Raw genomic sequence first — 576716 nt, forward strand, 5'->3', positions numbered from 1 at the left:
CTCCCAGTAAAGACAAGTGCAACTTCCAGGGCCTCACATCTGAATTTTTATCTTGCACACCAAAAATATGCTCAATTAATGCTCAATTAAACGGGATTCAGTGGATAAATAATTTTGGAGTTGTTGGACACACCATCTCCCTCTTAGAGTGTCTCAGTGTACATAAGCATATTTAAGTCCAATAGTAAAGCCCCATAGTCAGGAGACCTGTTTAACTCAGATTGGCTCAGATGTATTTACATACTGCCTATGATCAGCCACTGAAGACACTGGAAAAATTCAATTTTAGAGTAATAGAGTTTGAAAAGAACATTTCCTTTTATTTAGATATATGGTGTGATGGCTAATAGTGCTTATCAACTTGGTTGGATTGAAGGGTGCAAAGTATTGTACCTGGGCGTGTCTGTGAGTGTGTTGCCAAAGGAGATTAACATTTGAGACAGTGGACTGGGAAAGGCAGACCCATCCTCAATCTAGGTGGGCACAATCTAATCAGCTGCCAGTGTGGCCAGAATAAAAGCAGGCAGAAGAACATGGAAAGACTAGACTGGTTTAGTCTTCTGGCCTACATCTTTCCCCCCTGCTGGATGCTTCCTACCCTTGAATATCGGACTTCAAGTTCTTCAGCTTTGAGATTCAGACTGACTTCCTTGCTTTTCAGCTTGCAGATGGCCTATTGTGGGACCTCACCTTGTGATCGTGTGAGTCAATATGCCTTAATAAACTCCCCTTTATATATCCATCTATCCATTAGTTCTGTCCCTTTAGAGAACCCTGACTAATACATATGGTATCTGAGAACACAGACTTCCTATATGAAGTTCTACACAGGTGTTATGTCACTGTTGAGCTGGGGGATTTCAGGCTGGATTCCAACTTGTTCGATTTTTTTAAAAAATCATATTGATGTTTTCGAAAACACACTTCTAATCTTTATAGAAAATCTGTCTCCAATAAATTCATGTAAACCCCTTCAATTTACTTGAATTTTAGCTTATGCTTCATTTTGATACAAAGTTTTCCATAAGTTTAGTATCAGTGGTATGAAGTGGTTCTCTGCTTCAATTCATTTGTCTTAAATATACCTATTTCATGCTCTAAGAGATGTCTTTTAAATTAAATGAATGAGTTGCCTAAATAATTTGTTATTCCATAAGTTTATATCACATAATTATTTTATTAGTTACCATTCATCTCTCTGACTTTAAAAAGATTGAATGTTGCTAGTCAGGTTTTATTTAGCATTTTATCTCTCATCACCCTGGTTACCTTGAGTGCTGTATTAGTTTACAGGGCTGCCATAATAAATCACTACAAACTGGGTAGTCCAAAGAAACAGAAATCTATTCTATCCCAGTTCTGGACTCTAGAAGTCTGAAGTGAAGCCATCAACAGAGACATGCTCACTTCAAAGGCTGTAGGAAAGACTTCTTCTTTGCTTCTTCTAGTTTCTGGCAATCCTTGGCATTCCTTTGGCTTTGGCAGCATAATCCCAATTTCTTCTTCATCTTTGCATGGCCTTCTTCTATGGGTGCCTGTGTGTTTCTGTATCCAAATGTCTCTCTTCTCATAAGCATACCAATCATTAGACTTAGAGCTCATCCCAATACAATACATGATGCATCTCAACTTGATTACAGATTCAAAGGCCTTATTTCCAAATAGGAAACAGTTCCAGATTCCAAGTGGACAAGAATTTTGGGGAGACACCACTCAACTCAGTGTAGTCCACTCTCTGGGTCCCAAAAGTTCATGTCTTTCCTACATGCAAAATACATTCCCTCCATCCTAACATCCCCAAAAGTCTTGAGTCATTCCAGCATCAACTCAAAGTCCAAAATCTTATTACATATAATTAACTTGAAAAGTTCAATATCTCCTCTTCTAAATCATTTAAATCAGGTATGGGTGAGAATCTGGGTAGGGTCCATCCCGAAGTAAAATTCCTGTCTATTAGTACACCTGCCAAACTAGAGAACACATTATCTATGTCTAGAATACAATGATGGGACAGCCACAGGGTAGAAAATTTTCATTCTAAAAGTGAGAAATTGGGAGGAAAAAAGGGGTGATGAGTCCCACGCAAGTTTGCAACCCAGCAAGACAAGCAGAATTTCAAGGACTGAGAATAATTCTCTGTGGCTTGATGCTCAGAGAGCCTGAGGCATCTGCCCTCTCTTCTTGGCCCACATGAGTGGTAGTGCTGTCCTTTCAGCCTGTCACTCTACCCTCAGTGCCCTCAGAGTCATCTTTCCTTTTGCTTTAAGGGTAACATACTTTGTTTGTTTGTTTGTTTGAGACAGGGTCTCACTCTTTTGCCCAGACTGGAGTGCAATGATGTGATCTTGGCTCACTGCAACCTTCACCTCCTGGGTTCAAGCAATCCTCTTGCCTCACCTTCCCGAGTAGCTGGGACTACAGGCATGAACCACCATGCCCGGCTAATTTTTTGTATTTTTCGTAGAGACAGGTTTTGCCATGTTGGCTAGACTGGTCTCGAACTTCTGGCTTCAACCTATCCATCAGCCTCCCAAAGTGCAAGAATTACAAGTGTGAGCCACTGCGCCCAGCCATGGGTAACATATTTTTTCAGCTGAGTTGCTCTATCAGCCTGTTTCCTGCCTGTAGAATCCCAGAAGTCCAACAGCTTTCTTTCACTTCATTCCATCTCTGTCCTGTTTAGTCCAAGCTACGGCTTTTAGTCATATAACATTCTCAAAACCCTAAATAGTCTTCTGTGGACATCATGTATAACATTCTCAAAACCCTTAATAGTCTTCTATGGACATCATGGGGATCATGCCATTAAACAAAAAGTTTCTTCACACGTTCCTCCTGGATACCCCATCTCTATTCCTGGCCATTGCTGACATGGCTGATTGAATGCATAAGTCATACACCTAATCTCTTCAGCAAAAGAGTGTCCAACTAGACCCCAACTTGGGGTTCTCTTCTAGAACTTGCTTTCTCATATTTTTGCAATGTGACTAGGCTGAGAATTTTCTAAATCATCTGGTTCTGGTCTATTTTTTGCTTAACAGTTTCTTTCTCCATTTCTTTCCTTTCACATTTTATTATAGGCTGCAAGGAGAAACCGGACCACACTCTGGTTGGGAACCTCAGTTAAATATCCAAGTTTATTGCTCACGGGTTCTGGTCTCTACCCAACAACAGACTACAATTCAGCCAAGTTTATTCTACTTTCTAACAAGGATCACCTTTCCTCCAGTTTTCAGTAGCATGTCCCTCACTTCCATCTGAGACTTCACCAAAGCATCTTCAATGTTCATATTTCTAGCAACATTCTGTTCATGACAATAGGTATTCTGTAAAACAATAGAAATTTCCCTACAATCCTCCTTCTTTACTTCTTTCTGAGATCTCATCAGAATTGCCTTCAATGTCCACATTTCTGTTACCGAAAGGGGGTCCTGATCCAGACCCCAAGAGAGGGTTCTTGGATCTCATGCAAGAAAGAATTTGAGGCAAATCCATAGGGTAAGGTGAAAGCAAGTTTATTAAGAAAGTAAAGGAATAAAAAATGGCTACTTCATTGGCAGAGCAGCCCAGAGAACTGTTGGTTGGCTATTTTTATGGTTATATCTTGATTATATGCTAAACAATGTGTGGATTCCTCATGAGTTTTCTGGGAAAGGGGTGGGGAATTCCTGGAACTGGGGGGTTTCTTCCCCTTTTCGGCCATATAGGGTAACTTCCTGATGTTGTCATGGCACTGGTGAGGGTGTCTTTTAGCATGCTAATATATTATAATTAGTGTATAATGAGCAGTGAGGACAACCAGAGGTCACTTTTGTCACCATCTTGGCTTTGGTGGGTTTTGGCCAGCTTCTTTACTGCAAGTTGTTTCATCAGCAAGGTCTTTGTGACCTGTATCTTGTGCCAACCTCCTATCTCATTCTGTGACTTAGAATGTCTAACCTCCTGGGAATGCAGCACAGTAGGTCTCAGCCTTATTTTACCCAGCCCCTGTTAAAGATGGAGTTGCTCTGGTTCAGAAGCCTCTGACATTTCTATTAGAATCTCTTCAAAGCAATCTAAGATTTTTCTGTCATGCACCTAAAAACTCTTCCAGCCTCTATCCATTATTCAGTTCCAAAGCCACTTCCACATTTTTATTTATTTATTTATTTATTTACACAATAGCACCCTACTTCTTGGTACTAAAATCTCTATCAGCGAGGGCTCTCAAGAGAAACAAAACCAATAGAACATACACACACACACATACATATGTGTACACATATGTGTGTTCTTTATATGAGTGTGTATATTAATGAATACGCATATATGATTTATTTTAAGAAATTGGTTCATAAGATTGGGGCCTGGTATATCTGAAATTTGTAGGGCAAGCCAGCAGGCTAGAAGCTTAGTCAGGATTTTTATGTTGCAGTTTTGAGGTCAAATTTCTTCTTCCCTGGCAAACCTCAGTTTTTGCTCTCAGGATTTCCAGTTGATTCAGTGAGTCTCACCCACATTATTAAGGATAATCTCTTACTTAATGTGAGCTTATTTTAGATGTTAAACACATCTACAAAGTGCCTTCACAGCAGTACCTAGATTAGTGTTTGACTAAATAACTGGGTATTATGGCCTACCCAAGTTGACACATAAAACTGCACATTACAAGTGCTTTTCCCTATTTCTTCTGCATTTCCAGTTTATTTCTCTTAAATTACAGAGAGCAGAGCTATACATAGCTATCCAGGTCTAACTTCATGAAGAATAGAATAGTTTCTTTTCATTTTCAATGTACATCATACTTTGTCAGATTTTTTTTTCAGTTGCAGCTCTTCGTTGCTGCTGGTGATAGTATTGGCTTTATTAATCTCTCATTCTCTCACTTATTCATTCCACAAACATTTGTAGAAGGCCACCAAGCTCTAGGGAGAGGAAAATGGTTTTATAAATTAGTGCTTTCTGGGATAAAGGAAATTTATAATCTGTACTACTTAATAGTAGCCACTAGCCACATGTGGTTTTCGAACACTAGGAGTATACTTAGTATGACTGCAGAAGTAGATTTTTATTTTCATTTAATTATAATTAATTTAGGTTTACATTTAAATGTCTAAATGACACTACTGTATAGGGAAATATAATTTCCCTTATGCAATTGAGGTACAAAATTCATTGTGGTTTTTATCATTAAAATGAATGCAGAAACCACAATTATGTTTGCACCAACCTAATATATTATTGAGTTTCTTTTACTAAGATACATGGATAAATTAGATTTTGATTATTGTTTCAGAGATTGTTAGAGTAAGAAGGAACTTCGAGCAAAAGTGGATTTTAGAGTTGTTTTTCTTTTGTGGATGACGACTCAGAGGTCAAATGAACTGCTGAGGATTAGAGCTTGTTAGCAGTAGTGTAGGACCCAGAACTTGGATTGGCTGCCTGTCAATTCAGTGTTTATTTCCCTACCCTGTTCTATGTCCCCATCTAATTAGACCATTTGATTTTCCACCTGGAATCCCCAGCCCACTTTGACTCTAATTAACAAATGCCTCTAAAAATAGAACTCAACTTTGCACATGGTTTCAGAATGATTGCATCTTCCCTGCTCCATGGCAGAATGATCTGGCATTTTCTTTCAGTAGCTAGTTGGCTTATGACACACCAACCACCTCTGCAGTGATGCCAAAGGGATGTTCTCTCTACCTGACCCGCATATGCTTTATTGGAGAAGGAAAACCATTCTATCTGCATAGCACTGAGTCATCAATATTTTCTTTGGAGAAAAATGTCACTTGGCCCACATGATGCAATTTTTGCCATAGCACCTTTCTTGTTAAATCTTTAGCTGACAAAAACAGTGAGAAGAGCATCCTAAGAGTTTCTCACAGGACCATTGATCTATTCTCTTATACTAGTGAACTTCCTTTGTTCATTTGCACTGTGTAAAATAAACGCATTTATATTGACAGTATGCCTTTGTCAGGATACTGTCCTTATTAAAATAAGCTTGAAAATATTTTGCACTATACCAATAACAGGATGTCATATTGACTCTGCATTTAATATAATATCAAAGTATTAAATATAGCCCATGAAGCACTCAAAGTTTGCTTCTGCTCTTTTTAGATAAAGTAAAATTTAAAAATAATGGCAATCAGTTGCTGCATAAAATGGACCTGTGCCTTGCAATGGGCATTGGATTTGAGGAGCAGATGCAAAGTGTCTCTGAGATGAGAACGATTATGTAATATAATTTTAACATGCTTTGCCAACAACGGATTTTCTGTCACACTGATCAATTATTAAAGATGAAATTCTTATACCAGCTAGAAATGAGGATTGTTATTTAAGGGAAGGAGATGATACTATCTCTTGGTGCAGAGCTTTATTATTTGGGGCCAGACATCCAATCTGCTACCTGTGATTGACAAGATGATCCAAGTTCTATCGTTCCTATGAGAGGTGAGTCATCCATCCATTGCTATAAGAGAACCAAATTTAGATTGGATATTTGAGCCATAAACACAACTCCCCCAAATCTCTCAGGTAAAAAACAGTAATAACTAACCCTGAAAAATCTGTGGGATAAAGGTCAGCCATTATAAAATCAACCACAATATAAAGACTAATTTGAGGTTGGGTAACTATTTTATTTTTATGGCAAAGTGTTGTAAATTATAATAAATGTAGCAAAACTGAATCAATCCAAATGGCCTCTCTTCCATTCTAATCACCTTTATCATTCTGTTATAAACCAGCTTGCTCTGAAATATATAAAGAGTGAAGTATAAGGTCCCCAATTTTTTAGGGAAATAATTCTAGGAAAGTTTATTGTTTAATATTTATCAATATCATTTGATACTTGTATAATATCTTATTTCGATGAGTAAATTATGTTTTTCCTTTAATCAGCTTTGGGGCACTACTGGGAGTAATTAAAACATGTAAGATAATTATCAGCAAGATAAATACAATATCAGACTCTTCCTAACAATATTTTATGTTTAATACTTTTATTCAGTTAAATGGGAGCTTTGCCTGCACAAGGACTGCTGGTTGGGAAGTCTATAGAAGCAGCCAATATTTAAGTGGATAGATTAAAAATCAAATGCCCCTACATGACAAAAATAAGCAGAACGGTGTTTAGAGTGATAGGTACCAATGGCCATAACATTTCTCATATGCTAAATTCAGACTTTTCTAATTTTATTTGTACAGAACCTCTTTCCAGAAATGGCTCCAAAGAGTGACTTGCCAGTGCTGGCTTAGCAGATGCTCAGAGGAGATGCCTACAATGCCCAACCTGAGCTAATGAATGGAAAACAATTTTTTCCCTCTCACTGTCTCAGATTCTTATAACGATCCTAAAAAAAGATGAGAAAACCATCATTACACCTTGTTCACAGATGTTGAAACCAAGGTATATAGCCTGGTTCACTCACACGGCTTCTTAGTGACAGATAGAGGACTTCACATGTTGCTGGGAATGCTTGGAGTTGGATGAAGAAGCCTGGAGCTCTAGTCTTAATGACTTCACTCTACAAAGAAAATAAACCAATATTCATGACACAGAGCAGCATTTCAGAATTGAGCAACACAGGATCTAAAATGTTCTTATCTATTCCACTAACAAATTGTTATCGAGGTCCTAACTGTGTATGATCTTGTCCTAGAAGCTGTTGGCTATTTGAGGATTTAACAAATTCACATTTCAGCTTTCAGCATCACCCTTTTATTGGAATACTTTCTTTCCTTTATGCTAGTTTTGCTCTCTGGCAGGCTTTTCTCATAAGGTGGCATTCCAGGGCTCTAACCTTCCTTCTCCTAGCCTGGAAACTTCACAGAAAAAGAAGGCGTCTTGACTGATGGTTCTAGTAAAAGTCATGAGGTTGAGTTTTACTGAATTGATCTGCATCATATACCCATAACTGGACCAATCACAGTGGCCGGAGGGATTGGACACAGTGATTGGCCAGGCCTGTGTCATGCACCTAGCCTTGAAGGCAGCATGTGTTGGGACAGCCCCATGTGAAAGTTATTATAATGGGGTAGGCATTATTCTTCCAAGGAAAGTAGGATGTTGTCACCAGAAAAGGAGGAAATAGTGATGGGCAGGCAACAGCTGTCCTCCAGAGAAAAAGTTAAAATGATTTCCATTTTATAAATGAAAAAGTTGTGGCTCAGTATGGTTAAGTGGCTTGAATATGAAAGGGAAAAAGATAAACAGTAGGAACAAAGTTCTTAACTTCTAGCCCTTGAGAAAATCTTCCCAGACATCCATCACATCTCTGATCACTGAGGTCAGGAAGAAGTGTTCCAGTCACCTTTTAAATCCATTCACTGCCAATAGGAAAAAAACAAGAGAAGGAACTAATCAGATTTTATAAATTCCTAAGAGCCCCGCGTATATTTTGGCTGGAAAGTTGTTTGTTCACTTGTATTTAATGAATGGCCCCTTATCTGACAATGCTGAAACACCCGTTTAAACTGCAACATCTGTATTTACGTCTGTTGAAGACATGTTGTTATTAAGTTGAAAAATTGCTATCTCAACAGACTCGTAGGCTTTTCAACTTTGTCTCCTAAGGTAAAAACTAACAAAGAGCCTTAGTGCTGTTAAGGACAAATGCAGAGAATTCAAAGAAGGCACACTTTTGAGGGGATGATCTAAGAGGAATTACCACCCTGGATACCAATCAGGAAATGGCTGGCTTCACAGAAGAGCTGGCTCAGCATATATAGTGATTAAGGTGCTTAGAATTACACTTTCTTTATTGACTTTTCCAAGCCCTCTCTGTTTTGAAAAACTAAACTGAAGTGCAAAGCATTTTGTTAACTTAATGAAGAATTTCTGACTTGTTTGTATCTTCATTACACCTTGTAAGATAGATACACCTGGAAAGAGTATTAGAATAAAAACATGTTGATTCGAAAAAACCTTCCATAAGAAGATGACAAAAGCTGTGGCTGCTATTGATGTTTGGCGTGGGCCCCAGAGAGAGGTATTGAGGCTTGTTTAAATTCTTTCCACTCCTCTGAATTTTATAGAGACTCAGCAACATCACTTAAAAAAAAAGCCATCAAATAGGTTAAATGGTAGTCTAACAACATGCTCTCTGTCACTTTGTCATTCTGATTGACAGAGCTGAGGACTTCTTTCCAGCCCTGTGGGTGTAAGTGCCAAGAAGATAAAAAGAGCCAAGGAAATGACATAAGGTCACCATGTGTCATGATGTCCTGAGTAGGGAATGGTGGCCCAGAGAAGTGGAAGGGCAAGATGTCCTCCCAGGGGCAGCCATCAAACTCATAGAGCAGGACAGTGAAATGCTGAGAGCAAAGGAGCTGCAGGAGCTGGCTGGATGCCAGGGCATGTGGGGCACATGACGAAGCTTCTTCTTTTAGGGGGATAAAATGTCCTGAGCCCCAGAGTCTGAGAGGATAGAGGAATGGGCTGAGAAGGGTCTGTCCTCTGCAGAGCTAGAAGTGAGTGACAGTGGGAACTGGTGTGATGTATGTGTATGTGTATATCCAAATTCATGTTCATATCTGTCATTTTGCTTGATTTATAAGGAATAATCCTAATTATAATGCTACATGTATATTGACTCATTAAATTCTCACAATAGCCCCGAGAGATGAGATAGGCAAATGAGGAAGCCATCCTCTTTCTTGCTTTACAGAGGAGGACACCAAGGTTAGAGGCCATCAGGTGATTAGCCTTAAAACAGGAAAGCATTAATTGTAGGCAAGTCCATGAAAAGGTAGCTGGGTAACATGGCATAGTGATTAATGGCTTAGAATCTGAAATCAAACAGACTTTTATATCCTGGTTCTTCCATAACTGTCATGTTCTCTTAGGAAAGCTACCTAACTTTGAGCCTCAGGTGTCTCAGCTACAAATGAAATTGTGATAAAACACATCTTTGTAGGTGTTTGTAATAATAAAATTAGAAAAAATAGTTAACAGCACAAATCCTGGCACAAGCTAAACATTTAATAAACATTGGTAGCTATTTTTATTGTTGTTTTCTGGCACGTTCCCAAGACAGGATCCAGATATAAGAAAAGATAGGTAGCTAGTTGTCAAAAATGGTGGTCAGGTTAGGAACTGGGTTTTAGAAGCAGGGAAAAACCTAGTTATCTGAATTCAAACAAAAGGTAAGATCAGACTTTAGCAGTAGACCACTCTTATTTGCCTACTCACCATCCCTTCTTTCTTCTTTTAGTAATAGCACCCTACCTTTCCTTTGGGTCACTATGTTTTCCAAATTATTGGTTGCTGTGCTTCAGTGGGGCTCCATTTTCCAGACCATGACAGAGTACCCAACCAGGCCTGGCTGCTTAGAACACCATGTTCCCTGGCTGTGATTGTTTAGCTTTGGACATGTGGACTAAACTAATTAGAGTGCATTATGGGACTTTTTTTTTCTTTCAAACTAGTGGTAAAGAGGCACTGTCTTCCCACTGGCGCTGCAAAGCTACTACAATATAGGTCTGAGGGGCTGGAGGCCATCTTGCTGCCCCAAAGGGAGCATCTTTTTGATGCCATGAAGTTGACCTGGAGGAAGGCAGAGCTGAGAGATAGAGGGAAACTAAGTCCCCGATTACATGGTTTGAGGTAACTGCATAAAACCAGCTCTGCTCCTGGTTGAGGCATTTTTTCTTCCTCTTTATAAATGGAGAGTTTTTGATTCTCAGTTTCAAAATGTCCCCCTTGCTTAATATCTGGAAATGTCTAGAAAACAAGGCCAATCTGTGCCTCAGGTGGGAGCCAAGGTACCCCAAGTCATCTAAGAAGAAGGCTGCAGGGACTCAGGGACAAGCAGCAGCATCTGGGCTATGTGTCCCTCTGTAAAAAAGAGGATGACATTTCTTCCGTCTCTATTTCAGGTATCATTTTCTCTCCTCCAATCCCATTTCTTGAAAAATCTAACTACTAGGAGTTTGTGAAGATGTCACTTCATGGGTTCATTGATAAATGACAGGTGATTTTATGCTTTCCTGAGATAGGTTCAACATGCTAGAGTGTCTTGTGCTACAGACCTTGAAGGATGAGATTCCTGGAAAATGGATTAATGTGGGTTGTATTGTTCTATCTCACCAACCATTCAGAGAATTTTAATTAAGCTCTGTTGTATTCATCCCTTACCCTTAATAAAGCCCTTTATTTCATAACTCAGTTCAGAATAGTGAAATATTTTGTTTGAAGTACAGCCCCCGCCCATTCACCACACAGGAGGGGTGTACAGTTAAAGGAGTTGGTATAAATGAAAAACCCCTTGAGACTCGTTGAGTGTCAAGGTCTGAGCTGGGAGGGAGAAAGCCCCGGCTCTAATTTCAGCTCTGCTGGAGAGAGACTGGGACAACTCAGCCTTCTTTTCCCAGAGCAAAATGAAGATGCTAAATTTTGTTTACTTCATTGAGCATTGGCAGGAAGTATTAGGAAGACGATGTCTTCAAAGCATAAAAAAGTACTTGGAAAAAAGTCATCATATTACTTGTAGGGCCATGAAGATTCTCTGATGGATGCAACTGCATAAGAAAAATGTGTTATTACAGACTCAATAGCTAGTCCAGGGCGAATGCTGGGGTGTATTCCAAGGACTTTCCTGCTCTGCAAATTCTTTGTTTTTCCTTCAAGCGTGATCACATGCAGTTTTGTGGAGTCAGCACTTTCTTTGTTTCATTGACTGTTGATTACTTCATTAACTCACTACTTATCTCCTGAGTGTTTTACTATTTGTTCAGCACTACAGATAGAAAAAGTGGGTCAAGCATGACTGTTCTTTTATTCAGTCAACATCTATTTATCAAGCACCTACTATGTGCCAAGCAGGGGGGATATAAAGATGGTAGCCATAGTCACTGCCTTCTATAATCTTGCTACTCAAATTGTGGTGAGGGGACCAGGAGCATCAGTATCTCCTAGGAGTTTGTTAGAGAAATACAGACAAACGGAATCAGCTTTTAACCAGGATACTAACAAGATCCCTAGGCAATTTGTATGCACATGAAAGTTTGAGAGGCATCTAAGCAGACTTATGTCATGGTGAGTTTAGTGGGAAAATAATGAACTAGTGGTTTAGAAGACTGACTAATACTGGTTGCCAGCTTTCTGCTCTGATGCTTGTAATGGAATGGAAGCAAGTCATTTTTCCATGTTATGACTCAATGTATTATCTTCAAAATAGAGATAATATTATCTGCCCTTCCTCCCTCGTGTGTTATTATGAAGATGAGATAAGAAAACAGTTGCAAAAGTGTAAGTGTTATCCAAAAGTAAGGTATTGCTATTGTAACATTTAAGATTTGGAGAAGCTTCTGTATACTAAGCCTGGCTGCATTGCCCAGGAACTGGAATTTTATTCTGATTTAACAATTGCCTGCATTGTGATTCTGTGTTAAGGCATTCTTATCTCTACCATTCAGAGATGTGAGTAACAGGATTGTGAAGGTGCCAGCATGCAGAGAAGTTCTAGTGCTTGTTAGCTCTAGTTATGCAGAAGTTGTTGTGCTAGACATTTTATGTATTCAACCAATTCAGTAAAACTTAATGAGGGCTTGTCTACTTGGAAAAACTTTGGGGTATGGCATGTTTGGTTCCCACCCAAAAGTGGTGTTTAAGATGGTGATGTAATATACAAAACAATTGTAATTCATGATACAATAATGTAGATGCACCGAGTGTGGTTCAGACAATAGGTGAAGACATGGGTAGATTTATAAAACACAAAAGATTTGTGAAACAAGAGGACAACAGATTACCTAAAGATTATATTTTTATCATCTGCTTCTTTAGCAAACTCACAGGGTGGCTGGGTCATGAGACCTCCCAGATGTTGGAGAACAGTATCACTAGATTACTGGAAAATGATGACCCGGCTCCATGTACAAACAAATGCCCTGTCTTAGCCATCAAGTTGGAGAATTCAGACACACAGCACTTAGAACAGAAGCTCTTATTCTTTCCAAACATTTATATTGTTTCTCCAGGAAAGGGCTGTCCTACTGCTTGTCTGCATTTAGGAATAATTATTAGATGAAATGAGATTAGGATTTGATTGAAAAAAACTGCCCATGTTCAATTGACAAGGACCATCACTGAACCCATACCTTCCTGTCTATATATCCCCTGCCACCTTGCCCCTCTGAACTACTATTCGGATTCCACGACACAGAATTTGAACACTAAGGGAGTATACTTGGTGAAATAGCAACAATTTGGTGATGATAGAGAGCAGAAAATAAATCTGGAGAAATTAAGTTTTCTTACAGAACACTTAAGCCCTGGGGTAATCATCAGAGTGAATTCCCCCCTCAAAGGCTAAGCTGACCCCCGTCAGCTTTAAATCCCTAGCCCTCCTATTAAAACTGTTTCATATGATAAAGTGAATTAATTGGCTGTTAAGTAAGCCAAAGGGTCTCAATTTCCTACCTCTGCTGATTCAGCAGATTCTCATCTAAGTGAGATTTAAGAGATTGGAGTCTACTGAGAGAAAAAGTGGGGGTGTTCAGAAAGCCACTCTTTTGTAGGTTATGCTTCCCCAGCTATAAAATATTCCATAGCGGTGTGAAAATGACCAGTTTCAGTCTCCAGAATCACAGAAGCTGGGAGCAGCCTCAGAAATGGGAATGTAGAGATCTGAATTATACTTTAGACTCTATAAGTTAATCGCCTTCTTTGTCTTTCTCTCTTCTGTCCTCTCTCTCTCTCTCGTTCTGTCTTAGAGACAGGGTCTTGCTCTGTCACCCAAGCTCTAGTGTGGTGGCTACAGTGATCATAGCTCACTGTAGGCTCAAACTCCTGGGCTCAGGTGATCCTCCTGTCTCAGCCTCCTGAATAGCTGGGGCTACAGGCTTGTGCCACCATGCTAATTTTTGAATTTTATTTTTTGTTTATAATTTTAGTTTTTATTTTTATTTTTTGTAGAGACGTGTCATTCTGTTGACCAGGCTGGTCTTGAACTCCTGGTCTCAAGCTACCCTCCTGCCTTGGCCTTCCAAACTGTTGGGATTATAAGTGTGAGCCACAGTTCTCATCTAACCTTCTTTGTCTTCTTAAATAGAAAACCAGCAGGAGGAAATGCTCTAGTTGGTATGTGATGTAAAGTGAAAATAGTGAAAGGTTGTCTTTGCCCAGAATCATCCCTGTCTGCCATTTTGATCCTCTTTTCTCCCATCAATCTTCTGTTTTAATTTTCTTTGTTCCTTTTTGGGGTACTTCTTCTCTTGTCCTACTGCCATTTTGAACTCTCCCCACCCCAAGTTCTTCACCAATTTTGCATTTTGCTAGCAGCAGTAAGTATTCTCTTTACAATCATTCTTTCATTATTATAATTTTATTTCTCTCCACAAATAAGCATTGAGCACCTTCAGAAGACAAACACATGTTTTTTCCTCAGTGAAATTCCTTTTGGGTGAGAAAGTCATATGTCAATCAAGCAAATTAGTGAAATAGGTTAATTTCAGTTACCAATAAATGCAAAACAGTTAAACAGTTGAAGGTCTGAAGATGAGGGTGAAGGATTAGGAGCCACTTTCTTCAGAGTGGGTAGGGAAGGGCTCATTGAGGCTGTGGCATATGAACTGAGATCTCATCAATGAGGAGGGGCCAGCTGTTCTGAGATCTGGGGAGGCTCATTCCATAGAGAGGAAATGCAGATGCAAAGCCATTGGAAGTGCTTGAGGGTGGGCTGACAGGAAGGGGAGTTTTGGGACTTGTCTGGAAGTTGCATTTGCAGAGCAAGCACATTGTTTTGCTTATATTGTGTGTTGGTTGTGTGTTTATATTATGAGTGGCTTAAGGAGGGTTAGTAGAGATTTTTATGGAGGGGAGAAGAGCTCCTCTACCAAACTTCTGTACGCCCTTTCTTGAAGACTTTGGCAAAGACTCAGATAAAAACAAGAAATGACAATAGGACCAGTGTGGTTGGAGTTTGCTGTGTTTGGGCAAGGTGGGATGACCTAAGGCCTAAGAAGTCTACAAGGCCTTATAGGTAGGCAGTGATGGCAAGGCGTTTGAATTTTGTTCTGAATGTGATGGGATGGCACTGGAGGGCTTTGATTAGAAGTGACAGAATGGTGATTTTCATGTTTTGATCTAAAAAATACCCAATTCACAGGCAGCTCCAGAATATGATTAAACTGAACTAAAATACTAAAACAATACTGATGTCACAGACAATTGAAATTCTGTATAATTATCATTTATGATTACTGAAGCTAGGAATGGCATATTGTGTGACTCCTGTTCATAAGGCAACGGCTCAGATGAAATGCAAGATAGAATAAAGGCAATTCTAAGTATCTTAGCTGTAAGTGTACTCTTTCTATTCTGCTCCAAAAAACATATCAGAATGCGTGAGTAGCATAATTATGGGTACTACTTTCAGGTGTGCCTGGATTTTATATAAAGAATTAGAATTAGAACTCTTCATTACACATTACTCCCAGCATGCCTCCCAAACTGGTAGGTAACCTGTCTGTCCTTGAAGTTACTCTTTTTCTTCTTGCCACCATCAAAGTCTTTTCTCAGGTACCCATCACAGTGAAATCAGAAAAGTTCTGATGGTTTAGTTTACACTCAAGTGACCATAGGAAACAGTGACTTAATATATTTATTCCCTAAGAATGTGCATTTGAATAGGAGCAATGGTTTCATGTGAGTGAATGCAAGTACGAGTCAAGGTTATAGAAGGCCAGTATTTGGGCAAGAGCCCTTCTTAGAAGTCCTGAAACTACCCCACCTATACAATCCTAATGGTTTAGAATACTGTTTCTTCCTACATCTTGTGGCTTCTATGCCCTTAGAAATGAATGCTGTAGCCCTCCAGAAATGCCTGAGATTCAAAAGGTAATGAAAAATAATTTGTAGCTATCAGCATTTTTGTCTTTCCGAGGAAAGACCCATCTTTAGAATAATTTCTCTTTATATGAAGCAAAAGGGCTCTTCTGAATAACGCAAAACCACTAACAGTTAAAACAATAGCTGATACTGTAGTATTTTCTGTGTGCCAGGCTCTTTTCTAAGCACTTATTTATATTATTTAATCCTGCAACAACCCTATGTAACAGGTATTATTATCAACCCAATTTTATGAACAAAAAAAAAGAGTTATGGTAAATTCATATACTCTAAATATGTGGATAATTTAGGAGTTCTGAATATGTAACATCACCTCAGTAAGAGCTTCAGCCACAGAGTCAGGTCCCAGAGGATCCAATTTATTAATTACTAAACTCATTTCTGCAGAATGCACCAAAGGCTTCCACTGTTGGGAAGGAAGATGCTTTATGAAAAAATTTTAGTCTTGTTAAGAGAGTGCAATAAAGCTATGGAGAGGTTTTCAACTTTTAATTATTTAACAGTGAAATAGAATTTCAGATGAATCCCCCAGATGTAATTTATATTGTAATGTTTTACACTGCTTTATGTACAGATGTCAGGAAAGATGGCTCTAAATGAATTTTATAGGACTTAAGGGAGAGCTTGCAGTTCTAGCTCTAGGGATGAAGGTCTGTCTTCATCTCAGCAGGGAGCTACGAGCATCTCACGAACCAATATGATGAATTCTTCTTTAAAACCTGAAAAGGTCAGAGGTAAAAAGTCCATTCAGACTAAATATTTGACATCTAAGGTAAAATTGTAAGTTAATGCTAACTTTCCTGCTCTGCAAATTCTTTGCAGAGGCCTAATTTGAAAAGGACAATCCAAGTTTTCATTACCTGTATCAGAAATAGTGTTCTGGAAAAGGCTCCAGATAGGCTCTACGTGTAGGCTAAGAGAAACTTGAATGTGATGCTGAGATACTGTCTTTTCCTTATGAACATGAGCAAGAATTTATTTGTTAAAGGTCACCAAAACCTCTAACAAGTGTGTGATTACTCTTGTTCTAACTTCTTAAAGACTTAGCTGTTGCAAATTTAACTCAAACATTTTGGGTTACTTTTTCAGTTCAGATGATGTACCTTCCCTCTGTCTCAAAAAAAAAAAAAAACAAAAAACCAAAAAACAAAAAAACCTTGCAAAATAACAGTTGGTCTCAGATAAAATAAAAGCAACTGCCCATCTGTCATCATTGGTCTTTTAAAACCACAAGTTGTCTTTCTAATTTCTCTTCAACTTTTGACATACAACTCAAAACACCTTTTCACAGACAGGTTATATGGTTATTTCAAATACTGTCTAAAAACCCTATAAAGAGATTTGATTAAATTGGAAGCACAGATGACTGATACTCTTAAAATAATTGCTGCCTTAGTGATTCAACATGTGAGCTCTGCCATTTATTACACTTTTAAGTGAACTAATCTAAATTGAAATCTTCTAAGATCAATAGCTCATTTTTTTTTAACCATGGAGCATTCTTAATGCATTGCCAAGCCAGATAAGTCATATTTTCAGACCTTGAAAGTCTACAGCAGCCTAATGTATATTGGTAGCATATTTTACAGCAGGCTCCTTTTTTTTTGCACAAATATATTAAAAAATAGCCATTCCAAGTGTGTCTCTAAACACATCTAGTTCCTTTTCTAAGCATACCTCCTCACTTGAAAGATATCATTATTATCTTTTGAAGTGTAAAACTACTTATCAATCTGGTCTTTTATTAACTGAACAACAATTTGAGTCATTCATTTGCATTGCTGTCAGGTGATGGTAAAATTCTGGCAAATTTATAGAAAGAAAATAGTGTAAACAATTCAGTTAACGTAGAAACTCACTCAAAGATGTGGTGTTGGAAATAAGGCAAATTCCTATGGGCCTCTGAGACAGGCCTCATATCTGTGGGGATTCGGATTGGGTAGAAGTCAACTAAGTCAGCCTCCTTTTGTTTGGCTCCCATGGTAAGGAATATAGAGGCCTAATTTGAAAAGGACAATCCAAGTTTTGATTACCTGTATCAGAAATAGTGTTCTGGAAAAGGTTCCAGATAGGCTCTACTTGTAGGCTAAGAGAAACTTGAATGTGATGCTGAGATACTGTGAGGCTAGCAGTAAACAATCATCTCAGAGATCCATTATGTTCACAAAGCAACTCCCAGCTTTGGCTGTTGTCTTCAACACCTTTAGTTCATCTGTTTTGTGTTAGGGAACTACTGGAGATCCTCCTTGGGCTAGAATCTTTGGGGAGTCGGTCCATATTGCTTTTTCCCCCCATCTTCATAATTTAGATTGAGTTTCTAAAGGAAAGGGGAAAGGAGACTGCTGGCCAATGCCGGGGTTTTGGCTGCTGAAGTAACCTCCCTATTTGCCACACCCACGTTAGTCCAAGAGGAAGTCAAGGGGAATGAGAGAAGACTACATTCTTTTAGGAATTATTCTACGTGATCACCCCTTCAGTCACTCTTCTTTTTTGCCACAACCTTCCCTGCCCCACCTTACTCCCATATCACATCATCTGGGTGTATGCATAATCATTAAGTTTAAGTTTTATTCTGCATGGCTAATATATAACGCCTCATCCTTAAAACCCTTGCAGGAGACAGAGAGTTTTGGGAGATGGTAGAAGCTATAGTACAGCAGTGCTATATTAAGATAAAATGTAAGGTGTTTTTAGAAATAAATTCAGTAAAGTTGCAGGATATAAAATCAACATATAAAAATCAGTTGTGTTTCTATACATCTATACACTGACCATGAACTATCAGAAAAGGAAATTAAGAAAACAATCCCATTTACGATAGCATCAAGAATAAACTACTTAGGAATAAATCAGAGGTAAAAGACATATGTGCTGAAAACAACATAACATAGATGAAAGAAAAGACATAAGTAAATAAAAAGACATCTTGTGCTCATAAATTGGAAGACTTAATATTGTTCAAATGTGCACACTACCCAAAGTGACTAACAAATTTAATGTAATTTCTGTCAAAATTACAATGGCATTTTTTGCAGAAATAGAAAAAAAAAATCCTGTAATTTGTATGGAAACACAAATGACCCAAAATAACTAAAGTAATCTTGAGAAAGAACAAAAATGAAGGTATCACACTTTCTGATTTTAAAACATATTTCATATCTGTAGTAATTAAAACAGTATAGTACTTACATAAAGACAGATATACAGACCGATGGAACAGAATAGAGATCCCAGAAATAAAACCACACATATATAGTGAACTGATCTTTGACAAGGTTGCCAAAAATACATGATGGGGAAGGGATAGTGTCTTCAACAAATGATGTTGGGAAAACTCAATTAGAACATGCAAAAGAATGAAATTGCACCCTTATTTTAAACCATACACAAAAGTCAACTCAAAATGGGTTAAAGATTTAAACATAAGATCTGAAACAGAAGAAACCGTAGAGGGAAAACTTTACAGTATTGGTCTTGGCAATGATTTGTTTGATATGACACCAAAAGCACAGGCAACATAAATGGACTAGTGGGACTACATCAAATTAAAAATCTTCTGCACAACAAGGGACACAATCAACAGAATAAAAAAGGCTACCTACATAAGAAAGGAAAATGTTTGCAAACCATGTATCTGATATGGGGTTAATATCTAAAATATATAGGGAACTTCTAAAAAAAAACCTCTAAAATCAACAAAAACCCACAACCTCTGAACCCAAATAACCTGGTTTAAAAAAGGGGCAAAGGGCTTGAATAGACATTTCTCCAAAAAAATACATTCAAAGGGCCAATAAGTATATGAAAAGATGCTCAGTATCACTAATCATCAGAAAAATGCACATGAAAAGCCACAATGAAATATCACCTCACACCTGTTAGGATGGCCATCAAAAACAAACAAACACACACACAAGCAAAAAATAAGTGTCTCTGAGGTTGTGGAGAAATTGGAACCCTTACTCACAGTCACTAGGAATGTATAGTGTTGCAGCCACTATGGAAAATAATAATATGAAGTTTCCTCAATAAATAAGAAATAGAACTATGGGATCCAGCAATCATACTTCTAACTATTTATCCTAAATAATATAAATCAGTATCTCAAAGAGATATTTGCATTCCCGTGTTTATTGAAGCATTTTTCACAATAGCCAAGATGTGGAAGTAGCCTAAACATTCATTAATGGATGATTGGATAATGAAAACATGGTATATACATACAATGGAATATTATTCAATCTTACAAAGGAAGGGGATTCTGCTGTCTTATTCCATTCAGACTAATATAACAAAACACCATAAACCAGGCTGCTGATACACAACAGAAATCTATTTCTCACAGTTCTAGAGGGTGGGAATCCAAGATCATGATAATGGCAGATTCAGTGTCTGGGGAGGGCCCACTTTCTAGTTCCCAGATGGTGCCTTCTTGCTGCGTCCTCACATGATTCTCTCTTGTGCCTCTTTTATAAGGACACCAATCTCATTCATGAGGACTCTGCCCTTATGAACTGAATCACCTCCCAAAGATGCCACCTCCTAATACTATCGCATTGGTGATTAGATTTAAACATGAATTGGAGGGGTATGCAAATATTCAGACTGTAGCACCTTCCTAGGCTGCAACGTGGATGAACCTTGAAGGCATTCTAAGTGAAATAAGCCAGTCACAAAAGGACAAATACTGCATGATTCCATTTATACAAGGTGTCTAAAACAGTCAAACTCAGAAGCAAAAAGTAGAATGATAGTTGCCAGGGATTGTGGGGGAGGGGGAAATGGTGAGTTGCTGTTGAGTGGATATGAAGTTTCAGTTAAGCAACATGGAAAAGTTCTAAAGACCTAAACATTGTGCTGATAGTTAACAATACTATACACTCAGAAAACTTTGTTAAGATAGTAGGTCTCATGTTTTTCACAATAAAAAACATATAAAATGTAGTTTGTCACTATCCTCTATGATATGTGGAATTTAACTGAAATGGAAATCAGGGTATTAGAGTGGTCCTTTTTATGTCATATTGCTTTATTGGGTGTTTATACTTAAGCTAATTACTAATTAGTAACTGAGGCTTAGAAGCAGTGATAAGACTGGCCTTTGTATGGCCTGTAGACTTATTCTAATTGCTTTATAGTAGGATTGTATGTGGGAAATTGAGATTAAGAGAACTGCTTACAGCTGCAACATTTGGGCCCTGACATCCTTTAATAATAGGTGACATGTCTTGAGAGCTTATGAAGTGTTAGGCACTATTGTAAGCACTATTCATTCATTATCTGACTTGATAATTACAACAATACAGTAAGTTGGATACTATTATAATTGTCCACCTTTTACATGTAAGGAAACTGATTAAATCACTTTCCCAAAGTTATCTAGCTCATGAATGGCAGAACTGGGATTCAAACCCAGGCCTTTCACCTACAAGGCTTGTAACTCTTAATCATCCAACCTTTCCCTCTCCTTGTCTGTTCTCTTCATTGCTTCCAAGAGCTGGGCTTACCATCTACAAGCACTCTTCATCTGAGTACTGACATCTACTGTGGCCCCAGATGAATGCACAGTTGAGGTAGGCAATTTTAAACATTGTCTTACTCTCTTTTAGTGGAACCTGATTATAGGCCACATGCCACACTCAGGCTCTGGGTGTTTTAGTGAAGACCTCCCTTATTGAAGTCTAAGTCTCTTTTCTGGCAAGGATCACAGAGCTTTGTCATGTCTTTGGTGTCCTTGTTGAAGACCAGACTGCCTTTCTTCCACAGAGGACCACAGTCTCCTTTCCCCTCTGTGGACTCTGCTCCTCTGTTTAGAAATCCCTAAGTCAATTGCTTCCCAAATAATGATGGAGCTTGTGATGGTTTTTGAAATGTACTGGGCATTCCTTTATATTATTAGAATATACACTCCACTGGAGAGGAACCAGTTGGACTTATTCACTATTGCACCTTTATCACTAAGTCCATTGCTTGGCATGGACTAGGCACGTAATGAATATTTGTTGAATGAATTAATGGGAAGTTTCTCCATCTTCTGTCTCACCTTAGAGGGCAGACCTCAGGTCAGGCTTCATCTCCTTTACTTTCATCATTTGCTCCTTGCCACTGGGAAACTAACCACCCTCTTCTGGGTCTAAGTTTTAATAATGGCGACAGACAGGATGTGTCTACATTTAAACCTTCTCATTTATTCAGATGACACAGAGACTAAAGGTCTACTCCCTGACCAAATGCCTTCATGTTTTAAAAATGTAATCTAGCTGATTTTATGCAATGCATAAACAGACATCAGAATGAGACTAATGGATGACATTTACATAAACAGGCTATCAATATTAAAATAGCATGAAGGAATCTTTAAATGTAGCATTAATTAGAAACCTGAACTAATTTCATTATTAGGCATTGACACCCTGGGAAAATGATCATACTTCTTGAAATGTGGAAATAAAAGTTTATGAGATAGTGTTTGTGTGAAGAGTAATATAAAAGTTTCATAATGTAAAGCAATATTTGATTTTTAAAATTATGCTTTATAGCAATTACATATTTTACTTTGTCATTTTTAACAGCTTTTTTGAGGTATAATTCACCTACAATAAAGTTCACTTAAGTGTATAATTCAATGATTTTTAGTAAATTGACAGAGTTGTACAATATCACATTTTAATTTTATAACACAATATGTCATTCTTAATGTATTTCACATTAAGATCTGCTGTACAACATAGTTATAGTTGCTTATTTTAATTTCTCAATTCATTTATAAATGACTGAAAGGACATTGAAGATTTTGGAAACTATTGATGAGGAAATTGAACAAAGAGCTTGCATTGGATATTGGCTAGTGCAGTTGGTATGTTAACTTGCTGTGGGAAATCCTCTCATCTCTCACCCTTGGTGTGCACATTCTTATTATATCTTTGAGAAGCAAGTGCCTGATTAATTTCAACATGATAGGCTCTTGACAGGAGATGTCCCAGGAGAGGCAAAGCTGGGGAAGAGTGTGGATGGGAATTAGGACCAACTGATTCCCAGGAGCACATTTTCCAAAAGTAGTGCCTTTTCATGCATTGAGACTCATATAGATTATTGTGAAAGGATAGAACCTGTTTTATGAGCTCATTCCTGTGATTGTAAAAACTGGTCTAGGGAGATGAATCTTTAGTTATAGGGAGAGGGGAGTAAAGGATTGTGCCATGCTTTTACAGTAAGAATATTGTATTAGTCAGAAGAGGCTAGTTGATGCTGCACAAACAAATGAGCAATAGATCTCAGATGCTCACAGCTACAAAGATTTGCTTCCCCTCATGTTACAAGCCCAGTGCAGGTCAGTAGAGAGGCTCTGCTGATTCATTGTTACAATTCCTGCACCTCGGCTCATGCAGGCTCAATTTCCACCCAGGCTTTCACGGTTGCCACAGCAGGCAAAATCAGTGCTGTGGGATCTCACATTGGCATTTAAATACCTCCACCAAAAAGTAATTCATATGACTTTCGCTCTCAACCCACTGGGAAGAATTAGCAACATGACCACATCCAATTTCCAATCTCAAAAGGGCAGAGAAGTCCTCCCTTGTATCCAGAAAAAAAAAAAAAAGAATAGAAAATCAGTGAACAACAGTAAAGGAACAGAAAATCCAATACTGCATGTTCTCACTTATAAGTGGGAGCTAAACATTGAGCACATTATGTACATAAATATGAGAACCATAGACACTGTGGACTACTAGGTGGGGGAGGGTGTGGGCTGAAAAACTACCTATTGGGTACCGTGCTTACTACCTGGATGATGGGATCCATACCCAAAACCTCAACATCCCACAATATCCACATGCAACGTACCTGTACATGTACCCCTTGTATCTAAAATAAAAGTTGAAATAAAAAATCAGTAAAGATTGTTACATACATAGCATCTAATGAAATGAAGGAAAACATCAACAATAAAAAAAAATTGAGATACCAAAATTCTAACATCAAGTTTCTTTTTAGTGAAAGAACTCTTTTCATTTGGGAAAATAATTTGATATGCATCTTGGGGTGAGGGTTAAGAACTAACAAACTGAGCAACTGATCTCCAGGTAGTTTAATAAGAATATATACAGGATTTTTATCAGAATAAGAAGTTTTCGTGTTGCCTTGATTGCATTTGAGATTCTTGAATCTAGTCTCCAAATATGGATATGTAGTTTTGTCTTACGGGTTTTGGTAATTTTCATTTACTCCATTCTTTTACAGTTTTTATCATTCTTTCTCCATTTTACATGAGCCCTGATTTGTGTGACTCTAATGTGGTCAGCAGAGGAACCAGTAGTTTATGCCACTGATTTCCATTCCTACTTCTTGAGCCTCAGACAGCACTAACATGTTAGGAATGTCTTTTTAGCTCAAGAGAAAAATTCACCAAATATTTTTGTGAATGGAGATGTGTATGGGAAACTTGTGCTATTAGCAGGAGTGGCACTATGAGGGACCTCCACCAGCAGCATCTCTTGAGGTCAGAAAATCAGTGTGGCTAGGATGCTTGGAAATGAAAAGCTTCCTCCTCCAGATTTCGCCAGGTGGTTGTGCCCTTTACTAATTTCAGCTGCAGTTACAAGAATGATAAAATGGAGAAATAAATATTTGTGCAATGACTGAGAAAAGGCAATTAGTTTTGCACCAATGAGAAATAATGTAGAACTCCTCATGTCTCATAATAAATTGGCTCTCTCCACATATATTTAAGAATGCATATATACAGTACAAATGTACTTAAATTTAAATAGCACTAGAATAAAACATATTCTGCAAGTTTTAGTAAAAAAGAGGCAATATAATTTCTGTATTTTAGGAAGAAAAAATAGGATCTGTAATAATAGGATCTGGGTGTATAATAATTGATCTAGTGAATGTCAGAGTTTTTTGTTTTCTCCCAGAATGCATCAGCTTCAATGATCGTCTCCTCTCACTAGCTGTGTTTTTCCCCCCTCGAGGAAGCACAGAAGAAACTAAAACCTGCCAGTTAGCAATGCAATTTCAAGGTTAATATTCTTTTTTATGGCAAAAATATCATTATATTATTATTCAAAAATAATATTCTTTTTTTATGGCAAAAATATTATTTTTTATGGCAAAAAAAGTCCAATCGAGTATAGCTTTTTCTCCATGTTACTTGACTTGACAGCTAGATCTCAAAGTACTTTGTGATTTTCTTTTTTATTTGATGAGGCAGAATTGCCTACATGATAACAGGCTGGTTTTATGTATGAAGTATTAATATGAATAGTCTTCACTTATTAACCAATTACTATGAGCTTTATATATGAAATTTATTTTATCTAAATTATTGCATTTAATTTTTATAAATATCTTAGAGAAATTAGGATTAGAGAAAAATAATTTATCCCCATTTTATATATAAGAAAACAGGTTCAGAAGATTTTGATTACCTGGTTGGTGAATGGTACCCAAGTCTTCTGACTTCAAAGGCTTTACTCTGAATCACTCACTATGTAATGGCTTTCTCATCAGTACATTCCATCCATCATCCACTGACCCATCCATCCATCCATCCATCCATCCATCCATCCATCCATCCATCCATCCATTTATTGATTTATAAAAAATATATTCTTCACCCATGATATGCCAGATACCATTTATGAAGAACTGGGGAAACAACAGTGTGGAAAGAGCTGAAGCCTCTAGCCACTAACAGCTTATATTCTCATAGGAGTAGATGAGATGAGAAACAAACAAACAAAATTAAAGATGGAAGAGAGATAGCAATAAGGGTGCTGAAAGGAATGAAGAGCACAGTGTGGAAAGGAAAAACTTGAAATAGCTAAGCGCATTGTGCTTCTCACAGGGGGTCTGAGAGGGGCTGTCTGAGGAGGTGATATCTGGCAGGATGAGAATGCAGCATCTGTGTGCACAGCCAGCGGGAGAGCACATGTTCCAGGCAAAGGCGACAGTACTGGGGCATCTAACAGTGCCATTTCCAGGTAACTGAAGCTTACTCTTGAGTGCCAATTTTAAAAGCAAAGTAGCCAGTTCAGTGGAAACTGTCTACAATTCATTACACACCATACTGCTTTCTAGAAGAGAGGCCACTGGACCTGTCCTTGGGTTTTTATTTATGACATTAACCACAGGCATATAAATGTATTCATTTTAGCTAAGCATCTCTAAAGCCTAATTGGTATGCATTCCAAATTATTTTTGAAACCTAGGAAAAAGAAGTCTCATGTGGAAGTTCTTAGGGAAAAATGATGGGCAGCTCACACTCATAATTAGTCTTTTCACATTACTTAATGTTTTAAATTACTTTTTCTTTGGTAATCTTCCCATTTCCTCTCATCTACTGAATAATAAGCTGCTGAGTGTTTGTAAACACTACACTGAAGAGCAATAACTAAAACTCTTCATGAAAGAGATCCGCGGTGTAGAGCAACAAAGATAATATTGCCCTTAGGTTGTTGGAAGAGACATTATTTCTTGTGCTCTGTTATTGTCTCTCACAATTAGACTAAGCAGGAAAAGATTCACCTTCTTCTGACATTTTCCTGAAAGATAGGAAAATATTTGAATTTATGTGACAAAGTAAATGTTTCATTTTAAGTTGTCTAACTGTTCAGCACAATGTTATAAGTTTGTATCTGTAATTCCAGGCTCTAGAGAGTATTAAAGCCATGAGAAATTATCAGATGATGTGTAGTGTGTGATGTCGTTTTTGATTGATTGACAGAGTCAGATCTAATAATCCCAAGGGCTAAGATAGGTGTTTCTAATTTTTAGTGTTGATACTGAAGGTAACTGGCCTGGAGGTATTCACTTTTTTCCTTCCTCCGTCTTTATTCTGGTTTTATGAATGAATTTATGTACTTTAAGGATAGAATGTTGGCAATGCTGTGTGACATGTTGCTAGCTTGCAATGAGTTGTATATCACCCAGTACCAAATGTATTTCTTTTCAGAGGCAATTCTCTCTTATATTATAAATTCTCAGAGAGCAGAAGTTACACCCGTCTAAATTGCTTGAGTATAGCATCAGCTTAGAGCTTAGCCATTAGAAGTAGGAATTTTGTTAAGGCATAGATAGAAGAGGACATGGCGATTGTTGGGTTGAGCAATTACCTGAGTTATCTCCTAGGGCTCCTTGCTTTCTTCTTTCAGTTTTCTCCCAGTGAAAAACCACTTCTGTGAACTGTAGCCTGTTCAATCTGCTAGTAAACAAGAGGTGAGTGAGAAGTGGGCGTGCACTTGCTGACTTATGGGGAGTTATGGCACAGAGGCCACAAACATCACACCTTCCCAGTCCAGGAGGCAGAGGACTAGGAGTTTCCTAGCAGCCGCCACAGGAAAGGAAATAGTCTCATTACTGATGCTTCATTACTGATGCTACCTTATAGTCACCAGACTGCTGTCTGGCAAATTTGGTATAAAAAGGTGTGTGTATGTGTGTGTGTGTGTGCATGCTCATAAATACACAAAGAATTTGATAAAGACATTCAGAATATTGTTTTAAAAAATAGTATGCTCCCTGCGTTATTGCCTAGGGTAAGAAGAAGACTTGCTGCCCACTGTCTACACTCTTGAAATTTAAAACACCTTGCTGAGCACATGTGTTACTTTTTAAATTAGAAAAATGTTAAAAGTTTCATTTAGCTGGCAGTTAATGGGTAGTACATTTTATTTATTTTAGCAAGAAATGACTTCTCAATCCTTAGCATAAATAGTGTACACAACGAAATACTTGGGAAGTGTTTCCTTTAGTCTGAAGGAGAAAGGGGATTATTTTTACTGACAAGAGCCTTCTGAGGTTTCACAGTGGTGTCATTCACTTTTTTTCTGGTTAGGAAATTGGGGCAGAAAGAAGCAAACATATTCAGTGACACACTGAAAATCAGTAAGAGGGAAAGAATTTGAACTCATAGCCCACAAATATACCAACTGAATGCATTCAGCATGAAAACATGTTCGTTTCAGCAGTGACATGAGTTAAAATCGGTGCTTGGGCTGGATTCAGGTGTCAAGTGTGCTAGTCTTGAGAAGAACTATCCTCAGAGCAGAATTTAATACACTGTTGGGTAGCAATTAGATAATCACATCTACCCAGCAAGGAGTTTCAATTAGTAGCTAATGACTATGTTGAATAAAAGTAGAATGCTCCAGGACTTTTCATCTGGCCAGTTAGCACTGCAATGGATGTGTTTGAGCAGACAATGAATCCGTTGTGCTCAAACTTTAGGACTAGTCCGTGTATCTCACTTTAGTTGGGAGCCTTGTGTTTATTAAAAAGTTAGGAGAAATGACCGTATGGTATAAAGTGGATTAAAAATAAATGTTCTTCATTTATTGTCAGCAATATCCATATAATGATGATTCTAAGAAGTGATGGAAAATTAGTATCCACTGGGACATCATTTTAATCATAGAATTGATTTCTACTTTTGTTTCCTTCCATAGGAAAAGTTCAAGGGATGTCTGAGTTTATTATTCACCAGGTTTCTTGGGAAACTAACTTGTGACTAGGAAATGCAAATTATTCCAAATTCCATTCTAACAGCTCTTATTAAAAATTTCATATTGCTTTGTCATATTGATTTTTGTTATATATATGTAATACCTAAAATAGGAAAACATTGTAATTGTGTCCTGATATTATTTTTTAACAGTTTAATATGAAAGTTTAAAATGAAATTTTTATTTTGTGAATGATAACGTATTATATTTCTGGTGGAGACTCAGAGAATAATCTTTGTTTTAGAATCTGAATGGTAAAGGGGAATATTATATAAGGCTTTTAAAATCTGTTGCTAAATACAATGTTTTCAATAATGTTTTGTGTTTGTTTGTTATAATTAAATAAACATTTTTGTTCTCTTTTGGAGTTAGCTGACTGCAAAGGAAATGGAAACTCCTGTCATCTGCTCACTGATCAATATCTGGGTGACTTGGTCGAGAGTTTAGGGTTGCAAAAGGTGATAAGGTGCCTCACTTGTCTTCACTGGATGCAGATTAAAATAACTCATCTCCTGATGGTAGTGGTGAGATTTGCTACAATTGGATTAGCAGCATTTTAAACTGTAGACTTACTGGAAGCAAATTCACTAATACCAAAAGAAGAGATGAATTAGTTGTAACACCTTGTGGTTGTGCTTCCAAGCAGGAAAGACAGCTGCCGTCCCTTGATGCATTTTGGATTCAACGTGAAAAGCAACGGTTCAGTCTTTCATGGGAAAGCTCTGAGGAAGCTTTGTCTTGTCTCCTGAACTATCTCCTGAGAGAAAGTATTGTCAGCCAGGAGTCAAATAAATCCAGGCCTGGAGATTCATAGGAGACGATGAGCTTTGCCTTTGCTCTGTTGGTATTCATCTGGGAATGCTCTGTGAAAATCCATTTCCCAAGGATGAATTATGATCCCCTAAAACCTTTCACTGAAGGAAAACAAACAGTGCCCATGAAAATTAAATGGTGGCATTCCAGATAATAAGAGGGCTCTATTATTATTATTATTATTAAATTTGAGCATTTAATGTTTTAGTTTTCAGTGATGCTCTGTGCATTTATAGACCAAGGAGTTGGAATATTAGAAAGTATATTTTTGTCTACTTTTCTATTCTAATGCTTTAAAATAATGGATAGGTTCTTTGTAATCCTCTCTTGCCTTTTTATATAAATAAAAAGACATATAGTTGTGAGATTATGAAGCCAAAAGACCATTGTTTTGGAGTTTGTAAGACATAATCAACCATATCTCACCTAAAGGGTGCTTTTGAGGGTTAATTAGTTCAAATTTGCAGAGTGCTTGGAAAAAGAAGTGTGGTATATGGAGAAGAATTGAAGAAATATACACTTCATAAACACTTCAAGCAGCTAGCCCCAATATTTCTCCCCCCAAAAATAATGCTAGTTCATTTTTCTATCATTTATTTGCATCTATGAGACTTAATAAAATATTTCTTTTATTCTTTTAGTATGAATATTTTATCAAGTCTTTCTATTCTTAACAAATACAAACTGCATTTTCACCAGAATATTTCTACAGCTCAATCTCTTTAAAAATAGTAGTAGTAAAAAAATTATATGGTCCTATTTATCAAGAAAGAAACATCATATGGCTTTCGGTCCATTTTCAAGCAATGTATAAAATATTGGAAATGGTTTGTGTTTTATACATGTTTACTTTAGATTAAAATAAATTTTTCATAATGCTCTCTAAAATACAATCCAATTAAATTTCTAATGTCTTTGTTTTCACATTTCTAGATGAAACGTCTGAAATACTCACACTGTAGTAATAACCATAAAGTTACCTTGCTAAGAAAATACTACAATCTTTATAGTTATGTGAGAATGCATGAGTCCAGAATCTTTAGTAGGTGATTACACTGGTTGAGTATGAATTGCCTCCCCTGTTGTGGAAGACAGCTCCATAGTGAAGATCATTCTGAATGGCACTCTACTGGTGAGCGGGTAGAATGAGGCAGACATCAATCTAATTTGAGAAAGTAGAGTCCAGAGGGTTTGAGAGATCTACCCAAAGTCAAAGTCATAGAGCCGATAGCTGAAGTCCCCAGATCTTCCTTTTCAATAACCTTTATTTCCTTGATGGATGCTTCATTCACAGGTAATTCTTAGCCTTCTGCTAAGGCTGGAGCCAATTTCTCAGCAATAGCTAAACATTTCACTTAGCCATGGCCCAGTGTATAGAAACTCACAGTTATATAAAACTGGTTATATGTCAGAGACTATGCTAAGAACTTTTATACGTATTATCTCTTTTCCTCTTCACAACAACTCTGTAAGATGGATTCAATTAATACTCCCATTTTACAGGTGAGAAACTGAAAAACACAGTGGTCAGGCAACTTGTTCAAGGTCACATATCTAAGAAAGTGGTCAAACCAGAAACTAAAATTGTCTGCCTAACTTGAAAACCCATATATTAAACCGCTTCACCACACTACCTCTCCACACCAACAGGAAAAAGCAAAACATGATGAAAGTCCACATTTATTATTTAAAAACAGGCACATTTCTATGTCTGATTTAAAAAGATGGTTGCATGCACACATTGGCAACATGAAGTATTTCTGAAATACGAGTTTAAATATGGGGAACACAAATTGTAAGTACTTGGTACCTTAGTATCTAGGGATAATGATGGTAGCTTTTTATAAATCCATACATCCTTTCTACAAGTGAAATATCCAACAATGTTTGTTTAAGATACTTGTGAAATTATTTTTGCACAAGTATTAGCTACTGTTTGTAACACCCTATTAAGAAATTGTTGTTGACAACAGCTAGGACTGAAGAGCCAAACCAGTTCTTCAGTGATGTTGGTGATGTTCTTGTGCCTGACAGAATACTTATTTCCACAGGTAGCTGTTATAGATTGTGTGTTTCCCATTCAGTTACTCCAAGCTTGTGAAGGAGAGTGGGCGGAGAGGACAACCTGTAATTCGGGATGGTTTGGAAGCCGGTTGCCTAGGAAACTGAAATGAACAGCGTAATGCCCACTAAAACCAATGTCAACAGGGGATGGGATTTTCCTTTTTGATCCAAGTTGCTTTCAAAATATATATTCTATGCTGCTTGTGGAGCCCAGTTAGGCCATTGGCCCTTGGTGGGCAGTTCATGCCAAAGTAGACCAAAGGTTAGTCAGGGAGGATGAGAGATTTTTCATAAATGTTGTGCTGACAAAATATTTGAGAGAGAGAATGACGGTGCAGTTAAAATGAACTTGTAAGAGGATAAGGTGATCAGCAGATGCATATTTTACATAATATAATATGCAATTCTTGATCATAACTTATCTGCATCTAAACTTATGGCAGCAAAACTGACTTTTTAAGCATAATTTTATTTGCTGTAATCTACTGTTTCCTGTTCTTATGCTACTCACACTGGAAGCTTTGCTTTATGGTAATCATCTTCAAGAGTGACTTTTGGGATTCATAAATCTTTGATGAAAATCTTAATTAATTTCCCAATACTTTATAAATACGTACATTTTTATTAGTAAATGTAACATACATATCCACACATACATTTTAGGTATCTATATATGTGTGCATATATATTTAATTTGAACCATATAAAATTGCTGATATTAGACCACATAGGACTTATATAGTTTATCTTATAGACAAATAGAAGAGATCATAGGATACATTTTTGACAGGGGGTAGCAGTATTTTTTGTTATTTTGTTTGGGTCTCTCGTCTCTTTTCCCATCTTCACTTTTCCCTGGCCTACATCAACCCCATCCTACTCTCACTTTATTCTTGCCCCATAGGCAATCCACATTAACTACCTGGCATATATCCTTCACACTCATTATAAATTATATGTCAATTATGTATGTATGTATGTCAGTTATAAATAGACATACATAGATCTATACATCCGTATTTGTACTACAGGCAAAGTTTGCACTGAGGAATCTCAAACTTCCAGATTGTTTATTTCCTGTTGATATCTATAGCCAAATATTCTCCTTCCTGATTTGAAAATATTGCTTATCTCTTCTTTTTTGTGCTTAATGAATTTCAGACTGATTTAAAGTAGTTTCCTCATTTTTTGACATTCATTCACTTGAATTCTATTTCTCTCGTCTGTGCTAGAAACTATTCACAAATGATTCAAGCTGTGATGTATGGCAGTGTGTCACAGGTGGATTAGTAATTCTTTTCTGGTTTTCTACTTTCGCCTCCACAGAATAACCGATTACTTTGTAAGGTTAAGAGTAAGAATATACGAGAAAAAATACATTGGTTTTTATTCTGCTAACAGTAGACCCAGGATTTCAATGCCTTCACTTGCAAGGAAAGGGCTCCCCCAGAGCCTCTTAAAGGCTCCCAACTGTATGAGCAAAGTTAAGGATCAGTAAGAGTAGGGTCATATGAGAAGACCTTAGAATTTATGTTATAGATGAGAGTGTTTGAAATCTTAAGATAATAAGAGGTACAGCTATACCACAGATGCGATAGGAGACCTAATATTCTTATTCTGAACCAAAGGTGACTTCTCCTGTCACTGCCTATGACAATTGGCATTGAACCCCATCCTCCTTTTAGAGCACAATATTCATTTTATTAGGCCATTGTGAGAGATCTCAGCTCAGCATAATGGGCAACTTCCCGTGACTCTGGGCCACTGGGTTATTCTGGGACTTAACTACTCTGAGTTTTCTCACTAGAAAGTTAGTGTTCACACAAGGAAAAGGCAACAAGAACCTAGTGGTCTGGGGTTTACTCCTATCCTCCAGTCTGCACAACCCCCTCTTTCTGCACCCTTGTGTACATCTTTATAGGTATTGAAACCTTTTGCCCACACACAAATGCCTACTGTTTGTCCAGGCTCTTGCCATAAGGCTATAGTTCTTTCTTTTATTTGGGAAGGAAAGTACTTTGTAATGAAGTAAAATGCCGATTCCTAGGAGTTGAGCCTGAGGTCTCCCAGGAGCAACTCAGAGGCTTCATTCCTCAGAGCTGGAACTGGCATCCTTGTTAGGGTTTCCCTGGGTGAATCCTTGATCCTTAGTAGAGGGTACCTTGACCAGGGAGAACAAAGCTCACTCTGGTTCTTGTATTTTGGAGGGCTGTTATTTACGGAGAAGCAGAGTTTGTCCTTCTCTTGCCAGTCAAAAGGATTTCAAAGCTGCTGTACCAAGAACTGTTTTCAGATTACTGGTTTCAGAAACTATTGACCCTTGTCCTCCCTTTCAATAGTGAAATCCTGAAATGGTCCTAGGAGAGACAAGTAAATTCTGACAGCTGCTTAGAGGTCATCTTAGAACTAAATTCCAAAGAAATAATTTTAGGCTGATAAAGAGTCCAGAAAAAGGAGGAGGGAGAGAAAAAGAAAGAATTAGATTAGTGTACAGAATGGTAGCTATTTGCAGCTCACCCATGTGTGCTCTGAAGGTCAAAACCCTACATCAGCAATTTTTAGCAAGCTCTTGAGCTCCTCTACCTCTTAGAAAGCACAATTGAATCAGATATCATGTGAAAGACATACACACTTCATATAGTGCTACCTGCAAGTCTCCCTAGAAAAGCAGTTTTTGTAGGTGAAAACAATGAAGCCAGGTAATATTCCAAGGAGGCTGTAATTTTAGCAGACCTACCAACAACACTGATGTAGGAAGCTCATTATTTTAATTTCTGGAGTCTTTTAATTTTTTCTTTAGAAAGTGTATAGATAATTGCAGTGCTGCTTTGCTTCCAAAACCGGGCAGTGAGTTCAACAACAACGACAACAACAGCCGCAGCTCATTCTGGCCGTCATGGAGTTTCTTGAAAGAACGTATCTTGTGAATGATAAAGCTGCCAAGATGTATGCTTTCACACTAGAAAGGTAATAGATGTCTGTGTCTGCTTCACAATTTTCTCTCTTGAATATCATCCAATTAATTCTTATACCTTGTTGCTTCTGAATTGTAAGCCTTTACTCTGCAACTTGGGGGCACTCTGGAACATTTTATAAGTTGTTGACTGACATGTATTTTATATTCTGAAAAATGCAATACTTTATATAGTTGATTTGATTCCTTAAATATCCTAAGTGCATAAAGAACACATTTTATTGGTGTGTTTTTCATCTGTAGTGTTTATTCCAGAAAATAGACCTATATAATCTGTTTACTTTACCTTTTCTCAATTATTCTCAATTTTAAGATAGATAGTAAATTTTATTATATTATATTTAGAAAAAGTTAAGACTTCAACTATATGGCAAAATTGTGGTCGTATTGATCTTAAAATGAGCTGTTGTTTTCATGCTCATAAAGTATCATTATTAATATACATACCTATAATAAATATAGCTGATTTTAATGTTCTACAAAGTATTCGATTTCTTTTTAATGTCTCCCACAGTGTCACAGGCAATACATTCATTCATTTTTCACTTGGTTAACATTTATTGATTGAACACACCTGTGCTAAGTGCAGAACTTACAATGAGAAAGAAAAAAATGTCTAGTTTCAGATCTTTGTCCTCTTGAAACTTAGTCTAATGTGAAATACATATTAGAACTAAGCAATTACAAAACAGTGTATTCGTGTCATATTGAGGGTGTTCAATAAGAATAACCGGACTTTGGAATCAGAGGAAGCTTTCTCAGAAGTAATAGGCTAAGAGCTAAAAATAAAAAGGAATTAAAGTAGGGTTAGGGATAACCTACATAGAAAATAGTTTTAAGGAAAGTTTTCCAGACTTAGATAATTGCACAGTAAATATACTTTCACATACATAAGAATGTGAGCTTGGTTTGTTTGAGGAGTTGAATCTGAGTGGGGTTCAAAAAAGGAACACATTCAGTGAATATAAATGAGCAAATGAAAATCTGAAAAGAATTCATGTTAGAAGAAGAATTTAAGAGAATACTTGCCCATTAATAATACGTGTAATGTTCTTGTTTGTTTCACAAAGCCAAACTAATATTCTAAGGAGTAGTGATACTATGTTTGGGAGCATCAAATATTTTAGTAACAGCAAAGAGACTTTATAAAAAGGATATTTATAACTTGGCTTAAAACAAAGAATCTAGCAATCTCACATTAGAAGAATTATTTTTCTTAGAAAATAATATTAGATATGATGTATTGAGGTTATTAACATAAAAAACAAAGCCTTGTGGTAAGTCAGGCAGAAGTTTTGTACAAAAAATTGTTAACCCTACGGATACTATCAATAGAGCATCTCCACATTACTGAAATAACAATATTTCCCTTCTCATTAACATAGACTATTAGCATTTTGTTGCACAAATAAGCCAACCACTTATAGTTACAAAGTCTCATTCGCCCCATAAATAGGTATGGTTTTCAGGACACAGTGTTTATAAGAATTGTCAAACTCATTTGTATTTTCTTGTCAAGGGAAATAAATTAAATCTGGAAGAGATTATTTATCTTGATCCCTCATTTTACCATGTAGGAAACTGAATGCCAGATAGAACAAATGCCTTTCTTGAGGTCAGAATAAATGTGTTTCTTGAGGGCAGATGGCTAATTACAACAGAACTGGGCTGTGGACCCAGGCCCCCTGCTTGTTAATTTAGTGTTCCCCTTCTCCCTCTACATCTCCTGTACCCATATATCCACCATGTGGGCTCCTGAATCCTTAATCTAGCTCCTCCTTAGGTCACATGTCCCTGAATTCCCTCACTTACTCACTTCTTCCCTCACCTCTCCCAATCTATCTCATTTATTTTGTTCTGTCTCTATTAGTTGTAGATAACTTTGTCCCGTAATATTCCTCCTCTTTTCTCCTTCTACCTCTTTTTCTTTCTACTTATTATCAGCTTTCTATTTAAATTGTTACTGGCTGTTAAGAAACTTAATCTGAAGAAAACTTTATTATCTAATTCCACAAATGGAGTGTTCCATTTATCTGTGGCTGTGCAACAAACTACCCCAAGATGTAGTGGCTTAAACAACAACTATTTTATTACGATTCTCTGGGTCAGGATTTGGGCAGCATTCCATGTGATATTAGTTGGAATGGAAGGCTGCATTCTGCTGGTATCTGGGCTAGGCTAAAAGGTTTAAGATGGCTTCACTCACATGACTTAGATCTTTGTGTTGGCTTTTACCTGGGGCAGGGGTCTTAATTCTTCTTCCCATGGCTTCTCTCCCTGTATGGTGTCTCACTTTATCTGGTTAGCCTGGAATTCCTTATGTGACAGTCCAGAGTAGCAAGAGAGCAATAGTGGAAGCTGACCATTCTCAGATAGCTTAAGCCCAGAACTGGCACAATATCATTTTTATCACAATTTATGGGTTAAAGCAAGTCCCAAGTCTCAGATTCCATGGGTGAGGCAATAGATTCTATCTCTTGATTGCATGTGCATATTGGATGACAGGAATTGCTGGAGGTAATCTTTACAGGCATTCTACCACAGGAAGTAGTAATATTGGACCCAGTAGGTGCCATGAACCATATTTTTTACCCTCTTCATTCTCTCCAAATCTGTTTCATTGATGGGATTTTCTGGGCTTTGGGTTCATTGTAGCAAAAAAAAAAAAAAAAAAAAAAAAGAAAGAAAAAAGAAAAAAAAAAAAGTCGTGTAAAGTTGAACTACAACACGAAAAACAATCAATGTTTTTCTTGGTGCTAGGTGGAAGGGATCAAGTTTTTCTTTTCCCCAAGCCATATGTTGAAGAAGTGCAGAGGAAGTAAGGGCAGGGACAGATGGTAGAGGTAAACTGCTAGAACCTTTTCAACAACTATTTAACTGCTAAAAATTATAAAAAAGAAATGAAAATCTCTGGAAGTTGTCTTAAGGGCATGCAGAAAATTAAGGATTATTTATTCAAGAAAATCTAAATCTCAGTAAGCAGTGAGCATCCATGGCATTTGAGCCAGGTTCTGCTCCATTAACCTTTGCTTTTCCCCAAGCTCAGTATGATGAGAACTCAACTCTGAGTGGATGTAGCCAAAAGACAGGGCTCCTTCTCCTCCCAGCTTCCAGTTAAAGATCATAGTTCACCCCTAGAGCAAAAGGCTGTTGGAATCTCTTATTGTCCCAGCTTCAGGTTGCAGAAATTCTATTCATTGTAGACAGGACCAAGAGGACTATGATTTCCTTCCTCTACCCAGCCTCCTCTCATAGGGTATAATCTCTAGCCCAGGAGCAGCAAGGTCCTGAATATCCCTGCCCTGGATCACTCATAGTGTACAGGATGTATTCCAGGAGGCACAAGCAAAAAAGACTAGGGACTACGATCCGTATTCAGTGCTCCACTTGTGGAGCAAGAGTATTGTTCCAGGAGAAGTAGGTCACTGTCTCTTCTGCCAGTTCTGGTGCAGTGGTGTAAAGGTACTACTCGTAGGAGAGGCAGGCCATAAGAATAGAGGGCTATGTGTCTTTCCCTTAGAAGACTGACGATACACAAGCTGGAATTTTATTTGCAAGACAGCATAGGGCATTTCAAGTATAGGGACACTGTTGAAAACAATGAAGATTCTTCTGGTGGGCAATTAAGAGTAGGCTTGTTGCTTCATGATAGCAACAAGCTAGTGGCAGACCAGCTAGAAGTTAAACAGAGACAGGCAGAAAAAGAGGTATGAAATGCCCTGGATTTGGCACTAGCCACAAAATTTGGCTTCAAATATTACCCCTATAAAGAAGCCTGTTATAGGTTGAATGTTTATGTCCCCCACAATTATATGTTGAAGCACAAATGCCAGTGTGGCTGTATTTGGAGATGGGGCCTCTAAGGAAGTAATTAAGGTTAATTGGGGTGATAAGAGTGGGGTCCTGATCTGACAGAATTAATGTTCTTATAAGAAGAGACTCCAGATAGCTCACTCTCTCTCTTTTTGGGTGCATACACTAAGGAAAGACCATGCGAGGAAGTAACGAAAAGGCAGGCATCTATTAGCCAGAAAGAGAACCCTCACCAGTGAATTTGCTAGCACCTTGATTATGGACTTCCATCCTCTGGAGCTGTGAGAAAATACATTTTTGTTGTTTAAGCCACACAGTCTGTGGTATGTTGTTATAGTAGCTGAAGCAGACAAATTTAATTGGATCAGATTGTTGGTCAATTCATACCTCAGGGTATTATTGAAAACCGTAGAGCAACAATTCAGCAAACAATTAAGAAGGCCAAAATCTGGGTGTGATACCAACACAGGCAGAACAATCACTTGACAGTGAGATGGTGGAAAGAAACAGTCAAAGTGAACACTACTAAAATGATTATTATCCTTTGGAAATGGGAGAGGATAAGAATGACTGTGCATCTACCCAATGATGCACCTTCTGAGGAATGGCAACAGAGGCTGCACATTCAGGGAAAGTCAGGCAACATCTGGTAAAAAAAAAAAAAAAAAAAAAAAAGCAGTTAGTAGAAATAGTCCAGGTGTTGTATTTAGAATTTGAATATTTCAAAACAGCTTTTATAACTAGGTTAAAAGAATTAAAGAAAATCAAAGAACAAAGAATTAAAGATAGATATGATTTAAAATGTCTCATAAAATTGAGAATATCAATGAAAAGTTAGAAATTATTTTTTAAAAAAGAACCAGATGAAAATTCTGAAGTTGAAAAGTACAATAAGTGAAATTAAAAATTCACTAGAGGGGTTCAACAGTAGAACTGTACTCATAGAAGCTGGCAGAAGAAAGAATCACTGAACTTGAAAATAGATTGGAAGATATTATGCAACATAAAAAATAGAGAGAAAATAGAATGAAGTAAAAAAATCAACAGAGCCTCAGAGAAATCTAGTACATTGTTAAATGCATTAACATATTCATAATAAGAGGGCCAGAAGGAGACAGAAAAAGGAGCAGGAAAACAGTCAAAGAACGAGTTGGTGGGTGCAGCGCACCAGCATGGCACATGTATACATATGTAACTTACCTGCACATTGCGCACATGTACCATAAAACCTAAAGTATAATAATAATAATAATAATAAAAGAAAAAAAAAAGAAAATATTACCAACAGAAAAAAAAAAAAAAAAAGAAATAGTGGCCCCAAACTTCTGAAGTTTGTTGAATATTAATCTACACATTCATGATGGTCAACAAACTCTAAGAAGAATCAAGCAAGTAGATTTACATGCTTGCACATTATAGTAAAACTATTAAAAGCAAAACACAAATAAAAAACCTTGAAAGCAGCAAGATACAAAAGAAAAGATTCATTATGTATGAGAGCATCCTGATCAGATTAACAGCCGACTTCTACCAGAAGCAAAGGAGGATGGCAGTGAGATGACATTTAAAGTGGTAAAAGAAAAAGAAATTCCTATCAACCAATAATCTATATCCACCTAAACTATATTCCTAAAATAAAGGTGAAATAAAGACAAACAAAATCTAAGATAATTTGTTGCTGGATTCACTTTACAAAAATCAGTAAAGAAAGCAATAGTAAAAGAAGAAATATTAAAGAAAAAAAATGACACCAGATATTAAGTTGAATCATTCCTAAAAAATAATAGCACCAATAAAGGTAATAATGTGGGTAATTATGAAAAACAAATTATTTGTTCTCCTTTTTCCTCTTAACTGATTTAATAGTAAGTTGCATGAAATAAAATGTAAATAATCTCAGATGAAATGGATAAATTCATGGAAACACACCAACTACCACATGAACTTAAGAAGAAATAGAAAATCTGATAAGTAAAGATATTGAATTATTAATAAATTTCATAAAACCTTACACAAAGAAAGCTCAAGTCCAGATGTCTTCACTGGTGATTTCTACCAAAATTTAAAATAGAATTAATATTAACTCATCACAAATTCTTCCCCAAAATAGAAGAGGCATAAATACACTTCCCAACTCATTTTATGAGGTCAGTATTCTGCTGATAGCAAAAAAGGAGGAAATATCACAGGAAAATAAAACTACAGAACAATATCCCTTATGAATACAGATGCAGTAATCCTTGAAAAAGACTAATGAACTGAATCCAACAACATATAAAAGTAATTATGAACAATGATAAAATGGGATTTATCCCAGTAATGCAAGCTTAATTTAACATCTGAAATACAAAGTGATACAACATATTAATAGGATACAGAACAAAGCTCACATGATTATCTCACTAGATGCAGAAAACGAATGGACAAAATTCAACATCCTTTAATTATATAAACACCTGTGAAACTAGAAATAGAATGAAACTTCTTTAAAAGCATCCATGAAAAACCTGCAGCCCATATCATAATTTTTTTCAATAGGTTTTTTGGGAACAGGTGGTGTTTGGTTACATGGATAAGCTCTTTAGTGGTGATTTCTGAGATTTTGAAGCACCCATCACCTAAGCAGTGTACACTGTACCAATGTGCAGTCTTTTATCATAATTATGGTGAAAGCCTGAAAACTTTCCCCTAAAATCAGGTACAAGATAAGGATGTCCACTTTCATGAGTTCTACTCAACATGTTACTGTGTGTTCTAGCCAGAGCAATTGAGAAGACAACAAAATAAAAAACATTCAGATTGGAAATAATTTAAAAATCTGTGCATTCATCTTGTTCCAGTTACACTTTGAAGTGGTTTATATGAATTAGCTAAAAATATCTCAACCAGCCTATGAGAGTGATGCTATCATTATTCCTATTTTCAGATGGGGAAATTGAGGCACAGAGAGGTTAAGTAATTTTCTTACAGTCATATGACTAGTGAGTGGTAAGGCTGGGAGTTCAACTGAGGTAGTGGGTTGCCAGAGCCCAAGCTCTCAGCCTCTATACTGCATTGCCTGCCACTCAGCCCCATCTTGGGAACTGGCATGCCCTTCTCCGGGTTACTCTAACCAGAAACCAATGAGTCATCTTTGAGTCGCACCTCTCTATTATTCCCCCTTAACTAATGTTATTGATTAGCAAGTCCTATTGACTCCACCTCCTAAAAGTCCCTCAAATATGACTACTTCTTTCCATTTTTATTGTCACCACATGGGTCAAAGCCACCAATGTGTTGGCTGTAGTTGCCTCCTAAGGGTTTCTATGTTTTGATCTTTTACACTCTAGTCTTCCAGGCAGCACCCAAAGTGATCATTTTAGAAATGTAAACCATGTAATATTACTTTCCAGCTCAAAACTTTCCAAATTTTTCCTTTTAGACCTTGAATTAAATTAAACTCTTTATAATGGCCTGAAGTGTTCTGCAAAATCTGATCCCTTTTTTGACCTCTTTCCATTTCACTCTTTCTTTATGCCACAGGGGCCACCTATGTAGTTTTCTTTCTGTTCAAGACAAGCACTTGAACAAGAAAATCCTTCTTATCTTTGGGCTTTTGCTCCAGCAATGCCCTGTACTTGTGATAGCCTTCACTCACATAGGTTTTCTCCTGGTAATTCTATAACATGCTGCTGAGATATCACCTCCACAGCGATGCCTTTCCTTCCCACCCCATTTAAGGTAGTTCATCTTCCCTCACCTTCTCACCATTCATCATACTATATAGCCTCTGTTACTATTGATTCATTTACTCTTTGTCTCCCTCTACTAAAATACAAGCTCCTTAAAGAAGGAACTTTGTTTTTCTCATACAACATGGTATCATTAACACTTCTGATGGTGCAGGCCCTTTTTAGGTATGCAATAAATATTTAATGATGAATGAATGAAATGTTAGACATTCATGGTGAGGCTGAGGCTTTTATCTCCCCTTCTAACAGGAATAGTGATTTGAGGTTCTTGGGAAAATTGATGTGAAAGTACAAAAGCAAAGTGATTTTTATGTGCTCAACATTTAAAATAAGAGGGTAAAAAAATACAAATTTTACCAACATTATTTTGGAGATAGAAGCAAAGTTCTACCACTCAACAAAAATAACATTAAAAAATAAGAGCTTCTCCAAGATTGCAAAAATAAAATCCCATTTTCTAAATCCCATTTTTGGAGATGAAATCAAAGTTTTAGAATATTGGCATCAAATTTTCTAATATTTCTGTACTTTTTCATCTCTTTCTCTCTATCTTTTTTCTCTTTGATGCTACAGTAAATTTCTTTGGCCTATTATTCCTAATTTTTAAAGCTTTGGACATATTTGAATGCATGGGAATCTTTCGGGATTTATTCATTAACGGCAGATTCACAATTCAGTGTTCGTTGCATCATAGCATTTGCTTTTTATAACTTTCTTCTTAAAATAATGCTTAAAATTCACATCATTCTTCTGATCAAGAGCCTGCTCTGCATCTAGAGATACTTAGATAACTTTACTTTAATGAGATTATAAGGAATATATCTTAACTTTGGTTTTTAACTTCTTTGAGGTCACAGGCTCTTTTGGGAGCCAAGTGAAGACTGTGTACTCTTGCCTCTCCCATAAAACACACACACACACACACACACACACACACACACGAACACATTGTATACAATTTCAATGGACCTCATGAAGCCCACTTTTGGATTTCTGGCTTAGTTCTTCAAGGAGCAGTCTCAGCTCAAAGTATATCCATATTTGCTAATCTTAGAACCCAAGACAGGGAAGCAGTACACAAAAGTAAAAATTGCCCATATTTTCACACTTTCCTCCTTGTGGCATTGCTCAGGGGCTTTTCTCCAGGTTTGGTTCTTGCTTTGGACTGGCTTCTGAGCTGCTCCAGGATAAGTTATCTCTCCTGGTCACTGACTACTTGGCTTTCCCTGGTCATAAGATTCATGAGAAACATAAAATAAAGCAATGCTTCATATGACCACAGCACACCAGGCAGTTCCAGAACAATTGATGAGCCTGCTTTGCTCATGTGTCTTCTCAGCCCAAGGAAAGAGTAAATCTCAACAATGTGTTCGTGTTAGTAGTCAGGTTCCTCTGAGATGATGGACACTGGGGGCCCAAACTACCAAATTCTGTGGTTGTTTATTATTAAGATATTATACATAACAAAAGCAAAAGTCTACTCATTTAAAATATAAATACTTTGTTACTTTCCAAATTGTTCTTATTCCAACTAAGAAGATTGTTTGGAACTACTCAAAATTCTGAGTGCTATTCACATAACTGATAAAAAACCAATGTTGTAAATTGGCTTTAATGTATATTCCAAAGCCAGTTTGGCAATATATGTCAAAATCCTTAGAAATGTAGGTACCTTTTGACCAAGTAATTTCCCCTTTGAGATTCCACTTTAAGGAGATAATACATTGAGCAAAGATTAACTATAAGGATGTGAATCATAGTAGTGCCTATATGAGCAAATAATTGGAAAAAAATGAGTTGTCCAATAATTTAAAAATATTAGTTAATTATGCTATGATATAGCTATATTAAATATATACTGCCTTCCATATTTTAAAAATAATGATATATAAAATTTTATACATGCAGAAAATATTAATCACATTTATAGCTAAGAATCAGGTTCAGAATCTGTATCTTTGGTAGCATCCTCTTGTGATGCAATCATCTTATTCACATCCATTCTAGCGCTTCCCCACTGAGGAGCAGCCATGTGGTTTAGGTAGAATTTTCCCTATTCTCAGCTCTATGAGTCAGCATAGCTGGGTTTTGCCAGTCTTCTGAGTATAATAATGCCTAAATCAATCAGCTCATCCGTATTCCCCTGGCTATAGTGGTTGTTTCTCATTTAGCTAAATCCACATGCACATCGAGACTGTTGTTTAGCAGTTTGAGAGGGGATAATCTCTCTATGTATCTGTTAAAAAAGAAATACATAGTTTGATTACTTTTGGCAACCATCCCACTACCATGGGGAAGACCAGCTTGAGGTTGAAGAATAGCTGAGAGCCACAGAGAAATGAATCTGGAGACCTCGTCAAAAAGTATCTGAAACCTGGCCCCTCTAGATGTTTTCAGTTGCAGAACCAATAATTCTTACTTATTAATTATCCTAGCAAGAGTCTTGTTTTCTGTACTTATAACCTAAAGCATCCTAATTAATATGGAATCTAATTATGTAAAAAGTATATTCATATATTACAAAGCTACACAATAAAATATCAATAATAATTGTCTCTTGGAGAGGATTACCAGTTATTTTTCCCTCTACTTTGTGATTTTTTTTTGTAATCCAGATTTTCTATAATGAATATATATTATTTTATTCAGAAAAATCAAATATAATAATAATTAGAGTCAGAATAATAATTGTCATCTAAGCCAAAACCATCAGACTTTTAATTGTGAATGGTGATAGGCTAAATGAAATAAAGTGAAAGCTAATATATTGTTAGTTTTGTTTGTTTGTTTGTTATTACCTTTCAGAGTCAGGAATGCAAAGTTCTTAATTCTAAGACTCTTATTTATTTCTGTACATGAGTTTATTTTTAAAAATTTAAAAATCTGATTAGTTCAAGATCCATGGATATTGACATCTGCCTTCCTGCCCCAATATTAGGACACCTAAAATTGGTTTTAGGCGTGACAGAAGAAACACTGGGCTTGGGATTCCCACTCCAAAATTTCCTGGATATTTGACCTCAGGGAATTACTTAAACTTCCTGAACCTTAGTTACTTCAGCCAAGAAATATGGGGTTGCAGTTAAATGAACTAAGCCAAGCACAGAAAGACAAATATCACATGTTCTCGCTTATATATGGGAGCTAAAAAAGTGGCTCTCATGAAGATAAGAGAGTAGATTGGTGGTTACAAGAGACTGAGAAAGGTAGAGAGGAGGAAGGTATGAAGGAAGGTTGATTAATGGGTACAAATGTATGATTTGAGAGAAGAAAAAGATCTAGTATTTGATAGATCTGTGAGATGACTATAGTTTGCAATTATCTATCATATGCTTCAAAATAGCCAGAAAAGAATAATTGAAATGTTTCTAGAATAAAGAAAAGAGAAATATTTAAGGTGATGGACATCTCAAGTATACTGATTTGATCTTTAAAAATTATATGAATGTATTAAATTATCACATTCACCCTAAATTAGTCATATTTATTATGCATCAATAAAAATTGTTTTAAAAAAAGAAAAAAAGGGGTTAGACCAAATGTTATCTACCTTTCCATCTGTGAAATTCTATGAATGAATCTAAATCATGCTTTATATTTGAGCAGAACTGATATTCACTGCCTGCTTTGGGAAGTATAAGTAGGTTTCAACTCTCATCATAACATTAATAATTGGTAGCCACTGTCTGCAGAGTGGTGGTAAGAATGTCTCTGAGAGCACATACGGACTCAGCAGGAATTAGTACTATGATCTGTCAATGATGTTGATGTGTATTTGAATCCTCAGTCTGGCTCATATACACATATCGTACAATGTACCCTAATTTATTATTATTTTTTGTAGTACAGTGTCCAAAGTCTTTTTAGAGTGAAATAACTGGGAAGAAATCCCTTTAAAATGTATCTGCTTCTTTTCTCCTGTTCCTTTGATATCTCCTAATCATTGGTGGCATTGACTGAATAAGAGTTTGACTGAATAAAAGTAAAACTTTTAGTAGTTCAAGTTCAGAAGGAAATTTCTAGCTTGTTTCTAACACTGGATATTTTCTTGTAGAAGGAGCTGCAAATGAACACTTCATAGGAAGTAAGCAAATGTCCTAATAGCGGTTCCAAGTATGGGCAGGGTGGGTCAGTGAGTGGCTTGTTTGCAACTATGTTCACTTCTTGCTTCTGTCAAACTCATCCATAGTGTGGAACTCCAACAGAAACCGGTGAATAAAGATCAGTGTCCCAGAGAGAGACCAGAGGAGCTGGAGTCAGGAGGCATGTACCACTGCCACAGTGGCTCCAAGCCCACAGAGAAGAGGGCGAATGAGCACACCTATGCCAAGTGGAAACTCTGTTCTGCTTCAGCAATATGCTTCATTTTCATGATTGCAGAGGTCGTGGGTGAGTCTTTCTGCAGGCTTTTTTCATTAAACAACCAACCAAACAAAACTCTGCATCATTATGGGAGGGTTACCTAAGTTCTTTTAAAGTAAGATTTAATATTTTCTGTAAGTATAAGGTAACAATATGCTCATTGTAGATAAGCTGAAAAATAGAAGGAAACAAAATAAAATTCATCACTATTCCATATTTGAGCCATAGCCTTCAATAATTTTAGGGAGTGTTTTGTACAATGCATTTTCTATTCGTAGCTCACAGGTTTTATTTTTTAAACATAACTGAGAGCATACTGAATGCTTTTGACCATACTGTCAAATACTCTTCAAAACATTTTTATGCCTGAACAATATTCTCTAATATGCTCCACTGTAATTTACATAACCATTTCTCTATTGTTAGAAATTTAGGGAGTTTTTTCCTGCTTATGGACAATGCTGCAATGCAAAATCTTGAAGAAAACTCTGCCTGCCTTTCTGGTTAATCCCTTCAAAGAGATTCCTAAAAGTGGAAATAATTGGTTGAAGGACATGAATATTTGTATTACTTGATTCATATTGCCAGAGTGCTGTTGAGAAAGCTAAACAATTCTTGTCTACCAGCTCTACTTGAGAATGATTCTGACTCCAAATCTTAATGACAACTAATTTTAATCTCTAAAAAAACTTTGCTAATGTATAGATGAATGTTTTATTTTAATATTTATTTCTTTGTTACTATTAGACTGTTTTTGCATGCTTATTAGTGACCTGCATTTCCCTCTGTTAATGCATTTTCTCCTTGTCTCTTAATGTCTGTTACTCATTCGTTTTTTAGAAAATTTTTAATTCTCTATATTGATCTCTGGGAGCTCTTTATATATTAGGATGTTAGACCTTTGTTATATTAGTTATAAGTGCTTTTCCAGTTTGTTGTTTAACCTTTTGATGTTTGTTTTGACTTAGAGATGTTTTACATTTTATATAGGTAACTGTTTTAAACTTTTCATTTTGAGCTCATTTCTTTTACTGCTCTTTTACTATTTTAGTGCTTAACAATCCTTCTCCATCTACTGAGAAGATAGCTTTTTTGTTGTTTAATTTTTGCATTTAGTTTTAAAATTCATGTTGACATTAGATATATTGTATGCTCTAAGGACTGAATTTTTTTCTAAATAACTAACACAGTTTTCAGCATCATTTAGGAAATAGTTAATTATTTTCCCCATTGATTTTTTATATTTCTTTAATCACTTATCAAAACTTTATAAATAGCAGGGTCTGTTTCTAAGGTATTTCACTGATCTGTGTTTCTGGTCTCTGTCAAGGACATAATTAATGTAGATTTATATGTTATAATATCTGTTATTTCCTACTCATGATTTTTAATTTAACAAAGAAAAGCAAAGGCTCTTCATCTCTGTTTATTATCCTAATTAAACATGAGAATTGTTCTATTCAGTTTTCCCTCAACCAATTATGATTTTATTAATATTCAAGTTAATTTGAGAACACAGTATCTTTAAGTATTCAGCTTTCCATCCAGGAATATGTTATGTTTCTCTGTTTATCCAAATATTCTACATGTCTCATCAAGGTTTTATGGTGTTCATCTTAATACATGGACAGCCTATTTCTTGCAAGACTTATTTGTGATTATTATATGTGTTTGGCTTATTCTTTCCAAGGGTGAATGCAGTCCACCATTTTTCATGTTTTGTTTTCTAAATAGTTACTTTTTGTATTCTAAAGCTTTGATTTTTGTATATTCACTTTGTACTCAATTATATATTTGAATTATTGTCAATTCTAAATATATTTCAGTGAGTTTCCCTTTTTCCTGTCTCATGCATCTTCCTCATCCCAGGACATCACCCTGTCTCGTGCAGAAAACATATTTCCCCTCATTTCAATATTTATATCTCTTTTGTGTGTTTCGTGTTTTTATCATGTTAAACAATAGCTTATGCTAAATCAAATCTATGTTTGCTTATTTAGCTGTTAAGCAAAATGCTTCTTGAAGGGTTAAGTGTTTTGTATTATGTTAATGAAATGTTTCTTTGTTTCAGTTTTGTAATGATTAACAAAGAATCAAGGATGAGTGTTGACTTTTAAGCAAATAACCTTTACTTTTGACTTTATTGTTTTTTAAAGCTTTTTGGCTCATGTTTGAGGTATGTTATGTTAAGAGAAACATGATATGATCTTTGCATTTTTGGCATTATGATAGTAGCTATTATTTATTTAATGCTTACTATGTGTTAGAAGCTGTGACAAGTGCTTTCCATGTATTACCTTAATTAATCCTGGTGAATTCCCTAAGAGGTAGCTCTCATTGTTAATCTCACTTTATAGAAGGAACTAGAAGCACAAAGGCTAAAACACTTTGAATATTAAACACTGAAATAAACGTGAGCTATACATACATCTAAGAAAGATGATAAACACAAGTGAGATAATTATGCAATTTTGGGTGAATCAGTGAGTGAGGGTGGTCATAATGGTGGTGGTTACAAGGAATACATGTTTGCAAAGTGAAAATTGTCAGGAGTGCCTCCTGCTATCACACAGTTCAAACTCAAGAAAAAATGAGCTGGGCTTGCGGAGCACTTTCATACTATGTCTTTTTATGGGGGGCATCTGTATGATGATCATCTACCTTACACATATTTATTTTACAATCAATCATTTGTTTGCATTCATTCTTTTTTCAGGCTGCTTATTCCAGTTTCATAGCTGGAGTCTGTCCCAGCAGCTCAGGGTTCAAGGTGGGAAAACAGCCCTCCCATCGCAGGGCACAGTCACACCCACACTCACTCCCGCCAGGACCATGTAGACGCGCCAGTGAACCTCATGTGCACAGAATGTGGGAGGAAACCCTGGTACTCAGAGAAAACCCACGCAGACACGGGGAGAACATGCAAACTCCACACAGACAGCAACCCTGGTCAGGAATGCGTTTTATTTTCTTATCGACATGATAAACAAAGGAAGTTGAATGAAATGATGTTATATGAGGACGTGGTGTTGTACTTGTTAAGTAACAACTCAATGGGGTTTTGACACAACATATGGTATCATAATAGTATTCACAAAATAATTAAAGAATTTAAAAATATATTAATTAATAGCACACAACTCTGTAGCCCAGCAATAGGACACATGGCTAACGTTGTCAGATAAACATTCTTTCATTGCTGTCAGTAAGTCTGTGTTTTCCATGGAAACCCCCATGGGGAATTAACACCATCTCAATCGGAGGTGGTTTGTGAGACCCAGGCCCCATCATTCCTCTGCTCTGTTGCTGTCACCTTCACTCCACAGGCCTTAAGTAAAGTCTTCCAGGTCTGAGTCTTTTCTGTGTGTCTCTTATCTTGTTATAAGTGTACTGCTCTTCACATCTTGTCAAGTATTCCAGAAATATGACTGCTGCTGCCCTAGTTCATGCCTTTATCATAATTTCCCTTCGCTAATACTATCGAGACTTTTTTTTTTAATTTTTGAGATGGGGTCTCGTTCTGTCACCCAGGCTGGAGTGCAGTGGCCCGATCTCGGCTCACTGCAAGCTCCGCCTCCCAGGTTCACGCCATTCTCCTGCCTCAGCCTCCCGAGTAGCTGGGACTACAGGCGCCTGCCACCACGCCCGGCTAATTTTTCATATTTTTAGTGGAGACGGGGTTTCATTTTGTTAGCCAGGATGGTCTCGATCTCCTGACCCCGTGATCCGCCCGTCTCGGCCTTCCAAAGTGCTGGGATTACAGGCGTGAGCCACCGCGCCCGGCCATACTATCGAGTCTTAACCTCCAGCTCCTCCTCCCTCCAAAGTCATCCTCCATATTGCTGGCTAAAAAGTCTCCCTTTTTTTTTTTTTTTTTGAGACGCGGTCTCGTTCTGTCACCCAGGCTGGAGTGCAGTGGCGCGATGTCGGCTCACTGCAAGCTCCGCCTCCCGGGTTCACGCCATTCTCCTGCCTCAGCCTCCCAAGCAGCTGGGACTACAGGCGCCCACCACCACGCCTGGCTAATTTTTTGTATATTTAGTAGAGACAGGGTTTTACCGTGTTAGCCAGGATGGTCTTGATCTCCTGACCTCGTGATCCTCCCACCTCTGCCTCCCAAAGTGCTGAGATTACAGGCGTGAGCCACCGAGCCCGGCCAGAAGTCTCTCTTAAATACAGATCTCAACATGCCACAGCCTTGCCTCAAAATAATAAGTAGATCTCCTTAGCCATAGAATCATATTCAAACCCCTTGGCTTGACATATGATACCCCACACAGGCGTTTCCAACCTGCCTTCCCAGGCTCATTTCCCATTTTTCCTCCAACATGCCATACCTTCTGCTTTTCCCGAAAAGTGCTATGTTCTTTCACTCTATTTTAGTCCGTGCTTTTATCTCTTCCTGAAAACCCCTTCTCTTTTTGCTAATTCTTACCCCTCTCTTTGTGAAAAGTTCCTCACTCTTCCCAGTGAGGGCAGCTCTCTGATCCCTTAGCCCATTAACTTGTCTCTGGTACAGTAAGTGTTAAACAAGGAGATCACTGAAGAGAGGCTGTTATTTGTTTATCTTTGTATACCCAATCCCTGGTACCATGCACAGTAAGGCCTCAATAAATATTGGCTGGATAATTGAATTAATTGTCAATAATACTCCATGCTTTCAGAAGCAAATGCAAGCTCAGTCACAAACTACCTCTTGCAAGCAGTTTGCTCTATGCATCAGTGACTGCCCACAGTTTTCTGGATGCCTCTTATAAGTAGCTCTGAAGGTTGCAAAATGGTTCTCAGTTTCCAAGCCTCCACAGTAACATGCTTCTTCCAAAGCAAGCCCTTTTTCTTTCTCAGGTGCCTCCTGCCTCAGCTGAGACTGTTGAAGAGAGTTTATAAGACTGACTCCATTTCCTTGATTTAGACTATATTTCAGCCCAGCACGTAGAATCATCATCACTCATTGCTGTGATTGCAGCATACTGCTTATCTGCATGGAGTTATTCTCTGGACAAGAAATAATGCCTTATTAACACAGTTTTATCATCAGGACCAAGTTTGGCAGATAGAGCAACATTAGAGGATAATTGGAAGGACAGCTGATTTGTTAGCAAAATGTTGCTTTTTGCCTAATGAATCATTCTGATTTTTGCACTGACTGTTCAGTAACAAGCTTGAAGATTACTTTGCTTCAGCCCATTAAACCTTGACAAACCAGTTATTAACTACAGCTAGAGCCAATGGCCTGTGGGGATTATTGCAATTATGAGCCATCTATGTAATTTTTAAAAATCATTAGGCGAGACACGGTGAGTCTGATGATGGCGGGGCTGATAGCTGACAGTCTCTGCTATTTTGTAGTACACAAGGCAATAAACAGCTGTAGGGAGAACTAATCAGTCAGCAAAAGCCCTTTGCTGGGAAGATGTAGTAAGAGCAATAAAGGTTATTGCTCTCAAACAACAAACCATGTCTGGGAAGGAAAGGGCAAGGTTTTTCTTTAACTTCTGTTTTGGAGGCTGGAGGTCTTTTCTCAAAGGAGGATTAGAGGGAAGTAGAGGGAGCACATCAAATAAAGGGAAAAGCCAGGCAGGACTCTCATGGCTTACATTGCGTCCCTATGCTTTATTGGATTGTAGCACTCAAGACACCCATTGGAAGGTACCTGCCCTTTCTCCTTTCTGCTCCCTGTTATTTATGACAGGGATTTCAAGCTCAGGTGGATAATATAAATTGATAGAGAAAAAGGAAGGGGTAAAGATGATTAAATTGTAAGTCAAATAAAAACACATCTGTGGGCCAGATCGCAACATCTAGTTTATAAACAAAAGTCCATGTCCTCAGTCTGGATTATGAGACTCTTTGAATTTGGCCCGCACTGCTTCAGCCTGATTCTCTTGTATTCTCCTCTTTTGAATCCTTGTACCCCAGTCTAACTAAGGTGTTCTCCAGATGTGCCTGCCCCACACTTTCTAATCTCTATGTCTTTGCTACCCCAGGAATGGCTTCTCCTTTGAAATTGATTTCTACATGTTCAAATCATATCCACTCTCTGAGTCACAGAAGGATTGAATTAAATCAACTTTAAGATCTCTTTCTCCTCTAAAGTTTTGTGAGTCTGTGGCATTTTCACCCACGATGGTTAGCATGTCTATGAATCTAGCTAAATTCTGGGGCCTTAACGCAATGTACTATTTTGCATTCTCTAGGTGGGCACATTGCTGGGAGTCTTGCTGTCATCACAGATGCTGCCCACCTCTTAATTGACCTGACTAGTTTCCTGCTCAGTCTCTTCTCCCTGTGGCTGTCATCGAAGCCTCCCTCTAAGCGGCTGACATTTGGATGGCACCGAGCAGGTACAGTTCATAGAGTGAGCAATAACAGCAGGCTGGTGCTGCAAAGTCAAACCAAGGGTAAAAATGGAAGACACAAAGCAAAGCCTTGTTGGAAAATCCTTAGAGACACATTTCTGATGCACAGGATAAAACAAATGTGTATGTGGGAATGTGTGTTTTCAATATTAATTCAAATAACAGATTAATGGTGCTATCTCTAGTCCTCTGGGACAACAGGAACACGTGTATCACTTCAGCAACTGCCCCAGCCTCAGGGACTCTGTGTATGGTGACAGACATCACGCAATTCATTAAATTACTCTGCATCCCTGGAAGGGAGGATAGGAGTAAAGCTTCTGCCATATTGCAAAATGAGGCACAGAGCACCCAAGAGAGTTATAGAGATTGAAGAACTTCTTATGGAGGATAAGGAATAGAATATAGGCTTTCCTGCTCACACACAGCATTTAGCCATTCAGCCATTGGTCCAAATGAATATCTTGCTCGCTCAATCAACAATAATGCAAAAAAGGAGGAGGAGAAGGAAGAGGAGAGGATGAAAGTTTACTTTTTCTCCTTTCTTGCAGCTGGTGCCTTCACTGAATAACTGCTTACTCTTGTATAGGAAGTAGCCAAGGTCATGATAAGGGGTGTGTGTGTGTGTGTGTGTGTGTGTGTGTGTGTGTGTTCATTCTTTATTGCTCAGTTGACTGTTATAACAAGATGAAAGCAAACACATGCTGAAACATGTGCCTGAGCCTTGCCTACCATTTATTAAATGTGGTTCAAGTGTGCTTCCTTAAATAATTTCACAACAATAGACAAATGAATCCACTCTGATTAAGAAAGGGAGAGAAGAAGTCTAGTGCAAATTCCAGCCTTCTCAACTAATAATTATAGGGATTTCAAATAACATGTATGCGCTAAAACAGACATAAATAACTTAACCAAGTAGCATAAATAAACAACTTGGAGGTCTCTAAATTTGGTATATAACACATTTGACTGTATGCTTTTTTAAATTTAAATTTTAATTTTAATAAGTTCTGGGGTACATGTGCAGGATGTGTAGGTTTGTTACATAGGTCAACGTGTGCCGTCATGGTTTGTTGCACCTATCAACCCATCACCTAGGTATTGATAAGGGTTTGAACTTGGACTCATTTTTACAATCCCTCCCTTTACCCTCCCCCACAACCCCACACTCTGCAACTTCAATTCTTCTCCTCTGTGTTATTCCTTCTATCAGCTGGAGGAGCTTCTGGCTGAATATTTCGTGCAAATCATGTGAACAAATAGCCACAATTCCACATTTTCACACTGGTTGAGAACATCAATATAGAGGAAATTGGAGAGCTTAGCAAGGGTGGCCAGCCTTCGCTGAAAGGGCTGCTAGACACATATCACAGCTTCTAGACTGACACCTGTGGACTGCGGCTTTTCAAGTTTAGAATGGCAGGAAGTCCTAATTTCATACTAAACACTTGATCATCGCAGGTGTTTTGACTTGCTTCCCTTTAACATTCAGGAGATGAGGCAATAAACAGCAGTAAAGAGAGTTTGTGACAACGTGATCTGAGAATGTTTTTGCTGGTGCTTGAACAGCGCTACACTTGGAAAACATGGACCTCTCGCTAAGCACCATTATTTGTCTGTGTGAAGTTTTACATATACTTGACCCTTTCTGATACCATTTGTCAAAGCAGTTTTGTAAACCTAGGATGATTTGAAAACATAAGGTGAGCTCAGAATTTAGATCTCTGCTTGTACTTTGGCATCGTGGCCATGAAAGACCTTGAGCTGTTAATAGAACTCTCTGCTGCGAGGGCAGTATTCTGTAATATATAGTATAATGTAGCTATTGAGCACTTTAAATGCGTCTAGTGCTACTGAAGAACCAGATTTTTAAATTTACTAAATTTCATTTTAAACAGCCATGCGTGATTGGTGGCTACCATATTAAACAGCACCTCTATAGATATAGAGGTGAGTCCAACACATTCATACCCAACACACCCATAATTTGGCCAACCCAGTGAGCCCGGCTAAGCTAACTTTTTTTTTTAAGCAATAATGGTAGGATTTACCAATGATCCTCATGTGCCTCCTGTTCTAACTAGTTACTTTTGGATTTCTAACTCTTTGTTTTGTCTTGAGATCTGACTCCCGACTCTTGCTCTTGGTATTGAGCTTTACCCCGCCAGCTCTTTTCCCACTGTGCTTCCTAACCATGGGTTTTGAGTTAGACACGCTTCACTTTCATACCCTGATTTGGATTTTCATGGGTAGGAAGCACACTACCTGACATCCACAGACTCAACCTCCATTTCCGGCTAATCAGAAATTCTTGGGCCTGGTCCTCATTAACTTCTTCTGCAAAAGGGAGTTGTAAGTAGCCTGAGTAGGCTAATAAAATAACAATTTCTTGAGTGTTTGCTATATGTTGTATTAGGTTCCTAGGGCTGCCTTAATAACCTAGTACAAATTGGGTACATTTTTGGGGGGTACATTATTAATTTTCATAACAAATTATGAAGGTTGTCTATGAATGATTGAGGTCTGGGAAATAATTGGCACACACTGGGTAATAATATATTACATTACTCAGTTTTAAATACATGTCTGTTTAAACAACAGACATTTATTGTCTCACAGTTATGAAAAACAGAAGTCTGCAATTGGGCGTCAGTGGGGTTGGTTCCTTCTGAGGTTTGTGAGGGGAAATGAGTTCCAGGCCTCTATCTTAGCTTCTGGTGGTTTTCTGGCAAACTTTGTCATTCCTTGGCTCATAGAGCTCTGCTTTCATCTTTACATGGCATTTTCCCCATTTGCATGTCTGTGTCTGGGTTTCCACTTTATCTTTTTATTTTTATTTTTATTTTTATTTTATTTTTTTTGAGACGGAGTCTCGCTCTGTCACCCAGGCTGGAGTGTAGTGGCACGATCTCGGCTTACTGCAACCTCCACCTCCCAGGTTCAAGCAATTCTCCTGCCTCAGCCTCCCGATCAGCTGAGATTGCAGGCATGCACCACCAAGCCCAGCTAATTTTTTTTTGTATTTTTAGTAGACATGGGGGTTTCACCATATTGGCCAGGCTGGTCTCGAACTCCTGGCCTTGTGATCCACCCACCTCGACCTCCCAAAGTGCTGGGATTACAGGCGTGAGCCACCGCACCCGGCCCTGGTTTCCGCTTTAAATAAGGACATCAGCCATATTGGGCCCATCCTACTCCAATGTGACCTCATCTTAACTGACTTCATCTGCAATGACCCTATTTCCAAATAAAGTCACAATCTGAGGAATTGAAGATTAGTACTTATTTTTTTTTTTTAAGACAGGGTCTCACTCTGTTGCCCAGGCTGCAGTGCAGTGGCACAATCTCGGCTCATTGCAACCTCCACCTCCCTGGTTCAAGCAATTCCCCTGCCTCAACCTTCTGAGTAGCTGGGATTACAGGCGCACACCACCACGTCTGGCTAATTTTTTTTTTTGTATTTTTAGTAGAGATGGGGTTTCACCGTATTGGCCAGACTGGTCTTGAACTATTGACCTCAGGCAATCCGCTTGCCTCGGCCTCACAAAGTGCTGGGATTACAGGCATGAGCTGCCGCACCCGGCCAAAGATTAGTACTTTAACATATAAATTTGGAGGGAACATAATTCAACCCATAATCTATGGCAACTTGTTTTACATATATTCTATTATTATAATACACAGAGATAAGAAAATTCAGGCTCAAATAGGTTAAGTGACTTGTCTAAAGTCACATAGCCAGTCACTGGAAGGCCATATACGTCTGATACTTGAGCTCACGCCTTAAACATCTGCATCAGCATTTCCCATAGTGTGAGAAATGTTCCACAGTTGGTTAGTCAGATAATTCTAAGTGTCACATGGACAATAATTACACATCCTGATACACATTACAAAATAAACTAGCATATCAAATATGTAATTTTATGGATAACATTGTTTAGGAAGAAGCTAAGTGTAAAAAGTGAATTTATTTGAAAAAATATCGAGTGATTAATAAGATGGGTAGCATGTGGATTTGGAAAACGTTATGAAGGTTGCCTGTAAATGACTAAAGTCTGGGAAATAATTGCCACACACTGGGTAATCATATATTACATTGCTCTGCTTTAAAAGGAACTAATCTCTGGGATTAGCTTAAAGTGGGGAAGGACTAAATGAGTCAGTCTGACCACTGACTCACAGAATGTTTCCAGACCCTTCTGGGTTTATAGAATCTATGGGTTTGAATTAAAGGTCAGAGTGAGGTGTTAACTGCTAAGTGAGCAAATGCACTTTTCTCAGTGGGCAGATTGAACACCATTTTATCTTTACATATTGAATGTAAACACTTATATTCTGATGCTTCTTTTTCTTACTGTTGCTCTTAAAATGCAGTCAGAGTGTTAGTCAGCCTCTGAGCTCACCTCTGTGTTTATAATATGTTGCCTTGGCAAATAAAACTCATTTTCTTCAAGTGCTCTCTGAAGCTTTCCCTTTTCACTATTTTATTCCATTGAAGGTGCTTACACTGGCAGGTCGTAAATGTTTTATGGTGAAATTAAGAGTTTCTAAACACGTTTTACTCTCTGTGTCTCATTATTTTACCTCCTAATAAGTTTCAATCATTTTAGCACCTGTTTAAGATCCCCAAGGAAAACAGGGGGTAGGGGCAGGCAGCAATAATATGTTCTAAAAATTTGCTGGAAATTACTTAGTAAGATGGAACATAATGACTCAGATGCTGGTATTTTATGAATGCAACATTAAAATTCCTTCTCTTAGTTTTAAAATCCATCCACACTTTTACTTTGTGAATCACTGGATGAACTAGTGTGAAGCCTCTTTTTGGGGGAAGTGGCAAAGAGTCTTATGACTCTTGGGGGTGTAGGTGATGGAGTTATCTGTGTGTGGGTTTCTGTGTGTGTTTGAATTCCTAGAGATCCTTGGTGCCCTGCTCTCCATCCTGTGCATCTGGGTGGTGACTGGCGTGCTAGTGTACCTGGCGTGTGAGCGCCTGCTGTATCCTGATTACCAGATCCAGGCGACCATGATGATCATCGTTTCCAGCTGCGCAGTGGCGGCCAACATTGTGTAAGTCATCCCCTGGTCCCCACACAGTGCTCACGAGGCTCTCCTGTAACTCTATCTGGACAAAGACCTTTTAAAAAACTCAGTACATGTGAAGATGGTAGAGGCTGGACAGAGTGTTTGAATGGCTCTAAGATTGAAAATAAGGTTGACTGCTTTCGTTTAAGCTAAAGTGTTTTTTAATATTGGCTTCTGCTAGCTATCATGTTTTGAAAGCTTCTGGTGTGCTAGAGGCAGGGTTAGGATGTTTGAATATACATTACCAACTTTAATGTTCACAACACCCCTATGTTATAGGTTAGGAAACTGAAGCCCAGTGAGGTTAAATACACTGCCAGTTAAGTAGTACAGAGCCAGGATTTTAATCCAGATTCGCAGACCCAGAATTGAGCTTCTTTACATTCTGCTCTCAGGCATGCTGATGGTTCCACATGGGGCATGACTTACTACTGTTCCATTTCTATGGGGTGAGCAGATGGTGGCTTCCCAGTGAGCTGGGTGGGAAGGGACTCTAAAATGTATTTACTTCAGTCCCCATTTTACTTTTGCATTCTCTTTTGCAACATTTCCATAAAATGGTCATTAGTTTCATATGTTTTAATAGAACTCGTAAAAGGAAATTTATTTCCCTCAAAAACAGCCTCTTTTATCTTTGCAGCATTGTGACTGCATGAAAATTCTTCCTTATGCTATGTTAGTTAAATTCTCCCTTAAGTTTCAACCTGCTGGTCCATTCTTTTATCTAGGCAGTTTTAAATCATTCTTACAGGAGATGAGCATATATGTCCCTTGACAAATGAGTCTACCTTTCCCAAAATGAACTACTGGATTGCTCAGGCAATGGGGTTTTGAGGCCAGGACTTTGATTTTTTTGAGTCAAATTTCTCCTTCCAATTTGAGGGTCTAATTCTGGACAACTCTACTTAAAACTCCATCCATCCATCTATCTGTCTAGTGATCTAGCTAGCTATCGTGTTGGTGGACAGAATAATGACCCATTCTCCTAAAAAGCTTTAAACATCCTAACCCCTGGAACTTCTGAATATGTTAAATCATATGGCAAAAGGAACTGTGCAAATATGATGAAGGATATTAAGATGGGAAATTATCCTTGATTATCCAGGTAGGTCCACATAATGACAAGCGTCCTTATAAGAGGGAGACAGGAGATCAGAGAGGAGAGAAGATGCTGTATTTCTGATGTTGAAAATGGAGAAATCGGCCTGGAGCCAGGTGGCCTCTAGAAGCTAGAAAAGATAAGAACATGAATTTCCTTCTAGAACCTCCACAAAGGATGCAGTCCTAGAGACCCACTTTAGATTTCTGACCTCCAGAACTATAATAAGTTTGTATTGTTTTAAGCTGCTAAAGCATCATGGTTATTTGTTACAGAAGCAATAGGAAACTCAGTCTATTTATCATCTGCCTATCTATCTTGCAATACAACTTGACACATGCTATGAGGTAGATTTTTACATGAAGGTAGAGAAGACAGTGATCGAAAAATGAAGTTTTAAACAGTGGATTTTAAGAGGGGGCACAATGACATCTCTGGAATTCAAGAATAGCTGAGCATGTACACTTTGAAAAAGGTCCTCAGGTCATTCTAATAGCCTTGCCCCTTGACATCTCACTTACCCAGCTCTCAGTTTGTGAACCATTGCTCAAAATCTCTGAGCTAAATAATTAGAAGAATGGTGTTTGATCTGCTGTCACTGACTAGATCCCCATCTTTAGCCAGTTAACTTGAAAATGTGTTTCGCATTGGCACTGGGAGAAAAAGTGTGAGTAGATCAATGTAAATCTATCACCTCTAGGAGACAAATATGCCAGAGCACACATATTGCTGACTACAGGTCAATAAAGTCCGCTTTGCATAAGGAGAACAATATGGTCTTGAGGCAGAAGGAAGAATGCAAGTATTAACTTCCTGAGAGTCATATGTCACATAGGCTGTCTTGATGCTACACAAAGATGAAGGCTACAAACCTACCCAACTATCACATCAATCTGGGGCCTCAATGATCAGGTTTGATTTTCCAAACAGATATCATCCAAATTTTTTCTCGTAACTGCTTTTGAACATTGAACTTAACATTGCAGGTGCTTTTTACACTCAGAAAGTCAAGGCAGTTGGAAAGCTCTGCCTTCTTTGTGTAAGTAGATAGTTATTTATGGATAAGAATGCTGAGTGACTATAATATTTTCTCCAAGAACTGGGATTACAGGCTTCAAATGCTGCTAGATGCTGTATTGTTTGAATATAAAGATATCAGAATTGCGATTCAGGAATAAATCTATTCCCTGGGGACTCAAAATCAGGACAGAAAGTTCCAATAGAAGTTGTGAAGAGATTCTAGGATGAAGGTTATAAATACAGCCTTAAAGCTATTGCCTGCTAAGTTTTCACTGCCTGAAACGTTTCCTCCCCTCAGCATATTTAACTCTAGCTTGAGCTTTTGAATTCAACTCAGCTGCTACGTCCTTCTAACTAAATCAGATTCCTCTGTTGTATTACCCATAGTACCAGTGGACTTATTGTAATTAGAATTTTCCACTTGTGTGTGTGCGTGTGCGTGTGTGTGTGTGCACGTGCACGCGTGGTGGGGGAGTGGGGTGTTTAATCTTTACCTTCTCCAGCACATTTAAAGCTACATTGGGGAGTGACCACAACTGTTTTCACTCACCTTTATGGCCCAAGCTTTTACAAGTGTCTGCATATGAGTGACTACACAAGTTTTTTTCCTCTCTTTTTGTCAGTAAGATGAGTAAAAGAATGAATGACAACGTGATGAACACACATGGCAGATCAGATGAGGGTCTATGATCTGTCAGCCATATCACGCTGTCTAAGGAACCTTAAATGGTGACTCCTAGGTGAGAGTGAATTTCTACCCAAACAATGAACACCTGAAAACTGCACATTCGGTAGTGATCAGATCTTGATGGCTAGTGGTCATTCCACTTTGTGGTGATGATCTGAGATTTAACAGACACTTTACCTGAAAATAGAATGGGATACATGGTGTTGAACAATATGTTGGTGCTTTTAAATCTTTGTTCCAAAATGTTTAGAAAAGGTTCAGAAAGGCAAAACACTGTTAGCTGTCAGTGAAAATGTTCTAATTTTACCTTTAGTCTAATACCTCTTAAAGTTATAGATAAAGAGAATTATGTACATAGTTTGTAGTGTTTGCTACTGATCACTTTGACTCAGACAAGAGATGCTCAGCTTTGCAATATATTGTGTGTATATGTATGTACACGTACAAGATCATTTTTCATACATTAATATATTTCTACTTCTGGATTAATAGCTTTATATACATGAGCACAATATTCCCATCATTGGACATTAAGAAATCATTCAAATTTAAAATTCTTTTGAAAATGCACAAAATTAAGTAAAATAAAAGGTAAAATAAAACCTCAATAAAATTCACTACTTATTTTATTTTTCCCTTATTTATCCCTTCCTGTGTTTTTTGCATTTGAAACCAGTACTTTTAATTAAACTCCCAATGAAGCTTGACTTTAAGCCAGCTCGGTGCCTGACAGTCAGTCAACCTTCAATAAAGGAGATTTCCTCCCTTCATTATCAAATGCTTGATTTTCATCTAAGAAGTGATGCTTTCCAGTTTCAACATGAAACAGATAAACATTAGGTGGATGAATGAGTAAACTGGATGGGTCTTTGTGGTTTGTTTTTGTATAAAAGTATTAAAATTCTATGGCATATGTATTTAAACATTAGTCAAAGATAGTTTTTAAAGCATAAATATTTCAACTATCCATCATTTTGGATAATGCATGTTATTGCCAGCTCCTCCATTATGCTGCCTGCGTTTTTAAGACTGATCTAATGTGTGCTAAGAACATTGTTCTCTCTTTCAGACTAACTGTGGTTTTGCACCAGAGATGCCTTGGCCACAATCACAAGGAAGTACAAGCCAATGCCAGCGTCAGAGCTGCTTTTGTGCATGCCCTTGGAGATCTATTTCAGAGTATCAGTGTGCTAATTAGTGCACTTATTATCTACTTTAAGGTGAGTTTGAGTTTACCCACCATCCTAGTACTTATGTAGATTAGGTAGTACAGAAGGTAGTACAGAAGCTGACCCTCCAACATTAAAAAGAATGGGCATCCTCTGCTTACCTATACAAACTACTTTGCAAAGCTAAAGCAAGCAAGCAAACACTCAACCATGGTGTTAAGATGAACAGCAACAAAACTGTGAATACCTTCAGGTTCTTGGGTTATAAGCAATAGGGAACATCTCTGGCTCACTTTAGCAAAAAGTATATTCATTGGCTGAAATTTATTGGATGTGCTCCTAGACAGACATCAAAGTAGAAATAAGGGCAAATTTTGATATCTAGATTTTAGAAACGATGCAACTTCTGTCCCAGACACCACACTGAAATAAATGTGTCTCAACAAATTTTTTTTGTTTTTGTCACTTCTGAAGAATGATATTTCTGTGAATGGGAGTCCAGTTGACCTAGGTTGTGTCTTGTATCTGCTGCTTGGCTGAAGGGAGGTTAGAGTACCTGATTTATTGTTCCACCAGTATTGCCCACAATGGAGGAGAGGTAACTTCTCCCCCAAAAGCCAAGGTGCTAATGAAAAGTGGGAATGACTCCCCGGTAAGCCTCTGACCCTAAACAAATAAATATCCACTACAGATCTCTACCTGGTAATACTGATAACAGAGATGGGTTAGCAGGCAGAGAATGGAGAAGAACGTTTAGCTTTGTCTGTTTGCATCACAATTGTCTAATTTGTAGAGACTCACAGCTTTTCCTAAAAAAGTGAAAACGTGGAAATAAAAATTACAAAGACATATCTAAATTCAGTTGAGCAAAATGATCACTGAAAGCTTTAGGTCTAAGGCAAAACTAGTTTGAGGGTCCACTTACAGAAGTTGTGTTGATACTGAATTTCTTAAAGATAGTGGAGTGCAGACTTTTCTGTGGCATGGAACTTTCCCAAGGGTAGAAAAGCGGACATTTCACCCTGAGGCTAAGGGTTCCAGTGAGGAGACTGAGCAAAGATGATACTTTGGTTCACACCCTTAAGACTGCATCAAAGATGCCAGCCTTGAGTATGTGCAATACTTGAGAGGCAAAGAAAGAAACTCACTCCAGTCAGCCAAGAGCATAGTCCAGCTGTATGCTGGCCACATGCAATTTCTGAACAAGTTGTGTCCTTTCTTCTGCTCAGTATAATTAAGGCCAAAAAGTCATTGGATCTTGTGGGCATATTTGTGCTTACTTTCGTCACATACTCTGTACTTTTATTAATCTGCAAGAAGTTAAATCAGGTCTCTTGAGAGCAAACTTAAGAATATTTTTCCTTTTATTTCTTAAATTATGGGGAGAGCATGACTTGTAGTCTCACTTCTTTATTTGCTGGTAGTTTAAAGCTAAAAGGAAGGATTGAGTCTTCAAAAACAAAGTCTTGCCTCTGAGTTGGATGACACATGTCAAAAGAGTGAATGAGTGACAGAGAAGGAAAGACACAGGGAGGTTTACTTATTTTATTAATCAGACTTTCTGAAAGAGAGGTATGAATTCAGTTAACCAAAATCCCTGTTTTTTTTTCTAGCCAGAGTATAAAATAGCCGACCCAATCTGCACATTCATATTTTCCATCCTGGTTTTGGCCAGCACCATCACTATCTTAAAGGACTTCTCCATCTTACTCATGGAAGGTAGGAGTGATTTTATTATTACTCCCAGAGTCAGTGTTTTCTCTTCCCTAGAATCACAAAAGGGAATGGCTACAAGGCATGCTCACTGTTAATTTGAATTATGGGAAAAATTTAAAGTGAAAAGGAATTTTTGTGAAAACAATCATTTGATTTTTTTCATATGGGAACAAGTAAAAAGAACTGGCTTCTATTCTTGCTCTAGCAACTGTTATGTAATATCGCACAGTGTAAAAACAATAAGTATAAACACCATGAGGAGATACTACAAAGATATAAATATACCTGGAAAAGACCTAAGGAAAAAAACTACATAAATTTACCCCCCAGGCTGCATTAGAGCTAAACATTTTTATCAAATTTTATCTCAGAGTAGAATAAAACAAGGGTGACCTTTAATTTGTTTGTCCAGCAAGTGTTTATTGAGCCCCAACTCTGTGCTAGGTAGTGTGCTCAGAACTAGAGTTACAGAGATGAGCAGAGCAGAACACAGATCTCTTCTGAAGTTCTGGTCTGTAGTGTGCTATGAAGTTCAGGTGTCTGCACTGTTCAATATCAGTATGGCCTCCTGGGAACAGGGTGCCACTAGGTTGCCTACGGAAGGGTGAACTGGCACAGATCAGAAACAGAGCAGATCAAAGCTCTCGTCCTGATCAGTAGTGGGATTGTGCCTGTGAATAGCCACTGCCCTATAGCCTGGGCAACATAGTGAGACCCTGTCTCTTAAAATAAAGTATAGTAAAATAAAATATGGGCTGGGCACAGTGGCTCATGCCTATAATTCCAGGAACTACAAGTTGGGAGGCTGAGGTGGGAGGATTGCTTGAGTCCGGGAGTTTGAGACCAACCTGGGCAACATGGCAAAACCTTGTCTCAACAAAAAATGCAAAAAATTACCTGGGCATTGTCGTGCATGCCTGTAGTCCCAGCTATTCAGGAGACTGAGATGGGAGGATCGCTTGAGGCTGGGAGGCAGAGGCTGCAGTGAGCCGAGGTAGCACAACTGTACTGCAGCCTGGGTGACAGAGTAAGACCCTACCTCAACAAAATAAAATAAATAAAAAAAAGCTTTGTCCTCATGGGGATAATACTCTAATAAGGGGAGAAAGAGATTATTTAAAAAAATTACACAGAAATGCAGTAGTGGGAACTGCTACAAAGAAGAGGTGTGGGTCTTTTATTAGAGATCTTAACATGGCTGAGAGCAGGGGCCAGTGGTCCCAGAGGCTTTGATGAGGCCTGCTCTTAGCCCCATAGGATCTTATGTTATTAACCTCATTATCTACAGCCCCATTATCATTATCCTTGACTACTCTCCTGGGCCTGTGAAATTTCTGTCTGGCTCTTTGAGTCTTCCAGCTATCCAGGAATAGATCACATAAATAACCCTCACTGCAAAGAAATCCATCCTTATGCCTAAAGCTTACTGCCTGCCTCCTCTCCCCCATTCTGCAATTTGGTGATTTTCTTTTCATTTGGCATAAAATGGTTGAAGAACTACTGGTTTCTGCCCTTTCTAGGCTACATCTTTACTGGCAGAGTTAGCTCAGAGAGACACATCATATAGTTGAAAAAGCAAGGTCTTTGTATCAGACCCACCTCCATTCAAATGCTAGTCATGCAAGTTTCTAGCTGTGAGACCTCAGACAATCTCTGAACTTCAGTTTCTCAACTCAAAAATGGGAGTATCACATCCACAATATAGTGCTGTTGAGAGGATTAGATGAAATAAATGGCATTGCGTCTAGAACACAGTAGGAGCTCAGTAAATATAAACTCTCAGCTAGCATTTTGGGTTGACTGGAATATAGGAAATATGAAGCTACATTGTGGAGATAAACACTGTACTGTATATTTATCTGCACAGCAAGAAATTCTCAATTTTTGCTTATAGACTGTGGCCATATTACCAGTCAACCATAGATGCTGATGGCCTCAGAAAGGCCAGATAAGAGAGTCTTGATCAGAATAAATCCATCTTCATCACCAGAAGAACTATTCAGTAGTACTTGGAATGGGAGAACTACTGACTCCCATTGACATTATCTTAGAATATTAAAGTATGTCAGAGAGTGACATCAGCAAGATGGCTGACTAGAGATGCTGGGGCTAGTCCCCCCAGCAAGAAAGGGCCAAGGCAACAAATAACCAGAGGAGATTTGACTGGAGCATCAAAGGGAAAGTGTGGGAGTGCAACCTAGGTGTCCAAAAATAGATGAATGGATCAAGAAAATGCAGTGTATATACACAATGGAATACTACTCAGCAATGAAAAAGAATGAAATCCTGTTATTTGCAGAAACATGGATGGAACTGGAGGATATTATGCTAAGTAAAATCAGCCAGGAAATGAAAGTTAAACACCACATGTTTTGGCTCATATGTGGGAGCTAAAAACAAATTGTTCTCATAGAAGTGAAAAGTAGAACAGATAGCAGAGGCAGGGAAGGGGAAGAGTAGGATAGGGAGAGAGTTGTTAAAGGATGCAAAATTACAATGAGATAGCAGGAATAAGCTCTAGTGTTCTATAGCACTATAGAATGACAAGAATATAGTTAACAATAATATATAGTTTCAAATAGCTAGGAGGAAGATACTGAACATTCCCAATACAATGAAATAATAAATGTATGAGATGATGAATTTGTTAATTACCCTCATCTCATCACTATGCATTATCTGTATGGCAACAGCACTGTGTGTCCCATACATATGTACAATTATCATGTCAATTTAAAACTGTTTAAAATTTAAAAATAAGGTTTATTGGAGACCTAAGGTACTTGATTATATTTACAAGGTGATTTATCATTGCTACATTGACCATTCATAATTAACAAATCGTATTATTTTCTATCTTACATTCCAGGAAAACAGGTATTATGAAGGATTTGCCTAAAACCTTTATTAGACTAACCCAGCAGTTCTCAAACTTTAGTGGCGTCAGAATCACGTGGAGGTTTATTAAAACACAATTCTTGAGTCAGTATATCTTATTGGGGAGTAGAAGGGGCAAGAATTTGAATTTCTAACAAGACGCTGGTGCTGCTGGTCCCAGGACAATACTTCAGGAACCACCGGACTAATCTTTTCGTACCACTGAAGGGATTCCCACATGCTGGGCCCTGGGAATGGCACCTGTAAAATTCAGTCAGAGCTAGAAGTTTGCATCATATCAAACATTCAGATGATTGAAATATCCAGACATTAGCTGATTTTTTTTTTTTGTCCAGCACATTTTGACATAATTGTCCAGCACATTTTGACATAAGGTAGATCTGGTCTCAGAGTGCAGTTACCTTCAGAGACAGCTCACACTTTGTTAGCATTCACTGCTAAGTATACATTTAAAGGTTTGTTCTTGGTGGTCACTACAATTGTTGAAAGATGATAGTGTTGACAACAGTGAAATGGATAATGGAGTCAAATGTCACAGAGTAATAGTGAATTTTCTGGCTCTAAACATGAGAATATTTGGTTTGTCAAGCCACAGAAGCATCCATTTTCTTTCCTGAGCGCTGAGTGCTGAGCTGCAGCTGTTGTTGCTATTATGGAAGTTATTGACTTAAAGAAAGATAAAAGACAAGTTGGTGTACAATTTGAAATGACTTATATTCCGCTTTTTTTTGTGTGTCTCACTATAGCTCTTCCCTGGTGATTATCTTTCTTATTTTACTTCAGGAAAAGTGCAGAGACTGGACTACGTCAGCTAATTATAGAAACTGGCAGATAACTCCTTTCTGGAAAACACTTAATTTTTAAATTAGGTTTTCAAACTATGTTAGTATAGTACTTAGTTAAATTTAAAAATAATACAGAAAAGTATGAAATAATTTTAAAAAGTCTCCTTATATTTCCATCTTTGACTTCTCAGTCCTGTTCTTCAGGGATAATACCTATTAATAAGTTGACATTTATCTTTCCAAAGATATTTGTGCATTTGCATATATATATATATATACACATGTATATGTATATGTGTATGTGATGTATGTATGTACCTTTTTTTATAAAAATGGGATTACATATTGATTCACATTTTTTTCTCTGCACCTGGCATTTTTCATCTGGAGATCTTTTATATTAGCACATACATATATATACCCCATTCTTCTTCACAGCTGTAATTACTCCACAGCATGGAAGTACTTGCATGTGATGGACATTATAAACAATGATGTAATTACCACCCTTGTACATATATATTTTTAGCACTTGTATATCTGTGGAATAATTCCTAGAAGTGATATTGCTGTTTCAAAACTTACATGCTTTATTAGTATATTTTTTCACTGCTCATAAAGACATACCTGAGACTGGGTAATTATAAAGAACAAGAGGTTTAATGGCTCACCGTTTCACATGGCTGAGGAGGCCTCACAATCATGGCAGAAGGCAAAGGAGGAGCAAAGCCACTCCTTACATGGCAGCAGGCAAGAGAGCTTTTGCAGGAGCACTCCCATTTGTAAAACCATCAGATCTATGAGACTTATTCACTACCAGGAGAACGGTATGGGGGAACTGCCCCCATGATTCAATTATCTTCACCTGGCCCCACCCTTGACGTGTGGGGATTGTTACAATTAAAAGTGAGATTTGGGTGGGGACACAGCCAAACTATATCACATGCATTTCAAAATTTGATAGATATTACCATTTCTACCAAAGATACAGTATCAATTTCTTTTCCCTCAACAGCATATGAAAGTGCCCCTTTCCTCACATCGTCACAACCACTGAATGAACAAACTGTTCATTCTTTTCTACTCTGATAGGTGAAATATTATATCTTATTGATTTCAAATGCAATTATTTAATTATGAATGATGTTCAGTGGTTTTTAAAATACATTTATAAGTCTGGGAAGTTATTTATTAAACACTAATTTAGATATTTTCCTGGATGCATTAATATTTTTTCAGACTCCCCCCCAAGTAAAAGAAAGTTCTAGCATGTGATGGAGCATTGAGGCCAGTGGGGCCATGCCTCTTGCCTGGCAACACTATTTGTTATAATAAAATAAGTCATGGTGGACCTGTGTTCTCTATAATAGTAATGAGATGAAGGAGACAAGTGAAAAAAGGGTAGTAGGATCATGACTTAATTTCAAAGGGCCTAGATGAATGATAGCAGGTCTTCAAATGGTCAACAGAACTTCCCCAAAGAGATGACACACATTAGGCATAATAAACAGTGTTTTGATTGCAATTCCTAGACTCTAGTATTTGCATAACACTTTAGACTCAGAGCACAGACATTGGGATCTGATATCCCTGATTCTGCCACTTCTCTGTGTGGCCTTAGCAATGTTCCTTAATCTAACTGACCCCAATTTCCTCTTCTCTAGTTAAATAAGAATTGTAACCTTAATAACTAGCTTATAAAGTTTTTAGGACTATTAAATGAGATAATTGCTATATATAAAGTACTTTGCACAAACTTTACACATAGTGGGCCCTCAATAAAAGTTTGTTATTATTATTATAACAATTTTACCCATGACTTTTATTCACACTGTATGGCTAATTTGAGACAAGAACTCCTTTCATCTGCTTCTAGGAGCCTAGGTCTTTTGCCACTCACAGGGTAAAATAGCGTGATGACCAGCTCTTTGTTACTTCCCCAAACAATATGAGGTAGGATTAAAAACTCAGCTCATGCTGTAGAGAATTTTGAGTTAACTCCAAGGAGGAAATCCCCCATGAGCAAGGTTCTTAGCCCATTTTTGCCTAGTGTTCCATTATTGGAACGCTAAGCATGTGAGAGTTATTTATATCCTGCTCAAGGTCATTGCCAAGGTCTGATTGCAAAAATTCAAAAAATTGCAACCCCAGGCATAAATGGGTTAAATTTTTCAAAAGGAGGGTTAAGGGTTCCCCATTTCTTTAAGTAGATGGTTCTCAACTCTAGCTGTTCATTATAATCCTCTGGGAAGCTTTTAAAAAATGCTTATGCTCAGGCCTCCCATACCCAGTGTATTAGGCTGTTCTCACCTTGCTATAAAGAAATACCTGAGACTGGATAATTTATAAAGAAAATAAGGTTAATTGGCTCATGGTTCTGCAGGCTGTACAGGAAGCATGGTGGCATTTGCTTCTGGGGAGGCCTCAAGAAGCTTCCAATAGCGGCAAAAGGCAAAGGGGGAGCAGGCACGTCACATGATGAGAATGGAGCAAGGACAGGGAGGTGCCACACACTTTTAAATGACCAAATCTGGCAAGAACTCACTCATCATCACAAAGACAGCACCAAGCCATGAGGGATCTGGCACCATGACCCAAACACCTCCCACCGGGCCCCATCTCCAGCACTGGGGATTACAATTCACCATGAGACACTGACAAGGATAAATATGCAAACTATATCACCCAGAGATTCTGATTTAATTGTCTGGGGTTGGGGCTGGCTTTGGTATTTTTAAAAACATATAGTAAGACTAGAGAACCACTGCAAAGCAGAGCTGCTCAGTGGCTCATGAATGTTGGTGTAGTGGTTCTCAATCTTGGCTGCCTGATAGAAGCACCAAATGAGCATTGATGTTGGGCCTTATCCACAGAGATTCTGATTTAATTGGTCTTGGGTGTAACTTAGTCATCAGGATTTCTAAAATCTCCTCTGGTAATACTAATATGCATCCAAAGTTGAAAACCACTCTGAAAGACTTTCGATTTCGGAGCTTCATCCATAGAAATTGCCTTTTAGGTCTGGAATGGAGTCGTGGTTCATTTATTTTTAATAAACACCCAAGGTGTTTGTGTTGTTTGTACATAACTGAAGTAGAGGCTAAAAAAGGGCTGTACTTAGACATCTCTTCTACAGCATCCTCCAATGTAGCTAAAATAATGGAAAACTTACAAACCGAATAAGATGGTATTATACAATGTTAGGATCCTCTATTAGCACAGTTCACTAAATGACCTGTTGGGTGACTAATCTTTGTACAACATTGTTGTTCATAATGATTAGATATTTTCTGAATTGCTCCTCAAAGATCTCTGTGATCTATGTGTTGTTCTTATCACCCTTATTTTACTACAAATGTGCTGAGGATCAGAGAAGTTCTGGGATTTGGGTAAATTCACAATAGTTGTCATCAGGATGCTAACCCATGATTATTTGATACCAAATTTCATGTTATTTCATTTTACTTTCCAGAGTGTATATAAAGATGTTGGAAAAGGCACAGTTAGTTTAATAGTATACTGTAAAAACTAAGGATAATTACCGTTGTTGGTTATTGCATAGTAAATTGTGCAAGTATTCTGAGTGGGAATTTTTGATTGATGGTAAACCTTGAAGTAGTCAGTAAATCTTATTTGTAAACATTTGAAGTAAGAAACCAGCAAATGGATGAGCACATTGAAATTTTGGTGAGGACTTTGCAGCTTGTTTAGGTAATTCTATGAGCTGTATCTGGTTGAATAACTGCAGCCTCCATCTCTTCCCTTTTGTCAGGTGTGCCAAAGAGCCTGAATTACAGTGGTGTGAAAGAGCTTATTTTAGCAGTCGACGGGGTGGTGTCTGTGCACAGCCTGCACATCTGGTCTCTAACAATGAATCAAGTAATTCTCTCAGCTCATGTTGCTACAGGTCAGTGAGTTTTGTAAACACCCTGGAAAAAATTCAGTCCTTGTCCTGTAAAGTCAGTAATTTCCCTCCTTTTTGTAGAGCTGCTCTTATTGTCTGTTGCTTGTCAAAACACTATAAAGTGTTTTCTATTACCAACGGCCTCTGAAACCAGCCCACTTATTGATGTTGTCATAGCAACAATGATACCCACCACATTCTTGGGGCTGACTGCAGAGGGCCGAGGACAGACAGAACAAAGGACTAAAATGCAACTGCCGCTTCAAGGCCTTGGACTCTGAATATTCAACTTCATCTGTTTGGCTAGGTGCCCTATCAGTCAAATAATAGGAATGAATTAAAAACTTAATTGAGTATCTCCTATGTATAAGATGTTTTTCCTAGCACTGAAAATAGGAAGATGAAAGAGACACAGGCAGCCCCCACTCTTAAATTTCTAACAAGCTAATGGATGTGCTAATAGGAATTATGGTGGGTTCCCATACTGTATGATTAGAAATTCTGTAGCCATGTGAGAAAATTCTTATAATACTAGGTTTATACTAAAAATTACTTTTTCAAGAAGTTAATTTTGTCTCTGATATGTCCTAGAGCTGGGAGGATAGGCAGTGGGAGGGCATTTACTGCCTCAGGAGAAAGCTCAGGCCAAGGATAATACATTAGGCTGCTAAAAAATGACTCAAGGAGTTACTTAGGGGCAGGGGACAGGAACACTAGTGACGGTCATTTGAAAACTGTGCACTTTCTCAGACATCCTCATCTTCTCGAAGGGGCTCAGGTCTGACTTCAGGGAATTTACAGCATTCACTATGCCAATATTTCACTGCAAATGGAAGAATCTGGTAAACACTCAGGTTGCTACCGAGGAGACTTTACAGCCTGCTGATAGCATTTGGGACAGGAAGAAAAATGGCAGTGAGGGTTGCTGCTCTAAGAAAGGTCTGTGGGGAGCTCTAAACGCTTCCTGGTTCCTGTCACTATCCTTGATATAAATTCTGATTACATACAAGGCCTGCAACCCAGAGATCCCTGGGAGCTGGTGAGCAGGGCTGTATAAGAAATAATAGTTCTGTCTTGGCTTTTTCCAGGGCTTGTCTCCCCTTCCATACTAAGCTCCTAGGAATGCCAGACTCCAGAGATAACAGTGGACAGAAAGAGTTCCCATAGCGACAGGGCACTTTGCTGCACTAGAGTTTCCCCTGCCTTGTCTGTGTGAATGTAGCTGATTATCAGAGCAAATGTGGCTTCCTCTGAGTGCCCTGCCTCTGCCCCACCCCAGCAGGTCAAAGACAAAGTACTTGAAGTTGGAGTCACAGCAGTCGCCCATGCATGTGCAATCAGTGCTAATCTCCCTGTGGTTCTTTATCAACAGCAGCCAGCCGGGACAGCCAAGCGGTTCGGAGAGAAATTGCTAAAGCCCTCAGCAAAAGCTTTACGGTGCACTCACTCACCATTCAGATGGAATCTCCAGTTGACCAGGACCCCGACTGCCTTTTCTGTGAAGATCCCTGTGACTAGTTCAGTCACACTGTCAGCTTCCCAAATTTGACAGGCCACCTTCAAACATGCTGCTATGCAGTTTCTGCATCATAGAAAATAAGGAACCAAAGGAAGAAATTCATGTCATGGTGCAATGCACATTTTATCTATTTATTTAGCTCCATTCACCATGAAGGAAGAGGCACTGAGATCCATCAATCAATTGGATTATATACTGATCAGTAGCTGTGTTCAATTGCAGGAATGTGTATATAGATTATTCCTGAGTGTAGCTGAAGTAACAGCTGTTTGTAACTATCGGCAATACAAAATTCATCTCCCTTCCAATAATGTATCTTGAGAACACATAGGTAAATTTGAACTCAGGAAAGTCTTACTAGAAATCAGTGGAAGGGACAAATAGTCACAAAATTTTCCCAAACATGAGAAACAAAAAATAAGGAGAGCCAAGTCAGGAATAAAAGTGACTCTGTGTGCTAACACCCCATCACTTGGTTCTCTCACCAAGCTGTAATGTGATTTTTTTTTCTACTCTGAATTGGAAATATGTATGAATATACAGAGAGGCACTTACAACTAATTTTTATTTACTTGTCACATTTTGGTAATAAATCCCTCTTATTTCTAAATTCTAACTTGTTTATTTCAAAACTTTATATAATCACTGTTCAAAATAAAATATTTTCACCTACCAGAGTGCTTAAACACTGGCACCAGCCAAAGAATGTGGTTGTAGAGACCCAGAAGTCTTCAAGAACAGCCGACAAAAACATTCGAGTTGACCCCACCAAGTTGTTGCCACAGATAATTTAGATATTTACCTGCAAGAAGGAATAAAGCAGATGCAACCAATTCATTCAATCCACGAGCATCATCTGAGCACCGCTTTGTGCTAGACATTGGTCTCAGCATTGAAACTATAAAGAGGAATCAGATGCAGCAAGTGCTTCTATGTTCTGGTAGCAACTCAGCACTATCTGTGGAGAGTAAACTAAAGATGTGCAGGCCAACATTCTGGAAATCCTATGTCAATGGGTTTGGTTTGGAACCTGGACTTCTGCATTTTTAAAAGTTACCCAGAGATGCTTCTAAAGATGAGCCATAGTCTAGAAGATTGTCAACCACAGGAGGTCATTGAGTGGGACGGCTAGACACATACACAGGCAGCTACAATAGTATCATGAATTGCAGTGATGTAGTGGGGTATAAAAGGAAAGCGATGGATATTGCTGGATGGGCATGGCCAGTGATGTTTCATGTCATTGAGGTGACAGCCCTGCTGGACTTTGAATTACATATGGAGGCTCTCCAGGAAGACGAAGAAGAGAAGGACATTCTAGAAAAAAGGAAGACTAGGCACAAGGCACACTTATGTTTGTCTGTTAGCTTTTAGTTGAAAAAGCAAAATACATGATGCAAAGAAAACTCTCCACGCTGTGATTTTTAAAACTACATACTTTTTGCAGCTTTATGGTTATGAGTATTGTAGAGAACAGGAGATAGGTCTTAGATGATTTTTATACTGTTGTCAGACTCTAGCAGGGTACTAGAAACATAGCAGGCATTAATAATTGTTGAGGCAATGACTCTGAGGCTATATCTGGGCCTCGTCATTATTTATCATTTATATTTGTATTTTTTTCTGAAATTTGAGGGCTAAGAAAACATTGACTTTGACTGAGGAGGTCACATCTGTGCCATCTCTGCAAATCAATCAGCACCACTGAAATAGCTACTTAGCATTCTGCTGAGCTTTCCCTGCTTAGTAGAGACAAATACACTCATCCCCCACCTAAGTGAGCTTGTTTAGGCAACCAGGATTAGAGCTGCTCAGGTTCCCAACGTCTCCTGCCACATCGGGTTCTCAAAATGGAAAGAATGGTTTATGCCAAATCACTTTTCCTGTCTCAAGGACCACTGAATGGTTTTGTTTTTCCATATTTTGCATAGGACACCCTAAAGACTAGGTGACTTGGCAAACACACAAATTTTAGTATAATTATTTGCTTCTGCTTCTTTTTGAAAATCATGTTTAGATTTGATTTTCAGTCAGAAATTCACTGAATGTCAGGTAATCATTATGGAGGGAGATTTGTGTGTCAACCAAAGTAATTGTCCCATGGCCCCAGGGTGTTTCTGTTGTTTCCCTGAAATTCTGCTTTTTTAGTCAGCTAGATTGAAAACTCTGAACAGTAGATGTTTATGTGGCAAAATGCAAGACAATCTACAAGGGAGATTTTAAGGATTTTGAGATGAAAAAATAGATGCTACTCAGGGGCTTTATGCACCATCCATCAATTCTGAAGTTCTGACTCTCCCATTACCCTTTCCCTGGTGTGGTCAGAACTCCAGGCCATAGGAAGTTAGTGGAATCATGTAGTTGAATTCTTTACTTCATGGCATTGTATTCTCTCCAGCTATCAAAACATTAATGATCTTTTATGTCTTTTTTTTGTTGTTATACTTTAAGTTCTGGGGTACATGTGCAGAACATGTAGGTTTGTTGCATAGGCATACACTTGCCATGGTGGTTTGCTGCACTCATCAACCCGTCATCTACATTCTTTTATGTCTTTCAAAGCAACACTCTGTTCTTCTGAGTAGTGAAATCAGGTCAACTTTACCACCACCCTCCATTTTAATATGCTTCACCGTCACCCAGCACCCACTTAAGATTTATCTAGGGCTCTATGGTGATTTTAGGACCCATAAAAGAAATTTATGCCTTCCATATGTTTGGTTACAGATGAGAAATGGGAATGTTGAAGGACATGAAAGAAAGGATGTTTACACATTAAGCATCAGTTCTGAAGCTAGATTGTCTGAGTTTGAATCTTAGCTCTTCCCTTTATTAGCTCTGTGACCTCGAGCTAGTTACTTAAATGCTCTGATCCTCTATTTCCTGATCAGTAAAACCTCCCTATTCAAATTTGTGAGAGTTTAATAAATTAGGACACTTAAAAAGGTTGGAGCTGTGCATAGCATGTAGTTAGCGTTCAGTACATATTAAATGTTATTTTTTATTATGTACAAACATTAGTGGGCATAGAATTTTAAATCATCTCAACTTTTGAGAAATTTTGAGTTATCAACACAGTTCCCACAAGAGAGTGGCAAAATTATTGGTGAGAATTAAACAGCTGTTTCTCTGAGGAAGCAATGGAGGCTTGCTGGGATAAAGGCATTTACTGAGAGGCTGTTACCTAGTGAGAGTGATGAATTAATTAAAATAGTCGAATCCCTTTCTGACTGTCTCTGAAAGCTTCCAGTTTTATCTTTGAAGAGCAGAATTGTCACTCCAAGGACATTTATTAATAAAAAGTACAACTGTCCAGTGCAATGAAGGCGCAGTCATAGGTCTCCCAAGTCTTACCCTGTTCCTGTGAAATATCAAGTCCTTCGCTTTTCTCTGTCATGTAGCCTCAACTTTCTCTGACCAGGTGCATTTCCTTCTCTGGTTTCTAAATTGTCAGTGGCAAATTTGGATCACTTAATATCTGTTAAATTTTGTGACCCAACAAAGTCTTTTAGCACTGTGGTGTCAAAAAGAAAAACACCTCCCAGGCATATACATTTTATAGATTCCTGGAGAATGTTGCTCTCCAGCTCCATCCCCACCCAATGAAATAAGATCCAGAGAGTGTTGCAAAGAGACAAGCCTCATTTTCCACAATTAGCTCTAAAGTGCCTCCAGGAAATGATTTTCTCAGCTCATCTCTCTGTATTCCCTGTTTTGGATCACAGGGCAATCTGTTTAAATGACTAATTACAGAAATCATTAAAGGCACCAAGCAAATGTCATCTCTGAATACCCACATCCCAAGCTTTACAAATCCTGCCTGGCTTGACAGTGATGAGGCCACTTAACAGTCCAGCGCAGGCGGATGTTAAAAAAAATAAAAAGGTGACCATCTGCGGTTTAGTTTTTTAACTTTCTGATTTCACACTTAACGTTTGTCATTCTGTTACTGGGCACCTGTTTAAATTCTATTTTAAAATGTTAGTGTGTGTTGTTTAAAATAAAATCAAGAGAGAGTTTGGGTTAAGTCATCATCTTTTTATCACCAAAATCATGGCAGGACATGTTTTTCATGACACCAGTGAGGATTGTAATGAGAATACACTCTTTCAATCATTTATTGGACGAGATAACTCATTTGGGGAACATATTTGTCTAAGAGAGATGGAAGATAATGTGTTAGAATCAGGGGTGCTTTTGAAATCATTCTGGTCATGGGCATAAAACCCCAATGGAGGAAGAAGATGGTGGTCAGAGGTGGTAGGAGCCCTTGACAGTTGTAAAAAAGGAACTTGTGCTTCTTCAACCATAAAGGCAGGAAGTGATGAGAGATGTCAAGCTGAATTGCATCCCTTTCAGAAGTGTCAATCAAGTCCTGGAGACAATGTATCATTATAATTGCCCTATATTTCCTTTCTTCAAAGGGGTACCCATTTGTTAAAAACATAATTATCCTATTTACAGCCATTAAAACCCTATGGTTGTTATACACAGTCCAATAGTACTATCGGACATTATTTCCCTGAATCTGTAGAGTTTAGGAGTGTTTTGGGGTATTGCAGAAGAAGAAAGGACACCAGCTGTACTGAAGATATTGTAAACCATGGTGAGTTAACCTGTACAATGGAATTAGGATCAGATGCAAATTTAGGGTCTCCTTTGAAGTTAAACTGCATTCTTCAAATGGGAATCAGTAGAGATTTAATGAACTAATGCCCTGGTTTGTTTCTAACTCCTCCTCCGTTTTTATAGCGATGAATAGGGGATTTTATTGGGCATATATGTGGGATTGATGAACAAGAATTTCTGTCATTGCCTTATTCTCCACTCCAAAATTGCCTCTGACATGGCAAAAGTCCATGGTCAGGAAAATAAGAATACCCTGTGTTGGCATTTCTTTACAGCAATACTTCTATGAATAATTAATGGCCCAGAAAGATGAAGCCTTTTTTTCTGGTTTCCACCTACTCATAAAGTTCAGCACCTTATTTCAACTTGGATGGGGAAAGGAGAGCAGATTTCCCTGGCTCAATAAGCTCTGAATTCATAAACAAGAAGCAGATTCCCTTTCCATTCAATCTCCAATCCTTTATAAAGATAAAGCTGTGGAGATGGTCTTTCAGGATCTTAGATTAGATAATTTTTCATGTTCTAATAATAAAGTTATGAGGGAAGCACTGTAATCAAACATAGCTGATGAGAATACACAATTATTTTTATTCTTTTTCTTATCCTCCTCCTTTTTCTTTCTCCTCCTCCTCCTCCTCTTCCCCCTTCGTCTTCGTAGCTCTTAAACACTGTAGACTTTACCACTTATCCTTCAATGATAGAATTCTTTTTGCCTGAGAATAAACATTTGCACAATAGTAGAGAGATTACAATATATAGATTTTGAAAAAAAAACCCTCAAATTCTATACTCTGAGACTTTTGTTAATTCAATTAATGTATTCATCAATCAACTGCAAGTCAAAACAACATCAGGGAGTAGAATATTGCTTTAGATACATTTGTATTTGTCCAGAATACTTTTATTAATATTTGGGATGAAAACACTACTGAATTGCTAAACCCTAAGGGTCCTGAAAAATTCAGTACTGATATTGTAGGCATCAACTTTAGGAAGTCAACACACCTGCATTGCTTCTCCCTTGAAAAATATATTTCATTAAGATACTGTTCATGTGTAATCAAATCATGGAATAATTTACATTTCCTGATGAAATTTTCCTGTTTATTCCAGAACTTGGTAGGTATTTCACTTTACTTTCCTTCTCTCATTACTGAGATGTCAGTTGCTGCACTGTACAATGGTAAATATTGGGCAATGATGTGAATATTGGTGTTAGGCTTGGACTGTAGTGCTGGAATAGATCTCGGAAGTAGAGCCAAGAAACATTAGAGGGGAGGATGCCTGTAAGATGGGGCAGGATTAGGAGTTTGGTATTAGGCAAGTTGAGTTATTAAACAAGCATGTAAAGACATCAAATAGGCAGTTGTTTATATGAGTGTGGGCTAGAGTTACAGAAACAGTATTTTCATCCCAGGAGAGAAGTCTGGGCTGCAGTTACAAAAGTCATTATCTTGTCAGGGCCACACAATTACACAGGTGTTAATAGTAATGAAGGCCCTTCCATCTTGTCATTGCACCATCTGGAACATTATTTAGCCTCTGAGGTAGTGGGGGAAGAGAGAGAGGAAGGGAAACCACATCTTAAATTTGTTACAGTGCCTTTTAAAATGGACGCTTTTCACTTCTGCTTGGAGTCCATTGGCCAAAATTAATCACATAGCCCTAACCTAACTGAAGGTAAGCTGGGAAATATAGAGAAACACATGGGTTCCTGATGGGTATTAACTGCCATCAACCCACAGAGAGAGGAGAGAATTGCTGGAGTGGCGTACATGAGGAAGCAAGAAGTGATGGAATCTAGTGCACAGGTCGTGTGCCTGGTTCTAGATGAGAGTATTTATATACAACACAGAGCTTTTGCAATAACAGAATTCTGCTGGTAGATGGCTAGGTACGATGGAGGCAATCTGGCATTTTCTTCTGATTGCTGCATTTTTCTAAGTGAAGTAGGAAGCAAGGTTATCAACTGACTGTGACAGTGAAAGTGGAGGTATTAGTGATGTAAAACAAGAGGAGCAGGAGTGAAATTGTCATCTAGGAGAGTGGAGAGTGAAAAGGCCATAATGAAAGTAAGATTGCCCGGTTGTGCCAGTTGTTAAGCTATTGTCTCTCAGCCCCCAACTCTCTCCAGTATTCTTGGCTTCATGATGCTGGAGGCAGGGACTGTGTTAACTACATTTCTCCTTTGCTGACTGCCCCTTGTTAGGAGGCCCTAGAGGGAGATCAGAAGCCTAGAGGGAGGAAAAGGGGACTTTCTTCTTGTTTTGTTTCCTGCTTGATCCTTTCTCAAACAGTGTCAACCCAGTAATACTTCTTCACCCTGGCAGCAGCACTTCATTCTCTTTTCCTGCAGTATTTCCAGTTTGCAGTTTACCCCAAACTCAAAGAACCAGCCTCACTACATCCCCTCAGAGAAAAGTACCAGGTTACTATACTCTTTGCTTAGAGGTCTAGATCCCAGCTCCATTGTAGCTTCCACCAGGCTAAGATATCAGCATTAATTAATCAGTGTCTCCTCCTCAGAGGACAGTGTTTTAGCTTGGGGTTTACTCCTCCAAGCTTCTGGGTTCTATTAATTCCCTAAGCCCTAGGAGGGTTAACTGCTTTATGCAATTCTACTTCTGTTATTTTTTATTCTCTTTTTGCTTTCCACTTCTTCAATATCTGGCTAAATTTTACATATAAAATAATATAAAATAATTGTTGTGATATCGTTGGACCATGTTTGATACAGTGGCTGTCTGAGCACCAGCAACTTAGTCAACCTGTCCCAGTTTTTTACCCAGTGAAGGAATGAAAACTACCCATTTTAGAGTAGTTGTGAGGATTAAATGAGAAGCTGTATGTAAAACACTTAATGCAATTCTCTGCTCATAGTAAGTTCTCAATAAATTCTAGTTATCATTTTTTGAGAATCCACTCAGATGGCCCCTAGTCCAGAAAGCTTTTCCTAATATTCTATCCAATGCCAATCATTCCATCTTCAGTGCTGCCTTTCAAGCAATCACCTTTTTGTGTTCTTGCTTTTGTCACTTTGTGTCTTGTCCATTGTGTTTTTCTATGTTCCCCTCCTTAAAGTATTTCTATTTATCTCTGAATAATAACACCTAGCACTGGGCCCAGCACGAGTAGTATTATTACATTATCTGCAGGAACACACCTTCATCTAGCAGACCTCAATAGTTATCAATATGATAACGAAGCATTTTAATTCTTTCAGATGTTTCATTGTAAACACCAGACATCTGTGTCTAACCTCTAACCTTATATTCACTCAGCCTCTGCTTCTAATCCAGTACATCTTCTTTCTAGCTGCATGGTTTTGGCCACATTCTGAAGCAGGATTCAGTTTCCTTACAATAAAATGGGGAAAACGACACCTATATCACAAGGTTGTTGTAATCATTAGATAACTAATGTGCTGCTCTCAGCACAATGGTTGGTATATAATGTGAACTGAGAGCATTAAAATTTCTTTTTCTCTGAACTAAATCCCTGCTTTTAAAACCTCACTGATGGTGTCATAAAAGTCATGTGTTCTTTACTTAAAAAGAAAGATTGATGGACTATTTGAAGAACCAAGTGATCAAAATATGCCATAAAAATTGTTCTGGCGTATATCAAAGGACCTTTAAAATTAGATTCATTCTATTGGATACACAACTATTTTAAGGAATTGGTAGAAATAAATAGGAGGTGAAAAGATAGAAGGCAAAAAGGAGTTTTTGTTTTTTTTTAAAAAACGCAAGTAGGTAGGTGGAACAGTTATAATGCAAATGTGTAGGGTCTGGCAATATTTAGAAGGTGTTTATAATAAATCACCTTCAGAGATCATACTTAAAAAGTGGGTGAGGGATATGTACAGACACTTCTCAAAAGAAGACATTTATGCAGCCAAAAAACATATGAAAAAATGCTCATCATCACTGGCCATCAGAGAAACGCAAATCAAAACCACAATGAGATACCATCTCACACCAGTTAGAATGGCGATCATTAAAAAGTCAGGAAACAACAGGTGCTGGAGAGGATGTGGAGAAATAGGAACACTTTTACACTGTTGGTGGGACTGTAAACGAGTTCAACCATTGTGGAAGTTGGTGTGGTGATTCCTCAGGGATCTAGAACTAGAAATACCATTTGACCCGGCCATTCCATTACTGGGTATATGCCCAAAGGATTATAAATCATGCTGCTATAAAGACACATGCACACGTATGTTTATTGCGGCACTATTCACAATAGCAAAGACTTGGAACCAACCCAGATGTCCAACAATGATAGACTGGATTAAGAAAATGTGGCACATATACGCCATGGAATACTATGCAGCCATAAAAAATGATGAGTTCATGTCCTTTGTAGGGACGTTGATGGAGCTGGAAACCATCATTCTCAGCAAACTATCACAAGGACAAAAAACCAAACACTGCATGTTCTCACTCATAGGTGGGAATTGAACAATGAGAACACATGGACACAGGAAGGGGAACATCACACACCAGGGACTGTTGTGGGGTGGGGGGAGGGGGGAGCAATAGCATGAGGAGATACACCTAAAGCTAAATGACGAGTTAATGGATGCAGCACACCAACATGGCACATGTATACATATGTAACAAACCTGCACGTTGTGCACATGTATCCTAAAACTTAAAGTAATAATAATAATAATAATAAAATTCAGTCGAACAACAACAACAAAAAAAGCAGTGCTTAGTGTGGTACTTGGTATGGTAGGGCATTATACCAGATAGTGAGCTAAGTGTAAATTCCTTCCCTATCACTCACAGAAATAGAATAGATTGGGGGAATGGGGACATGGGGAGGAGAGAGAGGTGGGGTGAAGGGTCAGGAGTTGGGGGTAAAGAAATAAAATTGATTCACAAGTTACTTGGATGAAGGATATTAAAATAATGTGATGAAAGTGAAATATTATATGGCTGTTTCTTTCTATAGCTGGAAAAGTCAAGTAGAAATTGTAGTATTTGAAATATTGATGCCAATGGAAGCAGAATTTAACTCTCCTCAAAACTACCTTTGTTTTTTCTTTCACTTTTTTATTTAATTAGCATTTAATGGGTGACTATTTTGTGCCAGGCCTTGTGGTGAACATGGGGATCCTGGTGATAATGACACATTATAGTGGGAGATATGGACAAAAAACAAATAAAGACCAAAATAAGACATTTTCAGATAGTGATAAGTGGTAAGACAGAAATAAAACCAATGGATATAGTAATAATTGGGAGAGGGCTAGAGCGAGGCAGCTATATCTACATGACCTTTATGAAGAGGCGACATTTGGGCTGAGCTAGCCATGCAAAGTGGAGGAGGAAAAGGAAAGATAGCTTGGACAGAGGCCCCAGGTAGGAAGAACCTGGCAGCCTTGGGAAAAAGAAAGGAAGCAGATGTACTGAGTGTAGTGAACAAGGCTGGGGGAAGAGGGGTGATCTGGGCTGGACTGGGCAAAAGCCCTGTAGGCCATGAGAAGGAGCTAGAATGTTATGGTAAGTGCAAAGCTCTCGACTGAATGGAAGAACCACAGAAAACTTGGCATGCTGCAATTCTTTAGTTAGGTTTGTATTATTTTGGCAAAATACATTTTCTACCAAATTTGTCAAAGATGTACCAAGTACCCCAAAATCCCTTGTAAAGAAGTGTTTCACATATTTATTTGTTATTTAATATTTATTATCCACATACACACACTGCAAAGCACTAAACAGGGAAATATAACCCACAGTCAGTACAGGAGAATCATCAGGTGGAGAGGTGGGAGGCTGGAGAATTAGTCCATCCCATCTCCATGCTCTTGAGACACATCTCTTCCTGGGAGTCTTTCTGCTATCTGCCATCACCAACATGTAAATAAGATTATAATAAATTAGAACAATATATATATTTTTTAGACATGGCTTCCTTCTCTGGGTCTGCACGAGCTGTCCCTTTTCTTCATGCGGCCACCAAGAAATAGCCACGGCACCCAGACAATCTCCACTATTGATCTCCAGGCCCATATCCTATCTACACCTGACTTGGAACAAACTTGGCCTTCTCCCACAGAAGGCATTTCAAATATTGATGTAGTTGGTACTTGGTATTGACCAAGTACTTAGGTGAAACGCTTATTTACAAAACTTGTTTTTTAAAAAATTAAATTCTGAAAATATATGTAACACACAGGTTTAGGAACTAGATTTCTCAGTATGGAGCCATCTGGCCTGATTTTATTCTGTAGTCTCACCTATTACCAGTTTTCCCAAATATCCTATAATGTAACACACTGAGCTGCTCATCTTCTCACAAGTAGGCTGTATTTGTTCATGACTCTGTGCCTGTGCTCATTTCCCCTTACTTAAATACCCTCCCTTCTCTTCCTTTCTCTTCTCTGCCTTGAAACTGTTATTTATCCTTTAAAGCCCTGCCAAAAGTCAACCCTTTCTGAAGCTTCACTGACTTCCACTCTCAGAAAAGTTTATTCTTCTCTCTTCTTTGCTTATTGAACACTTTGTAGGGACTTATCACATTACACAAAAGTATTTACAATTTTGACTTCTCCAAGTAGACTTTGAGTTCTGCAAAATCAGTGATCTTTATCTTATTTAATGTTTTCTCTTCCTCCACAACCCATTATGGTGCCTACTATCTAAGTAATCACTGGATAATTAATTGAATAAATAATGATGCAATATGTCAACTTTTAAAATATAGGAGTGGATTCAGTGATCCTGGATTAGCCCTTAAGGAAGTGAAGCATCAGGAGCAGCTGAGAATACGTGATAGGGAGTGTAGCAGGATAGGTGTCAACATGGCCAATTCTGTCACTGTAAATTGCTCACAGCTGACTCTAGGAGCTCTGCTTCCCCATGGACATAACAGGAATAAGAATCCTGATCCTTCTTACTTCCTTCAATTGTTATGGAGATCAAATGAGATACCATAGGCAGAAGCCCTTTGTGAACCATCATAATCAGCAGTTAGTATCATTATTAACTAAAATGATTTCTGTGGCAATATATTGTAGATATTTTACAATATATTTACCTCTTTTTATGGGACTACAGATATTCCTCCTTTCCTCCTCTCCTCTCCAACTTCCAACATGTCTAGAACACACACATTCATACCTACATTGACTATTTGCTTGTCTGGTTGTGCAGAATTGCTTATTGAGGCCTTCCTGTAATACTACCTGACCATGAAGTTTGGAAATAAATACCAGTGGAGCTAAAGTTGCAAATAAAAACCCACGGAAGCTGAGGAATGGTTCTTTTGGTTGTACTGTCTGTAGCAGACAATGGACCAAGCACCTTCCATGTGCCTGTCACTGTATCTGGGGAAGTAAAGATAATTCCATGAAAAATGAGGCAGAGGGTCTGATCTGAAATTTCCCTCAGCATTGTAGGTGAAATGGGTCAAATTTATGAGATAGGGTTTTAAAAAGAAGGTCTTGCTTAATTCTCGGTGGGAAAGTGGATACCCTTAGACTTTCCTGAATACCATTTGTCTGGGCTGAAGCAAGTAATGAAGTAAAGAAAGCAATTACAGGGTGCATTTTGTGACTTAGAACTGAACCCTGTCACTAATCAACCTGTTGGAGGAGACAGCTTCTGTACTAATGTTATGTCCAGAATTCAGAACACCCTTGGCCTTGAAGCAATTTTTGGAAGGTTAGGAGGTCAAGGACTGGGCAATTCTAGAAGCAATGCTTGGCCCTTTTTCTAAAAAGAAAGGGAATTTGGCATTTTTCCAGTAGAATTATTATTGGACTGGCAAGGCCTTAAGTCCCACTGTGTTCAGGGCTCTTAAAGTGAGGGTTTGGCAGTGGTGTTTATTCAAATTAGGGTTTTACTTTAAGGGGAAGGCCTCTGTTTTCCAGGGGATCAACCTAGCCGACAGAAGTGAGATGAGACAGAAGAAAAGAGCAGCTTGATTGATGTGGGTGCCTATACATCACATGCCTCTTTAGGAGAAATTAGCATCTTAGACGGGAGGGCTTGGAGAATGTTAATGTTAAGTTGATTAGAAGCCAAATAACTTAGTTTAGTCAGAGGCCCCACAGATTTCCTGGGAGCCCTGGTTGCACTGGTCCAGATGGTCTTTTTTGGCTGTGCTGTTCTCAGCCACACATCCAGACAGCTCCAGGTTTCCTTCTCCACTCACAGTGGGAGAGGCTGCCCCTACCTCCTGTGTTCCCACAAATGCTGCATTTTCTCAGTGCTCAGTGAATACTAAATAATCAAAACGGCAATAAATCCTGAGCTTGGCACATCCCTTTAGAAGTCTTGGACAGGAGACGGGTAATGCTGAACTGGCTGTTGGAGGGAAAAATAGAGTCCTAACCTTTTCTCATTATAAATGATCATTATAATTACAATATATTATTAACATAATATCAATAATAATGATAGCAGTGCTTGGCAAAATGTCAGGCACTGGGCTGAGAAATTAAATTCATAACTTATTTAACCCTCAATAAAGCAATGATGTATGTATGACAACCTTCATGTTACAGATGGAAAATAGTTCAGAGAGATTAAGTGACTTGCCCAAATCTAATAAACAGTAGAACTAAGATTCAAATTCTGATTTGTGTCGTTCCAAATCATGTGCTCTAGAACTTTATTCTATACTCCTCCTCTATTTTCTATTGTGGCTACATGAATATATGAATAACTTTGGATGGCAAGACTGGGCCTTCAACTTCCTCATTTGGCACCAAAGGGCAAAATTTCTAAGAAGCAGTAGAAGGTGAGGTGAAGACTTGGGGCTGGAGTGAACAGACTAATAATAAAGAAGGGAAAGTCACACTATGCTTTTTGCATTCTGTCTCTTAAACCCACTACCCCAAGGCATAGTGCATTTTGCCTCATCAGAGAAAGACAATTATACTACTACTAATGGTGATTATAATGGCCACAAAACTTCAGAGAAAATGTTCCCAGTTGTTGAATAATACTAAAAATATTATCAAGATTCATTAGCTACAGAATTGTAAATGCAGCCCCCATATATGATGACCTGGAAGCATCAAATGGCCTAAGAAACTTACTGGCATTAAATATGCCCCAATTTATTCTACTTAAATGAGAATCTAGGATTTGTGCATGCCCTTAGCTATTGTTGAAATAGAAACTGAAATGGCTTTATTTGAGAATGTCAACATCTTTCACATTCTCTTTTAGGTTATCAGGAGAAACAAGTAGACTAGGAAAATTAAAACATTTATGCTCCATTTTCAGTCACTCTAGGAGATGGATGTAATATTGATTCCAGTATATGCATAAGGCTTTCACCATTAGCTAGTATTGAGCAGAAGATGCATGTGAAAAAATGAAGAAGCATAGAGAGAGGACCAGGAGGACACAAAAAGCAGATCTAAGACTTTTACTTGTAGCCAAAACGGAGTAACAGAGACTTACCATCATGTCGAACAAATAAAACGTGGACAAAATCAATGAAGGGATGGCCCTCAAGACATTGAATGCCAGTCAATGAAGGACAGTTATTCCCAGGAGTCAGGGAACAAAATAGTGCGCCCAATAATTTTCCTAGTTTATTGTGTTGAAAAAGTGTCCAGACTGTGTCACAGAGCAGAGAATTGCAGACAGTCTGGCAGTCTCCCTGAGTGGGAGAGATAGAGCTAAGAGTCTGAGGATGCCCAAGTGGGTAAAGTTCACAGGACATGGTACTAGAGGTGAGAGAGATACACAGAGAGAGAGAGAGAGAGCCAGAGATCTGCAGGAAGACTTCCTCAAGTCCTCAGCTGAGGAGTGATCAGTGTCTGTCAGTGGGAACACTAATTAAGTCTGGAAAGGACCTACTGAAAGAATAAAAGGGGATCGTTCATAACTCAAACAAGGCTGAAATATTGCCTTTTCCCAACACTCAGATTGGAAAACCGCATAAGTTAGGAGGCTTTAGTTAGAGTAGTAAAAATGGGTCATTATTCAATAGCAAAGAAAATCAACCCTAGACTAAATGGTGCTCAGCTAAACAAAGCTAAAAAACAAGGCCCAAAAGGATGAAATTCTTTTAAAGTAGCCTAATTAGTAAAGGAGATTAAAACAGCTATTATGAGTGTATTCCATAAACTTGAGGAGCTAGATTGGGCATGTAAAGTAGAAACAAGAAAGATTTATAAAAAGATGAAAATCAAACTTGTAAAGATGAAAACCATGTCTAAAATGAAAAATACATTAGATGAGATTATCAGCTGAACAGACATTGCAAATAAAAAGTGGTGTATTTGAAGATATAGCAATAGAAACTATCTAAAATGAAACAGAGAGAAAAAGGACTGGGAAAAAAAAAAGAAATTGAGCACTATTACACTGTAGGGCAACCTTAAGTGGTCAAATGTGTATGTAACTGGAGCCCTTAAAGGAGAGAATTGGGGTGATGAGGCACACAGAATGTTTGTGAACATACCAGCCAAAAAATTTTTCAAACAATGAACCCCCAGGTCCAAGAAGCTCAACAAATGCCAATCACAAAATATGAAGAAAACTATAATAAAACTTATCACTATCAAATTGTTTAACCCAATGATAAAGAAAGAATATCTTAAAAGTATCAAGAGAAAATATGCATTGCCGAAAGAGGAACAAAAACAAGAGTAATGTTATATTTCTCATTTGAAACAATGCAAGCTAGAAAACATTTTTAAAGTAATGAAAAAAAGTTTTCTGTCAGCCTATACTTCTTTACCCAGTGATAATATCTTTTTAAAAAGACAAAACATTTCAAATATAATAAAGCTGAAAGAATCCATCACAAGTAGACCAGCACTATGAGACATATATTTTTAAAAGTTCTTCATGCAGGAGAAAAATAATATGAGACAAAAATGTTGAATTCCACAAGGTAATGAAGTACACTGAAAATGGTAGTTACAAAAATAAAAAGCAGACATTTCTTCTTATTAAATTCCTTTTGAAAGATGATTGACTTTTGAAACAAAATTATATATGGAGTTTATACAATATGTAGAAGTAAACAAAGGGCAACAATAGTTGAAATATCAGAATAGAAGAATAGCAGTTAATTGCTGCAGTATGTTTATACTACATGTGATGGGGAAGATTACCACTTGAAGACAGACTGTGATAAGTTAAAGATGTATAGCATAAGTCCTAGCAACAAATAAAATAATACAACATAGAGTTGTAGCTAATACATCAACAAGTGATGAAATTAAATCATTAAAAAATATTCATTTAACCCAAATGAAGGCAAAAAAAATGGACAAGAGGACACAAAGAACATATAGAACAAATAAACAAGATGATGGATTTAAATGTAATCAAATCCAAATCACATGAAATATAAATGGCCTAAAGACTCAATTTAGAGGGTAAAAATTATCACACTGGATATAAAAGACCCAACTAAATGCTGCCTACAAGAAATTCACTTTTTATATAAGTACAGAAATACACAATTATTTAGACTTACTGTGTAGATATAAATTAACCCAAATATTTAAGAAAAAGAATTTTAAAAATTAGAAAGAGGTGAAACTATCACTATTTCCAGATGATAATGATTATGCATATACCTTGGAAACCAAAGATAATCAACTAAAAACTATTAAAAACAATACAAATTTTCAGAAAAACATACTGCTACAAAATTATTGATTAAATTAGTATTTTAATATATTAAAGCAAGAATAAATTATTAGATATGATAAAAAATTGTATTAACATAAATAATAGCAACAAAAGAGATAAAATACCTAGAAAAAAATAAGAAATATGCAAGACATATATGAAGAAAAAGATAAAACATCATAGGACATCAAAAACAATTGAAAAATTCAAGAGATACTATGACTTGAATAGGAATAGTCTATATCATGAAGAATGTCAAGGTTACCTAAGTTAATTTACAAATATAATGCTAACCTGATAAAAGTATCACCATTTCAAAAACCAGATAGACTGTTTCTAGGGTCATATGGCAATATAAGCAAATAAATATATCCAGGAATAGGAAAAAAAATTAAGTGCTTTTGAGGAATCAGTCTATTAGATTATTAAAACAAAGAATGCATTTTAAGGAGTCAATGAGAAAAGCAGCATGGTGCTGAGACAATAATAGGAAGACAATCCAGTGGAACAGAAAAGAAAAATTTGAAAATATTAATGTGAGAGTTTATTATACAGATACTAATTCATATTAATGTGCAACTGTGTTATGTAAAATGGTGACATTTCAAATTAATAAAAACAATAAATTTTGATAGACCAAAAAAAATCAGAAAAAGATTATTGTAAATCTTTCTTACATCTTACTCCAGGATATATTTCAAATGGATCAATCACTTACATGTAATAAATAAAAGCATAAATGTTCTAGGAAAAAAAGACAATGGAAATTCTAATTGCTTCAGCATAAAACAGACCCTTCTATTTATTGCTAATAATCAGAAACTGTATATAAAAATGTCTAAATTTTACCCAATAATATTTTTAAAAATCCTGCATAGCAAAAAGTAAAAAAAAAAAAAAAAAAAGAAAAAAGCCAAGTTGCATTTTCCTTAATTTAAAAAAGTGCTTTTATAACTAAATTATAACCATATTGTAAAACAACAGTATCCTCATTTAAAGATAAGCAAGGCCTAGGAATAAACACTGAAAATAATAGTAGACCCTGAAAATGGCTCCCAAAACATGAAAACAATGCTCATGGTCACTAATGCAGAACTATTAAAAAGACAAGTATCCAAAACTTTGATACCACTCAGTTCCAAAGCTTGTGATCAAATGATCAGTTTCATGCATGACTTGCAGAAATGTAAATGGATTCCAGCTCTACAGAGATTTTAAACAATATATATCAAAATAGTTCTTTGATAATAACAATTCTACCTCTGAAATTACATACTTATGGGCTGACTCATTGCAGCATTATTTGTAAACAGTAAGCAATTAAAAAACTCCAATGTCTATCAATATGGAACAATAAGTAAACTATTCACACACTGGAATAATATACAGCTTTAAAAAAAGGAAGAGGGGCAAGCCAAATCCAGCAACATATGAGAAGGATTATAAACCATGATTAAGTGGAATTTATCCCAGGGATGTAATGTTAGTTTAACATTCAAAAGTCAATCTGTATAATGCACCGTATTAATACAATTAAGGACACAACCCACATGATCATCTCAATAAACTTTTTTTAATCATGAAAGGGTGTTTGATTTTGTGAAATATTTTATCTGTAAATATTTGACAAAATCAAACACCCTTTCTTGATTAAAAAAATGCTCAACAAACTAGAAATAGAAGGTAGATTCTTCAACCTTATAAATGATATCTAATGAAAAACCCATAGCTAACATCATAGTTAATGGTGAGGGACTGAATGCTTTCTTCTTAAGATTAGGAAAAAGGCAAGAATGTTTGCTTTCACCATTTCTAATCAACATTTGACTGTGCATTTTAGCCAGGGAAATCAGGCAAATAAAAAAAAATTAAAGATGTCTAGATCAGAAAAGGAGAATTACAATTATCTCTATAAATTGCATGATCTTTCACATATAGAAATCCTAAGAAATCAAGTGAAAATTTATTGGAACTAATTAATGAGTTCAATAAGTTTACTATATATAAGATCAATATACAAAAGTTAACAGTAATTCTATGACTATCAATGAACAATTCAAAAATGAAATTAAGAAACAATTCCATTTATGATAGCATCAAAAAGAATAAAATATTTAGAAATAAAGGAAACAAGGGTAAGACGTATACACTGAAAACTAAAAACACTGTTGATAGCAATTAAAAATCTAAGTAAATGGAGACAACCCATAAACATGGACCAGAAAACTTAATTTTGTTAAGAAAGGCTTATTCTGAGAATTGATTTACAGACTCAATGCCATCCCTAACAACATCCCACATAGCTGTTTTTTTTTTTTTATTTCCAGACACTGACAAGCCACTGCCAAATTCATATGAAAGTGCAAGGGGCCCAGAATGACCAAAACAATCTTAACAAAGAAAAATAAAGGAGACTCTCACTTCCTAATTTTAAAACTTACTACAAGAGGGGGTGGAGCCAAGATGGCCGAATAGGAACAGCTCCAGTCTACAGCTCCCAGCGTGAGTGACGCAGAAGACGGGTGATTTCTGCATTTCCAAGTGAGGTACTGGGTTCATCTCACTGGGGAGTGCCGGACAGTGGGTGCAGGACAGTGGGTGCAGTGCAGTGTGTGTGAGCCGAAGCAGGGTGAGGCATCACCTCACCTAGGAAGTGCAAGGGGTCAGGGAATTCCCTTTCCTAGTCAAAGAAAGGGGTGACAGATGGCACTTGGAAAATCAGGTCACTCCCACCCTAATACTACGCTTTTCCAATGGGCTTCACAAATGGCACACCAGGAGATTATATCCTGCACCTGGCTCGGAGGGTCCCACGCCCACTGAGCCTCGCTCATTGCTAGCACAGCAGTCTGAGATCAAACTGCAAGGCAGCAGCGAGGCTGGGGGAGGGGTGCCCGCCATTGCTCAAGCTTGAGTGGGTAAACAAAGCAGCCAGGAAGCTCGAACTGGGTGGAGCCCACCACAGCTCAAGGAGGCCTGCCTGCCTCTGTAGGCTCCACCTCTGGGGGCAGGGCACAGACAAACAAAAGACAGCAATAACCTCTGCAGACTTAAATGTCCCTGTCTGACAGCTTTGAAGAGAGTAGTGGTTCTCCCAGCATGCAGCTTGAGATCTGAGAACGGGCAGACTGCCTCCTCAAGTGGGTCCCTGACCCCCGAGTAGCCTAACTGGGAGGCACCCCCCAGTAAGGGCGGACTGACACCTCACACAGTCGGGTACTCCTCTGAGACAAAACTTCCAGAGGAACGATCAGGCAGCAGCATTTGCGGTTCACCAATATCCACTGTTCTGCAGCCACCGCCGCTGATACCCAGGCAAACAGGGTCTGGAATGTACCTCCAGTAAACTCCAACAGACCTGCAGCTGAGGGTTCTGACTGTTAGAAGGAAAACTAACAAACAGAAAGGACATCCACACCAAAAACCCATCTGTACATCACCATCATCAAAGACAAAAGGTAGATAAAACCACAAAGATGGGGAAAAACAGAGCAGAAAAACCGGAAACTCTAAAAATCAGAGCGCCTCTCCTCCTCCAAAGGAATGCAGCTCGTCACCAGCAACGGAACAAAGCTGGATGGAGAATGACTTTGACAGTTGAGAGAGGAAGGCTTCAGAAGATCAAACTACTCCAAGCTAAAGGAGGAAGTTCGAAGCAATGGCAAAGCAATTAACAACTTTGAAAAAAAATTAGACAAATGGATAACTAGAATAACCAATGCAGAGAAGTCCTTAAAGGACCTGATGGAGCTGAAAACCACGGCACGAGAACTATGTGATGAATGCATAAGCCTCAGTAACCAATGCAATCAACTGGAAGAAAGCGTATCATCGATGGAAGACAAAATGAATGAAATGAAGCGTGAAGAGAAGTTTAGAGAAAAAAGAATAAAAAGAAATGAATAAAGCCTCCAAGAAACATGGGACTATGTGAAAAGACCAAATCTATGTCTGATTGGTGTACCTGAAAGTGACAGGGAGAATGGAACCAAGTTGGAAAACACTCTGCAGGATATTATCCAGGAGAACTTCCCCAATCTAGCAAGGTAGGCCAACTTTCAAATTCAGGAAATACATAGAACGCCACAAAGATACTCCTCAAGAAGAGCAACTCCAAGACACATAATTGTCAGATTCACCAAAGTTGAAATGAAGGAAAAAATGTTAAGGGCAGCCAGAGAGAAAGGTCGGGTTACCCACAAAGGTAAGCCCATCAGACTAACAGCTGATCTCTCGGCAGAAACTCTACAAGCCAGAAGAGAGTGGGGGCCAATATTCAACATTCTTAAAGAATTTTCAACCCAGAATTTCATATCCAGCCAAACTAAGCTTCATAAGTGAAGGAGAAATAAAATACTTTACAGACAAGCAAATGCTGAGACATTTTGTCACCACCAGGACTGCCCTAAAAGAGCTCCTGAAGGAAGCACTAAACATGGAAAGGAACAACTGGTACCAGCTACTGCAAAAACATGCCAAATTGTAAAGACCGTCAAGGCTAGGAAGAAACTGCATCAACTAACGAGCAAAATAACCAGCTAACATCATAATGACAGGATCAAATTCACACATAAAAATACTAACCTTAAATGTAAATGGACTAAATGCTCCAATTAAAAGACACAGACTGGCAAATTGAATAAAGAGTCAAGACCCATCAGTGTGCTGTATTCAGGAAACCCATCTCACGTGCAGAGACACACATAGGCTCAAAATAAAGGGATGGAGGAAGATCTACCAAGCAAATGGAAAAGAAAAAAATGCAGGGGTTACAATCCTAGTCTCGGATAAAACAGACTTTAAACCAACAAAGATCAAAAGAGACAAAGAAGGCCATTACATAATGGTAAAGGGATCAATTCAACAAGAAGAGCTAACTATCCTAAATATATATGCAGCCAATACAGGAGCACCCAGATTCATAAAGCAAGTCCTTAGTGACCTACAAAGAGACTTAGACTCCCACACAATAATAATGGGAGACTTTAACACCCCACTGTCAACATTAGACAGATCAATGAGACAGAAAGTTAACAAGGATATCCAGGAATTGAACTCAGCTCTGCACCAAGCGGACCTAATAGACATCTACAGAACTCTCCACCCCAAATCAACAGAATATACATTTTTTTCAGCACCACACCACACCTATTCCAAAATTGACCACACAGTTGGAAGTAAAGCACTCCTCAGCAAATGTAAAAGAACAGAAATTATAACAAACTGTCTCTCAGACCACAGTGCAATCAAACTAGAACTCAGGATTAAGAAACTCACTCAAAACTGCTCAACTACATGGAAACTGAACAACCTGCTCCTGAATGACTACTGGGCACATAATGAAATGAAGGCAGAAATAAAGATGTTCTTTGAAACCAACGAGAAGAAAGACACAACATACCAGAATCTCTGGGACACATTCAAAGCTGTGTGTAGAGGGAAATTAATAGCATAAATGCCCACAAGAGAAAGCGGGAAAGATCTAAAATTGACACCCTAACATCACAATGAAAAGAACTAGAGAAGCAAGAGCCAACACATTCAAAAGCTAGCAGAAGGCAAGAAATAACTAAAATCAGAGCAGAACTGAAAGAAATAGAGACACAAAAAACCCTTCAAAAAATCAATTAATACAGGAGCTGATTTTTGAAAAGATAAACAAAATTGATAGACTGCTAGCAAGACTAATAAAGAAGAAAAGAGAGAAGAATCAAATAGATGCAATAAAAAATGACAAAGGGGATATCACCACCGATCCCACACAAATACAAACTACCATCAGAGAATACTATAAACAACTCTATGCAAATAAACTAGAAACTCTAGAGGAAATGGATAAATTCCTTGACACATACACCCTCCCAAGACTAAACCAGGAAGAAGTTGAATCTCTGAATAGACCAATAAGAGGATCTGAAATTGAGGCAATAATTAATAGCTTACCAACCAAAAAAAGTCCAGGACCAGATGGATTCACAGCCAAATTCTACCAGAGGTACAAGGAGGAACTGGTACCATTCCTTCTGAAACTATTCCAAGCAATAGAAAAAGAGGGAATCCTCCCTAACTCATTTTATGAGGCCAGCATCATCCTGATACCAAAGTCGGGCAGAGACACAACAAAAAAAGAGAATTTTATACCAATATCCCTGATGAACATTGATGCAAAAATCCTCAATAAAATGCTGGCAAACTGAATCCAGCAGCACATCAAAAAGCTTATCCACCATGATCAAGTGGGCTTCATCCTTGGGATGCAAGGCTGTTTCAATATACGCAAATCAATAAACGTAATCCAGCATATAAACAGAACCAAAGACAAAAACCACATGATTATCTCAAAAGATGCAGAAAAGGCCTTTGACAAAATTCAACAACCTTCATGCTAAAAACTCTCAATAAATTAGGTATTGATGGGATGTATCTCAAAATAATAAGAGCTATCTATGACAAACCCACAGCCAATATCATACTGAATGGACAAAAACTGAAAGCATTCCCCTTTGAAAACTGGCACAAGACAGGGATGCCCTCTCTCACCACTCCTATTCATCATAGTGTTGGAAGTTCTGGCCAGGGCAATCAGGCAGGAGAAGGGAATAAAGGGCATTCAATTAGGAAAAGAGGAAGTCAAATTGTCCCTGTTTGCAGACGACATGATTATATATCTAGAAAACCCCATTGTCTCAGCCCAAAATCTCCTTAAGCTGATAAGCAACTTCAGCAAAGTCTGAGGATACAAAGTCAATGTGCAAAAATCACAAGCATTCTTATACACCAATAACAGATGAACAGAGAGCCAAATCATGAGTGAACTCCCATTCACAATTGCTTCAAAGAGAATCAAATACCTAGGAATCCAACTTGCAAGGGATGTGAAGGACCTCTTCAAGGAGAACTACAAACCACTGCTCAAGGAAATAAAAGAGGATACAAACAAATGGAAGAACATTCCATGCTCATGGGTAGGAAGAATCAGTATCTTGAAAATGGCCATACTGCCCAAGGTAATTTACGGATTCAATGCCATCCCCATCAAGCTACCAATGACTTTCTTCACAGAATTGGAAAAAACTACCTTAAAGTTCATATGGAACCAAAAAAGAGCCCGCGTTGCCAAGTCAATCCTAAGCCAAAAGAACAAAGCTGGAGGCATCACGCTACCTGACTTCAAACTATACTACAAGGCTACAGTAACCAAAACAGCATGGTACTGGTACCAAAACAGAGATATAGATCAATGGAACAGAACAGAGCCCTCAGAAATAATGCCGCATATCTACAACTATCTGATCTTTGACAAACCTGACAAAAAGGAGAAATGGGGAAAGGATTCCCTATTTAATAAATGGCACTGGGAAAACTGGCTAGCCATATGTAGAGAGCTGAAACTGGATCCCTTCCTTAAACCTTACACAAAAATTAATTCAAGATGGATTACATGTTAGACCTAAAACCATAAAAACCCTAGAAGAAAACCTAGGCAATACCTTTCAGTACATAGGCATGGGCAACGACTTCATGTCTAAAACACCAAAAGCAATGGCAACAAAAGCCAAAATTGACAAATGGGATCTCATTAAACTAAAGAGCTTCTGCACAACAAAAGAAACCACCATCAGAGTGAACAGGCAACCTACAAAATGGGAGAAAATTGTTGCAACCTACTCATCTGACAAAGGGCTAATATCCAGAATCTACAATGAGCTCAAACAAATTTACAAGAAAAAAACAACCCCATCAAAAAGTAGGCGAAGGACATGAACAGACACTTCTCAAAAGAAGACATTTATGCAGTGAAAAAACACATGAAAAAATGCTCATCATCACTGGCCATCAGACAAATGCAAATCAAAACCACAATGAGATACCATCTCACACCAGTTAGAATGGTGATCATTAAAAAGTCAGGAAACAACAGATGCTGGAGAGGATGTGGAGAAACAGGAACACTTTTCCACTGTTGGTGGGACTGTAAACTAGTTCAACCATTGTGGAAGTCAGTGTGGCGATTCCTCAGGGATCTAGAATTAGAAATACCATTTGACGCAGCCAGTCCATTACTGGGTATATGCCCAAAGGATTATAAATCATGCTGCTATAAAGACACATGCACACGTATGTTTATTGCGGCACGATTCGCAATAGCAAAGACTTGGAACCAACCCAAATGTCCAACAACAATAGACTGGATTAAGAAAATGTGGCACATATACAACATGGAATACTATGCAGCCATAAAAATGATGAGTTCATGTCCTTTGTAGGGACATGGATGAAGCTGGAAACCATCATTCTCAGCAAACTATCACAAGGACAAAAAACCAAACACCGCATATTCTCCCTCATAGGTGGGAATTGAGCAATGAGAACACATGGACACAGAAAGGGGAACATCACACACTGGGGACTGTTGTGGGGTGGGGGAAGGGGGGAGGGATAGCATTAGGAGATATACCTAATGCTAAATGACGAGTTAATGGGTGCAGCACACCAACATGGCACATGTATACATATGTAACAAACTTGCGCATTGTGCACATGTACCCTAAAACTTAAAGTATAATAATAATAATAAATATTAGGTATAAAAAAACTTACTACAAGAAAATGGTAATTAAGACAGTATAGAACTAGCATTAAGCACAGACATATAACTCATTGTGGAAGAGAATTGAGAATCTAAAAATAAACCTTTACATTTATGGTTAATTGATTTTCAACAAAGGTGCCAACCAATTTAAGCGAGAAAGAGTCTTCAAAAAATGATATAGGATTAACTGGATATCCATGTACATGAAAGAATGAAGTTGGACTTCTTTCATTCATCATACACACAAATTCACTCAAAATAAATCAAAAACTTAAATTTACTCAAAATTGATCAAAGATCTATAGTTAAAACCATAAAACTCTTAGAAGAAAACCTAGGAGTAAATCTTCATGAAACCGGGTTAGGAAATGATTTCTTAGATATAACAACAAAAACACAAACAAATAAAAATATACAAATTTGACTTCAGCAAAATTAAAAACTTCTGTGTCACAAATGATACCATCAAGATAAAAGAAAAACCAACAGAATGGGATAAAATATTTGCAAATTATGTGTTTGATAAGGGACTTTATCTAGAATGTATAAGGAATATTACAATTTAATTATAAAAAGACAAATAACCCATTTTAAAAATAGGGAAAGGATTTCAATAGATATTACTTGTAAGGCATACAAAAAGCCAATAAGCACATGAAAAGAAACTCAAAATCTTTAGTCATTCGGAAAATGAAAATCAAAACTACAAGATGCCACTCCACATATACTAGGATGGCTATAATAAAAAAGAGACAATAATAAGTGTTGATGAAGATGTGGAGAAGTTGGAAACCTCACATATTGCTTGTGGGAATGTAAAATAGTACAGCCACCTTGGAAAACAACTTGGCAGTTTCTCAAAATGTTAAACACAAAGTTACCCATATGACCCAGCAATTCCACTCCTATGTATAAACCCAAGAGAAATTAAACATATAGAAGCTCAAAGACAAATGTTTGAATATTACATGCTACAACATGGATGAATCTTGAAAACATTATACTAAATGAAAGAAGCTATTCACAAAAGACCATGAATGGCTTGATTCCATTTAAATTAAATGTCAAGAATAGGTATATCTGTAGAGATAGAAAATATATTAGTATTTCTTAGGACTAAAGGAGAGGAGTTTGAGGGAGTGAATGGGGACTTACTACTAATGAGCATTAGGGTTCTTTGGGGGGTGATGAAAATATTCTAAAATTAGATTGTTGTGATTGTACCTAATTCTGTGAATATACAAAAAACACTGAATTGTACAATTTATTTTTATTTTTTAGTTTTTTTTTTTAATTTAGAGATAAAATCTTCCTTTGTTGACCAGGCTGGAGTGTAATGGTGTAATCGCAGCTCACTGCAGTCTTGAACTCCTGGGCTCAAGACATCCTCCTATCTCAGCCTCCAGAGTAGCTGGGACTATAGGTGCATGGCACCATGCCTGGCTAATTTTGTTTATTTTTATTTTTTGTAGAGAAGGGGTCTCTGTATGTTGCCCAGACTGGTCTCAAACTCCTAGGCCAAGCAATCCTCTGGGCTCAGCCTCCCAGGTTGCTGGGATTACAAGTCTGAACCACTATGCCTGGCCTGAATTATACAATTTAAATGAGTGAATTATGTTATGTGAATATTATCTCAAGCTATTAAAAGACAAAATGTTGTTCTAGCCACATGCTCAATAATCACATATGACAAATAGTTTAAAGAAAAGTGATCCTTTTAGGATCCTAAATATTTATGTTATGTGAAAAACAACGGCTACAGAATAGTGTGCATAGTATGCTCTTTTGTGTAAGAATGAGGAAAAAAAATCTCTTGATGGGTACAGAAGAAACTAATAACAGAACTTACCTATTTTGGAGAGGTTTGGTGGGAACAAGTGACTTAGAGTAGGAGGAATAATTGAAACTCTGTTTCCATATACACAAGTACATGTGCATATGTATGTACACATATATCTCCATATATATGTACATGTGCATATATGTATATATGTATGTATATGCATGTAATTTTTAGTGGGATGAGTGAAAAATTGTATTTGTATTGCAAATATATTACTTATTTGAAAAACAGACTTTGAATAAAACTTTCAACAGCTTAAAATGCTTAGTTAAAATACACTTACTGTGGAGTTCTACATCTATATTGTCTGAATTTTCCATATACAAAAATACACAAAATACAACTACACCATTAGCTTTTTGTATTATATTTCCCTTGCTTCTCACACTCAGGAACTAGGTGGGGAAGAGTTTTCCATAGTGGGTGGTTCTGGGGAAGCAAAAGCTCAGTATGTTTCTAGCCTTTATTAAATGTTGGCTACAGTTGCTAAGATTCAGAATCACCCAAGGGCCCAAGATCTGGGTTTGACCTTGTGCTTCTCACCTTCAAATTATGCATTATGACATCAGGAGTAGAATACAGGATGGATGGGTAAATGAGAGAAGAGCACTTTCACTAAGTAAGGAAGATCTTATTAATCTAAGGCTTGCCATATGGCAGGAAGTGTGGGAAAGGTACATGACAGCTTAATGGAAGTTGCCGAAATATGGACGACCTTCCATTTTTTTCAGAGGCTTTTAAGTGCAAAATGTCTAATAGGTGCAGAAAGTACTTCTCGTTGTGATGTTCACATTTGTCAAAAGGCCTCCACCAGCTGTACACAGCCAAGGCAGATAGATGCCCAATGATTTCTTCTTGAAATCCTATTCTACTCTCGTTCACGGACATCCAACTGAAGAAATATGTATGGAACATGTTTAACAATCTGCTGCCCTCTGAAGCACAAAGCTGCTCATTAGAGGCAATGTCAGGTAACAGTTCAGCTCGGTTCTGGAGGCAGGCTGCCTGGTGTGAATCCCAGTTCAGCTTTTTTGCTGGTTGTCCAACATCAGTTACTGAAATTTTCTAAGGCTGAACATCCCCATCTGATAGAGGAGATCAGTTTATCTACCTAGTAGGATTGTAGAGTTAACAGTTTGCAAAGTTAACAAATACAGAAGAATTCCTGGCTTGTCATTACTATGTCATACCCAAGCTTAAAACCCTTCATGTGACCTCTCAGTGTCCTTAGATTAGTCTGAAATGCCAAATGTGGTTGATAATGGCTTCCCTCATAATCCATCTCTCCAGTCTCTCTAACACCGCTCTTGCTTCCCTCTATTCATACTCCAGCCACATTCCCATGTATCAGAAGTCCCAACTTTCTCCTTCAGGAACTTCGCATATTCTATTTCTCTCCTTCGAAGATTCTTACTTTCTTCCTTACAGAACAAAAGCAAAACTCCTATTCAAGTCTTAACTTAAATTACACACAATTAGGCTTGGTTTAGATCCCCTACATTGAATTTCCATAGCACCCTGGACTTCTTTGTAGCACTAATCACATTTACAATTAAACATATATTTCTGTATTTTTAAAATGTTCTCCCCACCCTAGATTGACTGTAAGTATATGTATGGTGTTGACATTTAATAGATGCTGGAGAAATATTGGCTGAATAAATAAATAAATGGATGAATTCAAATCTACTGTGCAACTTGTGTTACACAGTAATAGACATAGTTCCAAGTTTATCAATATGGGCCTGATGTACAAGTCTTGGAGAATGTTGAACGACAATACTTCTGGCATGTTTTGTTGTAGATCCCAGTAGCTGCTGATGTGCCTATCTCCTGAAGTACATAGCTCTCAAAGACAGAAGCTGATGGTTGAACTACAATGAATCTAACATAAAATCTGCAGAAATTATTTACTTAAGAATAATTTTAAAAGATTGGTTATTCTGTGTTCTACAAACCCACCTGGCCTGGTGAACATCATTCTCTGTTGCACATAGTGTGTAAGAATTCATCTAGAAGTTGACATTTTAGGGGTGTTACTACTTACCATTATCTGAGTGCTGATAATGCTCAAGGTTATGCATGTGGCACCTGACCTCTCTGTGCTACATTCCAGATAAGCATCTCTGTCTACACCTGGATGTAGACAGGTGTAGACCTGGATGTCACTTTGTTTTGGTCTTTGCTCCAGTGGTTGTCGGTACTTCCTGCTCAGAATCAGCCTATCTCATTACTACATATGCCAGTGGGTTTTTCTGCTACAGAGGTGTCTTAGCTGCACTATGCTTCAAGTAGGGTGTGTGGTTCTCCTGTATCAGTGTTTCAACCTGCCTGTCTACTGGTGTTTCCCTCTGAGCCGTGGCTTCGGCATCTGTAGGTAAAGGCACCAATAATCTTGATCCAGTGGTTTCCACAATAGCTTCTGTGCAACATGTAAGTTAGCATGATTAGCGTCTCTAGAAACAACATGGAGAGGTAGGCACGAGCATGAACTGTGAAGTGAGATGAACCTGGGTTCATTTCTGCCATTGACATGTACTAGTTGTGTGGTTTTGATAAATCTGAGCCAGTTTCATCAGCTTTTAAATGACCATCTTGCAGAATGTAAAAATAATTTAGTGAAAAATGTATGTAAAGTGATTAACATGGTGACTATTACTACTATGACTATTACCAATACTACTGCTACTATTAATATTTCAGGTTATGCCTGAGCTGAATGAATTTCACCAATCCATAAGATCTATGGCAGGTATCCAGAGACCATTGTCCTACAATTAAAAGTGCCTTAAAATATCCAAATAGACAGTTCTGTACTCTTTTGGGAAGCCTTCAGGCAATTCCTCAGAATCTTCATGCTGATAGATCTGTTTAGGTTCAAATGATGTTGAAGAAAAGAAGGGCAGATGAAAAGTGAGGACAGATAAAAGACTTGTAAACTGAAAATTATACTTGAGAATCATGTGGAAGCCCTTGTTATCTACTTTGCAAATTAGCTTGCTTTTTAAATTTCTGAAAAGCTCTGCTTTCTTAGCTAGCAAATCAGCAGGAAGCAAGGTTTTGGTGAGTTTCTTATGCATACTGCATATTCATAATAATTCATTTCATAAAGTATATAAACACATGTGTAATATATCCTTAGGTACAAATACATAGGCTCCTGTTTGGAGTCTGATTTTCAAAATTACCATTTGTCAGCACTAGATAGCTTTGCCCCAGGGCTACTAAAGATGGTGGAGAACAGAGAAAGAGGCATGGTGGCTTCTGTACAGGTGGCTATTGTCCCTTCTCCCCAATGTTCTTGTAGCTTTCACATGGGGGATCTTTTCCCTGGTGATGGTGTAAGTACAAGCAGCACATCAGGCCCATTGGCAGGTGAATTGTCTATAGGGTGTTTTCAGTAACATTTCAAGGTAGAGGAGCATGTTCATATTCTTCATCTTGGGTGTTTTTGAAGTTTTAACCCACTCGGTTGGGCATGGGTGAGATGATAAAGTGATTGCTCCAAGTCTTTAATTCCAGATATTAGACTCAGGGTGGGGTCATATTTACTCCATCTACCTATAAGGCTTCCCTTCTTTGGACTTGGGGCCCACTGCCATGATGATTTTTACTTAATTTTACAGATAACTTGTATCTCAGTGAATTTTAATCTGAAACTTATATAAAACAATATCTGCCACCATCTTTGGTAATTTACAGAGATGAATTTATGATGCTTGTAAATATACTTGTGCATGAATATATATACACATACATGCATATACATATCTATATCTATGTAAATGTAATATATACATACATAAAATAGGTGTACAAACATACGTATCTGTGTGTGTGTATATATATATATATGTGTGTGTGTGTATTTATGCTGTCCAATGAAAGAAATTTCAGTTTTTATAAATTTATTTTATAAATCTTACAACTTACAAACAATATTTCTATAGCTATTCTTGACCAGCTCAGAAATGGAAGAGAATCTTCTGCAGATACCCTCCTGTGTCACTGCACCTAAACATTCAAATTATATATGTATATTATGTTGTATTGTATGTATCACAGACTGATGATAATCCTGAAGCAAGTTGCTAGGGGCCTCATATTACAACTATGGAGGTTCAGATTTCCACTTTATCCCACTTCTCAGGCATCCCATTTGGGGGTTGTCTGCACTGGGGAGCAGAGGAGAGATGCCAGTTTTTCACTTCTTACCTGTAGGGAAGTGATATCTCCTGAGGCTGCAAGCTGTGTTCATTTCTTCCTTTAGGCTTACTGGCCAATTCCAGGACTCTGAGCTATTTGTGACTATTGGGATTATACTTTCTCAACCTCAGCAGCCTTCTGTGGATTGATACTTAGAAGTTTCCAGCACACTGAATATGAGTTCTGCTGTCTTTGCTCTTTTGACATCAGGCAAAGACAACATGTTTCAGTCCAGATGGTGTCAGTTTAATCCCTGGCACCTAATGTAGCGTGATATACTAGTGTTGACCCAATGTACATTATGGGTAATTTTCTGAGATTTTGCTTTGGAGAAGAGAATAGAGAAGACTTTGGAGAAAAAAAAATATTTGTAGTGGTATGAAAAGCTGACCTAAGATTTTTATTTTCTAAACTAGTATCAAATATGTAAATATTGCCATTTTAATAGTAGTAATAATCATTTATTGAAAACCTAAAATGTGCCATTGAATGTAATTGGTTGCTTTGAATGTGCTCGTAATCCTTAAATTCTACACTCTTTGCCATGCATGGTCTGCCTCTGTTAACCTCTACAATAGTATCAGCTAGGAATAGTGGTTTTGTGTTAGGTAAAAGAAAATTCAACAAAATGAGACAGTAAAGGAAGAAATCAACTTTTCTTGTGTAACAGTTTTTTCTAAAGCAGGAAGTCTGAGCAGATAATCAAGAGACTCATCCAAGAGCCCAGGCCCCTTCTATCTTTCTCCTATGTTCTCTTTATCGTGGAGTTTTTGTCTTTATGGCCACAAGATGGTTGCTGAATCTCCAGATACTGCATCGCTGTTCCAGGCAAGAAGAAAGAAGTATAAAGGGCAAATCTAAGAGTTTGATATTGTTTTCAATTCAGAGAGAAAGGCTCTCCACTGGGAATTATGCCTCATCTCATTGGCTAGAGCTATGTCACATGGCCAGCCTCATGCAAGGTAATCAAAGATATTATTAGGAGCAAACAAGGGCACAATGGGAGTCAGTCAGTGTCTGCCTCAATAACTGCATCTTACACCACTCTGTGCATCATTCCCTGTGCTTCAGTCACACTGGTTTCCTTCAACGTGGCAAGCTCTTGTCTCCTCAGAGGATCTTTGCACTTACAGCTTTTTCTGCTTGGAATATGCTAAGCAGAGCCATGGCTATACTATGTCAGGTGGTACCCCTACTATTCCTAACCAGTTATTCTCTATTTCATGACTCTAGCCCCTGTCCACAGTGATACCATTTATTTGTTTACTTGTGTAATATCTGATTATGTGAACTCTCCATACAGTTCTTTTCTATTTTTTCTGTTGCTCATCCCTGTGTTCCTAGCACCAAACATGTCAGCTGCATAGAAAGCGCTAAATAGAAGTTAATTAATTGAATATTCTATTTTGTCTAGTATTTTCAGAAGTCCAGTGGATAGGTAGCCACTTGCTTGCAGTCACAGAAGTATTGAATGTATCAGAACCAGAATTAGAACCTATGTTTGCCTGGCTCTTTCCAAAAACACTGTTTCTCACAGAAGGAGGCTCATCTGGCAGTTCTCAGAAGTCTCTCTATTTTAGAGCCCAAGGTCATGCTCTCCACAAAGCTAATTGATTTGTTTGTCCATAATAGCCCAGGGTTACTGACATTAGCACTTCTCTAGAAAGCCAGTTTTTCATTTGATTCTCCCAAGAAGGCCAGAAGCGAGAGTATTTGTGGTTTCCCTTGAATGGCTTCATCCTCAATGATGGAAAATTAACTTCATTTTGCTGACCAGTAAATGGGAAACTGAAGTCCTTAAGTTATTGATTGACAAACCTTTTTTTCTCAGAGATAAGAAAGTTACTCTTTTCAGAGAAAGGACGGCTTTTCGATTCAGTTTAGTTATTTCCAAGCATTAGTTTTAAATTGTAGTCAAAATCCATTTTGCATATAAATCCTGTTTAATGAGACCCTCTCCTGATACACCTTTTATGAAACTATTGACCAAAGGCTCTGGTACTGGAAAATGACTCTGACATTAGAAATGGATCGGCTCTGGTGATCTAGTGTACAGCATGGTGGCTATAGCTAATAATACCTCACTGTATACTTGAAATTTGCTAAGAAGTTTGATCGTTAAGTATTCGTACCACACGCATATACACTAAATAGTTAACTATGTGAGGTGATATGTTAATTAGCTTGATTGCAATAGTCATTTCACAAAGTCTATATACAAACATCAAAACATTACATTGTACCCCTCATATATGTACATTTTTTTACTTGCCAAGTATAACTCAATGAAGCTGAAAAAAAAAGCCAGGCACCGTGGCTCATACCTGTAATCCCAGCCCTTTGGGAGGCTGAGATGGAAGTGTCGCTTGAGCCTGGGAGGTTGAGGCTGCAGTGAGCTGAGATAGTGTCACTGCACTTCAGCCTGGGTGACAGAGTGAGACCTTGTCAAAGAAAAAAAAAAAGCAAAGAAATGGATGAGGTCTCATTAGTTGTCTTATCCTCTTGGCAATTCAAAATTTCTCCCTCTTGCACACTTGGTAATCTCTCCAGTCCATTTTGAGAGCTCTGAATGTGTTTCTATTCCCACTCTGGAAGCTTTGCTGCACATCTGGAAGGCTTATTTTTGTTACTATTGTTGTTTATTTTTCTGTCAGCCATGCTTCTCTATCTGCTTCTGCCTGAATCACCACCAGAATATAGACTTTTAAAAGCCTTCAAATTCTTTTTGAAATTTTTCACGGGTTTGTGTTTAATTTATCTTGGAATAAGAAATAAAGACCCAGCTTGATTTTTCTTCCAATTTGTTCCCAAACATTTTCTTCAATTTTACATCTTTTTCCCATTGGATTGAAATGCCACGTTTACTGTGTATTAAATTTCTATCTGTATTTGGTTCTTGTTCTTCATTTTCTTTAGTTCCATTGAAATTGATACTCCTGTGTAGTATAAAATGTTTTATATACCAAAGTTTTTCTTATCTGGTAGAGGTAATTCTCCTCAATGCTGTTTTATAGAATTTCCCCACACATTCTGCATTCATTCAGCAACTATTTATTGAAAATTTTACCATGTGCCATACACTATTCTAGGCCCTGGAGATATGGTAGAAAACAAACCAGAAAAAGTCCTTGTGTTTGTGGAGCCTACAGTTTTGGTAGAGGATACAGACAATCTATAGGAAATTAGGACTTGGAGAAAATTAGAGAAAGATAAAGGAAAGCAGGGTGCCAGGAGCCCTGGAGGGTGGTTTTAAGTGAGGCATCACTGAACTGACATTTGAATGGAGATTTCAAGGAGGTAGAAATTAGCTATTTGGGGGATGAACATTCTATGCAGAACAAAGAGCAGGCACAAAGTTGCTGATATGAGTATGCACCTTGTTTCTTAGAAAAATAACGAAGAGGCCAATGGGTTTAAAGTGAACAAAGTGAGCAGGGAGAGTATTAGGATACAGGTTCAGAGGGTGATGTAGGCCAGATGGTGTCAGACATTGAAGGCCATTGTAGAGATGTTGGCTTTTACCCTGCCCAATGTTGGAAACTATGAGAAGGTTTTGTCTAGTAGAGTGACATGATATGCCTTAGGTTTTAAAGTAAATGAGGCCGGGTATGGTGGCTCACGCCTGTAATCCCAGCACTTTGGGAGGCTGAGGCAGGTGGGTGAAAAGGTGAAAAAGGTTATGCTATTGGCATCTAATGAATAGAAGCCAGGAATGTTGCTTAATCTCCTACAATGCACATAACAGCTCCACACAAATAATTATCTCCAGCCCAAATGGTAATAGTACCAAGATGGAGAAACCCTGCTCTACATCTCATTGTATGGGTGACGAGATGATGAAACTACAGCTCAAAGAGGTAAGATGACGTTCCAATCACACAACCAGTAATAATAGAGCCTACATTTGACATAGATTAACTAGCTCGAAAGTTTCTGCTGGTCCCACTACAGGGCACTGATCCTGAATTTTCTATAACCTTAAGTAAAACATTCAACTTCTTGGTATCTCCATGTTCTAATTTCTCCAAATGAAGATGTCACTGTCTGTCTTGCTCTCCTGAATATAGTTTTTTAATAATTAAATAAGCTCTCTCATCTGAAAGTGTTTCACAAAGTAAGATTTTTTTTTTTTTAGAGGGAATGTTAGCATGGTGATGGAGAGCACAGACTCTGCAGTTAGGATGACCAGAGTTCAAAACCTAGCTCTGCTACTTGTTTTCCCTATGACCTTGGCCAGCCTTGTTGAGGTACCTCTCTTTACTTCAATTTTCTTATCTGTAAAATGGGAGATGAAAATAGTGCCTCTTCGTAAGATGGTTGAGTTAGATAGCATATGAAATGGGTTTAGACGATTGCCTGATACATGCTAAGTAAGGGTTAGCTCTTGTAAGTCTTATTATAAATATACCTGTACATATTTAATTATGAAGGATCTAGATTGAGAATCCAGCCAGATTCACAAACCTACATCCCAAGCACCTCTGTCAACAGCCCCTATAGTTTGTAGGAGCAAACCTAAACCAAACTAAATCAGGTAGAGCAATTCGGGTGATTAAAGAGCCTCTAACTCAGAAGCAAACAACAAACTACACATTCTTTCCCTCACTGCCACCAGAAGACTAAAAACGAAATTGAGTGGACAAAGGTAGAGTTGAATTACATGATATGGGGTTGAAAAGACTACACTGTGGACAAGCTTCCGGGTGTACTCATTAAGAGTTACAGAATATTTTATCTTGAAGGAAAAACTCCACATAGTATTAATTATTGCAAAAGAGCCCCACAGGATTAAATCGTAAATGTACCTGTGTGTATTGACCTTCGGTGAGTTGTTGTAGATTTTCATTAGCAGCATCCTCCTCTAAGAATCTATTTGAAAAATTCCCAAATTGATCCTTGTAAAAGGTATAAGACCAACTTAATACAGAAATTTAATTTCAGGCTGCCGATTGATACAGTGACAGTGCATGACTACATTAGTTAGTTTTAGGTCCTAGGTTCCAACAGAGTGCCGGCCTTTCAATGAACCAAATATAAAGTCACTCCACTTTAGAAATAATTTTTACATTGATTCTGAACAGTCATAGTGGCTGGGTTCTTCACTGTGAACATTCCAGTGGAGAATAAGAAAATCATTAAGAAAATTGGACTCACAGGTAAACATTCCCATCTGCAGTAAAACTAAAGTAAAGAAAAACTATTCATTCATTCAATTCATTCATTCAAAGTAGTTACTGAATGCCTGTGTTTTGTGTCAGGACTGTTTTAGAGGTTGGAGATAACTTAGTAAGACTGATATGAACCTTGTCCTCCAATGAGGGGAGACAAGCAATGCACAACCGAACAAATCCATAAATGGGATGATTTCAGATAGTGGTAAGTCCAGTGAAAGAAATAAAAAAAGAAATAATGTGAAGAGTTGGGAGCTTCAAGAAAGAGACAGGAAAAAAGAACACCCAATAATGCTTTAAACTCATTGAACAAATACTTCACAGCTGAAAAGTTCAGGCCTGATCATGAGGGATCTTGCACCTTTCCAGCTTATTAGTCTTTAATTCATTCTTAAGGTACCAAACTTGTCCTCATGGTTCAAGATGACTAAAGAGTTCTAGCCATCACATCTCTGTTCCAAGCAGCAAGATGGGCAATAATGAAGACAAGGAAATATCTCATCCCTCTGGAAGACTGCCTAGTATTCCTACAGGACACTTATGCTCCCACTTCATTACTCTGAGCTAAGTCACTTGGTCTTACATGCCTGCAAGAGGATGTGAAATGTAGTTTTTAAGTGAGGTAGTGACGTGTCCAATGAAAAATTGCAGTTTTGTTAATGTGAAAGCAAAGATAAGATAAAATATTGGGTAGAAAGCCAACAGTGTCTTCCATGAGGGATACTTTAGAATGCATAGTCACAAATGGTTTTCTGCCAACATAGCATTTGAGCTACAGCCTGAAGAGATAAGAAGGAACAGATATTTGAACAACTCTAGGAAAATCATGAGCAAAGTGGTGAGAACAAAGGCCCTGGAGTGGACATAAGTGTGGCTTTTTAAAGAAGGGAGAGAAGATGTGTGAGAGGTATGACTTGAGTGTTGGGAGCCAGGCAGAAAATGGCCTGGGTAAGAACGTAGAGATTAGTATGGGTGGGTCACACTGGGCTTTCAATGGCAAATTGGTGAAGGTTTCAAGCAGAGGAGAGATGAGATCAGATTTACAAGTTTGTAAGATTACTCTAGATGTTCTGTGCAAAATGAAGAACAGGGAAGATGAGTCAATGTTTGAGAAAAATATATAGGCTTCTGATAAAATTCAACATCCCTTCTTGTTAAAAACTCTCAATAAACTAGGTATTCAATGAACATACCTCAAAATAATAAGAGCCATATATGACAAACCCACAGCCATTATTATACTGAATGGGCAAAAACTGGAAATGTTCCCCTTGAAAACCCCTACAAGACAAAGATGCCCTCTCTCACCACTCTTATTCAACATAGTATTAGAAGTTCTGGAAGAGAAATCAGGCAAGAGAAAGAAATTGAGGGCATTCAGATAGGAAGAGAAGAAGTCAAACTATCACTGTTTGCAGATGACATGATTCTGTATTTAGAAAACCCCATCATCTAAGCCCAAAAGCTTCTTAAGCTGAGAAGCAACTTCGGGAAAGTCTCAGGATATAAAATCAATGTGCAGAAATTGCTAACATTTCTATACACCAAAAACAGCCAAGCTGAGAGCCAAATCACGAAAGAACTTCCATTCAAAATTGCCACAAAAGAATAAAATGCCTAGGAATACAGCTAATAAGGGAACTGAAAAATCTCTACAAAAAAGAACTACAAACCACTGCCCAAAGAAATCAGAGATGACACAAAGAAATGGAATAATATTCCATGCTCACGGATAGGAAGAATCAATATCATTAAAATGGCCATCTTGCCCAAAGAAATTTATAGATTCAATGCTATTCCCATTAAAATACCATGGACATTCTTCACAGAACTAGAAAAAATGATTTTAAAGTTCATATAGAACCAAAAAAGCCAGAATAGCCAAAGCAATCCTAAGCAAAAATAACAAAGCTGGAGGCATCACACTCTCTGACTTCAAAATATACTACAGGGCTACAGTAACCAAAACAGCCTGGTACTGGTACAAGAACAGACACATAGACCAATGGAACAGAATAGAGAACCCAGAACTAAAACCACACACCTACAACTATCTGATCTTTGACAAACCTGACAAAAACAAGCAATGGGGAAAGGAATTTTCATTGAATAAATGGTGCTGGGAGAATTGGCTAACCATATGCAGAAAATTGAAACTATACCCTTTCCTTACACCATATACAAAAATTAACTCAGGATGGATTAAAGATTTTAATGTAAAACTCAAAACTGTAAAAACCCTGGAAGACAACCTAGACAATACCATTCAGGACATAGGCATGGGCAAAGATTTCATGATGAAGACGTCACAGGCAATTGCAACAAAAGCAAAAATTGACAAATGGGATCTAATTACACCAAAGAGCTTCTGCACAGCAAAATAAACTATCAATAGAGTAAACAGACAATCTACAGAATGGGAGAAAATTTTTGCAAACTATGCATCTGACAAAGATCTAATATCCACCATCTATAAGAAACTTAAATAAAATTTACAAGAAAAAAACAAACAACTCCATTAAAAAGTGGGCAAAGGACATGAACAGACACTTATCAAAAGAAGACATACAGGCAGCCAACAAGCATATGAAAGAAAGCTTAACATCACGAATTATTAGACAAATGCAAATCAAACCCACAATGAGATACCATCTCACATCAATCAGAATGGCCATTATTAAAAAGCCAAAAAAATAACAGATGCTGGTGAGGTTGTGGAGAAAAAGGAACTCTTACACATTGTTGGTAGGAGTGTAAATTAGTTCAGCCATCGTGGAAGACAGTGTGGCGATTCCTAAAGACCTAAAGTCAGAAATACCATTTAACCCAGCAATCCCATCACTAGGTATATACCCAAAGGAATATAAATCATTCTCTTATAAAGGGTCACATGCATGCATATGTTCATTGCAGCACTATTCACAATAGCAAAGACATGGAATCAACCCAAACACCCATCAATGATAGACTGGATAAAGAAAATGTGCTACATATACACCATGGAATACTACACAGCCACTGAAAAAAATGAGATCATGTCCTTTGCAAGGACATGGGTGGAGCTGGAGACCATTATCCTTAGCAAATTAATGCAGGAACAGAAAACCAAATACCACATGTTCTCACTTATGTGTGGGAGCTAAATGATGAGAACACACAGACACATAGAGGGGAACAACACACACTGGGCTCTATCAGAGAGTGGACAGTGGGAGGAGGGAGAGGATCAGGAAAAACAACCAATTGATACTAGGCTTAATATGTGGGTGATGAAATAATAGGTGCAACAAACCCCCATGACACGTTCTCCTATGTAACAAATCTACACATCCTGCACATGTACCCCTGAACTATCTATCTATCTATCTATCTATCTATCTATCTATCTATCTATCTATCTTCTATCTATCTACCCACCTACCCAAAACTCTTAAGTGGAAGGCATGAAAGGAAGGAAAGAAGGCCGCCTTTGTTGTCATTCTGGATGTCTTCATTTGCCCCCTCCATCTGCTCTCCACCTTTCTCTCCCCTGCCTTTGCATCAACAGCCATCCTTGCTCTCTGACTTGTCTGCTAATCTGGGTAGTTGTAGGAATGGAGGCAGGACACAAGAAGATCAGGCCACATGAAGTGAGTGAGTATGGGGTATTTTTCTGCCTATCTCCCTGCTAAGTTGCCAAGGGTCCACTGGATCTCCTCACTGCACTTAGCTCCTGCTAGGTGAGCTCTTCCACACCTGCCCTCCTTAGGACTGGTAAACACTTCTCACCAGCTCAAGGCTAGGAATGGTAATGGGTCCTCACTGTTGCTAGCCCTGGGCTGCTACACGATCCCTTATAGCTCCCTAAACTTTATCCTCAGCTTTGTAAAGAGTTCAACAATTAAACATTCTCCAGTGACTAAATTTAAATGCGCTATCTAATTATTAGCTGGGCAAAGCTAGCAGAGCTACTTTCAAAGTGCCGCATAGTGCGCGCTATGTAACTTTCAAAATAAAATGGTAGGGGCGGAATTATTAGCACTGTTTTAAACATGAAGATATTCATTTCTGAAATATTAATTAACATAAAAAATGGCAGGGGAGCCAGGTGTCTTGACATTTCTTTAACCTCCCTTTGTTTCTAACTACAAAAACCTGACTCCTTTTATTTCAGTGCTCAAGGTCTATTCATTATTTTTTCTTTCAGGCTCTTTTTTTCCCCTGTGTTATACACACTACATATGTGCATTTGAGGGACTTCCCTGTCAACTTTCTTATGGATAGCCTGTGAAAATGAAAGCACAGAGAAGGCCATTTCTCACCCACCACCGGTACATAAGAGCAGTAAAGAAAATAAAGCTCAATTCTTGCAAATGACAACCACAGATAATAGATACTACCAAACCAGGAATTTGAAGGTGGATTATAAATCAAAACAACACAATATGCAATCAAATAAGCAATAGGAGCAACAAAGGCTCTTTTCATCTATATATTTATTCACTCTCAGCAAAAGTCACTGACTCTGGAGAATTTGGGCTCCTAGAAACGCCAGTTCTCATTGCTGAGCAAGGTTGGATGCTGACATGTTATTTCACACACCAGGCATCAAGCTGCCACTGTGGTCTCCATAGCAAAATCTACCAAGCACCTGAGAAGGCTGTGATAGAGGAGTGTGCATTTTCAACAAGGATAAGAAAAATAATAAGGCCCAGCAATGGAAACATCCACCAGAGCAGAAGCTGACAGTTGTCTTTGATAGCAAAAGGGTCGACTGCTCCTTCACTGTAATTCCATGAGAAGCTGAGTGACACTTTTATACCATGATATGATATCGCTATTTAAGATTTATAATGCTTCTTTTATTCTGTAGGAGACAGAGTGGAAAAAACACAGAAAGTATTGTGAGTTTTGCCCATTTTGTGCTAATTGCCCCAGCTATAAAATAGTTAATGGAGTCTGGACAATATAACAAGCTTGCTTATAACTTATCTTGCTTCTAAATTAGTAGTTTGCTGGTTCTGAAAATATGGTGTCAATTAGTCATATACAGTAGATTTTTTTCCTACAATATGCAGGTGCATAAGATACTACATTGTTTTGTTTTCTTAAATGAGATTAAATTTGGTTCTGAGTGCCCCCAGAACTACGATGGAATAGCCAATATCTGTCTTTATTAAGGAGTCCTCTTTTCACCTTGGTTTTCCAGAGTCCCAAATAGCTTATGTAATCCAGTGAACTTGAGCAGGGATCCTTCAGCTTCATGGCATCAGGGCTTTCCTTCCAGGAAGCAAAGCCCAAGACTCTTTGCCCAGGGCTTCCTAGTCCATTTAAATGTACCCGCTTTTACCAACTTGGTGCTAAGCTGGGACACAGAGAGCTCTGCCAATGGCTCCCTAGGCCACCATCCTTGGTGTTTGGTTCCACTGCATCCCTTTTGAAACCCATGTAATAGCCCATCCATCAAAGGTACTTTCAACCCTACGTATTTCACAGAAGTGGAACTTGCTCCTCCAAACTCTTGGAATTCACCACCATTGTCCTCCTCTTTGGTCCCAAGGAAAGAGGTCCCTAAGGAAAACTGCACTTTAATCCTCCTCAATCAGGGGTTGACAAACTATGAGACCTATCAAAGGCCAAATCTAGCCAAAAGCCTGTTTATTTATGGCTTCTAACCAAATTTTTAAAAATGTTTTTAAATAGTTGTACTTCCAAATGGTTATATAAGTACCTATATAATATCCTTGATATTTCTTCTTGGTCCCAAGTGCCTAAAATATTTACTATCTGTCTCTTTAAGAAAGTTTGCCAACTCCTGCTCTAGATTCCCATACAAAAGCCCGGTGACCTGGAGTCTCTGGTTCAGACTCTGAAATAGGAAAGTCATTAACAATCCCACTGTAAGCCAGAAAACAAATTAGTATCAGTTAACTATGAGGAAATGGAGGAAGAAGGGAAATGTTATTTTGATAATTGTCTAAGAATTTGCTACAATATGAGAAAACAGAACTGTGTACCTCAATAAAGTATGCTGTCATAGAAAATCTTGAAAGTTTCTGAGGACAGGACTCATTTTCATTTTTCTCACTCAGGTGCTTGAGTTCCCCTAATTTTGACTTGGTCAATCCTAGACATAAATCTGGCCCAGTGACCACTACAGAAAACAAGAAAGACCATGAAAATAACTACTTATCTGGTTTTCTACATCCAGCCTCTATGGAAGAGGGGGACACTGAATACATTCACAGGCCATAATTCCTTCTCAGGCTTTGAGAACACCTATTTTCCTGGTATTAGGGAAGCTAAGGGATGCTGAGGCAGCAGTTTAGTGACAGCATCAACAGCTTTGCTGCTGGAATCACTCTGTTGTTTTACCACTGGGGTAATAACAAATTACTTTCATCCTTCCAGTGTTGTTTAGGTATATAAGTTATTTTATATAATTTACATACAGTAAACTACACTCATCTTAAGTATATAGTTTCAAGTTTTGACAAATAAACATATCATGCGCTACTAACATATTTAAGGCATTCTTTTCACTCCAACAAGTTTCCTGGTATCTCTTTGCATTGAATCTAGCCTCTATTCTTCTATCCCAGGCAATCACTGATCTGATCTCTGCTGCTATACATTAGTTTTTACTGCTTTCTAATCTAGATAAATTGGAAGGATATAGTAAGTATTCTTTTGGTTTGGCTTTTTTGCTCTGCAATGCATTTTTTTTTTTCAGATTAATCCATATTATGTGTATCTGTGGTTTGTTCATTTATTTTGGTTATTATGAATAAAGCTGCCATGAACATTTAAATATAAGTTTTTTTGTGGATGTATGTGTTGTTTATTTGGTAAAAACTTAGAATTGTTGGGTCATATGATAAGTATATATTTAACTATATAAGACGATAATCATGTTTTAAAAGTGACTGTCCCATTTCAAATTCAGCAATGTTTGACGATTCCAGTTGACATATATAATGGGCTCTCAATTTGGCTTTAATTAGCATTTCATTGATGACTAATGACATTGAGCATCTTTACACTTGCTTATTGATTATCGTCTGTGAAGTCCATTCAAGTCTTGTGCCCATTTTTAACTTATTATTGAGATGTAGGAATTATTTAGGGATTCTGGATGTGAGCATTTTGTCAGATATGTAGATTGCAATTATATATTGCTTGCATTTTTAGTGTTTTTATGCTATCTTTCAATAAGCAGAAGTTTTAAAATTTAATACATTCCAGTTTATCAATTTTTAAATGATTTGTGCTATTTGTGATCTATCCAAGGAAACCTTGCCTGTATCAACTGCAAAGATTGCAAGGATTGTTCCTTTTGTTTTAACCTTTGTACTATTAGGAACTGGCAGCATTTTACCTCCATATATCTCACCTTAGTTCCAAATTTAATTGTCTGCCTACGTCTTGATTTTCTAGAATAATAAGGAGAAGGAAGTAGTGGTATCAGTCAACCATGATTTTGGGTTTTAATGATGTAGAAGACATAGGTAGTGAGGCCTTACAGACATATAGGGCTACGAGTTGGAGTTAAGACTGTTGCATAATTCTGGGGCCCTTGAAGAACTGCATTTGTTGTGAACACCTATGGATTGTAACAAGTAGAAAACAAAGACTGTTGTTTGTCTAGGCTTGGCTTATGACAGAAAAAATAATTACAAATTCAAGATTTATGTTGCACTGAAGTGTATGTTTTGAACTACACCACTCATGTAAGCTGGAAACCCTAACCCAAAAATTCAATAGGCCTCAAGCAGTTCCTGTCAGAAACAAATGCAAAGTAACCCTTGAAAGAAACTTCTAGAATTAAGGTCACACAAAATACTCAGTTAAAACAATAACAAAATATATCACCTAACGATGAGCTTGTTATAAGAAAGCATATGAAGAAACAATTTAAATGGCTTAGAGTCAACACGCAAGATAACAGTGGGATTAGTTCATAGAAACTTGAGGTATTTGAATGACAGTTTGAAAAAGAACATAAAGTAATCATATTTAAGATAAATCAGAGTTAAAGAAAGGAATCAAAACATCAAACACACACAAAACATTACACGAAAATAATAAAAAGATTTGGAAACATAAATAAAACTTGTAGAAGTAAAAGTAAAAGCATAACCACTGGACCTAAAAACTCAATAAATGTGCTTAACATCAGATAAACACAATTAAAATGGAATTAATGAACAGAAACATGTATCTGAGAAAAAATCAATAATGCATCATGAATGATAAGAGACAAAATAGGAAAGCAGTGTTTAGAAATGAAGGCAATGAAATGAGAAGGTCCAATATACATCTAATAGGAATTCCTAAGGAAACTCTAGAGAGAATAAGACAATGGCAATATTCATATAAGAAAATAGCTGCTAAATTTTTAAAATTAAGAAAGGGATCCACAAATTCATAAGTAGAACAATACTGAAAAATAATAAATTAAAAATTAAAAAAAAAGAGAAAAATAAATTATCTTTAATAGAAATAGAGACACTGAAATGAAACTTCTCAACAGCAATGACAGACATCAAATACCTTTGATGCTAAAGGAAAATAATTGATAACCTAGTTAGCTTAAGCCACACAGAATTGCTGATGTTAAATTATATACCTAGAAAATGGTAGTTACATACAGTTTAGTTACATACCAAATTTTATTCACACAAATTCTCATTTAACAGTGAGGGTGAAATTATGGCATTGTAAGTAAAAGAGAGATATTCACACTTTTATTACAGACACAATTTTGCTTTGTTCATTACTGTACTCCAAGCATCTAGAATAGGGACTAGTACTCATAAGTAACTAAATGAATACTTTAATGCTTGGTTGAAATAATAAAAATTGAGTTGAAATCCTATTATTTTCTATTTACATGTGACACATTTAAAACAAAATAAACAAAAAAAGGCTTAAAAGTAAGGGATAAGTAAAAAATTCATCAAACTACCACAAATGAAAAGAAAGCTAATGTTGTTGCACGTATAACACAAAACACAGCATAAGCAATTTATTGAGAGGAGCCAAGATGGCCGAATAGGAACAGCTCCGGTCTACAGCTCCCAGCATGAGCGACGCAGAAGACGGGTGATTTCTGCATTTCCATCTGAGCTTTGAAGAGAGCAGCGGTTCTCCCAGCACGCAGCTGGAGATCTGAGAACGGGCAGACTGCCTCCTCAAGTGGGTCCCTGACCCCTGACCCCCGAGCAGCCTAACTGGGAGGCACCCCCCAGCAGGGGCAGACTGACACCTCACAGGGCTGGGTACTCCAACAGACCTGCAGCTGAGGGTCCTCTCTGTTAGAAGGAAAACTAACAAACAGAAAGGACATCCACACCAAAAACCCATCTGTACATCACCATCATCAAAGACCAAAAGTAGATAAAACCACAAAGATGGGGAAAAAACAGAGCAGAAAAACTGGAAACGCTAAAAAGCAGAGCGCCTCTCCTCCTCCAAAGGAACGCAGTTCCTCACCAGCAACAGAACAAAGCTGGACGGAGAATGACTTTGACGAGCTGAGAGGAGAAGGCTTCAGACGATCAAATTACTCTGAGCTACAGGAGGATATTCAAACCAAAGGCAAAGAAGTTGAAAACTTTGAAAAAAATTTAGAAGAATGTATAACGAGAATAACCAATACAGAGAAGTGCTTAAAGGAGCTGATGGAGCTGAAAACCAAGGCTTGAGAACTACGTGAAGAATGCAGAAGCCTCAGGAGCTGATGCGATCAAATGGAAGAAAGGGTATCAGCGATGGAAGATGAAATGAATGAAATGAAGGGAGAAGGGAAGTTTAGAGAAAAAAGAATAAAAAGAAATGAGCAAAGCCTCCAAGAAATATGGGACTATGTGAAAAGACCAAATCTACGTCTGATTGGTGTACCGGAAAGTGACGGGGAGAATGGAACCAAGTTGGAAAACACTCTGCAGGATATTATCCAGGAGAACTTCCCCAGTCTAGCAAGGCAGGCCAACATTCAGATTCAGGAAATACAGAGAACACCACAAAGATACTCCTCGAAAAGAGCAACACCAAGACACATAGTTGTCAGATTCACCAAAGTTGAAATGAAGGAAAAAATGTTAAGAGAGAAAGGTCGGGTTACCCTCAAAGGGAAGCCCATCAGACTAACAGCGGATCTCTTGGCAGAAACTCTACAAGCCAGAAGAGAGTGGGGGCCAATATTCAACATTCTTAAAGAAAAGAATTTTCAACCCAGAATTTCATATCCAGCCAAACTAAGATTCATAAGTGAAGGAGAAATAAAATACTTTACAGACAAGCAAATGCTTAGAGATTTTGTCACCACCAGGCCTGCCCTAAAAGAGATCCTGAAGGAAGTGCTAAACATGGAAGGGAACAACCGGTACCAGCCGCTGCAAAATCATGCCAAAATGTAAAGACCATCGAGACTAGGAAGAGACTCCATCAACTAACGAGCAAAATAACCAGCTAACATCATAATGACAGGATCAAATTCACACATAACAATATTAACTTTAAATGTAAATGGACTAAATGCTCCAATTAAAAGACACAGACTGGCAAATTGGATAAAGAGTCAAGACCCATCAGTGTGCTGTATTCAGGAAACCCATCTCACGTGCAGAGACACACATAGGCTCAAAATAAAAGGATGGAGAAAGATCTACCAAGAAAATGGAAAGCAAAAAAAGGAAGGGGTTGCAATCCTAGTCTCGGATAAAACAGACTTTAAACCAACAAAGATCAAAAGAGACAAAGAAGGCCATTACATAATGGTAAAGGGATCAATTCAACAAGAAGAGCTAACTATCCTAAATATATATGCAGCCAATACAGGAGCACCCAGATTCATAAAGCAACTCCTGAGTGACCTACAAAGAGACTTAGACTCCCACACATTAATAATGGGAGACTTTAACACCCCACTGTCAACATTAGACAGATCAACAAGACAGAAAGTCAACAAGGATACCCAGGAATTGAACTCAGCTCTGCACCAAGCGGACCTAATAGACATCTACAGAACTCTCCACCCCAAATCAACAAAATATACATTCTTTTCAGCACCACACCACACCTATTCCAAAATTGACCACATACTTGGAAGTAAAGCTCTCCTCAGCAAATGTAAAAGAACAGAAATTATAACAAACTGTCTCTCAGACCACAGTGCAATCAAACTAGAACTCAGGATTAAGAAACCCACTCAAAACTGCTCAACTACATGGAAACTGAACAACCTGCTCCTGAATGACTACTGGGCACATAATGAAATGAAGGCAGAAATAAAGATGTTCTTTGAAACCAATGAGAAGAAAGACACAACATACCAGAATCTCTGGGACACATTCAAAGAAGTGTGTAGAGGGAAATTTATAGCATAAATGCCCACAAGAGAAAGTGGGAAAGATCTAAAATTGACACCCTAACATCACAATTAAAAGAACTAGAAAAGCAAGAGCCAACACATTCAAAAGCTAGCAGAAGGCAAGAAATAACTGAAATTGGAAATCATCATTCTCAGTAAACTATCGCAAGAACAAAAAACCAAACACCGCATATTCTCACTCATAGGTGGGAATTGAACAATGAGAACATATGGACATAGGAAGGGGAACATCACACTTCGGGGACTGTTGGGGGGTGGGGGGAGGGGGGAGGGATAGCATTGGGAGATATACCTAATGCTAGATGACGAGTTAGTGGGTGCAGCGCACCAGCATGGCACATGTATACATATGTAACTTACCTGCACATTGCACACATGTACCATAAAACCTAAAGTATTATAATAATAATAATAATAATAATAAAATTAAAAATAAAAAATAATAAAATCAGAGCAGAACTGAAGGAAATAGAGACATAAAAAACCCTTCAAAAAATTAATGAATCCAGGAGCTGGTTTTTTGAAAGGATCAACAAAATTGATAGACCGCTAGCAAGACTAATAAAGAGAAAAAGAGAGAAGAATCAAATAGACGCAATAAAAAATGATAAAGGGGATATCACCACTGATCCCACACAAATACAAACTACCATCAGAGAATACTACAAACACCTCTACGCAAATAAACTAGAAAATCTAGAAGAAATGGATAAATTCCTCGACACATACACCCTCCCAAGACTAAACCAGGAAGAAGTTGCATCTCTGAATAGACCAACAACAGGAGCTGAAATTGTGGCAATAATCAATAGCTTACCAACCAAAAAGACTCCAGGACCAGATGGATTCACAGCCGAATTCTACCAGAGGTACAAGGAGGAACTGGTACCATTCCTTCTGAAGCTATTCCAATCAATAGAAAAAGAGGGAATCCTCCCTAACTCATTTTATGAGGCCAGCATCATCCTGATACCAAAGTCGGGCAGAGACACAACCAAAAAAGAGAATTTTAGATCAATACCCTTGATGAACATTGATGCAAAAATCCTCAATAAAATACTGGCAAACCGAATCCAGCAGCACATCAAAAACCTTATCCACCATGATCAAGTGGGCTTCATCTCTGGGATGCAAGGCTGGTTCAATATACGCAAATCAATAAATGTAATCTAGCATATAAACAGAACCAAAGACAAAAACCACATGATTATCTCAAAAGATGCAGAAAAGGCCTCTGACAAAATTCAACAACCTTCATGCTAAAAACTCTCAATAAATTAGGTATTGATGGGACATATCTCAAAATAATAAGAGCTATCTATGACAAACCCACAGGCAATATCATACTGAATGGGCAAAAACTGGAAGCATTCCCTTTGAAAACTGGCACAAGACAGGGATGCCCTCTCTCACCACTCCTATTCAACATAGTGTTGGAAGTTCTGGCCAGGGCAATTAGGCAGGAGAAGGAAATAAAGGCTATTCAACTAGGAAAAGAGGAAGTCAAATTATCCCTGTTTGCAGAGACATGATTGCATATCTAGAAAACCCCATTGTCTCAGCCCAAAATCTCCTTAAGCTGATAAGCAACTTCAGCAAAGTCTCAGGATACAGAATCAATGTACAAAAATCACAAGCATTCTTATACACCAACAACAGACAACAGAGAGCCAAATCATGAGTGAACTCCCATTCACAATTGCTTCAAAGAGAATCAAATACCTAGGAATCCAACTTGCAAGGGATGTGAAGGACCTCTTCAAGGAGAACTACAAACCACTGCTCAATGAAATAAAAGAGGATACAAACAAATGGAAGAACATTCCATGCTCATGGGTAGGAAGAATCAGTATCGTGAAAATGGCCATACTGCCCAAGGTAATTTACAGATTCAATGCCATCCCCATCAAGCTACCCATGACTTTCTTCACAGAATTGGAAAAAACGACTTTAAAGTTCATGTGGAACCAAAAAAGAGCCCGCATTGCCAAGTCAATCCTAAGCCAAAAGAACAAAGCTGGAGGCATCACGCTTCCTGACTTCAAACTATACTACAAGGCTACAGTAACCAAAACAGCATGGTACTGGTACCAAAACAGAGATATAGATCAATGGGACAGAACAGAGCCCTCAGAAATAACGCCGCATATCTACAACTATCTGATCTTTGACAAACCTGACAAAAACAAGCAATGGAGAAAAGATTCCCTATTTAATAAATGGTGCTGGGAAAACTGGCTAGCCACATGTAGAAAGCTGAAACTGGATCCCTTCCTTACACCTTATACAAAAATCAATTCAAGATGGATTAAAGACTTAAATGTTAGACCTAAAACCATAAAAACCCTAGAAGAAAACCTAGGCATTACCATTCAGGACACAGGCATGGGCTAGGACTTCATGTGTAAAACACCAAAAGCAATGGCAACAAAAGCCAAAATTGACAAATGGGATCTAATTAAACTAAAGAGCTTCTGCACAGCAAAAGAAACTACCATCAGAGTGAACAGGCAACCTACAGAATGGGAGAAAATTTTTGCAACCTACTCATCTGACAAAGGGCTAATATCCAGAATCTACAATGAACTCAAACAAATTTACAAGAAAAAAACAAACAAGCCCATCAAAAAGTGGGCGAAGGACATGAACAGACACTTCTCCAAAGAAGACATTTATGCAGCCAAAAAACACATGAAAAAATGCTCATCATCACTGGCCATCAGAGAAATGCAAATCAAAACCACAGTGAGATACCATCTCACACCAGTTAGAATGGCGATCATTAAAAAGTCAGGAAACAACAGGTGCTGGAGAGGATGTGGAGAAATAGGAACACTTTTACACTGTTGATGGGACTGTAAACTAGTTCAACCATTGTGGAAGTCAGTGTGGCGATTCCTCAGAGATCTAGAACTCGAAATACCATTTGACCCAGCCATCCCATTACTGGGTATATACCCAAAGGACTATAAATCATGCTGCTATAAAGATACATGCACACGTATGTTTATTGCCGCATTATTCACAATAGCAAAGACTTGGAACCAACCCAAATGTCCAACAATGATAGACTGGATTAAGAAAATGTGGCACATATACACCATGGAATACTATGCAGCCATAAAAAATGATGAGTTGATGTCCTTTGTAGGGACATGGATGAAATTGGAAATCATCATTCTCAGTAAACTATCGCAAGAACAAAAAACCAAACACCGCATATTCTCACTCATAGGTGAGAACTGAACAATGAGAACACATGGACACAGGAAGGGGAACATCACACTCTGGGGACTGTTGTGGGGTAGGGGGAGGGGGGAAGGACAGCACTGGGAGATATACCTAATGCTAGATGACGAGTTAGTGGGTGCAGTGCACCAGCATGGCACATGTATACATATGTAACTAACCTGCACATTGCGCACATGTACCCTAAAACCTAAACTATAATAATAAATATATAAATAAATAAATAAATAAAAAAGAAAAACAAAAGAAATACACATTTGGTTTCTGCCCCTCGTCCTGGCACAGAGTTTCTCAAGTTCTTATAAAGGCCTTGGTGATAAAGGTGATAGGGGCACAAAAAAAAAAAACAAGCAATTTATTAAGGATAAAAGCCTCATTAGGGATAAGGAATCACTACATATATTAGTGACATAAGAAAGGTTTTGCTTCAGTAAAAATTAGTCCTGAATCCATATTGTTTAACATGTTTTGCTCATATTGTATAACCATTACAGGTCAGAATGGTGTTCTATTCCACACAATCATCTGGAAACTCAGGCTGATAGAGCCTCTATTGTCTTGTAGTGGCCCTGACAGAAATGCATAACCTTCTTTTTGCCATGGAAAGGTAAGAGAGCACTGGATTGTCTCATGCTATAAATTGAATGCTTCAGCCTGCAAGTGACATTTACTTCTTCTCATAGACACTTTGTATGAACTGGTCACTTTTATTTAGTCTTGTTTTATTGCAGAAAGTCAGGGAATTATTATATTCTACTGTACCCAGAAGGAGAGAAGAATTATGTATATGCACTAATCCATTTCACATTGCTATAAAGAAACACCTGAGGCTGGGTAATTTATGAGGAAAAGAGGTTTCATTGGCTCATAGTTCTATAGGCTGTACCAGCATGCCTCCAGCATCTGCTTCCGGGGAGACCTCAGGAACACTACCTACAATCACGGAAAAAGGTGAAGGGGGAGCAAGTGCATCACATGACCAGAACAGGAGCAAGAGAAAGAGTCAAAAGGTGCCACCCACTTTTAAATAACCAGGTCCCATATGAACTCATCACCAAGGGGATAGTGCTAAGCCATTCATGAGGGGTGAATGATGCAAACACCTCCCACCAGGCCCCACCTCCAACACTGGGGATTACATTTCAACATAAGATTTGGAGGGGACAAATATCCAAACAATATTAATGAGTGAGCACTAGAAGCCTCTATCATAATGATAGAATTACAGTTCTAAACTTTTATGAGCCTAATATGCCCTCATATAAAGCAATATTTAGCAGCTTTAAAGGAAAAGCATGTCCAATCTACTACCATAAACATAGGTTTTCATGCATTAATTAGTAATTGATAACTTTAGCTGACAAAAATTAGTAAGGATAAAACAAACAACATAATAATATATTTTAATGACTCAATTAATAATTAGATCTAATAAGCAAACATGGAATGCAGCACCCAACAATTATGGAACACTTATTCTTTCCAAGAACAATTATTGAAAAAACAAAAATTTTAAACTAGAATTTTATACCTGGTGGTAATATCTTTCAAAAAGGAAGTTGAAATAGACACACAAAAAATTTTTTAAAATTATCACCAACAAGTCTGTTCTACAGCAATATTAAAGGACATCTTTCTGACAGACAATGGGACCAGGATGAAATGTGGATCTACAAAAAGGAATGAAAACCAATGAAAATGGTAAAGACATTGTTAACAATACATATTCCTTAAAATTATTTATAAGTGACAGTTTAAACAAAAATATTAACTATGTAATATGGGTCTTATAACACATGTTACAAATAAATTGCGGCCAGGTGGGGTGGCTCACACCTGTAATCCCAGCACTTTGAGAGGCCAAGACGGGTAGATCGCGAGGTCAGGAGATCGAGACCATCCTGGCTAACACGGTGAAACCCCGTCTTTACTAAAAATACAGAAAAATTAGCCGGGCGTGGTGGCGGGCACCTGTAGTCCCAGCTACTCGGGAGGCTGAGGCAGGAGAATAGCGTGAACCTGGGAGGCAGAGCTTGCAGTGAGCCAAGATCACGCCACTGCACTCCAGCCTGGGAAACAAAGCAAGACTCTGTCTCAAAAATAAAATAAAATAAAATAAATTACATGGCAATTAGAGTGCAGTCATCTGGAGGGGAGAAATGGATGTATACCATGATATCATTCTTATACTACAATGTGAAGTTGTATCATATCACCTGAAAATAGACTGTGATGAGTTAAAATGTGTACTAGAAACCAAAAAGTAACCACTAGAATAGTAAAATGAAGAAATATACCTAATGATTCAAAAAAGGAGATAAAATGGAAGCAAAACTCAAAAGGGAGCAGAAACAGAGGCAAAAGAGAAGGAAAAACAGAAGCAAAAGAAAAAAATAGCACAATGATAGACGGAAAACTAACCCTATCTGTATTCACATTAAATGTGGTGGTGGAAAATGGTATAACAACTTTGGAAAAAAGTTTGGCAGTTTCTTAAGATTTTAAACATACACATACCATATGATCCAGTCATTCCATTCCTAGGTATTTGTACCAAAGAGAAATGAAAGTATATCTTGTGAAAGGCTTGTTCACAAATATTTAAAGTTTCCTTATTTGTAATAGCCCCAAATGGAAAACAGCCAAAATGTCCACTAACAGATGAATAATTAAATAAATCATGGGATATCCATGCAAAGTAGTACTCCTCAGGAATAAAATGTAATGCACTATTATACACTCATCAGCATGGATAAAGTTCAAGTTATTATATAAGTGAAAGAAGCCAGACAAAAATAATACATAACTAGATGATGTCATTTATATAAAATTCTATAAAATGGAAACAAATGTAGAGTGACAGGAAGCAGATCAATGGCTTCCTGGGGGTGGGTGGGGGACAGGAAGGGATAGGAGGCACAATGATTTGGAGGATGATGATATGCTCATTACCTTGATTATGGTGGTTGCTATGGTTGGTTTGGTTGTGTCCCCACCGAAATCTTGTCTTGAATTGTAGCTCCTATAATGCCCATGTGTCATGGAAAGCACCCGGTGGGAGGTAATTAAATCATGAGGGTTGGTTTTTTGCATGCTGTTCTCATGGCAATGAATAAATATCATGAGACCTGATGGTTTTTATAAAGGGCAGTTCCCCTGCACACACGGTCTTGCCTGCTGCCATGTAAGATGTGCCTTTGCCTCCTTTGCCTTCTGCCATGATTGTGAGGCCTCCCCAGCCATGTGGAACTGAGTCCATTAAGCTTCTTTCCTTTGTAAATTACCCAGTCTCAGGTATGTCTTTATGGCAGCATGAGAACGTACTAACGCAGTGGTGATAAAGGGTCTATATATGTCAAAACTTAACAAATTACACAGTTTGAATATGTGTGGTTTATTCTGTGATAAAGCTGTTTTGAAAAAAATCTCAGTTTCTACTGCTTCCCTATATCCTCTATCCCAGAAATTCATATCAAATATGACAACATAGGTTAGGGGTCAGTAAACTATGGCTCATGAGCCAACCACTTGCTCTTACAAATAAACTTCTATTGAAACACAGACATGCCCATTCATTTACAAGTTGTTTTGGCTGATTTCATGCTACAACAGCAGAATTAGGTAATTATGAAACAAACCACACGGACCACAAACCTAAAATATTTGCCATCTGACCGTTTAGGAGAAAAGTCTGATGACCCAGTATAGATAGGTTGAAAGTAAAAATGGAAAAAGTATATAACATGCAGACGCTAATTTTGAAAAAGCTGGAGAGGCTGTATTAGTATTAGACAAAGTAGACTTCAGAGTTAAAACCTTATGAGGGATAAAGAGGTATGTTACATAATGATGAAAGACTCAATTCAAAAAGACTTAATCCTAAGTAGTTATGCAGTTAATAACAATGCTTCAAAATACATGAAGCCAAAACTGATAAAATTAAAAAGAAAGGGACAAATCAAAAAATGTAGCTGGATATTCCAAGACTCCTTTCTCTGTAATTGATATAACTAGGAGACGGAAAACAAAACATTTTCTTAAAACCTTTGACAAATCATTTTAAGAATGCTTGGTATATATAGTTTTCTTCTGATATCATGTTTTCAATAAGTGGATCAAATATATATATATTAAATATACGTTAACACACAGTCTGATTTATTTCTAATTTCTCATTTTATTATAAGCCATTATAAGCTCTCTATATTGTAGTATATAACATCAGACTGAATTTCCTGGTTTTATAAATAAAGCACTTATATGGTAGTAACTGTTCTTTCAGGAACTAATAATTAGAAAAGTAACATATTTTGAGAATTGCATAATTAGTAAGAAAACATTAATTTGCATTTTTTAATGTTTGTTTTGTTTTCTTTTTTGGTCTTAAGTGCATCTCACTCTCTCAGCTAAGATCTTGTTTTGTAGTGTGCTGGAGTATATAGCCAGAAAATCTTCCTGCAGCAAAACTTCCAGAAATGCTGGGGAAAATAGAGTTTTAAAATGTATTGCTGAGCTCATAAGAAAATAAGGGAAAATCCCAGGATGCTGAAAATTCAATAGCTGCACTTGGGGTGGGAACAGGGTTAGAAAAGGTCTGTAGGTTGCAGCTGAAATTCAATAACTACGCAGGAGCAAGAGAAGCCTTTAAGTCTTCACAATACAGTACATTGGCATTGGGCCTCAAAATGCTGCGTCCAGGTTGAAATGACAGTGTAGAAACGATTCATTCACCATCATTAGAAGAAGCTAAAAGAGTTTCTACATTTTTACCTGGAATTTGGTGGGGGAAGATCGCTTCTAAAATTGGTAACCAGATAGATTTGAGGCTTGACTTTCTGCTACCTGTATTTTCCAAAAACCACTCAAGTAGATATTAACAAAAGAACAGTTCCAGGTTAGTAATACTGGAGCACTTGGTGGAAGCAAACACCAAATCTATTTTTTGGGACACATTCTAAATCCAGACCTCTCAGGACATTCACAAATGAATACCTTGAAGGTGTGCTCACGATTCAAAATTGGAAAGCTCAAATGAAAGACAGTGAGCAGATTAAGTAAGCAGCAAGTTACTATCCCAAAAACCTCAGAAAAAGCATGCATAGACAATGTTAACTGGAAAAAAAAAATACTGCCACATTTTGTAGTTAACATAATTTAAACATTATTTATTTCTTTGAACTGTGGTCTTTTAATTCATAAAAATCACTGCTATCTGTCATAAAATAATAATGCTTTGAATTTACCAAACAAATGTATGGACTTCACGATGATATATTTTCAGGGTTGGGACTAACTCAATAATTCCACATGTAGTTCTCTGTTTTAAAATATTATCAGAAAGCTCTCATTCTCTTTTCTGATTTTCTTGGTTTTGAGGTGTTCAACAAATAAACAATATCACATCTAACTTGATAATAAAATTGTATAAATTTAGAGGTCAGTATTAATCTATGTTGAAGCAGGAAATAGACTTTAAATTTTGGTTTATTTTATATAAGGCTTAATTTTTAACACACATAGTATGTATATTTGTGTGTGTGCATGTGTGTGTGTATGTGTGTATTTAAAAAATGGCTATTAACAGACTGGATTTTTTAAAAGAGGGTGTCTTGAGAACCAAACAAAGGTAGACAAAGATTACCTGATTTTACCTGATTTTAATTTTATTCAATAATAAAATTTGAGACTTTTTAGCCCAATAGTCATTTTCTTTTGAAAGCTTGGCTTGCAAGACATTATTTGGCTGAGCTCATTTATCTTCTGCAGGACTCATGAAATGATTGGTGCAACTTGGTAATGACCTTGCTTACTTTATACTAAGCATTTAATATCACCAGCATGTTAAGGGGACTTAGGATTGTTTCATAACTGATTTCTTTTTCCAGTGGTGCTCTAATTGCGATTTGCACTCAGTCTATTGCTCCAGCAACTAATGAGTTCAGTAGTTTCAAGGACTTCACGCATTATTTGCTGTGGACACAAAGGATCTTGGCAGAAAAGTAAAGAAACACAGAGATGGGTTTTATACAGGGGCATTTCTGGAAACTATATGGAAATTCAAGAAAAGGAATCTGACTAAATCCACCATGGTTCTCCTATTCTACTCAAAATTGTGGTTTGGAATAACCCACTGTGTAAGAAAAAGAAAGAAAGAAAGAAAATGATTCAACAAATATTTCAACCTTAGTACAGATGTAGACTGCAAGTCCCAGGAAAGCCTGAAGCTTTGTGGAAGTGATTATAAAATTTCCTTTCAGGACAAATATTGAGATTATCGCATCTGAATTTCAGATTTCTTCTTCACCATTAGAAACCCTGAAGGGCTGTAAAGAAGAGAGTACGTGGTCTAGGACTTCAAATTCTCTAATTGAGGTAAAAATTCACTTTTTAAGAGAGATTTAAGTAATTTCATAATAGCATGACTCAGCCATGGTAACTTTACCAGGGTATTATTAGTGGGATTGGCCCAGGCTAAATTGTAGGATAAATGATTCATGATTTCTGATGCCTGGAACATTTTATTTCTAGCACCCTGCATGCGGGCCAACCCTCCTGTAGAGTCCTGTCCGCCAGTGCTTTTTCAACCACCCCAACCACCAAAGATTAGTGGTTTATCTCATAAATGTTTATCAAACGCTTTAAATATTTGAGCCTTTGAGTCAAGTGTGCTGAAATTAAAGAGAAGACAGGCAGACAACTGACCAAGAATTCATGATGAAGGGGGACCACTGCTCAGATAGGGAGGTGTGTGGATGTTCTGAGAACACTTAGAAAAGGTCCAACATGCATCCTGGAGGATCAATAAAGAACTCCTGGGTGGAAAGTGAAATTAGGCTGAAACCTGGAGGAATAGAATTAGCCAGGTGAAATAAAGAGGAAGGGTATTTCAGACAAATGAATGGCCAAAGGGCAATAACCTCGCATGTCTAGGGAAGGAGAATAGTTCTTACTCGGCAATCATCAAAATACTCTGGGCACCTCCTTCCGAAATGCTTGGCAGCTGCTGTTTTCAAAAACATTTGCTCCTTAACTATCTGATATTGGCAAACCTGTAATGACAGGTGGTTTTGAAGCCTGGCACTTTTAAGACGTGTTTAAGAATAAGTTCTTCCCAGAAGGTTGTGACAACATTGCCAGTGTGAAATAATTCTGCAGGGTGCTTTTTATTAAAGCGGCTGAAATTTAAGTTCCTAATTTTATTCCAGTGACAAATCCTCCACAATTGCATAGACCTTGGAGACAGCACCTTCTTTGTGACTCATCTCTAGAGTTCATCCGGTCCCTCTATCACCAGACATTTAATAAGTGTATCCTCAGTGCCAGGCACTGTGCCAGACACCAGGGCTAAACAGATTGGGTTGAGAAGAGCTTCAGCAATGATGACCACTCAAGGTTTGCCTCTGCTCAAACCAGTTTCATGACAAATGTTCCATTACAGAAAATTCGTTCAAGTAATAATTTCTTCATTTTGTTTCTGCCTTATAAAACATTCATTTGTTTACTCATTGATTCAAAAATATCTATTAAATACTTATTATGAAATAGAACAATTGCACCTTTTGTGGGGCCTCTTAGGGGAGACTCATGAAAATCAGTAAGTACAGTGACAAGCAATTAATTATTAATTATTAATATCATAAAGTTGTCATTAAAGCCCCAGAGAAGCCCTATGAGTACTCAAAGGAAGATATCTCTTACTTCTACCCAGAGAAGTTATGAAGGGCTGCCTGGAGGAGGTGATATTTGTCTTAAACAAATACTACTGCCTTGCATTTCCCTGAGAATTATAAAAGAAGGGAGAAACTGAAAAAAAAAACAGTTTAAATATTGGCTAATAAGAAATGGCAGAATGAAGGGAATGGGTGGACAAGGAGGAAAGATCATCCTGGCATGGAAGCTACACATGCAAAGATATAGAGATGAGAAAGAGAACAAAATAGTACTCTATTGGGTACTGAGCACTGGGTGAGTGACTGAGCCTGGGTGGGCAATGAGATGTGGTGGCAGATGTGATTGGAAAAGTAGGCAGGGTTGGATAGTAAAGCTCTTTTAATCCTCATAACCATCAAAAGTAATAAGTACTTGTATTATCTAAATGTCAACTCCATAATTCCACCTTGAAATCTACTTGGCCTTTCAAGCTACACATAGAAAACCAAACTCCAGTCCTGCCCCCACCAACCTGTGGCTTCTGCTGATTTCTCTGACTCAGTAAATAGCATCTTTATAAGTACCGTAGCTCAAGTCAAAGTCAGCCTCAACTTCTCTCTTTCCTCACATTGCACATTTTACCTATCAGTAAATCCTGCTGATTCTACATAGGAGATACACCCAGAATTCAGCATTTCTCATCACATCCTGGCCCAAGCCACTACCATCTCTTGTTTGAATAATGAGTGCAGCCTGTTGAGCTATCTCCTTGTATCTGTCCCAGTTCACCCTCAGCCCCTTCTGTTCTGAAACTGTTGGTCAGAGTGACACTTTTAAACTCTGTATCACTCTGTTCAAATCCTTATTACTCAAAGAAAAGCTGACACAGTACAAAGGATGAGAAGCCCAGAGATTTGTGCCTGCATCAGCTCTTTTAACTTTATATCCTTTTACTCTCCCAGTCTTCTCTTTTCTCCCACTGCTCCAGGCTCCTTGCTTTTCCTGGAACTCAATTATTCTACCTTATCTGGTCCTTCTATTTCCTTGTCATCCCCCCAAGTATCTCCATAGTTCTAGCCCTCACCTCCTTGCAGGCTCTGCTACAATGTCACCATCTCAGAAAGACCTTCACAGTCTCCCCTATTTAAAACTGCAACTGGCCAGGCACGGTGGCTCACGCCTGTAATCCCAGCACTTTGGAAGGCCAAGGCAGGTGGATCACCTGAGCTCAAGAGTTCAAGACCAGCCTGACCAACATAGTGAAACCCTGTCTCTACTAAAAATACAAAAATTAGCTGGGAGTGGTGGCACACGCCTCTAATCCCAGCTACTCAGGGGGCTGAGGCAGGAGAATCACTTGAACCTGCGAGGTGGAGGCTGCAGTGAGCCAAGATCACGCCACCACATTCCAATCTGAGCCACAGAGCAAGACTCTGTCTCAAAAACAAAAAAACAACAAAAAGAAAAAACTGCAACTCTCACCTCCACTTCTATTCTCCTTTCCTGTGCTTTACTCTTCTCTGCAGTAATTTATTCATTCTATTTTTAAAAATTGTCTAAATCCTCTTAGTAGAATATATGCTAATTTAAGGTACAGATTTATTAATTTGTTGCCTTTTGGCGGGGGTCACTGATGTAGTCTTAGTAACTAAAACAGTTCCTGGCACATTCAGAAACATTCGAAAAATATTTGCTGAATGAATAAATTGTCCACATTTTACAAATGAGAGTCAGAGGCACAGAGATGTTAAGAAACTTGCACAAGGTCCCACAGCAACTTGCGTGTCATGCTGATCTCAGGCTGGCTATTTTACAAGTGGTGAACAAAGTTTACAAAACTGAAGGCTTTTATGCTGAACCCTATCGTTTTAGAAATATGAGAGCCAGAATCAGAGTGGAGGACTGGTGAAGGTCAGAGGGTCTCTTTAGGGGTGAAGGGTACTGACTTCTTTTGTTGTAGAAAGTGGTTTCAAGGTGACCCCACCGAGCTGCCTCACATGAGCTAGAGCTCCTGTCATCTCTGGCTAACAGGTCAGGGGCTCTTCCTGCCTTTTTGTCTTTGCTTCTGCCTCCTCTTCCTCTGGGTCAAGAGTCCCCTTTGAAGTCTCAAATAGGGTGAGTGGAGTGTGAGGGACTTCAGGAGTCCCTATTATGAGATTGGCACCCTCTGCTAAAGGAATGCTTTGAAGACTTGCTTCTAAAAAAGGTCCTCTGATGGTTCCATGGGGTTTACCTTTTAGAGGCTCTCTATTAAGAAAAAAAAAACAAACACCTTTATGGTAAAAGTTGCTAATTCTGCTTTGACTGTTTCTTGAGAAATATGTGTGAAATTTAAAATCTCATTTCAAAAAGGAAAAGGTTGTCCTTATTCAGTGGAATTCTATATGAAAAAAAATTTGGAGAGAGAAGGGATTTATCTATTGTCAATTCATCTTTATGTAGAGAGACAAGCTTTGATGTAACTGATAGCTTGGTTACATAATAGCCCAAGAATACAAAAACGGCATGTGATGTATTATGCAGCAATTGAGACCAAAAGTTTGCTTCCCTTAGACGAGCATGAAAGTTCAGTCTGAAAGCTTTTGTTGAAAAGGGACTTTTTTTGTAATAAATCAGGAGAACCTGTAAAAGTTATCTTCAGTAGGCACCTCATACACACTTTGGAAAAAATTGTTAACTCATTAAGCTTAATGGCCCCAGAAGCATCCCAGAATGCTACAGGAGCTAAACCTTTAACAAAGAACCTCACTTCTAAGGAGGTAGTATTGAACCTACAAAAGAGAAATTCTTTCAAGTGGAGATCAGAAAGCTGAACTATTATTATGAAAGAGCCAGAAACGAAGTCATTCTTTACTAAGGGCAGTTAACAATTTCAGAGATGGATACTACAAATTATGTACACCAGGGAAAACACTTAATAATGATCATCTGGTAAAGGCCAGCTCCTCAAAAAGGGCCAGGAGAAAAAGCTATTTAAATTGGGAAACCTTGTAAGAGCATATCTGAATTTGTGTGTGTGTGTGTGTGTGTGTGTATGCTGCACACACAAAATATTCATCCTGGACACGGTATGAATTGAAAAGTGCTGAAGACAGTAAAAGTATACTTGGTCCTAGGGCCTCCAATCTTCAATTAGTAGTATGCAAATAAAAGACTAAAAAATTCTAGTTTTGTGATCATCAGTTCAACTTAGAAAATGTAAAACTAAATGCAAAAGTGAGTCATAATTGCACATAAAGGAACATAATACTTTCTGAACTCCACATTTAATGCAATAATAAGAATGTTGAGCTTGGTGTCTGGCTGACAATAAGAGCTCAATTATTATTAGCGATCATAATTATTATCATCCCAGTATAGACTAAGCTTTGTATTATCAGATTTATGTGCACTATTTTATTTAATTTCATATAAAAAGCTAAAAAGACTGAATTGAAAATTTTTTTCAAGCTAAAGTTAGTAGCAACAAATTAATATCTCAGGAAACCTAGATATGAATAAAAAGAAATCCAGTTCCACATTTGCCTACAGATAACGCCTTTCATCTGACCATCTGAGACCATCAAACTGAATTAGGCATCAAGCAAACATATAGCATGGCTTACATTGAATCACTTTTCTAATAGTTCAGATGTTTGCCTTCCTAATTTATTATAGCCAGACATTCACTTCCAGTTCTTTTCCCATCTTTTCTTCTGGCATTGCAGTGCAAGCTCCCATTAGTCATCCAGAGATATATTACTTGTCTTGTTCTTGTCCAAATTATTTGCAAAGATGCTGTAATTTAGTGTGGGCAACTTAGGTGAGTGCTACAGTTAAAATTATTGCTTGCCTAAGGTTTCATTTTGAAATCCTGATAAGTCATTTTGAATGTAAGCTGTGTTGAGTACATTTCAATTTATTACTTTTTCTAGGTAAACTAAATTAAAATTTAGCAGAATCAATACCTCATTTTTATCATAGAGCATTCTGATTCTACCTTCCAATCATTCATCTATCGTTCACTGTGGCTTGGGAATTGCTAACAACGAGAAGCTATTTTATATCATATTATGGAAATGACACATTTGTAGCCTGTTGTCTCATATATATGGGCCCAAGTTCTACACTAAAAGTTGCATCACCCTAACCCCCTCATATTATTTATTCTGCAGAACATTCTTCTAACATCATGAGGATTATCTAATGTTTATTATGTGTTCACAATGTGTATGATTACAATCTGAAAACTGTCACTAAAAACTGTCTCATAATTTGTTTGGATTTAGTTTCTTATTACAGTATTAGCCATCACCCTAGACAAATGAGTAGATATTTTCAGGTTTTCCAAATGTTATCCAGTTCCCTTCCTCCAAGGTATTCATTTTGAGTATTTCCTTTTGGTATGTAAAGGTCTAGTGTTGAGTTGGAGATATTGCAAAGATTTTTAATATGCATGCCATTCTTCTAATATATTTTCATTTCTAGTGACCTAGAAAAGAACAGAAGCAAAAACCAGTACAAGGAGAATTTATTCTCATGACAAAGTGTTATGGAAAAAAAGCTCTCAAAGGATTTATTTAGTCAGGTCTCATCTTTTCCATTATTCTTTTATGTCCCACTTGTATTGCATAGTCTATGGCCAATCCATAAAAGAATAATAAAAAGGCCCCATTTTATGCAACCACGTACCAGCATGTCTGCATAAAACAGGTGATGCATATATTGTATGTCCAGAATTTCAAATAGCCACTCATATTTCTTTTACCTCTCAGCTTTCAAGGTTGGGTTCATAGTCTTCCAAGAGTGAAAGATCTTCCGTGCATTTGCTCCATGAGGGCAGGATCTGTGTCTGTCTTATTCACTGATTAATTCCAGAACCTAGGATGGGTCCTAGCTGATAGAGGGATTTTAATAAATGTTTGTAGTTAATCTTTCTTCTCTAACTAAACTAGTTACTATAGTTAACATTTGAGACAGGTACCCTGGGCACTCTCATTGCCTAAAAATCTGAGAAAGTGGTTGGCAGTTACCCAGTAGGTTCTGTGCCAACTTGGGCATACATCATCGGTGGCTTTGCCCTGAAATCTCTAGCAAACAAAAGAGAATCTATGGTTCATAATTCAAAAAGGATGAAAAGAAAGTAACTTACTTCAAGATACTTACAATCCAGCTGAAGACAAAACACATTTTTAAAAAAGATAAACGAGAACACAAGTCCAAATATGGTGAATGCCTAATAAAATGAGGAGAAAGAGGTCCTATTAGGCTCTGACGGGCAGAAGAAGCTTCAGGAAGGTTTTGGATAAGATCTGAGCCCCTAAGAACAGGTGAAAATCATAAAATTGGGGAGGAAGGATATGGGGTTGAGGAAAGGTGAAAAAGAATGAAAGTTACTTGGGGAAGAAGGAATGGTGCCTGCTAGTCATGTTTGGATACAGGAGTGAGTACAGCACTAGCTAGTGATGTTTGGATACAGCAACACATACAAAGGGGGTTTGTTCTGGAAAGTGGTAAAACAGTAAGCCAGGATTGATGCAAATATCATAGTCATAGAATTGGATGGGCTCAGAGTTTTTCCAAAATACATAAATATGTTTATGCACAAGAATATATCTGGTTGCTGACTGCAAATGAGTCATTTGGCCAAGTGTTGACTGAGAGATTATATTCACCACTGGAAACAGAGTTAAAAGCTGAGCAGAGATGAGTCTCACTAGTGCCCCAGGCAACAGATGGACTTTGGAGTGTTGTTCTTTGTGGTTGATTTGCTTCTTTTTTGTGACCAGCCAAAAGCAGAAAACAAATAAGAAGGGGACTAAATGCACTTGGCAGGGGAAATGCAGATGAAACATGGGTACTTGGTGACTTGTGCAGTTAACTCAGCAATTCCACAGGCTATCTGAGTGCAATTCAGAATAAGCACACACATCATCGCAAAATCTTATCTAGGAAGCCAGAGGTGCTCACCTGCTCCTTCTGTGGCCAACTTTACACTTAGTGAAAATACATATCCCCAATCCAGAATAGAATCAGGGCCAAGCAGAGAGCTGGCTTCCATAGAAATGCAGCTAATGGTGCTCTGTTCCTGAATGTCAGCACCTCTTGCCCTAACAGTCACTACACAGAAACCATAAGATTTCCATTGCAGAGGAGGGATGATTGCATTCTCATTTCTAGGGAGCAATTTTAGTGATATTCAGGAGATGGTTTTATAGCTTATACATCAAGAGTGGGTCAAGACCATGCATCCTAAATTTAGAAATCTATCTAAAGACAATAACCATGGCTATTGTGCTACAATTTACAAATGGAGGTTGAAAATTGCAAAAGCTTGGTAACAAAGATCCATCAGGAGGAGTTTGGTTAAATAAGATTGAATCATGCACATCCACTGGGATAGTGGGAGTGTAGCCCTTAAAAGAAGACGAGGTCTATGAGGTGCCAATCAATGTTCTTTGGAGGAAAAAAAAAAGAACTCCCTGTTCAAATACACTTGAGAAACACTGAGTTAAACCCAGCAACTGAGTTAAACCAAGCAACTTGTTATTTGATTTCTGAGAACCTTTAATGTGTGAGGGTACCCAGTGACTCTCTTAGAGGCAGAGAGGATAGATAGGGTTTTCTGAGATCATTAACTACCTTGGGAGTGCGCGATACATTTGCCTAGCACAATATTTTGAACACTGAAGATCTCAAGAATTGTTGAAGGGCCGAGATAGGATTTTATGCTTTAATTTGCTTTGTTTCTTAGTCTTGATGGAAAGGGTGGGTGTCATCCTCTGCAAAAGTCAAGAGAAATCAAACTTTCTGTTTGTCGAACTCCTAATAACTCTGGTTTACCCTGGAGTTCAAGTCTGGTATAAACAGTCATTTTTTAAGGATACCATTTAGAATTTCTTAAATTAATGTGAAAATACATATATTCTGGGCAAGAGCAACAAATTTTATTTAATCAGCACCCTATTCATCACTGTATAATGTATGCAGTCTCTGGAAATACATAGGAAGGCATGAAAAAGTGGAGCTGATGAATTACAGACACCTTATACATATGCTTAATGCATTAAACACTTTCTACTAACCCTTTCCCTCAACCTCTCAGCAAATATGTCCCAAATAATTTCAGACAAACAAAGCCCCTTAATCACCCTTAATATTCAAAAAGAGAACACAGTTGGTTAACATGCTCAATTTTAAAATACGATCACATTTTCCTATGTGCCAAACTCAGCTGTATTATTGTTTATACCAAGACTGTTAACTAAAGGAAAAAATAGAAATTTGCTCCCAACTCCAGGTTCCTATTAATTATAAGTATTGTATGTCCTATCAAATTGAATAATTAAAAAAGTAATTCATAAGTTCAGTACTTGCATAATCAATAATGTGGATCACATTTATTATCCAAAAATAAGTAATGGGCACCTGGAACTTGGAGGCCTTTAGCTTTTCAGTTGGTATTTAAAGTTAGACTACAAGAAGAGTCTATTTAAAATCAAATCATAAGAACCAACCCTATATGAACATACACAGTCATTTACTCATCATGTGAGTGCAATATTCACTCACCTGCTACCATGAAGACTTTTGGTTAAGAGATCTTAGACTTCGGATTAAAAGATTTTTATGTACTTTAGGTTAAAAGATTTTGCTTCAATAATTTTATTTTTTCTTGTTTGCAACCTTGAGAAATTATTTAATGAGCAATTATTTAATGTTTCAGCTTCTGTTTATGTGTCTCCAAAATGTACCTACTGTATTGTATTGTACATTATTGGCATTTACTTCGTGCCAGTCACTGGGCTGATCCCTTCAGACCTTACCTCATCTAAGCCTCATAAGAATTCTATCATATTTGAGTTTACAGACAAGGCAACAAAAACCCTGGGAGGTTAAGTAACTTTTCCCAGTATGACTCAGAAAATAAAATATAAACAGAGGATTTGAACCCAGACCTATTGGGCTCCTTTTTGATAAAACATTTTAAAGTGCTCCCTCTTGATGAAAAAAGACTAAAATATTTGCCTTAACCATCTCCCAGGCTTCTGTGAGGGAGGTTGTGGCAAATTGTTTTTTGTTTTTTTTTCCAAAGATGTTTGTGCCAGTACATATCTCATTCTGTGTGCTCTTCTTATCATGTAAATGCTGACAAACCTCCTTTGAGAGGTAAGGTTTATATTTCTTCCACTTGCATCTAGACTGACTTTGTAACTCCTGTTCCAAGAGAATCCAAGGAAAACAACATTGTGACTTCCTATGTTGGGTCATAAATGGCAAGGATGTTTTCTCTCTATCTGGTTGCTTGCTCTGGGGGAAGCTGGCCACCATGCTATGGGGACACTTAAGTAGCCCAAGAGAGACCCCTACATGGGGTAGAACTGAGGCTCCAAGCCAACAGCCAAGACCAACTTGTCAGCTATGCCAGTGAGCCCCATGGAATTAAATCCTCTAGCCTTTGTTAAGCCTACAGATGACTGCAGCCCCAACCAACATCTGACTACAAACACATGAGACCTGAAGCCAGAACCACTCAGCTGAACAACTTCCAAATATCTGACCCACACATAGCATGAGAATACATGAGAAAATACATGCTTATTATTGTTTTAAGACACCACTCTACATCTCAGGGTATTTTGTTATAAATCAAGAGACAATGCAGTGCTACTAATAGAAGTATGTATTTTAAGTGTTCTATAGACTGAACTAATCACTTATAAATTAAAATCTTGCTTTCTACATGGAATTGGGTATATATATTCTGAGAGGAAATTTAAGTAAATATGAACTTTTCATTGAGAAATATGGGTTGTAGCTGTGATACAAATAATCTAAACTCCAAATTACACCAACTTTACTGCAGTGGTATTAGAAGGGTAGCCTTTTTAACATATTTTGTATCAGGTGACAGCTCTGGAAATGGGAAACATGGAAACAATACCTTTCATTTATACAGTACTATAGTTCACAACTCATGACAACCTTTAACAAACATCATCTCAGAAAGTTGTTTACCATAAAGCTAACTGTATTAGTCTGTTCTCATGCTGCTAATAAAGATATACCCAAGACTGGGTAATTTATAAAGAAAAAGAGGTTTAATAGACTCTCAGTTCCACATGGCTAGGAAGGCCTCACAATCATGGCAGAAGCCAAAGGAGGAGCAAAGTCACGTCTTACATGGTGGCAGGTAAGAGAGAGAGCATGTGTAGGGGAACTCCTATTTGCAAAACCATCAGGTCTTATATGACCTATTCACTACCATGAGAAAGACCCCCCCCCCCAATGATTCAGTTACCTCCCACTGGGTTCCTCCCGTGACACGTGGGAATTATTGGAGCTAAAATTCAAAATGAGATTTGGATGTGGACACAGCAACACCATATCACTAACAAAGCTTTAGCTTCTGAGCTTTTCAATGGTACTAGCCCCTTTCAATGGAAAACATTGCTTGCAATGTATTCATATAGTCTGCATTTTTTGTAAAATTTTCAAAGTAGGCATTTTAACTGTAGTTTGTTAAGACAACTTTCTTTACTTCAACTTCCTCTCTATCATGTTCCTCCCCCTGGCTGCTGGCTTTGGTGTGACCACAGGTATTTTTGGCAAGTGGCTACGATAAATTTGAGCTGGGAGTAAGTTTTGGTTGTTGTTGTTTTAGTTTGTTGTTGTTGTTGTTTTTTGAAGGGGGATACAGGTTTTTTCATAATGTATTATGATTTCTTTTCATATTCTAAATTTCTATCTTTATTTTTTTAAATAATTTTGTGATCTTTTTCCTTAAAGAGGGTCCCCCAAATTCTATTAGTTTCAGGCTTCACAGAACCTGGACCTTCTCTGATCACCTTTTGCTGTAACTGCAATAGCCCTGTGAGGTTACTAAGGAAGATGCTATTAATCCAGTTTTACAATGAGAAAACCAAGATTCTACAATTCCCAATGACTCATCCAAAGACATGTAGTTTGTAAGAAACAAAGATTCAAACCCCAGACCTCTGATTCTTGGTTCAATTCTCTTTCCACCAACCCACTCTACTGGAAGCGTGTGTCCTCTCTTCTACTTCATTTAATTTCCCGACAAAACTGATCTATCCAATGCCCCATTCTTTTGCACCTTGGTCTCTTTTATGATTAATATGATAACATGATTCAGCTCAATTAACTACAAAAAAATGGAAATATTTAAGACCTTCCTTCAAAGTTATAACCTTTGAAATGACTGGTGTGGGGATTTCAGGCACCACAGCAGACTCATGTCATTTACATTTTAAGTGCAGGACTTTTCCCAGTGCTCAAGAATCACATAATCCACCTGTACCTCAGACTAGAAAAGGGAATACTAGGCAGAGGGTACACCAAGTGCAAAGTCAGGAAGGCCTGATGATACTGGGCTGTAGTTTCCTGAAAGAGTCATGGGAGGTATAGCATAAATAATGTCTCCCTGAAGATGATTTGGTTGAACCATTTTGACACTGCCTCAGGAAATTGCCTCTCAGCTTCACATGCCCTTAAGCTGACCAAGACATCCCTCAGTGAGTGTCACGCCATCTTCCCGGAATCCCTCCTGCTCTGACTTCTCATGAGAAAGCATAGACCCCAATGCTGCATTCCAGTGAAAACACAGTCGATTTTGAAAGCTGAATTATTAATACATCATTGAGGCCTCTTGTATTTTTGTAACAGAGCTAACAAACCTGAACCCTGTTTGTTGACTCAGATGTGGGAAGAGATAAAGCTTTCCCAAGGGCAAAACAAAACTGGGCAGAGTTGAGGCACTGGAACAATTGATTTCAATTAGTCTTAAACAGTAATAATGAATGCTCAAAAGAACTCTTCCCAAAATGTCCTTCAGCTGATAATTTATTTCCACTCCTTTCCCTCTTCAGAGGCAAAACTTTAATGGACTGTCTTTTTGCAGCAAATCTTAATATAACAGTTAATATGCAGACAAAGTGGCCGAGTCCCCTTGACACATGTGTCTGATTTCCATTTAGCAGGAATGGGAGGGAGAGAAGGAGGAGGAAGTACTTGAGATGTGATCCCCTCCTCCACTGCGAAGTGCAATGCCTGTCCATGTCATTAAGATTCTTCCATTAGTTTCTTACACAGCTCTCCAAACGCAGCAAATTGTGGGGCCATCATATTCAATTCTGCTTATGGCATCTGAGCTAAAACATAATTTCTCCATTTGCTATTGTGAATATTACTTGCAGTTGATATTTTCCATTATGTAATATTTTAGTCATTTCATTTAATCTGTTTCATGTTAAACAATGAAGAAAATGGCATTAATTTAACTAGCTCTTTTTTCTTCATTTTATATTTAAAATATCCTAACTGGGCCCTTCTCCTGTCTTTGCTTTGCTTTATCTACAATTTCCTAATAAGCCACTCATTAAAACGTCCCATTAATCTGCACATCATTTGGGTCTAAGCCTTCTTGTCCCTTTCACTTCTTAATTCTCCCAGGATTCCACATCTTGTTCATAAAAGTTTTTTATTTTCTTCCCTTCTTTCTATAAAGAGGTTTGTATTCTAGGGAGATGCCCTCAGAGAGAAGTGAGCAATCAGACCTGGATGGACTGGATGTCCTGTGTGCTGAAAACAGCTGCAGGTCAGCTACATGGCCGCAAGTGCTAGAGCTTGGGGAATGAAGTAGGACATGAGAGAGGCAAGAGAAGTGAATAAAGGGAATGGTTGAGAGATGATGTGGCACCAAGTGGACCCAGACAAGAGAATCTGGGAGAGGAGATTTGTAAGTAGCCCTCATGAAGACTTCAGCAAGATGGATACAAGAAATTTTAGTATGCTTTGCTGTGATTTATTGTGTTCCTTTTTCAAGAAAACCTACAGCAAAGAAATACTTTATTCTCTAACTTTTTCTGTAACTGACTTGTGTGTGTGTGTGTGTGTGTGTGTCTGTGTGAGTTGTGTAGGGGATTCAGAGACACAAATATCAGCTTTGAGGTAGCCTAGAAACATTTGGGGACAGCTCTCTCTCCTGGTCTTCCTTCACAGCCTTTACTCAATTTCTGCTTACAAAAAAGTCCCATCCACTTTCATAAGAAAAGGAAAAGATCCCCCAGTGGACAGGACTGGCCTTGGGTTGCACTTCCATTGAGAGTTTATTACAGAGACATGGTATTATTGATGGCTCAGTGCCTGCTGTGGGCACCATGGTTGTACTGGCTTTGACTTCTGGCAACAGGTGAGATGTCCTTGCTGCAGTAAGGAATTTGTTTACAATATTTAGAAATGAGTGGGAATGACCAAGCTGCAGGGCATGAGTGTGATATCTCAAGTTTCACAGCCACGAGGAGTCCCTCATTCACACCCAGGGATTCTTTCTTTTCTCAGGCAAAAGGCTTGTAAATGCTGGTTGCTAACCATCACAGCCCATGTGCCGATTTGACCACTTATATTTCTGGAACAAAGCTGTAGTCTTTCTCCTCATCTTCATGAATAAAATAAAAAGGAAAATTAGTTATAATTGTGTGTTCTGGGGTGTGTGTGTACGTGTGTGTGTGTCACCCTCTTCCCCTGCTGTAAACAGTTGTTTTAAAAAGGAAAGACCTTAGAGAAAGAATCCTGGGCCACCTACAATCTCAGCATCATTCATTGGTTAGTTTCAAGGAAAGGACTTTATGCGTTGCGTTGACTTCAAGAACAGGAAAGAATTTCAGGAGGTATCTGGTTAGTGATGTGGATGTACTAGCTGATAAACTCTTTTGTCAAACAAAATTCTTAAGCCAGATCCTGATATGTGAGGTTGAAGCTACCAACTGGTTATGACACCTGACACCTGTTCCAGCTTTCTCCTTACTACCCTTCCCAGCCCCCTTCCCCTCATCACACAGCTGGGTGACCTTGGGCAAGGTCTGACCTTGCTGAGTATCTTCCAGTGTCTTCTTCTGCCAAAGAGGAAAGATAGTAGGATCTGCTGCATAGAGTTGCTGTAAGGATTAAACAAGAGGGTACTTGGGAAACCCTTAGCACCATGCCTGGAAAACAGCAATCCCTAATAAATGTTGCCATGACAGTTTTTATTATTAATGGCACAATGAAGACTAGAGACCTTCTCACTCCTCATTTGTGCTCTTACATTTCTCTACACTGAAACACACATACAATCTGTTTTAGCTTTATTTTTGGTAATCCTGTGGTGCATTTTTGCTTTACTGTTGTTTTCACTAGTCCCTCACTTGCCAGTTCCTGGTTATATCACTGCCTGCAGCACAAGACAGCTTTAAGCTGTCTTATCTCTAAGTGTTGTTCCTCAGGTCTCCCTCTCCAGCAGTGTCACTCTCTGTCTCAGCCTCAGTCTTGACCTCTTCTCCTTCGTCTTTTAGGATGAGACTTTCTCTCTCCTCCTTCTCCCTCTGCTTTAAAAAATCTTTCTGCCTTTTCCTCCCCTTGCTTCCCTTGCAAGCTTCTTTTGCCTCCCTTGTCTTTCCTTTCTCCCACTCCTGCCTCCTTTCTGACAGATAAGCCTACTCAATTCCATGTCTGGTTCTAGTTTATTCACTGTGCCCGGTGAGTTTCCTTAGCCCCTGCCTTGTTCTGGGAGCATTCCATTCAGAAATGGAAGTGCCATGCTAATGCTTGTGGCAGTGCCATTGTCTCATAGCAGGTCTGAAGGCCACAGCAGGGCCCTGCTCGAATAGATACAGGGAACCAGGACCACAGGTGGCACCAGGAAGAGGACCCTAAGCCCCAGCCAAGGGCTTTACAAGACCCACCGTGATTTACTACCAGATGAATGAGTGCCATCTGCATACTGCGTGTCTGGCGAGGAGGGCAGTAAAGTCACGGTGCTCGGTACTTAATTTTAATTTCCCCTGAAAAATTCAAAGTGAATTTTACAATTTGCAGTATTGTGAATTTTGTCAAAATGTGGGGAAGTATAAACACTGTTTATCCAGTGCACTCTGGCTAATCACACCCTGGCTGTCTTTCTGACTGCAGATTCATTTTGTTCATTCTTACAAGGAAAGAAATGTATTCCAGAGAAAGCATTTGTCTAGATGGGCTTTGAAGACAAAGCAAAGGCTGAACTACTAAGGATAATTGGGGTCAGAGTTAAAATGTGCTGCTTCCAGTGGAAAATAAAGTTATGAATACCAAAGGAGTTAATTTCTCGGATATAACAGGGATAAATCAATGAGTCTTGAAGTTAAATTTAGTTTCCCAGACTCTCTGGTCATTCAAGGTAATTATTTCTCCATCGTATCTTTTATTGACCAATGACAAAACTAGATTCTTTTACCAAAAATTCTGTTAACTAGAAAATTCTGTTCACCACAAATCTCTATTATTGGTGATTTGCAATGTATACTTTTAAATTTGATATATTATATGTAATATATATAATAGACATAATTATATGCTATATAAGCAAATATTGATGTAATGTATATCATATAAATAATCTATATCATATGGAATATATACTACATGTATAACATATAATTATTGGTGTTTTGCCAGTAAAATTAGACATGCAATAAGTATGATGTAATGTGTATAAAGAACTCTTGGTTTTATTAAATTATAAGCCACATCTCTAATAATTTAATAAATTTATCTGTCATTTTGACAAATATTTAGGAAATTTCTGGAGGTGTGATAGGATGTGGAATACAAAATTGTGGTCATTTAGTTCCCATGTTAAGAATATTTTATGTCATTTTAATTATTTAAAGATTTGTGTGCATACACAGGATCCAGTTTGGTTTTTCTTTCTTGTTGAATGCCATAAATTGAATGATAGAGATGATTCCATATATAATCTGTGCAAAGGACATATGCTTCCTTTGTCTGCCCAGCATGTCTTTCTTCTTCATGTGGATAGTACACCAATGTATCTTTGGGGAAATACCTCTGTCCCATTGCAAAAAAGTGAAATAATATGTAGTTAAAGGGCATATTTTTAATCAAATAGCTTCCACAGATAATTTACTTATTTTTCCTCTTTGATTATTTGCAAATCAAGTGGTTCCCTTTTGTTTCCTCTTCAATATATTCCATATTCCCCGCAAATCAATTACATTGAGGCCATTGAGGCAATGTTTTTCTCAAATTCATAATCCAAATGGTTTTCTTTCTTCTCTGCCCCTCCCTATAACTTCCCCTTTCTGAGAGCTCATGATTTCAACTGTATTTGATTTTCTGGGGTCTCTGTGGCTTACGGGCTCCTCAGTCAGAAGAGAAGAGAACAAAGGGAGTTAATAGGAGCATGTTAAACAGGCATATATACCACTGTGTCTCACCTCTTCTGCAACGTTTAGATGAGTTTAAGGATATACTTGAGGTCTTTTTCCTCTCCAAGCTGGGAGATTCAGCCATCAGGCTAGCCTGTAGGTCCTCAATATAACAGTGTCACCTATAACCTAAGCCCACAGCCTGGACCCAAGAACTGTGTAATAGAATGAGGTAGCAGCATCATGAATAAATGGGAAAAGCTTGAAGCTTTAATAACATTTGCTCACTATATTGCAAGTTTTACATCCCAGTGACTTTTTGGAGGATTAATTACAATTTCCTCTAAGGGCAAATTGTGAAACTTAGTAGCTCACCCGACTTTCCTGCGGGGATGATTCTCATTTGGCTAAAATTAATAATTTAAATAGGTATCGGGAGCCCAGGTAGCTTAAGAACTGCCTGGATCCTCTTTACAGCCGAGTTATGTGCTGCAAACTCCTGTTAGAGAAACCACCTGTGACTGAGATGCTGCAGAGACTGCTTCTCATATTTACTTCATTAATTCTTCCCTTGTCCTTCTCCCAGTAAAAACCTGACATTTCGGTGGCCTGTGTGGGTAGATGACAATGACATCCCTGTTTAGGAAGTCCACCGACGTGTTTTGTCATTCCTCTGTCAATGAACCATTTTTCTGTCAATTTTCCTGATGTGATATATTTATCACTCTAATTCTTTCCTCTCCTATTTACATATTTTTCACACTGTTTACTATAGAAGATCTTGGGGGAAAAAGAGAAGGCATATGTGTCGTTGCCTTGGTTGAAAAGCACCTGGTTTGAGTGAGAAGATAAATGCCTCCCACCCACCCATCCCACGAGCCAATATCCTACTTACTATTTCTTGCTGAGAATTCCTTCACCTGAACTAATTTTGGTGCCTGTAGAGAAGTGTTGTTGTATCATCTATCTCTAAACAAAAAGCTTATTTGTGTATCCATTGCACTGCATATCAATGAATTCTTGAAATAAATATTGATTTAATCTAATTGTCTAATGTTCTAGATCAAATGATTTGGAATCAGACACCATGCATTTAAATTTAAACTCTGCCCCTTAACTGTATAGCCTTAGTCAGGCTCTTTATCTCTCTGTACCTCAGTTTTCTCATCTGTAAGATGGAGACTGATAATAATGGTACCAATCTCAGAGGGCGTTGTGATGAGGATTAAGGGAACCTGTGAAAGTGTTTACCCCACATCTGTACCTGGTAAGCACTCAATTAATGTTAGGTATTAAGTTGCTACAGGAAAGATCACTGTAACTGGGCCTGCATAATTTCTTTACTCAAACATTCACCAAGCATCTACTGTTCAGGTGTTTCTTGTCTCTGGGTAACAATGATGAATAAAATACAGTTCTTATCCTCAAGGAGAAAGCAGTTCATTTCCCTGGACTAACTGCTTTCTCCTTGAGGCTAAGAACTGTATTTCTTATCAGTTATGTGTCCTATGATATGGTTAGAGAGAGTAATAACCATTAACATTTATTGACTCCTTAATACTGTGTTGGATAACTTTATTTAATATTTTTAGAAACTTATGAGGTAGGCACTATTATTTTATTATTGTTCAGATAAAGAAATTGCAGCTTAGAAAAATTAAGTTCAGCTCTGTCAGACTCCAGAACTATGATTTTCACCATTTTTTTAACTGAGTGTTAACATATGAATATGTAACCATGTGCAATGGGTGCCCACAAATAGAGAAGATAATGCTGTGTTTTGAAAACCTGTAAAGTGGCAGTGACATATGATATAGGTATTGATGGAAAAAGGGAAACTTGGCTGGGCGCGGTGGCTCATGCCTGTAATCCCAGCACTTTGGGAGGCTGAGGCGGGTGGATCACGAGGTCAGGAGATCGAGACCATCCTGGCCAACATGGGGAAACCCCATCTCTACTAAAATACAAAAAGTTAGCCAGGCGTGGTGGCGTATGCCTGTAGTCCTAGACACTCCAGAGGCTGAGGCAGGAAAATCGCTTGAACCCAGGAGGCGGAGGTTGCAGTGAACTGAGAGCGCGCCACAGCACTCCAGCCTGGCGACAGAGCAAGACTCTGTCTCAAGGGGGAAAAAAAAAAAAAAGGAAAAAGGGAAACTTACCAAAAGAACGAGGGGGTGAAGGAAGGCAGTTTACACCATGTGGTGTGGCCGGGAGCATAGCAGGACAGAGGGTGCAGAGGAAGGGAAGGAGATGAAAGGGGGGCGGGCCATTGGGAGTGGCCTGGTGTACAGTGCTAAGGAACTTAGATTCTGGTCACATGCTCAAGAGTTTTTAAGAAATGAGAACACAGGATCAAAAAAAAAAAAAAAAGTTCGCCAATGCCTGCCCTACGGGAGACCCTTGAACAAAACTCAAGAATAAAATAAAGGTGTGAGTCCTCTGGTATGGAGAGGAGGTGTGCAGAGAGTGTTGGGCAGCACATTTATTGGGGTGATTATTTACTGACTTTCTATTTCCACCTCTGGACTGTAGATTTTATAAATGCAGTGTCCGTGTTAGTTTTGCTCATGATTTTAGTATTAGAACTGAACACAGTACTGGTACTTAGTAGATGCCCTATAAATGTATATTGCTTATGATTTTAGGTGACTGGAAACTCAGAAGAGGGATCAGACATCATCCATGGTCAGGCAATCAAAAGGTGGGGATCCTTGGGCTGGGCCTTCGAGGGCAGTTAGACAGTAACAGGCAAACTATGGCAAAGAGAGATATGTTGGAGAAGAAAGATCATTGATCCTAGGTATGGAGGCACAACAGGGTATAGTACATCCAGAGAACTCCAAGTAAGTTAGTCTGGCTAGAGTAGGGTTTTTCAGCCTCAATATCATCAACATTTGGGGCTGGATAATTCTTTGCTGTGTGCAGCTGTCCTCTACATTGTAGGATGTTTATCAGCATCCCTGGTCACTCAATGTCAGTAGTTTCTCCCTCCCCCAGTTGTGACAACCAGAGTTGTCTCCAGACGTGCCAATTGTAATCCAAGGGGCAAAATCCCTCCCCTCCGCACCTAATTCAGGAGTATCGTCAGGGCTTTGCAGAGAAGGAAACAAGTATGAGGACATAACACAATATGCTGCTAGAGAGAAAAGCAGAGGGGAGATTATAAGACATTGTGTGTCAAGACCAAAGAGGATGAGCATTAGCTAAGACAAGTAGAAAATTCCTGGGAGATTCAAGCAGGACAGTGCCATTGTGTTTCAGGAAAATCTCTTGGCCTTTGTGGTTTGCAGGAGGTCAGAGTTGCCTACAAGGAGAATGGGTGTTCCAGTCTTCCAGGCAAGAAAAGATGACAGTCAGAACCAGGAGGTCACTGCAGGGGAATGGGAGGAGGGCTGAGAAGTACCTTGGAGATGGAGCCAAGAGAACTTGGTCCTGAAGAAAAGAGATGGTGTCAGCATAGATGAAATGAAAGGAACCCTTTCAGGCATGAAGGGAAAGCTAACCAAGAGCTCACTCTGTGGAAGCTAAACAGTTAATTTGCAAGAGGAAGCTGCTAATCAAATGAACAAGTGTGAAGTGAAAATGCCAACCCCAGTGAAGACGCAGCCAAAGCTAGCAAAGGCAAATGGAGAAAACGCAGGCAGCATTAGTGAGCTGTTCCTGGAAATGGAGTCTAACTACATTAACACATTCAGACAGAGGGAAACAGATGGTCAGTGTGATGTCCTCAGTCACTTCACAAGCTGGATAAATAATTGTTGCCAGGGAAGGAATAATAAAAGCAGGATTTTGCCAACATGAGCTGTTGCCCTGGCCTTTGGTTCCGGGAGTGCTTCTGGAGGCGAGGAAAAAGAAAATAAATTGAGAGTGATGGAGAAAAATCAATTAGCCCCTCACAGATGGGCCTCTGACATCCTAGTGACTGTTATTGTTGCTAATATGAGAGGTTAAGTAAGATAGGAAGAGAAATAACATGGAGGGATGTATCCAGGGCTTCATGAGATAACCTTACAGCAGCAGGAGCACTCAAAGTGCTCGTGGAACAGCTGTGGAGGATAGGGCAGGGACCAAGCCAGCCAAGCCAAGCTCCCTCGAGGGTGTGGAAAGTCAAGTTGACAGGAATGGCCTGAATCCATGATGGATCCCCAAAATTCCACTGATTGGAGAAACCCACAGTGTGTATGTGGGGTTCTAGTGTGGGGAAAAGATAGGTTGATTTTCTAAACACAGGCTGTTTCCTTCCAATTAAATATATTACTTACAAAAGTGTATATTATGCAAATTTACATTTTGAAGTAAATATTCAGCACAACTGGCTTGAACAGGGAACAGAAAGAGCATAGAAAAAAGAATAACACATAATTAAAGGTGAAGAATTATATAAGAGACATGCTAGACTCTGGCTTTAGGAAATGCTTAACAAATTGAGATGGAGAAGGAGGGAGAAGAAAGAGGAGAGAGAAGAAGGAAAGGAGAAAGAAAAACAGGATGAAAGAGGAGAAGGAGGAAGAGAAGATTAAGGAGATTAAAGATGTAAGAAAAATCATGTTTTTTTCTAACCAGAGAGAGTATTTATCAAGCCAGAGCCTGGGGAAATAATTTGAGATTTTGCTAATGGTGATTTTATCATTCATATTGGAAATGTTATTGACATTTCTTGGGCATCTGAAGATGAGTTTAATTTATTTTCATCTTTTCTGAATTTGATATCAATAATACATATGAAGCCACACAGTGCCTAATGAGACTTCAAGAGCAGTTGCTATAAATAAAGGAATTATTTGCATTTTTTACACCTTCTTTACATGATTTTATTTGATCTTGACAACAGTTCTGTGAGGGAGGCAGGAAAGGTGTGATTATCCTTCATTTTTTTTGTCAGTAGATATTGCAATACAGCCTTACAAAGCTTAGTGAGTCTTCCAAGCTTCTCCAGCCTGTTGTGTTAGTGTTAGGATGAAAAATCAGGTCTTTTAATTCTTGGTCTAGTGTTCTTTCCACTACACCATGAGGCTTGCTTAAAGAAGACAGATTTACACATTAGAATCACAAACCCAGAGCAACTGTGAGACTCCCTTTGTCAGTTACCTGGGTGCATCTTTTGATGATTAATGCGAAGTCCCATTTCTCCCTCAATCAATTTGCCTTTCAAGCAATTCATCACCACTAAAGCCATTCCAGCACCTAATGTGTTCTGAGTGTCCCTGGTAGCTCTTATACCCTGCCTTAAGACTAATACAGCTCATTTCTTCTGGTAAATTATCTTTGACTAATTCTACCTTAGTTAACCCACTTTCAGACTAAAAGTTTCTTAATTCTTTGCTTGCACCATGTTTGGTTATGCTTTTTTTAAAGTAGTAATTTGTGCTACAATAAAGCCTTTTGATAACCTTTTATGTAGGGGGAAAAGGTTTAAAAAATTAGTTGAACAATTTGAAATTGCTATTTTGTAGGTAAAAAGGGTTGAACACTGGCAGTTTCATATGGTTCAGCTTAATCTTAGCTATGATTTTTGTGGAGATTGTTTTCTTCCAGCTTTCCCTTCCTCTCATTCAAGAAACTATGCTAGCCTGAGCTAATTGCTTGACTAGGCCCCAAAATAAAAAGTGATAACAGCGAGGAAAATGAATCTTTTCTGCCTTTTAGATTTCAAAAACCTGGGCCTCTAAGAGAAGAAAACTGAATAAAGGAATAGATAAAAGTTTAGGAAAAAACATTTTGTGTAAGATCCTGACCTTTTTACCCACTCGGCTGGAGGAAGAAAAATGATTCATCAGAATAGAGAGAAGATGAGAGAGGGAACAGAGATGAGGGAGGATTAGAGCAAGCTCTGTAACTCTGTGTGGATTGGCCCATTTAAAATGGTCTAAGACAAGAGGGTTGGATCTGAAGGGACCATGGTTATGAGATCTAGGTGTGCAGATCACCTGCACGCCTCTCAAGTGAACACTGCCATCATCAGTGGATGGAAGCCACAGGGAAGCCGAGACAGCACCTAGCATTTGCTGGGCTGGCAAACACCCAATGGTGTCTGAATTAGAGCTATATTCACTGTCCTTTGATGGTCACCAGTATGATTCTTCTTGATCATCCCCAAAGGAATGACTGCACTCTGTGCCCTGGGACCTTGGGTGGTTCCGATCTATAGTCCTACAGGCAGCAGCCCCTTTCACTCAGTACTCCAGCCTAAGCATTGTCTTAATACTTTTGCAATGTGCTTGACCAATTCACCTGAGGAAGAAATGTCTTTCAGGGACACTATCCCCACCTTACACTTGCATATGAATTTACAAACCCCAAACCACTTTTCTATCCAATCTTTCTTTAGGTTTTTCCAACAGATTTTTCAAGGAAGCAAAAAAGACAGAAAATTACTAAGAATGAAATTCTCTTTTTAATTTTTCCCACTGAGTCTTCGTCAAGGGATAATCCCTACCTATCAGGACATATGACAGTTCTCCCTCATTTCAATGTTGTATGCATAAAAAGGGAAGAAACTTAATGAAAATTTTATTCTAGGCACTTCAAGAAGATAATCTGACATTGATGGGCTACATTGATGAATTGAAGGGAACCCAGATCTCGGGAGGTTTTTGCAGTCATTCAGGTATGTGGTAATGCAGTACTTCTTCAAAGGTGCACTATTGCACCAGGCTTTGTTATCTAAACCTGAGCTAGTCATTAAAACAAATAATTTATTCATAGAGTTCTCATTTTTGGGACCCTAAAAATGTTGGGCTAGAAAATATTTATGAGACACATTTAAAGGCCCAAAACAGATTGTTGAAAGAAGAAAGATTAATTTCATGGAGATTGCATCCTTTTCACTAACGCGGTCTCTCTCCTCTTTAAACTCCTTCCCATGTGTTATCTCAGCAGCAAATTCAGAACCTTCATTTGAAATGGAATTGTAAAGGATTCTGGCTGCAACGCTATTTGTTGATAAAGCAAAAATTGATTTTCAACAGAAGTTAGAATGAGGAAAGTCAAATTTGGAGGACAGTGTAAAACCTCTAACATGTTCATGAGCTTTGAAGGTAGACTCTGCTGTTCAGAGATTGCTCAAGACTAAACTGGTCCCTGCCCAGGTATCAACGGACTGTGAGAAGAACCCAATTTACAAAGCACTTGCACATTGTTTATCTTGATTTTTATTTTTCTCTTTACTGCCCAGTTGCTCAAGCCAGAAATTGGACATTATCCTTATTTCTCTTTCTCTCCTTCAATCTGCACATCCAATCACCAATTTCCATAGCTCGGTGTCTTTCAAATTTTAGCATGCATCGAAATTACCTGGTGGGCTTGTTAAAACGCAAATTGCTTGGCCTCAGCTTCAGGGTTTCTGGGATAGGGTCTGAGAATTTAAATTTCCAACAAATTCTCAAGTGATGCTGTTGATTCAGAGACCACACTTTGAAAACCACTGGTGTAGATGGATTCCTTAGCATCTTTCACATTCATCCATTTCTATTTCTATGATGACTAATTTGAGTCATCATGGTAAATCGCCTATATTATTGCAGTGACCTTCTTGGAAACACAAATCAGTTAATTCAGGCCCCTGCTTAAGACTTCAGTGGCCCTCTGGAGCCCAAAGGATGATATCCACACAGACCATCCATAATTAGTCCTAGACTTACTTCTCTAAACTCAACTCTTGCCAGATCTGGCCTAAACTCCGGTGGTAGTAATGGATGTGTTCTCCCAATGGCCTGGAGCTCTGTCACACCTCCAAGCCTCTGTTCTATGCATTTTCTCTGGAATATTTTCCCCACTGTCTTCTGCACAACACCTATGAGCCCTTCTGATCTCAGATTTCAAATCCTCTTTCATACAATACTATCTGCAATTTCTAGGGCTTCTGTAACAAATTACCACAAATTGGATAGCTTAAAACAACTGAAATTTATTCTTTCTCAGTTTGGAAGCCAGAAGTCCAAAATCAAGGTGTCTTCAGGGCCATGGTCCACCGGAAAGCTCTTTCTTTCCTCTTCAGTTTCTGGTGGTTGCCAGCAATCTTTGGCATGTCTTCATTTCACTCTAGTCTCTGCTTCTGTTTTCACATGACCTTTGCTGTGTGTCTCTGTGTCTCTCTCTTCTTACAGGAACACCAGTCACTGGTGCTAGGGACTATCCCATGCCAATATGACCTCCTACTAGTTTATTACATTTGCAAAGACCTAATTTCCAAATTAGGTCAAATTCACAAGTAGTAGGGGTTAAGACTTGAACATGTTTTGTGGGGGAACAAAATTTAGCCCACTACAGATGTCTTCAAGCTATCCCCTAGCTTGGGTTAGGTCATCTATGATGGAGCACATTACTTTAATTGCCTATTTGCTTGCCTGTTGCCCCCACTAGACTACAAGCTTCTTGAGGATAGTCACTGTCTTAATATTGTATCTCCAAAGGACAGCACATGCTATATGTCATAAACGTAAGCAGATTTTGATCAATGAACTAAGACATTTCTTGTGTGAACTTCTGCAAACTCTTTAAGACTAGTGGAAGTAGAACTTGCCAGAAATTGACAGTGATAAATTATAAAGATTTTTTTGAATAGTGAAAATTATATTTTATAATTTGTAGGACACAGTTTGAAAACTGATCTAATATTATATTTCTGGCACATGTGCTGTTTAGACTCAATAAATGTGTGTGTATGTGTGTATATATATGTGTGTGAGTGTGTGTCAATTAAGCAGAGGTTGGAAACCTAAAAAATAAAGCATCACACAAATATTTTGGTTAAGAACATAAATATTAGCACACATACTTTCCCATTTGTTTGTTTGCAAAGTAGCAAAACGAAGTTTACTTAAGATACACTCAGAAGATGAAGCAAAGGGAAAATAAGGCTAGGAAAATAAAGTAAGACCAAGAATAAGGTTGCTAAATAAAATGTAGTTTATTTATTTCACCACTGTTGTCCTTTTTGCACTAATCCAGCATGATTGACGTGAACATACTTTCTTTTTTTTTGAGAGGGAGTCTCACTCTGTTGCCAGGCTGGAGTGCAGTGGCGTGATCTTTGCTCACTGCAACCTCCAACTCCTGGTTTCAAGCAATTCTTCTGCCTCAGCTTCCCGAGTAGCTGGGACTACAGGTACATGCCACCACGCCCAACTAATTTTTGTATTTTTAGTAGATACGGGGTTTCACCATGTTTGCCAGGATGGTCTCAATCTCTTGACCTTGAAGTGAACATTCTTTTACATGTCTTCTTGTGTACCTACTAAATAATTCCTCTGTTATGGAAAGTCGTGGAAGCGTAACTTCAGCTTTACTGGGCATTGCCAAGTTTCACCCTAAAGTAGTTGGGACACTGTTCACTCCTCATTCCCGACTGTAAATGGCAAGCTTTTGTGGTTTAGCTATTATTTGGAATGTTTGCCATGAGCAAACATTTATGGTGTTGAATTCTATCAGATTTTTTAAAGTGTTCATTGAGTTGATAATTTAGTTTTAATTTGTAACAAAGTTATATATGCATATAGTTTGAAGAGTCAAATATTTCTACAAGTTTTTTTTTTTAAAGCTACAGTTGCTTTCCTACCCCTCACATCTTTCCTAACCTCATCCTTCCTCAGAGACAAAATTTTAATCCTTTACTTATTTTTTTTGGTATATAGCCCTATGTTTTGAAATAATATACTTGAATTACTATTTATTACATGTCTAGTTTTAGACATTATCAATTGAACTACCACTATGGAAGGTAAGATTTTACCTCTCTGTAGAGTTACAACCCTTCGTAAATCTTACAAATCCTCCCATTCTTTCATTATAATCCTTTTGGTTAACAATAATATTCAATGTTTGTACATTATGACTATGTAAATGCCATTCACAGTCCATCCACCTATAATAATTTTGTTTCCAGAACAACTTTTTGTTTTACTTACAACTAATAATTTCTTAGGCTTTGTTTGCTTAATTTTGTATATACTTGTTAGAATTCAACCTCAGACTTTGCCAGGTGTTTAAATCTCATCCTAAGATAATTAGATCCTTCAGAGATTCTATTATTTTATTTTTCTAAGTGAGTTTATCTCGGAGCCTTCTGACTTGCTGCTTTCTGGACAGGTGCCTTCTACGTATAGCTGCTATCCTGGCATCTCCCTAAATGATCATCCCAGGGGTTCTCTTCATGTCTATTTCATGTGTGATCTTCTGTTTACTGCATCTGTTGTATGTTTTCCCCCAGATTTTCTTGGTAGCTTTTGTGAAGTACATTCTCCAGTAGTTTTTAGGAAAAGGTTACATGGAAAATAAATTTACTGACATTTTATATGTCAAAAATGTTTTTATTCTATCCTGATGACTATCCTAATATTCTATCCTAATAGTCTGGCTCAGTATCAAATATGAAGATGAAAATAATTTCCCTTTAGATTTTTGAAGGTGCTTATCTGTTGCCTTTGAGTTGTCAGCATTTCTTTTGATGATCTTTTATTTTCTTCCAGAAATTTACAGGATGGTTTCTTTGTCCCCAGTGTTCTAAAATTTCTCTATGATGTACCTTAGTGTGAGCCTGTTTTAGTCATTGAGTTAGGTACTTGATGATTCCTTCTATCTAAAACCTGATATATTTCATTTTTGAAAATTTTAACTATTATCTTAAAAATTTTATGCCTTTCATGTTTCTATGTTCACTTTTTGTGCAACTCTTAAGTTTTTATGTATATTTATACATATATACACATATATACTGAAAACATTAAAAATAATTTTCCAAATGGATGTATTAGAAAAAAGGAAAGAATGAAAATCTATAAAGAGTGCTTGTATGTACATATATATTTTATACACATACACACACAAACATATGTTTGAATCCAGTAACATGGTGATTCTTTGGGATTTTTGCATTATAGTCATTCACATATGAAGTTTTGCCTAACTTTCTCTTTTCTCATACTGCCCTTGTCCAATTTAGAAATCAAAATTTTACTATACTTTAGTCTTGTGGCAGCTGTAACAAATTACTGCAAACTTGGTGGCTTAAAACAACAGAAATGAAGAAGTACGAAATCCAAGCATTGGCAGGGTCATGCTCCCTCCTCTCTAGAGGAAAATTAGCTTCTTGACTCTTCCAGCTTCTGGTGGCTACAGGCAGCTGTTGATTTGTGGTCATATCACTCTAATCTCTGCCTCTGTGGTCACCCTCACCTCCCCCTTTCTGTTTGAAAAGTCTTTCTGCCTCTGTCTTATAAAAATAAATCTGATTGCTTGACCAATTAGACATAACAGATGTCTACAGAATACTCCACCCATCAATCACAGAATATACATTCCTCTTCTCTTCACGTGGAACATACTCCAAATCAACCACATGCTCAGCCATAAAACAAGTCTTAATAATTAAAAAAAAAATTGAAATCATACCAACCATATTTACTCTTGGACCATAATGGATTAAAACTAAAAATCAATACAAACAAGATCTCTCAAAACCACACATACATGGAAATTAAACAATTTGCGCCTGAATGACTATTGGGTAAACAATAAAATCAAAGCAAATATAAAAAAATTTGAAACAAATTAAAACAGACACACAATATGCCAAAATTTCTGAGATGTAGCAAAAGCCACAGTCTTTTTAAGAGTAAAGTTTACAGTGCTAAATGCCTATCTCAAAAAGTTAGAAAGATCTCAAATTAACAATCTAACATCATACCTAGAGGAACTAGAAAAATAAGAACCAACTAACCCCAAAGGTAGCAGAAGAAAGTAACTAAAATCTGAGAAGAACTGAATAAAATTGAGACCCCAAAATCTATATAAAGGATCAAGAAAACCAAAAGTTGATTACTTGAAAGGATAAACAAGATTGAAGGACCACTAGCATTAGCAAAGAAAAAGAGAGAAGATCCAAATAAGCACAATCAGAAACCACAAAGGTAACATTTATAATCGATCCCACAGAAATACAAAAGTTCCTTAGAGACAGTTAGGAACACCTTTATGCAAACAAACTAGAAAATCAAGAGGAAATAGATAAATTCCTGGAAAGACACCATATTCCAGGACTGAATCAGGAATAAATTGAAACACTGAAAAGACCAATATCGAGTTCTGAAATTGAATCAGCAATAAAAAACATATCAATGAATAAAAGCCCTAGACCACATGGATTCACAGCCAAATTCTACCAGATGTACATAGAAGGGCTGGTACCAATTTTACTGAAACTATTCCAAAAATTGAGGAGGAGGGACTCCTCCCTAACCTTAATTCTATGAAGCCAGCATTACCCTGATAGCAAAACCTTGCAAATACATAATGAATAAAGAAAACTACAGGCCAATATCACTGATGAACATGGAAGCAAAAATCCTCAACAAAATACTTCCCAACTGAACTCAATAGCACATCAAAAAGTTAAATCACTATGATCAAGTAGGCTTCATTCCTAAGAAGCAAGGTTAGCTCAACATATGCCAATCAATAAATGTGATTCATCATATAAACAGAATTGTAAACAAAAATCATAGGATCATTTCCAAAGATGCAGAAAAAGGTTTCAATAAAATCTGCCATCTTTTCATGATAAAAACCCTCAAGAAACTAGGATCAAAAGAACATACCTCAAAATAATAAAAGACATCTAGGACAAACCCATAGTTAACATCATACTCAATTGACAAAAACTGGAAGCATTCCCCTTGAGAACTGGAACAAGACAACGATGCCCACTCTCACCACTCCCATTCAACATAGTATTAGACATGCTAGCCAGAGCAATCAGGCAAGAGAAAGAAATAAAAGGCATCCAAACAGAAAAAGAATAAGTCAAACTATTTCTCTTCACAGACAATATGATTTTACAGCTAAAAACCCTGAAGACTCCACCAAAAGTCTCCTGGAACTTATAAATGACTTCAGTGAAGTTTTAGAATAGAAAATCAATGTACCAAAACCAGTGGCATTTCTATATATCAATAATGTTCAAGCTGAGAGTCAAATCAAGAAAGAAATCTCATTTAAAATAGCCACAAAAAGTACCTAGGAATACATCTAATCAAGGAGGTAAAAGATCTCTACAAGGAGAACTACAAAACACTGATAAAATAAATCATAAATAACACAAACAAATGAAAAAACATTCCATGCTCATGGGTTGGAAAAATTAATATTGTTAAAATGACCATACTGTCTAAATAAATCTACAAATTCAATGCTATTCCTATCAAACTACCAACGTCATTTTTCACAGAACTGGAACAAATCTATTCTAAAATTCTTATGGCACCAAAAGGAGCCCAAATAGTCAAAGAAATCCTAAGCAAAAAGAACAAACCTGGAGTCATGGCATTACCTGACTTCAAACTATACTATAAGGCTACAGTAACCAAACCATCATGGTACTGGTACAAAAACAGACACATAGACCAATGGAACAGAACAGATAACCCAGAAATAAAACTGCACACCTACAGCCATCTATCTTTAACAAAGTTGACAAAAATAGGCAATGGGGAAAGGTTTCCCTATTCAATAAATTGTGCTGGAATAGTTGGTGAGCCATATGCAGAAGAATGAAATTGGACCCCTACATTTTACCATATGTAAAAGTTAACGCAAGATGGATTAAAGCTTTATTTGTAAGACCTCAAACTCTAAGAATCCTAGAAGACTAACTAGGAAACACCAAGGGCCTTGGGAAAGAATTTATGACTAATTCCTCAAAAATAATTGCAACAAAATCAAAAATTGACAAGTGGGAGCTAGTCAAACAAAAGAGCTTCTGTACAGCAAAAGAAACTATCAACAGAGTACACAGACGACCTACAGAATGGGAGAAAATATTCACAAACTATGCATCCAATGAGCTCTAATATCCAGGATCTATAAGGAACTTAAAGCAACAAGCAAAAACCAAATAACCCCATTAAAAAATGGGCAAAGGACATGAACAGACACTTCTGAAAAGAAGACATGCAAGCAGCCAAGAAACATATGAAAAATGCATCACATCATTACTCATCAGAGAAATGCAAAATCACAATTCGATAACATCTCACACCTGTCAAAATGGCATTATTGAAGAGTCAAAAAACAATAGATGCTGGGAAGGCTGTGCAGAAAAGGGAGGGCATATACACCATCGGTGGGGATGTAAATTAGTTCAGCCACTGTGGAAAGCAGTTTATAAATTTCTCAAAGAATTTAAAACAGAAGCATCATTTAATTCAACAACCCTATTACTGGGTATATATCCAAAAGAAAAAAAACTATTAGATCCCATTTGTCAATTTTAGCTTGTGTTGACATTGCTTTTGGTATTTTAGTCATGAAGTCTTTGCCTATGCCTAAGTCCTGAATGGTATTGCCTAGGTTTTCTTCCAGGGTTTTTATGGTTTTAGGTCTTACGTTTAAGTCTTTAATCTATCTTGAGTTAATTTTTGTATAAGGTGTAAGGAAGGGGTCCAGTTTCAGTTTTCTGCATATGGCTAGCCAGTTTTCCCAACACCATTTATTAAATAGGGAATCCTTTCCCCACAGCTTGTTTTTGTCAGATTTGTCAAAGATCAGATGGTTGTAGATGTGTGGCATTATTTCTGAGGCCTCTGTTCCATTCCATTGGTCTATATATCTGTTTTGGTACCAGTACTGTGCTGTTTTGGTTACTGTAGCCTTGTAGTATAGTTTGAAGTCAGGTAGCGTGATGCTTCCAGCTTTGTTCTTTTTGCTAATTAAACTAAAGAGCATTTGCACAGCAAAAGAAACTATCATCAGAGTGAACAGGAAACCTACAGAATAGGAGAAAATTTTTGCAATCTATCCATCTGACAAAGGGCTAATATCCAGAATCTACAAGGAACTTAAACAAGTTTACAAGAAAAAAACAAACAACCCCATCAAAAAGTGGGCAAAGGTTATGAATAGGCACTTCTCAAAAGAAGACATTTATGCGGCCAACAAACATGAAAAAAAGCTCATCACTGGTCATTACAGAAATGCAAATCAATACCACAATGAGATACCATCTCATGCCAGTTAGAATGGTGACCATTAAAAAGTCAGGAACAATAGATGCTGGAGAGGATGTGGTGAAATAGGAACGCTTTTACCCTGTTGGTGGAAGTGTAAATTAGTTCAACCATTGTGGAAGACAGTGTGGCGATTCCTCAAGGATCTAGTACTGGAAATACCATTTGACTCAGCAATCCCATTGCTGGGTATATACGCAAAGAATTATAAATCATTCTACTATAAAGACACGTGCATATGTATGTTTATTGCAGCACTAGTCACAATAGCAAAGACTTGGAACCAACCCAAATGCCCATCAATGATAGACTGGATAAAGAAAATGTGGCACATATACACCATGGAATACTATGCAGCCATAAAAAAGGATGAATTCATGTCCTTTGCAGGGACATGGATGAAGGTGGAAACCGTCATTCTCAGCAAACTAACACAGGAACAGAAAACCAAACACTGCATGTTCTCACTCATAAGTGGGAGTTGAACAATGAGAACACATGGACAGAGAAAGGGGAACATCACACACTGGGGCCTGTTGCGGGGTGGGGGGCTAGGGGAGGGATAGCATTAGGAGAAATGCCTAATCTAGATGATGGGTTGATGGGTGCAGCAAACCACCATGGCACATGTATACTTATGTAACAAACCTGCATGTTTTGCACATGTATCCCAGAACTTAAAGTATAATTACAAAATAACAATAATAAATAAACTATTCTACCAAAAAGACACATGCAGTTGTATGTTCAGTGCAGCACTAATAACAGCAAAGATATGGAATCAACCTAGATGTCCATCAATGGTGGATTAGATAAAGGAAATGCAGCACATACGCGCCATGGAATACTACACAGGCACAAGAAAGAATGAAATCATCTCATTTGCAGCAACATGGATGGAACTAGAGGCCATTACCCTAAGTGAATTAATGCAGGATCAGAAAACAAATATCACAGGTTTTCACTTATAAGTGGGTGCTAGCTAACATTGAGTAATTGGGTAACATTGGGTAATAGCTAACATTGGGTCATAATGCTGACAATAATAGACTGGGGACTACTAGAGGGAAGAGGAGGGAAGGAGAGGGGTAAGTGTTAAAAAGCTAACTCTTGGATACTATGCTCAGTTACCTGGGTGATGGGATCATTTATAACCCAACCCTCAGCATCACTCAATATACCCAGGTAACAAAGCTGTTCATGTACCCCCGAATCTAAAATAAAACTCAAAACAAATTTTTTTACTAAGAATCCTTAAAAAAAAAAACTTGTTCAAAAGTGTATGGAGAAATTGGAACTCTTTTGCACCATGGTGGTGCAACCACTATGAAAAAGAGTAGGGCAGTTCTACAAAATATTAAAAATAGAATTACCATATGATCCAGCCATTCTACTTTTGGATATATAGCCACAAAAAGGTTAATGCTGGATCTTGAGGACATATTTTCATACCCATGTTTATAGCAGCATTATTCAAAATAGCCAAAAGGTGGAAGCAACCCAAATGTCCATTGACTGATGAATAGTTAAACAAAATGTGGAATATATGCACAGTAGTATATTACTCAACCTTAAATGAGAAGGAAATTCTGACTCATGCTATAACATGAATGAGCCTTGAAAACATTATGCTAAGTGAAATAAGTAAGTGACAAAGAGACAAATATCATATATTTCTACTTATAGGAGGTATCAAGAGTAGTCAGACTCATAGAAATGTAAAATAGAGTGGAGGCTGCCAAGGGCTCGGGGGAGGGTGAAATGGAGAGTTGTTAAATGGGTATGGTTTCAGTTTTGCAAGATAAAAAAGTCCTGGAAATTGGTTGAAAAACAGTGTGAATTTACTGAACACTACTGAACTGTACACTTACATGGCTAAGATATTAGATTTTACATTATATGTGTTTATCACAATTGTAAAAGTTTTTAAACATAAAGTGAAAATTAGATCCTTCTATTTCAACACACACACACACACATACACACACACACATACACAAACACTAAAGATCTATGTGATTGGGTTTAGGGTCCACCCAAATAATTCAGGATAAACTCTTCCTCTCAAAATTCTTAAATTAATTACATATTTTTCCATATATAAGGTCATGCTCACTTTTTTGCCATGTGAGGTAATATTTATAGGTTCCAGGGATTAGAACTTGCAAATATTTTGAGGGGACCACTCTTCAACCTAGTACAAAGAGATTTAGCTCTTCTTTTTTTCAATATTCTGGAGTAATTTTTATAAAATTGAGATCAACTATTCCATGAAAATTCCTGTAAAATCCCCCACACACTTTAAACTAATTATTGTATAGCCAATTTTAATAAATTATTTTAACTATTCAATTTCTTTAATGTTTATAAATGTAATCTAATTTTCCTTCTTATCTTGAATTAGTTTTGACTAATTTTGTTGTCCTAGGAAATAGTTCAGTTTCTCTAAGTTTTAAGATTTATTGGCATAATGGTATTTGGAATATTCAGTTATGGATTTTTCTTTTGCCACTGCATCTCCAGTGTTTTGCCCTTTTCATGCCAAATGCTATTTTTGAGAATTTGTTATAATTTATAGATAACTGTTGTCTGGGATGTATTCACTTTATCACTCTAGTGGATAAAACAAGTTTACTTGTTTTAATCCCCTATTGCATCTTTGTTTGCAATTTTATAAATTTCACTCTCATCACTATTATTTTTCTCTTTCTACTTTATTGAATTATTTGGCTGCTCATTTTTTAGTACCTTGGGTTGTAATTCTTACTTCATTGATGTCATCCTTTCATTTTTTCTAATAGATGCATTTAAAACTATTCATTTACCCCTAGCTGACTTAACTGCATTTGGGAAATTTTGACATGTAATGGTTTTACTTTTTCTCAGTTTAAAATATTATATCTTCCACAACCCGTGAGTTATTTAGAAGTACATTTTAAATTTTCCAAATATACTTTTGCAATGGAATTCTAATTTTATTGCTTTGTCGCTAGAGAATGTGATCCATATGATAGGAATTGCTTGATATTTTCTTAAGTATATTGTGGACTAATTTTCAGGTAATTGTTGAAAATGATCCCTATATAATTGAGTATAATATTCATTGTCTAATTTTTATGTCAGTCTAGCCTCTTTTCTTTCCATTTTATTTTTTTGTTATTGTTCAATTCTATATCTTATTTTGCTGCTCAATTTTTTATCCTCACTAGTTTTTTGATTGCTTGATTTATATATTACAAAAAGAAGGTTATTAAAATTCTCTCGTTATGATTATGGATTTGCGATTATCCCTTTCTTCTTATTATTCTATCAATATTTGCTTTTCATACTTTGAGTCTGTTGTTAGGTGTGCATAAGTTCAATCTTGATATATATTTTTACTGAACTATTTCTTTCATGATTTTATATTTATCCCTAACATTTTTTTCTTGGCCATAAGTAATTATTCTGATATTAACAGAGCCACATCAACCTTATTTATGCATTTTCCAGGCATATTTTAAAATGATATATTTCAATACTTTGGGATTATATTGATGTTTTCATAAAAAGGATATAGTTCTCTACATATATTTATACTTGTTACTGATCAATGTGGATGCATTCTCTTATCACATGTTGAACTGTTTCTACACTTTTTTCTTCTTGTTTTCTATCTTCTTTTAGAATGTTCCGTTCTCCTTATTCATTTATTCTTCCTTCACAATGGTTTGGAAGTTTTATAATTTACAATGAGTTTCCATTTAGATTTTAACTTTTTCACGTTGAGCAAGTTACCTAATCTATGTATGAATTTTCATATCTCTAGAAATGAGTTGATAAGAAAAAAATTCTTAACTGAGTTTCTGTTAGAATTAAATAAGATAATATAGCTAACACATTCAGATATTTAACATATTGTCTGACTCTCAGTAAACAAAGTAGATTGTGATGATGATGATGATGATAATATTTTGAACCTTTGCCAAAAATGATCTGAAAATCTTTCCAGACATTCAACTAACAGACAATTTTTGAGAAATAGATTGTATATTCTAGTGCAATATTGTCATTTATTAGTGTGCAGGGAGTTTAATTATGTGCCTTCCTGCTAAAGCCTTTAGTGGGAAGTTGAAATATCAGCACTGTGGGAAATTGATTGATTAACTCAATCAAGATCATCCTCAAAGATGACTCCAAAAATATATCTGACAGCTTGTGGCTGAGGAAATCAGTCAGGCTTCAGGAGTAGGAGGAGACAGGTAGAGAGATCATTTTCTTTTAATGATTAGTTCTGTACAAGAGGGATGGTATTTGATAACCCCATGTGGAGAGTCCTTCCTTTTGTGTGTGGAGTTTTGAATATATCTTTTTAAAATTCACTCCAAGAAGATTTTCTATTCAACCTCTGGGGCTTACGGGTATTTATTTGCCCTTCAGGATATACTTTTTAACATAGAATATATACCACAAAATAAACTGTAATTTTAGTGGAAAATGTACTGCAGAAAGGTCATTATGAAGCACTGGTTCTGAAATAGCAAAGGGTCTATTTCACATAACGAGGTAATGGAGGCACAGATCACTGCCCGTGCTTTCCAGTCCTGAGATAATAATTACAGATACCTAGGTAATGTACCCAGGACAATTGCAGGGCAGGGCATCCTTCTTTCTCTCTTCTTGCTCTTGACTAAGTGGCTTACCAGTCAGATTCATGAAAATAACCGAGAAAAGACCTCCAGTGGGTACTCCATTTTTCACCTCTAGCAAATGTGCCTGTGCATGTGCTTACATGCCCGCCCCCACCCCCCCACACTCTCTGTCTCTCTCTGTGCTCCTCTGAGTCTCTTTCTATTTCAACTGCCAGTGTCAAGAAGAAAGTTGGCATCTCACAAGTCACCTCATTACATTCTAGGGCTGCACTAACAGTTAAAAAGATGAAATCCTAATGCTGTCATTCCAAATTTTAGTTAGACCTAACAACTTATGTCATCAACTTTTTATCAGCATGCCTTCTGTGTGCTCATTTAAGACCCTGAGAAAATTTTAGACAGGATAGAATTCAGAGCAGAGCTTGCGATACATCATTAAAGACATATTTGTTAATCTATATGCTTCAGGTATATTCATTGTAAGAAGCTAAAATTTAAAGGAAACATTGGAATGTTTCACTGAAAACATTTCAATGGCTCTATGTCATCTCCATCAGTGTCACCTAAAGTGTGGTCTATGGGCTTGCGTTGGACTGCAACTGTTCATTTTCATTCAGAAACAAGATAAGTACAGAAATGAATAATAAGTATAGTTACTTGGAAGAGTGGTTTTATGTAGTTTAATCTCATAATTAAAGATTTGGGTATATGTCATTATTTTTTTAATTATTCATTTTAATGTGTTTTACAAAAAGATTGGCCTGTGAAAGAATAAAAGTTAAAATGAAAAATGAGTCTTTTGCCAAAGCAGTTTGCTAAATGTTGAAGTATAGGGTTAAGTCCCAGATCTTGGTATAATCCACAAAGTCACTGATGTCCTGGTCCCTGCTCAATTCTCCAACCTTAGCACTTGCCTCTTCCTCTCCCATTCACAGCACTGAGATCTCACCATATAAAGTCACATGCACTGGTCTTTTAGAAACGCTGGCCCCTCTGCCTAGAATGCCTTTTATATTCTTAGCTAGCTGCTAGATTTCTACTTATCAGTTGAGCCCAGCCTTTCTGTGTGAGTCAAAGCCCTTAGCTGCAAGTGACAGACAAAACTCAAATGATTTAAACAGGTAGGAAATCATGGACGGAGATGGGGCTGGCTTCACACTCAACAGGATCCAGATACTAGAACGACAAGAACTACTTCGGTTATCTGTCTCTCTCTGTGTTTCTTCTCCTCACTCTCTCTCTTTCTGACACCCCTACCATTCTCTTAGTATTACTGTTTTACTCAGTTTTACAGTAGACAGGCTTGCTCCATATAGCAGAAGACATTGTAGAACCAGCTATCTCAACCTAACTTAACAACGCAAGAAGAAAGAGAAGATGTCTTCCTTGGTTTCAGAAAAAAATCATCCTAGAAAGGATTCATATTGTTCTCAATTGTATTAACTGCTTACTTTTGGCCTTTGGAAGGATTTCTGTGGCCAAGGAGAAGGGACATTCTCTGCAGTTCAATTTCCAACCTTCCACTATAGAGATTTTTTAAAAATACAATTACAATTTCATCTCTCTCCATCTTTTGGCCCTCTTTTTCTTCTGCATCTACAGGAAGAACATTCTAGATATTTTGTACTGCTGTTTCCCACCACTTTTACTGGAGGAGTAAAAAAATGCAACCATTTCTTGAGGGCTGAAATAGCCCTCTCCCAACAGTTCATGTTGCGAATCTCTAAGCATCTCTTTAAATTGACTGCGATGTCGCCTTCTCAGCAGGTTTTCTCTGATTGTCTCTAAATAAAGATACTACTTACTCATGGAGACTATTTTACACTTCATATACTTTTGTTGGTGTACCTCTAATGTTCTACTATAATAACATGTCTTTCTTTTATAATACATTTTCTACTAAACTCTGAGCTTATCCACATTGTCTAACATAATGTTTGGCACATAGTAAATGTCAATTTTATGTTTGTTGAAATAAATTATAGAACTGATTCTTCTTGTATTACAGATGCCTGTTTATATACCTTCCTTTCATACTAAAGTCTGAACGTAGAGAAGTCATCATTGCATCCTCAGGAATTCACACACTGCTTAACATACAGTAACTGAAGGGAAATAAAGGATGAATAATTAAATGAATAAATTAAGTGGAAAATGAGTATATTTGGATTGCCCTTAATGACTCTACCAAGGCTTCATGTGCTAAACAGAGTGACTGGTCTTGTGGGGTCACCTGGGCCTTGTTTTTGAGCCTCCCTTCTTTATAACTTAGCCATGACATTGGGTAGAAGACAGGTGAGCAGGGGCTATTTAGCTTATAGAGACAGAATTGGTCATTGAGCCCTGGGCCATAGTTGAGGCCCATGACTACATCCTAGTTCTACTCAATGTTTGTTAAATAACTCCGCAGGTCAACTCACTTCCCTTGTAGTCCTTGGGGTCTAAAAGGCAGGGATCTTCTACTCTAAATTATTAGCTGGCTACAAAGAAACATACACCTCTAGAGGAGCTGTTTATACAGATTCTCTTAAGGCATAAACAGCCAGCTAGTGATCTGGCTCTGCTGATATTTGCCTCAGGAACTGTGTATATATCTTGCATATGGGGTTAAAGTGGGCAGCACAGAAGGAAGGAGCCATGGGAAGGGCGGCTCACCATTGTAAATAAGAACAAAGTCTGACCATGATAACCATTGCCATGGTGACAGCCATTTCTGTCTCTCTAGAGCACACATAACTTATCATTAGCTGTCCCTTCCACAGTGTCAGGCTGACACAACCAGAGGAGTCTTTAATGTCTCAAAGCTGCACACATGAGAGGGTTACACCTTAGCCCTTTATTTCCATTAAGCAAAGGCTAAGAACAATCTCTTTTGTCCTTGTTTTCTGGGATTCTTCATCATGTTGGAAGACTGGAAAGCAGACATATTTGGTGTAGGGCCATGATGTGTCTTGTTTGAAAAAATGCCACGATCTGATTAGAAATAATCACTTTGGAAGGGACTTTGTTAGAGAAAGATATTTTTGCGATTCTTGAGCATTCTAACTTTTATAAAAATGTTTGACAATTAATACTTGGTAATTTGTTGATCTCTTGTAAAATCCTCTAGAGAAGGTCCCTGTTAAGTTCACTCTTTGATCAATGCATAAATGGGCACAGGTCTGTTTCGAAATATGCTTATTGTGTTAGCATGATTGTGCATTAGAATTTGCTAGAATGATCGTGACCTCTACAATAATATTGTATAGCAGACACATTATTTAAAACTTTGGAATAGTTATTTAACTATATTTAACTACTATTATTCATTCACCTCTTATGACTACAATTATGAGATTTCACTATACCAATAGGATCAGACTTGCTATGTTGCCTAACACATAGCTGATACTCAAAAACATTTATTGAATAAATAAGTAAATTAACGACAACAAACCTGTAGGTGTGTGATTATAAATACAGTGGCTGAGTGAAATCCTGGGAAACATAGGAAATGAAGGCAAACACTATATCCAATCTCAAATATTTGCCATTTTTCAAATATGTCAGGCTGCTCAACCTTCAACATCTTGGAGCATGTTGTTCTTTCTGCCTTGAATGTCCTTCTGCACTTTGTCCACCTAATAAACTCCTACACAATCAATCCTGTGCTCACCTCTCCCCAACCTCAGCCTCTCTTACCATCTCAACTAATGGAAGAATTAGTGATTCTTTCCTGCACATCACACTATAAATTGTAACTTCCTATCAGTGTTGATTCCACTAACCACACGGGACGGGACTGTCATGACATCTGCATTTAGAACTTCATCTGGCTCTCTCAAGGCCAAATATGTCTTACTTAGCTTTATATTTTCAAGGCCTGCGTAGAGTTAGGACTCAGTAAATGTTTCTTTGAAAAGTAATTTCAGTATACAGATGCGAATAAGATTCACATGCACCCAGAATTCACACACTGGAGGCAGAGGAGCATTGCCTCAAATCCAAATTATTTAAAGTCACATAGCACATAAGTGGTGTACTCTGAAGACCTGCTAAGATTGGAAACTGGCTCTGTCTAATGCCAAAACCCATGTTCTTTTTGCCATATTGTGAAGTACATCTGGGGCTGTGGAAGTGGACTGGAGCAAGGAGGAAACGTTCTTGAAGTAGGTCATTGAATTTAACATCTGTGAGAGCCTAGGAAGGGGCTGGTCCAGAGAAGTGATTGTAGAAGCCGGGAGAAACAGAAATACAATGCCATTCCTCAAGGCTCCATAATGCCTAGATTTCACACGCCAAGAGAGGATTCCTGGTATAGCTCTTCAAATCATTCTCCACAACTAGTATAAGAAAGCAAAGGCATGCACTCTGTTTTGAAACAAGACTGTAGTAAACTCTGAGAGAAATTCAAGTTTTGCTTCCCACTACGTTCAGGCACATAGCAGGCACTTAATAAATACTTGGTGAACAAAAGAATATAAACCCAAAACAATTATGTGGCTGGAGTGAAATTTCTAGCTCTCCTTATGAAGTTGTGGGATCTCAATTTTTAGTTGGGTTTATTTTTACCTTAGAGTTAGGGGAGGTGATGGAGGTAAAAACAGAACCTCTCTGAAGGAATGTGATATGGCTTGGCTGTGTCCTCACCCAAATCTCATCTTGAATTGTACTCCAATAATTCCCATGTGTTGTGGGAGGGACCTGGTGGGAGATAATTGAATCATAGGGGTAGTTTCTCCCATATTGTTCTCATGGTAGTGAATAAGCCTCATGAGATCTAATGGTTTTATCAGGGTTTCCGCTTTTGCATCTTCCTCATTCTCTCTTTGCCTGCTGCCATCCACCTGTGACTTACTCCTCCTTGCCTTCTGCCATGATTGTGAGGCTTCCCCAGACACATGGAACTGTAAGTCTAATGAACAATCTTTCTTTTGTAAATTGCCCAGTCTTGGGTATGTCTTTATCAGCAGCATGAAAAAGAATGGTGCTTGTTTTGAATGTTATTCCTACCATTCAATATAGTGAAAATGAATTTTTCAGGAGTTCTCTTAAATACTTCACATCTCCAGGCAGTGGTACTTTAATATGTTTTAAAATATGAAAAGCTTTTCCCCCACAGTCTTCCACCTGGCTCTATCCCCAGGGTAACTTGCTGAACTGCACAGCATCTCTGCTGCACCTGTGTTTGATCTTGCAAGCACTGAACTGCAGTCCTTGGGCCTTGGACTAAAGACAACTTCCAGCACTTACATAAAGCTACTTTGAGCACTCTGCCAAGGACTTGGGAGACACTTTTTTCAAAGAAACAAATACATTTGGTTTCTGGAGTTAGCAGAAGTCCAGGCCAATTTTTTTTCCCTGCCTTTTCTTTTTCTCTGTCTCAGTCTGAGATATAACTAATTATATACAGGGGCTAAGGGAGCAGACACCAAAATCACTTCTTCACACACACTATGGGCTACAAGGAAATCTAGGTCAGCATTGTCTTCCAGAAATGCAAATTAAAATAATAGCCTCTGTCTGCATGTCAGGGATCACAAGCTTGAAAATATGATGGCAATACAGGAAGTACAGTTCACAAGCTCACAACTGGAAAAAATGTACTATTTCTTCTTGGACGATAGAAATCTATTTTCTGAGGCTTTGAGCATTGTCCCAGAATGCCTTCAATGTTAAATCTCTGAATTGTCTACATAAAACAAGAAGGTCTGCGTGCCTGGAATAAACTTTCTTTGGCCTTGAAGACAGTCTGAGTATCTGGTTTCCTAATAGCAGCATTGCAGTCAATTCCAGGGCAGAAGCTATACTCAATTGCATGCTGCATCTTAGATGTACATAAGCAGACTGTGTTACTAAATTTAATACATGCACCAGGGCTGGTCAACATCTATGAATATAAAGGCATATGTCTGGTAGAATTTTGTATAACCTCGGTGGAATCAGTTCATATAGGAATGAATATAAATGGAGAAATCTTCAACGGACTCTCTTCTCTACCTATTGGCATCTTGATACTTTTCCTAGCCTGATAGCAGAGGTCATCCTACCCTAGTAGTATCTCATTACACATTTTTTTCTGATCTCACATTACATTTCAAATTGCATAACTTTTAAATAATGAATTTTCTGCATGTGTACATGTGACCAACACTCTACTAAGAGCTTTACAAATATTTTTTACATTCCTCATTCATTCAAAAACTATTTATTGAGCACCTACCATATGCCATGCATTGCTTTAGGCTGTGGTGATAAAGTTTCACAAAGCTTATGTGCAAGTGCAGAGACACAGAAAATATCAACATGTAGCCATTAATTCCAGAACATAAGTGATCATAAGAAAATAAATTTAAGTAAGGCAAAATAAATTTTAGGTGAGGGCATTTAATGAGGGCATTTAGGAAAAGCCTCCCTGAACAGCCATCTGAATTATCAAAGGCATGAGTCATGCAAAAATCTGGAAAGAGATTCTTCCAAACAGAGAGGACAAGGAGACCAAAAGCTCTTACTTGGTTCCGATTTGGTGAATTTGAGAAATGACTTGAAACAAGTCAGGAAAAAAATAATAGAAGATGAGGTCAAACAGAAAATCAGAAACCTAAACATGTTGGGCCTTGGAGACCGTGGTAAGGAGTTTGCATTTTATTCTAAAGATAATGGAAAGCCTACTTGTACATTTTATTTCACACTTTTAAAAAATTGAGATAAAATATGCATATGAAATTTACTGTCTTTACCATTTAGCTGTGTATTTTAAATATTACACTGGCCATGGAGTGGAAAATCAACTACAGAAGGCAAGAGTAGAAAGAGACAGGATGCTCTTGCAGTTCAGGTCAGAGATGATGGGGTAGTGAGGTGAATTTGGGATGCCTTTGAAGGCATAGCTAGTAAGTCATGCTCATTTGATCATGCAGTAACCCTTTCAGATGAAGACACTGAGATGGTGGGGTAGAGTTGTAATGTATTTGAAGGTGAATCAAGTAAGTTAACCTTATGATAATCCAGAGAGGTGAAAAATAACTGATGATAAGGAAGTAAGCCTCTATTGCAAATTCAAGAGAGGAGTTGGGGCAGTTGGGTAGTTAATTTGTGTGAAAACCTCTCATAACCATTTTCTTCAATTACTATCTGGAAATTTCCATGAAAAGTTTCTATTTTGGCTGATTCTTGCAGACAAGGGCATTATCATTCCTTCACTTGATGTCTTTTTACCCCAAGGAACACTCAGAAACTCAACATTTTGTTTCTTACTTATTTTGATTGTTCACTTTTCTGTTTGATGTTTGCTTCTCTCTCTTTTGCTGATGAGTCACCAGAAAATAAATGCTTTTACAAACTTCCATAGCTTCCTTTTTTGCTCTGTGTTGACAAAGAGAGAATGCTGTTGGGCAAAATTTGATGTAGCTGGCTGTTTTCTTGGAGGACCCAAAGGTGAATATAAATAATTTAAAATAGCCTTCAATGATCACTGTGTCAGTATCTGGGTTACAAAATTAAGGAATCAAGCTAAAATACAAGAAAAAGAAATATAAAAGAATTTGAAGGAAAACATAAGATTTGATTTGGCATAACACATTTACTGAGCACTCAATGTTGAATACCCACAAAAAAAGAGCCAAAGACCTACACTTACTGAGTGTCATGTGCCTATATACATTTGAATCCTGAAAAGACAATGCAATGGGTACAATTATTATCATCATTTTCTACATGAGGAAATGAGCAAGTTTAGAGAGGTTAGAGCAATTACTCCAATCTCATATCTAGAAAATGGCAGAGTGGGCCTTGGCTTGTGATGGCCTGATTCTAAGGTCCTGTTCTCAATGACCAGAGGGTCTGCTTCTCAAATAAGAGGCTCTTTAGGAGTTCACTATCCGGTGGTGCAGGATAAAAGAAAGCTATTGTATTATCTGTTTTCACACTACTATAAAGAACTTTCTGAGACTGAGTAATTTATAAAGAAAAAAGGCTTAATTGACTCATAGTTCTGCATGGCTGGGGAGGCCTCAGGAAACTTACAATCATGGCAGAAGGTGAAGGGGAAGCAAGTACCTTCCTCACAAGGCAGAAGGAAAGGGGGAGCAGAAGTGCCACACTTTTAAACCATCAGATCTTGTAAGAATTTTATCACAAGAATAGCAAGGGGGAAACTGCCTCCACAATCCAATCACCTCCCACCAGGTCCCTCCCTCCACACATAAGGATTATAGGGATTACAATTCGAGGTGAGATTTGGGTGGGGACACAGAGCCAAACCATATTATTCCGCCCCTTGCCTCTCCCAAATCTCATGTCTTTCTCACATTTCAAGACACAATTGTAGCTTCCCAGCAGTCCCCCAAAGTCTTAACTCATTGCAGATTCAATCCAAAAGTCCATGCCCAAAGTCTCACCTGGGTCAAGGCAAGTCTTTCCTATGAGCCTGTAAAATCAGAAGCAAGTTAGTTACTTCCAAGATAGAGTGAGGGTACAGGCATTGGGCAAATGTTTCCATTCCAAATGGGAGGAATTGGCCAAAACAAAGGGACCACAGGCCTCATTCAACTCTGAAACCTGGCAAGGCACTCAGCAAGTCTTAAAACTCCAAAATAACCTTCCTTGACTCCAGATCTCACATCCAGGGCATGGTGATGCAAGGGGTTGGCTCCCAAGGCCTTCAGAAGCTCTGACCCTGTGTATCTGCAGGGTTCAGCTCCAGCAGAACCCTGCTTTCATGGGCTGGTGTTGAGTGTTTGAGGCTTTTCCAGGTACAGGGTGCAAGCTGTTAGTGGGGCTACCATTCTGTGGTCTGGAGGACAGTGGACCTCTTCTCACAGCTTCACGAGGCAGTATCCCAATGGGGACTCTGTATGGGGACTCCAACCCCATATTTCCCCTCTACCTTGCCGTAGTAGTGGTTCTCCATGAGGGCTCCTCCCCTAAAGCAGACTTCTGCCTGGACATCCAGGCATTTTCATACATCCTCTGAATGCTAGGCAGAGGCTCCCAAAGCTCAGCTCTTGTCTTCTGCACACCCATATGCCCCATACAATGTGGAAGCCACCAAGGCTTGGAGCTTGCACCAAGCCATGGCCCAAGCTGTACCTTGGCCCCTTTTAGCCACAGCTACAGCTGGAGCAGCTGGGTCACAGGACACCATGTCCTGAGACTGCACAAAGAAGTGGGACCCCGGGCCCAGCCCAGGAATGAAAAATGAAACCATTTTTTCCTCCTAGGCCTCTGGGCCTGTGATGGGCCATGAAGATCACCGAAATGCCTTGGAGACATTTTCACTATTGTCTTGGCTATTAACATTTAGCTTCTCTTTACTTACGCAAATTTCTGCAGACTGCTTGAATTTCTCCCCACAAAATGGGGTTTTCTTTTCTACCACATGATCAGTCTGCAAATTTTCCAAACCTTTGTGCATTGCTTCCCTTTTAAACGTAAGTTTGCTTTTCAGAAATCTCTTTGTGAACTCATATAACTGTAAGCTTTTAGAAAAAGTCAGGTCACATCTTGAATACTTTGCTGCCTAGACATTTCTTCTGCCAGATACCCTAAATAATCTCTCTCAAGTTCAAAGTTCCACAGATCTCTAGGGCAGGGGCAAAATGCCACCAGTCACTTTGCTAAAGCATAGCAAGAGTCACCTTTACTCCTGTTCCCAACAAGTTCCTTATCTCCACCTGAGACCACCTCAGCCTGGACTTAATTGTTCATATCACTATCAGCATGTTTGTCAAAGCCATTCAGTAAGTCTCTAGGAAGTTCCAAACTTTCCCTCATCTTCCTGTCTTCTTCTGAGCCTTCCAAACTGTTCCAATCTCTGCTGGTTACCCAGTTCCAAAGTTGCTTTCACATTCTCAGGTATCTTTATAGCAATGCCCCACTACCTCGGTACCAATCTACTGTATTAGTCTGTTTTCACACTGCTATAAAGAACTACCTGAGACTGGGTAATTTATAAAAGAAAGAAGTATAATTGACTCACAGTTCTTCATGGCTGGGGAGGCCTCAGGAAACTTACAATCATGGTGGAATGTGAAGGTGAAGCAAGCAGCCTCTTCACAAAGTGGCAGGAGAGAGAGGGTGGGGGAAGCGCCACACTTTTAAACCATCAGCTCTAATAAGAAATCTATCATGAAAACAGCAAGGGGAAAACTGCCTCCATGATCTAATCACCTCTCACCAGGTCTGTCCCTTCACACATGGGGATTACAATTCAGGATGAGATTTGGGTGAAAACACAGAGCCAAACCATATCAGCTATTAACAGCCAGGAGTGATTTGCGGGTCATTGAGCAAAGTTATCTGGAAGAGCTGTCATTTATGGTGGGATTGGAACAAAGTATATGATTTAAATAAGAAGCAGCTATACCTTATCTTAGGCCAAACCAATGGATAAAAAGTAAGGAATCCAGAGTATTATATAATGAATTTTTTCTCTAGGTGGCCAAGGAATAATTTTTCCATATGTATTTATGTTAACCTTTATATATAATCTATAATAGCATGTATATTAGACATATAAAAGCATTATTATATATATGACACATTATATTATTTAATATAAAATATGTTATATATAATTGATATAGATATACAAACAATTTTACATATTATAATTCTTTTTTTTTTTTTGACAGAGTTTCACTCTTGTTGCCTAGGCTGGAGTGCAATGGCACCATCTTGGTTCACTGCAACCTCTGCCTCCTAGGTTCAAGTGATTCTCAGCCTCACAAAGTAGCTGGGATTACAGGTGCCTGCCACCACACCCAGCTAAGTTTTTTTGTATTTTTAGTTGAGACAGGGTTTCACCATGTTGGCCAGGTTGGTCTTGAACTCCTGACCTCAGGTGATCCACCAGCCTCGGCCTCCCAAAGTGCTGGGATTACAGGCGTGAGCCACTGTGCCCGGCCTACATATTATAATTCTATATTATATTTGTTATACATTTGTGATCTATAACATATTAATATTATTCTATTTCACTGTGTACTGTATATATATTACATATAAATATATTTTATATATATGTACACACACGTCTTTCATAGGTTTGACTAGTCAACTTGGTTTAAATGACTGAAGGTTAGGAGTTACGAGTTTCCATAATTTTTGTTAAGTCCCTTGATTTCTCAGTTCTCATGTTCCTTCTCTAAACCATGAAAAGCCTGAACTAAATAAATATTTCTAGGGTCTTGAATTTGACATTTATCAAAAAAAAACATACAAATGGCCAACACATATATGGAAAAATGCCTGACATCACTAATTACAAGGGAAATGCAAATTAAAACCACAATGAAAGATCATCTTACATCTGTTAGAATGGCTATTATCAATAAGACAAAAGATAGCAAGCATTGGTGAGAATGTAGTATACAAGGAAACCCTTGTGGAATTTAAATTAGTATAGCCATTATGGAAAACAGTATGAAAGTTCAGTCACCCTTCCTAGACCGTGAGCTTTCTAAGATCAGGATTGGTGTCTTACTTTTAACTCTAGTGTCTAGCCTATAGTAGAAGCCCAATAAATGAAATACTGTTTCTCTTGTAAAATATCCTGTTTTAGATTATTCCATCTCAATATTTATTGAAAAATATCACTCTGTATATGCTTCAGTCCTTATTATTTCAAAATGGTTCATTTCCAACTTGATAAAAATAAACAGTTCATGTTAATTGAGGTTTAGATTGAAATCCCTTGCTGGAATGTTGCTTAAAAGGCTTCATAATTACTACATATTTATCCTTTCAACAAAAAATCTCAAAACAATTTACTAAGAAAGCTATTACTTCATATTTTAGGCTGAGGTACAAAGAGATCAGCAACTTATTAAAGGTTAATAAATTATTCACCGATTGGGACTTGAGCTCCTGAGCCCCAGCCTCACAACTTTCTGTATAAACCCCCAAAGAGCAGGCAAAGGAAATGGTGTTCATAGATTCTGTGTATCCCGTGTACTTAGCATAATCAGTTCACCTGTGTCAATTTCATTACCGTTTATAAATAGGGATGCTGCCTCATGGGAAAAGAAAAGCTTCCCTACTCTTTTTCCATCTTCAAGCAGGGTAATTCGCTATTCAAATCTATTCTGAAAGGGTACAGAATTTATTTCAGCAGGCTCTGAGAAAGCAAAGAGCTCCCTGCAGAAACAGCCCCTCTAGGGTTTGATCAGGGTTGAAAGTATCCTAGGTTGGGTGTTACACATCCCTCAGCCATTCATTCTGGCTGCCTTCTTCATCAGAACTGTGTTTGAAAATCCCTTTATCTCCCTTTGACCCTGCTAGGCTGCTACCCAAAGGAATATACTCTAATCCTCCTCAGCCTGTCTGGAGAGATTTAGCTCTCAGTCAAAGGGCTTTCAAAGAAAAGATTTTCAGCAGTCCTGGAAGAGAAACATATTGTCTATAAAGAAATTGGTCACATTTACTTGTTTTTGTGTGACTTGGAGATGCTTTGGGAAATTTGGGAGATGTATATATATATTATATATATATACATCTATATCATACGCATATACATATTAAACATATGTATACATATATGGATATTATCACTTCAATATTTCACTATTTCAGGGAGAAGATAAGTCATAAATTTGTATAGACTTGAATAAAGCCAACTTCTTGTTCCAGAAGAGCTTGAATTAGGGGATATTCACACCAAAAAATGCTCTTTTGTTACTTTCCAACACAGAAGTGAATCAGATTAAATAAATTGTGCCTAATGAAAGTCCTAAGGAAATTTGCTTTCATGCATAGAAAAGAATTGCTTAAAATTAGATCAACTGCATGATCATATAGAACAAATTTTCTTGGGGGCACTTTAAAATTTGACTTATCCTCTGTTTCTTTATCATTTCAAATATTCCTTTCACAAACATATTTACACTTTTAAATTGCACACAGTTTGTGTCTAAGAAAAGAAACAAATTGTGTCCTAGAAATAAAACGCACTTTGGAATCATACCTCATTGCAATTCCCACCTGGCCACTCGCTGGTTAGATGTACTTGGAGTGTTTTGTAACCTCTCAGAAATCTCAGATTCCTTTTCTGTAAGAATGATGAGAAAATGCTTTTCTTGAGAGATTGTTGTGTGAATAAGATAACTAATGCACGCTGCCTGGCAGTTGGTAGAAATTTTAAAAATGTTGCTTTCCCTTTTTAAGCCAAGTCTTGTCCCAGTTTCCCTAAATGCCAAAATAATTGAATTAAGAAGTTATTTACTCTGTGTTATTTATCTCTTCCTGTGCTCACTTATCTCCTTCTGTGTTTTCCCCATGGTCTAGGTATTTCATATATGTCTAAATAATTTCTCTAATGTTCAGTTTTTAAATTTGAATTGTGGTAAATTAGAAAAGAAAAGAGTTAACTTTTGTATTTTTCTTTGGGAGGAAGAAATGTCAAATAACAATTACTGGAAAGCAGTCACTTTTTCCCCACAACTCCAACACTATTACTAATTTAAAGACATTCAAATTCACAGTTATATAAGTCAAACGGTAGAGACATACCTGAATTTGGGGATTAACATGATGAAATAAAGCATATTAAATTTTTCCCATCCCAATAAATTTCTGTTTATCAACTGTGAGACTTGAAATAGAACATCTGAATTCTCTGAGAATCCAGTTCTTCAATAACAAAATGAGAAAGTATTATTATAGGGATTGAAATCTGAAATCACTGCAGGGACCAGACAGACATTAATGAGATAAGTGGGCCAGTTGAGTATAATAGTAGTTGCTAGCAGCTAATTCAAATTATTTTTTTAAAAGTGGCCCAAACAGTGACCTCCACTTCAGAGGTTCTTGTCGGTTTCTTCCTGATAGGATTTAAACCTTATTAGAAACAGTCCTTGTCTGTAATAAATGACTTTAATAGATTCTCTTTAACAGAGCTCAATTTGTCTAATATTACAGGGGTCTTGTGAGAATCAAAAATTCTCAGAATTTTTGAACAGTGGAGATGATCAAAGATATAGTGTATCTATACAAAACCATAAGAAGGAGGGTGATAATGGAATGCTTCTGAAAGGTCATTTTGAGATCATAAATTACATTGCATTGCTTTCAAGGAGGAAACTTCAGTTCTTTGATATTGGTGACTCCCTGGAATTCTTCCCTGGGCTTAGGAAACTCAGCATTACATGCACAAATAACCAATTTGTCTTGATCCTCTCTTCTTTCTCCAAAGGGACATATGACTATATGCATCTTTAAATAAGAAAATATACATAGTTTGAATATCTAATTGGCTTCCCTGTTTTCTGAACTAGAGAAAGGGCAGAACCTGTGTACTTTTATAGGCTTTATCATTCACAGTGATATTGCACTGAAAATTTTTTTAAGTGAATACTTCATTTTTAGTGATTTAAAACCTGTGTATCTTTTTCTGTGAAGTACGTTTATATGCACATAATTACTCTCATTCAGTGACATTAGAACTTACGGAAAATGAAATATATCACCCTGTCCTGACTAAAGAAACAATAATAGCTGGCTTGGAAACTGTATTAACTGAGCAACACTGTAATATAACTTTCGAAGCCAAACTGTTTAATAAGACAAGACAGGAAAATGCACTTTTCAAGGATTCTTATTGGTGGTAAGAGAGTGTCTAGGAAACTCATAAAGCTATAATACAGTAACAATCACTTTATTATTAGATGTTAAAGAACATCAAGGAAGATTTATATCTTTTTTTAACTTTACCCTGAGACAATTTCAAGTTCAATTGCTGGGTTGTTTTAGAGTAAAACAGAAGTTCAAGAGGAGAATGCCTTTGAACAGGCTTATGATAATTTGGAGTAGGTTTAATCATCTTCTGCTTTCTCCCAGAAGATTACTGACATGACTTAAGCAGCAGCATGTACACTGGTTTCATCCTCAGAGAGGAGGAGAGATACTAAAAGCTCATTATGAACAAATGCATTTGCATCAGCCTGCTTCACATTCAGAGAGTGAGTGCAGATGCACAACACAGAATCTGAAACAGAGCATTTAGAATGTAGAACATGGTGTGGCTTCTAATGTAATAAACAGAATTCTTAGAGCCTCAGGCTGTTAGCATAAATGAGCTACTTCCTAACTGCAAACTTAACATCCATATTAAATAACTTTAAAATCTGCATGTGTATATGAGTAAGTAGTTTTTGAGTGAAAACCAATGGATTCCTCTGTTTGGGGATTTACGTGCAATGTTTTTATTTTCTGAATATAGTCCATCTCTCGCTTCTTTGCTTTTCACATCCTGATTTCCAACCAAGCAAGACTATTTCCAATTCCCTACACACTGAATTTGTTTTACCCTTACTTTGAGCCATTGATAACACTTTCTTATATTTCTAGAATGCCCTTCCTACACATTCGGTAAGCTTAAGTCTTAATTATCCTTTAAGGCCCAATTAAAGTATTAACTCCTTCTGAAAAACTTCGCTGATCTTTGAAAATGGAAGTAGCGTAACTCTTTTTGAATGTTAATAGCTTTAATATGTGCATAATGGTACCACTTTGTTTTATAGTATAGATATAGATATATATATTAATATATCATATTTCTTATTTCCCTTACTCGCTCCTCAAAGGCAGGACTCCAATTCAAGTTTGTACCTTTCACAGTACTGAAAATACCCTTTTATCCTTAATAGATTTCTCTGAAAATTCATCAGAGGGACTTAAAATTTCAATCACTGTTATTCTTTGGTATGGAGAAAAAAATCTTACATGATGGTAAGTTTTAATTTATTTATTCCACAAATATTTATTGGATGCCTGCTGAGTACCAAACTCTGTACTAGCGCTGGGAATACACAGATGAACAAGATCACTCATATTCTACTGAATAAATAAACAAGAAAACAAATAGAATTGTAAATAATATCCCAAATTAAAATAAGATAATGTGATGGTAATGACAAAAGGAAGCAGCCTGTTATCTAAAACATCATGGAACAAACATAACATTACAAGAAGAAAGATGAGATGAAAGAAAGGTATAAAGCATAAAATGTGACATATGTGTTAGTCAGGGTTTGGACAGGAAATTAGAAATCATTCCAGACATTTCAAGCAGAGAGGGATTTAATACAGGGAATTAGAGGCTTTGAAAACCTTTGAAAAGGCTGGGGGATCAAAAGTTAGAGATTGCACCATCTAGCATTTGGAAAACCAACACTTAGAGGAATCAAAGGAAACTGCCAACGAAATGTGTAACTCTCGGGTGGACACCTAAAAGCAAATACAGGTGATGTTACAACAGGCTTCTATACTGATAGAAATGATCCAGGAGATAGGAATACACTGAGAATGCAGAGAGAAAGGTGTAAAATTTCAGATGTATATTCCCTGCAAAGTCTACAGGGGATGGGACCTAGAGCACAAGTAGAGGTGTTTTGATGGGAGTGAAGACATTTCATCTAGAAGTACACAAGAGTAGGCGGAGGATACTGGAATAGATGCAGGTGGCATTGTAAGTTACGGAGTAGACAGAGGAGTGTGTTCCTTTCTGGAAGGTTCTATTTTATTTCCATGATGTATGTGAGGATGAGGTGGAGGAGGGTATTTCCCTGAAACTTTTAAGGAAGACAGAGACTTTGTGAAGCTTCTGGAATAAAAAGATTCCTCCCTGTTCTTGCTTGCGATTCAAGCTTTCCATGTGTCTTTTTGTGCTGTTTCTTGTTTACCTACTAAAAAGAATAAAGATTTGAGTACATTAGAAAGTAATATAAAAATGAATAAAAGCCAGTATAAAGAAAAGTAGACAAGACAATAGAAAATGGATTCTGATTTATTTTTAAAATGTTTTAAAGACCAATAGAGACCTTTTACTTAAACGGAAAGACCTGAAATAAATTAACAATGCCCTGTGGATAAACGGAAAACTCTTTGCCTTGCCCCTTAGGCAAGAGTTTGAATTCCAGTGATGATGATAATTAAAATGATGATGATAATGATGCTGACGATGACATTTTTTTGAGCACCCACTATGTGCCAAGCACTTCATATAGAATTAATTTTCCATTTAATTATCTCAATGCTGTATTTTATAGATGAAGAAACTGAAACACAGAGAAGTTAAGTAACTCATCCAAGTAAATAAAGCTGGTAAGCTTAAAACTGTACACATTTTGACTCCAGAGGTCCCCCTCTTAATGACTACAATTTATTAGCTCCCATTTTCATGTGTGCCTGAATCATAGACAGACAAAGCTGTCTGTTTATCTGACCTGCAAGTCAAGCCAGTCTTTCTTGTCAGCTAACTGGAGACTGACCAGACAAGGGTTATGTTGGAAAAAAACAAAGCCACAGGATTCATGCAGACTAGGGTAGGAATTACAGATTGGCCACATACTCACCACTGATCTTGAGAAAATTATTTAATTTTTTTGAGTCTCAGTTTTCTTAGCCATAAAGATTGAGAAAATATCAACGCCCTTACTAGCATTAATGGAAAGATTAAATGAGACAATCTTTGTGCAGCTTATGGAAGATTTCTTCCTTTCCCGTCAATGTGAAGAAAATGGGTCCTATTCATCTTTATGTTACCTAAATAATCTACTAAACACCTTGCAGACAATGAGTGTTTAATAAATATGAGACAAGGGATGAATGGATAGATTAATGGATCATCATCTTAAGGTTATGGTAGCTTAAAAAAAAGAAATAAAAGAAAGGTATAGGTGGAGAAGAGGTATATTGACTCATTGACTATCTATTATGCCTGCCCTAGCCTCACATTTCTTAGCCCTTTGCAGTAGGGCAGCACAGTATGACCAGTTTTGGCCAATGAGCTGTAACCATAATGATGTGTGTGACTTCCGGCCCAGATATTTAGGAGCCATTGAATGATTATTGTAGATTTCTCTTGCTTTGCTGCAGCAATTGTGGAGTACCTAATTCAGACCAAACAGCCACAGGATGGGAGCAGCCAGGGTGACTAAATCACTATTGGTAAAAACTGGCCCTGTAGTTAAAGGATTCCCAGATTTTGAATAAGCTATGACTTCATTGAGCTAATTTGTTTCTGCAGCATAACCAACCTTATCTTGCCCCATATAAAAAGCTAGGTTTTTTTTTGTCAGGGGCGGGGCACAAAATCATCTTTCTGACATACCAAACTGTTGAATTTCAAACTGAACTCAAAATAATTAGAAAAAATGTCAAGGATAAAATAAATAAAATTTCAACAGAGAAAATGCTTTGGATAAAATTTGGTGGTTTCAATAGCTTAATAGAAGTTACTGATGCTGTATAAAAACACAATTTAAAAGGTGTCATCTAATTAGCTGTAAAATTCATATTTTGGGGTATTAGAATATTTTGTTGAACCCCATCTTATTATAGACTTCAGAATATCAGGTATAAAGAGATCTCAAAGGACATAGAGTATGACCTCTTTATCTTACTGATGAAAAAACTTGAGGCTTAGAGTGGTTAATCAAGTTCTCATGGTGACTCAGCAACTCAGGGGCAGGGCTGAGCTAAATACCCATCTGTGACCCCTCACAATCATTTCAGCTCTACGCTGGAGGCTTTTTCCGTTGTTTTGATTGCCTCATGAGATCCGTGTGCTCTGAAAGAGTTAATGTGCCTTCCAAAGGGTTATTTTTTTTTTAAGCTCTGCAGAGATCCAAACTGGATAAAAGCCAGCAGAGTATTCAGTTCCATCCTTCTTGAGGGTTCTCATCCAGAAAATGATAGAAGATGGAAGTTATCCAGAGAGGGTCTCAGTGAAATACTTGTAGGAGAAAAATAAAAAAGAATTCTAGCTACCCAATTTAGAAATTTACATAAGTCTTTCGAATATTGATGTCAGTGAAGTCAGCAGTTTTCTCAGGAGGGTAATGGGATCATGCCTTAATTCTCTTCATTTTTTATTTTTGAAGTTCTACCACTTGATATAACTGAGTGAGTCAGCAGAAAGTGAATCTTGTTAAAGAGATGGTCTGTGAAATGCAGTGTTTATCACATGGTGATTACTTATCTGTTTGGAGCACTTTTCAAAGTTTTCTGAAGTGCCTAACTTTCTCTTCCCTGATTCTCTCTGCTTCCTTAAGAAAATCGTTCTAAGGCCCCTACCTAAAGTACCTAGCATATGCCTTCAAAAAACTCCAGAGATTTGGTTATGTACAATAATAGGAACAGGTGTTAATTCTACATATTTGTCACACTTCAGATTTTCAGAAACTCCTGATTAATTTTGGTCTTTGGAATAGCAAATGTCTTATGCGTAAAAATAAAGCAAAAAAAAAAAGCCTGTGGTTACAAATGTTGTCGCCATGAAGGCATCCATAATCATGAGAGGAAGTATCTCATGATTAGTAAAAAGCTGTAGTTTCCCAGGAGAGTATGGAATAACCATTATAAGTATGTTACACTTTTGTGTTTTGTTTTAGTTTTCTTATTTAGTTTGTTATGAGTTTTATCAATGAAAAAAATCAATTAATTTCAACAGATAGAGAAAAATTAATATGGCTCTTTCAATAATTATTACTGGAATTTCTAAATCATTGCATACTGTTTAATTCCTGAGAATCCGATTGAGGCTTTCCTATCTCTGAGTCAAACAAGAACGTGTATTCACATCCTAATGTAATTCTGCTATCAAACTTTTGAATGTTTGCAAATTAAAAAGATGAAAGTATTTCAAAGCTTTCATTTGCTCTGATTATTAGTGATATTGTTAGCGCTATTAACATCTTTTTGTATGGGTGAGTGGCCATTGTGTTTTGTCTTTTGTGATTTGCCTTCTCCTGATTTATTTCTTACCTCTTTGGCTTGTTTGTTTTTTTTTTTTCCACTGATTTACAGGATTTCTTTAAACATCATTACCTTCTTTATGGGTAGGTGGCAAAACTTTTTCCCCAAGTAGTCATTTACATTTTAACTTCACGTGTGGCTTCTTTGACTACATCAAGGTTCTTGTTTGTCATATAGCCAAATATGTCAGTCTTTTCTTTTATGGCTTCTGGGTTTGGTTCATGCTTAGAAAGACCTTCCCCATCTCAAGATAGACAAATATTCTTTTAAATTTTCTTCCAGTATTTTCCCAGATGTCTCTGGTGCCAACCCTGTGCATATTCAAATGTCCACATTACAGACTTAGTAAAGAGTACAAACTCCAGAGCCAGGTTGCTTTGATTCACTTGCCAGCTTCAATGATTACTAACTGTGTAACCTTGAACATCTGGAAAGGACCAATAATAGTTCATATATCCTGAAGTTGTGGTGAGAATTAATAAATTTTCATTTATATATTTAGAATGGTGTTCCATAAATATTAACTATGTAAAGGTACAGAACATCATTTATCTCTGGGAGCCTAGCGCAAGCATGCTTTCTGGCATATAGTTCAAAACTCTGATAATAAAAGATTAATCAATTTATTCAAAATATGTTTACCCCTTCTGCCTTTTCATCAATTATTTATTACTAAATCTATCTAGCCACAGTCCACATAACCATTTCTTAGCATAAATAGTTGTTCTGATTCTCAGTTGATCTTGGGGCTCTTAGATGCAACTTATGAAATTGCTTTGCAGAAAGATTTAAACCAACCTATGGGTGACTAAAATGTGGACTTTCCTCACACACCCATCATGGCCACAATTCTTTGAAAGGCAATGAACATTTGTTAGCCTGAAGGCATAAACAAGGATCTTACATCTTTCTCAAGTTTTATTGATGTATTTTCATCTCGCAGTCTCTACCCAGTAGTTCAATGATGATTCCCATGGTTATTGGAAATATACTCCCCATTCTTTGGTACTGATAATTCAGAAGCCAAACCATGGGGTATGGGAAGTTTGTTTTTTTGTTTTTTGTTTCTTATTTTGCCCTGGAGGATCTTACAGCTTTACAAGAAAGAAGAAAATGAAATTGAAAAGACATAAAATACAAAACCTCAAAACTCTGTGTGACAGAGTTGTTGATGTTATTCACAGAATAGAAGCCAGGAACCAGGGCAGCATATCCCTCAATTTACCAGATATCTTTCTTCCAACCCATGTCTGAATTGTACAGACTCAACTGATTGCTTTAGCTCCATGTGCCATTCACTTTTCATGAGCCACTAATGCTACAAAAAAAAAAAAAAAAAGAAAAAAAATGGGCTTTTCCCTCTTTCACTGTTGTATATTCTTTCCAGCCAGGGCAACAAACCACACAGGCTAGCTGTCATAGAACCCACTCCAGTTGTCCTCCATGTTTTGATCTTTTTACAAATAGATAGAAACTAGGAGAAGTTTGAAAATTTTTTCCTGCTCAGAAAACCTGACCGCAAGCTATTTTCCTACTGATAATTTCTACTTTGATGTCAGAAGTTCAACATTACCTTGTTCCTTCTCAATTATTTCTTAGGGTAAAATTTTATTTTCTCTTGGTGGATGGATGCCTCAACCTCAGTGGAGAGAAGATCATGAACCTAAAAATACAAAGGAGATAAGGGCATTCATATTTTTCCAAAATGTTATCCTGACTAAAAATGTATAGTGGCTCTAAGGCAACTATCAGGGATGTCGTATGAAGTGGACAATAACTGACAGGGTCAGGAAGTCAGAGCAGTGTTGTGGGAAAAACAATCTGATAAGAACCTTGAGGTCTAGGAGGAAGCATTTTACTTTAATTTGATGGAAAACTAGAAGGTTTTTAAAAGTTTTTTAAAAGAAGGGGTATTCTGATCAAAATGACACTTTGGAACAGGAATCTAATACTTCATATAAAAACAGGGCATGTAATGTTAAGGGTAAGAATGAAACATAGTAAGAAGAAGTAGAATAACTGAGAGTCTCATAAAATCATTCTGGAAAAATATAAGTGGTTCTGGCCTGAACAAGGCTTGCAGATCACACGGAGGAAGGGGCACAAGATTATTGCACCATTGGAAAACAATAATTAATAAACTAACATATACCTCAAAGACTATATGTCACAGAGTTACTAAGGTTATATAGAAAACTGAAGTCAGGGAAAGAGCAGTATAATTCTCAATTCATCTGATATACTCCCCTACCTTTATCTCATCCCTTTTTCTTAGTGACCAGTAAATGGTAGTGATCGTGTGAGGTAGGTACTATGATCATCCCCATTTTACAGATGCATGGAGGAATCCTGGGGAGTTTAAATAATTTGTTCAGGGTCATAGACTTAGGAAGTGGCAAAGCCAGAATTTGATCAAGACTCTCTGACTCTGGAGCCTGTACATTGAACTACTGGTCTTTCAGGTCTCTGTAGAGACCTTCTCTGATTAAAGAAGAAATTAGGGACTTGGGATGAATTGGCTGCAATGGACAGTAAGGAAAAAGATTTGACATGACATCAATGTTGCTAATTGAGTGGGAGTGCCAAGGATGGAGATAGAGAATTGATAGTTTAATAGGGGAAATATTTAAGCTCTTCAGTCCTTCAACAGTCATTTCTTGAGGGCCTACCAGGCACCAGCATCCACCAAGCATTCTGCAGGTTTATGGCGATAAGAAGGTAAAGGAGGTTTCCTGTCTTCAAGGAGTTCAAACTAGCAGGGTGGTTCAACTCTTTATTTTATTTATCACCATAATTAATCTGTTTAAATTTAACACCTCATGCAAAGCCTGCAGATCAAGGTAAACATCTAGGGTACTATCAGTGCTCAGAGGAATGTGCCTACCTGGGAGACAGATCAGTTAGACTTCTTAGACAAAGTGATGCACAAGGTAAGTCATAATGTATAGTAAATGATATTAGATGGCAAGGTTGGTACATTCTCCTGAACAGGAGAATATGCCAAGAGCAGGAATGGCATGTACAAAGGGACACAGGTAAGTTGGACTGTGCAGGGTGACCATGGCACAATCTTGGGCTTCATCCAGAAGAGAACAAAGCCCCATCACAGAGTTTTAAGCAAGTCAGGCTCATGGTTGGTTTTGCATTTTGGCTAGATCTCTCTGGCAAATGTGCAGATGCTGTATTTGAGTGGGATAATACTAGGAGTAGGGAGACACATGGAGAAGTTCTTGTACAAGTCCAGAAAAGAGGACAATAGCTTGAACCCAGAAAGTAGCGAATGACTTTGGAGAAAAAGGCTAGATGAGAGAATTAATCAGATACACAGTTTGGCAATTGGTTGGGTGAGGGGGCAAATGGTGGGGGTGAAGTCAAGGATAACAAGCTGTGTTGTCTATGTGATAGTGGTGTCACATAACAAGTTAGAAAGTATGAACAGAGAAAGGCTTTCATAGAATCAAATGACGAGTTCAGTTTGAGATATTGGATTAGTTAATATCTAGGGTTGCCATAACAAATTACTACAAACTTGGTGGTTGAAAATAATATAATTTTATTCCCTCAAAGTTCTGGAGGCCAGAAGTCCAAAGTCAAGGTGTCAACAGGGTTGTATTTTTCTTGAAGACAAGAGGGAGACTTCGTTCCATATCTCTCTCCTAGATTTTGATGGCTGCCAGCAATTCTTAGTGTTCCTTGGCTTGGAGACGCAGCTTTCCAATCTGTGCCTCTGTCTTCACATGGTCTTCTCCCCTATGTCTGTGTGTCTTCTTTTTTTTCTTTTCTCTCCTATAAGGATACCTGTAATTGAATTTAGGTCACACCCTAATCCAGGATGATCTCATCTCAAGAACATTACCTCAATTCCATCTACAAGGACCCTTCTTCCACATAAAGTCACATTCTGAGTTTCTGGGAGGCATATCATTTTGATAGCAGCAAGAGGCAGTCAAATGTCCAGGTAGGTAGGGACAGGTCCCCAGTGAAACTCCACCTTCAAGCAAAAGACAGTTCAAAGCCTGAAAGCCAAGCTACAAGTCAAATCCACAGACCAGATTTAGAATATCTCTTCCTGTTTGGCGTGCTTTCTTCTGATTGATCCTCAGCCTTCACCTATTTTACACATACCTACGCTTCCCTAATTGGTTTTATCACATTGTTGTGCTCACCTTTGAGTGGTGTCTTCGTTTTAGCTTTTTTTGCATACTCACAAACCAATCAGCATGCACTCCCCCATTCTGAGCCCACAAAAGTCCTGGACCCAGCCACACTGGGGGAAGAGACCACCTGACTTTGGGTGCAGGAATCACCCTTGCATCCCCTCTCCACTGACAGCTGTTCTATCGCTCAATAAAATTCTTCTCCGCCCTCCTTACCCTTCAATTGTGAGCATAATCCCATTATTCTTGAACATGAGACAAGGTCTCGGGAACCACTGAATGTAGGTATGAGCTGTAACACAGGTGGGCTGGGGCATGCCTGGCCCAGCCATGGGCTGAGCGAGGATCCTGTGATGAGTGCGTGCAGGATCCAGTCTGGTGTGCAAGCCAAGCACAGCCCAGTGGGCCTAGTTGACTGGGTGCCTTCTGTGGCAGGCCTGGTGCCAAGCAAGGCCTGGGTGGAGACGTCGCCAGCCACGGAGATCCCCAGCTGGAAAAGTGACCAGGAAAAGTCCTGCAGCATTTTGGGGGTTCACTATTCAAGTCACTACAGACACTTTGGAGATACCCAGGGGTGAGTGTGAAGCTGAAGATACTCAAGAGTGAGTCTGAAATCTGAGTCTGAAGTATGAGCTGAGAGGCATCATCATTTGAGTGCTAAATGAAACCAAGATAATGGATGAGAAACACAGAATAAAGAGATCAGTGAGCCAATAATGAAATCTGGACACATTCATATTTACTTGACAGGTAGGAAACAAAGGTGTCTGCAGGGGCAAAAAGAAGGCACGGACATGTTGTTTCAGTAAGAATCAAAGCATTTTATGGTTTTTATATGTCTACAAATGATTGAGCACTTACTCTGTTCCAGTTCTTTACATCAATGTTCCCAAACAGGTTGTTCACAATAGGTGTTTTCATCTCTGTTTTATACATGAAGAGACTAAGGCTTGGGCATTTTAAATAACCTGAGCAGGATCCAAGAGCTAATTAGTCATGAACTCAGAATTTGTCTGAGTCCACGTTTCTCTCATTCCAAAGCTTCAGTTCCTTTTCCTCGTTGCTGTCTTTTTAGCATTTCAACAAAGGGAGCGTTTGAGGATAGAAGAAATGGTTTAAGATATTATGGCAGTGACTATGAGTTGCCTACTCAAATTCATTGCTACCTTTTATATTTTTCACAGAATCCTTTTTTTCTGAAGGTAGTGATATGCCAAGTTTTAAAGGATTTTTGTCTTTCCTTGCAGATAGGGCTGGCCATGCAATAGAATGCTGACCAGTGAGATATAAGCAGAAATTGTTGGGTCCAGGAAATCTCCTTTAAAAGATGGCTAAGTGGGAAGATATCTTTTGGACTTTTTTTCTCCTTTCCTCCTTTACCTCCAGGCATGTGGACATGATGGCTAGAGCTACAGTCACATTTTTTTTTTTAATACCATGAGGCAAGTCTTTGGATGAAAGTTAAGTGTTAAGTAAGGAGAAACAGAAGAATCATAGGCACCTGGGCCACTGTTGTTACTACAGAGCTTCTGCACCAGCTCTACCTAAGAAGAATATCCCTTCCTAATCTTAGTGATATGTAGGAAAAGAACTCTCTATTTGTTTAAGCCATTTTTTTTCCTAGACTCTCTTATAAGCAGCAAAAAAAGTCCCAGTGTGGTGGTCCCTTCCCATAGCCTCTGAAATGAAAGAAATGGATTACAGGGCAGAAGTGGATATAGATGAATTTTGGCAGGACAGTTAAGGGACATCAAACTCAATGGCTGCAACTTTAGGATGAAGTAAAAGGCAGCGTTTACTAAGACTGGGTGTGGCTGGATTTGGAGTAGGGAGGTTTTAAGCACTTTAATGGTGTGCTAAAATGAGATACTGTACTAACTGCTGATCCAATGTACCTTGCCTACTTTGTGCTGTAACCTGTCTCTGAAAAAAAAAATGGAATAGCATTTCTCCTATTCTGAACACAGAGAACATTTGAGTTTTGTCATTGTGCAGATGAATTCCATTTTGGTAACTCATCATTAACCTTTTCAATTTTTTAGTGGCAGTATAATAACCTGCAAGCTGGTTCAACCTGAAGAATATTCTTCTGTTTTTAATACTTCAAAAGAGCTATTAGAACTTACTTGACCTTAAAAAAAAGTCTTCAAAGTGGATCTGGAGGTGGTCAGACAACAAGGGAAACACAGGGTAAACCTTATCACTTACCTGAAAGAGCCTCTTCTTGAAAGACAGTGATTGAGATAAGATGATTTCTAGGAAAGACTAAGGTTTGCTAATGTTTTTTCCCCTTTCTAGGGTGTTTAATTAATTTCTTAAGTCAATTTTCAGTGTACCTAGAATAATCAATATTCTCAGATTTTTATCGCTAACTTCTTGGCTACAGTCCCTAAATTCACTGCATCTTGATTTATGTTCAAGCGTGGGTAGTTGTGAGATGAATTTTTATTTTTATCAAGATTTGCTTTAATTATAAGATCCCATGGTGTTTTCATTTTCATAGCCAGGATTCATATTCACAGGAACATGCCCTTTAAGAGAAAATGATTTTATTCTTCAAAGTCCTTTGTTAGTGACAAATTCAACCTGAGATTTTAACACATTTTAACTGATGCCACATCGAAATAACATGAGAGAGAGAGAGAGAATCATTGCAAAATATGCAACATCACTATCAAATGATAGTGATGACACACACACATATACACATGCTGAGACTGAAAAAGATAAATGTTAAGACTGGGTTCATCTGACTTTAATTTTTCAATCTTACTTGTTTGTGTGTCTGTTCTTTCTTGTCCTCTATGAGCTACCAGAGAGGACAGATGATGTCTCAATCATCATTGTGCCCGAAATATCAAGAAAGCACAATTCTCATCCAAGTCCTCCAGAAATGTCCTTCAGACATGTAAGTTGGGTGAATTATTAAATAACTGATTGAATACATAATAGATGTCTAACACACAATTCCATCAACAAGCATTTCATGTGCACCTTCCATGGTCTAAGTGTGGCATTAGGAACTGGGAATGGATCAAAGACTAAGAAACTGTAGGCTCTACCAAGAGTTCACATACACATGTGCAAATACATACATATAACACCATATTATAGTACTTCAATACAAGTAATTACCAGGTGCAAAGGGGGATGTAGTAGGAAACAAGTGGAAGTCAAATTGTCAGAATTTGGAAGCCAATGGGGTAAAGGAAGTATAAGGAGAATTAAGAGTCCATAATGATTCTGAGATTTGGGCTTAAACTGGTAGTGACTGGTGGTGCCCTTAACCAACACATGGAATATGAAAGGAAAACCAAGTATAGGGAAAAAATGCATTGAGTTTTGGACACATTGAAGTTAAAGTTCCCATGTTAGAGATGTGCAGTAGGAAACAGAATGTGAATCTTCTCTAGAGAGAGGCTGGACTAGAAACATAAAGCACGCCATCATTAACACATAGGAAGAGGATTTGAAATTGTAGCAATAAAAGAGCTAACCCAGGAGGAACATGTAGAAACTGACGACAAAGCAAAAATGGCATGGCCCCAGTCACATACTCCTCTTCTGTACATGGATTAGACAGCTACTTATTTCTTCAAATAATGTACCATCCTTAACGATACAAGCATGGCCACCAAACCCACACTGCTCTCTCCTCTCTGAATTGTGAATGCCATGTGTTCTAACCAGGTTTCTTACAGATAGGGCGCATGCTTCTTCATGCCTCCACATCTAACACAGTCCTTTGTGCAGATAAGTACTCAATAAATGCTTGTGGATAAGAATGATGACTACCTGTTTTGACCAGTAGATGATGCAATCTAATAATAGACAAGAGACTTTATCAGGTGGGATGCCAAAATCACTGTCCTCTCAAACATCAAACATTTTGTTTATTAAGAAAAAAGAAGTGTTTTGAATTATTCATACTCTGACCTTAGCCACAGCAGCAGAGATGCCATAAAACAAACCAGACATTTTTTATGAATTTTATAAAAGTTCCCAGTTAGGTAGACCAGTTTTTCCTTGAGACAGGTTTTATTATACAACTTCAAATGCTATATGGAAATTCTGTGGGTAAAACTCTTTCTCGTTAACTTACTCAAAAATCCAAACTTAATTAAACCCTCAATCACTTTTCCTGGAATTGAGATGATGAGATGAGATTTGGTGATCTGTAATTTTTGGAATCTCCTTTCATTTCCTCTGTTTTTTTTTCCCTCGGTGTGGCATTAGCAATTTTTCTTCCAACCTTCAGGAGAGTTGCTATTTATAGAGAGAATATATTACATCCTTACTGGCAGTGCAACTATTTCACAGTTTATTTCCCTCAGAATTCTCAGATGAATATCAAGGAATACTAGTGATTTACTATATTTGAGTTCCTCAAAGTTGCTCAAGAAGTACATCCTTAAAGAATGAGACACATTTGAATTTCCTATAAGGAATATTTGTGCTATAGAAATGCAAGTATTTTAGCCTCTACTCACCCAGTTAGAACATAATAACAAACAAGATTTTCTTTTTCCAAATGTGGTCTCTTTGGCCATAATTTACAAAATTAAAATAATAGAAAACATATCTTCATCTTATTTAATGAGATATTCTGTATTTGAAAATCATTTTAGAACCTAAATGTGTAGATCAATACTCAATAAATGTTTGTGGATAAGAAACTCTGAATCTTCTTCAGAGTTCAGACTTGTATTTAGTGTTTAGATGCTATTCTCAAGTTGGCAAGATAAATTCTCTTGACTGTAAGAACAATAGCTTCCAGAATACAACAGGGCTCCAACACTTTTACAATAATAGTAACCACTCTTTGCTCAACCTGAATAATGAGCAGATGTGTTTTTGTTGTTTGTATCTTCCCAGCATCCATTTACTCTTCTTCTGGAAATACCACCTCAATGTGAGAACATCACCCTCATTCCTAGTTTCAGTCCATGTAGTTCAGATGGAGTCGAATTCACCATTTGGCCTCAGAAATAGGATAACCTAAGATGGGCCAATCAAAGCATTGCATTAGCCTGGCCATAGTGACTAATTTAAGAATGGCACATCACCTAAGCCAGACTAATAACTCTCAGTCCTGGTTTATTGTTGGGAATTCCTCTCGACTAGTCTTCAGGATGATCATTTTAAAAGACAGCAACATAATATCACTTGGCTAACTTCCAACAACTTTCATTGTAACAAGGATTAAATCCAAACTCCTTACCATGGTCCATAAAGCTATTATAATCTAATTTCCACCTACCTCATTTATCTCATCATTTGTTATTTCTTCATATTCACTTCACTCTATACCTCAAATAGGCTATGTTGGTTCCCATCTCAGGAGCTATGCACTTGTCATTCTTTCTATTTGCAATATTTTTTTCTTGGATCATTCTCTTGCTGTCTTTTCCCCATGATCATTTATGTCTTAAGCCAAATGTCTCCTACACAGATAGGCCTTCCCGGATGACCAAAAAAAGCATCCATCACATAGTCTTTACTGCATTATCCTGTATTATCTTTTTCATATTAATTTCAGGGTCCCAAATTATTTTACTTGTTCACACCTTTGTTGTGTCTCTCATTTCACCAGAGTGTAAGCTCTCTGGGGGCAAGCACATTAGTTATCTAGTTCATCATTGTATATATCCTGTATTCCCTAAGTATCAGGCTTTCAATAATTATTTGCTGACTGATGGAGAAGCTATCTTTTTGCTGTGCTTGCTAACCTAGCAGAATATAAGCCAAGAGTTGCTAATGTCAAATTGTCAGCCAACAAGGCCAATGCAGGGGTAAGGAGAGCTAAGAAATGAAGAGAGACAGATTCCCCATCACACAACTAAAGCCAGATACCCAGAGATGTTGTTTATATAAGCCAGTCATGCTTAATTCACTTTGAGCTAGATTTCTGTCTTTTGTAACCAACAGGAGTCCTGATGGAAATGTATGTAAAAGAACTTGTGGAGAGCCAAGCACCATACTTATATAAGTGCTGTGTTCTTGGACAATAACCATATTCTGTCACTTACACCACATATCTTTCCTTTTTTTTCCTGTTTTTGGCCAAAGTTATAGTCAGCTAAAAGGGTTAAATGTCTTATTTAAAGATATTCAGGTAATTTATCAGTGAAAAGTTATTTGAGATTTATCTGCAAAGACAACCCATGTATTAAGGTAACCAGAATACTTGACTTTATAGTATGTCAATGGTATTTTTATTGTTGTATTTAGCTGAAAAGGTGAATTGTTTAGGTATCTGTGTATCTAAGCATGGTAGAATAACTTTACTAGACTTGATCTCCCACTAAAAATAATTATAAATTAAAAAAATAAAACAATCAATAAAAATAGATAAAATATGTGAGGCAACTTTTTAAAGCATTGAACAACAGACAGCATAGTACTGCAATCTTTGAAAGAAGAAAAACACAGAACATAGGGGCCATAATAATATCATGATCACTCAGACTTCTCTGCTGCAGACCAGGAAGAAGAAGCTCAAGAAGAATTGGGGTCTCACTAAGGTAAGAAGGCAGAAGTTGTAATTACAAATTTCTGATGTGACTGGAATTTGTAAGGCAGCATATCCAAGAAGCAAGCACTGCAAAGGAATGGTGGGAATAGGGCAGATAAAAACTGCATTGAGATTCAATAATTGTATAAAAGGTAAATGGACTAATTATTTCCATTAAAAGGCAGAGATTTTCCAGTAAAAACAAAAAATCCAACTATTATCATCTATAAGAAATTTGCTTTTAATATGAAAAGAGTCTGAAAATAAAAGGATAGGAAAAAATATACCAAGAAAACAGTAAGTATTAGAAAGTTGGAGAAACCATTTTTAATATTAGGCCAAACAGACTTTGAGACAAGGAGTATCACCAGCGATATCTTTAAATTTGCAACCGTAAGAGTTTATATAGCAATATTACATTTTAATACAAACCCACAAGTTACCTTCTATTCTTTCTCCTTTCCATATTTCTAACTTCTTTCTCAGAGTGAGAGACCTGGCTACCATTCTCCACAATACATCACTCATTTTCTCAAACCTACACAGAATATAGTTTTAGAATTACTAACAAATACTATTGTGAAAAGCAAGCTTACTGGGGCAGGAAATATACAACATAAGCCTGAAGCATCTTATAGTGCCAGAAACTAAGGAAGTGCTCAAAAACCAATCAACTCAAACCAAATTGATAGGGGAATGTCAAAGGGACAGAGGAGCCAACTGAAAGAGCTCTCAATGGCCAAAGTGAAAACCATTAATTTTAGCAACAAAATAAATTAAGTAGTAATGGATTATAACTCAAAGTATAACATAAATATTCATGAGGTCTTATTGATATGAATAAATAAATAAGTAAATGAGAGAGAAGAGACAAAGCTCCCAGGCAGAAGAATTACAAATAATTTATGGAAATACTTTGCTCTTAAGGAGGGAAGCACAGTGTGGGCTTCCAGTAGTGATCTCCCTGTAAAGAGTACAGTATAAAAAGGTGGGGATGGGAGAGAGTAACTTTACAGTGGAGAAACCTGACAAACACACCGGCAAAGTGACCCAGATCAACTTCAACAGTGGTAAATCCTGTTGATAATATGTATTCCTAATATGACGTGCTTAAGTTGGCACTTTACTTTTGTGGTCCTCTTCCAAAAACCACACAATCCCAGTATAACCATAAGAGTAACATCGGCTGGGCGCAGTGGCTCACGCCTGTAATCCCAACATTTTGGGAGGCTGAGGCGGGTGGATCACAAGGTCAGGAGTTTGAGACCGGCCTGACCAACGTGGAGAAACCCCATCTCTACAGAAAAAACAAACATTAGGTGGGTGTGGTCACGCACACCTGTAATCCCAGCTACTCAGGAGGCCAAGGCAGGAGAATCGCTTGAACTCAGGAGGCAGAGTTTGCAGTGAGCCGAGATAGTGCCACTGCACTCCAGTCTGGGCAACAGAGAGAGACTCCGTCTCTTAAAAAAAACAAAAAAACAAAAAAACAAAAAAACCCAATAGCGAAGTATCCTATACTCTTCAAAACTGTCAAGGTCACATAAAAACAAGGAAAGTCTGAGAAACTGTTGCAGTGAAAAGGAGCCTAAAGAGATGTAACAACTACATGTAACATGGTATTCTAGATGGAACACAGGAAAAGAACATTAAGGAAGTTCTGTAATGTTCATTAAGGAAGAACACTAAGGAAGTCCAAATTAACTATCTTCTCAACTTTTCTGCAATCTTGTAATCTAAAGTTGTTCTAAAAAATGGTGTCTATTTAAAAATATGATTCAATACTGATTGAATGAAGCTCCTTCAACACAAAGGCCACAAAAGTGACACCAGAAGCAATAAGCACACCTATGACTAGTTTCTAAATCACATTCTCCTCTGAAAACCAATAGGGTGACTATAGTCAATAGTAGCTTGGTTGTGTATTTTAAAATAACTTGAAGAATGTAATTGGATTGTTTGTAACACAAAGGATAAATGCTTGAGGGGATGGATACTCCCCGTTCTCCATGATGTACTTATTTCACATTGCTTGCCTGTATCAAAACAGCTCATGTACTCCATAAATATATATACCTACTATGTACCCACAAAAAATTTAAAAAATAATAATAACATTTTAAGAACCCAATAGGCCTCTTTGGAGAAAAAGTTGTTTTTAGGGTTTAAATACAAGCTAAGCCTGCAACATTTTCCTGTACCAAAAAATTAGAAAGTACTCAGAGATGATGAGGATGTATCAATAGGGCAGGAGAACAAGTTGAAAGGTCCCCCGTGGCCACATCTGGGTCAAATTGAACATCACTATAAGTAAATATATAAATGATTACATTTAGTAAAATAAGAATCTATGAGTTCATACTGACATAAATAAATATATAAACCAGGTCTTCCTTATAGTAGGATGCTATAAGATGCTTTAATGTGGAGAAAACGATGGAGTTTCAAATATCAACACTGGATGCTAAAATTAGTTTGATGAGGAACATATATTTATGTATAACAGTAATTCCCCACAAATTACTTACAAAGGGGAACATAGGCATTTTGCAGTGGAGAAAACTGGAAGACAACACAGTAATCAAATGATCAAAGCTAATATCACCAATATTGGAACAAATCAACATCATATGCCTCCTGATGTGATGCACGGTGGAGGAGGACACAACACTGTGTCTCTAGCGTTCCTGAGAAAAATACTTAAATTTAATCAGGAAATAAAAATCAAAATTTAGGAACATTCTGGAAATAACCGGTCTATGATCTTTAAAAAAGTGTCAATGTCAAGAAAGATAAAGAAAAGCTAAAGAACTACTACAGAGTAAAGAAGACTGAAGGAGCATGACAAATAAAGGCAATGTGATTCTGGATAGGATCCTTGGCTGGGGAAGAAAATAGCTATAATAGGTCTGTTGGCAGAAATGATCAAACTTGAATATTACAGTGGATGATGTAAATGGTGTTTTATTAATTCTGAATTTTCATATTTTGATAATCGCACTGCAGTTATGTAAAAGAATATCCTTATTCTGAATTCTGCCAACAATGTGAGTTTGGAAGTGAATTTTTCCCCAGACCCTCCTAATAAGAACCTGGCCCATTTGACACTTTGATTTCAGTCCTGTGTGTTGTAAGCAGAGAACCTGGCTGAGCCTGTTCAGATTTCTGACCTACAGAACTCCCAGCTAATAAGTGGGTGTTGCTTTAAGCCGTTAAGGTTGCTATAATTAGTTCTGTGGCAAAATAAAGGAATACAATCCCTCACCTCACACTAAACACACACACACACACACACACACACACACACACAATGCATACATATGCATTGTCATAAACACAAAAAAACCTACCGATAGGGATAAAATATATATCTAATAAAGTGTTGAAATCAAGATGTAGTTATGGATGAAAATCAAGCCAACAAATAAAAATTGGGGGGGTTAAAACATGGCTCCCTTCAAGACAGATTGTTTCGAATAACATTCAATTTGAGGTGAAATTTCTGTGGTGATAGAAGATAGCTCCCAGAAGGAGAGGAGCCAAGAGCATACATCTCTTCTTAATCCTAAACTCACAAAATAAGATGTCCTGAGAGCACTTATGATGACACATTCAAAGCTATGCTTGGAACCAGAGACTTTTAGAGAAGGCGAGAGACAGAAAGGAGATGAGTGTAGGAAGTTTGAATTCAAATGAGAGGCTAATTTAGGCTATGGTCAAATTAGATAAGTAAAAGAAATTTTGATTTATTCTGCATTCTCTTCCCAGGGGTTCAAAATGCTATCCTAGCTGTTACTGCATTTATCCTCACAATTACCCTGTAGTCATTCATTCCTTCTTAAAAACCTAATTTAAACCAATGTTGGCTGTCCCTTAATCAAGGATAAAATCCAAACCTCTTTCAGGTCAAAGAAATTTTACACAAAAAGAATTTTACACCAACTTGCTCTCTAGTCTCATATTCCTGCTGCTACCCACCTTCACTGTGTAGTTTCACACCATAGGACGTGACCTTTTTCAATGATTATTTTGATGATTAATACCTTTATGCCTTTTTTGTGGATTATAACTTTTTTTTTTTTTTTGAGATGGAGTCTTGCTCTGTCATCCAGGCTAAAGTGCGTTGGTGCAATCTTGGCTCACTGCAACCTCCGCCTCCTTGGTTCATGTGATTCTCATGCCTCAGCCTCCCGAGTGGCTGGGATTTCAGATGTGCACCACCACACCCAGCTAATTTTTGTATCTTTAGTAGAGATGGGGTTTCACCATGTTGGCCAGGCTGGTCTCAAATTCCTGACCTCAGGTGATCTGCCTGCCTGGGCCTCCCAAAGTGTTGGGATTACAGGCATGAGCTACCACGCCCAGCCTATAACTCTTATAACTGAGTTATAATATGTCCTTCCATATGTCCACAAAAATGCTCCTCTCCATATTAACACCATGGCAAATCCAAATCCTCACTTATCCTTCATTGATGCAGGCAATAGAAGTTCATATTTGTATCAGGTCTCCTGTAGAGTGATGGTTCCAAGTATGGAATGAGCTCCTCTTTTCTCCTAAATTATTATGCTATCCAGTCTAGATTAGATTGTTACTCACAGCAGGAAAGTGAAACAAAAGCATTTAGAAAACTAATCTTAACATGCTTTGAAGACTGGTAAAAAAGAATGAATAAGTAAAGTAAGTAAATGCATCCAGTAAGAAGACAATATTGGGATAAAGACTTTGGATGGTAAGTTGAGTTTTGATCATTCAATCTTTCAGCACATTTAGAGCTGATGCTGAAATGTTAAAGATTCTTTCTAGCCTTATGTAATATGTTCTTCCATCTGGATGACTTACTATTTCTCAATTTTCTTTTTATAAACAGCTTTACTGAGATATAGTCCACATACCATACAATTCGCTCATTTAGTTTGTACAATCCATTGATTTTCAATATATGCATAGAGTTGTGCAGCCATCCCCACAACTTAATTATAGAATATTCTCAATTCCCTTTTGTGCTTATCCTACTCTTTACCTTTCATTCATTCACTCATTTATTCAACCACTTAGAACATATTTCTCCAGTCAATGAAAATACTGGGGATACCATGATAAATACAAGATGGTCCTGCTCTCAATGAAATCCTGAGAGAGGCACACATTAAAGAAGCAATTACAATATAGGGTGATAAATCCTGTCATGGGCAAAGTACAGGGTGTTGTGCTAGGACATACATGGGGGTACCTGACTCACTGATGGTCAGAGAAGTGATTCTGGAAGGAAGTGAGGTCTCTGCTGAGACAGGAGGAGTGAGATGGAGATTTTCAGGTGACAGTGAAAATGGGAGCACAGATGAGGCATTCAAAGGAGAGGGTTACAAACATAAAGAATGGTGTCCGCTAAGATCCAGAGTGAGACGGAAATGGATTCATGGAGCTAAAAAGAATCCAGCCTTTTCTGCCTGTCAAAATCCAAGCCATCATTATTTTTAGATATGAATGTTCATAGCAGCTTTATTGGGTAATATTCAAAAACTGAAAACAACTCAAGTGCCTGTCATCAGGCAAATGAGTGAACTGTTGTACATCATACAGTGGAATAATACCCAGCAATGGAAAGGAATGAACTATTGGTGCATGCAAGAACATGGAGTGAATAAAACCTGACAAAAAAGAGTAAACACTGCACAATTCCATCTGTAGAAAATTCTAGAAAACACAAGCTAATCCATAGTGACAGAAGGCAGATCAGTGGTTGTTGGTGGGTAATAGGGACAGATTATGAAGAGGCAAGAAGAAACTTTCAGGAGTGATAGAGATGTTCATTATCTTGATTGTGGTGATGGCTTCATTGGTGAATACATACATTAACAAGTATCAAATTGCATATACTAAACATATATAGTTTATTGTATGTCAATATACCCCATCAAGTTGTTTTTAAAAAGGCATCCCTGTTTCGACAACCAGTTCTGTGATCTCCCTGTTAATAAAAGACCTGGCACCTAGTGAGGGCCCAGTGAGTGTTGGGCACTAGTGTTGGGCACTAGTGTTGGTGTCAGTGTTAAAATATGACTATTAGTATGATCCTATTTGCCATGGCCAGAAAGGCCCGGGAAAGAAATGAGGTATAATCTGCAGATTGACCCAGACAGTAGACCTGGGAGTGGAAACTGGGAAAGCCGGGCAGTCCAGAGCTGAGACCTAGAGTTGGGGGATGGGAAGAACTAGGGGGTTAAAACTCCCTCTGCCACTTACTAGCCCAACTCAAATGTTGCCTCCCCTCAGAAGCCTTACCTGATTCCTATTTATTTATTTATTTATTTATTTGAGATGGAGTCTTGCTCTGTTGCCCAGGCTCTAGTGCAGTGGCATAACCTCAGGCCGCTGCAACCTCTGCCTCTCGGGTTCAAGCAATTCTCCTGCCTCAGCCTCCCGAGTCGCTGGGATTACAGGTGCCCAGCACCATGCCCAGCTAATTTTTGTATTTTTAGTAGAGATGGGGTTTCACCATGTTGGCCAGGCTTGTCTTGAGCTCCTGACCTCAGGTGATCTACCTGCCTTGGCCTCCCAAAGTACTGGGATTACAGGCGTGACCCACTGCGCCCGGCCCTGCTTCAGATTTAGTTACGTCCTCTTCTGTGTTTCCTTAGCCTTTTGGGGACATCTCAATACACTATTTTCCTTCTCACAAAATACATCTTTAAATCAAACAGTAATTTTAAACTAAACTTTGAGTAGTCCACACAGACTGTAAGATAAAGTTAGGAAACAATAAAGTAAGATGAAAAAAATAATAATAACCACTATGAAATGTGAAATGGCATGCAGTTACGGGAATGACTGAAATCATGAAAAACTATCTTTAATTCCCCTGTTTATCTGAAAACTATTTAATTCTTTGTTATTTTATTGCCCCCAAAAGCCCACTTGTTATAACCTGCAGTTATAAATATGACAGAAACATCCAATTAAAAAAATCAAAAGGCTCCTTTTTCCTATATCCCCAGAGAGTGAGGGTGAATCGTTATTCACAAATCCAGTTGTCTCAATCCTTAACAAGAAGATTGATCACATTCAGAAGAAAACAGAAATAATCTGGAAAATGGAGGGCTCAAATACTTTATGAATAAGAAAATAAATGACTGTTTCTTATGATGAATAATTTAAGCAAATGTCACATTGAAGTAATTGCAAATAACATATAACATCTTTGAGTTAATGACAGTGGAATTAGGAAAGCTTTTTCTAATCACTGTCATCTTTTAAAAGCTCAATAAAAATATGTAAGATAACTTAATCATTTACCAATCCTGGAATCAAGCTCTTTAATATTTTTGCACAGAACTTCTTACAAATTTATAAGTGAACCATCACACTTAGAAATGGGATGCTTTTTTCTAGGAGATATTCCATAGCAACTCATTGAATTGATTTGTCCATCTCAACGGTTCTTAAAAATTGTTAGAGTTACAAAACTTTAAAGTAGAGAATAAATCATATATATTATTTATCTCAAACTTTCTATTTTACAGATAAGGAGATTAGGTCCTAGAGGGAAAATGTTCTGATCAAATTCACACGGCAATTAGTCACAATTCTTAGTCTACAATCCTAGGTTCCTACTACCCAGGTTCAGTGCCTCTTCTCAACAAGATACCTCTTTCGCAGAACAGGTTCCTGAACTTGGAACAAGAATTAAATTTTTTCACAAGGCCTTGTTTGATTGGGAAATTGATTTAAATGCAGCTAGACACCTACTCAAGCTTTTTGTTTTGAGCCTATTCTAGTTACTATTGCTCCACAATGTAGTGATAGAAGATACCTATCATTCTATTTTGCTCACCATTTTGCCAATCAAGAATTACAGAAGGGTTTATCTGAGTAGATGGTACTGAGAGTCTGTCATGCAGTTGTAATCAAATACAGGCTTGCGCTGCAGTCATCTGAAGGCTGTAGCGGTAGGACATCAGAAGGGCTCACTCACATGGGTGGCAGTTGGTGCTGGATTTTACACGCTGGAAACTAAGCTGGATTTGCTGACTGAAGAGCCTACACAGGGCCTGTGCAGCATGGTGGTCTCAGGGGCTCTCACATGGTGTCTGGCTTCCCCCAGAGTGAGTGTCCTGAGAAATCCAACCAGAAGCTGCCAGGCCTTTCCAGACGTAGTCTCTAAAATTATGCAGCTGCATTCCACTCTTTACAAGAAAGTTACTAAGACAGGCTTAGATATTAGTAAAAGGGAGGAGACAGAACACACCTCTCAGTGTGCAAGATTTCAAATAATTCATAGACATGTTTTAAAACTGCCACATGGCCACAGAGGGAGAAATCTCAGGTAAGCTAGAAGATATGACATAAATGTAGCAGAATTGATCAGTCGCTCACACTCATCAAAGAAACTTTGGAAAATAGAATATATATTCCTCTCTCTGTTTATCTCCCTAACACCACAGAAAAATGTAACTAAGAGTTTTCAATCTCAGATTTGCCCAGTTTCCAAGACAATGAAATTGATATTCAAGATAAAGTTCCAGGAAGATGACCTAGAAGGCAAAATAATAATCTTCAAAGTCAGGATCTTGAGTTGCAAATCAAGTATTTAATATTTGAGTTAATGAAGGACCAAAGAGACCTTTTATTGTTCCCCCAATGAGCATGTGGAATTAAATTTTATTGAACTTCTTAGAGAGTTGTGACCCTGTCTTTTAAACATGATTTGTGTGGCTTTCCATAGAGCCCAATGCAGAGATTAGTGCTTCACAAATTTCAAATGATAGATGATGATTTAATTGGAACAGAGTAGTCCATAAGTGTCTTATGACTATAAAAACATCACAGGGAGACTGTGGTATATATAGACTGTTCTGTGATTCCAAGAGTTGAGATGAATAGGACTATTTTTAAGCATCTGTGATTTTAGAAAATAAGAAATTGGAACAATTTCCAATGACACTGATAAGGGCCACAAGTACCTCTTAGCATTTAAAATTACTTCAAGAAAGAGACATAGAGATTCAGAGAAACAACCAAATATTTACTAGAGAACTATTAGGATGTTGAATTGAAAATCCTTTCCATCTCTTATTTCTTAACCTTTTCAGAAAGGAGTAATATTTATAGGTAAGTTGGAAAATATAATGTGTGTGTACACTATAAGAATGGTATGAATTTTCGTACCATGAGGGGAGGGACAATTTGAAGAAGTTGTAAGCTATTTCTCTTCTTCAAAATTTTACTGTTGCCAATAAAGATATAAAATTTCAGGTTTCCAAAAGGTTGATGGAAATTATTATAAAAATAAATTATTTAAATCAGGGCTTATGGATTATATGGCCCAAATCCAAAAGAAGTTAAAAATGAATTTTGTATTATTTTTTGTAATTTTGTAGTATGGCTTTTTCTTTTGCTGATCCCATATGGGTTCTCTGACATGGCTCCATTCCGGACTGGGATTGAAAAGCCAAGCTGGCCTCATTCACCTATCTGGTACCTCGGTACAGGCTCTGGATTGAGGCTCCTTTTTTCTCCTGTATTTGATCTCAGTGGTAGACAGAAAAATGATTCCCAAAAGATGTGCATGCTGTAATCTTCAACATTTGTGAATACAAACATGTGATGTCACATGACAAACGAAACGTTGCAGATGAGGAGTAAGTTAAGGATCTTGAAATGGGGAGATTATCCTGAATTCTCAAGGCCCAATCTAATCATAAAGAACCTTCTAAGAAGGAGGCAGAAGAGTCTGTGTCAGAGGAGACGTGATAACAAAAAGCATGGTTGGAGTCATGTGAGGACGGGACCACCAGAAAGAATCCCAGTGGTGGCTACAAGCTGGAAAAGGCATCAAGGTGAATTCTCCCCTGGAGCTTCCAGAAGGAATGCCGTCTTGCTGACTGATATAGTTTGGATATTTGTCCCCACCCAAATTTCATGTTGAATTGTAATCCCCAGGGCTGAAGGTAGAACCTGGTGGCAGGTGTCTGGATCACAAGGACGGATCCCTCACGGCTTGGTGCTGTCTTCACAATAGTGAGTTCTTGCCAGATCTAGCCATTTAAAGTAAATAGCACCTCCCACCTCAACTCTCACTCCCTCCCTCCTCCTTTCACTATGTGATGCACCTACTCTCCCTTTGCCTTCCACCACGACTGTAAGCTTCCTGAGGTCTCACTAGAAGCTGAGCAGATGTCAACACCATGCTTCCTGGGATGCCTGCAGAACCATGAGACAATTAAACCTCTTTTCTTTATAAATTACCCAGTCTCAGGTATTTCTTCACAACAATGCTAGAACAGCCTAATACACTGACCCATTTTAGGCTTCTGACCTTGAGAACTATGGGAAAATAAGTGTGTGGCATTTTAAGTCACTGAGTTCACAATAATTTGTTATAGCAGCAATAGAGAACCAGTTCAGCCCCTCATACCCTTCAATAGAATAGAACAGGTCTCAAGTAATGTTCCCAGAGAGCCAGCCCCTTTGCACACACATGCTTTTCAAGCTTCTGTGTCACAGGTGCAGAGGTCCCATTTGCTGACACAAGTTACGTGGCTGGCAGAGTCCATGTGAGAGGTGACTACACCTTTGGATAGGAAAAGTCACAAAATCTCATTGCTTGATTTGGGATGGGAGAAATTTGTGGCCATTTATAAATTTGTTACAGGGGTTGTAATATGCTTTATGTGGCTTGTGTTTTGAAAACCGTAACCCCTTGAATCAATGCCTTAGCCTGATGCTCACAGTTGAGATAATCTATCAAATATTCTATAATGCCTAACCCAGTCACCACCCTGTCTTGCCTGAAGTTCTGGTTGATTATGACTTTTCCTTCTCTCCTTCTACCTGTCTTGTGCCCTCTGCTCCCAAATGCTGTCTCCTTCCCATTCTTTTCCATTTTAGCCCCACTTCCAAATGAACTTCTCAGACTGCTGAGCCATCAGAAAACTGTTTTATTGAGCCTACAGTGTTTTCAAGCCCTTCTTTTTCGTGAAGAAAGTTACTTCACATGCACTTTTATGTGGCACACAGTTTCTGTGACTCAATCCTGAGGTATTCATTTGCAAAAAATACAATGCCAACTGCCAAAGCCAAGTAGCAAATGTTATTAGGCATTTTTTTGGTGTGTATTTCAACTTGAAGGATGGCACTTGTTCCAGGTATTTTAAAAGGAAGAAAATTCCTTCAATATTCTTCAAATTTGCATTTTGCTTCATCTTTTAACTGAGAAATAAAATACATTAGAATTCTCACATCATTAACAGAAGTGTGTGGGTAAACTTAGAATTCGCATTTAAACACATTCAAAAGCAGACTTCTGCAGAAATTACAAGTAGATCGGGGAAGATGCCAGTGAGAAGAGAAAATGAATAGTACTTTTTTGCCAAAAAAAAAAAATCATCAAAATTGAATTTGTATATGTTTCGATTGTCACATTTGTTTACTTTTAAAGTTTGTATTGGTCCAAACATAAGACTGTGAATTTCTTGAATAATTTGCTTTTGTGATCAGTCTTCTGCATTGGTTATATATTTTACAAATTAGCTTATTTGGCTAACTGATAAAACTTCATGTGGGTTCATCAAAGTCAAAAAAAAAAAAAAAAAGTCACTTTGAGGCAATGTTTATGGCCAGGCCAGACTGACCAATAAGAAACTCTAGGAGGGCATGATCTTGGAATGAATTACATAACCAGGGACTGAATCCTCTGACTTACAGTTTCAGAAACTGGATTTTAGTTGTTTCCAGTGACCCCAAACTTCTTACTGGCTGTCTTCTTTCCTGGTCTTGGTGAACTTAGCAGCTGAATTAAAAGGCTCCATTGAGCATCGAATTTGAGCAAAGAAAAATAGATTCTCAAGGGTCCTGATGCCACAATGAAGCCTGATCAAATATGCCTGCCCCTCAACAGCATTCACCTGCCTACAGACCTGAATATCAGGGCCTCCCAGATTCAGGAATGCCGTGGTCCCTAACCTAGGTTGCTTCTCTGATCCTTGTGTTTCTAGACATTCATCTCAACTTTTCCATGTCTTCTTTAAATATGTCAATATTATTGATTAAGCCATGGTGTAGTGAAAGGTTAACAAATGCATGCCATGTGTCACCCCCTCTCTTCCTAAGCAATTGTTCATTTGAAAAACCATCCCTCTTTCCCACTAAGTCCTGCTTAGCATGGCACTCCAGGCAGCCACTTCAAATCAATTCGAATTGATAAATGAGATGAAGCCTAGTACATTTGCCACCTCTGGTGCAGAGGCTCTTTCTAAGGGCCTGGGAGACTACCTATCTCTTCTCATTAGGTGTTTATTTCATTTGACCATGAATGACTGAATTCTAGCTCTGTAATGATGACCGAGGCAGTGGATTCACATCCTCATGTTTGTTTTTCTCTGTCTCACGAGCATTATTACATATTTCCTCCACAAATGTGTGATCATGAGCAAAAAACCTCTTGGTGGATTAACACAGGTTCATATTCATTATGGGAATATAGTATGTGTGTATTTTCTTGTCTAAGATCCGTTGTCCTCACTAGATCTTAAGCATCATGAGAAGAGGGACTGTGCCTGTTTTGTTAACTCTGTTATCAGCAGTGCCTAATGTACTGCCACCACACAGGACCTCAGCAAATGTTTACTAAGGACATACAAACAGCGGGTCATTGCTGTATGTATATTTAATGTAAGGTTTCCTAGCTATTAGGGATACTATCAGTAATATATCCAATTCTCACATTATAGAACCCAGTTACTCTACTATTTTTCAGCTCTACTTGCTTGCAATATTATGAGAATGTCTCCAGAAGGAAAGGATTTTAGATGAAACTCAACCTAATTATTTTTTCTCTTTCTTTTAAAAAAATTTTCATAATACCAATGGTAGGAGAGTCCTAAACTATGTGTCAAAAGTAGCTTTAGAAATTATAAAAATTATAGTTGTATTTCATTTTATTCAACAAATATTTTCAAATAGCTTTTTGTGGAGGTATCAATGTTACGGTTGTTGGCCTTACCCCAAGCAAATTTTTGTCTAGGTGAATTGATGAGGTTTATATAAAAATGACTTTTAAAAATAATATCATATGTAGTCAGAATTCAAAATATATAATAGAAGCAAAAATCAATCAACAGAAATCATCTATTAAGAAGAAAGCAATGTTCTTTAAGCCCCCTGAAGATTGGAAAACAGTAACTTTTTGGCATCCTGTTGTGGTATGCAGACCTGGCATATTACCTTATGAAAAGTAGATGATCCACGAATGTTGTTTGAATGAATGAATTGAATTAATGAATATTCATTAAATAACCATAGTTTCATGCTATTTATATTCTAACAAAGTATACTGCACATTATCAGGGTTTAGAATTAACTTTCTGCCTAGTATTATACACAGTTAATGGCAAAATAATCTCTGCAGTCTCCCCAGATGAAGGCCAAGAGGTTATTCTTGAGAATACAGTTAGTCCTCACTTAATGTGATCACTAGATTCTGGGAAACTGACTTGAAGTGACATAATGCATAACAGAACAATTCCTTTTCCTCATCAACATTTTAACAAACTATGTTGAACAAAAGGATGTTATTAGAGGACCTACTGTACATTGTGTCACTCGAAGTTGCAGTTTCCAAGAACCTATCAACGACCTCACGTGAGGACTTCCTGTATTGCTATCTTACCGCACATATATAATTAAATCTCCAAGTATCCTTTCTATTCGCCTAATAACCCTTTCCCATTGACTGGCTTCTCTCTATATCCTGGCTACTCTTTAGTTGTGGCTATCAGAAATGCTGAGCTTAACTTGCTCCCCTCTTGCCTCCCTCTAACCTGTTCTCTAATTGCCACCAGAATGACCTGTCTAAAGAGCAAATGTGACCAGGACATTGTACATCGGCTTTCTTGGCTCCCCATGGATATGATAAATTTAGGCTAATGCAAGACCCTTTTTAATCTGGTACTTGCTCTCCTTCCCTGCTCCTCCATTGTCATCATTGTCTATATTTCAGCTAGACAACTTCTTAAGTCCCCAAGTGACAGCACTCTCTCTCATTTTAGTTGGGTTATATTCTTCTCATCTCTAGGTTGGACTCTTGGTTAGAATTTTCCTTTCCTGACTATTTGCCTGGCTCACTCTTAGTTGTCCTTGAGATGTCCTTGTGGTCTTTACTCCCATGAGAAAGTTTATCTGTGATGCTAAAGAGTCCTGTATCCTAAATGTAGCAATGATCACCTGTCTTAATTGCCTACCCGCCTGTGTCTCTCATACCTCAATTGTAAGCTTCCTGCAGGGCCTATGTCTCATTTATGGTTGTATCCCTAGCACCTGTTTCATGGTAGGAACTAGTGAGTAAGTAAGGCAAGTATATTAAGATATATACTGAAGGCTGGGCATGGTGGCTCATGCCTGTACTCCCAACACTTTGGGAGGCAGAGGCAGGCGGATCACGAGGTCAGGAGATCGAGACCATCCTGGCCAACATGGTGAAACCCTGTCTCTACCAAAAATACAAAAACTTAGCCAAGTGCAGTGGTGCATGCCTGTAATCCCAGCTACTTGGGAGTCTGAGGCAGGAGAATCGCTTGAACCCTGGAGGTGGAGGTTGCAGTGAGCCGAGATTGCGCCACTTGCACTCCAGCCTGGGTGACAAAGCGAGACTCAGTCAAAAAAAAAAAAAAAAAAAAAAAAAAAAAAAAAAAAGATATACACTTAAGGGAAGAGAAAATGAATGAGCAAATAACAATCGTGGCAGAGAACAGGATTTATTTATTACAAGTAGCCTTGACCTCTTGTATCATTCCCAATAGAAGCCAAGACTCCTAAACCCAGGCATATTTAGGACCTTCTTCAAACAATTGCCAGTACCACGGTGCTGGGGAAAAACAAAACAAAACAAACAAACAAACAAAACAAAACCTTTCAGACACCTTAAACTAAAGCTGCTCTGTCATCTTGCAGACCCACCCTGGAGTCCAACAGGACAATTTTGAAAGCCACCCATCCTGGCAAAGTGCTTGAGAAGCTGCAGGAGAACAGCATCCAGGATTGCAATTAGAGTTGGAAAAGAGGAGGAAGAGACAGGGGTCACTGGGCCAATCAATAGTCAGCTACCCTCTCCCCCACCCCCTCATCGCCTGTGTTCAGAGAAATGCCAAAGCTTGCTGCTTAATCGCGGTTCCCATTTTAGGTAGTGCACTCCTGCCATCTAGTGGTTCCCCCACGCTCCCCACAATGCCTTCAGCAGAGGTGGATTTCATGTGCTGAAAACCCAGCAAAGGCAGAACCAAACCAAAAAGCCAGACTTAAAATAGTGCCCTAAAATAGTGCCCAAGTGCAATCAAAATCCACCTAGAGAACCACAATAGCATTTGGGTTCCTTTGTGACTGTTGAGAAGTGATTATCTTAACTGGTGTGGAATGCAATAGAAGGTCCAAGTCTTGAATCACGGTGTCAGTCACACTGGTAATCAGATTTGAAAACTGGTTTTTATTTCACTAGGAAATAGGAAATGATTTTAGTTTATCATGGATTGAATGTGTCTTTTTGCCCCTTCTTCTCCTAAATGATTCTAAATGTGTTGTGAATTGCCTAGAAATTATTCTTACCCAACAGTCAACTAGAGAATTGCAAAACTGAAGAAAAAAAAAAAGCAAAGAATGTCTCTGCTACTCTCAGCATAGAAGTGCCAAAAAAAGCCAAAGATGACACAGCTGAGATTTAACAAGAAAAACATTTCAGGGAGCAGGACTGACAATGGATGAAAATGTTCCTGATTTCAGAGTCCCTGAAGGAAGCTGGCACTCTTACTGTTTTTTTCATGGTGCTCCTAAGGTAATTCATTAAAACATTAATAGTCTCTGTTGGCCCTGGGGCCATGAACTGGGACCGATCCAGTTGCACAGGAGCACATCAATGTGCAGAAGATACAGACCTCTGCTGCACATACTCTATGGCTGAGAAAACTGGTCTTGAAATAATTCTGAAAACAAAAAAGAGAAGTAGTCAGCCTGGCCCCAGAGAAACAATAGCCTTCACCACCGGTTTTACAGAAACAGAATTTCTCTGGCAGAAAATATATTCTTCTGCATATATATATATACACACACACATATTAACTTATAATGTAAGTTTAATATGTATATAATATATTTAACATATACATATATGCTTAATATATACATATTATATACTTAAAATATACATATTAAACTTACATGCCTCAACAAAATAACCAATAGCCAGAGGAAGTGATGGGGGCCACGACAAAATATTGAGAGGTCTTGCATGTGATTTACAATTTTTTTCCTCTTTCTAAATGCTCCAAATATATATAATCACAGCTTCTGATATTGTAATATGATCATCAGCTGAAACTTGGAACAACCAACATTTACAAACCCCACTTAGGAATTTCACAAGATTCCTGTTTTCTTCTGCATTCTATGCCAAGACAGGTTTGCTGTTTATTTAGATAAACATGTAATGTGTAAGGGATGAGACCCTGTCTATTTTTTAACTCAATTTTCCAGTTGAGTTAAAAAATAGGTTTCTGGAGGAAGAAAAATTAGTTAATCTAAGTATTTGGTGTCATATAAGTACAATCACTTAACTTGCACATTAAAAAAATTTCCATCAGCTGTTTTACCATGGTGACACAGCCTTATGTCATAAAGAAGTACCTTTAGGTTAGCTACTACCTGAGAATGAAACTACATTTAGTATATAAAACAAAGACTTATGATAGACAAATGATCTGCTTTATTTTTGTGGACAAAAAAGATGATTGATGATACTCAGGTTTAAAAAAACTTTCATGTTCAAAAAATATCTTCTTGGAGAAAGTTTCATTTTTATAAAGTTATAAATGTATACAAAAATATAAAGCAACCATTCATTTTAGGGGGTAATAGTCCTTAAACAGCCTTACTCCTAAAGACCTTTACGAGTGGTACTGCTTGCCACTAAGGAAGAATGACAGAAGGAAATTTGGTAAGAATATAGATTGGGTTAAGATTTTTAGGGAAATAGAAAAGTAATAAAAACGTTGCCTAAATAACAAACTTCCTAGATGGCAAAGCTTTAGGCTCCTTGGTTAATTCTGCAATAGCAAGTAATTGACAAGTGGTTTAAAATACAGTTATATTAAAATGGCATTCTCAACTAGCAGGCTGTCAGGCATGATGTCTGAAGGCTTTTGCTGTGATGAGAGTGGTCTTCAAAGAGTCAGCAGTATTCCTCTGGTGAGACTGGCCACTCTATCCCTCCCCCATGACATCCTTGTCGTCTGCATAAGGTGCCCAGCCTCCCAGGTCACACATAGTTAACAGTGGTCAACCTATTCAGACTGATTTAGGTTTGAATAATACCAATTCCAATACCTATTAGCTGTTTATCGTTGGGAAAATTACGGATGTTCTCTGAGTCTTTCTTATTTGCAAAATGAAGACAACAATTATTAAGTTAAAATGCAGTTTTTACAAGTCAAAATCTATCAAATAACAACAATTTTATTGCTTCCACGATAAAGTCACAACTTTCAAGACCTAGGAAACAGTGGAAAAAGTAGAACATGACCTACGCCTACATGCTCATTTCTAACTAGCTGATGGACAGATTGTGAAAAAGCTTACTCAGGCAAGAAGGTCCCAGAAAGACAGGCCCACACCAATTTATCTGTCAGGATCTTTGTCGGCTGTGTCAAAGGGCTATGTAAGAACACAAATACATGAATTTTTCAGTGCCCTGCACTGGAAGGGTGAAAAATCATTTTAGAGAATCTAAAGAAGCAAGATTTGCTTAGAGAACATGTTACAGTGGTTAGTGTGCTGGACTTGACTTAGGTGAGAACCGCTTCTCTGCGATGAAATAGCTATGTGAACTTGACATCAGTCTCACCTCTTCGATTTTTTGCTTTCTCATTTATATGATGGAAATACTAATTGGAGCCCTAAGTGCCACAGAGGTGATAACTATCATTCATTCTGCACTTGTTATATGCTAGGCACTTTACACTAATTATCAGATTAACTCCCCATAACAACCATATGAGGAAGGTACTGTTATTGAAATTCCCAGTTCAGAATGAGGACACTGGGGCTTAAAAACAGTAAGTACAAGATCACACAGAAATTAAAAGGTGGAACTGGGATCCAAACCCCAGCAGTTTAATTCTAGAGCTTTCTTGCCTGTGAAAATGCTATACTGCTTTTAATCAGAAGGCCTAAATTCTAGTCCAGGTTCTATTATTCATTTGCTTCACTGGACTTTGATTTCCTCTTAAGCTAAATGAGGTGATTGTACTTGAATCAGGTTCTAAATGGATTATGTCAAATATCCACCCTGGTCATTTCTGATAGAAGTTTCTAGGAGCATAGCATTCAGAAAGATTGTAAAAGCTGTCTTGGTTCAGTGGGAAATAGTGCTGTGATTAACTAGTGATGTCTGCCAAGGGCATGGCACAGGAGAGGCACGGAAGCACTTGTAACATATTTTGCATCCCTGGGAGAAATAAGGACACTTCTGGCTGTTATATTTTATTATTCTGTTTATGCATTTTCTCTTAGTAGCTGCCAAGAGGGCAACCAATGGTAGTCTGGTCAGGCAAGGGCTACATTGTAGGACAGGGATGTCTAATAGAATTTTCTACCAGGATGGAAATGTCCAATACAGTAGCTACTAGATGCATGTGACTATCAAGTACTTGAAATCTGGCTGAGTAGCTCTATATTAAGTTTTTTAAGCTTTTCACTTCAAAAGTATAAATTCAAATAGACTTATGTGGCTAGTGGCTACTATATCGGTCAGGCCTAGGACAAAGTTCAGTTGGCTGTGGATGAACACCATAGGCATGAAAACTGGGAGGGAATTCACCTAGAAGGCTGAAAGTCAGGGAAAGGTAATTACAGTTTGACCAAAGGTGATGCTAAGGAAGGATGTGGATATCAAAGCTGACAAGTGATGCCAAAGAGAGCAAATAGTTGGGGATAGAGGGGGCAAAAGACTAATCATCTGACTTCCTAGCTGTGTGAATCCTGCACTAGGGTGTCCTCACTGATTCTGAAATGAACAGGGCCTGAGCTTTGATCATTTGAATGCAAATTGCCATGATATTCTTTTATTAATGGCATAATTTGCCTCAGCATCCCTGCCCATTCCTAACTATCCCTCAGAATCTTCCCAAATCCCCACTATTACTTAAAGTCTTCCTATCAATGTCCATCCACTGGCTAGATGAAATAGTCCCAACTGCTTACTTAGCATTACTGCCTAGTGAATTGCTAGCACACTTAGTAGGCACTCCAATAGTTTGGCTCTGTTACCAAAATTTAAATTTAGTTAGCTTAATCAAAATGAGGAATAAACAGGAAGAGTATTGGAGCATCTTATACAAGAATTGAGGATCCAAGTCACAGGAATGGATACTGCTAGACTTCTGCAAGAAATAGGATTCAGTCAGAATCTTCTGTCTCTCATTTCAGGACTTTGCCTTCCACTCTGTCTTTCTATACATTGGCTACCCATGCTTTGCCTTGCCGCATGGTGGAAAACATGCCTGCCAAGGACTTCAGCCAGTAAGGAAAGGCAGTGTGAGGCTCTCTATGTTCCCAAGTGTTAAAATATCAGGGAAGGAATTCTGACCCATCCTGATTCTAGTGCCCACCCCTTGATCTGTAGTGGAGAGAAACAAGGAGCAAGAACATGTTCAATTATTGGCATTTATACTGAAAATCATGAAGTTGGAATTGGGGGGAAAAAAGGACAATTCCCAGAAGACAGCAGGTGCTGTCTCAGGAAAAAAAAAAAAAAAGCAAGAGAAGTTAGAAAAACAAAATGGTAAGTTTCCATTGAATAAATAATAGGATAACATAACACAGATAACAGATATTCATTAGCAAAGGCTATTTTTTTTTCTTTATAAAGCAGTCCAAGAATGATAAAACTTTGCTATCTGCAGAACTCGGATGATTTTTCCCCACTTATTAGGATCCAAAAGGAAAGCAACCAGATGCTTTAATTACTTTGATTGTGGAGGTAAAGGAAAGCCTTGCTTTTAAACGAACATTGTATTCATCCATTAATTGTGTCAGGAAATTGAAGAGACAGTTTGGCTTTATATTTGATTATCTCAATATCTGTTGAATAAAAAAGTATTTTTGCTTCATTAGCAGTAAAATATATAGGAATCTTGATGGATCATGCTAAGTATTATTTCCTTACTTCTGGTCTTAATCACTATATTTAATAAGGAAAGGCCAAGTTCCATAAAGAATGCATCTGGCTTCAAATGATTAATCGATTTTTATAGAACTCACATGCTGGCGATTCTTTAGGAAATTAGAAAAGACACCATGAATCACAACTCCCTCTTACCCTCCAGCTTTGCTTTTACTAATCAGCCTCGATTGACTGTCTTGGGGCATTTTTTACAAAGATACACCTTTTGTTTCTCACATCCTGAATTAATGCTGTAGGTAATTAGCTTCTGGGGCTGAGGTCTCTTTCATCCCCATGCCAGTCAACTAAATGGTTTTTGTTTTCGGCTTGAAATATGAGTCTCTTCCTTTCATTCCCTCTTTGACTCTTCTCGCTGGTTACTTTAATTGGGATGTCAAATTGCATCATTCTGTAGGAAGCTGAACTTTTTGAAATTGGTCCGGGACAGAGTTTTCTTGAGTCGGGGGCAATTTTTCTTTGTAATGTCATTTTCAATTCCTTAAGGCAGGAGATGAATTAGTCTTGTGCATTAACAACAAGGAATGAGGCAGTGGCCGGCTGCCGATGCTGCAGATCCAGATGCAAACATGAAATCGGTAGGAGAAAAATACAAGTACATGCCAAGATTGGCAGAGTTGGCTTGAATGACTGAGGGACATCTTTTGGAAAGGGAATCTGAGCCTCAAAATTAAATTAAATTAAATTTAATCCTGTGAATTCTTGTTGCCAGGGAATTTAACTAAAGATATGCATGCGTCTTATTTACTGCTGTATCTCTAGAGACTGGAACACGGATAACAAATACCTGCTGTGTTTGCTGCCGCTACTACTTAATCCTTCCTCTATAGCTGGCATTGCTAATCACTCATGACACTTTCCTGCTGAGCCCACATGTAGACTCAGATGGCTACAGGCAGTAACCACCAATTGATCAGAGCTGGCACACAAGATGGAACCTATTTGCAATCCCTGGTCTAGAACATTGTAAGTATTTAATGAATACTTGTTGAATGAAGTAAATGAAGACATGTTTCTAGGGACATTGCGTTACTCCTTTCCCTTGCATTTAAAGTGCACTTTTTAGCTCAGATGGCCTCCAAGGAGTCAAATCTGATATTATTCCATAATTTATGCTCACCACATTACCATCTAACTTTGTCTAAAGCAGGGATAGAAATAATTGCCTTCAAGCCATATTTATCCTAGCATGCAGGCACATCTGGGCATGTCTGAAGACCTGGTAAAGTGGGTCTGAGAATTTCATCCCAAAGCCTGAGAGCTGAGCACATGGATTAGGCTCTACAGCAAGGGGCCAGAATGGAAGGGAGGTAATCATGGGTATCAAATGTGACACTCTGATAATTTGCCAGCTCAGGCACATGCCTACTTCTGAGGACAAGTGGGCTGCAAGAGGTCAGTTAAAAACTACAAAAGGCTAAGTCAATAAAGTGGTCATAATATGGTGCAAGTTTGAGGCACTGGGCAGTGATAGGAAATGCCATCCTTATCAACCTCTTCAGCGCTGCTCCTTTGGCAAAACGAGTGTGCAGGGCAATATTTAGCGGCAGCTTTTTGGCATCTTCCACCATTATCCTAAACAGGTACCATCTCTATTGAGCTGCTGCTTTGGGACTGACTTTACCAGGAGGCTCACCACAGGGGGTTGGAGTAGTCCTAGAAGGTGAATAAATGGCAGAGCCCACATGGCATACAAGAGGACAAGGTTTGTCACTCATAGGTGAAACACCACTTATAGGGACTCTCAGAATTACTTGGGGGAAATATTGAGGTCGTGCACAAGAATCCATGTCACGCATGTGTGGAGAGGTGAGAAGTGGTATTATGTTATCCTGATCCCAATTTACCTTCTATGAGCTAAAAGACTCAGGTTGCAAGCATTTTAAGGACTTTTCTATCTCAAGGACTTTGGGTCGAAAGGACTCAGGATGGAAAGCACACACACACACACACACACACACACACACACAAATATTTCAAAAGAGAAATATTTTCTTCAGAGCAGCTTGATCATCAAAATGCATTAATTTAATACCTAATGACATGCAGCATTTAGCTTGCTACAAAGGGAATTCCACAGAATTCAGACACAGCCCTCAAGGAGGTTATACAAATCAAGAATACCTGTACAAATTATAATGGTCACATGAAAAGCTCAAAGCAATGCAAGGATTGTTGGTGCAACATTTCTATCACATACAGGTCATTTTGCTAAGAGGATTGCAAACTACTTTAAAGCACATGAGAGTATTATCCAATTTTCTCTACAAAAATAAAGGCTCAGAAATTCAAAATTACAGGAGCCAGGTCTGTATGACTGTAGGAAAACCAAAGGAGTCTAGAAAATTTGATTAACTCAATTTGTCCCAGTTCCTTAGGGAGGCTTCAGAAACCAAAATTACTATTTAATAGTCCAGATACTAAAGTTGGATAGAAAAGATCTTTCTGACCTTTCTGCAATTGTTTTTGAGACACAGTCTTAACTGAAAGGTCAGAACCAAGGGAAGAAGAAACATGACAGCATTATTGAGTCTCCGAGATACAAAAATGTTTCCATCACCTCCAAACCTCCACCCTGGCCAAAATCAGAAGGCTATAAAAACAAGGATGTCCTAGAAAATTTTGATGTCCTTGAATCAGCCTTAATCATCCTTGATTTTTCTGCAGAATGAAGTAATGTGAGCCAGTGTGACATAAAGCAGTTCTTAGCTTTTGATTTCCATTAAAATCACCTGGAGAGTTTGTTGTAACAGAGATTGCTGGGCCCCAACCCCAAAATTTCTGATTTAATTGGTTTGGGTTGGGAACCAAATAGTTTCATGTCTAACAAATTCTTGGGTGATGTTTATGCTGCTGCACAGGGGCGTAGCACAATTTTGTAAGCCACTTATGAAATGATTGATCACTACTGTCTGATTCTGTTATTTTATTGGGCTTGTAAAATGATGACTTTCAATTCTATATCTTTGTATTTTTCAGTGGGAACTACTCTCTGTAGAAGAAATTTCCTTTCACAGTTTCCATGAAAACTGTGTGATGACTTCTGAAACACAGACCAAACAAGAAAGGTAAGATAAATATTTAATTTTCTTCCTTTGGTTATTAAATTTCTGAGTAATGATTATAGTTTAGCCATCACCAGTGGTGTTCAACGAGTTCTTTCTACAAAGTCACGCATCTGACAAGTCACGCCTCTCTATAAGACATAGAGGTAAGGAGTGTTATACTAATGGATGCCTGTGTGTGTGTGTGTGTGTGTGTGTGTGTGTGTGTGTCTGTCTGTCTGTCTGTTGGTCTCCCTCTCTCTAACCCTCTCTCTAATTAGATTAGCAAATGCAAGTCGATTGTCTATTTTCTTGATTTTCCAAAAAATCAGCTTTGTGTTTTTATTATTAAATATATGTATTTTTGTTTTATTATAAACTTGTGCTTTAATTTTTAAAAATTTCCTTCTTTCTGCCTGTTTAAAATTGTATTTTCTGCTTTTCTTTGTTGGAGACTTAACTAATTTTTTACTGACTTTGATATTTAAAGTTATGGATACCAAAGCTATGGATTTCATATGATTTGATATTTAAAGCTATGGATTTTCTTTTTAGTGCTACTTTTTTTCTCTCAGTTTTTCAGATTGGATAATTTCTATCAATCTATCTTCAGATTCACTGTATTTTTTTCTGCTATCTTCCAACCACTCTTTAGCCCACCTAGCAAATTTTTTATTTCATTTATTTTTCAGATCTAGAATTATCATTTGATTCTGGGGGGGATTTCTATTCTCTGTTGAAATTTTCTACTTGTTCAATCATCAAAACTGTATACTTTAAAAAATAATTTGATTGTCCTTTCTTTTAATTATTTGAAGACATTTTAAACAGTTACTTTTAATCTTTATAAAATCCAACCAGGGCTCTCTCAAAAGTCTGTTTCTGCAGACTTACTTTTTCTTAAGTATGAGTTATATTTCCTTATTTATTTGTTTGTCTGATAATTTCAGTTGAAAATTGTACCTTTTAGGGAATATCTTGAAGCAATTTTGGATTCTGGTATGAGCTTCTGAGGAATTTGGTGTTTTGTTCCAATAGACAGTTAATTTGCTTGGACTAAAACTATAAAGTCTCTCTCTCCAATACAGTGCTCTTTCAATCATAGATTTAAGATTTGAGTCTGGAAAGTTTTTAATCTATAGTTGTAAATATTGGCTCCGCCCCATTGATGTTTTGCTCATTTGGAAACTCTAGTTACACATATGTTGCTTCTATTCTGTCTGTATTTCAGATTTTCTTGAATGATTTGCCCCCTTATTTTAATTTCATTATTTTCAGGTTCCCCTATAACATATATTTCCCACATTATGCTTTCTATAATGTCTACTTGACTCTGAATTCTTTCTAATTCATTCTTTTTTATCCTGAGTTTTTCTAGTTCATGCTTTATTTCTTTCAGCTTTCTTTTCATCTCTTTCTAGTGTCCAACTATCTCAATTTTAAAATATTTTGTTTCTTCTAGTCTTTCACTGCCTTGGGCATTTTCTTCTTTTCACTGAAAGTGAAATATCTGGCTTCAATTTCAATCTTCTTTGTAAACAAAAATGTGAGTTTTTCAATGTTTTTATTGTCCATAAGAATTGAGTTGTATGTTTTAATCTTATAATAGCTTTTCATATTTTTTAATTCTTGGCTAAAATGAGATTATCAAAAGACAGACCTTTTGTAGAGGTTGAAGGTAGGCCAAGGAAGCAATCCTAGATTCACATCTAAAGGGATCCCTCCTCTCTGGCTACTAGGAAGTATTAAAACTACGACATTTTTGTTTATCTGCTTCTTTGCCTCTCAGGGCTAAGCCTGATTCTGCAGGGGTCCCTGTTTCTATTATTTTCTTCATTAGAGATCTATGGACTTTACCCTCCAACCTGTTATCCTCACTTGTGTTTTGCTTTTACAGTTTGTTTCTTCTCCTCCTCCTTTTCTTCTTCTTCTTCTCGTTCTCCTCCTCCTCCTCATTCTCCTCCTGCTTCTCCTTCTTCTTCTCCTTATTCTTTTTCACCTTCCCCTTCTCTTTCCTCTTCTTCTTTCTTCTTTTTCTTCCTCCTCATCCTCCTCATCCTCCTTTTGTTTTTCCTTCTCCTTCTTTTGTCTGTATCCTCTGGAACTTGCCCTTTCTCACAAGTATTTGAACCTTCACTGTAACTGGTATCAACAGTTTCCTTGGTCAATACAAATTCTGTTTCAGGCAGTTATTTTAAGGATAGGTCTCTGTGCTACTGATAGAATATTTCTGGGATCCTTGAGGCATGGGCTACTGAAGCACTGTTTGAATGTTCTGGGGTTTAATAGTTCTCTACAGTTATTTTGCATTTACCCGTGCAATGACCCTAATTTCTCTCTTTTTTTTTTTTTTTGCCCTGCTTTCATTTTGTTCCAATTGTTCTTAGATTTATTTTTACTATGTGATTTTCTCCTTTGGAAATAAATTAACAATTTTTGGTTTCAAGGCTCATAGGATCTTTTTATCCTGCTATTTCTTTTTGTCACTAATGCCACAGAGATGCTGGTCCCTAAAGTCACTGATCATTTGGGTTGAAAAATTAACTAATGACAAGTACTCAAGAAAGGCTGCAACTATTAAATAGAAATTTCTGAGGCAAGTCACATAACATACATGGCACAGAGCAAACTCCAAACCTGCAAATGAGCTTTTTATCTTTTTGTGTAAAATTCTATCCATCATTCAAGGCCCAGTGCAAATGTTCCCTCGGGAAGCTTTTCTTTTCCTGCCTATGTGTCTACCTAAATTTAATCTTTTCCTCTGCATTCTCATCATATCTCCTCTTACTTACCTGTTACTTACTTGTTCTTGTTCTATCACCTCTGTTGTAGATCTTTTTATCTTTTTTGTAATTTTTCTGCTTATATAACTATTCAGGACTAGATTTTAAGCTACTCCAAGACATGTGTAGACATGTGTATATTCCAATATTTTTTCATATCACCAAAGCCTAGAAGGCCCTCAAGTATTTAATTAAATTTATTATCAAATATTTATGAGTACTTGCTATGGATTAGGCACTGTTATGGATGCTAAAAATTCAAAAGTGAATAAAACTGCATCTATGCGGACAGACCAGACCTAGAACAGTTACTGTCTGCTGCTAAGCTTTCCACTACAGATGCAAGTTTTAAAAAAAGTCCTTGTGCTTTCTATCTCATTGTGGCAGCCAATCTTGAATGGGGGAACACAGGAAAAAACATGGTAATACAGGGAAAAAATGAAAAGAAAAAAGCATTTTTGCAATTCATAAAATTTTTGTAAATCACAAAAAGCCTGTTTTACCAAAAACAGAATAAAAAATTTCAGTTTAAATAAAGTATGAAAAAAAAATAAGCTCTGCCCTCTTGGAACTTTCATTCTAGTGTTGTAATAACAGATAACACCAAATTAAATGTCATGTCAGACAGTGGTCTAAGAGCATCAGGCATATGTTAACATGTTTAATCTTCATAACAACCATACAACATAGATACAACTACTGTTTTAGTTTAGATTCTCCAGAAGCAGTCCTGACATAAGGATTTATGTGCCAATAGTTTATTTGAGTAGCTATCCCAGGAAACATGATAGGCTGTGGGTGAGATGGGGGGAAAAAAGACAATAAAATACAGGTTGTCAAGTGAGTTATCATAATATGTAACTGGAGCTTAATCTCATGGAGAAACAATAAAATATAGGCAGAATAAACCTTAGCATTATATCAAACTAGGGGTGAGGAAGATGAGATATTTATCTACTGTCTTTGTGCCTATTATTGGTTGAGTGCTCCTCCTGAGTCCTCTGGGTGGGCTGACCATACTTCTATGACCAGAGGAAAAAAAGAAAGAAAATAAAAGCTCTTCAGCAGAGATTCGTAAGAGTTTTATCGTCAGCAGCCTTCAGGACATACAGGTAAATGCTAAGCGGATGTGGTGAGACAACAATTTTTGTTGAAATGTTATTCCATTTTACAAATGGACAAACTGAGACACATGGAGGTTAAATGACTTACTAGAAATATAGACCTAACAACTGATAGAACAAGAGTTTAAATCCTTGAAGTCTTGCTCCAGAGTATGTGTTCTTAACCATTATACTATGCCCCATCACAGTATAGAGAGGAAAGAAGAATGAAAGGAGGAAAGAAGAATGAAAGAAGGAAAGAAGAGAGGAAGCGAACGGTTATAGTTCCTCATGAACATATTTTATTTCTACTACTAGGCTTATGCTTCTAGAGAGTAGAACTCACATTTTATTCCTCTTTATTTCTCTCCTTCAGCCAACCCTTCAACCTACCCTGAACACTGCCAAAAAATGTCTTGCACAATACCTAACCTCTATCTAAAGAGATAATTATAAGGCCCTTATCACTAGGATTTTTATTATTAAAAACTATATTTTTAATTCATTATACAGTGTAGACTAGCAGGCTTTGTAGTCAGAAAGACTTGTATGAATAATTTATTCTCAACATTTCGCCTTCCACAGTTCATAATGGGCGCTTAATACATGGTTTCCTATTTGTAATATTACATGACATTTTACAATTTACAAAAAAAGTTTATACTTCCTTATTCTATTTATCTCTCCATGAGTTACTTCATGTGCATATTCCTATTTGCATTCTCAATTGCCCTAAATTGTATAGAAGAGAAAAACAAAGGTCATAGTCTATAAAAATAAAAATAAAGGTGTGTTTTATTAGATTATTTTTTAGCAAATATTTTCTCTCTCTCTCTCCCATGGGGTAGAGTATATTTTCCTGGTCCACTGACTTGAGAACATGTGATTTGTTTTGACCAAAGGAATATGAACAAAAGTGGTAATGCGCCAATTCCAAGAAGAGGTTTTAAAAATCACAGCTAGGCCGGGCGCGGTGGCTCACGCCTGTAATCCCAGCACTTTGGGAGGCTGAGGCGGGTGGATCACAAAGTCAGGAGATCGAGACCATCCTGGCTAACACAGTGAAACTCCGTCTCTACTAAAAAAATACAAAAAAATTAGCCGGGCGTGGTCGCGGGCGCCTGTAGTCCCAGCTACTCGGGAGGCTGAGGCAGGAGAATGGTGTGAACCTGGGAGGCGGAGCTTGCAGTGAGCTGAGATCGTGCCACTGCACTCCAGCCTGGGCAACCGAGTGAGACTCTGCCTCAAAAAAAAAAAAAAAAAAAAAAAAAAAAAAAAATCACAGCTAGTTTTCTCTAGCCCTATTGTGTTTCTGCATTTTGCCATGGGATGAACATGACCATGATTCTGCATCTTGATCTTGGGTTCTGGAAGGAAAGGTACAAGGAGCTGACATGAACCTGACTTTTAACCTGAAGCAGACAGAGTTGGGACCAGCTGGCCTGCAGTCCTGTGAGCAAGAAATTGATGTGCATACTCATGAGTAAACCATAAACATTTGCTGTTATAACCCAGGAAGCTTTGGGAATTGATTTTTTATGTGGTGTTATGGCAACAATTGTTGATGAATGTGGGTACACAGTATTGGAAGTTCTCCTGTATCTTTGATGGCCAGCCTCTCAGTGCTTACAGAGCTCCTCAGCCTCACCAGATATTTCCCATTTGAATAATGAAGTTGTATGGTTGGGAATAGACATTTTGCCTATTTGGGTCTATAGGTTTAGGACCTTTGGAGTATTCAAGACTGGTAGAAAACCACAGCATGGTCTAAGATGCAGGTGTTCATGCCTACAGGTAAGTAGATGCATCATTAACTTCAATAATAATAAAATTTAAAGAGATTTTTCAATTATCATAAACTGAATGAACTAAAATTAACTTTCTAACAAATAGCCACAAATTTCTAGCATGTTTATCTTTCCCATATGTTTCCCAGCTCTGCTAAGTTGGAAGCCTCAAATCCATCAACCAATAAATCATTCCTTGGGTTTCACTTTAGGGACCAATTAAAACTATCAACATGTTTTCTTCCATTACACTGGGAGTTTTATCTCCAGCTGTTGGGATCTGAGCTTCTAAAAGTATGAAGCATGACTACCCAGGGAGAAGGCACGTGAGACAACTGGAGGAAAATAGATTCTATTGAAAGCTAGTTTATGCAAGCTTAGTGTTTCCACCCTCCTCACTTCATTCAGAGGGCACATGCTTTACTAAACATGTGGTAAATAATACAGCTGGCACCACAGCAGGAAAGGTGCTGCCCCCAAACCTGGAGGGAGAGCTCCTGGCAGATAATCCAAGGGCTGGTAATTTATCACTTATGCAAACACAGCACCTCTTGTGGGTCTCCTTTTACATCTCCTGTTCTGTGAAACTTTCCACTGAAGACTTGGATAAATGTTTTCCAGATGGTATCAATCATGGTGTTACCTACTAATAGGAATCAAGGAAAAGTCATTGAATTAATTAGCAAGTCAAACAGGAAAGGAAGAAGGACTGTGCTTGAAAGTAGAAAAAGAAGAGACCCCTTGGAATTATTTAATCATCTAGAAACAAGATCATTCAGGAAAAGGGGGCTTGATTAAGCATCAGGAAACCTGAGACCTGGCCAACAGCCTGGTTCCTCCAAATCACAGGCTTTGGAGTCTAACAGATAGAGGTGAGAATCTCAGCTCAGTCTCTAACTATGCATAGTGGGCAAGATTCTTGGCCTCTCTGAGCCTCTGTTTTCTCATATGCTAAGGGAAAAAAGGATGAAATAATGCAAACTATGTAATACCATTTTACAGACTTAGATGTGTAGCATGTGAAGCACTTAGCAAAGTGGCTACCAATAGGCGGCACTTAAAAAATTCTTTACTCTCACCTGTGATCAGTTAAATGATTGGAAAACTATTCACCCGTGTCTGAAACTACACCATTGCCATGACCACATCTTGAGCAGAGTGCACTTTCCCACTCCTTGCTTCGGGCTGACTACATGATTTGCTTAGACCAAGAAATGTGGGTGGAAGTGACAATGGGCTCGTTTTTAGACCAGAACTTAAGAGGCATTATGTTTCTACTTGCCCTTTGCACCTCCCCCATCACCACAAGAAAAATATACCTAGGCTGTCTTGCTGGTCCAAGAAGGAGGATAAAAGACACGAGAAGCAAAGCTGCCAACCCCAGGAAGCAAAGCTTCCAAACCCCTCCCAACATGAAGACATGCAAGTGATAATGAATAATGGTTGTTTTTAGCCACTGAGTTTTGACGTGGATTAATTTCAGCTGCAGTATCTCACAGATTTCTGTTATCTCACATTCCTTCTCTGGGTTCTAATTGCATATCTGCTCAGAACTTATTAAATGAATATCTTTTACAATGCTGATATTAGAGGTAAGGCCCAGAAAATGGCAAGCTAAAGATATCCCAGAAACTTCTACTGTACAGTTGGTTTAAATCTTAAACTCCAAACTTAGATGTATAAGAAAAGTAATTTAACTTGGTTATGACAAGACCTTTTTATTTTTTAACAGTTTTATTACAAATCCCCTATTCTTCTGGTTAGCAGAAAAATCTCTCAGTCAATAAAGGGTTTCTCCTCTGTTAAGGATTGGGTTTAACGTTAGGAGGCTTTGCATGATGAGGAGGTGGAAGGTGTTGGGAGGGAGAACCAGGGCACTGTTGTTCCTGTTGCTGATCTCTGCAGTTCTCTCTCTTGGTCTATGTAAGTGAGGATCTAAAATCTGATTCATTCTTGGGTAATCTTCTTTTAGAAGCCCATGATTAGACCCAATTGGAGGAAGTTTGGAGCTTCTCTCAGACATGTAAGAATTGTTCTGAAGAATCTGCATCTTGTTGGGTGAAGGAATTCAGAATGTGCGATAAAAATGCAATAGTCTTGGACCTATGTAACTGGAAGGAACTGGTGGACAAGCTCTTACTGCTTCTCCAGGTTCTCACAAGAAAGCCGGCATGGATTCCTTTTGCACAGCTCCTCCAGGCTTTCTGGGTCCTGTCATTCCTTCTTCTATCTTCTGGGTTGAGCAACATGCAATCTCCCCTTGTGCAGAAGCCCAAATAGCTACTGAAAATGTGTCCTCTCTGACTTTCCCCATTTCTTTAACTCTGAGAGACTTTTTCTAGTATCAGTTCTGAGGAGCATTGCTATTTTCCTTCCTATCATCTGGAAGACCTAGACTTTAAAACTCAAAACCTGAGAAAAACTTCCTTTTTTTTTCTTTCTTTTGTCTGGATCATCACTACCTTGAAATACTAAATTAGCAAAGTCCTAACTAGAAACTGAATTGGCTAAAGAATCAAGGAGCAACAGGTAATTCCAAGAAAAACAACAGCAAACTTACATCAGTTAACATTTCAAAGCTATTTTCCTTTGCAATTTTATGTATCTGTTTTTATGGAATGCAAGAGATAACAGGCTAAATGCTATTTTGCATATGTTATGTTGGATTTCTCAAATACTCTACTACTTAACTCAAGATGTTGAGTAAATAAATGAGTTAATAAACTGGAATTTCTATATCAGCTCTTGGTTCTAGTTATGTTTTGTTTTGGATTTTTTTTCTTTTTGAATGCTTATTCACTGGCCCAGCTGTATTTATGCCTAGATTAACCAGATACATTGCCAGCTGTGATTTGCAGATGTGCTCCAGCTCCACAATGCCAGAAAAATTCAATTATGCCTACTAAGGTCATCGCTATAAATCACAACCACACTGACATTTTATGGTGAATAGTGGCAATCGAAATACTTAGCCAGCAGCAGATTGTAACTGCTTATATTATGATGGCTGAAATAACCATGTGTGAAACCATTATATTAGTTATATTTACAGCCAAATCAAACCAGGCAGTGGTCCAAGCAATGGGTTGGCAATCAGCCCAATTCAAGCTGAGCAAGGGTGATTTCATGCTGCAAAATGTGAACAAAAACATGAGCCATTACAGCATGTATTGAGAGTTCAAATGGAATAGAACCTCTCAGACAGAGTAGACATTCAAATGAATAAGCTGGCTCCCAAATATTTACCTCAATTTGCAAGTGTGTGTTAGGTACAAGATAGGATTCTGAGACGCACTACCTCCCTATGGGACAGACTTAGATATTTTCAATATATTATGTTCCTTAGAATATTAGTATCCATAAAGTACTTCATAACTTTTATTTTAGGCCATGATCGAGTATGAGGGAAAGGATTTACCTTGTTACCTTAAAAAAACTAAGCAAACAAGCAAAATATATGAAATAACAGTTTTCAGACATTTGGAAAGAGGCTATGCAAGAGAACGAGGCAACAGAAACAGATGAGAGGAGGTTTATGTTTTCCAATTTACTAGTTGGAGATAGTTTTTACATTGTTTTGCAGGAAAGGGAAATCCAAACAGTGCCTGGCAGTCTCCCTGAGGTGACCAGAGAAAGTTGAGAACCTGTACATTCCAAGGTGGCTTTAACTTATAGAGACAACAACCAGGCATGAAATTGCTTCACAGATAAGAGAGGCTTGCACAGATAGAGCACTCTGGGGATTTGCAGAGAGTTCCTTTAGAGACTTCGATTGAATACTACTCAGTGCATATATGTGAGGAAACTAACTAGGACTAGAAAAGGAATCAACAGGAAGGATTCAAAGGAACAACCCCTGGGATTCCCACAGAGCCTGGAAGAGTTTATGCTCCTACCTGCTAAAGTTGAATGAACATTGTAATACAAGGGCGCATCAGGTAGAATACTCTAAGTATCGCCTGAGCACTGGGGCAGAATTAGCCTTTGACTAAAGTCTTCTGATCCTATCTTAAAATCAAGCCTTGAAAGGATCAATAATTTCCAAGTAACTTAATTGTGCCCCAGAACAAAGATCAAGAATATTTAAAGGTATGCAAAACTAGCAAACAAGGTAACTTGTACAATGTCAGGCAGCCAATAAAAATTACCAAGCAGGCAAAGAAGCAGGAAAATATGATCCATCATGAGAAGAAAAATCAATCAGTGAAATAGATTCTTGAAACATGCTAAAAATAGCAGAAAACATTGAAATATCTATTACAACTATATTGCAGATAATCAGAAAGGTAGAATAAATATGAAGATATTAAATAGAGGCATGGGAGGTATAAAAAGGCCCAATGTAAACGTCTAGAGATGAAAAATAAAATGTCTGAAATGAAGAATGAGATTGATAGCAGATAAACAATGCAGGAAAAATGTTAATAAATGCACAATTAAAACTGCATGTGAATGTTCACTGCAGCACTACTCACAATAGCAAAGACATGGGATCAACCTAAAAGCCCATCAATGACAGATTAGATAAAGAAAATGTAGTGATATACACCATGGAATACTATGCGGCCATAAAAAAGAATGAGATCATGTCTTTAGCAGGAACCTAGGTGGAGCTGGAGGCTGTTATCCATAGCAAACTAACTCAGGAACGGAAAACCAAATACCACATGTTTTCACTTATAAGTGGGACCTAAATGATAAGAACACATGGACACAAAGAAGGAAACAACAGACACTGGGGTCTACTTGAGTGGGGAGGGTAGAAGGAGGGAGAAGAGCAGGAAGATAACTGGGCTTACTACATGGGTAATGGGCTACTAGTATATACTGGGCTTACTACATGGGTGATGAAACAGTATGTGCAAAAAAAAGTCCATGACTGACATGTGTTTACCTCTGTAACAAACCTTCACTTGTACTCTTAAACCTAAAAGAAAAAAGAAACTGCTCAAAATTAAATAGACAAAAATGACTTTAAAAATATAGTAAAGCAATGTGAACTGTGGACAGCTTTAAGATGCCTAATATGTACATAACTGAAATCTCTGACATGGGAATGATTACCGCAAAAAGTATTGGAAGAAATGCCAATTTTTCTTCTAAATTGGATGAAAACTATAAGCCCAGAGATACAGGAAGCCCAGTACACTCTGAGCACAATAAAACTACTCCAAGGTACATCCTAAGAAAATGATTAAAACCAATCATCAATGGGAGCCTTAAAAACAGAGAGAATACACACATTTCAAACAGAAAAACAAAACAAATGAACAAAAAACAGAAAAAAATAACTATAGACTTCTTGTTGGAAAAAAATGTAAACCTGACAGTAGTGAGGCAATATTTTTACAGACCTCCAAAAGTTTTGATTTAGAGCTCTATTTCCAGTTGTATTAGTCCATTTTCATGCTGCTGATAAAGACATACCCGAGACTGGGCAGGTTACAAAAGAAAGAGGTTTAATGGACTTACCATTCCATGTGGCTGGGAAGACCTCACAATCATGGTGGAAGGCAAGGAGGAGCAAGTCATGTCTTACATGGATGGCAGCAGACAAAGAGCTTGTACAGGGAAACTTCCATTTTTAAAACCATCAGATGTGTTCCTCCCATGACACATGGGTATCGTGGGAGTTACAATTCAAGATGAGATTTGGGTGGGGACACAGCCAAACCATATCAACAGTGAAAATATATTTCAAAACTAATGGTGAAATAAAGACTTTGTGAGACATATGAAAGCAGAAAGGGTTCATTATCAATAAACCTCAAATACATGAAATGTTAAAGGAAGTCCCTTAAAGGGAAGAAAAGTGATATCAGATGAAAATCTGGATTTACACAAAGATGAAAAAAACTAGCATAAATTAAAAACATAGGTAAAGATAAAACATTCTTTTTAATTTTATAACTTATTACTTAAATAAAAATAATAATAAATTGTGGATTACAAAGAGAAATAAATCATTCTACTAAAAAGACACTTGCATTCATATGTTGAAAACAGCACTATTCATAATAGCAAAGACATAGAATCAACCAAGATGCCCAATGGTGGACTAGATAAAGAAAATGTGGTACATATACACCATGAAATACTATACAGCCATTAAACAAAGAATGAACTCATGTCCTTTACAACAACATAGATGTAGCTGGAGGCCATTATCCTAAGTGCACTAATGTGGGACCAGAAAACCAAATAGTGCATGTTCTCGCTTTTAACTGGGTGCTACATATATATATATATAAACAGATACATTTTGAAACAAAATATATATATATTTTGAAACAGAGTCTTGCTCTGTCGCCCAGGCTGGAGTGCAGTGGCACGATCTCAGCTCACTGCAACCTCTGCCTCCCGGATTCAAGCTATTCTCCTGCCTCAGCTTCCTGAGTCACTGGGATTATAGGCATGTGCCACCACACCCAGCTAATTTTTGTATTTTTAGTAGAGGCAGGGTTTCTCCATGTTGCCCAGGCTGATCTTGAACTCCTAACCTCAGGTGATCCATCCGCCTCAGCCTCCCACAGTGTTGGGATTACAGGCGTGAGCCACGGCGCCCAGCCAGGGCATTACATATTGAATACACAGAGATGCAAAGATGAGAACAATAGAACTGGAGACTGCTTGAGAGGGGAGGTGAGAAAGGGACATGGGTTGGAAAGCTTCATACTAGGTACTATGATCACTACCTTGGTGATGGGATCATGTGCACACGAAGTCTCAGTGACACACAATTTAACCCCTGGACCTAAAATAAAAGTAGAAAAAAAAATCATGGGCTATAGAACATGTAGAAGTAAAATGCATATCAAACACAGCACAAAGGTCTATTTAAAAAGGGAAAATTGAAATAAACTGTTTTAAGTTTCTTTTACTATATAGAAAGTTGTATAATATTACTGGAACACAGACAAGTTGTATTGAATAAACCCTAAAGCAACCAGTATAAGAACAAAACTGTTCACCTAGTAAGCCAAGAAAAGAGAAGATAAGATCATAAAAAATACTCAATTATTCTAACAGAAGGCAAAAAGAGGAATAATGGACCAAAAAAAAAGATTAGAAAAATATGAAACTAATAGCAAAATGTTAGAAATTTAACCAATAATCACATTAAATGTAAATCATTTAAATCTGCCAATTATAGGGCAGAGATGGTCAGATTGAATAAAAAGTCAAGACCCAACAATATGCTACCTATAAGTCATACTGTAAATAAAATGACACAAATAGGTTGAAAGGAAGTAAAAAGATATACTAATGTAAGTTTGGTTCAACATTTGAAAAATAATTCAATGTATTTCACCATATTAACAAACTAAGAAAGAAAAAATAATAATTCCAATCAACATTAAGAAAACAAAATGTTCATAGCAGCTTCATTTGTAATAGAAAAAAAGGGGGGAATCCCAATCATTTGAATGGATAATCAAATTGTAGCATATCTATGTAATAGAATATTATCTAATGTACTAATCAGAATTCTCTAGAGAAACATAAAACATAAAACATAAGAAAATATATTATATATATTTGATATATATAATATATATTTTAGATATATATATTATATATATTTTAGATATATATATTATATATATATTTAGATATATATTATATATATATTTAGATATATATATTATATATATATGAGAGAGAAAGAGAGAGAGAGAGAGAAGATTTATTATAGGAATTGATTCACATGATTATGGAGACTGAGAAGCCCCACAATCTGCCATCTGCAAGCTGGCAGAAAAGGTAATTATATAGGTAAATGTAAAAACAGTATAGTGTATTTTTTGTGTTTTTAACTCTTCCTTTTGTTTGAATTAAAAGACAACTACATGAAAGCAGTAATTATACAATATATAAAAATGTAGTTTTTGTGACTAACAACACAAAGGCAGAAAGGGGGACAAAGCTACAATGGAGGAAAGATTTTGCATACTGTTGAAATCAGGATGGTATTAATCCAAATTAGATTGTTATAAATTAAATTATTAATTGTAATCCACAAGAAAACCACTAAGAAAATAACCCAAATACATAATAAAAGAAATAACATTGGCATTAAATGGTGCGACAATGGAATTAAGTTAGATAGTACACAACAGTGAAATTAAAAGAAAATTATTTATTTAACATAAGTTAGTAATGGAAGAATAGAAGGAAAAAATAACATATATAAAACACAAATAGCAAAATGACAGACATAAATCATATCACTTCAGTAATACATTAAGTGTAAGTTGATTAAATACTCTCATCCAAAAGCAGAGATTGGTAGAATGAATAAAGAAAAAACAATTCTATTTCTAATATATGTAAAAAGGATAAAATGCTTAAGAGTAAATGTAACAAAAGAAGTACAAAACTTGTATATTGATATGCTAAGTGGAAGAAGCCAGACACAGAAGGCCAGATATTATATGATTCCACTTATGTGAAATGTTCAAAATAGGCAAATCCCTAAAGACAGAAAGTAGATTAGTAATTTCTAGGGAGTGGTAGGAGGGGAAGGATTGAGGATCAACAGCCAATGGACATCAGGTTTCATTTGGAGGTAAGTAAAATATTGCAGAATTAGATAGTCATAGGGTTGTACATTGTAAAGCTCTGTGAATATACTAAAAACCACTCAAATGTACACTTTAAAAGGATGAATTTCATGGTATGCAAAGTAAACAAATTAATTTTTAATTAAAAATAATCAGCTATTTTAAAGTAGATTTATAGGGGATAGTGAAAATATAGAGATCAAGTGTTTTACAGAGCTGGAAAGGCTGTTTCTGGATTCCCTATAGTAAGATTCCAAATTGAAAAAGGTCTTAAGCATAAAAAGCTCAATATGATTCTCAGCTAATAACTCCCTCTGAGACAAAGACCAGTTAAAAGAGTTACTCCCTCACCAAATCTCATGTTTTGGGTAGCTAACAAGCAGTTTCCACTAAGATGAGAGAAAATAAGAAAACATGGGAAAGAGAGAAAGGCATTGGGGTAAAGGAGAAATAAGGCAGGACTAACAATTGTATTTAGAAAAAAAAGATTTGACTGTGATTATTGATATATAAAAGTAAATGGAAATATTTAGATTAGAAACTGCCAAGTTTTGAAGAATCTTTTATTGCAGAAGAATCCCAAGCCAAGTCTAATAATCTTCTGATTATTTGCTAGGCTTTAAAACTGGCATGGTAGATCCAAACTAGCACGGGCAGGGACACCAGCTTCAAGTATGAATAAAGAAGAAATTTGTAAAGGGTGGAGCCAGGAGTGCCAGGGAATTTTAAATTGTAGCTATCCTATACAGTCTTCATTATTTTATATTTAAGTGTTTTGGAGCAGAAGTATGTAGAGTAACTTATCTCTAGTTTTACAGGTTGCTGGGCCAAAAGGAACCACATCTGTACATAGCAGAAGGACTGTACATCACCTGTAGATCCTGGTCACGGAGTGCATTGAATGGATGGGACCTAAAGTGTTTACCTTGGTAGAAAGTAAGTCAGTTCTGTTTCTTGGAGAAAGAATGTGGCAATAAAAGTCAGTGATTGCTATGTTCATCCAAGCCAATTTTCATTTCCTCCTAAGTTAGACGCATTTCCAAACCTTCCTTACAGTTAGGTGTGGCCAAATAACCCATGGAATGTGGGCAGGCATGATAAGTGCTTTCCATATGCTTTCTAAAAAAACTCCTCATTATCCTCCATTCTTTTTTTTTTTTTCATCATCTGCCCAATGAAGGGAGAGACCAAGGACCCTACAGGAGGGCGGGGCAATAAGACCGAAAGAACCTGGGTCTGTAAGTCACCACATGAAGGAGAGTAGATCAGAAGATCTCCCAGACTAGGGGGGACCTCATTAGGTTGCTGCATGAGAAAGAATTTTTATTGTGTTAAGTGACTGACATTTGGGGTTCTTTGTAATAGCAGATGGTATTGCCTTAACTAACACAGTTTTATAGGATAATAAATTTAGAAAACGCTAGTCTTACAAAGAAAAACTGATCCGCATCAGCCTTTGATTTGCTGCTGGATATGATATGTTTTTACAACGAAGAGGTCATATAGAGTATTTTCCTAGTTATATGACCACAAGACCCATTTTTCACTTAGCCTCCAGAATGACCATGAAATTTCTCCTCAAGAGAGAAACGGGAAATTGGCTGGGTTCAAATTTTTAGAAAAGACACACATTTAGGAAATAGAAGGAAATAAAATACTGAAAAAATAAAGAAAAGAAACAGAGAGGAAGAAGTATGAGTGTTAGTACAAGGGTTCTCTAGTGGGAGAATTTTAAAAGGAAGCAAACATTACCTAACAATGCCAAATGTTCACAGAGATCAAGATCGATGGGAGGTCACTAAGACCCTGTGAGTGAATAGAAATGTTAGTAAGGTTAGAGCTATAAAGTTAAGTCATTATCCTGGGAAGGGTGAACTCTGTCTAGACAGTCATAAATTTTCCCTTTATACATTCAGCAAATAATTATTGGATACCTACCTGCATTTCAGGTTTAATTCAGAACCCAGAGCATACGATGACGATGCACTCTAGATAAGACTTTGCCTGAACTAACGGCTGGCTCCTTCGAACTTGGACATCTCTTAATTTCTTCACGTCTTGTTTCTAATATCTGTAAGAACAGAGACAAGTCCTTAAACTCTCTGAGCTTCAGTTTCCCCATCCATGAAACAGAGAAAATATTAATATTCTGCCCCCTGACATCATAAAAAAGCTTGCAAGAGATCTTTGAAAGCTATTTAATTCACACCTGCCATTCTTACCGACAGCATATACACAGGCTCACACTGGTGCACAGGCACACACACACACACACACTCTCACACACACCCCAGATTCCATAAATTGTAACACAAATTATAACTTTGCTCTTTTTATCAGAAACAGGCAAGCATTTCCCATCTTTAACAGATTAAAGAAATTTTTATTGGTTACAATGTCATTTCTGAAGCTTGAAATTAACATCAGCCCACTGTCAGTTTAATCCCTTTCCATTTGTCAGATGTTCAACACCATTCCAGTTTCAAAGGGAAGTGAAAATAAAACTAGCTGAACGTGTGTGGCCCTATTGTGTGTGGTTATTGAAACACTGAGACCACATCGGGCTGACAGCAGCTGCCTTGGCTGCTGCTAAGATTATTGGAGCAGCTTATAGGTTGTTTGTAAGCATCTCTCCAACATGCATGCTCATCTGGGGTTTATCTTCTTAAAAAGTTTCTGGGAATATATTGAAGTAGAGCTGGGGATGGGAAAAGTGGTAGTTTGGAAAATGAGGAAACAAACACTCGACCGTGATTAGAGATTTGTTTTCACGTCAAAATTATAGGACACTCAAGCCAATTTTAACAAAATAAACATCTGCTCTCTAAGGAATCCAGGGGAAAAGTTGCCATTAAATTTTACTCCTGCTGCCCTTGTTTCTCAGGCATTGCTATATCCTTGTAGTAGAGATATTGTATTGGTTCAAATTCCTACCCTCTGTAGTTAAAGCAAAGGTATTCTCTATAACTTAGTCAAACTGTGAATGTCATTTGTCTTCTGTGATGATTTCCACAAGGAATTTAAAATACCTGAGGTTCCTCTAAGGTCAGACTGGACTGAAGTTGCATTAGGAACCAGAATGGTGATCAATATTTGTCTGGAATCTGGATCCAGGAATTTGTCTGTTTCCTTCTTATAATAAAGAGGTGCTAAATGGTTTACCCATGTTATCTCTAGATTATCAAAAAGCCCTCTGTGGTTGGTAATATTGCTCCAATTTTATAAACCATGATTCATATTATTTTACAATTTGTCCATATTTATGTAGCTAGTAAGTAGCTAAGCTGAGACCTGAATGTATTTCATCTGATTCTGAGTGACCCTAGACACTCTACCACTTGCTCCAAGATGATATATATGCATCCATTTTCCATATGAACATATGTTAAATGAAGATAAAGGCTCTGACTTATCTAATGTTACTTGCAATCATTTAAAAAATATTGTTTACTGTTCAAAAATAAGAGACATAGCTTCAAGACCATTCACTAGAAATATAGAACAAACCAGAAAAATATGTTATTAACCTCTTCCACAAAAAAGTGTTCTCTCCAAAGATTTCTAAATATTACTTGCTTCCATGAGACAGTAACTCATCCCAAAAAGCTACTGTACATTGCGATGACAAATATTTTTGAACTAGATAAACAGATCTGGAAAACACAACCTACTAAGAACAACTACATTATTGGTTTACAAATCTTTCAGTTGCAGGGCATCTAACAAAGAAAAATTCGATGATTCTGTTTTCTGATTTTAAAAAAGAAGAAAATTCATAAATAGGCCAAGTAAATTTGACCATGAAGCAACAGCTCCTCCTACAGCATCTGAGTATGTAGCATTTCAAAGATTTCTTGTTAGGTTCATTTCTAGAAAATTAACCAGGCAAAAATGAGGTGCTCTGTTTTCCTGCTCTACTTTCATGTCTCTATCCCAATTCAAATATGTTGATTCTTCTTCCCCTATTTCTCAGCAATCTCCTTTTATCAGAAACTCTGTCAGGACTGGATATTAAGCTCACTCACACTAAGTGGAAGGAAGGTGACTTTTAAAAGCCTAATGACAAGATAAGGGGACTACTTGAGGCCAGGAGTTCAAGAAAAGCCTGGACAACATAGTGAGACCCTGTCTCTATAAAAAATTAAAAACTTAGCTGTGCATAGTAGCACTCACCTGTAGCCCCAGCTACTTAGGAGGCTGAGGTGGGAGGATAACTTGAGGCCAGGAGTTGGAGGCTACAATGAGCTATGATCATGCCACTGCACTCTTGCCTGGGCAACAAAGCGAGACCCTGTCTTTAAACAAACAAACGAAAAACTTAAACTAATCTGCATAATTTAAAAGCTAGCCTCAGGTATTAGTGAGAGGGATCTGATCCCCCTACCCCATCCCTGCATAAAAGAGCCTTGGGGATTCGAACTCAATTGATTCTGCCCCACTACTTGGAAATCCCAGACCAGATACTTCAAATATTGGCCATTTTGTCCACTACCTGTTAATTTCTAGACTTAATTTCCAGTGTGGCCACAAGATGGCACTACTCTCCAACTGTTACCATACTGCACCAGGCAGGGCCCCAGGGAGCATGCACACAATAGGCGAAAACCTTGGTAAAAACACAAGGAGCGTTCCCTCACATCCCCTTCTACCACCATCCTTTTGTGTGTGTGTGTGTGTGTGTGTCTGTGTGTGGCCAAAGATATATTAGGTCAGCATACTCTGCTTTTAAAGGAAGCTACAGACGTAAGTAAAATAAAATACCTGAATTAGGAGCAACTTCATCCTAAATTTTAGTCAATATTTAGGCATAGATCCTTTAATGCATGGCAACAGAAACTATCACTACTTAAAAAATAATAGTACTGCAAGCCATTTTAAAAAAGCTTTCATTCTTTTTGTTTTACTGTATCAAAAACGATGAAAAAATAATGATGCTTTTTCTCTTAAAAAATATCTCCATGCTTGTGATGTTTTTACTTATTTGTTTTTTCTTATAGGGCTGAAGCGATTGGCAGAATTTCTGCTGTGGATTTGTAGCTGACTTCAATCACTGATTCAGAGCACACACACTCAGTACACACACACATACACATTCTCATACATGTGCACAGAGATGCAGAGATGCACACTTGAACATATGTGCACATGCATGACTACTCTTCCAGTAACATCAATAGTTACATGCTGTGCTCCGTTTCCCATGGCAGGGCCTGATGAAGGCCTCCGTCTGACCCCTTTCTCCTGAAACTGCTCACAGGCAAAGCCTCCGTCTTCATCAAAGCCTCCGTCTTCATCAAAGCCAATGCTGATGCTGCTTTCTTAGCTGTCTGGCAGCCTCTTTAGCACATGCGGTTAAAGTTACCAGGCCAATACTTAGAACATCACTGGTAAATGTCACAAGGATAATAGTTTCTCAAACACACAGTTCAGAAAATCGTGTAACTCCAGCAAAAAAAAAAAAAAACTCACGTTCCCCGGAAAAAAGGCTTTCTCATGTGTGGAAAACAAATGATAGAAAGGAACGCATGTTGCAGAGTTATGAACTTACTTTAGACAGCCCACATTTTCTATCTTTCAAAAGACAGTTGGCCAAAGTGATGACATTTGAAAGAAATATGTGTTTTTGTTTAGTTTTGTTTAATCTCCCTCCCACGCCCAAATCTGCATCTCCTCTCCTCTCTTGAGGCACCTCAGCTTTCTTCATCTGGTCTGTGTCTCCAGCAAGCAGACAGGCCCCAGCTGTGCATGAAGCGTGAGCTCCCCCTACCGACATCTGGCAAGAAAGACAGGCTCTCTCAAACGCAGTCTGAGATTTTTCTTCTAAGCTTAAGTCCAAGTTGTGCAAAACTGCTTAAACGTGCACACTCACGCATACACACACACACACACACGTAAACAAAGTGATACTGGAAACCTTGTGTATTTGGAGGAAGCATTTTGTTTAATTTGCTGCAAAAGTATTTTCACCAATGGATCGATAATGCAAATGTATGCTGTGGTAAGATCAGCTTTCTAATCAGCTGTACTGGGGTCTTGTTGGGTGTGTTTTTAGAAGTGTTGAAAGACTATCCTGTAACCTACTCATCTCTGCTGGTTCTGATAAAGTGCATGAAATTTCCTAATCCATTTCCTAACAACGCAGTAAGCATTTCCCTTTTCTTATGTCTGCTGTAATGGACCTCGGAAATTAAAGAATAGGTCCCAGGCAGGGTCCACAGGAGGCAATTTGTGAGTGGCTGGCACCTGAAGGGAACCACACAGTACAGTAGTTCAAAAATTGGATTTTTTTTCTCTTGTTCTATATTGAGCTGACTCTGAGATGCTTACTCTCTTTTTTTTTAATCTTACTGTGAATTGATGGTTTTGTCCAAATTCTTACAATTTGCGAGACATTGTTCAGAATTACTCCAGCATTCTCTCATTGTTGGCACATTCATTTGACAAATGCTTATGTGTTCTGACACTGTTCTTAGATTCTCAGTTATAAAGATAAAGAAAACACAGTTGCCACCCTCAAGACTCAAAGCCTCGGTCAGGAAATAGGCAAAGAATAGAGGATAGTGTGTAGCTTGTGTTCCACTTCCCCGAACGTGGGGATTTTAAAGGCATTTCAGAACAACTTAAAACACAGAAAGGTGCCACGCTGACTTTACTCAGAGTAGCAAGGTTTTAGGGAAAGTCTGAGCGTGTCTCAAAAGATTACAACCCACAACAGCATTGGGTAAAAGAACATCAGCTGGACTGATGGACCAAAAGGCCAGGGAAATAAGGCTGCACAGGTAAGGGCATTGTAGCTGGAGCTGATGGCAGAATGCCTGGCTACCAGCAATGGATGCCAGCATAGCATCCAACAGACAGGTGGGCCAGTGGATTCTTAGGGACACCAATCTAGATGCCGGGAATCAAAAAACGACTTGGGACTTCTCACTGGAGCCACAGATGAGCTAGAGGAAGTCCCAGCCCTGGAGCCCATGGTGCTTCTTTGCTGATTTATGCGTACCCAGGTGATGGGTGGAAGCAGAAGAAGCAGCAGAAGAAGCAGAAGAAGCAGAAGAAGCAGAAGCAGAAGAAGCAGAAGCAGAAGAAGCAGAAGAAGCAGAAGAAGCAGAAGCAGCAGAAGAAGCAGAAGCAGAAGAAGCAGAAGCAGCAGAAGCAGAAGCAGCAGAAGCAGCAGAAGCAGCAGAAACAGCAGAAGCAGCAGAAGCAGCAGCAGCAGAAGAAGCAGAAGAAGCAGAAGCAGAAGCAGAAGCAGAAGCAGAAGAAGCAGAAGAAGCAGCAGAAGAAGCAGAAGCAGAAGAAGCAGCAGCAGAAGCAGCAGCAGCAGAAGCAGCAGCAGCAGCAGAAGAGGAAGAAGAGGAGGAGGAGGAGGGAGGAGGAGGAGGAGGAGAGAGGAGGAGGAGGAGGAGGAGGAGGAGGAGGAGGAGGAGGGAGGAGGGAGGAGGGAGGAGGGAGGAGGGAGGAGGAGGAGCCCCTGAAAGAGTGAAACAGTTCTGTTAGGGACGTTCAACCTTAGATTGAATATATATAATCTCTATATATGTTTCATGTGTGGAAAAGAAATTATAGAAATGAATGCATGTTGCATAGCTATAGACTTACCCTAGACAGCACACATTTTCTCCCTCTCCCTCTCCTGAGAGATTCCTGGCAAGTTCCAAGTCCTTTTTGATTCCTGGCACCCTAGGTTGGTGTCCCTAAAGAGCCACTGGCCCACCTGTCAGTTGAATCTTATGCGCCTGAGAGGGAGAGTGGGATCATGGGCTGGCTTGCTTTGCTGGTGAAAGCCAATTGTGTGATCTCCTCCCAGTTGCACATTCAGTATAATCATGCTGGTAACTTGAAATTGACCAAAGTGAGACTATTTACACCATAGAAATTGAAAAGTGCTACAAACTAGGAGTACCCTGTCCCCAAAAGCTGATTGTGAAACATTGACCAGCACACCACTAAATTTATGTACGTATGTGTGTATACACATATACATTATGTACACATATACACATAGATACACATATATGGTATATGTGTATATTGAGAGAGAGTATATTAAACTAAGAGAGAGACTAAGTTACTTTTATTAAACATCTTTCCTATGTCTCAATCTCCAAACACACACACACACACACACACACACACACACACACACACTCTATTATCATCAGGAATGAGAATTTTGAAGCAAGATGAGACCTGTTATTTAAAAGGAAAAGTTACAGTTCTTGCACATCTGAGCCATGAAGAGTAAATTTCAACCCTGCTATGCTTAATAAGGAGAAATATCCCTTTTGGGTCATTATTGGAAATGTCAGCTGCTCCTGTCTCTGTTATCATACAGTTGACAGAGCATACACTTTGGATTCAAGTAAATTTGCATTGGACTTTCAGCTCAACCACTGACTATGTGATCCCGGGTAAGTTATTCGACTTCTGAGTTTCCATTTCCTCATCTGCAAAACCTAGAGACAAAATATCCCTACCTAGTATAGTAGTTGAGAAGAGTAGAGAGATGCAAAGTGCCTGTCAACATTCAGCTTAATAAACAATGACTACTGATAAAGGAAAAATTAACCCAGTAAATTAGAACAGATACTTTCTCTCATTCATCTGCTGATCGACTGGAGAGAACCCACTGGGAATGGGCGAGGGGGAATCACCCTCTGCAACAAAAGTAAGGCATCGCCCCATGTTAACAAACAGCTTATGAGTTTGCAGGTGATTAGGTGGCAAAGGGTGGCCCCTAGAGAACATGGGAAAGGGAGCCTCACTGCGGAGGTGCAGCAGGACATATGAGAGCTGATTAAGTGTGTGTTTTCTCCACTCATTTGGCATAAAATGCTAAGGCTGAGCACAGAGGCTGGTTTTCACTTTTTTGAAACAAAAGCAAAAGAGCTTAGAACAAGCTTGCTTGCACATACAGCTCCTTGAATGCAAAATATTTATAGGGCCAAATGGTAGAACAACGCCAGCTGGTACTGAGCGGGGAGCAAGGGCTGAAACGGTATAAGGCTGAATTCGTTCACACCCCTCCCCCAGGAAACAAAAAGGGAGGTGAAAAAAATCCTGGAGAAGTGAACAAGAGCATGAAAGGCCCTTTTTATTCCCAATTAAGTGTGGCATGAAAGGATACGATCTGTGTGAAAGGGAACAAGGCTGCTGATGGCAGGGAGGCAAATATGGAGAAGCGTTTTAATATTTGCTGTCTGCCACTAGGAAGGAAGAGACTGGATAATTGCCCAAATCTCATAACTTTTAATTACCCACTTCCCTGAGGACAAATTAAAGAATGTGCCAATAATACCTGAAACAAAGGTTAGAGGTTCTAGAAGCTGTCAGACATCAGCTCTGTAGGAACGGAAGAATTTTCTTTGATATTTTCACTTCCTGTGGGGTAGTGGAGAAAGGATTTGAGGGTCGTGGTGGGCTTGCCACGCTCTGTCTAGCCTCTTTCTTCACACATCCCTCCTCCCCGTCCTCCCCCACCAAGTCCCTCCAGCCTGCCACCTACTTCCCCAAAACAGCCCCAAACACAAAAACACATCTTAGGCTGCAAAGTAACTGGCATAACATTACAAAAATAGTGAGGGATTTCGAGGGAAAGATTCTGAGCAGTCGCACTTACAATGTATTTTAGAGGATCAAAGGGAAGAATAGTTGCCATGGCCTGGCCTTCCTACCCTTCACAGTCTTCCTTTGTTAGAATTCTTTGAAGATGTGACATGGTACTCCTGGGGTGGGCCTTCTTTATTTAAGGTTTCAAGAGGTGCTTGATAAGTCTTCAGTGCCCGAAAAGGATGTATAAAACATGAGGAATCGGAGTAAGTAGATAAGATTGAAACTGAAATTGATGTCAGAGAGGGAGCTGGTACAACGGAGAATCTGAGCACTATGAGGATGCGCTAGAACAGGAGAGAAGGAAGCCACGTTCCGTTATCTGCCCAAGATCAGCATAAACAAGCTGCATTTTAAGCCACAGATCTGCAGTGGAAAGTGCCTCAGTGTCTGCCGTGGGAACCAAGCAAGGCTTCATTTGCATTAGGGAATTAGGGAAATGGAGTTAGAGAAACTGCTCAGTATGTTAAAAGTCCCAAAAGCAGGACTTCCCTACTGTCACATACACAAACACATGTCATTGTTGTTGTCCTTTAGTTGATCAATCAACTCATGCATATTTATGAGCACCTGCCTTGCTTCATCACTATGCTGGGCATAAGGGTTATAGGAGATGGTCCCTGGACTCAAGACACATGAAGCTGGATGGCAAAGGTAAGTCCAGCGTCAACAGCAAAATCCCTCACAGGATGAAATGTTACATAAATAAACAAATTCACAGAACCTAAAAAGAAGTAGCCACTTGTTCCTCTAAAAATCCCCTGAGAGCAAGGAAGATAATCTTACTCTTCAGTGTATCTTTAGCACTGTATTAGGGTTCTCCGGAGAAACAGAACCAATAGCATTTAGATATTAATAAATATATATAAGAGGAGAATTATTATAGGTATTGGCTCATGCAGTGATGAGGCTGAGAAGTCCCACAATCTGCCATCTGCAAGCTGGAGAACCAATAAAACCAGTGGTATTATATAGTGCCAGTCTGAAGGCCTGAGAATTGATGTGCCAATGTAAGTCCCACTCTGAGTCCAAAAGTCTGAAAACCAGGAGCACCAATATCCAAGGTCAAGGAGAAGATGAATGTCTCAGCTCAAGCAGAGAGAGTGAATTTATCCTTCATCAGCATTTTTGTTCTATTTGGGTCTTTAACAGATTGGATGATGCCCACCCACCTTGGTGAGGGTGGATCTATTTTACTTAGTCTCCTGATTGAAATGCTAATCTCTTCCAGCAACACCCTCACAGACACACCCAGAAATAATGTCTTACTAGTCATGTGGGCATCACTTAGTCCAGCCAAGCTGACGTATAAAATTAACCATCAAAAGCACCTATCATTATACCAGGCACAAAATAACCCTATAAATGTTGTTGTAATCAACTTACATCTCCCATTTGTGGAAAATAAAGTACACTTGGAAAGTTTATGCTAGAAAAGCTCTTTCCTGACGGCGCAGGAGGTAGTACTCAATGGTGGAAAGAGAACGAATTTTAGGTTGGAACATTTTGTTCAGGGTCTTCCTCCACTATTGCTTACTGTGTGTCCTTGGGCAAGCTGCTTTAACTCTCTCTGCCTTACTTTTGTCATTTGTACAATTGGGATAAATATAATTTTTATCAGGCTCTATTTTGAGGATAAGATGAGAGTATACAAATAAAGTGCTTTGAAAAATCAAAACAAGGCATGAGTAATGAGTTATAGTAATGATGATAGTATGTACAGTAAGCTTTCCCAGCTCTGGGCTAGGCATTGCTTTCTTTAACTGTAAATTCCTTTGGGAGATGGTAGCAGCAGTGTTTCCGTCCCATCTGTGTGAATGAGGACAGCATATTCCTCTGGAAATTGATCAGGTATAGTGGCCTGGGCAAAAATGCCTTCCCTCACTGGATTGAGATTCACAGGAGAAGAAGGTCTTAAGAAGGAAATAGAAGGAAAAAATGGTTCAGTGCTTGTTGCAAACCTAAATCTTCATATCAAATGGGAGAGAAGTGTCCTGGAGATGCTGCTTCAAATCAATGACAGCCAAGGTCAAGTGTGAGACCAGCATCAATCAAATTTCTGGTGTCTTTCACCTCAGCGTCTTTACAGGTCTTCTTGTGGTGGGAGTGCCCAAGCATTGTAGGAGAAACAAGGGAGACAGTCCTCTCTTCAGTGAACACACACCTGTCCTTTGGAAACCTTTGCTATAGGGTAGCAGACAGCAAGCCCTCCCTTCTTTCTTTTCCTTTCTAGCCCTTTAACTCTAGGCTGGGCCTAGGACTAGGTAAGGCAAATGAGGTAACTAGGGCCAGAGTTTAAGGAGGCAATCACCCTCAAGGTTGTGCATTCCCAGGGTGACATTTGCTAGAAAAGGAACATCAAAGGCTTCCTTAAATAAGGAATGAAATGGGAAGAACCAACCATCAGCCTGATGATAATTATGAAGAAAAATGGGGTCAGGGAAGCCACGTTCTCTTGAACAGGTGTGCTTTATATATAAGATTCAGACACCTGTAATACCAACTAATAGAGCTACTACCCCTCTTCTTGCTGCCTTCCCTGATTCACTGACCATCTGTTGCTGCAAACTAACAGGACCTCAGAACTGCTAAGGTCAGAGAAACTGTTTCACTCTGGAGGTGCTAAGGAGGGAATCTTGTTAGTTGTTCTATCCTCAGTATCCCCAAAGTACTCTTTACCAGCATCTCATTTATCAGTGAGATTCGGCCTCTTTGGCACATTGATAGTGTTTAATATGTTTCATGAAATATAATAAATGCCCAAATTCACTTCCAAGCAACATCTATTAATGCTATACTATTATTCTAGTCTTCAGTGGAGGAACTCATTGGCTGCTGTTCTTGGGGAAAAGTTTCCTGATAAACATGGAGTGTATTTAAGAACACTGACTAGAAAGCCCTTTTATTAAAAAAACAAAAAAACAAAAAACAAACAAACAAACAAAAGTATTACTACAAAAGAGTCAGCAAAGGTGTAAAAAAAAAGTCTGCAATGCTGTATTTGATTTAAGTCAGGAATTTTCTTGACAGCATTTGGCTGTCTGATTTTTCTAGGCTGGATTATTTTTAAGAAATTGATTGAAGTTAAGACAGCAAACAGAAATATTTTTGCCTTATTGGGTGGAAAATTTACCTGGACCCTAAGGCGACAGTATTGGGGGAAAAAATAAAAAATAAAAAATAAAACCTTTCTACCAGTATTTGAAGAAAGTCAGTGCTAAAATATTTGATATTGTTCCTGCACTGAGTCTACATCTACAACAGAAGTTCTTAATGAGGGATTCACAAATGGGTGTTAAGGTCCTAGAACTCCCTGAAAATATATGCAAAATGTTCTAAGGAAACATACACGTCCTTGTGTGCATGTGGGTGCACATACATATGCTGCCAAAATCTAAAAACAATTATGCCATAGTCAAGTTTTTTTTAATCTGTTAAATAAATATCACAATTTTATAGTGGAAAGAATATTACCCGGGAGCTAAGAGATCCAGTGACTTACAAATATCCAAATAAAAGACCATAAACAAAATAAAGTCATTTAACTTCTTTGCAGTTCAGTTTTCCTTTTTTTTTGAGACAGGGTCTTGCTCTGTGACCAGGCTGGGGTGCAGCGGCACAATCTCAGCTCACTGCAACCTCTGCCTCCTGGGTTCAAGTGATTCTCCTGCCTCAGCCACCCGAGTAGCTGGGACTACAGGTGCACACCACCACGCCCAGCTAATTTTTGTGTGTGTGTATATGTATATATATTTAGTAGAGACAGGGTTTCACCATGTTGGCCAGGATGGCCTTGATATCTTGACCTCGTGATCTGCCGGCCTTGGCCTCCCAAAGTGCTGGGATTACAGGCATGAGCCACTGCACTCGGCCTGAAGCTAAGTATTACTCTCAAGTGATACAATAAGGGCCTCCCAATTTAAGATGAATATTAACAACAATTAACAACATCTCCCTTAATCTGATGATGAAATAGTAAATGTACTAGGGCTTAATTCCAGGCTCCAAGTAGTCTCTCCTCATAGATGAAATGGAGTGAAGAAATTGTGCATTCTTTGGTATAAATCCTAGGAATGTTTTATCTACTGTTGCCAACACTGACCATTTCTCCAAGGAGCCTTTAAAATAGTGCAAAAATTTGACAAGACAGATACCCGGACAGTTTCTTCTCTTAGAAATAAAATAAGACATCTAGATAAAGTTAAGAGTCAAGGTTTAGAATTCATACCTCATGAATTTCATACCCCATCCTCAAAAAAGAAAAAAAATACCCCAAGAATGTGGCCAAGAAATGTGTCTTAGTCTGCTTGTGCTGCTGTAACAAATTGGTGGAGACTGGGTAATTCATAAAGAATACAAATTTATTCCTCACATTTCTGGAGGCTGGGAAGCCCAAGATCAATGTGTCAGGAGATTCAGTGTGTGGTGAAGGACTGTTTCTTGTAGATGGGCCATCTAGGTGTCATCACTTGGAAAAGGGACGGAAAGAACAAAAGGGGATGAACGTTGTGTTCTCACATGGCGGAAGAGTGGAAGACAGTGAATCTACTCCCTCAACTCCTTTAAAATGGCCCTAATCCCATCTTTTAGAGCTGCACCCTTATGATATAATTACCTCAAAAAGGCCCTATCTCTTAATACTATCACAATGATCATTATGTTTCAACATATAAATTTTTGGGGACATGTTCAGACCATAGCAAAAACAGGTAATTAAAACAGAGACATGGATACTCCCTCTATGATTTTGGATGAGACCAAGAGTTAGTCTGAACTGACAACAATTTAACCTTGATCACTTGCACAAATTATACACTCTTACACTCCCCTCCTCACAATTTGTTTTTGATGACATATTTTGTATATTTTATAGTTTGTGTCCCTTAACAAATTATTGTAGCTGTAGTTGTTTTTAATAATTTTGTCTTTTAATCTTTATACTAGCGATATAATTGATGTTCACATCACCACTACAGTATAGGAGTGTTTTCAGTTTGGCTATATATTTACTTTTAAGTGACCTTGTCCCTCAGCTTGAAGGACTACTTTTAGTATTTCTTGTAAGACAAATATAGTGGTAATAGATTCCCTCAACTTTAGTGTGTCTGAGAAAGGTTTTATCTCCCCTTGATTTTTAAAGCACAGGACAGTTAGGTATTGTATTCTTGCTTGGCAGAATTTTTTTTCTTTCAGCTTTATAAGTATCTTATCCCATTCCCTCTGACATGCAGATTTTCTGTTAGAAACTCTGATTTTTGTATGTAACTTTTATGTAACATGATTCTGTATATAACTTGTATCTAATAAGTTGCTTTTCCCATGCAACTTTCAATATTCTCTTTTTGTTTTTAACTTTTGACAATTTGATTTTAATGTGTTTTGGTGTGAGTCTGTTTGAATTTATCCTTATTAGGTGTCCATTGAGATTCCTGAATCCAGATTTCTATTTTCTTCAGAATTGAAAAATTGTCTGCCATTATTTATTTGAATACATTTTCCATCTCTTTCTCTCTCCTCTTCTGGTGGAAATTTGATGGTTTATCATAAATACTTTAGGCTGCCTTTACTTTTTCATTTTATCTTTTTGTTTCTTAGATTGGATGATTTCTGTGACCTATTTTCAAGTTAGCTAAATTTTTCTCCTGCTTCATCTAGTCTGCTGTTGAATCCCTCTATTGAATTTTTGAGTTCAATTATTGTATTATTCAGCTCAGTGATTTATGTTTGGTACTTTTATATATTTTCTATTTCTTTGTTGAAATTCTCAGTTTGTTCATACATTGCTTTCCTTACCTCAGTAAATATATTTATGACTATCCTTTGGATTTCCTGTCAGGTAAATCTCATATCTCTATTGCATTAGAGTCAGCTTCTGAATATTTATCTTGTTCTTTTACATGGAACATATTTCCATTTCTTTATTTTCTTTCATTCTATGTTGGCTTCTTCACATAAGATAAAAAAACACCTCTCCCACTCTTCTTAGGCTGGTCTTGTACAGAAGATGTTTCTCTCAAATCAGCTCAGCAAAAGATTCTAGGTGCCTCTAAATTTGTTGTCCTTGTCCAATCTCCTGTGTTTGTTCTTACTGCCTCCCAAGAAATTAGAAAGTATTGAGTTATGTTATCACCTTGAGAGAGATGGGACAGAAGCCAGTCCCTTGGGGTATAGCTAGGGTGGTTGGGGTGATAGATATGTGTTCCAGTTACTTCTTTTCTTGGGGATAAGATGAGAGCCAGAGTTTATCTCCCAATCATTCTACCCTACACCAAGAAGAGGGTGTGAGGCAGATGCCTATACTCTTTTTCAGAGTGCTCACCTGAAACCTGAGGAGACAGCTGATAAAAGTTTGCAAGTTTAAATGTCACTTTTTTATTCTATGTGGTCTAGCAGACTCAAGAGGACAGAGCCCCATCAACTCCTAGAGTTAGGTAATTTAAGAGTCATCTCCTCAGATGAAGACTGTAAAAGTTGGGGGTACACAATGCATGTGGAAACTACTTCTAGGGAATGTCTACAGATTTGGATTTATTGCTGCAGTGTGCCAGGGAAGAAGGCACAGGGAGTGCCTTCTCTCTTGTTTGAGCAAGCAGAAGTCTCACACCCTCCTAGCGGAAGACTTCTGTCTGGATATATCCCTAAAGCAAGCCAGGGAGGAAGTCACAGAAAGCACCTACTTTCCTTTTAGGCAAGGAGAGATCCCCCAGCCTCCTTCTAATGAGAGATTGTAGGAGTTTATCTCAAGAGAAAGCCAAGGATGAGGGTGCAAAGAGTGCCATCCCTTCTATTCTTCCAGGTAGAGGCCTTCAATCTCTTTTGCTAAAGAGATTTCAGGGCTGGAATTATCACCAGAGCAAGCTGGGAAAGAGGGCACAGGGAGTACCTGTTTTCCTATTCAAGCAAGTAGAACTTTTACACCTTCTTTGTAAGAGGAGTACTCTAGTCTGAAGGTAATGCTGAAGCAAGCCACGGATGAAGGCATAGGGAATGCCTCCTTTCACTTGTAAGCATGGGTTGTCCCCTAGCTTCTCTCTAATGATTGCAAGAATTTATTGGGGAAATGTAAAAATGTAAATTAGCAGAGGCATTTTGGAAAATAGTGTGGAGGTTCCTCAAAAACCTAAATATACAACTATCATATGATCCAATGATCCCACTTCTGGGTGTATATTCAAAAGAAATGAAATTGGTATGTTAAAGAGATGTCTGCACTCCCATGTTCATTGCAGCATTGTTAACAATAGTCAAGATATAGAATCAAACAATTGGCCCATCAATAGGTAAATGGATAAAGAAAAGGTGGCATATATACAATGAAATACTATATAGCCTTTAAAAAAGAAGGAAATTCTGTCACTCATGTCGATATGGATAGAACTGGAGGATATTGTGCTAAGTGAAATGAAACAGACACCAAAAGACAAATTCTGTATGATCTCACTTATATGTGGAATCTTAAAAAAGTTGATCTCATATAAATAGAGAATAGAAAGGTGGTTACCAGAGGCTAGGAGGAAGGAGGAGGGACTAAGGAAGGGAAGATGTTGATCAAAGATTATGAAATGTCAGTTAGATCACAGAATAAGTTTTAGTGATCTATTGCACTTCATAGTGACCACAGTTAATTATAATGTATTGTATATTTCAAATTGGTAATAGATTTTTAACATTCTCAACACACAAAAAAATGACAAGTTGTGAGGTGATGGATATGTTAATTAGCTTGATTAAATCTTTCTACATTGTATACATAGATCAAAACATCACATTGAATGCCATAAATATACACAATTATTATTTGTCAATTTATGAATTACATTAAAACATCTAAGGATTAGTCAACTTCAGAAAATTTCACCATGAGACAATAACATCAACTTCTTTTACAGACTAGGTATGACTAAAAACTGTCAAAATTTGAGTTATTAAAACTCAATCTGTTTAAATTTTATTTTATTTTATTTATTTATTATTATTATACTTTAGGTTTTAGGGTATATGTGCGCAATGTGCAGGTTAGTTACATATGTATACATGTGCCATGCTGGTGCACTGAACCCACTAACTTGTCATCTAGCATTAGGTATATCTCCCAATGCTATCCCTCCCCCCCCCCCACCCCACAACAGTCCCCAGAGTGTGATGATCCCCTTCCTGTGTCCGTGTGTTCTCATTGTTCAATTCCCACCTATGAGTGAGAATATGCGGCGTTTGGTTTTTTGTTCTTGCGATAGTTTACTGAGAATGATGATTTCCAATTTCATCCATGAGAAATGCAAATCAAAACCACAATGAGATACCATCTCACACCAGTTAGAATGGCAATCATTAAAAAGTCAGGAAACAACAGGTGCTGGAGAAGATGTGGAGAAATAGGAACACTTTTACACTGTTGGTGGGACTGTAAACTAGTTCAACCCTTGTGGAAGTCAGTGTGGCGATTCCTCAGAGATCTAGAACTAGAAATTCCATTCGACCCAGCCATCTCATTACTGGGTATATACCCAAAGGACTATAAATCATGCTGCTATAAAGACACATGCACACGTATGTTTATTGCGGCATTATTCACAATAGCAAAGACTTGGAACCAACCCAAATGTCCAACAATGATAGACTGGATTAAGAAAATGTGGCACATATACACCATGGAATACTATGCAGCCATAAAAAATGATGAGTTCATGTCCTTTGTAGGGACATGGATGAAATCTGTTTAAATTTTTAAGTGTATCAAACATTAAAAGATATGAAGATTATAAGGATAAGAAAATCATGACTTAATAATCTTAGCTCTGGAAAGAAAGAAATTTTCCTAATCCCTCTCTCTCATTTTGAGAACACTGCAAGGATAAACTTAAATATATAATCTGAGACGAAGGGTGAAAAAAATCATAATATCAAAACTTGTGCTGAATCCTTGTGCTCTCTGGGCTGGAAAGTTAGAGTAATGTTCATTTTGTTAACAAAAATACCTGATAGGATCTTTCCAGCTGAGAAAAGCAAGCTCCATGGGCCGAATTTCCAGAAGCGGTTCCCAATTGGGTGCATATTAAAATTAGTGGGGAATTTTAAAAAATAGAAATAGAGGTGCCCAGTTTTACCAGGAAATTCTGACTTTGTTGGGTTTAGTAAAGGCCCAGGAAGTAGACTTTATATAAAAGTTTCTTTTGGTGATTCTAATGAGCAGCCAGAATTTAAAAACCACCATTCTAGAAGGATAAGATTGAGGAGAAAAATCTAAGTTGATCTGCTTAATCAAGTTATAAAACTTCTTTTTTTTTTTTTTTTAAATTGAGATGGCATCTCACTCTGTTGTCCAGGCTGGAGTGCAGTGGCATGATCTTGGCTCATTGCAACCTCTGCCTCCCAGGTTCAAGTGATTCTCCTGCCTCAGCCTCCTGAGTAGCTGGGATTATAGGCACCCACCTATATTAACCATGCCTGGCTAATTTTTGTATTTTTAGTAGAGATGGGGTTTTGCCATGTTGGCCAGACTGGTCTTGAACTCCTGCCCTCAGGTGATCCGCCCACCTCGTCCTCCCAAAGTGCTGGGATTACAGGTGTGAGTCACTGTGCCCTGCCAAGAATTCTTAATTTGGGGTTGATAGCTTAAGGAAGAGGGATTGGGGATTATGCAATTGGATAAAGAATGGAAATAGGAAAAGGGATAAGAAAAGGAGAATGAATGAATCCCAGAGGATGGCTCACACTTGGGCCTCTGTAGGACAGGTGTATAGTAAAAAATTCCCTGTCAGGAATACTCCAGTATCTTTAAGGCTGTTGATGTCAAGTCTTCTATTTTATGTCCCTACTTGTCATCTGATATGGTGTAATGTTACTTAAACTGACAACATATTACCAATTTTTAGTAATATACTGCCACACAAAATACATTGCCTTGCTGATTTTTTGGAGAATGGATGAAAGAAATAACAGTAATTCAGACCAAGATGTACCTTAGGAGTGGAGATAAGTGAAGAAAAAAATCAAGAAAATATGAGTATACCCCACAGAAAACTTTGGATAAGCTTAAGGGAAACTCTTGGAAGATCATGGAATAAGAACTTCAGATTCTTTGTTCAAAAATTACTCTTTTTTTCTGGTCGTAATGAAAACTTGATACGGTAATACCCATTTCACATCAATAGCTAGAAAACTGGACAATATTTATTTGAAAGAAATCCAGTCGCTAGATAAAGAACAGCAAAGGAGTGTAATTCCCAATAAAGGAAAACAAAAGCGGTAAGCTCTAGATTCTTTCCAACTTTCCAGCTGAATAATATAAAGGACTCTGGAGGCGAGAGAGTTAATTCAAGCAGTGATAGTCTCACTGAACTTATATAACAGAGATCAAGTTTGGAAAAACTGAGGTACCTGAAATTTTTAGGGTAACATACCAGAAATAAGTAACAGAGGAAAATAGCTCTGTAAAACTGTAGATATTTATCTAAATATTAAGCTGCACGTACATAGGCTGAAACTTTATGAGACCAGGGTTTCAGGGTTTTCGATGAAGACAATAATGATGGAAAGAACTATTAGGGAGTTATAAGCAAAACAACAAATCTGGCTTATACGAAGATAAGAAAATTTTGAGTTTTGACCAACAAGGGCTGAGAGACCTCATTGAACACCCAGGGCATTTAGCAGAGATGTTATAATGACCACACACGGAGAACAGTGCCATAGGAAGTGGCACCAGCAAGACTGTGAAACAGGAGTTTTCTGTCATTATCTCCATGTAGAAGCATGGATGCTAACAACCATCCATGGATGAGAGTACCTTCGTGGGGGCACAAGAATCCAGCAGGGAAGTTTGAGCATATCACTGGAGCAAAAAATCTGACGAATTGGAGAGAGTAAGAGGAGTAGCTTCACTTTACCTATATCAGCCCTCCCACAAGGTGGCAAAGCTCAGTGCCAAGACAGACACCCTGGGCCTGTGATTTCTTCTACAGGGAAAAGTGAGAGTGTAGTAAGTGAGCATCTGGCTCCCTCAGCCATGTGGGATGCTGCTCATGAGACCCATGTCTTTCTCATCCCACCCATAATATTGGTTACTGGCACAGTCGAGTGGTTGAAAGGGGCTGGGATCAGGAAAGTGAGAGGGGACTCAAAGCAACCAGAGCTCAGAAAACAACAAAGGACCATGAATCCTACTAACTAGTTTGTGGATTTCATCAGGAAGTCCATCCATGAAGCACTTGGAATGCCTTGCCTATGGACCACTGTAACTGAACCAAAAGCACCCATGACATTTGACACACCTCGCCAAATCCCTCTTACCCCACCCCACATTTGCCTCTGTGAATGACAAGTATGAGCCTCTGCAGATGGCTCATAAGCAGATGCAGACAGCTGGCTCAACTCTGCAGGATTGTGAGACAGAACACAAACAAGGATTGTAGGACACCAGCCTAGGAAAAACAAACGGGAGCTCCCAGAACCCAGCTTGGTTTCCAGCATCAAGAGAAGGTGTGCAATCACAATTGCTCCCCAAGAGGGAACACAAAGTGTAGAGTGCATGCATCTAGAGAAAAGGTCTAAGAGAGACTCAGAATTCCTATCCAGGCTGACAGGTGAAGGTGTTTATCCCCTGAAGCCAGTCAGTAAGAACTGGAGAAGTTGATTGTGTCTTCAAATGCAGCAATTCAAGATTTTTTAAAAACATGAAAAATCAACTAAACATGACATCAACGAAAAACACAATTATTCTAGTAACCAATCCGAAAGAAACAGGCATCAATAAATTGCCTGATAAAGAATTCAAAACAATTGTCTCAAAGAAGCTCAGTGAGCTAAAAGAGAGCATAGACAACTCAATGAAGTCAGGCAAATAATACTCAAAGAAAACAAGAAGTTGCACAAAGGGATAAACATTTTTAAAAAAATAGAAACTCTGGCGCTGAAATACACAATGAAAAAAATTAAAAATGCAGTAGAGTGTCAACAGCAGATTTGATCAAGCAAAACCAAAGAGTCTGTGAACTCAAAGATGGGTCACTTGAAATTATCCAGGAAGAGAAGAAAAAAAGATTAAAAAGGAATGAGGAAAGCCTACAGGATGTATGAGAAGCTGTTTTAAATGAAACTCTATCAGCTTAGCTGGTAACTTCTCTTCTCAGCAGCTGAGAGGTTCAAACAAAAGAGCACCAGCAGGGGATCCACCTGCATGGGTCCCTTTGGGACAGCCTCACCATCAGGGGTTTGGGTTGGACTGCGGGAACAACTTCAATGACACAACCACAATGTGAAAGTTTAAGAGTTTTTAGTATTTATAGATCCTGGAGAATACACAGCACCCCTGAAGTCCACACATACACAGAGGCCGTGGAGCACAAGCGGAGAGAGAGAAGGGACCTATGAGTCAATGCATTTATTGAGTCCAGGGTGTTATAGAAACAGGTTTCCCCCAGGGAGCTTTAATTCGTGGGTTAAAGCAAACAGGCACTAGTTCCAGGAGGTCATGCTGTAACTGAGAAGTAGTCCTTTAAGTTCATTGGAAAATGTCTGAATGGTCTGTTTAAAGGAGGCAGCAGGAAAGTAGGGAGATCAGCCTGTGAGGCAAGAAAGATGCCTCTAAGATTTATGTTTAGCTACTACCTGGAACCATTTGAGTGGGGTATAGTATTAGAAACTGTGTCAAGGCTGGCTGAGCCTTGCTTCTGATATGAGAAAATTATACATATTTTAAAATAGATGCTGAGGCAACATAAAATTACAAGCACTAACTACAGACACCATTCAGAGAAATGATATAAAATTAGGAGTATCCCACATGAAGAATGGAGAAAGAAACAAGCTTGTTTAAAGAAATAATGGCTGAAAACATCTCAAAGCTGGGGAGGAGATGGACATCCAGATATGTGAAGCACAAAAATTTCCAAAGAGTTTCAACCCAAAAAGGACTTCAGTGAGACACATTATAATCAAATTGTCAAAAATCAAAGAGAATTTTTGAAAGTAGCAAGAGAGATTTGTTGCTTACAACAAAACCCTCATAAGATTTTCAGCAGACTTTTTTTTTAGCAAAACCTTACAGGTTAGGAGAAAGTGAGATAATATGTTCAAAGTGCTGAAGGAAAAAAAACACCAATAAGAATAATTTATCTGGTAAAGCTGTCTTTCAGAAATGAAGGAGCAATAAAGAATTTCTCAGACAAATAAAAATTGAGGAAGTTCATCACCATCACCACTAGACCTTTTTTTAAATAAGAGATAATGAAGGGAGCTTTATAAGCTGAAATGAAAGAATCCTAATTAGTAATATAAGACATATGAAATAATAAAACTTGCTGGTAAAGATAAGTATCCCTTCACCCTATTACTGTAATGATGGTGAGTGGCTCACCTTTAACTCTAGTAGGAAGGTTAAAAGACAAAATTATTAAAAATCTACAGTTACAGTAACTTGTTAATGGATCCACAAGATTCACAATATGAAAATATACAAACTGTGAATCAACAACAGAGAATTTGGGGGAGCAAAAGTTTACAGTTTTTATATGCAATTAAAATTATGAGCTTAAAATAGGCTGTTAGAAGACCTTTATGTATACCTCACAGTAAGCACAAAGCCAAAAACCTATAGGAGATACACAAAAGATAAGGAGGAAGAAAACAAAGCATACTTTTACAAAAAAAACATCAAATCTACAAAAGAAGACAGAAAGGGAAGAAGAAGTGAAGGAACAACAAAACAGCCAAAAAACAATTAACAAAATGTCAGTAAGTTCCTGCCTATCAATAATCACTTTAAATGTAAATGGGTTAAATTCTCCAATCAGAAGACATATGGTGGCTAAATTTATTTTTTTTAAAAAAGCTCCAAGTATATGTTGTTTACATGAGACTCAATTCAACTTTAAAGACATACATTGGCTGAAAAAGAAGAAATACGAAAAGATTTTCTATGCAAATGTAAACCAAGAGAGGATAAGTAGCTGTATTAACATCAGAGAAAATAGACTTTAGGTCAAAAACTGTAACAAAAGACAATAAAAGTCATTATATAATAATTATGGGATCAATTTATCAAGATGATAAAACAATTGTAAATATAAATTCATTTAACCTCAGAAGAAAAGAATTTCTAACCAATGATTTCTTACCCAAATATATAAAGCAAACATTAACAGATCTGAAAGGAGAAATGCATAGTAATACAATAATAGAAGGGGATTTCAATGCCCCACTTTTAATGAATACATCATCCAGGCAGAAAATTAATAAGAAAACAGTGGTGGTGATATGGTTTGGCTGTGTCCTCACCCAAATCTCATCTTGAATTGTAGTTCTCATAATCCCCACATGTTGTGGGAGGGAACCAACAGGAGCAATTGAATCATGGAAGTTGTTTTCCTCATGCTAGACTCATGATAGTGAGTAAGTTCTCACGAGATCTGATGATTTTATAAGGGGCTTCACCCTTCACACAGCTCCCATTCTTCTCTTTCCTGTTGCCATGTGAAGAAGGACGTGTTTGCTTCTCCTTCTGCCATGACTGTAAGTTTCATGAGGCCTTCCAACCCTGCAGAACTGTGAGTCAATTAAACCTCTTACCTGTATAATTTACCCAGTCTCAGGCAGTTCTTAACAGCAGCCTGAGAACAGACTAATACAGGTGGTATGAAACTAGATGTCAATGACAGGAGAAAAACTGTAAAATTTACAAAAACTACATACTTCTGAATAACTATAAGGTTAAAGAAGAGATCAAAAGAGAAATGAGAAATATCTTGGGACAAATAAAAATGCAAACCCAACATGCCAAAACTTAAGGGATAAAGAAAAAGCAATTAAGTTTATAGTGATAAATGCCTACATTAAGAAAAAAGAAAAATCTCAAATAAACAAGCTAGTTTTACATGTAAGGAACTAGAGAAAGACATAAGTGAAGCACAAAATTAGCAGAAAGAAGGAAAACAAAACAAAGGCCAGAGAATAAATAAATGAAATAGAGAGTAGAAAAACAATAGAAAAGATCATTGAAACTGAGTTGATATTTTGAAAAGATTAAAATTTTAAATCTTTAGCTAGACTAAGAAAAAAAGAAAAAATCAAACATTGTAAATGAAAAGGAGATATTACAACTAGTGCCATAGAAATACAAAGGACCATAAGAGACTATTATGAACAATTATATGTCAACAAATTGGACAAACTAGAAGAAATGAATAAATTTCTAGAAACATACAACCTTCTAACACTAAATCATGAAGAATTAGGAAATATGAATGTATCAATAATGAGTAAGGAGATTAAAGTATGCATAAAAAACCTGAACAAAGCTAAGCATAGGACCTCATGGCTTCACTGCTGAATTCTACCAAACATTTAAAGAGGAATTAATATCAATCCTTATCAAACTCTTCTCAAAAAGTGAAGAGGAGAGAATACTTCCAAACTCATTTTACAAGCATGGCATTAATTTGATATCAAAGCCAGATTCGGACACTACAAGGAAAGAAAATTACAGGCCAATATCCCTGATAAACATATGTACAAAAATTCTCAAAAAAAATACTAGCAATTGAATCAATACCACATTGAAAGGATTGTGTACCATGATCAAGTGTGATTTATCCTTGGGATGCAAAAATGGTTCAACACATGGAAGTCAATAAATGATATACCACATTAACAGAATGAAGAATTAATATGATATAATCATCTCCATAGATGCAGAAAAAGCATTTTACATTTTCAACATACTTTCATAATAAAAACTATCAAAATATTAGATATAGAAGGAATATATCTCAATATAATAAAGGTCACATATGACAGGCTCTCAGCTAACATCATACTCAATGATGAAAAACTGAAAGCTTTTCTTCTCAGTTAAGGAACAAGTGAAGGATGTACATCTCATCACTTCTTCTCAACATAAGACTAGAAGTCCTAGCCAGAAAAATTAGAAAAGAAAAAAAAAAAGACATTCAAATAATAAAAGTAGAAGGTAGGCTGGGTGCGATGACTTACGCCGGTAATTCCAGCACTTTGGGAGGCCAAGTTGGGTGGATCACTTGAGGATAGGAGTTTGTGACCAGTTTGGCCAACATGGTGAAACCCCATCTCTACTAAAAATACAAAAATTAGCTGGGCTTGATGGCATGCCTGTAATCCCAGCTACTTGGGAGGCTGAGGCAGGAGAATCACTTGAACCTGGGAGGCTGAGGTTGCAGCAAGCTGAGATGGCACTACTGCACTCCAGTCTGGGCGACAAAACAAGAACTTGTCTCAAAATAAATAAATAAATAAAGAAGAAGATAAATTGTCTGTTTGCAGATGGCATAATATTATATATAGAAAACCCTAAAGACTCAACCAAAATCATACTTAGAACTAGTAAATTCAGTGACGTTTCCAGCAAAACATCAACATACAAAAATCGGTCTCATTTCTGTACACTAACAACAAACCATCTGAAAAAAATAAGAAAACAATGTCATTTACAATAGCATCAAAAATATGTAAGAATAAATTAACCAAGGAGATGAAAGATTTGTACACTGAAAACTGTAAAACATTGACAAAAGACATGAAAGAAGACACAAATCAGTGAAATTGTTCATGGATTGAAATAATTATTTTTAAAATGTTCATGCTACTTAAAGCAATCTCTAGATTCAATGCAATCCCCATCAAAATTCCAATAGCATTTTCCCAGAAACAGAAAAAAAATTCTAAAATTTGCATGGTCCCACCAAAGATCCTGAATAACAAAAGAAATCTTGAGCAAGAAGATGAAAGCTGAAAGCACCATACTTCCTGATTTCAATTTATGTTACACAACTATAAAAATTAAAATAGCATGGTATTGGCACATAAACAGACACATAAACCAATGGAACAGAATCAAGAGCCCAGAAATAAGCCCATGGATATCTTGGCAAAGAGGCCATGAATACAAAGTGGGAAAAGGATAGTTCTTATTAAATGGTGGTGGGAAAACTGAATAGCCACATGCAAAATAACGAAATTGGACCCTTATCTTACACCAGCCACAAAAATCAACTATGAATGGATTAAATACTTACATGTAAGACGTAAAACCATAAAACTCCTAAAAGAAGAAAGCACAGAGAAAAAGAGCTTCTTGATATTGTTCTTGGCAATGATTTTTTGGATATGACACCAAAAGCTCAGGTAACAAAAGCAAAAATATACAAGTAGGTCATACAACTCAAAAGTGGAAAAAACAAATAACCTGATTTAAAAATGGGCAAAGGATCTGAATAGACATTTTTCCAAAGAAAATGCCAACAGGTATATGAAAGGTTCACATCACCACTCATCAGGGAAATGCAAATCAAAACCACAGGGAGATATCGCTTCACACCTGCTAGGATGGCTTTATCAGAAAAGCAAAAGACAAGTGTTGGTGAGATTGTAGAGAAATAAGAACCCTTGTCCATGGTTTGTGGGAATGTAAAATGGTATAGACACCAAGGAAAACAGTATAAAAGTATCCCAAAATATGAAAAATAGAACTACTATATAACAATCTCACTTCTGTATATACATCCAAAGGAAGTGAAATAAGTATGTTGAAGAGGTATTTGCACTCCCATGTTCATTACAGCATTATTTACAATATAATTGTTTGTGTATTTGTGTATACATATATATATATATATACACACACATACACACACACACACAGACACACACAATGGATTATTCAATCTTAAGAAAGAAAGAAGCTGGAGAAAGGGCTGGGTGTAGTGGCTCATGCTTGTCATTCTACTTGTGATTAGTTTGGAGGCCAAGGCAGGAGGATTGCTTGAGACAAGACTTGGCAACATAGCGCAACCCCTGTATCTACCAAAAATTAAAAAATTAGCCAGGCATGGTGGCATGTACCTGTAGTCCCAGCTACCTTGGAAGGCAGAGGGGAGAGGATTGCTTGAGCCCAGGAGTTTGAGGCTGCAGTAAGTTATGATTATGCTGCTGCACTCCAGCTTGAGTGACAGCAAGACCCTGTCTCAAGAAAAAAGGAAAGAGCCTGGAAGACATTATACTATGTGAAATAAAACAGACACTGAAAGTCAAACTTTGCATGATCTCACATATATTGAAATTTTAAAAGTTGAACTCACAGAAACAGAGTAGAATGGTGGTTGCTTGGGTTGGGGATGGGGTAAGGGGGTCATGTTGGTCAAAGGGTGCAAACTGTCAGTTATAAATGGAATAAGTTCTGGAGATCTAATGTATAACATGGTGACTATGATTCATATTAAGTTAAAATATACTTAAAATTTTCTAAGGGAAGAAATCTCAAGTGTTCTTACTACATACACAAAAAATAACTGTTAGGTGAGTTGTATGTTAATTAGCTTGATTGTGGTAATCATTTCACAATGTATACACATGTCAAAACATCACATTGTACACCTTAAATACGTAGAATTTTTATTCAACAGTGATAGCCCAGTAAAGCTTAAATTAACACAAAACAGTGTTGCAGCAGTTGAAGGGTTTACACTTCTCTATACAAACTTATACAAAGCTTTAAAACAAGACTGGAAGGGTGAAGTTAGCCTAGATGCAAACTAATTGACTCTCATAAAAAAGAAAAAAAAGTGACACTCTTTTTAGGAAGAAAACAAAATCCAGATACTCAACCAGGTAACAGTTACAATACTCAGCATCTGATCTAAAATTGCCAGGCATGTAAAGAGATAGAGAGTCAAGATCCATAAACGGGGTAAAGTTAGTGAATACAAAGCTTACAAAATGACAGATGGCTGGGTGTGGTGGCTCACACCTGTAATCCCAGCACTTTGGGAGGCCAAGGCAGGTGGATCACTTGAGGCCAGGAGTTCGAGACCAGCCTGGCCAACATGGCAAAACCCCATCTCTACTAAAAATACAAAAATTAGCTGGGCATGGTGGTACACATCTGTAGTCCTAGCTACTCAGGAGGCTGAGGCACAAGACTTGCCTGAACCTGGGAGGCGGATGTCGTGATTAGCAGAGATTGTGCCACTGCACTCCAGCCTGGGCAGCAGAGCAAGACTCTGTTTCAAAACAAACAAAAAAATCAAAAATCAAAGAAATGACTGATATTATGGAATTAATAGAAAGGATTTAAAAACTGTTATTTTAAATACGTTCAATGATGTAAAAGGAAAATGAACATAAGAAAGAGAAAAATGAAAAGTATAAAAAATAATGAAATGACATTTCTGGAGTTGAAAAATACAACACCAAATTGAAAAACTGACCGGATGCACTTAACAAGGGACTAGACACCACAGAAGAAAAGATCAGAAAACTGGAAGCAGAACAGAAGAAATTATTAAAACTAAAGCACAGAGATACGAAAGACAGAATACATTTAATACAGCTTCACTGACCATAGGACAATAGCAAGTGATCTAATATGAGTATAATTGGAATCCACTATTCAGCGTTGTACTGGTGGTCCTAGTCAGTCTAATAAGGCAAGACAAAGCAATAAAAGGCATACAGATTGGAAAGAAAGAAGTAAAAATGTCTTTATTCACAGAGAGCAGAAAATTCCAATAATCTACCAAAAGTTACTAGAACTACTTCATGAGTTTAGCAATTATATAAAAGGTAACTAGATGTACAAAAATCAATTGTATTTCCATATCCTATGAAGAGATAATTGGAATACTATGGAACACTTAAGGATAAGTTTAACAAAAATTACACAAGATTCATAAACCGAATACAACAGAACACTGCTAGGAGACATTAAAGAATACTTAAAGGAAGAAATGTATGATGTATATGGATCATAAAATACAATATGTTAAAAGGTCAATTCTACTCAAATTGCTATATCAATAACAATTTCAGCAGGCTTTTTTTGTTTAGAAGTTAACTAGCCAATTAGAAAATTTGATTAGATTTGCAAAAGACCATAGAAAAGCCAAAACAATTTTGAGAAATAACAATGTAGGAGGACTTACACTTCCTAATTTTAAGACTTATAAAACTATACTGGTTAAAAGATTGTGGTAGGGACACAAGCATAGTAATACAGATCAGTAGAAAAGAAAACTGATTTTGGAGAAAGTTTCAGATAATTTAATGGAAAAAGAATACTCCTTTCAACAAGTTGGGCTGGGAGCAACCGAATAACAATATAAAAAAAAGTGAACCACGATTTTTACTTCAAACTATAGACAAAAAATAACTCAAAATTGATGATATCTAAATTTAAAAATAGAAAACTACATTAATTCTAAAAGAAAACATAGAAGATAAAAATCTTTGTAATCTTTGGGCAGGCAAGATTTCTTTGATAACAAAAATAACTTACCATAGAAGAAGATGACCAACAAATTAAAACTTTATGAAAATTAATTCCTCCTCTTTAAAAGACACTATTTAGAAAATGAGGAGGGAAGCTGCAGACTGAGAAAGAATATTTACAAACTATATTGAGATATCTAACAAAGAATATTTCAAAAATATGTAAATTAAATTTTACATCATATTCAAATGGTCAATAGGCACAAGAAGAAATGTTCAACATCATTATGCATCAAAGAATGCAAATAAAGTTATAATGAGATACCACTAAACACCACACTATTTAGTTTAGAATAACTAAAATTTTAAAACAGTGACAATACCATGTGTAGGTAGAAATGTAACTACTTGAAATTTTAGCCTGCCAATGGGAGTGTTAAATGGGACAACTACTTTGAGAAACAACCTGGAAGTTTCTCCTACAGTTAAACAAACACTTACTGTATTACCCAGAAATTTCACTCCAAGAGAAATGCAAACATAGGTCCACATAAAGGTTTGTACACAAATGTTCACAGCAGCTTCATTTATAATAACCACAAACTGGGAACAACACACATATGCATCAAGAGGTTAAGAGATCAACAGATTGTGATGTATTCATATAACAGATATTATTCATCAATATTAATACATACAACATGACTTAATCACCAACACAGCATATTGAGGCAGGTACAACATCACTGTGTGATTATACCTATAAAAAATGAATCCTTACATATAGAAAATAGTTTGGTGGCTGTCTGGATTGGAATTTGAGAAGGGGATTGGTTGCAAAGAAACATGAGGGAAAAATTAAGGATAATGAAAATATTTTTTATTTTTATTGCACTGAAATAACCAAACCAAACACATTTCTCAAACCCCATTAAACTACATGAATAAATTTGTATCATTGTATTGTGTACAAATTTTACCTCAATAAAACCGAAAACAACCAACTATGTAGAGAGAGGTTGTCTATAAACTGAGCACAAAATGCAATAGACAATCTAGTAGCTTTAGATTCTTAAAAATGTAATCAGTGAGATAATTTGCATCAGGAACAAAACAGATTTTTATCAGCCTGGCTGTGGCTTTGTTTTCTCATGGTGAAATCTGAATCATACAAGTATCTCTTACCTAGGATGGCACTCAGGATCAAATTAATAAATATATGTAAAGCATGTAGAGTAAATTCTGGCAGATATTAAGAATTCAATAAAGGCTGGCTATAGTTATCATTGTTACCACCAAGAGTTGGAGGCTATATCAAACATGGGGAGGGCTACAATGATAAGCAATGTTGCCCCCTGGGGAGGCTTAGGTTTTAGTGAGAAACAAGGCCAGTCAATTCTCCTCAATGCACAAAAGGATGTTGTATTAGTCAGTTCTCATGCTGCTAATAAAGATATACCCAAGACTCGGTAATTTAGAAAGGAAAGAAGTTTTATGGACTCACAGTTCCACATGGCTATGGGGGCCTCAAAATTATGGTGGAAGATGAAGGCAGAGCAAAGGCATGTCTTACATGGCAGCAAGCAAGAGGGTATGTGCAGGAGAACTCCCCTTTATAAAACCTTCAGATCTTATGACTCATATTCACTATCATGGGAAAAACCTACTCCTATAATTCAATTACCTCCCACTGGGTCCCCCCCATGACACATGGGGATTATTACAATTCAAGGTGAGATTTGGGTGGGGACACAGAGCCAAACCATATCAGGTGTTCCGGGAGACCTGTGGACAAGTTACACCTCACTGATAGGGAATTTCCCTAACATGTCATCTAACTATTTATTTTCTGCCTTCTCTTTAAAAATCCAGGGGTGGGACTGGCAAATTGTAGCTACTTCCTTATTGTTACATAATATATTCTATTATCTGCATGCATATTTCTCAGAAGACAATTTATACAGGTTGAAAAAAATGTATTTCTTGACAACTTTGTTTGAAATATTACTTGCTTGATACTTTTATGTTGATCTTAGAGAAAAATGAGGGAATGTTTCCTAAAGGAGGTAACAAAATTATAATTGGATGCCAGCATGAGTTATCACCTGAGCCTGAGGAGGTACGTTAAAAAGACCAGGACTCGGACTTTGAAGAAGTCACTTGGACATGCCCATTGGTCATCAGCTGAAGGTAACCATTCCTGCCACCGTCTTCTAAGACCAATGTGCCATAAGGTATTAACTTCCAGTGGCACCTGTAACAAATTGCCACAAGCTAGGTAGCAGAAAGCAACAGAAACGTATTCTCTCAGCATTCAGGAGGCCAGAAATCCTAAATCCAGGTGTCAGCAGGACCATACTCTCCCTGGAGGCTCTGGGAAGAGAATCTATTTCATTTTTTTCTCTTAGCTTTTGATGGCTGCTGGTAATCCTTGGAACTCCTTGGCTTAGAGCTGCATCATTCCAAACTCTGCCTCTGTGTTCACATGGCCTCAATTTCTTCGGTGTCTTCTTTTTTGTCTTCTAAGGACACTTGTCATTGGAGTTGGAGCCCACTTGGGTAATCCAGGATGATCTCATCTGAAGATCCTTAATTATACCTGCAAAGACTCTTTTTTCCAAATAAGGTAATATTCACAGGTTCCAGGAATTTGGATGTGGATTTTTTTTTTGGTAGAATCAGTGAGAGTCACCATTCCACCCACTACACATGCCACCTTCCTACTGTGCTTGGACTTTAGAGGTAAAGTCCTTCAACAGAGGACAGAAAAGCAGTTCAGGGAGTGCTGAATATTACTTGGCATTGCCCAAATGAAGGAATAAAGAGAGAAATAATTAAATTTAAGATTCATGAGGGCAGAAACTGTGTGTATTATTTATTCTTATTCCACAGCACCTATAACAGTGCTTGGCATACAGCGATTTTTGATAGATGTTTATTAATTTTATGAATGAATGAATAACTCATAAATTAGTCTTCATCTCTCGGTGTCCTGAAAGAATCAAATTTGGCCTCACTTAATCACTGAAACTTTGGTATCCCCAAGCAAAAAGGCTATCACCAGAGAAACCTGACACTGAGTCCAGGAAACTTGGGTTGGTGAAAATGCTCCTGGGAACCTGAGTTGGGCTGGGTTTGGTAGGAGAATGGGTCCTGGGGTGCGAGTACAGCTGCAGGGGCCAGAAGGGAAGCCAAGCTTCATTGTGGGTTCTAGAGAATGAAAATGTCTCTTTTGGCAATCATAAATATCTCCTCTTCCCATGATTGTTTAGCATCTTCATTTACAATAAAATGGCAGTTAAGAATGTAACTACATCCTTTTTGAACCTTCCAATGATAGAAAGCCATAAATTTTAAAAGTCAAAAACAACAACAAAAACTCACTCTTAATTTGCATGCTTTCCTGTAGAGAGAAAGGGAATAAAGGACTCCTAGGAGCATCCATTCTTTAAATTCTCTTCTTCTGGGTTTCCTCAAAGAATCTGATTAGCAGCCTTTCACCCAGAAATGATGAGCTGCAGGGAAGCTCAGTGATTAGAGCAAACAGATAGCAGTCAGAAAATTCTGAGTGGCTCTCTGTTGCCTTCCAAAAGACACTTGACAACTCTGTGTCTCAATTATTGGCAAATTGGGGACAGTGGTAGCAACACTTGCTTACCCTTCAGGGATGCTGTAAGAGCCAATTAACTGTGGGCAATGTCAGTGGAGATTGAGGAATGAGCACCATTGCATAGTTACAAAGCATTATTACCGTAGTGTGAGTGGTGAATGGAAAGTAGAGGTTGAGCAAGGAAATTCATGGGTTTGCCTTGCAGCAGCTTCCTGATAAATTGCCAGTAGAGTCTTCCTAATTTATCTCATTCTGCCTGCATGGGGATTTCTATCTAATAGTCCCTGTAGATGACAGAGGGAAAAAGTGAGGAAGCCAGGTCAGGCACAAAACATTGACAACAAGAAAGAAGCCACTGCTGAAGCGGTTTTTCTAAAGCTGAATTTTAATCATCCTTGTAAATTATATCTAGAATGTGGATTGAGGAAGGGGCATGAGAGGAGTTTGACATGAAGTTGGAGAGGAAGCAATCAATTTTGAAGATGCATTTCATGTGGAATCTAGGGAGCCCAGATCCTAAGCAGTGACCTTCAGGATTTAAACTGGTGTTCACCAGCTTGACTTGAGATCCTCTAGTAAGACACAGGACTTTGCAAACTGAGCTGCAAGGCCAAATAGTGCAGGCTGATAGCTCTGTATAAAATGTTAGCAATGTGTGAATCCAATTTGTGGAATACCAAAAAAAAACTGCTTTAAAAACTGAAATAAGAATATATAAGCACTTACAAGGCTGCTGGGTTGATGATTTGGGGAGAGAGCCTGGAAAAATTAAAGATTGCCTTCAAATCAAAGCCAATATGCCAATCTCCACCTGGGAACTTTGGCTCAATGCCAGTTTTGATGTGTTTATTACTAACTCCTTGTGGTTAGCAAAAGAAAAAAAATCAATTTGCATAAGGAAAGAAGAAGAGGTCTTTAAACACTGAAACCTAGGCAGCTGGGGAAAAAAAAAAAAAATCCTCAAAAGAAATGTAATCCGATTCTGCCAGTTGACCGAGAAGAAAATTTGGGAATTTAGGAGAAAATCCATAAATCTGGACTACCTCGGAGGGCTAATATATGTTGAAGCTGTTTAGAGATTGAGCAATCTTTTGGCCATGGGATTTTAGGGATATTGGGAGTGGGAAGTGTTAATCTCACCATGGTTTGAATCCCACAAATTCCTTCTGCCTTTATATAGTTATCATTACTGAGCTCTTATTATACAGCAGACGCTGTGCTAAATGGTTTAGATATATTAATATATTTAATTGTTGCAACATTCCTATAGAGACTGAAGTTACTTTCATTTTAGACACGAGCAATCTGAGACACAAGAAAGGTTACAAAATTTTCCCATAACCGTACAGTTAACAAGCTGTGATCTAGGACTCAAACCCTAAGATTCTGACTCCAAAGCCCTTGTTCTACTATTATTGTTGTTCCCTCTTGCAAAACACCTGGAAGATATACACACACACGCATATAGACACACACAGTTTTATATATATATGTGTATGTGTGTGTCTGAGATAGGTAAAATTTAAATTCTTATCCAGGTTTATAGCTCAGATGAAATGGGATGAGTGCCCTAAAAATGCTATTGAGAAGATGCTATGGGAGGTTGGTGAGGGACGAGACTAATTCTACTGGGCTTAGGGAAATGGGTGAAGTGAAACACTAGAGAGGGGGGCAGTAAACTTGTAGAGACCGAAGTTCTTGCTGGCTTTATTACATATTAAGTATTTGCCGTCTCATGAAATCCCATAGCAGGCCTATGAAGTATGTAGTATCTTATCTATTTTACAAATGGGGGAATTATAGCAGAGAAATGTGAAATAAACAACTGATAGTCATACATGGAATGGAAAGAATAATGGCTAGAGTGTCAAGTTGGAGATCTGAATGCAAAAGGCCTCATCCTTTCTTCTATTTTTTTAAGATGGAGTCTCGCTCTGTTGCCTAGGCTGGAGTGCAGTAGCATGATCTCTGCTCACTGCCAACCTCCGTCTCCCAGGTTCAAACCATTCTCCTGCCTCAGCCTCCTGAGTAGCTGGGACTACAGGCATGCACCACCATGCCTGGCTAATTTTTGTAGTGTTTTTTTTCAGTAGAGACGGGGTTTCACTATGTTGGCCAGGCTGGTCTCGAACTCCTGACCTCATGATCCACCTGCTTTGGCCTCCCAAAGTGCTGAGATCACAGGCTTGAGCCAACACACCCGGCCAGCCCTCATCCTTTCTATTAAATTACATTGCTTCATGAAGTGCCAGTCAAGGTGGGAAATGCACAATGTCTCGGGTTTCCATAGCAGAATGGGAAAGATTTTCAAGAGTAAAAAAAAAAAATGATGCATTTGAAAATGCAGAGGCGGAAAAGTACAGTGAAGTTTTGGAAAAGTATAAATAGTCTAATTTAAATGAATATGAAAAATCAGAAGAGGCTGGGAAGGAATGGCTTACCAAATCTTGGATTTTGCCTTGTCTGAAGAGAATAAACCTCTATTCTGAAGGCAGTGAGAGTTACTGCAGGTGTTTTAGCTGAAGAGAAGGTGATCAGGGCGGTGAATTAATATCAATGTACAGGCTGCATTCCTCCCCCTGAATACAGCCCTGGAGGTTCCATGAAAGCAAAAAGAAGACTGAGGAATCTATTGAAATAAGAAATACAGCAACATCAGGGCAAGGAAAAGCAATGGGTTAGGTCCTTGCATAGCCTTTGGGTGGAGTAAGGTGGAATAACCAACCCAGACATCTGATATGGAGCAGGGAAGCAATTTTCCACCTCTGACAGCTATTTTCTCTCCCTGATATTGCCTTGAGACGATAACAATCTATGTAAATAAATAAACAAACTACAAAGCAGAACAAGAGCAACCAGCCTACCCCCTATAGTGACGGCAGGGAAAGTCTTGGGGTGCTGCTGAGTCCACCTGGGGTGGAATCAGCTAACCATAAGTGCAATGGGCCTGGTTAGCCTTTTGGTGTTCCCTCTCCTTCCTGCACATCCTCTCTATACATCAAGTGCTATGTGATTACAACTCAGGTTAAGAATTCTTGATCAAGAGCAGTGTCAACGTTGACATATAAGTCGTAATTTCAGAGGTTCCTGGCTCCAAAGTGTTTTTACTCACACACACACACACACACACACACACACACACACATATCTTAACCCCTTATATTTACTATCAGGGGCACACGCTAGCTTCTGGCTTTTTGCCTTTCCTGCCAAAGTCACATTTCCATAGAGGTAAATTAAGTTACTAAAGGAATATAAATGTATGGAAAAAGATAAAGATATTTTCAGAGCATAACTGCAATGAAAGAAAGACAACTGATGGATTCAGCTATATCAAATAAAAGCAAAAGTAATGTATCAGAGTAATAATTTAAAATAAACATATTTTCTAAAATATGTAAGAAAAAATATTGGATCCATGCAGCAAACATGAAAAATCGTAAGGAAGAATCAACTGGAGATATTAAGAAAAATGTTACGGTTGAAATAAATAACTGGACTGAATAGCAGAAGAATACATGTAAAAATCATTTTGTGAAATTCTCTCAGACGACATCAGGATAGGATAAAGAGACAGAAAATTTTAAATTAAAAGACAAGGAGAGTAGAATCGGAAGTGTCAAAGTTCATATCAATGAAGTCCCAGATGGAGAGAGAGAGAAACCTATGAGAAAAAACAAAAATGATGAAAACTATTGATCAATAATGTTGAGATTACTTTTAAAAAGTCAAGAATCGGCCGGGCGTGGTGGTTCATGCCTGTAATCCTAGCACTTTGGGAGGCCGTCGTGGGTGGATCACCTGAGGTTAGGAGTTCAAGACCAGCCTGGCCAACATGGCAAAACCCCATGTCTAGTAAAAATACAAAAATTAGCTGGGTGTGGTGGTGCATGCCTGTAATCCCAGCTACTCAGAAGGCTGAGGCAGGAGAATCACTTGAACCCAGGAAGCGGACGCTGCAGTGAGCTGAGATCACACCACTTCACTGCAGCCTGGGGGAAAGAGCGAGACTTCATCTCAAAAAAAAAAAAAAAAAAAAAAAAAATCAAGACTCAGATTGATGCTAAAATTTTTAATAACAACATAAAATATATAGAGTAAAATTTTAAAACTTTAAAAAAACACTATCATTTAATGTGGAATTGTGTGTCTAGGTAATCTATCATTAAAATCCAAGAGTTAAATAAGGATACTCTCAGTTTATCACAAAAACTTCCTCTGAAAAAATACTCTTGGATAAGTTATTTCTTCAAAAAATGAAATCAGACTGAGGGGATATAATAAGGCATGGGGAAATTGTGACTAAAGGAGTTAGTAAAACTTACTACTGACTACAATTTGGTGAGAAAGGAGGTACCAGAGGGAGAACTTGCTTATGTATTTGTCCAGAAAAGGAGTTGTGGGGGGTGTGTGTGTGTGTGTGTGTGTGTGTGTGTGTGTGAGTTTGATAGGAAAAATATGCATAAATATGGCTCTCAACAAGTTAGGGGTAAACTCCAAAACCCTACAAATAGATTATGATACTTAAAAAGCAGGAAAATAAAATTTGATATATCCAATGAAAAGAAAGACGGTGGTAAGGAAAAATTAAAATGAAGTATGTAACATGGAAATTATTAAATATTTAGATAAGAAATAATGGTATTTGAAATAAATAAAAATTAAAGACAATTACACTGGATTTTTTTTAAATGAAGTAAAACAGTATGCTGTTTACTGGAAATATTCAAAAGAATGCATTTTGAAAAGAGTGAAATGTAAGAATGTGTATCAGGCAAAATAATGCAAAAGAGAGCCATGACAGCAATTTTAATATTTGTCAAAATATATTTTTGCATCTGAATATCTGTAAAGGTATACTTTAAAAAGCAATCATATACTGGTAACAGAAATAAGACATCAAGAAATTGTAACAACCACGAATGTATGTGTAACAGACAATAGAGCCTCAAAGTATATAAAGCAACAACTAAGAGTCAAACGAACACTAGATAAATTAATAATTTAGATATCTCAGCATGAACTTTTCAGAAACTGGTGGGTTAAGATCATTAACATAGGTTGGAAAGGGAGAGAAGCTGGAGGAGAAAGAATAATTAGAATGTGATTGAAATAATTTAGATTACAGTTATGATGATTCTGTGCCAGGGTGGGGATTACAGACTGTAGTTGTAGGCCCAATGAGAATGAGTATATTTTGAAATTTTTGGGTGCCATTATCAGATGAAAATAAGTTAAGGGAAGTGGGTTTGGGGGATAGAAGATAAATATATTTAAGATGTATCAATTATAATCCACTTCTTTAGAAGTTACAGATTGCCATTAGATCTCTGTGAGAAGAATGGGATGGGATAACTTCCATCATTAGAGTTCCCAAGTCTCTTTAGAAATAGTGTTTCCTTTAGTGAAAGGCATTGAAGCCTTCTCAAATATTTTATCTGGCAGGGATTCATGCATTAGGCTCTCACTAGTCATTAACTCCTTAGCACAGGTAATTTTATCAGATTAGCCCTAGTAAAGAGAATGGAGCATTTATATGACATGGACACGATACAGGAACATTCTGATGGAAGAGGAAAACGAAATCAGAGAAAGAAAGTAGACTCTTCTAAATGTTTTTAAAATACCATTCTCTTAGTCAATCTATATCTTCACTATCAAAAATACAAATCTGTGGTTCCCTCCTCTATGCTCCCATAGCTTCTTTTCCAACAGTTTATTGCAAAAATAATTGTCAAACACACAGCAAAGTTGAAATATTTTTTCAGTAAATAATTCTATATGTCCACCATCTAGATTCTATCATTAGCATTTTACTCTTTATTTCCTTGATCACTTATCTAGCCATCTTTCTAGTCATTCATATAGCCTTCTCATTTTTAATGCATTTAAACTACAGACAATGGTATACTTTATATTTTTCAGTATTTTCTTATAATATTTACCTACAATGAAAGGCATATATCTTCACTATACATTTTCCAAGTTTCAACAAAGGTATACACCTCTATAAACCCAATAAGACATTATCATTACCACAAAAATGTCCCTTCATGCGTCTTCCCAGTCCAACTCAGCCCTTGCTTCCCAGAGGAGATTGTTCTAGAATATCTTATATATGAAATTATGCATGCAGTATGTACTCTTTCTGGCTAGTTTCCACTCAGCCTAACATGTTTTGGATTCATCTATACTGTTGCATATCACAGTTGTATATGAGTATACTGCATAAATTCACCTCCATTTGTTTCTTCATTCTCCGATTGGTGGACACTTGGATTATTTCTACTGCCTGTTCAGTTCTTTCACAGTGTCTTGTGAGTGGAAGTTTTTGCTTTTGTCATTTGTTTGCTTATGAAGTCTAATTTATTATTTTTTCTTTTATGGTTTTTCTGTAATCTGTCTAAGAAAGCTTTGCCTGCTGCCAAGTTATCAAGGGAGATGGCTCCTGTTCTCCTCTAAAAGCTTTATGGTTGGGTTTGGTAATCCTTTTGTTTTGTTTTGAGACAAGGTCTCTCTCTGTTGCCCAGGCTGGAGTGCAGTGGTGCCATCAAGGTTCACTGTAACCTCCGTCTCCTAGGCTCAAGTGATCCTCCCACCTCAGCCTCCTGAGTAGCTAGTACTACAGGAGCACCACCATGCTAGGCTAATTTTTTAAAAGTTTTTTTCTAGAGACAAGGTCTCACTGTATTACTCAGGCTGTTCTCAAACTCCTGGGTGCAAGCAATCCTCTTGCCTTGGCCTCTCAAAGTGCTGGGATTATAGACATGAGCCACTGTGCCCAACCTGGTGATCCATTTCTAATTTGTGCATATGTGTGTATGATATGAGAATCATCATGGCAAGGTTCATTTTTTTTCCATGTGAATATCCTGTTTTTCCAGCAATATTTGTTGAAAAAATTTTCCTTTTCCATTAGATTGTTTTGATGCTTTTGTTGAAAATTATATGACCATGTAAGTGTCTATGTCTGGACGTTTTACTGCCAGTTGTGTGGATCTAATAATGAATCCTGAATGCTAGTACCATATTTTCTTGATTATTTGAGCTGTACAATAAGTCTTAAAGATGGATAGTGAAAGGTCCTTCAATTTTGTTCTTCCAAGATTTCCTTGGAGGTTCTAGGTCCTTTACCTATATATTTCAGGATGAGCTGGTGTCAATTTCTAATAAAACACCTTCAGCAATCTTGAAATTCATTGATTCTATAGATCATTCTGGGGAATATTGCCAACTTTAAAATACTCAATCTTCCAGTTCAATAATACAGAATACCTAGCCACTAACTTAGCAGCTTTGCAATTTCATTCAGCAAATTTTTTGCAATTTTGAAAATATAGGTCTATATCATTCAGCTTTAAAAAGGAAGAAAATTTTGACATATGCTCCAATATGAATGAACCTTGAAGACATTATGCTAAGTGAAATAAATTAGTGATGAAAGGGCAAATCAATGAGTAGCAGTAATGGCAAGATCACTGCTGTTCAACCCAAGATTATCTTAACAGTCAGACTTGAGAGTAGTGGGATGGCTGTCTTGGAGAGTATAGAATACCACATTTTTCTCTGGAAGGTTCCAATGGAGGTGGATAAAGCAGCATCACATGGAATATTATTCAGCCTTGAAAAGAAAGGAAATTTTGACACATGCTACACATGGATGAACCTTGAGGACATTATGCCAAGTGAAATAAGTCAATCACAAAAGGGCAAATATTATATGATTCCACTTTTATGAGGTACCTAGGGCATCCAAATTTATAGAGACAGAAAATCAAACAATGGTTTTCGGGAGGTAGAGGGAGGGAGAAAATGGAGAGTTATTGTCTAATTGGGACAGAGTTTGGGATGATGAAAATGTTCTAGAGACGAATAGTGAAGATGGTTGCACAACAGTGTGAATGCACTTAATGCCAATAAACTATATACATACAATGACTAAAACAGAAAATTTTTCATTATGTCTATTGAACGATAATTAAAAAATAGAAAATTTTTTCATTAGGTATACCTAACCACAGTAAAAAAGTAGAAGTCTTCATTTTTTAAAAGTAAACTTTTTCCTAAGCAGGAAAAAGTTTTAGATACTATTTTGAAAAAAAAATTTTAATTTTTAAATTTTGTTTTCTAATTTTTTTCTAGTATATAAAACCCACAATTTTTATTTATACTAACATTGAATGCAGTGACCTTGCTAAATTTACTTATTAATTCTATTATTTTTCAAAGTCCTTAGAATATTCCATGTAGACAATGATATCAGCAGCAAATAGAGGGTTGTATTTCTTTTTCTAAAATTTATGCCTGAAATTTATTTTTCTGATTTCAGTGCTTAATATACCAGCAGTGAGCTAGGAATTCCTTGCCTTATTCCTGATTTTGGAAAGAAATCATTCAATGATTCACTGCTAAGTGATATGTTAGCTGTAGGTGTTTTTTGATACCCCTTACTACAGATTGCGGAAGTTTTCATTTATTTCTAGTTTAAATTTTAATCAGAAACAATGTTATTAAATCAAGTTTAGCCTAAAGTTGCCACCTTACATATTTTAAGTTCACTCTACAAGTTTCTCCATACATAGTGAACTGTGACCTAACTGGATGTGTAGACAGATTATAGCCTACCCTTATACCCATCTCTGAGCTTCATTCAATCAAAGACGACCAACTTTTCAAACCCTGTTCAAATAAGGCAAACACCGACCTGTAACCAATTTAGCAGTTTCTGTACCACACGTCCATTTTCTGTACATCATTTTGCATTTTCTATCCATAAATGCTCTCTGGCTATGTGGCAGTGCAGAGTCTCTCTGAAACTATTCTGGTTTCAGGGGCTGCCTGATTTGTGAATTGTTCTTTGTTCAATTAAATTCTGTTAAAGATAACTTGTCTAAAGTTGTTGTTTTAACAGTGTTAAATGTCATCAAATACTTTTTTCTGCATCAATTAAAATTATCACATGATTTTTTTCTTTTATTCTATTGTTATGGTGAATTAAACTGACTGACTTTCAAATGTTACACTAACCTTGCATTTCTAGGATAAACCCCACTTGGTCATGATATAAAATCCTTTTTATATAGGGCTAGAATTGATATTTTGCTAAGGATTTCTGTATCCATGTTCAAGAGAGATATTGATCTGTAGTTTCATTTATGTATTTGTTTTGTAATTTCTTTGCTGGGTTTTGAATAGAGTTTTGAAGGCCTCAAAAGAAGTTTGGAAGTATTCTTTTTCTACTTTCTGAAAGAGATTGCATAAAATTGGTCATAATTATTTCTTAAATATTTGATAATATTCACTAGAAACCCACCTGGGCCAGGAATTTTCTTCATGTGAAGATTGTTATTAGCAAATTCAACTTCTTTAACAGAGGTACAACTATTGATATTTTCTGTTTTATCTTGTGTCAGTTTTGGTAAGCTTTATTTTCAAGGAATGTGTTTGTTTTAATTAAATTTTGACCTAAGCTTGTTCATAATATTCTTACTGTTCACTTAATATTTGTAGAATCTGCAATGATAATCCCTCTTTCATTCCTGATATTACTCCTTTATGTTTTTAATCTTTTTTCCTCTATCAGTCTATCAATTTTGCTAATCTTTTCAAATAATCATCTCTTCATTTAATTTTTCCTCATTTGTCTGATTTCTCTTTCATTGACATTTAATCTAATATTTATTAGAAAATCTTTGTGTTTACTTTGCTTTTCTTTTTGTTGTTTCTTAAAATAAAACTTATATAATGGATTTTAGACCTTTAGTTTCTAATATAGGCATTTATTTTTACACATCTAAAAAATTTTAATTTGTTGTATTTTTATTATCCAGTTCAAAATAATTTTTATTTTATGCTTTATTGACCTGTATTATTTAGATGTGTGTTTAATTTTCAAATGTTTAGAGTCTTCTAGATTGTTATATTTCAATTGCATAATCAGATAAGTTACTTTGTATAATTTACCTAACTATAGATTTGTTGAATTTGTTTTTATGGTCTATCTTGTTGATTTGAAATTATTTTTATGGTCTATCTTGTTGAATGTGTCACGTGCACTTGGAAGAGAATGTGTATTCTGTATATCTTGGGTGTGTTGTACTATAAACATCAATTAGACCAAGGTAGTTTATAGTGTTTGTCAGATTATCTATATCTTTACTAATATGTTTTGTTTAGTTTTTTAATCAATTGCTAAGAGACAAGTGTTAACATTTCCAAATATTATTTGAAATTTATTTCTCCCTTTAATTCTGTTAATTTTTGCTTCATTTATTTTGAAGTTATTAAGTGAACCTTCATTTAGAGTTGCTGTGTCTTCATGATAAATTGACTCTTAATAATGTGAAATGCGTCTATTTCTGGCAACACCATTTATCTTGAAGTTTTTCTTTTATTTGACATTAATATGGCAGCCAACACTCTGCGTTTGCTGTTTGTACATTATTTTTTCCACTCATTTATTTTCAACTTATCATTGTATATATAATTGTGTTATTATACAATATGTAGCTGAGGGTATGAAATTGTTTTTATTCCTATTTTGATAATTTCTGCTTTTTAGCTGTTTACTTCATACTAATTAATTATTAATGTTATTTTATTTAGGCCTACTTTTCTATTATTTGTTCACCTCCATTTTATCTCTGTTCTTTATTTCCTGACTTCTTTTAGATTAATTAATATTTCATTAAAATTTCATTTCAATTTTGTCGCTAGCTTTTTGGTTATGTCTCTTTGTAATTTCTTAAATTTGGTACTCTAGTGGATTACAATAAATAAACTTGACTTTTCACAGTCCATTTTAGTTAATATTGTACCCTTCATGTAAAATGTGAAAATCTTACAATTGTATAGACCTATTTACCCCCCAAGCCTGTTTCTTATGCTACAGTAATCATATGTACTACATATACTTCTATCATAAAACTAAAAACTAATTTCTGCTTTCAACAGTCAAATGTACTTTAAAGAAATTAATACGAAGAATATATTTTACAATATTTATCATTTCCAATGTTTTTTGTTGTTTTCAAAAGACCTCAACTTTTTTCAAGTATCATTTCCCTACAGCCTGAAGAATTTCTTTTAGCATCCCTTGTAATCTCCAACTACTGTCAATGAATATTCTTCTTTTTGTTTCATCTGAAAGGAGCTTTACTTTGCCTTCATTCTTGAAGGTTATTTTCATGGGATATAAATTTCTGGGTTGAAAGTTTTGTTTTTCTCTTAGCTTTAAAGACATTTATCTTCTGTCTTATGGCCTTGCTAGTTTCTGATGAGTATTCAGAAGTCTTTTGAATTATTGTTTCCCTATACGTTATATGTTGTTTTTCTGTAGCTGTTTTTTAGATTTTCCTTTCATTTTTGTTTTTAACACTTTGTTTTATTTATTTATTTTTCAAGTTTCCGTCATTTCGTGTTTTTAGCACTTTGAGTATAATGTTCTTAGGCAAAGTTTTCTTTAAAATTATTCTGCCAAGGGCTCACTAACCTCCTTTAGTTACCATATTTATGTCTATGGCCAAATTTGAAAAAAATGTCCACCATCCATTCTTCAAAATTTTATCAAGGCATTATATATACAACAAAAATTAACTTTTAAAAAATATACAATTATTTTAAAGCTTATTGTATATTTTAAAGTATACAATTGGTGGTATCTAATACTTCACAAGGTTGTGCAACGGTGGTCTCTAGCTCAAAAATGTTTTCATTACCCCAAAGAAGAGCCTGTACCCATTAAGTAACCATTCTCCACCCTTTCTCCATCCAACCCCTGACAACCACCAGTCTGCTTTCTGTCTCTATGGGTTTATCTATTTCAGATATTTTATGTAAATAAAATTGTACAATATATGACCTTTTGTGCTTGTCTTCTTTTGCTTAGCATAATGTTTCCAAGATTAGTCCATGTTGTATTTAATAGTATGTGTCAGTACTTAGTTCTTTTTGCCAAATAATATTCCATTATATGACTACATCAAATTTTGCTTGCTCATTCATCCACTGGTGGACATTTGACTTGTTTTCACCTTTTGGCTATTGTGACTAATGCTTCTGTGAGCATTCATATGCAAGCATTCATGTGCAAATATCTGTTTAAATACCTCTTTTTAATTCTTTTCCTCAGTGGCTGCACCATGACATTCCCTCCAGCAATATATAAGGTCCCAATTTTTCCACATCCTCACCAACACATTTTTTTTTTGTTTTCTTTTAAATAGCCATCTTAGTGAATGTGAAATTGTATTTTTTTGAAGTTTTAATTTGTATTTCTCTTATAACTAATGATACCAAGCATTATTTTTCATGTGTTTCTTGGCCATTTGAATACCTTTTTAGAGAAATATCTTTCAAGTATCTTGACCATTTTAAATTGAATTGTCTTTTTGTTGTTGAGTTGTAAGAATACGTTATATATTCTGGATATTAGACCTTTAATAGATATATTATTTGCAAATATTTCTCCCATTCTATTGGTTGTCTTTTCACTATCTTTATAAGGTCCTTGATGCACAAGAGTTTTTAATTTTGATGAAGTCTTATTTTTTATGTGTGTTTGTTCCTTGTGCTTTTGTGATCTCAATTTCTTCTGTTCCATTGTAGATCTTTTATCCTCAGCAGTTACAATTATATACACATTAGACTTTAGACATTGTCTTACAGTTTTATGAGGCTCTCTTATCTTCAGACTCTTTTCCTTTGCCATTTCCATTCGGTTTTTAAGTCCACCCAAAAAATATTTTTTCTTTTACATCATCATACATAGCTGCTTTAAAACCCATATATTGTAATTACTGTTGGTCTTAGTAGATTGTCTATTCTCTTGAGAGTGGATCACATTTTCCTAGTTCTTCAAATGTCAAGTAACTTTTTATTATATCCTGCAAGGCGATATTATAGATTCTGTTATATTCCTCCAAAAAATGGGCTCTTTCTTTTAGACTGTTAACTTGGTTGGATTCAAGTTACAAAAAAATCTTTTTGGGAACAGCTCAGATCTCAATTCAGTGCCTTTATCTTTAGCTGGACTGCTTTGATTCTGCCCACGTATGTGTGGTTCCATGGTTATCTAGAAATTTGGGCAGAATTTATTTCCAAAATGTGGGGCTCACTCTTTTGCTCTTTTTTTTTTTTTTTTCCTGAATCCTTACCTACCTCAGTTTTCAGCAGAGGTAATTTCCCTAAACTCTGTCCTCTGGTTCTTTAGGTCAGAAAGTCTGTCTCTTTTCTGTTGGAGTTTTAGGCTTTAGCCTACTTTCAGACTAATACCTGCAATAATGAAAAATGCACCTCATTTTCCTTCTGGCAAGTTTTGGCACTTATTTACCGTCTGTCTCATTTTGTTCACTCCCTAGTGCCTACAAATATTTTTATGTTTTGTTCAGAGTTTAGAATTGCCATTCATAGGAATGTAGACCATGATGGGGCTTACTGTGCCATACCAGATACAGAATTGCCTCTAGTTCGTTGAAAATATTTCTATCACAACACTATATTTGATTATATAATAGCTATTTATGCTTTATTTTTCCTGTCAGACTATATTCTTGTTGTGCATAAAGAAGAGTCTTCTTTTAAAGTTGTGAAAATATATAGTCTTCTCCTTTTTTTTTTTTTTTTCTGTTTAATGAATTCCTTTCGGAAACTCCTGCTACCACTTCTGAGATAGTATCTCCATCACACAGACTCATATTTCCCGTTTAAGGGATTTGGCCAGTTGGAGACAGTTTATCGCCTTATGTTATTAAAATCTGAATGGCCCACGTAAGCCAGAAACTGCCATGAGTCTCCTTTGCCGACATGTAGAGAGAGGTTTCCTGAAATGAAAACCTGTAAGGAGTAAGGTGACCTGAGAGAAACAGAATGGAAGACAGGATCTTGGTGGCATAATTTAACTTTAGAATTCCCTCTTGCTTAAAGCCAATTTCACTCCTTTGCCCTCCAAGTTACAAAAGTCATAAATATCTATGAGAAAAGAGTTTACATTCATTTTCTGACACTGACAACATCTATAATACTAAATCCTCTATACCTGGAAAAGATAGATAATGAATGCTTGGATAATAAGTGAGTGACTGATGATAGGTACATATACAATATTACTGGAAAGGTGTAGCCTCTGAGTGAGCATGGCACAGGCATCCCTAATTATCAACGAGGTCACTTATAGGGAAATCAAACCACCTTAGTTCATCTTTCAATGTTGTTCAGGACTGACCTGACCTCTATCTGGAATCTGTGTATCCATTTTCACCTCTGCTAATATCTAGACAAGCAATGAAATAGACATTTGATTTTTGTGGACAGCCTTCTTATACATTTCCTCATTTTCAATAAGAACAAACTGGTGACATGCATGTTTGCTAATTTTTTTATTGCTTGTGCTAAGTGTTCCATTTTGAAAAGAAAGCAATTTGGCAGTGTTTAATGACCCTCTTTCTTAGTATCTTCACCTTGGCATGTTTTTCTGTCTCTGTCAGACCTGTGAGAAGATAGTGGTTGCTCAGTGATATGTTGTTCACAGCGTGGAAAGCCTCGGTCACAGGGTCTGTCTCCAGTAACATTTACAACACAGGGAGTACCATAACCAGTGGAGTTTGTGAAACCTCTTTCTTATAGCATGCCAAGAATTCAATCTGTTTCTGGTTCCTGCAAACTAACAAAAGCTGTTGCTATGTTATCACTCTAAAAGATGAAGCCATATAGTCATATGTAGGCTTCCCTTTATATAGTAAATACTACCCACTGATAGACCAAAAGCTTAGAAAACTGTATCTCAAAGGTTAACATGTCTATTAGCAGCATGTTGACAATCTTCAGCACAAGGTGAGTACCTTGTTGATAATGTCTAAACTAGTCTATATCCTTCCATTGATGTCAGCAATAGCTTAAAATTCCAACTGCTTTGATTGACCCAAGATTTAAATTTAATAGCAGAAACATAATTATAAGAGAAATAAAATTTGGGGGGGGGAAATTACAACTGTGATATAATTAATATGTTTCTAATACATAACTAATAAAAATTATAATGACAATCCATCAAGGATCTCAGAAGAAGATGACAAAATAAAGATTAAGAAGATAAAAAAATTTCTTAAAAGAGGAAAAAATAGATTCTATGTGAAAAAGCATTTAACTTACTAATCAAAGTAATATAAATTAGGAGATATTATTTCTTTACACATTATATAAGCAAAGATGTAAAAACAATGTTATTGATACAAGTAGAGTGAAGCAAACATTTTTTATGTCAGTTGGTAAGCAGGCAAACATAGAACCTTTATGGGAAAATGGAAAAAAATTTGTTTTCTGTATCTATTTATACATTAACTTTTTTCAGAAAATAATTTCAAGTTTATTAAAAGGATACACAAATATAACAAGAGGGATATTTGAAAAAAGAAAGAAACAAGGAAAGAAGGAAGGATCAGAATAAAGAGGAGAGGGGAAGGTGAAGAGAGTAGAGAAGAGGACAGGAGAGGAAAGAAAAGGAAAAAGGAGAAGAAAGGAGAGAGAGAAGAGGAGAAGAGAGAGGGGGAGGGGAAGGGAAAATAAACTAATGTTGGAGGCAACATGGAGCTGAAAATAAGTTTGAAAATCAATACCTTGAGAACTTCACCAAGCTTTTTAAGCCATTTACCAGTCAATGGTATAAGAATCACTATGAAGGAAAACTTTCCTTTCTATCATAGTCCACTAAATCTTTTTAAATTACATGTGGATGCTTCCACACAAACCAATGGAAGTTACCTTGCTTGCTTTTCAGAACCTCAGAGATGGATACTGTGATGGTCTTCCAGAGACACACACTATAACTATTGGAACTTCTCCTCTCCCCACTTTGGAGAGAGGAGGTCATCTGTGTACAAAGAGATTTTTGTTGTTTTATTGAAATTTAAGTATGTGTAGAAGGGTGTATATAGATTATGATAGCCAAAGGGGTAGATGGTATTGGTTATTAAGATATTATATCTCAGCATCAAACCTATGCTTCTCTGCTGTTTTCTGATGCTGGAGTTGGACCTCTGTTAAAACATATTTCTCCTTTACCAACTGCATCTTGCTCAGGATCTGCTCATAGGGATGCTATAAGGAAGACTTGAAGGCTGGAGGAGAAAGAAGCACTCATTTCTATTTTGCTTCTTGTTCCTACCATGTCACTGTAGCAATGGTTTGTTAGTTATAGCTTGTGCCAGCAGCATTGCTTCCAATGTGTAGTTCTCTCTAACCCTAGAACCGGCATCACTGCATGTGCTCAGGAATGCAAATGCAACTGCAAGCAGCACCCCTTCCTCAGGGGTCAGAGTCCCGAATCCACAAGGTTCCTCCTTCATGCTCTTAGGTTTCTATAATTCCAACTTATTCTCTTTTCTCTTCTCTGCAGGCTTAGAGGTGCAGTTACTTCCTCTGGGATACCTCCCTGTCACCTTTTTGCCCTGATACCTTATATTAAATTTTCTCTAGAATAACTCTCCTGACTGAACCTGGACTGATATAATGGGAATAATATCCGTATTATAAAGCTGTGTGTGTGGTGTGTATTATATACTCTAATTCTCTAAACAAGTCTATGTATTAGTATATGTTTTGTATGTATTACATGTAAATATATTTTGTACATAATATACTTAGAACAGTATGTGGCACATAATTTATTCTCAGTAAATATTAGTGTTACTACTAATAAAAATTAATTGCACTGCCTTGAGAACTGGCATTTTGATGTATAAAAGTCCTGATTTCAGCTAATAGAGTTCATGTTAACTGCAAACTTCAAGACACTTTCAAAAAAGTGAAAAATATATATGGAGAAGGCAAGGGAGTTTACCTAAGTTTTCTGAAATGAGAAATAACACAGTATTTTTTTCACTGAAATCGCCTTGGAATCTTGATTTCCTTTCCTTTCCTTTCTATTCTTTTTGGATATCATGGAATATGGAATATGGTGGTCCTGAATCTTGATATGCCAAGAAATATATGAAGCAAGAAGATAAACTACTATGCATTAACCTCTTGCTATGTACCAGCTAATTTTCAATATTATCCCATGCACCTTCACCATAAATCTAGTGGGTTAGGTATTATTATTCTCATTTTGTAAATAAGGGAACACAGATTCAGAGAGCTTATAAATAGCTAGTCTTGTGTTACATATATTGGCAGAGGCAGAGCTAGGATGTGAAATGAGATTCGTATCTACAAATATATAAATATCATTAGAAAGGAAATGTCAGGGTATGTGCACATGTATGCGGAATATTGCAACAAATATAAGAGGTAAAGAGTTAAAGTCCCACACAATGTTGAAAACTTTTTATAATCCAATGAGAAAAAACTCCAGGCAGCTCAAAGAAGAAACTTGAGCAGAGTCACACAGCAAGGGTGTGCTATAATCAGAGTTACAACTTGAGACTGATCAGTAGACAGTAGTCTTCCATCTAAACCTCACTTATCATGGAATTAACACCCCTACCGCTCATTTGAAAGAATAACCCAACTCCAGTCATGAAATCCATTGGCTTATACGAATTGTGAACTCCGTGGGATTAAAAAAAATCCCTTTCATCTACTAGAGGAATAAAACACATTATTTACTAAAGTTTAATTACACACATAAATAACTTCTTCACAGGGAGAAAGAAGAGAGAAAAATCTACATTTCCAAGTGCATGGAATGATATTGCCAGAAGAGATCTGGTAAAGAGGGCCGTTAGTGTTCATTAGCCTTTGTCTGCCAGGAAAAATTAACTTTTGTCTTCTTACAAAAAGGTTTACCCTGAAAGGTTTCTATTGATGTTACTGAAGTAAAGAAATTGTCTGCAGGTAAATTTTACATGGGGATATGTTATTTAATGCTAATGGGCTATAGAAGGGAGAATTTTCCTGGAAGCATGTCAATGCTAAACATGAAGAAATATTTCCATGTGCGACTGGCTTGAATCCCATTAACGTAGGTACTTCACAATCTAGGAGTCCCAGGAAATGCAAATTATCCATTTCTAAAAGTATTTATTTTTAAAGGTTTTAAGTTTACTCTGTCATAGACTCCATTAAGCACTGTATTAGTCATAGACTAGGTTTATGCTGTGATAACATAAACTCATAATATCAGAAGCTAAAGACAACGAAGGTTTTATTTTCTGCTCATATGGAGTCTCTTCCAGGCATGGCTGGCTCTCCAGAGCAGCCACCCACGTGATGACTTGGTCCTCCAGGCTTCTTTAACTTCATGTCACCAGCACACCAATATGAGCCTCCACAGTCATTGTGTAGCGAAGAGCAGACTGCAAAGTCCAGAAATAGTCCAGAAATAGTCCAGAAATAGTCCAGCAAAGTCCAGAAATAGTCCAGCAATGAACTATTTCTACTTAGAAGTGACACAGATTATCTACACTCATATTCCATTGGCTGTGTCATGTGACCACACCTGGCCTCAAGGACATGGGGAAAGCAAACCAGATAATGGCAAAGTCTGGCAATGTCTACCCAGTGTCTCATTTACACTTCCCACAACCCTGTGATGTCAATACAATATTATCTTCTTTTTGCAAATAAGAAACCTGAGTCATAGAGTCATTAAATAAATTTCCCGGTGTCACAGAGATATACAGTGACAGAACTAGGATTCAAACATCAGTTGGCTAACCCCAAAAATGTGCTCTAGCCACTGTGCCTTCCTACGTTCCTGGATGTATTTTGCATGGGCTCCTGAATGGATGTCTACTTTCTGCCGTGATTATTGCTCTCAGGGAACATTCCCCTAAGAATAGAGTTGAGAAAAGTTTAAAGTAACTTTGAGTCTCTATCTCAGCAAGAGAGAGGAACAACCCACCAGGGATCGCACTAATAATGTTGCAACAGACTACTTAAGCTTTTTAATTTCTTTGAGTTTTTTTCTTTTACCTCCTGTATTCTCCAGACCAATGAGCAGGAAAACCTTTATAGGGAAAAGGATCGTGTGAGCTTGTCTTTGGGTGAAGCAAAGACGACAATGTCTAGGGAGATGACACTCCTCTACAGTCTTTTGTGCAGAAGATCCACCCTCCTACAGCCACCAACAGAAAGAGTGGTGGTAACCTTAAAGAGAAGAGAGTAGACTGTGTCCCTGAGGTCTGCTGTAGGAAACAGAAACAGCCCTCCCTGGACTGAGAAATGCACCTGAACAAAAGCAAGGCTCTGCTGCTCTGACCTGTCCACGTTAGGATGTGGTTTTGTTTCTCTGGCATTGAAATGGGAGGGCAAGGTTATCTGCTGTTCTCTTATGACCTCTGTCACATTTATTGTGGCACACACCTAGTATGTCTAAGGGATACTACTAGCTTTAAAGAGTTTATAATCTGGTAAAGCACATGATACAGGAGCACAAATAAGGACAAATGGCAGATGCAAGAGAGGTCCAAGCAAAGTGAAAGAGGAGAAACTGATTTCATCTGGAAAGACAGACCGAAAAAGAGTTCATGGGAGTGAGCATCTACACCTAGAATGGGCTTGGAGATAAGGACAGAAGCTGTGCTGGCACAGACAAAAGGCAAAACTATATAAAAGAGAGCAAAACAATTAGAAAAGGAATGAGGTGCCTCTAGTCCCAGCTACTCGGGAGGCTGAGGCAGGATAGTGGCGTGAACCCAGGAGGTGGAGCTTGCAGTGAGCCGAGATCATGCCACTGCACTCCAGCCTGGGCGACAGAGCGCGCCGTCTCAAAAAAAAAAAAAGAAAAATAATAAATAAATAAAATTAAATTAAATTAAAAAAAGAAAAGGAATGAATACAAAAAGGCCTAGCACTGATTTGAGAAAAAGTCAGCAACCCAATTTGGATAAAGCATCCAATTTATAAAAGATTTATATCAAGATACATAGGGAAAGCTATGTTGGAACTAAGTCATAGAGATTTTGGAGGATTTTTTCTTGTGAGAATCTACTGGATGGCTTAAGTTTCCACATTAAGACCAAGACCCCTACAGTAAAAAATATACAGAATATTTGATGTTGCCAAAGAAAAGAAGTTAGACTGCGTACTCAGGTTTCAATTATAACTCCACCACTTAATCACTATGAAACTTTGAGAAAATTATTTAAATTCTCTGTCCTTCATTTTCTCACATTTGAAATGGGAATAATGTTAATTAGGGGTTGTTGGGGATTCAGTTATAGAAGAGATGTGAAGAGATCAAAATCATACCTGGCACATGGTAATCAGTCAATTAATGCTAATTTTTATTAGCTGCTCTTATTTCTTGACATATACTATCTCCCTCTTCATTTGGGATATGGCAATAACTGACACAATATTAATTTCCCTGTAGGAAGGGTTGGCACTCAGCATAAATGTTAAGTTCACTCACAACTCCCTGAACTTAAAGTTAATTCTCAAGTTAACTCAAATCTGCTAAAAACACAGAACTCATCTGCAGGCTAGAAAAGAGCAAAGATGGGCTCAAAAAAAAAAAAATCAATTTAGAGACTACCCACACAATGCTATTCACTAAAGGGTTGTGTCTCAGAGTGATTCCCTCTTATTTTACAACATACTAACAAACGTAGAGATAAACTAAATGTGCCTGTTGACAGCCTCTATGGAGCTGCCGACTGAATGGAGCATCTTTGAGGTAGAATAAGGTGTTAAACCATTATCATTGTCACTAGTGTTTTGATTGGGTGAAAGGGCTGGTTGCAGATTTGGTCTCTACACATATTCTCATGACCCCTCTATTATAAGCCAGAGTCTAGGGAGAACATCTTTTTTCTAGGCTTGACTCAACATTTCTAGACCCTCTGCTTACTTCAAATTTAGGGGAAGGCATAAAAAGTTACCTAAATGACTTGAATGTGAAACTTAGGCAATACATTTTTTTGTTATTGTTGTTTAGAAAAAAAGAAAAAAAGGTAGTTTTCTCAGTTCTCCCAAATGCTGTACCTGTAGCCAACACTAAATAACTTGCTTAAAATGTGGCCAACTGTGTCATTTATTTTATTTAAATTGTGGTAATAAGGAGCTGAGTCATTATAAAGACTGAAAACTCTGTCTTAATTTCTTTTTGATCATGCAATTTCACAGTGACTAGAAAAAACAGTTCAAGACAGAACAGCATAATAAGAATGATAGTTGTGGAGATTCAGAATATTTAAAAGGAATTGTTTGGCCAAAAGGGTGAAGGCTGTGAGGTGACATAGTAATCATCTCAAGTATTTTTTCTTCTTATGAGAGAAAAAGTAGCACTGATTGAGTTTCTAATATATTTTTATGTACTATGCCATGGATTTATATATGCTTTCATGTCATCACATAAGAATCTCATATAATAAAGGGAACAGAGGCTTGGAGAGGTTAAATTACTTACCTGAGATTAATCAATTAGTGGATAACAGAGACAGAACTTAGTTGATTAAACAGGTAGTTAATCAAGAGAAAATATATTTGATAACAAAGCTGTTACTTCAGGAAAATTGGCTGCTTCCTGGTATTTATTGTAACAGCATTTGAAATTTACAAAACAAAGCAGAACAGAAAACTTCTTTTATCTTGACATTTATATTAGATTCAAATATATCACTAGGTAATATAAGGCCTGGAAAATATTTCTTAACTAGTGTTTTATGATGTAAAGCTGCACATGTGGGACACGAATTCTAAGCCCTGAAATACCAAGGAGGGAGAGGGTGCGTATCTGTTCTTAAGGTTATTCCCAACACAATGCTTAAAGAATTGCTTTGAATTAAAAATGTCAAAGTCAGTGTGACTTGGCTCACTCTCTTGAATCTTTTCAATTCCGTACTAACTAGCCAAACATATCACTTCAAACAAAGACAACAAAAATCCATTCTTTCCATATTTATATGAAATTTAATTTCTGCTGCTCCTACCCCTACATTTTCCAAATGCCTGAACCACAAAATGAAGGGAATGAGTAACAACAGTGGTTTGGACAATGCCTTCATGAGCTTTCCTATCAGGAAAATGGTTTATCAATAAAGTCTAGCTAAACCAAGGTAATTCATTGATTTAAATAGTCATTCTTTCTTATTTGGCTCCTAAGATTAGTTCTGAATTCTGACCGATGGCCACACTATTGCTTACATGTTATTCTGCCTTTTCTCATCCTGGAGGCAAGCTCTGAACCCAGAATCATTTCTACGCAACAAACAACAGTGAAGCACTTTCTCCATACCAGGTATGGGGCTGGACACTCGGGAGAGAGATGAACAAGCAGACCCTCTTCTCAAGGAGCTCACAGTCCCTGTGCAGTGAAACAAATCATTACCATATATTGTGTAACAACAGAAAGTGGCCCAGAAAAGGGAGAAAAGCTGGATTTGTGGGAGATCGTCTTGAGACTGTGGAATCTTAAAAGAAGAAAACAAGTTATGGGATTAACAGGAGAGAAAGAGACTTGCTGCTGTACCAAAGAAAATGCTTAAATATCCATCTCTGGGGAAGACTTAGATCTTATTGTCTGTAGAATCTTACCTGGGAAGTTTTTTAAACTTCCATGAGAGGACTAATTTAATCATAACTTGAAGCAGCAGCAACATAGGACATATTTATTTATAAAATCTTTCTCTAGACATTGATTTTGTGAGAGTGTGAAAAATCAGACAGATTTTCAACTTATAAAAGGAACAGCCCTTTGTATGTGTTATTTTAATCGTGTAATTTGGCATCTATACCTGAGAAATAGCAGATGGACCTTAGAGGATAGAGCGAGCAACATGGATAATTTTTTCCTTCTTCTTTTAAAATAGCTTCCAATAATAAATATTAATAAATTCTAAAAAGACTATTTAGCCATCAACAAGATCTTCTTTATTTTTCTGTTGGTTGGAAAACCCTTAAGCAAACTCATTTATTTTCTTTAACTATCACAAAGTAGTCACAACTCTTTAGGGATTTCTTGCTTAGCATTCTAACCATGTGTGTGCCTGAAGGTATTCCTTTCAATGGGATGAACTTAGACTGCTTACCAGAGGAAACAAAGAGGCAGAGGAAAACAAGGAAAAAATGTAATAAATTACATTTTTAGGAAGGAAGGAGGCAGAGGAAAACAAGGAAAAAATGTAATAAATTACATTTTTAGGAAGGAAGGAAAAAATGTAATAAAAAAGAATCTAGACTGGGTGCAGTGATTCATGTTTATAATCCAAGCACTTTGGAAGACCAACATGGGAGGACTGCTTAATCTCAGGAGTTTGAGAACAGCCTGGGCAACATAGTTAGACCCAGTCACTACAAAAAAAAATTAAAAATTAGCTGGGTGTGGTGGCATATGGCTGTAATCCCAGCTACTTGGGAAGCTGAGGCAGGAAGATCGTTTGAGCCCAGGAGGTTGAGGTTGCCATGAGCCATATTTGTGCCACTACACTTTAGCCTGGGCAACAAAGCAAGGTCCTGTCTCTTAAAAAAAAAAAAAAAAATTGTAAACCACAAAGTCATTCTAAGTTGAAGCCATCCTCTGGCGTCAGGCTCCCTGAATGTGAATCTCACCTTTACTGTTTATTACTTAATAGACCTTGAGCTACTTACTTACCCAAGGCCTTCTCCTCTCATCTATGTGGGCCTAATAAGGAAACCTACCCCTATGAAGTTGCCATTTGAAATAAAGAGAAAAGCCACATCATACAACTTAGCACAGTGCCTGCCATAAAGCACATAATATTAATTTATCTTCTATTGTTTCAAAAAAGCTCAATGTTCAAATTGAGTGTCTTTGGATGAACAAATGTTATTCACTCTAAAAGGGATGGGTTGATGTTTGTTCAAGACTCTCCACACCCTTAGGTTCCTTCCACCACCTGCCAATATCCTTGCTGTCATTTCCTGTAATTATTCATTTTTTAATGTTCTCTTTTTTCTATTTAATTTGAATTTATTTAGAAAAACATTGGTTTTGCTATAAAGGAGGCACCACTTTTCTCAAATTAAAGTACTGAAAATATCCAATAAAACAAAACAAAACAAAAATACCTTTCCTAGAGTCTCTAGATTGATACAGAGCACCAGGCTATTTATCAAAAGTAGAGTTTACATATGTAAATTTTGCAAGGGTAAAAATATTCCTTGAGCAGGATTAACGGTATAAGCAAAAGTGCAGAGTCATAGTTGTAGAATTTTAGGATTCAAAGTGATCTTAAAGAATGTCAAGTCTAATGTCTTCATTTTACAGCACAGAAAGCTAAAATCCAGAAACAATGAGTAACTTTCCTTTCTTCTTCTTTTTTTTTTTTTTTTTTTTGAGATGGAGTCTTGCTCTGTCGCCCAGGCTGGAGTGCAGTGGCGAGATCTCGGCTCACTGCAAGCTCCGCCTCCCAGGTTCACGCCATTCTCCTGCCTCAGCCTCCTGAGTAACTGGGACTACAGGAGCCCGCCACCACGCCTGGCTAATTTTTTTATTTTTATTTTTAGTAGAGACGGGGTTTCACCATGCCAGCCAGGATGGTCTCGATCTCTTGACCTCGTGATCCGCCTGCGTCAGCTTCCCAAAGTGCTGGGATTACAGGCGTGAGCTACCATGCCTGGCCGACAATGAGTAACTTTTTAAGAAAGTTTAAGCCAGTTCATGAGCTATAGGACTCTCTCACAAGTCCTCCGAGGTGCAGTCAAGTGGCCTTTCGCTGGGCCTAGAATAGGCTAATAAAACCCCACATAGCTCCAGCATCCTAAGGAAAACAGAGAAGAGCAGAGAGACAAGTACCGTTTCTCAGGCCCTGCGCCAGAATAGACTCCTGCCACAGTGGAGAAGTTGGGGCTGCTCTACCTTTGCCTCAACCCCCATGGTTCTGGTATGACTGTAAATCAGAACTGATAGGCATGGTGACCCAAAACTGTTCACACTGAACAGTGAGAAGCAGATTCACTGTGCACTGGTTATCAGCGTTTCTGAGTCAAGTGACAGAGAAGCCCACACACAAAACAAGTTACCTGAAATGCATTTATTACACACAGGCAGCAAGGGACAACAGAAGCCTAGGGTCCATTGTGAGGCATTCCCCGAAGGCTCAGGAAAGCTGCCTGGTACAGATGGAGTCTTTTCTACATATGTCCCACTTGCACCACAGCTGAGGGACCCCCAAAAGGCAGCCTACCCTGGTTATATACCTCAGGGTCACATGACCACATGACCCACTGGGCTAAGGAACTGAGTGACATTCTTTTTCTAAAGACAGACTGTAACAGAGACCAAGCTCTTCTAGCCAGTCCTTCTTCATCTCAGCCTGTTGCATTTCCAACACATTCTACAGTTATTCTTAAAAACTAAAAGTAGAATAGGGGAGAACTGGGGAATCTAGGGTCACCCAAAGAACTTTCCTGCAATTAGTCCAAGATTACAGGACCTATTCGACCAATTAAACCTGGGAGAGAGATCCTCTTCCCTTGGTAATATGAGTGACAATGAGGCCTGTTTCGGGCTGCCTACAGTCAATTTGTCCATCATACAGAGAAAGTCTTTCTGTAATAGGATAGAATGAAGTCAACAAGTTTAAAGAAAAACAAGAAAAGCCAACAAAAACAACGAGGGAGCTGGAAAATGATGACAATATATGGTGACATAGTTAAGCCACCCAAATCCCACAGTGCAGAAAGGCCATTCTTCCTTGGACTTCCTGGCCACATGAGCCAATAAATTACTTTTTCAGCTTAAATGGATCTAAGATAGATTATTTGTATTTGCAATGGAAAAGGTCCTAATGCAAATACTTATAAGCTGTTTTACCACTATATACGTAATATCATTACCCACCTAATTTGACAGCATTTGTTTAGTGATTCACTTTTATTTAATCTTTTCAGAGAATTCAGCTTAATTTTTACATGAACAATAACTCCATTTCTTTGTACACTCATATTTTATTGGTTTTATAATAATTATATAATTGCAATAATAAATGCAACTGGCATAATTAGGCTTGTGAACAAATAAAATGGACTTTTTGGAAGCTTAAAATCCAACCTGTGGGAGCAGAAGTGCTTGGCACAGTAGAGAGTAGTCTACTGTTCAGGAGTAAGTGGAGTGCCAAGGGCATCCAATGCTTATGCTTTTTACAGGGGAAAAGAAGAACATTGATTAACCCATCATGATAGTTAAGTAGAGATTGGTTAAAAGAGCTTTTGTTTCATATTCTTTTATTTCACACTCTTAGCACATTACCAGGTACATATTAGGAGCTCAATAGATGATTGTTAAACAAAATAATTCTATAAATACTTCTAGAGCTCCTACCCTGGGCAAAGCTTTGTGCTAATCACTGATGGGGAAACAAAGAAGTATAAATTTTATTTTCAGCTTTCACAGAGCTTATGTGTAGCAAGGGAGTATATTAATTAAAAATTACCTCTGGCTGCCAGTAACAGAAAGCTGAATTAACAGTGTTTAAATGAATTAGGTGCTTATTTGCTCACATAACGTGAAGCCCCGAAGTTTAGCAGCCCAGGACTAGTATAATCATTCAATGAAATTGTCAGAAGTCAAGACTCCTTCTATCTTCCTGCTTTATCATCCTACAGCACACTTTCTGCCTTCAACGCCACCTTATGGATTGTATTAATCAGAGATCTCCAGAGTAACAGAACTAATAGGATATGTGTACATATAGAAAGAGATTTATTATAAGAAACTGGTTCATGAGATTATGGAGGCTGAAAAGTCCCAAGATTTGTAGTCACCAAGCCCAGGAGAGCTGATGGCGTAGTCTTAGTTCAAAAGTCAGCAGGCTCCAGACCCCAAAAGAGCTGATGTTTCAGTTTGAGTCCAAAAGGAGGAAAAGGTTCTATTCTGGTCTTTAGCTGATGGGAGGAGGCCCATAGACATTGGGGAAGGCAATCACTCAGCCTACCAATTCAAATGTTACTCTCATCCAGGAACACCATCACAGACATACCCAGAATAACATCCACCTGAATGCATGGGCACCCTGTGGTCCAGTCAAGTTGACACACAATTAACCATGACATCAATCCAGTTGGTTGCTAGAGCTCCAAACCTCAGAACCAATTATCAGATTTCAGGGAGGAGAAATGTATACTAAGGGACACATTTGTCAGTGAGTTAATACACTTTTGAAACCTTACTCTACTTTTCATGTAACTTCTTGTTGACATATCATTGGCAAGAACCAATTATAATTTCATGGGCACGCTTAGCTGAAAAAGAAAGAGCTGGGGAAATATCTTCTTTAAACTGAAATCACTGTCACCCAAATATTAGGTTGGTACAAAAATAATTGCAGTTTTTGCCATCCCTTTTAATGAAAAAATTGCAATTACTTTTGCGCCAACCTAATAAAACTGGGGTTCTGTGACTAATAAAAAAGAGCAAACTGACATTGAAGGGCTATCAGCAATCTCTTCTACAGGGAGCTAAATTGTGTGAAACTCCAAATTCTTCATGAGGACTTCAGACTAAGAGCAGACATGAAGCCTTCCTTAAAAATAATTAAATGCAAGTTCATGCACAGGAAATTTAATAGAGAAGAACATTTATTGCCCCTCAACATGAAGCAGAGAGTCCAATGGGCACAGAATAATAAATGGTTTGCTTCCTAAAAACCTCATTATTGCCTTATGTATTTCAAAATCATCTTCATTGGTAAAAGGCTTTCATTCAATTTCTAATTAAAATTCTAATGTTCAGAAGCCATTTTAGTCTGAAAGGCAAAGCGCAAATGGTTTAGGATAAAAAGATGCCCCATGTCATGACACATTTCTCAAGAATGACTACAACAGCATTCCCCTGAAGTGTGAATGTGACTTTAGTCTTAACACATACATGGCCCAAAGAGTAGAATTCCAAAGCATCTAAATAAATTGGAGCCCCCAGGAGTGATAAGTACTAGGTTTATCTCACTGCCTTCCTCCCTTGGCAGCCCTTCTCCTTGTTAATAAGCATTTTTTAGGTTCTTAACCTCGCAACAAGCCTTGTTTCTCAGATCACTAATGATTACCCCCTCTTGCAGTGACATGCTCAACAAACACTCCATTTCGGATCCTGAAAAACTTGTGAAAATGAAACAACACCAGATTTTCTCACTGACATCACCGTGCTTCTAGTGACAGATCTGAAATGCCTGTGCATGCTAAATTTGGTGTTAAAAAAACTTTAGCTGGTGTTCAAACTGTCAGAAACGCTGTGGAGGGCCCTGACTTGTAAGAAGATGTGGCTTATTGTTTTGACAATTCTAGTTTTTCCTCCTTCTATGTCCTGCAAGGTTTTAGAAACACAGGTGAGATTAGAGTAAAAGATTTGCCATCTTCCCTTTGGATCAACAATTCTCATCCTTTGGGGAACTCACCTTTTGCTTTATTCTGTGATACACCTTTCCTTTCACCTTCTGAAGACATTTTATGGCAGGAATTTACTGTTTCAATTTCAATTAATTTTGTTTTGACAATCTCTTGACACTATTTTATGGCTGAAGACACCCTGGGGTGTGGCAAAACCAAGATTGTGAATTACTGCTCCCTTTGTTCAAAGAAAACAGAGTTGCCCCTTTATGAGAAGGCCAAGATAAAAAGGACTAGAAGGCAGTAAACTGAGACTGCAAATTCTCTAACAGGACTCCAAATTTGTTATTAACTCCGCCTTCCTTAATGGAAAATATAGAAGAGAAAATTGCAACTGATGAAGAATGGTTTAAACTCCTGAAAAAACTTGAAAGGATTCTAGATTTTTTTTTATTTTTAAGAGAAATTTTATTTCTTTTTTCACGACAAAAATAAAAGAGAGGAAAAGGAATGTCTCTAAAATTTTTGAAGCATTATGACAAGGAGATGCTTATATCATTAATCTCAAGGCTCTATGATGTAGTAAAATTATTTTCAAACTGCCGCTTGGAACCGTTTAGACAAGAAGAATATGTTAGGGGATTTAAGGGAGGGGTCACTATCCTGGAGGCTTCAACGAGAGATACACACACAAAGACACACAGAAACAAAAGGAACACAAAACTGTGAGTAAGAAACTTATTTTATTACTTATCCTTCCATTAACCAGCTTTATAATTATGGGCAAGTCAGTGTTTGTCTGTCAAATGAGAAGGTTAGATGATAATGAGGTCCCTTCAAGTCCTAAGTTCCATGCTTTTAAGACTTTTGTAGTTTCAGGTTTACAGAGAAGAAGGGAGAAACAGACTTTGGAATTGCAAGAATTATAATGATCTTGGATGAAAGTAGGTCGTCCTTCATTATGAAACCCTCTTCTGGAATACAATTAAAGATCAGGTGAGGGGAGGAAAGAAATGCAGAGGAAATTTAATAGAGAAGAACATTTATTGCCCCTCAACATGATTTAGAATAACTAAATTTATTCTGCCCGTACCTGAAGAGAATACTGTGACTTTGGAGATGAATTCACTCTTCCTATTTAGCCACATATTGAGATAATATATTCATTTTTGTGTCCCCAGTGGAACATGGCTGGAGACAAGAATAGAAAGGAGATCACCCAAAAGCACACTCAGCAAAATGCTCCATGCTTCCAGGCCCTGGGGGAAGTCTGGTTAATATTCATGTCCAAGTGGCCCTGGAATCAGGGACATGAGCATAGAAAATTGTCTGTAGAAACCAGTGACCCTCTAACCATAACAAAGCAAGAGTCAGGAAGACATTTTCCCCATAGGCTGGGACAATGCAAAGTGCAGGCATTTCTAGAGCAGTTATGTTGCTTTCTTTATTCATCCATTCATTCTACCAGTGAGTATTTGTTAAGTATCACGCTCTGTGAGAGACACTACGGAAATGCATAAAGGAAAAAGGAATCATGAAGTATCCACACTTTATAGGTGGAGGCATTTTCACAAGCAGAATAAAATGTCAAGTGCAGGGATAGGGAGGTATATGGTTTCCTGTAGTTGCACAAAGAGAACATTCACCATCCAGCTTGTAGTAGGTCATCAGAAGGCTTCCTGAAATAGCTGATATTTAAAGAAAATATTAAAGTGAGTAAAAAATAGCTATTGAAAAGACCTGAGAAACTGGGGGCAATATTACCCCAGGAAGAAGAAAAGTGTACAGGTGAGAATCTGCATAGCCAGGCCCGAGGACAGTGGAAGGACTGTTAGTCACGAAAACCCTCCCAATGATTCATTCTCTGCCTCACCCTTTGTGAGCCAGGGTGTGGTTAGGATGGATGTGGTGAGTAAGATTGGGTGCCCTGGAGGATTGCTTGCACCTGAACAAGGCAGAAAGCATCTCACCCTTTTCTTTCTCTACCTGAGGAGTGAAAGTGAGTAGTCAAACACATTTCTGAGCTCTGTCACAGCTTGATTTTTCTAAATCTTACTTCTGACAGTCTTCTGCTTAAAACCTAATCATCTGGTTTTTCTAGATTTACATAGAATAATGGCTGCCTCTTAATTCTAATTCTTTCCAAATATTCACCCAAAACCCACCTGGATAAATAAAAGCAGCAAATAAAACGACCCATAAACTATGCTTTCTGCAGGAAACAGAAAATACGATAATGTGAGCTTAAAACACTGGCAAGTAGGGAAATTTTTTAAAAATCCAGTTTAGGAGAAGAGTAAGGCAGAGATATGAAAGAGGCCAAAAGAAAGAGGAAAGAGGAGCAGGGGCCACAGGAGAAATAGGGTAACAGAATCCAAATAGAATTCCCTCCAAAAGCTAAATCCCCACCATGCAGTGGAAAATACCAGGAACAAATGTAGAATCTGGTAGATCTGAGTACTGGCTAGAAAGAAGGGAGAGAAATGAAAGGATTTGTATGTAATCAGGACCCAAAGCAGCAATATTGGAAACTAACACTTCTGCATGGGAATGGGGCAATTTGAGAAGGAAACATGCCCCATGGGCACTTACTTGGTAGTGAAGGTAAAAAAAAAAAATATATGAAAACAAGAAATTGAGATTTCTGGTGTGTGTGCACGCGTGTGTGTGTGAGACAGAGAGAGAGAAAGTGAGAGAATCACAAAACAGAATACACAAAAATTTTCCACACACAAAAATAGCTAAATTAATTAGAGAAACTACACTTCACCATACTAAATGAAGAGGGTAGTCTTGAACTAAGAGAGAGAGAAAGTGAGAGAGAATCACAAAACAGAATACACAACAATTTTCCACACACAAAAAATAGCTAAATTAATTAGAGAAACTGCACTTCACCATACTAAATGAAGAGGGTAGTCTTGAACTAGGGAGCTTGATAAGCCTGTCAAAACTTTCACTTTTGTGTGCATACAACTGCTATTGCTGGTCCAGAAAATTAGACAGTCAAAATAAGTATGAAAAGTAGATAATATCCATACAAAGTTAGACAAAAAAGAAACAAAGTAAGAATTAAAATGTACCAGCTGTTAAAAATCCTCCCCAAAATGTCAACAATGAAGTAGAACAAAACTGCAACATAAGAGCTCCATCTGAATTTAATATCTGAAAACAAGAATTTGTATATGTAAAAGAAGTATCTCAAATCAGAAAGGTAAAACTCATAGCAAATATGAACAAAAATTAGGAAGATATAAAATGACTGAACACAGGAAAGAAATAGTAGAAAAAAATCAAATTCATCCTAGAATTGAAGACATTACAAATTGCCTGAATGAGAAAACATTGGATTGAAATTTAGTAGGGACAATTGAATAGTCAAGAAAATAAAAACAGGGCAAAGAATAAAAATAACGAAAAGGAAATAATTTAAAAGGATCACGGGAAAGTATTTGGCATAGGCAAAGCAGATGCAATATACATATAATTGGAGTCTCTGGGGGACCAAAAACAAAAAAAACAACAACACAACAGAACAACATTTTAGATCATAATCCAATTTTTTTCAGAAATAAAAGACCTATTTGCATAAATTAAAAGGACCTATGGTGTATAATGTGTAGTGAAAATTGTCCTCATGGTCTGCAAAGCAAAACAACAAAAAAAGCCCCACATTATTTATAAAGGAAATCAAATTGGCATAAGATTTCCCTACTGCAACATGCAAAGACAGATAACAGTGGAGAAACATTTTCAGAAAACTCAAACAAAGAAAGCGCGAGCCACGGATTTCATATCCAGCTAAGCTGTCCTTCAAGTGTCAAGGTTATATAAACACATTTTTAAGATATGCAAGAATCTAGGGATACTGTACATGTGCCCTTTACAAGAAAATCTACTAGAGGACAAATTTGTCCAAAGTAGAAATAACTGAGGAAGCTTTTTTTAAAGGCAGAGAAATGAAAAAGAAAGGTGAGAGTCAAAGCATGTAAGTTAAAGCTCAGAAACCAAATAGTCAAACACCAACTAAGAAAAAGGAGAATGAAAAACATTTTTCACCTGCTAGTGTATAGATAACTACTAGAACACAAATAAAAGTACTTCTAAGTACAAAAAGATATAAGAAAAAGTAAAACAAAGAAAATAATAGACATCGACCGACAGATGCTGTGAAATACCACCCAAGTCCTCCTTCACTGATTGAGAGGAAAGTATAAAAGCCCAGCTCCCCTTTTGACTCTAACTCAGGATAACTCTGAAAGGCCATCTTAGCTTCAGAGATTTCTACGGGTTTGGCTGAGGCCTTTATTGGGTTTGCATCACTGCAAAATTTCACTTTCTTCCTTATCCCACTTCCTTTACCTTCCTTCTACAGGTGTTCATCAAAGAGTATCTACTAATATACACCTAGCATGCTAATCTGCATCTCATAATTTACTTCCTAGAGAATGTAACCAGTGATGGTTGACAAGAAGTGGTCTTGCAGATGCTAAAATTGAATTTTGGAGCTGGATCACTTACCAGCTAGCTGGCTGGCAATGAGAACCCCATTACCCCTGATGGTTAATCAAGCATAAAGTAGCAGTGAAAAACTTTCACTGGGGCAATCTGGGATGGTGTATTGTTTAATGGGAATGTACTAATTGCTGCAAGGTATCAGCCATTGGGAAAAAATGAAGGAAATAGAAGCTCTAAGGAGAGTGGAATTGGGTGACTTATTGCTAAACTATTGCTAAGCTTGATGGACACCCTGGGGAAAGATAACATCATCAAATCATAATCAATAATCACCAAATAAAATCTAAATGTGAAAAGCAGAAAGCTTCCTTGGTAGCATAACAAAGACTTTCTAATCACTTGCAACAGAAAGGTAGTGAAACTTAAGGATTGGTTTTAAGATTTAATAATAAGAGTAACTGCGTTCCAAAGAAGGTTAATCTCTATCATGGCACATGAGATGGCAAAATCTGAGTTGACGGACCTGAAAATCTTGAATGCCCTAATTCCGTTGAATCCTTTGAGACTAAGAAAGTAGCCTACTCCTCCTACTGAGCATCAGTACATTCCCTCAACTCTTGGGTAAGGGAGTGAGAAAATCACATTAAGCAGAATACACACAACTCCTCTCTCACAAAAAGAGAACAACTGATTAGAGAAACCACTTCACCATTCCAACAGAGGAGGCAGCCTCTTCCTGATATAGGTACTTCTTTAAACAATCAGCACCCACTCATGATCTTTCATTATCTCGTTTCTTTGCTTTTAAGTCCAAACCTAGAGTTAAGTCATAGGCTATCCCAGCCAGGAGTGTGCTGAGCCTGGAAAAAGGTGGGAGGTGACTGCACAGCTGCATGACTTAGTCAACATGTACCAGAAGGAGCTGGAAGAGCACAAATGAGACTGATTACAAAAAAATGTTTTGCCAAGGGCAAAAGAAAAAACTTGGATAAGAGGAATTTATCAGTATGGGAGTATTTAACAGCCTGGCAAAAAGCCCTGGGAAGATGGTACAAACACACTGTAAGGATGGCCACTGAAGTATGAAAAAAGCAATGGCCCCCACGTGGTGAGAAAGAAATTCCAGAATTTTTGTGGCAGGCAGTAGAAGAAGCAATTAAAAGAATCAAAGAAGTGGACATGTTAGAGTGGATATACTACAGAGTGGATATACTACATAAAGTTAGAAAACTCACCAGATAGTGATATTCCATCAGTGAGGCCAGGGGATACACTATTTGTCAAAGGGCTAAGGAAGGAGCTGGTGAGAGGGACATCAGTGTCATTGAGATGTTCATTAATGCTTGTTAGTCTAGGGCTGACAGCAGAAGATGCCATTCCCAAACTATAGCTCTCTAATAATAATGAGAATGATAAAACTTCAAAACAAAAGACTAAATAGCAACGTGTGGGCTTCATCAGCAGCCTTAAGGATGAAGCTATTGTAACAAGTGGTAAGATTGAAGCAGCAGCCAAGAAGAGCTGACATGGAGAGGGTTATGAGATGGTATTCCTAGGGGCAAAATAGAAGAGTAGCCAATTAGGGAACTGCTCAATGTGTGCAAGCCAAAGAATTCAGTGGTAGATAATCACAAGGCAGATCAGGGGGAAGTTCCCAGCCCCCAATTCCAAATATAAAAGTCATGATTCCATGCCAGTTTCTTGTCCCAGTGAAGTTACAAACCCAGATCCCATAGACTGGAAGGGAGGACAGGTCCCCAGGAGAAAGGACCCAATAAAATCACGGCAAGGAAAAATGGCAATGATTTCTTCAAATAGTTCTCTTTCTTTCAAATAGGGACCCAATCCTGAGGAATAGCAAACACTCACACATTTCAAGGACCATTGCATGTAGGGACCAAGTAATTATTAATACCCAAAGTGTTATTATGCCACCTCCACATTAGAGTCCTGGCCCAGGTCCAACTCACAATGGGTCCACAAGATTCATGGAATCACTTAGCAGTCATTTCTCTAATCTCTGAATGTGTAATTAAAATAGACATAGTTGGTAGTTTCCATAACCTCCAGATTAGGTCATTGTCCTACAGCATTAGAGCTATTGTAGTGCAGAAAATAAGTGAAATAGAATAGAAATACCTGAAAACAAAATGATTCAGAAAGGCAAAAAAGAAATGAGTGGAGCAGATGGGACAAAAGTATACTAGTCAAACAAAACCAAGGAAAAGAGAGGCTGCATCCTTCTATCATATAAGAATTTATGCTCTAAAGCAAAAACGAAAAAAAGAGAGGCTTTCTTGTACTAAAGGCCATACTTTTCAATGAAGACATGACACATATAAAATTTTTGTATCAAAAACACAGAAACCACCATCATAAAGCAAAAATTACAACTGATATAGAGAGAAATGAACAGAAGCACACAACTATCAGGAGAATTTAAGCCAGCACTTTCAGTCCCAGACAAAGATTAAGTGAATAGAAAATAATATATCGATTATATATTCATTATATATTTATATTTCTATAAATATCTATATTTATATATGTATATATAATTTGCTCCTTGATTAAAAAATGTAGAACTTCTCAAATGCACCTAAAACATTTATAAACATTGACAATATAGTCATGACTCAAAGAAAGCATAAAATACATTCACAAAGTAGAAATAATATTAACAACAATATCTGATCACAAAGTAATAAAACTAGAAATTAATAACAAAACCACAAAACAAAACAAAAATTCTACTTGGAAATTAGAAAAAAAAAGAAACTATTATATTACTCTTGGGTAAAGGGAAAATGAAAAGCAGAATAACAAGTTTTGTAAAAATTAATGATAAAAACACTCATTATGTCAAAATGTGTGGAATACATTTAAAGCAGTAATAAAAGGAAAAAATTTATAATTGTAGATATTTTTGTTAATAAAATAAAAAAAGAATTACATCCAAAGAAAAAAGGAAAAATAAAAAGTTAAGCCAAAAAAAATTAAAGGAAGGAAATGAAAATAAAACTGAGATACTAATGAAAGACAAAACAATAATCAGTAAAAACAATTAATAAAATGCTGAATCTGTGAAAATTAAAAAAAAAAAAAAGGACAAGTCAACATATTGGTCAGGGATAAACCAAAGAAACAAACCAGTAGGTGATACCTATTAAGAGATTTAGTTCAGAGAATTGGCCGATGTAATTGTGGTAGCTGGGTAGGCACATCCAAAACTCACAGGGCAGGCTGTTAGGAAGGACAGGATAGAATTCTCCTTCAGAGTTGCTGTCTGTAGGAAAAATTTTCTCTTCCTTAGGGAAGCCTCAGTTCTGCTCTTAAGATCTTTGAACTGATTGAATTGAGCCCAAAGATTACTGAGGATAACCTCTCTTACTTAAAGTCAACTGTCTTAGTCTTCTCAGGCTGCCATTAAAAAAAGAATACCAGAGACTATATGGCTTAAATGACAGAATTTGATTTTCTCACTGTTCTGGAGGCTGGAAAGTCCAAGGAAAAGGTCCAACAGAGCTTGGTTTCTGGTAAGGACTCTCTTCCTGCCTTTCAGATGGCTGCCTTCTTGCTGTGTCTTCACATGGCAGGGAAAGAGAGAGAGAGTGAAAGGGGAGAGAGAAAAGAGTCTCTTCGGTGTTTCTTCTTCTAAGGACATTGATCCTATAGAATCAGGAACCCACCCTTATGCCCTCACATAACCTTAATTACTTCCTCAGAGGCCCCATCTCCAAACACAGGCACTGGGTGTTATGACTTCAACATATGAATTTCGGTGACATGCAATTCAGTCCATACCATCAGTTAATTATAGACTTCAATCACATCTACAAGTTATCTTCACAGCAATACCTAGGTTGATGTTTGACTGAATAACAGAAAAACTAAGACTATAAACCTAAACTAAGTTGACACATAAAACTGACCATCACAACAGTAGATAACCGAATTTGATTCCTAAAAACAGGAATAACGGTGAGATTGTAATGTCACCAGGAAGTCTTGATGTACCCCATTCAATTTACCAGAATAACCTCCCCACCCAGCCCCTGACAGCCAATAGTTTTCTCTACACCAGAGCCATTCTAACTTCAAGGTGCCTAAGAAGCACCTGGAGATCTTGCTAAAATATAGATTCTGATTTAGCAGGTGGGATGGTTTGGGGCCTGAGATGCTGCATTTCTAACATGTTGGCAGGTGAAGCTGTTGCTGCTGGTCTAAGGACTCAAGTTTGAGGAGCAAGAGTACAATTAGAATATAATTATGAAACTCCTGAATGTCCAATTTAGTCTTACTCTACCTTTCACAAATATTTCCTTTCTATTATGTGTCTAAGGATACGTTGGAGTGCTCATTTGTGCTGAGGAACCAACTCCTGGAGGTTGTTGCTACTGGCCCTGAAACTTGGAAGCATCAATATTACACATAGACATTAGCAGCTCATGCCAGATTTAGTCTGGCCTGACAGCTTCTTGGCTTTTAAATTTACTTGAATAGCTATTTCTTAGGTCATGAACCTACTACCTGGATGGCTGGGTCAGAACCTCATGGACATAGAACTACTCTTCCCCTTTTATCCACCCATCTTGGTTTAGGGCACACTGATCGTATTTTTCCTACTGCAATGAGCATAACTCAGAGGCCCATTGCTCTTCCATGTCATAAGATCTGCTCTGGGCTACCTGTGTCCACTACAAGAGATTTTAATAACTTTTAACATTGGAGAAAAAGAGTTAGGAACTCTATATTTTTATGCCCAGAAGTCACCTTATCTCTTTGGAGAAATCTGTCTATATTTTTATCTATTTATATTTTACCTACATTTTTTATCTCTTGCTGCATAAGAAAGAATATAAAATCTCAGAGGCATTTTGTATTGTGACGGGCTCAATTGTTCCTTACATTCATAGTCATGAAGCACTAACTCCCAGTACCTCAGGATGTGAATGTTTTTTTGGAAATAGAGTCTTTAAAAAGATAACGAATAGAAAATAAGGCCATGATTTTGGCCAGTGGCACACTGGTAGAAGGAACAGCATGACACTTCTGACCCTAGGGCATAAGGGTGAGGTCTAATGCTATATGACTCATATCCTTATAAGAAGAGCAGGCAAGGACACAGATGTGTATACACACAGGAAATATCCTTTGAGTATGCACTGAGAAGGCAGTCCTCTGCAAGCAAAGGGAGAGGCCCCAGACAAAATGAAACCTGACAGCACCTTGGTCTTGGACTTCTAGCATCCATAACAATGAAAACATGGATTTCTGTTGTGTAAGCCACCCAGTCTATGGTATTTTGTTATGGGAGCCTGAGCAAACTAACACATATTATGATAAGTGTTTGCTTCTTATGTTCCTGCAAGTTGGTTGGGATAGTTTTGCTGTTTAAGTATCTGTGCATAGCCCAGGGGTCAACTGATCTAGGCTAGAGGAGCCTAGATCTAGGTATCTCTGCATCAAGCTGTAAGCCTACTGGTCAGCCAAGTAGTTCACTATGGACCAGGGGGTTAGCCAAGACATGTCCTTCCCATGAAGATATCAGAGGGTTAAGACAACAGCAGAAACCTGTGATGCTTAAGGCCTAGGGTCAGGAGTGTCATGCTGTCTCTTCCACCAACGTGCCATTGGCCAAAGCAAGTCATATGGTCAAAGTCAAGTTGTTGGGAAATATATTCAGCTCACACCAAAGCCATGGTAAAAGTGTGAATATAGGGACCAGTAATTCAGTCTGCCCCAGACACCAGGTACTCTTTGAGTTCAGAATAGTTTCTCTTGGAAAAAATAAAGCATAGCTTACCAGCGTATCCTTCATGATAATAATGTTTTTACATTTGTCTTCTAAATTTGATTTTGAGCTCATCAAGAATGGAGGCCATATCTTATTTGTTTTTGAATCCAAAGAGACTAGCACAGTTCCTGAACACTACCACACTAAAAGGGATAGTATGACATGGTGATAAGACCATACATTATTGCATCAGACTCCCTGGATACAAATTCTACTACTTATTGGCTGGGTGATCTCAGGAGACTTACTTAACTTCTCTCTGTCCCTTTTAATTGTCTGTAGAATGGCAATAAAATATTACTTGCCCCAAAGATTGTTCTAAGACTTTAAAAAGTCATTATGTAGAAAGCCATTCAAACAGTACTTGGTACATAGGAAGGACTTGCTAAATGTTAAATAATATACATTGTAATTATGTGGTTACTTACTTTCCTATCCTCTCCTACTCTTTACTCCTCTCTAGATTGTGAGCTCCTTGAGGTCAAATATTCTGCCTAAAATTGTTTTACATGAGGAGCATAGAGTTGGAGTTACTCAAATCTGGGCATGAATCTTAATTCTGTTACTAATCAGAAATTATTTAACTTCTCTTAACCTTGGCCTCTGCATTCACTTATTCATTCATCAAACATTTATTATCACCCCTGCTAGAGTATAGACTCTATAAAGGCAGGGATGGATGTTTACCTTGCACTTAGCTTCATCCCCAGGGGCCAACATAGTGCCCAATCCACTGTGGGCTTGATAATTGATAAATTTTTTAAAAGTGTCTTCATGAGTGAATATGCCAGGCACTAGGTGTAGCAATCAAGAACAGGATGAGAAATAAGGCTTGATGTTATCCTTGCCAGAATTTGTAATGAGGAAACAAAAAATAATATAGCTTCTCTAGGGTTATAGTGAAACTCAAGGAGATACTGTACAAAAAATTAAGCAGAGTACCTGGCATTTAGTAGGATGCTTCATGGTTGTGACCCCAGCAATGGCTCAATTAAAAGTATACATAACTCATATTTTAATAAGACATATTACTAGAGTAATGTATCAAAAAGATGTTAGAGATAGAAATGCATTATTTAGTTTGTGTACCCAATTTTAAGCAAAATAGTAAATCAAGTAACATTTGTGCAACTTAAGTGAAATTTCCAGGAGTTGGTTAATGTTGAATTATAATTGAAAGAGTAAATGAGCAGGCAGAAGATGAATTAAAGAATGCATGAAGGAATAAATGCAAAGTCACAATAGCCAAACAGAAGAGCAAAGAAAGAGATGGTGTTAATTTTTGGGTAGTGCTTTTTCAGCTAAAGCTAAATCATTTTCATGATTTGCAGAGCCTGCATCTCAGCCAGAAACAACTTTCCCTGGAGGGTTCACAGCCTCTGAGAGCAAATATTCTCAGAGGAAGTTAGATGATTCATGAGATGACTCCTAGGGAGACTGTCAGAAATAAAATCTCTCAGGAAAAAAAAAAAAAAGAGTCTGACAGAGAAAGAGAGAGAGAGAGAGAGAGATCAAGGTGATTCATCAGATTTATTTTCTGTTGATCATTCATTTGGTGCTATTTCCAGGCAACATACAGTGTAAAGAGAGGTAAAGTGATGTTGAAATGGGAAGTTTACAAAACAGGTTGGCTGGGCATACTAAAAGGGGTTTGTCTCAAGATGGTACAGGAGAAGTAAGTTTGGCTTCAATAATCTCTGAGGCTTTGAGCCTTCTAGATTCTTCCTCTTAGCAAAATTGCCATAGCTGCATATTTTGAGGAGCTCTGTGGCATCTCTTATTGAATCAGCCAATAGATTTTTAACAGCATCACAAGTTACTCCCGAATGGTTAAGATCACTTCTTTTATCCTGGTGTGAACCATTAAAACTAATAAAATTTTATCTGGCTGAGGGAATCACAGAATTATAACATTTCGAGTTGGAAAGGTCTTAAAGGTCACCGAGTTTTCATTCTGCACTGAGCGTTGGGAGGAGTGAGACATTTTATGCATTTCTGAACCTGCGAGACTATTACGATAGTCCAAGAGAACAGATTTAAGATGAAGACGACGTTTACTAGCCAGGCGATTAACTGATTAAATTAAATATTAAGAGCATTATCATGAGTGAGCTATGATCTGACTTTAGCAACAGACATTTTAGAAAATGCTTGTCTTAGTTATATACTGGAATTACTGGCACTTTTCCTGCAACTGTTTTTTCAGATCTCAGGCAGAAGCACTTACTAAGAGTAAATCCAAGATCCAAGATCCTACCTTTACTTCCAAGGCCAGTCGTTTTCAAAATATGTTAGCAAAGTTAAGACTTTGTTTTTTTTTTTTTTTTTTTAGGGTTGAACGCTGAGATCTCTTCCCACCCATAAAAAGCCTAGAGAACAAAAAGAGTTGGCCCAGGTATTGAGTGCGAAGGCATTTATGTATGTTTCTGGCTCTTATAAAACAGTAATTTCTCTAACAGTTTAAAGCTTCAGAAATCTCACTTTGCAAAAAGCCACTGCTGGAGTCAGGTGAGGTCAAGGTTAATGTGCAGAGGGTATGCATTAATTCAATCAGGATTTATTGAATAACTACCATAGGTTAGTCCCTGTAATACAGACATGAATAATAATATCATCACTGGTATAGAAATATGAACAATGGAATCTCAGCAAGGAAGATGACTAAGGCTACCTGTGGGGGAAACAGAGCAAAGCAATCTTGAACAATCTTGATGGATGAAAGATTTCCTGGTGGGGAAGTAGGGAAAGATATTCCAAGCAGATTTTTATTGTTATCATTAACAGCTAACATTTATCGAGTGCTTTCTATGGGCCACATGCTATGCTAAAGCCTTTATGTGCATTTATTTGGTTCATCCTATAACCCCACGAGGTAAATACTATTTTTTACATTTTTTAATAAATGAAGGAATTGAAAATTCAAAAGTTTGAGTCCTGTACTCAAGCTCTTATAGCTAGTGGTCCTCCGACCCCATATAAAATATACCCCCAAACTATCATATTCCATGTTTTGATATGAAATTTGCTCAACAATAAAATGATCATTCAGCTTCCCAAGTTTATTATTCATTTATCATTGAGGTTGTCTCAATATATAATGTTTTAATTTGGGGTATTACAAATTTAAAATATACATCAATTTATCAGTTACTCTCTTCTGGACAAACTACATTTCTGGTCTATAAAGCCAAGCACCAGAAGCTGGATGGGATTGCAGCTAGATAGTGAGACCTGAAATAACTCTTAATTGAAGACTTCAATGGAATTTCAAAGGCAGTCATGAGGCATATAGTCTGGAGCCAAGTTCTAAATCAAGTCAAGGCAAGAATTGAAAAGAAAGCCAATGTAGAAAGCTACAAGTCCAATAATTTCGAACAAGAAATGTCAAAGGAGGTACGAGTGATTTGAAAAAGTGAAGTACAAAAGAATACCTTGAAACTCTTAGCATGCAACTCAGTTTTGTATCTCATTCCTATGGCCAAGGACAAAGATGTCACCTGTTAACAGACAACATCACCTCAATGCTTTTCCAGAGGAGAGAATAGATAAGGAGTTGGCACCTTATCCCTGAGGCTCTTGGTAATATGACTGGTCTAATTGCTCAATATTTTGTCATGTTTAGATAGAAGTGCATGAGGAAGGTAATAATGTCTGTTCTGTGTTCTGTGCAGTGCATTGGTTGATACTGGCCCCCCTTACTAAGTAAATCTCCACTGATACTCACCTCTCATGGTCTCTAAATGATTTGGTAATTACTGGAAAGCCATGCATAGGCATTAGGGACAAACCAATGGTTTAATGGCTTTCATTTATTCATCCAGCAAATATTTCTGGAGTGTCTTCTATCTACCTGGCACTACTTAAGGACAAGGGACATGGTGATAAACAGAATAGAAAAAATGGCCTTTTTTTTTTTGAGACAGAGTCTCGCTTTGTCATCCAGGCTGGAGTGCAGTGGCACAATACTGGCTCACTGCAGCCTCTGCCTCCCAGGTTCCAGTGATTCTCCTGCTTCAGCCTCCCAGGTAGCTGGGATTACAGGCATGCGCCACTACGCCTGGCTAATTTTTGTATTTTTAGTAGAGATGAAGTTTCACCATGTTGGCCAGGCTGGTCTCGAACTGCTGACCTCAGGTGATCCGCCCACCTCAACCTCCCAAAGTGCTAGAATTACAGGAGTGAGCCACCACACTGGCCAAATAGCCTATTCTTAAGCAATGTGTTTTCATTCTAGTGAAGGAATTAACCTTATACACAAATACAAGATAGTTGAAGAATGTGATGGTACAATAAAGAACATTACCAGGATAATGGTGTAGAGGGTTATTAAGGAGAGGGGTGGTATGTGCTTCTTTGGATGAGGTAGACAGAGGCAGCCTCTCATGGCACTTGAACTGATCCTGGCGGGGATGAAAGCCTGGCCACCATGCAAAAGGACAGGGAAAGAAAGTTCCTGACAGAAGTGACAGAAAGAACAAAGGTTTTGGAGTGGTAAAAAGCTTAGTGTTCAAAGAACTTAGACTTGATTAGGGGAAGTTGCAAAGACCATGGAGCTCCTTAGGGAATTTCACCATATCAGACAGTGAAAGGAATTACCAGGCTTGGAGTTTACAGAAGGCACTGAGACTTTGGATCAGAAACTTTCTAGGCAGCTAGACTCTTTTGGAAGCTAAGGTGAAGCATTCAGATGGCTGCTGAGCTAAGCTCTGTCCACCCACTTCAGTGTTAACATGTTCATTCCTATAAAATTTGTTTGATTTTCCTAAATAAAGAGTAGCAGTGGTTAAGAGATGGTGTCTGGAATCAGATAACCTAGCTTTTTATTCCAACTCTAGGCTAGGCATACATGTATCATCTTGGATAATTTACTCAGCATAGATGAGTCTTCTTCCTATTTATTCCAGAGACTTCTGTAAACTGCCTTGTATTGCCTTGACTTCACTTCTGACTCCAGCTCTAGTTATAGCAAACAGTACTTACGGTCTTTGACTCACTGGCAGCTTCCTGCCCTAAGCAAGAACCACCTCTTCTTCATTTGCAGCCCCAGGTCTTATCTAGCACAGTGGCATGGTGATCTGAGAAAAGCATGCTCTGCCCTCATGCGCAGCCTCAAAGTGAGGAAAAGTTAATATCCCTAGGGCATGTCTTAACCAATGAGTAGAGGAACCTGAGAATCCTAAATCACCAGATCCTCCTGAACACTCCAGGCTGGCAAAAGGGCACCACTATCTCCTTATCCAAAGAAAAACTTCCAGTTGCCTAGACACCTTGAAAAGGCCTCACCTGAAGAAGATGCCTTACGAAGTGATACTTTTTTTTCTCAAGATCCACCACCACTCACTCCTTTTTGCCAATACCAATAACTTGGGTCTCTTAGCACAGTCTGAACAAGGATCCAGGATGCACTGTCCTGGCAAAGAGATTCTGGAACCAGTCCTAACCTACTGCTGGGATGGTTCCTTGAAGGCCGTACACAATAACAGTGCAGAGTAAATGAGGTGGCAATGCCAGAACTGCTTAGACAGAACACTGAAGGAGCCAAAAGGCTAAAGGAAGTGAAAACATTAGAATGGATTTATTATGCAAGAGCAGAAAACCCCACTAACTGCCTGTTCGCTTGAAGGACGCACAGAAACTCCTTTACTAAGGCCATGAAGGCTCTGCTGAAGATGAACAGATTTGAGAAGCCCAGTGGAGGCTTCCATCTGTTGGTGTGATAGTAGAGTCTGCTACCTTGGCACTGGGCTGCTTTGTATTGGCGTGTTTATAAAATGATCCCAGAATAACAAAGGCCCACTTTGTTTTCAGAAGCAAAGTAGATGTGACTATCATAATGGAAAGAGCCAGGTAGAAATCAAGATGCCTTTACCTGAAGGGATCTATGGCAATGAATCATAGATTAGAATATTCCAGGGGACAAGATAGATGGACAGCCCACAAGAGTGCTACTCAATTTGAATTAACGTAATTCCCTCCCTTCCCTGACATGCCCAAAATTGAGAACTGTCCAATGTCAACTAACACAATGAAAAACTAGTCCTTCACCAAATTTCTGGATCTAAATTAGTTTACAGACCCAGAGGTTATTGATCAAAGGGCAGGCTTGTTTTCCTTGAGGAAGGACTCTATAATATCATCATTTGTATATGTAAGAAATATCTCCCCAAATAAATTTTCCAGAGTAGCTGTGCAAGAGGAAAATAGAACATCTAGACCTTTCAAGGACAGTTGAATACAGGGTCTGAGCTGACACCATCCAGGGTCCGAAAATACCATCCAGGAGCTCCAGTGGAGTGGAGGCTCACAGAATCCAAGTAATAAACAGATTTCTGATACAAGTTCATTCCACAGTGAGTTCATTGAGTCCACAGACATATTTCCCAATCCTCAAGTATATAATTGGGATAGATATACTAAACAGCTGGCAGATGTTATTATTCCCTGACTTATGGAATATGAGTCAAAATTATAGGAAACTTCTAAGATTGCCTCCACCTTTGCCAAGATAATAAAGCATAGATAATAATGCATTCTGGGAGGAATTCTGGAGATAGCCCTACCATCAGACATGCAGGATGCAGGGAGGATAGTTCCTACATATCCTTATTCAATTCACTTGTATGGGACCAGAAATAACAAAACCTATTAGTTGCGGTAGAAGACAGTGGACTCTTACATACTTCACCAAATATTATGATCACCCTCACAGCTCCTCTGCTGGATGTAAAATCCTTATGAAACAGATCAACAGAGACTTTGGTACTGGGTCTGAGGCTACCAACTTGGTGAATGTGTTCTCTAATTGTACCACGAAGGAGGATCAAAGGCAGTTTTCTCTTTTGTAGGAAGGACATTATAACATTCACTTAATTTTTCCAGGGCTATATAAGTCTCCTGCTCTCAGACACAATGTAGTCAGCAGGAACCTTCATCACATTAGCATTCCTCAGAACATCATATTGGTCTACAATATTGATGATATCATGTTAATAAGATCTGGTGAAAAGGAAGTAGTAAGTACTCTAGATCTCTGGCAGGATAAATACATGTCAGAGGACTGGAGATAAACCACATGAAAAATTAGGTGCTTACCATGTTAGTGATGTTTTTAGGTGTCCAGTGGTCTAAGACAGACTGGGACATCCCCTCTAAGGATGAGCAGTTTTTATATCTTGTACCTTTTACTATCAAGAAGGAGCCATGGCACTTAGTGTGTCATTGTAGATTTTGAAGGCAACATGCTGACTACGTTTGGAAATAGTTCTCCTTTGGGTTTATCTGGAGACTGAAAAGACTGACAGTTTTGAATGAGGCCCAGAGCAAGAGAAAATCCTGCAGCAGGTCTTGTTTCTGGTGTCAACTCCCCTGCAACCTGGCCCACATGACCTGGCAGAGTCAATGATGCCCTCTGATAGATAAGTATGCCATTTGGAATCTCTGGCAAACCTCAGTAGAAGAGACACACAGATGCCTTCCATGGTAGAGAATGACTTACTATTTAAAAGACACCACCTGGAGTGCTGTTGGATCCTGGTAAAGACTGAGTACCTAACAACAGGCAGCCTGGTAAGTGAAGCTGTCAAACATGAGCTAGGTATTATCAGATTCTCCTAATCGCAACATCGGGTGGGTGCAGCAGCAATCCACTAGACACTGGACAATAGAAATGATCTATTCCAGATCAGGCCCAAGCAGGAGATACAAGTAAGTTACATGAAGGTGTGCCTCAACATATTAGTGATGCTTTTTCTGAAGCTCATGGCTATGGCCCCACATGATGAGAGTTTCCTATGACTACATGATGAAGGCAGAAAAATCCTGAGAGCTGGTCCACAATATGTTGTTTTTTACCTCCTGCTATGCTGATTTGAGCTGAAAATGGGCTGCTACATCAATACAGCCCCATCTAGACTTGGCACTAAAGGACAGTAGTGAGAGTGAATCCTCTACACTGGAAGTATAAGCAGTACACTGGATCATTCCCTTTGCAGGAATGGAGAAGTACCTCAAAATAATGACAGACACAGATCTTTGAGGTCTCCTAAAAGGCATGGATGCTTGGTCATTGGCTAGGAAAGAGAAAGATTAGATCAGAGACAAGGGGAGCTGGGAAAGAAGTATGTAGATGTACCCATGGAAGTGGTCAAAATCCATGTCAATCTTTTTATCTAATGTTAATAATGTCCACCAGAGACCATCTGTTGCAGAGGCAGCACTTAACTGGGTGGACAAGATGATGCATCCACTGGTTGTCAGCAAACCTCTACCCTTAGCCACCCTTGTGACTATGCAATAGAGCCATGAACTGAGTAGCCATGGTGACAGAGGTGAAGGCTATGCATGGGCTGTAAGTTTGGGGCCCCTCTGATCAAGGGTAGACTATCTTTTGATACTGTTCAATGTCCAAACTGCCAGCAAAAGACCAACACTCTGTCCCTTTATATAGCACCAACTCCCAAAGAGATCTTCCATCACTTTGTGGCAACTTGATTACATCACACATCTTTCATTTTAGAGGGGGTATCAGTTCACCCCTAAATAAACTGACACTTATTCCAGATATGTCTCTTAACCTTCCCTGCCTGCTGTATGTCTCTCAGGACCATCACCCAAGGGCTTCCTGCATGCCTGGTTTATGGACATGGGATTCCGCTCAGCATTGTCCATTAAAGGGATGCATTTTACAGTATAGAAGTTATAATAGTGGACCACTGCCCATGAAATCTTACCATATCACTCAGAAGCAACCAGACCAATATAATGATGGGAAGACCTATTAAAGGCTCAGCTAAGCCATCTGCTTGGGGACAATACTTTGTCCTCAAGGAGGAGATAAATGCTTTAAACTGACGGCTGGTATATCTCTGCTCTTCACAACTGAAAATGGGATCACTGTTCACATTGCTTTCATGTGTAGCCAAATATATTTGTTTTTATACCAGAAGAAAATGCCATGTTTGTTTCAGCTATTCATACTGAATCCCTAGTATCTAGAAGAATGTGTGGCAACTAGAAAACACTTAAAAAATACTGCTGATGCAATGTATACACAACATTTAGTATATTAAATGCTTAATAAAAGGTTACTACCACAATTATGATTATTCATGCATTGTATGCCATAGATAAAGACATCTTTAGTCTGGTTGTCTCTGTTTTAACCATGATACCACCTTAAAAGCCTCCTTGTTCATATGTTTGTTCAAAGGAAATTAGCCTAGGAAAGACGGCTGCTGCTGCTCTTCCCAGCCTCTCACAGCTGCACTGATCAATATGGAACTGGGCTTGAGAAGGCCATTATGGGGCCTCCTACATTTCACCCTGCTTGTGGTCTCAACACTTGGATTCACCAGTCAGCCTTTGCCTGGGCACCCTGTTGACATCCAAACTTGAGAGAATCCTCAATATGCATGAACACTGTAATTACACAGACTTAAACTTCTCCATTCTGAGATAATTACAGAAATGAACTATGTTTCTCAAGCAAATCAGACTGTACAGATACAGGGAAGGGTGTCTTGGTGGGCATAAGGGATCTCAGACTTATTCTGGCTACATGCCCAAAATTGGCAATACAATGAGCCCTTTGCCTTAGCAGAGAGAAGCTTCCTGTTAGAATCCTTATGGGAAATGCGTACAAGCAATTCCTACCCTCAGAAACAGGAATCCTGCTGGCAGTTTGTTCTGTTTAAAAGAAATACAGAAAACAGAAAAAGAGCTGATGTGGCTTCATCAAGACCTATATCCTGGACTTCATAAAAAAAAAACAAAGTAATTGAAACAATTCCTGATTTGTGCCCTGAAGGGGTTTTGCAGTTTTCTTATTCTATCTTGCACAGAAGTTCTGAGCTCAGAAAAAAAATAAGGAAAATAAATCTAATGAATAAAATATTGAAGGGGTTGCAATTCTTGAGAATCAAAAACAAAAGAAAAATCACTTCCTCAGCTGGTTTGGGTTTGAGGGACTGGGATTCAACTTACAAACATCTTTGAGTGATGCAGCTGATGACCCTCTTTCTTTCTACTCTAATCCCATAGTTTGTACTTGGAGATCAGTCCATTTGCAGCCTAGTCTGGAAAATCAGTGTTGTCATAGAAAAGGTAAGGTAAGATGCAAGTTGGGACACTAAGACATCTTTTGTAGGGAGGTGAGAAAACATTTCAGTAGCATCAGTGTCACCAAAATGTAGGAGGACATGAGCGGGGGCATCTCGGACACAGAAACTCCAAAAAGCCTCAAGACCTGAGGTGATTCAGGCAATTGCCAGTGTCTGTCTGAACTGTGGCACACAGGGATGAAGATCCCAGTGGTGAATGATATCTGGAAGAGGCTAAGAGCAATTGACACTAGGTTTGTCCATGTGGATTTCTCACAATTGGGTAGAAATGTAGGGGAGCAGAATTCAGCTTTGGAACAGAAACCTTGTAAGAGCCAGGCATTCAGGGCAATACCCTAAGCTGGACTTGGTGTCTAATCAGGGACATTAAGCAGAAACTATGAAGGTCAAAATAAAAAAGTTCTTACCCTTGGCTGGGACCCATATATAAGTGGAAGGAAAAAGGCTGTTGTTTAGGGCTCCACAGATACTCATTCCTGGTACATGGGGTCCTGAGCCAAGTTGGCATTAAGGTAGCTCAGAGGGCATGTGGCATCCCATCAATCATAGCTCAGACAGTGGACTTGGGGTCTGAGACATGAGACTTAGTTCCAAGGGCCACTGGATGGGGGTAGAGAGAGTGAGGCTTCCAGCATACTTCTTGTTCTCAGCAGGAGTGTCTCAGGATCTGAGATGAGCATTGATTCACAAATGGGGCCTGGCTGCTCTTGTTTATGGAGGGCATAGTATATACCAGGCATTAGATGATATAAATCCATTATCTCACTTGTTTCCAGGAAATGCAATTGGGAAACTGAAGAAGATTATAGTATTTCTGGCAGTCAAGATTTGGAAAGTTACCTACTAAGAGGCTATAATATGCTCAAGATACTACTATATCAGAATAATTTTCACCTAATTAAAAGAATGAAAATTTTATTTACTCAACCAAATAGTGAGTTAATATATAGGAAATATATGTTCTGTATCAAACAGAATAGAAAACAATGGCATTGAGATGTATACCAGTGCTCTCATAATGACTGACCTGTCATGTGTAATTGTGTGTTATTTTCTATATACACTCCATCTGAATGAGTAATAAAACTAGCTTGGGGAAGAATAGTTTCTTCTCTGATCATTGTATTTCTTCAGGACTTCTCATTGCTCTCAGACATGCTACTTGTGATTTTCAGTTAAACTTGACACATTAGCTTTGCTAATATTTTAAATTTACTAAATTTGTTCATGTCCTCTTTCCTGTGTGTCCTCCCTCACTTTTACCTTGTGTATTAAGTACCACAAAAGAATATTGTCTGAAACAAATGGCATGCAATCCTTGGAGGATAGATTTCCATGCTACTATAGAATGAATGTCTTCCATAGTGAAAGGTTTATATTTAATATGTGAATTGTGCCAGAGGTGGTTCAGCCAGGTAAAATGCTGGTATTACCTAGAAAACATGGGCATATCCATCTTCCACTGAGCTGTGTGTTCTGGTTTGGTCTTTTGTTGATATGGTTTTGATGCCAAAGCAGGAAAAACTGTTTCCTGATAAAAAGCAGAAACCAGACTCCTTGGTGCCATTGTTCATTACTGCCTGATCAGACAGGGAGAGTATGATATAATCTGACAGTTGAGAAAGTTGTGCGCTCCTCACCCACTAAGCACATGTAAATTTTTGAAGTACCCTGCTGAAAGCTTGCACTCTGAGCCCTGGAGCCAGATTTTGCTAAAGTTCTGTGATTACACCATGGTTCCCTGACGAAGTAAAATATATTGTGTATAGACTGCAAGCTAGGATTCTACTGCTGAAATTTGAGATCTAAATACAAGTAATCTAAATTACAAGTAGTCTACATTACTGTGCCTGTAAAAGTTTACCCTGTGACACCTGGATTTAATATATCCTGACAATAGGTGCAATTTGTTCAGAGAATGACCTTCAACTTTATATAGAAGATAAATGCCTGATTGTAGGTCATCTACATGCGTCCTTGGATGGAGAGGGCAGAGGCAGGAATGCCAATGCAAATGTTAAACATACCCTTTCTATTGTTTTATTAGGACTATACATTATTAGATGGGACCTTCTTTACTCTTCATGTTTCTATTAGAGTAACATTCTTGGCTTCCTCTGCATCCTCACTAATTTTTCCTAATGGGAGGAGGATTAAAGTATCTGAATAGTAAATTTAGGAACAAAAACTGGTCATGTTTGGCTGAGTCCCTTCCCTTTGCCTTTCTTCTTTGGATCTACCCGATTTTAGGAAAATATACTCTACTTTGTTCTTGGTCATACAAAGAGCTTCGCAGTAGCAACCTTGTCCTTTTGTTGTGGAAAATCAGTGGTTGACCAGTGCTACTTGACATTGAGTGAATAAGTCTGTATTAATGTGGCTACATATTAGGAAGCCCATTGTTTTCTCACAGGGCCTAAGCCTCAATTTCCAGTAATTCCATCAATAATGAAGTAGGAATTTTAATGTTCGTCTGCTTAAATTTTTGTCTTTCTCAGTGAAATCAGAACTCAGGCAAGAAACATGATAATATACTCTATTAGGTTGCCTAAAACCCCAATATAGTCCATCAGTAATTTTCATGTTGTACAGGTTTGTTAATTTATGTCCTTTGGTTAACCTCTAAACAGCACCATAAAGAGGATTTTAAAGGGTGATAATTACATTTCTAATGATGTAGTCCTATTATGATCTCTCCCCTCATAATATCCCCTTATTTTTATCTAGCCATAAGGAATCTCTTATAGACACCTTTGAGTATGGTTGATGTATGATCAAGGAGTAACTCTAGGATTATAGAGAGTTTGGCCAAGGGAAAATTTTTAGAAAATAATCAAAGGGTGTTCCACTTCATTTCAAAGTAAAATTTAGGCACATTTTTTTAAGCTGTGAGGTTTTATAAAATGAAAGGTAAAACTTCTAAAAAGCAATTAGATATTTTATTTCAGAAACTAGAAGCCTTGAGGCAGGGTTAAGGAGGGAAGCTGAAACATAAAGTAAGCATTCTGGAATGAAAATCCTCCCACATCTAATTTGACAAGGCTTGGAAATACACACATCTGGCACTCAGTGTGTATGGACAAAAGCAAAATCAGACTTTCACCTAGGTTTGAGGTAGACAAAGCAGCAAAGATCAGGAATCCAAAAGTAGATCACCAAGTTTTCAGAGGCTTGATTTTTCTCAGCAGTATTCCTTGCCTCTTTCTTTAGAATAATCATAAGTTAGGTAACTAAAATGACATGTTTTGAGGGTCTATTTCAAAGAAAGCTTTCAGCTCTCCATTTATATGGATTTAAGACATGTCATTAACATTTATACTAAAATATATCCCATTAGGATAAAAATCACACAGCTTTTATGGGTAAACTTTTAATGAGGTTTTCTCAAATGCAATGTAGTGTTTTTAAAGGGTTTATAATTAAATTACTAGTCTCCCATGTTTGAGTCCAAATCATTTTCCAAAAGTAGTTTATCTTGATAAACATCCTTTAAAATATTTCCTGATGAAAAGTCTAACCTCCAGAATCTATAAAAAACTTAAACAATTGAACAAGCAAAAAATGAACAACCCCATTAAAAAATGGCCAAAGGACATGAAGAGACACTTCTCAAAAGAAGACATACAAGTAGCCAACAAACCAAAAAAAATGCTCTGCATCATTATCATCAGAGAAATGCAAAACCACAAAGTGATCATCTCATACTGGTCATAATGGCCTTATTAAAAAGTCAAAAAACAATAGATGATAGCAAGGCTGTACAGAAAAGGGAAAGCTTATACACCATCGGTGGGGATGTAAATTGGTTCAGTCTCTGTGGAAAGTAGTTTAGAGATATCTCAAAGAATTGAAAACAGAACTACCATTTGACTGAAGAGTCCCATTACTGGATATATATCCAAAAGAAAACAAATCATTCTACCAAAAAGACACAGGCTATGTTCATTGCAGCACTATTCACAACAGCAAAGACATAGAATCAACCTAGGTTCTCATCAATAGTGGATTGGATGAAGAAAGTGTGGCACATATACATTATGGAATACTACACAGCCATAAAAAAGAATGAAATCATGTCCTTAACAGCAACACAGATGTAACTAGAGGCCATTATTTTAAGTGAATTAATGAAGAAACAGGAAACCAAATACTGCATGTTCTCACTTATAAGTGGGAGCTAAACACTGGGTACTCATGGACATAAAGATGGCAACAACAGAAACTGGGGACCCCTAGAGAGTGGAGAGAGGAAGAGGGAAAAGGGCTGTAAAACTACCTATGGTGTACTATACTCAGTACCCAGGTGACAGGATCATTCATAACCCAAACTTCAGTATCGCTCAATATACCCAGGTAGCATACCTGCACATATACCCCCTGAATCTAAAATAAAAGTTGAGAAGTAAATATTTACTTAAGGTTAAACACAAATTTAAAATATTACTTTAATATCACATGTAATGTACAATATGTAATGTTAACAATATAATCAGTTCTCAAAGTGAAGAAAAGCTTTTGTGGATAAGAAAAAATTTGTGATTCAGGATAGTATATCTCGCTTTTAAAAACAGTGCATTTTAAAAATAAAACCTTTTTAATAAAGACATTCTTTTCATCTTCTAAAAGTTTTAAAAACATATTTTGTGTTACAAAAGGATACATGCCAAAGTGTTCCCATTAATTGTTACATCAGTGAGCCGAAACTGAAACAAAACAGGAGGGAGATTTTTAGAATTTTTCTTTTACTTAAAAATGTATAGAATCAATTTTTTTCAAAAATTCACACACTGGATTGTGTTTATTCAAAGTTTCCTAAGAATTTAAGAATTTTTAAAGTGTTTTTATTGTAGGCTGGATAAAAGACATCAGTGTTAATACCTATATTGTCATTTCACATCTCTAACTAACACAGGCACACAATCTCTTACTTGAAATTCTTGGGCAATTGTATTTCACAGAATTTGGAAATTTGGGGCTTTTCGACTAGTATATTAGTCCATTTTCACACTGCTATAAAGATACTACCTGAGACTGGGTAATTTATAAACAAAAAAGCTTTAATTGACTCACAGTTACACATGGCTTGAGAGGCCTCCGGAAACTTACAATCATGGCAGAAGGGAAAGGGGAAGCAAGGCACATCTTACATGGCATCAGGACAGAGAGAGCCAGTGAAGGGGAAGTGCCAGACTTTTAAACATCTCTCATGAGAACTCACTTGCTATCATGAGAACTGCATTGGAGAAACCACCCCCATAATCTAATTACCTTCCTCCAAGTCCCTCTCTCAACACATAGGGATTACAATTCGAGATGAGATTTGGGTGGGGACACAGAGCCAAACTATATCAACTAGGAATACGGTACATGGACTGAATGATATAAAACTATTCCATCAGAGCCTAGAATAAAACCCTATAATTAAACACATTCAAATTTCTACGGTAAAACATATAAAATTCATAATGCTTGCAATTAAGACAACAATAACATTCATACTATGTGTGATACATAAAAGGTCTAAATAACCTCAGGCAAGGTTTTGTCACCAAATGAGTTACAAAACAACTTTGGGTTTTCCATAGTTTGGGGATTTCAAAATTATAAAGAAGAGATTATTGTCTTGTAATAGTAATAAGTATTAACAATAATTATGCAAAGCACTTATATATATTATTTCATTTCATCCTCTCAGCAACTCTCTTAGGATACAGCTATCATAGTTTTGACTTAAATATAAAGAAACAGAGATATGCTCGCTATTAAGGATGGAACCAGGATTTGAATTCAAGCACTCTGTATCCAGAGCCCATGGTTTTAACTACTGTACTTTACCATCTTCCTTTCTAAAGGAAGCGTTGGCCTCAACAAAGAAAGAATCTGATCCCACATATCATTGGTGTTGCCATTATGAATGGTCAAAGCCAATGGCTTTGACCCAAGACAAAGTCTCCTGCCAACTCTGCCTTCCTCTCCCCTGTGCCTAGTGCAAAGCTTGGCATCCAGTACACCCTGACTACTGTTGATGGCCTGACTGATGCTTTCTTTGGGGCCCTCACAGAGAGGTGAGGCCATGACAGGAAGAAGAAAATACAGAGTCCGTTTATGCTCCATTGCAGAATTGCTTCCTTCTCTCTCACCCACCTGTGTAGTTTAAAATCCCATCATGGATGGAAGATGTGTTTGAGCCTGTGCCTCTTCAGGCTCTAGATCAAGAGATAAGAATTGTGTTTATTTATCTATACATGAATATTCTAAATAATGAGTGCCTATTTACTGTGATCTTCAAAATGAAAACCCATCAATGTATAAGCATGTAAAATCCACATGTTGCCTAGAAATTAACACTACTGAGGATCATTTTGTCTCCTAAAGCAAGATATATGTATCTATTCAACCTCCTTTACAAAGGAAGATAATTCATATGGAAAGCTGAGAGGGGCCTCTTTAAAGAGTTCAAAGGCCCATTCTAAAGGTATAGAAACAAACAGTTTGATCCTTTTTGCTAAGACTCTTTGTAACTCACAAATAGTCCTTCTTCCAATTTCTATACTCTATAAATCCCCTTTATGTACCACTTCCATATTAACCCCCACAAAATAACACTTTTGATCATGTCATCTTCTAGAAAACCTTTAGCTGCTTCTTATTTGCTAATATATTACATGATCCCCAGCCAACAACGTCTCCCATAAGACATTCCAAATTCTCATGTCTTCTCTCCCATTAGGTCCCTACTCTATATTCCAGACAAGCAATGTATTGCTCCCTCTGTTGGCCTCATATGTAACACCTTGCTTGCTTTCTGGCTGGGATGGTCCTAGCGAAGGTTTGCACTTTCCCCCAGGTCACGGAGGCAGGTCACTGTCACTACTACTACCACTACAGACTGAAGAGCCCTGCTTACGGCACTGGCTGGCAAAGAGAGATAGGCATGCATGCTCCCTGGCCAGACCAAAGGCATGGAGGCTCTTACTTTCCCAGCAATGACTCAAGAGGCTGGGGTGACACAACTCAGAAATGCAGGGGAGTTAATATCCAAGGAATGAATTGGTCAGTAGAACAAAAATGAAAGGCAATGAGTAGATTTGTCTCCCTTCTTCATCCTTCCCTACCATGTAAACTGTTCTAAGACATGGAAATTCATAGAGGCTCCAGGAAAATGCCACACCAGATGCAGGAGCCAGCTGTCCCTGTTACACAACTTGGGTCAGCCTGGGACATGTCCCCTTCATATGTGCACACCTTCCATCTCTGCCTCATGCCCTTTTCTCCCTCTTTTCTGCTTCCCTGATATTGCACCACCCAGTGAAGTATTAGCACACAGTTTTTTTCTCCAATTCTGTTGTCTAGGGAAACTGGAGTATGACATACCCCAAATTTCTTAGCATTCCTTTTAGTGCCTGGTCTCTATGCTGTTTTCTTACCTGGTGCCCAGGTGCCCCACCACTACCTTCAAAAAAATTACAGCCATCCTTCAAGATATATTATTGACATCAACATAAATTAATTTTGTGATCCTCCAATCAGATATGATTTCTTCTTACTAAAAAATCTCCACTATTTTTGTTTGGACTTTTCTATAATATGTATCTCATTTTGTCATGTGCATTATTTAATGTCTTATTTTTCCTTTTGGAGGTTGAGCTTCATGAAGGCAGATATTATGTGCTATTAATTTTGGACATCTTGCCATGCTGTGTCTGCATATGAAGTTCTCAGTACAAGTCCCTTTCAAGTATGATCTGTGTTCTATCAGCTGGTCTAGCTTTAACCCTTCATTCTTAGTCACCCACCCACTAAGCTTTAGCCAGTACAAACAGTGAGCAGATTCCTAAAATTCACATAATATTTCACGCTGCTATCTTTGTCACTGCCATTCCCAAAGCACCACTCTCATTTCTTCATGCCCAGAAATTCCTTTAAATCCTTCAAAACTGAAATGAAGTGTCAAACATCAACTCTTCTTTGAAGTTTCACTAACACCCAGGCTTCTCCTCCTAGAATTTATTAAATGCCAGTATAACTCCATTATGACCATTGTATTTATTTAGTGGTCAGAAAACTATTTTCGTGGAGGGCAGCCAAGATGGCCGAATAGGAACAGCTCCGGTCTACAGCTCCCAGCATGAGCAAAGCAGAAGACGGGTGATTTCTGCATTTCCATCTGAGGTACCGGGTTCATCTCACTAGGGAGTGCCAGACGGTGGGCGCAGGACAGTGGGTACAGCACACCGTGCGCAAGCTGAAGCAGGGCGAGGCATTGCCTCACTCGGGAAGCTCAAGGGGTCAGGGAGTTCCCTTCCCTAGTCAAAGAAAGGGGTGACAGAAGGCACCTGGAAAATCGGTTCACTCCCACTCTAATACTGCACTTTTCTGACGGGCTTAAAAAATGGTGCACCAGGAGATTATATCCCGCACCTGGCTCGGAGGGTCCTACACTCATGGAGTCTCGCTGATTGCTAGCACAGCAGTCTAAGATCAAACTGCAAGGCAACAGCGAGGCTGGAGGAGGGGTGCTCGCCATTGCCCAGGCTTGCTTAGGTAAAAAAAGCAGCCTGTAAGCTCGAACTGGGTGGAGCCCACCACAGCTCAAGGCGGCCTGCCTGCCTCTGTAGGCTCCTCCTCTGGGGGCAGGGCACAGACAAACAAAAAGACAGCAGTAACCTCTGCAGACTTAAATGTCCCTGTCTGACAGCTTTGAAGAGAGCAGTGGTTCTCCCAGCAAGCAGCTGGAGATCTGAGAACGGGCAGACTGCCTCCTCAAGTGGGTCCCTGACCCCTGACCCCCAAGCACCCTAACTGGGAGGCACCCCCCAGTAGGGGCAGACTGACACCTCACACGGCTGGGTACTCCTCTGAGACAAAACTTCCAGAGGAACAATCAGACAGCAGCATTCGCGGTTCACGAAAATCTGCTGTTCTGCAGCCACTGCTGCTGCTACCCAGGCAAACAGGGTCTGGAGTGGACCTCTAGCAAACTCCAACAGACCTGCAGCTGAGGGCCCTGTCTGTTAGAAGGAAAACTAACAAACAAAAAGGACATCCACACCAAAAACCCATCTGTACATCACCATCATCAAAGACCAAAAGTAGATAAAACCACAAAGATGGGGAAAAAACAGAGCAGAAAAACTGGAAACTCTAAAAAGCAGAGTGCCTCTCCTCCTCCAAAGGAATGCAGTTCCTCAACAGCAATGAAACAAAGCTGGATGGAGAATGACTTTGACGAGTTGAGAAAAGAAGGCTTCAGACGATCAACCTACTCCGAGCTACAGGAGGAAATACAAACCAAAGGCAAAGAAGTTAAAAACTTTGAAAAAAATTTAGAAGAATGTATAACTAGAATAACCAATACAGAGAAGTGCTTAAAGCTGCTGACAGAGCTGAAAGCCAAGGCTCGAGAACTACATGAAGAATGCAGAAGCCTCAGGAGCCTATGCGATCAACTGGAAGAAAGGGTATCAGTGATGGAAGATGAAATGAATGAAATGAAGTGAGAAGGGAAGTTTAGAGAAAAAAAGAATAAAAAGAAACGAACAAAGACTCCAAGAAATATGGGACTATGTGAAAAGACCAAATCTACATCTGATTGGTATACCTGAAAGTGACGGGGAGAATGGAACCAAGTTGGAAAACACTCTGCAGGATATTATCCAGGAGAACTTCCCCAATCTAGCAAGGCAGGCCAACATTCAGATTCAGGAAATACAGAGAACGCCACAAAGATACTCCTTGAGAAGAGCAACTCCAAGACACATAATTGTCACATTCACCAAAGTTGAAATGAAGGAAAAAATGTTAAGGGTAGCCAGAGAGAAAGGTCGGGTTACCCACAAAGGGAAGCCCATCAGACTAACAGTGGATCTCTCGGCAGAAACTCTACAAGCCAGAAGAGAGTGAGGGCCAATATTCAACATTCTTAAAGAAAAGAATTTTCAACCCAGAATTTCATATCCAGCCAAACTAAGCTTCATAAGTGAAGGAGAAATAAAATACTTTACAGACAAGCAAATGCTGAGAGATTTTGTCACCACCAGGCCTGCCCTAAAAGAGCTCCTGAAGGAAGCACTAAACATGGAAAAGAACAACCGGTACCAGCCGCTGCAAAATCATGCCAAATTGTAAAGATCGTCAAGGCTAGGAAGAAACTGCATGAACTAACGAGCAAAATAACCAGCTCACATCATAGTGACAGGATCAAATTCACACATAACAATATTAACTTTAAATGTAAATGGACTAAATGCTCCAATTAAAAGACACAGACTGGCAAATTGGATAAAGACTCAAGACCCATCAGTGTGCTGTATTCAGGAAACCCATCTCACGTGCAGAGACACACATAGGCTCAAAATAAAAGGATGGAGGAAGATCTACCAAGGAAATGGAAAACAAAAAAAGGCAGGGGTTGCAATCCTAGTCTCTGATAAAACAGACTTTAAACCAACAAAGATCAAAAGAGACAAAGAAGGCCATCACATAATGGTAAAGGGATCAATTCAATAAGAAGAGCTAACTATCCTAAATATATATGCACCCAATACAGGAGCACCCAGATTCATAAAGCAAGTCCTGAGTAACCTACAAAGAGACTTAGACTCCCACACATTAATAATGGGAGACTTTAACACCCCACCGTCAACACTAGACAGATCAACGAGACAGAAAGTTAACAAGGATGCTCAGGAATTGAACTCAGCTCTGCACCAAGTGGACCTAATAGACATCTACAGAACTCTCCACCCCAGATCAACAGAATATACATTTTTTTCAGCACCACACCACACCTATTCCAAAATTGACCACATAGTTGGAAGTAAAGCTCTCCTCAGCAAATGTAAAAGAACAGAAACTATAACAAACTGTCTCTCAGACCACAGTGCAATCAAACTAGAACTCAGGATTAAGAAACTCACTCAAAACCACTCAACTACATGGAAACTGAACAACCTGCTCCTGAATGACTACTGGGTATATAATGAAATGAAGGCAGAAATAAAGATGTTCTTTGAAACCAACGAGAACCAAGACACAACATACCAGAATCTCTGGGACGCATTCAAAGCAGTGTGTAGAGGGAAACTTATAGCACTAAATGCCCACAAGAGAAAGCAGGAAAGATCCAAAATTGACACCCTAACATCACAATTAAAAGAACTAGAAAAGCAAGAGCAAACACATTCAAAAGCTAGCAGAAGGCAAGAAATAACTAAAATCAGAGAAGAACTGAAGGAAACAGAGACACGAAAAACCCTTCAAAAAATTAATGAATCCAGGAGCTGGTTTTTTGAAAGGATCAACAAAATTGATAGACCACTAGCAAGACTAATAAAGAAGAACAGAGAGAAGAATCAAATAGATGCAATAAAAAATGATAAAGGGGATATCACCACCAATCCCACAGAAATACAAACTACCATCACAGAATACTACAAACACCTCTATGCAAATAAACTAGAAAATCTAGAAGAAATGGATAAATTCCTCGACACATACACCCTCCCAAGACTAAACCAGGAAGAAGTTGAATCTCTGAATAGACCAATAAGAGGAGCTGAAATTGTGGCAATAATCAATAGCTTACCAACCAAAAAGAGTCCAGGATCAGATGGATTCACAGCCGAATTCTACCAGAGGTACAAGGAGGAACTGGTACCATTCCTTCTGAAACTATTCCGAACAATAGAAAAAGAGGGAATCCTCCCTAACTCATTTTATGAAGCCAGCATCATCCTGATACCAAAGCCAGGCAGAGACACAACCAAAAAAGAGAATTTTAGACCAATATCCTTGATGAACATTGATGCAAAAATCCTCAATAAAATACTGGCAAACTGAATCCAGCAGCACATCAAAAAGCTTATCCACCATGATCAAGTGGGCTTCATCCCTGGGATGCGAGCCTGGTTCAATATATGCAAATCAATAAATGTAATCCAGCATATAAACAGAACCAAAGACAAAAGCCACATGATTATCTCAATAGATGCAGAAAAGGCCTTTGACAAAATTCAACAACCTTCATGCTAAAAACTCTCAATAAATTAGGTATTGATGGGATGTATCTCAAAATAATAAGAGCTATGTATGACAAACCCACAGCCAATATCATACTGAATGGGCAAAAACTGGAAGCATTCCCTTTGAAAACTGGCACAAGACAGGGATGCCCTCTCACCACTCCTATTCAACATAGTGTTGGAAGTTCTGGCCAGGGCAATTAGGCAGGAGAAAGAAATAAAGGGTATTCAATTAGGAAAAGAGGAAGTCAAATTGTCCCTGTTTGCAGATGACATGATTGTATATCCAGAAAACCCCATTGTCTCAGCCCAAAATCTCCTTAAGCTGATAAGCAACTTCAGCAAAGTCTCAGGATACAAAATCAATGTACAAAAATCACAAGCATTCTTAAACACCAATAACAGACAAACAGAGAGCCAAATAATGAGTGAACTCCCACTCACAATTGCTTCAAAGAGAATAAACTACCTAGGAATCCAACTTACAAGGGATGTGAAGGACCTCTTCAAGGAGAACTACAAACCACTGCTCAATGAAATAAAAGAGGATACAAACAAATGGAAGAACATTCCATGCTCATGGGTAGGAAGAATCAATATCGTGAAAATGGCCATACTGCCCAAGGTAATTTACAGATTCAATGCCATCCCCATCAAGCTACCAATGACTTCCTTCACAGAATTGGAAAAAACTACTTTAAAGTTCATATGGAACAAAAAAAGAGCCCTCATTGCCAAGTCAATCCTAAGCCAAAAGAACAAAGCTGGAGGCATCACACTACCTGACTTCAAACTATACTACAAGGCTACAGCCACCAAAACAGCATGGTACTGGTACCAAAACAGAGATATAGATCAATGGAACAGAACAGAGCCCTCAGAAACAACACTGCATATCTACAACTATCTGATCTTTGACAAACCTGAGAAAAACAAGCAATGGGGAAAGGATTCCCTATTTAATAAATGGTGCTGGGAAAACTGGCTAGCCATATGTAGAAAGCTGAAACTGGATCCCTTCCTTACATCTTATACAAAAATTAATTCAAGATAGATTAAAGACTTAAACGTCAGACCTAAAACCATAAAAACCCTAGAAGAAAACCTAGGTATTAGCATTCAGGACATAGGCATGGTCAAGGACTTCATGTCTAAAGCACCAAAAGCAATGGCAACAAAAGCCAAAATTGACAAATGGGATCGAATTAAACTAAAGAGCTTCTGCACAGCAAAAGAAACTACCATCAGAGTGAACAGGCAACCTACAAAATGGGAGAAAATTTTCGCAACCTACTCATCTGACAAAGGGCTAATATCCAGAATCTACAATGAACTCCAACAAATTTACAAGAAAAAAACAAACAACCCCATCAAAAAGTGGGTGAAGGACATGAACAGACACTTCTCAAAAGAAGACAATTATGCAGCCAAAAAACACACGAAAAAATGCTCACCATCACTGGTCATCAGAGAAATGCAAATCAAAACCACAATGAGATACCATCTCACACCAGTTAGAATGGCAATCATTAAAAAGTCAGGAAACAACAGGTGCTGGAGAGGATGTGGAGAAATAGGAACACTTTTACACTGTTGGTGGGACTGTAAACGAGTTCAACCCTTGTGGAAGTCAGTGTGGCAATTCCTCAGGGATCTAGAACTAGAAATTCCATTTGACCCAGCCATCCCATTACTGGGTATATACCCAAAGGACTATAAATCATGCTGGTATAAAGACACATGCACACGTATGTTTATTTTGGCATTATTCACAATAGCAAACACTTGGAACCAAGCCAAATGTCCAACAATGATAGACTGGATTAAGAAAATGTGGCACATATACACCATGGAATACTATGCAGCCATAAAAATGATGAGTTCATGTCCTTTGTAGGGACATGGATGAAATTGGAAATCATCATTCTCAGTAAACTATCGCAAGGACAAAAAACCAAACACCGCATGTTCTCACTCATAGGTGGGAATTGAACAATGAGAACACATAGACACAGGAAGGGGAACATCACACTCTGGGGACTGTTGTGGGGAGGGGGGAGCGGGGAGGGATAGCATTAGGAGATATACCTAATGCTAAATGACGAGTTAATGGGTGCAGCACACCAGCATGGCACATGTATATGTATGTAACTAACCTGCACATTGTGCACATGTACCCTAAAACTTAAAGTATAATAATAATAAAAAATTTTAAAAAATTTAAAAAAAGAAAAAAAAAAGAAAACTATTTTTGTAAAGTATCAAATAACAAAATTTTTTATATTTTCCCACACATTATTTATACTACTAATTGCCACTGGTACTTTATGCTATTACTGTTTTGTTTAAATGCTGAAATAATAGCATTTATGTAACAGAATATTAAATAGCAGAATAATACATAATTTTCTAATACCTGTTTTTTACATTTGTATGTTAAAGTCATAACTAACAGTGGACAATTATGTAATATATACTAGAATAGTAACTATTTTTACTTTCCCAGGCTATGCCATCCTCATTCCATCTACTCAACTCTGCCATTTTAACACAAAAGGAGACCGAGAATACATAATAAATGGGTCAATAAACTACAAAAACAGGCAGTGGGTAGATTTGGTCCACAGGCCATAATCTGCCAACTCCTGGAATAACCCACCGCAATTCCTTAAATATCAATAAGCTTTTTATTCTTAGAATCTACAATAATGTTTGGCACTTATTAGGTGTTCAATGAGTACTTGTTGCATGATTGAATTAAATAACAAATAAAAATGAGTCCTTAAATCTTGACTCTCATATTACTCCCTCTCCGTTTCCAATGTGAACACCCCTTCCTGGGTAAGCAGTAGTTTCTTGCCTCTCTTTCTAAGTGTGAAATTGGCCTGGCAAGATATAATAGACAGAACTTCATGCCAAGCCCAAAGAACTCTTGTTGTTTTTGCCAAGTATTTTCTGCCAAAATCTGGAAACAATCTTTTCATTAAAGAGCCTTAGTAGCTATTGGAATTGTAGCATTTATCTGGTTAGTAAACAATTTTGTTACTGACTCACTTCCTCTCTGCCTAATAGTTTTCTGGCTGTGAAAGCTATTGTTAAATTACAAAGCACTATTGAAAGCAGGGGTAGAGTTTAGAGGCTGAAGAGGTGTATAGCCTCTTCTTTAAATTCTGTATTTTTGTTCTTCATCTGTTACTGACTTTTCATTCTGGAGTTGACCTTCATCTTTGCCAATTGTTTCACCATCATCTGTTTTTCCCATCAGCTCTTCTGAATTTTTCTAGTGTCTCTAATGCTTCTTTTTTATTTTTGGCTCCTCTGGTACTCAGCCCCTCACTACCAGTGCTGCCCTCGCTTCTTTCATTTCTGCTATGCTAAGATTGCCATAAACCAGAAGTACCCAGGCTTCAGATTCTCCTTTCCTTCTTCTCTCTCTTTTAAAATCCTCTAGCCCACTTCTGCTGATCTTTGTCCCTACCAACCTCTGGAGTTCACTATTTCTACATTAAATAATTTCCCTAAGTGCAGATCTCAAAAGGTAAAAATAGAAAATTATAAAAGATCAACAGAAAAATAGACAAATATTACAGAAAAAAATAGAAAAATATGATAAAAGATCAACTGTATCAACACATTTAATGGCAAATGGAATATTTCTGTGTGGTTTTAAAACATATGTACTTGATTTATTAGGGCATATTAATATGCCAAAGGATTCTTATTTAAAAAATCTGTGTTGATACCAAGAGGAAAAAAAAAATATTGTCATCTGTAAAATGTAAACTATGCTAAAAATAACATTTAGATGAACTGCAATGGAAACTGATGGGATAACCAAATGCATCAGCCTCACTGGAGGACTGGGGCATGCAACAGAAACAAGCTTTCATTATCTGGCAGTATTTTTTTCAACCATGGGAAATTCAGTAATTTATGTTGATCAGAGATAGTAGTGATCAAGAGTCCTGTAGATTGCCAGGAAAACCAGTTAATTACAAGCTCCCTAAACCATTCCCATGATAAAATGTTCTGAACTCACCCATAGGATTCTGAAAGCCTCTAGTTAGAACTGTGATGGAGGTAGGAGACAGAAACCAAACAGTTCTTTTTGTAGGATGACATGAGAAAAATCAATGATCCCTGAACTTTCTTTCAAAATATCATTATGGCTGAAGCCACTCAGCCCCACCCAGACACATGCCTGGAAACATGATAACTCGTTGGCCCATCCCTGAATGCTTGAGGAAGTTCTGAGTGCTTATAGTGAACCACCTCCATAAAGCTTGGAGAACGGGGGCAAGTGCCAAGTCTTAAAATAAGTTTAGGGTGAGCAGGGAATAAGAAATAAGTATAAGGAATAAATGGCCTTAAGATTATTAAAGATTCATTAAAGAAATTATATGGTAAAATAGTAAAAAAAATCTATTGTCATAGTATGTATATTAAAACAGTCAATCCTTTAGGAGGGTTAGGAAGGTGACAGTTTAGCACTGGAGGGGAAGATGGTAAAAGCAAAGACTTCAGGGTGAAGATAGTATTTGATATGGATTTGGAGAGCTGGGAATTAGGTTGTGAGAAAGAACAAGGTAGGGAGGGCACACAGAGGGTCAGTAGGAGACCAGAAAGTTTAGAGCTGAAGCTCCATATTATGGAAATGTGGGGAATGGAGAGGAAAGCGAAGTGACATGTAATTGTGTACAGCAAACTAGCACCTGAAACTGTAAGTCATGGTGCTTTTAAAAAAAAGGAGGCTGAAGAGGGGCCAAGATGGTTGACTAGAAACAGCTGCAGTCGGAGGCTCCCACCAAGAAGAAGGAAAATGAGGAGTGAATTCTGCACCAGCAACTGAGGTATCCAGGTTCTCTCACTGGGACTGACTATGAGTTGATGCAACCCATGGAGAGTGAGGAAAAGCAGGATGGTGCACCGGCCCACCTGGGAGTCACACAAGGCAAGGGGAGCTCCCACCCCTAGCCAAGGGGAGTGGTGAGTGATTGTGTTACCCCACCCAGGAAACCACACTTTTTCCAGGGATCTGTGTAACCCTTGGATCAGGAGATCCCCCTTGTGAGGCCATGCCACCAGGGCCTTGGGTCCCAAGCACAGAGCTGTGCAGATTCTCATGGCTACACGGCTGGAGACTGTCTAAGACTACCAAATTCCCAGGGGGAAGGGCAACCATCATCACTGCAGCTACCTTCTCCCTAAGACAACTGAGCTCCTGGGGTGGGAGAGAGGTGGCAATCATCACTGCTGCTGCCTAAGATGACTGAGCTTCTGGAGGAGGGGCAGCAGACATCACTGCAGCTTTAGTCTGCTGTATTTCCCCTGCCAGTGTTGGAGAGACTGAGACTGGATGGTTCAGACTCAGGAGTAATTCCCCACAGCACAGCACAGCAGCTATGGCACATCATGGCCAGACTGCCTCTTTAGGTTGGATCCTGACCCATCCCTCCTCACTGAGTGGGGCCTCCCTGCAGAAATTTCAGCAACCCTAGCCAGGGATTTAGAGACAGAACTCTGATCCTCCTGGGACTGAGCCCCTCGGGGGAGGAGCAGCCATGGTCTCCATGGATCAGCAGACTTAACATTTCCCCTGTGGGCTCTGAGGAATCCGGGCAGTCCAGTCAAGTGGGATTTCCCCCAGTACAGCACACCGCCCAGTGCAGCACACCTTCTCTGCCAAGGGGCAGCCAGAGTGCTTTGTTAAATGGGTCCCAGATCCCATGCCTTCTGACTGCATGAGAACCCCCAACAGGGGTTATAAGACACCTTATACAGGAACGTTCCCACAGACAGCAGGTCAGTGTTCCTCTGGGACAGAGATCCCAGAGGAATAAGCAGACAGCTATCTTTGCTATTCTGCACCCTCCACTGGTGACACCTCCAGGTGTGGGAAAGGCCCAGGCAAATAGGGTCTGGAGTGGACCCCCAGCAAACCACAGCAGCCCTACAGAAGAGGGACCTGACTGTTAAAAGCAAACAAATAGAATATAACAACACAGCATCAACAAAACCATTCCCACAAAAGCCCCCATCCGAAGGTCAGCAGCCTCAAAGATTGAAGCTAGATAAATTCACAAAGGTGAGAAAGAATCAATGAAAAAGTGCTGAAAACTCAAAAAGCCAGAGTGCCTATCCTTCTTCAAATGATCGCAACACCTCTCCAGAAAGGGCACAGAACTAAGTGGAGGCTGAGATGTATGAATTGACAGAAGTAGGATTCCGAAGGTGGGTAATAACAAACTTCAGTAAGCTAAAGGAATATGTTCTAACTCATTGCAAAGAAGCTAAGAACCATGATAAAACATTACACGAGCTGTTAACCAGAATAACCAGTTCAGAGAGGAACACAAATGACCCAGTGGAGCTGAAAAACACAACAGGAGAACTTCACAATGCAAACACAAGTATCAATAGTTGAATTGACCAAGCAGAGGAAAGGATTTCTGTGCTTGAAGACTATCTTGTTCAAATAAGACAGGCAGACAACATTAGAGAAAAAAGAATGAAAAGGAATGAACAAAACCTCCGAGAACTATGGCATTATGTAAAAAGACCAAACCTACAACTGATTTGGGCACCTGAAGGAGACAGGGAGAATGGAACCAAGCTGGAAAACATACTTTAGGATATCATCCAGGAGAAGTTTCCCAACCTAACAAGACAGGCCAAGATTAAAATTCAGGAAATCCAGAGAACTCCAGTAACATACTTCATGAGAAGAACAACCCCAAGACATATCATCATCGGATTCTCCAAGGTTGAAATGAGAAAAAAAATGTTAAGGGCGGCCAGAGAGAAAGGCCATGACACCTACAAAGGGAATCCCATAAGACTAACAACAGACCTCTCAGCAGAAACTCTACAAGCTAGAAGATATTGGGGGCCAATATTCAACATTCTTAAAGAAAAGGATTTCCAAACCAGAATTTTATAGCTGGCCAAACTAAGCCTCAAAAGTGAAGGAGAAAAAAACCCTTCTCAGACAAGCAAATGCTGAGGGAATTTATCACCACCGGGTCTGCCTTGCAAGAGCTCCTGAAGGAAACACTAAATATGGAAAGGAAAAACCATCACCAGCCAATGCAAAAACACACTGAAGTACAAAGACCAATGATACTATGAAGCAACTACATCAACAAGTCTGCAAAATAACCAGCTAGCATCATGATGACGGGATCAAATTCACACATAACAATATTAACCTTAAATGTAAATGGGCTAAATGCCCCAATTAAAAGACACAGAATGACAAGCTGGATAAAGAGTCAAGATCCATCAGCAAGCTGTATTCAAGAGACCAGTCTTACATGTAAAGACACACCTAAACTCAAAATAAAAGGATGCAGAAAAATGTACCAAATGGAAAACAAAAAAAGCAGGGGTTGCAATCCTAGTCTCTAACAAAACGGACTTTAAACCAATAAAGATGAAAAAAGACAAAGAAGGGCATTACATAATGGTAAAGGGGTCAATTCAACAAGAAGAGCTAACTATCCTAAATATATATGCTCCCAATACAAGAGCTCCCAGATTCATAAAACAAGTTCTTAGAGGCCGGCAAAGAGACTTAAACTCCTACACAATAATAGTGGGAGACTTTAACACCCCACTGTCAATATTAAACAGATCAGCAAGCAAGACAGAAAATTAACAAAAATACTCTGTACTTGAACTCAGATCTGGGTCAAGTGAACCTGATAGATATCTACAGAACTCTCCACCTTCTCAGCACTACATCGCACTTACTCTAAAACTGATGACATATTTGGAAATAAATCACTCCTCAGCAAATGCAAAAGAACTGAAATCACAACAGTCTCTCAGACCACAGTGCGATTGAATTAGAACTCAAGATTAAGAAACTCACTCAAAACCACACAACTACATGAAAATTGAACAACCTGCTCCTGAATGACTTCTAGGTCATTAATGAAATTAAGGCAGAAATCAAGGAGTTCTTCGAAACCAATGAGAATAAAAGGAGACAACCAACAGAATCTCTGGGATGCAGCTAAAGCTGTGTTAAGAGGATAATTTATAGCACTAAAATGCCCACATCAAAAAGCTAGAAAGATCTCAAATTGACACCCTAACATCACAACTAAAAGAATGAGAGAACCAAGAGAAAACAAAGCCCAAAGCTAGCAGAAGACAAGAAATAACCAAGATCAGAGTGGAATGGAAGAAAGACAGAAAAAAACCTTTAAAAAAAGTCAATGAATCCAAGAGCTGTTTTTTTTTTAAAAAAAATAGAACAGACCACTAGCTACACTAATAAAGAAGAAAAGAAAAAAGAATCAAATAGACACAATAAAACATGATAAAAGGGATATCACCACTTACCCCCACAGAAATACAAACAACCATCAGAGAATACTATAAACACCTCTGTGCAAACAAACTAGAAAATCTAGAAGAAATGGATAAATTCCTGAACACACATACCCTCCCAAGACTAAATCAGGAAGAAGATGAATTCCTGAATAGACCAATAACAAGTTCTGAAATTGAAGCACTAATTAATACCCTACCAACCAAAAAAAGCCCAGGACCAGATGGATTCACAGCCAAATTCTACCAGAGGTAAAAAGAGGAGTTGGTACCATTTCTTCTGAAACTATTCCAAGCAATTGAAAAAGAGAAACTTCTCCCTAACTCATTTTATGAGGCCAACATCATCCTGATACCAAAACCTGGCAGAGATACAACAAGAAAGAAAACTTCAGGCCAATATCCCTGATGAACATTGATGCAAAAATCCTCAATAAAATACTGGCAAATGGAATCCTGCAGCACATCAAAAAGCTTATCCACTACAATCAAGCTGGCTTCATCCCCGGGATGCAAGACTGGTTCAACATATACAAATGAATAAACGTATCTTATATAAACAGAACTAAAGACAAAAACCACATGATTATCTCAATAGACACAGAAAAGGCCTATAATAAAATTCAACATCCCTTCACGTTAAAAACTCTCAACAAACTACGTATTGATGGAACATACTTAAAATAATAAGAGCCATTTATGACAAATGCATAGCCAATATTATACTGAATGGGCAAAACCTGGAAACATTCCCCTTAAGAACTGGCACAAGACAAGGATGGCCTCTCTCACTACTCCTATTCAACATAGTTTTGGAAGTTCTGGCCAGGGCAATCAGGCAAGATAAAGAAATAAAGAGTATTCAAACAGGAAGACACGAGGTCAAACTGTCTCTGTTTGCAGATGCCATGATCCTATATCTAGAAAACCTCATTGTGTCAGCCCAAAAGCTTTTTAAGCTGATAAGCAACTTTAGCAAAAGTCTCAGGATAAAAAATCAATGTGCAAAAATCACAAGCATTCCTATACACCAACAACAGACAAGCAGAGAGCCAAATCATGAATGAACTTTCATTCACAATTGCTACAAAGAGAATAAAATACCTAGGAATACAGCTAACAAGAGAAGTAAAATATCTCTACAAGAAGAACTATAAACCACTGCTCAAAGAAATCAGAGGTGACACAACAAATGGAAAAATATTCCATACTCATTGATAGAAAGTATAAATATCATTAAAATGGCCATACTGCCAAAATAATTTATAGATTCAATGCTATTCCCATTAAACTACCATTGACATTTGTATTAGTTTATTTTCACACTGCTGATAAAGACACGGGAATTGTGGGAGTTACAATTCAAGATGAGATTTGGGTGAGGACACAGCCAAACCATATCATTTAGCTCCTGGCCCCTCCCAAATCTCATATCCTCACATTTCCAAACCAATCATGCCTTCTTAACAGTCACCCAAGGTCTTAACTCATTTCAGCATTAACTCAAAAGTTCACAGTCCAAAGTCTTATCTGACACAAGGCAAGTCCCTTCCACCTATGAGCCTGTAAAATCAAAAGCAAGTTGGTTACTTCCTAGATACAATGGGGACACGGGCATTGGGTAAATGCAGCCATTCCAAGTGGGAGAAATTGGCCAAAACAAGGGGCTACAGGCCCAATGCAAGTCTGAAACCCAGCAGGGCAGTCAAATCTTAAAGTTCCAAAATGATCTCCTTTGACTCCATGTCTTACATCTGAATCATGCTGATCCAAGAGATGGGTTCCCATGGTGTTTGGGCAGCTCTGCCACTGTGGCTTTTCAGGATATAGCCTCCTCCCTGGCTGCTTTCATGGGTTGGTGCTGTCTGCGGCTTTTCCAGGTGCATAGTGGAAGCTGTCAGTGGATCTACCATTCTGGGGTCTGGAGGACAGTGGCCTTCTTCTCACAGCTGCACTAGGTGGTGTTCCAGTAGGGACTCTGTGTGGGGGCTCCAACCCCACATTTCCCTTCCACACTGCCCTGGCAGAGGTTCTCCATGAGGGCCCTGCTCCTCCATGAAGTTTGCCCCAGCAAACTTCTTCCTGGACTTCCAGGCATTCCCATACATCCTCTTAAATCTAGGCATTCCAATACCTCCTCTTAAATCTAGGCAGAGGTTCCAAAACCCCAGTTCTTGACTTCAGTGTACTTGCAGGCTCAACTCTATGTGGAAACTGCCAAGGCTTGGGGCTTGCACCCTCTGAAGCCATGGGCTGAGCTCTATGTTGGTCTCTTTCAGTCACGGGTGGAGTGGCTGGGATGCAGGGCACCAAGTCTCTAGGCTGCAAACAGCATGGGGACCCTGGGCCTGGCCCCCAAATTATTTTTTCCTCCTATGCCTGCTGGCCTGTGATGGGAGGGACTGCTGTGAAGACCTCTGACGTGTCCTGGAGATATTTTCCCCATTGTCTTAGGGATTAACATTTGAATCCTCATTACTTATGCAAATTTCTGCAGCTGGTTTGAATTTCTCCTCAGAAAATGGGATTGTCTTTTCTATCGCATTGTCAGGCTGCAAATTTTCTGAACTTTTATGCTCTGTTTCCATTATAAAACTAAATACCTTTAACAGTACCCAAGTCACCTCATGAATGCTTAACTGCTTAGAAATTTCTTCTACCAGATACCCCAAATCATCTCTCTCAAGTTCAAGGTTCCATAAATCTCTAGGGCAGGGAAAAATGCTGCTGGTCTCTTTGCTAAAACAAAACAAGAGCCATCTTTGCTCCAGTTCCCAACAAGTCCTTCATTTCCATCTGAGACCACTTCGGCCTGTATTTTATTCTTCATATCGTTGTCAGCATTTTGGTGAAAGCCATTCAACAAGTCCCTAAGGAGTTCCAAACATTCCCATACTTTCCTGTCTTCCTCTGAGGCTTCCAAACTGTTGCGATCTCTTCCTGTTACCCAGTTCCAAAGTTGCTTCCACATTTTTGTGTATCTTTTCAGCTATGTCCCACTCTACTAGTATCAATTTACTGTATTTGTTTGTTTTCATGCTGCTAAAAAAGACATACCCAAGGCTGGGCAATTTACAAAATAAAGAGATTTATTGGACTCACAGTTCCACGTGGCTGGGGAGGCCTCACAATCATGGTGGAAGATGAAAGCCATGTCTCATATGGTGGCAGACAAAAGGAGAGCTTGTGCAGGGAAACTCCCATTTTTAAAACCATCAGATCTCATGAGAGTTATTCACTATCACAAGAACTGTGCAGGAAAGACCTGTCCCCATAATTCAATCACCTCACACCAGATTCCTCCCACAACATGTGGGAATTGTGAGAGTTACAATTCAAGATGAGATTTGGGTTGGGACAGAGCCAAACCATATCAACATTCTTCACAAAATTAGAAAAAAACTACTTTAAAATTCATATAGAAGAAAAAAGGACTCCGTATAGTCAAAACAATCCTAAGCAAAAAGAACAAAGCTGGAGGCATCATGCTACCTGACTTCAAGCCATCCTACAAGGCTACCATAACCAAAACAGCATGGTACTGATACAAAAACAGACACATAGACCAATGGAACAGAATAGAGACCCCAGAAATGAGACAGCACATCTACAACCATCTGGTCTTTGACAAACCGGACAAAAACAAGCAGCAGGAAAGGATTCCCTATTTAATAAATAGTGCTTGGAAAACTGGCTAGCCACATGCAGAAAACTGAAACTGGACCCCTTCCTTACACCTTATACAAAAATTAACTCAAGATGGATTAAAGACTTAAATGTAAAACACAAAACTATACAAACCCTGAAAGAAAATCTAGGCAATACCATTCAGCACATAGGCATGGGCAAAGATTTCATGATGAAAACATCAAAAGCAATTGCAACAAAAGCAAAAATTGACAAATGGGATCTAACTAAACTAAGGAGCTTCTGCACGGCAAAAGAAACTATCATCAAAGTAAACAGACAACCTATAGAATGGGTAAAAGTTTTTGCAATCCATCCATCTGACAAAGGTCTAATATCCAGAGTCTACAAGAAACTTAAACAAATTTACAAGAAAAAAGAAACTACCGTCCGGGTGGGGGGAGGGGGGAGGGATAGCATTAGGAGATATACCTAATGCTAAATGATGAGTTAATGGGTGCAGCACACCAGCATGGCACATGTATTCGTATGTAACTAACCTGCACATTGTGCACATGTACCCTAAAACTTAAAGTATAATAAAAAAAAGAAAAAAGAAACAACCCCATTAAAAACTGGGCAAAGGATATGAAAAAACATTTTTAAAAGAAGACATTTATGTGGCCAAGAAACATATGAAAAACAGCCCAACATCACTAATCATTAGAGAAATGCAAATCAAAACCACAATGAGATACCATCTCACATCAGTCAGAATGACGACTATTAAAAAGTCAAGACACAAGAGATGCTGGCAAGGAGAAAAAGAAATGCTTTTACACTGTTGGTGGGAATGTAAGATAGTATGGCAATTCATCAGAGACCTAGAACCAGAAACACCATTTGACTGAGCAATCCCATTACTGGGTATATACCCAAATGAATATAAATCATTCTATTATAAAGATACATGCACACAAATGTTCACTGCAGCACTATTCACAATAGGAAAGACATAGAACCAACCCAAATGCCCATCAATGATAGACTGGATAAAGAAAATATGGTACATATACACCACGGAATACTATGCAGCCATAAAAAGGAACAAGATCATGTCCTTTGCAGGGACATGGATGAAGCTGAAAGCCATTATCCTCAGCAAAACTAACACAGGAACAAAAAACCAACCACCAAATGTTGTCACTTATAAGTGGGAGCTGAACAATTATGTCATGTGTTTCACATGACACAGGGGAGGGGAACAACACACACTGGGGCCTGTCAGAGTCAGGGGATGTGGGGGAGAACATCAGGATAAATAGCTAATGCATGCTGGGCTTAATAACTAGGTGATGGGTTGATAGGTGCAGCAAACCACCATGGCACACGTTTACCTATGTAACAAACCTGCACATCCTACACATGTATCCCAGAACTTAAAATTAAGTTAAATTAAATTAAAACAAAACAAAACAAAAAACAGAGGTCATGCTGAGAGTTTACTGTATATCTGGCACAGTAGTAGGCATTGTGAATTAAAAGAAATATGAGACTCAGTCTTGCTCCTAAGGATTTCATAGTATAACAAAACATACTAAAATATAAATAAGCAAATGGAATGTGATCAATGTTAAAGTACTGTAGTTAGAATACAAGGTTATACGTTGACATATATGACTAACTAAAGATGTCTCTCTCAGGGAAAGGGAGCAGGCCCCTATATTACATATATTGACTATAAATCAACATAATTTTTTGGAAAATAGCAATTTGATAATAGAAGGTTTTTTAACATCCTTTGATTCAGTAATTACACTGTTACTATTTTTTTCATTGGAAAGTGTTAGAGATGTGGACAAAGAATTCTGTTTTAGAAGAATTTCTCATGATTGTATGCATACTAATTAGCACAGATTCCTGAGCCAAATCTTCTGTGTGAGAATTCTGGCTTTATCACTTAACAGCCATGAGCTTGGATGAGGGACCCAATCTCCACAGTAAGCTTGTTCATCTGAAAAACGGGTATAATCAAAGCATCATCTCCAAAGGATTGTTACGGATATTCAACTGTCACTGAAGATAAAGGACTCAGCAGAATGCTTGGCCCATGGTAAATACTCAATAATTTTTATCTCATTTATTTGTAGCAGTGAAAAACTGGAAATACCTAAATGTTCCATTATAGGTGATTGGAGAAATTATGAAACAGATCAAGTAATAGAATATTATGTAGCCATTAAAAAGCCTTTTTATGGACCATTAAATGCAGAAAATTGTGATATTAATTGCAAAAAGCAAAATATAAAACTGCATTTTCTGATTCTTCTGGATTATCCTATAAATAAGCAAATAAACAGATGAATAACTTGAGGGGGGAAATGAAAAAACTGAATACCCTCAGAACTTATCTCTGAGTGCAGGAATTAGAAATCATTTTTATTTTCTTTTTGTATTTTCCAGAGAGTCTATAATGAACAAATATTACATTTATTTTGAAGAACATAAATGATTTAAAATAGTGCATTTTTCAAAATACCAAGTTATTGGTCAGATTCTGGTAATAATTGTTGACAAATTAACATCTCAGTTTTTTGCAAACATTCCATATGTAAGGCTTTATACTTCCTTAGTGCCTTTTCCACCCAATAGTAGCTCACTCACACAGTGAGACCCGGGATTACATTAGGTTCTCAATACTATGGTAGATGTGCAGAAGAGTGGGAAAGTGAAGGTCATGGCCTTTATCTTTTGAGCATCTGGGAGAAAAGCAAGAGGTGTGAGTTATTTATACCACAATGTAAGGTAAGTACCACCTGAATGAAGAGAAAAGAGGGCACTATGGACAGGAATAGTTGGGGCAGGCTTTAGGGAAAGGAAGGAATTGAACTGGGTCCTGGGGATGGGTAGAGTACATGACGCAGGAGATACCAGATGATAAAAATGAAGCAACTGTAACAACTAAGTGATGTACACAAACCACCATCTGCAGGGAACCATTAGTGTGTGGCCTAGAAACAGCCAGTTTCATAGTGATGATGACAAATAGGTCCCATCTCACTTGTTAATTTAAATTTTTATAGGGCAGTGTGGAGAAAGATCAATATTATTATTGATAATAATTATCTATTATTATTTTGATAATTCTGAGGCAACATTTGAAGAGAAAACAGTGCCATTGTAGAGTAGTCTTATCTGTCATGGGCAAGTGAAAGGGAAGTTGATTTTTACCATAATAGAGCCTATGTTATAGACTAATGGTTTATATCATAGAGCAGTGGTTCTGAGTGGACCAAGGTGGATGAGAGAAATTTAGAACGTATATGGGTCTCTGAAGATTGCTCAGGAGTACCGTAAATGAAAAAGGAGGACAGGTTGGGGGCAGGAAGAAGCTAAGGATGGCTTAAGGAATTCTAACATGAAAGATGGCAAGGAAGGTGGTCCGTGTAACAGAGATGGATAGAGAGCACAAACCATCAATTGTCATTTTGTAATTTGGATATGAAATCATTTAATTCTTCGCATCAATTCCTTGAAAGAAAAAAGATAAACTTGAGGATTGCTGATATTTCTTTTAATTTATTTTAATTCTATTAATCTGACTCTAGGACTCCTAACATGTTTAATGTAAAATTAAATAATTGAAATCTAAATCTTTATCTTCCACAGGCCATAATTCCAAATGACAGGCTATGACCTTTCAGGCTTTCCTGGTTTGTGTTTTTTTTCTTTTTGGAGTGATTAAAGAAATACTGAATGTTGAATGCATAAATGTGATTAGCTTTAATAGTGAATACTTAAAGCAAATGAAATGTGTATCAAGAGAGAAATGACTAAATAAAATAGAGGAATAAGATGTGGTCTATTTGGATTATGGAATATCATACATTAACTGATAGGAAAGATTTGGATCTGTGTATCAATATGTAAACATCATAAAAACATGTAGAGTAAAAGCAAATTGCAGAAGAGTATGTATAGTACGATCCCATTTACCCAGTAAAGAAAAACCTACAATACTATATGTGTTCCATGAAAAGTACACACAAACATGGATATTAAAGGACATGGACACTCAACTCATAAGGGATTATTCATGATGACAGGAGTAAAGAACTAAAATTAGTAGTGCAAATTATTAGTAGTGGATATAGTAAAGATACAGTGCTTTATCTGTAATGTAATATTTAAAAAATAATAAACGTATTATTTAGGTGATTAAAAATGGAAATAAGGGGAAAATCAAACAGAAAATCATAATATGCAGAATAGTGGAGTAGCAATCAGGGCTGAAACTCCAAATGTGACTGTGTCAATAACAAACCATTTAGCATGTGAACTCATTTATTCTCTGAGTACCAGTTTCCTACCTCAGCTAAAGCATAAGGACATCAGCCAAGAGAATCACTAAAGTTCGAAGTTTTCAGACATTGAGATGTTTTTGAATTGTTGATATTTCATAGGATAGTGAGCAAATAACCAATGATATTTAGCACAAATGTCAGAATGTCAGTGGGTGAAAAAGCACAGTGACCTAAACTGCCAGGACACTTCAATACTGTTTAGTGATTTAGAAAGGTTAAGCTCCCCAAGTAACACATCTTGTTAGAATTCCAGAATAGAGATGCCTACCTGGGTTTTCCCACTCAGGGCTTCTGAATCTGGTCTCTAACTGCATGAACTAATTCCTCCAAGTATCTACGTGTGACAGCACCCACGTGGGTATTTAACTCAAGATTTTCATGAAGATGACCACAGGATTTGTTGAAAATGAAAAAAAAAAAATCTACAATTTAATCTCTACATTTAAAAGTCAATCTAAAAACAATACACAATAGATTCTGGCAACAATCTCTGGTTTCTCCTCACCAGGAGGATTGATGGTAACTCTTGACTATAATGGCTAAGAAAAGAGCCTCTAGGCCGATCTTATCTGGAGCTTTCTTCGTATTTTCCATGTTGTCCTCCTATCCCCAAATCTACTCTGGGATATCCACTTTTGGTGTGAAAGGTTTCCACTAAATCTTAGCCTTACATGAGAGTTTTGCTTGATTTCAACACTCATTTGCCAATGCACCATTGCAACCCTCCGTCTGTTACTTGAACATTCTTTCTATACCTAAAACATCCTTGCAGGAATGCTGATTCTGTGATGACCCCATTCCACTCTGGTGTCCATGGGAAGAATTTTAAAGTCACTTTGCTAGGATAAGTGTTTTTCCTCTCTTGGGGTGAAAATTGAAATAAGTTTTCTCTTTGAACAATGAAATTGTCACCTCCTGTATGTAGCAGGAATTGATACTTCCATTCTCCTCCTTTTGGTAATAGGGTCTTCAAACTTGAGTTCAGCATATGACCACCAAACTAGAAATCACACATGGTATCTTCCCTTGCAGCTAAATATGGCATGTGACTATTTTCAGGCCAATGGAATGCAAATATGATGTGTGCAACTTTCAAGTTATGGCCCTAAAGGGAAGGTGTGTGCCCTTCACTTCCCAATTCTTCATTCCAGTAACTAAAATATGATGATGAATCTTCTTCAGCCATGTGGATGGAAGCAATACCTAGGGATGTCAGAGGAACAAGAGAGAGGTCTGTATTACCAACCCTTGGAACAGCCCTGGTCTGCTTCTCTTCAGACTTACGTAAAATAGATTCATGTTCTATCTTGCTTAAGCCAGAGTTATTTTGGGTCTTGTCAGAGCTATGAAACAATGTACTAATGAATAGAATGTGGTACTTATAGTGGGATAATGGCATAACACAACTGAACATATATGACATTGGCTTAATGGTTAGGCAGTGAGTGGCAAGAGCAAAAAAAATTCAGGCTAAAAATTGAATTGCAAAACACTTGATAAAAATGCTTCTTTCATTTCCTATGGCTGCTCTATAAAACTACCACAAATTTAATGGTTTAAACCAACAGAAATTTTTTTATCTTACAGTTCTGGAGGTCAGAAACCCTAAATGGCTCGTACAGAACTAAAAATTAAGTTGTTATCATGGCTATGCTTTGTTCAGCAGGCTGTAGGAGAGACCTATTTCCTTCCTTTTTCCAGTTTCTAGGGATGCCTGCATTTCTTGAATCATGGCCCCTTCCTCCATCTGCAAAGCCAGCAACAGCAGGTCAAATCCTTCTCATTACAAATCGCTTTGACCTCTTCTTTTGCCTCTTTCGTCTACCTTTAAGAACCAATGTGATTTTGATGAATCCACCTAGATAGTCCAGGATAAAGTCAACTATTTGATCTTAAAGTCAGATGATTATTAACCTTAATTGCATCTGCTACCTTAATTCCTCTTTGCCATGTAAGGTATGTATTCACAGGTTCTGGGGATTAGGGCATGGACATCTTTGGGTAAGGGTTGGGGGTGGTTATTATTCTGCCTATCACAATGTCTCCTGTGATAGCTTGGACATCGGAACCCATGCTAACAGAACCCACTTTAGGAATGTGTTGAATTTTTTTCAGAATATCAGTGCAGGATATTGTTAACTGCTTCTTGTCATTTTTAGCAAAGTCCTGTAAGAATGGGCTGAATCCCAGCTAGAGTCAGCCTACTTAAAAGTAGAGGTGGAAGGAAATTAAGTTCCATTTGGGTCAGCATTTTTTTCTTTTTCTTTCGGGGGGTGGGGTGAGGAAGGGTCTAGATAGTTGGAACCCTACAGGGTTGGAAAGTTAATGGCTTCTCTATTCTGGTGATTCTGAAGAAGCAGCCTTAGCTGGAGACAAGCCTATAGGCTAGGCGTTGCTCAAGCACTTTCCAGTAAGCACTCTCTGCCAGACAATGGGAGGGGGCACAAAGGCACAAATTGGACTTAGGATCTTTTCTTCCCAACCAAATATATTTTTTAATGACCTCAGCTACCTTCAAAAAAAAAAAAAAAGTCAGAGTGAGAATGGGCAGCACATAAAGGACAGAAAATAAAAGATTGAAATCTTCATGCTTAAGAAGTATGTTGGATGAGACCACTGGCTGTTATTACTGTCCTATAGAATTGATTAGAAATAAATAGACCGGGGGGTGGAGCCAAGATGGCCAAATAGGAACAGCTCCAGTCTACAGCTCCCAGCGTGAGCGACACAGAAGACGAATGATTTCTGCATTTGCAACTGAGGTACCAGGTTCATCTCACTGGGGATTGTCAGACAGTGGGTGCAAGACAGTGGGTGCAGTGCACCGAGCATGAGCCAAAGCAGGGCGAGGCATCACCTCACCCAGAAAGTGCAAGGGGTCAGGGAATTCCCTTGCCTAGCCAAGGAAAGGGGTGACAGACAGCACCTGGAAAATCAGGTCACTCCCACCTTAATACTGCACTTTTCCAATGGTCTTAGCAAACGGCACACCAGGAGATTGTATTCGGCACCTGGCTTGGAGGGTCCTATGCCTACGGAGCGTCACTCATTGCTAGCACAGCAGTCTGAGATCAAACTGCAAGGCAGCAGCCAGGCTGGGGGAGGGGCGCCCGCCATTGCTCAGGCTTGAGTAGGTAAACAAAGCAGCCTGGAAGCTCCAACTGAGTGGAGCCCACCACAGCTCAAGGAGGCCTGCCTGCCTCTGTAGACTCCACCTCTGGGGGCAGGGCATAGCCAAACAAAAGGCAGTAGAAACCTCTGCAGACTTAAATGCCCCTGTCTGACATCTTTGAAGAGAGTAGTGGTTCTCCCAGCATGCAGCTGGAGATCTGAGAATGGACAGACTGCCTCCTCAAGTGGGTCCCTGACCCCCGCGTAGCCTAACTGGGAGGCACCCCCCAGTAGGAGCAGACTGACACCTCACACAGCTGGGTACTCCTGAGACAAAACTTCCAGAGGAACAATCAGGCAGCAACATTTGCTGTTCACCAATATCTGCTGTTCTGCAGCCTCCGCTGCTGATACCCAGGCAAACAGGGTCTGGAGTGGACCTCCAGCAAACTCCAACAGACCTGCAGCTGAGGGTCCTGACTGTTAGAAGGAAAACTAACAAACAGAAAGGACATCCACACCAAAACCCCATCTGTACGTCACCATCACCAAAGACCAAAGGCAGATAAAACCACAAAGATGGGGAAAAAACAGGGCAGAAAAACTGAAAATTCTAAAAATCAGAGAACCTCTCCTCCTCCAAAGGAAGGCAGTAACGTGGTTACTACAAGGCTATAGTAACCAAAACAGTATGGTACTGGTACCAAAACAGAGATACAGACCAATGGAACAGAACAGCGCCCTCAGAAATAATACCACACATCTACAACTATCTGATCTTTGACAAACATGACAAAAACAAGAAATGGGGAAAGGATTCCCTATTTAATAAATGGTGCTGGGAAAACTGACTAGCCATATGTAGAAAGTTGAAACTGGATCCCTCCCTTACACCTTATACAAAAATTAATTCAAGATGGATTAAAGACCTAAATCTTAGACCTAAAACCATAAAAACCCTAGAAGAAAACCTAGGCAATACCATTCAGGACATAGGCATGGGCAAGGACTTCATGTCTAAACACCAAAAGCAATGGGAACAAAAGCCAAAATTGTAAAATGGGATCTAATGAAACTAAAAAGCTTCTGCACAGCAAAAGAAACTATCATCAGAGTGAACAGGCAACCTACAGGATGGGAGAAAATTTCTGCAACCTACTCATCTGACAAAGGGCTAATATCCAGAATCTACAATGAACTCAAACAAATTTACAAGAAAAAAAACAACCCCATCAAAAAGTGGGTGAAGGATATGAACAGACACTTCTCAAAAGAAGACATTTATACAGTCAAAAAACACATGAAAAAATGCCCATCATCACTGGCCATCAGAGAAATGCAAATCAAAACCACAATGAGATACCATCTCACACCAGTTAGAATGATGATCATTAAAAAGTCAGGAAACAACAAGTGCTGGAGAGGATGTGGAGAAATAGGAACACTTTTACACTGTTGGTGGGACTGTAAACGAGTTCAATCATTGTGGAAGTCAGTGTGGTTTTCCTCAAGGGTCTAGAACTAGAAATACCATTTGACCCAGCCATCCCATTACTGGGTATATACCCAAAGGATTATAGATCACGCTGCTATAAAGACACATGCACACATATGTTTATTGCGGCACTATTCACAATAGCAAAGACTTGGAACCAAGCCAAATGTCCAACAATGATAGACTGGATTAAGAAAATGTGGCACATATACACCATGGAATACTATGCAGCCATAAAAATGATGAGTTCATGTCCTTTGTAGGGACATGGATGAAACTGGAAACCAACATTCTCAGCAAACTATCACAAGGACAAAAAACCAAACACTGCATGTTCTCACTCATAGGTGGGAATTGAACAATGAGAACACACGGACACAGGAAGGGGAACATCACACTCTGGGGCCTGTTGTGGGGTGGGGGGAGGGGGGAGGGATAGCATTTGGAGATATACCTAATGTTAAATGACAAGTTAATGGGTGCAGCGCACCAACATGGCACATGTATACATATGTAACAAACCTGCATGTTGTGCACATGTACCCTAAGACTTAAAGTATAAAAAAAGAAAGAAAGAAAGAAAGAAATAGACCAGAAATTGACTAGGTTTTTTAGGAAATTATATGCTGAATGAATGGGAAACCTAGCTGACCAAAGCCTGGTGTTGCTACACACCTAAAACACGTATAGATCTTTGAACTTGCACCAACATAATGTGGTTTGGTCACTAGGAAGGATACCCTCTCCTGTGTCCACTTCAGATGTAGTGAAGGGGGGACGGACAAGAAAAAATTTCCAGAAGAAAAAGTAAAGGGTTGGAGGAGGAGGGAGCAAGATGAAAGTAATGCAAGTTGAGGCCCTGGTCTCCAGTACAAAATTTAAGGTAGTGCAAAAACAGTCAGTAATCAAAATACTATTTTAATACAATGCTTTATAGAATCAGAATCAGTGCAAAACATCATGGATGAACAAAACAGCAAAATTTTTAATATTAACACGATCTGTAGCAGTGCCATAAGAAGTCATATCAGATCCTGAGATGAAAAGAAAAGTCATCCATACAATCCTATCTTTATTAAACAGTGTTATTTTGTTCACCATAGATTTATAGATCCTTTACACTCATTTTGTTTGTTTAAAACATATTATTAAAAATTTTTTTGATTATCAAGTCTTTTTGTGCCCCCTTAACTTTTATGCCTGAGGCAAGAACCTCTCTGACCTCACTTGATGCTCTATGATCTGGGTCCTAGAGCAGACACAGACATGAATTCAAAAAGTTCTGCCCAGAGAATAAAGCCAGGGATGCCAGATGAGCTAAATAAGGGATTGACTCCATTGCTAGGGAAAGGAGTTGTTATGGGCTGAATTGTACTCCTCACCCTCTGCTAAATTCCTATGTGAAAGCCCTAACCCCTAGTATCTCAGAATGGGACTTTATATTTGGAGATAAGGCCTTTAAACGGGTGGATAAATTAAAATGAGGCCACTAGGGCAGGCCCTAATCCAAAGTGACTGGTCTCCTTATTAGAAGAGGGAGAGACATTAGGGCTGTGGGAAGAGGAAAAACCACATGAGGACACAGGGAGAAGGTGGCCATCTGCAAGCCAAGGAGAGGCCTCAGAGGAAACCACACCTGCTGACACTGGGATTGTAGACTTCCAGCCTCCAGAACTGTAAGAAAATTAATTTATGTTGTTGAAGCCAGACAGTTTGTAGTATTTTGTTATGGCAGCTCTAGCAGACCTAATACAGGAGCCTTTGGTATTCCTGTATGTCAGCACTTGATCACTGTTATAAAGTGAGTACTGCCCCTTCAGACTCTTCTTTCTAACTTGGAGGCTTTTTGACTTTTGTGTGTTTTAATTGCAACTATACAGCTCCTACTCTGCTGTTTTACACTGGGGAGGTCAAATAACTAGTTTTTTAGGTTATAGTTCCCTGAACTATGAGCAGCCACATCTAGTTCTAGTGAAAGTCTATGCATCACCTGCAGATCTGGGGCTTTGAGCTGGATGTAGTACCTGGCATGCGACCCTTGGGGAAGGGTGAGTGTGTCCTAGGTGCAAAAAGAAGGATACATAAGATTACTAGGGTGGCCAAAGGAACTGACTGGGACAGAATTACTATTGTCTCCAATATCTACTTTCTCTTTGTTCATTAGTAACTGAACCCCACAATCTCAGCTGCACAGATGGCCATCCAGACAAAAACAAAACAACAACAAAACAAAACAACAACAAAAACAAAAATCTTAAATGGGACTATATATTATTTTTGAGCCAGAGGAAATGAGTGGAAGAGATGTGTGCACCCTAAAAGGGAAGTGGCACATCCTCCCCTCTCTTTCTTCAACAGGCTGTTCCAAATGTCGACATTGTGACGAGCTATTTTCAACCGCAGATAAAGGCTGCACCCACTGAAACCACAGTTGTTTTTGTCACCCAATTTGCCCCAGCAAGTTTAGATAAGAACACATCATCAGGAAATATTTATGACTATGTCCCTAAATCTGCAACAAAATAAGCTAGATACTACTGTTCTCTGGATTTAATTTGAGCAATTTTGGAAATTCAAATTTTGTTGAATATAAAGTGATTAAACAGTTTGGGGAATTAGTTAGATTATCAGCTTAGTAACTGTAAGACAGCAAATAATAAGTGCTTCAGAAATCCAAAATCATTCTTTCTTCTCACATAACATTTCAAGTATAAGTAGTGCGGTTTTGAGGGTGGCGCCATAATATCTAGGATAAAAGCCTCTCCCATTTTGTAACTTTGCCATCCCAGATTTATATTTCTAGCCCTGACCCATCTCCTGAGCTTCAGAATCATTTATCCCATTGCCTAATCAACGTCTCCACTAGGGTATCTGAAAAAGACCTCAAACTAATTTCTAAAACAGAATTCTTTCTTTTCTCCTGTAAACCATAGCTCCCCTGTCTTTCCCCTGTCAGTAAATGCACTACTACTCATCTAGTTGTTCAAACTCAATGGCTTAGACCAAAATTCTGGGAATTATTCAAGACAATTTTTTGTCTGCTTGAAAATGTATCCCAAATCCGACCACTTCCCACCACCTTCACTGTTGTCCCTGTTGTCAAGACCATTTTCCCTGAATTCTAAAATCACAGGAACAACCTAATTGTACTCCCTTTACTTTTAGATGGTACAGTTCATCCCCAACACAGAGGCTACAGTGTATTAATATTCTATTGCTCTTGTAACAAACTGCCACAAACTTTGTGGCTTAAACAATATAAATCCATCATCTTACTCTTTTGTACGTCAGAAGTCCAACTTGACTCTCACTGGGATAAAGCCTAAGGACTGGCTGGCTGCATTATTTTCTAGAGGTGCCTGTGTGGAATCCCTGCCCCAGCTTCTGCAGGCTGCCCACAATCCAGGGCTCATAGCCCCGTTCTTCCATCTTCAAAGCCAGCAGTGGTAGACTGAATTCTCTTCATATCACTCTGACCTCTCCCACCTTCTTCCACTTTTAAGGACCTTTGTGATTGCATTGGGAGCACCTGCAAAATCCAAAACAACCTCTTTAAGACTAGCTGATTAGCAACCTTACTTCCATCTGAAACTTTCATTCCCCTTTGACATGTAATGTGACATATTCACAGTTCCAGAGATTAGGGTATGGGCATTTTTGAAGGACTATTATTCTGCCTGTCATACAGTGTAATTTCTTTTTTTTTTTTTTTTTGAGACAGAGTCTTGCTCTATCACCCAAGCTGGCATGTAATGGTGTGATCTTGGCTCACTGCAACCTCCACCTCCCAGGTTCAAGTGATTCTCCTGCTTCAGCCTCCTGAGTAGCTGGGATTACAAGCATGCGCCACCACGCCCGGTTAATTTCTTGTATTTTTTTGTAGAGACAGGTTTTTGCCATGTTGGCCAGGTTGATCTTGAGCTCCTGACCTCAGGTGATCCACCCGCCTCAGCCTCCCAAAGTGCTAAGATTGCAGGCGTGAGCCACCGCACCCGGCCACGCAGTGTAATTTTTAAACATGTAAATCAGACCTTATTTTCCCCTCTCTTTTAGATCCTCCATTGCTTTTTCATCCACACCTGGAACAAATCCAAAATCCCAGCAAACAGGCCTTTCACAAGCTGCCGGCTTCTACTCTCTCATTCTATTCCTCATCACTGTCTCCCCATTCATTTCTATGCAGTCTCACCAATTTTATTGCTGTTTCCCAGAATGCCAAGTTCATTCCCACCTCAGAGCCCTTGAATATTCTCTTTTTTTTCTGCCAGGAGCTTTTCCCCGAGTTATCTCTACATGGTCCCCACCCTCACTTCATTCATTCTCTACCCAAAGGGTTCCTTCCTCAGAAAGACCATCCCTGATCATTATCTGTCACTGTCATTCATCATATCTGGTGTCAGGCATTATGGTACCACCATATCAATCTTACTGTGAGTTATTGTTATTCATTGATGGCATTATGTATTTATTTGTCCATTTATTCATTGTCTGTCTCTATCACCAGAATATAAGCTCCATGAGGATAGGAAATTTGTTTTGTCTTTTTCTCTGCTTCATCTGCAGCACATAATGGGCATCCACACCAAATGAGTGAATAAAATGGCTGAATGTATGGAAAAGTAGCCTATATACTCAACATTTTTACCTGGTCTCAAACATTGAAATAACCCAACCACTCTTCTGCAAGAGATGAACCATTTAGATTCAGAACAATCTAGGCAGAATTCCACACTTAAGCCTCACTCAGTCCTATTTGCAATGCAATTGAAAGCCAGGGATTTGTTCCATTTTCTTCTTTGTGTGTCTTGGTTTTCAAATGAGGTGTTTAATTCCAGCCAGCATGCTAAGAATGTAGCAGACTCTGTGTTGAGCCTCCTGTTCCACCTTGGGGATTCTCACACAAAGCAGGACAGTGTTATTAATCCACTCTCTACAGATGCTGCGGTCACACCTTGCAGATTGTCAAAGAGAAGTGACAGATGTGCAGTGCCTAGCAGCCTTGAAAGTCAACTTATGGGGTTCTGGAATTATGGCTTTCAGAAAAGTCATTATTGATCAAGTAAAGTTTCCAACTCAGAGAAAGTGACGGCTTGAGGAAAACAACATTGTTTCAGAACACAGCTGGCTTGATCTGGATTGTTCTTAACATTCTGAACCTAAGCATCTCAATTGAAAAAAGTGTTTTTGGAGAATCGGCCATGAACCAGAACTTATGCCAGAGACCACAGCATTCAAAACAGAGGGAAACGCTGTCTTTGTTCTCTGGACTCTCATACACATGGTAGTGAAATTGTGATTCACACTAGAGTCCACAAATGTGTCAATAATGTGTCTCTTTAAAACTTAGAAAAATGGCCATCTTCCAATCACCACTTAAAATATCACAGGTGGACTTTGACATTTGCTATAGAAAACAAACAGAAGCCACTATGAGAATTACTATTTTTTTGTACCATGATTATAGAGTAGGTTTGTGGAATAGGATTAAATTCCCTGATCATGTAAGCAACAAAGAAAATAATTGCAAAAGTTGTTGTCATCTGTACCTAGGTTTAAAAAAGCTTTCCATTCATACTAGTTTGAGATTCTGTATCCTGGTCACTGAGTCTTGACTGAATGTATCTAAAACTCACCTCCTTTTCCATTTTGACTTCCTCTCCTGGGACTTATCGCCTCTTCAATTCTTCATGCCTGCCTCAAGTCTTGGCCACTTTGGGGTTTCTGGTCACTTACAAATGACCACTATTTGAAACCTTGAACACAGGGTTTCTAAACCACTCAGCTGGCACACCAGAGGCATAACTCCTGCCTGGCTTTCTGCCCACATCCTGCGTAGAGAACTCTCTTCTGTTGCTCTCCGAATCACAGAATGACAGCCATAGAGACGGTGAAGTGAAACTGGGCACTCTTAGAGATCAGGGTAGCTTCGGATTCCTTTTGCTAGACACACTGACATTTTCTGAATAACTAAAATTTGAGCTTTGAAGATAGGAAGAATTTTGTCTGAATCTCTTCAAAAGAAATCATGTGCTACTACACAAGGTAGGGACTTGTCTTATTAAATAAAATGTAATTAAGATACTTTATAAGATAAATAAATTAAATGACAAAAGCAACTGATTCACTTTTCACCCTGGAAACCTATTTCTCAGCATTCTACGCAGGTCTCAAATCAAGAAAAATATATTTGATATCAGTGTTTCCACAGGATAGATGAAAAACATAGATGAATAGATAGATGATGTTGTTGATGAAGATAGATTTGATAGATAGATAGATAGATAGATAGATAGATAGATAGAATAAGAACTGAGCTCTAGAAGAAAGTCCAGAAGAAGACAGGAACATTAGCCAACAGGACATATATTCAGTCCACCTAAGGCAATTCTCAGCTTGGCTTCTCTGAAAGAAATGAGATAGTAAAACACTAAGAAAATCTTTAAAAGGAAGAGCTGATCCTTTACATTGTTTTTGGCAATAAAACACTGAGCTTTCAGAGATTAGCAAGAAAGCCAAGCAATGACCTGACATTCCAGGTCACTAGAAGATGCTGACTTAGACATGATCATATTAGTGCTTTGTTCAGGGACTTCCAAGTGAATGCACATACAACTGATAGCTTCAAAATTCAGTCTTTTAAATAAGCATTGCTTGAAAGCGATATCTTAACCCATTTTAATTATTTTTTTCTTACCCATTTGCATCTCTATGTTCTCCTGGTAAAAGAAGTGTGGTGGCTCTACAGCAAATAACGTTTTGCAGCTTTTGTGTTTGGAGAAGGTGGAGGGAGAGCAAGAAAGCTGGTATTTACTAAGTTTTTCCTATGTACCAATTATTTCACATATATTAATAGATTTCATCCTTAGTAGTATCCAGTATTTGTCTAATAATCTAATTGTAGAAATAAGAAGCCTGAAACTCAGCAAGTTTTCTAATGACATGGCTGGGGTTTGAACTCAGGTATGTCTGACTCTTGAGGTCACACTCTTACCAATATACTGGCTGCTGAAGAACTTTAGGTTTAAAGAAATGGAAAAGGAAAATTACAGGGAGAGGGAAAGCATAGAGCTGCAGTCAAACTCCATTTGTGCCAGATCTCACAGTTCAAATGCATAGCAGCATAAGATCACCTGTCTGGCCTGTAGTGGACTGCAGGTAGTAGGCAGACATAAGGAATCTTGACATACAAAGGGCTTTGGTGATCAATGAGCTCAGAACCTTTATCTTAGAGTTAAGGAAACCAAAACTGAGAAAGCTCCTTGTCCAAGGTTATACTTGATTTTTGACAATTTGTCAACATCAGAGCTAAGCCTAGAACCCATAAATCCTCATTCTTAGTTCTAAACTCATTCCATTATTCCATTCATTCTACTTGAGAAGGAATTCTCAGACATAGGATCTGCAATAATTTCTTACGGAGATGAAAATCAAGTGCAGAAGAAAAGACTTTAGCCTGTGACCTGAGACTACTCAGAAATCTTAACATTTATTCAAAGTAATGAGTCCTTTAAAGAGACTCTTTCTTATTACGGTAAAGCATAAATTTAAATTGCAACCAAAAGAAAATAATTTCACCCTTAATCCCAAATTTATCTTCTTTGCATAAAGAGCATGGATTAAGAGACAGTATTTACTTGCTGTGTTGCCTTAAGTCACTAAACTTCTCTGAGCTGCATTTTAATTATCTATAAAATGAAGATAGTAATAATACAGAGGTTCCTCATTATCTCAATTTTATTATCTGAGTCTGCACCATAATGAGACTGCACAAGAAATCAAAAGCCATCATAACATGAAAATATCCTCTAATGCTCTAATGAGTTGCTCATTTATGAAATTAGTCTGTCTGCATCCCTTCTCTTTTAAGATTTGTATTTATCTCTAACCATTAAATCAATGCCTTGGATCATTAGTCTATAAATATCTTGCAAATCCTTTGGCAAGCAAAACTGTAAATCTCAGAAAAGTTTCAGACTCTCAAGCGATGAATGAGAGCAGTGCTGGAGAACAGTGCAAAGTCACACACAAAGCAACGGACATGGAAGGATCTGGCCTAGTTAGCACCTCAAAACCACAGAAGGGAGAAAAAGGTAAGGTTGGTGACAGGGAAGGAATTTTAAAGAAAAAGATTTGAATATCAAAATGACAATAAAAATCTTTGGGAAAGCTGATTAAACCTTGAATATTTCTCAAAAGTGACCCTTGAGGATTCTTTGAAAGTTAATAACATAAAAGGACGTTGCATTATGTTCTCATTTACAGTTTTGCCAGAATTCATGTTTTTTTAAAAAAAGTCAACTCCATTATTTTCAGTAAATATGTCTCATTGTCATTATAACCAAAATTATTACATTTATGAAAAATATATTATTTTTATTACCTTCACTTTTTAAAGACAAAGTCTCAATTGAATCCTTTTTCCCTTATATACTATGAAATTTTTGTTGCAGCTTTAAGTGAATTTTTTGTAGTGAATAATTAAATTACTCTTGCATAATAAGGCTTTCTTTTATCTATACCATCTTCTATTGTTATAGTAAACAAATGAGATAAAACTTGCAAATGCATTTTATAGATTCTAAAGTGCTACGTTAATGTTAGAATTTACTTTGTTTCCAAAAAAAAAGTTTGTTTATTATGTGCAAGTTACCTCCACATACATTATTTATTTTATTCTCAAAACATCTCTCAGAGGTAGGTATATATCATCTCCAAACTATAAATTAGCCAAATGAAGAAACTTGTTCAAGGTCACATAGCTATTAGGTGGCTTAGTTATACCGAGCGCCCACATTGGCTGTTCTCAAGTTTAAGGTATTCATTCTATTAATTTGGACGATATGAAGCCACCAATTTTTAGTTCAATAATGGTTGAACATCTGCCTTTCATATGATTCTACCTTTCACATTCATTCAAGAAGTACTACTGTCTATTCCCCATCAGATACTAATCTGAATTCTAGGGATATAGTAGCGATCAATACAAGCAAGGTCACAGTTCTCATGAAAGTTACATTCTAGTATAGACCATAACATATAAACAATGAAGCAAATAATTTAAATAAACAGAACAAATGGCTTACTGTTGTTATGTGCTATGCAGAGGATTAATAACAAGTAGCCTATAGAGAGTGCCTGCTATAGGTCAGATAATGTAGCACTTCACATATATTAAGTTATTTTATCCTCATATCTCTATGAAGTAGGGAATATTACTATCCTCATTTTTGGATGAAAATGCTGAAGTACAGAGAGGTTAAGTTACTTGTCCCGAGTCACGTAGCTGGTAGTGAAGGAGCCAAGCTTCAAACCTAACCGATCTGACCCTCAGAGGTACTCTTAAGCACCATGCTGTACAACAAGTCAATGGGATAAAAGTAACTGATATCTAATAGATAACTAGAATTGCTTCTCAACATCATATTTTTTATTAGTAATGGTACAGTGTTCAGTGTTCCTACACAAATACAAAATATAATGGATTATCTCAAATAACAAATTCTTCCCTCTAGCTCTTTTGCTAAATGGGGATTCTAGGAATCGGAGCACATCAGCCAAGAACAGTTTCCCTCAAAGTCTACACAAATGCTTAGGCTCTCATCTTCTCCATATGGACCCCCTGCAAGATTGTATAAACATGCACAATGTACTCATAGTCTTGAGGACAACAGTTTACCACTCAATAATACTGGAACCGCACCATGCAGTCCTACGACTACTCCTTCCAGGAAGGTACAAAACTGGAAAGAAGTGTTAAGTGAATTGGAAATAGCTGACTTCAGGATGATTTCATCTCTCTCTTGTTGCCTCTTTACTTACTGTTCAGCTGTGATCCTTGCTCATCCTCAGATCCGAAGATCAGAGGAAATGATGATCGTATTTCCAATTAGAACAAATCGTAGCTATCTTGAGCTGTATCATTAATCCTTTCAGGGACATTTGTATTGTGTTACTCATTCTGTAGCCTAATGAGGCATAAAAGAAGAATCTCTTTCCTTTTCCTGTATCCAAATGTAGGTCCAAATAATTGCTCCTGCTGCTAGAGACTAAGGTTAATTTAAAGTAAAGACCCAGCTGGGGAAATGTTCACTGTCTAAGCAATGGAATCAAATGTCGATAGGCACTGTCATAAAACTATCACCTCGTGACTTTCCTTTTTGCAATCTGATCCTCAATTTTGTAATGCTTATTTGCCTACTGTTTGTGAATGTAAGAATTTTCCATTCCTTATGCACCGACGATTTTTTTCAATAAAATTATTCAACATAGTTCCCTATAGTAAGGACATTTTCACAGGCTTGCACTGAGCTCCATGAGCATAAGTAATTCTGAGGAAATAAAAAAAGTAAATAATAATTATAGTAATAACAACAATAAAAAACTGTTTAACATAACACTTTTAGTATTTATTAAGTCACTCTCTTATTTAAAAACACGTGCTGAACCATGCATTAGGGCTGGGGATGCACAGATGACTGAGGAACCATTTCTACTTTTAAAGAGTTTAGAATGTAATGGGAAAATCAAAGAAGAGGTGCTACATTTAATAGCAATACTTCAGGATAAACATTATAAAAAATAAAAATATGGCAGATTATTTTTTTCGCTAGTCTCTAGTGTTTCTTTTTCTTTTTTTTTTTTTTTGAGATGGAGTCTTGCTCTGTCGCCCAGGCTGGAGTGCAATGGCGTGATCTCGGTTCATTGCAAGCTCCGCCTCCTGGGTTCACGCCATTCTCCTGCCTCAGCCTCCAGAGTAGCTGGGACTACAGGCGCCCACCACCACGCCCGGCTAATTTTTTGTATTTTTAGTGAAGAGGCGGTTTCACTGTGTTAGCCAGGATGCCTCGATCTCCTGACCTTGTGATCCACCCGCCACGGCCTCCCAAAGTGCTGGGATTACAGGTGTGAGCCACAGCACCCGGTCTAGTGTTTCTTTTAAGCTCTTTCTAACACTAATCTTATTCAACAGAGGTTGACCCTGTAGATTTATCTCCCAAGACACCTGAGGAATGTGACATGTCCAATTAGTAATAGTGGTTTGGAGAACCTAGGTATGCTCACTTGGGGGAATATGTATCAGTATGTTGGTTTGAAGAGCAAACTATTTTGAGAGAAAACACACCCAAGACATTTCATTTTCTCCTCCCCTCTCCTTCCTCCCTCTTCACCTTTAAACTTTATTAAAACTGTGTCTTGTAAGAATTAGCTGGAGTGCTTGTTAAACATCCAGATTTCTGGGCCCTTTCACTGGAGGGTCTAAAGTATGCTATAAATTCACTCACTTTTTTTCTGCAATCAAAAGGAAATATATATATTTTTCCACTCTGTTTAGAATAGGATTAGAAAAGAATCCTCTCTTCGGCATTCTCAGACACAGGAAGTGTTTTCTGGGCTGTTGCTATGTGCTTTAGCAAATTAGTCTGCCAGTCTTCTTAGGAACTCTGTCAGTTAGCTAGTTTGCTATATGTGCATCCAGATTATTGATTTTGGATCAAACTGTAAGATGCAATAAGAAGAACATATTTACCAAAAGTAAGTGAGTTGAAAACCTAACCCAGATTTGTTTGAAAACTACTATTATCAGAAATGAAGGGACTAGAGTTAAACCTACCCAAGAAATGCTAGTAAGTTGAAAGGCAAATCGTATGTTAGGAGAAATTTGGATTATCACTCCAAACTTCTTTATTAATTCACTTCTTGCTCAATGACATCATTCCTTTTTAAGTATTCAAAGTGTCTATAGTATGTTCACCCATGTTCTAATCAAAACCTGCTCTTAGAAAAAGATCAGATACTTTACTTATGTTAGAGATGTATATTTGAAAATCAATTCCATGTGAAATAAATAATCCTAGTTGTAGTTATGAAGTGCCAATAATCATAAAGCAGGCTAAGGAAATTTTGTTGTTTTGTCCTATGAATGAGGCATCTTGATACACTGAAATCACACAATGCAGGCTAGGAATATAATTGCAACTTGGTAAACAATCAAATTCCTTGAAGACTTTAGAGATTTGTAGCTACATTTATTGAATTATAAAGCCAGTGCTGATTGTGCAAGTGAAAATTAACTCTTTTATAATGTATAGAAGACAGATAATTAACATATTAATAAAGATGAAAAAACTAATTAATATTTAAAATCAAAACAGAGTCTGTTGTTAACTACTGATAGCATACTTTACATCATTGAAGAAATAAATACTTACGTAGCTCCTCTGCTCTCATACCCTTGCAGAAACTGGGGAGGGAGAATAAGACCACAAGGGAGTGGCCTGTGGCTTTGACTCTGAAGCCCTAGGATGAATTTCAGAATAAGAGCTGGAGAAAACTTCATGAAAAAAAATAATAATAATAATTTGAGGAGGGGTAGAGTTTCTTCTCAGGGGAAGGATATTGGGAAGAGAGAAGAGAGCAGAAGAGAAAGGATAGTGTTGATAATAAGTCTTCCTAAAAGAATAGCAAATATTGATTTATTTTTGTGATTTCACTGAAACCATCTCCATCTTCACAAACAGAAAAATATCCAAGATTGAATCTGCCAAAATGCCTCATGGGAGCATTTTTGTTTTTCTTTTTTGTCATTTTTTGAAGGAAATGGAAGAAAGGGTTTGTGTTCAATGTATACATCATGGAATGAAGACAGCACACTTGGTAGAAGAGGATAATTCAGACACTGTCCTATTTGATCAGAAGCCAGATCTCAGCCCCAAAGACGACCAGGATGATGCAGACATCACTCCCATTACCACTCCCACAACTGCATAATCATATATACACACATGAACTATCTCTGCCACTGTCCATAGGAAGGAGTTTGAGCCAACTTTCTTTGAAACTCAAAGGTCAACTCGCATCTCGGCCACACATACAATATGTAGTTAATACGCAGTATTTATGAAAGAGCTTTAGAAATATATTTAAATCTATCCAAATACGAGATGTAACATAGACATTAGTATTTGTGTATTTTGATGGTAGCATTTGGTTGTTATCCAATTAAGTTCCCTTAATTGTTTTGAATTTTACTAGGCAGCAGAGTAGGCAGATATATGGGAAAGAGGGAGGTAGAAAGGGACATACAGTACTCAACTCTAAAAGGAGCTTCCAGTTCGACCCTAAAGTATTATAAATGGAAGCATCCTGCACTGCAACTTTCCACCTTGACCCTAATGTAAAAATTTATGTCCTAAGATTTGGTGAAGGAACCAAACATGTATGACTCAGCTGCTACCTCATTCTTTTTATTCATACCCCCACCAATTGTGCATCCCTGAGATGAGGACACATAGATCGAAATCAAGGTATTTTTTCTAGATGTTGGTCTGCAGGCCTGTTTCTCTCAGTCACCACTAATAGACTTCAACAGATGTGGGGCAATAATTCTAGATAAGTGATTCTAATTAGCACATCCAACTTCTTTAGCTATGCCTAGGGATAAAGGTAGCAGAAAGCCCAGTGGTGACCATAGATCCCAGTAAATTTCCCAATCTATATTTACAAATAATTCTGGTATTTTGAGCCCTGTTCATCTTACTCCTAGCAATTTTCTCATTGATTTCAGACTTGAGCTGGGCTCAGGAGATGGATGATTAATTAACACCCTAAAACTCCAACAATATAATTAATTTCCAGTGAAAATTATGCTATAACTAAAACAGAAGTAACCTGGTAATTGATGGTGAGTGCCTTGCATCTATGTCTTGGATGCCATCTCTAAAAATGAAGCCAATTTTCCAAAAATGCATGTTAAATGCTGTACACAGTTGATTCTGCATGTCATTAAGCCAAGGAGGATATTACTTACACGGTTATTCATTTTTACTTTAATCAATGTTTAAAACCTCTAAATCACTTATAACAATTAAGACAATTAACTTTGGGGGGAACTGTGGATTTGGAACCTCATAACACTCTTTAAAATCGCTGATATTTTCTTCTTTTACTAGAATTCACTTTGATAAACCACAAGTCAGAATAGCAATGTATTTGGCTCCCTTTTAAAACACACTGTGTATGTTCCTATTGAATTTTAGTTTCCTTTTTAGAGTTCTGGGGAAAAAAAGAAATAGTAACCCTTCCACATATTTTACAAGGCTGAAATATTTTGATGGATCCTGATTACGGAAAGATTTTAAGTTCTATATTTCACATCAAATTTACAGCTGAACTTCTTTTTTATTGAGTGTTCTAATAAATAAAAAAAAGCCTGGATCATGTGGTATTTTAGTTAATAGAAGCACTACATATATAGATATGTGTGTGTGTTTGTGTGTGTGTGTGTGTGTGCTGTATCTAATTATAGTCTCTGAATAGGATCAAAATATTTCACATATTGGCATATTTATTTAAAATATCTTTCTAAAATATATGGAATAGAAAATAGTGTAATAAATACCAGTATTTATTAAGCACTTACATTTCAGGTGCTTCATAGAATATGGCTCATTTAATCTTCATGGCCTTATTACACTGTTTTCAAACTTTACACAAGGGTCCTCTGTGCAACTTGCTAAAAATGCAGATCCCCAGAGTCCTTTCAGTCAGGATTCTGATTAAGTAGATCTGGAAGGAGTTAAAGGATCTCTATTTTTAACAAACCTCTCCAGATTCCTCTGAAATAGGTAGCCTGTGGAACACACTGTAAGTAATATTGCCTATTAAATATTGCCTAATAAAATTTGACCATAATCTTAGATGAATAAACTAAGAATCAAGAAACTTAAATATCTTAAGTTCCCCTATTCATGAAAAATAATGCTTTTGTTCTTGAGAGTAAGCATTTAAGTCTCATGAGGAATGGGGAAAAGGTTAAGAAATAGGAACAAAAACATGAGACAGTGGCATTGGAAAGTGAGGATTATAAAAATAAGGAATAGTGGTAAGGTCTTTGGTTCTGGTCATGGCTGAGTATCTGGTATCAAACCTATCTTCTTCTTATCATAAATTGGTATAAAAGGTGGATAAAATATATAAAGTGAGTGTTTTCAGACACTGTTTAGCAATTAATACTAGGCTCTGGCCATTGAAAGAAAGGAAACATGAAGGTGAGTACTACATTTACCCTGACTTTCACCCTGAGAGTATTTTCTAATCTAGGGCAAAGAGAAATAAAGTCCTAAAAGAGAGTGGCAGTCTTGCTGGATCAAATAAACCGTTTAGGGCTTCCAAGACACTTGGATTTCGAGATATGGTATTATATAAGAAGGACCCAAAAGCAAGGGGCACCAAAATGTATGTAGCCATTTCCCCTAGGACATTTTGCCAACTTCTAAAATGCAAACTTGTAAGGCAAGATTTCAAATGGCCTACCAGAGAAAAACTACTAGGAGGCTAAAGAGCTTAGCAAAGATTTCAAGCCTGCAGAGTATTAAGAAAATGTTGGAGGCTGGGCGTGGTGGATCACACCTGTAATCCCAGCACTTTGGGAGGCCAAGGCGGGCGGATCACAAGGTCAGGAGTTGGAGACCAGCCTGTCCAACATAGGGAAACCCCATCTCTACTAAAAATACAAAAAAATAGCCGGGTGTGGTGGCATGCACCTGTAATCCTAGGTACTTGGGAGGCTGAGGCAGGAGAATCACTTGAACCCGGGAGGCAGAGGTTGCAGTGAGCCGAGATGGCACTACTGCACACCAGCCTTGGTGACAGTGCAAGATTCTGTCTCAAAAAATAAATAAATAAGAAAGAAAGAAAGGAAGGAAGAAAGAAAAGAAAATGTTGGATCTGAGGCCCAACAAGAGTACAGAGACCTTTGTGAACATCTCAGGCTTTCAGTTGAGACCTTGGAATGGCCATGCTCTAGAAGTAATGACCATGTGCCAGCAGTAGGGGACACTCTCAGACACTAAGGGCAAAACTGCAATAGTTCCATCCTAATAAACTCTGGAAGCAAGCCTCAGCAGAATCAAGTGGTCTTCCAGTAATTTAAATATGTATCAGAACAAAATTTAACTCCATTAACTCTCACTAGAGGATAACAACAACATCTAGAGCCTTTATCACCCACAGTGTCCAGCACATAAAATAAAACTTACCAGACAGCAAAGGAGGATGATACAGTGACTAGTAATCAAGAGATTAAATAATCAATGGAAGAGACTGAGAGATATTATAGATATTGAAGTTAGCGAATAAAGTCTTCAAAATAACTATGATTAACATCTTAAATAATATAGAAGAAGAGATGGACAAAGTGGAGTATTTCAGTGGGGTATTAGACAAAAAGGACTCGAACTGGTATTAAAGATCTGTAAAATAAAATATCTGAAATTTAAAACTCATTGGATAAATAAAAAGTGGACTGGACACAGTGGAAAACAGTATTAGTGAATTAGAAAACTGTTCAATAGAAAAATATCCAAGCAGAGAAATAGAGAGGAAAAAAAGAACCAGAAGACTGCGTAAGACACATGTGAGACACATTCAAAATGCCTAACACATGTGTAATTAGAGTCCTAGAAGAAGAAGAAAAAATATCCTCTATTTGAATAAAAGTTGGCTGAAAATTTTTCAAATATGATAAAAAAAGACAATAACCCACAAATTCAAGATATTTAGCAAACTTTATGCAGGATTTAAAATATAAAAATAAAAATCTAGGTACAATGTAGTCAAAGTAATTTATCAACAAAAAGCAAATAACAAATTTAGCCAGAACAAAAAGGATACTAGCTTCAAAGTATCAACAGTAAAAATAAAGTACATTTTTGCATAGAAACTTAGAAATTTCTTTAAACAGCAGAAAGAAAAAGTGCTACCAATTTAGAAGTCTATACCCATAAAATATCCTTCAAAAATAAAGTCAAAGACAATAGAAAGTAAGAATGAAAAAAAAACTAAAAGAAAGATAAAAGTAATTTTACCTTGAAAGAAATTTATTCTCAGTAGACTTATAAAAATAAATGGAGAACAACAGAAAAGAGTGAATATTTACACTATTCTGCAAGTTTATTATATAAAGAAGCATTCAATGAAGGGCTCCATTTTCTCAAAGAATTGTCATATCACTGAAGCATAAGGAACATTATTGAATTAGAAATTTTAATTCAAGTCTTTCTATAAACTTTAAAATGTGTTAATTTTATTACGACAATTTGTTAGTAACTAACAAGATGAAGTACAGCGATGAAATTGACCCAATCCAACATAATAATCATAAGTCATACATGCTAGAATCTGGTCTGCTAAATTTCCAGTTTTCATTTTCACGACCTCAGGAACTGCTACATAAATCAGCATGTTCTCACGACAGACATTTCGTGACATGTTGTCTGAAATTAACAGAGAAAGAAATTCAATGTGCAATTGTGGTTTCACTTGGTAGACTGTAAGCTTTGATTGCGTGCTCACTGAGGGCAAAGGATCAGAATTAGCTCCCTCTAAAAACAGATACAAGAAGCAGATGACACTATGCAGGATGGATCAGCTCTAACTGCCTGGAAAATAATGCATATCAAAGAAGGAGAGTCGTTGAGGGTTGTTACAGAATTTTACCTTCTAAATTTCCTATTCGTGTATCATTTATTGATGATTGACTTTGTACTTGATGCTGTCCTAACTACCGGGAAACAAATATTAAGTCAACAAAGTCTCTCTCAAGAATTTATAGTCTAATAGGAAAAGAGATAAACACAAAAACAAATAAACGTGATGAAGCATCCTAGGTAGCATAATAGAAATCTAGAAGGTTACAGTGTGACACAAAGGAGAAAATAAGCAATTCATCCTGGGATGTGTCAGAAAAGTGTTCATAGGGGAGGTGACATGAGTTCTAAATTCTGAAAGATGAGAGGCCATCTGCCAATGGCTATGAAAGAGAAAAATATGTCAGACAGAAGAGTCAGAAAAGAAGGTCATGGGTTAGAAAAATAGTATTACTAACTTGGGGGTGAATCTGACACTCTGTGAGGTGAGGCATGGTTAAAAGGGATGCTGTAGAAGTCCACAGAAGAGGGATTATTGAGTATATCCTATGCCATGTATAAAATACAGGGTATTATTTTGATGGCAAAAAATGCTATTACACAGTCCCAACCCTCTTCAAAAGAAGTAAATGTAATGGAGCTCTGTTACAACTGCACTGTCCAAAAACCACATGACTATCACAATAGATGCAGAAAAGGCCTTTGACAAAATTCAACAGCCCTTCATGCTAAAAACTCTCAATAAATTAGGTATTGATGGGACATATCTCAAAATAATAAGAGCTATTTATGACAAACCCACAGCCAATATCATACTGAATGGGCAAAAATTGGAAGCATTGCCTTTGAAAACTGCACAAGACAGGAATGCCCTCCCTCACCACTCCTATTAAACACAGTGTTGGAAGTTCTGGCCAGGGCAATTAGGCAGGAGAAAGAAATAAAGGGTATTCAGTTAGGAAAAGAGGAAGTCAAATTGTCCCTGTTTGCAGATGACATGATTGTATATTTAGAAAACCCCATCATCACAGCCCCAAATCTCCTTAAGCTGATAAGCAACTTCAGCAAAGTCTCAGGATACAAAATCAATGTACAAAAATCACAAGCATTCTTATACACCAATAACAGACAAACAGAGAGCCAAATCATGAGTGAACTCCCATTCACTATTGCTTCAAAGAGAATAAAATACCTAAGAATCCAACTTACAAGGGACATGAAGGACCTCTTCAAGGAGAACTACAAACCACTGCTCAACGAAATAAAAGAGGACACAAACAAATGGAAGAACATTCCATGTTCATGGGTAGGAAGAATCAATATCGTGAAAATGGCCATACTACCCAAGGTAATTTATAGATTCAATGCCATCTCCATCAAGCTACCAATGGCTTTCTTCACAGAATTGGAAAAAACTACTTTAAAGTTCATATGGAACAAAGAAAGGGCCCGCATTGCCAAGACAATCCTAAGCAAAAAGAACAAAGCTGGAGGCATCACGCTACCTGACTTCAAACTACACTACAAGGCTATAGTAACCAAAACAGTATGGTACTGGTACCAAAACAGAGATATATATCAATGGAACAGAACAGAGCCCTCAGAAATAATACTGCACATCTACAACTATCTAATCTTTGACAAACTTGACAAAAACAAGAAATGGGGAAATGATTCCCTATTTAATAAATGGTGCTGGGAAAACTTGCTAGCCATAGGTAGAAAGCTGAAACTGGATCCTTTCCTTACACTTTATACAAAAATTAATTCAAGATGGATTAAAGACTTAAATGTTAGACCTAAAACCATAAAAACCCTAGAAGAAAACCTCGGCAATACCATTCAGGACATAGGCATGGGCAAGGACTTCATGTCTAAAACACCAAAAGCAATGGCAACAAAAGCCAAAATTGACAAATGGGATCTAATTAAACTGAAGAGCTTCTGCACAGCAAAAGAAACTATCATCAGAGTGAACCACCAACCTACAGAATGGGAGAAAATTTTTGCAATCTACTCATCTGACAAAGCGCCAATATCCAGAATCTACAAAGAACTCAAACAAATTTACAAGAAAAAAAACAACAACCCCATCACAAAGTGGGTGAAGGATATGAACAGACACTTCTCAAAAGAAGACATTTTTGCAGCCAACAGACATATGAGAAAATGCTCATCATCACTGGTCATCAGATAAATGCAAATCAAAACCACAATGAGATACCATCTCACACCAGTTAGAATGGCAATCATTAAAAAGTCGGGAAACAACAGGTGCTGGAGAGGATGTGGAGAAATAGGAACACTTTTACACTGTTGGTGGGACTGTAAACTAGTTCAACCATTCTGGAAGACAGTGTGGCGATTCCTCAAGGATCTAGAACTAGAAATAACATTTGACCCAGCCATCCCATTACTGGATATATACCCAAAGGATTATAAATCATGCTGCTATAAAGACACATGCACACGTTATGTTTATTGCGGCACTATTCACAATAGCAAAGGCTTGGAACCAACCCAAATGTCCATCAATGATAGACTGGATTAAGAAAATGTGGCAATATGTGCCATGGAATACTATGCAGCCATAAAAAAGGATGAGTTCATGTCCTTTGTAGGGACATGGATGAAGCTGGAAACCATCATTCTCAGCAAACTGTCGCAAGGATAGAAAACCAGACACCGCATGTTCTCATTCATAGGTAGGAATTGAACAATGAGAACACTTGGACACAGGAAGGGGAACATCACACACTGGGGCCTGTCATGGGGTGGGGGCAGGCGGGAGGGATAGCATTAGGAGATATACCTAATGTAAATGACGAGTTAATGGGTGCGGCACACCAACATGGCACATGTATACATATGTAACAAACCTGCACGTTGTGCACATGTACCCTAGAACTTAAAAGTATAATAAAAAAATCAAAAAAAAACACCCTGCACTTTCTAATATGGTAGCCATGAGCCACATGAGGCTATTTCAATTTAATAAAATTAAAAATTCACTCTGGTTGCACTACTCAAATCTTTAGTAACTATAAGGTGCATGTAGCTAGTGGCTACTGGATTCCACAGCACACTCAGTTGCTTAATAAACCTGACGTTGTCTTTCACTCAAGTAAAGACCAAAACAGAAGTTCCAGATCAGAGGCAATGGAAGTTTGATTATCACAGTATTCAGAAATTCAAACTGACAGAATCTTTGCTGTCTTCAAATTGTGGCTTCCCAAATCACCCTAAACATCAACACCCAGACAAGAGACAGGAGAAGAGTATTGAGGGTTACCTGTAAATGATTTTATAACCAGAACTCTAGGTGACATAAATCTTTTCTGCTAACATCTCATTGACTAGAACTCAGTCTCACAGACACAGGAAGGCTGGGAAATGTAGTGTAGTTGAAAGCCCCGAAAGAATAGAAAACTTGAAGATGATCCTACAGTCTTACCCACCCCTTGATAATTGAAAGTCTTCATTATTAAACTTAATTATTATACTGTGTCTTTATGGTGCCTGGAGCCATCTTCACTGAAGGTTGTTTGTCCTTCTGCTAAATGCTCCCAGGCTTGAGTTTTATTTATTTATTTATTTTTATTTTAATTTTTTTAATCATACTTTAAGTTCTAGGGTACATGTGCACAACGTGCAGGTTTGTTACATAGGTATACATGTACCATGTTTGTTTGCCGCACCCATTAACTCGTCATTTACTTTAAGTATTTCTCCTAATGCTATCCCTCCCCCAGCCCCCCACCCCCTGACAGGCTCCAGTGTGTGATGTTCCCCACCCTGTGTCCATGTGTTCTCACTGTTCAACACCCACCTATCAATGAGAACATGCAGTGTTTGGTTTTCTGTCCTTGTGATAGTTTGCTTACAATGATGGTTTCCAGCTTCATCCATATCCCTGCAAAGGACATGAAGTCATCCATTTTCATGGCTGCATAGTATTCCATGGCACATATGTGCCACATTTTCTTAATCCAGTCTATCATTGATGGACATTTGGGTTGGTTCCAAGCCTTTGCTATTGTGAATAGTGCCGCAATAAACATAACGTGTGCATGTGTCTTTATAGCAGCATGATTTATAATCCTTTGGGTATATATCCAGTAATGGGATGGCTGGGTCAAATGTTATTTCTAGTTCTAGATCCTTGAGGAATCGCCACACTGTCTTCCAGAATGGTTGAACTAGTTTACAGTCCCACCAACAGTGTAAAAGTGTTCCTATTTCTCCACATCCTCTCCAGCACCTGTTGTTTCCTGACTTTTTAATGATTGCCATTCTAACTGGTGTGAGGTGGTATCTCATTGTGGTTTTGATTTGCATTTATCTGATGACCAGTGATGATGAGCATTTTTTCATATGTCTGTTGGCTGCAAAAATGTCTTCTTTGGGGAAGTGTCTGTTCATATCCTTCACCCACTTTGTGATGGGGTTGTTGTTTTTTTTCTTGTAAATTTGTTTGAGTTCTTTGTAGATTCTGGATATTAGCCCTTTGTCAGATGAGTAGATTGCAAAAATTTTCTCCCATTCTGTAGGTTGGTGGTTCACTCTGATGATAGTTTCTTTTGCTGTGCAGAAGCTCTTTAGTTTCATTAGATCCCATTTGTCTATTTTGGCTTTTGTTGCCATTGCTTTTGGTATTTTAGTTATGAAGTCTTTGCCCATGCCTATATCATGAATGGTATCGCCTAGGTTTTCTTCTAGGGTTTTTATGGTTATAGGTCTTACTTGAGTTAATTTTTGTATAAAGTGTAAGGAAAGGATCCAGTTTCAGCTTTCTACCTATGGCTAGCAAGTTTTCCCAGCACCATTTATTAAATAGGGAATCCTTTCTCCATTGCTTGATTTTGTCAGGTTTATTGAAGATCAGATGGTTGTAAATGTGTGGTATTATTTCTGAGGCCTCTGTTCTGTTCCATTGGTCTATATCTCTGTTTTGGTACCAGTACCATGCTGTTTTGGTTACTGCAGCCTTGTAGTATAGTTTGAAGTCAGGTAGCTTGATGCCTCCAGCTTTGTTCTTTTTGCTTAGGATTGTCTTGGCGATGCGGGCCCTTTTTTGGTTCCATATGAACTTTAAAGTAGTTTTTTCCAATTCTGTGAAGAAAGTCATTGGTGGCTTCATGGGGATGGCATTGAATCTATAAATTACCTTGGGCAGCATGGCCATTTTCATGATATTGATTCTTCCTATCCATGAGCATGGAATGTTCTTCCATTTGTTTGTGTCCTCTTTTATTTCGTTGAGCAGTGGTTTGTAGTTCTCCTTGAAGAGGTCCTTCACATCCCTTGTAAGTTGAATTCCTAGGTATGTTATCATCTTTGTAGCAATTGTAAATGGGAGTTCACCAGACTTGAGTTTTAAATAGTGGTTTTCCAGTTTTCCACCTTCTGTTTCACTGTTAACTATAATAGTAGTAACAGTGGTAGTAGTACGTGTCATTGTTGTTGTTTTAGTTTCCCCAGTAAACTTAAATGAAACAAAAGATGTCTATAAAAATAGATATATCGACTTGTTTTGTAAGTAACCTAAGTTTTCACCCTTTCATGTCACTTCGATACTATATATTTCATTCTTAGAATAAAGTGCAGTAGATTTATGTCTTCTTTTTTTTCCTCTCTACTTATAGATTACTTCTTTTATTTTAGAAATGTATAAAAGGTTTTTTTTTGTTGTTGTTGTTGTTGTTTGTTTTTTGTTTTTTGTTTTTGTTTTTGTTTCTTTAGACAGAGTTTCCCTGTTTCACCCAGGCTGGTGTGAAGTGGTACAATCTCAGCTCACTGCAACCTCCACCTCCCGGGTTCAAGTTATTCCCCTGCCTCAGCCTCCCAAGGGGCTGGAATTATAGGTGCCCACCACCACGCCTGGCTAATTTTTGTATTTTTAGTAGAGATGTGGTTTTCCCATGTTGACCAGGCTGGTCTCGAACTGCTGACCTCAGGTTATCTGCCCACCTCGGCCTCCCAAAGTGCTAGGATTACAAGCGTGAGCCACTGCGCCTGGTCAAAAGTTTTGAGATTGCTAGAAATCTGGCAACTGGTTAAGTTAGCCATTATTCTTTACATCTCTGTTATAAAATACTTATTTTTATAGATCATCTATTTTTCTGGCCTAGTAACAGGTAATATTTGCTCTATTGCATAGGATTTCTATGTAATAAATGCCACCTGTAGCCAAGAGAGAAAAAACATTGTTTATAAACTAACTTTTACACTTTCTGCAATGCTAATATATATGATATCCAGAAGCCTTTGCCAAACATAATTTAAAAATATTTCAGTTTATAAAATACTTCTCTAGAAGGAGAGAATATGCAATACTGACATCTAATTGATATTTTGAAATACATCTTTATTATCAACTTATTGAATAGGCATTTATTGATCATCTACTATATGCCAAAAACTGTTCTAAGCACCAAGGAAATAGTGGTGAACAATCCAGACATGGTCTCAGCTCACAGGAATGTAAATATCTGGGAAGAATGATAGGCCTCAGTTTACAAAAAAGTTTACAGAAAACTGTGCCAAAAAATTCCTATGCAAGTAAGTGTTAAAACAGACTAAAAGAGGTAAGTGAATTAATATTTTACCTTGGGCTTTAATTAGTAAGGCATAGATTTCACAAACCTATAGCTATGTTTAGAAATGGACTTGGAAGAAGGAAAACTCAATAAGTACATAGGTATGATGTTGATAACCATGCATACTTAAGATTAAAATCATTGTCCTTAGCAGGTAAATACTTGCATCTAAGTGAACAGAACTGATATATCCTCATCTCATAGCTTGAAATATTCAACTTGCTTGGACATATTTTGTGGCAAATTCATCCTAATAAGGGGCCAATCCAAATATAGTACTATTCAAAACCACAATCCTACACAGAGGCTCAAGTTCTGTTTTTGAGGTGGACAGTTGGTAATGGTCTTATTTTGTTCCTGTGGCTATAACAAAAACACTTTAGATTGGGTAATTTATAAATAATAGAAATTTACTTCTCACAGTTCCAGAGGCTGGGAAATCCAAGATCAAGTTGCCAGCAGATTCAGCATCTGGTGAGGGCTCACGCTCTGCTTCCAAGATGGCACCTTGTTGCTGCATCCTCACCAGAAGCAGCAGACCGGCAAAAAAGGGACAAAGTCGCTCCCTAAAGCTCTCTTATAAGGCATTAATCCCATTCATAAGGGTGGAGCTCTTATGGTCTAATCACGTCCTAAAGGCCACACCTCTTAATACTGGTGCATTGAGAATTAAGATTCAACATGAATTTTGTAGGGACACAAACCTTCAAACCATAGCAGTAGCATTTGCACTAAAATGTTGGTGAGGAACCACAAAGTCTAGGTGGTGTCCTCATCGAAGAGTTTTTGCAGTTTCAAACCACCTCTCAAGCCTCTCCACATGTAACATCAGAAATATCTCCTGCTTGGGGAAAGATGCATGTCAGGGTATCAACACTTCTTGCACATCAAGTGACTAAATCAGGTAGGTAGATTTTTTCAATTTTTTATGAAGATTCTCATACATATGGCAAAGTTGAAAATATTTCACATGAAACATCCTCATCCTCACCACCTAGATTCTAGCTTAATATCTTACTACACCTGTTGCACCACTTATCACTCTACCTATCTTTCTATCCACTTATCAATTTTACTTTTGATGGATTTTGAAGCAAATTGCAGACATCCAAACAATATGCACATTAACAAAAATTCAGTATTTTTAGTAGTTTCCTTTTCTTGAATTTACATACCATGAGATGCTCAAATTTTAAGTGTATAGTTAGTGAATTTTGACAAATGAATATGTCTGTGTTATCCAAACCCCTAGTAAGATATAGAACATTATTATCACACAAAGAAGTTCTTTCAGGCCCCTTGCCAGTTGATCCTTAAACACCAGAGTCCACCAGAGACAAACATTGTTCTGATATTATTTTACCATAAATTAGATTTTCTTGTTTTAACATTTAATATAAATGACATCATAGAGCATATATCCATATTCATTATATAGTATACAATATAAGGCTTCTTTCACTTGGCATAATGATTTTGACATACTGCCCATATTACATAAATATTGTCCATATTACATAAATATTCTAATATTCTAATATTTGTGTAATATTGTCCATATTACATAAATATTCCACTGTTTGTTTATTCATTCTTATAATGGTGGACACTTGGGTCAATTTGTGGTTAATATGAATAAGGCTGTTATGAACATTCTTGTACAAGATTTTTTGTTAACATGGTTTTTATGGCTGTTGGGTAAATATGTAGGAGTGAAATTGCTGAATCATAGAATGTGTGTATGTTTATTTTCACAAAAAATGACCTATGATGGAGCTGTTCCACTCCTATTTATCTACTCAGCAGAAATAAAAGCATGCTAGCATTTTCAACACCACGGATGAACCTAGAGAACATTATGCTAAGTGAAATAAGCCAGGCACAGAAGGACAAATATTGTGTAATTCAACCTATACGAGGTATCTAAAATAGTCAAACTCATAAGAGAATAATATGGTGGTTGCCAGGGGCTTGGAGGGAGGAGAAAATGGAGAACTGTTTTTCAATGGATATAAAATTTGTGTCATGCAAAATGAATACATTCTAGAAATCTGCTATACGCAAGTAGTACCTATAGTTATCAATGCAGCATTGTACACTTTAAAATATGTTAAGAGGATAAATCTTATGTGAAGTGTTTTTATCCCCCTCCAAAAAAAACCCCACAAAGAGCACAAGAAAATTTTTGGTGATGATGAGTATGTTTAGTATCCTGATCGTGGTGATGATTTCACAGGTGTATGCTTATGTCCAAATTCGTCAAGATGAATACATTAAATGTAAACAATTTTTTGTATGTCAACTGTACTTCAATAAAGCTAAAATATTTAATTAACTAATGAATTTTAATAAAAATGTGGCAGGCCATTTTCTGAAGTGGTTGTACAATTTTAGAATCCCACCAACAATGTATGAGAGTTCTATTTGTTCCACATGCTAACCAACATTTGGTGTTTTCAGTCCGTTTAATTTTGGCCATTTAGGTAAGTGTGCAGTAGTTTCTTGTGATTTTAATTTGCATTACATAACAAATGATGTTAAATTCATTTTCATATAATTATAGACTATTCATATATTCTCTTTCATGAAATGTCTTTTAAACCTTTTGTCTATTTTACATAAAGTTAGTTGTCCTTTTATTGTTGAGATCTATATATCTTGAATTTCAGCCCATTGTTAAACTGATACTTTCAATTTTGATGAATTCTAATTGACTGATATTTTCTTTTGTGGTTAGTTCTTTCTTTCTGGGCCTGAATAAGAAACCTTTATCTGCTCATAAGTCATGGAGATGTTCCACTATGTTTTTCTACAAGAGCTTTGTGGTTTTAGCTTTACACTTCGATCTACAATTCACCTCTAATTAATTTTTTGCATGGCGTAAAATAAAGAGTATAGTTCAATTTTCCAATATAATATCTACTTATTCTAGCACCATTTGTTGAGAAGACTTTTCTTTCCCTGCTAGATTGCCTTGGAAACATTCTCAAAAATCAAATAACTACATAAGATGGGTGTTATTCCTGGGCCATCTATTTTGTGCCATGCATCTATTTGTAGATCTTTATGCCTGCACTATACTTTCTCAATTATTGTAGTTTTAGGGTGCCTGTAAATCTGAAAGTCAGATAGTGTAAATCCTTCATCTTTGTTCGTTTCAGTTATGTTTTGGATATTCTTTATTGTTTGCATTTACATATAAATTTTTGAATCAGCTTAAAATAGCTGACACTATAATTTGGACAAGATTCAATCTATAGATAAATTGAAATCTTAAATCTATTGGGTTTTACAATCAATGAACATGGTATATGTCTCCATTTATTTAGATCTTTTTTCTCAAGAACATTTTGGTAGTTTTCACTATAAAATTATTTTTGTCTAAAAATGTTTGTTAAACTCGTTCAAATTTATTCTTTCATATTTATGTTTTAATGCTAAAATACATGGAATTTTTAACATTTAATTTTCCAATTGTTTCCTGCCAGTGTGTAAAATATAACTGATTTTTAAATATTAACTCATATTCTGTGTTCATGCAAAGCAGACATACGAGCTCTAATAGGTGTCTGGCAAATTCTTTAGGATTTTCTAATTAAAGAATCATGTAATATGCAAACAGAGACAGTTTTAATCTTTGCTTCTCCTTTTTATGCAAGAACCTTAATAATAAATTGATATTAAATTTTCTCAGTGTCTTTTCAACATCTATTAATTAATTATATGTGTCTTATTTCATTGACATGATAAATTATATTAAATAATTTTAAAAATTAGGCAAATTGTGTATTTCTAAAATAAACTACCCTAATGACACTATAATATTGCTGATTTTAATTTGTTATACTTTTAAGTATTTTTAGTATATTTTTATGAGGGATATTGTTCTGTAACTTTATTTTGTAACATCATTGTCAAGTTTTGTTATCAGGGTAACTCTAGCATCATAAAACAAGTTGAGAAGTCTTCCTTCTACTATCAGAAAACATTTCATAATATTGAAAATATTTCTTCCTTAAATACTTGATGAAATTCACATGTTAAAAATTTTGAATAATAAATTCAATTTCTCAAAAGAAAATTAAGAAAACAATCTCATTTATAATAGTATCAAAAATTGTAAAATACTTAAGAATAAACTTAACCAAGGAGGTAAAAGACTTACAGTGAAAACTACAATACACTGATGAAAGAAATTAAAGAAGACACAAATAAATAGAAAGACATCCCATGTACACAAATTGGAAGACCTACTATGGTCAAAATGTCTGTATTACCCACAGATATATACAGATTCTATCCTATTTCCATCAAAATCCCAGTGACACTTTTTATACAAATAGAACAAACAATCCAAAATTTATGTGAAACAACAAAAGATCCAGAATAGCCAAAGTGATATTGACAAACAACAAAGATGGAAGCATCACATTTATTGATTTCAAAATATAAAGCTACAGTAATAAAAACAACATGGTACTGGTATAAAGAAATATATAAACCAATGGAACAGAAGAGAGAGCCCACAAATATATCCACACATATATGGTCTATTGATCTACAAAGTACACAAAGGGAAAAGGAGAGTCCCTTGCAAAAATAGTGCTGAGAAAATTGAATATTGACATGCAAACAAATGAATTTGGACCCTTATACCACACACAAAAAACTAACTTGGAATAGATTAAAGACTTAAATATAAGATCTGAGAGTGTTGAATTCCTAGAAGCAAACAAAGGGGAAATCTTTGTGACATTGGTCTTGGCAATGATTTCTTGGATATGATGCCGAAAGCATTTTAGTTTTATATACATCAAACTTAAATGGTTCTGCATAACAAAGGAAGCACTCAACAGAGTGAAAAGGCAACCCACAGAATGGGAGGAAAATATTTGCCAACCATATATTTGATAAAGAATTAATGTTCAAAATATATGAGCAACTTATATAACTTAATAGCAAAAAACAGAAGAAATATTTTTATTAAAAAATGGGCAAAGGACTTCAATAAACTTTTTTTACAAAGAAGATACACACTGTTCAACATTTGTAGTGAAAAGGTAGTCAATATCACTAATCAGTAGAGAAATGTAAATCAAAACCACGATGAGATATCACCTCGTACCTGTTAGGATGCTACTATCAAAAAGACAAGGGCTAACAAGGGTTAGTGAGAGTGTGAAAAAAAGAGAACCCTTGTACACTGTTGGTGTGAATGTAAATCAGCACAGTCATTATGGAACAGCATGGAGGCTTCTCATAAAATTACAAATAGAACTACAATATTATCCAGCAATCTAACTTCTGGATATATGTCCAGAAGAAATGAAGTCAACATCTTGAAGAGATATCTGCACTCCCGTGTTCATTGCAGCATTACTCACAATAGCTAAGATACAGAAACAACATAAGTGTCCACTGGTGGATGAAGAAAATGTGATGCATAAATATCATAGATTTATATATATGTATGTGTGTGTGATGAACCATTATTCAGCCATAAAAAAGGAGGAAACTCCACCATTTGCAACAACATGAATGAATCTGGAGGACATTATGCTAAATGAAATAAGCAGAGACAGAAAGACAAATATTGTATAATATCATTTATATGTGAAATCTAAAAAAGTCAGACTCATAGAAGCAAGTCTAGAATGGTGGCTGCCAAAAGCCAGGTGGGAGGTGCATGGAATAGGGTGATATTGGTCAAAGGGTACAAACTTTCCGTTATAAGATGACAAAGTTCTGGGGATCTCATGTACAGCATGGTGGCTATAGTTGACAATTCTGTATTGTATACCTGAAACTTGCTCAAGATTAGATCTTAAATGTTCTCACCACACACAAAAAGGAAACCACATGAAATGATGAATGTTTTAATTAGCTTTATTGTGATCATTTCATTTAGTGAATATATGTATGTATATCAAATCATCACAGTGTACACCTTAAATATGTACAATTTTTATTTTTCCATTATACCTCAATAAAGCTGTTCATAGTTAATTCTGAGGCAATCCAAGAGGTAAAATCATTGATTTAATAGTTTACATTTTGCTTTTTTAAGGAAGCAGATGGAATCGGATTAGGGGTCAGAAGTCCTGGGTTCTAGTATATTGTCCATCAATTTTACTAATAGCATTTTCTTTTCAAGTTTTTAATTTTAATCTGTTATGTGATCATTGTATGTGCCTTTTCTAAGTCATAGGATTATTTAGGAGGCTCAAGTGAAATAATTAAAGTAAAAGTATGGGATATATTACAAACCACTATATAAACATAAAATACTGTTATAAGAACCTTCCTTCCTTCCTTCCTTCCTTCCTTCCTTCCTTTTTTTGGAAACCACAATAAAATATTTTCCATTATTTTATCTCTTACATATATATAGTTGTTTTTTAGTGCCAGAAAAAAAGGTGTTAATGTTCTTGATAAAATTTTAAGATGCTTACTGTTGTTGTTGCTCTTGTTGTTTTAATTTGACAATACTAGATGACCTCCCACTTTGCCTTTTATAACATGGAGTCCAAAGCTAAATATGTAGTTCATAACAGGAAGCTCACCCAAATGCCTCCTCTCACATCCCTTTATTTTTTTAATCTCTTATTTTTATTCCCTCTATTTTTTGGTGTAGTTTAACATCATAAGTCATTTCTGGTTCTGTTTTTAATTATCTACTTACACCTCATCTCATTCTAGAAAGGATTAAAACATTCATATTTAGAAGTAGATTAAAAATAATATGCCACAAATAAGGATAATGTATTCAGCCTCTAGTGTAATAAACACTCCTAGTTGATTCCCTGTCCAGAATCTTCCGTGGTCTCAATCTCTCACACTCTCTTAGCTGCCTTAATAAGCATCCCTTTAGTATGTTTCTTCTTTTTCTCTCTCTCCCTCTCTCTCATTATTTCTCATTTTTTTTGGACTTTCTCTTGCTGTTCTGCCTTCAACCTGTCTTCTTTTCTCTATTCTATCTTTCTTCTTTCTGTCTCTGTTACCAGGTCATTGGATGTCTTAGTGGAGGAGCTATAACTTTTCAAAATTTCTCCACCCAGGTCAGTTCATTACTTGTTGCTTAGCGAACATTTCAGTGTTAGAAGATTGATGCTAGGAATGCACATTTGTGTGCAGTATAGAAATGTCTTAGCCCTGCCCTGATAAATTTTGTGTGTGTCTGTGTGTGTGTGTGTGTGTGTGTTTAAATCATGAGATGATCTGTGATTGCACTTCAGATTCAAAGTGATTGGACCCTAGATACATTTCCATGATGCCCATTTATCATCTGGGAGTTTTGAAGATTTGATTATGACAAAAGACTAGGGAGAATTCTGGCTTCACACATTTTTGTCATAATGAAATTCTTCCACACCAGCTACTTCACTTTGAGACCCTAAAAATACAGTCCCTTTGACAAGTGAAAAATTTATAGCTGATGCCCTCTTCTTCAATTTCTTGCTTCTGGTGCAGGCCCCACCTCTCAAAATTTCACCTCAAGCAGTATTGCTGGAAGCCAGAACTTACAAAGTGGCCAGTTATCATTAGATGTACAGAAACCATTGGTTGTTAAGATTAAGCCCTCAAAGCAACTCTATTTTCTAAAAGGAAAGAATGTGTTGTTAAAGGAGTTAAAGAGCAGAGACTTAGGTGGCAAACTGGACATAAAATTTACCGAGAAACATCCAGTGTTTGCTTTAAATTCTGCACAAAACCTAACACATTTCTGGAGCTCTTAATCTCACAGTGTAATAGTTTGAGTGAAGGAGGAGGAGCCACAGGGAGTGTGACTTTGCTTAACGAAAAACCCCTAAATACTGTACCGTTCCCTTCCTAAGAGGGATTATAGAGAGTGCAAATGGAAGACTTGAATTATTTATGAAAACTGTTAATCACAGGCATGGTTGCCAAGGTAATGAGGCAATGTGTCCTCAGGTAGATAGTCTCCTGCCAAAAATCTGACTTCTTTTTCTTTTCTTCTTTTGCTAATTCCAGTGATCTGTTCAAACTTTTCAATGGTAGATCCTGGAGATGTACATGTTTAATGTGGCAGAAAAACCTAGAAACACCTCCAACAAAACTGAGACAGAAGTAGCTTACAAATGAGAGTTCAGGTGGGAATAGAAGCTGTTTTCAAGATGGACAGTACAAAAAAATGAGGGACTGAGGCCCCTCTATTCAAAGAAATGTGGTTATTTTACCTGTATGCTTTGTTTCACAGCTATGATGTCACCTCTTGCGATACTGATATCCCTTAGAGGAAGTATGAGGAAAAAAACAGACTTGATCAAGCAAAGGATAATTTTCATTCTCATAAGCCTCATTCTCTCTATTTCCAAAATGGAAAAAGAAATGCAGACATCAGCGTTGCTCTTTCCTTGCAGGGATACCTTAAAGATGTAAAATCGCAATAAGCACAAAATTATGTATCAATCTTGTTATACTGTGGACAGAGACACATTTGCAAAATGCAAATCTGATCATATCACAGATCTCCTGGTTTAAAACATTTCAATGATTTCTATCTTTCTAGAGTTAAAGATGAGAATCTTTATTCCATCCCAGGCAAGCTATGCCCTGCATGATCTGGCTCTATGCCAAAACCCTTCCTAGCTCCTTCATCCAAACACACTGGTCCTCCTTCAGTCTTTCATAAGCTTTGTGGTTACTTGAGCTGCAGGATTTTTGCAGAAACAATTCTCCCTGTCAGGAATGATCTTCCCTCCTATCTTCACCTAGTTAACCCACTCATTCTTCTGAGTTTATTTCCTGAGGAAAGCCTGAGCAACATATCTAAGATACATTTCCCTCTTACATGCTTGTATAGCTCCTCTACTTGGTAATACTGGACTTATGTCTTGTTTACTAACATGTATTTGTGGGATTGTATGTTTAAATCTCTCAACAATACTCCAAACTCTGCTTTTGTTCACCATTTTATCTCTAGGATCTAACAGTTAAATAGTACATATCTAATGTATCATGAAGAAAGAAAAAAAAAACAGATAAAATATGTGTGAAAAATTTTTAAAAATGAAGGAGACAAAACAAGGAAAAAGAGAAGCAAAGAGGAAAAGAAGGAAGACCATCTAATTGAAGCAGAAACATTGAAGTCAATGATTATTTGATGTAAAACAAATCTAGCAGCACAGTTAAAACTATTTATTAGACTAATAAAGGTATTTTTTGTTTCTTTTTACTTTCCCAAGGTACCATTTCATCCTTTCTTAAAATCCATCTCCACCACACATGGCTACTTTATACTGCTAGTCTATAAGCAAAAGCTTGTTTACTGTGTTATTATCGTAGAACACTGGCATAGATTAAGATGAAGCAGGCTCTGAAAATAGTCAATGAGTCAGATTTTAACATAGACGAATCTAGCATTCATTACACAATGTGGAACCTTACATATCACATGAATTAGGAGAATCTTTTCTTGCAAAAAGGCCAATTCTTTTATGTAAATTTCTCCATATATGACTGGTAAATAGGGAAAGATGTTCTTATAACACAGAAGTATTGTTGGTTCTTATATATTGTTTCCCAGTAGCTTAATGTTTTAAAGTTATCCACGACAAACTTTGTCACAAATAAAGAAAAAGCATAGCAACCCACGATGATCTTAAGAAAAATGCTAAGAAATCTACAAAGGCACTTTTCTTCAGTGCTTCAAGCACATGTCTACATATTCAATTTTGTTAAACTTGCTGGTGAAAGTGTCAACACAGATTCAGAAGCTGCAGACATTAATCCCCATATTAAAACAATGGATTAACAAAATAGGCTACACACTGGATCTGATTTTTAGTTTTAATAAAAATGGTCCATATTGGAAGGACGATTTTTACATTTCAAAGGAACAAGTAAAAGCCCCACGTTTTAAAATTGCTAATGACCAATCATCTCTGAAGCCACGTGCCAATGCTATTAGAGGGTTATCTAGGCCAGCTTTTTTAAAATAGTAATTGTCTTAGTGTTTTTAGTGCTCTACTTTCCAAATTTCACAGTCTTGAGTCATCTCTCCACACCTTATTTTTCCCATAGGCCTTATTATTTTCAGTGTCCAATTTTGCAGAATGTAAGGTTATTCAATAGTGCAAACATCGGCGTTAGAGTAGAAATGCCTGTATCTGTGTTTTATGTCATTGTGTCTGGCTAGACAGAGCTAAGATTTTTGTCTAGCTATCTGATTATGTTCAAGAACTTTTGAAATTAAGAAAAATATGTATTGTTTCAATATTTGAGCTGACTTCTATAGACTCTAGTCAAGTGAGAACTTAGGACTTTTGATTTTAAGTGAAGGTACGATTTCACTCTGGTCAGCAGAAAACATTCTCCAACTACCTCCATACATTTTCTAGGAGTCAGTATTACTCATCTCCCAAATTGTGTATTTGGGTCTTTTACAATTACAAATCTTTTCTTTAAAATGATATAACTCTATATCTGTTTACAATCCTAATACCCCCAAGGCCCTGGATAGCTAGACTCCTTCTCTGTTTCTCCATAATGTACTAGGAGATTTTATATACAAACTTTTCCTGATAAGCTATATACATATATCTCTATCATTCATATATATATTACAGAGGTATGCAGATTAGGCCCTACCATAACCTTGCTTCAAAGATATAACTATGCATAGACATCTGTTCACTTGAAGAAGCTCAATGTTTCTCCCACTAATGAGCCAAAATACCCAAGGGTAGATTTACACCAGTTTATACAAATATGGCACAAAAACCATTAGCCTTGAATTTCCTCTTAGAGAAGGTGATCTTCTTTACAACCACTTCCCATTGAACACGTAACATGTAAACACACACACACATACACACATATGTTAAAACAACAAAACCCATGATTCACAGTGTAGTAGAATAAAGAGGAAACCCTCTGGAAAACCAGCTTCAGACTCTGGGTTTGTCCATCTGTGTTACCTTGAGAAAATTACCAAGCTTCTGTGAATCTCCATTTCTCCGTCTCTAAAGGGGGATAGGAATACTACACACACCGTAATAAAGAGCGTTGTAAAAATTAAAGCAAATAAGGTGATGAAAGTGAATCCCTTCTTAGTACCTGGAACATAGTAGGTGTTCAATAAATGTTTGATATTCATATAATCCACAAATATTTATAGAACATTTGCTGTATACCAAACATTAGACCATGTTCTGGGAATAAAGAAATAAAAGATGGGATTCCTGCACTGTATAAGTTTGCATCCTAACAATAGTACTGGTAAGCAAATAAAGTCAAGCTACTGTTGTTGAAGAATGCATGTAAGGGCCAGAGACACTCAAGGAGGGCCACACAAACCAGACTCAAAGAGTTAACGAAGGTTTCCCTGAGAAGTAATACTTGATCTGAACCTTGAGGACTAAGTAGACATTAGCTAGGTAAAGAATATGGTAAATACTATTCTAGGCAGAGGTAATATGTTTAAAGACATGGAGGCAATGAAGACTGCATGACAAATTCAAAGAAATGCAAATAACTGGCAATCTATCTAGAGGATGGATAAAGTTGACAGCCCATTATCTTGGAACTTATGCCTTCACTGGTATTGTTTATTTCACTGTTTTATAATTGTCTGGTTATTTATCTTTGTCATCTACACTATGGCCCATGAAGACAGGAACACTATCTTGTGCAATGTTGTAACTCAAGCAAAAAGTGCAGTAGCTAGAACACAGAAGGAATGCAGTAAATGTTTGAAGAAGTAAATGAATGCTACCTGTCCCAAAGTGTTCATTTTTAAATACGGAAGCATAGACTCAGAGAGGTTAATTCACTTATCTAAAGACACATGGTAAACCTGATGTCAAACTCTGCACTACCACCCTTCTGTCAAGTCTGCATGATACCACTTCCATTGTAAGTGGGCAAAAATCGCCATTGAATTGTATCAGAGGAGCATGGGAAGAAGTCATATGATAGCACTCAATACAGCTCTAGGCATTTAACCAGCCTGAAGTTTCTGAATTAGAAATGCATTTTACTCTTTTCTGAGATCATTTGGTAACTGAGGATTGAAGCACAGAGATGCAAAAATTATAAACTTTATAAATTCTACTCTAGTAACTGGAAAGAAACCATATACTTTTGAGAATTAAACAGATTTTTTTCTCTTCTAGAAGATCCAAGACCTGTCGTTGTAAAACTTTGTTAGATGAGAGTCACAATAATAATATTTAGGAATGAGAGGCATTTCCATAATAAAAGTTTACAGGAAAGCAGTGTTAAGCCAATAAGCCTGAGTCTGTTTTCAGAGACTCAGAGGCAGAGGATTAAGGAAGTCTTAAGTAGCCCATAGAACTTCCAAATACATCCAGATAGAAATAAGATTTTCTTACACAGAAATCTGTAAGAATACTATTTATATGGCCCACTGGTCTAACTATAAGTGTCTTCACTTCAGCAGCCTGTTGGAGGCAAGCCTCTTAAAGATCTTTGTGTACAACAATTCCTGAAGAGGTTCTCTAATGCACCTTTATTAAGATTAACAAGGATTGTTTGAGAATTGAACTCACATGCAAGAATGAGAACTAACATAGTTTACTATAGAATTAACCTAAACACAACTATGCAATAAGCTATACATAATATTCAGAATCCCAAGTCTTCCTCATTAGAAACAAGCCCACCATGACCAAAGGAAATACTTTTCTTCTTGTTTTGTCAGGATTTCTTACCTTTCATTGACGCTCTTCCTTGTCTTTAGAACTGCTTTACTTTCATTTCTTCGTATGCCTAAATGGCTGTTTGGAATTACAAAAGAACTGCTTTGATTCTACTTCTCATAGTTCAGATCTTAAGTGGAGAATGCTCAACAAGTCTGTTGCTCAGTCTGGCAGAATCCTTGGCTCTTTGAAGATCCCAGGCCCTCACAATTTCACGAGATATTAGCTTCCCTTAAAAGCTGGATGAAAGCTTGGATTCAGTAGTTGAGACAGAGGCAGAAGTAAGATAAAAGAAGGAGAAGAGATCATAATTAATACTGGCACAAGTTAAGGAGGAAGGCAAAGATATCTTGAGGGACTAAAATAGGAAAACAAAAAAAGTACATGCACAGTGAGCACAACACAGCATATGGCAATCAAAGGGATGCTTGCTCATGGTACACGGTTTAAAGAGAAAAAAAATAGGGCTTATATTTGCTGGTTGTTTCTAAAAGAAGGGCCTGGATAGCTTGGTAATGGCTTCCCATTCTGCATAATCAAACTCATGTTAAACAGACATCAATACTCTTTAATAAACTTGATTCTAATACTTCAGAATCTCTTCACATAATGAGGATAGTATGTGGGAATATTAAGATTCTAAAAAAAGTTTGCTTCATCCAATATGATTCAAAATGGAAGGCAACTTAGCATGTTCAAGATCCTTGATTGTGTACAAATCCAGATATCTTTCATTATTGCCTTTGTGAATGGGCAAAGTAATTAACCTTTCTAATTCCTAGTTCCCTCAACTACAAAATTGAAACAACCAGACCTACCTAATTCATTTACTTACTTAGCAAATATTTATTAAGGGCCTATAACCTGCCAATCACCATCATAGGCACTGGGAAATGCTGCAAAGAGCAATATGTAGAAAAATCCTAGCTTTCATGGGGCTTCTATTCTAGTGTGCTATGGGGATTGAGCTATTGCAGATAAAGAAATTAGCACCTCTCTGGCACATTTGGTATCCAGCAGGACTAATGAGTCCTGCAGAATGCCTTTTACCAGCTACTTCTTTCTCAAGGATGGTGTGTGTGCGTGTGTGCACACACACGCCTTTGGGCCTTTGAGGTTTTCCTGTGCCTCTGGCATCTGTGTCCCTGCCCAGCTGCCTCTGTGCTTTCTCCACACTGTGGTAATATCCTTAAATTCTTTCTAGCTTCTGGACGCTTACTATAAGCATTCAGTAATGCTACAGTCTCTCCGTTTTAGAAAAATCAACATAACAACAATTATATCCTCCCTGAATCATGTATGCCTCTCAAGCTACTGACCCTTCCCTCTATCCCTCTAATAGCTACTTTTGTCTACTTTTCCCTACTTTTCCCTCTATCCCTCTAATAGCTACTTTTATAAAGGCAAGCAACCTTTATTTCCACACTGTATTCACTCTCGTGTGATTCCACTCTGGCTTCTGTTGCTACTACTCAACTAAGTGTGTTCTTCCTTAGGTCACAAATGATCTCCTCCCATGTTGTTAAGCCCAATGTACATTTTCCAATTCTCATCATAAATGATGCCTCAACTTCTGCCTGTTAGAAATATTCTCTTTCCTGAAATTCCACAATGATATGCTCTCCTGACTTTTATCCTCCCTTCCCAACCACTCCATATTAGTCTCCTGTAGAAATTTCTCACACTCTCTATCTTCTAAACATTGAAATTGTTTGAGGTTAGATCTTAGGCCTCTTGTGTCTTCACTTTTGCTCATGATCCCTTACTTTTGTCTTACTTTACTCTCAATCATCATCTCCATCACTCTCACGGCTTCGAAGACCATTTAATTTACTTTGTGTTTCCTTCCAAGACCTTCTTCTGAGCACTAGATACATACAACCAACTTCTCATTCTAGATATTCACTGGTCTTATAAATATCTCAAATTGAAAGTGCTGCAGCCTGAACTCATTTTCTTTCTAAACGACCTCCTCCATTCTAAATATACTCCTTCTTTATTGCAAAACACAATTCACCCAGTTGCTCGTCCCAGAAACCCAGGAGCCTTGTTTGACACCTTTCTGTTCCTTATCCCCACATCCAATCCAGCACGGAGTCCTACCAATTCTACCTCTTAATTGCATCTCATCTCTGTCCATTTCTCAGTATCTCTGCTCCCGTCACTCAAGAGCAAGCCACTTTCATCTCCAAAAAACCTCCTAATAGTTCTATCTCATTTATCATTTTCCTCTTCTAATTTATTTTCTGCTCAGAAGTCAGCATATGAAATTAAGGTAAATATCTCATTATTTCACTCCCCTACTTAAAACTTTAAAGATACTGTATGTCCTTTATGAAGACCAAACTTTTTGATGCGATTCTTGAAGCCCTAAACAGTTCAACCTACTGAATTTACTAAACTGACAAAGGGCATTTGTTTTTGTATATGAAACAGATAAAAATTATTTTCCTTCCATGTTAAGAATTTTTTTTTTTTTTTTTTTAAGACGGAGTCTTGCTCTGTCACCCAGACTGGAGTGCAGTGGCGCAATTTCGGCTCACTGTAAGCTCTGCCTCCCAGGTTCACACCATTCTCCTGCCTCAGCCTCCTGAGTAGCTGGGACTACAGGTGCCCGCCACCACGCCCGGCTAATTTTTTGTATTTGTAGTAGATGGGGTTTCACTGTGTTAGCCAGGATGGTCTCGATCTCCTGACTTCGTGATCCACCCGCCTTGGCCTCCCAAAGTGCTGGGATTATAGGTGTGAGCCACTGCGCACAGCCATGTTAAGAATTTTTAAATTCATAGGGAAGTAACCAAATGCACACACATTGTCATTCATATGCACGCATGTGAGCACACACACACACACCACAACTTGAATCTTAAGCCCCGTAAAATTCATAGTTTTTATTTATTGATTATTTGTCTTTATTTTAGGTTTTAACATGCATGTGAGTAAAGTCTCAAAAACTCTCACCCAAAAAAGTCCAAAGTACCTGGATAGGCCATGATGGCAGAGAACATTAAGGGATTCCTTCTTCTTCCCTCTCTTCTTCCCTCCTCACTTCTGTTTCTCTCACAAAAATCATACTGTGCGACATGAGACAAATGAGCCCCTCCAGAAGTTATTACAGAAATTGTCTGGTATCCACTTTTCCTTGATATACAGATCAATCTAGCGGAAAAAATGTCCTTTGCATCTTCACCAATACAATCTTGATCAAAGGAGCCACATCTACTAAAACAAGCATGTGTAAAAGGTTGCCCTGAATTTGTGCTATTTTTCTTGTTTGTCTACGTGTCTGATGAGACACACATAAATTCCCCTTTTGCCCCTTTCCACAACATTATCCTGTCTGTCTAAAATAAATATTGTGATAGTTGGATCATCCACTGAATGCCAGTCTCTGTCTTTTATAGCTGACTGTTGGATGGAACAACCACCCTCTTGCTCACCTTTTAATGCTTCTCAGCAATCTTCTAGTCTCAGCAATCAGGTGTTTTTGGTCCAGCTGGACAGAATATATACCTATTTACTCAGATGTCTGGGAACAGGAAAGGGTCCACTTTATAAACAAGTCTTTGCATTGCCTTGCCTGAGGATATGTTTCTGCTGTATAAAATTTAAATAAATCACTTTCTGAAGAGTGGTAAACCACTGACACCATTTATCCCGCATGATGGTTCTTCCCAATGGGCCAGAAAGGTTTCAATTATCTTGGATAGGAACCACTTCAGAAGTGACATGATCTATATTAGGTTAGCTTTCATTGTCTTTATAGCCATCTTAATGGGGCCATGTCTCAGTGTAATAGAAAGAGAAAGTGGCTAGCATTAAAATGACTTGTTTGTGCAAACACCATCCCTAACAACTCCTGAGATCAACAGGCACAGAATTTGTCCTGGAACATGACTAATTAGACCAAGAGATAAACACTACAATACACTGTACATGCAAGCACACACAAACACATGCACAAACATGCAAGCATTTTCCCATTATGGCAAAAATTCATGAGCACTCTCACTATATCAGATAATAGTGATATGACTAATAACAAGAAACTATTGGCTGGGCATGGTGGTTCATACCTGTAATCCCAACACTTTGGGAGGCTGAGGCAGGAGGATCACTTGAAGCCAGGAATTTGAGAACAGCTTGGATGATAAAACAAGACCTCCATCTCTACAAAAAATAAAAATTAGCTGGGTGCAGTGGCATGCACTTGTAGTCCCAGCTACTTGGAAGTCTGAGGTGGGAATACTGCTTGTACCCAGAAGTTCAAGGCAACAGTGAGCTAGAATGATTCCACTGAACTACAGCCTGGGCAACAGAGTAAGATCCTATCTCAAAAAAAGAAAAAAAAAGCAGAAAAGAAACTATTTCATTTTACAGTAAGTGTCACCACATTTATTTAGAGATTGTTGGGCAGTGAGCAGATTACTTTCTAATGATGGGCAAGAGAAAGTTAAAGAAAGCTCCAGGTGAAGTGGTGGATGGGAGCATTAAAGAAGAGCCAGAGAATAATGTCCAGAGTTAAAAATAGACTGACAAATTAATAAGGGGGAGTTAGAATGCAGCAGTAACCACAATAGAACAATAGAACATATTTACTTAACAAGACGTCTAGCTACGGATGAAGTTTAAAAATAGGAAAGAGGGACTCACATTGTCTATTTAATTTGAAATTATGTAATATTGGGGAATCCCAATTGTAAGCATATGCAATCTAATTGATGTGCCTTATAGAGTCTAGGTGCAACTGACATTTTAATTATCTGATTGTAAGAAATGTGATGGGTATGATAATATTGTTGTCTTGATCTTATGAATGGTGTACCCACTGAACTCTAGGGTTACTCTTGAGCTACTAATATTAGTTATGCACATGTAATAAACAAAGGAGCGCGTACTCGGAGGATACACAGGAGCATGGCCTTACATGGGCTATCAGCCAGAAAACCCCTCCTGAAGACCAACATGGACGAGGTATCCTGCTGAACTGCCTCTAGAATAGATAGGCCTGGAAAAACTCAATCAGGGGAGTTACAGTTTAAGCAAAGGTGAGAGTTTTAAGTCAGCAGATAAAGTAAAAAGCATATGTAGACAAAATTACTCTTGAGAAAATCTCTTTCTTATGAATATCAAAATTAGAAAATGACTGATCTACATTAAAGAAAGAAAGAACTCTCAATCCAGATGTCGAGGATGAAAGTCATCTTGTTTTAAGACAATTATGAAATCCCTTGTGGTAAATGAGAGATCAGGGAAAATTTTAAAAATATTCCACTTTCCTAAATGGTTTGCCCCTTCTGTTTTAAAAGTAAGTCTCTACAACTTTAATATATGAGAGTAGATCTGTGAATTTGTTTGTTGCTATGAGGACTTGGGTAGGGGGGTTGCACGTTAAATGCAAGTAAGAGGGGACTCCACTGGATGGCAAGATTGATTTAACATCCCCTATTTCTCCAATGGATACAACAATGGTCCCCAAAGGACCATGAGGAAACCATTTTAGATTCACTTTATTCCTTCCATGATTTTTTGCTCTGTATTGCTTGAGTCAAAAAGAACAAACAAACAAATTACAAAATTAAAGATAGTAGACTTATCCCCACTAACGGAGAGAAAGCTTCTGGTTCCAGAAGCCTTATTTAGCTATTTCCTCAGTGAAGAGGACATTCAGAGTCACACAGGGCTTCTTAAGTGCTTTCTCTTCTTCCCATCGAATTCTGGAATCCCCTCTCCCCCACCCCACACACACACACACACACACACACTTTAGATGATGGGAGCAAGGGCCAATTTCACGGTTCTAAGGAGTCAAATGATGTCTTTTTTGTCCTTAAATGAATCCACATTGGTTGCTGTGTAGACATTAACCAATGAATTGAGTAAATGCTATGTGATGATGGTGGTGATCATGTTCTCACTTGCAAGAGTTCATTCAGAGCACCATTCCCTCATAAAACTCAAGGAGGGATATCAGTTCCAGATGTTAAGTTATAATCATGGGCTTATTTATCATGACATCTCAGATTGAATTTTTTCTCTTTGTCATCGTTAAATTTGCCATTTAAGAAGAGATCAATATTCCCCAATTAACTTTCAATAAGGAAAAGAACCTTTTTATAAACAATTGTTTCTCTCCATCATTAATTTAATGGAAATAGTGCAATTACGGTAAGAGAGGAAATTGCAATCACAAACTCTTCTCTGCTACTCACTCTTCCTGTGTTTAAAAATAAAAATTATCCTTCCAGCAAATGTTCTCTACAAAAATATAAGTTGCAGGATAGGATTATTTCATGACTTCAATAAGTTTTCTTACTCCAAGAAAACACTTCCCAAAGTTTCCAAAACTTTAACTGAGCTACAAGATATATAAGCAGTTTAGATATGACCAAGACAGTGTCTTCCCTCCCAGCTAACCTTTTATTAAAAACCACACACTTTATTTCAACATTCTGAGCAGATCCTAGACAACTCTGTGCATACAAGTCCCAGAGCAGACATAAAAACCAGATGGGAAAGAGATTTACAAGAACCAATCTCAAAAGAATATTTGCAAGCAGAATGTCAACTCAACATTGATTTCGGCAATGTATTTTGATTTACAATACAGATGTCTTTTCAGAATTTTCATTTCTCCTTATGTATGAACAAAGTGCAAGGAGGATATAGTCCCAGCTGCTCACTTCAAATGTTCCAGCCCTACACAAATAGAAAAAATTTTATCATTTACTTTTATCTTCTGTGAAGTTCAGACATTTTAGTAGACTTTATAGGCAAATTGTTAAATCAAGCAGTTGCCCTTATACTTAAGAACATTTTCCTGAGAATACAACTTTGTCGCATCTCAAGGATCTCAACAAGGCAGAGAGAGAATGAAAGTATTTTTTGTCAATCTCTCATTATACAACAACAATATATTGAGATTCTTTATGATGGTGACAAAGGGCAGTGTGCTGGGTACTGAAGATATAAAAAAACACCTTCAAGTAGTTCATAGTCTCCTTGAAAAAGAGGTTAATAAATGCAATGTGTTGTAGAATATACAAAGAATTAATTGAACATTGGGAAGGAACTACATCACTCTACTGGGAAAAACAAGATAAGAAGGAAAAAATGTAGGCTACAAGATCAAGCTGTCATAAACATGCAAATAAAATGAAAATTGAACCTCTAAGGACAGATCATTTGCTTCTCATCTTCTTTGGTCATAGGAAACAAAATAAATTCTGAAAGAATTAAATATCAGAATCATCAGCAAACATTTACTAGACCAATTATATAATGATTTCCAGTTGATAAAGAATACCCACTCCATGGAAGATCTGAAGTATACTTTGGTAATCCATGTGCAAAATGCCTCTGAATTTTTTAGCGTTTGAAAAATTGCAATATTTAATTTGAACATTCTTCCAGGGAGCTTGATGTTTCTACCATACATAAGTATAATGAGTACTTTCATCCAAGATTTATTGAGCTCCTACTGATGTGATTGGAATTGTGACATCAGGGAAAAGAGAAATGTGGTAGAAAGTCAATAATAGGGAAACTGAACATAGAGAATATGTGTATTTTCACACAGCACTATGACCACACAACCTAAGTTATTTTTGGAGGACTGTATGTATCAGTTGGTTTATGTTGATTTTGATAATGCAACTTACTCAAAAATACTCAAATTTTACTGACCGTATCAATCTATGTTAAGTTATAAAGATTTGCTCACTCAAAAAATAAATCCACAATAAACCTTCCAAGATAAAATTTCTTTCTTTTTCCTTTCTTTTCAAATGGAAAAGAACAGGATTTGGAGAATAACATCAACTTTTAAAAATCCTTAGTATGCTGTCTACTATGTGAAGAGACAATGCTTTCTGTTGGGCCAAATGTTATTCAGTTAGCCATCTCCCTCTATTAACCAGTACTTGTACATCTTTCGGTATGCAATGTATCTCTGAAGTAATGGTATTAATTCCACTTACCACCCTCACTGACAAATTTTACCAGAAAGCTCAGCTGGTCACTCTGAAAGACTTATCTCACTGTTTCATGGCCATTATTTTCATCACAATAGTTTTTATGGTTTGCAAAGTACTTTCACATTCATTATTTTATTTAATCTTTGAAGCAACACTTTGAGGTAAGTAAAGTGTTAACAGGCCCATTTTTAGATAAGAAAACATTTCCAAAGTGCTTATGTAACTTAGTAAAGGTTACACAGCTAGTAATGAATATTCATAATGGTGAACTATAGACCTCACAAGAATGGTTGAACACGACCTATATCACTTGTGTTAATTATCTGGTCTTCTTTTATTCCAATTCGTTGAAAATATGCAATTCAAGTATGATAAAAGGGGTCACCGAGGATTAGCCAGAATATTTTATTGACTTAAATGCCCCCAAAAAGATATTCAATATGATGTTTCCGTTTTTTAGAAATGCAGCACAAACTGGTAAACTTCTTAAAGAAAGCAGAATAACCCTGGGGTAGAGTTTTTGGGGTGTAAATTTCCAACTTTTCCTTGAAAGCAATAATTCATCAAAATGTGCATTTGATGAAAAACTGGGCTGATACCTTGAAGGCATATGATTACAGTCAGTTTATGTTCTAAGCTTCCAAGAACATATTCTGTGCAGCTGATGTGATTCAAGAATGACAGGAGGAACTGTATACGTTTTTTTTTTGTTTCTCTCCAGTTCAGCCTCCTTGGATTGATAAATGGGCTTAGTTGCATCTTCCCTGAAAGACATTATTTAATGTTTTGTTAGTTTAATCTCCCAGTACTGGTGGGGTCCAGGAAGGGGAGCTTCCTAAAGGAAGGTAAATAGTAGGCAAAAGGAGTTTTAAAACTCAGACTCCAGTGGAGGGAGCTCTTACTCAAGTGCTAACTTGCTTTAAAAGAAATACACTGAAACCTGTAAGGAAATCCCTGACTTCAACTACCTGCACTTAAGAAAAATACAAAGCACCAACCTATAAGAGCACTTCTAGGACTATGTTTATACATTGTTCAATACAATACGAGTTTACTAAAATGAAAAGGAGAGTTTGAAGAGCAAAAAATACTTTTCTCTCCTTTTTTGCCTCAACTAAGTATTATTTGGCACACTGTGTTACTGTTTTCTAAATTGGATCACATGACTAATATATCAATTCCACAAATATTTTTTATTACAAGTGCACTAAAGAATTAATTATGATCATTAAAACAAAATTTTGTATTAAAAGGTCTCTTTTGCTTTGATTGTCTTCATAATCACAAGTAAAAATGTTACCGTGGTCTATTTGAATGTTTAAGGTTTGTCTAGAAACAGTTTCACTACTATACTGCTAGAAAATATTTCAGTCTATTGGAAGTCAAAAACTTTCAAGATATTCCAAAACATCTGCAAAGAATAACATTTTTCTCCAAGAAACTCAGAAGTCCTTTACAGGCAATGTAGTACTTATAATATACAGGTAAAAGCTCATTGGAACGAATTCCCCAAGACATCAACTTGCTTGTAGTGGATCTGTGTAGTAATGAAGGCATTGATAGAAATGACTACACCAGTCTTCTGGAGGAGGGAATGAAACTGACACTCTGTAGCAAACTAACAAGTTGGAGAAAAAAATTAGCACTGAATCGAGCAGGGACAAAATGAAATTCGTTATGCACACAACCTCACTGTGAGTCCTCTCCTCCCAAGCCCTAGTTTAGCTAGGTAAATGTTTTGGATGAAGACAACTGAGGCAAGATGGGGAAGGAATGACAAAAGGCAAAAGGCTAAATTATTTTCTTGATAGTACCCAGCATCGTTTAGTCTGTCTTGCATACGGGATCTTACTATAAAATCTTTCTATAAAAATTTCTCTTGCTAAGTTATTCTTTAAAAATCAAACAAACAAACAAAAACAGAAACTGATGGCTCTCTAGTGCCTTCAAGAGGATGAATATATTCTTGAGGGGTGCGCTGCAGGTTCTCAATTCTGACTTTGGCCCGTTCACCTGCCTCTTTTATGTCTTGTTTTCCTTCCTCACTCCATGTGCTTTCTGCCCGGACCAGATTGTTGCCCAAGTGGCTAAAACCAGGATCTGTTACAGACCCCTCTCCTACTCTAGGTCTTGTTTGGAGTGGTAATCTTTTTTGTCACCTGCTATAAGAGCCAGGGGCATTGCCTCCAGACCTCAAAGTGGCTGACCAGGCATTGTGCTTCTTTCTTTATGGTAGAAGGTAAATGCAACCATTTACTTGAAAGAAAATGACACGACACATCCTTAGGCTCTGGACCTCTAAAATCTTCAGCGAATGGCAGGTCCCTGAGTCTTCAAAGGATTTTCTCCTATGCTCAGGAGGGCTAGTCCCCTTCCAAGGCCTCCAGTGTGCTGGGTTCCCTCTAGCTCATTCCCTCTGATCAAATGACATCATCAACATAAAAGATCAACGTGATGTTCTGTAGAATATCTGTGTGATCCACAGCTCTTCTGACGATAAGATGACAGGGGGTGAGAAAGCTTTTTCTTGGGGGCAAAATGATAATACAGCTTTTGGTTTTTGCATATGAAGAACTGTTTCTGATCTTCTTTTCTGATTGAAACAGAAAATAAAATATATTCACCAAATCAATGGCTCCATATCATGTACCTGAGTCCTTATTAATCTGCTGTAGCAATAAACCACATCATGCATAGCAGCTATGATCAATGCTACAACTTGATTGATATTGTGGTTGTCTGTAGTGATTTTCCAGGACCCATCTGGTTTCTGCATGGCACAAATTGGATTAAATTGAGATATGATAGGGACCACTACCATTGAATCCTTTATTTTTAAGATTAATATTTCTAACATTTTCCCTCATACCCACTTACTGGATGTGATACTGATTTTGATTTATGATCCTGGCCAAGGCATAGGGCAGACAATTTCAGAAGTTTTCACTTGACCTCCTCAATAGGATAGCTATTATCCCATAGGACCAGGATGCAACATAGGAGTTGCTCCAAAAGTCAAGTACATCAATCCCAGTTATACTTTTAGGAATTGAGGAAATGATTATTGGGTGTGTCTGCAGACCCATTGGACTCACCACAGTCGGAATTTAGCCAGGACCCTTTTAATCATCTGCCTCCCTTATACCCCATTCTAACAGAGGAGGCATAAAGATGTTTCAGATTACTAGGTAGAAGTGTCAGTACAGACCCTATGGCCATCTGTCTTCTGAATACTTGGGTATTACCTTTTTCTAGTACACAGTCACTCGATCAGGCCGTTGGCTCTTTTGGAGAAGGATTGAGAGAATCTTTACAGTGTGTAATAAGGTCCTTCCCCTGAGGTCCTCACCCTCTTGAGTCAGTGGATCCCAGTCTGAAAACTGGCTCAAGTCCAAAAACTGGGCAAGGGAATGTGGCTTTATTTGAACAACAGGCTTCAGTGTTGTCAAACAATATCAACTATCGTTTTCTACTGATTAGGTTGGAAGTCCATCTATTTTACCCAAAGGGATAGACCATGTTATATTAAACCATCTCCATAGTTCTCTGCAGGTCAGGCTTCCTTGGCTATACTCTGATCTTGTCTGTTCTTATGAAAATAATAATCTCCTAGCTTTTGGTGTTAAAATCTGTTTACTTGCCTCTATTGCTTTAGGGTCCTAGTATCCCCATTGCTGTTAGTGAGCCAAGTTCTCTGGTGGTTCTTCTACCTCCAGCCTTGGTCTACAGAAGAGAACAAGCAGTGAACTCCATAGTGAGGCTCATGTGCCTCTTAACAGTGTTTTCTTGATGGTCTGGGTTAAAGTGTGATTTGGGGGACTTTCCTAGGTAATTTCAGCCTCACTCGTGGGCCACAGCTTTATCCAGGCCCCAGGACCCACCCTAGATGCAAGTTTGAAACATCCTCTGAACCCTGTTCCAGGATATTGAATCTTATACCCCAAAAGAATGCCCCCAAGCCAATAAATTCTTCAATAACCAGTCATAGGTCCAGACCCTCTTGATTGCGCACCCTCAGCCTTCAGAATATGGGTCCTGCTGCTCCATACGGCTAGGTCTTGTAGCTCCTTTGGCCAGGTCCTTGTAGTCCAAGTCCTCCCTTATCAGATGCTGCTCAACCCTAGCTGGGTTATGCTTCCACTTAACTCTGATTATAGGCCAGGAGGCAGGAAGGCAGTGGGGGCAGCTTCTGAGGTGAGATGCCTGTTGTCTTATATTCTGGCTTTGGGGAGTGGGATACTAGCTCTTAGGGGTGGAGTGAGCAATTTCTGCAGGCTCAGAAGATCAGAGAAGTCTGGGAAATAAAATCTTTGGACCAAATGTCTCCATCCCATGTGTCAGGGTCCCTAAGTTTTTCCAGCTAGAGTCTTGACCTTGACAGATCTTCCTCATTTGGACATTCAACTATCTTTATTCAGCCACTCTGACTATCAAATCCTGTGCTTAATCTTCAGCTTTTTCTGCTCCTTCACTGCATAAGATAAGGGCTTCTTTATAAATTAGTACAGTAATTCAATGCAACTTAGTAATAACCAACCAATTCCATTATTTTGATCTTTATTATTCCTCAGTACATTTCAAACTCTGGACCATTGCATCTACCAGTACACACCCTTTCTCTGGGACATCATCTCAGCTCACCATGGGAGAACATTTTAACAATTGAACAACCACTTTGTGCTAGGGGCTTTCTATGAGGGATGGAATCCTCATAATCAGACAGTCAGTGAGTGGTCCAGTTCTAAAATATAAACTTACCATTCCTGGTACCAAGTGGGCCATTTTAGACTCTCTAGGAGGGGAGGCTGAGATGGAATTTGGAATACAAGGAGTTTCTTGGGGAGTAACTCCTGTAAAAGGAAAAGGAAAGGAGAAGGATGGGGCAGTGGGTGCCGTTAGACTGTGATGCAGATCTCACAAATTTCTACCCACCAAAGGACAACTCCAGAACAAAGATTGCTCTTCAGAGGAGGCCTGCATTGGATGGAAATGGCCAGGCCCTTGTACGACCACCTGGTTTAGTTGTTCATCAGAGACTGACCTAAGAATAGTAAGACCTTGATTCAAAAGGCTGGGTTGGATCACAATGAAGCAAACAGTTGGAGACTGTTGTCTAAGTGCACTCTTTGTAGCTGGGCAGGGAATCCTTCTTGAAAGGGTACTTTAAAGTTCATATGGAACCAAAAAAGAGCCCTCATTGCCAAGTCAATCCTAAGCCAAAAGAACAAAGCTGGAGGCATCAGGCTACCTGACTTCAAACTATAATACAAGGCTACAGTAACCAAAACAGCATGGTACTGGTACCAAAATAGAGATAAAGACCAATGGAACAGAACAGAGCCCTCAGAAATAATGCTACATATCTACAACTATCTGATCTTTGACAAACCTGACAAAAACAAGAAATGGGGAAAGGATTCCCTATTTAATAAATGGTGCTGGGAAAACTGGCTAACCATATGTAGAAAGCTGAAACTGGATCCCTTCCTTACACCTTATACAAAAATTAATTCAAGATGGATTAAAGATTTACATGTTAGACCTAAAACCATAAAAACCCTAGAAGAAAACCTAGGCAATACCATTCAGGACATAGGCATGGGCAAGGACTTCATGTCTAAAACACCAAAAGCAATGGCAACAAAAGCCAAAATTGACAAATGGGATCTAATTAAACTCAAGAGCTTCTGCACAGCAAAAGAAACTACCATCAGAGTGAACAGGTAACCTACAGAATGGGAGAAAATTTCTGCAACCTACTCATCTGACAAAGGGCTAATATCCAGAATCTACAATGAACTCCAACAAATCTACAAGGAAAAAACAAACAACCCCATCAAAAAGTGGGTGAAGGATATGAACAGACACTTCTCAAAAGAAGACATTTATGCAGCCAAAAAACACATGAGAAAATGCTCATCATCACTGGCCATCACAGAAATGCAAATCAAAACCACAATGAGATACCATCTCACACCAGTTAGAATGGCAATCATTAAAAAGTCAGGAAACAACAGGTGCTGGAGAGGATGTGGAGAAATAGGAACACTTTTACACTGTTGGTGGGACTGTAAACTAGTTCAAACATTGTGGAAGTCAGTGTGGCGATTCCTCGGGGTTCTAGAACTAGAAATACCATTTGACCCAGCCATCCCATTCCTGGGTATATGCCCAAACGATTATAAATCATGCTGCTATAAAGACATATGCACACGTTATGTTTATTGTGGCACTATTCACAATAGCAAAGACTTGGAACCAACCCAAATGTCCAACAATGATAGACTGGATTAAGAAAATGTGGCACACATACACCATGGAATACTATGCAGCCATAAAAAATGATGAGTTCATGCCCTTTGTAGGGACATGGATGAAGCTGGAAACCATCATTCTCAGCAAATTATAGCAAGGACAAAAAACCAAACACCGCATGCTCTCACTCATAGGTGGGAATTGAACAGTGAGAACACATGGACACAGGAAGGGGAACATCACACATCGGGGACTGTTGTGGGGAGGGGGGAGGGATAGCATTAGGAGATATACCTAATGCTAAATGACGAGTTAATGGGTGCAGCACACCAATATGGCACATGTATACATATGTAACAAATCTGCACGTTGTGCACATGTACCCTAAAACTTAAAGTATAATATTAATAAAATTAAATTAAAAAAAGAAAAAAAAAAGAAAGGGTATTTGAGTAGTGGATCTCCATATCTGCTACACCTAGGTTCTCTCATACAAATGCCTTGGGAGGTGGATGGACTAAGCTCTAAATCACAAGATAATTATTGAACTGTATTTTGAGTAGATTAACAAAAAACTTTGACTGTTTGGTCAAAAGAATCTCACTCAGTAACTATTTTAAAATGGAGATTGAGGCCAGGTATGGTGGCTCACGCCTGTAATCCTAGCACTTTGGGAGGCTGAGGCAGGTGGATCATTTGAGGCCAGGAGTTGGAGACCAGCCTGGCCAACATGGCAAAACCCCATCTCTACTAAAAATACAAAAATTAGCTGAGCATGGTGGCACGCACCTGTAATCCCAGCTACTCAGCAGGCTGAGGCAGAAGAATCACTTGAACACAGGAGGCGGAGGTTGTAGTGAGCCAAGATCACACCACCGCACTCCGGCCTAGGTGACAGAGTAAGACTCCATCTCAAAAAATAAAAATAAAAAATAAAATGGAATGGGAGGAAAAGGTTGGACTACTTAATTATAAGGCAGCGTTTCTCAGCAGGGCTTCTGTGGAATCCTAGGACTCTCAAATTTGTGGCTAGGGGTTCCAAGACAGAGTATGATTGAAAAAGAAAAAAGAAAACAACTTAACGTGCCACACAATGCTAGTGCTTGCAGAGGTAAACAGTGACTGAGCAGTCCATTTAGCTATTTTGAGAGAGGCTCTTCAGTTCTGTATACCAGTAGGACCATGTTCATTTGATTAAGTCGATTTTCGGTTTTTGATGTGGATGTGGAAAGAAGAAGGTCATTGTTCATTTGTGAGTGCTTTATTACACAACAGAGAGGACAGGAGACTTATGATATCAGCTTAACTACTTCAACCTCCCATCATGCACCACCAACTGATTTATGAGAAATATGATTCCAAAAAAAAATTATGTGCCATAGTTGAGCTGCTTTTGCCACTTTGCTGTTGTTGTTGCAAAATGAGAGTTGTACAAATTCACACTAAATTGTGCTTGAAGTTTTCATATTTGGGAGACTTTTCTTGTTCAGTTATTTTTTATGCCTTCATGATTTTTGTGTTTTTGAACTTTTTAAGACTTGTTTTGTGAACTGACATACGGACTAGCCTTGAGAATGATCCACGTGCTGAGGAGAAGGAATGTGTATTTTGCAGCTGTTGGATGAAATGTTCTGTAAATGTCTATTAGGTTCATTTTGCCTACAGTATCTCTGTTTAATTCTAATATTATTTGCTTTATATATCTGGGTGCTCCAGTGTTGGGTGCATATATATGTACAATTGTTATACCCTCTTGCTGAACTGACCCCCTTTATCATGTTCTCTCATGTTTTATACACTGTTAATGTTCGTGTTTTTAAAACATATTTGCTGATACAATGTGGGGAGTTTTTAAGGCAGGTGTAAGATGGACAGAAAGATTCTAGGCCTAGACCCACAAACTCATCATAAAGACTACTCATGTCTATTTATAAAGAATTACAATCTTCTAAGTCATTTATCTGCACTGGTGAGAAAGACACACACACACGAAGTCTGGCATGACAATGAAAGATACTTGTCAATTATTTTAAATGGTCTGGTAATACAAGTTGTCTAATTTTTTGTGCATTATCTGTGGCCAAGAAGAGTTGAAGCAAAATTGAAAAGACACATCTACAAATCATATCCATTTGGCAAGTTAAAGGGACAATTATTTCCAAGGGTTACTGGATAAACACTGTAAAAATTTTTTAAGAATAATAAAATTCAGTGAAAGGACTCAGGAGCCTAGTTATTTAGTAGTAGAACTTACTGTCCCCCAAAAGTAGAAGTACCACAATTGATAAGAACCTAGTAATGTCAGTGAATAATACTCAAGTTAGTGAAATGCAAGGACAGATTTCATATCAGAAGCTGAAAAGCCTCTACTATCACTACAACACAGCAACATATTAATGACATGGTCAATACTTTTCATATTGCAAATAATATTTGCAATTTCCATTTAAACGTATAAAGCCTATCTTTAGAAAACATTATTTTATACAAAGTCAAAATTATTTTCTTACCTAAGTCAGTTATTTAACAGAAGTTTATATTTTTGCCTTCTGGGCTTTAAAAAACTATTAAAAGCAAAAAAGGAATTAATTTCAAAAAAGGTGAACTGAGCTTACTTACCCAATCCTTTGTTTTTATTTGAGAAAGTCTGGCAACAAACTTTTTTTGAGTTTTAAATAGGGACAAAAACTACATTTGTACATATCATCTACTACATTTCATAGCTTTTCAGCAACTGTGTGGTAGAAATTACTAATATTTTCAAATCTATTTGATTTGGGGACTTTATGGGTTTTTTTTAAATTTTTACTATGATTTTCAAATGTGAATTGAATATTACACTAGCAAATCAAAACTGTTACCACTTTAAAATAATATTTTATCTCTTGTGATAAATCAGAAATAGGACTTAATTGTTTGACTTACACTTTTTTAAAAAAGGGATGATTAAAACTGATTACTGGATATTATAAAAGTTTTAAGTTGTACATTTTTATTATACTTACTTTTGTTTTTATCTTTTCTTTTAATAATATCAACTTGTATTTTAGATTCAGGGGGCACATGTGCAGATTTGTTACCTGGGCATATTATGTGATGTCAAGGTTCGGAGTACAGATGAAACTGTCACCTAGGTACTGAACACAGTACTGAATAGGTAGCTTTTCAACCTTTGCCCCCTTGCCCTTACAGTCCCCAGTGTCTATTGTTGCCATCTTTATGTTCATAAGTATCCACTGTTTAGCTCCCACCTATCAGTGAGAACATGTCATATTTGGTTTTTTGTTCTTGTGTTAACTCGCTTAGGATAATGGCCTTCAGCTATATCCATGTTGCTGCTCAGGACATGATTTCACTATTTTTATGGTTGTGTAGTATTCCATGGTTTCTAGGTACCACATTTTCCTTATCCATTCCACCACTGATGGGCACCTAGGTTGATTGCCTGTCTTTGCTACTGTGAATAGTGCTGTGATAAACACATAAGTGCATGTGTCTTTTTGGTAGAATGATTTATTTTCTTTTGGATATATACCCAGTTATGGAATGACTGGGTCAAATGGTAGTTCTGTTTTAAGTTCTTTGAGAAATCTCCATGCTTCTTTCCATAGTGGTTTAAGTAATTTACATTCCCAAGATCAGTGTATCAGTATTCCCTTTTCCCCATGGCCTTGCCAGTGTCTGCTTTTTTGTTTTTTTGTTTTTTTGACTTTGATAATAGCCATCTATCTGACTGATGTGAGATGGTATCTTATTGTGGTTTTGATCTGCATTTATCTGGTGATTAATGATGTGTTTGTGTTTGTTGGCTGCTTATATGTCTTCTTTTGAGAAACGTCTGTTCATGTCCTGTGCCAATTTTTTTGAGGGGTTATTTATTTTTTGCTCGTTCAAAGATTTAAGTTCCTTATAGATTCAGGATATTAGACCTTCGTTGGATGCATGGTTTGCCAATATTTTCTCCCATTCTGTAGGTTGCCTGTTTATTGATTTTTTTTTCTGTGCAGAAGCTCTTTAATTAGTTTAATTAGATCAAAATTAGTTTAACTTGTCAATTTTTGCTTTTTAGAACCTAGTCATAAATTCTTTCCCAAGGCTGATGTCCAGAATGGTGTTTCTTAGGTTTTCTTTCAGGATTCTTATAGTTTGAGGTCTTACATTTAAATATTTAATCTATCTGAAGTTCATTTTTGTATGTGGTGAAAGGTAGGGGTACAGTTTTACTCTTTTGCTTATGACTACTCAGCTATCCCTGCACCATGTATTGAATAGGGAGTCCTTTTCCCGTTGCCTTTTTTTTTCTTTCTTTGTTTTTCTTTTCTTTTCTTTTTTTTTTTTTTTTTTTTTTTTTTTTTTGCCAACCTTGTTGAAGAGCAGATGGTTGTAGTTCTGTGGCTTTATTTCTGGGTTTTCTATTCTGTTCCATTTGTCTGTATGTCTGTTTTTGTACCAGTACCATGCATTTTGGTTGCTGTAGCCTTAGAGTATAGTTTAAAATCAAATAAGGTAATGACTACAGCTTTGTTCTTTTTGCTTAAAATTGCTTTGACTACTCAGGCTCCTTTTTGGTTCCAAAAAATTTTACAATAATTTTTTCTAGTTCTAGGAAAAATAATTTTGGTAGCTTGATAAGAATTGCACTGAACCTGTATATTGCTTTGGGCAATATGTCCATTTTAATGATATTGATTCTTCCAATCCATGAGCATGGGATGTTTTTCCATTTGTTTGTGTCACCTATGATTTTTTTCAGCAGTGTTTTATAGTTCTCCTTGTAGAGATCTTTCACTTCTTTGGTTAGATGTATTTCTTGTTTTGTTTTGGTGGCTTTTTTTTTTTCAGCTATTATAAATGGGATTGCGTTCTTGATTTGGCTCTCAGTTTGAACATTATTGGTATATATAAAGGCTACTGAGTTTTGTACATTAATTTTTGTATCCTGAAACTTTACTGAAATCATTTATCAGTTCCAGGAGCGTTTTTGCAGAGTTTTTAGGGGTTTCTAGATACAGATTATATTGCCAGTGAAGACAGTTTGACTTCTTTTCTTCCTATTTGGATGTCTTTTATTTCTTTCTCTTGCCTAATTGCTCTAGCTAGCACTTCCAGTACTATGTTGAATAGGTGTAGTGAAATTAGACATTCTTTTCTCATTCTAGCTCTCAAAGGGAATGCTTCCATTTTTTGCCCATTCAGTAAGATGTTAGCTGTGGGTTTGTCATAGATGGCTCTTATTATTTTGACATATGTTCCTTTGATGCCTAGTCTCTTGTGAGTTTTTGTCATGAAAGAATGTTAATTTTATCAAAAGTATTTCTGCACCTATGAGATAATCATACGGTTTTCGTTTTTAATTCTGTTTATGTAATGAATCACATTTATTGATTTGCTTGTGTATGTTGAACAAATCTTTCATCTTGCAAATGAAGCCTACTTGATCATGATGAATTAACTTTTTAATGTGCTGCTGGATTCAATTTGCTAGTATTTCATCAAGGATTTTTGCATCTCTGTTCATCAGGGATGTTGACCTGAAATTTTCTTTTTTCACTGTCTTTGTCAGGTTTGGTATCAAGTTGATGTTGGCTTCATAGAATGAATTAGGGAGGAGTTCTTCCTTGTAGCTTTTTTTGGAACAGTTTCAGTAGAATTGGTATCAGATCTTCTTTGTACATCTAGTAGAATTTGGCTGTGAGTTAATCTGATCTGGGATTTTGGGGTTGGTAGGTTTTTTATTACTCATTTAATTTTGGAACTTGATATTGGTCTGTAAAGGATTTTAATTTCTTCCAGGTTTAATCTTGGGAGTCTGTGTGTTTCCAGGAATTTATCCATTTCTTCTAGATTTTATGGTTTGCGTGCATAGAGATCTTCAAATAGTCTCTGATGATCTTTTGTATTTCTATAGATTGGTTATAATGTCACCTTTGTCATTTCTCATTGGTTTATTTGAATCTTCTCTCCTGTTTTCTTTGTTAATTTAGCTAGCTGTCTATAAATCTTGTTTCTTGTTTCAAACAACCAGCTTTTGGTTTTGTTGATTCTTTTTATGGATTTTTGGGTCTTAATTTCATTCAATTCTTCATGGAGTTTAGTTATTTATTTTCGTCTGTTCACTTTGGGACTAGGTCATTCTTATTTTTCTGGTTCCTCTAGGTGTGATGTTAGATCATTAATTTGAGATTGTAACTTTTTGAGGTAGGTTTTAAGTAGTGTAAATTTTCCTTTTAACACTGTTTTTGCTGCATCCCAGAGATTTTGGTATGTTTTATCTCTGTTTTCACTTATTTCAAAGAATTTTTTTATTTCTGCTTTGGTTTCATTGTTTTCCCAAAAGTCACTGTGGAGCAAGTTGTTTAATTTCCATGTAATTGTGTGGTGTTGAGAAATCTTCTTGGTATTGATCTCCACTTTAGTCCAAGAGTATTATTTGGTATGATTTTGATTTCTTTGAATTTATCGAGATTTGCTTTATGGCTGAGAACGTGATCAATCATGGAGTATATTGTGTGTGAGAAAAATGTATATTCTGTGGTTGATGAGTGGAGTAGTCTATAGATGTCTGTTAGGCCCAATTGGTCAAATGTCAAATTTAATTCCATAATTTCTTTGTTAGCTTTCTGTATTGATCATCTAATGCTGTCAGTGGGGTGTTGAAGTCCCCTGCTATTATTGTGTGTGATTTAAATCTTTTCTTAGTTCTAGAAGCACTTGTTTTATGAATCTGGATATTCCAATATTGGGTGCATAAATATTTAAGGTAGTTAAGCCTTCTTGTTGAAGTGAAACCTTCATCATTGCCCTTTTTTGTCCTTTTATCCTGTTGTTGGTTTAAGGTCTGTTTTGGGGGTGGGGCCAAGATGGCCAACTAGAAGCAGCTGTGATCAGAGGCTCCCACTGAAAAGATTTAAAACAGCATCGGAACCCTGCACTGTCAAACAAGGTATCCAGGTTCTGTCATTAAGACTGACTAGGTGGCTGGCATGACCCATAAAGAGGAAGGAAGAGCAGTAGTCCCACCTGAGAGCCACATGGGGCAGGGGAGCCCCCACCCCCAGACAAAAGAGGCGGTGAGTGAGTGCACCACCCAGCCTGCTGAGTTCCTGGGGATAAGGGTGGCCATAACCACTACTGCAGCTGCCGTTTAAGCCATCTGAGCTCCTTGGCGGTTGACGGTCGGGGGGTGTTGGTGCGGGGCAGCAGCCAACACTGAGGCTGCATGGCATCCCTGTGGAACTCCAACTCCAGCCAGGGGCTCAAGGACAGAACTCTGATTTCCCTGGGCCTGAGCCTCTAGGGAGAGGGGTGGCCATAGTCCCCATGGACCAGCAGACTTACTCTTTCCTCCTGCTAGCTCTGAGGAATCTGGACAGCCCAGATGAGTGGGTTTCCCCCCAGTGCAACACACCCCCTCCACCAGTGGACAACCAAAGTACCTCATTAAATGGGTCCTGCTTCCCATGCCACCCAGCTGGGTGAGACACCCAACAGGGGTTGTCAGACAACATATACATGAGCTTTCCTACTGGCATCAGGTTGGTGCCCCTCAAAGCCAGAGATCCCAGAGGAAGGAGCAGGCACCCATTTTTGCTGTCCTCCAGCCTCATCGAGTGACATTTCCAGGCATGGGAGTGAACCAGAAGAATAAGACCTGAAGTGAACCCCCAGCAAACCACAGCAGTCCTACAGAAGAGGGACCTGAGTATTTGAAAGAATAACAAACAAATAGAAAGCAACAACAACAACATCAACAAAAAAAGGGTCCCCACAAAAACCTCATCCAGGGGTCAGCAGCCTCAAAGATAGAAACTAGACAAACTCATGGAGATGAGAAAGATTCAACAAAAAAATCCTGAAAACTCAAAAGGCCAGAGTGGCTCTTCTCCACCAAATGATTGCAACACCTCTCCAACAAGGGTGCAGAACTGGATGGAGGTTGAGATGGACGAACTGACAGACATAGCTTCAGTAGGTGGGTAATAATGAACTCCACTAGCTAAAGGAACATGTTCTAACCCAATGCACAGAAGCTAAGAACCTTGGAAAAAGGTTAGAGGAACTGCCAACTAGAATAACCAGTTTAGAAAGGAACATAAATGACCTGATGGAGCTGAAAAATGCAGCATAAGAACTTTGTGAAGCATACACAAGTACCAACAGCTGAATCAATCAAGCACAAGAAAGAACGTCAGAGACGGAAGACTATTCTGCTGAAATAAAGCAGGCAGACAAGATTAGAGAAAAAAGAATGAAAAGGAATGAACAAAACCTCTGAGAAATGTGGGACTATGTAAAAAGACCGAATCTATGACTGATTAAAGTACCTGAAAGAGACAGGGAGAATGGGACCAAGATAGAAAACACACTTTGGGATATTATCCAGGAGAACTTCCCCAACCTAGCAGGACAGGCCAACATTCAAATTCAAGAACTACAAAGAACCCCATTAAGATACTCCATGAGAAGATCAACCCCAAGACACATAATCATCAGATTCCCCAAGGTCAAAATGATGAAAAAAATGTTAAGGGCAGCCAGAAAAGCCAGGTCACCTATAAAGGGAAGCCCATCAGACTAACAGCGGACCACTCAGCAGAAACCCTACAAACCAGGAGAAAGTGGAGGCCAATATTCAACATTCTTAAAGAAAATAATTTTCAACCCAGAATTTCATATCCAGCCAAACTAAGCTTCATAAACGAAGGAGAAATAAAATCCTTTCAGACAAGCAAATGCAGAGGGAATTTGTCACCAACAGGCCTACCTTGCAAGATGTCCTGAAGGAAACACTAAATAAGAAAAGAAAAAAATGGTACCAGCCACTGCAAAACACACAAAAATATAAAGACCAATGACACTATGAAGAAAGAGCATCAACTAGTTTGCAAAATAACCAGCTAGCATTATGATGACAGGATTAAATTCACACATAACAATATTAACCTTAAATGTAAATGGGCTAAATGCCCCAATTAAAAGACACAGACTAACAAATTGGATAGAGTCAAGACCCATCAGTGTGCTGTATTCAAGAGACCCACCTCACATGCAATGACACACATAGGCTCAAAATAAAGGATGTAGGAAAATTTACCAAGCAAATGGAAAACAGAATAAAGCAGGGGTTGCAATCCTAGTCTCTGACAAAACAGACTTTAAACTGACAAAGATCAAAAGACACAAAGAAGGGCATTACCTAATGGTAAAGGGATCAATTCAACAACAAGAGCTAACTGTCCAAAATATATATGCACCCAATACAGGAGCACCCAGATTTATAAAACAAGTTCTTAGAGACCTACAAAGAGACTTAGACTCCCACATAATAATAGTGGGAGACTTTAACAACCCATTGTCAATATTAGACAGATTAATGAGACAGAACATTAACAAGGATATTCAGGATTTGAGCTCACCTCTGGATCAAGTGGACCTGATAGATATCTACAGAACTCTCCACCCCAAAACAGCAGAATATACATTCTTCTCAGTGCTACATGGCACTTACTCTAAAATCAACCACATAATTAAAAGTAAAACACTCCTCAGCAAATGCAAAAGAACTAAAATCATAACAAACAGTCTCTCAGACCACAGTGCAATCAAATTAGAACTCAGGATTAAGAAACTTACTGAAAACCACACTACTACATGGAAAGTGAACAGCCTGCTCCTGAAAGACTCCTGGGTAAATAATGAAATTAAGTCAGAAATCAAGAAGTTCTTTGAAACCAATGAGAACAAGAAGACAATGTACCAGAATCTTTGGGATGCAGCTAAAGCAGTGTTAAGAGGGAAATTTATAGCACTAAATGCCCACATCAAAAAGCTAAAAAGACCTCAAATTGACACCCTAACATCACAACTAAAAGAACTAGAGAACCAAGGGCAAACAAACCCCGAAGATAGCAGAAGACAAGAGATAACCAAGATCAGAGTGGAATGCAAGGAGATAAACACAGGAAAAACCCTTCAAAAAATCAATGAACCCAGGAGCTGGTTGTTTGAAAAAATTAATAAAGTAGATAGACTACTAGTCAGACTAATAAAAAACAAAAGAGAGAAGAATCAAATAGATACAATAAAAAATGATAAAGCAGATATCACCAGTGACCCCCAAAGAAATACAAACAACCATCAGAGAATACTATAAGCACCTCTATGCAAATAAACTAGAAAATCTAGAAGAAATGGATAAATTCCTGGACATATACACCCTACCAAGACTAAATAAGGAAGAAGTCAAATCCCTGAATAGACAAATAACAAATTCTAAAATTGAGGCAGTAATAAATAGCCTGCCAACCGAAAAAAGCCCAAGACCAGATGGATTCACAGCCAAATTCTACCAGAGGTACAAAGGCAAGCTGATACCACTCCTTCAGAAACCATTCCAAACAAATGAAAAGGAGGGACTCCCATCATCCTGATACCAAAACCTGGCAGAGACACAAAAAAGAAAACTTCAGGCTAATATCCCTGATGAACATTGATGTGAAAATCCTCAATAAAACACTAGCCAACTGAAGCCAGCAGTGCATCCAAAAGCTCATCCACCACAATCAAGTCAGCTTCATCCCTGGGATGCAAGTCTGGTTCAATATACACAAATCAATAAATGTAATCCATCACATAAACAGAACCAATGACAAAAACCACATAATTATCTCAGTAGATGCAGAAAAGTCCTTCGATAAAACTCAACATCCCTTCATGCTAAAACTCTCAATAAACTAGGAATTGATGGAACATATCCAAAATAATAAGAGTTATTTATGACAAACAAACAGCCAATATCATATTGAATGGGCAAAAGCTGGAAGCATTCCCCTTGAAAATTGGCACAAGACAAGGATGCCCTCTCTCACCATTTCTATTCAACATAGTATTGAAAGTTCTGGCCAGGGAAATCAGGTAAGAGAAAGAAACAAAGGGTAGTCAAATAGGAAGAGAGGAAGTTAAATTGTCTCTGTTGGCAGATGACATGATCCTATATTTAGAAAACCCCATTATCTCAGTCCAAGAATTCTTTAAGCTGATAAGCAACTTCAGCAAAGTCTCAGGATACAAAATCAATGTGCAAAAATCACAAGCATTCCTATACACCAACAGAGAAGCAGAGAGCCAAATCATGAATGAACTCCCATTAACAATTGCTACAAAGAGAATAAAATACCTAGGAATACAGCTAACAAGGAACATGAAGGATCTGTTTAAGGAGAACTATAAACCACTGCTCAAGAAAATATGAGAGGACAAAAACAAATGGTAAAACATTCCATCCTCATGGATAGGAAGAATCAATATCATGAAAATGGTCATACTGTCCAAAGTAACTTACAGATTCAATGTTATTCCCATTAAACTACCATTGACATTCTTCATGGAATTAGAAAAAAAACTACTTTAAAATTCATATGGAACCAAAAAAGAGCCTGCATAGCCAAGAAAATCCTAACGAAAAAGAACAAAGCCAGAGGCATCACACTACCTAACTCCAAACTATACTACAGGGCAACAGTAACCAAAACAGCATGGTACTGGTACAAAACAGACATATAGACCAACAGAACACAATAGAGACCTCAGAAATAAGACCACACATTTATAACCATCTGATCTTCAACAAACCTGACAATAACAAGCAATAGAGAAAGACTTCACTATTTGATAAATGGTGCTGGGAAAACTGGCTAGCCATTTGCAAAAAACTGAAACTGGACCCCTTCCTTACACCTTATACATAAATTAACTCAAGATGAATTAAAGACTTAAATGTAAAACCCAAAATCATAAAAACCCTAGAAGAAAACCTAGGCAATACTATTCAGGACATGGGCATGGGCAAAGATTTTATGATGAAATCACCAAAAGCAATTGCAACAAAAGCTAAAATTGACAAAAGGGATCTAATTAAACTAAAGAACTACTGCACAGCAAAAGAAATTACCATCAGAGTGAACAGGCAACCTACAGAATGGGAGAAAATTTTTGCAATCTTTACATCTGACAAAGGTCTAATATCCAGAATTTACAAGGAACTTAAACAAATTCACAAGAAAAAAAACCCATCAAAAAGTGGGCAAAGTATATGAACAGACACTTCTAAAAAGAAGACATTAATGTGGCCAATGATCATATGAAAATAAGCTCAACATCACTGATCATTAGAGAAATGCACATCAAAACCACAATGAGATACCATCTCATGCCAGTCAGAATGGAGATTATTAAAAGGTCTAGAAACCAGATGCTGGCAAGGCTGTGGAGAAATAGGAACATTTTTACATTGTTGGTGAGAATGCAAATTAGTTCAACCATTGTGGAGGACAATGTGGTGATTCCTCAATGATCTAGAACCAGAAATACCATTTGACCCAGCAATCCCATTACTGGGTATATACTCAAAGGAATATAAATCATTCTATTATAAAGATACATGCATAGGTATGTTTATTGCAGCACTATTCACAAAAGCAAAAACATGGAGCCAACCCCAATGATAGACTGGATAAAGAAAATGTGGTACATATACACTATGGAATATTGTGCAACCACAAAAAAGAATGAGATCACGTTCTTTCCAGGGACATGGATGAAGTTGGAAGCCATAATCATCAGAAAACTAACTCAGGAACAGAAAACCAAATGCCGCATGTTCTCACTCATAAGTGGGAGTTGAACACAGAACATATGGACACAGGGAGGGGAACAACACTCCTGTTGTGGTGGAGGGAGAAGGAGGGGGAGCATCAGGACAAACAGCTAGTGTATATGGGGCTTAAAACGTAGGTGACGGGTTGATAGGTGCAGCAAACCATTACGGCACATGTATACCTACATAACAGACCTGCACATTCTGCACATGTATCCCCGAACTTAAAGTAAAAAAAAATAAATAAAATAAATAAAATATTTTAGAAATAAATAAAGTCTGTTTTATCTAATACAAGAATACTAACCCCTGTTCTTTTCTGTGTTGTGTTTGCATAATAGAACTTTCCCTAAACTTTTTTTAAACTTTTATTAATATTTTAGATTCAGGGGTACATGTCAAGGTTTATTACATAGGTAAACTCATGTCATGGGGTTTGATGTACAGATTATTTCATCACCTAGGTCTTAAGCTCAGTACCCAATAGTTATTTTTTCTACTCCTCTTCCTCCTTCTACCTTCTGTCCTCAAGTAGACCCCAGTATCTGTTGTTTCCTTCTCTGTGTTCATAAGTTCTCATTATTTGGCTCCCACTTATAAGTGAGAATATACGGTATTTGGTTTTCTGTTAATGCATTAGTTTCCTAAAGGTAACAGCCTCCAGCTCCATCCATGTTCCTGCAAAAGACATGACCTTGTTCCTTTTTATGGGTGCATAGTATTCCATGGTATAGATGTATCACATTTTCTTTATCCAATCTTTCATTGATGGGCATTTAGGTTGTCCACATCTTTGCTATTATGAATAGTGCTACAATGAACATCCACATGCATGTGTCTTTATGGTAGAATGATTTATATTCTTCTGGGTATATACCCAGTAATGGGATTGCTGGGTCAAATGGTATTTCTGATTTTAGCTCTTTGAAGAATTACCATACTTCTTTCCACAATGGTTGAACTAATTTACACTCTCACTAACAGTATATAATCGTTCCCTTTTGTCCTCAACCTTGCCAGCATTTGTTAATGTTTGACTGTTTAATAATAGCTGTTCTGGCTTGTGTGAGTTGGTATCTCTGTGATTCTGATTTGCATATGTTGAGCCTTTTTTTTTTCATATGATTGTTGGCCATATGTATATCTTCTTTTGAGAAGTGTCTGTTCATGTCCTTTGCCCACTTTTTAATGGGGTCATTTGTTTTTCTATTGTAAATTGTTTAAGTTCCTTATAGATGCTAGATATTGTGTCTTTGACAGATGCATAGTTTGCAAATGTTTTCTCCCATTCTGTAGGTTGTCTGTTTACTCTATTGATAGTGTCTTTTGCTCTGCAGAAGCTCTTAAGTTTAATTAGATCCCATTTGTCAATTTTTGCTTCTGTTGCAATTGCTTTTGACATTTTCATCATGAAATATTTGCTTGTTCCTATGTTCAGGATTGTATTGCCTAGTTGTCTTCCAGAGCTTTTATAGTTTTCGGTTTTACATTTAAGTCATTAATCCATATTAAGTTGACTTTTGTATATGGTGTAAGAAAGGGGTCCAGCTTCAATCTTCTGCATATGGCTAGTCAGTTATCCCAGCACCATTTGCTGAATAGGGAGTCTTTTCCCCATTGCTGGTTTTTGTCAGCTTTGTCAAATATCAGATGGTCATAGATGTGCAGCCTTATTTCTGGGCTCTCCATTCTCTTCCATTGGTTTATATGCCTGTTTTTGTACCAGTACCATGATGTTTTGGTTACTGTAGCTGTAGTATATTTTAAAGTTGGGTAATGTAATGCCTCCAACTTTGTTCTTTTTGTTTTGGATTGCCTTGGCTATTTGGGCTCTTTTTTGGTTCCATATGAATTTTTAAATAATTTTTTCTAATTCTATGAAGAATGTCATTGGTAGTTTGATAGGAATAGCATTGAATCTGTAAATTGCTTTGGGAAGTATGGCCATTTTAATGATATTGACTCTTCTTATCCATGAGCATGGGATGTTTTTAAATTCGTTTGTGTCTTCTCTGAGCAGGGTTTTGTAGTTCTCATTGTAGAGATCTTTCACTTCCTTGGTTAGCTGTATTCCTAGGCATCTTGTTCTTTTTGTGGCAATTGTGAATGGGATTGTGTTCCTGATCTGGCTCTCAGCTTGGCTGCTTTTGGTGTATAGAAATGCTACTGATTTTTGTACACTGAATTTTGTATCCTAAAATTTTGCTGAAATTTTTTATCAGCTAAAGGAGCTTTTGGGTCAAGACTATGGGGATTTCTAGATATAGAATCATGTCATGTGAAAACAGGGATAGTTTAACTTCCTCTCAACCTATTTGGATGGCACTTACTTCTTTCTCTTGCCTAATTAATTTCTCTGTCTATATTTCTGTCACCCTTTACTTTGTGTCTATAGGTGTCATTATACGTGAGACGGGTTTCTTGAAGATGGCAGACAAATGGACTTTGTTTTTGCTTTTTTTATATCCAACTTGCCACTCTGTGCTTTTTAAGTAGGTCAGTTAGAACACTTACATTCAAGGTTTACATTTATATGTGAAGTTTTGATGCTATCATGAAGTTGTTAGCTGGTTGCTTTGCAGTTTCTATTGTGGTTGCTTTATAGTGTCTATGAGCTACGTACTTAGGTGTGTTTTTGTGGTAGGAGGTATTGTTCTTTCACTTCCATGTTTAGAAACCCTTAAAGATCTCTTGCAAGGTTGGCCAAGTGGTAGCCAAATCCCTTAGTGTTTGGTTGTTTGGAAAACATTTTATTTCCCCTTCAGTTATGAAGCTTAGTGTGACAGGATTTGAAATTCTTGGTTAGAATTTCTTTTTTTAAAAAATGCTTCAAAAAGGCCTCCAGTCTCTCTTGGCTTATAAGGTTTCTGCTAAGAAGTCTGCTGTAAGCCTAATGGGGTTCCCTTTGTATATAACGTGACCTTTTTCTCTAGCTGCCTTTAAGATTTTTTTTTAGTTTTGATCTTGGACAGTCTGGTGACTATATGCCTTAATGATGTTCATTTTTTATAGTATCTCACAGGAGTTCTCTAGATTTCTCGTATCCAGATGTCTCCCTCTAGCAAGATTAGAGCAATTTTCTTGAATTATTTTATTAAATATATTTTCCAGGTTGCTTTATTTCTCTTCATTTCTCTCAGAAATGCCAGCATTTGAAGGTTTGGTCACTTTACATACTCCCATATTTCTCAAAGACTTTACTCATTTTTTAAAATTTGTTTTTTCTTTATTTTTTTCTGACTGGGTTAGTTCAAAAGATCAGTTTTCTAGCTCTGAAATTCTTTTTCTGCTTGTTCCAGTTTATTGATAAAGCTTTCTTTGTATTTTCAAGTCCTTTAAGTGAGATTTTCAATTCCAGAAGCTCTGATTGAGTTCTTTTTAAGATGTTTATCTCTTCCTTCATTTCCTGGATTGTTTTAGAAGTTTCTTTGTGTGGATTTTCAACATTTTCTTTGATCTTGTTGGGCATTCTTTCAATCCATGCTTGTCTTGTTTACTTGTTATTTCTGAGCTTCTATTTTGGTTAGGAACCATTGCTGGAGAGTTAGTGCAATCCTTTGGTGGTGGTGTCACTGCATTCAGATTTTTCATGGTGCCTGAATTCTTGCTCTGGTAACTTCTCCTCTGGAGACGCTGGCACTAATTTTTGTAATTATTTTTTGTGCACAGGATTTCTGCACAGGAAGGGTAGGGAAACTCAATCTGCTAACCCATGCTAACCCATGTGAGTGGGTGCTCCAAATGCCTAGATATCTGCCTGCGTGTAAAGGCACCACAATCTATGTCCATGAAGGGCAGAATGGCTCAGGCTCAGGCTGCTGGTCCAGGTAAGTGGGTGTCTTAATGCTTTATTTCTGCCTGTGGGTAGAGTAGAGGGCCCCACCATACCAAAATCTCAGGGGAGCAGGCTGGAACTCCCAGCAATGACACACACAGACCCATTCCAGTTTTCCAAGTTGGCCCTGGCTATAAGTCTCATCATCTAGAAGAAACTGCAGCTATAGAAATTCTCCTCCCACCCCAGGCTTGTGATGGGGGATAGCACAATTCCAGCACCTACTGCTAAGGCACCTTCCACAGTTCTGGCTGTGGAGGCCCCTATGCTCCAGGGCAGGAACTTCCATCTGTGGCCCAAGACTTAAATGATTGTGCATCCACACTGCCTGTTGCCAAAGAATGGCTTTGTATCTTCAAGTCTTTTTGAATGAGATTTTTAAAAGACCAAACAGGAATATAAAAACCAAAAGAATTAAGGTTCCATCCGCCTTCACTACTGACTAGTATTAGAGTATGAGAAAGGCAAACTATACAAATAGAATATTCTATAAGTAAGTCAAATAAATTGATCTACAGGAAAATATAATTGTACACTCAAAAGAGCATTGAGATTATTACTGGATTATTATGTTCACAAATTACCGATAACACTAATGTATAGAGAATTGTTGACATAATAATTTTATGCAGGACATCTCTGAGATCTGAAGATTATTTCAAGAGTTCTAGGGTAAAAAGTTTAAGGAAGGCTGCTTTAAGTTTTTTCTCACCATTCCTCCACCCCACCATGCACAACTTCTAAATCAAGGTAGAAATTTCTTTTAAAAAACAAAAAACAAAAAAACAAAAAAACAGCTACTAAAGATTTTTAAATGACTTGAGAACTCTTTTCTTGATGCTTTGCTGGACTAACCAACATTGTTTCTTCTTAACTATATTGAGGCTTAGTCTGAGACACAAACTACTAACTAAAATACTGGGAAGATAGGAAATATGAATGGTTAATGGTTAAAATGCACAGTTCTCCAGTGAAAGGGACCAAAATACCCTCAGGAGAAGGATCTCTGAATAAAATTGAAGTCTAAACTTGGAAAAATAAATTTGGAGGAAAGCCATGGCAGATTTAGAGGCAGGCAAATTAAACTTAGTGAATTTCAAATTAATTTCACAGATGGTATCCAATTCTGGTGTTGCTGGCAGGGTTCCAGGTTATATTGGAAACATAACGAAAAAGCAAAAATCTTACTTCGATTTTCTCTGGAGATGTGAGATGTCTGATCTTTACAATTGTGTGTTTATAAGTATGTTTATGTGTGTTTGTACATATGAGTATATGTGTTTTGTGTGTATGTAGTCAATACCATATAAAGATTAACAAAACGAAACAGTATCCTAGCCTACAAATCTTGTAAGAAACAAATTCTCAGACACTTGTCAAGGGAAATATCAACTAAATATTTATTCGGTCTAGTTTTAAGAACTGCCAGATATATCTTTTTATAACATTGAAAATAAACTTAATCTTTACTTAAGGGACAGGATTATATATTAGTGATGTGTATATTATAGCCAAAGTCTTGATTCTACACTTCTTCTTGTGTATAAATAGAAAAAAAGCCACAGCTGCCTGAAAAATATATATAATATTAAATATTTAATATCCAATGTTATATATATATATATATACATTTTACTATTCCAGGGAGTTATAGGATATTATTTTACTGATAGTTATATATATTGAAGATTATTCACCTTTTCAATTATTCTTGTCTGCTGAGACACTCTGCTCTTTTTAGATATTAGCAAACAGATTCATGGCAGTTTTGAGACTTCTTAGTCCCCCAACTTTCTAAGTTTAGAGACTTTCATCCCATATCATTTCAAACATATAAAAATACACCCACATCAGATGTTAAATATAACTTCCCTAAAATTTTTTCAAAAGGTTTTTTAAAAATGGTTATATTTGAGTTTTCTTAAAGATAAATGATTTATTTTGTTCTTGTGGATTACATTTATATTTAAGTTTATATTTAAGTAGAGTTGGATTGAATTACACTTAACATTATATTCTTTAGACATTTAATTATACTTTTGTTCATTTTTATTTTCCAGGGTGTTTTTTTTTTCTTAATTTGAAGCCAATAATTTTTCTTCCAGATTTAAAAAATTCCATTGACAAGCTCATAGACTAGTCTAGACACTAAGCCTATAGTACCAAATGGATAAAACTGTTTTTTAGTTACCACTAATGATGCTGTACTTGCTATAAAACCAACTTTTTTACTGTGGCTTATAATGTCCTACATGAATTTTTCTATTCCTTCTACGACCCTAGCTCATGCACTTGTCTTGTTTTCATTCTGTTCATATAAGCAGTCTTTTTGTTCTAAGCATCTACCATTGCTTGAGAAGATAAAGTAGCAGTAGTAGTTTGAGAGAGTATCAGCGTTGAGGGAATACTTTTTAAGGTTTTCGCTTTGATTTGTATAGGATAGAAACTACCTGGGCATGCTTGTAGGCAGACAAGAAGTAGCTGAGAGAAAAACATCCAGAAGAAGAACAAATGGGCTTCATCTTTTTCATAATTGAACTACTGCCTTAGCTTAGTGCCTGGATAGCACATAGTGGTGATACAGAAATTCTAGGCAGACAGGGGTGTGACCCTGGCAAAACCCCAGCTTCCAATTGAAAAGCCTGAAACCTGCAGCCCAAAGTAAGAACTTCCATCCCAGTGTGCCTGCTCTCTCCCAGTTGGTTCTTTCTGAATAATGTCTTTCCACCAATTGAATGTTGCCTCTTCCAAAACTACCTATGGCCCACGCTGCCCCCACCCTGTGCCTATAAAGATCCCAGATTCAGCTGGCAGAGGAAACAAGCGGCTGGATATCAGGGAGAGGCGGCTTTGACTTCAGAAACAGTGGCTGGGCAACCTGACTTCAAAAGAGAGAGGCGGTTTGACTTCAGGGGAGTATAACCTGCTTTTCCCGTCCCCTTTCCACCTCCTCTGTCTGCTAAGAGCTACCTTCATCACTCAGTAAAATTATCCACATTCAGCATCCTTCAATTTTTCCACATGACCTCATTCCTCTTGGAAACTGGACAACAATCTGGGATGCACCAAGTGCAGGTACCCAAAAAAGGCTGTCACACTGGCCCTTTGCGCTCACTGGTAGAGGGCAGCCACCCCACGCAATGAGGCAAAGGTCCCACTAAGCTGATATCACACTGCTGTCCAAAAACAGTGGAGCTAAGAGAGCACTGTAACATACCCTCTGAGGCCTTGGGGTTGCAGGCACCCCCACCCGGATGCTGCAACGGGGCCTGCATAAAGTTTGCTTCTGCCAGCACTAAAGTGGCCGGCCAGTTCCTGCACTCTCCTGCTTGTGTGCTCCCTCTCAGGGGGGGTGGAGTCCAGTGGACCTGAGTGAATTAAGTTTGCACCTACTGGGCTGCTGGCTGGCTCCTGCACTCACTTGCTCCAGTTCCCACACTCATTCACTCGCATGCTCCCTCCTACAAGGAGTTGAGTGGAGTGTTCTGAGTAAATGGGGCACCCCATCACAAGTCCCGTGAAGTGGTCAAGAAAATATCCTGCATCAGTAGGAGATCTAAAATCAATCTTTTTTGAAGGACAGTGTCATGCAATAGATGCCTTATTATAATAGAGTATGGTTTTCTATAGCTGAGAAAGAATCTTCTTCCAAGTTCTCTCATGCAGTTGTAGACAGGATTGTTTCTCATAGGATGTTGGACTAGAAGGTCTTACTTCCTCACTGCCTCTTTGTCAAGGGCTTCCCTCAGTTCCTTGCAACATGGACCTCTCCATAGGGTGACTTACAACATGGCAGCTGTCTTCCTTCAAAGCAGGTGAGAGAGCAAAAGAGGCTGCGTACCCAAGACAAAAACCAAAGTCTTCTTTTATAACCAAAGCTTGGAAGTGGAATCCCATTATTTCTGCCGTATTCTATTCATTGGAAATAAGTCAGTAAGTCTAGCCTACACTCAAGGAGAGGAGTGACATGAGGACATGAATATCTGGTGGTAAAGATCATGGGAAGTCATCTTAGAGCCACATTCACTATCTAGCAGAAGATTCAGGCTTCTAAACAAATAACAGTTTAAGACACTAATATTTTTAAAAGCAGATAACCTAGAATATTCTTATCTGGATCAGAGATGAAAATTTCAGAGAAAGTGACATTTGAACTAAGAATTGATTTTAAGAAAATAGTCACTAGGCAGAGAAAATATTATGAGCAGAAAAACAGATGCACAGATGTTTATGGCATGTTTCTGGGACTTCAAAGACTTCAGTGAACTTGAAGGATATGTTAGGGAAAGTGGCTGATAATGAGACTGCAACAGGCTATTGTAGCCTATGGAGTTTCTCGTCTGTTATGCTGAAGAGCTTAAATTCCATCTTATACTTGAAGAGAAGTTAATGAAGGGAAGAAAATCCTATCTCAGAAAAATTATCCTGGTCACAGAGTGCAGAATAAGTGAAAACAAAAAAGAAAGAACTAGGCCATTCGGGAGCATGCTGTGACAGCATAGACAAAGATATGGTACACTACACTAAGCCAGTGGTCATGGGTATGGAGAAGTGGAGACACATAGGACAGATATGGTCAGGAGTTGAAAGAGAGTAAGACATAAAGAATGACTTCAAGGCTCCTGGCTTGCATGACTAAGCAGATGTTGATGACGTGAATCATAGATGGATGGATGAAAGAGAAGGAATTTCTTTCTGGATATGTTGAGTTTTAAGAACCCTACAAGACGTCATACATACAGTATGGATAGGCTTTACTTCATAGACAGTGAAAGGGGGAGGAAATATAAAACAACAATCACTTGGATGGAGCCAAGTGGGAATGAATTTAGTTTAACAAATATTTGTTGAATGTTCGCTACAGTCTTGGCACTATCTTAAATATGCTATCATAGTGCATTTCACCAAAGTACTAACATGTAGATTACATTCTAAAGAAAAATAAAGAACTTCTAAATTATCCTTAAATTCAGATGCACTATTTTAAATAAACTATCATCAGAATTAATTCTAGACTTCCAAAATAAACACAGAAATCAAGATGAACATTAAGAAGAAAGGATACTATCAAAATACACACCAAGCAACTATATTCAACCATATTTGAATCATGTATACTGTTTCATTTCCCAGAGTTTGCCTTTTATTGTTATTTATTTTCTCTTGATTCAATTAGGAATGTAGCCTGCAATTCGAAAGCAATTCTACATGTTATGTGACTGAGTTTCACACAAACCACTAATAAAATGTAGGAAAAGACAATACTCAATGATTCTCTTATGTATTAACTTGATTACTAGAATTAAGTCAGCTAGTTCCATTCCATAGAGTTTAGCACATAATGCTCATGTAGCTTAGGACAGTTTGCAATTCAGAGCTTAGTTAATTAAAGTTTGTAGTTACTTGTTAAAATTGTAATTGCACCATGCCATGATTGAGGGTCTTTTAAAAATTAAATTGTTATTTACCCAAGTGGTGCTGAGTTTTTAGTGGGTGTATGTGCACACCACACAATTACACACGTTTTAATTAGACAATATTTAAGACATTTTTCCTCATTAATGTGTTCATAGAAAAAAGATATGTGCTGCAGCTGCTTAGTTTTGGTGGAAGGTCTGTGTGTTCTGGCCCTAGATGCTCCCCCATTTGCTTTCTTGCACACTCTTCAGAAGCATTTGTTTCTCTTCTCGACGACTTTGCTTCTCTTCTTGAGGCCCAAAATGTCACACATTTTACAGAAAATGATGCATATGCCATTGATTTCAATGTTGTCTGTCCACGTTAACCCCAGAGTTTGAGCCAAAGATGTTAAATTCCTAAAAAGCCCCTTCTTGATACATTAATACTCTGTCCTGATTTCTGTGTCCAAGCAGTCATCATCACAAATCTTTGACAGTTCTAATGATGACAATAACCAGGGAAATGGGGAAGTGTAAAGTCTTTTTAAAATTGTCCTCAACATATACAGAACTCCTCTTCCTAGTGAGTGAAAGAAAGGGTTATGTTTTCAACCATATGGAAATTAACACCTCCAAAACCAAGAAAATGTCTTCAATTTTGTGGAGTAGGATAAACACTGGATGTGGTAGATGTTGAATTAAAGCAGTTCCCTCAGTTTTACAGTTTGTCCAAAATGGCTATAAAAATTTATACCTTTCCTTATATTTAGACCTGAAAAAAAATACTATCATAGACAAAATACATTTATTCAACTAGCTTTGCCTTTTCCTTTAATTCCAATTTAGTTGGCTTTTTATAGAAATGTGCTTGCAAGTGAATTTTGATTTCTTAAGCTTTTCTATTAATTCTTGAAATGCCCTAGTGTATATTTTCATTTTTTACATGCAACCTGATAGAAAATGCATAGAACTCAGAGACTTAGGAAAAAATGTAAGCACATTAATAAACAAATTTCTCAAAATTGGAAAGAGTTGTGTCTAATATACTGTTGATTTAAATACAAGAAGAGTGATTGAATAAATAAATGAAAGATTGGGCTGCATAAATGAAACATGGCCCTCTACTCAAAATAAGAGAATCAAGGAAGGGAGAATGGGTAGGCACTGGAATTAGATAGATCTACCCACTCTGGCATGGCTCTGGGCAGATGGAAGGGCAAGCCAAAATGAAGTGATTTCAGTGTTGAGATGTGCCAGTGTAGAGAATCCAACCTGACAGTGCTCAGAATCCAAGTTAGATCAAGGCCCCTTGGAGTAAACTCCAAGATATGACAAGCAAAAGCAAGACAAGGCTACAGTGTCAAGGGACAAGAAACAAGATCTCAGAAGCAGTAGGTGTGAATGGGAAGCAAAGACAAGGCTTATAGGTTTCACTTTGAGTGAGCTGGAGCATGCAAAGTGAGGAAAACCAACACAATAAATGTTGTTGTTGTTGAAGAAGAAGATAGAGGAAGAAGAAGAAGGAGGAGGAGGAGGAAAAGATGAAGAAGAAGAAGAAGGAAGAGGAGGAGGAGGGGGAGAAAAAGATGAAGAAGAAGAGGAGGAGGAGGAGGAGAGGGAGGAGAAGGAGGAGGAGGAGGAGGAGGAAGAGGAGAAGGAAAGTGCAGGAGGAGGAAAACTACCTACATAAGGCTATTGATAGAATAAAAATGAGTGCAAACAGTTTTAAAGTGTTTTTGCACAATGACTGCCATCTGGTAAATACTTCATAAATTATCATTCCTGTTATTACCTTTTAAAAAATCATTTCACTATAGTAAACAGCTGCTAAAAACTCAAGACAAGAGAGTAGATATGAGATGCATTCCTTCCAATGAGATGGTAAAGCTTAAGTCTCAGTCAGAAAACTGATTGACTCAAAAGACAACAAGAATTTTATGTAGAGACTTAAGGAAGCAGCATAGCACCCAAACCAAGATAAGTCGGCCCAGGGATAATATTAATAGTATGTGTCTCAAGGATAAACTGGAGAAAGTGAGGCAAAGTTATCCAGTGAAGTTTTTACTTACACACTTATACAATTCTCAGCCAATTAGCTTCACCTCCCATTTTAGTTGGTTCATGGGTGTCGAGCACAAAAAAACTATAAAAATTTTTATTTTAAAATATTTGAATTTTTGGCTCATTGGGTTGCAAGAGATCTTCTCTACCAGCCTGACCCACATGGAGAAACCCCGTCTCTACTAAAAATACAAAATTAGCCAGGTGTGGTGGCACATGCCTGTAATCCTAGCTACTCAGGAGGCTGAGGCGGAGAATTGCTTGAGCCAGGGAGGCAGAGGTTGCAGTGAGGTACGATCATGCCATTGCACTTCAGCCTGGGCAACAAGAGCAAAACTGTCTCAAAAAAAAAAAAAAAAAAAAAAAGCATGACTCAAATATCAGCTTTTCTTTACCAATTATCTCAAGGTTTAAGAAAAACGAAAAAACATTTTCATACCTCAAAGGATTAGTGACTCTTAGCTTACCTGAGTTTTATTATTTAAATTAGCTTACCTGAGTTTTTGAGTTTTTAACTTTTGCAATGGGTTCCAAGCAGTTTATTCCATGCAATTCCAATTTATTTTTAGGAATTGCCACCTAACATCAGTATCTTTGGGGTTTGGACATCTCATTTATCATTGGTAACCAAGGACTTCTGGATGAGTGACATTTTTCAGAAAGCTGAAACTTATTCCGTAAAAATGTGAAAATATTTATTTTAATTGCTTTGACTTACATATTTTTCTACCTTAATAGAAGATATTAAAAATAATTTAACCTCTTGGATAACCCAAGAGCATGATTTGAGATTTCATTACTAGAAGTAATAAGATAAATAGATTTGAGTCAGAAAACCTGGAATTAAGATCTGGTTCTGCCATCTATGTCCACGTAACTTTGGACAAGTAACTGAACTAATTTGAGATACCAATGTTTTCATCTGCAAAATTGGTATCAATAATATATAGCTCATATTATGTTGTTGTCATGGTTGGGTGAAATAATATGAAATATATAAAAGACTACCATTTATGATTTCCTCTTACTATAGGCTTACTGGGTAATATGCTTTTTGTTGATATAAATTTTTTTCCCAGAAAGATATGCCATTTGAAGTATTATGTTTACCAGTTGAGATGTGATATGGTTTGGCTGTGTCCCCACTCAAATCTCATCTTGAATTGTAGCTCCCATAGTTCCCACGTGTTGTGGGAGGGATCAGGTGGGAGGTAATTGAATCATGGTGGTGGGTCTTTCTGGTGCTGTTCTCATGATAGTGAATAAGTCTCACTAGATCTCATGGTTTTATAAAGGGGAGTCCCCTTACACAAGCTATCTTCCCTGCCATCATGTAAGATGTGACTTTGCTCCTCATTCACCTTCCGCCATGATTGTGAGGCCTCCCCAGCCATGTAGAACTATAAGTCCATTAAATCACTTTCCTTTATAAATTGCCCAGTCTTGGGTATGTCTTTATTGGCAGTGTGAGAACAGACTAATACAAGATGGTAACTTTTTTTTTTTTTTTTTTGAGACAGAGTCTTGCTCTGTCGCCCAGGTTGGAGTGCAGTGGCGCGATCTCGGCTCACTGCAAGCTCTGCCTCCCAGGTTCACACCGTTCTTCTGCCTCAGCCTCCCGAGTAGCTGGGACTACAGCTTCAAGCCACCTTTCCCAGCTAGTTTTTCTATTTTTTTGTAGACATGGAGTTTCGCCATGTTGCCCAGGCTGGTCTTGAACACCTGAGCTCAGAGCTCAAGTGATTCGCTCACCTTGTCTTCCCAAGGTGATGGGATTACAGTGTGAGCCACCGGACCTGGCCTCAGTCTTACAATTTTTAACCTTCCTTTTGCCAACTAAAACTTTCGGCAATTGGCAGGAAAATTCCACAAGCACCTGTCTCTCTGGCAATGTATTCAGCCATCCCTCCTATTACTCTCCATGTACTGTCCGTCCCCTTACCTTCTATGCCTGCTCACTGTTTTGTCCAGTAATTCTCCACCCTCTCTCCTGCATCATCATTTCCCATTTTCATTGGATAAATCTCAAGAGCATACAGACATGTTGTGATTTCTCCCATCTTATTAAATTTAAAAAACTCTCTTGACCCTCCATCACCTACAGCTACTCCCTATTTCTCTGTCTCTCTTTTCGACAAAAATTTTTTTAAAGTTTTTAATATAGAGAGAATATAGAGCATTCTCTGTATTCATTCTCTGCAGTCAGTTCCTCTTTTCCAATTATCTCCAAAATTTCTTGCAGCTAGTGTTTTGGCCAGTCCACTCTCATAAAACTTTTTCAACATGACCATGACCTCCAACGGCTTGCACGTTGTTGTTCCTCACCTTATTTGACCCTGTTAGCAGCAGTTAACACATTGATTGCTGGCTTCCTTGAAACATTTCTTTAATTTGGGTTCTAGGACACTGTGCTCTTCTCCTTTGCCTCCTGCAATTCACTGACCACATCTTCTCAGTCTGTTGTTCTCGTTATTCCTCAGCTCCTAAATCTCATGATTTTATGGCACTCTGGGGATTCATGGTAATCTTAACCATACACATGGTATTAAATATCATTTAATTCTGAAAACTCCCACAGCTACACCTCTAGCCTGGACCTCACCCCTAAACTCTGGATTCTTGTATCCAGTTGCCAACTTGACCCCTTTCTTGGGTGACCGATGGATGTGTCACACCTCACATGTAAAAACTATGTTCTTATTCTTATATCCCTGGCATATTCCTTCTACAGTCTTCCCTCTCAGTTAACGACAACTACATTTTTCCTGTTGCTCAGGCCACAATTTTGGGTTCATTCTTGACTTCTCTTTCTCTCTCGTATTCCACTCAGCAAATCTTTTTGGCTCTCCCTTCAAAGTATATCCAGGGTGTGACCACTTCTCACCTCTTCATCACTCCCATGGTCCAAGCCTTCAAGATCTCCCCTTTGAACTACTTCAATAGCCTCGACTGCTTTTTCCCTCTGATCTTAGTCTCCTAGAGTCTATTCTATTCAGAGCTACCCTGCTGAAATAGACCGTTTATCTCCTCTGTGCAATCCAACCCTCCACCCCGGTGTCTTACTCAAAATACACGCTCTTCCTGATGTAGTAACCTCACACCGCCTGCCCCTCCCGCCCCCTTCCTTGTGGTGTGCTAGCTCCACTAGCCTGTTTGCTGAGTTTTGAACATGGCAGGTGGCTCCCTGCTCAAGGCCTCCCTATTCGTGGCCTCTATACTTGCTGTTCCTTCAAGCAATTGATCACATAACACAGATAACAAGCCGTTAATGACTTTCAAGTTGTCTGGAATGTTTTTTACTCAAATACTCCAAAGCATAATACCTCATCTTCCTTTAAGTCTTTGCTTAAAGATTATGTACCATGTGAGGTCTTCTCTGATTACCTTATGTAAAGTAGCACTGTCTATTCCCTTTCTCTGATTTATTTATCTCCATAGCCCTTCTCATCACTCACATAGGATATATCTTGCTTTCTTGTTAAATTATTTTATTTATTTAATGTTTATTGTCTTTCTCTCCCATTCATATGAACAGCAGTTTTTTCTTTATTTTCTCCACTGCTTTAGCTCCAAGGCCTGGAACAGTGCCTGGCACATATTAGGTATTAAATAAATGTTTGCTAAAAGAACACTGAGTGAGAAAGAAAAATAAAAGAAAGAAAAATAAACTAGCTATTTCAGGAATAATCAAGTTCACTGACATGAACAACTCAAATTCTGTTCATAATATTATTAATAACACTCAATATTTTCTATGACAAAGAGAATTCATGGACCAAAAAATCCATATTTTTAACTCTGAAAAGCTAGTCTTCTTAAGAAGGTATAAAATGTCTCTGAATTTGGTATGTTTGTCAATTAGTCTTCATCTCTTTTGTGAAACAGCAAGAAAAAAAAATCTAAGTGAAAGCAAACTGTTGATCATATGAGACAGAGAACAAGCTGTTAATGAGTTTCAAGTTGTTACAATGTATGTGTTAAGGCACAATTGAAGGTGCTGATAGATCTCTTAAGTTCTGTGTGATTTTGAACAGGCACAGCTATTTGAATGATTCACTTGATCTCACTAAACACTTTCCCAATGACTCAATTCATTTCTAAGAGCTTTTATTGAAGGCTTATGTAGCCGATACCTGGAATGTACTTTTCGATGAAACAGGAGAACTACCTAAGGAAACCAGGCTGGGCTTCCTTTTGCAATGCAAGTAAAATTCTTCAGTCCCCAGTTTTTGTGCATTGTAGAAATATATTACGTAGATAGTCACTCCTTAGGGAGAGATCGACAGCCCCTTATGTTAACAAAAGTAAATGATTTTACATCAGAATAATATGGAGAGACACCAGGGTAGAACTGGAGCCTGAGAGGTTGGGTGATCAAGGGAAAAAGAGTTGAGCTCTGGTGACACACACACACACACACACACACACACACACACACACACACACACACAGATTTGTGTCCCAAACTTCACTACTTTTAAACTATGTGACATTGCACAATGTGTTTAACCTTTCTAAGCCCCATTCCCTAACATATGAAATAGAGTTGAGAAAAATCTTTAGTCCTTGTAGACATATAAAGATAATGTATGAAAAGCACCAACTACAATGTCTGCACATAGTAGATGTTCAATAACGGTAGAGATCATAAACAAGCAGGAAAAAAAAGCAGGAAGACTAACATTTATTGGCAACCTGCTTAAGACTCAAAATATCTATTCTGTGATACTTAGGAAAACTTCGACACTTTGATCACTTCTCCAAACACATTCCCAAACTCTTCACTTTTGGTTGCTTCCTCTATGTCCTTGCATTTGTCTTGGTACCATATATGCATAGAGAAGCAAAAAGAAAAATGATGGCCAGCTCGCTCAACCCCGGCTCAGGCCCTAAGAGACTGTAGGGAAGGATAAAAGAGATAACAGAATACACGGTGAAATTTTAGTTCTTGTATGGTGGCGTAACTCCCTTACGGAACCATCTTCCCACCCATAACAACTACAGACCCTGGGGAAAAAAATAAAACCTAATAATCTTGACAAGTAAACAACAGCAGGCAGATTATGGAGGTAATTGGAACCTCGGAGCAGCAACAAAAGAATGGGGGTGGGTTTTGTGTTCCTTTATGGCTTTGACTCAAAGTTGGGCTACGGTTGCAGAATCTCGCTGCAGTACAGGAAGCTAAAACTATGTGGGAAGCCCCATCGTCTTTCTGACTGCAGGAACCAAGGAAAGAAGCTAGGACAACAGCCACCATGGGAAAATGAGGAGGGAATCCCAGAAAGTAGAGAAGCAGATGAATAGATCCCCTAACCCTATGTACAAAAACCAAAAATAGTTCAGGTTGACCCCTTAACCATACGCGTGTAAGACAGACACCAGGTTAGTTGGTATTTAAAAAAAAGAAAACATTAGCAAAATTCCTCAGAGGAATATAAAATAACTCGAAGTCTGTATAACAAAACATTGAGAATATCCAGATGGAATCCAAAATAAAATATAAAGAAGGGAGAAAAATACAACACATTCTCAACGACTTAAAGTTCCACATCAAGAAGCTATATTTAAAATTTAAAACTCATATCAGACAAAGGACTTGAAACCAGAATATATAAAGAATTCTTACAATATGCCCATTTAAAACTAGGCAAAAGATTTGACAGACATTTCACAAAAAAAAGACATACACATGAATAATAAGTGCATTAAAATGTTTATCACCGTTTGTCATCAAGAAGAAAAATTAAAACAATGAGATGCCATTAAACATCATGTATTTATTTATTTATTTTTAAAAAAATTTTTGAGGTTGCAACTTCAAACTCCCGGGCTCAAGCGAGCCTTCTGCCTCAGCCTCCCAAGTAGCTAGGACCACAGGTGCAAACCACTATGCCCAGGTAATTTTAACTCTTTTGTAGAGAAAGAGGGGTCTCACAATGTTGCTCAGGTTGGTCCTGAACTCCTGACCTCAAGTGATCCACGTTGGCCTCCCAAAGTGCTGGAATTACAGACATGAGCCACTGCACCCAGCCTGAACATCTTTTAGAATAGCTAAAATGTTTTTAAAAATTGGCGATATCAGGTGTTGAGGGTATTGTGTCCTCGTAAGCCACTTGTGGGAATGTAAAAGCATACAACCACCTTAGAAAACACTTTAGCAGACTTTTGGAAAGTTAGACATATGCCACCCATAACCCAGCCATCCCACCTCTAGAATCTACCAACTAGAAATGAAAACATATGTCCACATAAAGACCTGCACACAAATATTCATAGCAGCTTCATTTGCAATGATCTCAAACTGGAAATAACCCAAATGTTCATCAGCAATGAATAAGGAAAATATGGTATAACCATATAATGGAATAGTATTCAGCTACCAAAAGGTACTTCACTACTAATACATGCATCAACATGGAGTTACTCCAGAAATTATTACATCTAATAAAATAATCCATTATATCTTTAAAAAGAGTGTCTACTGTATATTTCCATTTTTATAGAAGTTTAGAAAATCTAAGTTTACCTATAATCGACCAGCGGTTGCCTGAGGTAAGAAATGTAGTGAAAGACGAAGTGCAAATGACACAGAGGAACTTTTGGAGGTGATGGAAATATTTGGTACCTTAGTTGTGGTAACAGATTTTTAGTGTAAATATATGTCAAAACTTATCAAATTGTTCACTTTAAATATGTGCAGTTTTATTGTATATGAATTTTACCTTAACAAGAAATAAAACATTAAGATAATAAATGCTACTTGTGTTTTAAAAAGAAGATATGGTACCTACTTTCAAAGATTTTTATAATCTGGAAGTAGAGTGAGATGAAACAATAATTTTAAAAAAATTAAGGTGTCTGGTACGGTGGCTTATCCCAGTAATCCCAGCACTTTGAGAGGCCAAAGTGGGAGAACTGCTTGAGGCCATGGAATTCAGGGCCCATCTGGGCAACATAGTGAAAGCCCTCTGTCTCTACAAAAATAAAAAATAAAAAAATTACCTGAGTGTGGTGGTGGACACCTGTGGTCCCAGCTACTCAGGAGGCTGAGGTGGGAGGATTGCTTGAGTGGGAAGTCGAAGCTGCATTAAGCTGACTGCAGCACTGCACTCCAGCCTGGGTGACTAAGACCTTCTCTCAAAAAATAAAATGGGGTAAGATACAATAGCTCTCAAAAGTGAAAATAAATACAATAATTTTGAATTTGGAAATGTAAGCTAATAAATATTAAAGTCCAGTTTCTGAGTGAATAAGCAAGGCTTACTCACCATTTATGACTTTGTTCATACAAAGGTAACCTGCGAATCTGATTATTAGTGTTCAAAGAACAAGGGAGGTCCTAGTTGTCTGTTTAAGCTTTAATTGAAAAACACATTAGAATTATGTTTGAAAATAGACCTTAAAACTTCTCCAGTGCTTATTCCAGAGCTCTGCATCTGTGGACCTTCCATTTTTGATCATTAGGACAATGATGGTAGAAACCACAGTTTTTTCCTCTGAAGACATTTTTTTCCTAATGTACAAGCCTTAAAAAGTAAGTCTCCAGGATTTCATGGAAGCTTGAGCCTCCATCTTTTGGCTCAGTCACTGAAAGGGACTTTGTTATAGGACACCAGGCATTTATCAAATATTCATGACAGGTCTGGCACTGTGCTAGGCATTTTGGAGAAGAAAGGGGTACATGGAAAGAGTCACACTATACCTGCTTTCATTCATGTAAAAATTAACTTTGAATACATATAACAATTAAGGAATAACAGTAGTATAATAAATACCTTGTAGTGGTTAAACTATAAACGCAATTAAAAGAGCAAAGAAGGCAACACTGAGACAAAGAAATAAGCAAAGGGTCTTGAGTCTGGACTTGAGAAAGGGAGAGGGAAATCAGCAAAAGTGGGAGAAAAATTCACTATCATTCATTCATTCAATGAATATTAAGAATCTACCATGCCAAGGCACTGAGCAAAATGCTAAGAATACAGTGGTGAACAAAAGTGCACTAATCCTTGCCCCCACATGTTGCTCCCAGCCTACTAGAAGTAGTTATTGAATAAATAAATAGACATGCAAATAAAAATACAATTGCAAAAAATTACTAGTGCTGTGAAGGAACAGTGCACGGGTGGAAAAGATGCAAGAGCTGAGGAAAAAGGACATGAACAGAACACACAAAACCCCCAGGGGATGTTCAGGATTCCAGATTTTAAGCGCAACATTGTGACCAGCTGGTGAAGAAAGCATGCCCTCTAAGGTCAAATAAAGTCGACTAAATAGAGGGTACACTAGGTTGCTACTGAAAAACAACTTCACTCCAGTCTTCTCTCCTAAGACCACCAGCCTCTCTCTCAGGTCCTGCTTCTCTTTGGGTTTACTTCTCCTCTGGCACCTTTCCCTTTATCTAATTCACTCTTTACTTCCCTATTCAAAGTCCTGAGAAAGACAATCTGATTGGTACAGGTTATTACCTTCAATCCTGCTTGGGTAAAGCTTTTTGTACCAGAGCAGGTTACACATCACTGGCCAGCCTAGAAATTGGTTGCCCTTGGGCCACATGGTCATCCCAATCCAATCAGCTGTGACCAGGAGTCATACGGCACAGAAATGGCTAAGGAAGAAGAACCTAAGATGGAAATGAAGATGGCAAATACCAGTCAATGATATTTGTCAATCTCCTTAATACAGCAAGAAAAAAAAAAGAAAAAAAAAAAAGTTTGCTCTAGTAGAGTGAAAGTAAGCAATAGAAGGCTTTGAAAATCAGAGAACTGAGCCTTTTTATGGAGACCACTGAAATCTTACAAAGGAAATATGCAGAGACTGACATGATGAAAGCGGAATTTCAGGAAGACAAGTGAATTTGTCTTAATTTTCTATTTCTTTTTATATTAAACCATACATTGAGATTTAAAGGTCATAATATTTTCTCTTACTCTCTCAGATCAAATGTGATGAGAAATCAGTACAGCTAGAGATGAAGGTAAAATAGCAGCCTAATTATTGATAAAGCTAGATTACAGAATATGGCTTAGCATTGACTTCCCCTTGAATTGACCGCCAATCCCTGGCAGGGCAGGGACAAAGCCCAAGAAGTGGAGGAGAAGGCACTATTCTGTTCAGAGGGCCAGTCTTAGGAAGAGAGAGAAAAGGTGGGGGCAGCCCAGACCCCGACTCACCACACAATCACCTCTTTGATCTTGGGAAAGAGTGAAAGAAATGCAGGAGCTATTTGTCACAACTGGTGTTTTCTGAAAACTTGGCATGTGGCAAGTAAGTCCTTTCCTGCAACATTTCTCTATCCTGAAGGCTTGTCATTCCTCACCCCTGATTTGCCTGTTTCATCTTCTGCCAATGCATAAGAGGTTCCCTCCTCCTCCTCACCATTCTGTTTCTCCTCACTCAAAAGTCTGCTCAGAATTCAGCCTTCATATAGGGTCCCCATAAGAGAATTATCTTGATTTATCATATCTTTATTTTTTATCACCCAGAATGTATAAAATATTTTATCATATAGGTATTTTTCACTTAATATCATTACCCTAACTCAACAAAATTGGTTGTAAAACAATTCTTTCTGAAGCAAGAGAACTTTGCACTTTTTAAAAACAAACAGCCTACTCTGCTTTTTCAAATGTCACCCATTAGAAAATAAAGCAGTAGATTTTTTTCTGGTTTGGGGCAGGGAAAGTGGGGGCACTATAGGTATCACTGAACATGAATTTAGTCATTCTAATAGAGTACAAAATCTGAAGACTACTTTTTAGGCTGTTAACAATAATTCAAAAGATATTTCCATGTAGTACTCTGAGAAAAGATATGAAAACAGAGAAGTTCAAGAGAAGCTATAGCAGAAAATAGTACTGGAAATTCTGGCAGGTGAATTATTTGCTTTATTCTCTCACTACTCACCTTGAAATATCAGCAATCACAAAGATCTTAATAATTTTTCTTAGTTTGATGACTATAAAACTTTAAAAGAGGGAGAGTATTTACTTCTAGCAAAACAAAGAAACACCCCTTATGTGGTAGCACATGTGGTTGTAAGACAATCAACCACAAACAACTGGCAACTTCATACTTAACTTGACTCTTTTTATCCCAAACCATGTTTATTTAATTACAGCTTTGTGCCTTCATTAATGATGTTTCCAAATATCTCTTGATCCTGGCTAAGTGTTTCTAAATATTGACCTTGGGTTAGCAATAACTGTGACACATATAAAAAGGAGATATTAGGCAATTAAACTGTCCAAAACAGTTGACCAAGCCATGCAAATTCTCTAAACCTAGAGGAGGATCAGTCATGAATGTGAAGTTGTGATTTAATTCATGCACTTCTTAAGTATGAGATTCTAAGTGAGCACTGGGAAGCATAGGAAACCTTTACTAATGAACCTTCAGGGACCAGTTAGCACAGTGTGTTAAATTGGAATGCTAATTAGGTCTAGGCAATAGTTTAAATCAACCTAAATGCTTGCTAGTTTGACCAATTACAGGTGCCCAATAAGTGTTTGTTTGAATTCAATAATTCTCTGTCCAGAGGGAATATTCTGGTTCATGAGTGGCTGAATTGAAAAATATAAGCTATTAGTCATGAATAAATTGCATATAAACTGGTGCATTTCAGCATTACTACTGGAAGTCCAAGGTGGCAGCAATGATGGCTCAGTCAGGTCCCTTTCCTTTGGTAGGTCCTATGCAGCGATATTTCCAAATGGTCCTAGATTATTTTGAAGCTTTTCCATGACATGTGTAATAATGGAAATACGTACAATACAATACAATAATGGAAAGTACAAGAGTGAAACACCTGGGTTATAAGTCAGTCCAGAACCACCAAACTATTTAATGACAAAGCAAGTCTAGAACCCACTGTGCTGACTTGTGGGGAGTCTTCCTTCCATTGTGGCCCCTCAAATCTCTCTTGAGTCTATATTTCTCCCTTTCCTACCCCCAAAGGCTGCTGCTTTCTCCTCAGTGTATTCTCAAATATTGAGTCTTAGGTTCAGACTAAATACTGTAGCCTGTATGTAGCCTTTTGATTCAACGACTGGTGTCCTGACTCCACAAAACCATCCCAGAATTGTTCACATGTCTCCCAGGTGCTAGAAACTGCAAAGCCCAACACTTCCCATAACAACATACACAAAGCTAGCTCTAATCCTGCAATTACACAAGAGCCAGGGGCACTGCTGCAGGTAATCAGTCAGATCAAGAAGGATTCCAGTTTGCCTTTTGGGTAATTTAAAGCAGAGGCAATGAATCATTGTGTTAGAAGAAACGACTTTGGTATCAGACAAAATCACATGGATCTTAGGGCAAATTTCAAATTTGCCACTTCAGCAGTAGCAAATTAGTATTAAATTCAGTTGTATGTGACAGAAAACCCCCAAATAAGCACTTGGCTAGCTAAACTGTAGCCATGATTTCTGCATCCCAGCTAGTAGGAAGAAGGAACTGGAGGCCCCATTCTTCTAAGGACAACTGCCAGTAGTCTCCCATGTCATGCATACTTACAGCTGATGGGCCAGAACTTAGTGAAATGTCCCTGTCAAGACTCAAGGAAGGCTGGGACATACAGCTTCCACCCCGGGTGCCCTGCTAAAAACCAGATATTCTCTGGCTAACAAAAAAAAGGCTGGAGATGGTGGCTCACGCCTGTAATCCTAGCACTTTGGGAGGCAAAGGCAGGCGGATCATGAGTTCAGGAGTTCAAGACCAGCCTGATCAACATGGTGAAACCCCATCTCTACTAAAAATACAAAAATTAGCCAGGTGTGGTGGCACACGCCTGTAATCCCAGCTACTCGGGAGGCTGAGGCAGGAGAATCGCTTGAACCTGGAAGGCGGAAGTTGCAGTGAGCCAAGATTGCGCCACTGCACTCCAGCCTGGGCAACAGAGCAAGCCTCTGCCTCAAAAAAAAAAAAAAAAAAAGGGCAGAGGAGATATTGTATAGAAATTACATCTCTGTTCCATTCCCTTCCTAACTATGGGACTACGGGTAATAATTTTGTGCTAAAATCTTCTTCTGTGATTTAAGATAATACTTCCTTTGTGTGGATTATTTTGTTTAACCTCTCAGCGGTGTCTGACACTGTTCAGCACAAGCTCCTTCCTCAAACAATCTATTCTTCCTGTGACTTCCATAGCCGGACTCTCCTGATTTTCCTCTGACCTTTCCAGTTCTTCCCAATTTTTGTTGTTAATAGCATTGCCTTCTCTTCCTCTTTCTGTTCCTTAGTGTTCCCATTGTCTCTGTCCTGGAACAGCTTCTTCCTCACTTCTCACTTTATCCATTTTCCTCACTGTTACCCATGGTGGAAGGAAGTATAGTGCACATTTATTGAATGCTTAGTATACACTAGGAACTATAAGTGTGTTATATATAGCATCTCACTTAATCCTATCAACAATCCCAAAGCTAAATACCATTGTTATTGATGGAGGTTGGTGTCATCTGTCCACTGTTGAGCAATGCCAGGTTTGGATTTTAGTCCAGGACTGTCTGACTGCATGGATTTTGAGCTTACTATCACACCCACCCACCTTTCTCCAACCATGTAAAAGGAAAACCCTACCAGGTCCCAGCACATACTCAATTGCTTACTGGATACATCCACTGATGATCATGCACACATTTCAAACCCAAGATGCCCCCGAGTAAACTCCTGGGTCTTTCATCAACTATTTACTGAGCACTTATTATGTGCCAGGCACTGCTGTAGGTGCTGAATCTACTGAAGTAACCAGTAGAAACAATCTCTGATTTCATGAAATTTACTGTTTAGCTGAAGGGACAAACAGTGAAAGAAACAGCATCAGTTTGAGAGAAACACTACAAAAAATGAAGCAGGCTAAATGGATAGAGAGATGGAGAGGGCTGTACTGTAGGTGGAATAATGGCCCCACAAAGATGCAAACCCTCTAATCCCTAGAAGATATGACTATGTTGCATTACATGGAACAGGGAATTTTACAGGCATGGTTAAGGTTAAGGGTCTCGAGGTGGGGAGTTTATCTAGAATAACGTAGATGAACCCAGTATCATCACATAGGCCCTCAAAAGTGAAAGGTTAGAGGTATGTGACAAGGACAATGGAAGAAGATGCAGGAGAAATTTAAAGCATGAGAGAGACTTGACTGCCATAGCTAGCTTTGAAGATGGAGGAAGGGACCACAAGCCAAGGAATGTGGCATCTCATAGAAGCTAGGAATGGCTGTCAGTTTACAATCAGTAAGAAAATGGGGACATAAATTTCTGCTGCTTTAAGCCACTAAATTCTGATATTTTTTTCCAGTAGCAACAGAAGACTAATGCAGGCTATTTTTTTTTTTTTTTGAGACAGAGTCTTGCTCAGTCACCCAGGATGGAGGGCAGTGGCGCGATCTCGGCTCACTGCATGCTCCGCCTCCCGGTTTCACGCCATTCTCCTGCCTCGGCCTCCCAAGCTGGGACTACAGGCACCTGCCACCATGCCCAGCTAATTTTTTTGTATTTTTTAGTAGAGACAGGGTTTCCTCATGTTAGCCAGGATGGTCTCGATCTCCTGACCTCGTGATCCACCTGCCTCGGCCTCCCAAAGTGCTGGGATTACAGGCGTGAGCCACCGCACCCGGCCTGATGCAGGCTATTTTAAGGAGGGTGGCCAGAAAAGGCCACTGTAAACAAAGCCTGGAGAGATAGCCGAGAGAAGAGCTTCCCAGGACAAAATAAATGAGTCTGAAGTGAGATGAACTTGGAGTGCACAAGGAATAGTAAGGAGGTGTATGTATCTGGAGTGAGGGGAGAGCTGTGGGAACTGAGAGAGCAGGAACAGCCTAGGCCAGCACATGTGGAGATGTGCAGGTCAGGCAGCTTTGGATTTTATTCTAAGCACGATGAGAGGACAGGACAGCAGGGGAGAATCATAACCTGACTTAGCCTTTAAGTTTGCCTGTGGGTGCTGTAATGAGTGTGGACTGGATGGGGCAAGTGTAGCAGGAAGGGAGTTCAATTAGGAGACTCTTGATTGTTATCCAGCATTCTAAATAAGAGAAGACAGCTTGGACTAGGTTGAAAGGGGTAAAGTAATTGGTCACATACAGGATATATTTGAAAGTCAGAGTTCATTCTATTTCTGATGACTTGGAAGTAGGGTGGGAAAGAGAGAAGCCAGGATGGGCAACTAAATGCATGGTGGTGCCAGACAGTGACATGGAAAAAAGTGTGGTAAAGAAGGTTGGGAGGCATCAAGAGTTGGGTTTTTTTAGACATAAGTTTTAGATGCCAAATAGCCATCCAAGTCAAGATGTCAGGTTTTTAGGCATGTGAGTCTGAATTTCGGGACAGTTTGGATTGGAGGCATGTGGTAGGCAGATTTTAGTTACTCCCTGAAGATGTCCACATCCTAATTCCCAGAATCTGTATGTCGTGTTACATGGCAAGGGGGGATTAAGGTAGCAGATGGAACTGAAGTTGCAAAACAGCTGACCTTAAAATAAAGAGATCTCCCGGATTATTTAGGTGGACCCGATGTAATCAAAATGATACTTAAATGAAAAAGAGAGAGGCAGAGGACTCAGAACCAGAGATACGGCATACTCAACTAGCCAGTTCTGGCTTTGAAAAGGATGAAAGCTGGTTTTTGCAGTTGGTGGAAGTGGTCATGAGCGAAGGAATTGGGGCAGCCTTCTAAAATCTGGAAAAGACAAGGAAACAGATTCCTTCTGAGAGCCTCCAGAAGGGAACACAGCCCTGCCAACACCTTGAGCGTAGTTCAGCGAGAACAGTTTCAGACTTCTCAGCTAAAAAGCTGTAAAATAATAAAAGGTGTGCTGTTTTAAGCCACAAAGTTTGTGGTAATTTGTTACATGCGCAATAGGAAAATTAACATAATGCATAATTTCTCGGAAACTTTTTTTTTCTTCAGTGTATCCTGTCTTGGTAAATGACATAAACTTCACCTGAAGTTTCACATGAAAGCAGAAATACGTGCCACCTTTAATTCTTTCCTCTCCTTCATGTTCCTGATCCAGTTACTATCAAGTTCTCTAGATTCTACTTACTAAATATTTATTCAAAGTTACCCTCTGTCTCCTTTCTCTACACAGGTCATGATCATCATCATCATTCCCCTTTGGGAGAGAAGACAATAGAAACCTACCATCTGTTCCCCATTTAGCAACCAGAATAAGTCTTCTAAAATGAATATTTCAAATTATTCCTCTCACCTTGAAACTCTTCAATGGCTTGCTATTTCACTCCATAAATTCTCAACTGCTTGACATGGGTTAGAAGATCCTCCAGGGTTGCTTCTGCCTTCAGCCTTATTTCCTAACACTTGTCCTCACACTGAACTTCTTCCAGATCCTGGAAAGCATTAGGAGGCCTCTTCACTTCAGGTGTTGGCACTGGCCTTCCTCCTCCTCATAGAAAAGACTCTATCATTCGTTACTCCCTTCCCTATCTACCTTCAGGTTCCACACTGCTCCCTTCAGGTCGTTCTCAATCTCCTAAATTGTTAGCACCCTGATATCAGGAACGTTTGCTTCAAGACACTCATCACAATAGTGTTCTGTTTGTCTCCAAGACAAACATGCTGCAGGGCTTTTGCCTCATTTGTTCATTACGCTATCTTCATTCCTAGCACCCAGCACATAATAGGTGCTCAGCCAATATTTGTCAAATGGTAATTACTCACCGAAGACCTGCGAATTACTATGTTTAAAATCTCTACCATGGTTCCTATGACATATTTAGTAACCATTTCCTGGAAAGTCCGCATAATGGAGCATTCAGAGACTTCTAAAAAATGCAATGTTTGTGCCTATCACTAATTTTACATTCTTGACTTTTCCCCACTTTGGAGATGAACAGTAAGAGGTAAGTGAGAGACATTTTAATTTTTCTTGCATTTATCATGTCACTCAACAGTCATTCAATAAGTATTTACTGATACTTGTGCCAATCACTAGGTGTTGAGAATACAATAAGTGAATAAAATCGTCTGTTTTCATGGAATTAGCAGTATGTGTAGATAGGGTGAGATAAAGTCTGAAAGTAAGCAAACCGAAAGCTATATAAAATATCAGACAATAGGCCGGGCGCGGTGGCCTATGCCTGTAATCCCAGCACTTTGGGAGGCCGAGGCGTGCGGATCCAGAGGTCAGGAGATCGAGACCATACTGGCTAACACGGTGAAACCCCGTCTCTACTAAAAATACAAAAAATTTGCCGGGCGTGGTGGCGGGCGCCTGTAGTCCCAGCTACTCGGGAGTCTGAGGCTGGAGAATGGCGTGAACCCGGGAAGTGGAGCTTGCAGTGAGCCGAGATCGCGGCACTGCACTCCAGCCTGGGTGACAGAGCGAGACTCCGTCTCAAAAAAAAGAAAAAAAAAATCAGACAGTAATAAGAGCCAGAGTCAGAAAGACGTGTGTGTGTTGATCATTTTTTTTTTGCTTACAGAGATTGGGAAAACTCAAAGAATAAAACATCTGAGCAGGGACCAAGAGTAATCGGGGAGTCCGTATTATGTCACAGAGAAGAGTACAAGCTTAGGAATCTTGTTTTCTAAATTCGATTCGCAGGTTGCCAGTTACACCTGTATGCGACTCAACAAGTACTTTAACCTGTCTCTTAGCTGTAATACTACAAACCTCAGGCTAGTTAAGAGAAAATGCTCCGGCAAGGAACTAAACACAGAAGGTTCTAACGCTGCGCCAAGACTGAGAAACGAACTCTGGAAACTCACCCGCGGCTCCCCAAGAGCATCTCCCCTCTGGCTGGAGCGCAGTTGGTGATTGGCTACTTAACCCGTCCGTCCTTTCCCGCCCAGGGATCCAATCCAATCCCGCCCGGCTCCGCTCGGAGACAGTTCGCCGAGTGGGCGGTGTCCATGACGTTTTCTGACGTGTTACGTCACGGTGGGCGGAAGTCGCGGCCACTGTTTTGAAATCGGGCCGCGGGGGGTCTCTCAAGCTGGTTCCAACGCTGAGGCCCTACAGCCTCCCAATTCCGGGCAGACTCCTGACACCTGCTCTTTGGCCCCTTCCGGCCTGAAGCTGCAGCCGCGCCATGTCCACCCCTCCGTTAGCCGCGTCGGGGATGGCGCCCGGGCCCTTCGCCGGGCCCCAGGCTCAGCAGGCCGCCCGGGAGGTCAACACGGCGTCGCTGTGCCGCATCGGGCAGGAGACAGTGCAGGACATCGTGTACCGCACCATGGAGATCTTCCAGCTCTTGAGGAACATGCAGGTAGGAAGGCGGGCGCGCGGGGCCGGGAGGATGCAGCTGGGAGGGAAAGGGGCGCTGGTTTCCTCTTTACGTGGGGCCCGTGGATGTCAACGGGGCTGCCCTGGGCAAACCTTAGGTGTAGGGCTACCCCCATTCACACTCAAGAGTGTCCCCAAAAGTCGGAGCTGTAGAGGTGATGTTTTCCAGACCAGATTTCTGCAGAATTGAAGCCAATTTTTTTTAGATTCAATCGAGCTCTTTAGTTACCCTGTAAACTCTTGCACCTTTCAAGGCAGAGATGGGTCGCACTCCACTTCCCTCTTTAGGTTGCTTTAAATGTTTTTTCCAGCATTTCTTCTGGCGAGGTCCAGAGTTTCCAAGAATTTACATTATTTTTTTAAAAAACAGTCCTTTTTTTGGCAGAGTTAATATACAGTAAACTACACTCACCTAAAGTTTTGATATATGTGTACTGTACTCTGTATACTTGTGAAATTATCACCACAATCAAAATAGTGTATACATCATCCCAGAAAGTTTCTTCATACCCCTCTGACATCTTTGCTTCCCACCTGATCTGCTTTCTGTAACCATAAATTAATTTGCATTTGCTAGAGTTTTATATAAATGGAGTCTATAGTATGTGGGCTTTTTTTTTTTGTCTGAGATCCTTCACTAAGCATGCATCAATAATTTCCTTTTTATTGCTGAGTAATGTTCCATTGTATCAATATATCACCATTTGCCTACCTTTTCTTCTGTTGATGGACATTTGGGTTGTTTCCACTTTTTGGCTGTTATAAATAATGCTGCTATGAACTTTTGCTGACAAATTTTTGTGTGAACATATGTGTCATTTCTCTTGGACAGATTCAGGAGTGGAACTGCTGGATCATGCAGTACATGTCTGTTTAATACTTTAAGAAACTTTTCCAAAGTGGCCTGAGCCATTTTACGTCCCGATTATTGCTAGTGGGAATGTAAACATTGCTGTTTGAGGGTTCCGGTTTCTCCTCATCCTCATCAACACCTGTTATGTCTTGATGCTTTCCAAATACTTCTCCCAGTCTATCCTGCCTTTTTATTATCGTAATATTGTCTTTTGAAGAACAGACATTTTTAATTTTGATGGAATCCAGCTTACTGATTTGTTCTTTCATAGATTTTGGTTTTGGTGTCATACCTAAGAAATCTTTGCCTAACCCAAGGTGACAAAGGGTTTCTGTTTTCTTCTAGAAGTTTTGTAGTTTCAAGTTTTACATTTAGGTCTACAACCTATATTTAGTTTTGTGAGTTTTTAAATATATATACATAGTGGCAGATAGGGATCCAAGTTCATTGTTTTGCATTTGGATATCCAGTAGTTCCAGCACCATTTTGCTGACCCATTTTTAATGCTTGCTTATACTACCCACTACATGTAGTAGATATTATTCTTGTTTTACAGATGAAGATTCTGTACTTCAGAGAAGTGACTTGCCCAAACCTAGTCAGTGGTAGGGTAAATTTGAAACCAAGTTTTCAAAACTCTTACAGCTCTTACTTCTGTGGGTGTCCAAAAAAGTGTTTTATTGCTTTTTTTTTTTTAACTGGTCAAAATTTTTTTTTTCCTCCTGATTATAAGAGTAATTCAGTTTTGTGGAAATTTTTAAGACCATGTGAAATATAGTACAAAGGAGATCCAGGAGAAATTATGACATTCTTTGGCAATAATTTTTAAAAATGAATAGATTCATATCTAGAATGAATAAGGTGCGGATTAAATAATGTCTCAGAATTTAGCATACTTTAAAAAAATTTTTGTCCTGTTATATGCAAAGCGCCGAATAATACCTAACACTTACGAAGTACTTTCCTTGGTCAGGTACACTGTTATAGGAGCAGTTTTAAGGAGTATTTTTATCCCCGTTTTACAGTAAAGGAAACTGAGGCTTAAAGAGAGAAAAAATAAATTACGCAACATCACACACGACTAATAGCTCTTCCTACTAACCTCTTTTTAACACTAACTTGCTGTCAATGTACATTGTTAAAAGATATGATACAGGTTCATGTTCTACACAGAAAGAACTAAACTTTTTCAAAAAAAGTATTTTATCAATAACTAGATTACATGTGGACCTGCATTCAAAGCCAACTTTTTTTTTACACAATAAAAAATTTTCTTTTTTTTCTTTTTTCTTTTATTTATTTATTTATTATTATTATACTTTAGGTTTTAGAGTACATGTGCGCAATGTGCAGGTTAGTTACATATGTATACATGTGCCATGCTGGTGCGCTGCACCCACTAACTCGTCATCTAGCATTAGGTATATCTCCCAGTGCTATCCCTCCCTCCTGCCCCCATCCCACGACAGTCCCCAGAGTGTGATGTTCCCCTTCCTGTGTCCATGTGTTCTCATTGTTCAATTCCCACCTATGAGTGAGAATATGCGGTGTTTGGTTTTTTGTTCTTGCGATAGTTTACTGAGAATGATGATTTCCAATTTCATCCATGTCCCTACAAAGGACATGAACTCATCCTTTTTTATGGCTGCATAGTATTCCATGGTGTATATGTGCCACATTTTCTTAATCCAGTCTATCATTGTTGGACATTTGGGTTGGTTCCAAGTCTTTGCTATTGTGAATAATGCCGAAATAAACATACATGTGCATGTGTCTTTATAGCAGCATGATTTATAGTCCTTTGGGTATATACCCAGTAATGGGATGGCTGGGTCAAATGGAATTTCTAGTTCTAGATCCCCGAGGAATCGCCACACTGACTTCCACAAGGGTTGAACTAGTTTACAGTCCCACCAACAGTGTAAAAGTGTTCCTATTTTTCCACATCCTCTCCAGCACCTGTTGTTTCCTGACTTTTTAATGATTGCCATTCTAACTGGTGTGAGATGGTATCTCATTGTGGTTTTGATTTGCATTTCTCTGATGGCCAGTGATGGTGAGCATTTTCTCATGTGTTTTTTGGCTGCATACATGTCTTCTTTTGAGAAGTGTCTGTTCATGTCCTTCGCCCACTTTTTGATGGGGTTGTTTGTTTTTTTCTTGTAAATTTGTTGGAGTTCATTGTAGATTCTGGATATTAGCCCTTTGTCAGATGAGTAGGTTGCGAAAATTTTCTCCCATTTTGTAGGTTACCTGTTCACCCTGAAGGTAGTTTCTTTTGCTGTGCAGAAGCTCTTGAGTTTAATTAGATCCCATTTGTCAATTTTGGCTTTTGTTGCCATTGCTTTTGGTGTTTTAGACATGAAGTCCTTGCCCATGCCTATGTCCTGAATGGTAATGCCTAGGTTTTCTTCTAGGGTTTTTATGGTTTTAAGTCTAACGTTTAAGTCTTTAATCCATCTTGAATTGATTTTTGTATAAGGTGTAAAGAAGGGATCCAGTTTCAGCTTTCTACATGTGGCTAGCCAGTTTTCCCAGCACCATTTATTAAATAGGGAATCCTTTCCCCATTTCTTGTTTTTGTCAGGTTTGTCAAAGATCAGATAGTTGTAGATATGCGGCATTATTTCTGAGGGCTCTGTTCTGTTCCATTGATCTATATCTCTGTTTTGGTACCAGTACCATGCTGTTTTGGTTACTGTAGCCTTGTAGTATAGTTTGAAGTCAGGTAGTGTGATGCCTCCAGCTTTGTTCTTTTGGCTTAGGATTGACTTGGCGATGTGGGCTCTTTTTTGGTTCCGTATGAACTTTAAAGTAGTTTTTTCCAATTCTGTGAAGAAAGTCATTGGTAGCTTGATGGGGATGGCATTGAATCTGTAAATTACCTTGGGCAGTATGGCCATCTTCACGATATTGATTCTTCCTACCCATGAGCATGGAATGTTCTTCCATTTGTTTGTATCCTCTTTTATTTCCTTGAGCAGTGGTTTGTAGTTCTCCTTGAAGAGGTCCTTCACATCCTTTGTAATTTGGATTCCTAGGTATTTTATTCTCTTTGAAGCAATTGTGAATGGGAGTTCACTCATGATTTGGCTCTCTGTTTGTCTGTTATTGGTGTATAAGAATGCTTGTGATTTTTGCACATTGATTTTGTATCCTGAGACTTTGCTGAAGTTGCTTATCAGCTTAAGGAGATTTTGGGCTGAGACAATGGGGTTTTCTAGATATACAATCATGTCGTCTGCAAACAGGGACAATTTGACTTCCTCTTTTCCTAATTGAATAGCCTTTATTTCCTTCTCCTGCCTAATTGCCCTGGCCAGAACTTCCAACACTATGTTGAATAGGAGTGGTGAGAGAGGGCATCCCTGTCTTGTGCCAGTTTTCAAAGGGAATGCTTCCAGTTTTTGCCCATTCAGTACTTTTTTTTTTAAGTTTTTTTGTCTGTAAGTTTATTCAATGCAAAATAATCCTCTCCAATTTTGTTGAGGTGGCTGACAATGTCCATGACCAAATCCGCCTCTAAACTGGAATTCGGTTGTTGACCCAGCCCCAGCCTCGGCTTTCTTGTTGGCACCAGGGGGCACAGCACTCTGTCTGTAGGTATCTGTGTCGGCTTGCCCTCTTGTGAGTCTTGCAGGTCGCTCACCCTCCAGACCTTTAGGCCGAGGCCTGCCAGTCTCTGGATGGCTGCGGCGTAGGGTGGCAGGAACAATCTCCGGGGTCAGATGAAGGTAATCACGGAGATAAGGGATACCCTCATTGGTAAGGTACCAGTAGAAATGTCTCCAGGCAAACTGTTACTTCACGTAGCCTCAGGACTTGAGAGACTGCATGGCCTTCATGACATGAAGGTTGGACACATTCTTGTCTGCCAGCTCCGGGTGCTTAGGCATGTGGACTCCTTCTTGGCCACCATGACTCCCTTCTTAAAAAGGAGTTCATAGGCTGGGCGCGTTGGCTCACGCCTGTAATCCCAGCACTTTGAGAGGCCGAGGTGGGCGGATCACGAGGTCAGGAATTCGAGACCAGCCTGGCCAACATGGTGAAACCCTCTCTCTACTAAAAATACAAAAATTAGCCAGGCGTGGTGGTGGGCGGCTGTAATCCCAGCTACTCAGGAGGCTGGGGCAGGAGAATCGCTTGAACTCGGGAGGCGGAGGTTGCAGTGAGCCGAAATCGCACCACTGCACTCCACGCTGGGAGACAGAGCAAGACTCTGTCTCAAAAAAAAGGAGTTCATAAATGGCAATACATTTCTTCTTAAGCTTCAACATTTCGGCTGCTGTAGGGTCTGGGACCCAAAGCCAGCTTTTGAGGGACTATGATAATTATATGTGTGCTTTTCATTTTGTGAAATCTGTGATCACTCATCTAAGACCCTTTGGGGCCTATCATAATTGGCTGAAAAGATAACAATGGGCTCCCTCATTTCCAAAAAACTAGAAGAGGTGATAGAAATAGGATATTCTTAACTACATATAACCTAGTGATTTGTTAATACAGTTTTGATATTCACATTTTAAAATAATCCTCTGTATTATTGATCTATGAAAGTAAAGTGCTATGAATACAAACTGCTAAGAATTTTTCTAAGCATTTGTTTTAAAGAAGTGGTTCCTGGTATACACTAGATGTCCGTTAGCCACTTGAGAGTCTGATGAAAACTGTGAGCTCTCTTCTGAGAAAAATACACATACACATGCATTTTGAAAATTTCAGGGGTTAAAGGAAGATTTAGGGATACTCCCCAAGTATCCTTAAATCTCACATTAAGAGTCCTTGTGGAAGATACCATTGCTTTTGTTCTGTTTATTATTTGAATCTTTAATTTTTTAAATATATAGTACATTCATAATTTAGGAATAAAAAAGGACAGTGCAGTAAACATTTTCCCTCCCATTCCTATCTCTTATACTATGTACCTAACTCCTCTCCACAGGCAGTGATTGTGACTGATTCCTACTATTTTTGTGTATCTTTCCAGATATTCTCTGCATATTGAGCAAATGTTTATGTATATTGTTTTATTTTCCCCTTTTTTGCACAGATAATAGTATATTATACATAACCATTTTGTACCTTGCTTTTTTCAGTTGATGTATTTTGGAATTTATTCATACTCATACAGAAAATACTCTGTTTTCCTTTTTATAGTGTATAGTTTACACTGCATGGAAATACTGTAATTTATTAAACCAGTTCTCTAGTGAGGGCATTTGGCTGTTTTTCATCTTTTCCTGTTAGGCTGCAGCAAATAACCTCCTACACAAATTTGCACGTATACCTGTAGGATAGGTTTTTAGAAATAGCTATGTGCTTTTGTAATTAGATACATTTTGATGAATTGTCCTCCACAGAGATTGTATTAATTTATGCTACGGCCTAAGACCAGCACAGTGAGTTATATCTTTTTTGGATCTTTGATCACTTGATAGGTGAAAATTCTACTTTACATTTCTCCTAGTTTGACTGAGTTTAAACATCCCTTAAAATATTTGAATCATTTATATTTTTTTTCCTGCTAAATGCTTGTTCATGTATTATTCACCCATTTGTCTTTTTTTTTTCGTCTTTTTTACCTACCTTAATTGTAGGATTTAGCTATTTACATACTAGAGAAACCTGCTCTGTGTGATACAACTTGCAGTCATTTTTTTTTCCCAGTCTTTTACCTTTTGGCTCTGCTAATGGTAGTTTTGCCATGCATTTTTTTTTAAGTTGTTGACTGTATTAGCCTTTTAGGACTTCTAGGCCTTATGCCTAGTAAGAAAGGTCTTCCCCACTCAAATTAGGAAGCGTCTATAATTTTTAAGATTTCAGTCTTTACATTTAAAACTGTGATCCTTATGGAATTTATCCTATAAAATGTGAGGTCTGGGCCTAGCCTTAACTTTTTCAAAAGGTTCACTGAATAATTCACTTGCTTCTTCCAGTGATTTCAGGTAGCTTTTATATAAGTGAATTTGTTTCTGGATGTTCTATTCTGTTCCACGTAGCTGCCTATCTTTTATGTATTAATGCAAAACATTCTTATAATTTGTCAGGATCTATAATGTGTTACATTTATTTTTCAGAATTTCCCTGGCTATTTGTTCTTGTTTATTTTTCTACATGTATTTTAGAATCAGCTTATTCTAAGAAAAAGCCTGTTAGCATTTTTATTAGGTTCATTCAGCCTAGAAAGACTTGACATCGTTATGATGTTGACTCTTACTAACCAAGAACATGCAGTATTCTTTTTCTGTTTTCCTATAAGGTATCTTAAGTTTTCATTTTTATCTTGAGATTTTAAAAGTTTTTTTCTAGATATTTTATCTTTTCTGTTGCCATTGTAAATGGGGTCTTCTTTTCCCATGTTTTTGTTTGTGTTATAGATGAAAACAAAGCTATTGCTTTCTCTTTGGACCTACTTCCTTATTGAATTCTTTTATTTTTAGTAGCTCTTTATCATATTATTTGTAAATAGATTATGATGCTTCCTTTTTAATGTTTCAACATTTTTTTTCTCTTTCTTCTCTAATTGCATTGGCTAATGCTTCCAGAACAGTGTTCACTTACAGAATTAGGGTCTTAGTAGACATCCTTTTCTGTTTCTGATCTTAGTTGGAATGCTTCTAATGATTCCACATTAATTATGGTGCTGACTTTTTAACTGAAATAAATGTATGTTATCACATATTGAGGATTTTTTATTGAGTTTTATATTGACTTTTTAAATGGGTGTTGAATTTAGTTGAATGCCTTCTTGGTGTCTATGGATACGATCATGTATTTATGGGTTTTCATCCATACTCATGAGTGAGATGGTTATTGATGAGCTTTTCAGCTGAACAGCTACACCATGGTATATACCAAGGGATCTTAGGCATTTTTACCGCTTATACTCTGTACTATGGAAACCTTGTCTCTCTGATGTTTACTCCTCTATGCCAGCTTCTAGAACAGTGCTGACACATGAAACGTGTATGGTTTTTTTTTTTTTTAATGATTTAGTAAGTTAAATTAGTAAGTTTGGATCTTAGATTTAACATCTAATATCTTTCTAAGTCAGCAAATTTGGGAAGTGTGATTCTTTGCATTTCAAAAGGATTTTTGTTTTTTTTATGACAGTATTTATCAAGAGTTCTTTTACATAATACATCTTAATAAATTTTAAGTATAGATTTATGGGTAAAATAACTCGCTTAAGTAAAATAATTCACAGTGTACTGTAAAGCCTTCTGTGTGTGTGCACTATGCTAAATATGGTGATATGAACCTAAGTTCCAGTCTTTATGAAGTAGAAAATATGGGCAAAGTATTAAACCCCATAATGCCATAATGAAGGTGAAGAGTGGTGTTCTAGGCAAGACATAATCATCATGCTCCTTTTTGTCACCTAAACAAGAAAGCAAGGATCCACTTAAACTTTTCTCTGAATTTCTAGTTAGTGTCTGTGGAATTTCATAAACTGAGAGTTCAGGAGGAGAAATCTTACATTGTACTGAGAAATGAACCCTTAATGCCTTTCTCCTTCAAAATGTTTTGACTAGTTGAGCCTTTGATATTTTATCACATTGCTTTGAGGCATTGTAGACTGTTTTAATGCTTGAGAATTTCTGAAAATCCTAATAATATCACACTTCAAATAATTTCAGGAGATCCATCTCCTTAACTCATAAACCATAACATTACAGGAAATTTAGAAGTATGAGAAAAGAAGAAAATAAATTATTCAATCCTATTTATCTTACACATCTTTTATCAACTATGTATAGGGCTTTCCAGTCTTTTTTCATGTTTATGGTTTTAATCATTGTATGTCCTGTTTACTTTTCACTCCAAACATTGTATCATGCTTTTCTTTTTTTCTTTCTTTTTTTTTTTTTTTTTTTTGGCATTCCTACCTCATGTGTTTAAAAAAGAAAAAAAATGCAAACTGAGGCTTAGAAAGACTGGACTGATCGCCTAGCTATTGTACGTGTGAATTCCTACAAATAAAAATGCCTGAATACTAGAAAACGTGGTACTGTGTAAATAGTATTGATTCAAGTATTAGGGTGATGACACAGATCAAATTGTGGGAATAAAATATTGTACAGCTGTACAGGGAAAGATTTTGTTCATGAGTTTCAGCATTGCACAAGTACATATTTAGTTATAAATTCTAAATAAATAGTCGATTTTTGTTTACCTGTCATTCTATTATTTCAATATATACTTTTCTTCTTTTAATAAAATTCCTGAATTAAAAATATATCCATATCTAAGGCAGAGTTATGATCATAGCAGTTACTTGTAATAATTTATTAATGGTGTTCAGGTATAGATGGCACCCATATCTCCTGCTATTGATTTTTTTAAATAAAACTTTAAATGACATGTTTATATTTTAATGTATGCCTTAAGCATCTTAATTATCTTATCAGAGTTAAGGTATTTTGAGAATATTTTTGCAATACCAGCCATATATTCTTCATTTTCTTCCACTAAAATATCATAAGATCCACTTTTTTTTTTTTAAACTGTACTTCGTTTTTAACTTCTTGGTTGAGGTCAGCAGAATGCTGCATTTATATAATAGTAATATTAAAATTGTACATTTTTTTTAAAGTTACACTTCAAAACTTAAAGGGGAAAAAGTATTTCAAGTCAGAGGGTTTATCACAAAGTTTTTCTAGGTCTGTTTTATAGCAGTGAAACGGTATGCCAAGTTGTTAATAAATGGGCATGCATTACTCTTAAATTCTTAAAATTAAACTTGATCAGTTGTGAGGGACAGCTTACGTCTATGCATTGCCTAAAAATTGTTTCTGTTTGTTGGCTTTACTTATAGAAAATCTTGATTTTTTTTGTCATTACTTTATATTTTTATTCTTTGTTTTTCCTGATAAGCTGCCAAATGGTGTCACTTACCACACTGGAACATATCAAGACCGGTTAACAAAGCTACAGGATAATCTTCGCCAACTTTCAGTTCTCTTCAGGAAGCTGAGATTGGTATATGACAAATGCAATGAAAACTGCGGTGGGATGGATCCCATTCCAGTCGAGGTAATTTTTTGTGATAGAGGGAGGATGAATATAAGGTGTGAACTAGTGTCAAGACAGTTGTTACTCTTTTTCCTCTCTCTGCTGTTTTAGCAATATTTCCAGGTTTTGAATTTTATTGGTTTTACTTTTGACCAGAGAAGATGAAAATGTGATATATATGCATAAAATACTACTATATCTTTACATTAACAATTTCTTGTAGACTTTGACAGGCTTATAGTAATTTTTGTTGTTGTTAGGAAGAAATGGTTTTCTGTGGCAATTTTTATTGCTGTCAGTGTCTCCTTTTAATTAAGTCAGGGATATTTTTAGTAGGAATTTTAATAGTATCATATACTTTTAAGGTGGTTTTCTTGAAGTACTTTACAGATAAAATAGTATTTTTATTATTATTAATTTGGATTTTATATTTAGCCCAGTGGAATCACTATATTATAAAAATATATTCTCTAAATTTAATCTTGGGTCATACCTATTTAGTTAATTAGGCATATATTTCTATAAGTGACCCTTTCCTATTGACAAATTATATCTCTGCCACCAAAGGAAGCTGGTAAGAGATGACCAGAGAAAAATTAAACTGCAAAAATGCCTAAAAAGAAGGGGTCAGAGATGTGGGAGAAAGATCAGAAATGTGGCCTACATCGTCAGATGCTGCAGAGAAGTCAGGGAAAATAAGGAATGAAAACTGTCCAGTAGATTTTGCTAGATGAAAATTGTTGGTATATTTGAGTAGAGCTTCAGTGAAATGGTAGCAGCGTGAAGTCTGATCGTAGTAGGGTGAAGATTAAACAGGAAATAAGAAGCCGGAGCTGACAAGTGGATATCAGTCTTTCAAGAAGCTTTGAAAAAAATGAGAGGAAAGCAGTAGATGGAAGGAGATGGAATCGAAGGTTTGCAGGAGGAAGAGGAGCTTCCCCCCAAATAGAAGCGACAGGAACATGTTTGAATAATAAAGGAAGAAAGCTGTAGGGAGAGGTTGAGAGAAAGGTGTATAAATAATGAAGACAGGAGGGCGGAGTAATCAGGGCACAGGGATGGAGACTAATCGTCTTCAGGAGGAAGGACAGCTCTGCATTGAGAGAGAGGAAAGAAAGAAAAGGAGAATGTAGACATGGGTGAGTTTATATATATCCCAAGAATTTGAAGAAGTTTTATCAGGTGAATCCTAGTTTTACCAGTCATTTACCTTTAGCCTATTCTTGCATTGGTAATACACGATGGTAGAGGCTAGGTGATTCCTGAAGTCTGTCACACTTATGAGATAAATTCCATCACTAACCATGCATACTTAATTATGATTCTGCTAGAAGTTTCATTGCTATATAAATTTGTTTCTCCTACAAAGAAAAAGTTCTCACAACTGAAAAAACAAGACATCTAGAAGTTTGCATAGACTCTGAAGTTTTAGATTGCAAGTTAATGACAATTATATAATACAGATCCGTGAAGTTCTTTTCTTTTTATTACAGATGAAGGAAAGCCTGTTTTATCTATCTCAATAGGCAACAAATCTCTTAGGGGCAGGAATCATGTCTTGTTTGGCATTACTTTTATGTGTTTTATAATTAAATATTTGCTGATTGAATGAGTAGGGTTTTTTTACATTTTATTTTGTTTTATTTTATTTTTTGTTACTTCTCCCATCTTCCTGCTGGAAGTATTCTTTAGTTGTACATGACAACCAATGTTATAAAGGCTGTTTTGCAAAACAAGCCTGAAAGGGTAATGCGTAGAATGCATTGAAATGGTCAACTATTAAAGCTCTTATTTCAGGCCATCACCTGAATTGAAATTTATTTTTATACAAATAAAAGTATAAAAATTGACCTTAATCCGATATATTCTCTATAACAGTGATTAGAAAACTTGAATTATATTTTTGCCTTTTAATTTTTGTTAATCATTCCCAGCAACTTATTCCGTATGTGGAAGAAGATGGCTCAAAGAATGATGATCGGGCTGGCCCACCTCGTTTTGCTAGTGAAGAGAGGCGAGAAGTTGCTGAAGTAAATAAAGTGAGTTGTTAGTTTTTACATTTTGTGTTTTAGAGTTATTGATAAAAATTACTAGGGAGTCTGATGTAACTCCAAAACATAATTTGAATTGTCAAATTACATGAAGTCATTTCTGTGGCAAACTTCACCTATTTAGAATACAGCCAAGAAATGAAAGGTAAGCAGAAATGCTGTCTGAATAGTCAGAAGAGAAATTGCAAAATTCATTCGATAAAGCTCTTAGAAGAGCTCCTTAGACACTTAGTCACAATCCATTTACTTTTTTCTTTTCTGGGCAGAATTCTACCTTTCTAGCTTATAGCATATTTGGAGCAGCAAATGATAAAAATTTACAAATATGAAATGTGAATGTCTCAACACCTGAATAAAAAATTTAGAGAACTATCCCAGCATTATTATCTACTCCAACCCCACAAAAAGCTTGTAACTGGAATGTATTTATCGCTGAATACTTTCAAAAGTTCGGAAGATAATGTTCAGATAGTTCTCGTGAAACAGAGAGAAATAGGGAAAGGTGTCAGTTCGTTCTGTGGTGGAAATGTGGCCCCAGCTTAGCAAAACCTACCAGAGATAGCACAGTGAATAAAACTATCAGCTTCACTCTTTCACTGACAAATATAGATTGCCCCTTCCTGAAATTCTTAATTCTAATTAATAGAACTCATCAGTGTATTAATAATCCACCACCGCCAAAGAGAGTCTTCTGAGGTATATGAAGATTTTATAGTTCAGTTTGTATGTATAATACATGATGTCAGTAAACTACCTTGAAAAAAGATTTTCTCACATGTCTAAGAGACATCTGATAAAATTCAATACTGTTGCTGATTCAAAGGACACTTAAAACTATTAGCAAGACAGTGTTTTTTTTTTTTAATCTTTTTCTTTTAGATAAATACCCAACATTTTTCATAAGGTGAAATATAGAAGTATCCTTATTAAAAACAAGCATGAAATAAGATACTTTGTAACACTATGTTTAATATTATTTTAGAAGTTATAGCCAGTACAAAAAGACAGTGGACAAATGACAGTTGGGAAACAGGAGTTATTATGTATGAGCTTGTTAGAATGATCAAAGAAACTCAACTGATGAACAACTAGTCTATAAGAGTTCCGTAAAAGGGTCTAAGACAAGACTGATACCATGCTCTTACAATGCTGTAAACCTATTAGATTATAAGATTCTATTGACTCTTGTAACAATTAATATTAAGTAGATAGGAATTATGTCAGCAATGTGTGTGAATAAACTTATTAAGATACATAAAGGAAGCTTTGAATGATTAAAAGAACATACAAAGTTCTTGGATGAGCAATACATATTATAAAAATACCAGTCTTGATTACCTCACAGTTTTAATACAGTAACAATCCAAATCCTAATAAGAAAGCATGCAAAAATAATAGGATTTTAGTGCAATACCAATCAATAAACAAATCCAAATAAAACCCAAATGGAATTTTTTTCTTGAAAGTATACAAAAATATCAAAGAAAATGTTGATAAATATGACTAATAAAGCAGAATTCTTAGCTTCGAAAATTAAACTGTAGTATGAAGCATATCATAAAAATGGTAATTAGGTGTATAATACTGGCACAAGAATAGGCAGATTAGTAAAATAATCTAGCCAGAAAAACAGCCTTCTTATTGTACGTGAGAATTTAATATGACAGAAGAGGGCTTGTGTGGAAAATTAGTCTTTAGAAATAGAAACTTTGGGGGCGAAATTAAGCTAGCTTTTACATTACGCCATATATCAAAATGAATTTCAGAGTTGAAAATAAGACCTGCAAAACAAAATATTGGATAATTTTTTAAGTATTTGAAAACTCGGAAGAAAGGAAAAAGATGGATAGATTTTATAAAATAAAATTTTGTACCTTTTTTAAAAGGTGAAATACACATTTAGAAAACTATTTCCAAAAAATCTGATTGTAATACATGACAATCATAATAAAAAACTCACAGTAAAAAATTGGTAGAAGGTGAGGAGGAGATTGGGAACTTTTAGTTTAGATCTTGAAAAATAACTGGTGTTTGGTAGTCTAAATATATGAGACATTCACTTATTAAGACGTGTTATATGTTTCTGTTGATAAAATATGTATTACCTCAATAAATGTGTTCTGCTTACGTTTCTCTAATAAGGATTTTTTTATAAAATATAATGAAATATGTATATAAATAAAACACCATTATAATAATAACTTTGGTTTCAGAGTACCACATGTGTAACTAATGTAAACATAGTTTGTTCTGTACCATAGAGGATTTTATAATATTTTGTAAAAAATCTGTATAAATTCAGAAAGATACTTTTTTTATATTTACATTTCTCTTCAATTTTCATTAAGTTTCTCTTTTTTCCCAATTTGATAACTTAGAAATAATGTGTCTTTGACTTTCTCTTTTATAATCAAAATATGGTAATTCTTTGGCAGCATGTAACCGAAAAAAAAATCTTACTAGCTACTGACATAGAGTTTTGTGGGTTTTAAGTAAAGGATATAATTGAAACAAGGATATGATGTATAAAAGGACTTCTTTGTACCCATGAGGATTTAGCTCCCTACAGCCTCTCTCTCCTGGACCCACCTACGTAATTGTTTCCCTCAAACCTTTCAGTGCACTTATATCATATTTGGGGTTCAGTAAATAATCTGTATCATATAATTATGGCTTCATAAGTATTGTTTATTGCTAAGCCACATAGTATACTAGGGTCATATTTCCTTGATTGAATAATTTTTTGTTTTTCTAGAGTTAATTCTTACCTGTTTAATTTTCTAAAATTTTAGTTAGTTTTTTATGCATCTATGACAACATCTCAGTACTATTTTCCAATTTTCCACAGAGTCAGAATCATGGTTCTCATCCCACCCTCCCAAGTTTTCTATGGTCTTATAGGTCTGGATGGAATGCTGGCTAGGCCTGCTTTTTAGCTGTGGGGCTTTCCTTCACCTCTTCTGTTGGTTTCGCTATTTCTTCAGCTGATGTCTTCCCCTTTCTTGGTTTTCTTCCTTGTTGGTAATGTGCATACATCAGTGACTTCTTTAGAAGGAATGCAGACACTTAAATTTTGAGTCCTTACATATTTGTCCAGTTGATAGTTTGGCTGGCTATAAAATCCTATGTTGTAAGTTATGTTTCCTCAGAAATTTGAAGGCGTTCCATAATCTAGTATAGGGTTTGGCAGACTTTTTCTTTAAACGACTGGATAGTCAATCTTTTAATCATTCCTCCAGTTTTCATCCCCAGGGCTCACCTGGTGCCTCTGAGATGGTCTCTGTCTGTCGTTCTCCATGGTGGATCAGCCCTATTCTCAGTGGCATCCCTCTTGCATGCCCAGGCCTTCTCTGAGTCACTGATCACTCCCTGTTTACTTTTCATCTGAAAATTTACCTTGCATCTGCTGTTGTGTCCTTTCTGATCACTTTTCTCTGCATCAGTTTATAGCTTTTTTTATTCCTCTCCTGCCACACACTCAATAGATACACAGTGTTTCTGAAAGTTTGTGTATGTTTATGGAATGAAAATATTTTAAATTTTTTTCCCCATTTTTACTTCTGACATTGAGATCTCTTCCTTTGATTAAATGACTTGGATCTGTTCTAAGTGCTTTTAACTTCAGGATAAAACATGTTTTAGTTAACGTGATATCAAACTGATGGGTTATTACAAAGAGAAAAGAATCAGTTTAGGTGTTTTAAATAAACCAGATTTAAAGCTACACTCTATTTCTGTGGGAATTGCTTTTTAAAAGACAATTTAGAGGTAAAGTACCTTCTTGAGTATCATGGGGAAGAACTCATTTGATGACCTCATAACTCTCTTTGTATGAATTCTTCTACCTATATTTTGAGAAAGCACTGAAAGATTAGGTGGTGGGCACAGGGAAAAGATGGGAGAGGGATAACATTTGATTAACTTAAATTTAAATCCCAAATAAGGAAGAAGAGAATAGAATTGACTGCTAAAAGGCAAACAAATTGTTTGTTTTCTTTGTTTTTTACCAAAAGGGCTTTTTAATTCATTCCTTAAAAAAATTATAAATGTGAATTAAATATAGCATATTCTGTTACTAGAATAATCTTACCTACAGTTAACCCTAGCTACTGACATAGAGTTTTGTGGATTTTAAGTAAAGGATATAATTGATGCAAGGATATGATGTATAAAAGGACTTTCTCCACATGAGGATTTAGCTCTCTACAGCCTCTCTCTCCTGGACCCACCTACATAATTGTTTCCCTCAGACAATTTTGTTTTATTCTTTTCCTCAACTTCTTTAAGCTCTGTGTCTCCATTCTAGAATATAAGATTAAAATATATGATTAAAAGTTTTAATTTTTAAAATACTGAGCTCATGATCCATTGATAACTTTTTTTTTTTTTTTTTTTTGAGACAAAATCTCTCTCTGTTACCCAGGCTGGAGTGCAGTGGCACGATCTTGGCTCACTGCAACCTCTGCCTCCTGGGTTCAAGCGATTCTCCTGCCTCAGTCTCCTGAGTAGCTGGGGTTACAGGCGTGCACCACCATGCCTGGCTAATTTTTTTGTGTTTTTAGTAGAGATGAGGTTTCACCATGTTGGTCAGGCTGGTCTCAAACACCTGACGTCGTGATCACCTGCCTCAGCCTCCCAAAGTGCTGGGATTACAGGCGTGAGCTACTGCACCCAGCCAATACATCTTTTTTTTTTTTTTTTCCCTGTAATGGCACACACACCTGAGGATGTTTCTCATAGTGAAAACTGGCTATAGATGATAATGTCCTGATCTGATTATTTAATCACATAGATGCTATTAAAAATAAACAGTTCATTGATTTGATTTGACCACTATTTATAAATAGCTACATTCATAAACTTAAGTTTTTGTCTCTGTCAATTATGTTAATCCACATTCTTATGTAAATATAGGTTTGCTTTTTTTTTAGTTCGTGCAGTTAGTAGGTGATAGAGTTTTAAAGTTCACAGAATCTTAGCTGGTAACACTAAAACATTGAAAATACTTCTTACCTATTATGGTATGGAGTATAAAATGCATAGTTTTTAATAATGGCCATTATTAAATGTCTTTTTTTTATACTGAGGAGTTATTTAAACAAAAATAAGTTTTGAAATGATTGGCAATAATTTTTGTTTGCTTATTTTTTTTCCATTCTTGTAGGTTTTGGGAGAAGCTTTTTGATTTGGCTTTTGTTATTTTTTCTTCAAACATGAAAATATTTAAATATTTGTGTGCCTGCTGTCTGCCGGGCATTGTCCTTAGTACCAGAATTTCTTCCATGAAGCAGCTGGATGTGTTGTCGGCTATATACTCATTTCACATGAGCGGACAAGTTTCTTCTTGGAGAACATAAGACTCCAGTGGAAACAAAGCAGCACCCGTTTCATGTACCCATTTCATGTTTTGATGAATATTAACAGAAACAAAAGTATTGTGCCATATTTTTAATACATTGGCATTTGGTTGTATTAAATAAGTTGCTTTATAGATCTGTGTAATTTATAATAAAATTATATTATTTGCATTCAATTAAAAATAGTCAGAATTTTATTACAATGAATATTTTCTTTCTTTCTAAATAAGCTACCTAAAATAAGTAGATTTATATACCCCTCAGTTGACCCTCAGTCATTTTCGAGATATTATCATATCATTGTGTACTTGAAATTGTGCAGAAGAACATATTGATGGTGTGTTTACTATTTAGTCCTTATGGTCTGTCTGGTTTCTAACAATACAAAAACCACCAATAACTATCCTGGTGCTATGAAACTTTGAGGCACATGATTTGTAGTCAGTATTTGATGTAAATCATCATAAGACAATATGGCTGGTTTTAATAGTCAAATTCGTGGCTTATTTAAATACTTTTCATTTTCTCTTAATATATCCTGGAATCCTTAAGCCAAATACCCAAGTAAAGGATGAATACTTGTTTGAGACCATATGCTTTAGGTGCGGGGGTGTCCAATCTTTTGGCTTCCCTGGGCCACATTGTAAGAAGAATTGTTTTGGGCCACATATAAACTATACTAACATTAATGATAGCTGATAAGCCAAAAAATAAAAAATCACCAAAAAAACTCATAATGTTTTAAGAAAGCTTACAAATTTGTATTGGGCTGCACTCACAGCCAACTGGGTCCACATGTGGCCTGTGGGCCACAGTTGGACAAGCTTGCTTTGGGGACATCAGAATGAGTTTTATTTTGCTTAATGCTGTTTTCTTGATGGTAAAATGAAATTGAAAAAGATAGTAGGTAGTATTTACAAGGTTGACATAATTGAGTCCATGCATTTAGAAAGTAAAGCATTTTTTGTCAAGTGTCACAGCTTTTGTGTGAATATTAAATTACATGGTATCAGTTAGCATAAACATTTTTTAAGTATTTAGTCTACTTACACATTCACCTGTTAATGTACAAAATTGGGCACAGCTGATGGATTTTGAAAATAACAGCTGTCAACCTCTGTTAAAATCAATCAGTGGCAAGACTGTGTATATTAAATCCTATATCATGTCATAAAAATTTATTTACAGTTTAGCCTCTAATAAGCGTAAGTGTCAGCTTTGCTGTTGATCATTTTCATGACACGTTTTGACTCTGGATATTTTATTTGTATGCTAATTTTTTTAATTTAAAACTTTGTGGCATCTTTGAGAAACGCTATCCCAAGAGCCTTATAATATATTAATTATTTAAAAATTTTCTGTTCCCTAGTGTTGAATATTATCTTGAAAATACCTTACACATTTTAGTTCTTACTTTTTTAAAAAACAATTATGAGGCTTAAATAAAAAAGAGTACTAGAATGTGTATTTCCAAATGAGGATTCTTGAAAGTAGTCTTATCGGTAGGTTATGCATTTATTTCAATGGTGAGACCATTGTGATAGTCAGCTGCAAGCCCTGAGTTGATACTGATTATAAAGTCTGTTTTTAACCACCCAGATGACCAATTGGCATCTTATGTATGGGTATACAGAAAGTACAACTGGCAGAGACCTTAGATTTTATAATCCGATTACATATATGAGAAAACCAAGGAGGAATTTGTCTAAGATCAAATACCAAGTTAGAGGCAAAGTTGGAACTGGGACTGAGATTGCCAGCCTCCCAATATAGCACTTTTATATTCCTCTGTTTTGCTGCTACTCTTGATTGCTGGCAGAAGTGTTGGTGTCTTGGTCTCTGTGATGAAAAAGACTTTATAGGCTTGGTTATTCTTCATCTTTCCCAGCAATTTGAATCAATTTTGTTAGATATATACAACCACTTAAATAACAGACTATCACTTACTTATGATAACAGAATATAGAAGATGGGCCATCTGAAAACTTGTGCAAGGGAGACTAACTAAAAATACCAGCAGTTTCTGTTTCCCGAAGACTGTGTTAAAGTGAGCGTTAGAGTCAAGCCCTGTGTACTGTATGGTCATGTTTTTCTCTGACTGCATTGTGCTAGTTCTCTTTTCAAATGTGAATTAAATTTAGTTAGTTATGAAAGATTATTAAAGTCTATGTAAATTGATTTTCTCTTTTCTAATAAGAGCTTCTTGGTCTTTCCTTTTAGCCACCTATTTCTCGTTACTTCTCTAACTCTGAATAGAAGCAATACAAGCAACTTCATTTTAGTTTGCTTTTTAATGAAATCAAAAGTAAGATTGTTAGACCTCTTTTTAATAAGCATACACTAATTTATTTGGAGGTAGTTTAATATAGTGTCTTAAAATTAATTAAATATATTATCTCCAAGTGTAATGTTTCCAAGGGGTTATTGAATAATAATAATTATTGTTATTTTAACTAGTAAACACTCTGACCAGAAGTTCTCTATTTCTATCTTGTTTTATCTTAGCAGACATTTACCACATAGGATTTGAAGAAAGAATGGTTAAAAAGAAGTCTACAAATCTTAGTCAAGTAGAATCCAAGTACAGAGATACAGAGACACATGCCTTGCACATTTCAGGCATTCAGCAAATCTTAGTAGAGAAGATTGCATTGGGTACTCTGCCATTTGTCTTCAGTTTTTAGAATTAGAAAGAGATTGCAATTCATGCTATAGGCAAACAGTGATTTCTGCTGCACTTTTGAAAGACCGATTGCATGAGACATTGTATTTTTATTATATTTTATTTTCTATATCAACAGTTTACATTTTGTGCCTAACAGTAACATTTGTTGAATGTTTACTTTTGTGTCAGGCACAATTCTAATACTTGACATGAATCAGACCATTTAATCTTCATAACAACTCTTATGAGGTAGTTTCAATTATTATTTCCATTTTTCTGATGTGGAAACTAAAGTACAGGGAGGTTAAATAATTAGGTCAGTGTTGTAAGTTTCATAGTGAAGGATCTGGCCAGGTGTGATGGCTCATGCCTGTAATCCCAGCACTTTGCGAGGCCAAGACAGGCAGATCACTTGAAGTCAGGAGACCAGCCTGGCCAACATGGCAAAACCTCCTCTCTACTAAAAATACAAAAAAACTAGATGGGTGTGGTGGCGGGAGCCTATAATTCCAGCTACTCAGGAAGCTGAAGCAGGAGAATCGCTGAAACCTAGGAGGCTGAGGTTGCAGTGAGCCAAGATTGCGCCACTGCACTGCAGCCTGGGGAAAAAAAAAATTCATAGTGAAGGATCTGAATGACGTCCAGAGATCTGGCTCTAGAGTATGGGCTCTTCACCGTTAGGTTATGCTGCCCCTTAGAAAACCTATATGCTTATGTTTTATAACAAATAAATGTTTAGCTGATTTATTTATTTATTTATTTATTTATGGTAGAAGTGGAAGAGTAAGCAGGGCCTGGGGCGGGGCTGGAGCCATAGACCTCTGCCGGCTGGATTTTTAGAATTCAGGATCCCTGTCAGCGAATATTTAAGGCCAGAAGAGGGTTGAGACCATCTGCCTTATAGGGTTATTTAGCTTAATTTCTGTCTGGATCATTACAGTCCTAACTTATGATATTTTAATCTTCTAACTTCATGGTCTATATTTCCTGAAACATTTTTGATAAATTCTTTTGTTTCTACAGAAACTCAAACAGAAGAATCAACAGCTGAAGCAAATTATGGATCAATTACGAAATCTCATCTGGGATATAAATGCCATGTTGGCAATGAGGAACTAAGCTGATATTTAAATTTCCTGCTTTACACATGTTATACCATTGCTTTTTCCCTTAAGTATTTTTTCCCTGTGAAGAAGATTATTTATCTGCTTTTATTTTAGTCACTAAAACTAAAGTTTGTATTTTTACATTGTGATTTTTACATTAAAATATTAACTTTTTAAAATGCTATTAATTTTATGAAAGATTATTGTAATAAACTTTGATGGGGTTTGTATTTTGGTTAATCTTCATGAATTGAATAATTGTTTTTTTAAAGCAAAATAAAGTTCTTTAAATAAATTTTAAAATTTGATTAATGGATTTACTCATTCCAATTACCCTTTTAGAAGAAAATTAAATATTTAAATATTTCTGCAGATAAAAGTATCAAATACAGTCAATCTGTACACAAATCAAAATTAAAGATATATTACCATATCAGCTCAAGTTTTTAAATTCAATGTTATTGCCAAGCCAATTAAAATGTATATTTCTATGAATAGATGAAAATTACTTCAACATATTCTTCAAGTGTTTGGTCTTAAATGATCTGTCTCTAAAAGGAGAGAAACTAATGATCTAAGAACAGCACAAATTGAAATCACAACTGTGTGCTTATCTGCTATGTGCTTTAAGCTAAGAAGCAATCACTTACGTAATTTTTTAGATATACCCTAAAGTAATCATAAGTGTGTTTTGGAAACAGTACATTTGCGGGGATTTTAAATGAGATAGTTCTATATGACAGGTGATTTTTTTTTTTCTTTTTTTGCCTATAGTCAATCCTGTTTAGGTCTCCCTGTGGGAGCTGATCTCTCAACTTACAAATAATATATTCTCAAATAAGAGTTGGAGTCTTCTCAGAAAGGACTTTTCCAGCTTGATTCAGAAGGCTCTTCCTATCTGGCCTCAGTTCTGACTCTATGAAAAATATTGTTTGGGCTTTTCTTGTAAATGTTTCTCTGGAAGGTGACACAAGAAACTGTAATAGGCATCCTCTGGCGAGGGAAAGTGGGTAGCTGAGGATCAGAAATAAGAAGGTGCTGACTTTTCATTGTATATCATTTTGTACCTTTTGAATTTTACAGCATGTGCAAATACTGGCTATTCAGAAAATAGGAAAATATTTTTCATTTTAAGTTATGCAGATTCCCACCTAGACAGAGTACAAGAAGACAAGACAAACCATGCTAGCATCTTTAGACCCTCCAACTTGACATTTGTCAAGGCAGTTCTGAGCAAGCCCAGTGTTAGATGGAGCGCTGACTCTGCCTACAGTGGGAAGCTCTTAAAGGGCAGAATGAAAAGGTGTATGAAGCTGTGACAAGGAGAATAAATAGGACTAATAGTCTAACCTACTATGGTACTTCTTAGTATCTAAGTGTATTATAGTTTATTTGGACATGCAGGATTTTTATAGGTTTTCACTGTATATTCTTTGCACTGTTATGAATTTAGTGCACTATTGTTGGGTGCTCTTGTCAATTTATTTTTGTATTGATGCCTTCTAAGACAGTTCTAAAATGTTCTGACCTAATGTTTTTGTTTTAATTATCACACTCAACTACTTCGATTATTCAAGGTGCCATAAACTCAACTCTTGGAGGGAATGTGGAAATTGTATTCTTTTGGCCTTAGTTCTATAAATAATATTTCTACTGTAGAACAATAATCAAGGCAGCTACACTCTGCTACGGAGCTGTAGCAAGTTCTGAAAGGTTAGATTCACAACTCAGAACTGACATGGGTTTACCCAGTAATTCACAAGGCTACTTGGGACCAATTATGAACGTGGCAGGGGTTATTAAATACATGAACGTCACAAATTCTCAAAGTTTCAACTTTTTCTTGAAGGAGAGCATACTAATAGATTGAGGAGTAAAGAAGGGTGAATTAAGTTGTAATGTGTTCCCTTGGGCAAGTAAATCTCTGTTTTCTCCTCTGTAAAATGATGGGTGAGACTAGATAATCTCATATCCTATGTTAGAATTTTGGTCGCAAATATTAGAACCCAATTCTAAATGACTTAAGCCAAAAGGGATTTCTTAGTTCCTGTAGTGAGAAGAGATGCTAGAGAAGAGCTCACAGAATAAAAGAAAATGGCAGGAAACAGGGCTTCAGGTATTGGAATCAAGTTTCAGTGCCCTCAGGATTCTGTGTCTACCCCTAATTTTAGTCTGTCTCTGTTTTCTCCATTCTCTCTCATTGCAGATCGGTTTTTTCCAAGTGGTGGGGAAAATGGCCTTCCGCTGTCCTTTCACCTTGCTGTATCCTGAGCCCAGAGCTAGGTTGCTTCTCCAACTCTAAATTGAGAAAGCCTAGAATGAACTTTAAAAAGTTTGGGTTATATATCCAACCCATGGACCAATGATAGTATAAATGGGTAGTATGATTAGACTAATCCAGGTTATAAGCTCATTCCTGTGGCCAGGAATCGGGTATGGGAGTTATGGAAGAGTGTACTGTGCAAGGAACAAATATTAGAAAAAGAAGGATTCAACCAGGAAAATTTGCAAAAAAAAGAATCCACAAACAATGGCAACCACAGTCCACTGTTGTTCTTTCTTGGTTATAATACTATCTCAGATATAATACTAGTTATCCAATCTTTCAGAAGCCCAAGAAAAGTTTACAGAAAATCAAATGCATCATTGACTATCGTGGGAATTACTAGTCTTCATATTTTTTTCTGAATTTGTGAACTTCTGTACTAACATTTTTATTTGCAGCTGTTTCTTGCCAGCTGTTTCAATTAATTGCCATGTGATCTTGTCAGGTCTTGGTTAGCCTGGGTAAAAGCATAGAGAGGAAACAGCTAAGAAAAAACAAAATGAAAGATCCAGCATCCTGGTAAGGACATTATCTTTAAAATGATTTAGAAATCTACAGCCCTGATTATTCAGGCATTAGATCCCTTGGCACTGTTACAAGCCAAAATGTGTTAACTTGACATTTTGATGTAGTTTCAGCTTGAGTAATTCGTTTTCTTTCCCTAAATTCCCACTGAAGTTTAAACTAGATAGAAGATTTTTCAGCTTTAAACTAAAATGTGTACTTGTCCTAAAGCCTCAAAGAGTCTGTTATCCTCAATGTTCTTAAATTTGTTCAACAAAACTAGATGCTTTAAATTTTTGTCTAATGCTTTGAAACACTCATTCATCAAAGACTAATTTTAAGCCTAAATTTGAAGATATTCTAGGTGTGTTTAAACACAAAAGCAGTCTTGAATTACTTCATGCCTTTTTAAACTAAAGAATTAAAGTTATTAGAGTCGTTTAAATTAATATTTTTTAAGTTTATATTTTTACATTAAATAGAAATTGTGCACTGATGCAAATAATTAATACTTTCTTTTTGAAAAATTCTTACTGTTGCTGGTATGTAATTTGCATTCCAAACACTGCTAGAAAATTTACAAAGAAAGGGTAAAACTCTATTTTCTCTGTTTTGAGATCTTTATTATTCTTCCATGACACCAAACCACAAGACTACCAAGTGGCATGCTCTTTGTTATAATTGCCTAAAGCTGTTTTAATGCTTTTAGATGTCTTTTTGAGGCAGTACTTCCAGATTTAATGTCTACGAGAATCATTTGGGTGTGTGTTTAAAAAGAACGGTTTTGATATTTACCACAAATGTACTGAGACAGAATTTCTAAGGTGAGGATCTAAAAATCTACATATTTAACAAGTTTTCCAGGTGATCTGTCACTGACATTTTGAAAAATCTTGTTCTAAACAGTGTAGTGAGAATTGTTGAGTATTTCAAAAAATGGCAGATATAAAATAAAACACATTATATTTAGAGTTCTGGCCTTTTGAGTATTTAACAATAATATTCTATATCAGCAGTTCTCAACCTGGGCAGCACATTAGAATCAACTGGAAAAATGTTACAATTCCCTAGGCCAAAACCACACCCCAGACCAATTAAATCAGAATTCTAAGGTGAGATCCAGACATCAATGTGTTTTGAGCTTCCCGGTTGACTCCAATCTGAAGCCAAGGTAGAAACCATAGCTCTGTATAAATTTGTAGTCATGGAAAGAATCTTGAAGGATTGTGTTTTCAAGTAATAGTTAAATACCTGGAGCAAAGAACTTCTTCAAGAGGGCAGAAGTCTAAAACCTATACAGAACTAATCTTACAGTCTTGGGTATCAGAGTCAAAGGACCCTCACCCTTGTCATCCACAATCACACCACTAATGAAAACACAGTAGAGATAATGCCATACAGCTGGCAACTCTTATAAGTGAAGACAAACAAGGGGATCGTTGCATGCTCTCCAGCCTTGTAGGTCATAACACTTTGAAGACATTGCAGAGGTAGAGTGAAGTCAAAAGGAAGACTACATTTCTCTCTGTTCTCTGTTCCCTGCTAAACATGGCCAGCCACATCTTGTTTTAGACTGCTAATAGAACTAACCTGTATTTGTAATTTACTCATTAAACAGCTATTTACTGATCACCTACAGGCTCCAGGCACTAGGCTTCGAGCTGGGCCTACCATGCTGGAAACCTTTGCCCAAAGGTTATGGAATGTAATATAGTTTTCAAGGTGATCTGTCACTGACATTTTGAAAAATCGTGTTCTAAACAGTTTCCTTACCATGCTGGAAACCTTTGCCCAAAGGCTATGGAATATAAGCTAGAAGAGAGCTATTCATACATGGAAATCCTAGGATGATCAGAGGTCCTCTCCACATTCAGAAATTGGACATCCATCAACCAACACCCCAAAACAATGAACTGCTTTTACTCCATTGATACTTAGATTTTCATGGTGCCTATAAAGCAGACCACAGAGCTCATTACAGGGCTCCTTCCCATGGGCTACCACACAAAGAGAGTATCTACATGGTTTAAAAGTTAATACATATGCCCAGACCTGTACAATCTAACTTAGGATAAAGATACAAGAAGGTAACACTATAAAAATGTTCAACTCCGGAAGATGAGAATGTAGCACAGCTTTAATTGCAATAAGGTGAGGGAAATAATTTTCAAAACAGCTTTGAGAAGGGGGAAAAAAGTCATTTGCAAAAGCTCAGTACTTAAAATCTACAGATGGCATAGCGAACAAATAAATCAATTAAAGGATGCAAAGTGTGAACAGAAACATAAATGTGAATTAAAGGCATACAAACTTTAAGTTATGTATGAAGTAAGTATTTTAACCACTGGCACTAAAATTTTAAATTGAATTCTCTGATGAAACAGAAAACTGGCATAATTGCCTCAGTAAAGAGTGGTTTGAGAGTTACAGCTGGTGGGGAAAAAATAAATGTGTTTCTGTGTTTTGAATAGATAGTAAAGCATGACAAATGAATAGAAAGGGCTTGCCAAGGTACCAACAATAGTCCAGGTGAGAAATAACTAAAGCATCAAACAGTCTCAGAGGCAGAATTTGAATTAAATAGTAGCATGTTTTTCTCCTACAATGCTCATCTTGATGGCTATTCCTACATGTGGCTAGTTCTTACTAATCCTTCCAATGTTGTAGCCATTGACCTAGTAAGGTCAAAGAGTTTGGGGTATTTCCTAAAGCTACTGGCCTCTGTTTGGGGAATTATTTTTTTCCTTAACCTCTAAAGGATTTTGTAACAAGTGTTTTGCACCAGTCTTGTGTCCTTTCTTGCTTGTTTACAACTGTTTCTGTATTTGTGGGGGAGAGGGAGAGGAGTCGGTGGGAGAAGGGTCTTTTTCTTTCAGATGGTGGAGAGTAATACCATCTTAGAGCATTCTCACCCTCTCCTATGGCTGAGTCCTGAATAGAGGGTGAGAATGTGGACCCTGGAGAAAAACTGCCTGAATCCCAGCTCTGCCGCTTACCAGCTGTTCCTTTGAACAGAATTTTCTAGTTGCTTATGACTTGATTTTCTCTTCTATAAAAGGGACAAATAGTGTGTTCTCACACGAGTTTTATTTTTAAACAGCTCTGAGGAACATTTATATTTACAAGAGCCAAATACTTTAAAAATCTACCAATGCCTTACCTAGCAAACAACTCCATCATTTGCAAGGATGAAATGAGATAAGGAGCTAGCACTGTGCCTCCACGAAAAGGGAAGGGGATCTGTAGATGTCAGATATCATCCCTACTTGGATAAAAACTAAAGATTTAAAAAATAAATTCATAATCATTTATTTCCCCCTCCCCATAAGCCAGCATTTTCTCCAACTGCTTTCATCAAAGCAGTAGAATTTCAACAACTCAGTTAGAAAATGGCATCACCACTGCCATTTTCTCTTTTAGCAAAGCCCTAACTCCCTGCCCTGCCCAGAGCTATTTTGATCCTATCTGTCTTCTTCTATCATTTTTGTCTTATCCATCTCCAATTTCTGTCAGTCTTTATTTCAAATATGTTTTATAAATGTGTATCTCCCTTGGACACACCAAGTGCAATAACTGCCTTTCAGGATGCTTCACCTCTCACCTCAATCACATGTGTGGACAAAGGCAGCCTTGGCATGACCTCTTCTTCAGCTTGCATACCCTACCGTGCCCTCTTTGTTCTTTCTGGCTAAATCCTGAACCATCCTTCAAGATTCATCTCAAAGCCCACTGCTGCCCCCGAGATCTTTCCACACTGATTTCTGTCATCCCTGAACTCTGAGGGCTCATAGATTCATCACATCTGCCCTCTGCTCTAATGTTTTAGTTTCATGTGTGTGAAGCTTTGTCTGCCCAAGTAAATGAAAAGCTCCTGGGAATGGGATTAATTCTCCCTCTTTCCCCACCCAGCACAGTGCAATGACACTCACAGATATCCAGTTATAGTGGTTGAGCTTGCTTGAATCAGAATTCATTGTAGTTTGCAAGTTCCACAGATTAGGAAATAATCTTTTTACTTTGTACATTGCCTCAAGCAGTTACTTCTTTTTTAAAAACAACATTTGATGCAAGAAATAATACTTTTGAAGTCAAAATAATTATATGTTAATGATTAAATTTATATATGAATGCTTTCATTGTGGTACCCATAAAATTAAATATAAAGCAAAATCTTAGAATAAGCTTCTATACTATGATATCAAGAGTAGTCCAAACTCACTGATTGACAGCCTGTTATGAAGAGGTAGTAATATACAGTATATCACTAAATCATGAAAACAATCATATGAGATAGACATTAAATTATTCCCTTTTTACAGATCAGGAACCTTAAGCTCATGTTGGAAAAAAGGGTGAAGACTGAAAGCAAGGCACATGTTTTTCCCTGGAGAAGTTATAGAGAATCAACAAAGATGGTAGATTTTTTTTTTTTCCTGCCATACCCTGTTCTAAATGTAGTAACTCATTTAATCCACACAACTCCCTAAAACAAAAACTATAGTATTCCTTCCATTTTACAGACCAGAAAACATAAATCCAGAGAGGTTAAACCACTTGCCCAAGGCTACACAGCTAGAAAGTAGCTGAACTGGCTTCAAATCTCAGTCAGTCTGGCTCCAAGAGTACTGGTGCCTTTTTTTTTTTTCTTTTTTTGAGACAAGGTCTTGCTCAGTCACCCAGATTGGAGTGCAGTGGCACAATCATGGCTCACTACAGCCTCAACCTCCCAGATTCAAGCAAACCTCCCACTTCAGCCCCCCAGTTATTCAGGTGCAGCAGCTCACATCTGTAATCCCAAGGAGGCCGAGGTGGGAGGATTGTTTGAGCCCGTGAGTTCAGGACCAGCCTGGGCAATATAAGTGAGACCTCCGTCTCCACAAAAAATAAAGAGTCCTTGTTTTTAACCAATAAACTTACTACACAAGTCAAAAACATGGTTATAACACTGACAGATGTGTGGTATTGAAATCTCAATGTCTCTGGAAGAGTTAGACTCTTCAGACCTTGAACGCCTCCCAGCAATCAGCAAAACCCTTGCACTAAAAAACAACAACAAAAAAGATAATCATATTTGCGCAGACTTAGCATGGACCTGATTCATAGCAAGCACTTGGTAAATGTTAAGTACTCCTGTCCACACCACCACTACCACCACATGTGCCCTTCTACTAAGGCTAGATGACCAAGACCACTTAAGAATCATAGCTTCCTGGAACATACAAACAGCATCTTGCTTTTTTCTCGGAGTCTTTTCTCACAGAACCCTTTATCTTATTTTCTGCTTCTTCAGGGTTGTAAAGGTCTTTCTGAACAGGTCGTGGAAAAGAAAAAGAGCATATCTGAGAATGGCGCTAACATCATCTCCCTTTATATTTCCCACCCCTAGATGTCCTTTGCACTTTGATCTATTTTCCTTGTCTCTAGGTACATACTTGCTCAGAAGCCACCAGGCAAACTCAAGGCTTTTCACCATCAATGGATCCAAAGGCAGCTAGCAAATCAAAGTAATGCTTTAGCCTTTCACTACGTGAGGCTCGTTAGCTGTAAATTCAGGAAGACCTGTGCTCCAAGGACTCTCGCAGGGAATTGAAATCCTCTCACAAACCAGGTTCGGTAACAGAGCACAAAACCTGGGTGAGAAGAGGTTTGACTTCCTGCTACGGGGTGGACTGCCTTCCTTTGGTGGGGCAGTGCTTTCTAAGGGAAAGTGCTGATTAAATAGCACCTGCATAGAGATCTACAGCTGACTGGGATGGGGGTTGTAAGACACGAGCCCTTCAAGGTGGATGAAGCATTTTGAACATTAGCAAGAAGAGAATATTCCCTGGCACAAGAACAATACCTGGCACATAACAGGCACTCAATAAATATTTGTTGTATGAATGAGTGATCCATAGGAAAATATGAAGTATTTATAAAAATAAACACTGACCCTTGAACAATGCAGATTTGAACTATACAGGTCCACTTACATGTGGATTTCTCTCAACAAAACACAGATTAAAAATAGAGCATTTATGGGATATGAAACCCATGTATCTGCAGGGCCCACTTCAGTACTTGGGTACATGCAGATTCTTTTACACTTGGGGATTTGGGTATACAGGCAGGTTTTATTAAAACCATTGTTTTACAAATGAGGAAATTGAGGTTAAATAATTTGCCTTCAGGACATGTAACTAGTAAGTGACGGAAGCAAGATTCAAATTCAGATCACTCTTATTGTAAAATCTATGCTCATAGGTACTATGTTTCACTCTTGAAGGAGTGGCTTGCTTGACTAGGTATGTTCCAGAATGTTCTAAAAGTATTGAATCTCTGCCTCCAGGAGTTAATAAGAATTATGAAAGCTGTATTTTGACTAATATTTTGGATCTGAATTCAGCGAGATGCCACGATCATATGACCTTAACCTGTATGACCAGTGTGGATGTGTGTGCCAGCTCCCTTCCCCAGTAGATTGTCAATTCAGCACCAGCTGATGCCAAACCAGCTGCCACAGCCACTTTTACCGTAGAAGTATATCTCTGCATCTTGAAGTGTAGTGTACTGCAAAAAATAAATAAGAGGAAAATATTATATAAGAAGTTGTCAATTCTGCCCCTCTTGAAAACTATCCAGTGAGGGAGGGCAATTTTGTACACTTTGCGGAAAAGGAAGAAAGGCACAGGAGTACTTTACTCAGGCACTTCAGGAGCAGAGCCTCGGCTCTTTCTTCCCCTTTGGAATTGGAAGAGACCGATGCCTTTTCAATTCCACTTAAGACAGAGAGAAGACTATAAGGGCCATTGTTGGCCTGACAATGGAAGATGATTTTCATAGACAAGTTGATTGCTTTCTAAGAAGCAGAAAAATAAAGCTGAATTCAGCAACTACCCAAGAGTCTGTGAGAGCAGCCACTTCTGAAGGGACAGAAGAAAGCAGCTTTGCCAGCAAGCTCATTTCCCTTATCTGGGAGGAAAATGGGTTTCGCAATATTTTCATATTAGAGCAATGAACATCCTGTCCAAGGTCTGGTAAGTCTGTGGCCTGCTGAAGCTAGTAAAAACTTGGGAAATGTTACCAGGAAAATCTGATATCATGAGGCTTAAACTAGCCTAGACACATGAAGAGAGATCTTTTAAATGGATAGATAATGTAAGTAAACAGACTATTTTCTGAGCCTTTAAACTCTACTGTGATAAACCTGCTTTCTCAGAGAAGGGAAAAATAGTTCCCTAACAAAGCACTGAAAAGTATGGTTGAAAAAAAATACTTAAATGTAGGTATGAATATTGCTGTACACATGACATTTATATAAAAAGTAATAATATAAAGCAGTGTAAAGCAAAAAAAAATCATTGTACTGTCTATTCATGCTCTACATCAGAAGGTTCATCAAGTAGCTGTACCAATATTCATATCGGCCAAAAGAACTGCTTAATACTATGAATTTTCTTCACATTTAGCTAAAATGTACTGAATACCTGCATTGAGTACACACATTACATCAGGTGACACTATGTGGACCAAATTCTCTAATACTAGTAACTCTCCTGGGTGATGTTAGCCTCACTTTTTAGATGAGGAACTTTAGGCTCAGAGAGATTACATAACTTGGGTATCACTGAGGGTGCTTTAAACCACAGGTAACCATACCTAACAATGGCTTAAACAAAATTCATTTCAAGTTATCCCCCATAACAAAGAGTTTGAAAGTCTTAGTCTCAGGGCTGAATCAGCGATTAATGATAACACCAAGGACCCTGGCTCTACCCATCCTTCCACGCATCCTTTCTTGGTGTGTTGGCTTTTAGTTTGCAAGCTTCTAGTCTTATGGTTATATGATGGCTGCAGCAGCTCCAGACATTACTTGTTTACATAGCTAAGACCACAGGCCAAATGAAAGGGTGCAAAGGCTTCTCTTCCTGCAACATCCTTTCCATCGTAACAGAAAATTTACCCAGGGCCCCCTAACAGATTTCTCCTTAAATCTAATTTGGCAAAATGGGCACATGGCCATCTGTAGCTGTAAGGGATGATGGGAAAGTGAGTATATAGCATTTTCACCATTACTGGAGGATGGTTTTGTCAGGAAGGAAGGAAGGAATAGAGGAAGAAAGGGAGGAAGAGGAGAGAAAGGGAGGGAGGGGAGAGAAGTGGTAACTGAAACAACACCAACAGTATCTGGCATATTATCAAAGTTAGAAGTTGATATAGCTAGAACTGAGTCTCTTTTCACAAAGTGTGAACCAACACAAACAACTTCATAGCAAAAAAACAAATAACCTGATTTAAAAATGTGCAAATGACCTAAATAATTTCTCAAAAGAAGATATACAAATGGCCGAACAGGTATATGAAAAGGCGATTAACATTACTAATCATCAGGGAATTGCAAATCAAAATTTCAGTGAGATATTACCTCAATTGTTAGAATGGCCATTATCAAAAAGACAAAACATAACACGTGTTGGTGAGAACGTGGAGAAAAGGTAACCAACCCTTGCACACTACGAATGGGATTGTCGATGAATACGGCCATTTTTCAAAACAATGCAGAAGTTTGTCAAAAATTTAAAAATAGATCTGTTAGAAATCCCACTTCTGGGTCTATATGCACAGGAAATGCAATTAGCTTGTTGAGAAGATATTGGCACCCCTATATTCACTGCAGCATTATTCACAATAGCCCATATACGGAATCAACCTAGGTGTCCATCAGTGGATATATGAATGAAAAAATATGCTTCATAAACACAATGGGAATACTATTCAGCCATAAAAAATGAAGAAAATCCTGTCATTTGTGATAACATGGATGAACCTGGAGGACATTATGCTAAGTGAAATAAGGCAGTTGCAGAAAGATAAATACTGCATGATCTCACTTATATGTGGAACCTAAAACAATTCAACTCATAAAAGCAGAGAATAGAATAGTGGTTACCAGGCGTTGGGGATGAGGAGAGGAATGTGGGGAGATGTTGGTGAAAGGGTATAAAGCTTCAGTTAGACAAGACAAATAACTTCTAGATATCTATTGTACAGCATGGTGACTGTAGTTAATAATAATGGAATGTACACTTGAAAGTTGCTGAGAGTAGATCTTAAATCTTCTCCATATGTGAAGTGATGGATATGTTAACTTGATTTAATAATTTCAAAATGTGTGTATATCTCAAAACATGTTGCACACCAGAAATATGTACAATTTTTGTCAATTAAAATTGAATAAATATTTTTAAGTAAGACAAAACAAAAACCCACATACTTTTTACCCCACGCCAAGCAAAAGAGGTAGGGAAATCCTTTCTCAGGTAGTTACAGCCCACGACTTTTAATATCAGTGCCATGACCTTGAAAGGGCTGCTGAAAGGTTATCAGGGAGACTGTTGGTGATGATAGAGCTGAGATGCTCCCTTTAAAGCATGGGGAATCTGACACCCTTCCCTGAGTGTCCTTGAGTTTGAGGTCTCTAGGGAACTGAGCTGACTTCCCTTTGGGGAATAGAAAGTCATCCAGATTTTGCGTGGACTGAGCTCAAACTCCTGGAGTTTGAGGAGGGCTTCTTATACCTAACTTGACTCAGACTTGCCACTGAGTCAAGACATTTGTCAAGTCTTTAAATGTCCTTCAGTCCTGTGCCAATTGCAATGTACAAAACATCTTCAACTCCATTCTTCTGTTGGTTTGTTGATTTCTCTCTGAGTGGTCCAGATGCATTCTCATACCATACCACATATACATTTTCTTGTGCATCATTAATAGATTCTAACAGTTGCATATAATATTGAAAATTATATGCAAAAATTATAAAATGGCCAGGCACAGTGGCTCATGCCTGTAATCCCAGCACTTTGGGAGGCTGAGGCTGGTGGATCATGAGGTCAAGAGATCAAGACCAGCCTGGCCAACATGGTGAAACCCAATCTCTACTAAAACTACAAAAATTAGCTGGGCGTGGTGGTGGGCGACTATAGTCCCAGCTACTCGGGAGGCTGAGGCAGAAGAATCACTTGAATGCGGGAGGCGGAGGTTGTAGTGAGCCAAGATCATGCCACTGCACTCCAAACTGGCGACAGAGTGAGACTTCATCTCAAAAAAAAAAAAAAATTATAAAATAATATTGGAATTATTTACATCACATTCACCTATATGAACATATAAATAATATAAATAGGTATGTAATACGGATTTAAAACTTTTATTTCCATTTGCAAAGTTATTCTCTGAGAGCCTGATAAACAAAGTTGAGTATACATTTTTTGTATATATAAACACATGCACACACATGCATGTACACACACACACCCATCCCTGGGTAGTCAATGGTGAAATAAAGAAGAGAGAGCCATAATACATAGTCTCAAAAGTTTTATATACAAGAAGAAGCACACACACACACACAAAATCAGAAGCAGACTTGGGTTGGAATCCTGGCTCTGTCACTTGCACCTTGGCGTTAGGCACATTTTGTTATCTCACTGAGACTCAATTTCTCATTTGAGAATGGGGACAATAATACCCACTCCTCATAATTGGTGAGGAATTTAGAGGAAATGTAAATGAAACATCTAGCACAATGCTTAGCATTACCCATAAACACTCACAAACTCTGTATTGTTCAGACAAATAGAGGAGAGATTTATTATGTCAGTAACACATTTGGATTTCTTGGCTCTCAACTCTTCAAAACTCTTCAGAAATGTTTTAGGAGCTCTAAAGTGGTACATCAGGCAGAACCCCTAATTTCAGTGGACATTCCTAGAGCTCCCATGTCCCATGTGGCAGCTACGGGCAATTGATTTATCATGTCTGTGATGGGCAATTGATTTATCATGTCTATAATCATCTCTAGTAAATCATTTTATCATGTCTATAATCATCTCTAGTAAAGCAGATTTCACAGTCAGCTTTTTTCATGATCTCCTTTTTAAGTCACTCACACAGATAGGGAATTGCCCTTTATTTTGGTCTGTATGCCAAAGTCTTTCCTCCTATTCCAGTTACTACATCCTTGGGGAAGAACACTGTTAAACTAATAAAGCCAAATGCCAGGACAGTTTTTTTAGTGTTTAGAGCTCTCTGTTTCCATTTCCTCCCAAGCTGATTAGGTAGGATACAGCTTTTTAGCCCCTTAGAGTGGTAACTTTTGAGGCTTTGGTTAGGATTCCAGGGAAAAGGCACAGTGAGTCGCTTTGAGTCTAGGCTGAGGTTCTCCAAATATGGACCATGGTCCAGCATCATCAGCCTCACCTGGAAGCTTCTTAGAAACACAAAATCTCAGATCACCCCTCAGAGCCTACTGAACCAGAAGTTGCATTTTAACAAGATCCACAGGAGATTCAGACACTCAGTTTCAAGAAATCCATCCCAGATCTATAAACTAACTTCATTTAAGTAAAGGAAGTTTCTGCCTAGTTCAACCTAGCCATCTGAAACATGACACTGGGATTTGATATAAATTTCCAGTTGGTTAAAATTATTCCTGTTTTGTAACATTGCCGTTGTTCCCTGAACTTAGATCTATTTCTGGGTCTGCTTTGAGAGGGCCTCCTCTGTGACGAGCTGGAACGAACTGGCACAGGCTCTTGAGAGCCCATTCTGCCCACCCCTTCCCAACTTTGTGTTCAGAAACACCATGTTGGTAACAAGAAAGCCACGGCAGGAGTATTTACACCACTGAAATAGGAAAATACAAGTCAGAACATTCTTTTCCCCTAAAGAACTGGCTTATAGCCCAGACATACCTAACATAAACCAGGGGTGTTGGCTCCCTGGCATAATAACATCATAGGAGCATCCTAATACTACTGTCACTTCCTCCACACTCCAATTCTTGCAACAGAGAAAGTACATTTATTTTCTTTCTATCCTTGGTAGAAACGGGGATCAATTGGCTACTACCAAACATCGTCTCATGGAAATGCTATAGCTCAACAATTTTAATATACATAACAACCATCTGGGGTGTCTGTTAAAATGCTCTTTTATGAATTTACTCCCAGGATTTTTATTTAGTAGATTTGTATTCAGACCTGCGATTCTGCATCTTACAAGATAAAGAAATTCTAATGCTGGTAGTCTCTAGACAATGCATTGAAAAAAATTCAAGTGTCGGGCATATTGACAGGGAAGCAGCTCATTACATTTACCTGGGGGTTCTAAGAGCTTCCACCACCCAATGCCCTGTGTCTCCCCAGAGAAATAACACTCTACTAATCAAACACACTAACTCTGAACTCAATTGTATATTGCCAACTTGCAAAGCTTATAGTAGCTACCTGTTCAGATAGCCATGAAATACTGTGGTCTTCAAGCTCTCAGATTTCCTGTCAAAAAATTGAAGCCCCATTGGCAAGCTGCAGGTTGCTGGCTGTCCAAGGATATCATCTCCAATTGAAATCAGCAATGCAGGCTCAGAGTCTTGGCTCAGGTCTCCCAAGCATATCATTATTATTCTAATGAATTTGGAAAATTACATGTTCTCTAATAATAGCCCATGAAAGGAATATACAAATAGAAATACAGAAAGAAGTGACTTGCTGTGGGCCCTTTGAAGAACTTGGTGACTGAGTTTGTTCAGTTGTTTTTAGATAATAGAATTAGACTTAGTCTATTGGGCCTCATTGAATAAAAGGGAATTTTTCATTAAAATGTATATTCTGAGCTTCTGAAACAAAATCATAAGTTCAGGCCCACGTTCTGTGTGGCACCAATCCAGAGCTGAGTAATGGTAGTTGTTTATGGAAGAGGCATGAATTCTCCAGTTGCGATAGTTTCCGTCATTCTCACTTTGTTTTCCTAACTGGCCTTGTCTATGTAGTTATCTGAGTTTGCAGCCCCTGCTAAGCTTTATTTTCTTTCTTGGTTTTGTTTTACCCTGCTTCCAAGTTCCCTTCAGATGGCTCACAACATAAAATCCTGGGAAGCTCTTCTTCTTGCTATCTGTTGCAAATTAGTGTAAGCCAATCTTGTGTTTGATGATTATTGGATTATTAGATAGATATCAATAACTGTCTAGAGTTAGTAGTTGAAGTCTGTAACAGAACTCCTCAAACTTTAACTTGGCTATGAATTGCCTGGGATCCTGTTAGTATACATTTATTAATTCAGTAGGTCTAGAGTGGCCCTGCTGATGGTTGCATGCACCATCCATTGAGTAGAAAAGGTGTAAGTTTCTGCCTCTAAAACTTTGTTCCCAGGTTCTATCAGAAGCAGGAAGCAAAACAAAGCTTGCCATTCATAAAAGTGTTTATTAGCAATAGAATTTTAAAAAGGCATACAATCTGCCTTATAAACTGGATAAATCTCAAATCTTTGCCCTCTTAATTATCCTGACCATGTCTTTGCATAAAGCAAAAGTAACAGTGTTCTGGAAGCAGGGATTCTGTTAATCTGTTTCTTTTCCCTCTTTTTTTTTTTTTTTGAGACCGAGTCTCACTCTATCACCCAGGCTGGAGTTCAGTGGCACAATCTCAGCTCACTGCAAGAGCCGTCTCCCAAGTTCAAGCAATTCTCTTGCCTCAGCCTCCAAAGTATCTGGGATTACAGGCACCCGCCACCACACCCAGCTAATTTTTGTATTTTTAGTAGAAATGGGGTTTCACCATGTTGGCCAGGCTGGTTTCAAACTCCTGACCTCAGGTGATCCGCCCACGTCAGCCTCCCAAAGTGCTGGGATTACAGGCATGAGCCCCTGTTAATCTTTGAAGATGAATCCAGCAATCTCAGAATCAGTTGCTATACAAAGGACAGTTTCAGAATCAAGCTTTGGTACCACTGCGAAGAATATGGACTACTGAGTTCCCTGGATTATTTTGCCTTAAACAAGTGCAGAAGGGTTTCTATAACATTTGTCATAGTTCTAGCCAAACCACATATTTTGAATACCAGCAATTTTATCAGTGTAAACCCATTTATAAAAACACGCTAATGTCTAAACTTCTGGGGTCAATTGTAGATAAAGACAGGTAGATGCTTGTAGTAACTTTCCTTGCAGTGTGGCTCTTTGATTAAACTCTGTGAACGATTTCCTGTAACGTGTATCCCAATTAGGGCAACCAGCAGCACCTATTTTTATTATACTGTCTTTGATAATATATTTAAATTAAATTACACACCACAGGACAGACTCTTCACAAGAAATGGATGCTTCAAACCAGATTTGGCCCAATTCTGGGGTGGGAAGGATCGGTTTTACATTTGAGAGAGATCAAAGTGAAGGAGGCAGGAAGAAACAGCCCCTTCCAGTGAGGTGTGGAATTTTCCACTACCACCTTCTAAGCAAGACCTGAGGGTCCCCTCACCCAAAACTCTTCTATTCTTGGCACACTCGTTTTTTAGATTAACTTCTATCTGGGCCCCTTTCCCATCATGTCTTCAGCACAACATTCTCTCTTGTGACTTCATGACAAGCAGAAACAGAAAATAAGTAGAAGCAACCCTAGAGATTGCCAAAGCCAGTGGGTTTTCCATCTTAGCTTTGAAGTCCTTTGTTCAGACCTAATATCACCCTGGGATGCAGACACATAATCCACATAGGAAACAGAAATGTTCTGGATGAAAAAGTGGGTGGATGCAGGGAAAGCAAAAACACAGCTCTCTTCCACGCTCCCAGTCCGTTCATCTGTTTGTACTTGAGTGACTTCCAGTGGACACCAATAACCTGATCATTCTTCTGTCACCCATTTTGCAGATTAGGAAACTAAGTCCTTGAGGGGATATGTAAATTGCCTGAGTACACATAGCGAGATGCTGCAGAACAGAAACTCTCTTTCTATTGTGGGTCAGACTACAGGCTTTAAGGGAATGAGGTGAAGGCACTCGCTTTTGTCCTGAGACTGATGGCTCAGTGGGTTAACGACTCAGACTCCAAGCTGGTTGTCCATGCCCCTAAGCCTCCCCATCCAATTAGCTCATTCCTTCAGTTCCGGGTCAACTTTTTCCTTTCTGAGTTCCAGATGAAAACCTCTCTCTGCAGTTCCTGGTATCACCTGAAAAACAAAAAGTAAGGATTTTCTTCCTTCTCAATACTATCTAGCACTTGAAGAAAAACTGCCAGCCAGCCAGATGGTAAGTTGTCATGGGGAAGATGACGTGGCTGCTCCCCACAGGGAGAGCCTCTTCTGACTTTCCTCAAGTGAGTTACGCTCTTTTTAATCTGCTTCGCAGACAGCCCATTTGCTAACATTGCATCAATATGTGCTCATCTCTTTTCCCTAAAGGCTTCTGTTTCTCTCCAGGTCTCCTTTTCCACTGCATTTTTATATCTTCCTATCCTTTCCAGTGCCCTACAAGAATTTTATTCATACAAAAGCAGGCCTTCCGAAAACACAGAGTTATGTTTGGTGTTATCAACCACAGTAGTGGTTATGATTGAAGATACGTTCTCCCCATCCTAAGATGGTAAAGCGCTCAAGGAGATAACTTCCTGTTCATACTCTTTACACTGTGGGCATGTCACCCTGAGGATTCTCTGGGGCTCCTTTTTATCCATGTCTCTTTCCATCTTCCCCCTCTTTTCTCCTTTGTTCACAAGACCCTCCCTATTGCCCCTTTCTCCACCTACCTGCCTTCTAAGACAGGAGTTGTAAGAAGGGGTGTTCAGTCTCATAAAGTACTGACATTGACAGCCTGGATCCTACTCACCACCATGCCACATTATTTACCAAAATCACATGGGTCTACAGCCTATTCCCAGAATATTATGATAATATTAGGTTGGTGCAAAGGTAATTGTGGTTTTTGCCATTAAAAGTAATGATCATGAGAAAAAAAGAAACAAGAAAAAAGAAATCTTAAGAGAAAGAAGGAAAAGAAGGAAGAAAAGAAAGAAAAATAAGAGAACTATGCACCAATATTACTAGTAATATTAATAACTGACATTGACTGAGGAAGTCTTTTATCCTGTACTACTGTGTGTGTGTGTGTGTGTTACATTAAGGCCTCATGAGTACTATATTATTTCCCCTTATTTTACAAATGTGGAAATCTAGGGACATTTAAGCCCAATGAGCAAATAGGAAGCCAGGATTCAATGCCTGGGGAATCTGACTGCAGAGTCTGAGCTCTATAGACTGCTGACCAAAGCTGGGCTCAGTGCCCAGCTTTCAGGGTTGGGAATTATTATGGTAGCGCCCATGTTTGGGGATTACACATATTGGTGATTCCATGATTCAAAGGGCCAAGGATGTCACAAAGCCAGGGATTCCCATATTAAGGACATAGTATGGGAGAGGATTCTGAGGTGTTAAAGACAAGTGTTTTATATCAACAATCCAGAGGATATGCTTTTATAACAGGTGAAGTCATGGGGAAGGAAAGACTGAAGCACTGCTATGTTTGTCTTCCTAAGATCATTATATTGATAGTTTTCTAGACTCTTGTCTCTTTGAGGAGGCTTAAGCTAATTTTTTTAAATTTTACTTTAAGTTCTGGGATACATGTGCTGAACATGTAGGTTTGTTACATTGGTATACATGTGCCACTGTGGTTTGCTGCACCAATCAACACATCATCTAGGTTTTAAGCTCCACATACATTAGATATTTGTCCTAATGCTCTACCTCCCCTTTCCCCCCACCCCCCAATAGGCCTCAGTGTGTGATGTTCCCCTCCCTGTGTCAATGTGTTCTCATTGTTCAGCTCCCACTTATGACTGAGAATATGTGGTGTTTGGTTTTTTGTTTCTGTGTTAGTTTGCTGAGAATGATGGTTTCCAGCTCATCCATGTCCCTGCAAAGGACATGATCTCATTCTTTTTTATGGCTGCATAGTATTCCATGGTATATATGTGCCACATTTTCTTTATCCAGTCCATCACTGATGGGCATTTGGGTTCTTTTTAAAATCGCTTTGTGAGTTGTGGAGTTTCTTCCATCTTAAATGCTGTCTTGCTATTGTGTTTCAGTCACCTGTTACTCACATGTGGGTTATTCACTTTGGAGACCATTTCTGGAAAGTTTCAAATACTAAGATGGCTTTTACATGCCAACCCCTGGGCTCTTGCCTCCTTTTTCCATTGCCTGGCCATAACACAAATTAATTTCTATAATCATTGCTTCCAAATGGTTTTCTCAGATGTTCTTTAAATGAATCCATCCTTATTTTTGAATTTTCTACATCACAACCTCCTGCTCTTTTCCTCCATCCCATAGAAGAGAGGGATTGATAGATGGTTATCCCACTGTGCTTTAAAGCAGACTCTACAAGTGCAAGAATTATGTTCATCTGAAATTTGAAGGAATGTTAATACAACCTCTCCTTCCTTGCAAGTACCCTCCACTTTAGTTTTTCCTTTTCAAAACTGACAGACTCTTCTTTGGACAACACTTAGGAGCCAAACATTTTGGCTTTTGTCTTAGATGAAATAATCCTATTAAAACATGAATGAGAACTGACGCTTCCCATTTCAGAATGCAAATCATGCTTCTCTGCCATCAAGACCCCATATACTCCACTTCCTGCTACTCTTCTGACTTCCTCCCCTACACTTTCCTCTTGTACCCTCTACCCTGACTCCACCCCATTTTCTTGCTCCATCCCTTTTGTGACCAGACACACGTATGTGCCTCAGGCCTTTTGAACTTGCCATTCTCTCTCTCTGCCTCTGCCTGAAATTCTCTTTCCCCAAATAGCTGCCTGTTCATTCTTATTATTCTCTGCTCAGATGTCATCCATCAGAAAGCCTTCTCTGCCAGCTCAGTTTATAATAGCTAACCCCAAACATTTTCTATTTTTTACCCTGCTTATTTTTTTCACATCACAGCTCAGCACTTTGTTATATATTTCTTTACTTGTTTGTTGTCTGTCTTCACCATTAAAATGTAAGATCTATAAGCTATGTTCACATTTTAAACAAAAACAAAACAGAAAACAACAGCAGCAGCAGCCACAACAACATCAACACTATCACATCCTCAGCACCTAGAACAGCACTTGGCCGGTAGTAGCATTTGTTTTCTTTGTTTGTTTGTTTGTTTTTATTATTATACTTTAAGTTTTAGGGTACATGTGCACAGCGTGCAGGTTTGTTACATATGTATACATGTGCCATGTTGGTGTGCTGCACCCATTAACTCGTCATTTAGCATTAGGTATATCACCTAATGCTATCCCTCCCACCTGTTGAATGAACAAAGGCTGCGCTATGGTGAGAGAGGGGGCTATGCACTGGTGGGAAACGTACCAGATCTCCAGATCACATATTACAAGTTTCTGGATCTAACTTTGTTCCTAAGATATAAATTGCCTTGATAGCTCGTGGGAGTTCTGTTTACCTGTTCAGTGCCCTAGTTCTGCAGCTGATTATTACTGGGCCTTGGTTTCTCTTCTATTCTTCAGCTGCCCTCTTTCCAGAGAGGTTGTTCCCACTCATCCTACCCAAGGAAGACATTAGCCAAGCAGACCTTGGCTCTCACATGCTAAGTGACTGCCTGAGGCATCATCGTTAAAAGTAAGGGTCCAGCTCTTGCTTTCCACTTCCCTAGGTGCCTGGGCCAAGTCTCACTCTTAGCTTCTCCCTTGGGCTCCCATGTACACAGAGCAAGAGAATTCTGGCAATTAAGGGGACCTGTCCATATGGGGACCAAGAGACTCGGCAACATATTTTGTGTCTCATTCCAACCATAGTGCCAAGTATAGAATTAAATTTACTTTCTTAAGTTTGGAGTCTAATGTGAACCTTTGAGCAGTATCTGAGACACAAGGCTACAAACGTTTCCCTTTCTTTCCATCTCAGTTCTGCTTTGCCCTGCAGTTGCCTGAATTAAGTATACATGTCAGAAGGCTTTAGTTGGTTCCCGAGAATCTTGTCTTCAAATCATGGCTCTGACAATTATTATCCATGTTTCTCAGACACTGGAAGGAATCCCTCTTAGGAGATAACACTTATTGAATAGTTACCTAGATCTGGGTCAAGCACCTTCTACACTCTAACTGTCTTAATTCTCAGAATTCTATAAGGTAGATACCATAATTAACCAGGTTTTACACATTTTTAAAAAATCAGGCCAGGCGTGGTGGCTCAGGCCTGTAATCCCAGAACTTTGGGAGGCTGAGGCAGGAGGATCACTTGAGGTCCAGAGTTTGAAAATAGCCTGGCCAATATGGCAAAACCCCATCTCTGATAAAATTACAAAAATTAGCTGGGAGTGGTGGTGCGCATGTGTAATTTCAGCTACTCAGGAGGTGGAGGCACAAGAACCTCTTGAACCTGGGAGTCAGAGATTGCAGTGAGCTGAGATCGCATCACTGCACTCCAGCCTGGTTGATGGAATGAGACTGTCTCAAAAAAAAATTCAAGAGTTAGATAAACATGGATTTGAACCAGAGCCCTAGCTCATTACCACTTCACTGCATCATCACTACTATGACTAGTTATCATTTGTGATATGACATGGATACCCTGATCCATGTGCCCAGAGCCACCTGCTCCCCTTCTCAAGTACTTCAGACTTGTCCTATTGGTATACGTGGAAAGGCTCAAAACTGGGTACAACCTCAGGAAGAGTATGTCTTCCATTTCGGAGATCCTCCTTTCATAGTAGGAGACGGTGTGTTATAATGGACAAAGGCTTTCTTGGTGACTCCCACTAACTGCATGTCTTTTGAGAAGTCGATTTAACCTCCTGGCCACTCAGATTTCTCAACTATAAAAGAAAAGCTTGAACCAAAGACTCAAAAATATTAATGAATGGATAATGAATAACATTTATTCTCCAACATCCAATGATTCTGTAGCCAATATCCAACTTCTAATAGTTTTGGTTTCCATAACCTCTCCAGGCTTCATTTGCAGGGTTCTGTGCACATTGATCCATTTCCTCCAGCACAGAAATCCTTATTCAGAGGATCTGTGATGCTTTATATCAACCAGATAATACAAAGTAGTCCAGTCACCCAGCTGCCTCCTTGGGAGAACTATGAGTTCATTTCTTACAACCTGCCACAACTATTGCTAATAATGATAGCTAACATTTGTTGTGCCACAGATTCTTCTAATCATCTTACATTTAATTAATAACTTAATATAATTAATTGTTATGATTAATTAATAATTTAATCTTTATAACAATACCATGAAGTAGTTACTAGTATTAATACCTATCAGTCAGCTAGGCGTGGTGGCTTACGCCTGTAATCCCAGCACTCTGGGAGGCCGAGGCAGGTGAATCACGAGGTCAGGAGTTCAAGACGAGCCCGACCAACATGGTGAAACCCCGTCTCTACTAAAAATACAAAAAATTAGCTGGGCATAGAGGCGGGCACCTATAATCCCAGCTACTCAGGAGGCTGAGGTGGGAGAATCACTTGAACCCAGGGGGCAGAGGTTGCAGTGAACCGAGATTGTGCCACTGCACTCCAGCCCAGGTGACAGAGCAAGACTCCATCTCAAAAACAAACAAACAAACAAACAAAAATACCCATCAGTCAATAGAGAAGGAATCAGCATCCTAAATTATTTGAGCTCGTCTCTTCTGAAGTTTCACAGCAGCCTAAGGCATTCGCCAGGGCCTCTGGAGTAAACAAGGGGGAGTAAACTTCATTGCCTAAGTTGACAATGAAGGAGAGGCAGAAAGGCCTTTCCCTAGGTTCCCTGCAAGAAGATGCTGTCCAGCTGGTGCTCAGGGCTCATGTGTCATTTCAGCACTGGCAGCAGCTGTTCCTCACCAGTCCTGTATAAATCTGGAAACTGGAGAACATTGTCAACCTCTGTCCTGTTGCACTGGTATCTTCTCTCCCCAGTGAGATGCCTTGGAGACTGAAATGTCCCTGTTTGGAAATGTCAACAAAAGAGACTGCTGCTTCGATTTCCTTGTCCTTCTTTTCTGTTAACACTCTGGAGAGTGTGATGCAGCTGATCTCACCTTGCAGAGGCTACCTTGAGTGGTCATTCGGAGAAAGTAGAACTACTGAAGGTGGAGGAGGTGGCTTTCTGGAAGTCAGCAAAGATGATAAAATGCACCAAACGGGAGCTGCCATCAGCCTTGCTCTTTGACCAGCTCTGTCATTTTATAACTTGGGGGTGAATTACAGTTTCAAGTGATAGAGAAGGGGCCATGGCATGTCACCATCTATTTAAAGAGCCATGAAGACACTGTCAGCAAGCTTTGCCTAACGAGGATGCAGGATGACCTGCCCTTTATCTTTACTCCTTCAAGATTGAATGTGTGTTGCTGCTTTCTTGCCAGTAAAGGCAACAGTTGCAGTTACATTATTTTTGCAACAAAAGAGTCAACATTTTTCAAAAGTGACACAAATTTACCTTTAACTTTGTTCAAGGAAATTGATTTTTTTCTTTCTTTAAAAAATGTTAAATGTTTAGGTAGTTTGGAAGTTTTTTTAATTTTAGCAGTTTCCAACTCATGCTGAAAGAGTTTGTGGATTTAGTCATTCCGCTAAGCAGTTGTAAATATGCACCTTGCTTAACAACATAGTGGTTATGCTCCTCAAAAGTAGCATTTTACGTTTTACATTTTTTACCTTTTCCAAATGTAAAAAAGATAATGATAACATATTCTCTTCTCCCCCCAAAATTCAATAAGTATAATTGAATATTTTGGCAATATCTTCAGATGCTTTTTATTTTAATACGAATAGCAGTAAAATGTTTATAGTAGAAAACAGCAGTTATATTTCCCACTGTCAACAACTTTTGGCTTTCTTAGTTGCTTCTTTGAGAATATACCTCCATAATTTTATAATGTATTTATTCTTATATTTTTAATGTATTGATTTAATAGCATTAACCACTTATACTTATAGGCTGGGCACAGTGGCTCACGCCTATAATCCCAGCAATTTGGGAGGCTGAGGCGGACGGATCACTTGAGGCCAGGAGGTCGAGACCAGCCTGGGCAACATGGTGAAACCCCATCTCTACTAAACATACCAAAATTAGCCAGGTGTGATGGTTCATGCCTGTAATCCCAGCTACTCAGGAGGGTGAGGCGTGAGAATCACTTGAATCTAGGAGGTAGAGGTTGCCGTGAGCTGAGATTGCACCACTGCACTCCAGAGTGAGCAACAGAGTAAGGCCCTGTCTCAAAAAAAGGAAAAGTAGCATAGATGGCAATATTTGATGAAAGAAGTCTTTCTGTTAATTCACGCTGCAGTGCCTGAACTTCTTTATCTGATCATCTTAGAAATTATCAAGAAGATAATTACCCTAATTTGATCATTTTATGCATGTATCAAAACATCACACTGTACCCCAGAAATATGTACAATTATTATGTGTCAATTAAAAATAAAACAAAAAAAAGAAATCCTCAAGACATGGCAGCGACACCTAGCCCTTTGGCTTTGGTACCTTGTCTCTTGATCTTCCCGATATTTTTCACCAGAAGTTGATATCTACAAACACTTAAATGGACCAGAGGAAGCTTCTATCCAAAGCAATCTCCAAAACATCTCAGTGAAGTATGGACTTCTTCCGATGTCAGAAATAGCTTCAAAATTTAGTTGCTTTGTTAGTATTTAGTTTAATAAATCTTTGATGTTCATAGGAATGTAATCAAAGATCTTCAAGAATTTCCAAATACAAAAAGATAATAACATATTCTCTTCTCCCCCCAAAATTCAATAAGTATAAGTATAATTGAATATTTAGGCAACATCTTCAGATGCTTTTTATTTTAATACAGCATGGTTCACTTTTTAATTTGTCCCAGACTTCTATTTTCTGGATAAGAACCAGTCATCAGTTGCACAGATCTATTCAATATCTTTTTAAACAAATTTATCCATGCTCCTTATTTTTTAAACCTACTTTGATTTTTATCAAAGTAATGCACAAAGTTGTTGAAAAATCAAATAGCAGTAAAAGGTTTATGGTAGAAAACAGTGGTTATATTTCCCACTATCAACAACTTTTGGCTCTCTTAGTTGTTTCTTTCAGAATGTACCTCCATAACTTTATAATGTATTTATTCTTATATTTTTTATGTGTTGGTTTAATAGCATTGACCACTTATACTTTGTTAGATAAAGGTTAGCTTTCCTCCTCGCATACACTGACACACATACTGTCATCCGTATAAGTATCCTTTAAGAGTATTACTATTCACACTTCTGGTTAAATAGTACTGTTTGTTTATATTTTATGACTATAGGAATATTATACTCTGCTGAGCAAAACATCCTTTCTTATAGAAATTTTTGTTTTTCCTAGAGTTTACAGTGTCTTGTTTTTTTTCATTTGATTAATTTTTTTGTGTCCAATCACTGACTCTTTCCTACACCTCTGGCAGATCTACACTATTCCACCATCACCACTGCCACCTCTGTGCTGACACTATTCTCCATGTGGTCAAATGCATCCAATAATTTATCTTTACATTGTCATTCTCAATCCAGCATCCTGAAATGGCATCCATTCCAGGATATTTTTTAACAAATAAATAAAATCATTATTCTCTTAAGAGTTGTTTTTCTTCCGTAACAAAACTTCACTGCAATGTGCTTGCTGAGTTAGCAATAAAGTTCACTCCATATATAAATAGCTCAAACCTTGCAGGAAAAAATTTAAATTTGTGCCTCAGCAAAAAGACAGATCATAACATCGGGAACTTTTAGGGGTTGTGTGACTGGTAAATACCTCCAGGTTTAATATCCCAAACCATTCTATAGGCCCTCTTTAGATGTGGAGAAGCCCTGGGAAGCTTATGGAGGGCTTGCAATACATAACACACCACACACACACACACACACATACATACACACACACACACGCGAATGCACACATTTGCCCTAGGTCCCAATAAGTAAAGGGTAGCTGGGTGCACAAGGAAGTTGTTAGTTTCCATTATGTATGAGAGAGGGAGGTTCTTTTTTAAAAGACAAGACACTTATTATCTATCCTAGGACTGTCAGTTCTGTCTCCATGGCTGGTAACCTTGCCTCTAGGCATCTTTCCTAACTGTTGTTCACCTGGAATGTGTCCTTGCCAAATGGGACTACATTTGCTTTCTACACCCATCTTCCTCTGCCAAACAAGGATGCAGCTGCAATCAATAACAGTCTGCTTCCAACTTCTGATGTAGTGCAAGCTTCCAGATGATGAGGGTCTTCAAAATTCAAGTCCCATAAAGAAAAGTGAAAGCCCTAGCTGAGAATAAAGACTTCACGTTGCTCAACCATCAGAAACACTCACTTCTTCTGATTCCTTCTCTGGCTCTATTCCAGGATTATGGATATACCTGGAGCCAAGGTCAGCTAGACAGCGTGGCAGAGAAATGCACAAAGCAGCCCATGACTATCCACAGGATGTTTAGGAAGATCACCTTGACTGCTGCTTACAAGTAGCACCTTCCTGGTACAATGAATCTTGCCTATTTATTCTAATGAGTATTCTTTCCTCTTGTGGAAAGAAATTAGTGATTTTTTTTTGTAGTTATCAAAGTAGAGGATGATAGGCATGGCCCAGTGGTGAGGTTGAAAGCAGCATTCATGTGGACACTAGAGTTGAGACAGAATCTCCTGGCAACCAGGAGCTCGGGAAGAAGCTAGAAAGAGACATTTTCACTCTCCCAAATGTCCAAAACTTAGGTGTGTTTTACAGAACAACCATCATAAAGAGCTTCCTCTCTTTATGTAAAGAGCTTTCCAATCAGATAATGTTTTTTTCTCTGATATGATTGGTTATTTAGCCTCACGTTCATGTCTCTAATATCACATTTTGGTGAAAGATATCCTTTTTTAAATAATAATTTTAGCTGTCAGTCTTTTCAATGGAGATGATACATTCTTACACCATCACATTAACAATTCAGACTGAGTCAACAACAGCTTGATGGGGCACCTGATTTTGCATAAAGAACACAACACATTGAACTCTCTGTTCCTTGCACAGGCGGAGGAATCTGTTCTTTTGTTTATCAACATTAGGTCATTCTGAGGTGCAGTACCAAGGGCTCCATTTTAGTAGCTCCTGAGACAGCCTGGAAATTAACTGGTCAATTAGACATACAGCCTGGATGTACCTCTAATTGAAAATGAATACGTTTTGATACTATATCTGTTTAGGAGATTATCTACAAATTGCTTTAGGCATTAGATGGCTCCAAATGGTTATATGGACATCTGTTTTTGTTGGCCACAAACATGCTATTCACAATGACAATTTTATCATTAACTGAAATCATGGCTTCATCTACTATATTATTCTGAAAATTTCTAACTTTCTTATAATGATCAGTGGGGGAGTGTGTCTGTGATATTTCTGTGGTGAAGGATTTCTAAAGAAATGTGTTCTTTTATTCATTCATTCAAAAGAACATATCTGTCCTTGATGTACATATGTACACTTTTCCTAAGTAACTCATTTAATACTGACCCTGGAGTAGCATGGAGGAATTGCTCTTCTCATCTGCATGGCTAGGCTCTGGCAATACAAAGCTTATTCTAGATATTCTCCTGATGAAGCATCATGCATTTGTTTAATAGTCAAAACAGATCCCAGAGAACACCATCTGAGAGACCCCCATTGAAGATTATGCTATAAATTATCTGATTATTACTCCTCAAAACTGTCAAGGTCATCAAAACCGAGGAAAGTCTGAGAAACTGTCACAGTCTAGAGGAGGCTGTATTGGTTTGTTCTTGCATTGCTATCAAGAAATACCTGAGACTGGGTAATTGATACAGAAAAGACTTTTTATTGGCTCACATTTCCACAGGCTATACAGGAAGCATGGCTGGGGAGGCCTCAGGGAGCTTTCACTCATGGTGGAAGGCAAAGCCAGAGCAGGCATCTTCACAAGATTGAAGCAGGAGAAAGAGAGAGACGAGGTGCTACACACTTTTAAACAACAAGATCTCACGAGAACTCTATCATGGGAACAGCATTAGGGGGATGGTGCTAAGCCATTAGAAACCACTCCCATGACATAATCACCTCCCACCAAGCTCCACCTCCAGCATTGGGGATTACACTTCAGTATGAGATTTGGGAGGGAACACAAATCCAAACCATATCAGATGCTGAGGAGATATGATAACTCAATGAAATGTAATATTCTCGATGGGATCCTGGGACATTAAAAAAAGCATTAGGCAAAAACTAAATAAATTATGGAAATTTAGTGAGTAATAGTATAGCAATATTTCATTAATTGTGATAAGTGTATCATACTAATGTAAAATATTAACAATAGGGGAAACTGGGCTCAGAGTATATGGGAACTCTGTACTCTTTGCAACTTTTCTTTAAATCTAAAACTATGCTAATTTTTTAAAATCTTGTTTTAAAAACAAATTTTTCAAAAAGATCACATTGAGAAGGATTTTCCAGTTTGATTCTGATGGGGACATTGGACTCCAGGTTAAAATTGTTGAATCCAGGTGAAAATTATTGGGCTCCAGTTGAAAATTAGTTGTTAGTCTCTAATTTTTGTGCAGTAGCTAAGAGTACAGATCTGGTCTTAAATCACTTTAGACAGTTAGGTAATTTCTCTGAGGCTCTGCCTCCTTATCTGTAAAATGGGAATAGTGATGTCAATCTCACAGCTACCTCCAGAGAATCATATGAAATAAGGTTCAAAAATGCTACCACAGTGCCTGCAAATAGGACGTGTTCACAGAAATGGTAGCTGTTATTATAAATAATAATAAAGGAAATTTGGATTTTCCTATTGTGCAGCTCCCAGCTCCCAGTAGAAGATCTTAAAGAACAGCATTTCGTTTTCTTGCCAACAGAGCTTCAGGGTTACAAGAAGCTGAGGCATGAGGATGTAAGGCATATTCTGTGTTAACAAGGATAGCAGGTGGGATCTCAGTGAAGGGAGGAAAGTTGTTGAATGCAGAAGCCTCTGCTAAATTGAAATGGGGGAAATGGCTTAGAGCTGCACATAGATTAGTCACAGATTATTACTTGACTTAAATTTACGGGCGCATTTCAGTGGCAAATTGGGGTGGTGGGAGCAGAAAGCAGAGAGAAGAAGTGGCTAAATCAAGCTGCCCTTGCCTGTTCTTCATCAGGCATGTCCTTCCCTGCAATGGTCTGCTAATCATGGCATGGTTATCTACATGCTTGTAACTATGACGGGTCATTGATTTTCACATTCAGTTTGATGCTTGCCTTGTGGATTGTGATCTGTGATTTGAAAATCTATTCTACTCAGAAGGAAGCTACAAATGACCGTCAAACATAACAAATCTTGAACTCTAACTACCCAGAAAACAACAGTCTCTTAAATTGATGACCTGATAGTTAAGGACATTTTGTCTTCTGTTTCCAGAGCTCTGAGAAACATCAACTGTATTAAAGGAAGAGCGGACACACCTTCCATTTTTCTAACCAATTGACAAATGTTAAGTTCTTCCTGCAAACCTTTTGCCTACTTCCTTTAAAAGTCTTAGGAGGGACAAAATAACTTAATAACTTTAACATACTCATTACAAGGTGATTACTTGTTTAGATTAGAACATTACATGTGATGATTGGCTTATTGCACATCCAAATGGTAGATTGTATAATAGCCATATGAAAATCAGTTCCTGTAAGCATTATTTCAAAGAATGGGTCAAAGCCAATGGGTATCTAACAATCTACTTCTCCTCACTTTTCCATTGTTAACTGGTAGAGAGGCTCAGTAATTGGCCACTTCAAGACAAAGGTGTCACCTGAGTTCACAAAACCTACTCAGAAATAGCGTTACGTTGATCAATCTTCAGTTCAAGCTCATTGCAGTAAAAGCAACATAGGAATGTAAGTTACCCTTACAAATAGGCTAGGAAGAAAATCAGAATATTTCCCAGCTAATGAAAATGATTTTAAAATCCACCAAAAAATGCTGCAAAGCAATATTCTTCCTTTAGAGTAAATTAGAGGGCAGCTGATTCTTTAAGAACACAAGCACAGTAGTGATACAAGATGGTGTCAACTTCTCAATTAGAATGAGTTAGAGGGCTTATAGGTGATAATCCATTTTAACAAGCATCCATCAAAACAGAACTCACCATCTCATAAAAAGATTCCCAAGCTCCAACTCATGTCCAATTATTTTAAGTCATCATTCATTCAAGAAAATTTCAGGACAGTGAAAGAGCCTATGATACCCATGGAGGGTTTTTTTTTTAATTATACTTTAAGTTTGGGGATACATGTGCAGATCATGCAGCTTTGTTACATAGGTATACACGTGTCATGGTGGTTTGCTGCACCCATCAACCCATCATCTACATTAGATATTTCTCCTAATGATATCCCTTCCCTACCCCCCCCCACCCCCCTGGAGGCCCCAGTGTGTGATGTTCCCCTCCCTGTGTCCATGTGTTCTCATTGTTCAACTCCCACTTATGAGTGAGAATATGCAGTGTTTGGTTTTCTGTTTCTGTGTCAGTTTGCTGAGAATGATGGTTTCCAGCTTCAACTATGTCCCTGCAAAGGACATGAACTCAACCTTTTTTATGGTTGCAAAGTATTCCACAGTGTATTTGTGCCACATTTTCTTTATCCAGTCTATCATTGATGGGCATTTGGGTTGGTTCCAAGTCTTTGCTATTGTGAATAGTGCTGCAATAAACATACATGTGCATGTGTCTTTAAAACAGAATGATTTATATTCCTTTGGGTATATACCTAGTAATGGAGTTGCTGGGTAAATGGTATTTCTGGTTCTAGATCCTTGAGGAATCACCACACTGTCTTCCACAATGGTTGAACTGATTTACACTTCCACCAACAGTGTAAAAGCATTCCTGTTTCTCCACATCCTCTCCAGCATCTGTTGTTTCCTGACTTTTTAATGATTGCCATTCTAACTTGTGTGAGATGGTATCTCATTGTGGTTTTGATTTGCATTTCTCTAATGACCAGTGATGGTGAGCTTTTTTTCGTATGTTTGTTGGCCATGTAAATGTCTTCTTTGGAAAAGTGTCTGTTCATATCCTTCACCCACTTTTTGATGGAGCTGTTTGTTTTTTTCTTGTAAATTAGTTTCAGTTCTTTGTAGATTCTGGATATTAGCCCTTTGTCAGATGGATAGATTGCAAAAATTTTCTTACATTCTATAGGTTGCCTGTTCACACTGATGCTAGTTTCTTTTGCTGTGCAAAAGCTCTTTAGTTTAATTAGATCCCATTTGTCAATTTTGGCTTTTGTTGCCATTGCTTTTGGTGTTTTAGCCATGAAGTCTTTGCCCATGCCTATGTCCTGAATGGTATTGCCTAGGTTTTCTTCTAGGATTTTTATGGTTTTAGGTCTTATGTTTAAGTCTTTAATCCATTTTGACTTAATTTTTGTATAAGGAGTAAGGAAGGGGTCCAGTTTCAGTTTTCTGCATATGGCTAGCTAGTTTTCTCATCACCATTTATTAAATAGGGAATCCTTTCCCCATTGCTTGTTTTTGTCAGGTTTGTCAAAGATCAGATGGTTGTAGATGTGTGGTGTTATAACCCCATCACCTCAGCCCCAAATCTTCTTAAGCTGATAAGCAACTTTAGCAAAGTCTGAGGGTACAAAATCAATGTGCAGAAATCACAAGCATTCCTATACACTAATAATAGACAAAGAGAGCCAAATCGTGAGTGAACTCCCATTCACAATTACTTCAAAGAAAATAAAATACCTAGAAATACAACTTACAAAGGAAGTGAAGTACCTCTTCAAGGAGAATTACAAACCACAGCTCAAGGAAAAAAAGAGGACACAAACAAATGGAAAAACATTCCATGATCATGGATAGGACGAATCAATATTGTGAAAATGGCCATACTGCCCAAAGTAATTTATAGATTCAATGCTATCCCCATCAAGCTACCATTGACTTTCTTCACAGAATTAGAAAAAACTATTTTAAATTTCATATGTAACCAAAAAAAAAGCCTATATAGCCAAGACAATCCTACGCAAAAAGAACAAAGCTGGAGGCATCACACTACCTGACTTCAAACTGTACTGCAAGGCTACAGTAACCAAAAGAGCATGACACTGGTACCAAAACAGATATATAGACGAATGGAACAGAACAGAGGCCTCACTGGGTGTTTTATCAAAGACTACAAAATGAAAAGAGGAGTTGATTTGAACAAGGAAGATTTTCAAACATATTTCAGAAACATAGGCATTACATGAAGTGAAATACACTCTCTGTAGCTCAGTTTGTTCATCCTTAAAATGGGCAGCATAAGTAATACGTGACCTAACTCTTGAATTCTAACTACCTAGAAAACAGCCTCTTAAACTGATGACCTGATAGTCAAGGGGTATGGGTTTTAGTGTGGATTCTATGAGTTAATGTATGCAAAGTCATTCAATGAGCACTTGCTATCATTGTTATTACAATTGTTGCTCAAGCTGGAGAAGAGGTGATGACGACAAAAAAAAGAGAAAGCATTATTTAGGTAGTGAGATATTGGGGATGATGGAGAGTTTCCTCCAAAATATCAGCTTCACTGAATGGCAACAGCAGACACTCCAGGCTTAGGCCTGGCAGTATAGCATTCCCTAGTCTTCTAAAGCCAACAATTGATTCAGTGATAGACACTTAACCTAAGTTACTCCCATGAAGTGCCAATTTAAAAGGGCAGAGGCTTCACCTGCTTTGCTCTCTGCTCTGTTTCCTGCCACCTGTTTGAAGAATGTTCAATGAATTTGGGACTTAAGAAAAAAAATTCCCTTTCCACTGGGCTTGCCCAACTAATAGAATAAAAGCCTTGAGCTACTGACAGCCATTTATTTTACTCTCATGAAAGGAGCGCCTGTTTGAGAATGAAGCCAAACCAGAGGACAAAAGAGCCGAGAGAAAAAAGATAGGTTCCTGAAGACATTTGAGCACCTGGTTACAGCTGTGCCTGAAGGAAACATACTCTTGATTCTACTAGGTAAAGGGAGTAATAAAATCAATCTCTTCCTCTCTGTGTTGTTGTTTTTTATTGTTATTATTGTTCTTTTTAAATCCATTTGAGTAGGATTTCTGTAACTTGTGACTCACAGAGTCTTGACTTACTGTCCCTGTACTTGGGTTTACTCAAACAACTATAGGTTCGATTAAATCGAGAAGCAGAGGACACAATCCCAAGGGAGATGGAGATAGGATAGGATATAGAAGAGACAAGTGAGATTCCCCAGAGCCCTGCTTTAGATGGAGTCAAGAGACTCCACCTTTTCCTGTCCTAATAGAAACCTCAAGCAGGGTGCGGGGGGAAACTCACTCCCTATTGTTTCTACCACAGTTCTTGTGGCCAGGATGCTCTCTAGATAATCTGATCCTACTCGGACTATAGAGGATTGGAGAAAGAAGAACCCAGAGCTCCCAAGTTTACCTGGTCTGGAAGTCTTCACACATTAAAATTTTCATTTCATTCCCTGAAAAGTTGATATATTGGAAACACACATTTGTTTCATAGTTACACCCTTGTGAAAAGCTTTTAATTTAATTTTTTTATTTTTTAATTAAGGTTCTCCTTTTGAACTACCCTCAGCCACTTCCACTTTAGTGGGAGGAAAACCTCTCAGTCCAAATCACTGAAGGTAAGGACAGCATCTTGTTTATGTTTTAATTCCTGTTCGGCAGAGTACCAGGAAGCACGCCAGAGCCTCCTTTAATCAATTCCTGCCGTGGCCAAGCCAGACATATTTCATCTTCTGATTGGACCCTCAGGGCTGAATTTGCAAAGAATGCATTCTAAGCCATTAAGCCAATAAATGAACCTATATTCAAAAAAGACTGTTTAAGTAGTTAGTTCAGTTACTTATAGGGGATTTAAAGGTATAAAATCACTGGTTTAGGAACGGATGGGCTGCAGATCAGAGCTTATCTCCCACTTGGCTGAGCTGTCATGGAGGAAGCTGGCAGCCACTCAGAACAGACAGTCACCCGACCAGTCGCTGTCACCATTTGCAACTAGAGGCACACACACAAAAAGATGACCATATGGCACCTGCCTCAACAACAACTGTATCTAAGTAGACACTGAAGTTGTATGTCCTTTAGCTGTCATGAAGTTGAATTTCAACAGAAAGTGAGTGGTAGTTAAACAATTTCTGCCAGAAAGATTAAAATTGAAAGGCTTAATTTCATCCCTATCTTGTATAAACAGTACAAATGTCTTCTCTTTATCATGGTCAAATCTTTCCAACTCTACATTAATTATGATCCAATTAACAAATTGTACATGATAGCCTATCTTCTCTCTTGCAGTTTGTAAGAAAAATCAGGATTTCTTAACTTGGCTTTCTCTTGACTCACATTGTACATCTGTCTCCTAAAGATCTTGGGAAAATTTAAGCTTTTATTCATAGATTTACTCCCATACAAAAGTCATGTTTAATGTGCACGTTTCTCACACAGTTGCAATCCATATTAATGTATACCTCTCTTTAGTGTTTTCCAAAATGTGGTCCATAGAAAACTAGTCTTACAGGTCCCCCCCACCCAAAAAAAGGAGGGTGCTCCATGGTAAAATAAGTTTGGGAAACATCAGTTCATCAGATGTGACATTCTCCAGTCTGAGATTCACAATGCATGACACTGCATGCAAAAGACTCTGAGAAGTTATGTAGAAAACAAAACATTTTCTTCTAGGGTTTTTATAGTTTGGGGTTTTACATTTAGGTTTTTAATCCATCTTGAGTTAATTTTTGTATGAGGTGTAAGGAAAGGGTCTAGTTTCAATTTTCTGCATATGGCTAAACAGTTCTCCCAGCATCATTTATTAAATAGGCAATCCTTTCCTCATTGCTTGTTTTTGTCAGGTTTGTTTAAGATCAGATGATTGTAGATGTGCGGTCTTATTTCTGAGTTCTCTATGCAACAAGGTTGCACATCCTACACATGTACCCCAGAACTTAAAACAAAAATTAAAATAAAAAAAATAAATTTACATATCTCTAATTACTAAAAAATAAAAGAAAGAAAGAAATTGTGGTAGATATACCATGGAATATTACTCAGCCATAAAAAAGAAATGAAATAATAACATTTGTAGGAACCTGGATGGAATTGGAGACTATTATTCCAAGTGAAGTAACTCAGGAATGGAAAATCAAACACTGGATGTTGTCACTCATAAGTGGAAGCTAAGCTATGAGGATGCAAAGGCGTAAGAATAATATAATGGACTTTGGGAACTCAGGGGAAAGGGCGGAAGTGGGGTGAAGGATAAAAGACTACAAATTGGGTACAGTGTATACTGCTTGGGTGATGAGTGCACTAAAATCTCATAAGTCACCACTAAAGAATGTATTCATGTAACAAAACACCACCTGTTCCCCCAAAAACCTACGGAAATAAAACATTTTTTAAATGAAAACAAAACAAAACAAAAAACCTGTTTAACTGTCTTTCATCCAGTATTTAAAGAATCAATTTGTCTAATGGAGAAACCCCAACTCTACTAAAAATACAAAATTAGCCAGGCGTCGTGGCACATGCCTGTAATTCCATCTACTCGAGAGGCTGAGGCAGGAGAATCACTTGAACCCAGGAGGCGGAGGTTGCGGTGAGCCGAGGTCGTGCCATTGCTCTCCAGCCTGGGCAACAAGAGTGAAACTCTGTCTCAAAAAAAAAAAAGAAAAGAAAAGAAAGGAAACTTTTATTCATAGACCTCTGTTAACAGTCTACAAAGCCAGCAGCTTGGAGAACTAAGTGTGGATCTATCTTCAGAGACAAACGCTAGATCTTCCTTTATGTCCAGAGCTGAGGAAAGACAATTTTTAGTATGTATTAATGGTGTGTGTGTGTGTTTATGCTTAAGATAAGATTCTATTTGTTTAATTAATTCCCTTGGCTTTATTCAGAAGTGTTTCAGGATGGGAAAATGACTGGTCATCATGGTTTTCTGGTCTAAAGTCCAGGATTTTGCTAAGATATTTTTAAATGCACATCTTGATTAGACAATATTTTAATAGCGGTGAAAATGCAAATTGTAACAGAGTTCATGAAAGTTCATATCGTTGATTTTATTCTGTCACCTAGACAAAATCTGGGGTGGGCTTCCTGGAAGCCTAAGTCTAACTTAGGTTCTCCCTACCTCCCAGCCAAACTAGCACCTCCTCCACCCCCATTTGCTATCCTCCTTAGTCTGTGATCCTGGCTTTGACAGAGAGGCAAGGAGGCAACAGGCCAAAGCTGGAAAGGCAGGAAAAGGAAGATACTGAAGGACAAGTGGAAACAACTCAGGAAGGGTGGAATTAAAGCTCCTATGCTGCTCTCCACGTGCTTCCCAGTCTCAAGTACCTCACCCAGGAGAGTCATTAAATCACTTAATTAAATTAATTAATTAGAGGTGCCAAGCAATACCTCCGAGGGGAAAATACTACATTTGGATTCTTAAGGTATTTCTGATGCTAAAAACTTTAAATGTTTTATATGTTTTTTATACATAGATATACATATGTAAAATTACTTATATTCTAAAAAGATGCCTGTGCCATTGAATGAGGATGTTAGCACCTTCATTTGACCAATGAGATCACAAAGTTTGCACAATGAGTCGATCACCCCAGGCTACAAAAAGAATCACCAGGAAGAGTGGGCCTCCCAATTATTTCTTCTTACCCAGTATATTGAATTCTGTTGTCACATGAGAATTAAAGATGTACACTTGGCTTGTGACCACATTCTTATTTGCTAGTATATAAAATATTGTTAGATGTATATCCTCTTTAAATATGTCCTCCTTTTATCTTGCTCCTCATCCCCTATCTCAAACTGTCAAGTGATTGTGTATTTCTGAAATAATTAGTGTCTATAGAGTACCTGAAATGTCTAAGGGCATTTTATGTAACAGCAAAATAAATAAATAAATAAATAAATAAATAAATAAATAAAAACCACCATATAAAGCAGAAGAAATTCAATCTACTTGTTTTGCCTACATATGTCAAACAACCAAACACCTGGTTTGATTGATTTTCTAAATTATGCTGATTGAGTAGACTAGTGGTTTTCATGTAACAAACATGCAACTTAATCCTTCCTTTTCCTAAAAGTAGCTTTGTGTTCAGCATCAACCCCCATTATCACTGATTATTAAGATGTCCACATTATGAAATATTTTAGTTGGAAATAAGTCACTCCATTGTATTAAGTGGCATCTATGTGTTCATTAGGCAGCTTTTTGTTTGTTTGTTTTTTAGTAGAGCCTCTACATAGCATTGTGAAAAAGAGCAAAGTCAAACAGACATGGCCTGCACTTTAAGAATTCTAGAAAGGAGGATGATCCTTATGTGCAACTATCATTAACAGCGGAAGTAAGGACCAAGAAAGAGGGCTTCATGGAGATGTGGCATTTGACTTGAGTTTAGAAATGTAATAAGGTACCAGGCACAGTGGCTCATGCCTGTAATCCCAACACTTTGGGAGGCCAAGGTAGGTGGATCACTCGAAGTTAGGAGTTCAAGACCAGCATGGCCAACATGATGAAACCCTGTCTCTACTAAAAATACAAAAACTAGCCAAGAGTGTTGGTGGGTGCCTGTAATCTCAGCTATTTGGGAGGCTAAGGCAGGAGAATCGCTTGAACCTGAGAGGCAGAGGTTGCGGTGAGCTGAGATCGCATCGCTGCACTCCAGCCTGGGTGACAGAGCAAGACTCCATGAAAGGAAAGGAAAGGAAAGGAAGGGAAGGGAAGGGGAGGGGAGGGGAGGGGAGGGGAGGGGAGGGGAGGGGAGGGGAGGGGAGGGGAAAGGAAAGGAAAGGAAAGGAAAGGAAAGGAAAGGAAAGGAAAGGGAGAGAGAAAGGAAAATAAAATAAAGGAGGCTAAGGCAGGAGAATCGCTTGAACCTGAGAGGCAGAGGTTGCAGTGAGCTGAGATCGCATCGCTGCACTCCAGCCTGGGTGACAGAGCAAGACTCCACCAAAAGAAAGAAAGAAAGAGAGAGAGAGAGAGAGAAAGGAAAAGAAAAGAAAAGAAATATAGAACGAATTTGAACAAATCCAAAAGGAAGGAAAGAGTATAAGCAAAGTTACAGAGGTGGCAACATCACTGTCTGTTTTGGTATGGCCAAGGTGTGATAGCTGAGGGTGGGCACTTTGGAGAGTTAGGTTGTGGCCAGCTCACAGTGGACTTAGATGTTTGGCTACAAAGACTGAACCTCACAAGGTGTGCGCAGAGGATTTGTTATCTCACAGCCCTCTCAGAGGGATAGAGCAGAGTGGCCAAGAGCAGGGGCTCAAACCCTAGCTCCCTTGCTTCCTGGGAAGATTATTTAATCCCTCCCAGGCTTAAGTTGCCTCATCTGAAAAATGAAGAAAACAATAGCTCTTTCCTCCTGGGTCTGATGCAAGTTAGGTAAGTTTATTCATTTATGCACAAGTATTTATTGAGCACCTATTATTTTCCAGGCACTCTTCCAAGTATTGACAATACAGCTGGGATGAAAAAAGGCAAACTTCTTAGGGGGGCTACATTCTAATGGAGGAGACAGATGGGACACTAGATAAATTAAGCTTCATGATCATGATGAGTGCTATGAAGAAAAAATAAATCAGGAAAGGAAGATTGAAAGCAACAGGTTGATATTGGCCAGAGAAGACCTCACTGAGAAAGTGACTTGTGAGTAAAGACTTTTGGGTGTGTAATGATAAATATCTGTTGTCAAAACATTCCAGGCAAAGGAAGAAACACATGCAAAGGTCCTGGGGCAGGAGTGTGGCTGGAGCAGAGTAAGAGATAAGTCCATATAAGTTACAGTGGGGTTGGGGCTAGGGCTGGTGAGAGATGAAGGTCATGTAGGTCCTTTGACGTTCAGAATAAGGACTTTCGCCTGTTACTTTCAGTGATACAGGCAGCTATTGAAGCTCTTCAGGAAAAGGGTGACATGATTTATACTTTAACAGGATCCTTCAGGCTGTTCAATGATGCATATAACATGCTTAGCCCGGGCTGGGGATATGGTATGGCCTCAATAAATGTTAGCTATTATCCTTGTGTTTTTTTAGTGTTGGCATGACAGGGTCTGGGGGATACAAGGATGTCTAATACTATCTAGGATCCGCAGGATACTGGAGTCTGTTCAAACCCTCTTCCCAGTCCTATTTTAGAAGTAAGACTTGCATGACTGTGACAAATGGGCTGCTCACTTCCATGAAAGGATCAGACAGATCTGGCTGTTGGCTATGCTTTTCTTATGATAATATGCCCTGCAATTGCGAGGTGAGGTGATTGCATGTGTACATATCAGGCTATTGTTAAGCTGCCCTGCGCAGACGTGGTTAAAGTGTGAAGGCAGGAATTGGCCAGGAGAACAGTTTTCTGGAACTGCCAGAAGCTTTTGGATGCTGCACTGGGTTATTCCCAAGCCAGCTGACGACATCTTGTTATTGCAAACAGCCCCACAGCACTGAAAGCCCCAGAGTTACCTGGGGGTTGGGAAGTGGAAGCTTCTAGTGTGTGTTAAGGACCTATTTGTTCCTCCCTTGTTCTCAGGAACTAATGATCATATAGTGAGTATAAAATAATAGTAACTATAATGTAGGTAAGGGTACGCTCCATCCACTGAGAGTCACTTTCAAACACAGCCAGTTAAGCATAAATTGATAAAACTTTTATGAAAGGTAATTTGGGTAATAGTTATCAAAATTCTTCATAAAACCCATACCCATTTACCTAGTAATTCCACATATGGACAAAAATATAGTTGTGAAGTGATAGATGCATGTAAAAAAGTAACTTAAAATATATACTCTGGCCCTCAACTACTTAAGACATAGGGGCTGGATTTTGTGTCTTTCTTTCTTCCTTCCTTTCTTTCTTTTTTTTTTTTTTTTTTTTTTGGAGACAGAATTTCGCCCTTGTCCCCAGGCTGGAGTGCAGTGGTGCCATCTCAGCTCACTGCAACCTCCACCTCCCAGGTTCAAGAAATTCTCCTGCCTTAGCCTCTGGAGTAGCTGGGATGACAGACACCCGCCACCAGGCCTGGCTAATTTTGTATTTTTAGTAGAGATGGGGTTTCACCATGTTGGCCAAGCTGGTTTTGAACTCCTGGCCTCAAGCAATCCACCTGTCTTGGCCTCCCAAAGTGCTAGGATTACAGGCGTGAGCCACCACGCCCAGCCAATTTTGTGTTTTTCAAGGTCACTTCAATACTTACCCATCACAATTGTATAATTCAGTGTAGTGTAGTCACGTAGCCAATTAGTGGCATGGGCAGGAAGCAGAAGTTCTCTGTGGTGGGGTCACTAGAGAAGATATAATTGTCATGACGACTCTGAGCTGAGCCTTGCAAACTGGATGCATGGCCTTTCAAACACTGACTGTTCTTTCACTGGCTCGCAAGGCCCTGCCTGCAATTTTCAGGCAACCCACATCTGTCTCCTCTCTTTCCACAATTAAAATTACTGGGTCACATTTGGAAAAATTATGTTTCAGGGAATGAAGGCCTTTTCCCTATGCTAATTTTTTTCAAAATGCGTTCTGCACAAGGTGAATAGTGTCAAAGTCAAAATAATATGTGGAGATAAATCTCTATATTAAACATTTTATTTGGGAATCACAGAATTGCAATTCAAGGCGTAAACAGGGTTGGTCTAGGCTAAGTCCAAAGAACAAAGAGAAGGTTGGCATTTTTATTAGAAAGAGAAACGTTACATATTGTTTTGAAACAAAACTCATTGACACAGTAAAGAAAGCTTTTGGGAGCTAACAAGCTCTGATTGGTGAGGGATAGTGGTAGATAAAACTAGTCTTTGAGTTAACAGCAGGTCGACGCAGCAGTTACCAGGTAAATCTGGTTTTAGGGTTATAGAAGTTGGGCTTGTAGAAAAATGTTTGGAGCTGGTGCTATGTGCTCCAACTGCTTTTTTCCCCAGCCCTTCAAGTATGATTTAGTTAGGTAAGATAAAAATGACCCAAATTGTGTAATTAACTTTATAACCACAATAGGTATTAACAGATATGAATAGGTGCTATTCAAAAGTATCCCACAATTAATTACTTGAGGTGATGTGGCTGAAGTTATTCGAGCATCCTGGCTGAAGAGCTTCTCAGAATGCTTATTATATACCAAGAAACTCCAAGAGTGAGGCATTGTGGTCAAAAGAACACTCCAGGTTTATTTGACTATGGAGGTTGTTTGTTTTGCACCTCTTAACATTCTGCAAGCCAAATGTCTTGAAGAATACAACTTTGGAAACTTCTAGATTGGCCAGAATATTGGGCCTTGCCAAGGTAGGAAAAAAAAAAAAATTCTCCAGAGCAGACTTTGTTACCATAACTTCAGGAATGTGACTTCTAGTTGGTGCCCTTCTCATCAGCTCCAGTCAGAAAACACCCATCAGTCAAAGAACCCAAACTTACAAAAAAAGCACATGGTGGTATAAGGAACCAACAAATATAAAGAGCCATCACATTCAAGATCTTAAGCCCCTTCGATAAACAATGCATATGCCGTTGCCAGAAAATTTACATGTTTAGATGACAAGACTTCAGTGCTAGCTGTCAGTCAAGAGAAGCCTGGGGAATTCTCAAGAGGGTTAAAAAAAAAAATACCCAGGCAGATGTGCATCTGGAAGGCAATCCCACATTCCATTCTCAGCCTGAACGTTGTCTTCAGGCAAAAGACCACATATCTAAGAGGATGGCAAGATTCATCTTGTGTTGTCAACAGTAAATATGTCAATCACACTCAAAGAAGGCTTGACAGACTGTGATTCACATTTGCATCAAGTTCAGGATCACTGTCTACAGCTGTCTTTGGATGGGTGGCAATCTCAGGACCCAAAGAGGAGTCTCTCCAGATCACGGAGTCACTTCCTCTTCACTGAGGTCTTGAAGATGGTGTGTTGGGCAACCTCCACATGGGGACCTTGGGACTGGTTGTCTATTCCTGCATCACAGCAACACACTGTGGGGTATGGTACCCCAACATGACAAGACAAAATAAAAATGACATAGGCCAGCCCAGTTAGCCCCTTCTTCAACTTTAAGTAAGCAAAGCTGAGCAGACAAGCTCTGCCTGCTGGCACACTGTCAGATCTCTTCAGAGTGAGTACCCATAAGCCTTACTGCTTAGCCAACGCCAATTGAGAGGATTTGAATTTACAGCTAGATTGACAGCAGTTTTTTAAGTAAAATGCAAGCTTACATCAGAAAGTGTAAGCCTAGGAACACTGTCAAGCCTTCCAGGGAGTTAGAAAGACATGTTCTGGAAGCCAAATGTTTGGATTCGAATCTTCGCTGATCACCCATGACCATTGTCCATTTAAGTGTGTTTGATTTACCTCTTTGTGCCTCAGTTGCCTCAACTGAAAGTAAAAATAATAAAGGTCCCTAACCCTCATTCTAATTTCTGTGAATATTAAATTAGATTACTATATAAATAGATTTGGGGTAAGTACCAGGTACATAATACATGCTCAATACATTATTAGGTTTTATTATAATTCGCTTGCTTTATTAGTACTAGGCTTAGGTCAATATAGAGTATGTATGTATTTCTCTTATTTGAAAGTATGTAAAGTCAAAACACTGGGTACCTTCTCCAAAGCTGAGAAATTCCGTTTTTGAGCAAGAGTCAAATGGAGGATGCTTGCATTTTTCCTTTCAAATATTTTCTGTACCTCTGTTTCTTCCTCTTACCCCAGGTATACTCTTGGAAAAAAAATATGGTTCTCTGTGGACAAAACAACTATCTCAGATATACGTTTTTGTGTCCAAAATGTGTTTCATAAACCATACAGAATAGATAAGAAAGGATTATAAGTATGGAGGGCTTTATGCTCTTGCTGCTTCTGGCCTGCCTGGATTCTTTGATTTCTGTCAGCCTTTTTTAAGGAGTCATTGTAAGGCCGTCATGGGCATCTCAGGTAAAGTATGTGCTTTGTTTTGGTAAGGGTTTACTTGGGAAACGATTTCTAGGAAACTAGTTTATTTCATCCCAAAAAATAACCCCACCCTGTTAAGACAAAGGAGTACAGCAAACAGAAGTCACCCAAGGACTTGGTCGCCAGGGCACGGTTTAACTGTGAAGCCAGTGATATATGTCTTGTCCTTGGGGGACAAATCACGACTGAAGAGACAGTCTTTGTGCCAAGAAGGACCTCAGAGAAGGTTGGAAAATAAGCTGTGTCATAGGGATCAAGCCTAGAATCACAAAGCAGACCAGAAGGAAATGAGGAGGCAAATGGAATCAAAGGCAGCAAAGCAAAGCTGAACCAAGAAAGCAACACACAGGGCATGCTGGAGACGGACAAAGCCTGGGGAAGGCCAATGACAGGAGGGATAAGAAAGCACACAGGTAAAAGGAAAGCGAACGCCTGAAGACAGGCAATTAGGAGAGCAAAATCTGCGTACTGGATAAACCCAGAAGGAGATAAGAAGTATCCTTCTTATACATGTGGAGAAAAAAGAAGAGAAAAGAAACTCAAGATCAAGAAGTCACAGGAACAAGGCTAAGACCCTGACTTGGTGAGGAGGGATTGGCAGCCTGCTGGTAACTGGTCATAATGGTTAATTTAACTATTTAGCAATCTGGAAAATATGTAATTTATAGGAGGAAATACATTATTTGCAAATAGTTTTTATTTTATTTTATTTTTACCTTTTTCAGTCTCTTGTGGACACTTCCAGTTCAAGGAACTGAGATAGGACAAATGAGCATGGGCCCTTCCAACATGGAACCTGAAAGGCTATCGCCCACATGAGGCCAACTGGACTTTCTCTGCACCTCTGGCTCCCTAGCAGGAAGAAGCAGAGGCTGGACAGGGACTCAGAAGCAGGTGGGTATACCTTCGTGTCTAGTATTATTTGGGTTTCAGAGGAAGGTTAGCTGTTTTATCTCCATTTTAGGAAACTGAGGCTAGTAGAGGTTAACTAAAGAGTCTCAGGATATAGAAGATTCAGAGAAAACCAAACTAGAATTCAGAGCTCAATCCTTTTGTAAGAAGCCAATATTCAAACGAGTGCAAAATTTAACAGCCAATTTCACACACACTTTGGGATTGGGAAAGGAAAAGAATACCAGTGAATACCAAGTCTGAATAAGGCTCTAATAATGCTTTTGGCATCTCCCCTGTTCCACTGGAGAGCCATTATATAATGGGAAACTTTGTGCAAGCATAATTTGATACTAATAACAATAGCTACAATTTACTGAGAACTTTCTTTAGGCCAGGCATTGTTCTAAGCACTTAATATAAATTAATTCACTTGACACTCACAACAATGCTGTGAAGTAGGTGCTATTGTTGTCTTCATTTTATAGATGAAGATACTGAGGCACAGAGAGGTTATATAACATGCCTGAGGTCACACAGCAGTCAAAATCAGGGCCAGGCTTGGTACTCAGACAGTCTGACTGCAGAGTTTGTGATCTTAACCATTATGTTCTCCTGTGAGATATATAAGTAACATTGAATCTTTGGGCAAGATCTGAAAACTATACTAAATCTGTTCCTTTCACATTCATAACCCAAGTCTCTAGATTAGAAATTTTTGCATTCAGAGATTCATGTGCCATGTAACCAAGGCTCATCCATGCCTCAAAAAAGACACTGAGCTGCAAAGATGGAGCCCTCATTCTACTTATCTCTGTATTCTTATGGTCTAACCAAATACCTGGCATAAAACACATGCCCATTATGCATTTGGTAAATGGATGAAACAGGTACTGGCCAGCTTGCACCATCAACAACACTCATTTATAAAGGAAGAACCTTAATTCTGCACACAGCATAGTGAATCATAAGAATTGTAATTAGCTGTCTAAACGTCCGTCTCTCCCACTAGGCCCACAGGCTCTATGAGCACAGGGACTGTGTTTTATTTTTCTTTATATCCCAAGTGAAAGTCAACATGCCTGGGGCATAGCTGTACTCAGTAATTTTTTGGTGAATAGGTAAATTCAGTTTATAGAACCTCATACCTATATGCAGAGAAAGCTGAATTCAATGCCACCAGTTATCAGATGAGTGTTGCTTGGATTGCCAGGACTCTACTGTGGTCTCATTCTGACTGTAGGAAAGGATTTATTGGGTCAAGTCAACCAATGCCCATTGAAATGACAAAAGGCCTCATTTTCCGAGCACTGAGCAACGCATGTGGCACAGGAGGGGAGGGGGTGACAAAAGCTGCTGAGGTGGGGACGATGTACTGGGAGGAGAGGGAGATTTAGATATCAATGAAATTACCAAGTGCTAGTCATAGGCACATCTCTGCCCTGGGCAAAGGTATGCAACTCAGAATGTTCCCTGGATGTGCTGAGAAATGGCAAAAATTAAAGTTGGAAAGAAATAGTGCATCCATCTGTAGAAGGCCATTAAGGCAGATGTGGTAGGTGATCAGGAGCCTTGGTTAAGAGGGGGAATAATGAAGGGAAGCAGCAGAATTTCAGGAAAAGGATACAGGTTCTCATTGAATGAGAAGAGATTAAAGTAGAGACCCTTGTGAATAAAGGTCTGGAATAGAACAGAATCTTTTTTACTGGTGGACTATCTGGCAGCATGGCTAGATAAAACGAAGACAGTTTTGAACAAAGAAGGGCCTTCTCAGTGCCACAAATCACACCTTCCTACTAGTAATGCCAACCCTAATATACAACCTGAGATCTTAAAAACAGCTTTGCCTATTTCTCATAAACAACAGGGCTCCCTGAACCACCAATGATTCCCATTGTTTCTTGTTCAGTTTCCTGAGGGAATTCCAGTTTAGCCTTTTCCCACAAGTCTCACAGCTATGAAATCAGATATAGATTATCCTAAAGGTATTCCTAAAAGTATTGGTATTCTGAGAAAAGTGGTGCAATGGTCAAATAAGATTGGGAATCAGAGTCTCCCTGAAAAGAGCTCTGGATAGGGAATCAGGAAATCAGAGCTCTAGTTCTGACATAGTTTGCCTGTGTCCCCATCCAAATCTCATCTCAAATTGTAATCCCCATAATCCCCACATACTGAGGGTGGGATCTGGTGGGAGGTGATTGGATCATGGGGGCGGCTTCCCCCATGCTGTTCTCAATATGGAGTGAGTTCTCATGAGATCTGATGGTTTTATAAGGGGCTTGTCCCCCTTTGCTCATTCACTCTCTCTCACCTGCCACCATGTAAGACATGCCTTTGCTTCTCTCTCAACTTTTGCCATGATTGTAAGTTTCCTGAGGCCTCCCCAGCCATGTGGAACTGTGAGCCAATTAAACTTCTTTTCTTTATAAATTACCCAGTCTTAGGTATGTCTTCACAGCAGTGTGAAAACGGACTAATACAAGTCCCTGCCTTGCAACTTCTTTGCCTTATGACGTTGAAGTCACTTTATCTCTTTTAATTTTAAGTGTTTTGAAATCTGAAATGCATAAACATCAATCTCTAATCAAATAAAATAGCATATTTGAATCCTTTGGAAATATATAATGGAGTAAAACCACATAAAGAATGTAGTGAGGCCAGGCAAAGTGGCTCATGACTGTAATCCCAGCACTTTGGGAGGTTGAGGCAGGCAGATCACTTGAGGACAGGAGTTCGACACCAGCTTGGCCAATATGGCGAAACCCCATCTCTACTAAAAATACAAAAATTAGCCAGGCGTGGTGGCTGGCGCCTGTAATCCCAGCTACTTGGGAGGCTGAGGCAAGAGAATTGCTTGAACCTGGGCAGCAGAGCTTGCAGTGAGCCAAGATGGCACCACTGCACTCCAGCCTGGGTGACAGAGTAAGACTCCATCTCAAACAAATAAAAATAGAATGTAATGAGAATTTGTTATTGAACTTCAAATGCTTATCCATTGCTATGGATCAAATTTGTCCCCACCCCCAAATTCATATGTTAAAGTCCTAACTCACTGTGATTGTATTTGCAGATAGGGCTTTTAGGAAGTTAATTAGGAGGTTAAATAAAGTCATAAGGGCGAAGTCCTAACCTGATGGGGTGGTAGCCTTAGAAGGAGAGAGAGAGATTTCTTGCTATGTTTGCATGTGCGTGCACACACACACACACACACACACACACACACACACCAGGGAAACGCTGGGTGAGCACACAGTGAGAAGGTGAATGTCTGGAAGCCAGGAAGAGAGTGTTCACCAGAACCTGACCATGCTGGCACCCTGATCTTGGACTTCCAGCCTCTGGCACTGTGAGAAAATAAATTTCTGTTCTTTAAGCCACCCAGTCTATGGCATTTTGTTATGGTAGCCTGAACAGGCTAAGACGTTCATGTATGTTAATATTATTATTCATGCTTCTATTTATATTTTTACACTTCATATGAGGCATTCAGAAAGAAAAGCTGGCATAAACATGAGACAGAACCCACTCTTGTCAGAAAAATCCTCTGTGGGAGCAAAACTGGATTTTTGAGACTTGGGAAGATAAAACACCTAGAAGTTTTTTTTTAAAAAACGAGGTCCTCTGTGACACAGGTGACCTTGTACAGAACTCAGTGCAGGATTTCTAAGATGCAAAATGAGGCTTGAAAGAAGGCAAGTGACGTCAGGAAGAAACAAAAATATCAGGCTATGGAGTTTAGTGAATAATTTTTTTATGTAAGTGCCAGTTCAAGAAAAATATACTTTATATTGTATATATGATAAGCATTATATTTTTTCACTCAAAGTGCAAATAACTCTATTAAACTCACATCAAAAAGTTATATTCCTACATCTGAGATTTTTCTTTTGCTGAGTAGGGAACTAAAAGTAAGAATATTGGTCACCCCATTTAACTCAGGCTAGGAGCTCTGGAATCATGAAGAGGTGGCTTAAAATGATAGCTTGCATTTTCCTTTTCTTCATTCTCCCTTAAAATTTTAGGTTAACTTGGCCGGGCGTGGTGGCTCACGCCTGTAATCCCAGCACTTTGGGAGGCCTAGGCGGGCGGATCACGAGGTCAGGAGATCGAGACCATCCTGGCTAACACAGTGAAGCCCCGTCTCTACTAAAAATACAAAAAATTAGCCAGGCGAGGTGGCGGGCACCTGTAGTCCCAGTTCCTCGGGAGGCTGAGGCAGGAGAATGGCATGAACCCCGGGGGGTGGAGCCTGCAGTGAGCTGAGATTGTGCCACTGCACTCCAGTGGGCGACAGTGAGACTCCGTCTCAAAAAAAAAAAAAAAAAAAAAAAATTTAGGTTAACTTCATCTCCAGCAATCTATAATAGCACAAGACATCTACTGTTTTCATGGCCTTTATCGCTGGTAAAGATTCTGGGGAAGCCTTTCAATGTCTCTGTGGGTAGCTGACTCCATAGCTTAAGAGGAGGCATGAGGTATTGCTTTAGAGGTTATTACCCACCTCCTCCCACCCTCTTTCTTAATCCATGATATTAACTTGTTGATTCATTCACTGATTCATTTTTTCAGCAAATATTCATTTGTACTAGTGCCACGGAATTTTGTGGAGCCTACAGAATAGAGAAGAAGACGGACAATAAACAGTGAATTATATAAATCATTTTGTTTAAATACATGTAGGATAATGGCTAGAAAAGAATTACCAAGTACTCTGAGGGTGTAAAATAGAGTATCCTAATTTAGCCCAGGATGGATCAGGAAGGTATTTTCTGACAACTTGGTATTATAGCTGGAATCTGAGAAGGTGGTAAGAAGGGAAGGACAAGGAAGAAGGACATGCCTGGGAAAGGGCCTGTATGTGGGAAGGGACAAGGAGAATGTGGGGAGCCAGAAAAGACCAACATGACCACAGTATAGAAAACAATGGCGTGGTCAGCACAGGAAAAGTGGGGTATAGGAGGCAGAGACCAGGTAACTTAAAATCTTGCAAGCTTTGGTGAGAAAGGTATACTTTTTAAAAGCAAAGGAACACCACTGAGTGGTTTTAAGCTGGGAATACAATGGCCATGTGGTCAGCTTTCTCTGCTTTCTATAGCATTTCCTGTCGTCCCTGGGCTTTGCTCTGCAAAGCAACACAATCCTGGTTAGAGGAAAATGGAAAGTGCTGTCTGGTATTTGATGATGTCATGCACTCGCCTGGACAATTAGTGGGTTTTCTTTTTGTCCTTTTCTGAACACAGTTAAATATTTAAAGGCAGCACACTGGACAGCTACTGACTCTGAGCAGAAAAGAGTAATTAGTTAATGGCGGTGAAGTGTTTTGTGGATGGAAAGTTAAATGGGAAATATTATTAAAATGACCATGCATGGGCAGTGGCAGTTGATGAAACCTCAGGGCAAGCTTTCCCTCTGTGGTGTTTTCCCACATCACGGCAACTGGTCCTGCTGCCATAGATAAGCACAGACCATTCTAGGGGGAAGAGAAAATCTACAGTGTGAGCGAGGCTTCATTTGCTTCACTTTAATTTCAGATAAATGTTGTCCCGTGGAGAACAGTCAGAGCGGGCAGTCATTTCAGTTTAATACAAAGTCATTAGACATTGGGTAACTGATCTGCCTTCCTAATGTAGTCATCTCCTAGGGAGCAGGGGGTACCAGCAAATTCTGCAGCCACTACCAACTGTGTGAACTTAGGCAAGTGGCCTTAACTAATTTGAATTAATTGGCCTTAATTAATTAAGCCAAGCCTTAGATTGCTCAAAAACAGATTTGTCTATTTATTTATTCGTGTAGCTGTTCATGCAAGTGTTAATTAAATAATTTGAAAACCACTTGCTGAACGCCAGACTTGACCTGGAGACATAATGGTAAGGAAACCCGGATTCCTCAAGAGAGAAGGATACACAAGTAGTGGGTTAAGGATACTGAATTGGTAACAGCTGTAAAATAAAATAAAATTGTTACAGACTCAAAGGAAGTTTCAAAAATAATACAGAGAAATTGGTGTACCCTTTCCTCAGCATCCCCCAATGGGAATATCTTACATAACTATGGTGAAATATCAAAGCCAGGACACTGATGTTAGTACCATCTACAGAACTTGCTCAGACTGTACCAGTTTTTACATACTTGCCTGGATATGTGTGTGTGTTTCTGTATTGTTTTGCCACGTGTATAGGTTTGTGTAACCACAACCAAAATCAAGATAAAAAATCATTCCATCACCACAAAGGAACTTTCTTATACTCTTTAGAATAATATATCTTTCAAAAAATATATGTGTATATATGTGAAACAGATGTTAATGACACTCAGGAGAAAAATTAAAGTTTTTGCCCTCAAGGAGTTCACAATTATTTGAGTAATTGGGTACTTTTTAACTTTGAATTATTATATTGGAATGTCAATAATAAAGTTGACATTCCTGGGCCTCAGCTGAGGCCACGACAAGAAAGAAGAGAGCTAGTATTTTGAAGACCTACTGTGTCCTAGGCACCTTGTTAGGAACTTTACCCTGTTAACTCATGTTCATCTGACAGATCTCCTCTTCCAGCTCTGTGGTTCTGCCCATTGCTGAACCCGTGAACTGGCTCGGCCAGTTCTTAGTGTGGGAGAGTTTCTTCTCTAGGCAATCAGGTTCTTACAGCAGGTCATGAAAAAGTCAGAGAGTAGGGATGGAGCACTGGATTCATTAGCCAGAGGAGCAAGTTCCTGGTCTCACTCCTATGTACCACTAGATCATAAATTCCTTCCTGGCAGGGACCATTCCATAGACATATTCATATCCTCAATGACCAATAAACACAGTGTCTGCCAATTGGGAGATACCCAGTTTAGGTTTGCTGCTCTCTCTTACCCTGGCTTACCTCTCTTACCCTCAGCTAGAGCAGTGGAGTCAGTCCTTCACATTGAGACAAAGATAGAGGATCATATGAGATGGGGTGATATAGGAATGAACTTTGCTATCAATCTGCTTTTTTCCAGACACAGCAAAGAGCCTGTTACATTACCTCATTGAATTTTACATGAAGCCTTAATGCATATATTATTATTCCTATTTTATTGATAGTGACTCAGAGAGGTTAAGTAAATTGCCAAAACCTATGTATCTACTGAGCAGTTTAGCCTTATTTGAGCTCAGATCTCTGGCAGCATAGTCCTGCTCTTCTACAGGGAGGCAATTCCAGAAGAACACTTCCTGCCCAGCACCAGCTTATTGTCCAATGCCTAAAACTCTACCCCTGTCACTCAATTCCTTTTGGTTCACACTATAAAAAAGCACGGTGAGACTCAATGCACTTTGTCTTTATCCATCATTTATACCCCAGTGGGAAATAACTTATAAGCTTCTTTCCTAAAAACAGCTGGAGAGCAGGTATGAAAAGTGGAAAATAACTGAAGGATAGATCAAAGAGGAGCAACCAGGATACCAAAGACAAATTCTGACTGTGTCAGAGGGTGGCCATTCTATAAAATCAGTTCAGGAAGGACTGACACAGAAATACTGATTCCTCTCACATAGGTCTAATCTAGCTTTGAAGGTTCATCATGAACCATTCAGCGATAAATTGTCCCTTAACCTGGAACTTTTATGCACAATTGAGTATGGTAAATTAATTGCAAAAATGGCTCTACTTCTCCACTCCTTCTTGAATTTGTGCCCCTTATATGTAATTTTTTTTTCTTTGATGGTGTCTCGCTCTGTCACCAAGGCCGGAGTGCAATGGCACGATCTCAGCTCACTGCAACCTCTGCCTCCCAGGTTCAAACAATTCTTCTGCCTCAGCCTCCCAAGTAGCTGGGACTACAGGCACGAACCACCATGCCTGGCTAATTTTTGTATTTTTAGTAGAGACAGGGTTTCGCCATATTGTCCAGGCTGGTCTCCAACTCCTGACTTCAAGTGATTCGCCCGCCTCAGCCTCCCAAAGTGCTGGGATTACAGGTGTGAGACACTGCACCTGGCCTATATGTGATTTTGAAGCTCTTCCTACAACCTTGAACCTAGGTTGCCCTTGTGGTTTGCTTCAGCTGACAGAATGCAGGGAAAGTGAAGCCCTATCAGATCCAAGCCTAGGCCTCAACAGGCCTTGGATGCTCTTAGAGCCCGACCTCACTATGTGGACAATCCTAGATTCGTTTGCTGGAGGATAAGAGGCCGCATGAAACAAAGCCAAAGTATCTCGGCCAAGGCCATCATAGACATCCAGGCCCCAGCTGATCTGACAGCTGACCACAAACACATGAGTGAGCCTAGCTGAGGTCAGCTAGGCCTGACTCAGATTAGCAACAGCACCTCACCAACCCATAGATGCATGAGCAAAACTAAGTGTTTATTAATATATGCCACTGAAGTTTGTGGTTGTTTTTATACAGCATTATTGTGGCAATGGATAACGGATATAGCAAGAATCTTAATCCCTTTCCTATCTTGGGAATTTCATTTTCTCTGCCTAGCTACAATGGATCTAGAGCTTTTTCTGAGTTATGCTAGATTTCTGCCTTGTGAGAGCAAACAGCACCCCTCTAGTAGAAAGACAGTGATATGTTTTGCTCCTGTGTACAATATGGCCCACAAATCTCTTGCAGGCTGCTCTCTGGCAGGGCTGGAGGCAGGCTGCTAGCATCATCCTTCAGCATGAAAGAAGTTAAATTGAACACTAGCTCCTGGGCCCAACCACTTCCCATCCACTCCCCAGCAAGAGTAAGAGCTGACTAGGGAACTTCGGGCACTAGGTTTCCAGTTTCACAGACCAGAGCCACAATATTTCCACATGCAGATATTTGTCACAAATATTTATAGGTGGGGGAGATAATCTCTCAGTGCAGCCTGAATTGTGATATTCTCTACCGTCAGTAGATGTCATGTAACTCCATAGTTTCTCTGACCCTGATGGATTTTTTGTAAAAATATGCTTCAAACAGAATATTGATCTTCCTAAATTCCTTTTCAAAGGCTGAAATGTTCTCCAATAGACAAGGAAAGAATGCATTATTATGATCTATTAACAAGCATTTCACCAATTAATTCTTATTTATACTTTATGGCTAAATCTAGCAAATCAACTAGCCCTGTGTACCCTAGTAACTGATTCAAAACACAAAGCCATCAATAACTTTGATGACTACTTGCTTTCATTACCCATTCTTACAATAATACAATAAAAAGCTTTTATTTTTAGGCAAGCCACAAATACAACTCAACAACTCAATACTCCATTGCTGCATATCAGCTGACTCAAGCTCGTCCTTAACCAATCAATATAAAGACTGAGCTCTCTTCCTCCAAGTGGAAAACAGAAGCCAAGGACCCAGAATCAGCAAATCAGTCTGGGCTTGGATAAACCTAAGAAGGGTTATTTGTATGCTGTCTCTTAAAGAAACTAGAATTTCCCCTACTCAAAGTCTGCCTACTTCAGGGCTCAAATTACTTCACATAAGCTATTCTTAACAAAAAATGCAGATTAATGCAATAATATTCTGGGGCTTGCAGGCACCTATAAAAAGTAGATAAATTATGGAAATCTAGATCCAGCTGACATTTTACATCAAACTACACACATTGTATATACTCAAAAGCTTCTAGAACTGAGTATCCCTCCATTCATTGTCTGCATTCTAATTTTTTAGAAACAGTAGTTGCAATAAGCCAACTTTAACAATTAAACTAAAAAAAAATTATTTCAGTAGAGTTATATCTACTGAACGGGTTAGGTTCTGATTAGGTTAGGTTCAGATTGAGAAAACAGCTATTTTGCATCTCCCATTTTCTACTGCATACAGAGAATGTATTCACTGAGTTGACGTAGGACAAAAGAGCTCACTCCATTTAAATGGTTAATTTTTTTTCTTTCTGAGTGCATATCATTTAATTGGCAATTGCTAAAACATACACAGTGAAACACCATTGGTGCTGCAATTATTTCCCTCACTAGGCTGTAAGCCCTTTAAGGTCAGGAACCATGTCTTCGTGTTTCGTTGCTGTCTACACAGTGCCTAGAAGGGCAACGTCTGGTACATAATAGGCATGCAAAACATATTTGCTGAATAAATGCATAAACTAATGTATCAACAAACTAATTGACACACCAAAGACCACGGTCATAACACTCACTCTTCTTAGGCAGCATTTAAGCCTCTCCAAAATTATGGAAGCTTTTTCTTGACCATTCAGCCTCTAGAGACCTATTTTGTTATAATAGAACTAGTGGCACCTTGCCCAGATCCCTTTATAAGGCTGGTGCGCTCATCCTCCAGCTTTAGTAAGTGTTAACTTCTAAGGGCACATGGCTGTACCATTCTCTTGAAAATTGCCCTAGCTCCCAGGAGCTACCTCACCTGTGGATGTCTGGAAGGTTACATAACCCCTCCTTGTGGGTAGCCAATAGCCAATGATGTAATGATCCAAACATACAAAAGTCTGAACCCCTTGGCTCAAAGTGGAGCAATTCTGTGTTGTCAGCGACCAGAGCTCCCTATGTGAACAGGAGTAGACTAGATTTCAGCTAGTGTTGTCTTTGCTTAATTTCTTCCCCCGTCATATCCTGCATCCTCACTTCTTTAAAGGTTTCTCCTGAGAGCACTTTCTTAATAAATTAATTGCACAGGAGTCCCCATCATCAGCTCTGTATGGTAATGAAAGCCCCATCCCCAGAGACAGATGAATTATTGAGAGTCCCTGGCATGTGTAGCTGCACCTGAATTTTTCACCTAGAATGAAATGGGTCAGAATACAGGTGGAAGGGCATACACTGGCTTCTGTGCATTATCCCTGGACTTTGAGAAGTATTGAAGAAGTGGTAATTATAAGGACTATGTAATTGGGTAGCTACTTTATGAAGAGAGAAAATGCAGACTTAGGTAGATTGATCACCAGTGTGAAGCAAGGTGTGAATTTCAGAAAGCCTCCTTGATGCTATTTAAAAAGACCTTCACCTTCTGTGGCTGAAGAGACAGTTATGCTGAAAATCAAGCCCAGAGCATAATTGTAAGAGTTGGAAAACCTCAGGAGGGGATGCGATTCTCAGTTTTGACAGGACTGTTCGTGCAAAATCAGGGCATCAGTGGGAGAAAATTTAAGCCTGGGAGAGGATCTTGAGGGTATTGTCAGGGATAAAAAGCTGGAAAGGAATAATTTATGGATATGGCAACACCTTCCCTGACACAGGACTTTATGTCTTGGTAAGGGCCCAAGAACTGTACCTGATACCCTGCTGGGGTGGTTCTCAAAGACTGGAAAAAGTAATGGTCATGTTAAATGCAGTAGAGTTTCCAGAATTTTAGGCACAGAGTATGGAGAAAAGAATCAAAAGGCTCAGAGAAGTAAGCATGCAAAACTGGGTATGACCAGAATCCATCATCATCTGCCTTTGCTCCTTTAGAGGGCCGAAGGAACAACTTGTTTTTTCAGGTTTCTGGTGTTGGTAACAGCAGCATTGTTGAAAAGCTCATTTGTGTCTATCCTCTGCAAATCAGGACTGACAGTGGGCAATGCTGTTATAAAACTGGCCTTTCTGCCAGCTATGTGGGTGATGATGGTCCAGAGTGGCAGAAACCAGGTAGCATCACTCAACCACCAGGAAGAAGATGGGCACAACTACCTTACTGGCATCCAGGTTGAAATTGCTGCCACATGGCCTTAAACCATGGGGATTTATAGATATGGCTAACAGATAATGGTATTTTAAAGAGCAAAATAGATTGGCAACCAACAAAGGTATTCCTTAATGTAGATAATCAAAAGGAATCAAGGATGGATAAAAAGAATGCTGAGGTCAGCTGCCCCAGAGGAAATTCATGATCCTTTGCCTATTTTCTAGAGCTGAGCTGATTCTCAAATCTAGAACCCATCAGTTGAAGGAGAAGAAGGATTCTATAACACCACAGCAAATATATGCAGCCCTTCCCCAGAATGCCTATAGCTGTTTCCTTGAGTAACAATATGCTGGGGAAATGGAAATATCCAGATCTTTTGAGGGTTGTTGTGTATTGGTTTTAATACTGAACCTGGAGAACCAAAATGCCATCATGGCCTACATGGAAGATTAAAGTTTCATGGGGAACCAATAATGAGTAAACTCCTGGTTCAGGGTAATCTCAGTGTGTCTGACAGGAAGCCTGGAACTGAGTGTTGGCTCAGTTCACAAATGTATCATTAGAATGGGCATGTTAAGAAGTAGGCGGAACCCTCTTGGCCAAGACAGTAATTAAAAAGCAATATCAAATTCCAGGGCAAAGGTACAGAGTGGCATGGTCCTATGTGCTCAAGAAGTAGCATATACACAGGTCCAGGAACCAAGGGGTGAAGTAGAAATGGTCATGCTCTCCATCACTTTCAGAGACCTAGATGGGAATTTGTGCTTCTCATCTCTGTAACTTTAGGTTGTGTGGTTACAGAGTTCGTTGTTCCCAGAGATAATGTTTCCATCAGGGATTCACTAAAACTCCCACTGAACTTAAGACTATTGCTTCTGCCAGATCACTTTGGGCTCCTTGTATGAATAGACCAACAGCAATAGAAAGGGGTTAACATGTGGACAAAGGTAACTGACTTGGATTATCATGAGGATATGGAGCTTCTGCTATAGAATAAGGACAGTGAAAAATATGTTTAGAACTCAGGAATTCACTAGGTACCCCTTGGTACTCCTATGCTCAGTTTTAGATGTACACAGGCAGGGACAGAAACCACTGCTTGATAAGGACCTGGGAGACAGGGGCTTAAACTCCTCAAGGATGAAGGTCTGGGTGACCCTACCAGGCAAACCATTTTGCCCAGCAGAGGTGCTAGCCTAGAGGAAAGGGGACTCAGAAGGGGTAGTGAAGGAGGGAGATGATGGGTACCAATTATAGCCTTGGGATATAAGCTTCACTAATGCCCAGCATTAAATTCCCCAGACACTGTAATCAATTAGAATCCTAGAGAAGCTTTGCATGAATGGGCTAAACGTACTATGAAAAGCAAGCAGATATGAGCAATGCAAGCAGCAGACTGGAGCAGATGATTGGGGTCCCATCCACATCCCCTTTACAGGGGCACTGCACCCATCTCCCAGACATAGTGAGTTTTGCCAACTAATAATTCCTAGCTTTATCCTTCTCTGGAGAATTGCCATTGGTCCATGGGAATCGCCTTGCACAGAAATATCTGGGAATTATACACTCCATTTCAGACAACAATCTACAGCAAATGACAGACTGATGCCTCAAGGTGAGACAACCCTGTGGTACCATTCATGCCTCAGAGCTCTACATGAGATCAGGATGTAGCTAGACTTCCCTCCAAACCATATCTTTCCTTTACTTCTTCCTCTGCCTTACCTTGTTTCTTCCAGTTTCCCACAGATTTCTTGGGGAGAACAGCTTCAATAACTCACTTGCACAAGAATCCCTATCTCAGGCTCAGCTTTCAAGGAATCTGACCACTCATCAAGAACATCCATTGCTCATTATTACCACTCATCAAGAACATCCACTGCTAAGACTTCCTGGACATTAGCCCTTCCCTCCTGTGCAAGATGAGTTAAATCTGTTCCAAGCAGGCTCCTTTATCAGCCTGTTTCCCGCTATCTTAGCACTGACCCTTCTGCACTGAATGGAAGACTTGTGTAAGTGTAAAGCTATCCCTGAATATCAGATTCAATGCAACTCTAATTTTTCATATAAACAAGGGTATGAAATATTATGACTGATTAGCCTGTGACCAAATATTGTAAAATGTATGCATTTTAACCAAACTAGTGGTTTGGCCTCTTTCTGTCTCTCTCTCTCACACACACACACACCTACACACACACACATAAAACCATGAGTTACCTGCTGATAATGTTAAAGTGTGAATTGCCTCTTTTCACTCTCTTAAGTTAAGCTATTTTCTGTTTGTAAATATAACCTGGGGGTCATCCTGCAGTGAGTTCCTGTATTCAAGGCAATGAAGCATGTCCTCAGAGCCATCAGATATTTTGGAACATCCTTGATTTCAGACCTTGTCTTGTAGAACAATGGCTATATTAGTTAGAGGACGTTAACTACTGCAAATATTATCCCCAAATCTCCATGGATTAGCATGATAACAGTTTGTTTCTCTTTCACATCACAAGCAAATGAAGGATCTATTGTGCATGGTCTTCCATGGGCCAGTCTTTGATTCTATGGGCCAGTCCAGGAAGAGGCCACCCTCCCTCCTGCCCACACTATGGCACATGTCTCTACCTAAATGAGAAGGTTTTGGGAAATATCATTCAGTACAGTTTCTGGGAAGAAAGAGAGAAATAAGATATTGATGAGCACCAGCTCTCTCTCTCTCTCTCTCTCTGCCATTGTGAAATTTCCACTTAAGTGTTATGCTGTTTAGCACTTCCTAGGACATTCAAATAGATCCTTACAGGAAGAGCCTCTAATGAAATTGAATCTCCTTCTCTAAGATACACAACTGTATGCTCTTTAGCGTGGCAATGCCACTGGTAAATGCTGGTTCACCACCTCTTCCTGAGACAAATGGATCTCAGCAGTAGGAGTTTCTAACAAATACCACTTTAGAAACAATACTACAGGTTAACTTTTTAGGTCTTGAGTTTTTACAGTGCATTAGATTTTTTGTGCCACTGATTATAGTAGCTAAAGTATTGCTAAACACATTTGACAACTGCCAACACTTGAAAGTGCCCCTGCTATTCCTAACGCCTGTTTCAATGTAGCTTGATACAAAACTAGTTTCTGCTGCTTGGGGACACTCTAATTTAACTGAATTGTCATTTGTTTTTCTCCCACTTTTCCTTTACATGAACTTATCACAATCATGCCTGCCACCATGGAAAGTCAAGGCCAGAGCCCTCCATTTTGGCTCAGGAAATATCTTAAACAATGGATGTCTAGCCTCATCTTTCACTGATTCCCCCCATCTGTTTCTCTTTGGTTTTATACATTCTACCCATTTCATTGTGCCTCTATACTGGGATAGGCAGCTCACTTGTAGGTTATCTACCCGTCCCTGACTCTTCAGCCCTTTCATGTCAGAAGAATGGAAATTGTGCAAAACTCTTAAGAATGTACTTAGTTTATTTGTTGAATGCTTAACATATGCCACAATACAATGATGAGCAAAATGCTTGTGGTCCTACCCACACAGAGTTTACAGCCTATGAAGAAAGAACTCCTTCCTCCCTCCCCCACAAACAAGCACTTGAATAAAAACATTGCAAGTAGTGATAAAGACTATGAGAGAAACAAATGATGGACTGTCATATGAGATGTTCCAACTCAGAGTTTGGAAAAAGCATGGCATGTCTGAGAAACTAAGTGAGAGGAGTTGGAACATAATGTACAAGAGTAGGGGAGGAGTGATTGATGTGCTTGGAGAGATAAATGGGGGTTGTCTGTACCCCACCCATCACCACCTGGGATGGTGGACAATGGCTGATATCAGGCATGTACATGTTCTCACATACACACACGTATTTAAGCATACAATTTATCATCACCACCATGATACTTCTGGCTTCCTTCCACCAAGATCACTATAATAAATCCAGTACTTCAGGCAACATTCATTTCTGTTGAAATTCACTAGCTATTCCTCAATGTTTAATACTCCAAAGCAAGCTATTCAGAGTTAGGTTGTGCTCTGGGTTCACAAAACAAGCTGAGGCTATCACATTGTTGATTTGGCACCTTGTGAGATAAAGAGTTGTACAGAGCTTTACCCATGGAGTACTCACATTGTGAGGCTGGCTTGTAGGGACAGCCCAAATACTCTATTAGCAGCCCATGGGTGTGGCACATAACTACCAGAGGTCCATCTAGCCTACCAGTGTCAGGATAGCTTTTCCAGTTCTCAACTTGAGTTCAATGCTGACCATAGCAAAGGGTGTTTTTCATCTCAGTGGAACCTAGAGGAGAAGGTTCTTACCTGAAAGACTGTGAGACCTTAGATGTTTCTCACTTTGATAAAGTAGAAAACTGCCACACTTCCTGTGGTGGATACCAGTACCCATGAGGTCAATCCCAGAAAACAAAGCATAGAGATGGACTCATGTTGGGTATCCCTACCCTGGTCCTAGCCTCCCTAATGTGGAAAGGCACAATTAGGCATATCCTGAAATAGATATCCATAATATCTATTCCTTATATCAAGGCCTTTACTACTGTTTGCAAGAAATCTTTGGTATTTGCTTATGTGTTTGCTGGTGTCCCTCTTTGTATAGTCTTTGACATTGTTATTTCTCTGGAGACTGGCTTCTTTTAATAGACTGAAAAATACCAACTGATTGCCTCAGTTACTAACGTCAGAATTTTAACTCAATGCTAAAGCTATCACAGTCTTCCCCTAATATGATCGCTCTATGTGTTCTATCATTTCTCTTTACTGTGACATAAAGAAAGATATTTTTAACATGCTCTTGTGATATACAACCTCTAAGATGGGGCCTAGCAATCCCTGCCTCCTGATGTTTATGCCTTTGTGTGATCCTCTCCCCTTGAATGTTGGCTAAGCTTTTTGCCTCACTTGTAATAAGAAGAATATAACAGAAATAATGAAATGTCGTCTCCAAGTTGATTCCAAAAGACTGTGGCTGTCATTTGGGTGCTTGCCTTCTGTCTCTTACTTGTTTTAAGAAAAGCCAGATGTCAAGTTGTGAGCTGACTTTTGAGAAGGCTCAAGTGGCAACTGAGGGAGAACTCCGGTGAACAACCAGTGAGGATCTGACGTTCTCAGTCTAACAACCTATGAGGATCTGAATCCTTCCAAGAGTAAGCTTACAAGCAGATTATCTTCCAATTGAGCCTTTGGATGAAACCACAGCACTAGCCCACAGCTTCACTAAAATCTCATGAGCGACCTTGAGCCAGAGGCACACCCATTATTGCATTTCTGATCAATGAAGATTGAAAATGAGATAATCATTGTTGAGTTTTTCATTTTAAAATAATTATAGATTCACAGGGAATTTTAGCAATAGTACAGACGGGTCTCACATACACTTCACCTAGTTTCTCCCAATGGTTACACCTTACACAACCATAGTAAAAAATCAAAACCATGAATAACACCAGGTACCATATTTGTGTAGAGTTCCACGCCATTTTACCCAGTATATAGATTGATGTAAAACACAGCAATCAAGATGCAAAATTTTTCCATCACCACAAAGATCTTACTTGTGCTACCCCTTTGTAGCCATATCCCTCCAGTGTACCACCCCTCATTCTTGGTAACCACTAATCTGTTCTCCAGCTCCATAATTTTGTTATTTCAAGAATGTTATATGAATGGAATCATACAGCATATGACCTTTTGAGGTTGACTTTCTCATTCAGCATAGTGCCCTTCATATCCATCTGTTTTTTGTTTTAAGCCATTAAGTTTTTGTAGTGATTTGTTACATGGCAATAGATAATTAATACACTACTCCTATGGGAAAAATTACTTTCTGATTAGAGTGTGAGCTGAAAATAGATTTACCATTGGGTACAGAAACATGAACGCTGACTGAATGCCTCTTATAAGTGTTCATCATATCATAGAAAAGAAATTTACAATGACCTTAAACTCATGTTCCTAGGGCTCATCTATTCACACAATGGATGAGTTAGAGAGGAATAAAATTGCATACATATAAACCAACATTTTTCAAAATATATTTCACCAAACAAAGTGCCATGAGAGGCATCTCTTTGGGCAACACTCCCGTACAGTAAAGCACAGAAAACAAAGTATAACACATTGGTGATCATGGACGGTCACTAGGTATGTATAAGAATTACTTTAGTTTCTTGGGGGAAAGTGCATATGCTTATATCCTTGAGATTCACACCAAGAGACTCCGATTCTGTAGTCTAAAGTGGGATGAGTTGAGTTCTTTTTTCCCCAGTTTTAACAAGCTTTTGAGCTGGAAAAAAAAGCTCCTAATTGGCAGAAATAGAAGTTGAACTCAGGTGTTTGACCCAGTTCTAGAATTCAGCTGATCTTGTTTAGTCAACGTCTCTCCAAAATGTCAGAATAATTACACATTTCAGGTAAACAATAGGACCATTTGTTAGGAACAAATCAGGCAGGTTAGCTATCTGGGAGTGTTTCCTTTGTTTTAAATGTTCAAATGTGCATTTCCACCACTGAACTCCTGTATACCCTTCAAAAGCCAGTTACTCCTACACATGCCTTTTCCCAGTTCTACCAGACATCATCCTCTACTAACAGCTAAAATAGTTGTAAAGTACTTCTGTGCTTGGCACTGTGCTAAGCAATGAGGATTTAGCAGTAAGAAGTACAGACACTGTCTTGAGTATCAGGAAATTACAAGTGGGACAGGTATTAAACTCAAAACTGCAAACATGATTTTTAAATTACAGTGGTGATAAAGGCTACAAAAGATAAGAACATGGAGTTTTGAGGATGCCTAAGCTAGGTGGAGAGAGAGGAGAGAGGACAGAGAATCTAGGGAGGGGACATAAAAGAACCAAGGGCAGGTTTCTCTAAGAAAACAATATGGCTCTTATTCTTTAGATTGCAGCTAGTGGTTTATATGTTCTGAGGTAGGTGTCTTAGGATCATATTTGAGAAAAATACCATTCTACAGCTTTTTTTCCCTTTTATTTTGCCAGTCTGGGAACGCTTCCTCATTTCCTTTGGTCTTTGATAGCTTAAATTACTATCTTAATATTGTTCATTGAATAGTAGGGAACAAACAGGAATGAGAATCACAGATAGGAAACATGACACTAGATCTGCCATCTTCTACCTGTGCTACCTTAAGATAGTTCCTTAAGCTGCCTCAGCCTCAGTTACACAGTCATCTCACACAGCTGGTGTGAGGCTTTCAAAATAGTGTTTAAATCATGCTGGTACGTGGTAGGAGCACTGTAAATCCTAGCTAGCTTTATAGTACTATTCCACTCCTTCCTTTCATTTAATTATTTGGAAGCCTGGCTGCTCCATTTCATGGTTCTCCAGCAAACTTGTCTCTTTCTTTTTAGCTGCTGGTAGCCTCATGCTTTGCCATTGTGTCTGGGATCTTGATAATCACAATGCATTTTGTCATTGCTTTTGCCACTGTTGTTCATGCAGCAGCTCCATGGCAGGACATTCCTCTGTATAAATCATTATTTATGGGCCAACTGCCAATAAAAATAACCACAGGAAATATCTAAACCCTGATTTTGTTTTCTAATACATTTTCCCCTTTGTAAAGGACACCATTATAAAGACATTTTTAAACAATTTCTGGAACCAGTTACCTCTTTACAAGAGTCTCTAGTTGGTAATGAAAGAACGAACATTAAATGCTTTCACAAAAGTGGCTGAAGGAAAAATAGGAATAGTTGTGTTAAGAAGAACAGTTATTTAATTATGAGCATTTTATGGTGCTGTTAAGGTATCAGAACCCCACAGCTAGCTTTACTAACGCTGCATTTCTAAACCTAGCTGGTGCTAGTTTCCTTCCATTTTCAACATTTCGTTTCCTGGGCAATTTAAAAACAGCAGGCCAGTTTGGGGATAAACATTAAAATACAAATACTTCAGCTCTAGTGATTTTGCAAAGCAGCCACACAAAGCACTTGCCGTTTTAGGCGTATTTTTAAAAACACACATTGCTTGGGGACCGCTGTGCCATAATATGTTACCCTGAATAGGTTGTTGATTCGTGGCAATGCATTTAATGTCAGTGCTTTTATTATTTTACATAAAATTTGGGCAACAAAACTGGCCCAGATTCAGAGGGAGGGAAAGCTGAAAAGTTTCTGTCTTGTTGATGTGCTACTTAGCAGAGAATCTGGGTTTGCAAAACACATTGACCTGCTGCTTCAGGGGTCTTCCGGGGGCCTTCTTTTAGGACCAGCAGTGGCGAGTGCTGGTTTTTTAAAAAAATCATTATCGTTGTGGTTATTACTTTTGCAAATACAATTGTAGCCAAGTATACTAATACGCAACTCTCCTATAATGCTTGCAGTTTACTAAAGGTTTCCTCCTCATGGACTGGCTGTATTCTCACAACAGCTCAGTCGGGGTGAATGTTACCACTTCCACTATATAGATGTGGAAGCTGAGGCCCAGATGAGTTAAGTGATTCATGCAAAGCTCCTAATTGGCAGAAATAGAAGTTGAACTCAGGTGTTTGACCCAGTTCTAGAACTCAGCTGATCTTGTTTAGTCAACGTCTCTCCAAAATGTCAGAATAATTACACATTTCAGGTAAACAATAGGACCATTTGTTAGGAACAAATCAGGCAGGTTAGCTATTTGGGAGTGTTTCCTTTGTTTTAAATGTTCAAATGTGCATTTCCACCACTGAACTCCTGTATACCCTTCAAAAGCCAGTTACTCTTACATATGCCTTTTCCCAGTTCTACCAGACATCATCCTCTACTAACATCTAAAATAGTTGTAAAGTACTTCTGTGCTTGGCACTGTGCTAAGCAATGAGGATTTAGCAGTAAGAAGTACAGACACTGTCTTGAGTATCAGGAAATTACAAGTGGGAAAGGTATTAAACTCAAAACTGCAAACATGATTTTTAAATTACAGTGGTGATAAAGGCTACAAAAGATAAGAACATGGAGTTTTGAGGATACACAGTCAGGATGCCTAAGCTAGGTGGAGAGAGAGGAGAGAGGACAGAGAATCTAGGGAGGGGACACAAAAGAACCAAGGGCAGGTTTCTCTAAGAAAACAATATGGCTCTTATTCTTCAGATTGCAGCTAGTGGTTTATATGTTCTTTCCCCCATTATTCTATATAGGTCTTGATGACATGAATCGTATTTTATCTATATTTCATTCATCTCTGAGCTTAGGGTAGGGGTTCAACGATATTTGTAGCTGTTTTGTTGTGCCCTACTGAGCCAGCAAGGCAATAACCCTCTTCTTAAGCCCCAAGGTAAAAGCTAGAAGATGCATAGTTTCCAGCTGATTGTTACCTGGTGTTTTAGGGAGATTAAATCACACACAAGTGTTGCTTACTAGTATTTCCTCTATCACTGCCTCTATTACAATTACTGTTAATAATCTTATATTTATATGTTCCTGTATATGTGTTGAAAGTACACATGTCCATCCATCATGTTCTTATGTTAATAGGCCTCTATATACGTCATAATATTAAGCATTATGAATATTAATGAGATTCATAATATCAATATTTAGAGCACTTACTTTGTGCTATGTCCTTTTCTAGGACCTTCATAAATATATCCTAATTTAATCTTCACAGTATTCCATTAAGAGAGGAATTATTTCACAGATGAGGAAACTGATACAGCAAAATGCTCCATAACTTGTTCATGGACCAAGGAAAAGGCGGAGGCACAATTTGAACTAAGTAGTCTGCATCTGGAGCCTATGATCTTAGGCACTCTCCTTAAATACTTTGTATTTTTGAGACAGAGTCTCACCATGTTGACCAGGCTGGTCTCAAACTCCTGGCCTCAAGGGATCCTGTTGCCTCAGCCTTCCAAGGAGCTGAGATTACAAGCGTGCCCCACCATGCTCAGCTACTCCAAAGTACATTTTTCCATGATTTGTCTAGTCTAGGACCCACCTAGTCCAATGGTCTTCCTCATTCAGTACTGGCTTGCTGCAGAATTTGTCTTTATCTAAAAAAAAAAGTCACTGGGTGGATGTACAACATGAATCAGCACATCCAAATGCCATAATTCACAGGGATATTCATCCATGAGGAGAAGATGGCATTGCCCTGAATTTGAGGACGAGGCAATACAATGCCTATGTTCCTCATGTTCCATCAGTTAACATTTGGATTGAATTGACCCATTAAGAGGGTGACTGACCTGTTGGCTACTTGATTTGATAGGTTTCACAGACAACCAGAAGTCTTCAGATGTAGCAACTGATCAGCCTGTCCCAGAGGATTCAAAACTATTATCATATAGTTCAAATCTTCAGCAATTCTTCATAAGCACAAACTGAAATCGTCATTTTCTTTTCAGTTCCATTGATTTTTTTCCCCTATCTATCTGAGAAGCCCTATGCAAGCAGAACAACTCTTTGGATCCAGCTTAACTGCTCCCTAGAGTGGTGCCTGTTTCCTAATGAGCCAAGTTCATGGAGAGGGGAGGACCACACAGACTTTCAATGTCCCTCCTTTACTCTTTTTTCTCCCTAACTAGTTGTGTCAGATTTTTGTATTAGTCTGTTCTCATGCTGCTAATAAAGACAAACCTGAGGCTGGGTAATTTATAAGGAAAAAGAGGTTTAATGGACTCACAATTTCACAAGGCTGGGAAGTCTCACAATCACGGTGGAAGGTGAAGGAGTAGCAAATGCATGTCTTACATGACGGCTGGCAAGAATGCTTGTGCAGGGAAACTCCCATTTATAAAACCATCAGATCTCGTGAGACTTATTCACTACCACGAGAACAGTATGGGGGAAACTGCCCCTGTGATTCAATGATCTCCACCTGGCCTTGCCCTTGCCATGTGGGGAGTATTACAATTCAAGGTGAGATTTGGGTGTCGGCGGGGACAGCCCAACCATATCAATTTTCTGGGACAAGAAACATCAAGACAAACCTATGGTCCATTTATCTCCTTTGAGAGCCATCAGTGCTCTCTCCTTTTAATATCATTTCAACATTTACAGAACCCTTTCATTTTCACATTATACTCATGCACATCAAATTTATTTGCTGTCTTAGAATTTTGCTCTTTATGAAAATGTCCCTTGTTCAGGCTTTTCCTATGTGGGCTTTTCCTAGTTTCCTTATTTCCTGCTACTCAGCCTGTCATATTCAGAACATCCTACTTCTCAAGCTATGAAGGCTGGAAAGTGCTTTGGCCTGGTGGTCAAGTTTGGAGTTCTGGTTTGGGTTCTCTTCTTAAGCCAATCGTGTGATTACATCCTCTCTATAGTCCTCCTCTTTTTCCTCTGTAAAATTAGGTTTGGGGGTTGATGATTGGATCATTGTAAACAACTGTGCCAGCTGTAATTTTTTTTGTTCCTATTTTTCTGATTTTTGTTAAGAGTTAAGTGCTAGAGTTACTTATGATCAGAATAGATGGAGGGAGACCTGGAGATAAGTCAGCCAGGTATTTTCGTGTGCGACTTGACCAAATTGCATTAATGTGGAGAAAGGAAGAAATTGCCATTCCTAGCTCACAACGACAGCATCTGAGAAAAGAAATCACCCTTCCCTCCTGGATTCCTTAAATGACAGAGCACACTGGTGAATAAGATAAACTGGAACTCAACTTTTGCCATGACCACACTTGACCCAATTGCCATGTCTTATCCAAGTGACTGTGTCTTATCCAAGTGACTCTTGACCAAACACAGGCAGAAGAAGAATTTTGCATGTCTCTGGATTTCAGTGTTTTTTTTCTTCTTTATATTAATCACTTGTCAGTGGATTTGTCCCTGAGCTCAGAGCTAGCACTGTACATAGGATAAGAAACTAAAAGGACTAGCTTATTTTATTTAGTATTTCTAAAACTTTAGATATCATTCTGCAAGCTATAACCCCTGTAGATTTGCAAACCACCCTTCATGCACTTCCCAGAGAGTCCTGGTCTGTTAGCTCTGACAAGCTTCTTATTTCCTTTCGTTTCTGACTCTCCAAAAGATCCATCCTGGAGCTCAGAAACAGGCAGCATATTAAAAATGGACACTAATGCCTGCACTTTCTACTGCAACCATAGATGTCTATTATAGCAATTGGATCTGCTTGTTTAAACCCTTCCCAGTAACATGATCCAGGCTTTGGAGTTGACAGCCACAGCCCTTCAACAGCTAGTCTATACCCCCAATTAATGTTCTTAACATGTCTTGAATTTTAAATTGTTTGAGTTTTTAATTAAATATTGAAGAATTTTTGTGGCACAACATGACAGCCTATTGCCAAATCATTTACCTGATCATGTTACATTATATTTAAAGCACTTGCCCTAGTATGCAAAATCCTCTAAGACATGTAACCAACCAAAATCACTAGGGTTTTCCATAAATTAAATTTTAAGAAAAGATACTTATAATTTTGATTAGCATTTCTCCTTCTAAAAGATTCCAGAGAAAAATATTTCCTTCGCAGAGTTGTTAACATTTAACAGCTCCACATATTTTAGGAATTTCATTCATTCTTTTTTTTTTTTAAAAAAAAGATGAGGTCTCACTGTGTTGCCCAGGCTGGCTCCAACTCCTGTCCTCAAGGAATCTTCCCACTTCAGCTTCCCAAATAGCTGTGATTATGGGCCTGAGCTACCGTGCTTAGCTGGAATTTCTTTCTTTATAAAAGCATTTATGAGGTATTGTGCATGCTTTAATATACTATCTTATTTACTCTTTATAAAAATTCTGTAGCATAATAATTTCTTACTCTCCTTGAAGAGATGAGAAAACTGAGGCCTAACTAGTAGAACAGCTTGTACAAAGTCACAGAAGGAGAAATTGGCAAAGCCAGGATTTAAACTGATTCCAGTTCAGAACCCTTTCTCAAACTCTAGCCCTTTGCTTCTATTAGACTCACTAACACCTTTTCCTTGTGGATTAAGCGAATGACTGATAACTTCACAAATTTTCTTTCAGACCTATGATTCTATGATATTAACTAATTCCTTCCTTCCTTCCTTCCTTCCTTCCTTCCTTCCTCCTTTCATTCCTCCCTCCCTCTCTTCCTTCCTTCCTCCCTCCCTCTCTTCCTTCCTTCTTTCTTTCCTTCCTTCCTTCCTTACTTTCTTCCTCCCTCCCTTCCTCCCTTCCTTCCTTACTTTCTTCCTCCCTCCCTTCCTCCCTTCTCTCCCTCCTCCCTCTCTCCCTCCCTTCCTTTCTTTGCTTCCTTCCTTCTTTCCTTCCTTCTTTCCTTCTTTCCTTCCTTCCTCCTTCCCCCCTCCCTCCTTCTTCCCTCCCTCTCTTCTTTCCTTCTCTCCCTGCCTCCTTCCCTCCCTCCCTTCCTTCTTTCCTTCCTTCCTTCCTCCTTTCATTCCTCTCTCCCTCTCTTCCTTCCTTCCTCCCTCTTTCTCTTCCTTCCTTCTTTCCTTCCTTCCTTCTTTCCTTCCTTCCTTCTTTCCTTCCTTCCTTCTTTTCTTCCTCCGTCCCTTGCCTCCCTCCTCCCTCCCTCTCTTCCTTCCTTCCTTTCCCTTTCCTTCCTTCATTCTTTCCTTCTTTACTTCCTTCCTCCTTTCCTCCCTCCCTCCTCCCTCCCTCTCTTCCTTCCTTCTCTTCCTTCCTTCCTCCCTCTATCCCTCCCTCCTTTCCTTCCTTTCTTCCTTCCTTCTTCCCTCCCTCCCTCCTTCCCTCTCTCCCTCCCTCCCTCCCTCCCTCCCTCCTTCCCCCCGCCCCCCTTCCTTCCTTCCTTCCTTGCTCCCTTCCACATTTACTGAACACCTATTATGTACTATAGGCCAAGCATACAAAAAAGATGCTGCAACCACCTCGGAGCATGTTATAACATGTTTTCCAGTCCTAGGATAGTCTCTGGCCTTCGTCTATGCATCCACTCATGCATTAACTGAGAAAATATTTATTGAACACATAGTAATGAATTATACTAAGCTTTAGGGATTCAGCAAATAATTCAGGCTCTGTCCCGGATCACATAGAACTTCTGCTCTGGTGTTTCTACCTGGTTCTCTCTTCATTTTCTCTTTTCCTTCCACATGCTTATTCATAAGGTCTTTGCTGAGTCAGGAGGGATTGGCAGGCTCATGAATTCAGGGTGCATATTTTCAAGTGGGAATTGAGGTTATGAGATGTTCTATCAGCCAGTCATTTCCACTTATTTGATAGTCAATCATGGTACCAAAATATATTTTCATTTATCTTATTTCTTCTCCTCTTCATTTTTTTTTTATTTAACCTTTTCTATGTGCAGTTCTCACCTCCCCCAATTTGTCTGTAAGCTCTTTGAGTCACTCCATGGTGACTCTACACAGAGTATAGGCTATAAAAATATTCACTGAATAAATTCCAAGTCCATTTCTCTGTCCCTTGTTGTTGCTGTGTGTCTATAAACATGAGGTAGCAACTCTAAAGTCTTGTTATAACAGGCTAGCCTGTAACTATGAATAATACATATATCTCAAGCAAACTCCCCACCCTGGATAGCAGGCGCTGCCAGTGAGTGATACTACCAGTGACTATAACTTCTTGAGGAATATAGCAAGTGCTCTCCTAAAAGTTATGCAACTCCCCAAAGTGGATTTCAGACTTTTCTTTCCTTCTCAATAACAACATTACAGAGCTGGGTGTGGAGGATGGCGTGGGAGGGACAATAAAACAAAAGTTGTCACATGTGTCTTAATCTGTACCTTGGTTTCCTTATCTTGGATTTAAGCTTAACAATAAAAGATACTCCATCTCTACCTCTATCACGTGAAAGTGTTTTTATAAGCAATAAACATATTATTTATATTGTGACCAAAGTTTAAACCATATATTGTATTGCAAGCCAATTTAATTTTTGTTCTTTCATTTTCCATTTTGTGCTTTTACCTTACCAGGTTTGTGACCCATTTTTTGGGTCAGTCCTCCCAGCTTTGATACTTTCATTTATGCCAAGATGTTTGTGCTTGATAATCTTCAGATACTAATAACATGTAAATACTGAGTATCATGACTTTTCCAAGTAAGGAAATATGGTAGAATAAAGAAAACTTGACACTATTCATCCTACAACATGTAGAAATGTGTCTGATCCACTAATCTTCCCCCAAGGCCAATGTTGATAGAAGATCAAATGTTGAAATGTTGCAGAACATTCATTTTATTGATGTTTGAAAGGGACACATGTAAGAGTTAACAGTTTTTGCACTGTAATACCTATGTCAGGTACAATTCTAAATGTATTACATGGGTTAAATCTTCACTGCAACCCTGTGAAGGGGACGATATTATCCCCCTCGACACCTTTTTTTTTTTTTTTTTTTTTTTGTTTTGAGCTGGAGTCTCACTCTTTCACCTAGACTGGAGTGCAGTGATGCGATCTTGGCTCACTGCAACCTCTGCCTCCCAGATTCAAGCGATTCTCCTGCCTCAGCCTCCAGAGTATCTGGGACCACACCACCACCATGCCCAGCTAATTTTTGTGTTTTTAGTAGAGATGGAGTTTCACCATATTGGCCAGGCTAATCTCTAACTCCCGACCTCAAGTGATCCAACCTGCCACCCCCGGCCTCCCAAAATGCTACGATTACAGGCGTGAGCCACTGCACCCGGCCTATCCCCATTATATAGAAGAGAAAATTGATAAAGGGCGGCCTATCCCCGTTTTATAGAAGAAATTGATGAAGGGAGAAGCCAGGTAAACAAACTGTGCAATGGCACTCTAGTAGCAAGAAGAGAAAGGTTTGAACTCAGGCAGTCTGACCGCTGAGCCTACCCAGTTAGTCACCATGACACACTGAGAACCACTGCAGCAGTAGCAATAGAAGAGTGATTCAAAGTTTCAGAATACCTCATGGGAAAACAAAGATCCCTTACTGTGTAAACTCAAACTACCTAGCCAGTCACATTTCGTTTTAATTCCCACCCCCCCCATCTCCATGTTTCATACCTTCTCGTACTGTCTCATGCCTTTATTTTTTTGTGCACCGTGTGACCTCTGTGTGACATGTGCTCTCACCTTTGCCTAAGGCTTATTCATTTTCTGAGTTAGCTTAAGGCTCATCTCCTGTAGGCAAATGTGGATGCTTCCTTCATATAAAAGAAAAACTTCAGCTGAATTAAATTTAAAGGAGTTTAATTGAGCAATAAACGATTCACAAATTGGGCAGCCTTCTGAGCCAGAATAGGCTCAGAGACTTCAGCGCACCCACGTGGAGGAAGAAAATATATGGACAGAAAAAGGAAGGTGACATATAGAAAACGGAAATGAGGTACAGAAACAGCTGGATTGGTTACAGCTCAGCACTTGCCTTATTTGAACACGGTTCAAACAGTTGGCTACATTTGATTGGCCAAAACTCCATGACTGGCACAAGTGTAGGCTACAGTCTGTTTACACCTCCACTTGTTATAGGTCACGATGTACAGTAAAACCATTAGGCTGAACTTAAATATTTATGGAGGCAGCTTTAGGTTAAACTTGATTTAACAATTCTATGAGTTCCCATTGCCCAGTATACATACCTGCCGTGGTGCATTTATCTTCACATACTGTAATCATCTGTTTACCTCTCTGTCCAATAGACAGTCAGTTCTTGAGAGCTGGGATGAGCATTTTCATCTCCAATTCACCATCGTCTAGCATACTATCTGATGCATGTAGAAAGATTCATATGAGCCTATCATCTGTGAGTGGAGCTGGGAGGAAACTGACTTTATATTAATGAAAACCACCCAGAGTCTGATTCACTTACAAATGTATTTCCACTATTTGAAGCAGAATTCTTTTTCTAAAAAATTCTGGAAGGCATCAAACATTTCAGTTTTCTTTTGTGGTTTTCCAAATCACAAAACTACCTAGAAGGCATATTATATGTTCAAAAATTAAGAAATAAAATAAATCACTTTTTTTTTTTGAGATGGAATCTTGCTCTGTCACCAGGCTGGAGTGCAGTGGTGCCATCTCGGCTCACTGCAACCTCCACCTTTCAGGTTCAAGTGATTCTCCTCCCTCAGCCACTGCAGTACCTGGGACTACAGGCACGTACATCTCACCGGCTAATTTTTGTATTTTTAGAAGAGACGGGGTTTGGCCATGTTGGCCAGGCTGGTCTCAAACTCCTGACTTCAAGTGATCCACCTGCTTGGGCCTCCCAAATTGTTTGGATTACAGGCGTGAGCCACCGCACCTGGACAACTGCAATTCTGTAAATATGACTCCTTTAAGAAATAGAGCCAATGAGGTCTTCAAGATACCTAAGGCTATATGTACCATTTTATTCCAGAATTTTGTCCATAGCTACATAGGTATTTTACAAAAATGCTCAAAAGATATGTCAAAAATTTTTCAGTTTTTAATTTCACTCAAGGGCAATGTCCAGTAGGAGTGAGATGAATTTATACTTTATCAACTTACTCTAGTAATGTTTTCTTTTTCCTTATACAGGGCACTCCAGAGGCTGACTCTCTGTTCTGTCCTTTAACCTAGCTTTGCCTAAGGCTAGAGACATCCTTGATTCAGAGAGATTTGTGCCATTTACTATGGAGCAGTATTTCAAAAAGTTTCCAGGTCCTGAATCCCTTCGAGAATACAATGGAAAGTATGGACATGCTTCAAAAAAATAAATGCACTGTATTAGCCCATTTTCACGCTGCTGATAAAGACATACCTGAGACTGGACAATTTACAAAAGAAAGAAGTTCAACTGGCCTCGCAATTCCATGTGGATGGGGAGGCCTCACAATCATGGTGGAAGGCAAGGAGGAGCAAGTCACATCTTACATGGAGGCAGCAGGTAGAAAGAGAGCTTGTGCAAAGAAACTCCTGTTTTTAAAACCATCAGATATTGTGAGACTCATTCACTATCATGAGAACAGCACTGGAAAGATCTGCCCCCATAACGAATCACCTCCCACCTGGTTCCTTCCACGACATGTGGGAATTGTGGGAGTTACAGTTAGAGATGAGATTTGGGTGGGGACACAGCCAAACCATATCATGCACATAAGAAAATACACACAAAATTTTGCTTACACTTTGAAGAGACTCAGGAATTCCTGAAGTCTTTCTGTGAGCCTTCCAGCATCCACAGACCCACATTACCAATCCCTACTCTTCCTAGATGGGCTCATTTGCTTAACAAGTTCTGCCATGTTAGAACATTTCATCTTACTTCTCATCTCAAATAAGCAACATTTCTGGCCAAAGTTTCTCTGGGAAAATATGGAGTTTTGCTTAACCCTAATGTGATTCTGGTATCTAGAAATCTCAAATATGATCCTTTCACCTGTGACTAGAGACATGTCACATGTCAGCATGTTAACAAAGACAAATGTTGGTCTTTATCATTTCCAAGATAATTTAAAGTCACTAGCCTGCATGGGACATTGTTTAATAATTGATATGCAGTTCTGAGTGGCAGGTTTTTGATGAACAGTTGAGGTCTTTGAGTAAGAAGGGTCACCCATGAAGGAAGAGGTCGGAGATAACAGGTTTCTCCTAGACAAAAGCCCACAAGGTACTCCTGCTGCTATACTGGGTACCATCTGTAAAAGCCATCCCCAGCTAAAGCATTTTGCAGTAATCCACCCAGACAATACTTACTTGCTGCCAATAAATCCCATGATTCAGGCTGTCCACCTGAATCACTCCTCAAGGAGTGTGAGTAAAGGCTTCTTCCTCCTCTCTACTTCCTCTCTCTCAATCATCTCTCTCTCAGGAGCAGGCCAGTACTACTGAAGGCAGTTAAATTCATCTCTGATCTCACTGTCAAATGAAATGTTAAAATTCCCTCAACCTCTCAGAATAAACTTTTGACAATCAAGTAATATAACAATTCCAACCAGATGTCAAATACTTTTAGAATACAATTTATCATATCTCGCTTTTTTCCTGTAATCATTTTTATGGCAAACATTAATAAAAATAAAATACTATGTTCTTAAGAATTATGACACAGATGCTTTTTCCTTAGCTAAAGTATGAACCTTCCTTTTTCAATGAGATACCAAGGGAAAAAAAAAAAGGTATTCTTAATGCCTAACCACAAACAGCATTTATACTTCTGGGCCAGAGTAGGACCTCAATGTTATATAATTATATTTACATTATATAACAAAATAAGATTTGAATAAAAAGCAAAAGTTTGTGAGTCCCTGCTATGCACTAGGTACTGTACCAGAGCTGAGGGCTGGGTTTTCTTTTTGAAAAATAAGAGTTGAAATTCTTCTGAAACAAAAAATGTCAACCTCATGTAACAAAATGGTTTTTACAAAAAGAAATACAAGAGGAAAAAACCTTTAAAAGTGTGGGAGAAAACAAAACAAGATATCAATGTCCAGAATAAGGGATATTCTGAATAAAATTAATCCAATTGAAAACAAAGGGTTCCCATTTTCCATGTAATGTCAGAAGTGGTTAAACCTCATCAGGAATAATTTCTTCCATATTAACCTCACTATGAGTATATGTAAGAGTAAGACCCAACATCTGTAAATACTTTATTCCTCTCAGATTGAGGGAAATACATTTTCCTTCACTTCTACCTTCAACAGAGCAAGGCCCAGAGTGTATTATGACATCCTAAGGGAGAGAACTGCAAACACTATTCCGTAACAAACATTTGTCACTCTTGTGTCATTCTTGTCATTCATGTGTCATTCTTACATAATATCTGAAACTCATTCCTCCTTGGAGAATCCCTCCCTTTGTGGGCAAAGCACAATTTGAGTGTCCCTGTGGGGACTGAAAATGTCTGATACTCATTTTACTAGCCTTCCCTTGCACCTAGAGGTAGCCCCACAACTTGGGCTCTATCAAACTGATTTCTGCACCTGGACCTTGAATTTAATGTGAATCTAAAAAGCAGAGGTCCTAGAGATAAGTCTATGGCATGGGTGGTGGTTATAAAAAGATGAATCATCCAGAGCAGCCACAGCAACGGCGCTAGTGGTGGTATAAAGTGTGGAGTGCCAGCTACAGCAGCAGGGTAAGCTGCAATGTGTGGCACATCATAGTGGTGGCAGTATTACCCACAGGGTTCAGCTCTGCGTTGTGAATTGGACCATGGTTTCCTGTTCTGAAATCTTTCAGCCAGGATCTCTTGCAATCTAGTCTGCTCTTAAGCTGTTCACTAGGTATCCTCCTCATTGTCTTTAGAGGTGTATTAAAGGTGTATTAAAGCAAGTTTTTGCCTCACTGCAATCTTACTTTTCATCTTCTTGTATCACTAAACATTTTTTTTTAATTTGGACATAAGTTAAACTTATACAAAAATTGCAAGACTAATTCAAATAATTCCTGGATATCTCTTTGGCCATATTTCTAATGTTAATATTTTTCTACACTGACCTCCTCCTTGTCCTCCTCTTTCTTCCCTCTCCCCCTCCTTCTCCCTCTCCTCTCTCTCCCTCTTTCTCTCTGCGTAGTTTTTCTAAACTGTTTAATAGTAAATTGTAGATATGATGCTTTTTCCCTAAAATGGCATTGTGTTTTTACCAAAAAGTATTTATCTTACATAATCACAGCCTACTTTTCAAAATCAGATTACATACAACACTATGATCTGATCTGCAGACCTTATTCTGAATTTGCCAATTGTCCCAATAATGTCTTGTCTAGCAAAAGAAAATTCAAGATCATTCTGGAACTAGTTTAGTACATTTGAAATAAATGTATATCTTGTTTAAATCAGCCAGAGTTGTTTTCTGTTTCTTGTGACAGATAACTAAAATTGATTTAAAAAAAAATGGAAGCAGGGATGAAGTTCTGCAAGTAACACATTTTGAAATGTCTAATTACCTATATGGAAAAAGTAGGGACAAAGGAGAGAGAGGGCCTCAGTGTGCTGGGCTGACATGTTGTTAAACGATTGTGTGCTGAAGCCTTGAGACCATTTACATCCTAAGGAAGCTGCCCTATGAATGAAAATTGTAGGAATTGTTCAGAAGGTTGACAAATGCCAGCAATTTCTTCTGGTCATCAGTAGGCTCCTATAAGAAAGGGACCTAAGGAAAACATGGCCCTTCTTCTTTCTCTAGATAGAATCATGTCTGAACATGATGCCTGGGGCTCTAATATTCATTTTGCGACTAGAGGGAGAAGACTAAAGGCAAGGACAAGCCTCTGAGGAAGGGATGGCGTAGATGTGGAAACAATGGGCACTTTGGAATATGGCCCAGCAATCCTACCTCTGGACTTTGAGCATTCTGCGATACAATTTCTTGTTATTTAAGCCAGTTTCTGTCACTGTTTCCTATTCCACAGAGCCAAAAACACCCTAAAGATAAACATACTCAGTTAAATGACTCCAGCTCTGTGTTGACATTTTGTTTGATGTGTTAGATGTTCTCATAAATATAAAATTAGAGGAGGTGTCATTATCCTCTATTACATCATACAGCTAGATTGCTAGATCCTCCTAACATGGTATTTCTTTTTTTAAAGCATCAGAGAGGATGGAATAAAGTTTTAAAACCACTAATGATCTATAAAATAACACTGGTGAAAACAATATGAAAACGCCTCCTAAAAATGAGCTTCTTTGTGTTCTTTCATAACAGATAAAATATTTCAGCTTTTATTTATTTACTTACTTATTGTTTGTTTGTTTATTTTAGATTCAGGATCTTGCTGTTTCCCAGGCTAGAGTGCAGTGGGACAACCATGGCTTGCTGCAACCTCGAACTCCTCAGCTCAAACAATCCAACAATATTGTGATGGTTAATACTTCCAACTTGATTGGATTGAAGGATACAAAGTATTGATCCTGGGTGTGTCTTTGAGACTGCTGCCAAAGGAGATTTGAGTCAGTGGGCTGGGAAAGGCAGACCCACCCTTAATGGTAGGCACCACCTAATCACCTGCCATAGAATCTAGAATAAAAAGCTGGCAGAAAAATGGGAAAAGAGAGACTGGCCTAGCCTCCCAGCCTACATCTTTCTCCTATTCTGGATTCTTCCTGCCCTTGAAGACCAGACTCCAGGTTCTTCAGTTTTGGTACTCGGGCTGGCTCTCCTTGCTCCTCAGCCTGCAGACAGCCTATTGTGGGGCTTGTGATCATATATTTTCCATTAGTTCTGTCCCTCTAAAGAACCCTAATTACATTAGTTCTGTCCCTCTAAAGAACCCTAATACAAATATTTATTAAGGAGCTAATAGTACTAAGTTGATAGTGCTAAGTAGTCATTTGTATGAATTAATGTATTAGTCTATACAGTATGCTATGCAACAGTTATTAGTTCCATTTTATAGATGAGGAAACTGAGGATTAGAGAGATAAACCAACTTTATCAATTTCACAGAGATTGTAAATAATGCAGTCAAGATTCGGGATTCAATAATGCAATCTGCTACTTTTTTTTCGATAATTAGGCCAAAGCGATAACTCTCCTCAAGGGAAAATTAAATTAAAGGTTCCATTTAAACTGAAAAATAGGTATGTGTGTTGGGTGAGGGATGTTATACAGGTATAATTTCCAAACCCTTATGGATGCCTTTGAAGAGATGGAGGTGTTAGCTTGAAGGAAGGGGATTGATATATTTCCATCATCAATGACCCCCTACCCTACTCTGGAGCAGCCACAGCCACCCAACTCCCTCCACGGATAAAGAAGTGGCTGGCACAGAGGCACCATAGCAGAATTGTAATGTTTTCAGAGGACTCGTCATGTTTAACAAAGGACCCTCACAGAGCAGCTAGGGCTAACGGCTTCATTTCCTGAAAATGAATCTGAGATACTTGCTCAGTTATATCCCTGACCCATTCTCTTGTGCTTCAGAGGGAAAGATAGGCTTGTGAGCTGCCCCAAGGTGGGGAAATTCCTGCTTATTTTTACAGCAGTCATGACCCATTGCAACTGTGCAAGGATTTCTATCTTCACTATATCTGCTCACTGGCAGCCTGAAACTTCAGTTTCAAAGACAGGCGTGGATCATTCTTCACCAGAGAAACACAGAAGTATGTTTCTATCACTGATGCTCCATCTTTAAAACATCACTGATCTGAGTTTCACACATCCTGTCTCTGAAAGAGACAAGATATAGGGTGTTTGCTAGAGGGCACAGGGGCAATAGGAGGGTTTTGTTTATAGATTGAGTGTTTAACTTCTATTCTGCAGCAATAATATGTAGATATTATCTCTCCAACATAGTTCTAAACAATTAACTATGTTTAGGGCCAAAACACTAGGAATAACCCTTATTTTCTCACTTTTCTTCACATCTCTCATCCAATCTATCTGCAAATCTTGCCTACTCATCTTTCCAGGATTGCTTGATAGTGATCCATTTCCATAGTTAGCCAATCATCATCTGGGAAAAAAAATAATAAAAGCTACCATTTGTGATCTGCTTACCTTCTGCCAGACACTGAGCTACCACTTTGTATGCATTACATTAATGAATCCCCACAACAAACCTGTCATCTGATGTTGTCATCTTCACATAACAAATGAGGAAACCAAGGCTCTGAGTGGTTAAGTAATCTTCCTACATCCCCACAGCTAGTGAGTGGTGGTACTCTAATATCAGTAATGCCAATGTTGAAAGGTAGATCCAAGACCCTCCAGATCTGTCAAAATGCCATTTTATCCACTTCCTAACATAGCAGACTGAAAAAGAAAAAAAACTAGAAACAATTATTGTTCTGTAATTAACCTCCTTTCCAGTAGAATCAAATGCTAAGGAGAGGGGCATAGTATTGTGGGTGTTTGGGAGAAATATAAAGCAGAAATGGGATAGAGCATTAGTCAGTTTTCAGCATATGGCTTTCTTCTTGCAAAAATATCTCCATTTGGTGTTCACAACACTACTCACACCTGATATTCTTCTAACCTGAAACTTGTGCCTTCTTGGACTCCATTTCTGGTTCCTCCGCCTCTGCTAACCCTTAACTCTGTCCTCCACCCTCTTTTCTCTCCAAATTCCTTCTCTAGGTGATCTCATCCTCTTCTATGGCTTAAAATAACATTTTTGTACTGATGACTCATAAATCTCTATCTCCAGCTCTTACCACTCCCCTGGGCTCTAGATTTATATACCCAACTGCCTACTTGACATCACCTCTGAGCTGTCTAATAGACATCTCTAATTTAGTATTTCCAAAATAAAATTCTTGATTTACCCACAGCCGTCTTCCCCATCTCTCAGTTGCTAGTATCACCACCAATCAAGTTTCTTGGGCCAAAACACTAGCAATAACCCTTATTCTCTCACTTTTCTTCACATCTCTCATCTAATCTATCTGCAAATCTTGTCTACTCTTATTTCCAAAATACATTCAAGATCCCACCACTTATCACATCTCTATTGCTACAACCCCAATCGAAGTGACTAATATCTCACAGCTGGGCTGCAATGGGCTGCTTCCACTCTTCCCCTGCCAGAATTCATTCTCCATGCAGTAGCCAGCCAGAGTGATCTTTTCAAAGAATAAAACAGATCAAATTGATCCATTGCTTAAAAGCTTTCAATAGTTCCACTGGGTTTCGAGTAAAACAGAAACTTCCCAACATGACCAGCAAAACTGTACACAATGTATTCCTTGCCAGCCTCTCAGACATGACCACATACTTCTCGCCTTACCATTCTCCCAACTCCCTTGCCTTCTTTCTATCTTTCCAATACACTGAGCTCCTTCACGTCTCTGGCCTTTTTTACCTGCTGTTCCTTCTGCATAGACTGCTGTTTCCTCAGATCTTCTATGATTGTCTCTTCCCCTCCTGTGAGTCTCAGCTCAAATGTCCCCACCTTAGAATGGCTTTACTGGCCATTCCAACAAAAACATTTTCTTCCGTTCTCTCCTCCAATTTTCACTATATACCATTAGCCAGTTTTATTATTGTAAAAACACATTATATGAAAACTGTTGTTGTTTTTTATTTTTAGTTGAGACAGTCTTGCTCTGTCATCCAGGATGGAATGCAGTGGCGCAGTCTCAGCTCACTGCAACCTCCACCTCTCAGGTTCAAATGATTCCCATGCCTCAGCTTTCCTAGTAGCTGAACAGGCATGTGCCATCATGCCCAGCTAATTTTTGTATTTTTACTAGAGACTGGGTTCCGCCATGTTGCCTACGCTGGCCTCAAACTCCTGGCCTCAAGTAATCCACCGGCCTCAGCTTTCCCAAGTGCTGGGATTACAGGTATAAACCACTGCACCCGGCCCAAAAAGCATTTCTTCATGTTCATCATTTGTCATCTTTCTCTGCCCCCTGGAAAATGAGATGCGGAAAGACAACCCTATCCAAAAGAAAGTCTTGCACTTTGGGAGGCTGAGGTGGGCAGATCACGAGGTCAGGAGTTCAAGACTATCCTGGCTAACACAGTGAAACCTCATCTCTACTAAAAATACAAAAAATTAGCTGGGTGTCGTGGCATGCACCTGTAGTCCCAGCTTCTCAGGAGGCTGAGGCAGGAGAATCGCTTAAACCCGGGAGGCAGAGGTTGCAGTGAGCCGAGATCCTGCCACTGCCCTCCAGCCTGGGCGTCAGAGCAAAACTCTATTTTGCTCAAAAAAAAAAAAAAAAAAAAAGTCTCCTGGTCAATGAAAGCTGAGCTCTATGGTACCGAAGGGGAGATCAAGATTCTACAAAGATTAAGTGAATTATCCCACAATAGTATCCACTCATGATCAAGGAATTCATTAAAAGTCATCAAGAAGGAGTCAGGCTGGGTTCAGTGACTCACATCTGAAATCCCAGCACTTTGGGAGGCCAAGGTAAGAGGATTGCTTCAGGCCAGGAATTTAAGACCAGCCTGGGCAACTTAGTGAGACCCCATCTTTACAAAAATTAGAAAATTAGCTAGGTATGGTGGTGCGTGCCTGTAGTCCTAGCTACTTGGGAGGCTGAGTCTGAAGGGTTGCTTCAACCCAGGAGTTTCAGTCTCAGTAAGCCATTATTGTACCACTGCACTCCAGCCTAGGTTACAGAACAAGACTCTATCTCCAAAAATAAAAAGAAAACAAAAAGAAGAAACATTCAGATTAAAATACTGGTTTCTGGAATCCATTGACCCACGGAATATGTTCTAGTTAGAAAATACAGATATTCTAGTCATTTAGGTGGATTTTCAATTTTAAATAAACAAATCAGCACTTTTTTCTGTAATCTTTTAGAAGTTTGAATGTGTATTCCAGTTGTCTGGGACAAAATCATTTAATAACAATCAAGTTTCAGGGGTCTACAAAACTGAAAACTAGATTTCTCTTATTCTGGTCAATTTTTTTAAAGTATCTTTTTAAAAAAAGAATTGGAGTAATAAATCAATATTAAAAACAGAGTCTGTGGCATTGGCTTAGTGATCAGGTGGCAGACAGCAACGAATCTTCAGTTGCAGCTGGAACGACAGCAATCCATGTTATGCACAAATGAGCTATTTTGTAAAATTGTCACCTGTGAAAACTTAAAAGGAAGGTAATGTCCTTTGTGAACTTGTAGCTGTAGGTGAAATGATTGAAAAATAGAACTTCTAGCAAGTGTCAATCACTGTTGGCTTCATTTGACAAAATACTACAATAAAACAATGAGCTAAAAACAGAATTAACAAGCAAGCAAGTATGAAAGATAACAGAGATGGTCAAGAAAATTTGAAGACTTGGAGAACTGGACGAGGCAATTGTTTCTTATCACTAATTAGAGACAGACTGATAAGAACACAGTCTTGCATCAAGGAATAAATCAAGGGTATGGTTTCCACACAAGTTTTTAAACTTCTGAATGGGTTAACATAACAACCCAGTTAGTCTTTCACATGGACAGAATGACCCAATTTTTTTTAAAAGACTGAAGCTGTGGCTCTTCTACTGAAGCTTAGCTGGCTTAAGATATCTACAGTTCAGAGAAAACACGGAGAAGCATGTATCAAAAAAGCTGTGTATGGAGCTATTGGCACAAGAAGTTGACCATAATCAACTATGAAAAGAAGCTGATTACTTTTTTGAGAAACTTGTACAGCCAAAGAAATAATGAACCTTCTAAAACTTTTGTGTAAAGACAAAAACATTAACATGGTTAAGTACGTGAACTTCTATGAGCAAGTATCAGACTAAGAAAGCTTCTCATCCTTGAGGCAGTGTACATTCTATAATGCACTCTGCAGATGTAGCCAAGGCAACAATAGAAAAGGAAGAACCTCCAAAGAACAAAATTAAGGGCCATGGACTGGAGAACCCCTCCCCAGGCGTCAAATCAGAACATAATTAAGAGCTTTCCTCATCCCAGGGAATGGGGACTGGCAGTAAAATATCAGAATTTACACGAACCAGCCTTGGCAATATTATAGACACCTTGCCCCATTCTGCTATTTTGTACTAAGTGTCAGGGGAAAGAGATAATCTTTTTTGTTTTTGTTTTTTTTTCAGTTGATTTATAACCAAAAGGAGCTACATCCAGACCTGATAAAGAGACCACTTGGTTACCACCCAGAAACTATAGACATGAGAGTGTTATGCCATAAAACTGGATAAGTTTATTCTGTAAGACGGGATAAGACTTTGGGGTTGTTTCCATAGGGACACACTGAGTGAGCTGAATACTGATGACCGTAAGTGGTGTCCTTAGTACTGCTCACAAAATATTTCTAATTCTCTCATACTCAATTACATAGAGGATTATAATGTCTTTCTCTCTTTTGCATGGATGGGACATGTGTCTGGATCTGAGCAATGAGTTTGAGCAGAAGCAATATTTTTCTTCCAGGTTAGAGCCATGAATTCCCAGTGTGAAACCTTCCAGGGCTCCTTTCTATATGACATTGTGAACACCATTTGTTTCAGTGCTATCTTCAGCCTGGCATCCTGAGTGACTGATGAGCAAAGCTTCCCTGCTGATTCACAATAGCCATATAGCACATGTATTGTTGTTTTAAGTCACTAAAATTTCAGAGTTTTTGTTCTTTGAGACTGTGCCTGAGTCTCTGGTAAAGTTCCTTCTTTGACAACCTTTGAAAATTTTTTTATTTTATCATTTTATAACAGTAGATTAATACTCTGTGCACTGTTTTACAGCCTACTCATAAAAATAGTCACATGTATCTTTCTGTATCCTTTATATATTTTTATGCAACATCAGCATTCATGGCTGCCTAATAATCCGTAATAGAGATGTTATATAATTTTTACCCAATCCCACATTGATAAAACTAAATGAGACATTTCAAGCATTTAGTGTTATAAATAATAACATAATGTGTATTCCTACAGCTAAATTTTAATAGTAGATTCATGATGACTTCCAGTTCTTAGGATTTGTGCATCAAAGCATATGCAAAATTTTAAAGATTTTGACATTTATTCATTTATTCAGGTTTCATTCTAGACATTAGGGATAGTAATGAATAAGATGTACAAAGCCTTCACAGAGCATATTTCCAAGTTGTTTTCAGAGAGTCTACTGATGTCCTCTAATACACCCTACTACCAAAAAAGTGAATGCCCACGTTCCCACACTGTTGGCCACGTTGCTTATGAGCATGTAAAAATTGTCTCTCTTGTTAGCCATAACATCATCTGTCCAGAATGTCTTACCTATATTTGAAGATGACAAGAATGATAGTAACCCCACAACCACAGGCCAACCAAAAGATGTTTGTTTATTCTCAGAAGAGTGCACAACACAAACTACAATGAGTAGTCAACCTTCTCTATCAACTTGGGAAAAGGGGCAAATCCTGCATGACTATCGTCTACTTTGTAGGATTTCTTCCATTGTACACGTTGTTTGCATCTCTTTTTCTCAATAGACTATCAGGTACTTGAAAAAGAACAAGGAAGAATGCTTAAAGAGGTGTTACGGCAGTCAGTTACTCAAGCCAAGCTGCAGGAGATAGGGGATGAATCACAACCCTGCTTACACCTTGCAGCTTCACTATGTCAGTTGCAACAAACAGTGAGTGCCTGTGCTCGCCTCTGCTCACATCATCTCCCTCCACCAACAGGCAAGTTAATTATGCAAATAAAGGCAGCAACTGTTGTGCAGTTGAAAGAGCCTGGTCGCAGAAACCAGTAATCTTTTGCAGAAAAATGGAGTTAGAGAAACAGCTGTAATTTGGCACTGTTTATGTAGATGTAAGTTTCCTACTTACATTATAAGAAAAACCAAAATAAATGAAAGTAGATGTCTATAGATTCTTTTTTCACACTAATTCCACATGCACAGCAATGGTGATGTGGAGAACAGAATTTCATACCCCAAATTCAAGGAAGTTAAAATTCAAACTCAAAACAACTATTCACTGAAATTTCACTGGCAAGTTTGTATGATGAAGCATTAAGGATGATTATTTTTTAAGCCTCTCAAGGGAGGATTTGGGGAAGAGCCTAAAAGGATTATGATTTTGATATTTTATAAGGATATTATTATTTTTCAATAAGATATAAAACATTTACTGTCAGTGATGGTGTGCTGAGTGATTTTAGATATTACAATGACAACATAGCATTTAAGCATGTACTTCATCCTATATAAGCAATAATTTAAGCTATATATCAAACCTTAAAAAAAGCCAAACCCCAGTGGAATCGAAATTGGCTATCTCTGAAAGTAAGTGTATGTATATCCTTAACATTATTAGTTCTCTGTGGGTTTTCTCCAAATATTCCCACTTAGATTTTCCCACCAAACTTGTAAATTTTGGTCAAACACCATGAAGTGGTGTGCAGTATAGAGATGGAAAAGGAAATCTGATAGACTTACTGCCCTATTTAATTTGCCAGAATGATTTTCTTTCCTTTTGGGTTTCTTTCTGGGTCCTTGAAGCATGTTTTGTCTTTCTCTAGAGTGGGAGTGCAATGTATAAATCTTCCAAAAGCTTGGCTTACACTTAGTCTCCTACTCATAGAAAAAATTTTCCAGCAGGCATTCAGCTTTCTTACATCAACTGCTCTCACCTCACTGACCCAACCTAGTTCCTCCACCTCTTCCACGGAGGCTCTCTGTGCAACTCGGGGCCATCTTCACTACTTTTGTTGATCTTTTTTTAACCTGATTGTATCTCTTTTTCTGTATCTCTAATGTCTGCTTAGTTCTGTTGCCCTGCATTTATTTATTTTGTTTGCCACAACTAAAATGTTTTCTTTCCAGCATTTATGACCTCAGGCTCTGTATTTCCTTAAAGTACAGCTCCAGGCTCACCTCTGCCCTTAAACCTTCCTTGAATTCTCTTGCTCAATGGCGAATATTCTTGGATGTCCCACAGATCAGGCATACTGGATGATCCCACACTTGCTTACATAATAACTTGGGATTACTTATTTTCTAACTTTTTAGGCAGACAAACATATCCGACTTACCCAATAAATATAGTAGAAAACTTATTGGACTAGGAATTAGAGCCCTGTGGCCCACCACATAAATTTTTAAATATTACCTTAAGCAAAGTACCTAACAACTGTGTCTTTGTCTTGAAAAGAGAACACAGAATTACAATAACATCATTTTTTAAACTACCTCCAGTTTTAACGTTTTGTGAATCTTCAAGAGTAAAGATTATCTTTTGTTTCCCTTGTGTCTTTCACAACATCTACCACAGAGCTGGACAAATAGTAATTTAATAAATGTAATTTAACAAATTTAATAAGTAACTGTTGGGAAATGGATAGACGGTGGATGGGTGGGTGATCACTCACTCTGTGATCTTATCAACTTTATAATCCTTCATTTCTTTGAACCAGCCTAAAGCAAAAATCACCAGATACTTAATTGTTCTCTTTCTATATTGATCACCTATGAATATTGCTTTTTTCCTTCTCGTGTTTGCTTCCCAGATTGACTTCAATAAAGGAAAACGCTCTGCCTCGCATGGTTTCTTCAGAAAAGCCCTGTGGAATCTACCTGCTGAAATAAGGACATCTAGCTGCTTCTACAACTTTAATTACTAAAAAAAGAAAAGATCCAATGCAACACTGAGAAATGTTATATATTTTTTTAAATGACTGCTTCTTATGAGAGAAGATAATGTTGCATAACCAAGACCTGAAATTCAATTCTCATCTGTGGTAACTCTGGCTGTTTCAATTATGTGAAATCATGTTCATCAACAATTTGACAGAGAAAAGCAAAAGAAAATTATTTCATGTCTTCTAACAGCTGCAGATTTGTGAGCAGAGAGAAAATGACAGGAGTATATTTGGATCGAAGTGTGAAGATGTGCTTAATTCTATTCCAACACTCATTCTCAGCCCCATTTTTAACATATAAGAATTCATTCTCATGTACACCAACCAGATCCAGACTTCCATGGGATTTAGTACCATGAGGGACGGTGGAGGTTGTTATGACATAAACCCTTACTCCAAATATCCAACCTACAAGATAAGTTTCCTAATTCATACAACACTCTATCCTATTTCAGGCATAATTAAAATATCTTTCTTTATTCCCAAATCAAGATATTCCATGGTGATGAGAATGAGAACCACCCATTCTGGCTTGGATGGTCTCCATTTTAAATGTTGCGTAGAAAGATTATCCAAGTATACACCTACTTGACAGGTTGTACTTCAATTTTATTTTATTTTATTATTATTATACTTTAAGTTTTAGGGTACATGTGCACAATGTGCAGGTTAGTTACATATGTATACATGTACCATGCTGGTGTGCTTTTTGATCCCATGGTCACCATAGCTGTGGGTCATAAACTAATTTTAGTGATGATCCTGGCAATATCCTTCTCAATTTATATTTACTCAATAATCATATATCAATTAGAAATTTATTCAGTCAGCCAATATTGCAAATATTTATTGTGTGCTTATTAGGTGTCAGGTTGTGTGCCATGATTTGGAGACACAATGAAAAACAAAATACAATATCAACCCTCTAGAAAAGAGGTCAACTAACTTTTCTGCAAAGAGCCAAGTAGTAAATCTTTTAGGCTTGTGGACCATATTGTTTCTATCACAGTTATGCAACTGTCCATTGTAATGGGAAAGCAGCCATAGAAATATAAACAAATGTGCCTGGTTGTGTTCCAATAAAACTTTATTTCAAAAAGCAGGTGGCAAGAGTAGATGTGGCCCATCCATCATAGTTTTCCAACCCCTGCTGTAACTGCCTAGGGTCTAGAGCAGTACCATCTAATAAGAATACAATGCAAGGCATAAATGTGAGCCAAAGATATACTTTTAAACTTTCAGTTAGACACACTTTGAAAAGTAAAAAGCAATGAGTGGGGTTAATTTTAATAACATGTTTTATTTGACTGGGTATATCCCAAATATTATCATGACAACACATAAACAAGTACTTCAGAATTACTAGGCAACATACGAGGTTTTTGAAATCTGATGTTTGTTTTACATGTACAGCACCGTGCAATTCATCTCAGTCACATTTCAAGTGCTCCGTAGCCACCACAGTGGTTAGTGGTCACCATGTTACACAGCTCAGGTCTAAACAGATGCATAATTGGTAGGGATAAGCATGAAGTATTTAGAGTGAACATGAAGGAGGAAAAGCCAACCTTATATCCATGGCGGTTATGGCTGGTGGTCAGGGAGAGTTTTTATAGAAAAGACATCCAGCATGAAGAACAGGAATTCCCTAGTTGAGGATAGAGAGAAAGACAATTTTGAACAGAGGGGAAAATATGCATAAAAACCTCGAGAGGGAGAAAGGTGCAGCTTCTTAAAACAATTTAAAGCAGCTCCATATGTATATGTATAAAGTCAGCTTGGGTAGTGTGGACCCTGAGCTAAGGGAGTGGCATTGGGAATGGAGGGAAGTGACTTAGATGTGAGAGATATTAATGAGACAGAATTGACACAGTTTGGAGATGGATTGGACATAGATCGGATGAGGAAGAAGGAAGCAGAAAGGATGATGTGGAGGGTTTTAGCTTGCACAGAATGCAAAGACGAAGCTATCATTTGTTGAGATGGGACATGCAGAAGCAGGAGTAGAGTTGGGAAAGGTGAAGAGTTCAGCCTTTGAGGCCTCAGGGAGATAGGCACAAAGATAACAAAAGATGTGCAAAAGCCACATCCATGTGCAGAACACGCCTTCATGCTCAGGAACACCTTTTATGGCAAGAGCTGCCCTCATGCTGTGAGCAAAAGTCTCTCTCCACACTCCCTCCAACCTAAATTTTTATCTAGTAGCTCTGCCACCACATGAAGGGCTAAAATCCTGATTCTGTTAGCCTAGAATACTTGTTCTTTCCCTTCTGTTTTACGTACTTAGCTCCTGTTCATTTTCAGGTCTCAGTTTAAACGCCACTTCTTAGGGAGACTTCTCAGATACCCCAGATGATCCCCTTGCCATATAAATTCATGTATCTTTCCTTGGTGACAGTTTTCACACTTGTAATTTCACAAGCATTTGTGTAATTATTTGATTATTGACTTTCTGCCTTGAAAATAAAGTTTAGTAAGCAAGAACTGTGTTTATTCTTGCTTGACACTGTGATACTACCCTCTGCCATTTACCTAGCACATCATGGATGTTCAATAAATATTTGTGGAATGAGTTAACATAATATTAAAAGTCACTGTTGAGATTCAAACTTATCTGGAAAAGAGTGTGAACCTTAGCATGAATCAATACAATGGATTCCAATATTCATTCACAAATACAATCTGGCAAGACGTATTAATTCTCTTTATTTTTCTATCATTGAATCTAATTTTTATTTTTAATTCTTCATTTACAGCTAAGGTGGCAAAAAATTAATCTCAGTCATTTTATGTTTCCTGACATTACTGGAGGCATTCCCAGTCCAGGAATCCTTTTCCTACCGAATATAGAAATTAGGTCCCTAATTTCTCATAAGTTTTTTCTATAATTGGGGTTATGCCCAGAGTCTTCACCCTTTCTTTGAGGGGATAGGCTTTTAAAAACCACAGCCAAAATGGTTGATTTCTCCCCCAGTTTTCTGCCCTATAATAGCCATTTCCTTAGGTAATGAATGTACAAAACTTTAGCTGCATGACTGGAAGTAGAGGGTGGAAGAGAGGGATAAAATATAAATTTTGGAGAAAAAAATTGGTCAATAACTTAAAAAAGCCGTTGTCCTATCACATTCATTTACTTAAAACATAAGAGGTATTGCTTCTCACCCTTTTGGCTAAGATCAAATGTGAAAAATAAGGGGTCATAAATGATTTTGCATGAACAGATTTAGCATCACAGAAATTTTAACTGCAACAAGACAGATGAGGAAGAACAAACAATATTTTCCAGGTAAGGTCCATCCCTGTGGAATGTAGCACAATCTGGGATAGAGTAAGCTCTCAGCTCATAGTTCCTGAATTGAATAGCATCCTAAATTTCTCCTCTGTAATTACTCATTAAGTGCCTGTTAAATTGTCATCTCCATCTCTGGATCATATGTTCCATGAAGGGATGAACTTTGAATCAGGGACCTTGTGTCATGCTGCCAGCACCTACTATAATGCCTGGCACAAAATAAGTGCTGGTCAATATTTATTAAATAAATAAATGTATTAAACAGGAAAAAGGAAGATGAGAATGTACAGAGCCCAAATTCCTCGTTCTTCAAATCCCAGCTCAAATTTTAAGCCTTCATCTTCTTAGAAGCTCCCCTTAGAAGTTTTTGCTCACACCTATGACCTCCCCCAAATGCTTTGTTTAGTCTTCTTAGAGTATTTATTAGGAAACAGTATACACAATGGTAAGGATACAAACCCAGGAACCAGAATTTGTTTGAATACCAGCTCCCGGTATTTGCAAGCTGCATTATCTTGAGCGAATTACTTAAGGTCCCTGAGCTCTGCTTTCTTATCTACAAAATTGAGAAAATTATATGATCAATTTTATTAGGCTTGTTGTAAGGATTAAACTAGGTAATAAATGAAAAGCATTTAGTCCAATATCCAACACATAGTAAGCACTCAACAATTATCTATTACATGTATCACTCTCCACTTTGACAATGATAGTTTTAAAACTGCTGTGTTTATTGAACATATACTATATTCCGAGCACTATGGAAAGCCCAGAATATGTTTTCTTAAATAATATGGGTTTATATGAGTTTTCACAATGCAGCCATAGTTGATTCTATGGGTTATTATTTTACCTATCAGCCATTATGAAACTGAGACTGAAAGGGATTACATAAACTGTCTGAGTTCTCATAAGTAGTAATTAGATTTACTGTCATTTGAGCACAGCTGATATTGCAGGAGCCCCACACACTGTCTCCATGGATGTACACATCTTATGTCTTGTACTGAATTGTAAATTCCATTGCAGGCAAGGATTTGATCTGATTTATCTTTGTATCCCCTGAAGTATCTAGCTTAATACCTTATATGCCAACGATGAGTAAATATTTATTAAATGATTATATACAAAGTGAAGGGACCCCAAAGTCAAACTTTATCAATGTCACAATTCTGTCCTAGCATTAACTCTGCAGAAGTTGTTCACATGCATTTTGAGCAGAGGGAATCCTTTCTAGCAGCACCGGTGCTAACAGTCACATTCTAAAGGGCAGTGTTGCCCCAACAAAAATGGCATGTAAATAGGTCCTTTGTGCCACCAAGTCTATTTGCACATTGGCCGGGCTCATCCAATACTTAGTATCCTAGAAAGTTGGTATTTATACTATGGCAGCAGCATGGACTGTACATATTTGAAATTTTAAAAATTGTTTATGATGGATGCAGTAATCTTCCTCAGAAAATACTAATAGCAACCATTGCTCAGAATAATGAATCAAGAACTTGAGCATCAGACACAAAACAGGAGCAGCTAGGAAGTGAATCTCCAGCTTCAGAGAGGAAAGGACTTAATTGGGAAAGAGTATAAGAGTTCACAGTAAAATAGAGCTACCATTCAACCCAGCAATCCCATTATTGGGTATATATCCAAAGGAATATAAATCTTTCTACCATAAAGACTCATGCATATGTATGTTCATCACAGCCCTGTTCACAGTAGCAAAGACAAGGAATCAACCTAGATGCCCATCAATGGTGGACTGAATAAAGAAAATCTGGTACATATAAACCATGGAATGCAGCCACAAAAAAAGAAAAAAAAAAAAGAATGTAATCATATCCTCTTCAGCAACATGGATGGTGCTGGAGGTCATTATCCTAAGTGAATTAATGCAGTAACAGAAAACCAAGTATTGCATGCTCTGACTGACTTACACATGGGAGCTAAACATTGAGTACACATGTACACAAGGGAGGGAACAACAGACACTGGGCCTACTTGAGGGTGGAGGGTAGGATGAGGGTGAGGATTTAAAAACTCCCTATCGAGTACTATGCTTATTACCTGGATGACAAAATTATCTGTACGCCAAAACCCCAAGACACGCAATTTATCCTTGAAACAAACCTGCTCACGTACTCCTTGAACTAAAATAAAAGCTGGAAAGAAAAAACATAAAAATAATAAAAATTTTACAAAGAGTTCACAGGATTCCAAAACTGCTAGAGCAGCAGTTCTTTAAGTTTGGTCCATGGACCATCAGCACTGCATCACCTGGGAACTCAACAGCAATGTAAGTTCTCAGGCCCCACTCAGATTTTTGAAATAAGAAACTTTAATATGAGACCCAACAAACTGTTACAAGAAGCCCTCAGGATGATTCTGATGAATGCTCAAATTTGAGAACCACTGAGTAGAGCATAGAACTTCACAATGTAGAACTTCATTCTCCAGATATGAATTCTGAGACACATAATTTTTTCATGACCACACAGCTAGTTAGTAAAGACCAGAATAGGTACCTCCTGGTTCAGAGTAAGGAGGGCTGGGAGAGGTAAAGGCAGATGTAAGGAAACTTTATGTTCCTGGAGCCTAAGTCTCATTTTTAAAATATGGATTGTGAGAACGGCAGTTATTTCTGGATGAAGACTGCAGGGACAGGCTCTGAAGACCACTGGATTAGTGGTTGGAAGTCCTAGAGTAAAAAGAGTTAAACCAGTGTTCTTTACTGAAAAACATTTAATATGAGGATATGGAATATTAATCTTCTAGAGGATAACAGGGTACATAGCATTTAAAAATTTTTTTTGGCCATAAACTGTATTAGGTTATAAAAACAAAAAAGTGAAATGCCCCAGAAGCTGCCCAGGTTGCCACGTGACCACCATACACTTCTGTTTCTGGTTCTTAATTCCAGAAGTTTCTTTCTAAGGCAGCATTCAGGGAAAAAAAATGCGGGCCTACATTTATGTCAAAATAGTAAAGAATTTTTGTTTTATAACTGATTTATTTTTTAACTGTCAATCAAATCAGTCAGAATCACATGTGCTTACCTTGTAGTTCACAGGGTCCTAAAGGGTTCCTGGTTCCCAAGGTTCTATAAGCTCCCTGAAATTATAAGCAACATTTTGAGTATGTGTAAATGTGTTATTTTTCTGGGGGATTTCCAGAGAGAGATTTTTCATTAAATTTTCTAAGGGACCTATGGCTTATGCAATCACTAGATTTGTTAGCTCCCTGAAAATGCAACTAGTGACATCTGGGTTTTCCCTTTATTCACTTAGAGTCTCACAATTTTTCACTTAATTCTACTACAAAATTCTCCTGATTGCTCATGTTACTTCCATTCCAGTCTTTCTTGAGTCTGTACTCTAATTTTCTTAAATTTCTAATCTATTACATTCATTTCTAAAAACCTTTAATGGCTCCACTGTTGACTGCCAATTCAAGTACAAATGCTGTAGACCTCCCACAATAAAGCTCTTATTATCTTGTCTTTCTCTCGTTCTTGTGTATCCTACAGCCAAATAGACAACTTTCTCCAAAAATATACTTACCCATACTACCTCTATATTTGGACTGCCTAGGTCTATTTCCTTCTTCAACATTCTTTACATGCTTCTAAAAAGCCTTCTCTTCCATGAAGTCTTCTTGATTCCCCAAATATTTATTATGATTTTCACCTTCCATCATGAACCCAAAGTAAATATGTGCCAATCTCTTATGAAACTAATCCTACTTGGAATTCGTATAATCATTATTGATGTGCTCACTACCCATCCTGTGCCAGGGCACAGGAACTGTTATTCTCCTTGTTTTAAATTTGTCATTGGGTCCTTTCACTGGATCACCCCATTCAAAGCTTTCACCAAAAAAGCAGTATTGGCCCCTATCATGTTTTAATCTGAAATGTTCAGATTTTGATTTTTGAAAAGATTTGTTTTCTAGTTCAGAAACTGAACCACAGACAGCGGCTTCTATGCAAGCTCGTCTTATTTCTAAGATGAAAGAATACAATTAAGGCAGATCAATAAAACAACAAAGATTTCCCCTTTCTCTTTGTTCTTTTGCTCCTTGTGTTGAAGAACCCTCAAATACATTTTCAACTCAGGAGTCAAAAATAATCATTTTTGTTTTTAATAGATCAATTGACCTCTAGTATTCATCATTTCCTATTCCTACTTTTTTTTCCTCTTCAGTTGAAATGCCTAGGCTGGAGAAAGATGTCTCCTACCTCAACCCAAGGCCCTAAGCAGTCTGCTTCAGTCTGACATATGGACAAAAATCACAGTGAAGATCAAATAGGAACAGAGTAGTAGGTAGCCACGACCATGGAAGCAGCAGAGTTCGGAGCCAGCTCTGTCTGTGTGTGTTAAGAGGGTGGGGAGCTCCAAGGCTAAAATCTTCTGATGGTCTAGGATCCTCTTTTATTCATCACCATCATAAAAGAGGGTTTTAAATAAATCCGTTGGCTCTGGATCTATTGACACAAACAAAATGTTTCTTGAAATAAAACTTAGGCACAGAACTTCAAGTTTCCACATTGAGAAAAATCCTACCATGGCCATCAATTTATATACTTTTAAAAGATAATCGGGGCTCACTCTCCTTTTCCTAGCTCTCATTTCTCTCATTGGATAATGACTGATACCAACTGGCAGAGACTGATTGGCACACACAAACAGAATGATGGCTGAGTCAACACAAGTGCTTACCTACCACCCCTCCATGTGTTTACGCTTAAGCATCTTAATTAACTGTTCATATTCAGTACATTTTCTCTATTCCTGAGATTTATTTTTCTGGCAAACTCAGCTATGTATAAGTGAAAAGAGCAATCTACCAAAAATAACCTAAGTGGGTCCTAATCTCCTCTCAACATTTTCTGTCTGACTTTGGGCAAGTCTTCTTTCTACCTGTTTGCCTTGGTTACCCTCTATAAAACAGGAATAATGTCTTGCTTTTCTCATTAAGTCTTGTGTCTGTTCTAAGTTATGTGGATGCTATAATTCAATAAATGTTAAATGATGCTAATAGTTTGCCTCATATCCTTCAAAAGTACCTTGAATGCTTAGGATGAATCCAATAAATAAACTAACATAAGTTCGATATCTAGGAGAACTGCTTAATGAAAGAGTAACTGAAGTATTCCCAAGTTAATTATTACCAATCAGGGTGGGTGTGAGAGATGATTTGCTTTTTTCAACTTCAATTTGAGAAATTGAGGCTTCTCAGGTCTCCTTCACTGTTGAAATCCTACAAAACAAATGGAGAATCAATAAAAGAAAAGTGTGCTGTGGCTTAAGCCTGAGTTCCTGTTCCCTCCATTTTTCCAGTTTTTCCAAAATCAGTGTTGCTATCATGGTTCTGTTTTGATTAAAAATCTAGATACGCACACACAGTTTTTTAAAAATAATTCAAATATGTGTAGGCAATGATATTCTGTTATGGTCTTTTCCATGTGCTGTGCACTATCCCAGAACATTGGGAAATTCTACATTCAAATATTAAAACAGAAGACCTGCATGAAATGTGCATTTACTTTCATTTGAACTTATCTATTTAATAAGGCATTTGGTCTAGAACCTTTTTCTGTTACTGTGCTTGAAATTTAACTAACTTGCTTCTTAGGAACGACCATAAAGGGTGTGATATTGCAAAAAATCACATTTTATGATTATTTTATAATAATATAGAAAATATGGTCTGTACCACACAACAGCAGGCTCAGTGATAGACAGTCAGTCTTCATTTATCCAGGATGATTGGGAAATGAGGTGTCTCTGCTGTGATTTGTCCTGATAACTGAGGCTTATTCCCTTTGCATGCCAAAAGGTTTTATTTAAACTAATTTCGGTAGAAAGATTTCTCAAATGTATCACAGTTTCCAGCCTAATTAAATATATACTGAAGCTATTAACCTGTTGTTATTGATAAAGTCAGCACATGGCTATCAGCCATCATACAGGGCCACATCATGGTCAGAGGGGAGCCTGAGAGGGGAAACCTCGCTTGCTCCCTTGCTCAGCGCCCCCAACTTGTTCTGCTTTCTGAGTTGTGTCTGTAACAGGCTTTCTATTCCCTTTCTCACTATTAGTGGCCTTTTTTTTTTTTTAAATCAGTTTCAATACTCTCACTCCAAGCAATTTTTCATTCCTTTAAATTCTTGTTTTTAATTTGTAGAAAGCCCAATAATAAAGCCCTGTTAGGACTAGATAGTAAACAAGAATCATTCCAATTGGGGTACAACTAGGAGTCAGTGAGGATCAATGAGGGTTCGTGTGCAGACAAGTAGATGTTCCAGCTGCCTGATTTTCTACCAGGACCCAGAGAGTGAGGTTACTGAGAGCCTTCCATCCGAGCAGCAAGTACTCTTATTATTTTTCTTTGTATTTTTATCTCATTATTTCACTCTGATATCTTATATTACCTATGTTATATATAAAGTCCTTACCTACATTATATATAAAGTCCTTGAGGGCAGGAAATATATTTTATTGTTCATCTGTTTTGCCACACTACCTAAAATAGTGCCGAGTACATTAAAAAAAAAAAAAAAAAAAAAAAACAGGCCAGGCGCGTTGGCTCATGCTTGTAATCCCAGCACTTTGGGAGGCCGAGGGGGGCAGATCACTTGAGGACAGGAGTTCAAGACCAGCCTGGCAAACGTGGTGAAACCGCATCTCTACTAAAACTACAAAACAATTAGCCGGGCCTGATGGCGGGCACCTGTAATCCCAGCTACTCAAGAGACTGAGACAGGAGAATCGCTTGGACCCAGAAGGTGGAGGTTGCAGTGAGCTGAGATCATGCCATTGCAATCCAGCCTGGGCAATGAGTGAAACTCTGTCTCAAAAAAAAAAAAAAAAGAATGCTCATGTAACATGGTTATGCTATGCTTTCCCCCAGAACCCTAGAGAAATCCACATTGAAATGTTAATTCAATATGATACCTATTTCTGTCATTTGGCATTATTTGTCCCATGCTTTTCTTCCAATGGCATTGACTGACTTGCCCTAGGCATTGCTTTAAATAAATATGAAGATTTCTTGTTTAATTTGTGGCACTGTAATTGGAAACTAGTCTCCACCTCAGCTATTCTCTTTTTTTGATTAGCAATCCTTTCATAGAGAATCTCCAGCTCTACCCTAAGGCCCAACTATAGTCCTTATTTTTCATACCTTGAAGGTCCAGTAACTCATCAATATTTCTTAAGCTGTGCCTAACTTAAACTTTTTGGCCTATCAAAAGATCTTTCTTTTTTAGGATCTCTCGCTCTCTTTTTTTTTAATCATGAGTAGAAAATGGTCCTCAGAAACTAAAGCAAAGACACTTTGAATATCTGGCCCATTTATATATTTATTCTGAATTTTTTATGTAATATCGTATGTTATTTCAATTCTTCTCATTCTGCAAGTCACTACAGGAAGTCATCTTTCCTTATGGCATTAACTTTCTGAGCATCACCTTCTTGATTTCCCTGGAATGTGAAAGTACATGCACTGTCTGCCACACAGCAAACATTTCTTGCTTCTGTCTGTAATGTTTTGGTTGCTTTTGAAGTCATTCTCTAAACCTGCAATGTGTCCAGGTCACTTGTCTGTAGACACTTGGAAAGTGGGGTCACTGATCTGAATACAACGTGCTAATACCAAGCTCCGCTTTATACATAGTACCTGTAACCAAATCCTCTTGAAAATCCATGATACCTTAAGTTTTATTTCAAGAAACATTTTGTTTGTGTCAATAGATCCAGAGCCAATGGGTTTATTTAAAAACGCTCTTTTATGATGGCAATGAATAAAAGGGGATCCTAGACCATCAGAGGATTTTAGCCTCGGAACTCCCCACCCTCCTGGCAATGGTAAAGTCTATTCAGTTTCTGATCTTATTGCAATCATTCACTGGATATCTCCTTTGACATGACCTTCTTTTCTCAAAGCTAACTCTTTAAAACCCCTTCTCATTTCCTTGTGAGAAGGAAGGTATGAAAGTCACCTTTGTGCTTATTGCAAACCTTCATTTTTCTTCATGATGCTCAAATCCAGAATGACCACAGCTTATCTTGATCCTCCAGCTATACACTCCGTAAGCAGAATGTACAATATAGTCCCATAGGTGGCTAAACAGATTTTACAGTAAAATATGTGTGCTAAGGAGTGAATAAAACATGTTTATTGTATGTACATCTTAGCGGGCATTAATAAAATACTCATGTACTCACCAAAGACTTGAGACATTCAGCATTACAACCCCGTAGCACGCTGTGTACCCCTCCCCACTTGTCACCCTTTCTCTTTTCCTAGAGGTAACCACAGTCCTGAATCTTGTCTGTGTCTCTCCTTCTCTTTTGCTATCTCCCTCTCCCTCTGTCTCTCAATCTCTCTTTCTCTCATAGTTTATCACTTTTATGTGGTTTCTTAAATAATATTTCATTTGGTACTTGCCTTTTGTATTTATGCAAGTGAAATTCTATATGTAATTTTTTGTGATAGGCTTATCACATTCCATATTGTAAGATTCATCCATGTTGAAGAAAATAGCTGTAACTTTCTTTCTTTCTTTCTTTCTTTCTTTCTTTCTCTCTTTTTCTTTTCTTTCTTTCTTTCTCTTTCCTTCTTTCTCTCTCTCTTTCTTTCCTTTTCTTTTTTTTTTGAGATGCAGCCTCATTCTGTTACCCAGGCTGGAGTACACCACTGTACTTAGCTCACTGCAACCTCCACCTCCCAGGCTCAAGTGATCCTCCTGCCTCAGCCTCCCAAGTAGCTGGGACTATAGGCACACACCACCATGCCTAGCTAATTTTTGTATTTTTGTAGAGACTGGGTTTCACCATGTTGCCCAGGTTAATCTTGAACTCCTGGGCTCAAGCAATCCTCCCACCTCTGCCTCCCAAAGTGCTGGGATAACAGGCTTGAGCCACTACACCAAGCCAATAGCTATATTTCATTCTTTTTAACTATGGTATAGTATTCTAGTCTATGAACATACCACAACTTAGGAATCTATTAAACTGTTGGTAGACAATTTGAATCGTTTCCTGTTTTCTGCTATTATGAACAATGCTGCTTGGACAATCTTGAATTTTCTGGTGTACACATGCTAGAATTCCTCAAGGGAATATATCTAAGAGCGTAGGTATGACTGTAGGGAATTTTCATCCACATCTCTACTCTATAATGACACACTGCTTTCCAGTTCTACTAGTTTATACTCTTGCCCACAAGAGATGACTATTCCTATTACCCATATCCTCACTACACTTGATATTAATCACCTTTTAATTTTTTAATAAACCGGTAGGCATGAAATGATATCCTATTGAGATTTTATTTAGCATTTCCCTGTTTAACAGTAAGGTTGAGCATCTTGTCTTATGTTTATGGTAATTCATATTTCCTCCTCTATAAGATGTATGTTTAAGTTTTTTGTTCTTAGTTTCATTGCGGTGTTCATCTTTTCGAACACGAATCTTTAGTCATTGACATGGATCGCAAATCACTTATTTCAGTATAAGTCTTTCTCTTCATTGTCTATAAGGTGTTTTTATTCTACAAATGAAAGCTTTAAATTGTAATGTACCTACATCTTATCAACAATTTCCTTTGGACTTTGTAATTTGCTTAAGAAGCAATTTTACTTCAAATTCATATGACTATTCCAAATATTCTTAGAAGTTTTGAAATACTGCCTTTTACATTTACATCTTTCATCTGCTTGGAATTGTTGTTTATAGTTTGTAATACAGAACTGGTTTTTAAAAATTTTTCATTTGTATAATCAATAATCCAACCACCATTTATTAAATAGTTGATTCTTTCGTCACTGATCTACAATTGCTGAACTGACATAAATTAAGTTTCATGTATGCTGTGGGCCTGTTTCTGAGGTCCCTGTTTAGTTGAATTGTCGCTGACTAAATCCCTGTAGCAATAACACCTTGTTATAATTACAATAGCTTTAAACTAAAATTAAATCTGGTAGAACAAGTCCCTTTCCTTATATGAAAACATTGTTCTTCAGAAATGTTTGAACTAACTTTTGATTAGATATTTAATTTGAGATGTTTCCTCCTTTTAGTATAGGTGTTCAGAGCTATAAATTTCCCCTTAAGCATTTCTTATGCAAGATGAACACTTTAGATTCGAAGACACAAATAGGTTGAAAGTAAAATAATGGGAAAAGATATACCATTCCAACAGTAATCAAAAAAGAAGTGAAGTAACTATATTTATATAAGACAAAATAGATTTCAAGACAAAAATTATTACTATAGACAAGGATATTTTATAATGATGAAAGGGCCAATCCACCAAGAAGATAAAACAATTAAAAACCTATATGCACTTAACAGAAAGGCCCAAGAAAACATGAAGCAAAATTGACAGAATTGAAGGGAGAAATACATTAATTCAATACTCTAATCTCAATAATGGATAGAACAACTAGACAGAAGATCAACAGGAAATAGACGACTTGAGCAACAGTATAAACAAACTGGACCTTGCAGCAGCTGCAGAACACTCCATGAAACAACAGAATACACGTCCATCTCAAGTGCATATTGAACCTTCCCCAGGATGGAACGTAGGTTAGGCCATAAAAGACGTCTCAGTAAATTTAAAAGGACTAAAATTGTACAAGTATGTTCCTAGACCATAATGGGAAAAAAATTAGTAACACAAGAAAATTTAGGAAATAGGAAATTCACAGATAGTGGAAATTAAACACACAATATTAAATAACCAGTGGGCCAAAAAAGAAGTCACAAAGAAAATTTAAAAATACATAAGAGTTTTTTAAAAAGTGCTATGGCAACTTAAGTTTCACATGCAAAAGAATGAAGTTGGATCCCTATGTCATATTATGTACAAAAATTAACTCAAAATCAATAAAATATCTAAATATAAAGGCTGAGATTATAAAACTCTTAGAAGAAAACATAGGTGTAAAATCTTCATGACTTTGGATTAGGCAATGGTTCTTAAACATGACACCAAAAGCACAAGCAATAAAATAAAAAAATAGGTACATTGGACTTCATTAAAATTAAAACTTTTGTGCTGCAAATGAATACAGTAAAAAAGAAACCTAAAGAATAGGATAGCTTATTTGAAAATCATATATCTTGTTCAGCTGTCATATCCAAAATATATCAAGAATTCTTATAATTCAATAACAAAAACACAAATAACACAATTTACAAAATGGGCAAAAGATTTAAACAGACATTTCTACAAATATATACGAATATATGCAAACGGACCAATAAGCACATGAAATGGTGTTGAATGTCAATTGTCCTTAGAGAAATGCGAAGCTACAGTGAGATACTACTTCACACTCACAAGCCTGGCTATAATAAAAAAAGACAGGAAAACAAACCACAGGTGTTGTTGAAGATGTGAAGAAACTGGGACCCTCATACATTATTCGAGGGGAATGTAAAATGATGCAACTGCTTTGGAAAACAGTTCAGCAGTTTCTAAAAAAGTTAAACACAAAATTACCTTTAAGATTCAGCAATTCTACTCCTAGATATACACCCAAGACAATTGGGTATATATAAACATATATTTCCTTTATGCCCACACACACCCTTAGATATATGTAGATATAAATATATGCCCAAACAAAATCTTGTATATGGATGTTGCTAAAAGCATTATTCATAGTAGCTAAAAAATAGAAACAATCCAAATATCCATCAGCTGAAGAATAAAGAAAATGTGGTATATTTATATGATAAAATATTATTTGAACATAAAAAAGAATGAAGGACAGATACATACAATAATATGGATGAAGCTTGAAGACATTATACTAAGTAACGAAAGTGGTCCCAAAAGGCCACATATTGTGTGATTCCATTTGTATGAAATGAGAAATTTCTATGAATCTTTTATGTTTCCTTGAAAATTATGTGTATTCTACAACTGTTGGATACAGTGTCCTATAAATGTCTATCAGGTTCCATTCAAATCTTCTACAGTCTTACTAAGTTTTTAATGTGCTTGATCTACCAGTGAAAGACAAACGTTTAGATCTCCCATTTTGATAGTGAAATTGTCACTTTCTCCTTGTAGTCCTATTAATTTTCATTGTATATGCTTGAGGCTATTGGGTCCATACAAGTTTAGAATTATTACATCTTCCTAGAAAATAGAATATTTTATCATTATTTAATCAGCATCTTTATCTCAGTAATATTTTTCCTTAAAATATATTTTGCCAGATATTAATATAATTACATCAACTAGCTGTAATTATACATATTTTCAACTAACACTGTAAGCTTATTACAGGATTCCTTTACATTCAATATGAAATAATTGATTACATTAATAAGAACAATTTAGAGGATTTTAAATTTTATAAAGTGCCTTTTCATGTGGCCTTTTACTTTTTCACTAAGGTATTTCATTCAAAAGCATCTGATGTTACTGTCAGTTTCTCAAAACATCTGATAGTTGTAAGTTGCTAACCAACATATAATCATGTCCATGTGATGAGTTATGTCAAATGATACCAAAATATGCTCACTTAATTACCAACACACAAAGAACCTTCTTAATTAATCAGCTGATATGATGGACAATTACACTGTTTTAGAAGTTAGAATTACATAGTCATAAAACTAGGTTTAAATATTTTCTCTGCTCTGTAATATATAAAATGGGCTTTGACATGACATTAAAGTAAGTCTTTTTTTAAACCAATGCTTGCTCTCGATTATATTTACTCTGCAAAATATAAACCTTTGTCAATAACTTCAATCCATCAATTTATCTCACTACTTTTCTTTTCATTGCCTGCTCTCGTTGACCTGTATTTTCTCTGCAATTTCAAGGACAGTGCCATTAACAACAGCAATAATACCTTTCATCTCATATAGTTCTTTGAAGTGTAAAAAGCACTTGTAGGCATATTAGTAGGTGCTCAATAACTAGTTGTTGAACTGAATTATCCTGCTTCTTCATGATTACCAAATAGGAATATAACAATGACATAATCAAGAATGTTCTTTGTGTGGCACTGAATGTCCTGGAATCTGAGTCTGTTCCCAATCTCTATGTCTGTGTCTCCAGCCTTATGCACTTAAAATGTCTACTGCAATTTCCTTCATTATATGCTAAGAATGCAGCCAAGAAAGACTGCTCACCTCTATGAAGTATACCTAAGCCAAGGATGTTAAATTCCATCCTTACCATCAAATATAGATTTTCTATGAATAGGTCAATCCATTTTTAAAAGCTGAATGGATAACTGGAAAGTAATTTACAGCTGATTAATATTTAGGGACCAAAAAATCCAATACAAGAATATTTCCCAGATTTATTGAACTTTGATTATGACTTGATTGAATTTTCATTTTTTTCATTCACTCAGCTCTTACCTTTTTTTGGTTCTGAACTAGTCAGTGGAATGTCACTGGCCATGTTGAGCTTCGTAATTCTGCTACCTTTATTGAATTAATCTATTTCTATGGCAAGACTGCCAGCTTGAGATAGTCTTTTGCCTGCTGAGCCATTTGCAGTGATGGATGACACAAGGAATAGTAACACTTTCCAATTTGGCATCTTTTAGGCATTAACTGGGTCTTTTATTACACACCCTTTCAGTCTTACTCTTATTTTTCTTTGAATTCATTGACTTCTAGACAAGAAAATGACACATTTCCTTAAGGAATCCCCTTTAGCTAGCAGTTGATGTCATTTTAAAAAGAACTTTTTAGAAAAGACAGAAGTGACTCTTAAAACTTAATGTTCTTCCTTTGGAGATAAGGTGAAAATTTTGTTAAAATAGGTGAACAAGTATTTGTTTACCTAATAATAGAATATATTGTATAGAGAGAACCACCTGAAGCTTGAAATTGGCATTTTATGAAAATTAAGAGAGCGTAATACTTAATAATTTACATTTGTAGTAACTTTAAGTGTAAGCAATGATTATTGCTGTTTGAATGATATTTTCACTTCTCTCCTTCCATATGCAGGACAGATTTATAGTTCCTGACCCCCTTATGGTTGAGTGGGGTTATTCAGCTAGTTCCACCCACTGAATTGTCTGATTATGAGTGTGTCTTCTCTGAGCTGTGTCATGCAATGTGAGATCCTCAAGGGTTCTCTTTTCCCTCTGGCTGGCAACTGACTATGTTTGAGACAATGACTATCTTGTCAGTCAGTCTGATTCACCAAGTCTCTACTTGAAGGAATCCACCTCTGCTGATTTGCAATGGACGGGTAGCATGACTAAGAAACAATCCTTTGTTACCTAAACTACTGAGATTTGGGGTTTATTTGTTACTGCAGCATAAACAAGTTTTATGCTTTATTTTAAAGTTGTTATGGAATTTGCATTAGCCCAGGATAGTGTCTAGCTAAATTTAGAGATGAACCATCCATGACAGGCTCTTAAAGATTTCTAACTTTTTAAGGTTGTTAATAAATTCTTTAAGTTTGTGGTTGTTAATAAGGACTACCATATTTTCTCACAAATTCTGCCTAGTGTTGCTGAACAGTCATATATCAAATGTTCCGGATGTAAGTAAACCATGAACATTTTGAACTTTTGAGGAGCAATGCAGCCAGATTTGTTAAGTCATGAATTTAAGAACATCAGTTTTATTTCTGACTGCATTTTTTATTAGCACTTCTGTAACTGCTTGAAGCCTTGGTTTTCTCATCTGAAAAATGAAAATGATAATTTTCCATGTGATGGTTATGGAAAAAACACCAGTGAGAACACCATAACCCTCTTATAAAAAAGGAGTAAGTGTTTGTCCAGTGCTGGGCCTAGAGGAAGTGCTCAGTAAATCCTGCCTCTCCTCCTGTTTTGAAGGGATAATGACACAAATTCAAACCTCTTACCAACATTGTAGGGAAGCTACTCCACACACCACCCACTTTTCTTCTCTTTTCTCTTCTAACTGATTCTTTCTGGTTCTGCTTTATTTTTCATGAGAAAAATCAGCCTGAGTCACAAACTATGGCTTTTGTGCCACCAAGTCATAGGTAAGAGGAGCACGGTGATAATGACAGCAGCCCTGTCTCATGTGTTGTGTGCCTGGTCTTTGCTGTAGGCACTTTCCACAAGTTTTTCTCCTTACAACAGCCCAGTAAGGTGGACATTTTTTCCCTCATTTTGCAAATGAGAAGATTAACGGTAGATATTTGGATCAGGTTATGTATCTGTTAATTGATACTACCAGAATTTGATCCAAGATGTCTGAAGATTGTGCTCTTCACCACCAAATAGGGGAAGCATATACCCAAGTTTGCCTCCAGCAGTCTCTATGTATGACTAGTATCCTGGCATTCCATCTGGTTTACCATTTGTCTTAGATTTTTCATCTTTACAAATATATTATTATTAATAGTTGCATTAAAACATGCCAGGTGATACAGTTTGGCTGTGTCCCCACCCAAATCTCATCTTGAATTCCCATGTATTGTGGGAGGGACCCGGTGGGAGGTAATTGAATCACAGGGACAGGTCTTTCCGGTGCTGTTCTCGTGATAATGAGTAAGTCTCACGAGATCTGATGGTTCTATCAGTTGGAGTTTCCCTGCACAAGCTCTCTTTCTTTGCCTGCTGCCATCCATGTAAGACATGACTTTTGCCTTCTGCCATGATTATGAGGTTTCCCCAGCCACGTGGAACTGTAAGTCCATTAAACCTCTTTCTTTTGTAAATTGCCCAGTCTCTGGTATGTCTTTATCAGCAGCATGAAAACAGACTAATACACCAGATTTGCTAGGCTTCCACTTCACTGCCAGCCTCTGCCATGGTTTCATCTAGTCTCAGTGCAAAATGCACAGGCCATAGACGGAGTTCTTAATTTAACATGTGGTCATATTTGAAAAACAACCAAAGATCACCTTTCTTCCTTCTCCTGACCCTTTCTGGAGGCAATGTAACTAGTACCTTTTTAAAGGAAATGAAGAGACTTTGTACACTAGGGTCTGGGAAGAAGCTAAATCCTTCCAGTCTGTGGTGGTAATGGTGGCAGAAGTGTCCAACAGGCCTATCCCTATCAATCAAATGGAGCTGGCACGCAGGTGGTAGCGTGGCCTGTGCTACAGCCTACAAGATGCATGAAACATCAAACCAGGCTGCAAAGTCAGGAAAGCTTGGAAATGGTAGGTTAGGTATATATAAAACATGTGGGAATAAAAACTGAGAGTTCTTTCATAGAGCATATAGAGAATATTTCCTAGTACAGTGGTTTTTATCATTTGTTATATGCTATAAATCAATAACTTTTTATTTATGCTATTATTTGGTAGCTTTTTGAAAGCTTTATAACTCTTTTCAGGAGCAATAAATTCTAAGGGGAGGGGAAGCACATGTTTAATAAAATTTTCAGTACAGAATTTCTATTTTTTAAGAAAATTGACAAATATGTAACTTACACAAAATGTTTGCTGGCATTTGACATCTAACTTGGGGACCATAATGATATTAATTATCATTTGAAAAGGCACAAGTCTACTAAAGAAACATCAGCATCCATTTCAAAAGCTAATAGTTACTTTGTGCAGGTTTTCTTGAAAGTAATGATTTAGTGAAACTTATCACTAAACATATTAAAACACCAAAAGAGGAAAGAACAAATAAAAGGTTGAACCCTCAAGGGAGTGCTGTGTTTAATATTTAAATTTAGAATACTACAAATGCACTTTAGAGTATCTCAACTTGTGGTGTAATACTTTTTTGATGGAACTGCTATTTTTAATCAGGTGAACTTATATTCTGACTAGAAAGGAGTGAAAATAAGAATGCTTATCATTTTCCAGCATCTGAATTTAGAGAAACAGTCAAAGGAATCATAGATACAACTTAGTTGAAAAACTTTGACTAAAATATTTTTCAAAGAAAGATATGGAGGTAAAAAGAGAGTATGTGTGAAAAATATTTGAGCTAAGTACACATTTTTATTTTAAAAATGGAATTAAATTTGAAACGATCAGCATATTTAATTTACTCATCCATGCGCTATAATATTTTTAGTTAAGTAAGTATGCTCTTTTCAGATGCTAAAGTACCTGGAAAACTAAAAAAACAAAAAAAAATTCCACTACATGGTGGATATTTTCATTAGCCATAAACTACTTAGAGTAAGACTGCAGGCAATTTTATGAAAAAAAATTTTAATGACACCATGTTGAAAAAAATATCAGACAAATGGCATTAGAAACAAATATAGCAAAGAAATTGATTAACATATGTGAAGTGTATCAAGACTGTTATTGTTTATGTTATTTTTAATGTTTCAGATAATTCATGTAATAATCAAAGTGAAGATTTTTATTTTGCTTAAATGTAAATGCATATGTGTTATTTTCATTTTTAGAAAAAAATTATTTTTGAAAATGGTTTTTAACAGAACTAGTTTATAAATACAAATGTATTTTATAAAAACAATTGTATTCATTAACAAATGAGTATTCCAAAAAGCATAATTTTAATTTTCAAGTGTGACCTTGCAGTCTAACAATTATTTAGCTACTTGTCCCAAATGGGGAGACTATAAGCACAGCCTGCAGGGTATGGTAAGTGACACTCTTTGTTTTCATCTCAGATCCCTGGATGTGGAAGGCCACCTTCATCCAAGGCATCATGGTGAATTCTTTGGACAGTTGTTTTAAGTAAAAAATTGAACATAATCATTCTGCTGCCTCTCCTAATTTTAAAGGGAAGTGTCTTTCTTTTGGGTTCTTTTTGATTCACCAGCTTCAAGGATTCCAGGACACAGCAGTCACCTGAGAGTTACGGCTGATAAATGTCTTCATTGCCTCAAAGAATTGTTCCGGGGCCGTGACGCTCTCCAGCATTGCCTGAATTCCAAACGGAACTACATGCCTTTGTGACTTTGAAGATTAATCTCTGTCACTCACAGCTCGTTGGCTTCCCTTGCTCATTTCTGCAATGTCTGCAGATGGTGTGGTGCTCTGTGCCAGAGTTATTTACCCACAAGTTCCTTCACACATAGCTCCCTCTTTGAGCCATTCCAGGGAGAGTTAAATACTGAACAATTACGCAACTCTTTTGTCAACCCGTGGGTCTTTCCAGCTCTGGTCCGAAAGAAAGTCTCTGCAGCAATACCTGCTATTCCTGGAGGCTGCTGCTGTCTCTCAACTGAATGCAGCAGAGACATCGCCTTCAAGAACCCTCTCACCACAAAAATAAACATTTTCAAAATATACACAAACAACACATTTTTCATTGGTAAACATTCCTTAACGCACTTCCCAGAGTGCCTGCTGCTTCACTGCATTTTTCTCCCAGAACTCAAGTTGCAGAATTCATCATCCTCTAGCTTTTTATTAATTTACAAGTCAGCAAATATTTTGGCACTGAGTACCACAGCTTTGTCAGAAAGATGTAAGGTGGAAGAGAAAGATGGAAAATGGAACAGGGAAAAATAGTAATTGTGGAGGTAAGTTCTTTACATTCATTTTTAAATTTTTCCATAACCACTATGAATAAGTATTTTTATTATCCCATTTTACATATGTAGGAAACTGAGACTCAAAGAGATTGAATAATTTACATAAAGTCACATCCCCAGTAATGACGGAACAAAGACTTGAATCCAGGCAGTTTACATTTAAAGCCTGCAATTATAACCTCTAAACTATATCTCTTCACACTGTAGAGAAAGCAGGAGCAGAAGAAAGAGGAGAAAAAAGAAAACACGGGGAAAGGGATGGGAAAGAGGTGAAGGCAAGTGGAAAGAAGAAAAGTGGAAAGTGGTGATCAGAGGAGTGAGGAGGAATAAAGAAAACACTGGTGAGACGGAGGAAAAGAGAGCTGAGAGAGAGAAGATGGGAACAGGGAGAGGAAGAGGCAAAGGGTGAGAGAGAGGGGACAGAGGGAGAGACAGAGAGGAGAGAGAGGAAAAAACAGAGAAGGGGCCGGGAGAGGAGCATGTGCAGTGAGTAATAATCCCAAGACTTTCTATGGTTCATATCTTGGGTAATCTGTGCCTTGATAAATCTGAAATAAATATAACAATTTTTTAAAAGCCATGATCTTTTTAACGACTTTATTTATTTATTTATTTATTTATTTTTGTACTTTAAGAGTCATTACCATTGATTCACTAGAGGAATCTTGAAGTATTAGAAGGACACTGGCTTTCAAATCAGTAAGGTTCAATTTCCTTTTCTGGAAATTAGAAATAAATACTCACTGACCTCATATATCATTATAAGTAAGTTCTGTCAGTAAAGCATTGGAAATTGCAAATCAACTTCCTTTGCACTGAGTACCATCACTTTGGTTATGGACCTAAGGAACAGAAAGGGAGAATTGGGAAAAGGAAGAAGAAGAAGTGGTAATAACAAATGGCTGGCCTTGAGCACTTGTTATGTGTCAAGGACTGTGTGTACTACCACTGTGCACTCGGGAAGTTTAAGTTCTCTTGCTCTCTCCTCTCAAATAAAAGCAAGCGCTGGCTGGTACTTCTAGACCTAGACCTCCTAAACCCCAGCCAAGAGGTAGAATATAAAGTAGCGGTAATGAGAATAGGCCCAGAGCATTACTGTGTTTAATTGCCGCTCCTCCATCAAGCTCATTATTCTCATGATCCCCTAGATGCATTCTCTGCTTTGTGCTGAACTCTATGAACTGCACCCCTTGGCTGCTTCCTCTTCCTAGATCGCTGGGAGACACAAGCTCTCCTCTCTCCTCACTTCCTCACAACTACCCAAGACATGGTTGATTTGGGCAGGAAAGGACTTCCTCTCCTTAAAGCTATAGCTCCCATCGAGGGATTTCTCTCACACAGTTAGTTGTTGCTGTTTCAGTAACACTGTTTCTAGGGATGCTAAAGGATTCTAATTGTTGCTCATCTTTGGAGACTTTGGAACTATGTCTTGTTGGTTCCCTTAATCCTACCCTCGTCTCTTTAAATAATCCTATCATTAAACTGTTTCAATTATCTTTTAAGAATTTGCCACCTGTTTCTATCACCACTCCTTCCGACACACATGTGAACTGTCTGTGGGATCTTAGATAAGTTCCCTAGCATCACCAGCCTCAGTTTCATCATCTATAAAATGGGGGTGTTGTACTTCATGGTGAAGATCTGAAGAGTGAATAAAAGTGCATGTGCTTTGTTGCTTAACTTCTTGCCAGGCACACACACAGTAGTAGTATTTACAACCTACTTAGAAAATATGAATGCATATAAGGTCAGACTTAAACATGAATTACCCCCCAATCCCCGCCACTACACACAGACCTTTACCCCAGGAAGTTCTCTGTAGTATCCAAAATGCAAGTGATTATCTTCATTTCATGGTCTCTGGTAGTTCCTGCCTTATTCTATTTCTAGTGGTTCTAGGATTTTCAGTATTTTCATGGAGCTTGTGAAACTCAGAAGATAAAACAGAAAGCCATGTAAGTATATGTGGGATCAGTTTACCTTCCTGGAAGACAGAAGACTGGCCCTTTATACAACTAGACAGAAGCTAACCTAAATCCTAGTGGGTTCTGCCAGAACCCAAGTATCCCCAAAACCATCCTTTTAATTAAGGAATAAATTCCAGCAGTATCCAATGGTCTGGTCCTCATAATTATCACATTTCTTAGACATATCAGATATAGGAACACCCCACGGCTCTACCATTGTTCTGTGTCTGGGGATTGCAAATAGGTTTCTTTTTAAGTGCCAACTTGGATCAATTGGCAGTGTTGCCTGAAGTGCTGGGTGGAGAAAAATTCTCAGGCCAAGTGCAGGCTCAGCAGTAAAAATAAGCATTGTGATTGATTAACAATGTCTGCTATGGACCCGGGGTGAGGGGGAGAACTCCCACACTTGCTGCATGTTTGCTGACCATGCATTATAATGTGAAGGGATTTTTCTGGAAGAAAGTAGAATGGGGTGGTGGCATCCCAGTGACTTTCAGGCATTATGCCTGAAAATATTCTTTTTGCACCCTTCTCTTGTAGAACCTATTTCAAATAAAAGGTAATGGCTTAGATTACAGATACATTTTCTCATTTAGACCTTTCATTTTTATGCGCATTTGCATTCAGCAGTAAAATTATAACACATATTTGGTATCTGTTGTAAGCATCTGGGGATGGTTTATATTATAGAGATTCAAGAAATAGAGCTCTCTACTGGACAGTGATTCAGTCAGATATGTTCAACATAGCTCACTGAGCTCATCTCATCAATGACATGTTCACGCAGCTAAAGGCAAATGTTTAAACATTTAGTTAATGCACCATATGTCTTAAATGTTTTAGTTCCATCTGACATTTTAAAAAATCCATTTTAGTGGAAACCCGCCAAGTAAATTTACTTCTCTGGAAGATGATTATTCCATTCATCTTAAATCCAATTCTCCTGGACCTCTCAAACACAATGAACTCTTAATTTGTAGGCTTCCAATCCAAAGACAGGGCTGTCTTCATGTTCTGCCTCCTGAAGTGTGGGGAAATGCCTGATCAGGTGGTTCCATGTAATATAGTCTATGTCCTGAGGGCCACACAGCTAGGTGTAGGCAAAGGTGGCTCCAGAAAACTAATTATCAACTCTGGGGGCTCAGCAGGGTGGTAAGTGAAAGGCAAAATGGAGGACTATGAAAATAAAAGGAACAAAGTCAGAGAAATATGAGAATCAGAGTAGGAAAAGCAAGAACAAAAGACAAAGGCAAATAAAGAACATTGACAACAGGATGTGGTTATAACTCTTATGTTTCAAGGCACACACTCCTAGCAATTAAAAACAATACAGAGGGTAAAAATAATAATCATAGAACTGTGAGGCTTAGGAATAGTGGTTAGAAACACAAACCTTGATATCAGATAAATTAAAGCCTCAAATCTTGGCTCTACCAATTACTAGCTGTGACCTTAGGCAAATTATTTCATCTCTCTGAGCCTAGTTTCCTCACAGCGTTGATTAAAATATTAAACATGTATAGTGAGTGAGTATAAAACTCAGATTTGCAAAAAAAGTAACAACTTTTAATAAGTAAATTCAATTTCTGTATAAACTCCTAGTCTCCCCATAGCTTAAAATATATTTTATCACATTGCAGTATACTCAATTTGTATTCAGTGATTTTTATAAAGTCACTTAAAGTATCACTCTATCAGTCTTTGTCCCTTTCCAATCTTAGACATTTTGGGGTAAGAATTAATCATTTCTAAGGCTTCCCCTACTGCACCTCACCATCTACCTGATGGTAAGTCGGTAGAGAGGAGAGGAATGTCATATAATGCCCTAGCCTCTAACCCTTGCTGGTCGTCAGTTGAGAGAACTCATTCTGCTTGGCCTTTGGCCACCAGCCTTTGTCCTTTTTCATCTCCTCTGGTGAAGTTACTCTCACCAAGCCCTGGATATCTTGAGTTGGCATCCATTCAAATCAAGTGGGTCCCGCTTGACCTTTGTGATGGTTTGCTGTGACTCCTAGCTAATGCCTCTGGTCTAAAGGTCCTTGCCTTTAGCTTTGTTGTCCTGATCTCAGACCTCTTGCTGTCCATCAGTCCTCTCTATAATTCTATGAACTTTGATTTTCAGAATCCAGGATTTTGATGAGGTATATTATTTGAACTCGAAAAGCTGAGCTTTACAAATTAAGAGCCAAGGGGTTTTATTTAGCATGAGCCTTGATGTGTGGAAGAGTGAGAATTGGACTGAAGGGCAGTTTTTGTCCCTAGGGCTAGAATGGAAGATCAGCAGATGAAGCCTAAGATGGGGAGAAGCAAAGTTGAGATGCAGAAAAGTGAACTTATTTTCCCATCCCCTTCAAGTTAATGTTGGGGGTTGGTGGGGGCTGGATCTAGACACTGATAGTTAGGGTCAGGGGATATCAAAACTAGGTGCTTATTCCTTGCCTCCCCAGAGCTCATGCCTTTCAGAGATGACCTGAACCTCCATGGCAGCAAGGCCAACATGGTGTAGATGCTGGAATAGAAATGAATGAGGAACGTGCCAGATGGAAGGACTTGAGAGAGCACTCTCCCACCCCCCGCCCTCCACTCAGCCTTTGTCCCATTCCATGTGATCCATGGGGAATTTGAAGTTTCCAGGAGCCTAGAAATGGAACAGGAGATACAGCCAGCCCCAAAGAATCAGCAGCTCCAGGGATAGCAAAGGTGAGACTCAAGTCCACCATAGGGAAATCACCAGGCCTTACATGAGATGTGCAAACAAGTGACCCTGCTGTAGACACGTTAGCAAGGGATACAGCATGAGCCCTTTCCGAGGAGAAGGCCAGAGGGACCTCAGGCCCCAACACCTCAAGAAGCAGGTATTCCTCTGCTCCCAGGGCCTGTATGGGGAAGGAAGAGAGGGGAATTAACAATCCATACAGCCCTCCATTTTAAGCCAGAAAGCTGAGAACACGTTAATTGGTGAGAACAAATATTTTCCCCATCAGTAGGGTAGGAGAGCAAGAGGTAAAGTCAGAGAAAATAATTGACTGACTTACAGAAAATAAAGGAAGATTGGGGGAGGAGTTAGTTCTTATATTTGTTTTTACTGTATGTACTAGCCTGCTCAGGCTGCCATAACAGAATACCACAGACTTTTCCAAGGTGGCTTAGAAAACAGAATTTTATCTTCTCACAGTTATGGAGGCTCAAAGTTCCAGATCAAAGTGCTGTCAGGATTGGTGTCTGATGAGGCCTTTCTCCTTGGTTTGGAGATGGCGCCTTCTCTCTGTGTCCTCATGTGGCTTCTCTCTACGTGCACAGAGAGACAGAGAGAGCTCTGGTGTCCCTTCCTCATCTCATAAGGACACCTGTCCTCTCAGATTAGGGCCTACCCTTATGACCCCATTTAATTCCAAATACAGTCACCTGGAGGGTTAGGGCTATAACATATACATTATGGAGGGAAAAAATTCTAGCCATAACAGTGTATGAACTTAACTTGAAACATAAATTTTTTTGTCTATATTATGCATGTAAACACCTTAGTCCAGCACTTGGACTTAATAAGTGCTTAACAAGAGGGAAATGTAATAATAATATTACTGTTATATTATAATAATAAAATTAGCTAATTTGTAATATGTGCCAGGCATTTTTATGTGCTTTGTGTGTACTATTGCATTGACTCTAACAACAATTTATAAGAGATATACTATTACTCTCTGCCTTTACTCCTCTCGGTTCTCCTCGAAAAATAATCTCCCACCCCATACCCAAAGCTTGGCCTTATAGTTTTGATAATCCAAAACTGTGTCTTTCTTGGGATAGTAGCTTAATTGGAAACTATGAGGATTCGGCTTTCTTTCTCTTCATTTTCTCTGGCTTAGTAAGGTGATATCTTCAGTCACTTCTGACACCAAAAAATGTCAGTCATGCTTCTGGTACTCACTGAAGGCACAATAACAACTGCTTGGACCAATGAAGGCCTTGCCACTGATTCCACCATCACTGAGGATAGAGAGCAACAAGGTCACTGAGAGCCACGTTCCTGTCACCACCAATGTTACTGTAGCTATGCCAATCCTGCTGCTTGTTCAAGCCATGCCATCCTGTTAGCACCCAAGCCAATGACCCTTCAGATATACCACTGCTGGGAGTTCATTCATTGTGCTCTGCCCGTAAATATCCATCCCTTCTAAACTTCTGCATCTTTCCTACCCTTGGATCTCCCCATCCTCAATGTTTATGTTGATATTTCTGAATCTTATGATGAATATAGCTTGGGCTCCACATAAAGAAAACAAATGGAGACCCAGAAAATACAAGAATCAACATCCAAAATGGATTAGGTGAGGACTAAGGTTGGAGGTGCAAAGCATAAAATAAAAAACAATTTTGGATTAAGGGATATGTTGTAGATGAAATCACCCAGTACCGTGAATGTTTTTCTTGAAACTTAATCCCAATGTATATCATCTCTTTTGTGTTCAGTGGGTAATACCTC

At 37.9% G+C, this 576716-nt stretch overlaps 2 protein-coding genes and 1 long non-coding RNA gene across 3 annotated transcripts; 2 read left to right on the forward strand and 1 right to left on the reverse strand.

The window, feature by feature from the left end:
* Positions 1 to 34129: 34129 nt before the first annotated feature.
* Positions 34130 to 72968, forward strand: SLC30A8 (solute carrier family 30 member 8). The gene is made up of 8 exons (XM_002819377.6): positions 34130 to 34200; positions 45941 to 46140; positions 52311 to 52457; positions 57392 to 57545; positions 61437 to 61587; positions 63150 to 63255; positions 70708 to 70842; positions 72212 to 72968. The coding sequence occupies exons 1-8, from the start codon at positions 34130 to 34132 to the stop codon at positions 72355 to 72357; spliced, it is 1110 nt and encodes a 369-aa protein (XP_002819423.3). The 3' UTR covers positions 72358 to 72968.
* A 113645-nt stretch (positions 72969 to 186613) lies between these two features.
* LOC129047516 (uncharacterized) lies at positions 186614 to 440061 on the reverse strand. Its single transcript, XR_010141289.1, has 7 exons — positions 439941 to 440061; positions 438516 to 438654; positions 385142 to 385379; positions 351698 to 351950; positions 235355 to 235487; positions 231548 to 231606; positions 186614 to 186903 (listed from the first exon to the last, which is right to left on the reverse strand). It is a non-coding gene; the product is annotated as an uncharacterized LOC129047516 (long non-coding RNA).
* Positions 440062 to 440181: 120 nt separating this feature from the next.
* MED30 (mediator complex subunit 30) lies at positions 440182 to 461902 on the forward strand. Its single transcript, XM_002819381.6, has 4 exons — positions 440182 to 440535; positions 450283 to 450441; positions 452355 to 452459; positions 461517 to 461902. Exons 1-4 carry the CDS (start codon positions 440359 to 440361, stop codon positions 461610 to 461612), a joined length of 537 nt encoding a protein of 178 aa, XP_002819427.1. The 5' UTR covers positions 440182 to 440358; the 3' UTR covers positions 461613 to 461902.
* Positions 461903 to 576716: the final 114814 nt, after the last annotated feature.

This window comes from Pongo abelii, chromosome 7 (genome assembly GCF_028885655.2).
Source record: "Pongo abelii isolate AG06213 chromosome 7, NHGRI_mPonAbe1-v2.0_pri, whole genome shotgun sequence".
In the NCBI taxonomy this organism is placed as follows: domain Eukaryota; kingdom Metazoa; phylum Chordata; class Mammalia; order Primates; family Hominidae; genus Pongo; species Pongo abelii.

Excerpts from the sequence above, each read along its gene's own strand:
- SLC30A8 (XM_002819377.6), top strand. The coding sequence starts at position 34,130 with ATGGAGTTTCTTGAAAGAACGTATCTTGTGAATGATAAAGCTGCCAAG. Across the intron at positions 34,201-45,940 it reads TATGCTTTCACACTAGAAAG|TGTGGAACTCCAACAGAAAC; the intron begins GTAATAGATGTC and ends ACTCATCCATAG. Across the intron at positions 63,256-70,707 it reads CTCCATCTTACTCATGGAAG|GTGTGCCAAAGAGCCTGAAT; the intron begins GTAGGAGTGATT and ends CCCTTTTGTCAG.
- MED30 (XM_002819381.6), top strand. The coding sequence starts at position 440,359 with ATGTCCACCCCTCCGTTAGCCGCGTCGGGGATGGCGCCCGGGCCCTTC. Across the intron at positions 440,536-450,282 it reads AGCTCTTGAGGAACATGCAG|CTGCCAAATGGTGTCACTTA; the intron begins GTAGGAAGGCGG and ends TTTCCTGATAAG. Across the intron at positions 450,442-452,354 it reads TGGATCCCATTCCAGTCGAG|CAACTTATTCCGTATGTGGA; the intron begins GTAATTTTTTGT and ends AATCATTCCCAG.